Source organism: Hippoglossus hippoglossus, chromosome 14 (genome assembly GCF_009819705.1).
Source record: "Hippoglossus hippoglossus isolate fHipHip1 chromosome 14, fHipHip1.pri, whole genome shotgun sequence".
Taxonomy (NCBI): Eukaryota; Metazoa; Chordata; class Actinopteri; order Pleuronectiformes; family Pleuronectidae; genus Hippoglossus; species Hippoglossus hippoglossus.
Window position 1 is genome coordinate 3688326 of NC_047164.1, and position 550214 is coordinate 4238539.

At 42.2% G+C, this 550214-nt stretch overlaps 11 protein-coding genes and 2 long non-coding RNA genes across 22 annotated transcripts in view; 4 read left to right on the forward strand and 9 right to left on the reverse strand.

Moving 5' to 3' along the window:
• LOC117774551 (14-3-3 protein epsilon-like) overlaps window positions 1-4911 on the reverse strand; it is a 12927-nt gene extending 8016 nt beyond the window's left edge. Inside the window, exon 1 of one of the 3 annotated variants that reach the window (XM_034607059.1) lies at window positions 4685-4903. In XM_034607059.1, the coding sequence (XP_034462950.1) occupies window positions 4685-4748 (64 nt within the window). In that variant the 5' untranslated portion in view covers window positions 4749-4903. Of the gene's footprint in view, window positions 1-4684 lie in introns of all 3 variants that reach the window. The other 2 variants (XM_034607058.1, XM_034607060.1) reach the window with 2 other exon arrangements.
• A 1462-nt stretch (window positions 4912-6373) lies between these two features.
• On the reverse strand, window positions 6374-15417 carry LOC117774549 (adapter molecule crk-like). Its single transcript, XM_034607056.1, has 3 exons — window positions 14848-15417; window positions 12002-12594; window positions 6374-10232 (listed from the first exon to the last, which is right to left on the reverse strand). The coding sequence occupies exons 1-3, from the start codon at window positions 15065-15067 to the stop codon at window positions 10098-10100; spliced, it is 948 nt and encodes a 315-aa protein (XP_034462947.1). The 5' UTR covers window positions 15068-15417; the 3' UTR covers window positions 6374-10097.
• Window positions 15418-16768: 1351 nt separating this feature from the next.
• On the reverse strand, window positions 16769-26812 carry LOC117774800 (PGC-1 and ERR-induced regulator in muscle protein 1-like). Its single transcript, XM_034607452.1, has 16 exons — window positions 26488-26812; window positions 25609-26405; window positions 20969-21029; window positions 20741-20893; window positions 20387-20527; window positions 20019-20198; window positions 19923-19980; window positions 19764-19797; window positions 19645-19669; window positions 19402-19554; window positions 19232-19294; window positions 19037-19094; window positions 18802-18927; window positions 18606-18720; window positions 18271-18422; window positions 16769-17370 (listed from the first exon to the last, which is right to left on the reverse strand). The coding sequence occupies exons 2-16, from the start codon at window positions 26128-26130 to the stop codon at window positions 17244-17246; spliced, it is 1968 nt and encodes a 655-aa protein (XP_034463343.1). The 5' UTR covers window positions 26131-26405; window positions 26488-26812; the 3' UTR covers window positions 16769-17243.
• A 3463-nt stretch (window positions 26813-30275) lies between these two features.
• On the forward strand, window positions 30276-32449 carry LOC117774554. Its single transcript, XR_004616102.1, has 2 exons — window positions 30276-30658; window positions 30704-32449. It is a non-coding gene; the product is annotated as an uncharacterized LOC117774554 (long non-coding RNA).
• A 2269-nt stretch (window positions 32450-34718) lies between these two features.
• tlcd3a (TLC domain containing 3A) lies at window positions 34719-53898 on the reverse strand. The gene is made up of 5 exons (XM_034607057.1): window positions 53416-53898; window positions 46013-46099; window positions 43137-43356; window positions 36888-36983; window positions 34719-35285 (listed from the first exon to the last, which is right to left on the reverse strand). Exons 1-5 carry the CDS (start codon window positions 53535-53537, stop codon window positions 34980-34982), a joined length of 831 nt encoding a protein of 276 aa, XP_034462948.1. The 5' UTR covers window positions 53538-53898; the 3' UTR covers window positions 34719-34979.
• Window positions 53899-59058: 5160 nt separating this feature from the next.
• Window positions 59059-61885, forward strand: LOC117774553 (merozoite surface protein CMZ-8-like). The gene is made up of 3 exons (XM_034607061.1): window positions 59059-59159; window positions 60425-60817; window positions 61399-61885. The coding sequence occupies exons 1-3, from the start codon at window positions 59114-59116 to the stop codon at window positions 61440-61442; spliced, it is 483 nt and encodes a 160-aa protein (XP_034462952.1). The 5' UTR covers window positions 59059-59113; the 3' UTR covers window positions 61443-61885.
• Window positions 61886-65281: 3396 nt separating this feature from the next.
• Window positions 65282-76254, reverse strand: LOC117774546 (ubiquitin carboxyl-terminal hydrolase 2-like). The gene is made up of 12 exons (XM_034607051.1): window positions 75960-76254; window positions 70497-70544; window positions 70243-70366; window positions 69411-69522; window positions 69172-69282; window positions 69015-69079; window positions 68824-68927; window positions 68588-68668; window positions 68405-68483; window positions 67089-67196; window positions 66869-66989; window positions 65282-66545 (listed from the first exon to the last, which is right to left on the reverse strand). Exons 1-12 carry the CDS (start codon window positions 76113-76115, stop codon window positions 66440-66442), a joined length of 1215 nt encoding a protein of 404 aa, XP_034462942.1. The 5' UTR covers window positions 76116-76254; the 3' UTR covers window positions 65282-66439.
• Window positions 67887-68477, forward strand: LOC117774547. The gene is made up of 3 exons (XR_004616099.1): window positions 67887-68001; window positions 68058-68073; window positions 68359-68477. It is a non-coding gene; the product is annotated as an uncharacterized LOC117774547 (long non-coding RNA).
• A 9276-nt stretch (window positions 76255-85530) lies between the features above and the next one.
• Window positions 85531-101575, reverse strand: tecta (tectorin alpha). Of its 3 annotated transcripts, XM_034606511.1 has the most exons (24): window positions 101497-101575; window positions 99227-99288; window positions 98950-99089; window positions 98579-98866; window positions 98160-98297; window positions 97924-98089; window positions 97376-97788; window positions 96701-97271; window positions 95993-96603; window positions 95330-95900; window positions 94325-94953; window positions 93092-93749; window positions 92302-92501; window positions 91334-91714; window positions 89465-89751; window positions 88873-89153; window positions 88642-88752; window positions 87877-88079; window positions 87008-87171; window positions 86668-86916; window positions 86402-86564; window positions 86231-86315; window positions 85995-86114; window positions 85531-85856 (listed from the first exon to the last, which is right to left on the reverse strand). In XM_034606511.1, the coding sequence occupies exons 2-24, from the start codon at window positions 99285-99287 to the stop codon at window positions 85753-85755; spliced, it is 6594 nt and encodes a 2197-aa protein (XP_034462402.1). In that variant the 5' UTR covers window position 99288; window positions 101497-101575; the 3' UTR covers window positions 85531-85752. The 3 variants fall into 3 exon arrangements, with proteins under 3 accessions (XP_034462402.1, XP_034462401.1, XP_034462404.1); XM_034606510.1 differs by lacking the exon at window positions 101497-101575 and having other exon boundaries at window positions 98950-99344; XM_034606513.1 differs by lacking the exons at window positions 85531-85856; window positions 85995-86114; window positions 86231-86315; ... (3 more) ...; window positions 87877-88079; window positions 101497-101575 and having other exon boundaries at window positions 88638-88749; window positions 98950-99353.
• Window positions 101576-106555: 4980 nt separating this feature from the next.
• LOC117774250 (tubulin-specific chaperone cofactor E-like protein) lies at window positions 106556-116454 on the reverse strand. Of its 2 annotated transcripts, XR_004616045.1 has the most exons (10): window positions 116374-116454; window positions 114686-114855; window positions 112927-113075; window positions 112667-112806; window positions 112250-112431; window positions 111839-112095; window positions 111626-111752; window positions 111411-111527; window positions 107747-108596; window positions 106556-107712 (listed from the first exon to the last, which is right to left on the reverse strand). XR_004616045.1 is itself a non-coding variant. In XM_034606514.1 (9 exons), exons 3-9 carry the CDS (start codon window positions 113063-113065, stop codon window positions 108263-108265), a joined length of 1296 nt encoding a protein of 431 aa, XP_034462405.1. In that variant the 5' UTR covers window positions 113066-113075; window positions 114686-114855; window positions 116374-116454; the 3' UTR covers window positions 106556-108262. The 2 variants fall into 2 exon arrangements, 1 of the variants encoding a protein (XP_034462405.1); XM_034606514.1 differs by having other exon boundaries at window positions 106556-108596.
• Window positions 116455-122849: 6395 nt separating this feature from the next.
• Window positions 122850-127398, forward strand: plekhb1 (pleckstrin homology domain containing B1). Its single transcript, XM_034606685.1, has 6 exons — window positions 122850-123034; window positions 123921-124073; window positions 124876-124978; window positions 125064-125103; window positions 125677-125767; window positions 126930-127398. Exons 1-6 carry the CDS (start codon window positions 122992-122994, stop codon window positions 127061-127063), a joined length of 564 nt encoding a protein of 187 aa, XP_034462576.1. The 5' UTR covers window positions 122850-122991; the 3' UTR covers window positions 127064-127398.
• Window positions 127399-127531: 133 nt separating this feature from the next.
• On the reverse strand, window positions 127532-131779 carry sc5d (sterol-C5-desaturase). The gene is made up of 5 exons (XM_034607137.1): window positions 131500-131779; window positions 130223-130440; window positions 129305-129437; window positions 129091-129191; window positions 127532-128542 (listed from the first exon to the last, which is right to left on the reverse strand). The coding sequence occupies exons 2-5, from the start codon at window positions 130430-130432 to the stop codon at window positions 128090-128092; spliced, it is 897 nt and encodes a 298-aa protein (XP_034463028.1). The 5' UTR covers window positions 130433-130440; window positions 131500-131779; the 3' UTR covers window positions 127532-128089.
• Window positions 131780-159448: 27669 nt separating this feature from the next.
• cadm1a (cell adhesion molecule 1a) lies at window positions 159449-485967 on the reverse strand. Of its 5 annotated transcripts, XM_034606249.1 has the most exons (12): window positions 485841-485967; window positions 258226-258243; window positions 234644-234790; window positions 224447-224599; window positions 223359-223496; window positions 217394-217552; window positions 212056-212152; window positions 207010-207182; window positions 195734-195820; window positions 184469-184501; window positions 163060-163188; window positions 159449-161004 (listed from the first exon to the last, which is right to left on the reverse strand). In XM_034606249.1, exons 1-12 carry the CDS (start codon window positions 485911-485913, stop codon window positions 160886-160888), a joined length of 1326 nt encoding a protein of 441 aa, XP_034462140.1. In that variant the 5' UTR covers window positions 485914-485967; the 3' UTR covers window positions 159449-160885. The 5 variants fall into 5 exon arrangements, with proteins under 5 accessions (XP_034462140.1, XP_034462141.1, XP_034462143.1 ...); XM_034606250.1 differs by lacking the exon at window positions 258226-258243; XM_034606252.1 differs by lacking the exon at window positions 195734-195820.
• Between the last annotated feature and the right edge of the window lie 64247 nt (window positions 485968-550214).

Consider the following 550214-nt stretch of genomic DNA (forward strand, 5'->3'; position numbering starts at 1 on the left):
AAGTATATTTGTTCTTTCAGCGTTTGTTGTCACCTATGTACCTGTTTGCGAAATCCCCTCTCACATACTTACACCGTCTTCCTTATATTTCAATCCCTAACTGAAGGACAAGTGTATATGAATAACCCTTTAGAAATTTTCACATCACTTATTTACAACCATCTACTCTTAACTATGTCATTTCCCTTCCTGTGTTTTATGTTTTTTTCCCAGCTGAACTTAAGTCTGCTTCTGAATGTTGCGTGCCAGAACAAGTGTGAGAACCACCGAGCTACTCACATCCACTGCGAGCCACCACCATCATGCTACCTTATCAGTGCCCGGGTTCTTGTTCATCACCAACTGAGCCAAACACGTTGACCAGTTTAACCAACTGCTGATCTCTAAACCGAACAACTACAACCACAGTGACTGTTTACATTGAAAGGATGATGTAACTTGCATTATTCAGAGTTTCAGGCTCGTTGTTATGTCATCCACCCTTCATGTGCTACCATGTAACATGACCTGGGGACATGTTCACAGCATTTCCTACCATTCCTAACATACCCAGGAACCGCCTATTCAAAACACTCTCATCCCTAAACTATGATGTGGACGGTTACCTGCCCCTCAGCGTAACCTGGCCCTTTCAAGTGTTAATGGTCGAAGGTCTAGATGGGAGGTCTGATAGACGGCCTGTTAGTAAATTCTTAACTAAAAGCAAAACTGGATTTTCCAGGAGATTTAGCTTTTTCTCTCACTTTCCAACCATGATATAAAATTCAATCAATCCCCACGCAGGCACACAGCGGCCCTGGCCTATTAAAGCAGCAGGATACAAGTTAAACACCAATACTGCAGAGTTTATTGTAATGAAATCAGCTGATGGATTATAACCTGTGGTGAGTTGTCCAGGATGAGTCTGGTGGTTACTCCCAATTCCGTGCGGGCAAAGTGTGTGTTTCACGGTGGGTGTTTGTTTGCTGTGATTTATTTGAATTGAGTTTGGCTTGAAGCGTGTTGGAGCTGAGAGGCTAGCCTGATAGGTAGCATCCCACACGGGCTGCTAACTAACACTAGCAGGGGGCGACTAGCTTAGCTCACCGCGTAACGTAAACGGTAACCAGACACGGTAACCGCCGCGGTTAAATAAAACCGTCCAGTGGCTCATTCGGCTGGAGAAGTCGCCGCCATTTTTGTCTCCTCGCACCAGACACTTCCATGTGAACCGCTCTACCTGCGCAGGGAGACAGAGGGGGGGGCAGCGGGACCAGGCGCTCTGCTCCGAACAGAATCTGAGCGGCGGCTTACCGTCGTGTCTCTCGGCTTGTTCGGCGAGTTGTGCCTGGCACACACACTCTTCTCTCTCCACCATGGTGTTCGGCTGCTGTGGCTGTTCATGGTGTCCCGGTGGGAAACAGGGGGGGAAGATATTCGGCTGCTCGGCGGATCAGCAACTGCACCGCAGAAAAATAATTTAACACTCAGCTCTGATGGTGATTCCCCGTGAAGTGACAATAAACAGAGACAGCACGGAGCCTCATGGACCAAATCACATGGTGCAGTTCAAGAAGACATTGCAGGAAAATAAACACCTTGACAAACTGGTTCTGTAGTTGTCAGGTGGTTGTAACTAAAGTTGTCGACGGGTCACACCTACCAAGCTAAGCCCGCTCGCCCTTAGGCAAGAATCAATCAATCAGCTTTTAACTTCACAGGCAGGGTGTTATCTGTTGAAGCCAATAGCAGGGCTCTATGCAGCATGCTGGTGAAACCTGATACTCAGTGGTTACAAGCCAGGAGGAGCAGTATGCTGCTTTGAACACTTCACCCTCCAACCAGGCCTGCACTCCAATACACTCCATGACCTCCCTGTTCTGTTAAAGCATTTTCTGAACATGTCAAGCTCCAGAGATCCGATGAACTGATCAATGTGATGCAAACCCTAAAGGAATGAGGGAGGGGCCTAACATGAAACGGAGAATGCCACAATCACTTAGTGGACTACCCCTCCTACACCGCATAACACCTGATCGCCACCGTGCTCTTTTTCTTCTCAGTTTCTGTAGGTATTCTTTAGAGACATACATAACCTGAAGGGTTAGACTTACACAACTAGTTGCATATAGAACAAGGACATTGACCCCTGTGGTTTTCCATGGAGAGGCTCCTCCATTATAAGAGCCAAGCAATGCAGGCTTTGGTAAGATATACATTTAAAATGATCAGAAAAATAATCAGACATGAATTAATAGATTTACTATCTTTATAAAAAAAAAGTTGAAAAAATAAGTCAATTCATTATATTTACAATATATAAAATTCAAATCGATCCCCACGCAGGCGCAAAACTGGCCCCGGCCTCTTTAAAGCAGCAGGATACAAGTTAAATACAAATACTGCAGAGTTTATTGTAATGAAATCAGCTGATTGATTATAACCGGTGATGAGTTTTTAAAAAGTAAAATGACCTTTATTCGGTTTATTACGAACATGATCATCGCAGTGAAGTTTCCCACAGGCTGAAATAGGGGTGTGCGGTATTTGAAAAACCTGCGATAACGATATGACTTGCGGTAAATAAACAAAAACAGTCCCTGGCTATGGACACAGAGACCACGACAGCTCCGCAGCCGGGAGAAGGCTCACAGCCCGTCCACAGCACCAGCAAATCCGAGGCAGACACCAGGGAGCCATGCACAGCTCCACTAAGTCCACTTAGTGTTAATTTGGGTCTTTTCACACATGTTTGGACCCTGAGAAGTTTCTTTTTTTACTGTCTTTAGCAGCTCTGTCTGTAATTTACTGTTCCTCTGTGTCTATCATTCGCGCTGCGGCGACTGCATCAAACCCAACAGAGCGCTGCCCGCCACCTCCTCCAGCTCCAAATACATTTACCAAGTTTATAAAGTCTGTTGTTTTTACCCAGACTGAGTTTATACATGTGCCCGATCACACGGTTTGTGAGAGAGAGAGAGAGACAGAGACAGAGACAGACACACACACACACACACACACACACACACACACACACACACACAGAGTCAGTGTGTGTGCTGTTACTTCCCTCAGGTTCTGGGATCATAAATAAACTTCACAATTCTTTTATATAATCAACTGCTCATATTGATGAATCTGAACCGGGACAAACATGATCACTAGAAGTTTCCACAGGAGAATTAAGTCGGAGGAGGCGGTTTTCTCTCTATTCTCTTCTGATTCTCTTCTTCCGACAATGATTCACTGACGGAAAACCCCCGTCAAAGATCTGAGTGTCTTTCATTTATCATCTAGAGCAGCAGGGCTCAATCTGATCGGCCAAATATATTGACATGCAGGGAGTGAGTGCGTGGTGCATGAATCATCATCTCGATAACGTGAGCTTGCACAACGTTAAGAACAACAATTAAGATAAATATCGCACTAAGCTGAAACTAGATGGACCAGCTAGCATGGCCCTTCCCTGCTTCTCAGATTCTGTAGGTATTCTTTAGAGGGACGTACATAACCTGAGGGGTTAGACCTACTCAACTAGTTGCATATGGAACAAGGAGGAAGGGAAAACAGCTACTGACAAGGAAGTCAGTTTGCAGGAAGGTTACAAACAATGTTGGAAGCAGCAGCACAGCTAACGCACAATGTTGTGCCACAGTTCTGTGGCACAACAGAACCATACTGAATCTTATTTGGGATATTTACGATAACAATAACTCATATTTGGTGCATATACTCATGAATTCATGTGTTCCAGCACACATGCATTGACCCCTGTGGTTTTCAATGGACTGGCTTCTCCATTATAGGAGCCAAGCAATGCAGGCTCTGGTAAGGTTAAATATCAGAAACATAACCAGACATTAATTAATAGATTTACTGTCTAAAAAAAAATATGTAAATTAATAATATTTACAATATATAAAATCCAGTCAATCCCCACGCAGGCGCACAGCAGCCCTGGCCTCTTTAAATCAGCAGCATACAAGTTAAATACAAATACTGCAGAGTAATGAAACCAGCTGATGGTTTATAACCTGTGAGGAGTATTTAAAAAGTAAAATTACTTTTTGGGGGTTTATTAGGAACATGCTCATCCCAGGGACGTTTCCCACAGGCTGAAACTAGTTGGACCAGCTAGCATGGTCCTCCCCTGCTAGAACACATGATTGTTAGCATTAGCCGATGCTAAGTTATCGCTTAAAATCACCGCCGCTCTCTGGGGAGATGAACCCGGGACGAGTCGGGTGGTTGCTCCCGATTCCACCCGGGTAAAGTGTGCGTTTCACGGCGGGTGTTTGTCTGCTATGTTTTATTTGAATTGAGTTCGGCTTGACGCGTGTCGGCGCTGAGGAGAGGCTAGCCCGGTAGGTAGCATCCCACACGGGCTGCTAACCAACGCTAGCCGGAGGGGGGGGGGACTAGCTTAGCTCAGCGCGTAATGTAAACGGTAACCAGACACCGAAGCGCCCGACGACCCGATTCATCCCCGCGGTTCTCCCACATGGACGCGGTTAAATAAAAACCCGTCCAGCGGCTCATTCGGCTGGATAAGTCTCCGCCATTTTGTCTCCTCCTCGCACCAGACACTTCCATGTGAACCGCTCTACCTGCGCCCGGGAGCCGCCCGCGCATGGGGAGGCAGAGGGGGGGGCAGCGGGGCACCGGGGCAGCTCCGCTCGCACCAGAATCTGAGAGGGCGGCTTACCGTCGTATCTCTCGGCTTGTTCGGCGAGCTGTGCCTGGTACACGCACTCTTCTCGTTCCGCCATGGTGCTCGGCTGGTCGTGGCGTCCCGGTGGGAAGCAGGGGGGGAAGATAGTCGGCTGCTCGGCGGATCAGCTACTGCACCGCGGCTCCGCTGATTCGAAGACCCACCGGTGGCAGTGGCGTAAAGATGGCGGCGCCGCTCCATCCGGGAACCGCACGCAAGTCGGTGCTCGCGCCCACACCCTCCCGACGACTCCCGAAACCAGAGCCGGGAGCAGGGCACCGCGGGACCGCACCAGACCCGCCCGGCGCGGCCACACATTCAGCGACAACACCCGGCACTTTAATGTAAAATGACAATAATCCAGTTCATTGTGTTCCACTTGAGCCACTCTTCAATTCGGCATACGTATAAAACCCAGCCGGGCACTTTTATTTATATTTTAAAATGATCAAACACAGATTTATTGTTGGCTCATATCACACTTGCCTTTAAAAAAGTACATCATTATGCAAACTTAACTTAAAACCAAACACCAAAGTGTTTTGTGTATATATGTTAATTATAAGCATGTATTAAACTACAGTTCATTTTTAAATATTGTATACTTTAATTTGATTTTAGTTTAAAACACCTAATCCCTTAAGTGGTTTAGAGTGTTAATAAAGTGAAAATCACAATCACTCCTTAAAGGTAAACAAGTTCTTTGTCCAGTAAATATCTGACGTGAAAAATTGATTAAAAGGAGTTGTGTGTGTATTTCTAGGTGTATTTATAGGACAATGCCAAAATAAAATAAAAATGTGTAATTTAGTTTTTTTAATGATTTAAAATGCTATTTTTTTCCTAATTAAATGACGCAACACGTAAGCAGATTGCATTTAGCTCAAATTCCACATTAAGACAAATACTGTGTGTATTTAAATTGAACTTCACACCCACAGAAAGTAGACAGTGACCTAAAGCCTGGACTTAAAATTTGGTATATTTTTATTGACTAGGTATATTAACACATTACATGCTAGAGAGAAAAAAAAAAAAAAAATGTAACTTCAAATAATATATTTTAATAACACTTTGACATATTGTACAATCTCTCTTTAAAAAAAACCTCATACTTTTTCTTTGTCCGGTCTTCTTCAAAGTCAGGGTGAAACGGCACAAAAGCAACATATCGAAAAATGATCATAGCAAAATAGATAATAACAATTAAACATTATTTGGCATTGTTGAGGCTCAATGTGTTTTTTCTCGAGCTGTGAACTCAATGTGATTAGTTTTCTTGAGCTGTGAAGGAGATAAGGTGCATATTGTAGAGTGATCAGTGTTATTTAAAAAGAAAGACTAGGGGAAATTCATTGGTCTTAATTGCTAAGGGACAGCAGCTCACAATAATGTCTTTCAATGACTTTGAAATGAGAATATTTTCTCTTAAAGGCAACAATTAGTGGGAGGTCAGCGCCAGGCATGTAAATGCAATACCCAGGTAACGCTTTGCATGAAGGCATTCAAGCAAATATGTCAAAGATTAAAAAGTCAGAATGAACTGACCTGTGAAACACAATCACGTCTTTCCATTAGAAGTGTCAGAAGGAACAATCTCCTATAAAATGTCATGTTAAATTATGCAAAAAATCAAACCAAATAAAATACACTTGACAGTTGACATCACATTTTGCATTTTCAGTTTTTTGTTACACAAATTTATTGTTCTGTTTTAAAATATTACCGAACCCCAATCACCACATTTGCAGCAGCACTTTACAGACATTTGACTTTAGTCACCAACAGTCGTTTAGTGTTAACCGGTCACCTAAATACCACTTATACCAGGGAGGCACTCAGGTAGTGAATCGTGTAGTTTCACAAAGCTGACTTCTATCAGCATATTAATCATTAATGTGATCAATTCCAATATTTTTGCTGAGCTCAACAAACAAACACACAAACTTGGGCCTGTGAACCATGGAAAGTGTTTATATATAGAGAAAGAGAGAGAGAGAGAGAGAGAGAGAGAGCTGCATATGACCCACAGACGTGGCTCAGAGATGTTCAACAAATAATGGTAAAAAAAAAAGAAATGGGACATTTATGTAGGATACAAAAAATACTTTCCTTAAATTTGAGCCCCAATAACAAAACAAATTAGTGTAAAATTTCACAACTTATAAATACATTATAAACTCAATATGACATTTTGGGACGTCGACAAATTCTGTGTTCTATGTTGGTATGAAAGCAGAAATATAGATATTCATTCTTTTACATCTGTCTTATAATTAAAAGTCCTGCACCCTTGACCGAATGTGTTATCCAGGAAGTGTTCAGGTCTAATGCTGATGTGTGTGATGTTCTCCTTCTCAACATTCATTATTTGGAGTTTGTCAATAACCATGTTCCTACTGCAGTTTAGCACTGTTAGCATGCGAGAAACACAATTTATGTATTTGTGGACAAAAATTATACATGCGAGTTTCTGACTCGGAAAGTGAAGTACAACCAAATTTTTATCTCATTTTAAAAAATTCTCTCAAAAACAGTTATTCTCACTGGTAATTGTGTTTCAGTGTCATCACCATTTATAATGTTTATCAACCATTTCAAAGCCACCTTTTAAGTGTTCAATAGCTTAAACCGGCTAACACAAAAGATAATGTTAAAGGAGACATATGATGCTTTGTGTTATAGGTTGTTATTGTGAATGTAAAAGTTTTGCAAAGTTAAAAAGACAAAAAGACCATCGTAAAGGGAGCTCCTCTTCCCCTGAAAGACCTCGCCAGTAATCCGAACGGCAATTCTGCATCATCATGATGTCATCACGATAACCCACATGCTTAGCGGCTAGTCTGCCACGCCCCCTAATAAAGTCAGGTAAAGGGAGAGCAGAGGGCAACATGTCCTACACGCGCTGGAACTAGTTGACCGATCACAACAGAGTGAGATTTATCAGGGAGGGGGGGGGAGGTCTTTAAGAGACAGGAGCTAAAACCAAATGTTTCAGACAGAGGCTGAAAAGAGCAGCAATGCACAGTCTGAGGACAGTGATGTGTTTCCTGAACATTAGAGCCTGTTAACCTTTGACGGAATAACATCAATTAAAATTATCAACCTGAATATGAGCAGAATATGTCTCCTTTAATAGAAAAAAACCCTGCTTTTAAGAAAGAGGCCTGAAAGCACTTTTAGCTGAGATATTTAAAAGTGTATTTTAATTTTGACATAATGACCCGTAGACTTGTTTATTAATGTGTAATCATCTCATGTGTTTTCACTGAGGATAAACCTACAGAAAGTGACAATCACAGCATTTTAGTGGCAGAAGAAATGACAGAGTGGCATCATGTCTGTTTTAATATTTTTAAATAAAAAACGAAAAAGCATAGTGTTTCGGGTGGATTTGTTCTTAAAGACATTTGCAACTGATATTCATAACAAAAACTTGCTGGAAGACAAAAATAAAATCCCTCGTTCTCATCTTCTAAACAGGGCCCTCGGGGAATCCTTCCATCCTCAGTTTGTTCTTTCACACTGCTGCGTTTGAAGTCATCCATGTTGGCGCCCGATAGTGTTTAAAAAGAGGAACATAAAATAACAGGCGAGGGAAAAATGTTTTCTACAGTATTTAGCATGTAAGGTGTGTATATTCATATAAAGTCAATTCTATAATAATATTTTCCACTTTTAGTACAAAAAAAGAGGACTTGGTTTGTAGTGTGGGTAGCATGTAGTAAGTTGGTGACGTCGTCTTTGCGAGGCGGACCGTCCTCCTCCACGCGACGTCAGGAAAAGTCTTTGCTCGTTTTGCTCTGAGGTTCAAAGTCTGGCACTTAGAAAAAAAAAAAACTCACTGATTCATGATTCTGTGAGAGAAGCTGAGCGTTGTGTCTCCGGTGTGCAATCAGTTCTTTTTCCCTTCTGTGTATGAATGAAACGAACCATCCGGGGATACGCAGGAAGGGGGGGGGGGGGGGGGGGGGTCGACTCTGCTGTGTAACTGTATGTGCAGTGCAGACTTCAATACTGGGGTGTGTGAACTAGGGTTTGACTGATATCGGTCACTGGTGCCTGATACAGCTGGAACTGTCCGAATCAATATTCAAACTAGAGCCGGACTGAAACATCAGCTGACACAAATCATCCGATATGAATCTTCCACAGACGTATTGTTATGACTTTATGCTCATGATTGAGTAAACAATGCAGAAAAGATGTGCATTTGTGTTTATATTTGAAGAACAATTTTGTATGTATTTGGTTGTATTTTCTTTCTAGCCTCGATTACATTTCTTTGTCATAAGGGTTTGATAACGACATCCTCGGAATCAGACAATTTAAAAAATATATATACCTTTGTCAGCTGATGTTTTGGTATTGAAAGTTTAAAAATCTCAAATATTGGTATTGGCATCAGCCCCCGAAAGTCCACATCAGTCAGACTCTAATTCAAACTATTTAATTTGACAATTTCCATACCTTTTCCACTGAATATCTATCATCGCCATCATACCTGATTAAATTCGTAGTGTTAGAAGCTTCTTTTGAGGGTGAAGTCACTAAGAACCCTGGTCTTTGATAAAGAAATTGTTTTAATGTCAAACTTAATTTTTTTGGTTGCATAGATTTTGATTAAAATAATCAGGGAACTGGTTTCTCTGAGTTTCTGCAGCTTGATTGAAATCAAGGGGACTGTTGGGCCTTGGCGGAGGTGTGTTCTCCACCGAGTGCCCTTCTAGTTGAGACGGCTACTGGATCTAGTGTGTAATAAATAATGCCCAATACGTAGAAACAAGACAAAAAGGTAGAGCCTTGTGCTGCATCGACCAAACACCCAAACTGAAAGTCATCATTAACCAACCAGGTTAGGTTTGAGTGAACCTTAAAACAATGTTTTACCTCTACGCCTGCTCAGCAACAATTACAGAAAAAGTAAAAAAGAAAATGCCTTGAAGTTACTGGAAGTTGTTGACCGCCATGAAGCTACACTCAGCTAAACACCTCTCTCTGTAGTGGATGGACAGAGGTAAAGAATTCCCATGTGTGTTTTCAATTGAAATTTGACACCAATAAATATCGATAAATGTCACCATCTACTTGCTGGAAATGTTTCATTGCAGGTTTTGAAGACTTTCCATGTGGCCACGGTCGAGGAGGAAGAAAAAAACTGATGTGTGACGTTGAATTGAAAAAAGAAGCGAATATAGGCAAACCGATATCAGTCTAACCTTAGTGTAAACTCTTAGTGTGACAGACGACATTAGGCAACATCAGCCCACACACGTGTTGTGCTGGCAGGGTCAGGAGCGCCTCATTGGTTTAACTCGTAAGTTCATATACTGTGTGCTTGTATAAATCTTTCTGAACAGGTCAAAAGAGAAGGGGTGTGCGCAGGTGATGGGAGCGCGTGTGTTTCTCAGCTCTCGTCATCGGGATGCTGTTGTTCCAACAGTCGCACGTGGGTGAAGGGGAAGTGGCCTCGTTTGCCCTTGCACTCGCCCTCCCACTGGCCGTTCACGTTGATCTTGGTCACTTTCACCATGTCTCCCACCTGTGAAACGACAACACCAGGGATGAATGCAGAGATAGAAGTGGAGCTGACACACTGTCTCTCTCCGCTCTGTGGCAGAATCAGTTTGTGCAACTCGAAGCTATCGATACGAGATCCTATCAGATTCTATCAGGCCTGCAGAAAGAAAAGTATTGACGTAGAATTGACTGACCCATCTTCATTTTTACAACTGCAGAACAGCAAACTAGATAATTAAACAGGGAATATCCCTCCCAGTTGTAAATTACTGTTAAATAAAGCACTTTGAATCTTAACTCCATCTACAACTGGGCGGGCGGCACAAATATACTGTGTCCCACTGAAACAACAGCAGAGTTGCATAATCACAGTCTGCTCCATCTCACACAGCAGCACCAAATATACACCGTCTTCCATTATTCTTATATCAAACAAAATGGTGGCGTCTGCGTTTCTTGAGGAGACTCAAATAAACGAGGTGGCACAGAGAAAAAGAGAGAGAGAGAACTCAGAGTTTCAACAACTGACAGCACGGGAATTCAAGAGATGAGGCCGAAGTCATTACAATTATAAAATATAATTTAGCTGTAAATGTATTTAATTTAATTCTGCTTTCTTCTTAATGCAGTTCTCTCTGTGTTTAGAAAAGCCCCACTATTTAGAAAGGATTACTTTATTATTTAATGAGTTATTCAAAAGAAAATTAATTAGCAACTATTTTATTTACTTTTCTATTATGAAAATCCTCTGGGTTTAACTTCTCTAATGTGAGTATTCCCGGGTTTTTTTTTTTAATCAATGGTAAACAAACATTAACTTGAGAAAATGTCCAGAAAATTGGGTCAGGACATTTTGTCTTTCACATATTAAGAACACAGCAGGACATTCTGCGGGTCAGATGTGTTCACAACAACACGAAAATGTCCAGGACACTCAGGTGAGGGGTAGAAGTCTTCGTCCTCTACGTGCATGGCTCCTCTTTTTCATCCTGAGATATTTGTTTTTTTCTAGTTCCGCTCCCTTTGAATTCTCTGGACATTTTCTTGATGTATTCTCACATGACTCACTCGGACATTTTGGGCACTGGCAGGTAAAGTTCCCGCAAATCATTGGAAAATTTAGGGAAAATGTCCGGGGTGCCATGCATGTCTGAAAGCAGCTTAATCGGTCAGACAAAACCACACATTTGAAGATGTTACTTTAACTGTGATGCACAGCTTTTGACATTTTATAAAAAACAACTGATTAATGAAGCCCACTATGAATAAGCCGTCTTTGGCTACTTATTTTTTACTACATAAAAATCCTACTGCTTTGCCGATGTAATCCATGGAGTTTATGTACGGTGCGTTAGCAGTTAGCTCATTATCCACCAAGGCGAGTTGTCTTTGTCAAACTGTCTTTATTAACCTCCACCGCTGTTTCCATTTTATTCTAATCAGAACAAACTGTTTATTTATTTGCTCTGAGAAACCAACTGAAGCCAATGTGCCTCTTTTCATCAGCAGTAATGAATGTACCATTCACATTAATCCAACATAAAGAAGACCCATTATACAGGATCCATGTCTGTCCTTCTATATAAAAGACATCCCACTGTGAGTGTCTTCATGTGCACTGTCAGCTTGCATTTGTAAAGAGACTGTGTGTATGCTCACATGCATGAGTAAGCCATTAAGGACCAGGACAATCTAGGCTGCCTCTACTGTTTCCTAACTGACAACAGAGAAGTGAAAGAGGTTAATAGAAAGACAGTCGAGGAGAGAATGAATGGAGGGTGGAATAGCTACCTCAAGAGCGAGCGCTGTCTTGTCGTAGGCGTTGGGCACCCTCTTCTGAATGGCTCGAGCAAACACGGGCCCATTCTGTAGGTTGGGAAGCTGAGTGCTGACAACAGGCTGAGCGTACTGGCCTGGGTCCCCCAAAGGGGTGGGCGGCGAGGCCCCTGTTCCGTCTGTGCTAGCTGCTACCCCTGCAATTTGCCCCCCCTGTCCTGCCCCCACAGAAGGGGGACCCAGACCGGCATTGGTGGGCGAGGCAGGCCGGTACTTCTCCACGTAGGGCACGGGGATCATTCCGGCTCGGCCCTCCTGGTTCGCAGCATTCCACCATTGATCCTCAGGCTTCTCCAGCACACGCAGAATGTCACCCTTGCGGAAGGGGAGGTCCTCATCATCATTGCCCGGGAAGTCAAACAGTGCCCGGACAAACTCAGCCTCGTCCGGCTGCACTGGGACACCCACAGAGGGGACGAAGCCCTTGGCCTTGCTGACGGGCTCTATGAGTGTAGTGGTGTCCAGATAGTGGATCTTATAAAACTCCAGCAGCGCCGCCAGCGCGTCAAACTCCTGATCCCCAATCCGAAACCGAGGAGGAGCCAAACCTGGCAGAGAAAAAGGGATTTTGTGAATTTGTGGAAAGTAAAACACAAGTGAAACAAACCAATCAACTAAACTGTGACATCTGTGGACAGAACATGAAGGTACATGATGAGTGGCAGCACTGACCAACTCTTCCAGACATTGTAAATGTAGGATTAACCGTCTAATCATGTCCTGTTGTGGAAACTAACGGGCAGACGATAGGACCAAAGGCCCATTTGGCAACTTCTCATTTATACATTTACATCATATACACAAGAAACATGCATGTTCCATAATAATCTGATGTCCCAGACAAGCTGTGGGCCTCGTGACAGCAAGTGAACAGATGGAGCACCAGCATTATCACAGCAGGGGTACGATGAGCCTCCCAAATACCCTGCACACATCTAGAATAGAGTCACAAACAGGAATAATGTTATGTTGTTTTTTTGCCGTTTACCTTATGGGAATGAATGCAAATGTTTGCAGTTTGGGGTAATTCAGTGAGATGCTCCGATAATAGATAATACTGCTGATATTACCGGATAGAGCTTCAGCAGTAGGTGTGTTTGCCAGATTTAGCGAAAATATCACCTTTTTGGCAACACTTCATGCTGTAGAGTCGTGTAACGCACACAAGATTTATTTTTATTTAAAAAAGGTAATTGTTGTGTATTCCTGGATTTATTTATTTGTAAATCCTTTTTCAGTGATGACTGTAAAACTGGATGATTAAAGACGTTCTGTGGCGTCCATTCTCTAATGTATTTGTTTTTCAGAGGGTGTTACCTGAGCCAGGCCACACAACAATCATAGCAATCATCACTTGTGCTTTCCTGGTCTACAAGTTGCTCACAGATTTTATTCTTATACACAAATGAAGACCCTAACATCCACTGTTGGTCACTAACATCCACATTAATTAGTGCGGCAGAACGAACAAGGGATATTCTCCATCTTGTCCTATGTTAGGACAGAGTTTAGTTCAAAAAAGACGTAGAGGTAATGATGTCTGATCTACTGAGCGGCCACATGGCTTTCATAGAACTGCCATACCAGCCGGTAGCCAGTCAGATTCACCTTTAGCCTCCGTGTACCCTCAGGTTCGACCTGTGGCGTTGATTACGAGGCCAAAACACTTGATGACGCTACGGTTATGTCCATAACATCCGCTGGTGGCTGCCAACATCTACCTGAGCAGAAGACCTTCGAACGGGATAGTCACCTTCTTGTCCTATATTCTAAAATCATTCAAAATGCACCGCAAAATGAATCTAACTTTGATATCGGTCCAACACATCCATCACTTAATGTTGTTCAACAATAACAGAATTCCTAAAGTAGCTCACGATTGTTGATTTACAACTCGATGGAAACTACCCGATCCTCAGGACGCCCTCAAGAAGAAGAGTTGTGCAACAGCCACGAGGAGCTGGAGGCACAGTGGCAGACCTGAGAGAGGGGCTGTGTCTGTGTCTGTGCACCAGGGCAAGATCACAGACATTCCACAGACGCCAATCTGACCAGTCATCCTCCAGTTGTGACAGCCCAGCTCCATTCAATCCCTCCAGCAGCAGCAGCAGGACCCAGCCCACCTCCCTGCACCTCTGCCCGCTGAGCTGCTGCTGCCTTCACACGGACACACCACCGCCCCGGGACACATGTATTCAAACCCTTTCCAAAAGTTTAACGGTTTTATAAGGAGAGTGGTTGTTGATGGCTAGCTAGCTGAAAAAAAGTTTCACCAGACTCCATTTAAAAAGCGCCTAACTTTAATGCGACTTGGCTAACACACAATTTCAACGTAACTTTCACTTTCTACACGGCCAGGTTGTGTTTACATACACTACACAAGAGGATCACAATATATAAAGCAACGCGTGGATACTTTCAATTTATAAGTGTTGGAACTTGAGTCAGATTTCTGCTTTAACCAGAGGAGCTAGCTCGTTAGCAACACCGTCCAAAATAGCGGGGGGATGAGGAGAGCACATGTTAATAAAGTTTTAATTTTGTTCAAATTTGTGCAGAACATGATGTTAAACACACGCCGACTTTAAGAATACACTCTGATTAAAAGTAAAATGATATAAACATGTGATAAAGTGAACGTATTTTGGCGAATTGTCTGTGATCATTTTAAAGTGGACATTTTGTCAATGGGGCTTGGCGGGGATGGGGCTAAATCCTGGAAATCCAGACGGGAAAAGGACAAATCTAAGCAGTGAAGTCGACGAGCGTGCGGGTGAAGCGGGCGAAGCAACGGACGTTACCTGAGCCGGACTGTCGGTTGTTGCTGATGCTGTTGATGATGTAGTGGGACACTTTGGAGTTCTCCGACACGGACAGCACGTAGTCCCCGGGGCTGGTGATCGAGTCCCGGACCAGGAACACCCCGTGCCTCTGCCCCTGGAGCAGGGACACCCCTTCCTGGCGGCTCAGCCTCCCCCAGTACCAGCTCCCTCGGTCTTCGGCGTCAAAATTCCCGGCCATGGCTGCGAAATCCCGTCCGAGGCTTCAGGCCTCTGTCTACCCGCGACTCATACACGAAACTTTGGGTTCAACCAGCGCAGCCGCCGGGGAAACGATGCTAACGCGTTAGCAACTTCCGCTGAATAGCATCGAGGCGTTGCCGCGGACCGAGTTGACGCTGAGGCTCAAACGCAGATTCAGTTCGGGTTAAACGTTGAAATCACAAAAATTGTTTGAAACTAATGTGCAACAAGAAACTCCGGGACTGAAATGGCGGATCAGGGGGGAAACGTTGACCTCATCTACCGGAAGTGATGCCCGGGCCACGGGAAGCGCTGCGTTCAAGGACCCTTCAGAAAAAAAAACGCTGCAAATCAAACCCGAACACGAACCGACTTTATTCAACGAGTCAAATGTTTGTTTTGATTTAAATCCTCCTCCGTTGTTTCCTGAGCGTCTGTTAAATAATTTACTTTACCGAGTGTAAATACTTAAATCTAAGAAGTGACTCAAAGGATTGTATTAGTTTCAAGCATCCAAGTGCTGTGAGAGGATTTTCCAACTCGCGCGGAGCCGTAAACGCAGCACAATTAACCAACTAATTAAACTTTTCTGCAGATTGTATTTGAGCTAAATGGGATTTTTTAATAAACATCTCAGAAAAGTGTTTTTCTTTATATCAAACAAAGAGAAAAAATCAAAATGACACTTGTGAAAATAGTCACGATAGAATTATTATTATGATGTTATTATTAATCCCACTATGTAAACCTGATATCAGTTAAAAGTTAAGTCCACTTCGGGTGGTTCGGCTTCTTGAAATAGTTCAAATGAAAGTATAAGTTACAACTTATGCACAATCCCTCCCCTGGGGCTCATAGTATTTTTAGTTTTAATTAAAAATTTTGTTTCCTATTTGGATATTTATACTTGTACAAATCCACCAGCAAATTCCTTCTAATTCCGATTCTGATTAGAAATCGTTTTTTGGTCAGTGGCACTTTGCACTAAACAGAATCCACCAGTAGATGGCGATGTAAACTCGTGGTAGAACCCTGAAGCTCATTTCAACTAATCTTATTCTGAAAATGTGTATACATGATTTTTTCTAAAAGCTTTATTTAAAACATAAAGACAGTCATACCACTGCATAAGTATGGCCATTTTTTTTTTTAATTCTCTTATTTCCTTCCACATTTTCTCAAGACACCTGTCACTGACAATTGATTAATTTCTCAAGTAATAAATTAACTGTATAGCCCATAAAATATCAGTATATTAATATCATCACTCTTTAGTCTATGAAATATCAGAAAATAGACCCTTTTCACTCTATTTAGATGGAGCCTTAATGAATGTGATTAGTAACACCCCTGTGTTTACCTATTTCATTGCATATTGCTGCATCTTTAAATGTCAAAACCCCCAAAATCTTGTGAATCAAAACTGCTTTTTTTCCCATCAAACTGCTTGAAAAACTACCAAAACAGTTCCTGATTATGTTTGAACTCATCAGTTATAACTGCAGACGTGTCATTAAAATGTTAAGATTTAGATTTTTCTTTAAAAGTTTTCTTGTCCCTTTTGTGTCAAACGTTGTTGTGTAGAAACGCCTTTAATCACCGTTATTCAGTGTTTAATATTTACAGTATCACACTTATACTCTACGTCCTGATCGTCGGTCTTTGTTGTGCAGTCGGTCAGAATCATAAAAACATAAAGAATCATTAGAAAACTCCTTTATTTCAAGATTCAAAAGGCAAAACTTCCATTTATTGTTCCTGCAGCATCTCGACACTTCATAAATCTCCCATATGTAACTTCACTCATTCACATCACTGTCGACAGCCGTTTTACAAACTATTAACTTTTTCTTTCACTTCCTTTTATCTTCTTTCATTTCAAAAAGCCTTTTTTGTAAATACAGAAACAATCGGAGCCACACACGTCGTAAGACAAAGCATTTTTAGAATCAGTTGTCTGCAATAAATACTGAAGGAAATGAGGGTGAACACACACACACAGTATAAAACTGATCAAATGGGATTGAAGTGATTTGAACAACAGTGATTTCTTATTGATTTTCATTGTCAGAGGCTGATTTTCGGGCTTCACATTAATTCAGCCGATCAAAAGTGTTCACATCACACTGTGGTTTAAAAAACATCTGGACTTCTTCATCTACTCTGATACAGAGTTATTCAAACGTCTTCAGGTGGCTGTAGAGCGACTGGACGTATGTGAACACACACATGGGGTCTGGCTTGTCTCCCATCACCATCATGTCCTCCACCTCGATCAGGCGGAGACAGTCGGCCTGCTCCCTGAAACAAAGACGCACGATGCATCATAAAGATGAATAAAATATAAAGTGATTCAAATGGAATAAATAATAGATACGATGAAACAATCACTCGTTTTCAGAGCACATCCAGCTTTGTGCTGCAGTTAAACCAGAGCCTGTTAATGTTGTTCTACCAGAATTGGCTGCAGTTCATCTAGAGAGCAGAAGTCGAGGTTGTCAATGGAGCTAAACAGCTAAAATAATGATTTACACTTGCTCCTAGAAGAAAAGGCCATTTGATTATAATTTTGCCAAATAAAGAATCGATTATAGTTCAAAATTTAAATGAAAAAAATACTAATGTCTCGTTTTTGATGATCATCTAAAGAGAGGATGAGGGTAATCGTCATGTTTGACGGCCGAAAGACAGAAAGTGTCTTGTGCTACGTGACGTCATCTTATCTCATTTAACTATATCTACTGTTTATCCTTTATTTCAAAATCATAAACAAAATTGACAGTTTTTTGTAACGTTACGTTTTGGCTAGAGTGTCTCCTACACAACCCAGATGTTGTGAGGGTGGAAGTTAAATACTCTCTGCTTTAACATATCTTCATGTTGTCATGCAGATGTGTGACTGGGCCTCACAGATCTGCTCTCTGTCTGAACTCAAGAAATTCAAGACCTGAGTTTGTTTTGAAACAGTCAAGTTTGTGTCTGTTTTTCGTTAAGACTCAAATACTTTCTGATATAAGTTGTTTAAAGTTTTCATGAGTGTTTTAAAGTTGGTTTTGGCCGTGTCGCAGCATCCCAAGTTCCTCAAATTTCATTTTCCATCACAAAACTTGCATCTGCCAGCAAACTAAACTTCTTTCCTACTGGAAATCTGAATTACCTGAGTTACAACAGCACACACACACTCACACACACTGGGCTTACTCTGCAGTGGTGAACGCCAGCGCTAAGTTGTGTTTGCGGTTGGCGGAGTTCAGTTCGTTGTAGTCAAACTCCAGAGGGAAGAACGAGTGAACCAGGGCACAGAACGCCATCCCGTCGCTCCAGCTGGACGAGAAGTTCTGGATGTCTATGTTCTGAAAGGGGGAATAACACGGCTCAGTGTTCATGTTCGATCTCATCTCATGAACAGGGACACAGATGTGTCTGTGAAAGGCTCATATCTGCTGATGTTTAGTGGCTCATCGATAAATCAGTCGTTCAGTAGTTATAACATAACAGATTTAAGATGTACAGTAACTTATTCCCAGTTTTCATACTTGATATCCAATAGTTTTCGAGCGGCACCACTCCAAGAGAATCTGTTTGATCCCGGTGGCACTGGAGACTCCGAAGCTCTGAGAGCGCTTCAGTTTGGGCTTCGAGTCCTTCGGCCTGTTCGAGAGACAAACAGCTCGTCACTTGTATCTATGAGTGGATCAAGATTAAATGGAGAAATACTTCAGTCCCACTCACTTGGTTGGTTCTGAGTTCATCCTTTCAAAGAGCGCTCGTTTGGCCTGAGCCCCGTTGGAGCGGGGGAGTGTCTGAGACTTCATCAGGTCCTGTTTGAACTCAACTCCTCCGGGTTTGTTCGCTTTCCTGTGGAGAAACAACAAGTCGCCCACGTGGCTTTAAACCGACAGAAACCTGGCATCAGTCAAACCAAAGTGAATAAGAAGTCAAAACAAGACTCATGGTTAAAACTTACTTGTCCAAATTAGGTGAGAAACCAGATTTGATGATGGATTTGGAGGGAAGTAATTTTTCTACATTTGGAGAAAAACAAAAAAGATTTGAATTATTAAATCACAAAAACTAAAGATTCTACAGCGGATTTGAAAAGTTGAAAGCCTCAGTGAACTGTTTCTCTAAACAGGCCTATTGAGGGTTGGGTGTGTTTTACCTGCAGGCTGAGGGAAGCTCACACTTCTCTTCAGACTGGGACTCGGTGTTTTCAGAACTGGCACTGGATCAATGAGGAAAAAACACATTTTTTTGAAGAGATGAAAGGAAATAGAGGAATTGAAAAAATAATCTACAACTTTTACTCCTGAGTCAAATCCTGAAACTCACTACGTTTAAAGGGATATTCTCCAGGTTTCAATGTCGGGTCCGTTGACGCTGACAGACCCGGAGACGACTGAGCTGGTGAAGCTGATGACGAAGACTCTGTGATGGGTTTGGTTGCAGCAGGAAGAGGAAAGTGTGGTTTGGGTTCACCAGCGTCTAACGGAAAAAGAAATAAAGCACATTACAATCTACAGATGAATCTAAATCTGACAACATCAGGATATTGCAGCCACGTGATGTTCCCACCACGTCTAAATGGATATCCTCCTCGCTTTGTCGTCAGGGATTCAGGTATCGAAGGATTCACAGCCGTGAGAGCAAGATGAGGCAGAGCCTGAGATCCAGAGCCCGGCTGCTCCTGGGACACCTGGGACCTGGGGTCCTTCGCTCCAGATGCAGCTGCACATGAGCAGATGGAAAACAGGGAATTTAGGCACAAATGGAGTGAAAAGAAATTAATAATATGATGTAAAGATGTTTGTGTCAAACCTAGAAGTGTTTAAAGTGTCAGTTGAAGTTGACGCTCTGAACAAAATAAAACTATATCTGGAAAAGGATAAAATAATTTTAAAATGTTGGTCCATCCTCTGACACAAAGTAAACTATCCAGCTGATAAAGATGGACGACGTGTCTTCACTTGCTGCCACTATCCACAAGTGAAACTCACTGGCAGCTGGAGCCTCTGCAGCTCTGGGCTCTGCTGCTGGACCCTGAGCAGATCTGCAGCTCAGCGGAGCCTCAGGACCGGGTTTGGTTTTCATGGCAGTGACGGGCAGATGCGGCAGAGGTTCGTCAGCATCTGAAAAAGGGAGAATCTGAATAAAGAGTGAAGTCAAAGTGTGATGGATGTTTAACAGCAATCAGACACTGAGACGAGAGCCTATTAACGTCTATGAATTATATCTACATCTCCGTGGAGGGCGACCACCTGGGACGAGACTCGAGAGAAACAGCTGCATCCATGAGAAACTACAATCCTCCACTCACCACATTTAGCAGCAGACTCCACTGGTTTTACTGGAGCCACAGAGGCTGGAGACTGGGAGAGAGAAGGAGCCTCGGAGCTGCTTTTTGTCATGGACGTGAGCGGAAAGGGGGGTTTGTTCAGAACAGCTGATTCTTCCTGTTCTGAAAGAGAAAATGTGGATTGAGTTCTGAGGAGCGAAGATAAACAGTATTTTGACATTTAACACAACATGTCTAATGATAAAATGAATTATTACAGGTTTTCAGGTATAAATGCACAATAACTTCACTTGTATATAATAAACCATTTGTCTAAATTTGTTTATTTGATTCTGTATAACACTTAAATGGTAACGTGACCTTCAGTCAACCAACCTGTCCCTCTCTGTGTCTCCGCTGCCGTCTGAGGGGAACTCGTGATGACAGGAGCTTCAGGGTTCGGTTTGGTGACGGAGGCGAGAGGCTGATGAGACTGAGGAGCGGCTCCATCACCTCCAGCTGCATCACCAACATCCACTGAGGAGCTTTCTGAAAAAAGCAGGACCACAGGTGAGCTCGGCTCGTCAGGTGACCCGTGTGAAACCTGTCAGACCATCAGCCCACCTCGTTTCCCGTTCTCTTCTGGAGCTGCGGTGACTTTCTTCTCTCCCTTTGCATCAGTGCCCTACTCAGGAAACACAAGAAGTTCAAAACATGCCATTCTTTAAAGGCTGGAGAGTTTTCATGTGTAAGTCCAGGAGTGAAAGAGGAAACCAGAGTAATGGAGGAGTGATGTGATGAACAACATCATCCTCCTATGAAGAGTAAGATGATTTATACTCATGCACACAGAGACGTGTAGGGATCTGTGCTTATGTTGTTTTCTTGTGTCTGTTCACTTAACATCAGCGTAATGTTTATTTCCTTTTGTTTGTATTGCCTCCAACAAAGGATTACGCAAAAACCACTGAAGAGATTTAGTGGAAGGAAAGAAGTCATAACATTTTTATGTGGATCTGAACAAAGCGGCGGATCAAGGATTTTTTATCCCTTTGTGTAATAAGATAAGATGTTTGTTTTACATTTTTAACCAATTTCTCAGAATAAAGAACACTGGAGTGGTCGGGAATAAGGATTTCTTTCAGAAGAATTTTGTATTTTCTTTTATGTTTCTGCTATTTGTACTAGACAATCATATGTAGGATTTTTTGGGGCCCTGGGAAATATATATATGCACTCCATTGAATGAGATGCAAGTACTTTAATATTGATTTCCATTTCTCCGTTGTGCTTTCCTGACTTTTCAAAGTGGTCAAACCAGCTTTCCTTCATTTGGCTTAAGCTTGAACCTGTCGTGGGAGTGAGTGATGCAAAGTGAAAGTGTGAGTGTGTTTGCCTCAGCAACACCGATCCGCTCACAACCAACAAACAGAAGTCTCTTGTCGCGCTGCAGAGATAAAACAATGTCAGTTTCAAATCTGTTGAGTGTGTGTGTGTGTGTGTGTGTGTGTGTGTGTGTGTGTGTGTGTGTGTTCCTCAGCTGTTCCCCGCTGAAACCTTCTCCTTTCATGACAGCTGGGGCCAACAAACCCATGTTCCCTCCGAGAGCCTATTTTAGAATTTGCAATCAGCCCCTTTGCGAGAGTTTCCGTTCAACTCTCCTTACATCCCAATATAGCCCCAAATGGATGCTTTGGAAATCGGGGAGTTGGACTGAGCCGCTCAAACAGCACCTCAGTGTATCAGCCAGAAGCGCCGTCCTGCATTTAGCGCCCCCCCCCCCCCCCCCCCCCCCCCACACCCCCCACACACCCCTCTGCAACCTTTTGCTTTCCAGAGACCTGCTGCAGTTGCCTGGCAGCCTCATAATAAAGCCGCTGCACTCAGTCCGTCAACTCGTCACCATGGAGGAGATAAGCACCGTGGTGATCTGTGGGCTCCAGGAGCTGCAGCATGATATCACCGTCTGACCCTGTTAATCCCGTCAACCTCTGGGTTTACATCCAGGTCACTCGGGCTGCTTAGAAACATGTTAACATGCAGACGTACACACACACACACACACACACACACACACACACACACACATACAGGCACGTGCATTGGTGCAGAAGTGAAACCTAACATTTTAACATTTTAACCTTTATTATTGCAAATGTCAAACACTAAACCAGCATTAACTTTCCAGCGAGTAGATGCACATACGTCGTCCAACCAGACAACCTGGAGACACATAAAACCCCCGACGACCAAGCGTTGCATCTTCTCTAAGCTTCAACATTTTGACATTATCAACAGATTTAACAAGCTTGTTGAAGGAGGGTTGTTCCTCTGCAGTTTCAGCTCTACGCAGCATCTGAGCATCTCTTCATTTAGCTCCTTGTGTCTAAAGGTCACAACTTCACTCTAAGTCCAGATCATTCATGCTCCAGCACCGAGTGGCTCACAGACGATTAGCTGACAGTTTACACAAGCACCTCTCGAGATGTGCGCGAAACATTCGGGAAGCTGCCGTCGCTAATGTAGGTCAGATATGAGATAAAGGACGGGAAGAAACAAGTTGAAGAGACTTAGGGAAACAGATATAACTCAGTAGAGCCCATACTTCTGTAACAAGTCCAACTGTCTCTTTGAATTCAACCAAGTTGCACCGATTTTCGCACGCTGATAAATATGAATTATTCCCTGGAAAATTTGTGAAAATATCCAAAATTCTATGTTAAAGAAAGTGAAAAAAGAAGCTGGATCAGCCCGTTAGAGGTGTTTGTTGGCTTCCACCAAGTGTCATGGAAATCTGCTCAGCAGTTTTCAGCTGAGGTGAAAGTAACATTAACTTTATACGATTCACTGGAGGAGGACGTTGACAGATTTTCAGGAGCTGGCATCTAGTGGACATTAGTGATATGACATCATGAGACGTTTTGGCTTCAGCTTAGTGGAAACACGAGACTTGAAAATTTGTATAAAGGCACAATTTCAACTCAAACACATCAGTGGTGTTGTGACAACTGTTGTCGGTTTTGGAAAGTTACAAAAACTATTGGATTCCCAAGTTAGGTCGACTATCGCTAGCTGAGCTGTGCGGAAAAATATTAACAGTTTAAAAAACACTAAGGAAAGATGAGATCAAATAAAAAAAATAAAACGCTCAGTATTAAATGAGGGGGCTATCTTGTCGTACGTCAGAGTGGGGGGGGCTGGGAAAAGGCCGGGTGACCTCAGCGGAGAGGAATGTTGGCAGGGCGTGTGTTTCGACAGGACAGCTGGTCGTCCCGCTCGGGGTGTGAGACGTAAACGGAAATTTGACTTTCCACTCGGAGATTCGAGAGGTGGAGATTCCTGAGCGAGCAGAGGACAGGAAATTATTTATACACCCTTAAAGTTTACGTGTGAGTTTACGTCATTAAAAAGGCAAAAACAATTAGCTTGACGATTTATCAGTCTGTCGGTATAAATCGGCCGATATGAGCCTTTCATGGACATGTCGGTATCTGCATTGATGTTAAATGAGTTTTATTTGACAGAATAAACAATGCAGACGTATATATTCTTGTATTGTTTCTTGAATAAATTTCAATTTGTTTGTTGCATTTGCTTTTATTTATAATATTATAACAAAGTTTATGCCTAAAATGTAAAATATCAATCAAATGACATCAACTACATTTCTTGGTCCTCAGAGTTTGATAATGTAGGAATCAATGCAGTTTTCTTCTATGTATAGATGGGCCTTGATATCTGAATTGGAAATTCTTTACTCCACAATATTGGTTTCTGCATCGACCCCCAAAGATCCATAGCACTTGGGCTTTGATATAAAGCAGTGCACTCTCGCTGTTTGTGGCCAGTGTTTCAGTACTAACTTAATAAGCAGGTATCGATTATGAATTGATAAGTTAGACTTCTTGCCCCTCTGCATTCACGCAGCGTGTTTTCACCGTATGAGCTGTTTTTAAGATGAGCTGAAGTCGGAGTGCAGCGTGCTGAGCCTCCACAGAGATGCAGTCCCAAATCACTCACCCAAAAATACACGTGGCCTTTGGAGGACCTGTGGTTATAGAAGCAGGTCATAGCGGGCTGCGATGGGGGGGGGGGGGGGGGGGGGGGGCGTTGGTTTTAGTAATTTCAGAATAAATAGAGGTAGTGGTATAATTTTAAAAGTGTTATTAATATTGGTCTCCAGCTGAAAACATTTCCTGGCAGGTGATGCAGAGCCTATAAGTCGGTGCTTGTACAATGTCTCCCCCCCCAGAGGTTAAATATACATCAGACAAACATATTACAGAGTCCTCAGATTCTCACCGAGGCCCCTCGCCACAAATCCTGATTCTTATAGACTGAGGTTTTTATAGAAGAGGTATAGGGTTAGTAGCACGTCTGATCTTTTCAAGGATTATTATTTTATAGGCACAGCTTTCCTTACACTATCAGGGACGTACACATTTACAGTCACGACATTTAGGCCGAAGAATGTAACCCCCCCGTGCTCTGATGGATGAGAGGGCTGGTTTCTTGACGGATGATCTACACGGTGCAGAGCTAAAAACAATGTGCCCAGGAGAGGAAGATGTACAGGGTCAGGTGCGACAAATATTCGCAGCACAAGTTTTAAAAAAATGTCGCCCCTCGAAAGTCGGGTTGGATTTCCTCGGCGTGGTCGAGTTCTCCGGATACTTTGGCAAAGTTCAAAAATATGTGGACACGGCAGCTACTTGATTCATTTCAGTGAGGTCACTGTGTTGATGTCATGTGGGTCAGGAGGAAGAAAGTTAAACCAGGTTTAAAGAGTAATGTGACCGAGGTCATTTGAATGTTAATCTCACTTGTTTTGTGATGGAGGATTAAATGATTTTCACCGGAGCCAGAAGCCGAAAGAAAAACACCTTCAATAAATCTTAAGTCTGTGAAAGGTTCGTATCGGCCGACTCGTACATCGCTCAGACTCCAATTGTCGCTGGGATAATTTAACAGGGTTGTAAAAATGACAGTATAATAAACCAAGGTGCTGAGTGGTGGCATCTGGTAATCCTTCACACTCATGCATGTGTCAGAAGGAGGAAGCTGGAGGTGAACAAAGACAGAGTGAATAAAACAGCAGTGATCCTTTGTTGACCATCTTTCTCACACCCTGTACATCGTGTTCACCTTGTTGATATGATAAATTCACTACCAGTAAAGCGGATCACGCTCGTCTACCTCGGTCCAGGGGCAGTTTGAAACCAGTTCTATTTTGTCTGCTGTAGAAAAACACAAAGTTTACTCACGTTGAGGTCAGCATGTCTCTTTGCTCTCCACGGAGGAGGTGCCGGGGTGTTTCTGGGACCAGCACCATGAGCAGCAGGAGCAGGAGTGTGGCCCGATCCTCCACTGGACCCAGCTGGATCAGAGTATGAAGACAGACTCGACAGGCTGTCTTCGGACCTCCCAGATGAACCCGTCTTGTCTCCCTGGGTCTTGGATTGTATTTGTGCATGTCCATTCTCTAAACTCTTCCCCCCCTCGTTCTTCCCCTTCACTTCAGCAGGACTCCTGTCGACTGTTAGTCCGGCGATACCCTCCACCAGGCGGCTGAGAACCTCCAGCCTGGTTCTGAGCTGCAGGTTCTCCTCCTCCAGCCGGGTCACCGCCTCGGCCAGGGGGCCATTGGAAACGCACAGCTCGTCTATCCTCTGTTCTATACGCTGCTTGAAAGCACTAACGTCCACGTGCACCTCCTTTACCGCAGCCTGCAAGGTGGACTTGAATTGAACCAGGGAGTCCTGAACACCTTCTGTAGTGACATCCATGTTTCAGATCCCAGAGTTTCCAGTTAAGAAGCAGGGTGGTCGACGAGGATCTCACAAACCAAACCTTCCTACTTGTCTTGTCTTTCTTCTACTCACTCCTTCCCTCAGAGTTACCTGCAGTGCTCCATGTCAGCTTTCCAGTAAACTTCAAGATCCAAATAGTTTTTTGAAGGATGGCTTAGGGGGGTGTCACAAGATACCTCGGTCCTAAAGTCCCATCAAGCTCCATGGAGGACTTCTCTCATCGTGCGTATTCTCTTACTCTCTCCTCTCATCTGGTCAAAGCAAGAGCGGCTGTTATTTATAAGCCACAGAAAACTCATGCACACAGTCATCCTGGGAAAAGAGATTACGTACAGCACGGGCAGATCAGGTTCTCAGAGTGTGGAGGAGCAGCGGCGTGGTCAGACTAACCTTCCAAAAGGATCCTGTTGAAGTGGCAGAGACGTTCCTCCGTGCTGCTGCTGTGTCTACTATGTGTTTCCTGGACGTTCACCCCTCCTGCCCCTGCTCACTGTGTTGTTTGAGATATTTGTGGCCCCCCCGAGCCTGGGAGCAACAGGTTCGACTCAGTATTTGGGGACATGACAGCGGCGTGAAAAGAACCAAAATGGGGAGGAGGGGTCGGGATTATTAAAATATTTTTTGGTCTCTTTGCTGAAGGAGGCGCAGCAGATTCCTGGGGTTCATTTAAATATTTAAAATGTACCACAGTCCAAATAAAGAACCATGTTTTCTTTGCTTAAAGACAAATAAAGGCTGTGATTGTAAATACAGCAGTTTGAGTAGTTTAGATTTTATAGATTTAAGTTTTTTTTGAGAACCTGCAGACATAATTAAGTTTTATACCAGTTAAAATAAAACCTAAAACCCTTTAAGGCTCATGGTGCCAACACGTCACGCTGACCTGCTTGTATTAGTTTTCTGCTAATCACTGGTTACCAGACAGCGAATAGAGATGAGACATATTTCCAGTAATGTCAGAATCAGCCAGTATGTTAAATCTAAAATTAAATGTCAGCTGATTTTCACCACACCAAGTAATCTCTTTGAATGTGTAGTGCATTTCTTAAAATAATGTATTTACAGGGTATTTTCATTCAACTGCGACATTTCTTCATTTGTCCATTTTCATTCGTTCTCTCAAGTTATAACTGTGGATCTCACCCGACGTAAAAAATATAAATGTAACTACTCCTAACAGTCGGGAAATAAATGTATTGTACATATGTAATATATCTATTCATAATATATGAATATAAAGGTATAAACATTTCATAAGTAGTCTGTAATGTACGATACAGTTGTAAGCAGATGCTCATTACACCACTGTCTAAGATTCTGTGAACTCTTGGTGTCAGTTTGAGCCTCCAGCGCCCCCATGCGGCCATGTATTCGCATTACAACCGAATGAAGACCTGAAGGCACCACAACCAGACACCGAACACATGTAAGGTATTTTTTATTTAAAGCAACACGAGGCAACTTTTACTAAGCGACAGCGCCCTCTGCAGCCACATGGGGGGATTAATTAATGAGGTGGTTTTCATGTTAATGCGTTTGAACCTAATGAGTCTTTAAGGTGATCTACAGCTTTACTCCTCAACCTGCTGCACCTGGATCAGTCAGTTCCTCACTTCTCACAGGAGCTCGTACCCACTCACCAAGGTTACACAGAGCAGACATGAGGAGGTGAGGAGTGGGAATGAAAGGAAACAAGGAGACATAACAAGGAGACATGACAACACAGGTCAAATAAAGCAGAGACTTCCTCTGAACGGTCTATCAAATCAAATTTATTGAATTTTAAAGGGGTGCTCTGAATTCACTAGTTGCAGCTACAGTACATAACTCATCTTATACATCAATTGTTTTAAGTTAGATTCCAAAAAAACAGTCCAGTCTCTTTTCAGATAGCAAAGTTCCTCAGAAAAGGTCACGCTACAAAAAAAAAAAAAGGACAGATGCATCAAATCTGATCGATAGATATGTATGAAAAAATTAGAACGCTATCAAAAATAATGTGGGGCGGGAAGTGTTAAAGGTTGTGGAGGTGCCGCCTTCACGTCATTCACACAGCCGGAGTGAAAATGAGGTGAATAACGTGAAGAGCAGATTTAAAATCTCCAAAAACTTCCACATCCGCCAAAACTGATGAAAAGCTCTAAAAACAAAAGACACAGTAAACATAGTCGAGACTAGAACAAGTCTATGCTTTAAAGGGTTTCATCCTCAAAATGATTCCATGTAGAAAAACAACATCATGGGAATTTGCGCGATGATTTGAAAATATAAATTAAATGCTACAAAATGTGAAATCCTACTAAATATTATTATAAAGCCTTTAATTCGTATTGTCATTCTAGCAGTAGATGCATAGCGATCTGGTTTTAAAATAGTTTCAATCACTGTCTTTAAAATGATTTCATTGCGGCGAAAAAAACCAAAAGTGTCATCGTCCCCCGAAGGACATAATGGTGATGATGGTAATAAACCATTAAATGCAGCCACGACCTGTAAACACTGCCGGCCAGCTTTGCTCTTTCACACTGAGATTTGTGGGGGAGTAGATTTATCACAAGGCACAGGAGACCAGGTCTGGTTCACGGTCCGCAGATCAAAATCAGCCCCGGCAACAGTTTCTATTCACTTTTGTGCGTTTCATGAGTCTAATGGCGCATTCACATCATTTCAGAAGAAAAAAACAAACAGCGGAAAATTTATGCTACAAGTTTAAAAGCAGAATCTGTCTCACTTTTGCTCCCGATGCCTATTTCATGCTAATATTATAATATAGTCTGACCCCCCCCCCCCCATTTAACCCAACATGACATGAATGTAGCATTAAACTATTTCCTTCAAGCGTTCTGTGTTTATACCGAGAAAAGGACCAACTCTGTGCAGATATGTGACGATGCAAAGCAGCAAAAATCATAAAACCAGTGTCTTGGTGGCAGAAGAAAGGCCACACGCTGTTATCACCACCACATCTTTAAAGTATATTAGGTTTCACCCAGACAAAACTGTAATCTGGAAATCCCTACTTTGATTTTTCACGCTGTGTAGCGTTAGCGAGTGCTAGCTAAAATGTCAGCAACGTGGAGATATTTCATGCTGGGAGGGAAAAATTCTATCAGAGCATCTCTGCATTAAATGATGGGAAAAACCACCAAAATTAGCCATCGCTGCTTCACTGGTTAACAACCGTGCTATTTACAGCACCACTCGCAGACATCCTGCCAATGAGCGTCAAAGAAAACACATAAAACAATAAATTTTAAACACGAAACCGCTTCATTCAGCGTTTTTTACTCATTTTAAATATCAAGTCTGTTGATTTTGTAGAGGAGACGTCTGCAGATAATTCCTGGAGGAGCAAACTACCTCTTTTGTCAATGTTTAGATCGAGAGACGACGAAAATGACATATTGTGCATTTAATGTGTCCGTGAAATGTAGAATTATAATCATTATGTAGTTTCAGAAGCCAGAACACGTCCTCTTGTGTGAAGGTGGCATGTTAGTGGAGAAACGATTCAACACCTGATTAGTGTGTATTTGCTCCACCACCTCCTCAGATCACACACCCACCACGTCGGTTCCCCTCCGGGATCCAAACACAGACATGAGGGTCTTTTTTGGGGGGAAATCTTGGGTAATTCGCCGTTTTTTAGGAAAAATCACCTACAGCAGATCTAAAACACGGAAAAATCGAAAACAGATCTCTCTTCCTGTCACTACAGATACTACGATTGACTAAAGTGCCTGACAGTCTTTGGTTTACCAACCCCTGGGAGTTTAAGGATCAGAAGCCGTGTCAGAAATTATAAATAGAAGCAAATCTAGGAACAAAAATATGTTGAAATCACACGTATCAGAAAAAGAATCTGCATCTTCAGAGTCAGTCTCACAATAAACCTCTATACACACACACACACACATGCACACACATGCACACACGCGTCATCAGACTTCATCAAATCCTGAGCAGAGAGGTTGAACTTAAGACTTTGTATGTTAATGAATCTATTGACTGTTAAGATATGTGATCTGTGTTTAACCAGGAAGCGTCCGCACTGTGTTCTGAGGGATTCTCTGTGGCTCGGAGACAATGAAGGGACGCGGCTCGTCGTCCTGCGGCTTTGAAATGCTGTCGTCACTTTTCAAATCACGTAAAGTCCGATTAATTCGTTCGATTTCGAGGTATTTTCTAAAACAAAATCAAAAAAACATACATTGGCCAATCCATAAAATCTGTTTATTTTTTAAAATCAAGCGGCAATATAGCAATTCCATTTGAAGTCTGGACATGTGCCCCTAAAATATGCAACAAAAAAAAAAAACAGGAACAAAAATTCTAAAACAAAATCATGATGATAAAATATAATAAAGCGTTGATGAGAAACAGTGGAATGTTTTATTGTTGTTCTGTATTTATTCCACGATTTTTTTTTTAAGCCAAGAGACAAAAGGCTCATGTTGTAAATTAAAACGGTCCAGCTCACTGAATTTCATTTGTGTAACTGTCAGTCAATTTTGACGGTTTTTCCATAACTGTCAAATGGCCCCGTCAGAATAAGAGCAGAATTGAGATTAAACAAATGCTTTGAAAAGCTTAAAATGTGATTCAGTTTCAGTGGAAAAGTCGAGACGGGGGATTTTTCTGCAAAGCTCAAACGGTCAAAACAGGCCACTACACCTCAAAAGGTTTTTTGCCATGATGTTCTTTCAAATGCAATGAAATGCATGCAGTAAAATGGCCAATTTGAAATCGTGGAAATCTTCCCGAAAAGCATGAAAACAAAGCAGCGTGTGTTTTTCTTTACAGTGTATTCAGTGGAGATTGAGGTCATCCTGGCTGAAATCTGAGATATATGTATCTGAAGGAAGTGAATGCAATGAGAGAGACACGCACACGTTTCAAAACAGAAAAGCCCCAACTACTCCTGAACTAATCCCGATGGTCGTTTGCCTGAGAACTGCTGAGTGGACGAGCAGATAATCCTGACAACAGATGGCAGCAGAGAGGAGGGCGGCCTCGCTCTGCTCCGCACACAGCTCAGCAGCTTCCTGTGACTGCAGGGGAAATCAGACAACAGACCCGGGACGAGCTACCACGAGGAGGCTGGAGCAGATATGGATGGAAGGGAAGAGGCTGGGTGTTTAAATAAATAAAATAAAATAAAATAAAAAGGAATGAGCTGCACCTTTTAATTCTTAAATAAAAATAATAAATGACAACGGTTGATTTATGTAACAACCAATGGGACTACAGTGAGAGTGGAGACTTTTAACAAGCACTTAAATACATCATAAAGTGTAAGAGTAAAATTCACCATATTTTCTTCTTGGTGGCTGTTTTTGCCTTTTTACACTACGCACCCAGAGAGTGGATGGAAGAGGCCGAGCAGAGTAAAAACAGGACAGTAAAATTAAAAAATAAAAACACAGAGTGGGAGAGTTGAGCCGAGAGCAGAACAAAGAGCCTGGGATGTTTCCAGTTACGGCGGCCCAGTGAACCGTGGACAGAAAGAGGCCTGCACTCGGCTGGGCTCGGGCCAAACCGGACAAACAGGCCCATCATTCAGCAGCTCATCTCCCATTACGCCCTCGCCCCCATACTGTTGGTCAGCAAACAGACCGTCTGTCCACAATCAAGACGACTCATCACCTCCTCTGTCCAATGCTGCTTCCAACAGACACACGGCTGTTCAAGTGTTTACCGCAACGACGAGATTTCAGAACAAGGGCACGGGAAACGCGACAGAAGCCTTTCTGTCATTTTATCACACTGATGTTTGTTCCAGTGTTAACTTGTCAGATAAGTTTTCATTTTTTTCTTTGTTATTCGATGATATAAAACCGGGTGAAACATCAACATGATTAACATGATCGGCTGAGTGTGCATATTGACGGGATCCTGATACCGCGGCTCCACTCAGATATCACTACTCTGCACATTCTGGCTCCACGTGACATTAAAAGATGATATTTTTGGCTCCATTTCTGTTCAGTGGGGAGAAGGTGGAGACACCACCCATGATTATTTACAGTCTATGGTGCAGAGAGTTGAAACTTTTGACTTATATCAGGGGAAAAAACTAACACTTGAGACTCAAAAGAGCCCAGAAGTTATGGGGCTGTAACTTGCCATTAGAAATACAAGTTATATTCTAATCATGGGGGGGGGGGGGGGGATTCTAACAGTTCTGATGCGGCTGCTGCTCAGCAAAAAGCACTGGGTTGTTTTATTGTAAAACAGAAGAAACTCAAAAAAACTAAAGAAGTATGTCACCAAAACATTCAAGAAACCAAAGATTCAAAAAAAAAAAAAAAGAGAAAATTCACATATGAAAAGGAAAAGCTGTTAGCCTCCTTTTTTAGAAAAAATGCTACTGAGATAACTTCACCAACTCCCAAAGTCCGTTAACTCGCTTGCGACGTCGGTTTCAGAGTGTTGTTAAGCATTAGGCTTCCGAGTGATGCATCTCGACTGTGTTCAAGCTCGGAAACTGATCGATCGAGTCAGTTTCCAAACAGCAAAACTCGTTTCACATTTGTCGACAGAGCTTAATTTGTAATAGTGTTGTTGCTGTACGCGTCAAAAAACTGTAACTATGCACGTTGCAGTTTTCCGCAGTTTCGTGGGTAAATTTGAAAGATATGTGGAGAAAAAAAAAAAAAAAAAAAGAAGAGGAAAACTTCACACATAATTCTTCAAGCTTTTGTGGCTTGGAGTCCTGGTAGAAATGTACAGTGGTAAATAAATGTAGTTCCCCCAAATATTTAAAAAGATCATGACATACGGAGGCGTGGGTCGATTAGATATGGCTTGACGTTAGTGTTGTATAGATGCACTGCAGCCTCTTTTTGCATAGGTAAAAAAAGGCCATTAACACATTCTCAATCAGTTAGTTCAGTATAAAGCTCGAATGACCAAGAATATTATCCAAGGATTTTAAAATAACAGGGTCTAAGACTGTGTATGAAACAAACCCTGCAGAAATAATATCTTCTATTTAGTATTTGATATGAAGAAATATAATACTCAAAATTAAATGCCTTTAAGTCTAAGATAAATGTCATTATGCAACTGTGAATCCAAAGGTAATTGCTTTGCATGATATAGATATAAGATTAAGGTTTAAAACTAGCTTTATATGATTAAAACATGATGTAAATGTCTAAAAACATTAAAGTATGTACAGCCCTGTGTGAAGTGCATACAAATCTCCGGAGCCCTGGGGAAACTCAACACTTACTGAACTTCATCTTCTAAGTGTGTCACAGGAGTAATTACTCCCGATATCCTCAATTTATATGTGTTTATATCTGTATTATTTTTGCCCTGGTGAGCCCCCCCCCCCGCCCACCTTATTGCTCTGACCTTGACCCTGAGTTTGTCCCACGGCTTTTACCATGTCTCCAGCACCTATAGGAGAAAAGTAATCTTCAACACGTAGCAACGGTCAAAGACTGTCAGCGTTTCTGTGACAGCTGTGACGTTCCAAACAAAGACTGTGGATCCAGAAAATAAACTCTCAGCAGCATGAAGCCAAACTGACCCTCTGCAGAAGCAGGTAGAAATCCTCACATGCTCAGTTTATACTCGTAGTCTGAACTTCTGTAGGTTAGTCCAAATCTGATCCTGTTGACATATTGTGTGGTGCCTGGTCTATATTTTTCTGAAAGTGATTCTTTTGAGGTCTTTTCAGTATCCAGCATGGGGCATATTTTTTTGTGCCAAGCACCTCTTAATGGTTTCAAATGAAAATGAAGAATGGTTCCCCTCAGCTGAGACCTCTCGTCGGTGCCACCATTCTCCAACACAGGACGATATTTCCCCCTAACCCTTGAAAAAATGTCGAGAGTCCACGAGCGCAGCATCAATTCACGGGGATACAGTATGCATGCTGAGCAACAGTGGCTCTATTGAAGGGGATGGATACTGAAAACAAAAGAATCAGGACTATAAATCTGTGCTGGATGCTCCAGTGAGGAATGTGGGGTTGTTGCCGTGATGGCATGCAGTGTGGGAAACTACAAACACAATAAACAGGGCTGAAACCTTAACATTACATCACATTAATGGGTATTAACAACTGTAGCTGTTGTTAACTTCTCTAGTGTTGATGAGGCGACTTGTTCTCTTCATACTTTTTCCTGCCAATACTGCCTGAGTTCACACCCACCGATATTCCTAATCCCTCTTCTTTGATTAGTGAATGGATGAGATGGGAAAACTATCGGACACATAACAGAAAAACCATAAAAATAAATACAACCTGTTATAACAGCCACTCACACACACACACACACACACAAACACACACACACACACACTGTAACAGACCTTTCAAATCAGCAGAGGCTGTAAACACAGTAGGAGTAAGAGATAAGATGTCTGTCCATGGAAGCTCCTCTTCAGTTTTTTTGGTGCTTTTTACTCCACGTTTTACTCTGAGTGAAGCAAACATGACCATGCTTCCGTGTTGAGGATGTAGACAGACGCAGGGTTGCACTTCAACAAGATCCAGGCTAGAGCCGAATCCCCCCCCCCCCCCCCCCCCCCCCCCCCCCCCCCCCCCAAAAAAAAAAACACCCCAGTCAGCAAACTTCAGTAGTTAGAGTTCGATCGGTGGAGAGGTCCATGTAGGCAGCAGATTTGTAACAGAGGAATTAAAAGTGTGCGGAAAATGCCCAGGAATTGTGGGACAACAGCAGGCAGTCCTGGTGTACTACAGTACAATGGTGGGGTTCGAAAAATGTTAAGTCAAACTAGTGCCTCTGTAGAAGTAGTTGCGTTAGTAGCTGAGTGTGCAGCTTGAGCGAGCAGTAGTGAACCGGATATCAATCGTCCTTAGAATTGTCAGTGACTGTGACCGCAGGAGACGGATCGGGACATCGGCTACGCTTGTACAGGCGGTAGCCTTTCCGGCAAAGCAGCACGAACCAGTAGACCTGTGGCGCCAGGATGCAGAAGTTGCCCAGGTTGGTCGACAGCGGCAGGTGGAAGGGCACGCTGTAGAGCGGGACTCCATAGTGGCGGCCGTACATCCAGTACATGTAGGGGAAGAGAGCGATGCGGCACATAAAGAAGGTGAACAGTACCATACCGCCATTGGCCTTGTGCAGCCAGCAGTTCTGGAGGGCAAGCTGGTGGAGGAGAAGAGGGAGGGACGGAGAGAGGATGTGGATGAAATCTTTAAAGTAGTGCCAGAAGACAAAAATACATTTTCCAGGTTCGAACCCTGTTACCAAGTTTCTCTTGGTTTCCCTTTTCCTGCAAGTGTTTTTATTATTATTACTATCAGTATTTATTACTGTTAACAAGCTAAACCTGAGCCAAAGTACAGCCCGATGATATAATGTAATGGTTTTATATCTCTGACACAAGTGAGAAATGTCTGGGCCTGTTACAAAGATCCTCATCTCATCGTTGGAGTGAAGCAATGTGAGGATCCTGGTGGACACAACAGGAATCCATACAGATCAACTCTGCTGTTGAGAGCAGTAAAAAGTGTCCGGCGGAGTTTCTGTTGATCGAATCCAAAGGAGGGCAGCGTTTTTTAAAAGACAGAAAAGAACAGTGCAGCTTTGCTTTGCTCTTTTTCTTTGCTGACACCAGATGTCAGTAAAGACCTGAAAGCTCACGCTCCACTGATTTCACTGCTCCACTCTTCTATTCTTAGATTGCTCCGTTTTCTAAGACACATTGCCTTTGACTATACAAACGCATATGTGCTGGTCTGACTATAAGAAGCCAGGCCCACTGTATGTGTGGAACTAATGAAGGCAGGGACTCCAGTGGCTGGGTGAGGAGCCAGGGAGAGTAGGGAGAGGCCTTTTAGCTGAATGCTAACGATATGTTTTTTGATTGTTGTTATCTGGGGTGAGCCGTGCATCTTAATAATCGATGCTACAGTGACAAGTTGCCTCCCAAATTTAATGGAGATGTGTTTTTGACGATGCAAGGCACAGCTGAGCAGAGACTTTAAAACAAAATGGATGAATAGAGAGTTATAACACTGCTGGATGGCTTAAAGGTCCAGTGTGTAAAATGTAGGTTGAAGGGATCTATAGGCAGAAACTGAATATGAAATAATCCTAGTGATGGTTTCACTAAACATCTAAATTGTACGAATTGTTGTTTTATTTACCGTAAAATAAGCTCTTTACATTTACATCTGGAGCGGGTCTTCTCTACGGAGGCCGCCATGTTTTTTTTACAGTAGCCCAGACTGGACAAACTAAACACCTTTTGAGTTTCTATGACAACTGAAGTCTTTATAAAAAAAAATTTAATAGAAAGTCAGTGTAATACACTTTCCCCAACTGTAATTAACTGGTGCACAGAGGTAAGTGTTGCAGTTAGTGGAGCCAATGACCTAGTCTGAAAATTGTTTTTGTTTTGGTGTGTACTTCAGGGCCTGAAAATGATTTGAGGTAAAACGCTGCTACTGTCTGTAGCAAGCTATTGAGCGAGACATGCTAAAGCTGTGACAAGCTTTAGGACAAGGTAGAAAAAACTATTTATGCAGCTCTTGTGCCCCTTGGTTGCTTAGCTATTTTAGTAAATGATTGTCCAGCTTTGTGCTAACTGACCTGTCTGACAAAGTGATGGTGGCCCTTTACTCTTCATATTATCAAAACAGAGCTTTTACAGATTTTAAATAAATGAGGCACAGACATGACACTGGTATGGCTGCCTGGTCTGAGTCTGGTGAATGCACATGTGTATATTAGGTTGTGTCTCACCTGGATGAGTATCTTCCCCAGGGAGACAAAGGGAGTGCTGAGCTCTGTTAGAAACAAGCAGCCAATGAAGAAATCCCCCTGGTCCTTCCTGAAAAACTGGGAAACAGACAAACAGAGCGCAAGCAGTGTGAGCAAACAAACATGAGCATGGAGACAAACACAGCTGATGTTCAAGGGCAACGCCGACACCTGTGACAGCAGAAGAGGCGACGACACTTGGAGAAATATCAGGCTTTAAAAAGGTTGGTTCTGGTGAAGCCACAATCTTGAGCTTCGAATTTGAGCAAAAACAAAAATATTTTATCTGCCATATTACAATTTGTCCCACCAGTTTCATTAGGAACCAAAACATGTACCATTTTCATTACAACATAACAGATCTGTAAGTTAGTGTTTTCTCCATTGTTTCCTTGTAGAGTCCTTGCAGCACAATCGGCCTTGGGCTCGCTCGGTCTCTCTCTTCCCTGCACGCTCGTGCAATCATCTATAAAGTTTTTACAGTCCACGCAGTCGGCCAGGCCTCAGTTTAACCAGCAGCTGTGTACATACTTGCAAGTGGCTTTCAATGCAGTTCCCTCACACGAGAACTTCCCTTTCGGTTTCTAGTCTGTGTACCTGTCACTCGGGCTCAGTTGCACGAGAGAGCGAACAGCGTGAGGTCGGTTTAGGGTTGCAAAGGGGCGGAAAATTTCCGGTAAATTTCCAGAAACTTTCCATTGGAAGTTAAGCTTGGGAATTTTGGGAATTTTGAAAAAAAAATGTTACTAATTGTAAAATATTTTTAAAGACGATTCCAATTGTTTAGCTAACTATTTATATCTCTGGCATTGCATTAGTGTTTTTTACAAGCTTTTTTCTCATCTTATTCTACAGAACAATGCCACGTGCACTATCTCATGTGTGGAGACATTTCACCCCAGCCAATGTAGAAGGAAAGGCTGTGTACATTTGCAAATACTGTGCAAAGACCTATGTTAAGAATGCCACAAAGATGCAGAAGCATATAGTCAAGTGCCCAAAGTTTCCTCAGGGCTCAAATCAGCTTATGACGAAACAAAATGTTTATATTTATGTCTGTATATGACAAGGTAAATACAGTTAGTATAAATTACCCACACAATTTCCAGTTTATTCCCGTTAATTCCCATGGAAAGTTTCCAACTTTGAATATTCCCGGAATTTTGCAACCCTAGGTCGGTTTGCCAATAAATTCAGCCGATTTAAGTCTTTCCCAGATGTATTTGTATCGGCATTTATGTTTATAATATATTTCATTTCATTGTATTTGTCATTGTATATCAAGTCTCAATTACATTTCTATCAGAAAGGTTTAATGATGACATTTTATGAATCATTGACGTTATTTTCTAACGTGTGTATATCGCCCGATATATAACAGCATTAGGAATATTTTACTAATATCAGTATCAACATTGGTCCCCACAAATCCATATAACTTAATTTTGTCCTCAAAGCCGGGGCAAGAAAATCTGCACTAGGGAAAACCTTTGGTAGAGTCTATTATGATGACATTCAAACATTAGGATCAATGAAAGAACAATACCAATCCTCGAGTCTTTGTTTGAATTAAAAATTTGCTATAGACTCTTTGTGTGCATTTCTAAACCAGAGTCAACAGAGGTGTGGTAATCTCTTAGGAAAGATAGAAGTACAAATATGTACTGTACACATCCGCATGCGCTGACGCACTGATCATGTTTCAATCCTGAACTGAAGATGTTTTACTCGACCACAACTTCAGGATGGAATAAAAGCCCGATAGAGGTGGGCTGATGGGGCGGAGGAGGGAGCGATGTCTTCTACATTAGTAATGAGCTGAAGCTTTCAAATATTGACCAGTGGCGCAGTGCCGTGTGGCTAGAGAGACCGTCCTAGAATAGGTGAGGCGGTCTAGATGGATAAAGACACTCCAGACAAAAGACGAGCACTGTCCGGTAGTCTAGCTTACTGTGTGCTGATGATGAATAAAGCATGAGTGGCTCCAGACGTGGCCTTGCCATCTGCCCATGTAAGAATGACTTAGGCCACAGTGGGGAACACTACACCACCCCCGCGCCTTACCATACCTGGCTACCTCACCCTACCCCCACCTCCCACTGCCGTGTGGGTGTTACACCTGTATACGACTGTATCTCTGTTTGTGTTTCAGATGTAGTACAAAACACAAGTTAAGGTTTACACTACCCACATTACCCCCATGAATAGATATGCATCATCGCTAAACATCGCTAGCCTTTGCACTTTTCAACCGAAATCCTTTAAATCCCCACTTTTCCTGCAGCCACTGAGAACAATGGGTGTATATGAGGTTGCTTTTATCCCTCCAACGGGATTTCTTTAAAATTTTAACAACAACTGGTCGCAAATGTGCAAATTAAAAGAATTTACAACAAGAGAATCATCGTTAGCCAGGAGCTAGAATGTTAACATGAACATAAACTACATATTGTGCTGTTAAAGCTCAGCACTATTGACAAGCTGTTGCTGCAACACCATTAAAACCTGTGTAGTAAAGTAAAATATATACGGAGCAGATGGTGACAGCTAACTACATGTAATTACAAGAGTCCAGACCCGCTTCTCGCAAACCAGCTACAACCCGACTCCCCCCAGTTACCTCCGGTGTATCCTTAAGTGTTCCCAGTTCAGTTGTGATATGTAATCCCTCAGGTGTCCTTGATCCACCCCGAGCTCTCCTCCTGGACAGTATTTCCCCTACCTACAGAGGTATCCTGATCCGATACCCGACCCACCTCAGCTGGTTCAGGATCAGTGGTTGAGGTCTGATATGACTACAGTGGAGTCCAACACTCTGGTGAAGGACACAATGTCCAAATGTTGTGACTATGGATTCATGATAAGACTTTTTCTTTCCTAATCTCTCTCTCAGTACCTGATTAAAGTGCTCTCCTCGTCCAAATACAGAACGTGACCTGCCCAACATGACCAGATGATTGTAACTTGTAGTACACACAGTGAGATGTATGATAACATTGACAAATAACTGTATGATATGTGGATAGTACAGAGGCCTGCATCTATCTGACAGATGCAATCTGTGCATCTCTACTTGTGACCACATTCCGGGATTTGGTTCAGAGCTAAACTCTTTACTTCTGCTCAGGAGGTTATGGATCCACTTATCTGTTTGTTTGTCAGCAGGAACACATTAAAACATGGTCTTGGTGGACGGATGCAATCTCTGAGCTTTTATTAGATTCACTTCAGAATCATTTGCCAACTTACCAACCAACCTTCTTTCTTCCAACTATCATAGCATGAAAATACGGGTGAATGTTTAGTTATCCCAAAGTGCCAGGTCAGTTACGGGGCATTAACAATACCTGGAGCCTGAAACTGGAACATCTAAATGGAATTTTTAAATATCAATAAAAATGTTATTATTTAAAACTGTGCTTTTCCTACCATGTCTTGCCCAAATGCAAACTGTGTACTAAGCTGTCTGTAAAGAGTATTGAACTTATTAAAGTCATCTACACATAAAGGTTTGGTCTTTTCCTCCTCAGGCACAACACTGTTGTGTAACCGCTTGCTGGGTAAATCTACCAGCCCATGTATTACCCAGACAAACCGGTGTGGCAGAAAGCTGATGAGTGAGGGAACAAGAGGAGAAACAGAGGGAGGGGTGGTGAGTTTACAGAAAAGAGAGGATGGCTGCAGCTGAAGCTGAATAATGTAGAGTAATGTGATCTCATATTGCCTCTGACTGTTACCTCAAAACAAAGGGCCGGGTTTCACCTGCACCTGGCTTGCTAACCTGGGATAGGACTTGGAAAGGAGAGTTGGCGTGTTACCTGCTGCTGTAAACTAAACAGGTTGAAGGCAGCCTGGAGCAAAAAGTCTTGAATAACCGGATTTTATAGGTCTTCTAAGAAACCCGAACCACATTCAGGAAAAGGCCACAAACTTTCTCACATGAATTTACAGGAATTAACTTTGCTGCTATAAATGAGCAACGGGGAACTGAGGTTTAACAGTTCAGTGAGCTTCCAGTTTGCTGGTCATATCTGCACTCAAAGGTCATCAAGCCCCACAGCACTGCTCTTCTTTTGTGGCCTGCTTCCTCCCTCTCAGTCCTGTAACACCTACCTGCATATTCATCCATTTAAATCCTTTTTTTCCTCTCCCTGTCCACTCTTAAAGCAGTTAGCCCCATTACAACACTTACAACGCAGGGACGTAAAAGAAAACCATAAATAGTCTTTTGTTGGTATCTCTTCAAAGAAAGTAATCAATAGCTTAGTGTGCTCTTTCTTTTCCTGTTGTTAATTCATTTGAGGCCTGAACACTTGAGCGTGAACGTAAAACTTCCTCCCATGACCACACAGTAAATCAGTGAATTAGTGCATTTTATTGCTTAAAACCGATGACTAGATAGTAACAGTTTGACCAAAGTTCAAATTTCAGGTACAATTAATCAGATAAATGTGTAAAGGCTTATCAATGATCCAACCAATCACCCAACTCTGATAAGACCAAGTACATAAAAGCTAGGGAACGCTCGAACAGTTTACCCTGTCCCTTCAACCCCTGTGAGAGGGGTTTTTACCCTAACCCTTCTCCCACCACCCAAAAAGAAAGCCATACTATCCCAGATTCGAAAACTGCCATTTTGAAGATACATGTACTCAGCCATTGGCAAATTAATTTGACGAGTATATAGACTTTTAAGTTTGGTAGATATTCCATCTACACGAAGGAGGTGGGGTTTAGAACTTATACTGTCGCCAGCTGTCAGGGGACAGTTGCAAACGACTTGGCTTCACTTTTCAGGAGCCGTCATGTCATTAATATTTATATTCAGTCTATAATATCAGCCATTACTCTACGATCGGACAGACGAGCACAGCCATCTTTATCCAGTAAACTACTAATTTATTTCCCATTCAGTGACGCTGATGATTCAGTGGAGTGAGCTCAATCTGAAGATTTCTTGTTGAGAGACATTTGTTTCTACATGTACCTAAAAGCCCCAATTAGTAGAATCTATGAGCTACAGTCAGAAATCTGTGTGTCCTCTATGTTGTTGAGATGATCTGGTTGTGTCCATAATGCTGCGGTGAAATGACGGTGGATTAACATGCTAATGCATCTCTTGTTATGTATATTTGACGTTAATGCAAACCACTTTGCAAAGCATTACTCTTTCAAACCACATGCACTGCGTTCCCCTACACTACAGACAGCCGCTGGATCTCGAAACTGATTTCAAAACAGATTGAAACCTGAGTTGCAGAGACTCGAGAACTACTTGACAGTGAGCACCAGGTCTATTTTTTTTGTTTCCACTTAAACCATTAGGAAGTACTCATTAGGAGATAATGCAGTTTAAAGCAAGGATTGATTTGAAAAAACAATGGACTGCATTATAGCACAAACTAATAATGCATTACTGGCAGTGGACAGAATCAAAAGAGGACATGACGTATTATTTATGACAAGTGACTTTTAACTCTCCTGTTTAATTTTTGTACTGTACTGAAATAAACAAATGGCTGCTGCTTGGAACATAAGAAAGATATACCCAGAAACTTTAAAAGTCACTGCAGTATTCTTTGAAAATGGTAATACACACACACACACACACACACACACACACACACACACACACACACACACACACACACACACACACACACACACACACACACACACACACACACACACACACACACACACACACACACACGTGTGTCTGTGTGGCTCCTGTATGATCCGAAATACAACAGGGCTGATTTTAACAATTGATTCATTATTAATAATGGCCATTTAAATTTGCCAAACCACAAGCTAACATATTAAAAACCACTTGCTTGGTCTAAAAACCTAAAGATGTTCAGTTTATTACCATAGAAAGTAATAAAAACAGCAACATTCGCAGAAATCTAGTTATCAGATTAGTTCCTGTTGATCGGGAAACAGATTATTCTTATATTTCAGCTCTAAGTTTCTATAAACTGCTAAAACGGGTCACTTAATATCACCACTTAAACGAACTCCCAGTCACAAAAATAAAGAATTGGAATCACACACTGATCAACACCGTGACAGTTGTAGTTCTGCCCCAGTGAAGATTGTGATCTGTGATGCTAATGCGTTTAGCTCCAGGGCTGGATGAGGGTGACATCTGCCAGCAGCTAATTTAGCAAGCTAGAGATCCATCACTCCCAGAACGTCCTGAATTCATTCAGTTTCCGTGTCACTCACCAGTGTGACCGGCAGCAGGATGGTGAGCAGCGCGATGTGATGCAGCACCAGCAGGAACTCCCTGCGGACGAAGGAGTTCACCGTCTTCAGCGAGTGCTGCTTGTAGTCGTCGTGACCTTTGACTCGGAAACGGTAGTAGTGACTGAGGTACATGGCGAAGAGGTCGTACGTCATGTAGGGCACGCCGTACCAGATGACAAAGGATGTGGCCAGCCAGTGCCTGATAGAAAAAAAAAAGAAATACATGAAAATATTCAACATCTGCACATTTGGGGATTTTAAAAAAGACAAGAAGGATAAATGGGTAAAGTAAGATTTTATTAGAATCAAAGAGTAACCTAACGAAGTAGCTGACACTGCTGTTTGACTGACAACTGGCACTGGTAGAAAACGCTATGGTCACCATTGGTTTTCAAGCAAAAATTTAAAAAAAGGAAGAGGCCGTTAAGTTTAGCCTGAATTAATATTTGCGTTTGGGTCATGAACATCCGTGTGATGTGCACGGGGTGTCACAACGCCATGACTTTGCCATTTCCTGCCTTCGCACTGATCTCATGGCCTCACTGGAATCCAATTGACGGAGGCCGGCCATTGCGACAGAGAACTTTAATCCCCGCACACACAAACCCTAATTTAACGTATGCCTTCGCCTTCCCACTCTCTCACATGCTTGCACGCAAAAGGCAGGCTTATGTACGTACAGTATAATAAACAGCTTGGATGGCTGCAGCTCACTAATGAGCACCGATTATGGTGATGGTTAATTATGTGGACAGAACGGAGTAAAGCTGCAGGGCAGAGCTGAGCTACTGACCCCCGACCTCTCGCTGGCTCCTTAAGGTCAGCGGATGGAGATTAAGAGCAGTAAGGCACAACAAACAGCTCAGGGAGGAATGAAGGCAACATGACTCAATGCTATAGTGAATATACGTGCTCTGTTACAGGCAATGGAAAATTCATATGGGCTATTTCTGGAAGCACACAATAAAGAAACACTGCTCCAAATCATACCAATACACATCCTATACACATCCTCTGGTTCGGCATAAGCTTGAGGTAAATTAGAATTTTGAGGAGCCCTTGAGCAAGACAGAAATAATACTCCCGGTTCATTTTATACTGTAGGATACAGCATGTGTTGTTTTGTTGGTATCAGGTAGTATTAGAGCATGAGTGTGGCAATGCTTCTTCTGTGTGTACTGTTGTTCCACGGTTTTAGGAACACCTCCCGTTTATTATTTTAGCTTTGTGGCTGAGGACCAAGTGGCATCCTGCCGTAACCTCACCCATTGGTTTGTAAACTTGCCTCGAGTTTCGCTTTAGCACCATCTTGTTGTTTTTTTGTCACCAGAAGTGACCATATTTGGAGGAGCAGGGTGTGAACCCGAGGTTGAGGACACTGCACGCCCAAAATAAAGGTTGGCTATAAAAACAAACATTTTGCACAGGAAAATCAAGCATTCATAACTACAGAAAGCCTGATGGGTCAAATTTGAAGCAGGGAGTTGGTCCATAAACAGTGACGTTGTTTAAAAATGTTTCTCCTCATGTATCTTGGCCCATCCGAGTCAGTAGTTACCTTGGTAGTCAACCTGAATGTTCCTTTAAAGGGGTTTTACCACTGGGATGGAGCCTTCCCTCTCAGCTGTATAAAACCCCTCCATTGTTTTCGCAGGATTTGCGGTTGTTCCGCGGCAACACCTTTGAAAATGCACTGCGGCTGAACCAGGGCTAAACGAATTGACAGATTGTGATGCATTAAGAGTATTCACGGTCTGACTCTGGAGCATGTGTCTGATAAGCTCCGTGCCGTTTGCACGTCATAGGACAGCAGAACTGAGCAGCATTGTGGAGGATTTAAGTCCTGTGGGTGAAGGGGAGCGGTGGTGGAGATTAACGGCCTGAAACTGGGCCTGCCCGGGTCTGGCCGCTGACTCAGTGGGATTAATAGGCTAGCATTAGCTTAGCGTCGTACACTTTCTGCACAGGGAGGCTAACGCTATGCTAACACTGTCACGCTGCCAGGTGGCTGATACGGAGGCAGGCAGGGCTTGGAAGGAGGCAGCTGAATAAGGGAAGTGGGAAGACACTGCTTGAAAAGATATGGAGAGAAAAAATACTTTGTGGAAATTAAGGAAGTTCCTTTTTCTTTTTTTTTTAACCAGACTATGGCGTATGACACATGACACAGCAGGAACCACTGTGCAGCACGTTCTAAATGGACAACGCTGCAGTTTTATGGAGTAAACATCTTTGACGTGAAGCAGTTTTTGTCATATTCTCAAACTGGCCATTTCAATAGCATTGACTTCAATCGCTTACTTGGGGGAAAGTACTGCAGTAGGGCGATGCAAGTGTTTATGCTTCTTCCAGGATATTTAACCCTGGACCATCATCGCATAGACGTACAAAATAACCCTTGTTTCCTCCCTTAAGCAGCCATTCTATATCTAGAGACAAAATGTCTACAAATCCTGCTGCAATTACTCAAGCAAATTGGTGCATGTCTTAAGATCGGTTTACTTCCAATTCACACAAGGAAGTGCAGTATTAGCACATACAGCAATACATTTATGTAGCGTGCGGGGGTGGAAACATGTGACGCTCACCATCTCTAAGTGGTTCTCTAAGAGGACAAAGCACCAGTAAATAACTTGCTAAACATGTGAGAAGATGCAGAACAATGCTAACAGTGCGTTTGCACACTTAGAGCTGATGATTATCACATCGTCATAGTGGATAAATGTAGTGTAAGGGAATAAGAAACAATAATCAAAACAACAACCGTGTCAGGAAATCAGGGGATTCAGAGGCGTAAAGGTTCGCAGCACGAGTGGAAAGTTTCATGAAGCGGAACGGATGACATGGACTCTAACCTGTCATTAATGACGTTGTCCCTGCATGATGTCACAATGATGACTCCTGCAGTTGTTGCCATGATGGCATGGATGGAGGACACCACTCTGAGAAAGAGACAGACACATAAAAAGACAGAGATAAAGAACATTGGTTAATCACATTGTGGATGCTACGTTATGACACAAAATAAAAAGAGACTGGGGTTTATTTTGCGAGTACTTTCCTTTAGCATTGCATTGACTGCTAGCATGACACATTAAGACAAAGGTCTGTTGGCATTTGTGTCCCGAGCGGGAAACTGTAGTTGGTTGATGTAATTATAACAAAGCATCAGGCCTGGCCGGCTTCCAGCATTCAAGCAACGCATACGCATTTAATTGAGCATTGATAATGCTGTTATTCATTAAGTATGATTATGACTCTTTGATGAAACACCGCAATCAAATCCAGATGTAGACTTTCAACATTTTAAAGCTGGGTGGCATTTAATGGGTTGTATCTTAGCTATGGGAAACAACAATTAAATCGACTCACTAACAAATATCGGAAAGGAATTGAAAGGTCACACTGGGCCAACCCAAGAAGTGATATTTGATTCGAAGGCTTGTTGACTAGCAGCTCAATCAACATCATGTTTTGAAAGGTGTCCCCTCAGGGGAACTACAACTTCAGTGAGCAGTCATTGGGATCAGCAGTGCTCAGCCTCGACTTGCCTCGTCTATAAACAGAACTGTGACATAGGAGAACTTGGTGTATCTCTATTTGAACTCTGTGAGGTGGCGTAAGGTATTGCATTCATAACATTCATATCTATCTTAAGACTATACTCACAAGGTATGAACTTCTGATCGGCCATCAGGCTGACTGTAACTTTACATGCTGAAGAAAACCGGATGTTATGTTCGGTGGCCATAGTGAAACTTGATTTATGTTGTGTCGTTAGAGGAATGCTGATTTTTTCCCTAATGTTGCAACAGAGGTTTTTTTGTCCATTATAAACGAGACATTGAATTATGTTACCAATTTGTTCAAACTATGAATGGCTGGTTTTTGCACAGACAAGCTCTCTCCCGGGCTGTTCTCCAGCTTGGCAGCACTGACAGTAAGCTGCTTTGAAATCAGAAAACATGTAATTTATTCCCCCAGCACTTGCTGCAGCCATAATAGACAGTCACCCCTTTAACACACCACAGTGTTTTGGTAAGATTTATAACAAAATGTTTCAGCGTTCTGGAATTACATCCCCACCCACGAAAAAATGAGTGGAGGGAGACACAGTTCATCTCTTGAGACTGCATTCTGCTGGGACAGTTACTCAGTCTTTTGTCTTTATGGATGTGAGGTTTGTGTGTTCTAGAAAGAAGACTAACTTCCAATTTCCACATTGTGTTATGATTTACAGACCTAGTACAGGATTAATACTGTACTTGTACAGTACAGCACACATTTGGGATAAGGAAGCTAAAATTAAAGTCAGAAATCGTGCTTTGTGATATTGGACACCATGAAGTTTGGGTAAGACGTTCATGGTCCTAGGCAACATGGGTGTGCTCCTCACAGAAACAAAGTTCTGGGTTCGAACCGGCCAGCCGACCTGAACTTTTCTGTCTTAAACTTTGCGTGGGGTTTCTCTGGGTACTCAAGCATCCCCAGCTCCACCATAGGTGGGAATGAGAGCCTGGATGGTTGTATCTATACGTCAGACTTGTGATGGACTGGCGACCTGTTTAGGATGTAACCCATCTCTCATCCACTGTCCGCGGGGTCATGCTCCAGCTCCTCCACGACCCCCAAAGGATAAAGGATATGGATGGACTCATGGGTCCAATGAGTTCCTCTGTGCAGCCACCCTTAGGTAAGGCTATACCCTGACCAGCACAATCTCAAATATTGAGTGTATTTCCGTGAACTGTCCTCAGAGATTCAAGCCTAATGTTTTCTGTGAGGCCTTTTCTTCCAAGGCATCCAAATTCAAACCAAAATAAAATTGTGAGATTAGCAAAGTTTAAATGGCGCTTTATGCTCCCTAGTGGATGAATCCTTGTTATATATGGCAATCCAAAAACTACCCTTTAGTTGCGCAACCTCCAACTGCAACAGATTTAAAGTAAATTCAGCTAATTCATGCATCAAAAGGCATTAAACGAAATTATTTAACTTATCATTTTTATAGCAACTGCCATGAGGACAAATTTTATATGTCTTGTTCTATTACTATACAGATCTGAAAACGGCAACATTGACAGTCCAATATTTCTCACTGTGGCGTTGCAGTGCAAGCTAGAGGTCGTGATTTTCACAATTTTGGATCTACTCGTGGATAATTACACCAGATCTAAAACGCAGTCGACCCACAAAGCAGGAGAGGACAGGAACTGGCAGCCGCAGCATGATACTTCATCAATTAACAGGCAGCTTAAGCCAAAAGGGGCAGAATGTTTCCAGCAATTAACAAAACAATCTGTACCTGCCACAAAATATGAGATTTTCCCTGTGAGATGATGACGCATCATGTGATTTCTTAAAAGATCCGAGCCAATACTGCTGCAGAGCTCTAATTAAAGTGTATCCAGAATGCCATTGGGCCCAAAGAGTGTATTAGCGGGGTTGAACCTGCTGTCACCTCACAACAACATCCAATAGGAATGTGGCCATGACACCAACATTGGCAAGGCAACGCAACGCAGGCCGCATGACTAGCAACTAGCAACTGAGCCGGAAAATGCTAACTGGCCTCTCGCTCTCTCTCAGCCCTTCCCCTAAAAACTCCTTCCCGTGCCCCACACACATTGTACCCCCCCCTCGCTGCATGCTAGAGCTGTATGGTCGCATACTCTGTCACAAGACCCAGATTTTACACAGCCCATTCATTGTGTGTCCGTCAGTAAACCTCCACCCCCCCCTCTCTGCTGATGAAAGGTTCAGGTTGACGGGGTGAGGAGCGTGCGGAGGGGAAAAAAGGAAGAATGCTTTGCAGCCTTGTTCGGCAATGTTGTCTTTTCTTTCCTGCTGTGTCAGGCCAGTGAACGACCTCAGTTTCCGACTGACTGTTACGTTAAACACGGACCGCTTGCTCAGTCACAGTGTCTGACAGTCAGGAGTTGTGCTTTTTTTCTCCCTCCCTGCTCCTCCAGTAAATGGGCTACGTAATCTGTAGTTCCACTGGCGCTGCAGCAGGGCGAAAAAAAAAGAAAAGTGACAGCGGAGGCAAAAAAAAAAGGCAACCGGGGTAAAGTGCATTTAATGATAAGATGAAACTCAACACTATCATCACTTATCAATCGGATGCACTGTTCCTGAACCAGTTTGGTCGTAAATAACCAGTTTACCAATTAGACTAATTAACAAAAGGTGATCTACTTCTGTTTATCAATTCACGTGAAAATCCCACGCTTAAGCAAATGTGACGTGTATCTAAAGTCGTTTAATATCTTAATATTGATATCTAATAAAACAAACACTTTGGACTTTTGGAAACGTTGAGCTGCTTTTTCCATTTTAACTTTTCATTTCATAACAGAAATCGACCAATAATGAAATTGACTAATAAAGCGATTACTTGCTGAAGCGCCAAAGGTGGGGTAACTACAGACTATAGTACATGGTCATCATGAGTCAAACAACCTTAAAAAAAAAAACCAAAAAAACATATATATATATATATATATATATATATATATATATATATATATATATATATATATATATATAGGGAATGTACTTGATATTTGCTGTCACATCTAGTAAACATCCATCCTTCACACTGTTCTTATATAACTGACAGTTCAACAATACAGCCTCATGTAACTGGATTTCTATAGGATAAATAGTATAGGTGAGAGATGTGGACTGAACTCTAGTTATGTTTAAGGCTTTAATGTTGGAACTCTTGTATTGGACTGCACCATATTATCAAGTACATCTTTAATGCACGAGACAGGCAAAATGTTAGGAACTGATCACATGCATTTGTTCTAGTTAACGGTTATTTTACTGTGTTCTTGTATAATTATATTAGATCTATATCAACGTTCAGTATTTGGCAGCTGGTCATTTAAGCCTCATTGAATGAGTAAAATGTACATTACAGGCTGCACATTCAGAAAATGCATTAAGAGCACCACTGTTGTATGAAAAAAAGGAAAACAGTAACTGTGGCCTTCAGCCTCTAAAGCTGGTGATGTGGAGCATTACGACGTCAAGTCAAGTAGGTCAAGGGTGCATCTGATACTATACGATAATAGCGTTAGATTGGTGACGAACTGTCGTTATCAAAGTACATTGTGAAACACGTACTGTATGTTTCAGCATGTGCTAAACATCATGTGTTAACGGAGTAATGTGACCCGTCCTTGACATTATTAGTCAGTGCAATTATAATGTGGTCGAACAAATGACAGTGAATGAATCTCTTGTGTGTTTTAACAAACAGTGAAGCACTGGCATGCTAACATGCTAACACAAAGTTAGCAGCACAGTGATCATGGGGCTTTGAGTACAAATTAGGATAAGGTATTAAACAATTAGGGCAATAATCCACCATTGTTTTATATTTATTGAAACGAATTATTAAAAGTCAAATTCTAAAAACATGAATATCTTTAGGTTTTCGACAGTATTTTTCTTTCAGGCCCACTATTACAAGAAAACTTCATTTATCAGCTATTTGATGCAATAACAACGGGCTGAGATGTCATGATTGACAGCCAAGACTGGCTCTTGATTGGTCAAGCATGTGTGTTGGATTGACCTTTAAACTGCGGACCCACGCCATGATCACTACTACGCAGACTCAAGCAACTCGAAAGATGCCAAAATGCAAGATGGCGGCACCAATATCCAAGATATTTTGGCTTCCAAGCTTCTTCACCTTTATTAAACTTGAGGAAGGGGGTTATATTGTGATTTTACTTGGTGACATACTTAACAAGATGGTCTTTGTGCAAGGCAGAGGAAGCCAGATTAATTATTTTATTACTGATAATTGTTGAGTTCATTGTCGGACCCTTTAAAAAATCGTCGTAACACAAACCTACTGAGGCTGCTCCCACAAAATTCAGAGACCCGATGCAAGCTGTGGGATCTGTGCGGCGGAGTGGACCACAGTAGATATCAGGGGCTGGTTTAGTGGTGGGGAACAAGCAGCATGACATCCCCTGAGGCAGAGACGCTTGTAAGAACAACGTTTTCCATCTGATGAGCATTCGTAAATTAGTAGAAGCGTTATTCAGGGGTCGGGCTCTGTGCTTTCCAGTGCATAGCTAACTCAGCAGTCGGCTCTGACCAGAGCTCAGAGGCGGATTAGCAAGAGCGACAGCGTACAAATGAGCATTGAACTGAGCTGTGCACAAGTGGGCAGGCCACACTGACACACAAAGACACACTATATTAAATATTACCACTGTGTAGCCCGATACCCTTGAGATATACAGTTACAAAAGAGAAGATGCACGTGAATTGAGTGTTTGTTTGTTTTTGATTTACACAGATTAACTGTGTTTTTGTTTGACTCAAATCCAAAGTTTGTTCATCTGCAACTAAAATGTCACTTCGGATGTGGAGCAGTGACGTGTCCCCTGGTGGATGCATGGTTATGACGGTGTCACATTTTGTCTCGGGAGGATATGAACCATGGAAAGTAGAAGAGTAGTAGAGTATTCTCACAAGCGTTGTTCCGTGCAAAGACCGAATGGATTTCACTCACACGGACATTGAGAAAACTGTACTTCTTGTTCCATGTTTATCAGGACTCACTGTGCTTTTGTGCTTTGGTATTTTACAGTCCATGTTATCATGAATGCATTCCTGTGTTATCACAGGGACACATATTTGCAAATCATCCTTGTAAAGGAAAAACAACAGTGATAAATCAAAAGCAAACAAATATATGATACATTTAAAGTGATAACATATCAAGTAGATGAAATAAAAACACTGGTATTGGTTTATTTATACTCATACTGTGTTTGCTCACTGATCTATAACAAACTCTAAGTTTGTTCACCTCCAACTAAAATGTCTCTACCTGTGTGGAGCAGTGACGAGTCCCCTGGTTGTAATTGTAGTATTTGCAAATACTAGATCAACTTCTTTCACATGGAGACTAATAAAACTGTACTTCTTCTACCATGTTTACCAGGACTCACTGTGCATTTATGCTCAGATATTTTAAAGTAAACATTATTATGAATGCATTCCCATATTATCACAGGGATATTTGCAAGTCATGCTTATAAAAAGGGAAATACCCCACTGATAAATCAAAAGCACACAAATATCTAATACTTTTAAAATAATAAAAATATCAAGTAGATGAAATAAAAAATACTGTTTTATTTTTTATATATACTGTGTTTGTTCACTGATAATGAACCAAAAAGTTTGTTTCACCTCTAACTAAAATGTCTCGATCTATGTGGTGGAGACGAGTTATCTGAGAGACGCTGGGTTTAGTTGTAGTTTTTCCAGTAATTGCAGTATCTGCAACGTACCATGCAAGTACCACCAAATCAATTTCACTCACACGAACACTGATAAAGCTGTATTTGCTGTAGTATTGTTCAATCCCTGTTATCATGACTGCATTCTCACAGTATCACAGGGACACATATCTGCAAATCATCCTTGTGAAGGGGGGGGGAAACAACACTGATCAATCAAAAAGGACACACAAATATATATATAACACATTTAAAGTAATAAAACATCAAGTAGGTGAAATAAAAACACTGGTATTGTGTTTTAGTGTTATTTATACTGCGTCTGTTCACTGATAATAAACCCAAAGTTGGTTGATCTCTAAGTGAAATGTGTCTCTGTGCATGTGGAGCAGTGACGAGGACTGTGGTGGACGCAGGGTTGTAGTTTCTCAATTACATGCAAGGTTGGCAATTGCAGTATTCGCAACGTACCGTGCAAGTACTAAATACATTATTACTCACATCTACACTGATAATACTGTGCCTGCTCTAGTATTTTTCAGAGGTAACCCCCCCACCACCACCCTCCGTTATATCATGCCTGTATTCCTACAGTATCCCAGGGACACATATCTGCAAATCATCCTTGTAAGAAATGAAACAAACGCGGATGAAATCAAAATCCCGGGGAATCGATCCTCGATCCGAAGTCGTAAAAGGCCCGAGGAGGTGAAACAGAAGCAGCGGCACTGCGGCTAAACGCGGACCAGCAGCCGGTGCGGCGCGGTGCGGTGCGGTGCGGTGCGTTGAAACGGCAGAAAAACACCGCACACACGAAACAAGCTAACGGGAGCGAGCGGGGCACCGTTACTAGCTTAAAGCCCCCCGATGCTATAACGGAGCTCGGCTACGGCAGAGGGAGAGAGAGAGAGGTGGGGGGGGGGTCGTATTTTAAAGAGAAGTCACCGGTGAATGGAAGCGGGGAATGAACGCGGCTTTACCTCTCGCTGACCAGCACCGCGTCGGCCTCGCTCCAGTGCCGGAACACGCAGGGCAGCAGCCGCCTGAAGGCGAGGAACAGCCCGGGGAACACCACGGCGCCACACGCTAGAACTTGCAACATCCTGCCGGTCGCTCTGGCGCTTCCAACCGCGGCCCGGAGACGAGACTGGCTCCCTGCGGCCGCTCCGCGACTTCCAGCGGGTCACACGCCGCGCTGGGGCATGCTCACAAGGCCGGGGTTCGGTGCTTCTTCACCGGGGAAACAGTCCGACATCCAGACCCGAGCAGCACACACTCGTGCATGGATTCTCTCTCACACACACACACACAGACACACACGCGCACTGTCCAGCTAGCGGTGAGGGGACACACGTAACTTCCGGTGGGGACTGTCACAGTAAAAGTCCTGACCCGGCGCCGGAACCACTTGAGTTTTTCACAGCGGGGGAAATAAAAGGCAGATTCGATGCTCTTATTTTGAAGGTCAAAACTTTACCCAGGTCATTTGGATCATGAACAAATTAAAATAAATAGTTTGTCTTTTATTCTTAATTAAACAAATTGTCTTTTATTCTAAATTGTTATAATTAGTTTGTCTTTTATTCTACATTTAAATCAATAGTTTTTGTCTTTTATTCTGAGTTTTATTTTGCGACAAACTTACTTTTACATGTAAATGTTAATAATAAATCAATTGTAATAGTATGAATGATGGTAAAAATAATAAAAATAAGGATAGTGGCATAATGATAAAATTATATAATTATAATAATGATGACAATAAAAAATGACATCATAATAATAAAACATAATAACTTTACATAGCACCTTTCAAGGTACCCAAGGACACTTTACAGGTTAAGGAAAGCATATAAAGTAATAAATAAATAAAAATAAGCCAAGTGAAAATAATGCTACAATGATAGGAAGTACATTCAATCAAGTACTAAAATTTGAGGTACTTCTAGTATCACCAATTGGTGACACTTCACACTTTTACTCGACTACATTTTAATTATTGTAGTCAAATATATAAGTAAAGCTGAAGTGGGTAGTTCATTTGACCTTTGAGTCATTTTACATGGAAAAAAATGCCAAACCTTTGATGGTTCCGGCTTTTCAAACGTGATAACTTGCTGCTTCTCATCTTAAATAATTTGAATGATTACTGATTGAACAATTAAACTATTGAGAAAATACTAAGATTAATCCATAACATAAAATAATAATTAATCCTATAAAGAACCATTCACAGAAAATACTTTTACATATCAAAGCAAATATTAAGCAAACACATATAAAGCAATAATAATCAAGGAGTACTTTTACTTTTAATGCTGGAAATATTTTGTTGATTACTCTTACATAAGTTTAATTCAGTATTTTTTCATATTTTGCAAACTCAATACAGGCTTAATATCATCTTATAAAATCTATAAAATGTGAGCAAATATAAGCCTTTATGCAGTGACTCTGTGAAATATGATCATTTACTTGGAGAAAAACTAGAAGAAAAACCCAGTTTGTGGTGAATGTGATAAAGACAATGAGCAGCAGCAGGAAGTGGGGTTTATGTTTACTGCTGGAAATGACCAGATGGCAGAATAAAGTCTGAAACAAACAGTAAATGTGTCCAAAAGGGGCTGAGTGGTGAAAACATGGCCACTGTTGAACCCACACAGTCTCAATGGGCCTGTCTGTGGTCTGTCTGTGCTCAACTGAGACTATCAGCCCTCAGATCTTGCTATCAGCTGTAAAGTAAGCACTCCTTTCAAAGTCAATTGACCCGGCTTCACTGGTCTTGATGAGGAGTGTCTGATGGCCGCCTTGCTTCGAGATTCACCAACATGTGACAGGACATGTAAGTTACACCAACACACAGCAAACTGCTCTCAACACTATGGATTTTCTAAACATCAGGGTCATCATGGTTTCTTTTCACTTTATTTTTATTAGTTTAGTATTTTAAGACGACACACTTGGGTTAGCAGTGCAACAACAGGTTTATGGTATTTCGATGAATGACTGATAATGCGCACTGTTAGTTCATTAAAGACTGAGAGTAGGTTTTATAGACTTACATTACATTTTGATGGACCAGAACAAAGCTGCCAGACACATATTTCTGCCATGAAGTTCTGTCTTATTGCTTTACAAAGTCCTTTTAACTCACATGTTCAAGAGCTTCTATTTGTTGTGTCCTATTTCCCCCCCTAACTTTTATAACTGATTAATCCGGTTATTATTTCCTTAGTTAATTATTGTTCTCTTTTCTCTTAAAAATGTCAGAGTATTGTGGAAATGGCCATCACTTGTTTTGTGTCACCATAAATTGTATACACAGGACATGACAGCTTATTTGGAGCGCCCCCTGGTGGCTGGCTGCAGTATAGATCATAAAGTCTACCCCCCTCCACGTTAGCAGATGGGACATGGGCCAAACTAAAAACTCAAAGTACACTTTAAATAAGATATTTGGCATTTTTAATTCGTTGGGAAAAATAGTTTATTATTATTGATTAATTCCTATTAATCGGTTTCAGCTCTAATTCTTATGGGTTCTCAGAATACAAGATATCATGTATTTGATGGTAAATCAATGCAATTTTCTCTTCAGGTCTTAAAATAAGTCTTGTTACTGGAAGACTATATATAAGACGTATTCTTATATAAATGCAAGTACATTCACTGAAGGAAACCTAAATAATGAAAAACGTTTCCAATATACTCTGTTGAAACTGTTCAGAGTTAATCACTGACTAAGTTAAGTCTTCAGCCAATCAGTATTAAAGTCTAATGTTGTACACCATGCACCGTGACTCACAGATAACTGTAACTATTGTACATTAAAAGCACTGGGGCATTTCCAAATTTCATTTCTTGGAGTGCATCAGCTAGTGTATCAGTTGCTTCAGATAAGACGTCACTAAGATTTATATGACTGTGGAATTTGCTTCCTGAATATTCATTGTTTCCTCACTGCCACAATCAGAGCATAATTAGCACAATTGTTTTTTATTGCCTTTGCGTGCCAGTGTTAACTTTCTATTTCCAGTAACCTGCTCTCAAGACTTTCATAGGTTTTGAAGGTGTGGTGAGCTCCGCCTCTCGATGTCAGGTGTAACCTCATCACCTTTCACAAAGGCATTGATGGACTCAAAAAACAATAGATTCACTAAAGTCTAAAAGTCTAAGTTTATGTCATCGCTTTTTTAGAACTGCTGGACAGTTACAGGTACATATTTACCATACTGGCCACAGTGCCTCCAGAACTACAGACTCTATATGCTCGATTTGCAAGGACGGTTCGGTGGAGTCTCTCCTCCAGACCAAAGTGCAGTACCATAAAAACAGGTATGGTACGCCCCAAAAAAAACCAAAGATGTCACAAGTATTATAAAGTAAAGGTATCAGTTGTCATAACTGAGATGAGCAAATCCTGCCTTGTTGTCATACACATTCCCTGATGTCAGAGAAATTAAACTGTAGCCTCTTTTACTGTGCATGCTACTGTCGGGCGCTCTCGAGTGCTCTGTCGCTCTGTTACAACTATCTATCTCTGGAAGGTGTTTATTTTCCACGAGGAAGGTGTGTAGTAGCACTAAGGTCAGAAATGTGGAAATCCTACAAACAGGTGCTTTTAAGGGAACTCCACTGATTTGAGACGCCAGCATCTAACAACAAGTCTTAACCGAGTGCTACTGCACACGTGAAAATATTGTTTAAACGTGTTTTTGTGTCCAGAGGAAGTTACGTCTGATAAATTTGACCCACAAGATGTTAACTTGAGGAAGACGAGGGAAGCAGCTCCAATCTGCATCAGCTGCTACGAGCATAATGTTCCCAAATAACCAACTGAGTGTGGGACTTCATTAACGTTTTGGTTTAATCTACACGAAAACCAAAGTGAAAAAAATGTGGACATTCGTCAACTTTCCGATGGTATTGTTCTTTCTGTTTCTATTGCTATTTCTCGTATAGGGGAGTATAGTGGAATAACCCCCCTGGAGTTTGGAAGCTCTGTTTCCAGAGACGTTTTACAAACACATTTACACATGAATGTCAACGGTTTCTCTTTTGTATCGGCCGTCAGCAGGGACAACACTGTTTAGGCTGCAGGAAATCTTTTCTTCTGGCAGGTTGATCCCTGGGAAAAACAGCGTATCCATGTGAATGAAATGCTCATGTGCTATGGCGACCGTGTGTTTTCAGCTACGGTCTGATGGACAGCTCGCCAAGCAGAGCGAAGTGAGGACCATTCAGACAGCAACTTTATTTCTCAGTCTTTACGAGTATATCTTCTTACGCTATATTATAACTAATGTTTCTGACAAGGAAGAAGAGCAATTCACTCAGTAAGTCCTGTAACTCAAGATAGCTATATATTTTATTTATTTATATGTGGATTTGGCTGCTGCCCCTGATGGTGGATTTTCTTTTTCCTGGACTACTTGTTCACTTAAGGTTAATGCATTAATGCAGACAGACAGACAGACAGATAGATATATAGATAGATAGATATATAGATAGGTAGATAGATAGATAGATAGATAGATAGATAGATAGATAGATAGATAGATAGATAGATAGATAGATAGATAGATAGATAGATAGATAGATATTGATGATAAGGGAAATTTAGGACCAAAAGTCCCAGTTGATACCTGTCAGGTAAATAAGTCGTTTTGGCAAAATGACCAACACTGTAATTTCCGTTCGAGGGAATCGTGAACATGCATATCTGACATGTTCAGGATTGGCTGTCACTAAGATTAAGTGAAAAAGTGGAATAGTCTAATCCATCATATGCCAAAAAAAAGGGTGGTCATCACGCCGCTGCAGCCTTGACCTCAAACACTCTCAACTCAGTTTACATTCAGAAAAAGTCCAAAGTCTGTCGAATGCAGTAAGTGTGCCATAAAAAAAAAATAAAGCCCCATGGTTAGGATTAATAAACCTATCAAATCACTATGTGTATTGTATCCCTGCACAAACACCCACACACTCATATGTTCAGGTGGGAGGGCTGCAGCTGATGGGCTGGTGTGATAAAGTGGTGATAAAAGCAGGTGTTCGGAGAATATCCTTCCCTTACAGAAGAATCGCTGACAGCCTCTCAGGTGAGTTGTACCTTTCCTCTTAGATCTAAACAGGCAAAATCATGGTATGCACACAAAAGTTTTTAATTTATCTGAGAATCCAAGTATCTTTGTGCTCGTTTCCTTTAATCTCAAACTCCTTTCCGTGAAATGATCAGGCGGAAATATTTCGTCTCTCTGATGTTCACAAATACATTAGATTTGAGAAATATATACAGATATTAAATTAAGTAAGTCAGGAGGATGAGAATCGACTAAACTCTGATATGTTCTGCATGATTTACATAAATGATAGATCTGGGTGGCACTTTTTTACTAAACGGGGTGAAACTAAATGAGTTTAGGTGGATTTTATTTGTGAATAAGTTTGTCTTTTCACACATGACAATGCAGGGGCGGGTATAATTGACGTGGTGAGGATACTTCTCCAGTTTGCGACGGGGGAAAGTTGGATAAGGTCGAATGTCGCAGACAGGAAAGAGTGAAATATGATGTGTGTGTTTGCACAGAAATGAACTGTGTCTCTGTGTTTGTGTTTCAGAACAGCTCCAAACACTTAATTCCTGTTTTTGTGACGCTGACACATAAATCTGGGACAATGCAACTGAATCACGTCATTGTGACTCTCTGCCTTCTTGGCGCAGGTAAAGAAAAATATCCATACAGACCTTTTAAAAGAAATTGTTGGTACCACTATCAAATGAGGTTCCCTAAAGAAAGAGTTGCTGTACTTGATGCTATTATTTATCCTTTGGTAATAAATAATTTACCATAGCCTGATATATACAAGTCATATTAAGAACATATTTATTGCCAGGTTGGTTGAAATCCCAGGCTACTGTGTTTTCTGCTTGATAAGGATGCAGTACTAAACGTTGGCCTTCCATTCATCAATGTTTCTCACTTTTCTCTAACAGTGGTGTGAAGGTTTAGTCGTTTATTAAGGATTGTACGGACTAAAGATGCTAAACTGATGTTGGTCTAGATTTTAAGAACGTAGTTGAACCAGTTATCTCAACCTGCCAACACAAACCGTGCTCTTCACATTGCTTATGATTGATTTACGAAGCTTTACTTAACTATTTATTAACCATTTATTAGGCCACTATTAAAAGTAATAACCCTTTGATAAATTGTACCATGAGAGAAGGTCAAACCAGAACTTCCCCCCCCCCCCCCCCCCCCCCCCCCCCCCCCCCCCCCCCCCACTGGGAGCCTATAGGAGCTTCTACCATCTGAAACTATACCAGTGGGCTTAGACAACAATACACGTGGGTCAGTGTGAGACCTCTGATCCATAAATACAAAAAGTATAAAAATATCAGCATAAGGTTATGTTTTCTTCTAATCTCGTAAAAATCCCCATGACGCTCTTTTCTATGCAATAAACTGAGATGATGAAATGGAAAATAAGGCGTGGAACAATGAGCCTTTTAATCTCTAAGAAGTCGAAACCGCACTGTTTTTTATTGGCTTGTACCAAACCCAACCTCAACCTTTACCCATGCAACACTCTCATATTAATATGTATAATACTTTTGTTTATTGCAAATTAAATGTATTGCTTTACAACTATTTGAAGGGAACCTCTGGAAATAAAGGAACTTACAGTTGCTGCATTTCCTAATGGTTGATGGTAGAAGGTTTATAGCTTCAGTCATAAATGTTGACCGTGTTTGTTAAAAGGGTTAGACACAGTTATTGTGGCACTAAACTGGTGCTGTTGAGTCAAAGATTAGATTTATTATGGACTACATATCCTCATTGTAAAACATGTCCTGTACTACATTAATTAAATAAAGTCATCCCATGGACCTATCTTCAATATTTTGCCACAAATACTGTTTGATGCTAGATTTGAATGATTCTTTTTCAACCCTTTTCTGTCTTTTGGCTCTTTCTGTCACAGTGGCTTTGTGTCGAGGACAGGAGCCCACCAAAGTACCTACGCTTACATCTGTCGCTCCCTCAAATGGTCCATCCAGCCCAGACCCAGCGACACAAACGGAAGCATCAGGAACCAAAGTGCCTGATGCCACTGCCACTGAGCCTGATGCCACTGCCACTGGGCCTGTTCCCGGTACCCCTGTGACAGACCCTGCTGCCCCTGTGACAGACCCCGCTGCCCCTGTGACAGACCCCGCTGCCCCTGTCACAGACCCCACTGCCCCTGTGACAGACCCCACTACCCCTGTGAAAGACCCCACTACCCCTAAGCCCGTGGAAGAAGTTGACCCTGGGCTTTCCGGTGGCGCCATAGCTGGCATCACCATCGGCTCCATCGCTGGAGTGGCTGCAGTTGGTGAGTACAGTGCACAAGGACTCTGGAGGCCGGTTCTCACCAAGAAAACAAAACTGATGAAAAGTTTTGGATTGGTAGAAGCAGAATACTCCCAATTGGGCCTTTTTTAAAGTCCAAATGAGTCAAACTTACGACCTCATGATTTAGAGACAAGTGAAAATGATAAGATGATACACGACTTACATTCTTTGCCATCTTATTATCATATAACTCACCCTCCATAATTTTAACTTTGTAAAACTCCGAGTTTTTCACTGCCACATAAATGTTGCTTTTCTACTCAGACTTGGTATTTGAGCATTTTGACGAAGTGCAACATTTCATCTAGTATTTCTTAATCACAAGTTTTTATATCGAGCTTTGCTTCAATCTGTTATTTGTTTGTTTAATCTTTGTGAATGTGAATGTGAATCAGCCGTCAGTCTGAACCAGGGTCAGTTCTCCTGTCGAGCAGCGAGCAAACACACGCAAACTAGCAATACAAGGAAAACGAAGTAAAAATGTGGCAAAAAACTAGAATGTAATGAGTGAACAGTTCGTGAACAAACACTGAAAAGCATCTGTCTATCTTTTTTTTTCAGGTGGTGGTATCTTTGGTGCGTTGAAGTTCACCGGGAGGATCTGAGACTAGTTCCAGCCAAACAGCAGTTTAAATAGCAAAGCATAGTAAACAATAACCATCCTAGACTGATTAATAAGTGACCATATTAACCGAATAAAGAAAAGGCCCAAATGTCTGAAAGGCCCAATGAGAGAATATACTTGTGTTTATAACCTAGAGGATGATTTAATGGGCCGGGAGGAAGACATGTGCAGATCGGAAAAAAACATCCCATAGTTGATCAAAACATGTTTTGCTATATAGAAGTTAAGTTAAAAAATTGTACAAATCGCTTTTTGAAAAATTGAAAAGAAACTGCTAAGGTGTTTAATTTTTTTTTTTTTTTTTTTTTCAATCTGTAAATATTAACAATAATGAGCCGGATTTCCTAATATGTATTTTTTTATATTTGGAGCATGTGCAAAGGGGGAAAATAAATTACCGTTGGGATCTTGAATCGAAAGTCTTTATTTATATATGGAGCAAAAGCTTTGAAATCACTATATACCTTTAATAAATGACTCCTTCCCCTTACCGTAAAGTGGCGTTTGTGATTTTTTTATTACATCTGGTTAATGTGCCAATAGCTGAAGATATCGGAGCAAAGTCCAGACGTTGATTGTGTAAGTACGTCCCGGCAAACCTGACTTGTTTGCTCCTTTTATGAGGATATTGAAGTTTCGGTGTGTACGTGACATTCACGATAAAGAGGGTATCCACTCGGTTTCACTTTGATAAAGACCGAACACCACAAGTTAGTTCTTGACATTGGAAATTATAGAAATTAAATATGGACCAAACTTCTTGCTGAGTTTTCAAGTGACTTGTCTTGACTTAATAGTTAGTAAGGCAAAGAATAATAATGCAGCAGCCCAAGTGGTCAAAATGCTAATTCATTTAAGTGCTACTTTATATTGTTACCTCCTCCACCTGATAACGTACGTTAAACGGTTATAAAGCCACTGGAAATCATTGGTCCCCCCCTGACATTATAAAGTCTAAATTCAGAAACAATCAAAGTTAAATGCTTTTGATAATTCTGTATTCTTTATTCTTTATTGTGGACTCTTTGGTCCAGGTCATGTCGGCTTGGCGCTAGAAACTGAGGCATAAAAAGGTAGTTAGCCGTATTTGAACACTCTGTATAATACGATTGTTGAAAAGTGTAATTTTTACCCTGTATGAATTAAACAATATATAAAGTTATCATGTTAACAAGTGAGCTTTAGACAAACTGGGTGGCAGATTTTGGACAAACAGCTAAGCTCAGTTAGCCGGCTGCTGGCTGGAGCTTCATATGTCATGGACAGATGTGAGACTGGTGCTAATCTTCTCATTTAACCGTCAGTGATAAGACGAGTAAGCTTATTGTTAAAAATGTGAAACTATTAGGCCACAATCAAATTATTTAATCTTGAATTTACTTTTTTTCCTTTGGAATTAGGACCTAAACCTCAAGACTGAGACATTCATGGCTTTACTCTTTTTGAACTTCTTTGTACTGATGCTGTAGTAAACTATTCCATATTGCAAAACACAAACCAAACAGATTCCTTTAATGGTCACAAGCCAAGAAGATAAACATACACAGGCACATGTTATTTCAATTAGCATTTGAGTCAGAAAACATTTAACAGCTATACCAGATGATGAGTTAATCTTCAATATGCATAGTGTATTAAAATATAACTATTGAGAATGGGTTATGACAGCAGATATAAACAAGCTGTGGTTAAGTGAAATATATTTTGTCGTAAGGAAAACAATTTTTGTCCATTTGCTCTTTAGGGCAAAAACCATAATGTTAGTGCTACAGTTTTTTGGGGGTAAATGCAGGTAACTCATTGGCAGATAAATCTTTACCTGTTAATAATCCACTGTTAATTAATTTTTTTTAAATTATTAATTGTTAAGATACAAAATATTTGACAGAAAATCAATTAAAACAAGTTCATAATTGATCATTTTTACAACCGCTGAAGACAAAGACGTGTTTTTGGTGCCGCTGCGAGTTGAAGATCAGGTCAAACTCAGGAGTGTGTTTTCAGAGCGGACTTTACCCCACGGGAGGCGGGCACGGTTTTATGGTACGGTCATTAGCTGTGGACGTGTCAACATGGCGAGTGCTCGTTAAGAACACTGAAAGCATCGCTGCCCCCAAATCACTGTTAATACCCTGAGCTGTGTGATTGGCCCATATGGTGTGGATGGGGGCCGGCGGGAGTGTGTGCACATGCTGGGGGAGGGGAGCGTCCTATCGGAGCATATTTGCAAAGATGAAAATGAAATGTTTTTTATTAAATTAGTGTTATATAATCCAATATTTTAGCACAGGCTCTTTCATGTGACCCCCCCCCCAGAACTCACAAGAGAGTGTGAGTGAGTGAGTGTGTGTGTTTTTACTTGTGTTCAACTTGTGTCCACACAACCATGATATGATAAATGAACCCCTATACATCTACTATATCTAAATATTTATATTCATATATCTATTCAAGATTTCAACATTCAAGGTTTTTCTTTTTTTGGCATTTTCTCTTGCACAAGCGTAGAATCAAAAAGGAAACACAGTTCTTTCTCTACCAACAGTTTTACATAATAAGTTAAAAGAGAATAAAAGAGAATCTAACTAAGCAACGTTAAGACAAAGTTAAAACTATAAGTATTGTAAATGTGCTAAAGGGTTCCTTATAACATTGTGGGGATAGCAGCATGTTTCTAATAGACTATAATGGCTGTTTTAATGCTGTATCCTAATTCTCACTATGACAACTAAGTGACCTGAACAATTACACGTTCATGGGTCAAAGGTCCAGTGTGTAGAATTCAAAGGGAAAACTGAATGTATTACATTTTGTGTTGAGATCATTGTGTATCATTGTGATTTCAGTATCTTAGAATGAGCCTTCGATAGCATCACAGGCTCCTCTTGCACATTTCTACATTCGCTGAAGGCCGAGATTCTTCTGTGTGTCTATGAAACTCCCATATGCTCACAACCCTTTTGTTCCAGACTCAACACCGACTGCGTGAGAGGCTCAGTCTGTGTTACAGCTGCAACAACACACTCAGACCTCCGCTGCTGATAACTTTCTCATATCGGCCTTGTTACCAGCAGAACATCTGTCTGAGGCGCGAACACACACACACACACACACACACACACACACACACACACACACACACACACACACACACACACACACACACACACACACACACACACACACACACACACTTCTCTTTCCTCAGGCGTTAGAAAGCTCAGTGGCTCAAGGACAAGAGTTAACTACAAGAGGGAACATGGCGTCCACAGTCGACCCTTCAGTGGTTTTATAATATACAGGGATGTTGTTGGATATCAGATATGAACCAGTTACTGTCTGGTTTTCACCTGATAAACCAGGTCCTTGTCTTTCTGAAAAATATTCCTCATGTCCAACAATGATCTGACAATTTATTCTGTGTGGGTCAAGTGTTTCTTCAGTGCAAAAAAAACACAGCGTCCTCTAGTGGTGCAGAGTTGGACCAGCACCTCTGTCACGTGGCCTTGCTCTATGTAGGTCAGAGGTCGTACTGACACAAATCCAACCTGACAAAAAGCCTGGACGTTATATCACCGATCAATGTTTTTATATAAAGGATGAATGAAATGACTATATGTTATGTGCAGAGAGTCGCTCGCAATAATTGATTCACGGAGAATTATCGCCGATGCTGCAGTTCCTCCTCAGCTTCACAGGTTTCCACTGCACTCTAGAAACACGAATCGATTGAACCACATTCGCAGCAGCAAAGGGAGGTTTCTTTTTAAACCCACTGAACACTACCTGCACGGCATCAAACAGCAGACAAGACAAAGGTTAGTGAATAAATACTGGGATATTTAATATTTTCCAACATATTTTCCTCAGGAGCACAGACAAGAGCTCAAAGACGAAAGAACACAGGTAATAAAACCATCGTGACAATAGAAATACGACATTCAATGTATGTTAACGTTGTTCTTTGTCTCCCTGGAAAGTGCAAATATTCGCTAAAATGTCTACCGCAGTAACTTTAAAGATATAATGAGTCCAACGTTGTGTTATCATCTTATCCCCACGAGCCCCCAGTGGCCGCAGGAATTTGTCATTGCTGCTCGATGTAGTTTAGCAAAGATATCTGTCGGGAAGGATGAGCTGAATGAAGAGCATCTGGTTAAACATACTGTATAAAGCTTGTGTTGTTGGTTTAACATTCCTTCCCAGCTTCCATTCGGTTGCCTGAATAAATAACGGTATGATAAAAATGAACGGATGACGCAGCCTCAGTTGATGTAAAGTCAGCTTTACTTTACTTCCTAGGGGGAAGTATTGCCGATGCATATTTATACAGCTGCTTTGGTATATCAGGCTTTTTCCGCAGTTGAGATACATTCACCTCGCTGCCCATAAATACTGTACAAAAATAAAAATGTGCTTTGACATAAAACATCCCCTGTGCATCTGTGGGTTTCCACCGTTCTCAGCAGAAAACCAGAAGCTGTCATATCACTGGCATCATATTAAATAAAATACATAATATATTGGAGTCAGTGTTGTGGGACATCTTTCAAGTCCATGTGTCCATATTCAAAGTGACAAAGCAAATCCACACACTTGGCAAAAAGGGTCCATGAACAGCTGGAAATGTTATTTTTGAAATGAAAATGAACTAGAATGAAATAAAACATCATTTTCTGAGTCCACTGCTGCATGTGCACCGTGGTGGTGACGCCCCGGAGCTGGATCTCTAAACGTCGTGGCCAGTGGCGGCGTCGTCACGTCACTTCCACCTAATGTGTGACCTCAGTGCAAAGTGCATTCACATCCACCTTCGTAAGGTTTAAGGGTTTCTTTTCTTTTTCCACAGCAACTTTGTAATGGCAGAACTTTCTCCACTAGGCGGAGCTCTCTCCACACAGGCAGAGTCTGCGTTCATAGGCCCAGTCGTTGGTGCAACTCGTTCCTCCTCCTCCTCCTCCTCCTCCTCCTCGGCGTCTAGAGCCGGCATGTCTGATATTTGCCGTGCGGGGGTGTGGCCAGCTCGTAGAAGAGCACGTAGGCGTTGCTGCTGCGCACCTGACTGGAGGACATCGGGCTCACCCTGCAGAGAACACAGAACACACGTGTCGTTAAAACACTGAAAACACACATGGCTTTGTGTTCTTCGAGAATTTTTACGTTATTAATTGACATATTTCTGTAATTAAACGTGGCCACAAAACCAAACAGCGGTCAAGCCCAGCCACAGGCGCACACGTGTACATTTGAAATCATGGTAACACACCTTTGCACCTTGTCATGTTTTTATGCGCTTGACAGCAGGTACATTGTGTACAGTACAAATAAGAACAGTATGAGATCACACAGCTTTCTGCCAGGCTAATAAAATGATATGATGATGTGAGAGTAGATTTGAGTTGCTACCTGCAGTCGTTGTAGCTGTACCACTCCCCCAGAGCCTGGTTCTTGCAGTACGCTGTGTAATGGCCTCCCAAAGTATTTCCCGAGTGGTTGGACACTGCGTACAGGTTGTACACGGGACGCTCTGCAGGGAGAGACACAACGCTCGTTAGTCAGTGCTCATCAAATCCAGCCAACGCTTCGGGAAAAAGTGCAGGACTCGTCCGGGACGCCGGGTACTTACCGCTGCTCTCAGAGGCGAACTCCCGCAGGTCCAGCTCCTTGAGAGGGAAGTTGACGTACGTGGAGAGTTTGCTCGCTCGGACGTTAGAGTCTGAGAAACGCTTCAGGTCTGAGAGGAACGTTCGGTCAAGGAAACCAAACTGATTCAAATTAACATTATATTAGACATTTCAGATACAGTAAATGCATTTAATTATACGTTTAATGTACTTTATATTTGATTGTACTTCACTTTGTGTAGTTGTCAGCTCATCAAATATGATGCACTGACAAGTTCAATAGTAGTTAAACTCGTCATTGAAACCACCTTTGAAGAAATTTCCTGGAAAAGTAATCATCACACACTTTACTGTGTTTGCTGCGTTTCTTTACTACATCCTTTTTGCAGTGGGTGTGTGGCCCCCACTCTCAAAACTGCAGGTCTGTGTGTCTGTGTGAATGAAGACGGAGGCTGAGCTTAAACACAAACAGCAACACATGCACCAGCTACCAGCAGGTCTGTGCAGAGGTACGTGTGTTTATTTATCTTAACAAGCCAAAGTTGAACCAACTAGATTTGACTAGTTACACACCCAGCAGACGTGTAGTAACATTGACAATCACGCGGCATCTTCCGATGAGTTTTTGTTCACCTGGTGAATCTAAATCCTATGATTAGTCTCATTTTAGCTTTGTTTACGGTCTCTGGAGGAAACATCAAGCTCCTTGGCTGTTTGACGCTCCACTAACTGGACTTGCTAGTTGCTGACCATCCTCCTGCAGAGCCGGAGAGCCGCCAACGTTTCAGACGTACGTACGGAAAGCTCTGGAAAGCTGAGTGGAACTTCCTTATGAGAGACACATAAACAAACTCATAAGATAGACAGGCATGACCAGACTAGACAGACTAGATGGATTGGTCAGTAGGTATGTAGGTCAGTAGGTAGGTAGGAAGGTAGTTAGGTAGGTTGGTAGGTAGGTAGGTGGGTAGGTAGTTAGGTAGGTAGGTAGGTAGGTAGGAAGGTAGTTAGGTAGATTGGTAGGTAGGTAGGTCAGTAGGTAGGTAGGAAGGTAGGAAGGTAGTTAGGTGGGTAGGTAGGAAGGTAGTTAGGTAGGTAGGTAGGTAGGTAGGTAGGTAGGAAGGTAGGTGGGTAGGTAGGAAGGTAGGAAGGTGGGTATCTGGAAGAGTTAGTCCAGTCTTTCTAACTGGACGCTCCTTCAACAAAATCCTCCTTTCGTTCCTGACAGATTACTGACTTTTTGGTGGCATGTTAGCCAGAAGACATTCGAAGGCATGTGGTTGCTGTAAGTGTCACAAAGGCGTGAGGGAAAGGATACGAAGCACGAGGATCTGAGGGAACTTCTGGATGCTGAATCGTTTGGTGCATTTCCTTCTGGTTTTGCATTTCTTGCACGTCTGAGAGAAAATTAGACAAACAGTGAGATCAGTGAGATGCTGCTGCTGAATAACATCACATGTCACCTCTAAAAAAGAATTGGGGAGCGGGCGGAGCCTCTTACCGGCCTCTCGTCTCCATCCAGCACGTCTTCTTTAGTAAAGAGTCTCAAACAGTCTTTGAGACTCACTTCGCCTGAGCTCTTCTGTGGAGACGCGGAGAATGTCGGGTTAATACAGTGCAAACATCAAGACTTGAAATAGACTAGCTAATACTTCTTTAACAAGTATTGATGTGTAGAAAACCTTTGAAAAGTGAGTGTGTGAGTGTGTGAGTGTGTGAGTGTGTGAGTGTGCTGACCTGTGCAATAGGTATTGATAAGTCCCAGAACGGATCGAACACAGTGGAGCGGAAACCACAGACGGAGCAAGTCAGGGAACTTTTCAACTGCCCGACGAATAAATCTACAGATGGAGAATTAAATAAAATTAAATTTAACGTTCAATTGTGGTTTGAGATAATTTCGCAGCCACATTCCAACAATTACTCACCCACTACTTTGCTGTCCTCTCGCTCCAGGTACATATTCCACATTCTCTTGCCTTTTTCCTCGTCCCTGTGAACAACAATCATTTTCACATATTAGGAGGAATCCTGAACTCACACGTGCAGCAGTGTTACTGAGCAGCGAAGGTGTCGGGGACTTACGAGAGGTGGTCAAGGTCATGGGCCGACACCTTGGGGCAGACTGTCACTCTGTTCACTTCATTATGGAGTCCGTCCAATAGCATGCGCAGAAATTCCTGTGCATCCTGTTGACTGCGGAGAGACGGACAGAGAAACTGTTACCGTCATTGTTTCAACTGGCATTTTACGTCTTATATTAAGTATATTAAGTAGATTTAAATGAGAACAGAGCTTAGAGTCGGGACGAGGGAGAAACTTACTTGCAGCCGACAAATTTGGGAGCGAATCTCTGGATCTGGTTCCTGAAATCGGACGGGCTGATGGCCTCGTTGTTGACAGACGTCCACAGGCTTTGAGTCAGTTTAGCAAACTCTGAGACAGGAGACGAAGGAAAGAGACCACGGTTATGAAAATTTAAAAAAAAAGGGGAATTGATCCCCTGGAAACAATGCTATTGGGCAACAGATTTCTCAGGTATTCACGAGTGGGTCAGACACACATGAGGACGGACAGCAGCACTAAAAACATACTGCCGCTGTTTCCAGCCTGGGAATATAAAAACTAAACCACATTATAAAACTGCAGCACAAGAAAAACAGGGATTTGTACCGAACATTGGAAAACAAGTGTTTTTATTACAACACAAAAGCCATTTAAGAGTCATTTTATATATTTCCATGTTGAAGGAGGCGATACGTGTCGGGAGAGATCCAATGAAATTTGGTCTAAATCCAGGAGATAGTTTTGAGCGTTTCATTGATTTCTCAGAAAATAATAAATGGATCTTTATGTAAAAAATCTGGCACGTTTAGGGAACTGATATCCATGAGTGTGTGAAATTTGGAACAGCTTGAATTTAAGGAAACTTTCGGGCCTTGGACGGAGGACGCGGCTCCTTTGTGTCTTTCAGTGATCAGGGTACAAAGCTGTCACGTCTTCAGCAATGATTTAGGGCAGCAGAGCAATTAATTCTTGCAATTTGAGACTAAACGACATATAAACTAATAAAATGTCACCTACTGCCGAGCCATGAAGTGACTCATGTTCCTCGTAACGATCTGATAACGAGTTTCGCTCTGAGTCTCGTCTTACCTTCCATGAGAGCTGCGTTCGTCCCACAGTTGTTGTTGAGGTCTGTGTGATGGACGTTCCTCAGGCAGTAGTCCCTCAGCTCCGGAGTGTTGCTCAGACATTGCAGGATGGAGTTCATGAAACACTGAAGATCACAAACACAGGAGAGGATTAACCAAATGTAGATGTGGAGTCAGGTGATGGTGTGAGTGGGTCAAAGTGCAGCGAGATACAGAGTTTATTATGAGGCCACAAAGTGAGGTAAGAGAACTCACCGTGTTTCCCAGGTTCCTCAGTCCCACCAGGCCTTGGGGACTCTTGTTCTGCTCAAAGAAAAAAAACCGAAGAGATTCTTGTTTATTCACGCAAATGTCAGGGAATGATGAGTTTAACAGGAACGACAGAGAGGAGTCACATAACATGAGACACACGGCAGAAAACCACCAGGGACGATCAGGTTGTTTGTCGATAAAGAAAAACTCTGACTGGCTTTGAACAACATGAAAGCAGACGACAAACCTTGAGCTCACTGTGCAGATGGATTCTTTCAACTCTAAAACTATTTTTACCACTTTATCGTCTGAAGGTCGGGTCGGGTCCAGACACAAAAAAAACAGAGTACCCGTTGTGTTTGGTTAGTTTTCTCTCTGGCTCGAACTGGTTCAGACAGAAAACTGTGGCCGCAATTTGACAGAATTGGTTTCTTAGGTTTTCTAAATCAAAAAACCTTCATTTTTTTCAGACTAGCATTTTTTTACATGGCACTTACTGCTTATTTTGTCCAAAATATTTAGTTATATACAGTTTTTGTCATAAAGAAGACACAAGAGGGACATGTTGACATAAAATCTTCATGTTCACCAGTAAGAATGATGATCTGGGACCTAGTCATCAGGTAACTTGCGAAGCGAAGCTTTTGCAATAAAAATAAAACATGTAGTAGCATAAGGCTGACTGTGTGTTGCTATAATTATATTAACATGTCATGCAGCAGTTTTTTAAACAGTAAAGTAAAGTACTTATATTTAGTTCTCCCCCTCATCGGTGTATTCGCCTGCACATTCCAGCAGAGCAGCTTGCACATGACTGTATGACAGCAACTGTGTTACATTCCTGAAGTGTGAATAAGCCTCAGAGGACTGTGGAGCATTTATTCAACAACATGGTATGACGGTCACACTGTTGCCGCAGCAGCAGCAGCAGCGTGCTGTAGACATAAGCTCCTGTTCCACACGCTCTGATGAGAAATGCCACAGTGTGTTCTGACCTTTCCCTGCACCGATGAGCTCAACAGTTAACACACACACACAGACACACACCACGCTGACGTCCCAAACATGTGATGCAGACTGATGGGGAAAGTTTGCCTGAGAATCTGAGAACACAACGTAGAGCTGACCTGAGTCACGTGGTTTCTCCTTTATACCTCTAACCTCTAAGACCCTGTATCCTTCACCCGACCCTCCGAGGGTCTGTCCTACAACCTTGGTTGCTACGGTGACAGGCATTGGGGACTGGGCAGCCTCCTGTGCCGGGTGTAGCTCGCCTCACGCTCAATGTCAGATTGGCTCCTGCCCCCTCGTGACCCTCAAAGAATAAGTGTTACAGATATTGGAGCGATGGATAATATAAAACTATTATTACTTTAAAAAACAAAACTAGTATTGTCTGGTTATCTGTTCTAGATCGAGCTGAACGATTTGGCCAAATTACGTCAAGAAAAAAACTGCAATTCAAATCAGTCTATATCGAGAATTGTCATGAGAAATGTCACCTTATTATTTATTTTAAGTTTAGAGACAGATTGTTTCTCTGAGTGAAGGTTTGAAACTCGTCTTTATGAGCAGAGAATGATTAACACTTAGATCAATTACATCTACACCTCTTCACTGTGTTTGCACAATGCATATTGATGCAGAGTTATATTGAACTTTTGCTCTATTGTTATTGCTGAAAATAACATGGTCATGATTCAGGAGACATTTTATTGCATAAAGTTAAATAACTTTAATTGTGGGTGGCGGCTGTGGCTCCTTCAGTATGCCTGCCCGAGTGTCCTTGGGCAAGGAAACTGAACCCTCAACCCCCCCGACGGCCGTTCTGCCATGACTGTGAAAGATGTGTGACAGAAAAATCCCAGCTTATAGAAGCACTGTACGAATGTGTGTGAAGTGATTTGAGTGTTTGTTACGACTAGAAAATCACTTTCACCATTTAAAAGAAGTGAGAGATTGATCTGAACGTCACAAACCAAATAACACACCGGTAAATAACTGCTGTGAGGACATTCATATGTTTTATTCCCCCGTTCACTTTCGGTGTGTGTGCTCATTAACTGGTGACACACCTCTGACCTGCAGCTCATCCTGACTGAGGGAACATAGTGACTGAGTAACGTGGTGACGCAGAGCAGCCGTGTCACGCATCAGCTCCTCTGCTGACGGCCGAGGAGCTGCAGGCATCAGCGTCAGGGCGGCGGCACACCGACGCAGGAACACATGAGGGCACAACAGCAGAGATGTGCAAACTGTAAACGGAGCAGCGACGTCAGCTTCCTGTTAATCACTGAAATATGGCGTGGTTTGATTTGCTGTTGCCGGGGGAAACAGGCGGAGGGTTCTCTTCTATTTTCCAGTGAACTATACTTGTGGTTATCTTAGCAAATGCATGACATCAGCGTTACAGTGGTCACACCATGGGCTGGACATAAAGACGGCCGCTATGACGGAGCCACAAAAGGGAAGCCAAATCATCTTGATCGCCCCCTGGTGGCTGGCTGCAGTATAGGGCATGAATCCCACCTCCTCCACGTTAACATGGACCAAACTAAAAAGTCAAAGCAGACATTGAACAAGTTGTCTCGAAAGTTTCAGTTATCTTAGGTTGTTCTAATCACAAGCGATTTTCAGGGAAAGAGGGTCGGGACATTTGTCTTTCACATATGCAGAAGGCGGCAGGGAGAAGAACCTGTTGATGTCCTGGTCAGGACGTTCGGTGAAGAGGTTCACAGCCTCATGATGTTTATCACATTGTTCCAAAAGCTGAAAATAGAACAGTGACACTATCAGCTCATAACAGCCGGCTGGGTTGAGATTATTTTCCCTTCTCCTGTGCTCTGTTGTTTGAAGGTGACCATATGGTGCGAGTGCCAACCCGCCGCTGTGCTCCGGTGGACGCCGACCAGCGGGGCTTGGCACGCTAAAAAATCAAGGAGGCGATGCGCTGGGCCGCGGAACGTTATGTCCTGAACCAGCTTTACATGCTCGGTTAAAGCCGACGCACTGGGAGTAAAGAAGCAACACTCCTGAGCGTGCGGTGCCAGCGATGCCACTCCCACAGTAACAGTATAAACAACGTCTGCACTGTTGTAGCAGCGAAGGAAAAGATCCAATTAAACTGTACTCAAACACAAAGACTTCTTTATCTACTGTTGTAAGATAAATTATATCAGGGAATTAAATGACAGAGTGAATGGTGACGTTAAAGGATCTGCAATTATTTTGTGTTTTTATCAAGTGTTTATATTTTTTAATGCACAAATGAAACATCCTCTGACTGCGGCTTCTCAAAGGTGAAGATTTGTTGCTTTCCTTGTAGGAATGTTGCACCAGAAGCACAATCAGAATTAAGTTTATTGCCAAGTACGTTCACATACGTGGAATTTTGGTGCTGCGACGCAGAACGGTGAAAAAACTGAGGGGGAAAGATAAGGCCAATTATTTTTTATTTGCTCAGTACTTGACTTTTGCAGGTACTGAGAGTTTGAGGAGAAAGATAAAGACAAGAGCTTAGAGCACAAGAGCAGAACGATAAGAAGAATGATAAGAATGTGAGTTACAGAGCTCTGCAGTCTGTGCAGGAGTGAATGTGCAAAGTACTGAAGTAAAATAGAATATGTGAGGATGGTGTTCATATGTATCGTGTTCATGAGAGGAGGGAAGATCAAACATGTGATTTCATGATTCTATTTAGTTGATTAATTAGCTAAATAACAGGCCTATTTAATAAATGATGAAAGTTATCGTTACTTTCACCCTGAAACTGAAATTTTTTTGAGGATCATCTCTGGGCATCATGAATGTCCCAATCAATCAATCAATCAATCAATCAATCAATCAATCAATCAATCAATCAATCAATCAATCAATCTGTCAAACTTTATTCATACAGTTTAGCGCAATTATGCCTCACAATTGACTGATGAACTGATTCTGCAGAGCACAGGTTATCTGTGGAAACCAACAACATCACCTATAGTCTCAGTCAAGACAGTGACATGAGGTGTGACCTGTGACCTCAGGCTAACACATTCACACCTCAACCCTGCGTGGACACACACACACACACACTCACACACACACACACAGACACATCTGCGGGCTGACGGCAGCGCTGTGTGTTAAGAATATGTACTGTGCTGATGATAAGGTGACATGTCAGGACACACTTTCCTTATCAGCAGAGCTTAGTCCTGTTACGCAACCAAAGTCACACTCAAATAGTTTCTCTCATGTAGGCAGCTGCACACACACACACACACACACACACACACACACACACACACACACACACACACACACACACACACACACACACACACACACACACACACACACACACACACACACACACACAATACTTTGTGTGCGCTGTCAGCCTGTTCCTTCCACACTTAACAGCTGATAAGAGCTTAAAGGTCAGATGTGGACTTGAGTAAGTTGCAGATATTTCTGCACACACTGACATTTTCTGATCCAAAACCCACACGTCAGCCTCAGCAACAAATTCAACTACTTTTCATTCACTCACTGTTTGAGTCACTGCTTTCTTATTAAATAGAGTCCATTGGTTTTGCTGCTGCAGTGTCACAGATGTGTCTGTGGATGTGAATCATTGTAAAATACAACAATTATTAGTTTTATGTAAATATGCTAAGTTAAGAAAAATGTTTTGTTTCCTATTTTGAAGCAGAATTTGTGCTTTAAATTAGGTTTTTCTTTCAATAAATGTAAAACAACCGAACATATTTCTTCATATTATTCCAGCTAAACCACAAAACTCACTGTTCTCAAGATATGTGCTGACGCCCCCGGTGACAGATTTGAAAGCTGATATGTTCTGTCTGTAATAATCAATGTGTTATATGCAGACGTGAAACTATGGCAACTACTACCAATGGGAATATATTATAATATTCAATATATTGATCTACCTGTGATCCAATGTGATTATCATAAATCTGCACAATGCATTTTGAAGCATGTTGTAGTATCTTGAGTATAATTATTTTGCCAAAAATGCCATAAATCAGACATTAAACAAAGTTAAACATGACAAGATAATAGAAGATATTATTAATATGATTTAAAAGGTTCTATAAATATCGTGATAATATCGTTAAAGTGAAGAATTTCGACCTTGATAACAGTTTAGTAAAAATCTGATATCATGACTATACAACACTGACATATTTATAATATATATAACATGTACAAGTGAGTCATGCATAACAGTGCATGGGCAAGTGTGTACTTACGAGTACAAGTACATGAATGTAAGTTTATAGACAGTGAGGGACATGCAGACGTGATAAAATGTTTCATAGGTAAAAAAGTTGTGTGAATAACAGATATTAAAATGAGGATCTCACTATAATAAATGATAATAATGATAATTAATGATAATAAATAACAATAATGATAATAAATGATGGACAGAAGGAGAGGAGATGGACCCACCTTGGCCTGGTTGATGATCAGACCCATGAACGTGGACACCAGCGCAGACCGGGACAGAGACGAAGTCTTCCGCCGCTGCAGCTCGGGTCTGTCCAGCGGGAGAGAGGCCGGCTCCTCGGGCACCGTGACCGTGTAGGAGTGACGCAGAGACGGCATGTTGTTCAGGGAAGCGCCGCTGCTGCAGAGCCGGAGCCGGTAATCAACGAGAGGAGGAAGAGACGGTGAGTCCAGGTCCTGGTGTGTCTGCAGCTCCGCACCTGAACACTGCTGCTGCTGCTGCGTGGATCACTGAGGTGTGTGAGTGTGTGTCTGTGTGCGTGAGTTTTTACTGCGTTGTGTTTACGCCCACCTCCCTCCCATAGAAAACCTGTGTTGCATTCAAGTGCTGTTGGAAATATCAACACTGTGACAGCTCTGGCAAACACAAAGAAACTGTGACAGAAGATTAATAAACCCCCAAAAATGTATATTTGTAAAAGAAAGAGTAAGATTTTCAATCCCAATCAAAATGTCTTCACTTTATCTTCTTTCATGAGCCAATAAGAGACTAAATAAATCAAAATTATGACAAAGAGATTCCGCAAATTAGATTTTAAAAGCTGTAATAACAATAAAAAGGCCAACAGAAAAAAATGAAGGCCAATAAAATTGCATAAACAACACAAACTAATAATATTAATGGACAGATGAATAAAAAAAAACATTTAAAACATAAATGCAATAAAAATCATGTTTATATTGAATCAAAAGCTGCAGCGAAAGGTTTCAAGTTAATAGATTTCAACACTTACTTGAGTAACTTGATGATATCGGCAGTTATGGGTCTTTTACAGATATATCCCTGTCAGTGTTTATGTTTGCAAACATTTACAGAATAAGAATGTAGAAAATATTTAGAATTTTACAAAAAACAAATATGTTGGTATCCTATATTCAAGTCTTCAATGCACATGAAGTTTAAAAAACAATTTAAGTTATTTGACCCAGTTATTCATGACCTTATCTTATTGTTAACTCTGATGCATCAGTGTGTGAGCAGAGTTTTACTGTTGGAGCTTGTTTTAACTCCTTTTTATATATTTAACAACATTTGATAATTTTACCTCTTAGTTCCTCAAACAACGATTACATAAAAAACATCTGAGAGGTTTAACTTTAACTGACACTCAAACACAACGGCCTCAGGCGAACACTGTACGTGACCAGCTGGACAAACGTTTAATCTTTAACAAACTTTTATGAGATTTTCATACATTTATATTTAATGCAAAATGAATTAGTAACTTGTGGGACAGATAAATACTGCGGCCCCTCTGCATTGATATTAGATTGAATGGACGACTGTACTTGAACGTGTTCTTTTCAACTTGTAATTTAACTTCTTATGCAACGACAATAATGGATTTCTATCGTCTTCTATCCACATTTTATTGACAATATGGTGTTAAGAGCAAAGTACAGTCAGACAATTATGTTCATGTTTCTCTGTTGTTTTCTAAAACCTCCTCTGCAGCTAATAGAAGCAGGTTGTTGTCGTGTGCTGGCACAAAACAAAAAAGCTCAGCTGAGCTTCATTCCACCTCCAGAACCTTCCTCTCCTCTCAGAGATTTGCTGACCCGGCTGGACTTGGATCTTTAGACCGTGCGAGGATCTGACACAGGAACAGCTCTGAGTCTGATAAGAGGTTAATAGTCGGCCAGTAAAACTTTACGGGTCCTTCTGTCCCCATGCGCTCGCTCTCGTCTTTAACAGAGGGAGCATTAAAACCAGCGAGCAAAGTCTGGTGCTGTCAGAGAAACTCTCGACACTCTCAGCTGATGAACCAGGTGTTAAACCTACATAGCGATGCATATTTTCAGGGGTTTTATGGCAGTTTACTTACTCGTAAAAGCTAAAGGCCCTGGAGGCTGTTGGGTGGAGTGAACAGTATGTTTTTGATGTAATGAAGTAAATATGGTTTATTCCTATAGGAGTATGAATATTCACTTATATATTCTGACATTTCTGGCTTGACTATGTGCTACAAGAAAGGTGAGGTTGTCGCTAATTGTTTTCTGACTCATCCTCTGGACATTTAACTCACTGGAACACGTAATTACGTTCACAACGCGTCGCCACGCCATGGAAACGACAAATGAGGAGCACGCTGCGTCAACGAGGGAACTCCTCAAACAAATCATGTATCCAGGCAAACCCAAGAGGAGCAGCGAGCGCGGGAGTCTCTTCACGATGGGCCTCACAATTAACCATCCACATGCACACAAGAGGAATGTGATTCGTTAGCTGAGTCACAAACATTCCTGCGTCGCTGAATCTCGCCGCATGCAGGTTTAACGGGACTGACCTTCTCTGTTGAGGTCAGATTCCAGGTCTAGTATGTCAGCAGGAATTTCTTTCTTCTATCCTGGTGACATCTGATGCAATGACATGAACACCGGAAATGGTCCGGTTGGTCTCCTTCTCTGCAGACGATACGTTGCACGAGCTCAAACAAAGTTTTGGTCGGTTTTATTGGTCACGGTAATTCTGCCACCAGCCTCTGACGTAAGCGATTCTTTCTCCTGCACCAGCAAAGAGTCGGTGTCGCTCCGGAGCCAGCTTTTCTGGCCAAGAGCAAGTTCTCGACAGACAAAGTTAGTCTCTGGGTCGGAACCGGCCTTGAACTGCCTTATTGGAAAAGGGGTACATGAGCTTCAATACAAGAACTATTCTCCATCAATTATTCCCAGAAATCAAAATGTCTAAAAACACCACATCTCAAAAGTTCTTTCTTGTTCCATCCCTCCACGAAGTTTCATGGGAATCCTCTCAGTAGTTTTTTTGTAGAATCCTGCTGACGATGAAACAACGAGCCAACCAACAAACAATTAAACAAACAGAGGGCGTGAAAACGTAACCTGCTCGGTGGAGTTCTAAAGTTAGTTATAACACAGTACGAACACGCAACCATGAAATGTCACTCACAGTTAATTGATGGCGACAGTTCACATGAATCCCTCGAAGGAACGACACACCTCACGTTACACTGTGGAAAGAACTCACGTAATTAGTTTACCTAATGACTAACACAGATCTTTGTATTAGAAACTGTGTCAGTAGGAGAAGAAACATCTTCATCGGATCTATTTCAAATCAGTAGGTTTTTGCACAATCCTGTTGACAAACAAAAGAAAGAGATCAGGATCTTTTAAAAGTGGTTTCATGGGGGCGTAGGGGAACAAAAACCTCTAATGTGAAGCTGAGATAATGTGAATTCATTAAAGAACGAACGGTTTATATGTATCTTCAATTGTTTTTGAGCTACGTCCAAACTTGGTGCAGAATTTAAGGGACGGTTGTTCCTTGGCCGAGGAAAACTCTCTGCTCAGTGACATTATTGTTGTTATTTATTTTTTACATGTAATTCCATGTGTAACATTAATAGACTTGATTGATTCAAATTGAAGACACAGATATGATCAAGGTTGAAGTGTACAAGCCACGATAAGAACATCAAGTTGTGTAACAAGTTAATTCGTGTAATAAAGTTTATCTCGCGGTCACACAGCTCTGAGGTGGTTGCCAAGACATTTACAGTCTTTTCTCACAGAAACTAATTACAGCGATCTCATGCTCCGAGTTCCCATGACAACGAGGCCGATCCCTTCAACACACAGAGACGCGCGCCTCCACCCGGCGCCTCCACCCCCGCGGGCGAGGCCTCCGACCTAGAGGCACACACGTCAGGGAGGGAATACCTCCAGCTGTACTCATGCATGAGCAAACCCAGGGATCCCTCTGTGTAAACTTCAGCTCACCTAAACTCTGCAGTGAGTCATGTTCGATCAAACACCAGCAACTTGACAAACAAGTAAAGAGATGCACAATGTGAGGTCGGAGGAGAAGAGCTGCACGGTTCTTCTTTCTAGGTTCTTCTACCTAGGTTATTTTACTACTGCCACAAATCTCTGTCCGTCTGTATGTGTCTCACATATCTCGGGAAATGTTCGTCTTCTCATCTTCACAATTTGGTGCAATTTGGACACGAGATACATTCAATATATGGATAAACAGGTGACCAGCACTCAGTAGATCAGTAAATCAGTCAAGATCCACAAATTAATCTCGGAGAAAAAACCCTGTCTCGCAAAATTAAAGAAAATAAAAAATAGAAATGTATTTGTGTAAACTCTCTTGATGTGTTAACTCTGTTTAAACGACGCCGATTGGTCCATCCAACTGTCAATCAACAGTTTCATAGCCCTGGTCCTTATAAGAAAAAGAAACTACAGCACAGTTAATCTTTCCTCGTGTATTTATATGATGATACAATCAACACGTGAGTATCTAAGTCAGCCTGTATTCACATTCTTCATCTGGCGTTTAAAGAATGTGAATTATTTGATCTGCTAGGAACTGACCCTTGACCCCTGTGAAGCCTGAAAGGTCAGACACACGGTCACATGAAGGTAAAACCGGTTGTTTTACTTGTTAGTTAGTTATGAGGTTGTTGTGCTGAGCAGAAACAAAACAGATGAAGAGTTGGGTCACTTCAGAAATCTGATTCATGCATTCTGCAATGTTACGATTTAAAACAATACAATTTTATACAATCCTGATTTTATTTTCAGGGTGAAACTTAATTCCACTTGTATTTATAATCCAATAAAAAAGCTCCAACGCAACTACTCACATCAAATCTTTCTTCATTCTCAAACAGAAAAATTACAATGTGCAATACAATCGTATGTGAAGGTAACGAGAGCGTTTTAGTGGCTGATGAAAGGAAGAAGTACAGAAACAGTATTTTTAAAACAATTATTATTTTATCAAATGAGAATTTTACTTGAATGAAATACAAGAATGAAATAATCATTAAAATATGTCCGTTGTGTAATGAGACATAATTAAGTGATGATTAGAGATACACACTTGTACACACAGTCATAAATACACTCACCTACAAATGTATGTAACCACAGAAACACAACAGGCTCAATATTCACCACAAAGGCCGACAAATGAGGCCAAGAGACTCGGGCTTGAACTTTGTTTTCACTGGCAACATGACAACAGAACAAGGTGTTGAATAATCAGTGGCCTGCATCTAAGAGACTGAATGAGTTGATGTGGGTTTACATGTAACGTCTTCTGCTTTTATAAAAGATTAAAACCATCTGATGAACATTTTGGAAACTTTAAACCCTCAGTTTTCACCTCATTAATTTACCTTTCTATACATTTAATTTATGATAAAATAAGATAATCCTATTCATTGTAAATGTTCCATGTTACAGCGGCAGCAAATGGGATACTAGCATAATGAGAAGCATTAGTAAAAAAAAACATGCAATATGTACATGAGGAAATAGAATAAAGTATTGGAGAGGTATTGGAATTGCACAAACAAACATATTGAAGTTGCACTGACAGTGGAAGTATTACACAGTTTAAATGAGACTGATGTAGAAGTATTACACAGTTTTAATGAGACTGATGTAGAAGTATTACACAGTTGAAGTAACACTGACTGATGTAGAAGTATTACACAGTTTATATAACACTGATGTAGAAATATTACACAGTTTTAATGAGACTGATGTAGAAGTATTACACAGTTTTAATAGAGACTGTGTAGAAGTATTACACAGTTTATATAACACTGATGTAGAAATATTACACAGTTTTAATGAGACTGATGTAGAAGTATTACACCGTTTTAATAGCGACTGTGTAGAAGTATTACACAGTTTAAATAACACTGATGTAGAAGTATTACACCATTTAATAGAGACAGATGTAGAAGTATTACTCAGTTGAAATAACACTGATGTAGAAGTATTACACAGTTTTAATGAGACTGATGTAGAAGTATTACAGTTTTAATGAGACTGATGTAGAAGTATTACACAGTTTATATAACACTGATGTAGAAGTATTACACAGTTTATATAACACTGATGTAGAAGTATTACACAGTTTTAATAAACTGATGTAGAAGTATTACACAGTTTAATAGAGACTGTGTAGAAGTATTACACAGTTTAAATAACACTGATGTAGAAGTATTACAGTTTAATAGAGACAGATGTAGAAGTATTACTCAGTTTTAATGAGACTGATGTAGAAGTATTATACAGTTTTAATGAGACTGATGTAGAAGTATTACAGTTTAATAGAGACTGATGTAGAAGTATTACACAGTTTTAATGAGACAGATGTAGAAGTATTACTCAGTTTTAATGAGACTGATGTAGAAGTATTACACACTTTATATAACACTGATGTAGAAGTATTACTCAGTTTTAATGAGACTGATGTAGAAGTATTACACAGTTTATATAACACTGATGTAGAAGTATTACACAGTTTTAATGAGACTGATGTAGAAGTATTACTCAGTTTAATAGAGACAGATGTAGAAGTATTACACAGTTGAAATAACACAGATGTAGAAGTATTACTCAGTTTAATTAAGATTAGACCTGACTTTAACTTTGAGGTCTTATCAGAACGTAGGTTTACTCTCAGTGTTACTGGGTCACCGTCTCCTCACGTCTGTGGGTCACTCTGCCCTCTGCACACACGTCGTATTGTTTCCACTGAAACGGAATCAAAGCGCTGAAGAGATGAAAACAGAAGAAGTTATGTCCACTTTTGATTGAATGTCCATTAAGAGCTTTAAACCCATTCTTATCCCCAGTGCTTTTGTTGCCTCAGAATGGGAAGGGAGCGGCAACATCTGCACAACCCTTTTTACGTACGAGTGCGACTTCAACTTATCTCATATCGCCACTGTGCAAAGGTCGGGGGTTTATTCACCACTGAGGCTAGAGGGGACGTTTCAGTTACAGTTTCAGTTTGATTGATCGACCTCTGACCGTCCAGCTGCAAGATGCCAGATGTGAGAAGCTCGGAGTTATGAAAAGGTTAAAGAGTTCCTCTGAGTGACTCTCAGGTATTTTGTCTGACCTTGGATTTATCCTCTCAGGAGACGTACATGCTTCTCTTTCTCTTTCATGAAGGTAGAGTGCAGCTTTCAGGGCGACCTGCAGACACGACTCAGGGCTGAAAAACATCAGAATATAACGCAGCCCCAGTCAAACACATAATGCATCAAAAGAAATGACGCTTAAGGTGTTAAGGTGGAAATAAAACAAAACTTACTGAGTTTAAAGATTCACAGTTTGATAAAGTCGTCGAAATAACAGCAATTTATACTGTATACTGCAAATGTTATAGTTGTATGACAGCTCATTTAATTATAATTTAAAGTTGCTGATTGCTATATGGTATAAATTGAATAATTACTTGTTGTTGTTATAGTTGGAGACCCTCCCCCACACACAAATACATTTTTTCTACGTGACCCGCTCGCTATCTTCAGGCTGGTTAGTGGCAGGTAGGCAGGTTGGTTAGTGGCAGGTAGGCAGGTTGGTTAGTGGCAGGTAGGCAGGTAGGTAGGCTGGTTAGTGGCAGGTAGGCAGGTTGGTTAGTGGCAGGTAGGCAGGTTGGTTAGTGGAAGGTAGGCAGGTTGGTTAGTGGCAGGTAGGTTAGTGGCAGGTAGGCAGGTTGGTTAGTGGCAGGTAGGCAGGTAGGTTAGTGGCAGGTAGGTTAGTGGCAGGTAGGCAGGTTGGTTAGTGGCAGGTAGGCAGGTTGGTTAGTGGCAGGTAGGTTAGTGGCAGGTAGGCAGGTTGGTTAGTGGCAGGTAGGCAGGTTGGTTAGTGGCAGGTAGGCAGGCCAATTTGTCTCAAATGAAATGATTGGAACGATGGCAATCGGAACATGAAGAGGATTTCAGCTTTAATTAAGCAACCCTACGTAATGAGGTCTTTCTCAGCCTATGTTGCATCCTTCTGCCAAATTTCGTAGAAATCCGTTACATAGTTTCGTAGTAAACCTGCTGACGAACAAACAAACAAACAAACCTGCTTGGTGGAAGGTAGTAGTTCATTTGTACAGTTTTCACATGTGACCAGGAAGCGTCACTGATAGTTAATTGATGGGGACATTGCACATTAATGCCTGGAGGGCGCGTCACACCTCATAGTACACGTTGGAAAGAACAAGGTGCGGAGTGAATGACTCAAATCACTTTGTTACAAACTGTGTTAGCAGGAGAAGAAACATCTGGGCGGATTCTATTTTTAATTTTAACTCCAGACATCCTCACGTTTGGTGCAATGAACACAACTGAACATGAAGGGTTTGCAATTTTCTGTGGTGAAGAAATACGTTTTCTACGATGAAGTGTTCATTGCAAATACTGAAATTTCAAGAATAATGTCGTAATATTACAAGAATAAAGTCTCAATTGAGAAGAAATCATAATATGAAGAGATAAAAGTTGTACTTTGATGAGATTAGTCATAATATTACGGAGAAACCCACTTTACCTAAATTCTGCTGGATCCGAAATCTTGAAAAACTACGAAACCTCAGATTACGTCGCACAAGTTCTGTTCTCTCAGCGCTGAACAGCCGAAGCTTCATTTTGCTGCATCGAGTAAAACTAGAGTCACACTGACTTTGAGAACTTCTTCATTTATTTAGTTGTTTATACGGTGACGCTGCTCTCAAACGATAATACATCTGTTGTCAGGTTTTTGAACAAACACACACACACACACACACACAAAGATACTGATTATTAAAAACGCTCGAGACATAAAACCACCAAAGTGACAGGGACTGTACATTTGTACATAGAAGGTAGAAAAACAGGACTAATAACAATAAACTAGAATTTCAACTGAAGAACACTGAAGGTTTACATCAGATATGTGGTGATACTCTGACATTTATAACACATGAAGGTGGCGAGTACAAAGATACTGTGTGGGGAGTGTACTTATACTTACTCTGCTGACAGTATTATGTCCACAGTCAGTACGTGTGAGGGGAAACTTTAGAAAATAGATGCAGCGACGTGAGAAAACTACAACTGGCTGAATATCTTACAGCCACAACACGCTAACAACGTGGTACTACTTTAAAATATACGAGTATTCATTTCACAAGGTGCTCTCCTCACATATAAATACTCACTTTATTCACAAACTCCACCTCGACATCCAAGATAAACGTAGAATTCCCATTTACGTATTACGAAATATTCTGTCACAGAGATTTACGCGTTCCACATTTTTTTCGTATTTTTGGTAAAAACTGTACCGTAGTTTATCTGGAGGTCGTAGGAAGTGAATAAATTACAGGACATTTAGAGGTTATGTGCAGCGAGCAATAATCTTTCTGGATATGGACAGACACGTACTGCAGGGGTAAATACAGAGTGAGTGTAATACAGTGGCAATGGTACCAGCCGGATCATATCTAGAGCTGGTCTGGATCAGATATTCTCCTCCTGGATATGTCTAATATGTGGAAAAGGCAAATAACTATGACTCTGAAGCTGTTTACTGAAAAAAAGGAAACAGGTAATTCCGTCCTGGGCCAAAGAAAAACCAATCAGAGCCCAGAGATACAGACAGAAATAAAATCAAATTCTTAAAGCAACACTATGTAACTTTTAGTGAGCAACAGCGCCCTCTACAGCCAGGTTTGTAAAGATGGACGACATGACGGCTCCTTACAAGTGAAGCCAAAGTGTCTCAACTGGCCCCTGGTGGCTGGCTGCAGTAAATTTCATAAACCCCTCCTCCATGTTAGTGAACGGGACATGGACCAAACTAAAAATTAAAATGTCAAATAAATGTTTGATTGCAAAGTTACATTTTTTACAATAATTCTGGTTGAATTGAACATGAGTTTGATCCGTGTCGTCTGTTGGCGTCGTCCTCGGCTCTCGGGGTGTTAGGAGAGAAGAGGCGTCTGAGTGCGAGCCAGGAACACGGAGATCCCAGCGCCGGCGACCAGCAGAGGAACCGCAGGTGGAACGGTACAGCTCGAGCTCACGGCTGAGAAAAGACGACAACAATAAATGTGCATTCATTGTTGTTTTTGTGTAATTGTACTGCGTGGATGGTGATTTACATTTCATACGGATCTATTCTATTTTATGTGTGTGTGTGTGAGTTTGTGTGTCTGATTCTTACTCCGGCAGCTTCTCCCGTCCCGTTGCAGCATCCCAGTCACACAGCTGCACACTGGTCCGGTTCCTTTACTGGAGCAGATCTGCTCACAGCCTCCGTTGTGGTACTCGCACCAGTCGGATTCTGAGAGGACGGGACATGAGAGTCGTGAGTGTCCTAAAAAAGCTGAGGAACTCATCTCGGTAGCTTTTAAAAGGGTTTGGAAAACTATTTAGTTCTGGACTCAGAGTGAGACTCACCTCTCCTTCTTATGGGTCCCACACTCAGTATGTGCTCTTGATGGTTCTGGTCCTCTGAGTACATCCTCCTCTTGTGTGGACAGTTCTGGACGGACAGTACACGTAACGTTAACACAGCACACGTCTCCTCATCCCCACTTTGACTCAGGATTCGACTCATGACTTTCTCACCACTTTGCAGGCGTTTGTGTCCGAGTCGCAGAGCGAGACGTCGCAGTGGAGGTGGACCTCGTCGTAATCCCCGATGAACTTGAAGACGGTGACGTGGAAGCGGCAGGTGAGCGAGACGCCGTTCTCTGCCATGCCGATGGTGTTGTCCTTAATGTTTGGACACCTAGTGACAGACAGACGTTAAAGAAACACATCTAACACACACACCCCAGCCCTACTTCCTGTCTATACTCTGTGTGTGTCTGTGCCGGAGCTCCTCGCCCTACCCCCTCTCTATGATGATGTAGCGGAGGCGGTCGCTGCTGTAGCGTGACGGCGTGGCCCAGCACATGTTCACGATGAGGATGAGCTGGTTCTCATCGGCACCCTCCACGAAGACGCCCACGAACAGGACGTCCCGCGTGCTGAGCACCACCTCCCCCTCCCTGTACGGCTGGCGGTACGAGCCGTTCTTATACAGAGCCATCTTTGTGATGAAGTTTCCCTCCTGGGTTGGTAACGTGAGGTTAATCACACTGGAGCATGGAGGGGGGGGGGGAGATAAAGAATATGAGTCAAGTTGTTGAATGTTTTAGTCTCTCTGTGTCTTAATGACCTCGGTCTGACCTGAGCATGGGTTTGAGGACGGTCTCCAGGGAGATCTTCAGGTCCAGTTCGTAGGCGCAGGAAAACTCCACGTTGATGGTTTTGTCTCTGGTGATGACGTTCCCCGTGTTGTTCACACTCTCTATCCAGACGGTGTTTTTGTACATTATGTGTGTGCTGTTCGACTGTTGGAGGGATAAAGTTATAATTACAACAATCGCCATCATCAAACCAAAGCTTGAATATTACACGTAGAGTTGATACGTAACATTAGTAATTATAATATTTCATGTTATACTGTTAAGACGGAGATATATTTGCTTTTAACTGCATGTACAGATCATGGCTGCCTCTCATCGGACGTATCCTGTTTTCATTTGGTTTGCCGGTTGTGCACGTCCTCAGATGCATGTCCGCAAGATGCAATATGCACATGAACAGTAGGGGGCAGTGTAGGGGCAGTACGTGACTTGGTCAGTAGGCACAACGCCATCATCACAACGCTGTTGATTCAATGTCCTCACATACCATGATGGCACTGTGATTGCTTCTTCTGCTGTTGTCTCAGAAGTAACCAAACGCTAACCTCCTATTGTGTCACCATGTTTTTTATTTATGGGATGCAACACTCTGTGGTGGGCCCTCTGGTGGATTACTCCAGTATCATGTGTAGTATGTATCTTACTGGAGTAACATGAGCAAGTTTAGGATATAGATTAAAAGCTTGGCATCTTAGAATAAAAGGAATAGAAGCACAAAAGACTTTACTGACATTCTTAAAATCATTTAGTTTGAAATACGGCTTCTCATTAAAGGCTGTAAAATGTTTTATTTTCAAGAAAACCAGTGAACATGAGATCAGGACTCTGCCCTGGTGCCAGTTCACCGACCTGCACGATGGAGCCACAGTGTCCCTTCGTGTTGTTGATGCGGAACGAGATGAAGTCCTCGCCCTCGATGCCGGCGCAGTGCTCGTCGTTGACCCGCACGTCCTCTCGCTCGAAGCCCAGCTGGAAGAGTTTACACTTGGAGATGGAAACCTCCATCTGCGCATGTTTACACATCACCTCTGCCTGTATGATGTCATCATCACCTGCCGCGGGCAAACATCACAGTTATTCCAGGTGAACTGCAGGTTCACAACATTATTACTAATAGTCAATGGAAATGGACGAACTCAATACATGTTTATCTTTTTTACTTCTAACTGTGATAAGAAAAAAATGGAACTGAATTATTTGATGTAGTGCAACTATTTCTAGAGGTGTGGTGTCTTTAATTAAAAAAATTAGACATATTTTTAATCTAAAATTGACAATATATAAAATATGTGTAATATTTAAAAAAAAGTGTTTCTTAAAATAAGGAAAGCAGTAAGATTTTAACAATAAAGTCCCACTATAGTCCTACAATAACCAGTCAATTTAAACTTTTCATGAATATCATAGTATTGGAGTTTGCATGTTCGCTAGTAAAATGCAAGAATCAGTCACATGTCACATCATAAAAGCTGAATGTGCTTATCAGATTTCTTTAACTCTCAAATATCAACAGCCTCAATCCAATGTGAGACTCAAATAAACAGTTCAAAAGTATCAGGACCAACAGGATTAAAGCTTGGATGAGATCACGGTGATGTCCTGTGACGTGCTCACCTCCAGTGCTGGTGGGTAACTCTGGACAGCCGCACAGGTCGCCTCCGTTCTCCAGCTCACAGGTGAAGTTTGTGCAGATCTCTCCTGCACAGGGGTCATAGATCCATTCTGCTAAAGACAGGTCCACACACAAGGTTAACTGTCACACACAAGGCTTTATTTGCCATGAACGATGCACAGTGAACTTCCTGTAGCTTTAGGAATGTGGCTGGTGTCTCGCGGTGCCCTTACAGCAGTTCTCCTGGGTGATCCACTTGGTGGTGAGGGTGCCCAGGGAGCGGCAGGCCTCGGCGTAGGCCGCCAGCGAGCCACACACCTGAGCCTTGCGGTGGTTGTAGCAGCCGTCCAGGTAACAGGACTGGTAGAAGGGCCGGGGGTCCAGCAAGCCATGGCACGGCTGGAAGAAGCCCTTCACCTGAGTGAGCTTCTGACAGGCGTCTTCACCTTGCAGCGCCAGCACCGCTGTGTTGTCACATGACTGGGCCAGAGCCACGTACTGGGTCTCATCACAACTACAGCAAGGAGACAGATATCAAAGGTTGTTGTCTCGTTGTGGAATTTGTTATCATACAATGTGCATGAACTCCTCAGTAATGTCAAATATGACGACAGTAGCCTGTTTCTGAGTTTGTGCAGGTACCAGACTTCTGACTACAACTTATGCTCCATGCTAATGGGCAACCATAGGTCATCAAGGCTAGTAGGCTCCTAGTTTACATGAGACCACAGCAGAATTAGAGAGTATACACATCCCCCCAAGAAGAAATATGCTTCACAAGAGTATTTATACATGCACGGTTCACAGTATCTGTACGAAACCCACCTGTTCTGCATACCGTTGGTCTTCCAGCTCTGGGCCAGCTCCAGGGCGCTGACGGCCGGCTTGCCTCTCGAGGTGATGTAGTCGTCGCTGGCGTCTCCGTTGAAATTCCCACAAAGGCCACACACCTTGTTCTGCAGCCGCTGGCCCATCGTGATGCTCAGGGTGTTGAAGCGGTTGTACCGAACCTGGATGTCCTGCGGTGTGTCGATGACGATGAAACCTTCAGATGTGGACAGACGTGTCATCAGCCCTGTGAGGAATGGCACCGACACCGGTGTACCATTGACCTGAGGAAACACAGAGAGGTTTAGTTATTTCAGATTGGACACAACAAGAGTATCAAGGTTTGTGTAAGAATTATTACAATAATCTGTATTTCTATGCTTTAAATATATTAATTTCCTTTTCTTTGGACCTATTAAAACCGAATGTGCAGGAAAAAGAACGACGTGAAAACCTGGTTGTTGCATAAACTGATTTAATATGTGCAGATATCACTGAGTAGTAACATATAACAGAAAACAAAGGAGAATCTGAGATGGTCCTGCAATTGACACTTCCACCGTTGGTAAAATAGCTCTTAAGGCATTTAAAAATAAATGAAGTAGTCAATGGCTCAATCAGATCAAGGAGGATTAAGACTCACTGAAGACCCACAGTTAGAGTTTATCAGTAAGTCATTAACTGCTGCTGTGAGTGCGCTTTCTTACGATGATGTGGCCTCAAGCCAGATAAGGAGGAGATCTGTCAGGCCATTAGAACAAAGGGTGGTTGGTGAATTGGACTGTGAGAAATTAGATAAGGGGAAACAGCTCATAGGTATAAAGGGTAACTTGGTAATAATCATGAAAGAATAGAGAGAATTGTTGGATGGGTGATGTTTGATAGAAGGAAATAACACAATATTTCTATTTGATTTCCGTGCCTGTCACTGATTTTGGTGCTAAACGGGGAGGCAGCTTGTTCATAGGAACTTCTTTGGCTCCAAACTGCTGCCTCCTCTCAATAGATTAGAAGTCGAGGAGAACTGTGGGAGTGAATCTAAACAGTAAAGTTTCAGCCCATAGAAGATAGAGAACAGAGGGAGGTGAGAGGAAGGTCTAAATGATGCTCAGCTTTGAAGGAACAAACAATATTACACAAGAATTTAAATGAAAATGGAGATAACTGTATAAGAGAATAAATCATTTATTATTACATGTACAGGTAAAGCTGGATTCTTTGCTACTAGGTGATAGTAGAAAGTTTTTTGAGATTTTCATGGTTTGGATCTATCTTGTTATCTTCTTTTTAGTCTTTGCATTGTTTTAATCAGTGGGCCTCTCTTACGACACAGTACACAGACTAACAACATCACCCACATTCCCCTCGTATTTGTGTTATTGGCCTTTTTCTGTTTAGCAGTCGCTGTGGGACCCAAGGTTGAGCCGGGAAGCCAAATAGATAACAACTGGAGGACTTTACAAAATACCTCAGATAGTCAGATAGAAAAGACACAACAAGGGTTGGGAAAGACGAGCCAATGATTAGACATTCATCCACATACACACTAATGATGTAGGACCACGCTAGAATTTATAATTTTTCAAGGAGAGGCTAGATTAGGGGATAGCAATACATCTGGTAACATCTGTATCCTTGTCTCTCTGATGCATCCGGCATATTTCTGATTAAAACATCATCGGTCTTTTAGGATCTTCAGTCCATCACCCTGCCAGATTTCCCTCTCAACATCCACTGTAGAATTAATCAATTCAATAGAAATAACTATTCTGACTGCATTAAATAAAACATGCCAAGCGTTAGTGGTTATTTTCAATATTTGGCTGATATCACAACAAACCGATGGCGGTCCAGGGATTCTCTCACCTTGATTGTGCTGCCAGACACGAGTATATTCTCCTCATTGATGTAGAGGTAGACATGAGAGATGGTGGTGAGGTTGGGTGTGCTCCACTTATCGAAGTTAGCGATGAGCTGGAAGGAGAGGTCGGGCAGTTTGTGACAGTTGGTCGACAGGACGAAGGAGCAGGAGGCCGGGAGTCGCAGCGACGCCCCATCGAAGGTCCTGAAGACCCCGCCGCCCGAGGCCACGCAGTGCTGCAAGCGGCGCGCAAAACAGCCCCGAACTCCGTACCGCAGGGTGCACTCTTCCTCCGCCTTACAGCGCCTCGGGTCGCACTGGATCAGGTTTCTTCCGATGCACTGGCAGCGTTTGGTGCAGTCGCTGTTCCAAAACAGCTGCTTGGGCTGAAATAAAGAACATTTTCTGTTCTGAAGCAGTCATAAGATTTGTTGACAGAGAGAAAACTACTGTTTTACATTTAGAACATTTTATTACTTTAGATTTTTTATCAGTGAGTGGAGCTTTAAGAAATTGTGATGGGTATTTTCTACATTTCCCAACATTACAGAGCCTAAATAATGAATTGATCAATCAACAGAAGATCAATGACCTTTAATTGTTAATTGAAGCCCTATTCAAAACAGATTTTACTGCCTTCAACTGTGATTCTGATAGTTTTGGCGTAAACAATTATCTTTATCGACTGAATCAGATCACTTTTATTCTATCGTTACCTTTTCTGTACTTTATATAAATCAAATGGCAAAACATGAACCAGAGAGGTTTGTTGAAATTAAAATATATTTCCAGTCAAGAAATATTAATGCAAAAATATGTCCGATTAAGATTAAAAGTAAAGAACAATTCTTTTAACGAGCCTGATTAAAGTGTTGATTTCATGTACCAACACTGAAGACCTTTGATAAAAAGCCAGTTTGGCAGCACATTCGTCTTTGAGTATATTCCGTGTGGTGCTGGATGTGAGACTGACCTCGTAGTACTTGCCATCGGTGTAGCAGCCACAGTTCTGAGACAGTATGCAGCTCTTGCCGTTGAGCACGTAGCCCTGGTCGCACTGGCAGCCCTCCACACACTCCTGGCTGCAGTCCCTCTGGCCACGGGCGGGGGCGCACTGGGGCGGGCAGACCGACACGCAACTGGAGTAATGGCTGTTTGGCGGACAGCTCTGGACTGGGAGCAGGTAAGTAGGCAAATTGAATAAATGTTGACTGTTCAGTGATAAATAATTGTAGACGTGTGTCTTGTGTAGCTCTGCAGCTGCTTCAAGGAATAGTTCAACATTTAGGGAAACACTTTGACTTCTTGCAGACAGTAAGATGAGATATCGATATAATGTCATGGTTAGCCTAGCCTTCCTCGGTTCCTCTAAAGTTTTGCACAGCTGCTGAAATGTAAAAATAAGAATTTGTTGTTGCATTAGTGAAAACTTCTTGCTTAAGTTGAATCAAATTTGGTTTTAGCATTCAATATATTAAGAATTATTATATAACTGCATTACATCAGTGTTTGATACCTTGTGATCATCAGTGTTCAATGGGATTACCACTGAAACAATTCATAGTAACCAAAGACATTATTTCTGGAAAGACTAGTTTTTCACCCTCATGTGGATGCAGGGATTTCTGATACATATTAGAAAACCAGGGCATATATAAGTAAAACTATCGACATGGGTAGATACCACTGGAGGTAAATATATTTTCTTGTAATGCAATGAGAGAATTTATGGATAATCCTCTTTAAGTTGAGCCCAGACTCACCACATGGTGTATCGCTCCTCCAGCCGGGTACAGGCACTCCTTGGGTCTGACAGGTGCTGGCATAGATCTGCAGCCAGTTACATATTGTATCCCTGGCCCCCTGGTCCATGCAGGTGTCCTGGAGGCAGCCTTGATAAAAGAAGGCTGGCGCCACCTTGCTGTGACAGCGTGCAAACGCACCTCCTCGATCCGCAATTAGCCCACACAGCCTCACTGCCTCAGGCTCCACAAACACATACAGTCCATCTCCCATGTGGAAACGTATGCCTGTGTTCACCTCATTTGTCCCATTGTCTGTGCCCATGTTCATGTTGGCATTAGCCACCATGAGTGGGGCGTCGTTTAGGACACTTTTCTCTCCCAGGCCACAGCGCTGGCACGAGTCTCCACAGCCCACCTGGCAGAAGGTGTCCCTCTCTGCCCACGCCATGCCCCAGTCAGTGGTGGTGAGGGTGGGGGGGGATAAGGGCATGCCCTGGCAGAGGCCGCAGGATGCGTTGTAGAGGTTTCGGGGCAAAGTCAGCAGGAGGAGAGTGTTCCAGTCAAAGGCCACCTTCAGGCCAAAGTCTGTCTCCAGGATGAGCTGTTTGCCCAAGATGAAGACGCTGACCTTTCCTGGGCCCAGCTTCAGAGGAAGGTACAAACGCTCCATATTCACCTGAGTGAAAAAAATAAAATAAACACACACATATTCCCACAGAAGTGGTTTTGTTTCTAAACCAACTGAACTGCCATTTTTCAAAGTATGTGGGGAAACCACATAGATACCACTAGATAATGTTACATGTTTCTCATGTAATCTTATTGTAAGTGAGAGGAAAAAGATAGAAACACAGAGAAGGAGAAAAATGCATGTGTGGGTGGCTGCATTGGATTATGTGTGTCACTCCTGCTCAGATCTTGTAGGCGCTTTGTGAACCGAGTCCAAATGTCGCTCAGGGTCCGTTTTGTCAGAGCCAAATCCAGCCTGATAAAAGATGCCCATTGAAATTAGATCCACCTTAAGCCAATCAAAGCAGAATTCACCCTCTGGCTGGTTATTCTATCAGCTTGATTAGAAATAACATGTCCTCACATATAAGAAAAACTATGACCTTCACAGGTCATGCAAATAAAATGGTGTAAAAAAACATGAATATTACTAACACAGGCCTGGTAATGGCATTTAACTCATTCCACAAGACAGGTACTCTTTAATAACATGTTTACTGTTATTCCTACTCGTGTACTCACCGTAACCGTGTTTTTGTAGGTTCGAGAGACTTCAATCTCATACTCATAGACCTCCAGTACGAAGCCCGTCACCCAAATGGCCGAGCCTGTGTCCCTTTCCTCGTTCCGAGCTGCCAACTTGAACTGGGGAAAAGTTCCAGAGACGGCAGTATGGTCCATGTTCTCCCTTCCACAGTTGGTGGTGGCCATCCTAAGAGTACAAGAGCTCTGCAGCTCAAATGGTACACCACCAAAGGGCAGAAAATGTCCATAACCAGCCGCCACACACAGGGCCTCAGTGCGCGGCTGGCAGAAATAAAGGCCGTCGTTCTCCTGGCAGTACTCCTCAGGGTGACAGGGTGCGAGCTGACAGTATACACTGTTGTCAGAGCCATTGCAGTAGCAGCGCTCCTGGCATTCCCAATCTGTCCAGAAAGTCTGATTAGTGGCCAGCTGGCGCCCGTGGCTAATGCAGCCACAGTCACTGCGTGCCACACACAGGCCGTCCCGCAGCGCAAAGCCTTCCTCACACTGACACCCCTCCTGGCATGGCAGAGGACACGGCTCTTCAAGTTCATCCAAGTTGGCACAGGTCAGAGGGCAGGCGTTGGTGCACTCGTCAAAATGACTGTTCTCTGGACAGGGAAGAGCTGAGACAGAAGAGAGACATAAGAAGAAGCTAAAGAGGAGGCACAACAAAGGCTAAATCCATGAAATCCAATGAACATTTTTGTTTTTAGTTTGGGAGCCACCACTGTGATGGAAATTAAAAAAGAAATACTGCGTCTCAGTGTCATATTTGTCCATCACACATAAAATCAGGAAGTGGGGAAACTTACAGATGTTGTGTAGACTAGCTTGCTTGCTAACAGGATACAGTATATTAGTGAGACATATCTGGATATCTTAGAGGGCCTATTTTAATTTATGTCAGAGCCAGGTCAGCTATTCATCTCTGCTCTGGACACACATACATAATCCCACATGCCAGCTTTTTCCTTTTGAAGTACAGCTTTATCTACTCACGACAATTGGTAGCACTCCTCCAGGAACTGAGGCCTATGTGAGCATCCTGACATGCAGTGGAATAAGCCTGCAGTGAAGAACACAGAGCTGAACGGTTCCCCTCCTTTACACACATGTTATATAAGCAGTTCCTGAAGAATGGTGATGGGTTGACCACTGCATGACACGCCAGAAATGAACTGTTCCCAGGGTCGTTGATGTTGCCACACATCCAAGGACTCTGGTAGAGACGCAAGTCTGTGCACATGCGATACAGGTCATCACAGTCACCATTACAGGTGAGGTCATCAGCAATGGCCCGCCAGCCGTCTGTGAACTGTTCAGTAGAGTCTGCCAGGCGTCCATTAGGGAGGCGGAGATCGTCAGTGGCATTGCTATTGAAGACACCACATAGACCACAAGTAACATTGTAGAATATGGTGGAGAGGGAGATGTTGAGGTATCCCTGGCGGTTGTAGTGAACACGAAGAAGACCACGTGCCTCCACCACTGTGGCATTGCCTGGCGCCCTGTAGATCATCATTGTCTCCATTGGATGGACGTAAGGAAGTGCAACTTGTTCACCATTCACCTGAAGCACAAAAGGGAGGCATAGTCGTCGGCATTCAGCATTCAGCAAAAATAGAAAACAAAAAGGTTTCGCTCCGGAGAGAATATACTGACCTTTACTGTGTCAAAATCCATCCCTCCGATCTGAGCTTCAAGGTTAGCCACTGTAACTACAACAGGTCTTTTCCAAGAGGGGCCTTTGTTTACCAGCCTCCTGCCTATCTTCACCTCCACCATGGAGCCATTAGCTGGCACTGCACCACACAGCTTCAGAAGGTAATAGGAGCTGTCATCTGGGAACAGCAAGAAGGTGCCATCAAAGGAGGATGACACTGAGGTCTCGGTGATTGCGCACACTCCCTCCCTCCGAGGGTAGCAGCCCAGACGGCCCACTTCTGCCACACATACTTCACCCTCCTTACAGGACGCATTGGCGCAGGAGACCTCCCCAGCAGGCCCACAGGTGCAGTGGAGGAAACATTCACCTTCTTCACCACTGTGCCCTGCCCAGAACGTCTCATTAAGGGGGTAATAGAGGCCATTACTCTCACAGCCACAGTCCTCACGCTGTACACAGCGGCTGCCACTGAGAACATAACCTACATCACACTGGCAGCCCTCAGTGCAAGGGTGGGCACAGTACAGGGGAGCGGTGAGGTCCGAACAGGAGGCCGGGCAGGCACTTGTGCACACTTGGTAATGGCTGTGCTGCGGACATGACAACGCTGAGAGCCAATGGGAGAGAAGAGAGTATGTCAGATGACACAAATAAATTAATGTAAGATGAAGGAACAATGTAAACTGAATCACACAGAATCTCACCGCAGAAGGTTCGAGATCTCCAGGATCGTATCGTGACGCCTAGGGCCTGACAGGCAAGAGCATATGCCTGGATGGCCTGACAGAGTGTGGTGATGTTATCCCTGTTGCTGCACATGTCGTATACACAACTATACACGAAGGCTGTGGGGTCCACTACTGCTCGGCAATCCCTGAAAGGTCCATCGGTTTTGTTGATGATCCCACAGTAGTCTGGGCGAAAATAGAAGGCTTCTGTCAGAGGGTCACACACACTGCAGTTTTGTGTGCAGCCATCTGTGCACCTCCAGTCTGTGTCCTCTGCTCGCCAGCTGCCTCCCAACTCCACCACGCTTTCTGCTAAAGAGCCATCAGGAAGTACAGGATCATCCGCAGGGTCATCGTTGTAGTTACCACAAAGACCACAAGTGTTGTTGAAGTAGGAGCTGGGTAGGGAGATGGATGCATAATGTTGGCCATCGTACGTTACCAAGAGGCCAAAATCTGTTTCCAAAGCAACTGCAACGCCTGATTGATACACCCTGATAGCACCAAGCTGGAGTTGGACAGGTAAAGTTTTTGTCAAGCCATCCACCTAGAGAGGAATAGAGGAAAATTCAGAAATGTAACAATGGATAATGGATAAATAGTCAATTCATATCTAGTGGTCCTAAAATGAAGGTGTCCATAGATTCACACCTGGACTGTTCCCAAACTGCCTTTGGGTAACATGACGCGGTGACCATAGACTTCCACTGTGACATCTCTGAGCCAGGAAACAGAGGCAATTCCCCTGTTCTCATTTTTTGCCTCCACACTGAAGAAGGGCAGTCCTGTCACCTCCCAGCAGGGTCGAGCCAGCAGGTAGGAGCAGGTACCCTGGAAGTGATAGAGGAAGCCATCGAAGGTGTGGTAGTGAGGGTCGCCGAATACCACACAGGTGCTGGTGCGGGTCGGCTGGCAGTAAAATGCCCCTTCCTGCTGCTCGCAGGTCTCCAGCTGCCCGCATGGAGCTTCTTGGCACTGAACCTCGTTGTCAATGTCGAGGCAGCGGCATCGCTGTAAGCACTGATCAGACAACCAGAAGTTTTCCCCTCGTCTGTAGAAACGCCCTGAAGAGGATGAGGACAGGCAGATGGATGCAGTTCATTACAAAATGTCATTGACTACTCCTAGTGTTTGATGAGCTGAAGAAGCTGTAACAACCTATGGGGACATAATTATCAGTGTTGGGAGTTAGAACTTGCCATTGTAGCTGCAGCCATTGGCAGGATCTATCAATTCAGTATCAACACGGAAGAACCAGCGTCCAGGAATGTTTACATTGGTTGATTGTTCAATGTTCACTACTTCATTTGACCGGGATCCTGGCAGGTTGAAGAAGTGACCAATGTCTCCACCATTAAAACCTGACTGGAAAGGGGAAAGGTGTGAGCGCCAACAAAGACATAAAGAAAAATCTCAAAGACAGTGGTGAGATTACCTGAGCTGTTGTCCCACCAAGTCCCGTTAAAGGATCTCCACCACTGGCTGTTCCTGTGCTCCATACGATTTCTCCATAGTTGAACATGGTGAAGAATGCTCCGCCATCTGAGATTAGTACCGTTTGGAATGTGTTCACCTTTTAATCACACAAAAAGATTAAACTAGTTTTACAAGGATGAAAATCAGACACATACACAAAGCACAACAAACCAAAGACAAGAATAATTATTTCAACTACTGAACAAATGTTCACTTGCAGTAATATTAATTATGTTTCCAATAATTCATAATGACAGTGTATCTTGTCAATTCACTGTCATTTGTGATTCCTGCTAAAATTCAATACTGCCTTTTGTTTAAAGTTTTAGCACTGAAAACTTTAATTAATGAATTGTATTGTATTTTATGTGACTTTACTGGGGTTGTCTGGCTTCCTCCATAGAAGGTGACTTGGTGCCATGTTGCAATAAAGACCCAGGTAGCGGTGAAGGTGGGCACATTTTTGAAGTACTTCCGGACATCTTGCGTTGCCCTTTCCAGTATTTCTCGTTCAGTGGATTCTCTGTAATAGACATCTCCGCGGATGCCGTTGTGCACATCTGCCCAAAGTGGAGCAATGAATGATCTGCTGTCGCTCAGCGGAAAAGCCTCTGGTGTGAACTGGCTAACCTGCACGTTGAAGGAGATCACACCGTTGTTGTTCACCTGTGGACAAAGGAAAAGGTTTTAATAAATCATGTTAAGATAATAAAATAACAAATAACAAGAGAATTTCAATCAAGACTTACATAGATGGAACGGTAGGGGATGTTGAAGAAAACAAAGGGAATGAGCAAGCTAATTTCTGGAGAACTCCCATCATCCATCTTGGGGGTCTCAAGATCCCTATGGCCGGGTCCATATGGATACAGGATGTCCTGAGTACTAGCTAAAAGGAGATTATTGCATAAGAAGTGTACACAATAGAAAAAACAGACTGTTCTGAACAATAAAAGATGAATTATTGAGTAGGACCTAATAATTATATAATGATTGATAATGGGGTACAGCATATTAATGTCATACCTGTTTGTGCAAAGATGGTGAAGAAGTGGAGCACAATGATTGGACAGCCTAGCCTGACCATTCTAAAAAACAAGAAAGACTGAGATGAGAGGTCATGTTTTACTATCGTGACTTTCTTTGTCTTGCACTTTCATTTAAGCTAATGGGATTACGGGGAAGACGCGAGTCATACTCAATCAACAAGTAAACTTCTCAAGCAACAAGGCTGTTAGAAAGGAGAAGAGGGGGAGACATCAAGCTAACGTCACGTTACTTCTTTAAGATCAGGCTCCCAGGTCTCCCCTGAGGAACGCTGAAAAGGCCCTTTTATTCATTCCAGAACAATGCGTCAGGATCACATTTGCCTTACGGTCCCATGTGAGACGACAACAGTGAACTACAGGCCTCTCTGTGCCTCGGATCCCTGCAGCTGACCGAACTGGCCGCTCTGGTCCAGCGTCTCTGTGTCTGAAGCCGCGAGGCTGCTCCGGACCTCATTACCACTCCTGTTTGGGAGACATCCATGCCTTGTTGGCTAAAAGAGGGGAGCGTAAACATTGGGGAACTAATGGCTTTAAGTGAATAGATTTGAATTGCCAGGGTCCTTGCAGTCCCCTATGGGCTTGTTCTGGGCCTGGTTTGGCGAGCTTCCCATTGACAAAGAAGGAGTGTACAGCCGTGTTGGCAGATTTAAGAGTCACCGTACAGCTTTTACATTTACTTGATTATTAGAATAGAATTAAATGTTACACAAAACTTAGAACAGGTATTTTCTCTAAGAGCTGGTGTGACACAGACTTGTGAGACTGACACCCACCTACTTATAAATTCATATGACTATCCTACCATACATTTAATGTCAAGCAGCAATAATGGCAAAGGACTGTTTGCTTTAATTCCTCAACCTTAAATCATTCAGCTAAATTTGGTGGCAAAGTTCAAATAAATAACAGTGGTTCAGCCATCTTAGTTTGAATTACTGACCAAACCAACCAACTAAATCAACTAAACAAAATGCTTTAAATGGGCTTATGGCCTTAGAGATAAGATATGTCGCTGTGACATCTGGTGAAAGCTCGAGGAAGAGCCAGTTGAGGTGGTTCAAGAACCGTGATAGGATGCCCCCAGGGTGCCACCTGTTTGGGATGTTCTGGGCACATCCAAGTAGTCTTTGACCCTGAGGTAGAACAAAAACACATAGGAGAGACTACATATCTTATTCAGGTTAGGAACGCTTCGGGAGCCCCCAGCAGGTGGCGCTGTGTGACCTGTGACCCAATGAATGGATGGACAATGGATGGATTTGGGATTGTAGAGTTTATAAATGAATACAAACAGCTGGCAACTGACATTGATACTGTTTATATGAGGTATTTGAGGTTGATTGGATTTCTCTCTAAAACCTTTCATCTCTGCAATGTGTGAACTCTTATAATCCTGGTTGTAAATTGTGTTCAGGTGTGCCAAGGTTAGTGGGCACTGCTGAGAGAGGTCTGCTGTAATGTCAGCAGCCTCTCATCATACAGTTTCAACAGCAACATTACAACAATTGCTCTTCTGACTCGTGTTACTTCAGCATCTTATCTGACTGGCATTAACTCGAAGCCTCTTAGCGGGGCAATTAAGATAAAGCCCCTGGGACATGGAAGATGAACAAGACCCTTTGACATGTTTATCTCTGAGATCCCGCTCAAAGCGACACAACTCAAGAGCTACATGCTTTATCAGAGGCTAATTAAATCACTCAAGATGATTTTCTTAGCATTTGACGCTTGAAAATGAGGTTGAGTCAGAACAATATTCAGCTGAGACCTTCAATCCAGAATTGTACTGTAATCTTAATGTTGTAGGCCTAATTCTGGCATCAGTGGAAAGCGTATTAAACATCATCATCAAATCATCAGTGGGCTCAAAATTGAGGTTCAAGACCCGACAAAGGTTTCCAAGATAATCATTAAGGGTCCCAAAATGATTAAAAAAAGAAATATTAAATGTAATGCTTTTTTAAACATCTTTGGGTCTTGAGAAATCCTAAAAATGAAATAGACTACCCATGAACTGTCTTCAGTTTAGCTGAGTTCAAATTCACACTTTTCACACATCATAAACTGTGATGAGTAGATTCAACAATCAAAATGATAGGAATTAATTAAATCATAACAATGGAGCTGAAATATCTGACATATACACAAAGTCCATGTTTCCATCATTAAGAATTCCAAATGAGGAATGTTTACATTCACTATCATATCATTGAAGAAATCACGTTGAGGAGGAAACGATGCACCCACCTGCCTTCAGAAGACGGACATTTAGCACCAGTCTAATCTAACCTGGCAACCTCCTCACAGCTGTGTCCCATCCAGCAGAGGACCATCCAGGAGTGGCCGTGGGGATAGAGGGAGTAGAAGGAAGCAGTGGGGGTGAAACTTGCTAAAGTGATGACAAGAGAAGAGAGTTTTTAGAGGAGTTGAATGAACAGAGAGATGGGATCCTCTCGTCCAGATCCAGATCCAGAAAGATTTCCAGCAGGAGCCACAACAATCCAGAGTTTTGAGTTGGGTGTTTAAAATAGTGAAGCCCTGTGGAGACTGAAAAACCCCTGTTGGAGCAGTGGAAGGAGCTTTTTCCCAAAGAAGCAGATGGAAACTTTACCTGGGATAGTGTTCAACTTAATCTGAGATCAGTGTTTGGGGAAGGGGGTCGGTGGGGAGGAGAGGGAAGTGGAGGGGAGGGACAGCACAGGAATCTGAGGAAGAGAGGGAGTGGAAACAGAGCAATATGTTCTAAGGGTAGAGGGGAGGTCAGATACCTGGTAAAGATGGAGGGAAGTGGAAAAACTAAAGAGAAATACTATTTGTAGAAATGTTTTAAACACAGGAGAAGAGGAATGTGTTGCACAAAGAGAGGCTCTCATGCAGGATGAGTGTCAAGTCTTTCAGGCAGGATCTGTCGTTAGCACCTGCAATGGGCCAAATGATGATAAAATGTCTGGTGGAAAAATTCGATGGAAACACTGTGGCCTTTATATTTTTGGAACAATGTTAACCCTCGTTATTAATATTTCTCTCAGCGTCTCTAGCAGCTCTTTTGGCTATAATTTGTCTAAAAATTGATTAATTTAAATGTTTACCTTGGCAGGTGTAGAAAAAGGTTGACATAGGGCTGATGCCCTTTGATTTGGCATTCGTTGTGGTATCGGCTATTCCAGAGTTCATTCAGTACATTTAAATCTCAGGGCACCTGAGCACACAAAGTAGTAGAGTCACTTGGGGGCATTTATGGACAAAACAGCAGAAACACACACACAGTCTGAAACCTTGCTTTTCAACCTCTGTGGTAGGTTGAGTTACAGAATTAACATGAATCACTTTGGCCACTCTGTGTACCCCCTTTTTTTTTTAATTAGGCACAGCCTCATTTACAAGGTTACACAAGACACTTCATTACGATAGATGGTGGACAGATAGCCAGGGGAAATCTCAGGTGGATCCACACTGATAGGGTCTGGGAAGGAAAGGGCAGTCAGATGGGTCTTTGTTGCAGTCGGACAGTGGAAGTAATTGGAGAGGCAGGGAGCAAGATGTGTGAAAGGCTCCAGGTATGAGGGCAGGCCCCGGGCTCCCATTAAGCAGCACCAAGACTCTGTGTGCAGGCTTCTTTTATACGTCCCACGCCTTGTTGTGTAAATGCTCACATACTCTTAAACAACCTGTGAAAGAGAGTGTCGCACAAAGAGGGACAAAAAAATCAACAGTTACAGATGACCTACTGGGTCGGGGGAGCTTCCTGGTCTCAGGGTTGTGTTTTGGGAAATGTTGAGGACGTAGAAGTGGGGAAGACCAAGATGATACACTTGAATTTCTCGCACATGCACCCTTGCGTTCCCATTCCCTATGACGCAGGACAATTCAACCGGAAAGTAAAACATAATGAGTATATTGCTCCTTTTCTCTTCTCTGAACTTGGGTGGTCAACTTGAAGCCCCGTTAATGAGTCTTATCAGCATATCAAATGATGATGTGTCATAGGTCAAAGGAGTCGCTTGTCGTGACTAATCCACAGAGTCATCACCTGGCAACACAAAAACTATTTTGGGATTGAGAGCATCATTTTGATTTAATGGGAAAAAGATGTTCTGCACCAACGGTCAAATAAGACATTGGATAGCTAGAGCCAATCATAACTGCGGAAACTTAATAATGAGATGGCAAAAAAGTTTGATTCCCTCGATAGTTTAGTCTGCTTACAAGTGATTGTTAGACATCATGGTGTCACAAAGTCCCAGAATGCATCACACAGTGTGATTCAAACTCCCTTCCTTCCATCCCTGAACTGGATTTGTCCAATGAACAGTGAATGGGAAGGACCTGCCACCTTGAACTCAGTTTATATAAACACGACTCTTGAGCCCCATTGATTGGGGAGCCACTTTTTAAATTGTTTCCATGAAACAGTAAAATTGCATCAAAGGTTTCCCTGCAGCAGGACGGTACTGTGTGGGAACAGTGGCACGCTATCACAAGTTCTGGAGAATCCATCAAGCCTGACCTTCACAAAGAAGGTCCTGGACTGGAAACCAGTTGAGCTCTGTGCGGCCGTCACCTAATCCGTGGAGTGGACCACTCTAATTCAACCCCTATGCCCAGCGGTTGGCTCTGCCCTGCCCTCCTCTCCTTCCATCCCATTCACAAGGTTGAACCTGCTTCCAGTAACCCAAACCTTCTTGCCCCAACGGCCCCTTCACCTCAGCACACAATGGGCGCTGTTCAGCCCCCCTGCCCTCAACTCCCACTTCATAATGCAATGGGGCAGATCAGAGTTCCAACTGCGCAACCAGGTCCTTTTTACGTAAGAAGGCGCTAGGTGTGATTAATACAATGCAACCACATCCATCCTCCTAGATAAGTCTGACCTTCCATTAGCGAACACCTCCAGGCTCAATGACAGTTGGGTTATAGCCATGTTCTTGGATTGACATATTGTGAAAGTGGTTGTGGTCCAGACAGGAACTGCAGTGGCTTTTGAGGAAGGCTCCATTATGACCCAGCAGTAAAAAAAAAAGACTAATGCATCGTATTTATATACAATGTCCATAACTCTCCACTGGGGTCAATGTCTATGTGGAACCTGCGTGGTCAATGTGTGTTAAGCTAAATGCTAAAGTCAACACGCTCAGGTTCATCTGTCATCATAGGACCTGTCAATCTATTGGTGTTTTTTGAATAAACATTGTGGCTTGAAATCTGGATTCATTTGTGACTTTGTAAATATAATGCTGCTTTTGGAATAACAAAAATATAACCAATATACATTCAGATTCATTCTCTTAGGATGAATAAAGTCCACATAAATCGAACTAAGATATTTCACTAAACTTTGTCCTGTTGGTGGAGCTACATCAAAACTGAAAAAAGTCTAAACTTGAAGGAGATATTTATTATTCCAGACCCGGGTGGTAACTGAAGAGCTTGTACTGTTTTCCTGAATCAACGTCAGATCTGCTTCTTAATACAATTAAAGTCAAAAATGTCAGGAGCACCGTCGTGACTGAACGGTCCGTTGGCTCCTCAGCTCCCGAACTGGGTGCTGCTGTTGACGGTGTGCTGAGGGGTGGGTGGCATAGATATCGCACTCAGGATTAGAGCTATGCTGTTGGAAGAGGAGGAGGGGAAAAAATAAAGGGAATGCCCCAGAAACTCAACACCGCCTGACACGTATGGAATGGACTCTTTGCGGGGCGACCGAATCACGCCTGCCAGAAAGAGAGAAGATCTGCACAATCCAATCTTCTCCACAGCCAAGCATTCAGTGTGTGAAACAGAGCTGAGCATTCTGGTCACAATGCTGCCTCCGACAAGAATTATTCTGTCACCTGGTTGTCCTACTCTACAGCTCGTCTTTCAATCAGGTCTTTGAAAAGATCTGCAGTGGTTGACTAAAGCAATTTTTGCAGCAATTACGCATTTGATACGTTTTAAAATAACGTCACGAGTGTAGCTTCAAACCTGATTCGTCAACCAGGTTAATAATGTCATTTATGTCATTTTAGATACTTCTAGTTTTACAGTAAATTTGTAAAGTAGCTATTTGATGTAATAACGTCATGATTGACAGCCGAGACAGACTCACGATTGGTTGAGTGCATGTACCGGCTTGAACTCAATACTGTGGCTCCACCCCCGATCACTAATGTGCAGGCTCTGGCTCCAAATGACGTCATCGGCGCAAGATTGCAGTGATCAAATCAGGAGAATGGCTTCATTTCTGGACAGTGGGAGGAAGTGGAGAAGCATCGTCCATCTTTATTTACATGTCTGTGCTCCTGAACCATAAAAATACAACAATGTTGTGAACTGTAATATTTATTATTTTAGGAGAAGTGAAATCACCAGGACACAGTACAGGTGAAGAAACGGCCATATAATCTCAAGAAAGATACACAAACTACAGAATGAAAACGTGACATAAATTAAACACCATGTACTAAACAGCACAAACCCAGCAATTATTTTATAGTCTTTTTCACGAGCAATAATATTTGTATTTGGTATTAACGAGGAATAAAGCTGAGGATGAGAAGCACAGATATTTAAAAAATGTCAAAATCACAAATAATGCCCATTAACAACTTGTTTCCCTGAAAGGACGCATCTCACACACAATTTAAATCAAATACCGTATATCAGGAAATATCAGAACATGCAAAACAATCCCATAATTTCCCATGTATCCACTCTGTCATAATATAGTATCGTACAAGTGAGTCAGAAAACACCCAGAAGAGATCTCCAGTTATCTACTACACCAAGAAAGTCTGTTAGAGGAGTGATAGCGACAGCACTTTCAGGCCGACACAGCATTTCAACATATTTTCACGTGGTTTTGACACGAGGCAAAACACTTGCTTCATCTGGACAGAAAGATTTCATCCTGGCACCTTCGTGGCCTCTAAACATAAACGCCGGCATTTAAAGCTTCACGACAATTCACATGAACAAACGCAGTTGAAGCTCACAGTCAAGTTTGAGCTACGCACATCCAGGTCGTTGCTAGAACACATCTCTGCATGCACGAAAACACCTTCAGTATACACTTCATCTAGAACCTCGGATCAACCAGACCTGTCCTACATTGGACTGAGGGAGGAAACCAGATGTTTGAGACATACAACCCTCTAGAAAAGAGCTCAGGGGTTTGTCAGTATTTGTAATTTGAATTTCTTGGTCTAAAACTCGATTTGTGTTTTCATGTACATCGAGTCCCGGCGGGCTGGGTGAGGTTGTGCAGGTTCAGTGAACTGGAAAGTGGTTTGATCTATTTACAGCCACTGTAAATGTTTATTTTTTTGTTTCCACCGTTCACTGCCTACTTTGGCCACAAGCTCAGGAGAACACATTTCAAACAGGCTCAAGAGGTGACAATGACGAGCAACCGTCAGAGCTGTGGTACATCACACATCTGCAGTCGAGCAAATACAGCAAACACAACAGCAGTCAGCTGAGTCGTGATGATAACCAGCTTTACTGCACTTTCATCATGCAGCGCAGGTGGTGAGGGGTTTATCTACATATTTTTTTTACTGTTATTACCTCAGCCATGCAGGTTATGTTTCCTCCCCTGTCTATTTGTTTGTTTGTCAACACAATTATGACAAAACTAATGATTTCTTCTCATATTTAGGGGACCGTTGGGTCTTGGCGGAGGTATGAGCTCTACTGAGTAACCTTCTAGTAATATTGTATGTTTTGCCTGTATTCCGTGCGGTGTAACGATGTTCATGAGTCAATAAAGCTAAAAAGGCCGGTGACGAAGAAGTTCACGAGCTCACCTCCTGTGAGACAGCGAGTGTCAGGTTTGTGGGGCGGACGTGAAGGACACAGTGAGGTGAACGGCCGAGGGTCAAGAGCCTGTTGGTTGAACCCATTCTAACCTAAATACGGCGGAAGTGTCCGTGACACAGTGGCCGGTGTGTGGTTACCATACCGACGGGGCCTCAACGTTTCTCAGCTGCTGGGACAGAGAGCCGCTCCATTCATGGGCTGGACAGAAGAGCCAGAAGACCTGAGCGGTAACCTGAGCGTCACCGCTCCTTCTGTTTCTCTGTCCCGGACCCAAGACCCCGACCTTCTGCCAGGGTTCCCTCACTGAGCGGCAGCAGCTCCACGTTATCCCCAACGTTCTGTGTTTGTGCATGTATAAAATTATTTTTCTTGCTGACCTAATAGTCTGTAATGTGAACTGAACCCTATTCACAGATTCTTGGCCATAACAACATCCTCATCTTGAAAGTTCTCATGGAGACGCAGTCCGCAGGCTTTGTCGTTTTCTGGTGTTTTAAAGAGCAGATATATTCAAAAATGATTTTTCAGAGTTCGCAGTAAACCGGCTAAATCTTCAAACCTACAAAAAACCTAATAGAAAACACGAGTTGCCGATGACGGTGCAGAAAAACTCGGCAAACGGTGAAACTACGGAACGCAGCAACTGATGTTTTTAAAATCCAACTTTGTAGCATACATCTTTCTTTTAAACAACAACAAAAACAATTTCAACATTTTCCTCAACACAAATAATTATTAAAATGTGTGAAAGGGAACTCTGGGAACTCCATATTCTATAACACAATATTTTCATCAATGATCAGGTGATAAAACGTGGGGGGGGGGGGGGGGGGGGGGGGGATTAAATCCTAACTGGACAAACACCAATTATAAGGTTATAAAGTGGTTTTACTTTCAAAATGAATGTGCAATTGTGCGTTAATTTGTCATTTTGGCAGCTGTGGTTTCTTTTAGAAAACCGAGGCTTTTGTATAATGTTTGTGATAAATGAGATGTTTACTGCTTTAAAGCTACACACTGTGTGAACATGGAACTCCTACTGTCTGTGCAAATATATGACTGTATGAACTCGTCCATCGTGGTGGACAGCAAACATCTTTACATTCAACGCTGAAAAATATCAACCAACCAAAAAGGCTCAAGTCGAAGCTTAGTATCCAGGAAGTGTCTATTACCCCAAACCCACAAAGTCCTACTCATTTGAAAACCGGACTCAATCTGAGGAGCTGCAGCGGCTTTCCACTTTGGGCACGACTAGAATCTCGTCTCCGTCTTGGATGCGGTAGGAGTGGAGCGCCCGGCGGCCCCACTTCAACTCCTCCTGTCCCAACATCTCCCGCTTGATGTAGAAGAGCCTGATCCCATTGGTGGGCAGCTGCAGCACCGCTCTGAGGTGCTTCCTCAAGTCGCCGACTGTCTGCTCCAGGTGGAGGCTGACCGTCTCCACCCTCTCCCCCCAGCGGACATCCACCACGGTGCAGGAGGGGCTCAGGTCCACCTCTGCCAGCGGGGCCAGCTGACCGTACTTGGATACGAGGATGTGGTACCTGTGAAGAGTGCAGGGCTCAGGTTAGATCGGTGAAAGGGTTTTGATCATTTGACTTGTTTAGACTATTGGTCAACAAGTGGGTGATAGGCTGAAAGTGAAGCCTAATCATCTGGATCGCCCCCTGGTGGCTGGCTGGAGTACAACTCATAAACCCTGCCTCCTCCTAGGTCAAAGTACACATTAAAGTACATCTTATCAAAGGTTTCTGTCTTTTTAGGTCGTTATTATCACACTGATGTTTGTTCAAATGTTCCTGTTTATTTGTTTTTGAAAGGGGTCGTGATTGACAGCTGACACAGACTCGCGATTGAAAATTCACAAATATAGAAAACTGGAATTAAGAAGATAAACATGTTTTTAATGTAAACTGTAAACATAAATGTTTTCTGCTTAGTTAATTCTGTAAAATAAAAGTTTTTGTATCAGCAAACATTGACCCTGACTGTGAAAAGTTCATATCAGCAGATTTGTATTGACCAACCAACAATCAGCCTTTATGGCATCATCTCTTATCCGATTTCCAACGTCAACTTGTGATTTTCCCCGAAATCTCTGGTGTTTCTACTCAAGTTGTTTTTACTAATAAGTGAACTAGAATGAGCAAACAGGTACGAAGAAGCAGAGAAACACTGAGTTGTCCGCCTCTCTCTTGCTGTGAGAAAGCTCTCAGCCGCCTCCAGGGAATGCGTGTTTGAGATAAGGACCCAGGAACGATTAAATAAAATCCAGGAGAAAAGGCCTGTGCTTTCAGAGCTACGGTAACAGCTGGGTCAATCAAAGCAAGTTCCCCTCCCTCCCCAGAACTCCTCCACAAAGCCTGTCCCCGACCCGGAGTCTCTGGCAAAACCTCCTGCTGCGCCCTGGGAATTCTCCTCTAAGGCCACGGTGCACAAAGTGCCATTCTAGGGAAAAGCCATTTAGCTAAAAGGCTTCATTTAAAGGTGGTAAGCTTGGTAAATAATGCTACAGGTGATAACAAGGTATAGCCTGCTAATTGTTTTTCCCAGTATCCTTCGACAAATGACATTTTGGAGCTAATTCAGAAACTATCCGGGCCAGATCTTAGCCATTTCTCCGGTTCCCCTGGTGAAAAACGAGCTGCTTAAAAAGTTTAAATGTTGATATCCTCTCTTCCCTCCGAGACTCGGTATCCCCTGTTTCCCTTTCACTCCCTCTCTACTTATTCTCCAGGATACGCTCAATCTCAAATTTCGTTTTTTCAAAACCGCTCCTTCTTTTTCACCCTTTCCTTGGAACTAATCCTTCCTGTCCAGACGACACGTTTTCTGTTTCCTCGTACGGCAGCTTCGAACCATTTCCCAGTTTATCCACCGTTCATATTTTGAGGTACATCTGTCTCTACAAGTCGGACAAAGGTTGTATATTTGAGCCATGTTTATAGTTTATCATATCCAGCATCAGATGTGTTCACCTGAGAGGCTGCGACCTTCCCAGTAGAGCTCTGATCTTTCAGGTTAGCGAGGCCACGAAAGGAAAGCGGATAGCGGTGTGTTCACTGCTTACCGAGCGTGTCCGACACCCCCACAACACCCACATGCAGTCACGGCGATCCCTAACCTCGGGAACCTTCCCTGAGAATCTGGCTCCGGACCAAGAACCACTAACGTGACATTTACCGACAGGAGGGAAAGAATTTCAGACACGGAGCTGAAGGTGGAGAAAGAAAACGTCTGAGGCCGTTTGGACGTGGCTTAAAATAAACACGGCACAATTATAAAATACACCATCATCCAAAGACGGCTTTTCCTTTTCCTCTTTTCCAGCATAATTCATCATTTTAAAGCCGTGAGAGCTGCATCTGCTCCACATGATTATTAATCAATCTCTCATCTTAAGGTTTGAGGTTGACATTGTACCTGTGTATATATATATATATGTATAAAAAAATAAAAAATCTACTTGCTACCTCATGTTTCAGTTTTCCAATCAGAGAATTCCCGGCACAAAGGCCTCATTGAGGAGACAGAGAGTAGCGGCATTGTCTCCCAAAGGTTAGTGTTCCTCAGCCGGTGACTACACCTTCCTTCACAAATCCCTCTCCGACATTCTGCCCGGGTTAAGTGGAATGCAGCCGGTGAGGAGCGTTGGCAATTATTTCACCAATGTCGGCCCAGAGGAGGGCGGGCACTTCGAAATGTATATCACATATTGTAAATGTATTGAGGATAAAAGGGGGAGGTCGTTGCTATGGTTACGACTTCACAGGTGATGACAGAGACACTTGAGTCATGTTTTGACTGACATGTGATTTTTATGGAATATTGTTATTGATACGGACCAAGAGGCGAATCCAGGTATTTTCCTTTTTCATTATCCAAAATGTTTCCAACAATATTCAAACACAGAGAAAACCACAATTTGATTAGAGCTAACGGGACGTTTAATTGTTCCCTTTTAATTGCATACTTTCTACTTTACCTGCGTCCTCGCCCGTCTCTGCTATAACTTCAAATGACATATGATGAGGGAAAATCACGCTGCTTTGACAGTTAGCAAGAGCTGCGAGATCATCCGCTGTTCTCGTCACTACGAGAAGTAAAACATTTTCGACCTGACGTCTGTGTTGTTTTTACTCCACCCCTGCAGTCGCAGTCAGACCAAGTCCATCTTCAACGCCTATTGTTTTGATTGAGACACCCCTAGTGGTCGAGGTTACATATTGCACGTTTAAGGGGACCATTAAAGTGCTTTGGCAGTATATAACATATAAATACAAATACAAATGCATGATTAACTACTTGAGATACTGATAAATATGTGTATAATGAATGTATACTGTGTGTCTGAGTACCTCTCGGGAAGCTCCTCTTTGGGACAGTCCTGGTAGAACCTGATGAAGAACCTCTCAGCGTCCTCCCTCTCTCCGTTAGACACCGAACCCCCGTTCAACACCACTACAGATGGCAGCCTGCAGGCGGGAGCAGCAGTGGAATGTTGTAGTATAACGATAAGACATTAAAAACACGTGTGTAACATGCATGTGCACTAAGGTATCCTTCGACTCACTGTGCTAAGACGAGGCTGCGTCTCTCTTGCGTTGTGTACGGCTGCAGTAAAGGAATCCCCATCGCTTTGACTTCCTCCAGCTTAGGGAAGAAATTCAGCCTCTCAATGTCCTCCCATTCACTAAGCCCTGCATCACACAACATCACAGAGCTGTCACATGCGTTTGCAACGAGCACTGACAACTGCACATTTTCTCTGTTCGCCCTCTCAGACCTGAGTTGTTGAGGTTGATGCTGCGCAGGTTGGGGAACAGGCGCTGCAGTGTTTCCTGAGTGTCCCCCACAGATTCCACGCTGTTATTGGCCAGCACCAGCTTCGTCAGACACGGGTACATCGGACCAAACTTCCTCACCTCCGTCCAGGCCTGCAGCTGATTGTCTGTGATCTGCAGCAGACGTAGCGACGGACAGGACGCCTGGGATTCTGACACGGTGTTGTAGCCGTTCAGGCACAGGAAAAGCTCCTCCAGCCTGGAAGACGAGGCGCAGGGTCATTGTTAAAATTGTACAATCTCCTGCTGTCCGTTATAATGTCCGGATCAAACTTTCTGTACATTTTCATATCTGAAAACTGAGTCTGATTCCATCAAAGACACAGTTACAGCGATTTACATGTTTCACTTACTCTGGTGTGTGTTGTGTGAGCGTGTGCACGGTGTCCCAGCTGACGTTTGTGTTGATCAGGACAAGGTGTCGGACCCTGAAGAAGATCTCGGCCATGCTGGGCTCCAGCTCGGCGCCGCTCAGAGGGTTCATGCTCAGGTTGAGGAAGTCCAGGTGGGGGGTGTTGGAGACGATGGTGCAGATCTGGCAACCCACGTTAATGAAAAACACAAACGAATATTAAATATGTACAAAAATTGAGATATTAATTAAATCCGTTCACTAGTTTTTGCGTAATCCTGCTGACAAACAAATGGACGAAAACATAACCTCCTGAGTGTGAAAGTTTCATGCAGCACAAACAAATAAGATCGTTTCTGCTCTACTTCGGGAGAAATACTTTTATCAGTCAAACTCCACCCAACATCTTCTTCTTTACCTCTCCCCAGTCATTGAGCTGATTGTGGGACAGGTCCAGCTCGACCACGTGAGCACAGAACGCTGCGACGTCCGACTTGTCCCCGGCTTTACTGATCCCACAGGAGTTCAGAACCAGAATACTGGGCAGGAAGACGCGATCTGCAGACAGGAAATAGAACAACACAAAACGATGGTGATGTGGTACTTTTGACGAGTGGTGTCAGATCTCATTAACACAGTGGGGGGGGGGGCATCACAGCTCCCTGCATCGTCTCTCACCCTTGACCGGAGATCCTGAAGGGGTGGACAGAACCACCACTCCCAGGCCTTGGCCAAAGGGGAAATTGTCTGGGTTGTACTTCTCGCTGACGCCCTGGACGAAGGTGCGCACCTCCTCTTCATCAGATGATGTCTCCATGGCTCCAGCCCTGAATGAGAATTTACAGAAGAGAGAAAGTCACAAGGTGTTTTATTTTTATTTTTTTTATCTAAATCCGAATTTTTGTTCATTAACACTTATTTATTGTGAAGTTCATGGTTAAAACTGTAAAATATCAACCCTCAGTCACATTTCTTTGCCATAAGGGTTTGATGACACCAATTGTTTTTTAGTATACAGTATGCATAACGTTATCAGTTTCTCTGGTTTTACTGTTTATATGTACAGAATACTTTAAACTACTGGGTTAGGGGTTAGGGGGAGGACAGACACTGGAATAGACTGCTTGCATGTAGAGATGCAGATTTGAGAGAAATTTCCGCAGGTGTATAAAAATATCTGCCAATATATCAGAAGTTTTATCAGCACAATATAAACCACAATCAGATCAGTGTCAGTCACTTCAAACCATTTCACTGAGTCTTTTTTCTCCTGTTTGCAGTAACTTTTCATGTTTTTCTGTGTTTGTATGTGTGTTTGTGTGTGTGTGTGTGTGTGTGTGTGTGTGTGTGTGTGTGGGGGGGGGGGGGGATTAAAGAAAATAACCCACGAGACACAGAAGCAGAAACGTGAGAAGTGACGCCGCACTGACAAGAGCAGGTGCTTATCAGACTGATGCCCTCCTTAGTGAAGCTGCACCGCCTGTTCCTCCTGAAAGTCAGTTCCTCCAGTGCTGAAACAATTAGTCCACAAACTGAACACAACATCACATGAATGTTCGGTCAACGTCAGGCATAGACTTATACCTGATGTTTCACAGGTTGAAAATGGACTCTGTGCCCACGTATGATTTATGGTTTAAAAGGGATGTCAAACACGTTACACCTGGAGAGACTGAGAATATATAATGAGGATAGAGGAGGGGTGTTTGATAAGGCATGGGACCCCATACTCAAATTTGTTCAGGTCGAGGACTAGTGTGTTATGTTATGTCCGATGTAAAGCACCCTTGCTGTGTATTATCCTTTTAGATTATATTTTTTTCTATGTATATATACACCTTTATACTTAAAGAAAAACTGCTTTGTATTTAATTTGACTATGACTGTGGCTACTGTTATTACCCAAGATGGGCCGTGTGTTTTTATCTGTTTAGATTATTGCTAAAAAAACACTACTAAACAATAAATAAATAAAACGAAAAACAGCAACAACAACTAAGAAAAAAGAAGAAAAAATAATGATTACAACATTAAATCATTGAATTTTTTTATAATCAATCAATCTTTGAAGTAAACTTAAATTTAGCTTTTCCAATTTCTGGATATGCTGCTTTTTTGTTACAAACAATTTACAGATCAAATACATATACACTTGCGCGTTTACATTTCTTTCTCATTAGGATTTTTTTTTACGCCATCTTGGGAATCACGGCCAATTATATATTGGCCAATCTGTATAATTTCATTCCGGTAATATCGGTATCTCATCAGCCCCCAAGTGTCCTTATCGGTCTATTTCTAATGTCGTGGCTGATTGGTTTCTATTGACACTGGTTGTCTGTTCTCACACAACGCCCAGGTGACCCGGACTCGCGACCCCTGATCAGCCCTATCAGTTTCAGACAAATGTGATCGGATCATCTTAAACTCAGCCCACCTGAGGTGCTGCGTTTGCCAAACGTCCGAGCGTCGCGTCCGGAGTCTGTCTGATGTTTCTGTCAGGGACAGTTTCTCGTTACACAGATCTTCAGTCTCTTACCTCTGATGTAGCGGAGACCAAAGCAGAGCCCGTTTTTCAGCAGCACATCACATCACATGCCTCCACCCCTGATGAGGGAACAGATTGATGAGAACTTTGATGAAACAAGCAGAGGAGCATCCAAACTGAGGTTGGGAAGCAGAGAAAACTAATTTCTGTTCGTGTAGATTTAGAATATCTTCAAATGCACAGAGAGAAAGATCTCGAAAAAGAAAAAGGACGAAAACTGACAGTCGTGGATCTCTAAGGATCAGTCCGACTTCCTCTTCTCTAAAGCTCTGATTAACATAATGTCAGACTTTAGTGATGAAACCATCCATTCAGCACATATAGTGTTACCGTGACCTCTGATAACCTTTGGACTTTACAAGAAAAAACTGGGACATAATAACTATATTTCTATAGCACCTTTCATAGGAGCTGTTACAAAGTGAAAGATCAAAAACTAGAATACAAGCAAAATAACACATTTTAAATCCAAAATGTTTTTACATTTCAAAAAAGTTCAATTCTTCACATTTATTTTTTCTTTAAACTTCCGGGTTCCTAACAAGAACAAGAAAACCACTGACGGCCGAGGATCAGTCTGATTCATCTTTTTTAAAACCTCTGATTAACAAATTAATATTAGTAAACTTTATTTATTTAGCACTTTTTAAAAACAGAGTTTACAAAGTGCTTTGACAACAAAGCAAGAAAAGTAAATAGAAACTTGAACACTTAAAAGCAGTAAAATGACAATTAAAAATAGGTGAACATGTCAGACTAGAGTAATGAAAACTATCCATTTAACCTGAGTTATGTTACCGGGTGACCACTGATAACCTTCGACCTTTCCAAGAAAAACTAGAAAATAATAACTAGATTTCTATAGCACCTTCCAAAACAACTGTTACAAAGTCCTTCACAAATAAGGACACATCAGATACTAGAATACAAGCAAAATAACACATTTAAATATATGTTTTTACATTTCTAAAGTCGCATCTTAAAACCTTTCCTCAATTCCTCACATTGGCAGAACAGCTGCTCGCTACTGCCCTCTGTGGTCTAGTGGCAAGAAAAGAAAAGAAAACACCTCCAAAGACCTGCGGATTTCTGGGAAACAATACGTTTTATTTACTACTTCATTGATGCCGATTTTAATTGTGACCCACGGGGACTCGTGGGGTATAAACACGATCACTGTGGCCCTTCGTTACATGCGATGCACAGCGAGGAAACTTTAAATTCAGAGATCTTTCAAGGAGGTTTCGGTGGAACACTGCTGGCAGCAGGTTTCCGGGGGGGTTGTTTGTGTCCGAGGCCTGGATGCGTGGATGCGTGAGGTCGCTCGTGAGCAAAAAATAACATAACAAACAACAAGGACAAAGAGCACGTGCATTTATTCACATCAAAGAGATGAAAGACCGAAGTGTCAAACGTGTAAAAGTGCAACATTGTAGCGAGTTGTCGGTTTGTCGCTGCAGATCGTGAAGGCAACGACGATTTCTGACGATGTTAGAACCCGACTGGTTTTCACCGACACACGCAGAACTCACCACATGTTGTGATTAGTCACCGACAGCTTGTTTTCAAACACTCACCTTCGCAGGAACCTCCTCCGCGTTCTGTTCTGTGTTGTTGTTCTTCTGTTAGTTGACAAGTTAAGACACGCCCCCTCTACCGGAAATGGCGTATTTTAAACGACTCTCCCCCCCCCCACACTTCTACTTACTGTACTTTTAATCAAAATTAAATTAAATTAAACAGACGCAGGATATAATTGAGGGCTTCGTGTGCCAAATATACATTTAGCATGTATTTTGTTATTTTGAGAATAATAATAAAAAATAGTCCAAAAGATGTTGGAGATATTTCTGAATACAGGCAATAGGACATGACATCAAACAAGTCAATAACATTAATAATGATAATGATAACTTGATTTACATAGCACTTTTCTGAGCACAAAGCAAGTCAATAAAGGTAAATAAGTGTTGAATAAGTAGTATAATGAAACGAAACAGCTAAATTAAAATGTTTTCTGGTAGAAGTACGGTAAAGAAGTAAAATGTTGCTCTGACTCTGACAGTCAGATTTTCTTCGGGCGAGTTGTTCCAGAGCTTTTGGGCCCTGAAAGCATGAAGGACCTTAAATGTCCTTCATGCTTTCATGCCCCCCCCCGAGAAGAGCCAGTGTAAAGAGACTAAAACAGGTCTGATGACCTAGTTCCAGTTCGAAATCGAGCAGCGTCATCTGACGTCAAATACAAAGTTCCAATGACTCTGCAAGAATTCAGTCTTCACTGCTATTTCTAAACCATATTTAATATTATTTCATTCTGTATATGTAACTAATTATTTTATCAGTCTTTTATCATTTACTTAATTACTTTATTTGTTTTAATTTTACGTTGTTACTTTTGTTTGTCCAAGTTTTTACCCCTCTATTTTGAATGTAATAGTTTTAATAGATTAAAGTAGGCTTACCTTATGCTGCCACCAGATGGCAGTCATAAACACCTCTTGACTCCATAAATAACTATGTTTCTCAACCAGAGGGTCACATGGTCAATCTGAGGGTCTGTGATATGAGACATTGAAACATATTTTCTGTGTTTGCAAATGAAGTATGAGGAGATGGGGTTAATTGGTAAATGTCCAGATATCTGATGTGTTACATTTAGGACCAATATACTGTTTGTGTTTAGTGAAATGCAGTTTTGCATCGTGTTGTAGTGTTTTTCCATGTTGCTCTTTGTTGCTGCAGATTGAAAAGCCAACTCACAGTGTGTGCGTGTCACCTGGAGTCAGAGCTTTCACTGTGGGCTCAAGTGTTTGTGGTAAGATTGATTAAAGAAATGCTTTATTAGACAAAGTAGTCAACATAAAACAATCATTCATTTCCAGCATTTAATTTTGCAATGAATGGGGTGTTCAGGATGAAGGGATGGTTGAGGGAGAGGAAGGATGAGAGACGAGATTAGGACTAGCTCCGGTGTTTAAAGCGAAAAAAGGGGAATATCTTCCAACTCACTCTCCCTTCCCCCTCCTCCTTCTCCAGTTGCTTTCTTTTCCTGCTTCTTCTTCTCCCTCTTCTTCAGTTATTTGCTCTCCTTCTTCTCCAGTTGCTTTCTTTTCCTGCTTATTCTTCTCCCTCTTCAGTTATTTGCTCTCCTTCTTCTCCAGTTGCTTTCTTTTCCTGCTTATTCTTCTCCTTCTTCTCCCTCTTCAGTTCTTTGCTCTCCTTCTCCTTTCTCTCCAGTTGCTTTCTTTTCCTGCTTCTTCTTCAGTTATTTGCTCTCCTTCTTCTCCAGTTGCTTTCTTTTCCTGCTTCTCCAGTTGCTTTCTTTTCCTGCTTCTTCTTCTCCCTCTTCTTCAGTTATTTGCTCTCCTTCTTCTCCAGTTGCTTTCTTTTCCTGCTTATTCTTCTCTTTCTTCTCCCTCTTCAGTTATTTGCTCTCCTTCTTCTCCAGTTGCTTTCTTTTCCTGCTTATTCTTCTCCTTCTTCTCCCTCTTCAGTTCTTTGCTCTCCTTCTCCTTTCTCTCCAGTTGCTTTCTTTTCCTGCTTCTTCTTCTTCTCCTTCTTCTTCAGTTATTTGCTCTCCTTCTTCTCCTTCTCTCTCCAGTTGCTTTCTTTTCCTGCTTCTTCTTCTTCCTCTCCAGTTGCTTTCTTTTCCTGCTTCTTCTTCTCTTTCTTCTCCTTTTTTACCTTCACCTTGTCCGAGTCGGTCTCAAAGGTGAGTTCCTGAAAAGACAGACAACATAAGTGTCAACACTTTCTTCCTCAAAGTCTAAACATGAAACAAACTTACAATCCATATAATTCAAATCTAAAATGATCTGATTTAACGTACCTGAAGCTCAATGTTCTTCAGTATCAGGGGTTTTACATCCTTGTGCTCAGGAGACAACTTCTCCTCTGTGCAGCATATCTTGTTTAAAAGATCCTCGCTCTGCTCAAAGCTGGCCTCCTCTTCCAGAGCAGCTTTCTCTGCCACACGCTCCTGTATAACTAAGTTCTTAGCAGTCAGCTTCTTTAATGTAGTTTTCTTTTGCCAGAGCTGAGTTTTCAGCAGTCCGCTGCCTCTTCAGATTACTTTTCACTGCAGCCAGAGCATGTTGGGCAGCATCATCAGACTGCATTTGTCCAAGCGACTGAAAGACACAAATTTACATATAAGAGGAAAAACACAGTCCCATCCTAACTTCAGATATATTCAAAGAGACAGAGCTGAATGAATTTTAGTCATTTACACACGTCTGATTTTATAGTCTGTAAAACTACTGTCAGGTAAAAGAAATAAAAGACAATTGTGTTTTGAAGAGGTTTAAAACTAAAAACAGTTTAACCTGAAGTCTCTCCTGCTTACAACAAAACCTACTTCGTCTCTTGAGCAGTTCATCCTCTTCATGTTGGATGAACGCAGGTGATCCAGTGTAACAAAGTTGTTGTTAAGTATTTTTGCCGTGAAGCGCTGGTCTAAGTTAAAGGACTTTGTCAGAGAGAAGATTCCTGTGTAGCTGTCGTCTACTAATAAAATATTAAGTGCATTCCATGATTTAAATGTACATGGACAACTGATATATGGGCAAGGATATGGGTGCCTGCGCCCATAATGTGGATGTTTTAACCTATAATGTTTAAGTAACTGGCCCCTAGTAAAAGTCTTTGAACTGCAACCTTTACAGTGCCACATTCAAATCTGGGGGGAAAAACAACCAAATAGAGATATCAGCAAAGTAAACCTCAATTGTAAAACTATGGGGCCATGATTGCAGCAAACCTATTTGCAAATGTGAGTGGAGAGTCTGTTTATCAATCCATGTAATGAGATTTGTAAATGTATGAAATAATCTCTAAATGTGTACTGAGATTTGTGAATTTGCCAGGAATCTGCAAATAGTTATTCAGATTCGGTGTGCGAAATCAGAACCCCCCCCCCCCCAAAAAACAGGGTATTGATATTTATGAATGTGTATGCAAATTAGTATATGTGTAAATAGATCTGTAAATTAAGAAAAAAAGACTAAACAAATGTGAATGATTAAACACCAGAGCACCTGAGCGGAGCCAGAGGGAGTGAGGAGTGTGAGTGGTTGGACATTTGTAAATATTTTTGCTATAATAATGCCCCATTATATAACAGTTTTCTTAAGAAAAGTCTAACTGTTAACATACCACATGAAGGCTCAGCAGTGCCAGCTCAACGAAGGAGGGAGAAGATACAGGTTGTCACAGCTACAATCTGAAATTCAACATAAAAAAGGAGCCATCAACTAAATGAAATTCATTTCATTTTTCTGTGAACCATCTCATTAACGCATAAAATAAGCCCCCTTTAATCCAACATTAAGCATTGTAAAAAATCATTTTGCATATACATTTTCACATAAAATAAAAAACGGATAGTTTACATATAAAGTTGTGGGAAGTCGTGCTAAAAAAACACATATGGTTGATGATAAATGTTCACCTGCAGAAGGAGGGGGAGTCCCATTAGTTTTTGAAAAATAGTTTTCCCTGAAATACTTGTGATAAATGATATTATTGTCATCATTTTGAAAGCATTTCAATACCACTGATATAATATTATAGCATGATAATAAGAACCCTTACAAAAAACAATAAACTTTGAATTCTTAAGAATATGTCTGTCATTTTCATTAGAATTCAAAAATATTAAAATAGGGGTGCAGCCTGCCACACAGAGACTAGTGCCACCGAACGTGTTTGTGCCTTCGCGGAAGCGCACGTGCGGGTGATGCGTTCCAGTGAGGAACCTGTGAATGGAAGACGTTTCAACTAAACACAACATTATATTTATATCATATTTAATGACACATGTCATTCATTTAAGCAGGAGGGTTTCCCACATCTTTTGTCACACAAACCGGCCGTGTGGGAAAATACTAAACGAAGACGTGTTCCGTATTTAACTGGTGTCCAATAACGGGAACGATTCACAAGTTGCGTTAGCATACAGCGGTTAGCTAGCACAACTTTCGGCTATTAGCTTTTCATGGTCGTCTTCTGCCCCGGACTCACTGGCAGCTGGGATCACTAACTACAGACACGGGCGGTCTAAAGCGGAGCTGTTACATATAATGGACAGGTGAACGATGGTGCGTCACAGTGGTACGTTGTTAAGGGATGGCGGGCTCCACCCAGGGACATGTAGCTCACTTAGCTAGTTTAGCTCACTTAGCTAGTTTAGCTCACTTAGCTAGTTAGCTACATGTTAAATATGCACCTGCTCTCTGAAACTAAACAAGCAAGTATGTGGTATGAGACACATATTTATCTCATATAAGACCCATATTTACAATATAAATAATACTGCAGGTTAAAAAAGTTAAAAGAAATTTATCTTACCTCTTTCCACTTGCCTGCCGCCAAAAATGAACTCCGGTCAGATCCTTCTGCGCATGCGCAGTGTAGAGTTCTTCTTCTTCGGGGGTTTACTGCACCTGGCATTGCATTACTGCCACCTTCTGGATGTAAGAAGTATCTCGACCCTAATTGGCTTGACATCATTTTTTCGAGCTTGTCCAAAACATTATTATTTTGTAAAGATAACTAGAGGCACAATTACATTGACTTGATTTAAAAAAAAGTATTTTAACTTAACAAATTCATGTTTTTTAATTAAACTGAACATAAAAAATATATATAAAGTCAACAACAACCCGGATTAATTTTTTGGAGTGCATACAAACTAATCTGAAAGTGATTTAAACTCATGTAAACCTGAAATACAGTACTGTCTCGACGCATCTATTTCTATACTTCTCAGAGTAACACTGTCTGACCAGATAGTCACCTTTGATGGTAATAGTTTGGCCCCTAGCTCCACTGTGAGGAGCCTTGGCGTCATGTTTGACCTGGACATGCCATTTGACCCACATATAAAAACAAGGACAGCTTTCTTCCACCTGTGCAATATCATGACAATTAGGAACATCCTGTCTCAGAAGGCTGCAGAGAAACTCATCCATGCATTTGTTACCTCTAGTCTGCGTGACTGTAATTCTTTATCATCAGAATGTCACAGTAAGTATGTGAAAAGCCTCCAGTTGGTCCAAAATGCATCATCCACTGAGCACTTCTCCCCTTCTCTCTGTCTCTCTGCCCCCACATTCAACAATTATTATCATAAATATTTCTTTTTTTTATTATATCAATTGTTGCTGCTATCATCGATAACATCTTAACACTCTTATTGTTTTCATTATAACTAGTCAGAGCTGAAACCTGATGGTGCACAGCTGTTCCTGGTCTCTCTCTCCTCTCTTTCCCCCTCTCCCTTATCTCTCTCTCTCTTCTCTCCCCTCTTTTCCACCCATCTCTCCTCTCCTTCGCATTTTTCCCCGCTCACCCAAACCGGTCGAGGCAGATGTCGCCCACACTGAGTCTGGTTCTCGAGGTTTCTTCCTGTTAATAATTCTGTCCCAAAGCAGCGTCTCACCCTGGAGCAACTACAGCACCATCCATTGCTCCAATAATGCAGCCCTGCATCTCAACCACTGGATAAATGAGGCAATCCAGATTTGTAGACGATAGAAAGGTTAAAATAAAATAAAAAGTACATTACAAAACTTTGTCTCTTTCATTTTTGGGTTTGATGCATGACTACAAATGTAAGAAAATCATGGTTCTCAATTAAGACCTTTACATAATCAAGGGACTGGTGGACAAGAGAAACCAGTCTTTTCTGTGGGAGCTGCAAAAGGAAATGATGTCATCAGTGTTTCACATGCAGGAAGTCAGAGAAGACTCATAACTGACCTGAGACTCAGGCTAATCCTCATGTTGTTATTTCAGTATTATGAGATTAACGAGTAAAAGCAAATTTAGAGAGAGCTGCACATGAATGAATTGAACTGTGCTGACATGAATTTGATTTATGAGCATATAAATACAAGGATTTTAGTAAAGATGGTGTGAGGAGTCAGGAAGAGTCCGGAAAGAACGACAAAGATGAGACGGGAAGAGAAGGCGTGGCCAAACACTGTCCTAATCCAGAATGATCCTGTGAGTCAACCAGACTAATCTACCACTACCCTGCTGTCTGAGGGACGCAGGGAATAGAAACCAGGCCACAGGAGGCCGAAAACAGATACTGGATCATTTTAATTTAGCAAACAATAAAATCTAAATTCCGTATTTTACCACTTCTGGATTATCATTGACATCATCATCGTTGAAAACTGGGAGAACAAATGACAATGGTGCTCATGAGGTCAGGCTGGCTGTGGAGACAAAGTGAGTGAATCCAGGGTTGTTGTTTATCTATTATTAATATCAACAGCTATCAGGGGATAACGAGTTGGATAAGGAACAAAAACTTAGATGTATGTTTATGTCAATTATTGAAAGCAACAATCTTATAATCAGTAATTAATTATTTACTTTTTATAGTTCATTTTAGTTTTCTAGCTGATTTTTAGACAAAATATACAATCAGCAGGTGACAGCTTGGGCTCAGGGAATTTGCGAAAGACATTTGCTCACATTCTTCAGTGATTTATGTTGTAACACAAAGTGGACAGAAGAGAATAGTGAGGAAATGAGGAAGAGGAGAGTAAGAGATGAGGACTGATGTGCAACAAAAGCTCCAGACAAGACAGGAACCAGGAATGTTGGGGTTCACAGACAGTGACACATAGTCAATATTTATTATTTGCCTCCAATATGTGCAACTATTTGCTCTGGTTTTCCCCACATACTTTACATTATATTTTACAAACTACAAATTCTTATATCAAGTTTATCGTTTTGCATCAATTCTTGTTTGAAATTCAAACAGAAAACACAGGAGCATTGTCTCGAAGCTGAAAAGTGTAACTGTTACGAAACTCTGTCATTTATAATCCCATTAATTACCCCTGGTCATGTCTTTAAGTGGCTTAACGAGGTCAGGCAACAATGACAGTTTGTATGTGCTGAAAAAAGACTACACACACACACACACACACACACACACATGAATTCCTATTAAGTTTATTGATCTTGGCACTGACTCAACAATTACATTATCAGCGTTCAATCTGAGGTCAGTGGACGGTCCATTTCAGATATCTACTTATTTGACTTCACAGGCCCAAAACTCAAAGACAGCATCACATAACCTTGTGTCTCTGCTCTGCAGCGTCTGTCCTAAAACGCTGGAAGTTAAACTGGTGTGACCTTTGGATCGACGGGAGCCTCTGCTTCTACAAGGCCGAAAGCCGGCGTGAGCTGGAGCACCGCGTCAGCCTGAAGACGAGGTGTGTGGACGTGCGGTCTGGCCTGGAGTGTGGAGGTAGAGCACAGGAATAATGAGGCCATTTTACATGAAGTCATCCTCATGGGACAAAATGCCAGGATGACAGTTGAACCCTGACCCTAACCTACAATTCAACAGTTTTCAAGAAAATGACAATAAACCATTACCTTATATGAACTAGAATGGCACTCGGTAGAGCACATACATCCGCCAAGGCCCAACAGGTGCCTTGAATTCAATCAAATTTCACACACTCATGGATATCAGTCCGCAAAATATGTCTGGTAATATTCATCAAGATCCATGGATTATTCCCTAGGAAATGGTGAAAATAACAGAAAAATTTGACAATATTAAAGAAAGTGATAAAAAAACTCCAGGAGCCACCCATTTGTCTGGATCATTTCAAAAAATTGAATGGGTTCTTTTCTGACCCATATCGCATTCGTCAACCAAATTTCGTGGAAATCCTTTGGATTGTTTTAGCATAACCCTGTTCACAAACAAACAAATCATCAAACAAATGGACAGGGGTGAAAATATAACCTCATTGGTGGAGGTAACGTCCTATAAGGTCCTGCATGTTCTCAATTTCTCACTTTGTGCTTGTTGAGGTGAAAGTACCAAACACTACTAAAATACACATTTAACAGACTAAACCATTGGATAGAAAACTGTATAGGCAAAAGTCAACGTAAGATCTAATTCCGCTACAACAAGAAGTGAAGCAGTGAGGCCAATTACAGTTAATTGATTAGATCAAGGAGAAAATATTGTAAAGGTGATGGCGATTTGTTAATAAGTGAGTGAATAACTGCTTTACCTTGTCTGTATGTAGGTGTAACTCCACCAGAGAGTAATCCCAGAGACAACCTCATCGTGGTTCAGCTCAGAGACGGATCAACGATCAACCTGTGTGCGAACAGCGAGGATGAGTCAATGCAAGTGATTTCACTTCCCTCTGGTCGGCTCTGCCTCTCTTTACCTCCGCTAATATTTCTTCATCCATTGTCGTTTCTGTTTCAGAGCATGGAAACTGACTCTGCTTGAGACCAGGAGAAACCCGGTGAGTGATTCACAATCAACGGCTGTAGTCAACCAAAGAACAGAGTCTGTGATGAAGTGATCGAGGGGTGGAGCCACGGTATCGTGGTCCTATTGATACATGTGCTCGACCAATCACGTGTCAATCTCAAATGTCATTGTAGCATTAAATACTTAATTAAATCCATCAGAAACATGAACACTTGAACAAACATCAGTGTGTTGAGAACCAACAAAAATGATAGAAAACACCTTTGAGAAAAATTTACTTTTTGGAGTCAAACTCTGAGGAGGCGGGGCTTATGGCCTGTACCGCAGCCAGCCATCAGGGGGCGATCAAGATGATTCAGCTTTTGGAATCTGGCGTGCCGTCTATCTTTATATACAGTGGTTAGGGTTACTCTACTACTCTAAGTCAACGTTGAGTAAACTTCAAATAGTAATGGATTAATCCTGAAAGTTGACCTTCTCTTTATGAATTTAATCACCGCTGACAGTCCGACAAATGAGAGGGAGGCTTCTCTGTGAGGGCTGAGACACAATCAGTGGTCGTTCTCAGTCAGTATAAAAACACTGCTTTCTTCCCGTGCTGTAGGTTTTCACATATGACCCCTATGAAGACTCCTACCAGGCCATCCCGATCAACGGCTACCACACGGTCTACATCACGCCTGGAGCAGGACCAGGTACTTTTATGTGAAGACACATGTTCAACATTAGTTAAAGTCGTCCAGTGTTTCGTTGAGCAGTGATTCCACTGTAAACAGTTTTTTGGGAGGCTTATGCAATTCAATACCTAAGGACTATATTAACATTATAAGTAACAAGTGTTCAGTGTCCCCTATTTCTTAACATCTCTCAGGACACCACTGTACAATCTGCATCAATAATTATAATTTGATGATCCCCACAAGCTGTTTGTTGTTGGGGTTTTTACCTCTTAAAGGGCCCATATTGTGTAAAATACATTTTCTGGGCCTTTACTATCCGTAATGACTTGAAGGGGCCAGTAGGTGGCCTCAAAGTATGAAAACAGGCACTCCGGGGACTTTTTCACTGAATCCATTCTAAGAAATATGTTATTGAAACGTCTCGTTTCGTACTTCCTCCCCCTTATGAGTCATACGGGATCGAACTCGTCTCTCAGCCCCACCCAGCTGGTACCAGTCCAGACTCCGAACCCACCACCCCCACTCTCCTTCACCTCCACCACCCCCCCCCCACACCGAACGCGACACCAAGCAGACATGTTGCTGAGCTAGCAGCTTGTTAGCTACCACAGGCTAACCACAACGAACAACACTGAAGAAACACTGCAGCGTGGAGGGATGCAAGGAACAGAATGTGTCCGTGCACATTCCTCCTAAGAACGTTACTGTTTGAGACCAGCGGTTACGCTTTATTTCTTCTGATGTGCTCACACTCCGTTGTGAAACTCCGTATTGAAACTCCATTGTGAAACTCCGTACCGTAACTCGGGACGTTACTCCTACATTGGCCGACTGTCCTGCTAAAACTTGAACAAACATGAGGACGCTGTAACTTGGCGTTCAGAAACATCCTGTTGTAACCAACTGTAAATCTGTAGCTGTTCTTCTATAGCCTGCAGCTCCAGAGAGAGGCAGAAGAGAGGACAGGGAAATACACATTGCAGCAGTTCTTTCGACTGTAAACCACTGATATATCATCTATTAAATCCGATAAAGGTGTAAAATATGGGCTTTTTAAGACTTCTTCCCTTTTCTCCCTGCACCAAATGGAAGTAGCTGATGTGTCAAACTCTCCAATTCAGCAAACAACATAAACGTAAACACTACGTGCACCTTAACTCGCTCCGTCTTCTCTCAGGCACCCATCAGGTGGTCGTCCAGAGGGACCCGTTTGACGGAGTGGTGGAAAATATGGCTCTGGGATTACTGGCAGGAATGGCAGCAGGAGCAGCCATGAGATCTTTCCTCTGGATGCCCCTGTTTCTCTGCTGAGATGATCTCAAATACTGACGTGGACCAGAGCTGACTCGCCCCACAGACTTCACCTGACCGCAGCGTTTTTTTCTTTTGTACCATGTTATCAAACCATATCTGCTGAAACTATGGTTGTTATGTTTTATTTCTTAAGTGCAAAACTTGCATGTGGCACTTATGCTGAAGAGGATGGTGTGTACTTGTACACAAGGATGTATGTCTTTCTGCTTGTATATGCAGCATATTTTATCATTTACATTTTTGTATGTGACAGAATAAAACCGGAGTTGTTTCCTAACATTTAATGCAAGAGAATGGGCTGAAGTTAAGCTTAAGAGCAGACAAAATAAACTTAATACATTACGTTTTGTCTGGTGTTTTCTTGGAGGATGTGTTTTTATCCCATGAAATCCCATTAAGCAGCGTGGGAGTTGTTGTCTTCTCCAACATTGCCAGCGAAAAAACAGGAAGCGCCTCAGATACAAATCGCTTTTGGACTTTTTAATCAGGAATTGTTACATTTCATAACTCAGCCACAGTGATGAGACTTCTTAAAAATACCACAATTTTCCTTTATTGCAACTTGTTAAATCAACCTTTAAGTCAAAGTCGATCTTTAATCATGAGTCAAACTCAGTTAGTGTCAGTCACTGAATGTGTAGCAGCTCCTGCAGCTCTGAACTTTAACTCGTAATAAAACTTCTCTCCTGTTGTTTCTTCTTCTTCTTCTTCTTCCTTCTACTTTCAGTGTTTAACTCTTGTATAAAAAAGTCACACGGTCACAACCTTCAATTCCAGCCGTTGACATGACAGATGACGGTCAGAGAAATGCATCGTCCCATAGTTCACCTCGGATGATGTCGCTCCAGGGGTTCGGCCATCTTACAGGCACCTTTTTCCACCAAATTACAGATTTCACATTTGGCAAGTTCACTCACTCCAATTATCCCCCGATGTGTTTTCCAGCTGAGTTTGTTGCAGCACATTGTCTTTTACAAAAATAGTGATTAATTACAGCCATTTATTCTAAACTCCCCTCCACAGTTACTCCTCCTTAAGTGTGGCTCCTCTCGGATTGTGTCCGTTCACCTTCACCCTGTCGCCTCCCAGCTTCCCCTCTGCTTGAAGTTTGCGGATCAGATCGTGGGGGCCCTTCCCCATCAGCGCCGACGGGTGCCTGTAGGAGCCTCCCAGGCGGTCCCACAGCGTGAAGTACTGGCCGTAGTTGTAGTCGAAGAAGAGGTGGTGGTCGGTGTGGTGGGCCGAGCCGTTGATGACCTCTGTCAGGGCGCCGGGGACGCGGTAGTCGCCGTCGTGGATGGAGATGGTCCAGATGTTGACGAAGACGTAGAGGGCCAGGTAGAGCACCTTGTGGAGGGGGAAGAAGAAGGGGTAGATGTGGTAGGGGAGACCCTGCATGAAGCCGTCCACCGGGTGAAAAGCGTGGCTGGCAAAGGGACTGGGGATCTTCCATATGTGGTGAGGCTTGTGAAACAGCTGTGGGGATAAGACAGGAGAGAATTTATTAAACCATGATTTCATATTTAAACTCAGCATTCTGAGGACCCCTCCCCCTTTTCAACGTATTAACATTATTTTATGAACCCTTATGAAAAAGAAATGCAATTAAGGTTTGATATTTTAAAGTTTAACCATAAAATGTATCAGAAATACCCAACCAAACATATAGAACTTGAAAATATACAAATTATAAAGCAATATATATTAACATTACTAAACATCTATTCATTGTTTATTCAGTAAAATATTTTCATATGAGCAAGAATTAACGCTGATGTGTCTGTGAAAGCTCGTATCGATTTTTATCGTACAACAGATAAATCAGCCGGGCTCTATTTATTAGCTGATATTATCATATTTCAGTATTTTTCCATATTCTGTCTCGTAGACGACAAGAAAATGCAGCGTAAAACCGAAATTTACCCCAGTGATCAAAGTTGTGTTAAAATTAAAAGTCATTAAACAGCCCTTTATTTAACTGGAGAGCTGCACCTGATTACTTATAATATAAAACCCACAGTGACCTTATAAATGAGCTTGTGATGGAGGAAGCGATGAATCCAGTAGATGCACATGTCAGTGAACAGCAGGAAGGAGATCATACTGAGGACGAGTCCGGTCCAACCTGAAAACACACAGACCAGCTCAGCAACGAGAATCTGGAGCCCGGAGACAAACCCACTGGAAACACGACGACGACAGAACAACTGTAAACCGGTGGAGGCTCATCGAACGTACCCAGCGGAGATTCATCAACGCTGTCGTACAGTTTGCTGTATCCTCGGACTTCAGCGAAAAACAAGGCCACAGTGGGAAGACTGATCACGGGAAGAGAGGTCATCGCATATTTGATCTCCCTCCGCACCTGATTCTGTGAAAGGAAACATTTTAAATACATGTTTGAAATAAACACACATGTTGCCCACACTATAAAATGTCATGTGATAATCAGAGCTTTATCCTGACAGTTGTCTGGACTTCGCTAAAAATATAGTTCCCTCCCATTTTAGAAAACGACTGAATCTTTATATAAGACAAGTAAACAACAGTTTTTCTTGCATATATTCATTGTGTATTACTACTTTCTTGTGTCATTTTGTTTCTGTGAAGTACTTTGTGACAGGGGCTATAAATAAACCTTACTAATGTTTATTCATTTAATTTTGTAAGATTCACATTTTCAGAAAGAATGAGGTCACTTAAGGCATCAGCTGATTCCCTCCAAGCTGTTTTTAGAAATATCCAACAACATTTATTATGGATTTGAAGTTCTCTCTCTCTTTCTCAATTCTTCACATGACTCTGTTCACTTCTTGTGAGCAGAACCTCAGAGCTCAGTCTGAAATGATGTGTCAACTCCATTTGGAAGATGAATCACCCGGAATGAGGATCATTTATTGAATGTGACCATTAAGGCCATTAACTGGGTGTGGGGCCTTTAGGTAATTAATGTGGTGCCAGGCACTAATGACACAACACGGGGTGAACACAGTAACAAACACAACTGTAACATACACAATACAAACCTTGTCATTAATCCTAGTGTCGGAGACCATACGTGCAGGATAGTAAACTGCAGCTCCGCTCTTTAAGAAGTTCAAAGTTCAAGTTGAACAGAGCCAACGCTCAGATTCATCGCTGCATGAGGCTTCGTACCTGTAAGAACTGTGGGTGTTTCATCAGCGTGTGCTCGAAGATGAAGAAGTAGCTGATGGCGCCCAGGCCCAGGTACAGGACAGCGGCCCCGAGGTTCGTCAGCACCAGCAGGCTCATGATCTGCCGCAGGGCGCCATCCTCAGGCCACGACGCGGGGTACACGTACGGGGTGAGGACGTAATAGTCGGCAACATTCAGCACAAGATCCATGGTTGAATCTGAAGAGTATAAAACACAGAGAGAGGCACCATCTCTTTATTTTTGCATTTATAAAAAATCTACTAATGGTTTGCATGATGTCACAGGCAGACTTTAAAATGTGTCCATTAATTGTATTTATTTCAAACTTATTTCATAGAATAAACAATGCATCTATGAGTATAGTCAGGAAGCTGCAGAGGAAAAAAAGAGCCTAACTTTTATCTTTTGTAAAACTACTTCCTCTGAGGTCAGGAATGAAGCTTGTCATGTATTAATTAATCTTAAATGCTTTTAAAAACAGTTTTCAATCCATTTTAATTGTTTTTTTTACTCTACCATTAACAAATATTTGATTATACATAATCAAATAAAATTACAGCTGCATTATACTGTGTTATAAATAATGCTGTGACTATTCATACACCTGTTACAGAAGCTTTGCAGGGAGATTTTGTGTCACTTTTATATCTTCTTGTAAGGAGATTATAGTTTGTATAATAAACAATTTATCACATGTTTATACAGCAATCATATGCATGTTAATTAACTCTGTATGAACACATTTGTGTAACTAACTTTTATGTAAACTTAATGTACAATAGTTTTATAGTCATATCTCAGTTGTCCTGCAGATAAAATACTTAGCACCGATGCTACATAACAATAAAGATATAAATCAAGCAAAATAAGTTAAGACACTGATCAGGATAGATCGTTAGAATAAGTAAGATATACAATAGAAATATATACATTAAATGTTATGGCTTCATCTATGAGGACATTAGACATTGGGCATTATTAAGGACATTTGTGTATTTAACATTTAATAATTAGAAAATAGGAGCACAAACCTTTAGGACATAGACCAACTTCCCTTATGTAACAATATGTTACAAACTGTTATATATGAAAACCGCACGAAAATAGGAAAATAAACATGTTTTATAAGCAGAAAGCAAATGCAGTGTTATATGGTTATATAACAGAATATCTGAGCTGCCCTGACACTCAATATAACGTTATATCTATGAAGTTATATCTATATTTATATCACATACAGCGTGAGAGGACTTTACCTTGTGTCTGCTGCGCGAATCCGGAACAACAGCAGAGGGATGTGGACTAAACTAAAGGTGACCGAGCAACCAATCAGCGACGAGCTCCCTGTTACATCACAACCAGGCCATCCAATGAGCGCGAATGATCTCATCACGGCACGTCTGTTATAAAATCCCATTGGCCAATTGGAGGATCTGCTCATGGTGTTACAGAAACCAGGGCAGCGGGGCTGCTGCCGCATCTGGAGCAGGTCTGTCACTGCACATCTGGACTATGACCCGCAGCTCTGATTGTGAACTATAAGAAATATAGTTTAACATGTAAGCTTTAATTCTTTAATATCCAGCAGTGATTTAATCTAAAAATTAAACTTCCTCTTCTGGTCCTGGTTTATTTAAACAACAAACTTTGCTTCATAGCATAAATTATTATTGTTATTTTATTATTATTTTTTGATGTTAGCAAATGTATTTATTAATTAATTAACTTTGCAGCATACAAGGCCAATAACATTTTAACTCACTGTATCAGGTACTGGCTCCATTATAGGAAAGTTAGTTATTTGCAAAAGCAACTGTATTATATCATATATAATTACACAGGCCCATAATGATTGAATATTACATTGGTTTGATTTTGTTTTGATCTGCACTGATTCTTCTCCTTCTCCTTCTCCTTTTCACTGCCAGTAATCGTAAATTAATGTTTAATTTTGCTTTATTTATTTATTTATTTATTCTGCTTTTATTGTTTGGTTTCACACAGAAAACTCAAACTACTTTGTCATGAAACTGAAACACTCATCCAGCCACAAGATGTCACCATTGCTCTGAGATGGAGGAGACGGATCCGCCTCCGTCTGTGACACACTGCAGAAATACACAGGAATATTATAGCAACACAATTATCTCTATCACCTTAAATTGAGGTATGAGTTTAGGTGACAAAAACTGAGAAATCTGGTATATTTCATAGAAAACATGTATTTTTCAGGGACAGAGTACCAGGTTTGAAGTAAATTCAGGTATAAGGGAATATTAGTATCAGTAGAAGTGGGATACTACACTGTCTGGTGCATTGTGGTTGTATTGTTCTGCAGGAAGTAGAACCGTTATCAGAACGGTGAACAGATGACGATGAATAACACACAGACGTTGGATTGTGAACATTTAAATAACAGCTGTCAAATGGAGGTGTTCTAAAAACCTTTCACAGGAAGTTTATAACGTACATAAATTAAATATTAGAGACGTGATATAATATTATGCTGCAGGAATATTACAGGAGTATAAATCTGAGGAGAGCTCATCACAATTTCCCTCGTTATTAACATGTATCAGACGTTATCAGGGGTTGAAATATAGAGTCACTCTCCTGATAATAATGTTAGGGTATTAATTTTTAAAACATTTTTAAAGTCTGGTTGTTTTGGTGCACGTCCTTTTCAAACCGAGTCACAGATGAGGACGTGCTGCAGATCTGTTAACCTGCGGGTCGATGAAATGTTTGCAGGGCAGGAAGAAAAAAAACAGCTCAGATGCTGCTGAATAACATGTTTATATAAAAAGTCTTCATTCCCTAATTATTATTTTTGTTCTTCTATTCTGCAAGAGTCAAGATCAACATCAGCAACAGTCTAAGGTCAAAGTTATTTCCATGCATTGACTTACAGAGTTGTGTACAAGTCGAACTTATGAAAGTTGCTGCATGAATTAATTGACTTATTCACAACTCTGTCTTTTACGACACTAGTTTTGTTTGGATGTGAACGACCCTCCTCCAATAATGTCCGGTGGCTAAAGGCGCTTCTTAAAACTGGGGATAAATCATAAGACGACAATGACTCTGCACGTTTCCAAGTTTTCAAAATTGAATTGAAGATCAACATTTTTTTATTTACAGGGCTTAAAGCTCATTAAGGTATGTGTCGAATTCTGGGGCCACAAAGAAGATTCATTAAAATAGTTTGGGCGTCCCTGGTGGTAATATAAACATCATAATGAAAATTGATCTGAAAGAAAATTGCCAATGTCTCCTACTTAAAAGTAAAGAATGAACAAAGTGAAGGAAAGAAAAACAGTGACGAGACAAAAGAAGAAGTGAAGAGTCATTCTTCAAATAGTAACCAAATAGAAAAAGACTGTTTAAAGGTGTATTTTAGTGGCTTCAGAGTATTTTTCTAAAGTCAGTGTCCAAATTTACTTCAAAACCAGAAACGTTGGAGCAGAAAACACAAGAAACAACCTTAGCGTCACCTGATGAAAGTCATTCAGGTCATGAATGTAAAAATGAGAAAACTTTCTCCGTGCAAATTAAACCATTAAGCAAGAAAATTCTATTGTAAGCAGCAAAAAAAACTAAATATTTTAGAATTCCTGTGTAAAGATAAAATAGAAATTCCTGAAACCATATGTCACATGACGTCGATATGATGCTTTTCTTTACACACTGACAGCAACAGTTGTTAAAGATCCTGTAGGTGCCAGTAAGTGGTATTCTCTCAGAGTTTGTTTGTGCAGGCTCGACTGGAACCGTCTCCACTTTAGAGGCAAGTTGGTGTTTGGGGAAAAGAGGCGTCTCGCAGACAGTGGAGGCATCTCCCTCTGAGCGCAGACACACAATCAGGATATCTGCAGAGAGGCAACCCTCACGCTGAGCCCCAGATAACCTGCTGCTCATCATCTCCTCAGTAGGCAGCAACACTGGATGTGGCACTTTGGGAAATGTAATCAAAAAACTGGAGAAAGTTGTCGCGACTGCAGACACGGCGGCTGTTGAACTTTTTTAAAACGTCGCATATTGGATTATCTGGGAGTACGAAGCTTCATCTAAATAACTTTATCAGTATTAAAAATATTGTGTTATCGTGACCAACAGAAATGGAATGGTAATTGTTTTTATATTTTACAGAGAAAGATTTGTTGTGTTTCAGTTGCTCCCAGTTTAAGATTTTACACATATTTTATATATATTTATTATTCTGACACACGAGAGCTGCACCACAGACAATAATCTGAATATAAATGGTTTAAATATTCATACATGCAAACAACTCAAACTGATTTAAAGTCCAATTGGTAGCAGAGAAGTTGTTAAAATCTTTTAAAAGTATTTAAAATAAAAAAATGACAACTTGTTTACAATAAAGAGAGAGAAAGAAAAGAGAGGCGAGAGAGAGACAGAGAGAAAGAGAGGGAGAGAGAAAGAGGAGATATAGAGGATAGAAGAGAGAGAGAGACAAAGAGAGGAAGACAAAGAGAAGAGACAAAGAGAAGAGAGAGAGAGAGAGAAACAGAGGGAGAAAAAGAAAGAGACAAGGAGAAAAGAGAGAGAGCGAGAGAGAGAGAGAAAAAGAACAGGGAGGGACCAAACACACAGGTTGGTGCAGCTATCCTTCTGAGGACATTGACGTCCAGTAACTTTAACTCGAACTTTACCCACAATTCACATCTGACCACCAACTTCAACCAGAAGCCCTGAAACGACGTTTAGCCCCGTTAGACGAAGGCTCTGGTCCCAACGAGGTCAACTAGTCCTCTCACAGACTCATTAACCAGCTGATGCATCATCTGGTGCTAATTGAGGAACTCGGGCAGCGTCTCTGTGGTCAAACGATCCGTCGCCTCGTTCAGCCGCCGTTTGAATCCCTTCACCTCCTCCTCACATGTGAGTGTGTTCGCTGCTGGAGCCGCATCTGCTCATAAATAACCAGTCTCATAAACTTTCATGAAATGAGAATTAATTCTGAAATGCAGATCGTGTTGTGTTGCAAAGTTAATTTCCCTCCACCGTGAAGAGGTTCATGTGGCGAGAGCACAAACTGGAGGCTCATTTTCTGGTTCAGGATAAAAAATAAAAAACAACTTTGTGATTCTGCAACTTCAAAGCTGCGTTCAGCCGCATTAACACACCGTCCAACAGCGTTAGCTAACAACTGACAAAGACTGAGCTGTACCTTTGCTGCAGACATCAGGATTTCACCTTTGTTTGTTGGCTGGTTTCGTTTTTTGCAGGATTACACAAAAACTACCAAACCGAATTCCACCAAACTCGGAGGAGTGAAGCTCCCTGAGCCTATAGAACACGTGGGACTGTATCTAAAGATGGACGATGCGTCGCTACTTCCTTCCACTGCTTCCTTCCTTCCACGAAGACAGATTTCTTACACTCGAAGACGTCATTCGGAGTCTGAGCCGTGAAGATCAGGAGATCGAGGTGCCGCCGATAAACAAGCTCGACCAATCCCAAGCCAATCAGGACATTTCACCCCAGCATCAAATAACTCTGAAACCAAATAATAACTATTCCTACAATCTTTTAAAAACGCACGTTGACAAGTCGTCCCCTGAGGAGCCAGAACTAAAATATCTCCCGAACATCAAATATTGACATCCACAGGACCTCGTGGTTAAAACTAGAATCGTGACATTTCCATGACACACAACAATACTTGTCATTCTAGAAACTCAAGTGTCATAAAAGAAAGTGTTTGAATAAATCCCCACATATTTCTTTATCATTGAGAGGGTTTCAGGATTGTTATTTCTTGTCAGTTTTGCTTCCTGATGCTGCCGTCAAACAGAAAACCCTTGCCAGGTTGTGTTGCTCGACACGAAGGAGTCAAGAGCAGAACATGTTTTGTATTCAGGCAGTTTAAGGTTTTTGGAGATCGCCGCTCGCAAGGTGACTGACAATCAAGATGCACGTCGCCTCCTTCCCGTCTCGCGGATGATGAATGGTTTGACTTTTCTGCGTTTCAGGAAAAACAAAAAACAAAAGTGACTGTGAAGGAAAATGTCAACTCGCACAATTTGTAATGGAGGTATTAATTTGTCAGCTCGGTAAATTTGGACTAATACTCGACTCCACTCATTCCATTTAGCAGATGATTATTGGTAATTGATCTCCTCTGTGATGTCATCCTCCAACGGCCTGATGGGATTCTTCTTCCCCACAGACGAGTAAAAACAAATGCTCCTGCGGTTTTTTTTAACTGCTTCCTTCACTTTGTTTCTTACTTCATCACTGTTGAGGCGGCGTCATCGGCCAAAAGACGCCGGCTGTTACTTCCAGTTCACCTTGATGGGTACAGTTCATGTAAATAAGCTGTAGATGGTGTTTCTAAGGTTCGTGGATGTAAAAGTTAAACTTTGGAGCTCAACGAAAATATGGTCCTAAACATCTAATACTAAGATGCTTCTGCCAATGAGAGGAGAGACAACCTGAAGCTGATATTGATCGATTCGTTTCTTTGTCACATGATAGGTGACGTTATCAAGATGTCACAATGCAGTCGGACCACTAGAGGAGGAACTCAGTAGAACACAGACCTCCACCAACAGGCGCTTTATACATGAATTCAATCAAGCTGCGCCAAATTAAACACACTCGTAGATCTCAGTCCACTAAAGGTGCCTAAAAGGAAACAAAAACCCTTCTCTCTAAATGTTAAAGAAAGTAGGAGAAACATCTGGATTGAGCTTCGGATTAGCATCTGCACCAAAATCGAATTCCTTTAATTCTTCCCTGACCACATCCCGCCAAGATTTCTGATTGCTTGCAAACCAACCAACAAATCAAATGGAACTCCGAGTTATCGCTGCAGACACGACGTAAAGCTTATTAAGTTAAATAAAACTTAGGATCATATGGTAGGAATGACATCTCAGTAGATCAATTAGCTTTGAAAGGCTAAAAACACAGGGTCGCCCCTCGAATACTTTTCATCTACAATCAGAACTAACTAGCAAACCACAAGTTTCATTAAATAAACCACAACTGGAATCTCTAGGATTGTCCCACCCACAGTTGTTATGTTTATAAAAATGTTCAGGGTGGTATTGTGTGTTGAGTTTTGCGCGGCTGCGTTCCCATCACACACCATTCTCTTTTCCTCTAAACAAAACAACGACGAAGAATGCGGCGACACGGCCAACTTCGCAATCTGCTGATTTAGTTTCACTGAAGTAAACGCCACTCGACGGCGTGTGCATCGCCGTGTTTTGTTTTTTTACAAAGGACACTTCACTTAAGAGCTACAAGAGTCACACAAAGAGGGAGAAAAGCCACAGTGGCAGCACATTAAACAGCTCGTCTCTCTGTGATGTGCCGGGTCAGCTCACAACAAAGGTCCCGAGATGAAACAGACTCATTTCGCCGTCGCTGTGGCCCCGTCCCACTTTCACAGAGTGAAAGTTGGAGCCTTCTTTTTGGTTAGATCTGTAATCACTATCCAATCTGCCTGCAGGAGAAAAAGAAATTTAATTTGACAAGGAGGTAATGAACCCGTGCAGCCATTATCTTATACAACCCATTTGAGAGACTGGTTGAGCACTGATGAAAATTCCATTAAACATAGCTGGCTGATTTCTCTATTTTGCTCAGTGGCAGAAAGCCTTTTTTAACCTTGCCAATTTACTTTGAACTCTCAGAGTTGCCAAGGATCATTATATCAAGGAGCTTCAAACACTCACCCTTAAATGATTCAAATGCAACAACCTCAGACTGTGGGCTAATAACCTCTGTGATGCATACACAAGGCACCTGCCTCTGCACGTCGGGGCAGGAATCTGCTCCTACACGCAACTTTTTTCAGCTCTCAGAACTTTCTCAGAACTTTTTCGGGGCCAGACTTCACTTTTCTTTACTTTTCCCAGTTAAGCCCCGGCCTCTGAGGATGATCCCCGCAATGCAGGCCATTCATTTATTAAGTGTGACATACAGATATGATGACACGCGTCATTTGGCGTCCACGGCAGATGCCCCATAAAGACGAGCGGTGCACAGAAGCCAATCGAGGGAGCAAATGTGGCCTAATTACGCAGAACAATTGCTGTTTTTCTGGACTGTTGATGTGTGTCAGCTGACGTGCGCCTGTGATGCGCTGCATAGAACACATGCTGTGTTTCGATTCCTGCTCTTTTGATTGTCCGTGTACAATATTCTATGAGGGATGCTCAGTATTCATGTTTTCCCTATTTTGCCATTCTCACACACACACACACACACACACACACACACACACACACACACACACACACACACACACACACACACAGTGTGTGCATATCACAAATCACTCACACACGGTTATTCAGCTATTCAAGGACAATTCCGCACTGGGAATGGAGAAGTCGGGGATCGAACAATGTATATACAGTGAAAAGGGACAAACTGACCTTGATCGTCAGCTACAACTGTGCAGCACTGATTGCTCGGTAACGGCTTATTTACGTGAAGTATTTTTTATATTTATATTCTGTTCAATAGCCTTAATATGGTTCTATGTTTAAGTCAGTCTTATGTACAAAGTCACACAGCTGGTTCCTCTTCTGTGTGCGTTGAGCGAGTGTGTTGCACAGATACGGTGACGTACAAACACTGACGCGTTTCCATTCACCTCCTCCTACACAGCCGAGCAGAATGTGAAACATTTGCCTCTGCATGTTGTCCCTCGGTGGAGGTTGTAGAGGTTTTCTCACAATGACACACTCTTCCTTTAACCTTCCATGTGCAGTGTCACCGGACTGGAGATGACGATGGACGAGATAACAGCTCCACAAAGAGCCCAAACATCTGGATCGTCCCTGGTTTCTGGCAGATGGGACATGGGCCAAGTTGAAATATGCGTTATATATATTTTTCTAAAAGATTGTTTCTGTTATTATACCTAGTTCTCATTACTTTGATGTATGTCCAAACCTATATTTTCACAGTAAGTTTGATCTTCATTAGTACTCCATGTTCTATATTATTTATCAACCACTGACAACGACGGGGGAATAAAAATAAAAAGGTTGAGAAACGTTGCAACAGCAAACTTGAATTTCAGTTGGAGAACCACGGTACAAAGTTGAAACCGCATATTCTTGTCATCACGTTTTATGTCAATTCAATGAGATGTCTCGAAAAATTTAATGAGCTCTAGAAACAGAACCCCCCCCCCCCCCCCCCTCTGAAAAGTGCATGACGATCTTTTTAGTCTGTATTTAGTCTGTAATAAAGCAGCACAATTTCAGTTTGAAACATAAAGACTATTATTACTGAGACAATTAAGAGTCTATTAGAAAACTAGGATTCATTAAGTCCAACTCAAGCACAACTCTGGTGTTTGTGAAGAAGATTTTCGTCTCCGCGCTCGGCTGCTCAACCTTCTTACACCTCAGATTAGACCTTGGCTCCGGGTCCTCACAGCATGAACGCTCAAATTACGAAATGGTAAAATCTGAAGCCATGTGTGCTCCATTTAATATTTATCAACTCCTGAACGCACGTCAGTATTTATTTGTTCCGTGCCTCCTTGTATATTCATGACATGAATAATGCCGTGTATGTTAATCAGGTGGCAAGACCAAGAGCAAAGTTTCAAAGCATCCTTCTGGAAAATCAATCATCTGCACGGCCTCCTTAGCACCAGCCGGCTCCAGCGCTCCCCAGACAAGATCACAGCTGAGGAGTGCAGCGTCTCCGTCTTACATATTGCTGGACTTACCACAGGCGCTGATTAGCAGCCTCCCTCCCCCTGATAGATGCTTTGTGCTTGATTTTAATGAACTGATTTGCATTAGCGAGCCCTTCTCCCCTCCCTGTGCACTTGCCTCTACTTGCTCTCACGCAGTCTGGCAAACCAGGGCAGAGCTCTCGTGGAGAAGAAAAAAAAAAAAATCAGTCAACACATCCATCAGTAAGCAGCCGGCCAGGCGCACTCCGAGCCAAGACAGAAATATTGACAAAATGTCTGCTAGCCATCTTATTATCTTGCCCAGGGTTGCAGTTGGCAAAATAGCACATGCTGGAGGCAGCAGTGGCGGCGATGGTGGTCGGGGTGCGAGTGTGTCAGCGTGTGTGCAGGTTCCACGGGTAGAAAATGAGCGAACGTTTGTCGAGCTCGCGACCCCGACGTCCTGTTGTTGTACCGCTGAGCTTCGAGGGCTGCGCCATCATCTGTGGCATTAGTGTTTCCTGGCTGCGATAGCGAAGCTGGAGGCAGATACCAAATGAGAGCACGTCGGGTAATGAGTGATTCAGTGTCCATGTGTCTGCTCTTGGTTTATTTTGATGGTAACATGTGGCAGCAGGAGCCGGACACCGGTCCCTCAGCTGAGGCTACGTCCAAAAAAAACTAAATGCCCTTGTGAACGGATGGAGAACAGGAGATGGGACCAGAAGCAGGAATGTAAATGTGATTTTATCTTAAAATATTCTTTGGTTTCTTAGAACTCTGACCAGGTTGTGGCTCCAACACAATAGAATACTGGATTCAAATTGGTCTTTGTCTCACCTCACCATGTGTTTTTGATTCCAACATTTAATTCTCCTGTTACTTCTATTTTTCACTGACTTTTTGTTACTTATTTATCGTGCATCATAACTTTTATGGGGTCATTTTATTTATGTGAAGCACTTTGTGACTTTGATCTGTGAAAGGTAGGGTTGGGTTCCGTTCACACTCTAATTGATGCAGTATCAGTACCTGGAATTCAGTGTCGGTACCCAACGATACTTTAGTTTTAGTACCTTGCTCGTTCTACAATAGCAGAAAATATAAAAAATGCATATTGAAAAAAACAGGTACAGTAGGAGGCGGTAAACGATCCGCCAGTAAACCGAGAGAATAAAATGCCAGTGTACAAGCTAACAACAATATTTTCTCCGGCCATAACTCATCCAACTGGTGAATTAATTACCAGAAAGAGAAAATGTAACTCGTTATCTTATCCAAAGTTAGGACCAGTCAAAAAGGTACCAAAACTAAATTAGCAGTACACACGTATTATAGTGACTCCAGAGTACATGGTACACAGATAAAACAAGGTTTACAGACACAACATGATGGAGTAACTTTGGTAATTATCAGCTCGACACGATTCCGCCGGTCACACATTAGTGCAACATGATCTGAAGCAGCAGCTCACACCGACTCAACGTGGCCGAGGTCAATGTTACTGCTGACTCACGTCACACTGACTCAGCGGTGGGATGAGATTCTCTGCTCTGGACGTGGGCCACACGCTCAGACAGTGACTAATGTGCTGCATGACTATTGTTTGTCGTCTGTGGTTTGATATCATAACTTTGTGGAGAGAAAACACTCGTTGATCTGTCACTTCTTTTCTTAAGCTGTACGCCGTTGTCTTTTCCAAATTGTCAAGAACCAACATTTCACAAAACAACAATGTGTTTTGATCAACGTTGTTTTGTGCTGTTCAATTTTGTTAAACACAGTGAAATGTTATTTTTGAAAGGTTTTGTGAAATGTAGTGTTTCATGTAATTCATCGTCCTTCATGAAATGTTTGTTCAATTTTCTTGTTATTTGTGAAATGATGTCGTGTTTTAAGCAATGTTGTTTTGTTAAATGTTGTTTTGTGAGAGTTAGAAAAACATATTTCACAAAATACATCTTGAATGTATTTAGGTTTTCGCCGTTGCTCCTCCAGACTTAACGTAAAGTTAAACTTGTTCCAGTCTGAGGGTGGATGGATTCAGGAGGTCATGATCTCACTGGCTTCAGCTGAAGAACATTTAAATCTCATACTCATAAATCCCACTTTAACTTGAACTATGGCGGATTTTCCACGGTTTCATTCTGAAGGGAATTGAAACAACATTCCCTCAACATGCAAACATGACAACACGTACCACGATGTATGTTGGTCTGTCAGTGGAAGCATCTGAAAATGCTGTTTTGACCGATGACCTATTTGAAAAACGAGCGCCGACTTTACGTTGCCTTCCCACAATGACCCTGGGTTAGCAGGAAGTGCAGCAGAGATGCCCTTCACACTAAAAGAACTTCCTTAGGCTACAACTGAATGGGCAGCATTATTATTCACAGCCGCTATTATAAAATGTTCCCCTCGTCCTCCTTGACATCTTGCACCGTCCTTTCATTAAGACAGAGCCGAGGCAGCGGGAGGTCAAGGCAACATCCAAACAATGAAGGGGTGAAGTGTGCAGGGGGCCAGAAATAGCCGAGCGTGGACTAAAAGAAAAATGACGGAAAAGCGAATTTGCAAAATCAGCTACGAGTGTTTTGCTGATCCAATCCACAATCTGGCTTAATAATTGAAAAGGTGTCAGCTAAGGTCAGAGTTTGCTCACTGGCTGAACGGATAAAGTGTTGGACAAAGAATACGATTAAAAACAAGTGTTTTTAAGTATAAATCTTTAGAATAAATGGCCATAAATATACAAGCAAAACCGATCTTAAAACAGAAAACATGTTCTGCGTATATGTTCTATCGAGTCATTGTCAGTTAGCCTGTATCTGACTGAAATATGTCTATTAATATTAAAGAGATTGTTGTTTATTTCGGCACAAACGCCAATGACCAGAGGATGAACTCCACAAGTTCACATTGTTGGATTCAAGACACACGACGAGTAAATTTTCCAGCTCCTTCCAAATGCTTTGTGATTTTAGAAGTTTGGCAGAGAACTAGAACGTTTGTGTGTGTGTGTGTGTGTGTGTGTGTGTGTGTGTGTGTGTGTGTGTGTGTGTGTGTGAGAGAGAGATATTCCTAGGATAGTGGTGGGGGGTCGCACTTCAACTTTAATGTAGGGTCCCCCAGGTCCTGTTTGCCTGGGGCCCCCCCAAAAAAGCCTTGAAACGCTCCTGACAGCCTCGGATGACGTGTCATAAAACTTGGAACAGCTCAGGTCCCCTTCAGGATGAACTCGAACCGTTCTCATGATACTGTGACTTTCCCATGTGCTGATATAAATCACTGTGTTTTATACCTGTCAGGGAAAAAAAACTGTTTGTTGTCCGTTACAAAAGAGACGAGGGGGCACGAGGAGCACGTCGTCTGGAGCCGAGGAACTGCCGCCCTCATCATTCTGCCGTGATGCTTATCAGAATATCACTTAGGCAGAAGTTTTGCTTCGGTGCCTCTGTCACAGTCAGCGTCCGGTCAAAGATGCAGCATCATTCCTGTTTAACTTCCACAGCCGATCACTTTTTACACGAGGCTTTTTAGGGTCAGTCTGCTCTTGATTCAATATTTTCACACCCTTGACTTTCTTAACTGCTGCATATCCTCTCTTTTTTTTATACAGAGATCAATGAATGTGTGAATGTCAGTGGGTTATTAACCTCAGAGACCGTCCAACGCTCGCTCCCGCTGCTTCCTCTGCAGAGGTGCACGATTTCAGGCCGTCGACTCCACCGTGCGAACTCCTCGTCTCTTGAACCCAGACGAGTCTCTGGCAGCAGCGAAAAGATGGAACCTGCAGTTGATTTTACGACGGCAGAGAGGAGCAGCATTAATTAGGGAGATGTGACCTGAATGACTCTCAGAACTCTCCTCCATTTCCTCTGGACGCCGGTCACGCGTCACGTTCTTGTGCATTTTGGGAAGCTGCCAAACGCTGTGGGCATAATTGAAAAATTTAGGGCCTGTTTGATTCCCTGGTCAATGCACGACTGTTGTCTGTACACAGCCGAGAGCCGAGGAGCCTCTACGTCAAACAAATGCAATAAGATGAAAAGCTATTGATTCCTAATGTTGGGGAAGTGGTTTGTGGCAACAGCTACAGTAATGTGATACAGCAGGGAAGGAAATGATGTAGAAGCTGCTTCAAGGACATTAAACCAAATATAAAACCTGATTATGAACAATTGATATTTTTCAGCTGTAACATTGGACATTATAGATTTGAATTATATTTTGCAGATTAAAAATAATTAAAGTTTATAGGGTCATTGCCTGTAACAGTGAATGCTGTGTAGCTGTTTTCAGATATGCACTGAAATGCAATGGAGGCGTTTTTATGTGAGATCGCAAATGTCCGACTCATTTGCCCCGGACATTTTCCTGCCAGTCGACTAAAATGTCCTGAGAACATCCAAGTGTGAGAATCACGGGTGAGCGGGTGTGTTGGTGACGTTTCTTAAAACACAACGGACATAATATATCGGGATGAAAAAAAGGAGCCATTCACGTAGAAGACGCAGACAAAGATGTCAACTTGGAAAGACGACGAGTTTCGAGAGCTTTTGATAAGAGCCAACGCCGGTTATAATATATACTGCCTCCTGCATGCTCTACCCCTGAGCTTGCAAGGATGAATAAACGCAGATCTCTGGATGAGTTGCAAAGACGAATGCACTCGGATCAAGTCGATACTCAACTCCCAATGAGCAGCTTTCTCATTGTGACACAGATGTTATGCAGACATGTTTTGTGGTGAAACCTCATTCAGAAAAATATTAGTGAAGGAAATCCTTGTTGCCGGTGTGGAACTATGAAAAATGGATTATCCTACCCTGCAAGAACAAAATCCTGCTAAGACATTCACCGGTTTGTTTGCCAAACTACTTCCCCTAAAGGAGTTTGGCAAAATCCCTCAGGTCATGAAACGTCAGAAGGAAGTGTACACATTAACATGGAGTGTACTGTGGAACCAGTCCGACAACCGACACAAAACCATTACAACCGTCTGTACTGAATCCGTTTATCCTGAGGAGTTTCCTGTTCTGAGAAGACGAGCACGGAAGTTTGCATCTTTGTTCGGGACGAGGTTTCAAAACTCGACCTGTAACTCAACCAAAGATAAACAGTTCTGGTTAAAACCCAAGAGGTGGATGTGATAAAGATGTTCAATCATTTAGTTCGTCCCTCAGAGGATGTTCTCAAAATGAAATGGTCTTGATAGAAGAAGGTTCTATAGCCCTGCCATAAAATGTTACATGGGAATGAATCAGAATATCTTGGTTGATTCCTTAACTTCATCTGACTATCATCAGGCTATAGGTAATTTTAGTTTATGACCAAATATCTTCTAAAACTACCAACATTCCAGGAACCTGAGCTACCTTGGTTTAGCACATGTTAGCATGCTAACATCCTTAACTAAGATGGCAAACACTGTAATCATTACAAACTCAACATCTTTGAAGGGTCCATGTCCCATCCACTAACAGAGGAGGTGGGAGTTATGACGTATACTGCAGCCAGTCACCAGGGGGCGATAGAGATGAAATCAGCAGTGTTTCCAGAAGTCTCTTGCTTCATTTCTGGGACAATATATCATCCAACAAAATGTTATCGTGACAGGCCTAGCTTGATATTTTTAATAATGCACCGAGTGAGAGGTTTCCTTGCACTGTTACACATATCCATTCTTTCTTTATTAGGATCCCATTAGCACCAGCATAAGCATACGCTAATCTTCCTATATAGTCCAGTATATGGAAACTGTCAAGAAAAGATGTAATAGGTGTTTTGCTGCGGTGCTAAAAGGCGCAGTGAAAAATGTTTGGTGCCCCTAAATGAAAAAGTGAGGAGCCCCAGTGCATTGAATGTAAAAAGTTATTCTGAAGCCCTGTTGTGATGTGTTAATAACAAACTATAGTATAGAAGCTACTGCAGATGATGGCCACAGAGTGCGTCTACATCCAGTTCCATCACTCACACACACACACACACACACACACACACACACACACACACACACACACACACACACACACACACACACACACACACACACACACACACACACACACACACACACACACACACACACACACACACACACACACACACACACACACACACACACAACAGTGACTATATTACTTCAGACAGCAGGACGACGCCAAAACAAACACAGGTTAACACACACGGAGGAAACGCAGCCGACAGCGAGACGAAGCTGCAGGTGATGAACAGCGAGGCAGCAGAGCAGTGGGCGGGGCTGAATCCTGAAGATGGAGAGTAGCCAGATGAAATCCCCCCCCCCCCCCCCCCCCCCCCCCCCCCCCCCCACGACTGCCAGAGAAGGGTCTGGGATGAAGAAGTGAATGACTGGTGCTTTTTTTTTTCCTGTGTGTTTGTATAGCAGGCAATACAAATAAAGCTCGGGATGAATTGGACCTACTGTGAAATTTGATTGGGATGAATGGACCTTGATGTTCTTTCTCTCCGTCTCCGATCTCTTTTAATTTACTGGTGTTGTGGAGGATATGGTTCTCATCATTAATCAGCAAGACAAATGAATCCCCTGCTGCCTCGGCAAGCAACACACACACACACACACACACAGGGAGAGAGAGAGAGAGAGAGGGAGAGAGCGAGAGAGAGAGAGGGAGGAAGAGAGGTGGAAGAAGAGAGGAAGGGACGGGGTATATAAATCAAGTCTGCTTTGATTAAATCACCTTTGTCTAGAGGACACGGCTAATAAGATCCATTAGGTTGATATTGGGGGATTCTCATATATTGTGCTAAAATATCAATACAAAAAAAAAAAAAAAAGAGGCTAAATCATTCAAAATGGTTAATTACACCCAGGCGATGGAACTCTTTACATTAAAGTGACACTAATTGGTCATATTCAATTCAAATTACAATCATTTAGAGAGAGGGAGGGATTTGAGTGGACTTGATGAAAGCTGTCAGTAAACAAGAGGAAGTATCGATCACATGACAAACGATACGTTAGTCTGAGGGTGTATTTTTATTCTTACGTCAGTACTGGTGCATTTTTAAATGGGGAAACTGAAGATGTTGGTCAGTCCCACCAGTCAATGTCATTTTCAAAGTTTTTGTTGCTGTGATCCTTTTGAAATACTGTATTTCCTTTAGCTGTCGTTATCGTGCACTTCCCAATCTGTCCACAGAAAGGCGCTCCGGCACCTGTTTCACTGCCGGTACAGTTGGTTATGAGTCACAGAAGCAGAGGAGGCTGTTTTCTGTGGAGGTCTAACTGGCAGAAGTGGGGCTGCAGCATGTACAAACAGGATTTGCATTTCTCATAGATAAATCTGCAGAAAAAAACACAAGTCCATCTGCAAACGCCTTTAAAATGCAGTCGACACAGACTCATGTGTTTGTTCTTTAACACAACATGTGGCGCAATTCTCCTGAGATTGTGACTCGGACGTTTTTAACCCTATCAATAATAAAGCAAAAATTAACAAGTAGAAGTATTAAACCATAAGTATATGTTTCTATTTCTGCAGATTAAGACAAAACTATAACTTGAAGAGAATACTTTTTGAATATCCCACACAGACGATCTGGACCTTGTGCTATGAAGCAGGATTCGTGGTTATCAAAATAACAACTGGTTCACTAACTATAATTACCATGGTAACCCACGCTGATCCTTCACTAGATCAAGTTATCAACTTCCCTGCATGGAAGCAGAGGAGTAACCAGCTCTCTCATGACCTTCGACCTTCTTATACAAACCTACCCCACCACTGTCACTACCAGTACTATATTAATAACTTTGTCAACTCCCCCCCTCACCTGTTACCAACTTCAACCCAAACAATGACTGTGCTGACCTGCACACACTGTCCAGCTGCAATAGACGACCACTTCCACTACCACCATGCTTTGTCTCCGTGCACCAGTTGCACAGTCTAGGTGGGAGGTCATGGGAAAGCTGTCAGAGATCTCTCCTCTCTTCTGATCCCACATCTTCAAACTTTCATTCTAAATAGCATTAACCAACTGTTTAACTTGAAAGTCGGAACAAAACCAACAGCGAACCATCGGCTCAACCCGTTAACTGACCACTCAAACCTGGAGAAACTCATTTCTCATTTCATCAACGATTATTATCACTTTTTGGGCTTTGGTTAATTAGTTTTTTGTTATCTCTCATTTCTTATTGTCTACATTTTGTGTTTGTTGTTGATCTATAAGTTGACTGACACTGTCAACAGCCCAACTACTAACCAATCACATCATCAGGAAACTAGAGCTGTTGATCTACAGGACACCGACAGGGACAAAAGAGTTCACAGTAAAGTAAGAAATAAGAAAGAGCGACATATCTTTTTGCAATTCCAGACTTTTTGTTAGACCCAAGCTTAAGACAGAGTTTATCACACTAAATAAATACATCATCATTATCACAAATCCTTTGGGGGCCGTGGGGGGAGCTGGACGCCTCCGGCTCATGAAACGCCCTCACAGCTGGATAAGATGTTAACTTTGAGAGAGTCCACAGAGACGAGCGATAACCAGCTTCGTAGTAAAGATTCTCCGGGACGACAATAGAAACACATCCCGGGTATGTTGAACTTGGTAGTACAGGCCCCTGATGTGCAACAGAAACACAACAACACTGAGAAAAAACAAGAGCTGCCGTTTACGACATGCATTATTTAAAATCTCTCATGGGAAGATAAACAGCTCCACGGTTGCATTTAATTAAAACAAAATACTGTATATTTTTACTCTTATTGCACTTTATTACTTGCATTATTTATTTATTCTGTTGTTTGTCGTGGTGCCACTATTCCTGGAGGGCAACAAAACAAAGCAAAATATTTAAAAAAAATGAACTGAACAGTGGGTTGAAGTAAAGAAAATGAGCTTTGTTCTGCGTTGAAGAGAAAATCCCATAAATTAGAAAGTAGTGTTACTGCACATAAACAGAAACATTCAAATATGGATTATGTGCATCATCATCATCATCCATGTGTGGGTCAACTAAAGGAGCTGGAGCTGTTCGCCATGTTGTGACGGCATCTGATGCTCATGTTGAAATCAGATCACTGCTCTTGAAGTAAACATTAAACTTCATTTGATTTGATTTGAGATACAACAGGTCTCATCGTAATCACAGCCTTGAGCTTCCTGCCCGTCACCTACAGCTCGTAACATGATTGGCGGCTTTGGTCAAACGTATTTATGGATTCAACACGTTGACATCTACCGCACGGACACTATGTACGTTTCAGTTAGCAACGGCGCCCTCGTCATTCATTCGTTTATCAGTTATGTGCACCACTTATACTTTGAGGGTTGATGGATTAGGCGAGAGGTGGTACAGGTTGAGATATTCACACCTACGGCCAATTTAGAGTCTCCAAATAACCTGAATTCAATCTGCACGTCTTTGGACTGTGGGAGGAACCTTGAGAAAACTAAAGCCAACACAGAGAGACCTCGGCCGAACCAGGATCCAAACTGGGAACCTTGTAGCTTTGAGTGGCACAACTTTATAGTCCCACTCACTGAGCTGGAACACAGCTGAACGGTGGATATTACCCATGATCCCCAGCTTCCTGAACCAGAAGCGCTGCAAATCCACCAAACCTCTTGATATTTTCAAAGTTCCCTGCTGAATATTTGAGAAAGAAGTCATTAAAACCCAGAGTTTACGTCTTTTTAACTGATCTAAAGTTCAGCTGTGCTCTTCAACTTGCTGGACCTGATTCTGACAGTTGAAGCTGCGACTCAGAGTCAGTTCCACCATCAAACTCATTTTCAAGCAGTTTTAAGGTTTAAAAAAGTTGCATATTGTTATTTTAAAGCACATGTACAGTCTGACACACAACACACAACGTAATTACATTCAATTGCAAGATGCACCGGAAGAATAATCTCTGTCACTGCCCCCTCACACTTCTCTATATAAGAAAAACAAGAGAAGACATTGGGTGAACCTTGCAATACCACACATCACCACCATCACCGCCAGCTCTGACCTGAAGATGACACTTTTCTGACAGTGTCAACAGGTTTTTGAATTTTTGGTATTTGCTGCAGGGCGGCTGGACCCTGAGAGCTGGACCCTGTATAATATTTATCCTCCATAGGAACCAGCGCCTGGTTTGTTTTTGAAAAGCCGCCAGATGATCAGAAACGGTTTAAACGAACCCCAGCTCGCCCCCTGCAGGCGTCTTAAGACCCTTTTCCACTGGTCAAAAAAACCTACTTACTCCCACTAACATCTGCCTCTGTGTCGACGGCCCAAAGATCTGAATCCAAACTTCTCAGAGCTTCATACTTCCAGTCACAAACAACAATTATCCGTCACCTCAGGAATCAGGAGATGCTGCCCACGTCTTTAAACCAACTGGTGCCGTCACTCAAGCAATCAGCACATATACGATGTAACCTAATCAAGACGAACAGAGATTCAGAGACTCACAGAGACGCCTCCTGGAGAGGAAGAACGTGCCGTGAACGCAGCAGACGACCGGAGGAGGAGGACAGAGCAGATAGTGAGGAGGTGACATCACACGAATCCTGCATCCAAAATATACGGATATGAAATAAAAGGCTCATCTCCATTCAACTAGCGAGCAGCAATATGAGGGTCAGCACACAGGCCACATTTTGGTTTCACATTGTAATTAAGGGAGGTCACTAAAGACTTTTGTGTGACACACGAGCTACTGCCCAGTCAAAGTCAAGTCACAGTCAACTTTATTGTCAATTCTGCCACGTACAGGACACAGACAGGATTCAAAAGCCATTTCTCTCTGATCCCCGGTGTGAACATAATAAGTACTCAGAACATAAGGCGCACGGTGGATAGGATGAGAGTAATCGAAACTGGAATAGTGCAAAAAGTACATTACTAATGAAGTAATGTACTGTATATCCACAGGATGTAGTATAAAGCAGTTAAATATAGCGAGAGTTGTAGTATGATAGAAGCGTTTACAATAAAAAAGGTGAAATTACTACAAAAAGTCAGTCGCTCCTTTAACAGAAACAACCGGAAAACCCACAAGAAAATAAAACTTGCAGGGCCCGTTCAAAAGTTAGTTAAAGACACATCTAATAAAACCATAAAACAGTGGTCGGCCACACTAATGGTGTCTTTGTTTAAAAGACGCACATTAATATACAAAAGAAAACTTTACAAACATTTAACAAAAAACATAAATGTAAAAATATGAACTGTACCTGGAAAACTGTCCTTTCCTCCAGTTGGAGACGTGAAGCCGACTGGAACCTATAAAAATCCATGTTAATATCATTTTTAAAGGGAATGAAAGTCTCTTTAAAAGGAATCACTCCCAGTTTTAGTCCCTCACAAAACATCACAGCATCAGAGAAACTCAAATCTGATCCACTGAGCTAAAACATGTATTTAATATTCTACAGTTTAACTATTAAAATCATACTAAACAAAAAGGGATCCAAACAAATCAAACCTGAGCTCATGTGCTTCCTCTCTCTCTCTCTCAGGTACAGGTGAACGCCCCACCCCTTTTATAGACTCCACCCCTTTACCTGGACTTCCTGTTACCTTCCTCACCTCGACGGCTGCAGCTTTTCTCCTTTTATATTTTGTGTTTTGAAAACCTGTGTATATTTATTTACGAGGGAATAAAACCAACACCCTTGATCCATTTCACTAATTAATAATGTCAGGAGAGCCGATGATAATCCGACTTATGCTATTAAATTAAAAACATAAGAAAACAGGCACAAACACAGAGTTTTCAGGGGGGAAATTACGATCGTATGAAATTAAATAAACGTAGAAAAAAGTCAAATCGATCCACTGAGCACAAATTGCTGTTGACAACAAGACCATCATAACACACGCTGACGGCAGAGAGCAATTTAATGCTGGAGTCAAACAGACAAATGTCTCGGTGCCGTTCTAAGTGGCTGTGATTTCACAACAATGACAATGACAATCAGAAAGGACGGAGCCGCGGCTGGAAGCTGATGTTTGAACCGAAGAGTCAGGCACCATCGTGACAGAGACATGTCGCATCGAGACAAAGAGGGATGAATGTTAAATAAGGAACAACACGTCAATTCTTCACGAGTTAATTAGTTTAAAGGTTGTAGCGTTACTCTGCATGATGGAGGACCTGGTTGCTTACAGGTGACCTTATTTCCAGAAGGTCAACCTTAAGGGACGCCATCACCGCGACGCTTCATGGGTCCGCTCCTTCCTGCCCCTTCTGATGTCACAGTCAATAAATCATTGGACTCACTGTGGGTTCACCTGTTGACATCCAGAATGTGGAACAACACCAAGTTGTTCCACATTCCTCATTTTAACGCAGACAAGCTCATCCACCTCTAAAAAGACACGTATCTTAAAATTATGACTTTAATCCTGTGATATGAATTTTTCTCTTGTAAAATTATGACTTTATTCTTTTTAAATCACAACTTGACTGAATTCTTATAAAATTCATCATCAAATCCTGATTTATCAAGTTTATTCTCATAACATTTTAACTTTTTTTCTTGGAAAACTACAACTTTATTCTTGTGAAATTACAATTATATTATAGTTATATCCCGACTATGTTTTTATTGAAATCACAGCTTTTTTTCTTGTAAAATTACAAGATTATGACTGAAAAAAACTAAATTAAAAACATTTTTCTTGTAAAATCACGACTTTATACAAAAAAAAACTTTATTATATAATTAAAGTTTTGGCAAAAATATTCATTATTATTTTACTTTATTCTCATAATATCACGATGATGGCTTTTGTTTCTTGTAAGATTTGACTTCATTCTCATAAAATTATTAATTTCTTCTCAGAGAATTGCACCTTTATTCTCGTTAAATTGTGACTTTATTCTTGTGAAAAGGGAACTTTATTTTTTATAAATGACTTTATTCTTCAAAAACATCTTTGTTTCCCTTTAAGTAGCACCGACGGAACACAACAAGGACACGTTTTCAACAGCGCTCATTGGCTCATTGATCAAAATCCCGGAGTCAAACAATAACGTGCTCCCTGTGCGTGCGTGATGGTTAAATAATGGACTATTCATTTCAGCATGTTCACGCTTTGACCTTCTGAGCTCACAAGGTTAATGCACGAAGGCCAGACTGCATCACTGACCTTTTCATTACCACAGATAAAACACCAGCGCCAAGGACACACGCTCCGCCTGCACCGGGCGCAGCCATTTTCTGCTACTGAGTCGGTTAAAGTGTAATGAATGTGATTTCTCTCTGTTTAAGTTATTTGAGGATATTGACGAATGGGTCCATAAGAGACCGACCGGCATGTCCATTAAACATGAAGTGAGAAGTGTATTTTCTATGACTGATAGCTCGCCTCAGGTCTTCGCTCTCTAATCAATAGCAGTATCACCTTTACTTATTTAAGATGTTGGCTCATTATGTACAGCACTTGAGGTATAATGAGAGCCTGCGGCGAAAATGTAATTAAAAAGATAATATCTTCCTCCATTCAACTCAGCCGCTGAATTTTCTGAACATTACGAGTGTGTTAAAGTAAAGCTTCACTCACGAGTGTTGAATATGAGACGGAGAAATACATCTTTCCGTGACAGGTGGCTCACGTCGATTCCACCTCTCCATATTGGAATCAATAACCCCCCCTTCTCCATTTATTTAAGATGTTGGTTTAAAAGATTCACCGCGCTCATCACGCACAGAAGAGCAGATTGATTTTGAGCTAAGACCTTGTGGGATTTATGTAAAACTTCGTGGTGCTTCTGAAGGTACGACTCCTGATTTGTGTTAATTAAGAGAGCTTGTTTCATACTGCGTGTCCACACTGACTCATCTGTGTGATTAAAGGTTTCAGGACACGGGTTCAAATCAGGAGATCCACAGCGGGAAAAAAACATCAAAGTGCAATAATTAGGGTTTATTCAGATGTCCCCTATTTCAGGGAGGATGATTATATTGAGTTTTGTGTTGTAAAAAGGTAGATGTATATAGTTCTGTTCAGCAAATTAAAAAAAACATGTTCTTCTAAGTCCATACTGCGCTTATTTGGCTGCACCTCTGTCCAGACGTGAGCTCAAACACAACCACAAACACACAACGCAATTAATTCTACATCGACGATCCATCAAACACCAGAGACAAACGCATGTGCTGCTGTGATGCAAACTTGAAATCAGACCTCACAGTGTAAATCAAATGGATATAGCCGCCATTGTTGTTGTCGTTTCTTACCCAAAGCAACAGTGAAGTACAAGTACGTGCTTTTCAAAATATAAAAATGTGTTTGCAAGTGGATGAGAGGCCCACTTGTGGCGTTAGTCTCCAAAGTCTGAATCAAACCAACTCAGTGACAAAAACTTAACTGAAGCAGAAACCTGGAAAAACAATAGTGTATTTTGTGAGATATTTCAAAATAAGAGCCCCCTCAGTGTCTGTATTGCTGCAGCCCCTCCACTCAGGTCTGCTGTTGTAACTATTCCCTTCATGTTGACATGTACTCAACGCACTCTTTGCATTATGGGGGGGGGGGGGGTGTACTCACGCTGTCACTCACTCTGCTCTCTTGCAGTGCTCAACCTGAAAGCGTCGCTGAAACAGATAATCACTCGCTGATATTGCTGCTGCAGCACATGAAGCGTTTTCATAAGCACAACCTCAGTCTATGTTCCTCCGGGGCGGGTTGGGCGGGGGGGGGTGATTATTGTCACTCCCCGTCAAATCCCTGCTGTGTGGATCTTGGTTCTTTTCCATATGGAGAAATGATGTCAAAGCCTAAACGGCAAATAGCAACTCACAAAGCCGTGTGTCTCCTTAAAAAAATGTCGTGTCTATAAAAACTATATAACTGCAACAGCAAATATGTTTTGTAAGATTATGGCTGGATTATGTTCAAAGGGAACGTTCTGAATGAAGTGTGACATTTATTTTTTTTCGGCAGCAGAGATGCCAGGAGGCGGTGGAGGTTTGTGTCGGGCTGCGCAATCAACACGACTGTCACACCAGAGACCGGGATTTACATCTGTGTGGTTAGATTTCGGCAGTAAAGGCACTTTGCACCTTAACCGGCTCCCGAGTGTGTAAACATCACAGTGTAATAATGCTGAGGTCGTAAAAGGAGGTTATTGGGCTGAGAGATTGGATATTGTGGTGGGAAACAAACACAATATCGGCAAATTGATAAACTCTGTTTGTTTTTTGATTTGCCAAACATGAAATTTGAACGTGTTCCTATGTTTACTAGAACGAAAGTATTGTGCATTCCTCCGCAATGATTGTAACGTTCATAAAACGTGATTAAGGAAGTGAAATAAAAAACGAGGTTGCTGGAAGTCACTTTAGTAGTTATTGTATAATCTTGCTAACAAATCAGAGGAGCACATGTTCTCCTCCAAGGACCAATAGTCTCCTTGTGAAACCTTTTGTAAATTCACTATATCTGGATTTTTATGTGGATCTTGGATTTTGAGAAATCAACAGAAAGTGAAAAACAATCCTGGATCTGCACCAAAGATTTCCTTCCTGACCCGTCCTGCATCCTTCCACAGAGTTTGGTGATAATCCTTGGAGGAGTTTTGTGTGAGTTTTCATGATTCTGCCCACAAACGGTAACATAACGCCCCTTGGCTGAGGGGATAAAACATGTATTTATGCAGTTATGTTTTGTAAAAACATGTAATCACTGTTGTATTCATGTTATTTTACATAAAGGTCCTTTAGAGATCTTAATACACCAGGGTTCATTCTACTGGGGCAGAGTCTCTGAAGACTTTCCTGAAAATGCACTTCGGGTTCCTTAAACTTAAAAATATCTACATTTTAAGTCAAAACAAGAAGTGTGTTGTTCTTTTAAGTTTGTCAAAGGATTTATGAAGGAAGCAAGACGGACATTTTCGTCAAATAACTCTTTCCTCGTCACACACTCTCTCTGAGTAAGGTTGTCTAACTGTCATTTATTTCCTTAAACATTTACTTTGGATTTTCCTGTCAGAGCTATGAAAGACGCCATGTTCACAACCCGTTCAGATGCAACGTTTGTTTGGTGTTTATATCACGATGCTGCATATTCATCTTCCTGATTTACCTGTTGCACCTTAATATATTCAGTCAAAAACAATAACAACACTGATTATTTTGGACATTAACATCTTTTCTTTTTTATTGACAAGAACTCTTCATTGTTTTGTAAAAATGTCTATTTATGAACCAATACAAAATATGTATGGGAATGTGGAACTCCTTTTCTCCATTAATGCACATTAACATTTCCCAAGAACAGCAGAGAGACAAAAAAAGAATAAATCTAAAAACAAGAACTGGTGAAACAATCAAATCTTTTTTTTGTTGTTGTTGTTGTTGTGGGGAATGAAAGGAGTTTCTAAAGGCGGCGGTGTGCTGAGAGTGACAGAAGTACAGCCACAACAAGTTTCTGATCCTGCTTCATTCCAATAAACAAGTGCTCTCTTCATGATCTATGCAAACACAAAGTAATACTCAACACATCTTTTACAGTGCACCAAATATTAAGAAAAACACAGAAAACATGTACAACATAGATGCAAAAAACGATCTCAGCAGTTCTGCCTCTCGGATCTAACGTGTGTGTGTTGATTGGATGAGGATGCATTGTACTTGCTGTCGTGTCACTGATGGGTGGGGCCTAAACTTTGCATTCTACCTGAGATGCAGTCACATCAGTCAGCAACGCATGAACCTGAGACAGGACATTATCAAAAGAATTTAATGTGAAGAAAAGTACAACAGTTACACTGTAAGACCAAAAATTCCATTTTTCTTTTACTTTACCGGGCGTGAAATAGAAAATAAAAACCAACACATACAATGACATTGAGTATCATTCTTGCTTCAAATCGAAATCCTCATCATTTCTGAATCATCTCCATCAAAATGTGACGTTTTGTTACTTTGTTAAAGTGGAACTTTGGAAGAACAAAAACATTCGGAGGACCACTCCTGCAGAACCGAACCCACGAAAGGGTTTAATATTCACAAATAAAAAATATGAGAATGCATCAGCCTGTAGGGAGAAGACAATATTCACTTCTATTCCTTTATTGGCAAGTACATGTTTTGTCGAAGTCTGATTCAAATGGAAGCTGCCACATGTCACTGAAGCGAAGTGTAGTGTAAAACACAAATCACACAATTCTCAGTCTAACAGATGAAGTGACACCTGCTCTGTGATTCATAAAGCAACGGGAACAAGTCAGTTAATAGTTTAATCAGAAACCATGACCGTAAAACATCGAAAAAACCTAAATTGATAACCCCCCCTCCCCCCCACCACCCATCCACGTAACAAACACAAAACAGTGTCATCAGCATACAGTGTTAACTTAGTGGTGATTCCTCTCAGAGTACAGAACTTTAAATTAACTCAAGTTTCAACAGAAGAAGCAGTTGTAACTTCCATCTACAAAAAAAACAAACATGTCCACAGCTCCGCGAAGCCAAACCCCTCCCCCCCCCCCGCACGCCTTCTCAGTTAGCAGAAAAAAATGTGTGATGCTGAGGAAAGTGAAAAATCCGCACGATGCATTTCACTTCACGGAGAAACGACTCTCGAACGACTCGGACGAACCTAAACCAACATTCTTTGATATAAAAAGACTGAACGCTGACTTCGTGCACGACCATAAAGCTATTACACTGCAATCTGAGTTGCACATTCATAAAAATTCCAAATCGAATGTTTTAACATGGCGGAAAAAAGACAAAAAATGATTGAGTCTTAGATGGCCTCGTGGTCACATGGCAAGCAACTCACCTGAAACTGAAGAGGGGACATGTGAGTGTTTCAGTTATTAGAAATTAACTAAGATTATCAACAGAATATGAAAAAATTGAATAATGTTCTTTACGATATGTCAGAGACGTCTATTTGTTGTGTTGAGGAAGAAAGCGCGGGAACATGGACATGGGGGGGGGCACCAGGATTTGTCCCCTTGTGCCCGATTGGCCGGTCCAGCTACTTCACAGGGGAAGAGGGGGAAGGACAGAAGAGGGAAATCCCGTTTCCTATGATAATGATGGACACTTTAGTGTTTTAGTTAATATGCTGCTCATTATATGTTTGTAGGATGAAGTCGATAGTTGACCAGTTCTTACACATTGTCCCATAAAGTGAGAATATCTGCAACACATGTCTATAAAGTTTTTAGTGTCTGCTGTAAATTTTAAGTTGTGTCTGGTACAACTTGCAGAATTTCTGCATTTACTTGTTTTTCACTGTATTTTCATGGCATTTCCTTCTGCGCCAAGTTACCTGTTGACGAAGTTATTTCAGTGTTTTACGTTTTATTGATTTTCGCCACCTAAATTCCGACGACTTAGCTAAAACATTACACTTGTGCCTTTTTTGCTAATTAACATGTAATGAAAACGTTTGCTATCTAAACGACTGCTATGACATTTATATGAACTATTTCATGTTCATAACATTTTCTATTGGTGTTGATTCTGCATCCTAATCTGATATTTCTAAAGATTTACCATCATCAAATCATGATATGATGTATTTATATATTTTATTGGAGGGTTTGGATTTATGCTGTAAAATCATGTGCATCACTCATCTAGTTTTATACTCCACACAAAATGTATCGTCAACAAACCTGTGGGTCAGGATTCTCGAAATGTTCAAAACATAATTTGTTTTGTTCAGTTGATTGTAGCTATTCGCCTCAAGAGGAACTTTGATTTGAAAAACCACAGGAAATAAGAGCATTAAAACATCGTACTTGACGACCTGCAGCTATTGTTGTGGCTGATGACGAGTCAGAATCGTTTGTATTGATAAAACGTCCAGAACGATGTGAAACATTCAGAAACGTTAAACATGCGCTCCACCTCGACCTCCACCTACACCTGTCACAGGACCCACTAAGTGAGCTGCTTGCTTTGTGAACACACAACTGTGACAAACATTTGCCATCGACACGCCCTCGTTCCCACGTTGAGAAGCCGAATGCAAACCGCGGATTTAACGCCGCCGAGCACAACAACGTGTATTAACTTCTCTTACAAACAATCAATCACTTCTGGCGTCCCTCAGGGCTTCCCAGCTGGCATGGCAAAAAACTGATCCTCGTTCAGTTTTGGCGCGTGACACGTAAAAGCGAGATAGAGAAGCAGAAGGAACGAGTTTCAGCACGTACACACATGCAAAGAATATCGAATGTTTACGCACTTGAGCTGCTGAGTCCGAGCAAAGACCACAGGCTGTGTGTGTTTCGGGAGGTGACACGGAAGTGGAAAGACGGGACTCGTCTCTCAGAGCGTGACGGTTCGAAGACATTTACTTTCCCAAACATTTGCTTGTTTTTTTTACAGTTTGACAGAAACTCACAATGCGAAATGATAAAATCCACAAAAGGTACTCCATCATAACTCTAGTAAAAAATATTTTCTTAGTAAGGATTAGTGTACAATACAGCTGTGATTCCATTGGATTGATTTACATTGGATTGCGTGTCTACGAAATAACATGAGCTTTTACATTTTTATTTTATTTTGTGCAGCTTAAATATTCCTAAAAGTAAATTTGAACAAGTTTCGTTTTTTGGAGTTTGGTTAAGGCCGTTTCTTTTTTTCAGTCGAGTTCTGTACATGGCTGCTGGTCGACCAATATCAATGCCAAATATATTTTCAACAGCCGTTTCAAACATCTTCGCTGAAAGTCTCTCCCCCCAGAAACAATTTGAAAACAATTTACATTTTCTTACTTTCCCCCATTTGCATGAAAAAAAATATATTCAGGAGCGAGAACAGATGGAAATCACTTAAATCTCATCATTACAACTCAATAAAAGCCGGTGGGAAAAGAGCAGGCTGCCATTAAGCCAAAGAGAAGAAAAATAACACTAAACAGAGGAAGGAATTACTGTAATGAAACAGTGAGGAGGGATAATGTACGACATCACTTCACTAAGGAAAGTAATTGAAGAACAAAACTCCTTAAAAATGAATTTAAAAGCTGACTTGGCCAAATTAAATGGGAAGATCATTCCCATTATTCTTCACTGGCTTCATTCTGATTCTCGTCTGAATGCGGTGTTGTAGAGGACGGGGCGGGGCGCGGGGCGGGGGGTGGGGGGTGGGGGGGTAGATACAGTATATCCAGCCTGTTTCTCATTTATGTCCTTTGTACAATGATATGTAAAGTATTTCATGCATTTTTGGAGCCGTCAAAACTTCAGGGAAAGAAAAATAGTGGGAAGTAATGGCTTGAGACGAATCACAGTATACTGGAGAGAGTGTGTGTGTGTTTGTGTGTCTGTGTGTCTGTGTGTGTGTGTGTGTGTGTGTGCAGATACATTAAGGGGAAATGAATAAAGTGGCTGTGTAATTTTTACCCTCATACAAAAGCCAACAGCACATCGATTTTACAAGTGAGGAGGGGGAACAACAAGGTTTTATGCAAATGAGGATCAACACAAACCCAAAGTATGGATTCAAAAACAAAGAAAAAAAAAAAAAAAAAAAGAAATATTCAGAACAAGGCACAGAATTTTCTGCAAATGGTTGAACTAAATAAAATTCGTACCAGCAGTCAGGGAGGTGTCGAATGGTGAAGCTCTCTACAGTGATTTCTGGCAACGTCTGGCGCACCCACCCCCCTCCCCTCCCTCCCCCCCCAACCCGTTCGCAGTTTACCGAAAATCCAAACCCTCCCCGTTTTTTTTTAACCTCCTTTTTTGATTTTTTTGTAACTTTTTTTAAACACACAAAACATTCCATCTACATCTGCAGACTAGAGACTAAACAACGGCTTAAAACCAGGCCTTTCTTTTAAAAACCCATTCCTCGTCTACGCGTTGACCCCTCGACTCTCACTAAAAGTGATCCTGAACCAACTCCAGCCCCACCCCCGCCTCCGCCCCCGGCCCCAAAACCAGCTCGGTGTCCCAAAGAGGACACCAGAGTGAGGGGTCCTGTTTGGATTAGATGTAGTACTCCTTCTTTTCGTCCGAGTTGGTGTGGCCACCCTCTGCGTTGATGATGGCTGTGTCTGCGTCCGCCGCGTCGTCTGCTCCTTTGGCTTCGTGTGTGAAGTAGGTACCTGAGGAGGAGGAGGAGGAGGAGGAGGAGGAGGAGGAGGAGGATGAAGGAGGATGAAGGACAGTGTCACAGACTCCATTACAGCCTGACGCTCAGATGACACAAAAGATTAAAATGTGCCGCTACATCCCACAGCACCTTATTATGCAAATTCTCTCCGTGTGGTCACTTACACAAACCGAACACCGGCGAGCTCTAATATTCTGATTATACATCATTTCCCCCAGTTTTTCATTCGAGACTGGCACATGAAAATCAGGGTTTTGAAATAATCTCGAGTGTGGGGAAGAGCGCGGCTCACACCTTCAAATTAACCTTGTCAAGTTCAGCAGAAAAAGGGAACTAGAAAGCCACTTCAAACCTAATTTAGAGGATTTATTCATATCCTATCACAGTGGAGTTTGATAACGAAGGCGAGGCAATATTCCAGAACGAATGGTGAAGGGCACTTGCACATGTGGAAGAAAGAAAAGCACAGATTCTGCACAAGACGACAGAAAAGAGACGAGAATGGTGACACTTTACGAATACGTGTACTATTTCTTCTTGTATCTGACTTGTACTGATACAACCTCAGTGTAAACACTCATCTCACAATTATAGTTAAATCTAAACTGGGCTGGGACGGTTGTATTTTATTTTATTTTATCTTCAACGAACCAATCAGAGAGCGTTTACAGGGAAATATGTGGAAATGCTGGTTTCTTATTGGCCGACATATTTACGATGCTCACACTCGGTGTCAGAATGTAAATAAAGATGGAAGACGGCGCCAAAAAGTGAAGCCAAAACATCTCGATCACCCCCTAGTGGCTGGATACAGTATAGGTCTTAAACCCCACCTCCTCCATGTTAGCTGATGGGACACGGACCAAAGTAAAAAGTCAAAATTCACATTCTAAAACTTTTTCTTCTCGTATTTTAAGTGGTTCTTCTCACACTGATGATTGTTAAAGTCTTGACTTGTGATTGGTCAAGCGTGCGGGACCTTGATTAAACTCAGAATGACACAGAAAGCGCCGGGGGACACAGTTTCTATGGAGCCTTGGTCGTTGTCCAGCTAAACTGTGAATCACAAGGCTAAATAAATCTCGTGTGTTTTCACCCAGACAACGAACTGAGGACTGGATCATTCTCGGAGCAGCGTGCGTTACACTGCTAAAGGGATAAAACGAGTCAAATCCAGGCCATGAATTTGACGACAATGCCGCAGCTAAACTTTATCACCGGGTGTGAGCAGTTGTTGACATGGAGAATGAGAAGCTGGGGTTGATTACCCATAATGAACGGTGTGGGTCAACTTTCCCCGAACGTCACTGCACTTTAACACAACGTTTTTCATCGGAGCCACAAAAAAATGTCCACTGATTGGAAATCAGAGGAGGAAACGCTGAGTGCAGCATCATCATAAAATAAAACGTCTCTTCCACACATTTACTTTGCCTCATTTACACTATTTCCCCTCTAAAACGGTTGATGTATCCAATTTCATTTCCTCGTGCATAAGAAATATCACAGTGTGAAATTCATTATGGATTGTAATTATTTCTGCGTTATGAGGGCAGCATACGAGATGCATTATACTGTGCGGCATGAAAAATGTAATTTTACTCACCATCGGTAACCCATAGCCTTAATAGCCATATTTCCATTATTTAAACAGCCTCCAACCAAGGATGTAAAAATAAGTTTTAACAGAAACAAAGTGAAGAGGCGACACCTGATAAACTTTACAACCGGTTTGTGTTCAAAGGAAACCAGTTGCATTTAACGATTAATGATTAAGAACAAAATGTAGGTTTTAAAATATCCACAGCAGTATTTTAAGTGCATATTTTTGTTGAATCATTTACCTTTAATTCTGACTTTATTAAAAAACCTCTAAATGTTCCAAGATGACACAGGAAAACCTGGTGATAATAATTTGTGACTAAACCAAATCCCAACAACCTTCCATTGTAAATTTAACTAATATCCATTATATTTATATGCATGGGTCAGTGTACTTTTGATTTGTCAGTATTGGTTATTTATCTCTATTTCCAGGCTCCGATACCTTTGTGTCTTGCGAAGTAGCGCCCCAACACGATGAGTAGACACAGCATCGCGAAGACGACCACGGCCACCACTCCTCCAATCACGGCGTGGTCCACCGTCCTGGGCGCTCCTTCTCCGGCTCGAGAATCTGCAAGTAGAGAAAACAACAAAACCTGAGCGTGGACACACAAACAGAGACCGACTCTCTGCTGCCTGACAGTCAGATGTGATGCTAATTACACTTAATGTAAGGACTTTGAATAGAGGAGCTTTGGAGCCGCAGAATAAAGCCGACACGTTGCTGCCATGAGCCGAGATGATCACATCGAGTTTTGAGCATATGGTTGACTTCCTGTTGCCGGGGGTGTAACCCACATACTGGAACGTGCAAAAATAAATCTGGAAGCATGAATGTTGCTCCATGGAAGAAATAAACATGTTTAGATACAAATTGTATTATTCAGTGACAAGGTTAGACTGTTGTCACTGTCTAACCAGTGAGATTTCTTTAATATCCCTAACAATAGATACACATAGCAGTAATATTACAGAAAGCAATTAATCGACTTTTAATTGAGATTTAAGTTCTTCACTTGTGAGCAGCATATACATATTTGAATAAGAATGTTAAGAAAAGGCAAACCTGGCCTTTGTTCTAATGGATTCCACCGTAATATCAACGAGATTATAACTGAATCAAATCCCAACAATCTTCTAACAGAGATTCAACCAGTTTCAAACCATTGTACCGCAACTTAACCGTTTTAAACCAAATACCTAAACTGAACTGTTTTCCAAAACCAACGTGTCTGTGTAGGTTCAACTTCTAATGTTTGAGCTTCAGATCTCAGAGAAGCTTGTTGTTGTGATTAAACGTTGAGTCCTTGATCTTGTACTTTGTTGTTTTCATTTCTATTTATCAGTTTTTCTGACTCTTAGAAGAATTACACAAAAACTACGGAGATAGTTTTTCTTAAATTTTTGTGACTTCCTAACGAAACAATGCAGAGGTCTTACTGAAAAGTTCTCATTCCTATGAACAGGAAAATATTGGTGCTGATCCAAGATAATGATCCAGATTAATCTTATCTGAAATACTTTTATATGCAATAAGGTGCTAAAGTGGCCAATTGGCATTGACGTGGGTTTGCACTCTCTGATTCCCCCAGATAAAAAATAAAAAGATATTTTACTTTGTTCCCAACTAAAAAGATATAACAAGACAGTCTCCTCTCCCGGGACCAGCCTGGCTCCTTCTCATCTGGCCAACATTTTAATAATCACTCCCACAACAATAAGAGTTTGGACTGCGATCAGGAAGTGATTAATCTGAGCAGGAGAAGAATTAACATACTCCCGTTGCGCTGTGAGACATCAGGATTAAACAATTAAATAAGAATCTGTTATTTTACAGGTTTTTGCTTCATCCTGAGGTTCAGTGTTTAGAAGAAGAAGAAGAAGAAAAAGCTTTGCTGCGACCACGCAAACAAGAAAACACCTGCAAACTGCTCATGGGATGGAAATGGTTGATAATGTCTTTAACTTCCAAAACACGTGTGCAGAAAAAAACCCAAAACCCTGAGGCTCTTTGCTGTAATGCTTTGTGAAAGGTATTGATCAGGTGAAGGGATCCATGACAACCAAAGTTAATATCCATTTGCAGACGTGATTGGTTCTTCTTGGTATAAGAGACGAGCAAATGTATTCACCTATAGAGAAGCGACTGCGAGGCGGTGGAGAGATGAGTCATGAGATGTGACCTAAATACAACTCGCGTAGTGTTTATAGTACAGCTGCATGTCTGTGATTTTATAGCTTATTTAAATACTATAACACCAGATCCTTCACTTTCAGGATAATGGCTTCTTTAAAGACTCATTTTTACAGAAAACGCCATAAAAATTGAAGCAAGGAGACTAAACAACAACCTTTCTCAGCAATAAGTGGAAGTGGAACCGACCTTCAGCCCCCGACCATCTATTACCTGGAGTATCTCACTAAAAACACGCACACGCTCCCCCCCCCCCCACACACACACACACACTCAACAGATGTGCTGAGCGAGCTCCAGGAAAAAGAAACGAGCCGGAAATTTATTAACGAAAAAACACAAACAGAGAGAGGAACACCTCGGAAAACATCACCTGCCGCACACCTCTGCATTCCTGCGACCTGCAGGAATAAAGGAGAGGAGGTGGTGGTGGGGGGGGGGGGGGGGGGGGGGGGGGGGCCGCTACCTGTCAAACTCAACAAAACATTACCCGAAAGATCTAATAGGTTATTTTGACTTCAGATTTTCTTTTTTAGTGCTGGGCAGATTCAATTAAAGTGAGCAGGAATCCTTCTGACATCCAATTCGCTCTTGTCAGGCTGCTAAAGCTGTGCTTTAACACACTTTCCTATTACGATGTTAATGTGGACTTTGGCTTTGGGGGAAGCGGGGGCGGCGTGTGCGAGTGCTGCGGTCAGGGTGGCTTAAATTTCCCCGGTTCAAATTCATTCAAGAGCGACGGGAGATGAGAACATCCACAATGCACCAGTCTTTTCATTATGCGTTGCTACGTATCGTAATGAGCTCTGGCTTCTGGATTCACCTGCGTAAACACAGCCGTACAACAGTCTGGCCTGTTGGTGGCGCTAGAGAGAGAGAGAGTCCAGGTGTCACCACCAACTTCGTCTTATTTTGAAAAGCATGAAAGATCCACAGCAAACTGCATTGGAAATCCCCCCCCCCCCCCGGGCCAGTTGCGCTAAGATTAGAAATCCGTACGTCTGACAGCTTGTTCCAGGCTCTTCACTGAAGTTATACGATGTTTACAGAAAATATTCATACCCAAGAGTTGTTTTTTAAGACTGCAACACTCCATCAAACAGGAATATTCTCCATTATGCATCATTTTGTGGCCGTTTCACCAGAATCCAGCCTGAGATATTTGTATTTCTGGAAAGTGTGGGACCTCGGCTATAATTTGGAATTAAGTAGATTTTTTCTAAAGTACGACAATTTTAGAAAAAACTATCTAAGGTCCAACAGAATCTCTTCAATGAGCGATAATGAATATGAATATTTCATGGCTACCTGGTGATGACTGTCGTGCCAAATGATTAATGACATCGTAGGTGCAGGAATAGCCTGTGGAAATTGTAATTTGAAGGATTTAATACAACCTGACTCTTATTTTTATAGCTTCTCTCACCTTTTCTATCATTAATAAAAACACTGTGTACTCAGTAAGTTAAAAGCTTAAAAGCTGAGATCTCAGCGTGTGGGTGCTAATGAATCCGGTCATCCTTCTCTTTATTAGAGCTGACAGATCCGATGTTAATGTGTTCAAATGTTGATGTGCGTTTTTATTATTTCATTCTGCAGCACTTAGTTTGAACCCGGTTAAGTTAATGTTTTAATAATCAGGGAAAGTTCAGCGTGGCAGGTTCAAGAAAAACAGATTTGTTTTCCCAACTTGACAGAAAACCACTAAAAGAGAATCTCATGAAATAACTAACAGCACCGAATGTGCTCCGGCGACGAGCAAAACAACAATAATTCATATTCATCTTTCTCACAGGAGGTAATGCTGTGTGATTTGTCATGGATTTAGCTGCGCTGGTGTGTTTTGTCATTACATCGGCGACCGTGCTTTCCCCCCCCCCACGTCGCCCGTTTCTCATCCGCGTTTGATTGCGACAAAAATCCTCTTAAAGAACTATTTGATTCAAAAACTTCTCGGTGGCGACACAGAGTTCCTCGGGTGGAGGGACTGAGCAAACAATTTCCATCTTAAACCCAACCGAACCCCCCAAAAAAATTTAAATAAAAAGTTGGTCTCGGTTTCATATTTAATGAGCCCCTGTTTTGTGAAGCCCAGAGAAGTGTCTGAGTGTGCTGTCACTTCCTGAAAGCACTCAGTCCCAATGACACCACCAGAGCAATTTGCATGTCATATCAGCCAGTATCACTTTAGAGCAATTACTGTCACCAAGTGAAATTCAGTACATTTGTCTTATTATCTCACATGGGGAGTCAAAGCTCAAATTGCATGGGTGATTGTTCCAGCAATCAAAGGGAGAGAGCAATTTCTGTTATTGCCTTTCCTTAAAAGTCACTTCTGTCGTGGAATGAAAGCTCCGATGAGATCCACATCAGACCGTTTCCTTTAACTGCGGGCTCTTAATTACAAAGCAAGAGGGGAACACAAATTTAAAGTAAGTAGCACCTTTCAGACAGAGATCCTGAGGAAACCCCCCCCCTCGTTACGCTGCCTCAGCTCGTTTACACCGAGGAACTAAAGCTCGCTGCTACGTCAGTGGTTGGATTTCACAGCCGCGTCGTGTCATCGTGGCTTTTTAACACATTCATCAACCGACGCCGCATTTAATAAAACAACAAAATCCCTCCATAGAGAAGACTGAAGGGGAACAAAGCTTCCTCCTTGAATGGGCTCAGCAAAAGTGCTTCAAAATGACAAGTCCAAACTCCAATGTGCCGGGAGACACTTATGAAATTATGCGAAAAGAGCCAGATGGCCATTAATTTAATGACCAGGGCTCAAGAGTGAAAAACCTTTGTTAGTTTTGAAAACTTTCCATTATTCGGTTGTTCTTATTGTCAAACAGTGACACACAGCACAACTTCCTGCAGCTCTTCTTGTTTCTGCTCATTGTGTTTTATTTTAGGGTCATTGAGCGTTTTCTCTCATTAGCACAGCGGAGCAGCTGCGTTCAGCAAACACACCACGATTAACTGACAAGTTCAACAACTGGCAGGTGAAGAAAGTGGAGCAGCTACAGAACTATGAACTTCTGTATATGTCTATATGTCTATTTATAGATGTTTGGTGGAGACATAAACAGAGAAGAAATACTGGACTTTAATTCAAAAAATAATAATAATAATAAACGTTGCCAGAAACATGACAGATAGAGTTGTGGTTACTTTTATATCACAAACAACAGTGTGATGAATACAATGATCATGTGTTTTAAAAAAGTCAAGAAGATGCCAAATACAACCAAGTAGCTGCAGCATAAAAAGTTTTCATATTACGTCGATGGCCTCTGGATTTATCTCGACACCAACACTCACTGTTTCTCAGCCTCAGTTGCAAATGTGCCTCAAATATAATGATTCATCGAGAATGCACTGTAAACCAAAGTGTCCACAGGGCAACGCAAACAACGCACGAGTCAATCGAGTGTGTGGTCATTCCGACAGGAGGAGAAACACCCATGTTGAGTGCGTATGTGGAGAGTATCTCATTTTCATAAGACATGTTGACAAAGGCCTGATTCGAGACAGAGGAGATCTCCTAATTGGATCTTCTAATCTGCTAATTAAGCATTAGTGATTTCACTGGTGCGCCCGCGCCGCCGGCAGATAGAGGTGCAATCACAGCGGCACTATGTCGGTGGGGTGTCATAAGAGCACATTGGCTTGTCAAGATCCACTCCCATTGCCCACAACACTCTCGGTTAAAGAGCGAATGTAATTAAAGTCCCAATGAACCTATTCATTGAACCAATTTGAAAATGTCAGTTATATCTTTTGCCTCTCGGGTGGCGCACTACACCGCGCACATACAGAGAGACTTGAGACCCGTGGAGGTTTTTTTTACACTTCACACAGACGCATTCAAAACACTGAGAGAAAAGGAGCCAAGGGTCAATAAATGCTAAAAAAGGGAAATTATAACGAACGAGGTTGTAGGAGTTTGATGGAATAAAGCCAAAAACAAGATACTGATCAAAATCTATCAGCTACATTCTGAGATATCTCGACTTTGAGTCCCAAGTGAGGATGAAGCTTTAAAAAAAACGAGGTATCCTACATTTCCCATGATGCAACTTCATCATAATCCAACCGCTCTCCGAGAGCCCCGATTGCATCAAGGTCATTTTACGTTGCTTTATGGGTAAAATTCACGGTCTGGCCTATTAAGATAAATGTTTCGACTCCGGGGCCGCCACAGGCAAGATCCCTCTTAATCAACCTTTACCAAATCCATTGACTGTGTGAGATAATGTGAACATACAGAATTAAAAAGTCATGTTAAAAAATAAAGTTATGAGCGGACTTTGGGTTATAGAGTGTGACAATGTCCTCATTTAGTTGTGTGAAGGGAGAAGAACAAAGCAATAAGATGAAAACTGACATAAAAGTGCATATTTTATTGTTACTGGATGAATTAGAATTTTAACAAAACAAATACAAATTGTGATGTGATCCAGACTTGAACTCTGAGCTCTTGATTTTTTCAGACACAGCAGAATATCGGCGGATTTTCCTTTCCCAGTGTTGAAGGCAAACACACTGAGAGACAACAACACATTCTCTCTCTTGTTCACTTTAATGTTTGGTGGCCTCTGGTTCACCGGGCCTGCGGGAGAACACCGGAGGAAAACACAAACACACACAACATGTAAACTCTGCCTGCGCCGCGGTGCGAGCCTGGGACCCTCTCGGTAAGAACCCTGACTTTTACATCTTCGGGATATCCTGCCTTACTTGTGCTTAACTTGAGGAAATACTGGTACAAGCCCCGTATTTCACTGACTGATCTCAGGTAACATGATGATCTTAAAGGTTTTGTTTAAGTTATTTGATTCTACAGCTGACTCGTATCGATGGGACCTAAATACTCCAAAGAAGCGCAAGATGGCAGCGTCCTTATTTAAGATATATTGGCTTCATCTTTGTACAGTGGGAGGAAGTGGAGACACGACGTCCATCTTTCTTTACAGTATAATAGTCAGGATGTGTTGTAGCACGGCTCTTTGCTGCCGTCACATCAGAACATCCCCGTCACTGCACCTTGGGTAATTCTCTTTGTGTGAAACGAGTATAACCAGGATGACCAGGTAGTTTGACTTGTCTATCGAGGATCTTACCTGATTTAAAACAGTGGCTTCATTGAAATTGGCTAAATTATGTGAACCCTGTCATTGTTTATGGTGTCAATGAATTAGAATAAGTTGGAATAAACCAAACAACGAGCCAACTACGTCTTTACCATCACCAAAACTGACCATTTCTGAACACTCTGCAAAAGTGAATAAATAGAGTAGAATATAAATGTGTTGAATTTCTATTTTCTAAAACCACGTTGTTTAGAAAGTCAACAGGAGGCAACGCAGCTGAAGAATCTCAGCTGTGGGTCATTCAAGTTACACGTTGCCAAGAAACTAAAACTTAGAGTCAAGCTACAACATAACAGAAATCAAATCAGACAAACCAGTGAAAAGCAGTGAAACTTAAGTTTTCAGTCTCTCGTTCGCAGCGTAGCTTCATCTGGAATGAACACATCACTTTCTGGCTCCGATTCTTTCAGCTTTTAAAAACAGAAAAATCTCAAACCCGGCTGAAACACACACAAGATTGAATATCGTGAATATAATATACACCTTGTCTAGGTGCGCTCTTCCTTTCCTCGGCTCTCCCCCGTGTAACATAAACCTTTCTTCACCGTATTGAATTCTATTTTTGATGCCAAACCTCATAACACTACAACGCAGTCTTGCGAAAGGAAAGCAAATGTTCCAACTCCTCGCAAAACTAAGCCAGTGGGGTGTCATCTCCTAAGGAACCTCGCGCCTGCTGCTTTTTTTCCTCCTGATGGAGCTATTCATCATTTATCTAATCGAGGCCTGTCTCCATCCAAAATGTAATATAATTATGGGCTATAACTGTTCTCAGGATATTAAGCTGTATCTAGGCCACGGGTAGGCTCGATAAACACCTTCTAATAATGGCTTTTAGTGGTCTCAGGAGTGACTTCTCCTAACACATCGAGGACTCTCTATGGCTCCCAAGGCCAAATGACTTTGCGGCTTGTTGTAGAGATGCACATCAGTCCTGGTAATGGGGACAGCGTTTAGAAAAAGAAAAGCTGCAGCCCAGTGGAGCTTCTCTCCATCCACCACCTGGCCCCTTTCTTCTCTCATGCCTGATTATCGACACACCTTCCCACACCCCCACTGTCACCGAGCCGCCTCCAGCCTCGGCCGTTTCAGCGGCATCGGAAAAAAACTCCCGTTGATTTATGTTCGTGGATGTGAAAGCTGGTTTGCATGTGCGTGTTCTCATGCTGACTTGATTTTTTTTATCGTGTGACATCAGATATCTGAGGGTGATCTTGTATTAAAAAAATGTAAAACAGAGATAAGGTCAAAGCAAGAGTGATAATTAGTGATGTTTTCATTACAAAGCGTCAAAGAGTAAAATTAATAAAACTCTTTTAAGTGCTGCAAAGTGAGAAATCTCACCAAGGTCAAAGTCACAGAAATGTCAGGCTTTGATAAGAAAAAAAAAAGAAAACGGACCTTAAATCAAGTCCTGTGTCTCCTCGGCTCTCGGCCTAATAACAACAGAAGAGGCTGTGCAGCATCCCGGTGTTGTGACACAGAATAGTATCAGTGAAATGACATCAGGGGCTGTGAGTGGGTCTGTGTACACAGCAGACACAGCCCTGGGTGACGGAGCCGAGCCAAAGACAACGAGCGGCTAATCCCGCGAAAGGGAAGCCCGAGACAATGGCTACATTTACATACATGCGGTAAACAGACGACGGCACATTCTCCGGTCAAGGTCGCACTCGAGAGAGGAGCTGTTTACACAAACCTCTCTTACTGTAGCTCACCTCGCTTGAAACTACCTATTTACATAAATCAACAAGATTACTGGGTTGTTGTGACTATTTGCAGCTTCAGCCTTTCGCCTTAGTTTTTGCAACATGGCGAAAAAAACCCTGAAAATTGGTTGTAGGTGCCTTTCAAGAGACACATCGGAGAAGGGATGGCACTTATAGTTGGAGTTCGTACTCAAACTCAGGGCAGATCAATGGAAAGACCCATGGAGGACGACACTATACTTCGTAAACCATTAATTAAAAGGTAAAAGAAAGAATATTTCCAAAATCCAAAACACCCCCTAGTCCTGGTCAGCCATGTTTCAGCCATTAACCTGCAATAAACCAACCAACTCTCCTCCTGTCAACGACACTAATTGAAAAGTCTCGGGATCACCTCTTCACGTTATTACAATCCAACCTGGTGGGGGGGCCTTAAATTCTTTCACCCCCTTAATTTCACGAGGATTCATCATCAAATATTTATACATGCATCACAGTGTGGATCGTGATGTGTGGCTTCGCGGAGGCTAAACGAATGAAATATTCAAACCAAAAGGGCAAAGTTACGTCTCGTAGAATTGGGGCGAACTTTTCGTGAACTTTAACATGCAAATATCTTCAACTGACCAAACGGCAAATCATCCTGACACGGCCGACCTTTGAGGGAATGCAGGGTCCGAAATTGAGGAGTCTACTATATCAGCACGAGCCATAACTAAGCTCCAGCAAGGTTCTTCCGCAAAGACGTGCAGATGACTGCCCATGCAGCTGTCACAGCGCAGCATTGACAACCCAGTTAGTGCTAAGTAAGACTGCAAGCTACTGTACATAAAGCCGAGCTGTCACCAGAGAGGAGGAGGAAGCATGTAAACAATGTCAGGAAGTCTCGAAGGACAAACTGTGTAATCACAGCTCCTTGAAAATAGCTCAAAGACGTTCTTGCGCTTCTAAATGTGCTTGAATCGCTGTCGGCCTTAATCTTCCACTGAACCAGCAAAAGTTCCTCAATGGACCCGGTGACGTTTGACCTTTTGTTGCACGGACCCCGTTGGCTGCCAGCTGACAATAAACGGGACAGAGCCGGGAGATAAAAATGGAATCCCGCCATTATGTAAAGATGGAGCCCTAGCAGAATATTTGACTTGTTATCCCCCGTGCGCCTGCTTTGTCGTGCTATTTCGTCCGTCTTTGAGAAGCAGTGTTGTGGCACAATCTCTGTCAGGTGAAGCAATGCTGACAAAAAAGAAAAAACCCGGCAGTGATAATAAAAATCCTTTAGCAGAGCTGAGTGCATGGCGCCGGCCTCTAATCCAAGCCTTACCTCAAAGGAAATTCAGACCAGCTTACATGCATGGATGGTGTCGGGGAAAAATAGGGGAGAAAATCTGCTGTATTCCACATGAAGCTCATATTATAGCCAGAAGTTGTCGGTGCTGCTAAAAGTGAGCAAAGCCAGTGACAATGGGAGATATCAAGGACTGGATTTGTCTCATTTACACAAAACACTGAAGGGGAGAAATATCTTTACAGTGACAAATCCCTGGTATCGTATCTTCACTGAATCAAATTGGGAAAAAGATCTACTCTCAATATCGTCGCCAACGATCCAGACCAAGAACCACCTACGTGAAAAAAAAAAGAAGTGGCACAAGAAAAAGTATCCGAAGCCCTGAGAGAATTTGCTGAGGAAGCTGGAGCTGCAGGCACAAATTAGAGGGGGGGAAAGGAGCAACACACCAATTATTGATAATCAATTCAATTTCCTCTGTGTTCATTTTGGGATGTGGCCCATAACCCGCATCACAGAATAAATGTTTCAGCACAAATTCTGGTCAGAAACTAATTTTCTCTTCCCTTGTCCTGTTGGCCCCGCTGCCAAACAGCCGGCCCAGCCGAGGTAAGAGCACAACTCCCTCAGAAGGAAGTTGTGAGACTTGGTCGCTGTCATGGCAACACTGAGCCTAAAAGCGAATTAGAATACTGAGTATTGAAAAAGCAGGGAACATGCAGGTTACATGCTTTGGCGTTCTGTGCGTTGCACTATGTTCCAGTGTGGTTACAACTCAAACACGAGAAACCATTCCAGCTTTTAAGCCCATCAGCCTGTTTGTAGCTGGTACTGGTGAAAGTGATCGTTCCTCTATGCTGTCGGCTAACAGATCAGATCAGGGAGATAATAATCAGCTGGAAGGTCCCACTGTTGCTATTGGAAGGGTTTCTATTAAACGTTGTACAGATATTACAAGATAATCTTTTATTATAGATATTCATGGTTCCCAGAGGGTGTGATACTTATGTTTGTGGCAAGCCGTGAACTTTGTTTTGTGCTGATTTGAAGTTTACATAGTTTTTATCGAAATGTCTCAACAACTAGTAGCCTTCGCTTTCACATTTATTCATTATATAATTATTTATACTTGATGCTTCATTCTAATAAGTAAATATCGGCATAGCAACATACGTGAAAGTGAAAGTAAAAGTATATGAAAACAGTATAAGTGCTAAAAACCTTTAAGATTCAAATGCAAGATAATACATTTGTACTTGAATCTGCATTACACAGATGTTTCCCTTATCCACCATTACACGGTTAATAAAATTAAAAAGAAAGGGAGAAAGAAAATTGAGATGAAATCAGCAATGAGGGTCATTATTAAAATAACTGAATGAAATGGGAATAAAACCCAAATGAACAGTCTCTTGGTTTCTGTTCCTGCAGTTGTCAGCACTGAGGCGGCTGATGAACTCATTGAGGACACGATACATTCGATCAATAAGCCTCCACCGTCATATTTATCAGCAATCACACCAAAGTTGATTGTTATTTTATATGTAATGATGATAGGAAATGTGCAAAATTGTTCTGGCAGGCGATTTAAAAAAAAGGTCTAGCGAGAGTTAATGTGACAGCAGTCGGAGCGCGGCTGCTCCGGCGGTGCAGGTGTTATCGTTTCAGCAGGTAGCGCCGCGACAGATGGGGATGATTGACAGTTTGGATTAACGCGATGTCGTCTCTGTGGTTTGTGCATCTGGTCGCTGAACGCAGACACTTTTGGTGAAAGAAAAGGACACACAGAAAAACAACACAGTGATATCACAGATGTAAGGTTAAGAAGAAACAAGTGAATGTACATTTGAAATGTAGAAAAAACTAAGCGTGTGTTGCACAGGACTTCTAACGGAGGAAGGACTCACAAACTGCCGGGGCCTGATATCTACATCTGCTCGGTGTAACGATTGTGCGACTGTATTAATTGTACGATGAGTCAACTGAAAGTAGAGCTGCTCGACAATTCTGCCCTCCACAAGTATCACTCTCCAGCAGAACAATTTACATAAGAGATGTGCCCCTTGTTGGCGCACTCCACATTTTTAAACTGTTGTTCAGTCTGATTAAAAGCCTCAGATCTATGTCACAGGCAAAAAAACAGTACACCTGCGTGATGTGTCATCGCTTGCGTGTGCATTTCAACACGTGAGGAGCCGGTTGGACGGTCGGAGGTTCACTTAACTTTCAGCAGGTGGTGAGTTAGGAGAGGAGAAGGATTTTTTTGTCGCGTTTGTCACCTGTCGCACTCATTTACGAGTCTGAGTCGAATTAATGCAGCGTATGTGGCTCATTCGAAGACGAACCCCAAAGGGTGGGTTCAAACCGCCGAGATCCAGCCTCAAACACAAACACGTCTATCTGTGTGTGCACATAAAAAAAAAGCGCACACGCGTCTCGAATGAAGAGGTTCTATCACGGCCCTGATGTGAGATTCTCTATAATGGACTCACTAAATCACAGCACTTTCCTGGAGCTGCAAAAATCCATCTCTTCTTCTCCTAAAAAGGTGAGAAGCTGCTCTGCACTCACTTAGAATCACGAGCGAGCGGAAGGCGAATGTGGACCACGCGCGCTGGAAACTCCACTCTGTTGTGTTTCTGCAGTGACTCAGTCGAACCACCCCGTTGACTCCGGTGCCCTCCTGAGAGGATTCATCACATTCTGCAACTTTCCCTTTGCAAAAATAAATAAAAAACACCTTTCAGATATTCCACACATTTGTTGACCAGCTGGGACCCAGGAAATCCGGCGTCTGTGTAGCTGAGGCGAAGTGTATTGACCGAAAAAAAATCTTTAACGCTTTCAAACCCCTGACTGAGAAGTTTTTACTCTATTTACAGGTTTGTCATGGTCACTTTGAGCCTTGCAAGCCATATGTCATTTAAAGATTGTGATGCTACTTAGAAATGCGAAAAATTGTCATGTTTAGTTGTTATTACCTTCACGGTTATGTTTTCACTCCTGTTTGTTGGTAAGTTTATTTGTTTGCCAGCAGGATTATGCAAAAACGACTTAACGGGACATGGGCCAAGAAAGATTTCGTTAAAATTTTGCGGGAGATGAAAGTATTTGTTTCTTCTTTCCCATTTCTCAGAAACTAATTCATCGACCTTGATGAAAAAAAGTGTTTGATATTCTGTGATTTAATTTAAAAGGACTGTTGGGCCCTACCAAAGGTATAAAGCTTTACTGAGTTACCCAAGTGGTATAGCACGTCTTTATGAACAGATGAAGGTTGATGTAAACACAACAAATATAAATGAATAGAGGAGATTGACAGTGTTCTATTGACATCAATCATCTTATTTGATCTCATCTTATTTTAAAATGATCTGTTTGATAGATATCAGAGAATATGCAGCTTTATAGGCTCATTACTTCCACCACGATGTTCAGTTTATCATTGTGTTTGACAGAGATATGATTTCAAGGTGGGGAATAAGGTTTATTCCATGAAAGGGGTTCACCGTGCTGAGGTGAAGCTGAGGCCAAAGTCCTCTCATCATTATCAAACGGACAAATTCTTTTGTTTGCACGCGATCATTAAACCCGTGTTGCGTCTGTCAGGAACACAAAGCTTCATCCCTTTAACCTACTAATATGTCACGTAGCCAGAAGCTGGCAGCGCCATCTGTCCCTCTGATAGCAGCTCAACCTTAAGATCACCTGAGCTGCGCCGACTCCACGCCTGACGACTCCAGTTTAAAAAAAAGGACGACATTAGGAAGTTTGCCAGATTTGCCAAAAACAAGCCTTTTTTCTTTCCTTCCTACACATAAAACAAAAGACGGAGATAAACTTCTCCATTAACTGAATACTTTCCAAAGTTGCCCCGATAGCAATTTGGCACATTGTGGCCTTAACATTTAATGAATGCCTTGTCTCTTTAATGACATCCAAATGTGACAGCTCAGTCCTTGGATTAAAGTGGAAAGTCCTGTGACTCACCTCCCACAGTCCCACTGTGAGCAAAGTGGCCATTAAAGGGCCGTATTCCTCTCTACTACTAGATCTCCGAGGCGGCTCAATTATCCCAGTGCTTTCACACGCTTGCTGACAGCCGCGTTGGCAGGTGTGTCCTTTCCAGACGTGCTCTCTTTCCAGATGGGAAATTAGTCAGTGCAGCTAGCCATCAGCTAAAGCAACTGACACCTTCCGCCAACGTGCCCTTTCATTAAGAGTGAGAAGATGGGAGGCGAGAGGAGAAGAGCAAACACCGGTGGACCGCCGCGATGCCGGCTGCGAGCGGCCGACCACATTTGTGTCTTTTCTGTTTTATGTAGGATGAGGCGACGAGCAGGGAGTTGATTGACCTCATGCATGATGACAGACGACTAAAGTCCTATATAGAGCGTTTCTATGATGACCAGTCAAAGCCCTTTACAGTCTATTCACACATTCATACAGAGCATCTAAGGGCAGCACTTGTTCTGTACAGTATCTTGAATCACATTAACATTAACATCAGGGCTGATGACCCGAACAAATCCAGAGTCCAATACCTTCAATTTCTGTTGTGAGAAAAATATCTGACTCTTATCTGCTCCCTCGCTTTGTGGATCTGCTGTTTGTTAAATTAGCTTATTATAGTTTTTTATACTGTGGCCTGAAGCGAAGCACATATCAACAACAAGGACATTTAGCAACACGAGATAATAGAAAAGAGGCTTTAAGAAAGAAAAGGACTCAATTTAATATAAATACATAAACTAATGAATTCATTAGAAAACAAGAGTAAAAGTAAGAAGAAATTTGTAAGATATTTTTCTCGTGGTTGACACCAACAACAGAAATTGAAGGTACTGGTCGGGTCATCATGTCTGCTGGGGGTTTATCAAACTTCAAAACTTAACAGGCCTTAAATATATATATATATATATATATATATATATATATATATATATATATATATATATATATATATATATATATATTATATGTGGCATAATATGTCAAACATGAATTTGAGCTTGTTTTAAGAGGAAAAAGATTAATTTAGCTTTTAGAAAACTGGCTTTAACATTTTAAAAGATGTGAATTGATCTTAAAATAACTTCTCAATGTTTAACTTGTGTGTTATTGTAGATTCTCTTCTCCTCTTTCATCCTTTTCAACAATAGCTGCAAACCTGAATCGTCTATTTTTGTTCTCAGAGCTAATTTCACTGAGATGAAGCCGGGTTGGGTCAAAAAGTGTGAAGCCATGATTGTGCAAACTTGTTGTTCACTTGTTGTTGTGTTCTCCTTCCTGCACAACGACATGGAAAAGCTTCAGTGCTTTCCGAGCATATGAACATTTACAGGATGTGCTGATAAGTCTAGTTCTTGTTTTTCACAAACGCCTTAAACTCTGCGGGTCTCACAAGCCAAAATAACTTTATCGAGCTTCCCGGGGCCAAAGTACAGTGGAGTTTATCCTCATGCATGATGATAAAGTCCATCACTAAGTCGGTGTTTCTGAGACGCTCTTATTTTACCATCAACTCTTTGGGAATAAGACCCAAACAAAATGTTTCTCCTCCAGATGCAGTTCATCTCAGAGCCTTCTTCCCCCCCGTACCTGGCCTATTTCAGAGGGAAATGGACAATATCTTGGGAAGAAGAACCTTCCAGCTCAGTCGAGTCCCGGCTTCCTCTTTCTTTTAGTCACGACAAGCGGGGGGGGGCATCGCTATGGCAACAGCATTGGAGAGGAGACCGGGAGGCAGCCGGTCAGCGCGGATGCTTTCATAACAGGCTCCGACTCGGTGTCACACATTCACCGCCGAGATGCAGACGTTAATTAGCACTTTTTAAAGACATCAGAATGATTTTTTTTGTGGTGGTGGGGGGGGGGAAATTGCCCTGTTGACACTAAAAGGATTATTTATAAAATTTAAAGGACACTTGAAGGAAGCGGTGAATGAAATGCACTCAGCTCTCTGAGTCGATTCAGCTCATGTCAGTGATGGTGTCGACACCGAGGATGTTTTTGAGGTCGAGAAAAGTTCCTGGTTGTTTGTTAAAAAAGACACAAAGGACGAGAGCGGCTGGGAAAACACAGTGTGCTTCAGAAAGCTGTTCAGATTCCGTGTTCGTGCAATTTCGGGGGAAAAAAAAAATCACAAAAATGTCACTTTGAAGAAACTTTAGTGAGTTTTGCAGCTGGTTTGTTTCTTCTCTGTGAAAAGTGCAGGATGTCTAATACATGAGGAAATAAAAGGAAATGAAGAGTCGGACCGCTGCTCGCACGTCGGACTCTTCACGCCCGTGTTCCAGGTCCTGAAGGAACACGTCGCTCTTTGTATTTAATCGATTTTAAACAACACAGGACGTCTGCAGCACAGAGAATTACACGTCATACAATTTCTCTGTAGATCTTTTGCCTTTTCATACATTTTCTATTAACAGTGAGAAAAGTATAGAATAAGGGCTTATCCTTTGATGTAACTGCTATAATTGTAAATGTGTTTGTTCAGGGATAATATTGTTGTTGGTGGGAGTGAAATCTCGGGGTTTCATGGCAACTGTGAAGCATGTGGACACATTCTTTGATTCCCCCGGCTACCTACTCTCCCTTTTTTGCATATAAACATAATCACGGTGAAAGCAGGAGTCCACAGCTGCAGCTAATGTTCAGTTATTTTAAGGCTTCATTTATGTTCATGTTTTATACAAAGCTTTTCTTTCGGCCTGTGATGAGTGGACGACCGGCGAGCCACAGCCGCCCTCTGGTTGTTTTTCGGTGCTCCAGGTAAAAGTAATACTGTTTGTTGTTAAAGCAAAAAAAACATTAACTTGATTTAAAGAAACTTATATGTGTTATTATTATCATTAGCTGCTGCTGTTTCCATGGTATCACGGCAACACTGGGGGAAAGTGCAGCGGTGGAGAAGGTAGTCAAATGTTTTGCTTAATTAAAAGTATAAATAAATACACAAAAATGTCCTCAAGTATTCAGGAAAAGTTGCAAATTAACTTCTCTACTTAAATATAGCTATTAAATATACTTAAAATATTAAAAGTACTTGTTGAGTGTATCCTATCATTGTGGTTGAGTCTCGGCTGTGGCCATGTCTGAATTTTTAAAGATATATTTGGATGCATTTTGCCTTTACGTGATCAGATAAAGTGCGAAAGGTAAAAGTACCGTAAACAAATCTTCTTAAGTGAAGTACAGACACATGAACAATGTAATAAAAGTACAGTTATGTACCTTATTACATCCCACCTCTGTAAATGTGACAAACAAGTTAAACATATACTTTAAATGTGTGGTTACAGCCTGAGAACACTTTGCTCAATTACACCAACTTTCTTCATTATAGTGCAACTCTCTGTTTTATCATCAGTGTCAATATTCATCGAACCTGGACTTGAAATCCATGTCATTACGCAGCGATTCAGTATTTATCCAATCGATGTCTATATTTACTATTCATGCCGGACTCCCACATGGGGACGACGTGTGGGTGTGATTGACAGCGGCGACTCTCCGGTTGGTTTTATACCTGTTAAACCTTAATGCATTAGCATATGTGAAAGCAATATACAATTTTAAAGGCGTTTTTCTAAATCTGTGTGAAAAGTTTTAAAAATCTAATATTAAAAATCAAAACTTTCTGCATTAAAATCAGATTGCTTTGGGTCTCTCAGAAATATAGTGAGCATATATTTAACTATTTAAATGGCGCTACCAGGTGAGGTCACGTACGTCGTCCTGCAGCAGCCGCAGGTTCGATTTCCACCCGGCGCTTTGCTGCATTTCTTTCCCTCCGTCCTTTCAATAAAGGTGAAAATGTCCCAAAAACATCTTTAAAAAAAGGAGTTTGTATCTTACGAGCTTTACAATTAAACTCTGAACAAGACTATGTGATCTAATATTGAGATCACTTGAAAAAGCATCATATGTTTCCTAAATTCACGTTTAAATGCTGACCTTGGTTACTTTTACAGTAAATAACATGAAATCTGTGTCTCATTTTTACAGTGAGATAATTGTTGCGGAACTGTTTCGTCTTCTGAAGAAATAAAAAAGGTTTAATAGCTTTAAAAGCAGTTTTAACCTCCAAGGAAAAACAATCTGAGAATAATCTGAGGTAGAAGAAGTGATCGATACGTGTAGAGCTTGTATATCTACATTGAGAAAAAGGGATTTCATGGTTTGTCGACTGCCACAAAAACAAACTGCAGTCGCACTGAAAACCCAATTTCACATCAGAATAAGCCGTACGGAGTAAATGAGCTTCAATTAAAATGAAATATTCGCTACGACACCTGAACCTTCCGCTAATGTATATTCACCGAATACTATGTGCATATTAATGAACCCCGTCTCCACCAATGCACCGTGCAAATCCATTAATCTGGTTTAAGCACGTCTTCTTTTGCCCTTTTCAAATATTTTATAAGAGAGCGAAATGAGCTGTGGGTGAATATCAGTCTATTCTTTCTTTCTGAAAACAGACAAATCAGAAAGACGTGGATGTAGTTATTAGTGTCACTTGGTATTTAGACAGCTTAAAGTGCAAGTTATGAAACTGTCTAATACCTTCCTCTCTCTTGGCTGTTTTGCTGTAAACATGCAGTGAGAGGTTACACAACATTTTACTTTTTTTAAAGTTGTAATTGCGATTGTAAATCTTCTTCTTGCTCTGTTTTTGGGCTCTACCAACTCATTTTTAGCTGCTAGATGCTCCACTAGTTAACCAGCTATGTCTCTCTCTCTCTTGTTTTGTTCTTGTCAGCGAGTACACAGTTGTTTTTCTGAGTTTTCCTGTCAGAAAATAGCTGTTTGCTGCGGCCCGAGAGTTCTGCTGTGACACAAACATCAACCGACACAGTGAAATTTCGGCCTCGACATCTGAACAACGAGCTGAGACTCACTGTAAAGCTCCGTGAAGCCGAGTGCAGCCACAGATTTGAGTAATAATTAAGGTTTATCACTACGAGCGACGTCTTTTACATGAGCAAGTTCTTTTAACTTCAACTAACAATATATGGCATCGATAATAAGTTGACATTTTAATTTAGAAGATGCAGAAGTGATTTCCTCAGATTATATTGACCCTTGCTAAATAAAGGTCAATCGCCCAATACAAGCAAAAATAAATGACCTGTAACAGTTACTTTTAGCAGTTTGATGAATTCAGGTTCCAGATTATTACTATTTTACACTGTCTATCAATGTAATTTTAATCTATATATATTGTATTCCAGGCAGCTGAAGGTATTTTGCTGTATAAACCTGAGGTTCCTGCTTCAAACAGCTCGTTATTAGCTTTGCAGTCTTGGTCCTGTTCTGCATTTGTGTCCAAAGTCTTTAATTTCCAGTAAAGACGAATAAAATATTCATGATGCATCACCGCGGTTAATTACTAACATTTAAAAAATGATTATGAGCCAAGACACAACATCTGGGGCAACCATTCAAAAACTCATAAATGCGTCTCAAAGAACAGAAGAATAAAGCATCTGTGGTCCGGAGCCGGCGCGAGCTGCCAGCATCGTTTACGTGGAGGAGACGTGACGATGCTGCAGCCGAGCCGACGCCACGTTAGGAGCCACTGACGTCCCGGTGGCTCTGCTGCGATCTATTCAACAAGCCGATGCTCATTAAATAAACTCAACCATGCAGAGGAAATACTTCAGATACCAAGATGAAATTACTATTTTAAAACCTTAATATGTAAACCTATGCAACAAGGCACTTTAAAAGCTAATTAGATATTTTCCTTTTGACCTGGTACTGTTCTTTCTTTCAAATGAAAATTGCATGTATATATATATATATTTAAAATAAACCAAATCAAATAATGCATGATGTTGTGAGATGATGTGATAATAAATATCTATATAGATATGATGCCCACCCACAATCCAGAGGAGGGACCAGAATATAGTAATGTGCTGCATAATGTAAGACCGTTCCCACACAACCGCAGTAAACACGTCAGAATGGCATCTTCAAACAGGTAATATCTGTTATTGATATTCTCCACTGGGATTGTTTTCTGTATTCATGTATAGTTCTATGTGCATCACTCACGTACAGAGACTCACTGCAGTAAACATCATGAAATCATGAGGAGGGCAGGGGGGCTCGGTCGGTCTATCGGCTCGTTTCTTTTACCATTTAGCCTCCATGGGAAGAACTTTTCAGAAATATATTCTTAGAACTTCATTGTAAAATCCTCAAAACACGAGTCCCATGATTGTAATCGTTAAAATATTCAAAGTGCACACAGAGAGGAAACAACTTTCCCCAATCTAAAAAAATGTCCTAGTTTTAAAATCATGCTTCTGTCTTACTGCCAGACGTGAAACATCAGAAATGCAGAATTCAATAAGATGTGTTTTCTTCAAGGCAGTAATGTTGTTTAACCCCCGAAACCCACACGGTCCAATCTTCTGTTGATATCAAATCTAATTTTCTGAGGAGAGAAGAAACTACTGGGACAAAAAGCTGCTTTTGCCCTTTTTCTTTAAAGACACATTATCGCAACCTCTTCCACCTTCGTCATGTTTGTCGCTGTCAGAAAATCCTGCCCTCTAGTGGAGGTATTGCTTCACGACCACGCCATTAAAAAGGACTCATGGAAGTATTAACGGTTACATATTTTGAAACCGGCAAATCTCTTAAATTAGTTGATCTAATGAACTTGGTAACAAACACGTTGTTTATTTGCACATCCATTAGTATGGATTATATTATTAGAGTTATGTCTCTGGTCGTCTTCTGATTGTAAGTCCAATATTATTATAATATTAAAATACATATTTCGGCTCTTGCAACACCTGAGGAAAATATAAATTCCTAACGAGTCTTAAAGTCAGGTGTCAGAAAGTGAGCCCTCTTTTTTTAGACTTCCAGTGATGACACGATCATTATCATTCACACAAATTACACGGTAATAAATAAAAAAAGGTGGGGGGGGGGGATGCAAATTACACAGAATGAGAAAATGATGCGTATCATCTCCATTCATATTAATGTAAACGAGAGTAAATTGAGTCTATTTTGCGTCGACATAGAATCATTTCACGCTGTTGATATAATCAGTCCTGGCCTCAGAGAGGGTTTTATTCCTCTGTGGCACCTTCAGGGAAACAGAGTAATTGGTTAGTTGGAGCATTTCACAAGAGCAGTTCTTTGCAAGAGGAATTTATGGGGGGGGGAGAGATGTTTATATTAAGCTCGCCTCTATGCAGTGACACTAAGTGAAATAAACAGCTTTTTGGCACAATTAGCGTAGCAGAAATGTAAAGAAATAAAATGCAGCCTGGCTGTTTATTTGGCCCGGCTGCTGTGTGGCATCAGAAGACATTTCACTATGATCAATACGTGACTGATAGCAGGGGCACAGCTTACATTCCCAGAAACAATAACATCGACTGTGCGACAGTAAACAAAAGTTGGCATGCTGCAGAGACAGGAAACACTTTAAAGAACACAAAAAAATAAATAAACAAAAGAGGAAAAGTAGAGATACGAACCATGAGCTGCAGGTTCAGTGCTGGGCGCAGAGTCTGAGCACACAAGGAGAGGACATGGCAGTTGTGGAGGGAGGTGTGGAACAGGAGGAACAGCATGCAAATAAAGGAGAAATGGGGGAGAGGCAGGGAGGGAGGGGAGGGGAGGGAGGGAGCGGGGCAGTGGGAAGAAAACAAATGACACCCATAAGCAAGCATTCGGAAGACCAGAACATGACAAAAGACATAAGGCTTACGGGAAATCAAAGGGAACCAAAGACAGTGCAGAGATAAACAAAAGCACACACACACTCGCAAAACACACACTTTCCCGCTGCACACACTGGACGTTGCATACAGAGGCGAGTGTGGCTACTGCTTGAGGAGATAGCGATGGAACTATTATCATGTAGCCACTGTTGGCAGCGAAGACAAACTATCAGGAGGAAATAATTGTGCAGCTGCTCCGGTTTAACAGAGCGTGACTCGGGAAAAAAACACTTTGCAGAGGGGAAGCTTCCAGTGGCAGCGACTCGAGTGAAGTCGTGGAGATGAGTCGGCGAGGATAAGGTTTTTTGACGTACGACTTTTCCCTCGTGATCGGTCACCTCGCCTCACATGTGACTGCAAACGCCCCCTGATGCTGCTTGTTTTCGGCAGCTGCAGACCTTCCCCCCTGCAAAATCCAGTGAGTGTGCATCGCAGGGAGCGTTTCGGAAAAGTGGATATAACCTTTGATTCCAGCAGCAGATAGTGTGTTCCAGATGCTATTAGATGATCTGATAAGTGGCTGGTTGTAATCGTATAGTTTCACTCTGCCTGTGACCTCTGTGTGTCCCCGCTTCCATCCTTCCTGCTGCTTCAACCTGCATCAGCAGTTTTATCAGCGGCTCGGCTGCTCGGGAGGAAAATGATGAATAATGAGTTTGGTGAATTTGTCTCTGTTATTATCATGTAAAATATGTGTGTGTATATATAGTTACTGTATATTAAAACAGTGGAGAAACACTTTCTTTGCTTGATGATTATAAGATCTAAATATACGTTGCACAAGTATTGATCAACAAGTTATTTAAAGATGATTATATAGGCCTACAGTTATCGGTTGGATGATAAAAATAGAGATAAGTACATATATAGACATCAGTGTTTATGTTTGCTTATATACACTGACATGAAAAATCATACAGAATAAACAGTGGACAAAAATGTAATATATTTGGTTGTATTTCTGTTTTCTTTCTATTTATAGGTTATAATAACATTTTTGGTTGAACAGACAAATATCAAGCTGTAATTTCTTTGATATAAAAGTTTGATAAGGACATTTTTTGTGAATATATAAATAAATATATATGTAGCAGCCGATAAATGCGAATAAGAAATATTTTACTTCCTTATATTGGTTTTGTTTCATTGGTTTGTTTCTAATTATGTTTAGTTTGTGGTAAATTTTGTAAATTGTTATATCTTCGCAGGTTCTGAATCTTGAAAATGACTAAACCCTTGTGCTAAAAGAAAATTTCACTTCACCCTTGTTTCCTCAACCTGCTGCAAACACAACCACAGAGACCAGTTGCATTGACCGAGTTGATTTGATCTGAGCCCCGACACAGACACACACTGTAACTACGATGCAGACTCCTACTGTCCACTGTTTTATAGCCGAGGTAGAAAGATGCACCTTCCTGTGCTGCAGTGAGAACACAGTGATGCTCTAAAGACACTTAAGAGGGAGACGCTACCACCAACAAATAGGACGTTTATCGTTGCTTGTGTGCATGAAAGTTTGAACATTTCAACACAGTCAAAGCACTGAAATGAATCTGAAGGGATAGAAACAACATTTGTTTTAGTCTGGAAGGATAAAACACACACAAAGAGAGATTAACTAATCGTTACGCTGCTATTGGAGCGCAGCCTGTGAGCCATCAACTCACAAACAGATGTTTGTGGACGAGCTCGGCTGATGTTCAGGGAGCAGCAGGCCGACGCCACACCTCAGCTCCGGTGCCAGAGGCTCAGGGTGCGAGGGACACCGACAAGGTGAGACGGAATCAGGTCCGTCTTCGAACATCTGCAGCCTCCGAGGATCCATTTGTCCTCGTTGGGTAGCTGAGGCCTGTCAGAGCCACGTGAAGCCACAGGCCGGTCATTAGACAGACGATTTCTAAGCCTATTGGGTTCAAGTGTTCGTCAGTGAAAACACTACGACGGCCTCAGCGTTATGTTATCTACAGGATTAGGTTTTCTGTTAAGCTGGCAGGTTTTTAAACAAGGGCTTGTAGGTGACAGTGAAAGTAGTGAGTTTGCAATTCAGACTTTACAGTATCACACACGTGAGCTTGTTTTAAAGAAGGTTCAGAGGATCTTTCTTTAATAGCATCTCATAGTTGATTAAAACCAAACTTATCAGAAACAGGAAACCATCTTTGAGAAAAATGTATTCAACATGTACTGTGATTTTTCTGTTTGGTTGATGTCCCATTAACTAACATGGAGGAGTTTCTGGAGTCGATCTTTAAATAAAATCGACGTGATCAACCGAGGGCGACCGTGGCTCGGGAGGTAGAGTGGGTCGTCCACTAATCAGAAGGTGGTTAGATCCCTGGCTCCTCCAGTCGGGATACAGAAATGTCATTAAGACTCAAGACAAAGAACTGTATTTGTGTTTAAGTGACTCGTAAAGAAGATCTCACACTTTACAAAAAGAAGATAAAAGAACATTTTCCCCTCATCTGCCTTTAATGAAACAAACAGGAAGCTACTTGACCAGTTATCAGTAATGTGTGTGATATTCACAGTTGCATATTAATTACTCTGATATTTGCTGAGGCAGAACAAGGAGCTTGACATTTTGCATTTGGTTTATTTTTAGTCTGGGTTCTGCTTCACCGCAACCTGAGAGGTAATATCAGATTTTAATTTTTAAAAGGAGCAACTGGTGATTACAACAGGCACATTCGCTGCAATGTAGATTTACAATAAAATAAACCAAAATCAAATTGTGAAGATGTGTTCATCTTGGGGAAACAAAAATACAAAAGGTGCCTCCTGACTGAACCACAGAATTATAGTTTCTGATTAAATTACTCAAATTGTCACCGGTGGCCAGTCGAGCAGACGTTATCGTGTTAGATCTAAATCATTAATCAGATCAGTAAATGGGCAGAGAAGCTTCCCTTCGGGGCATTTGGACCGAGTACAGAGGAAGTGGGACAGTATATTAGCACGGACTGATGACGTAGCTCAAGTCCGTTTTTCTTTCCTCTTATGTGTTTTATAGGTTTTTTGTGTATGTAACAGCCCAAAGTTAAGTAAGTATCTTGTATCGTCCTCATATCGTCCTGATGATACAGGTCGGGCCACAATTTTCTGTCCAAATTTGACCAAACCTAAGAGAAAAAGAGACGAACCCGAACCCAACGAGCATTTACAGACACGTGCGGGGTAAAATATCACGTAGCTATAGCGCAGTTAACGTGACTGAACCCGAAATTAGCGCCAGAAATTTCTGTCCGAACCCGACCGGACATCTACTGACGGACTCTATTACTCACATTTGCACTCAGCGGCCGGTCGAGTATGCCAACACACTGGAAGTTGTTGACCAATCACAACAGAGTGGACCAGCTGGCCAATCAGGAGGGGGGGGGGGGGGTCTTAAAGAAACAGGAGCTGACACCAAGTGTTTGAGACAGAGGCTGAAGGGAGGAGCTGCAGCGACGGACAGGATGAGTGTGACCTGATGTCTGAACATTAGAGCATTAAAACCTTCAAGTAATAATTAAAATGATCAACCCGGCTATGAGCAGAACACGTCTCCTTTAAGAAATGAGCGACTGGAGGATTTCCATCTTTCAGCTGAGCAGTTCACACGGGGTCATCTCAGAAGGCAACAAAGGCCTTTTTGTGTTTTATCTCCGTCACTGCTCGAAGGCAGTAATGTACTCGAGTTCATTAGTGTAACAGAAAAGGCAGCGTGGCCTCATTACACTGTGGGTGGCCGCCATGTGGGGCCGTTCAATATGTCTGCCGCTGAGTGATTGCCTGTACATTTTTGAGCAGCCTCCCCCTCATTCACCGTCTTCGGCGTCACCGGTCAGCTCCTCGCGGGCCGTGTCCTCGCCGACAGCGGACACGGCTCCATGACGACTGGCCACGCTTCCCATGAGCCCTTTGGAGACTGACTGTGACGTGACATCCAGCTCAACATGCAGAGATAACTGCATGTCAATCATAATTATATTGGCAAAAAATGCATTATGTGGAATCCTGCACTATTGAAAATGCCAAGAGACTGCTGGGCGTCCCCGCTGGCTGCATGATTACTTTTTTTTTCTAGTTGGATCCACTTTTTCTGACCTGCCTTCTCTGCTCCCCAGCTTTAGTTTGTGGTTTCTCGTATTTCCCAGAATTTTGCTGTTCCCAACATCGAGCTCTGTCGATAAAGAAACTCTCTCTTTCCTTTCAGCAACACATTTCTCCCTAGAAGAACTTCTGCATGTTGGTTTGAATCCAGTAAGAAATTACAAAATCCTAATTTGCAACGACAATAAATTTAAACAATATCATGTTTTTATTTTTGCTATTTGATAGGAACTAATGGATTTACTATAATTCAAGCTCCTATTGGACACTAAGTCTGCAAAGTGTTTTGACTCGTGTTCTGATAAATTAAAAGTTGATCTTATTGTGAAAACCAATGTACTCACACTTAACGAGGGTATATTTGAACATTCTTCCAGCGTCCATTGATCCATTACCACGGGGGTCAAGAAATCTCACGTACTGTAAGTGCATCAATAGAATACACAAACGCAAAGCCACAACAAAGCCACACAACAGAAACACAATCACAACAGAAGTGTGCGTCAACGTATGGTAACAAAATGAGCAGAGTTACTTTCTGCAGTCAAATGAGCCATCCTATGTAAAAAAGTACGAATGCTTGTCTATTTGAGACATCTCTGTAAATAACCGACTTGCTGCTCTGTTACTTACGGGGGCGCTATATAAGATTGATGCTCCTTTATTGGGGGAAATTGAGGTATTACATCGGGTGTTAAATAATATGACATCCTTTATATATCACATGGTCCAAACCTCCACTGACGGCTCTTTATCTTCTATCTATAAAAACCTTTTTGTCGATGTGCACCAAACTGCCTCTCAGCACATCACCTGTCATGAGTTGTAACAATAAAAATGTATTCTAACACATGAAAACAACAATAGAAACACAACTTAGCAAAGTCCACTATTCAAAAATACATCAAATACTGTACAAATAATATTAGCCGACACATAACAAGCCATAACAACACTGTACACAATACTTAAAGGAGTTTCTGCAAACACATGGACCCCAGAGGAAGTTAGATGATCCTCTAGTAACCATCTTTAGTTTTTAAGTCATGCATTTACTTTGTTTATGACCAAAAACCTGCAAAACAAATGCTGAAATTTCCATACTGATGTTAAACTTTCACCTCAAACCACCTCGCAGAGCTGCGAGCGGAGCTGAGGAACATTAATCCAGTTTGAAGCGAGAGGAAAACAAGTCCGTACTGTACAGGCGTTCTCGTACACACATACAGTATCTTCTGAATCTTTTATCTTTGAAACCGAGTAAAACTAAACTCAGACACAAGGCAGCGTTTTTGTGGCTGCACCAAGAGATAAAAGCATCTTTTCATTCTGACAGACTGGGGCTTTTTGGGGGAGTTTTGTCCTTAAAGATGTGCATGTACAACTTTTTAACTAAAATAAATAAAAAACACAATTTACTTGCACAACACGGCCCTTATTTGAACACAGTGGGACACACACTATGCAGTGCAGCGGCTGGTGTAGTGTAAATATGAGCGTGTGTGTAAATACCGAGTTGAATGCGTCCAAATGTGTCTTCACTAGTGGTACTTTCCCAAATGTTGTGTGCTGCCTGATTACCTCCTGGCCCCTGCTTTACGAGCTTCATCTCCTTTTTTTGTCAATGTGTAGAACAGTAACACCTCCACGAGACAATATACTCCCACATTAAGAAGATGTGTTGGGCTCCGGACTCGTGTTTCCATGATGCTGCCGAGTGCTGTAATATCACTGATGCTCTCTTGGGGCCGTTATTCTGCCGCTATCGACCTTGATCCAATTAGTTATAGCCGGCTGGCTCCACTCTTAAAATGGACAAGGAACCGGGCAAACAGGGCAAAGTGGGAACAACGCACAGAATCTGACACTGTGAGCACGTGTTAGTCAGGAGGACTGAATTCATAAAACTCTTTACTTCACTAGATGATGTTCATGTAAATCTAAATCTCCCTTGTTGTCCTGTCTATAGTTTGGGTTTTAAAAACTTTTTTTTTACCATAAAACAGCAGCTTTAAAATGAGTTTGATGGTTCACTGACTCTGACTATGGAGAATGTTCCCACTCCTCACCATGAACGTCTGTGTTTGCTCTAACTTTGGTGCGTGGGTACGATTCCCTGAGTAAAGCGTAGTAAAAGAGTAAAGCTGACCTAAGGCTGATTCATGCTTCTGCGTCGAAACTACGTACGTGGCCTACGCAATTCATAGGCCGAGCATTCATAGTTGTACGTGAGACGCGCTGCAATTACACGGCCGAAGCGGCAATACTGGCGTTGAGTGTCTTCCGGTTTCTGGTCCGCTTATTTACAAATTATCCGGCGTCTCTATTTACTTCAGAACAATGGCCAGTGTTACTGAGCTGATCTGCATAGCTCCGACACAGAATGAATTGGGCTTCAGAAGCCATTCAAAAACAGTGTTTATCTCCAATATTCAACAGGTAACTTTTAAAATATGAAGAATTCCAAGCAGAGTTTGATGGTTTTGTTAAAGCAGCAGCTCTTCTGATTCAGGAAGCCGAGGATCATGGGTAATATCCACCGTTCAAGTTGTGTTTCAGTTCAGTTCTGGTCCCCACAATTGATGGACTTTGTTTTTTCTCTACATGAAAACCACTTCATCGCTCGGACAGGGATCCCAACAGAATGAATCCCCACGTGTGGCTGCAGGGGGCGCTGGTGCTCAGTAAAAGTTCGAGGTCGTAGCCTCATTGATTTGCATATAGGTCCACATGTATTATCTGTTTTCAGAGATCAAGTCGCATTCTTTTTTCATCCGTGTGTTGTATTAGTTGTATTATGATCAGTCATATTATATTAATGGGGGAGAGACAGGCGATGACAGATATAAAATATGTAAGAGGTTGAATGTTGAATCGCTACGACAACAGGGGATTTGTACAAAACCAAAAAAGAGGCTTTTCAAGAAAAATGTGTCATCCACACTGACATGGAAAGAATAAAAGAATCTAAAGCAAACAGGAAATGAAACTGGAGGATTGCGACGGAGGAGAAAAGGAATATAAAAGACTATTTAGCTGCCTGTCCTAATTACAGGAGCTGGTCAGCATGGGTTTTTCTTTAGTAGTGAAAATAGCAATTTAGTCATTTCCCCTTGTCACTCTCTAAACTTAAGAGCCATGTGTTGAGGCTCTAATAGATTTTTTAAAAGTACTCTATTCTTTTCCTCTAATGTGGAATTGATTAGAAAAAAAGAGAAAGAATTCAGCCGGGCTCTGATAGATTCATTTGGCAGAGGGTCTCTGATCTGTGTGGCACGCCGAGGGTAAATGAAATCAAATGGCAGAACGTATTACGGCCATATGAGTCTGCTGCCTTCAATCTATACACACAGTAATGATGGAAAGCCCCTGACAGTTGAAAGCCACCGAGGAGACGACAGCTGGCAGAAACTGTAAGTGGGTTGTTTCAATCTGAAAATATTGGCACTTATCAGGTGGAGTCCTGTTCATATACGGGACTGCAATAATCTGCCAATATACTGTAGTTATTTGGAGTAAGTGCAGTGACTGCCATGCATTGTAATTTTCCTGTATTTCAGTGAAAAGCTTTTTCCCCCCGGAGGGCTGTGACTTTCCTCCGCATTTCATTTCCACTGAATTATTTTGATGTTACTCTGTCGTGAAATGTGCAGGAGAACTTGAGACAGCAAAGTCTATGAATCACATCCGGTACGATGTATGACTACAAGGGACACAGTTGAAAGCTCCAAACTAAATTAGTGGGAAGAGACTGAATATATCAAATTTATAGAATTCTTTCAAATGCAATTAATTTACTGAATAATCATTTTGTCTATCGTTTCTATTGGTTACGATCATATTGTGCTTATTCTCGATATCTGGAAACATACAGACATTGCGACAATTTTCATATCTTGACCGTAAATAAAACTGGATGATGCATCTCCACGTCACTGGACCAAAATGGAGCCAATATTTCAGATACGGAAGCTGCCATCTTTAGCTGGTGATGTAATTGACACGTTTCACCCCAATTTTTATCGCATCAAATAACTAATCAAAACCAAACTTATCAGAAAAATGAACACGAACATACATCAGTGTGATAAGAACCGAAAATGACCAAAACCATCCTTAGGAAAAAGTTATTTGATTTATACTTTGAGTTTTTTAGTTTGGTTCCAGTCCCATCTGCTAACGTGGAGGAGCCAGTGTTTATCACCTCTATGACAGACAGCTTCCAGGGGTCGATCCAGATGATTTGGCAAACGTCACATTGTGTTTTTCTAAGTACACATGATCAAAGGTTTTGTGAATCTGCTTCCATGGCAACATCGAAACGTTTGCTCAACAGCGGCCTCTGTGGGGACGCAAGTTGCAACTGCACCTTAATGACACATTAACATCCCCTTTAAAGATTCCACAGGGTCATTAGGTTTAAAGACGCCATCATTAGCTGATCTACCCGAGACTGAGTATAGACTGTTTTTTATTGTACCCACATTTTTCCACAACAACAACAACATACAGGTGTTCCATGAATATAAAACATTATAGAGAAAATCATCCGGCGAGGACGACCGGCACAAACAATAAACCTGTCTCCATGGTGAAGTATGCTGTGTTTACCTCGTGTTTTATTTTTGTTATAAACCCACTGAAATATTTATGTAACAGTAGAGTGCAAGAACAAATCTATAAATCTGTCTATTATAGGCGATGCCACAATTAACTATTGGCCGGAGCAGACCGAGTGAGGCTGCAGCAGCAAAATCCACATGACCCTGCTTTGCATTTCCAAATCTTCTCTCCGATATATTCATCTCTAATTTTTGCACATGCCGTTTATATGAATATACGTCCCTATTAGTGTTATTTACCTATAAAATAACTGTATAATTCCCAGCAGGCGCATTCAAAATAAATGTGATCATTTTGCAAGTCAGCGGAGATCTCAGCATGAATCAGCCGGGATGGCTATAATCAGAACGGGCCTGTGCCGACGCCGCACTCCTTGATCCGAGGCAGAGGAGCTATCAATCAGCCCGCATAGATAGGTATTCTCTTTAATCCAATCAGATGGCATAATCAAGCACAATGCCTGTGATTTCTGACAGCCTCGTGAGATTTGTTCCCATCGAGTGGTCTGTCAGAAGAGGCTTTGATTGCGTTTTTGGAGCTCAGGCTGATTTTCTGAGTCGAGGCATAAAGTGATGTTTTCTATCTGAGCCCCTTCGGAGATTTAGATTCACAATAGTTCTGCCGCCGAAGGAGCCAGATACATTTTTTTTTGTTTATTTTCTAAAATGGGCCTAATTTTCTAAAAGCTCTTGTTCTGTTGTTGCTGCCGCTTCCCTCAGTCCACCTCTGATCCATAATAGTGTTTTATTTAACGAACAACAAATTAGTTTTATATTAAAGGATAATTCGTGAGTAAATGTTGCAGAACAATAGTCATGGAGCAATTATTAACCATTGTTTCAGCATTTATGGCGTTTTTACTATTTGCTTGTTTTAGGTTTTCCCATCGTGCCAGTTCAATTGATATCACACCTCACGGTCACGCTGCTATTCACAACTGTTTAAAACTGTAATTCGTGATTTGTCTTGTTCAGTTTGAGAAGAAACACAATGTCATGTTTGAAAGTGTATCTGGAAACAGAGCCGTGAATAAACAGTATTGACGACAAGCAAAGCCTGGGCCTATAGTTGTCCTCTCAACAACTGCACCCCCCCCCCACACAAGCGTTTGAAAAGCCAGAGAAACTCATGGGGGCATATCATAAAATCATTTTGTGCCGCCGAGCGCTGTAATTACTCATAATTCCTGACTGTGATAGATGAGGTCGTATAAATTCCACCAAAGTCTATTTTAAAGAAGGTTTCAAGTTTCCATGTTTTACCAATATTTGACAGAACATTTTGTGCATGTGATTTGAGCTTGTGGATCATAATGTTCAACCGTGACACCGAAAGTTTGAACAGAACATTTTAAAGTTCAAAGAAAGATTTGAAACATCCTCAGACGAGTTTCTTAAATGACCACATGAACCTCATCTGCACAAGGCGCTGCTTCCTGTGAGTCTGTGGGCGACGGACAACATGTTGGGGCTGGAACTTCTGGTGTCCTCTTCCAGTTTGACCAATCACGTTTGAGCATCGTGGAACAAAAGACGCTTAACAAATTGACCGAAATGCATCAGCTTTCTGACAATCAGTCATGTTCCCTGATATCTGCCGTCTACACCGGAAGCCCCGAAACATCGGCAGCTGCCCCGAGAGGCCGAACCATCATCGGACTACAGCCGATTACACAGAGGAATCGTGAAATCAGGGCATCATTAGCCTAGCTTAGCATAAAACGGGAAACAGAGGGAACGAGTTGGCTCCGGTTAAAATTCGAAGTCATTAGATCTGTACCAAAGTTCACGTCTCACTCTCTGAGTCGCATTTTCCACAGTGCTGCACTACGTCTGGGTGCGAAACGTTTGTTTCTGACCTCGTGACCAAACAATCTCAACACAATATCCACTTACCAGCTTTTCCTGAACTTTCCTGCATCTCCGGCTTTTCATCAGTGAACGTGAAATTAAGCGTAAAATGACCAAGCTTCCCCCCCGGTTCAACTCTTATTTAAAACTCATTACAGGAATCAGCGAGGAGGCGAGAATTTGCCGTGTGATGCGACTCATTCATTTCCACCCGTTAAACGATGATAACATTTAGAATCAACTGTAAAAGCTGTGGCAAACCTGGGTGACCTCAACCGCTGGGTGGAAAAACAAGCCTGCGGATGTGACTGCCGCCGTGTCATGAAGATGGAGATATATGGAGTCAGGGAGCGCTGTGGGTGAGGGAGCGCACACACACACACACACACACACACACACACACACACACACAGATAAACAGGTTGTGTGAGGGTTGATACTGTACCTTGATTGGCTTCGGGGTAGGAGATGGTGGTGGTGATGATGGTGGTGGTGGTGGCTGTGGTGGGTATAGGGGTGGTAGTGGGAGCATCTGGATGAGGACAAATACATGACAAACACGGAGGGTGGGGGAGGGGGGACAAATGAGTAAAAAAAACAAAACCATGAAGATAAAGTAAAGTCACTGGGGAAGCGATGGTATCGCTGGTTGATACACGACCAGCAGCTCATCGTGTGGGTTTGAGATCGGCTGCAGAGCTTTTGATGAATTAGCCGGGTGACAGCACATTAAATACTGTACACGCAGCGGTGACACGTCAACACATCATCCCGTCTCGGGCCGACTGCGCTGATCAAGGATCGTGTCGGGAACTTTCCTTGCGTCGCCGTCGATTCACGGGCTACACACTGCAACGCGAGACACTCGCGCCGCCGGCGAGCACATGGTTGTTAGAAGTGATTAAGTGTCTAATGAGTAACACGTGCTGCTGTTGCACTTAAGCTGTCGTTGTTATGCAGTGAGCCGTCTCCACAAACAAACGCGTCTCCTCCTCGACATCTCCGAGGAGGAGAAGTTGGCGAGGATGATGACAAAATTTAATGTGATGTATGAACTCAAACATAACGAGACGATAAATGGCAGTGGACGAAAACACAGGGAAGGAAATGATAAACACATAGTTACCACATTATATGTCATATCAGTCAAGTTGCAGTTTACATCCATGTGTGTTCAGAGTCAGTGAAGATATGTAGGAAAGACTTTGGAAGAGGAAATAAGAGGAAGAAGGAAGGAAGAGGAAACTGAATAAAAGAAGGTTTTGAGTGTATCTTGTCAGAGTTGGCGTATGAATGCTGGAGTTATAGTGACTGTGACCTTTCAACAACAAAATTCATCAGTTCATCCCGGAGGTCAAGTGGACATTTGTGCCCCCTGCTGTTACTGAGATATCGAGATAGAAAGACGTAAATACTAACCGCATGGATAGAAATATACGGAGAGAAAGAGAGACAACTCAAAAATATTATTGAAGCTAGCATATGAATTCTCGAGTTAGGCTCAAAAACAATAACAGTGACCTTGATCTTTAACGTTTTGACCAAAAAAACCTGATCAGTGTTTCCATCAATCCTTGTGGATGCATGTTCCAAATATTAGAACTGGCGTACATATGGATCTTCAAGAGAATTTAATAAAAGGTATTAAGTGCATTATGTCATAATTAGAATGTGGATTAATGGATTCAGGTCGAAAATATGTTTTGTGAGGTTATATTGACCTTGAGCTTTCCCCAGTAAATTGTTATCAGCTCCATCCCCGAGTCCATGTGAACGTATGCACCAAATTTGAAGGAATTACCTCATGAGAGTGGGATGGACCGAAGGACGACCAGGAGACATAACGCCTCTAACCACGGCTGTCACTGCCGCTGAGGCATAGAAATGAAAAAACATAAAATAAACAAAGAGCATCAAGCTGGGTCCGTTTTTCCTCCCACAGCGTTTCCCCTTTTCCTTCATTAGCCGGGTTAGACTCCCCACCCTGACAATGACCAGGGGGGAGATATCAAAAGTGACATTTTCCCTGTTGAAGTGGCAGGGCTGCACTGATATGAGGCCGCTGGCAATGCTGCTTGGTTAGAAACCTCCCATGCTGCTCTGATTGCCTGGGAACGGGCTGCAAAACCTGTTGGGGTTATTAAAAGGTGCTGGGAAAAAAAATAAGTAATTTCTGGCTGTCGATAAGGAGAAAGGCTGGTCGGCCCCTTAATGAAATAGGCTGTTATAAGAAGGTGAGGAAAGGAAATGTGTGTGGACGGAGAGCAGGTAGGAGAGGGAATTTAAGGAGGCAGGAGGGACGCTGTCTAACTGGTTGCAAACATTGTGAATCTATCGAAGAGAAACAGAAAACACTGCGGCTATTCCACTCATTTCCTGCAGGTGGCACTCATGACAACATTGCAGCAGGTATGACTTTCCTTATCTTTAAATGCTGAACGTCACGATATCAACATTTGGGTTTCTAAAGCTGCAGCCGCTCTACAAAGTCAACTGTAGGGAAATGGAAACACAAAGGAAATCTCATTCTCGAGCTTCTTGGATGAAGCACATGTGCCAAAATAGCTTTTTCTCTAAAAGCTAAGGCCACAGCGTCAGAGTTAGGAGTGAGCTTTAAAGAACAGCACGTCTTGAAATTTCTGGCACAGTGGATCTGCCATTGAATGATTTCTGTCTGGTTTTAAGTGCAAAAGCGTGAATGAAAGCAATGCGAGAGAAACTGAAGTAGCTAAATTCTAAAAGGAAGCTGGACCAAACCAGTGGACAGTAAATCTAGTGGCGTTTTGGCAAAATCAAGATATTAGGAGGTATTAGATGTCTTTGGAATTGTAAAAGAAAAATTCCCATGAAAGGACAAGAACAAATATTTAGCCAAAGCCTGTTAGATCCTATCCCTCTTTGCCAAATAGCTCGGTTTTTCGGTGGAAATAAATCAAATACAAATAAATTCAATCACATCAATGAGCCACACTCTTGCTCTTCCCTCCTCCATCGCTGCTACTGCAGCCACTTGAGTTTACTTTGAGGTGATTCCCCAAAAAAACATCCTACAGCTGGAAATTATCAACATCCATCCATTCTTTATCAATACTGCCTTCCTGGATCCTGAGGGATAAGCCAGGAAGGCTGGAGCCAACACTGGGTGAGAGGTGGGGTAAACTCTTGGCAGGTCGCGAGCAAATAGGGCCAAAACACAGAAAATCGTTTGTGCTTTACAGTCTCCAAAATTATGTTTGAACCATGGACGATATATAAAGATGGACGACATGACAGCTCACAAAAAGTGAAGCCAAAACCTCTTGATCGCCACCTGATGGCTGGCTGCAGAAGGGCCTTCTTCATGTTAGCAGATGGGACATGGACCAAACTGGGAGCGCCGTGTGTGATTGAAAATAAATCCAAATAGAGTCAATAATCCACAAGTAAATTAACTGTTTTGAGTAATGTTTCCTAAAAAGTACGGTTTTGCTCTTTACAAAATGACACCAGCATCAGTCTTATTCTCCAAACTGACCACGAGCAAAATCAAAATGACCGTTTCAAGCAAACACAGCTAAACAATGAAATGAGAGCAAATTCAAAATTCAAAGAGTAAAGAGATGATTGAAGTCCCCCCGCTGTTTGTAATGTGGTCCCTACGGGCACCAGTGGTTGTTTATCATTTAAAAGTCGTCTTCCCCGAGGGCATTAGATGTTGACAGACACTACAAAAGTCTTTTCACAGTTGATTCTCTGAAAAACATCCTCTATTTTCTTCTACCTGAGTCAAATAACACACCTACAAGGCAGAGGAGACCTGGTAGCCTCTCAGGAACTCAGCCTGAAGCAGATTTTAAAATGCAAAATCGTGGCCTTCGGGTGATCCGGGTCCGTTTTCAAAACTCCGCCGGTGTACAGTACGTTTTCAATCCATCAACCGTCACCAGCTCCTTTAAAACAAATAACAAACAACCTTGACAAATATACAAAAGGCTGTTTCAGGACCAATGTGGAGACAAAAGGCGGAGAGACGCGATCCGTTGGGGAAGTCGGCTGGCAGGCGAAGCCGGAGCTGATGAGTTTCACACATGCTCGAGAGCCAACTGACTCCGGCTCGGGGGTGGTGCTGTCTAATTGGTTTTATCCCATCATGAACAGTGAGCGTCCAGCAGATGTTTGAGATCATCAGTGTCAACAACTCATTAAAAACTTAACATTGTAAAAAAAAACAGATTAAAAGAAAGAGTGTTGGTATTGTCTGGTTGTACAGTCCATCCGCCCCCCCCAATCCAACACACACACACACCACCCTTCCCTTCTTCTAGTGGATTGCCGATGTGCTGTATCAAAGAAACAGTGGGGCTCATTGACTTTCAAATGTGACAGGCAGAATGTGTTTTTCCTCCCACTGAGTCACCGGGCCTTGTTTACTGATGAGGTTTATGAATCAGTGTTTTTCTAGTCTGAGCGCACGGAGCCGGATTTCAAGAAGCTCCGAGACGCGGCGAGCGAGAGGAGTCGACGAACGTGTCGCGTAAACGTACCGGTGAGACTCGTTTCCTGTTTTAAACAGAGACACAACCTGCCTCTTTAAATTAGCATGAAAAGCTGCGTCAGTGATCTCAATAAAGAGCTGCCTTTTTTAATCTGGATTTTAATTTGAAATACACCCAGCCTCATCCATGTTAGCCAATGGGACATGGACCGGACTTAATCCTATTTCTATAAACTATAAAGGGCTAATGTTATTCTATTGTCGTGATTTCTTAGTTTTCCTATTTGTCATACTTTTATCACTCGTGCTTACTTCACAGAAAGATTGTGCAAAAAGGGAAGAACACCATTTGTCTTTTGACTCTAATCAGATCACTTAAAATCACCTTTTCAGATCAGATCACCTTCGTCTATCGGTCTTTATGAATCCCAGTTTCATGTTGAGAATAAAAAAACACACTTTCTTGCTCATCATAGACGTCTGAGAGGCACATTTTCAGCTATAACAACAATAAGTGATGTATCGCTAGTGCAATATTCTGCCTGGCAATGTTCGTAAGCGTGACTCATAGCAGTGTAGGTGTTGAACGACATGTTCGACGCTGCCTTGTGTCGTGCTGCGACCTCATCACAAAACTTTCCTTTTATATGCCTCTTTTTCCCCCCCCCGACCTGATACACTGACAAACCGTATTGTTCATTTGTTTTTCTTCTGCTTTTTTTTGACATAATATCCAATTAGCACCTCTAAGCTCTGTCGGTCCGATGAATTTTCCCTCGTCGTGTCAGGGTCAGGTCCTCTCGTCTGTTTCTACCTTTTTTCTCTTCGTTTTTTTCCCCCCCATCGTTCTGTCTTCATTTTTTCCCGTGTGTGTCTGTGTGTGTGCGTGTCTGTGTGTGTCTGCCGCTGAGTGTTGTTACCTGGTGCATCTCTATAAACCCAGACCCCCCCAGCCTTTGCCAGATTGTTCCGTGTAGCAGTACAGTAAATCGAGACGGCCACAGTCTATTTCCTCTCGACTGTTTTTTTTTGACCCAGTGGTTTTCTCCCTCCTGCTCTGTGCTCACGCTCACTTTCCCTGCGCCTCAGATACCGGCAGCTGCTCAACCTGCCGTCGAGCGGCGTTCGCCTCCGTCCTCGTCTGCAAACCTGTTTGGATTCAGCTCCAGTCCGCCCGTCCTGCTCAGCCACATCTGCCATTCCCAGTCCAACTCTGCCAGTCTTCCAGACTCGCCCGCTCCGCTTCATCGAACCCATTACCAGGCTGCCACTCCGCCTGGACATCCCAGCACTCGCCCCTTCATCCCATGCCTTTTTTTCATGTTTGCAATAAATTACTTTTGAAACTTCTACCTGCCTAACGAGTCTGTGCCGTGCATTTCAGGTCCGAGAACTGAATTCAACCCACCTCTTATTAAAGACAGTTTCGTTATTCCCTGTCAAATCTGAGCTGGTGATATTCTCGACTTTGTGACTGGGTGTAGCTCGATTTCCAAGAAGAATTATTAATGGTTATAGCATAAAAATGGAAGGAATTGGATAAACAAACAAGAAACCAGAGAAACAAAATGTGTGACGCATCAAATGGAGTAAGTTTTAGCAAATCCTGTCGGTCATACGGGAAAAATGTCTGTCCTGTCAACAAATGTAGTTCTAAATGCAAAAAAGCTAATTCAACAGAGTTCTCTCTCCAGCTCAAGAGCAGCCATCTTGGTCGGCCCGTTCAGTTTCAAACAGAAGGAAATCGGTCCTGAAACTGAAATCTGTTTGTCTCTAAGTGTCGGTCCCTGTGTAATCTCAGCAATCTGCACCCCCTCTCAATGCTAACTGGGATTGGCTCGCGATCTCAGTTCTGTGGACATTTTGGGATTTTGTTGTTCTCAAAGTCTGGACTAAATTTTGGGAAAGAAAGTTTTTAGGTTTTAGTTTTTCAGGCAAGTTAAAGAGTTATTTTCAGCTTCAAAACCTGGTCAAGTTGAAGGAGTTTGAAGCTCTGGTAAAATCCTCTGAGTCTGTGTCTGTTAACTACTTCTACTCTTGTTAATCTCTTTGGGACAAACCTGGTCCAATAAAGGCTACTAAAAAATAAATGATAATAACTATATATAATCATCAGCTGCCTGTTTGGATAAAAACATGATTAAAAAAAATTTCCATGCATTGGATTTGGTTCAAGTAAGTTTTTATTGAGCTTTAAATGTATCTCAGACCTTTTAATTCACTGCAGAGTCTCAGAATAAAACCTGGGCTCAAGTTTATCATCTACTTGCTGATATGACACAGTGATCTGCAACAGCAACAAGAGACAGATGGGTAGTTTCCGTCACAATGGCTTATTTTGACTGTTGAAGTATGTAAAAAGTATATGTTACACGGCATTTTGGTGAATTTGAGAAATTTTAGAGTGTATCAGATAAATTATGGAATTCGAGAACGCACAGACTGAATTCAAAACCTCCTCGCAAATTTGTTTTGGGAGTGATGAGTTACTCCCCCCCCACACCCCACACCCCCTCACAACACAGCAATTTCACTTCCACTCAAGTGCAATTACCGCAAACGCGAGGCACTTACAAGCGGAATGTTTCAGGACACTTTGCTCCTCCGGAAGACGAGATGGAGATGCCACTTAAAGCGCTAACGGTGATTTTCTGAAGCGACTCCCATGTGTTCCGACGGCAGAGGAGTGTAAAGCAAGTAGGAAGATGACTGAGAGCAACAGGGTCACTACACATGCTGCTCGCGTGCAATAAAAGCCTGTGGTGGCGAAGGAGCCCCGGCTCGGAAGAGAGACTCGGCTATTGGGTAAGCGTCGGCCTGTAAACAACTTCAAACCCCTCGGCGCCGGGTCTCACTCGACTGCGAGAGGAACACCCTGATGGTTGTGTTTTCTTACCCTGTGAAGTAAGAGCAGCAGTGAGAGCTGTGCACACTGCATCCTTTTTTCTCTCTGGTAACATTGTTAGTGTCAGCCAGGCTCGTGGTGTTCTCCATCACTTAGGGTCACAATACTCTGGAATCGGATGTATTAAGAGGGGATGCTGGTGGAGGCTGCATTTGTTCTGGCTGTCGAGCATTGAGCCGGGGATTGCCGGGGACTGCTGGGGGGGTGGGGGCACCATGCAGACTTCATCATTAAGTTACACAGCTCTAATGTTCAGTTTGGGAGCTTGTGTTGATTTTATTTCTTAAATTAAAAGTTAACAGTTACGCACATGCTGGATTTTCTAGTTTTTCTTTCTTCTGCTGGAAAGTTTTAACAAAGTTATTCGACTGACGTTTGCTCTTCATCACTACGTCATCACTTTCCAACACCGCTGGGAGGTATCGTGGTTACCTCAATGGACCTCGTTCTTCACGAAACTCTTTAATTCACTTTAGATAGTCCAAAGGGTCTGTTTGGTCCGGACGAAGGAAAAACCTGAGACCTTATTGCCTCTTATTGTCGTTCTAGGCCGTTTAACTTGATAATGACTTATTACGAAAGATTTGTAACGTGGAGCCAAGTGGGGGACATCGAATGCTGAAGACTGACAGACCTCACAAATCCTTATCAACGGTGATTAAAAGACAGAAACGGGACACAACAGAGGATTTTGTAGCGTATTATAGATATAGACCGCACGTAAAGATGAATGGCTCCACAACAAGTGAGGCCAAAGTGACTTGATCGCCCCCTGGAGGATGTGGGACGAGGACACAAATTCAATTTATAAATACATATTTCTACAGATACATTTTTTCTCACATATGGTTTCTGTTGCTTTAGGTGTTTTTTATTCGATGCTGTAAAAACAAGATGGCACCTTTTGTATCCGGGATATTTTGGCTTCATAGCCGCATAGCGGGAGGAAGTGGACACAGATAAGATCCTGTAATTGGTCCATTTTGCTTTCAACACCTCAAACGAAAACCCCACCAGAGTTCAGCTGGAGGCCCCCGGGGACCCTGACTCAATACATAAGCCGTGAAAGGATCCTATATTACACAGCTGTGTATGATGCTGGTTTTCTTTCTAGGGAGCCTGTTTGTTTCTAGGCACATGCTTTTCCTTCAGCTTCTGTTTAGGTAAATGGTGCACTGCGGTGGTGCATTAAGGACAGTGGTGTCATACGAGCAAGGGGGGGGGTCTATATATGTGTGTGTGGAGGGGGCGTCTGGAACATAATGTGAGAATCAGCTCAGCCCACAACATCCTGTCTTCCCATTAGCAAGGCGAAGGCTGGTTCATGATTTTCTGTTGAATTACAGCGGACATTAGTTGTGTGGGGGCCACAGACACATCAAAGTCATCAAAAGACCGTCTCTAAAAGGATGGAGCCCTCCTGTGGCTTTAATGGTGGCTGTTTCTTTTTTTTTTTTTTAGGTGCAATGCTTTTTCGTCGTCCACGTGTTGCGTTACCATGCTTTTCTTTGTGTTTCTGTCACCGTGGGGGCATGTGTGGGCGGATGAGACAGGGGCAACTTGCAGCCCACATCATGGGGATTTGGTGTTTCAGGCCTGGGGAGAAAGACGCGCAACAAAGCCGGCGACAATTACCGGAGCGTTCATCGGCATCTTCGAGCAAAGTTACACTGTGTGGATCACGCAACTGTGGGCAATAAGACGGCTTGAAGTGACAGAGTTGCTTCTTATCAGCGTCGTTAATGTGGGCTGTAATTGATCTGATTAGAAACACATTTGCATACACACACACACACACACACACAGACACACACAGCGGAATCTCCATGACTTCAGAGGACATTGCGTTGACTTTTCTTCATTTTTCTTTCACCTTAACCTAAACTTAACCTCGTTCAAACCTGAAAACACGTCTTCTTCTTAATTTTAAAAAAATATATTTTTGGCAATTAAAAGCTGAATTTTGATAGGACAGAGTTAAGTGGGGGAATAAATGCAAAAGTGGGCGTCCCTTCATCTTAAAATTTAATGCTCTACGTTATTAGCACTTGCTTTTTTGTCCCCATGAGGAAAACAACAAACGTCCATAATGTGACTGTGGAAATAGATTCATGTCCCCACAGCATGAGCAATACCTGGACCACACACACACACCTTTTTAGATCCGTCACTTAGAAATTACACTTCTCATCTCATCTCGACTCTATAAACTACATATTTAATCTCAAACTTTCTTGGATCTTCAGTTTCATAAGATTCCGGACCTTGTTTATTTGCTGACATATCAGACTATTGGTGGTGACGATAGCTCTTTTGTCCCAGACGAGCCTGTTTCATGGATTTATTAATCTCTGCATTCAAAAATCATTGCCAGCGTCATGTATTCTCCTGGTTTCCTAAAATATAACGTGTATATTTTGTATAATGCCCTGTGCAGCTTGTCAGTGCAGCTTGTCAGTGCGGACCTGTTGTGACAGGTGGGCTTGGACAGGATTTGGACGACTCGTCTTCAACCACAGCACGAACCACGCGCTGAAGTACAATTGCAGTTGTCAGCAGCGTTTTAGAGGATCAGTGTGAATGCAAAACATCTCAGTTGGAATAAAATAAACTGACGTCCGGCTATACACAGAGCACAATGGTTTTAAATTAGCAAAGGATCAGAAATAGAGCAGACGTCATATGCCCGATACGTATTAATCAGAAAATCCCTCGCAAGCCGTCTCGGATTCAAACACAATGATACTGCACATCTTGTAGATTAAATACCCATTTCCTGACTAAAGGACTACGGATATACAAGATGTTCTACCTACCATTACTTCAGATAAAAGTAATAAGCAGATAACTTCCTATCTATCAGGTGCTGGGATCTGTCAACCCAAAAGATCTACGTGTCAGAGTGATTCCTGCAGAGATAAAAACCCAGAATCTAGACACAGCCCCGGCACTGTGGGTTTAAACTAACAGCTCTTATAGAGCAGGTGGCAGTAAGCTGCTCCGTTGTTTTATTGCACTCATCATTAGCACATCAGCTCTCTCCCCTGTAAATAACATCCATTCAGCTGGTGTCCGTTAGCATCCATTCCATCCCCCCCGACGCAAAAACTACTCTTCTCACTCGGCTAATTCCCTCTGACAATAGCAGCCAGATAATTTCTCTGTGGGATCGGGGTGTCCCAAAAGTGATAGTGAAGTCATTTTGGCCGAGGGAAAATTACCACATTAGAGTCTAATGCTGTGCTCTGGGGGAGAAAATGTTACTGGTATCAACAGCATAAAAGCATATTTAGATAATGCTTATGAGGGCCAGAGAAATCCGTGGGGGAAAGAAAAGAGGATGGAAGGTCGGCGTGGAAGCCACAGTTATAAATAAACCCGGCAGAAGTTCGGTGGAAGCAGGTTGAAAGAGAAACCCCAGGTTTGTGGAAGGAACACTGACTTTTAGGCGATTTATTTTAATCCTAAATACTTCATGTCAAATTCTGCCAATATCTCCTCATGATCACACTTGTGGTGCGTTTTTGTACGTGCGCTGAAAATAGATACGCAACATTCATTTTCTTTTTCACACATTTGCTCAGTATAGCGTTTTGTGTGTGGTGGCTAATTCCAATTTATAGAGATCAGTGGTTCGCCTTGGCAACGCGCGTGGATGAACTTGGGGAGGTGGAGCTTCTGTCAGGGGGGCATTTGTTGAATCACCAGCTGGGTTTTCTATTTAGGTTCATGTGGATACGACGTTCTCCCTTAGCAGAGTCAATGGTCTAAGCACAGGAGGTGTTGGATGCAGCATCTGAGGCCATTTTGTGACTTACAGCGTGGCACATGAATCCATATATTCAAAATGAAAGGCAGTGACTCATTGGGTCTGATGAAGTCCAGTCTAATCTTAGACCTAACCACATACTGTATGATTCCCCATGGCAATTAAATGCGTGGCAAGATAAAAATACTCTGCACCTGTACGGAAACACTACAGTCTGGATTATGGAGTGTGTTGTTCGCTTGCAACACACAAATCTTGTAAATACCTAATTTCAAGCTCGATCTTTTGACAAATTCTGGTTTAAATGTTCATGGGACAATCCTCCAGAAAACTGAAATGAAACTTTTGATCTCCAAAGGGGTTTAAACTGCCAGGTTAATGATTTTCAAACACGAGAATATCTCAGACAAACTGTGTACAAGCACATGACTGTATATCTTGAAGAGTGAACATCTGGATGAAAGAAGGGAAGAGTTACAAAACAAAAGGAGTAGAGAAAGAAAAGCAGACACACGATAGAGATACAGAAGAGAGATGGTAAAGCATGAGATGGTGAGTGTTAGCTCCTCGTACCATAGACATAGAGGATGTAGTCGTCGAAAGACTCCCCCACCGAATTGGACGCCACACAGCGGTAGGTTCCGTTGTACGACTTGTTTAGGTTTTCGATGTAAAGATCGCCGCCGGTGATGACGGCGTGTGACGGCACATCGTCGTCCACCTTGACCCAGCTCACCCGCTGTGGCCTGAAAAGCAGAAGAACAGATGGAACAGTAAGATCTCAGGGATCAGAGGAAAGAGCTTGAGGATTTTTAAACCTGCTAAACCACAGACTGTGTATAAAGATGGATGACACTTCTCGACTTCCTCCCACTATCGAGGTCCCGCCAATATATGTGCTCGACCAATCGCAAGTCAGTCTCAGCTGCATGTATATAACTAATGAAAATCAAGCTTGCAGTAAAAATACATCAGTGTGATAAGACCTTCCTAAAATGTCAGAAATCATCTATGAGAAAAATGTATTTCACGTGGATTTGACCTTTTTGATGAAGTAGAAATCGCTCCATGGTCCCAAGCCTTGTTCTAATACTGAGGCCTATTCCCTTACCCCGGCACACATGTATTTAAGCTGCTTGCCAGAAAAGAGGCTAAAAAGAGTGAGGATCTAAAAAAAACAAAGCAAGACATGACATCCTTCCCTTTGTGTCGAGTTAAAGCAACAATAACTGTACGGTGGCTTTGTCTTGAAAATTACAGGCTTTCCACGCTTGTATACTTATGAGTGTCTCCGTGTAGGTGGGCGTCCACCCAGCGTCTGTCTTTGTTCTTCTTTGTACCTTGACGGAGGTTTACAGTGGGGTGACAGATTCCATTTTTATGACAATGAGCTCGGGGCGCCCGGAGTCACGCAGGGTGGAGGAGAAGAGAAAAAGACAAAACGCTTCTATTTTGCCGCTGCAACTTCCAGCGACCACCGCCAGCTACTGTTATTTCCCCTGAGCTCGTGCTGATGGTCTCTCTTGTTGTGTTTTGTTGTGGTGTTTTAACTTGTTTCCCTTCATTTGAAAAAACATTCGGTGTGGAGGGAGCAGGCAAATAGGGGGGGGGGGGGAGAGAAAAATATGAAATAGCAGTTGGAGCTCAATGGCAAACACAAACAAACAAACAAACAAACGACCACCACCGTGCTTTAACGGCTGTTGTGGACAGCTTGACATAGAGCATTACAAGTGTTCTCCAGATGAGCTAAATGAAAAGATATTTTCCAAACATCGCACGGAAAAGACATGACCTCGAGAAAAAAAAAAAAAAAGATGGTTTCTGTAGGTGGATGGGATGTTGTGAGGAGCGAAGGCAGATAGACGGAGATAGACGAAAGGCTGCAAGGAGAGAAGGAGGGCAGGCGTCTGGAATACAAATGGCTGCCTGCAGCCGGGGCCCCCTGTGCTATCTGCTGGTAATGACTGCACAACTCTCAGCAGCTCTAATGAAAATGACTTCCAATTCCCGGCTCACTGTATTGATTGTGTTTTCATCTTTATAAAATGAATACGGGTAGTGCGCTTGTCTCTATGCCAAGTATGAAAACTGTGGGGGGGCTGGCGGGGGAGACGAATTTTAGAAGTACACAGTGTTCGGTACCGTGTGTGTGTGTGTGTGTGTATTTGCATGTTTTTGTACTTCTACCCTTCAGAGATTCATAAAGAGTTTTAGAGCCTCACAAGGAGAAAACTTCCTGCCAAGTGAGGACAGTTCGAGATTAGATTTTAGATTGAGCTTAAGTTTGGGTCAAGTTTAAAGTCAATTCAAAGTCCTGCATTGGTTCTGTTTTGTAAACACATATCTTCATCCTCCTCCTCCTCCTCCTCACCCTCATACTTCAGAAACACATTTGGCCTATAAATGGAAAACCCCGACCCCAACTCTACAAGTAAAGTCGTCCAAGGAGAAAGATAAACACAGGAATTCAAAGAACTAGAGCAATAAGTGAAAAACTGAAGGCTACAATAAAATTAAATATATGACAATAAAAGAAAAAAATCTATATAAAAATATGTACAATATGAAAAGCAATATTGCTGTAATTAGTGAACTGTGAACTACATTAGCAGCGGCACAGCACCTGCCACATAAGTGTTTCCATTCTGACCTCTGTGGTTAAGGAAACAAAAGCTCTCTCGTTAAAGTCGGGGAAAGATCATAGTCGCCTGGGTTTTCATTATGTAATATTCTATTATACTTCACTACTTTCAGAGCCACTAATGAAACCTACGGTTTTCATGCATCACTATATTTACTTGCACACAGAAAAGAAAACCCAAGAGTCACAATAATGATTCTAATCTAATATTCACAGCTTCGTCTAATGATTATTTTCTTCAGTTCATGTTCGAACGGCCTCATCAACACACTAATGTGATTGATACCAACAACAGCAACTGTATTGATGCTGGGACGGTTTGTGTGGAAGCTCCTGCACCTCTACTCACTCCTGCTGGTTCTAATGGCTTCATTTGCACTCCATTACATCTCATTTCAAAGACCTGTCATCCAAACAAAGCAACACCTGTGTTTACAGACACAGATAACAGACTCTGATGAGTGACAGCCAGGAGTTTTCTGATCATTTCAAATCATCGAAATAACACGGATAAGGGCGCAGGGCTAAAATTAAATGACGATTGTACCACAAATAATCAACACATTCTCTCAACCTGACAAAGTCTCCCTTTATATTTCCAGAAAATTAGCACTCATCACAAAAAGAAAGGACACTGTTCCCGCCTATTGAACTGACATCCCGGTAAATTTGTACCTACCAGATATTAGGACCCACTCCGCTATTATTAATGCCCCTCTCAGCTCTGCCTTCCGCCTATAAAACGGTGATAATTAAACCCCAGCTCAAAATATCACATGGTAATTCACATGTATTTCATAATTACAGGCCAGTTTCAAATTTCCCCCTATGAAAGTCCCGGAGACAGAAAATAGCAACCGTTCAATTATGTGATTATGTATCCAGCAGTGGTCCTTCAGAATAGTCCGGCCTCAGGTCTCTCGGTAACATTCGTCACACAGTTGCCAGACGCAGTTTTCCTCTCGACAGGATGCACTTGTTACAACGCAGCCCTCTTTATCCACCAGACGATGAGAAGTGATCTCAGCAACCACCCTGTACCTCTCAAATTCACCCACCAGGTTTTCTTTGTGATGTTTCACTTTCCTGGACCCAGATATTAACTTCTAATTCAACATCAACCAAATCTGACCCAGTCACCTCATGTCTGTCACATCTTAAATAAGGTACGGCAAGGTACAGGGATCGACTGACTCCAATGTGCTCAAAAGAAACATTCTTCGTCGGGTTTGATTTGACAGGTGGTAGCTTTAGAATTATGTTTAAAATGTATTGAATAAACAAGTTGCATAATATCAACTGTACAACAAAGAGGACCATCTCTAATCATCTCTGAATGAGCAGAAGTCACATGATCTTGTCTCTAAATTAGTTAAAAGCTGAGAAGCAGAAATTTGTAATAACTAAAGGTGCGTTGAGGTTTATTTGATGGACCTAGACCCAACTATAACACTTTCTGATTAATTTTCATTTAGCTGTAGAACTTAGAGACCTTGCTGTTTGGCATTGGGGTGTTAATCTATTGATTGTAGCAAGGAATTTATCACACATAGCGCTGTTTTTGTGTTTTGCTCAGAAATATCCTTCATATAGAAATAAAACAAAAAACAGAGGACCAAGGATGAAGCCTTGAGGTACACCACAGGCCACAGGGGCTACAGATAAAGAAATAACAACCAAGAAAGTCCTGTTTGACATTTTTCTCCCATGTCAGAAGCTCCGGTTAAGTAATATTAGTCTTGAACAGTTGCCTGCATCAACTGTTACGGCGAGAGATCGAGGACTGATCAATGGTTTTAACCTGAAACAGCAGCGAAACAAATAAACTAAGTCAAAAGTTCACAGTAAGTTGAACTAAAAGAAAAAAACCTCTCTTGGAAAAGTATCGGTGACACATTGAAAGTACAGAGGATCCTGTGGTGTTCTGTTCAACTTGTCTCCCTCAATACCATCTGGAGACAGTGGCAATATATTCTATCGGGTATGAGCGGCTACAGATGCTCTCTGAGCAGCTGGGCCATAAACAGTTTGATATTATCTGTTTCCCGTAAAAATAGAATAAAAAGTTCTTGTTGTTGTCAGAGGATGATTCAGCGCTGACATTATGAGGAATGTCAGAGACACGGCTCATGACAGAGTGCAAAAACCGCTCCGTTTAGAACGAGCACTACCATAAGGTAGCCTTGCATCTTTCATTTAAATTAAATGCAAGCGATTCTGAAGTCGTCAAGTTGAACACTGAGTTATATTCTCTCTGTTTTTCTACATTTTATGTTCTTTCAGGGTCTAATAATACTTATTTTTTTAGCATCGATACCTTTTGCCAAGGCCTCACAAATATAACCAAGCTGCAGAAAATCTCACACGCTCAGTCCCATAAATATTCCTGATTTCTTTCATCAAGATCCACAAATGATTCCCAGAGAAATCAGTGAAAATGTGAAAGAAAGGAGAAAACATTCTGCATCAAAATTTTATGGGTTCATCCTTCCACCAAGTTGAGTGGAAATCCATCGGGTTGTTTTTGTGTAATTTCTCTTACAAACAGACACGTGTAAAAACATATTTACCTCCTTGGCGGAGGTAAATATGTTTTTACACGTGTAACAGTTTGTGAAAGTTCAACATGATGCTAGCATCCTGTGGGCAGAGCAGGCAGTGGCAAGAGCTAACAGTTAATCTTTTCTGTCTGAATATTGGAAATGTGAGATGTGGATGTTTACGTTTCCTTTTAAAAGAACTCAAACGTCGTGCGGCTGCAAAAGTTCAACCTCTCCTCGGTAGCAAAAGGAAAACGCTGAAGGACGGAGTCTCATACACAACTGCAATGAGGCAGATGCACACACTGAGGAATACAGTTGAGATATGTGCATGAATATAGAAATGTGCATCTGTGAGCAGGTAGCTCTGCTTTCCCTCCCTCTGGACTTTTTTAATTGGTTAAACGTGTGTGTGTGAGAGAGTGTACAACATACTGGGGTTTGCCTTTGGCCTGACACGTCAACTCCAAGTTCTCTCCTTCCCTGGTCAGCCCCTGAGGAAATTCCACCACAATCTTGACCTCCGGTTTGTCTGAAAGGGAGAGAAAGAGGGAGAGAGAGAGAGCGAGAGAAAGAGAGAGAGACGAACACATAAATTTATATGATAGGACGACCTAACTGGCAAAGATATCCTCTTGAATGGGTGGATGGGTGGATTCCGATGAATTACAAACTCGCACGTTGGTAAAAATGTGGATTTTGGTTCCTGAATTGTCAATGAATGTGGAGTTAAATTTCAGTGTAAACTTGCAAAATCTTCTTTATATCTATTCAGAAACACACCAATGTCTTACAAATTATTTCCGTGTGCAGCAAACATTTGTCATGATTCATTTTCACAGCTAATACTTGATATTGATAAAACCTTTCCAATGGGTTTGACTTGACAAACTGGTCCCGGCAGCCGTAAACCTATATGCACCTTTTTTTTTTTTTACTTTAGCTAACTAATGGTTCCGTGCTGTAAATACTTTTATTATCGTGTGTTACTCGGAAGCTGAAAATCTGCCAAAGGACGTGGAGGTCAGGCTGGTGGACGAGCAAACAGGAGTTCAGCTTGAACACAGATGCTCTGGGTTCATGTCCCGACAGGAGTGACGTCACAGGTGGAAGCGTGAAGCGTTGGCTGAAGCCGATCTGTTAACCGGACTCGTCACGTTATTACTCCGCTGACATGATCATATCGGCTGCTGCTGCAGCTCCGTCCGTCCATCAGGTTTTACTGCTGCAGGAGCAGTGTGGAGGCTTTTTGTTGGGTTTTTTCTGTTGTTTTATTCTGTTTGAAGAATCGTTCACCATTGACTTCAATTGTATTGGATTGAAACCCCTGAAACTCCAAAAGTGTTTTGTGGACTCAAACACTTCACTTGAAAATTGCAACGTAACCCCAACCTGCTCCTCCACTGTGCCAAATCACTCCTCATGTGTGTGGGGTCGAGCGCCGACATGTGATTGATTGAATTTGAAATCAACTTAACACCAGAGTACAAGTGAAAGCTGTGGGGAATGGGGGAGATGGAGCAGGACCAGGAGATTGTCCGAGGTCGTTACCTGATGAAGTTGCAACACAAAAGGAGACGACGCTGCCGAAACAGCTGGAGCGAAAATGTAAGAATGTTGTTTTGACAAATAATTGCTGAGCTTTGACTGTCGCTGCCGAGCTTCTCTTTGCAGCGACGGAATTTCTATTGTTCCCGATCCGTCGACTGTTGCTGGTGTTATCAAAGCCCTTTTCATCTTGGTGTGAGGGATGATCCTTTATTATTATGGACACAAATCTTATGTTTTATTCAATCCATCATCTTAGATAGAATTCAGTGCAGTGAAATAAGATTAAGAAAGAAGAGCGAGCAACAGAAGCTGACTTACAACTTTGAAACATTGATTATGCAAAAACATATATGGTTTTGTTTCAAAGAAATTGTCCATGTTTTCTGTAAGTTTGATTTAAATAAGTTACTTATTCAATCAGACTTTGATACCACGGCTCCACCCCCCGATCACTACTGCACAGAAATTACATCAAGATATCAGTCGATATTAATAATAGTCACAAATAAATGCCATATTATGTTACGTTTAAAGACTGAGTTTTGCTCCTGAGTGAAGGTTGTGGTTTTAAACTCTTCTTATGTGATAAACAACGAAATGTTTAACAAATCTGAGGTGGATCAGTTATGGGTTATATCTCCTCGCTGTGTTTTCACAAAGCATAACCGATATATATCAATATATAGGAGTTTTGTTTTATTACTATTGATGAAAAGTACACTTCAAATAGATTTTCATCCAGCCCTAATTTCTCCAAATACATTCAGGAAAAAAAGTCTGAGTTTGTTTAGTGACTATGTGTTATATACTTGAGGTTTTCCTTGATTAGACGCCGCTGATAAAAACCTCCGGACTTGAGTCACGTCACACTAGATTAACTGCTGAGTTCAAATGCTGTAATCACACTTTTCTCTAATTCCCGATATGAATTATTTCCGTTCTTTCCCCAGGTTTTATGGCCCAAACGCACAATTTGCTGCAGCATTTTTAATCAGCCCGTAGACGGCGGGATCGGCCGTGAGTTATGATTTCAAAGCCCGCGGTGAAGATCCAACACGGCTGTCCGACCTTCTCTGCAACAAACAGCACATGTCTGGCCATCCATCTGTCTAAATCACACCCTGTCAGCGGTCGGCGCTCCGCCTCGGTGACGGACAGCACGCGGGCGATAAGCCAAGTCTCATGCTCATTGGGCATGCACGGGTGTAGACAGCAACCCTTTGGTTTTGTTTCTCCTGCAGGCCCTACATGGCGTCCTGCAACTCTGTTCCTTTTGTCCACGACGTCGTCTGACCTTGTCATCGCGGCGCCATAAACGTGACGGATGCCTGGCGTCTGCAGGTTGTTTTGATTGGCTCAAGTAGTTATGGCGGAGCTGTCTCGTCTACCGCTCGGTAGAAAAAAAAACACAGACTGCGTCGGCAGAGCTGGATACGGCGTCTTAAGTGGAAATGAAATAGTGTCTCCAGTATGCAAGAGGACCGTTATCATTATGGATTATCTGCTTTATTGCGTGCCTCACCTCGTGAGCACCGGGGACGGCAACCATCCATCTGCCAGCTGACCTTAAGGGTAAACAACCAGGCAACAGTTCTACTCTGTTTATACACACAAACATTACAGGCTTATTTAATTATGCTGTTCCCCTAACAATGGGCCTTTTTTTTATTTTTTAAAGCTTCTTCTTATGACACAATGTGCACCATCCCGCTCACAAATTGCCCACACAGTGAGTGATTCAGTGGAAATCGTCTATCGCCTCGTCCTCATCTATCTCAGTAATCAGTAATTAAACTTCACTCTCACTGTAGAAATAGAAAATGCAGGCTTTACTTTGCAGGCCCTGTCGTTTTGTAATTTCCTAAAAAGGAACAGATATGCAAACGGAGAGGTTCATGAAGAGGACGATGTAATTTGGAGCTAATTAAAGGGAAAGGACCACGGAGGCCGTGTTCAGCTGGGGCGTAGCGGTATATGAATTGATATAGATCATATAACGTTGATAATATAGTGAGTGGAAATGAAAACCCAGAGATTGAGGAGACTTTTGATGTTATATAGATATCGTGGAATTGGACAAAAACTGTGGACGTATCTTTAAAATGTCAAACAGCATCACAGAAATATGACGATTAAGGGGCTCTGAATATAGTATATTATTTCTATATGTATGACCAGTATTTAAGCAGGTCCAGATACATTTCTTTATCTCCACTTACTTTACATGGCGAGATGTGACGTTACCCTTGGTCGAGGTAGATGCACGCTCTGCTTGACCTTCTACTTTTATTTATATTTATGTTGCCAGTAAATGCAGTAAAAACTGTAAAAAACCTGCAGTCGATGAAAACAAATGAACAAACAAAGACCATAATCTCCTGGTGCCTGTCGTAGAAAGGGCAGGACATTTCTACCACTTTAATTACATGCTTTGTTGTTGTAGATTACTCATCTAATGTGTTCTTGTCCTATTTCAGTCTCCGTAGGTACGTGTGTTAATATCTCAGGCAAGTGGAGTTAACAGCGATGTACCATGTTGCACAATAAAAGCCCCGTTAATAACGAGGGGTCGCTATCAACTCAAACATTCCAGGTCTTTTAATTTGAAATGCGCACAGGAAAGGTCGAGTTCGTATTAACAGCATAATGCAGTAACTTCAAAAAGGCAAATGGGAAGAAATTAAAACTCAGCTTCCTCCGAAAATTACCAATTATCCTTATCAAACAGAGGGAATTAGAAATAAAGAACTGCCTCTAATGCAAAGCAGCCTCAAATAAACGCCTGCTACCTTCTGCAGATGAGGTAAACAAAGACCCTGGTCAATATTTGAGGAAATACACAGTACTGACATTTATGTTTTCTCTTAATCATCATTACTGGATGTTAATATACTGGTTTAAAAGAAAACATAATGGGCAGTGATCTGAATTTAAACGTCAAATTAAACAATATAATTGTCTCCCTCAATACCGTGCTTCAGAAATCAGTCCGAATCTTAGCCCTGAAAACTGAAAGAGGAACTGAACTGTGGATTGTGTGTTGACATCAATAGTTCACAGCCAGTTAATTAAATCCAATTAACTTCTAGTCCGTAGTGAGTGTTGGAAATTAACAACTGCTCTCTAGGTTTGTCCTGGGAAATGACACACAGGTAAAATAAAGCCAAGATAGAAGAGACGTGAAAGAACAGACACACGAACGATGACAGTCTTCAGTCGACATTGCTCCGAGTGTAATATCAAACTGCACAGCAAAGAGATGGGACAGAAGGTGGACTGCAGGACTGGTGACGCCCCTCACAGAACAGCAGCGGTGTGACAGCAGCCGCGGCAGGAAGCAGCGAGGCACAGAGCCGTCATCGGAGGCCCACAAAATGCCACGCTGCCTCCGCAGATGAGCGGATCCCTTTGCTCTCGCTCTCACACAGCGAAAGGTCAGATTTCCACAAAGGAGTTTTTTATTTCTTCAATAGAACTCCAAGACATGTGAAAGGCCAAAGATATAAGCCTACCGAGGGTTAAAATACCTACATGTTATCATTAACATCGATAAAAAAAGACCTAAAACGCCAAAATACCAGCCCCCACGTGGCTGGAGTAGCTGAAAGTTAGTTACTTAAACTTCTATCAAGTGCAGTTCCCTTATTTGCCTGCAGGAGATTGTTGTTTGCATGAATCTGTTCAACTCAATCTAAATTAATATCCAATAGTTCCATCCTTCACTCTTCACCAGTATTTGTTAGATTTCTTAGTTTTAATAATGATAAACGATGAAGAACTATAAGATAGAAACAGAAAGATGTCTTGTAATAGGAAACCAGCTGCAACAGTAACTCAGATTGTAATAGCGATGACATATGTTAAAAATGGTAAAATAATATTACTCTTTCTGACAAAGAGTTACATTAAACCTATCATTAGTTAGTTTATTTTAAGTTGTTCATCTGTGAGATCTTTTTATTCATTTCCACTTTTTATTTCTCACGTACTAAGAAGATTTTCTCTCATGACAATGTGAGAAAATGTGGAGAATTGACTTACTGGCAATACAGTTTTCTCATTGTACTCATTATAGATTATTTCCCTTCAATGACACTGACGTAAACTGAAGTTTGGGACAAAGGCAGCACATTTAATTAATGGGGATGGAACAGTCTTACCTACCGTTGTCCAAAGTAAAAGCCGATGAGTGAAAAACATCATGACAGGCAGAGATACTTACACTGCACCTCGAGGTATTTCTGTGCCTGGAAGTCCTTCACTGCCGGATGGTCCACGATGCAGATCACAGGAACACCGTCGTCCTCCTTATTCACAGTGAACGTGAGGCGGCTGGTGACTGTGTACATCTTGTCGTAGGTCAGCTCCACTTTGGGCTTTCCTTTAGAAAACAGAGACAAGGAGACTTAAACACGGGTGCATGTCGGGTTCAAGTTAAAGTATGAATGAGCCTAACGCAGACTGTGTATAAACTGTGGTGTAGTGAGAAGTAAAGGAGCAACATCGCTGAAGTAATGATTGTTGACCTGCAGTCAACACCTCTGTTGTGCAGTGATCCAACAAATAACAGCAAACAGCCCAAACCAGAGTTCTTTACACATTTTCTCTGCAGGATTTCGGACTCAAAGGAAACATCTTCAAGTGTTTACTTCACCTCTGCAAGCAACCCCATTGAAATGAATACATTTGTATATGGAATATTTGTGTTTGTTTTGAAATGCAATCATCACCGATCCCTCAGGTTTGGGTGTAACTGCTCCTTCACAGTGAAAGGAGCCACTTCAAGTCATTCATGGGAATGTACCATGTACAGTTTGGTGATATCCACATGGAAATACAATTAGTCTGGGTTCTTCTTCACTCATGTCTTTGAGGTTCTCGTCCCATGAGACATAAACAACAACCTGATGTTGGGTTCTCTAGTTTCCAGTCCATCCATCATCCACAGTCACTTATCCTGTGCAGGGTCACAGGGGTTTGGAAACCATCGCTGCTTACACTGGGCAACAGGTGCGGTACAACCCGATCCGCTTGTCAGGCTGTAACAAGGTGGACACTTACAAACACACAACCACTGACACATACGGATAATTCCAAAGTCTCCTATTGACCCAACATGTATGTCTGCAGACTGTGAGAACACTGCAGCACCCGGGGGAAAACACCTCCAGCCGCTGGATGTGACCCCTGACCTCTTGTTGCTGGAAGGTAACAATGGTCGTCATTACACCAGCATTATTCCCATATACCTGCAGTTCCTGGTATTATCTCTGTACTGTCTTCAGTTAGACCCTGAGTGATAAGAGGTAAACAGGTTCCATTTGGTTTCAACTAAAAACACCTCCAACTGTGTCCTAGTCATTAATGTGTCTCCGGTAATGTAACTGCTTCGTTGGCTTCCTGCTTTAAGGTTACATCTATTTTCAGTGTTTGTTTTCCAGTCATATAATTAAAACTAAGCTGCAGCCGTTCACACTGGATTTGCACAGAAAAAAATGTTTTTGAAAATATCGTAGCCTTAGTTAATATTTAGCAATTTGTTCCTAACTCGAGCGGACACTTCATTTTGTGCATCCTTGGTTCCCCGGGGAGCACTTTGCTAAACACTTGTGAGTTGAAGGGTCCGCCCTCGAAGTTTAACTTTGCAAAATAATAATGATTAAAACCTTTGGAAAAGGCTTAAGGAATATTATGCCCAGACAAAGACGACTTATTTTCTGAGTGCAAGGACAATGTCTTTCTTCCACTGACCCTACAAAATATGTGGAGTGGGAGAGGAGTCGTCCTTGAGGACGGTGAAAGAAGGTGAATCAGCTGAATACGTCTAAATAACAGAGACAACTGTGGAACAGTGAATCACTCATCAGGCGTTATGAAGCCAGATGTATTGTGCAGTCACCTTTTTACGCAGCTCTGCCCCATCTGAGGTCCACAAAGTAACCCCCCCCTCTGATTAGTGGCTGCGGTGTGATATCAGACAACATGTTCTCAGATGCAATGAAGAGGATACCTCGTCTCAGTCGTCCAAAACAAGAAGGATAGCTGCAGACAGCTCTGCACGGCCCAGTCGCAAAGAGAGATTGATTATTTTTATCCCTTTGTCCTACTTCCGAACAGTCTGTTGCACGAGTGTGTTTGTGTCACATCGATAAAACAAATACTGGAAGCAGCAAAGTGGAGGAGTCTACAAAGAGAAATGCTGGGACGGGAGAAAATTTGTCTTAATGTGAACATCGCTGGATCCATTATTCCTCTCCTGGCATTGATCAAACTCCTCTCTGTTCATCCAAATTACCTTTTTAGAAGTTTTTTCAATGAAAGAATCCTTTAATGGCCTTAAAGATGGTTTGGATGCAACTCTGAACCTTTAACTCATTTAGTATTTGTAGAGATATATGCATATGCAAATTACCCCCCACCCCCCCGATCTCCACCCACCACTGCAGCTCTGACTCTGTTCAAACACTCAAACCTCAGTTTGGCTCGTTACTCTACGATACAGAGTGACTGATGGGAATGTGGGATTAATCCAGGTCTGCAGGTCAATGCATCAACATGTAACCCCTATGCTAGAAAATCTATCTACTGATACTGTGGTAATGAACAGAGATAATGAATAAGGATACGAGTTAATAACGTGTGGTTTTGATCGTCAGCTTTGACGAAGCTACTTTAGCTTAATTAGCAAAACAACAACAACAACAACAATCAGCCATACGTTGCTTCTCTTCTGATCACACTAATAATGCTATGATGAAAAAAAGGCTATGACAAAATGAATATGGCGAACGTCACCCTGGAAGTTGACAAGGTTCAAAACTGGATTCTCATTGGAGGGAGCTTTCTACCCACTCGCTTACTGCCGCTCAGCCACATACCGTCACCGTGGTGACAGCTGCCTCTTTGAATGCTGGGAAAGCGGAAAAACCCCTGTGTGATGTGCCTGGCGTACAGGAACAGGTTGTCATGAATAAATACCACAAGAGGCTTCAGATGCACGCGAGGGCCTGAAATGGGAACATGAAGGGGTCTGTTCAAATCAAAATGTCTGTTGAGATGCGGCGTCACACTGGGTTTGACTCACGTTGGCACATCAGGATCAACAGGAGTCAACGAACCAACGCTCCATAAAGAAATGTAATCACACTCCCACCCTGGGTTGGTTGATCCTGGTTACTCCACTATACCTTTTCTACTTGGAGCCTATGGCTCATCTGGTGTTTGCTATGGGCATCGAACAATTAGGGTCAAATAGTTTGACGCTACATGACGGCTAACCTGGTAAGGCAGTAACGTCGAGTTTGATCAAATATATACGTCTCTCCACTTCCATCACTTTCCCCAAAATATTCCTTTATCCATTTGTCGAGTCTTTCTGTGTGGGGAGGAGCAGGGTAATTGAAATCACCCAGTGGTTGTCTCATAAGACTCGAGGCTAATGGCTGCTCTGGTTCCTGTCAGTCAACGAAGGGCCCTATCTCCTGGCTTTTTCCTTTTTTCTTTCATCGTAACGGATCAGAAAGGAATGACCCTCACTACTGGATTCTCCATTTTTCATGACTTTCACTGCAGCCTGAGCTTTAGAGCTGGAGATATCAGTGTCGGAGAATATGTTATGTAATAAAGTGTCAAAAAAATGGAGAAGAGCAAATAAAAGGAGATAAAAGAAAGATAATTTGTCTGAGAGATGATAGATGGTCGGATTTAAATTACTTTACATTGATGAATGATGAAAAGATCCTGATTATCCCTTTGGGTAATTACGTTTAATTCTGAGGAGCTTTAATTTGAAATAAGTTTACCAGGCAAGGAGCCACAGCCAAAGGCAATTTGAGGAATTCTGCCCCGGTGTGTTCTGGCACCCTGAGCCATTCTTTGTCTTCCCATCTTTCATTTCCTTGCACCCTATTGTCCTCAGCATTTTCAGCACCGGCAGGATTCATTCTCACAATCTGCCGCACGTTCAACTAAAGGACCTGTGGAGTCGTTTCCTACAGTTTACTGCAGAGATGGACATTAACATGACAACTAAGTAGTTTGACTGGTTCCACAAACCGAGTGTGGATGAAACAACAACAATAAAGAACACGGGAATGTATAATCGTAAAAGTCTCTCATCTTTTCACCGGTGGCAAAAATGGATAAAATCAACTGCTCCGAACGTAGTGTTGTGACAGGTGAGAGTCGGTGAAGTACCCACGAGTATTGTGTTATGGCAAAAAATGCATCCAGCAATTGTGCGACTGCCACGAGTGCCGAGCCTCTTCTGTAACTGGCAGCTCATTGTTAACAAGTGTGGGGCAAGAGCATGGGCGGGGGGGTTGAGGAGCGTTTAGCTTTATAGAAATCATTTTCCTGCCTCTCGTTAAAAACAAGCAATCAGAGCGTCATTAGAAAGTTCAGCCAAAGAGGTTTTGAAAGTTCGGTAAAGATATTGTTATGGAAATTGAATAAAGTCACAGAAAACTTGAGAAACTATCACAAATAGTGGATCAGTATTATACGGTGACTGACAGCTGAATAATAAAAATACTTACAGAACAAGGGAGTTTACATAAAGTTAAGTAGTTGTGTTACTGCATAAACACATTTCTTGAACACGATTAAGTTTTGTATTAGAAGAATCTAGTCGATGTATGATTTCTGGAGGGGAAACCTGAATTCAGTGGCCATATATACATTTTTGAGCAAATTTCAAAGTAAGTAATGGTGGGATGTCGAAAGACAACAGGAAACAATAATACACGTTGCAGTAAACTAACAGTCAACAGATAATATGTTCATTCAAGTCAGTTCCTGCAGCTTTACAGTCGAGCATTTGCACAATTAAAATAGGTTCGCTCCTTAATTGCCTGTTTTTAGCAGCATGAGTGAATCGGGCTCTTTGATCCTTTCAGCCTTTTATCTTCTGCCAGCACTTTCCAGTAAACACTGGTCTGAAGTCCATTTAACCAAATGTCATCCGTCATTTCATTGTTACGAGTTCCTGACCTCGGCACACTGGAACATTCTTGGATTTGAGCTGACCAGTACGGGTTTGCTGTGGTGCAGCGGAGAGGTGAAGCTGCTCAGGGCCGTCAACACAGCTTCTGATTAGGACCTTTGTTTCACAGTCTTTACAAAGCTCGCTATCTGGGCTCCGAGGTGGAGCTGCCTGGCAGGAGGCCTGTTCACCCCTGAGCTCAGCTCACACTTCTGAAGCCCAGCTACCTTTGATGAAGGCATGAAAGTTGTCACAGTGCCACTGCACATCCACATCGCTTTAATGGAAACTATTCAAAGCCACAGCTCAATTTTAAAAAAGCACTGGCATTGATACAAGCGCTAAATGCAGAAGAGCCAGCACAGAGAAGTGGGAAGGCAGTCCCCAAAAATGGTTAATTTATATGAACCTTAAAGACACATGCATGAATGCAAAAGGTGGAATTTGGCAACACTTTAGAGGGAGAATGTGCAAAGCAGCAGCTGCATGACTAACACGACTAACGGAATATTATCTATAGAATTAAAAGAACACAGATTTTATTTTGACCCCGGTTTGCAGGCAGGGAGGTCAATGATCAATCCCTTTTATTCCTAATTTCAAATATCTAAAAAAAAAATCTTCTTTTCTAATCTTGTTAGTGTAAAAAACGTCTGTTAACGATCACGTCACAGTTTTGTCTCAAGCTGCTCTCAGACTTTCTTCAGGCTTGTTCTTCTGACGTCCACACTTTGAATATGCGGCTGATTGATGTCCTTATCGTTCTCCACCATGGGGGAGTTAACAGGTGAATAACATTACGGGTTTACCGTGGCTCATAAAAGGGGAATTTGCTTTTAATTGTATGTGCGAGCAGGATCAACAATCAGAATATCTGACGGCGTGCGGTGCATTGTTTTTCCTGCTTTTGTTTGCAAGTCAGCTTTCATGTGGAATTTATGCGCGGCTCCATGTTTTGTCAAAGCGAGAGGAAAAGTGGAGGCTGGAAGATTCGGCTTCTGCTATTTTCCGAGGCGACACATCAAGCCCCTTTTTACTCCAGTTCATGTAACACTGTGTTTTTTTTGTGTCAATCTGAGGTGTTTCTTTGTACAGAACACCGATTGTGAAAAGTACACTACCTGTGATTTTCAGTCTTGTGTCGAGAGAGAGAAAATGTCCCGACTGAGGATTGTGAGTCTCGTTACGTGTGGAGCCCACCTACCTGGAAGCTCCTTATCTCCCTTCATCCATCTGATGGTGGCGGCGGGCTTACTGCTCATGGCAGTGCAGGTCATCTCCGTCTCGTTGCCCTCACTCAGGACCTCATCCCGGGCCTCGATGATGGGGTTACCTGGAGGAACTGCAGCAGGAGACACAAACCAAACACAGATTGTGGTGAGGCTCAACCTTCAGCTCCATGTGCTGAATAAACAGAGCTGACACTGAAGATGAAGAACAGGTCAGATGACAATAAAAAAAAACTTTTCTTTTTATGGAATAAGCTTGTTGTGCTAATATTGGTTTATTGGATAATCATCATAATAATCCAAGGCACTGTGATGAGTATAAAACATGCATACCTATATTGAACTAATATCAGATATAGGAAGTAAAAAAACATATTGTTTAGTCCAAATAAATGAAAAAAGGGAACATGATGTGTAAGAGATTCATATCATATATTATTTGATATAGTTTGATATTGTTGAGTTTTACTTGAATAAATAATGTATACAAAATAAATTAATGATTTAAAAAATGCTTCATTCAGCATATATAGCATGTAAGTATTGTTGCAGCAGGATAGACATTTATATTTAATTACACATTACTCATTTCACACACACACACAAATACACGTTTTCACATAGTAACTGCACAATAGAAGAAACTGGAAACTGAGACTTATTTACAGTAGAAAACTGAATGTGTCAGTGAAGCAGAAAACACATTTGGAAATCTTCACACAGTTTATGACGTGTGTGAGTGACATGTTTTGTTGCACACATGTATTTTAAGAGTTCACATGTGAACATATGACCCGTGAGGCCTCCCCCACACATTGTTGATATTAGTTAAAACAGTTAAGATTCACCGAACACGTGAAATAAACAATGTTCCTGAATTTCCCGGCGTCCCTGTTGTTGCTGTCGGTGTTTCTGGCAGTTTCCACAGTGAGCTGTCGACCACGGTGCTCAACATGTGAGTGTGTGTTGTTTTCCACAGTCTGAAGGCTGATTAGCAAGCTTCACCTCCCTGCTACAGCAACACTGACTGTGTTGTGTGTGTGTGTGTGTGTGTTGTAGCTACTTAGCACAGTGATGTCAGCGTAGGCTTCCTGCGGGGGGTCCGTGTAGAGCTGGCAAACATATCGACCCTCGTCCGACAGCGAGACATTAGACAGTGACACCCGCAGCTCATTGTCGGAGAAGTTCACCAGCTGAAAGCGAGCGTCTTTCAGTGCTGAGGGAGGAAAAAAACACAAAAAAGGTACATTTACACACTCAGAAAGTACACATATCAGCCGGGATCCATATGGTACATAAGGAGTAAAAAATTATTTTAGTTCTGGCTGGAAAATCAAATGTTTCAAACCAACTCTTAAAGTGTTTTTGTACTCGAGCATCAGATGAAACCTGTCGTCAGAAAATTGTGGAACAAAAATAAATGACAATTTCCTAGAGCCCGGAGAGATTTCAACAAATTGCTTGTTTTGTCCGAGCAACACGTAGAAAACCAAAAAACATTCAGTTTCCTATCAGCAGAGACAAACGCAGCAAATTCCCACAATCCCACAAAATTGAACCGGGAAATATTTGACATTTTTTCCCCCTCAAACTTGACTTCGGATAATAAGACAATCAAAACAATATTTATATTCCTCCGTTGATTTATTCAATCTGCCAAAATTGTTGGTTCCACTACAATCAGTGTGTATTTGTCTTTTTCTTTCTATTCATGATTATTCAATATTATACAATAGTGGAGCTGTTAGCTGTTAATTATGGGTCAAAAACCATTTAGAAATAAAACATAAACAGGAATCACACAAGAAGCAATGAATTATCTCTATTGTAACTTTAAACAAATACAATTTTCATAATTTCCTCAGTGCATCTGAACTTCAAGCACGATTCAAAGAACTTTCCATAGAAGGTGAAAAAGAAAACAATGTGATTATTCGACGATCAATCACAGGTCGAACACAAGTATGTAGCAATAAAAACAGTAAATTAAAGCACGATCCGATTCCCGCTGGTTTGTTTAAGACGCGGAGCGCATGCTAACAACATGACATGTGTTAACGGAGGCCGCGACCTTGGCCGACGGAGGACGGCCGAGGGAAAATCCATAAATCCTGTCTCTTCCTCATCTGTAGCCACTTTCATCTTGCCTAACCTTGTTTGCCCACCTACCTCAGCACACTCTATCAGCTGTAATGTGGACTGACAACATGTGGTTAAGATGAAAGCCGACCCGTCTCCGCCCCCCCCCCCCCCCTCGATATGCTGATAAATTCAGCTCTGACTGACAGCGACTCCGGGCTCTTCGCACTCTGCACTCTCCTCCTCGACAGCTCGACTTTTCCTTTTCTTTAAAAATCAGAAAAACTCAAAGCTTTAAACATGGAGACGCAGGAAAACCGCAAAACAAACACTCTAATGGAATCGCGGTGGGGTTACATTATTTATTTCACACGGATTTGACACGGTAATGACCAGAAAGACGCCGATGCAGCCGTGTGCGGTCACCAAATGTTGAGAGGTAGACATGGAGTGAGTGACTGAAGGGAAAGAGAGAGAAGCGAGGAGCAGGAATACTAACGACCACAATTAATTTTGTGCATCATTAAACAAGAACATCAGTGACATTGGGAGTGATACTGGAGACGAGGCCTTTTGTCATCGCATCCAGGAACGAGGCAGAAAGAAATCTGCATCCAAAAACTTCCCTCTACGCTCTTTTAAGGCCAAACCCCCTCAAACCAGAACGGAAAATTAAAAAAAACTTAGTGCAGCAGCTCTTAGTTTCCTTTGTCTGAGCCCAGTGGTTCTCTGACTGTGGCACATGAACAATGTGGCCCTAATTAGTGCAGCTCATTCACGAGCCTTGTTAGGCCTCATTAAAATGAGAGGTCAGCCTCTAATCCTAACGATTTAATTAAATGAAATTTTCCCAAATCTGAACATACCAACGCTGCAGTATACAAACGCATTGAAGGAGTTTCTGTCTGCGTTTCTGCTCCACTCACAGAAAACACTCTCAGGGTTCTGTGGTGAACCGCGTCCAATGGTTTGAGGGCAGTGGCGGCGATGTGACCGTTCAATTAATCACAACGGTTTCTTTTCTGTTATTTAAGGGAGGGAAACCGACAACAGGCAGAACAGACACTTCTCCCCAGCAAGAATTCTGTGTTGAATTATTTATCACTGACGTATTTATCAAGCTGCACCGTTTCAATTTGAACGCCATCGAACACGGGGAGAGAAGTGAGAGCATCGAGGACCCAAGCTCCTGTGAAATGTTTTTATTTGTTTTTATAGCGAGCAAAAGTTAAATTAATAAAATAGATGATTACTGGATGTGTCCTGGTTTGTGACGGAGATGTCAAAGGTCGGTGTCATCAGCATACTGTAAAACTGCAGATTACTATACAGAGCTCATTGGACAACTTCATGAATGCTTGGAAGGTTTTTAATGTCTTTAGTGTGTTTTAATTCTTAATGTTTTTTCCAAAGTTTCAATGTTTTTATTGTTTTCAAAAATTCTTAATGTTTCTATTTTGTTTGAATGCTTTTTCAAAGTTTTTACATGTTCCTGAATGGTTTTAAAGTTCTAAAATGTTTTTAATGTCTTTTAATGATTTTAGATTTTTATTATATCTTTTTTCAATGTTTTTTGAATGTCTGAGCGTTAACTTTTAAAAAATTGTTTCAATGTCAATATTTTTTTGTCTTTTTATGTTTTTTTTTGTGTTTTCAATGGTTTTGAATCTTTTTGAATGTTTATAAAGTTTTTAAATGCTTTATTTTTTTATGTTTCTTGATTTTAAATGTACTGAAAACTATTGCCATATGTCTCAGGGAAATAATTCTTCTATATCACACCACACTGGGAAACACAATTCCCTCCTTCCTCTTTGTGTACTTAGGATATAAAAACAAGAGGTTGACCTTCAGCTCGATGCTCCTCTCGCTCTGTTTTCCTCTTGTTCTGTCATATCTGATACTGTGAGAAGGTGACGGCAGATGCCTGACAAAGGTGAGAGATAGTCGGGTCTGTGGAGAAGAGGAGTCCGTCCTAACTCTGAAAGGCAGTAAAGCATCTGATCCGTCGGTTTTTACAGCCGATGGCGACGAGGCTAATTTAAAGGCAGTGATAAGACGGGGCAGCGGCTGAAGAAACAGCCGAGGAGAGTCTGTGAAGTGGCTGACAAAGTGAAAGTTCAACTCCTTCTCATCCTATTTAAAGAACAGAGTCACTGGTCGTGCAGATTACGGAACTCTGTGGGTTATTATACAGTGAATGTGCTGCAGTGTCCAAAGAGAAGGAAACTGAACCAGCACATTCAATGTTCATAATGTTGAAGACGAGTAAATAGTGAAATATTAGAACTCAGCAGTTGGATTTTTAAATATACGCAGGACTAAAGATTCTGGGGCTCTACAAAGGAATTGCACCATGGACGAGGAGGAGGGATGATCACAGCCACTACCTCTGTCAATGTATTAGGATTAACTGAAGGAAATAAAAGCCCATCGTTTACTGTTTGCACAGGACCATGTAATACCTGAACAATGGCCCGTATCACGTCATACCACCATCATCACTATAATTCAAGCACTTTTCTATTACAACATCATTGGGGTAATACGCTCGTATCTTCACGAGAATGAATTCCTCTCACAAGCGACTCCATGGCCGTTATATAGAATCCTCACTGATACCAATGGATGATGTTGAACCTCTTCAGCATTTTCTCCCTCTTTCAATTTCTCAGTTGCAATAAATCACATTCAAATATCAGGAAATGACGTTTATGTGTTCCCAAACATTCAGTGAAAACACGAATCATCACACCACCATGATCTCTGCATTGAAATGAAACTGACTGCAAAGGTAAAATTCAGAGTCGTGGAAATAAACCTTATGAAAGAGTTTTGGGATCAACGCATCTTTTAATAATCTTTTCACTTATGGTGATTTTTAATTAATCTCTGTTTTTTCTTCCTGCTCCTTTTCCTTCTCTCGACTCGTCTTCATTCTTTCTCTGCATTTCATTTAAATGGGTTTTCTCTCCTGCAGCCCAGCCGAGGATGACTCCCATTTGGAGGGAGCAGGAGATGATGAGAGCGCCTCGCCTAAGTGGCTGCAATCAATTGTGATTAGTGGCTGCCGCTACTTTTTGAGAGGAGCACATCAAAGTTTTATTATTGGGTGTCAGGGTGAGTGAGATGGGGTGGGGCGGGGGTAATTACACTCTTACAACCATCCTCCCCCCCGCTCGCCGTGAAGTCCAGGCTTCCAAATCACTGCCGCGGCGCCGCCTAAATCCAGAGTCTGGGAGCATTTAGCAATAAATGGTGAGACTCGGGGGGGCTTTTATTCTCCCTGAATAATCAGACTCATAAAACCACCTGTTGTCAAATTCTATTTAGTTTTATTTATGTTTGGCACTGATTAGAATGAGCTTTATTCATATCGTCATTTCTGGCTTCATGCGTTTACAGGGGGAAACATTTGGCCCATGTTTTTCTAGTAAAACACTTCTTAGAATTCACGATGCCAATATTTCTAATTGTGTACTTACACTTATAGATTACGACATGATCATTCATAGTTGTAGTTCAAGTTGTTTTCTTTTACTGTTTCCTGTAATAATTGATAATCAATGTGTTCGCCTTTAAATTTACTCTCATCCCATTAAAACTTATTCTTGTGATCTTGGTCAATTTCAACATTAAATCTCTATCCAACTATATTATTAATATTAAGCAACAGAAGCTCAGACATTAAAAAAAAAAACTGTTTTACCTTAACTAAAGAGAAATGCACAGTATGAAGCGCTGCCTCAGAGTTAGAAGTCGTAAACCAGTGAGTTCCTGTGTGGAAATTAACGTGTCCCCAGTGGGTTGAGATCAATTTAACCTTTTCAACCTCATAAAAGGAATAAGGAGGCTAAAGTGGGCCCTATGTACATGAAACCATTGAGAAAAAGCAAGTTTAACTGTTTTATCTTCTTGAGCAAAAAGAGGAGATCTAAGGTCTGTTAAGAGTCTCTGGAGTGAAGGCTGCGCAGGGACTGAGCCTCTTTGTTCATCAAGCGTATTCCTGCTACAAGGCCAAACATTGTTGGAGGCTAAACGCAGGGTGTCGAGTTGGCCAATGGAAATTCAGTCAATCAGGGAGGATTTAAAGAAAAAAGTATGATCTGTATTTATGAAATTACCCTAAAAGATATGTCGCAGTGCAGTTTTAAAATAACCTGGGGCGATGTTATGTGAAATATTTCACCACAGTACCTGTTTAATTTGTTCATTAACTGATAATACCGGTGTAGTGCGAAAAAAATAAATAAAAAAAGAAGCTATTTCTCATGGGGCATAATATGAGCTGTTGAAAGTTGAACCATGTCCTAAAGTGGATGAGTAAATTAAAGTAATACGTTTCAGGCATATGGCAATTTGAGCTCCAACCCAGCAGCTGTGTGTTCACTGCCTCTGCCTGTGAACGGGCGAAGCACATTAAACAGGCGGAGACATCAGCATCTGGTTGATAACAGTAAAAACTATTTGTACGAAAGCTTCACGTTCGTCTCCGTGCAGAAGTAAATTGCTGTTGACCCGTCGTAACTATATGATAATATATATTTCAAAATGTGCATTTGTTTGTTGATTTACTGTATTGATGTACTTTTCCCTCAGTTTGTATATATTCCCCAACCACGTCTCCCAAAACACACGTATGAGCAACGTGATGGAAACTGACTCCTCTCCCTTGTTAACTTGTTTAAGTTGAGGGCCGTGATCTTCAGCCCACCTTTTTTAGTATTTAATTAAAAAAAAGCCATGAACCTCTTCCACCCTCAACCAAATGTTTAACTGGACCGAACCCAATTACCCGTGTAACACCAGACACCAACAGTTACTGGTTTCAGACTCACGGAAGGAGTTGGTCACACTTCCTGGATTAAAAGAGACATGGTTTCCCGTGAACATAACCCTGCTGCGATCATACTTCCTCCAAAATGTATTTGGCAAAGCAAATAACAGGAAATGGGTTGAGGTCGTGTGATAGTCGTGTTCGATGCTTCATGTGGGAAAGAGATTTGTCCGTTTCAAACGATGTAACCGTCGCTGGCCACATACTTCCACGCCTCCTTTACGTTGGCATGGTTGTTAAGCAAAGACATCCACCAGGGGGCAGAGCAGAGTTTCTGACAACACGTAGACAGTGGAGGATAACGTAGATAATAATAGATGTAGCTAATGTATGTTGTGATAATGTAGATCTTAAACGCAGGTCTCTCTACGAAAGCCTTGTGTTGAAATGGTCGTCCAGATTGAACTATTGTCTACACTGCCCCCTCACGATTTCTAGTGGTACTGCTGTTTCGTCTCTTTTGTCCGTATCCATCAGCTTTCAGAAGACACGAATATGGACGAAATGAACGCAGAAGACGGACAGACGGCTCAGTCGGTTTCTGTCTGCTTCTCTAACGCCGAGTAAAAAATTTGCCTTTTAGAGAAAAGAGGAGTGTTTGTTGTGTCTTTAAATATGAGAGTAATGTTATTCCCTCTACAGTGAGTGTGTGTTTAATCACTTCTAGAAGCGCTGTAATCAATCCATCAAACTCCAGCCGTGCTTGTTGTCGTGCCTGACAACAAACATTAATTCACATCGACTTCTTTTTAATTTACCTGTAACACACAATGAGAGGCTGTACCACTGATGTGGAGTTATTTTGGCTGCTGTTCACCGTTCTGCTACAATTCCTCTCACTGCTCTCCGAGTGTGACCTTCTGTGTGTGTGTGTTTGTGTGTCTGTTGGTGTGTGTGTGTGTGTGTGTGTGTGTGTGTGTGTGTGTTGGAGCTTGTGTATCTGACCCCCCGCTCCCACACACTGGCACTAAACACATTCTCCAGCATCTAATTGTGAAGCAGAGAGAGAGTTTGAGCAGAGAAAGCGATGCTCAGTTTTTATTTCAAATTAAAATGAAATTGTTGCTCCTCGTCTCGTTTGTTCACACGACGTGAGCCTCACCTGAGATTCTAATAGATTTTTGGATATAATAATAATAATAATAATGTGGAATCTAATTCTAACTGCTTCTAGTTGAACAACGATATGACGCACTAACACCGAGATTTAAAGGTGAGTACAAGCTGTAAATGAAAAGCAACAGGGGGGAAGTTATACCCTCCACGCTGTAAATACCCCAACCACACAATGCTTACTTTTTATTTTGTAATGACATAACTCATACAATATATCACAGATACTTTCTTCGATCTCTAAGGGCATCAGGTCGTGTCTGTAGCCAAACAGGAAGCACAGACACCCATTAAATATTGATATGGATCAAGGGGCATGGATTTCTTCTTTCACAGTTTTCTCTGGGTCATCGATCTTGATTAAAGAAAAATCTGGCACATTTAGGGAACTGATATTTGTGAAAGTTGGTGACTGTTGGGCATTGGGAATTCGCTCCACTTTTCCTCAGTTCTCCTCCCCGACCCCTTTAACCACCCATGGCACAAATCTAAAACTGCTTGTCCGCTGTGCAGTTACAGAACACATCTCATGTTTTGACCTATTCCTTCAGTTAAGAAATCACCCACTCTTACGTGCACTCGTGGTGTAGTAGCTCGACTGTATGTGTTCTAATCCCTGGAGACTCCCCAACCTCCCGCAAGGCGAGTGTCAGGCACTCATTCACACTCACCGCCGCCGCCCCCTCCTTAGTCACATGCGCCGCCTCGCAAACACAACTTCTACATACTTTTCAAGGGCACGGTTTCTGTGTGAGGGTTTGGTATTTATCTAGGTATTTATCTGCTGTTGTGCCGAGCCGCGGCGAGCTGACTCCCACAAGCCGGCTGTCAAGGGCAAGGTGTTCTTCTTTGACGGAGGAGTCTTTGATCTCCTGTGATCCCTCCCAGGCATCTTCGCCGCAGCTGCACGGCTTCATTATGACATGGCCTCCACCCGGCGGCCTCCAAACACCCGTGGCCCCCATCAGAATAGCACAACCGCCATCTCTGTCTGAATCCACAGCGGCGGATTATGTTTGCGAGCGCGAGATGGGGGGAGCAAGAGACAGAGAGGATGGAGTGCTTTGAAGACTGTCACCTGACTGTTAGTTCTTACTTCATGTCCTCAAAAAGCAGTTCTGGTGCGTTCTGTCAAATAGTTTCGTTAAGTTACATTTTTTTTACTTTCAACAAAGAGATTTAGTAATTGGTTTATATGATTCTGAGCGTGTTTGCTTAAAAACTACGGGACGGATTCACAAAGATCAGGGGGTGGGTCAAGGAATTTGGTTTCACTTTCATTGACATCGCAAAAGTTCAACATTTTTTCCAGGGGAATAATTCATTCTTCGCTTTCTATGTTTTTTGACAACTCAAGAATTTATTTTACCAAGGGCATTTTTCGATTATGTTTTATGAGAAATAAAAAAATTGGGTTTTCAAACCAATTCCTTTTTTCCCCCCTGTTATATTTCAATCATATTTTTCGGCCCTGGCGGAGATGTGCACTCTCCTGGGTGCCATTCTACTTCTTAATGACTTCTAAGTCTTTTTAACTGATCCCCAGTTCTACATTACTCTTGAGCTTGCCGGACCCGTTTCCTACAGTTTAAGCCGCTGACTTTAATTCAGTCGGGCACTTCTGAGATCTGCGGGAGATCGTACCCACTCACCACAGCCACACAGAGCGAGAACTGCCGCCGAGTGGGAATAAAGGAGGCAATGGACCATCAAAATGATTTCGAAGCTGTTATTTTAAGTTATAATAGCTGCATTATGTCGCTCTAAATGTTTTTGGGATATGAGGTGATTTTATTTGAGCAGACACGGTGAGAGCTAAACATATTTGGTAGGTTATATTAACCTCGTTCTGTGCTAATCTTGCTGCCGACATGTGGGTCAAACTCAATGCGGCTCCCTGGAAATGCGAGTAATGTGAGCGGATATTAATTAATGCTATACAAATTTACAGGCGCTTCCCCTCGCACGCTTTGGTTCAAATACCCGTTTTATGATATTTGCTTTAATTTATCAAACGCCTGTCTAATTTTACAGCCGCCCTGCAAAATGAACCGGGCAAACGGAGAAAAATAAATGCATCACCGAGATTGATTTCCGTGTCATCCGATCACATCAAACTGCTTCAGACTGTAATTAAACACATTAGATATCAATCACATCGGACATGATGGTGGAGGAAGATTCCTCCTCAGCAGACGGTGTCAGCTACAGATTCGTCTTTCTAGACTCTCACACAAGACTCATACTTTACAATTCACAACTTATTATATACAAGGTTTAGTTTTTAATAAAATAAGAAAGCTGCGACTGTAGTTTGTAACAACTGCAGCGAGGTAATCAACAATATTTATGTTTTCAATTCCACTGTCGTGTTCGCTAACTTTTTTGAATAAAGTCCCGACCAAACAAGGTAGAAGGGAAATGTAGGAACTAGGAAACCGATTGATTTGAACTTAACTTTCAGTCTTAAAATATGTTGACTTTGTCAAATTGAAAATGTCAAGTGAAATCAACTTGTTCTCTAAGTATTTTTAACTCCGTAGAAAATGAAATATGTTTTCTGAAAGTTGTCAGAGTTTCAAACTCCTGTTGTCACAATATCAGTAGATTATATATTTATGTCAGTAAGTTGCCCATAGTAACACGAAGCCAGGTTAAAAATCACACTATTCATTTGACTTTAAGTTGAAGATTTTTTCTTTGTTTACCATGTTTTTTTATTTAGGAGCATTAAGAAAATGACTCCAAAATGGAAACTGTGCCTAGTTCCTCACTTCAGATTCCCTGCAGGCACATGTCACACACTGAAACCCCCCTAAACTGCTTATTCTCATCTGCTTTCCTTATGTCAGTAAAGTGGAACCAACCCTCGACCCTGTATTCAGACATCAGCAGGTGAAATAAACAAACCGACTCCAGATCTAAACTACGTCACAACAACAGCTCGCCCGTCAGCCGCTTGAGGTCACGTTGACGTGTCGCTTTGACAAGTTACACCGTCGAAATGCAAAGAAGGTGAACGTTGCCGCTGAGATGGAAATTGGGTGCTTTTCGTGATGGCTGTGAGTAAAAAGCCTGTGAATAAATATCTGCCAGTGGTTGTCTGCGTTTCCCTCCAGTCAAAACAAAGTAAATTTACTTAACAAAACAGGAACACAACTCAATTATCAGATGACAGTACACACACACACACACACACAACAGTAAGCGATGATGTGGTATCACACTCACGCCTCACGTCCCTGAAGTAGATGGTCTGCCTGTTGGGGTTGAGCAGCTGTATCACGGAGTCGTCGTTGTCCTTCACCCGACAGCTGATCATCGCCATGTCCCCCTCCACCACGGACACGTTGTCCGTCACCAGGTTCTGACTCACCACTGCAGGACGAGACAGAGACAAGGACACATTAACTCCGGTGCTTGATTCATATACATTAAGAGAGAGACGAATCAAGACACTTATGGCGAGGTGGTTTTTTTTTTTTAAATCAGGCAACACACGAACGATGACTTTCAGGTCTGTTAATTAACTGAAGTAATTATATAACACATGGGACGAATGAGAGAGAGCAGAGAGAGAAAGTTTCCAGTAAAGTAAAGTAAAGCTCTGATGATGCATTTCAATTCAGGGACAGAAAAAAGAGAAAAAGAGATTTAAAAAAAGCATCTGATCACATTCATTCAAGTGATGACACTTCTTATGAAGTAAATGATATACCTTGAATGGCCATTGTTAAGATTGCGCCTAAACATATCTCCACTAAAACCTGTCTAACTTTCCTCTGCTTCACTTTACTGTCTTAAAATGTGACACGTGTACTGTTCACATGTGTGTGTGTGTGTGTGTGTGTGTGTGTGTGTGTGTGTTGCTGGAGGTTGTGGGCTACAGCTGCACGATTACTTGGGGGATATCCAGTTTTCGTCATTTGTTATTTGTTATTTCATGTGGTGCTCCATCTTCATTTGTAATGATTCTTACATTGTCTGCAACAATTTCACATTTGCTGCCTTTAAATTGATACCAATATTATTCATAAAGAACATGTAGTTGCAGAGATTTACACTTTTAATTTGCCCTTTTTGAGCAGGGGTAAGAAGAGGTTAATGAATCAGGCATCATATCATCATCATATGTTTTCATTTGTCTTTTTTTGTTTCTTCCATAATATAGAGATCAGTTACCCTGTAATCCTCCTTTATTGTATTTTGATATATTCGATGAGTGGCGACATACAACAGGCGGCGCATTAAAACCCCCTTGATGTGTTTCCATCGGAATAAACAGAAGCGAGTGACCTGGGAAAGTGTTCAACAAGCCTGCGGGCTCAGAAACACTGGTCGCAGCCATCATCGCTCATCAGCCACCACTTAGATTGCTGTACTTCCTTGTTTCACAAACAATATCTCTGCCGGAAGAATGAAAAATGGATCCTTTCGAGCTTTGTGCTACTTTGATTTGAAAAACTACAGTAATAACATCACAGACTTTGCTTTGGGGTTGCATCGTTGTTGTGGCCGGTGGTGAGGCTCGAGTGGCTTTGGCTTATTTTAAATGATCGCTACAGAAGCAGCGCCAGGCAGCCTGCCAGTCGAGGCTGATGGTGTTTTCCATCCCCAGTGCAGGAATTTGATGGTGAGATACACAAACCCACACAGACAAACACACACACTAGGCAACATGGACAAACACGAAAAGAGAGATAAAAATCAGGAGTTTTTGAAAGCAACAAATGCTACTTGTGTCACGTTCAGAGGAACAACACAGTGTAACACAAAACTAAAAGTGTGAGAGGTTACACTGTTTTTATTTAGTGCTTTAGTGGCTTATCAAGCACTCAGAGTACTTTATAGTACAATCCATTCACACACAAATTCACACAGCACTATACACTGCACTATTTCTATCACACACCGTTTACACACTGCAGGAAAAGCAGTCAGGCAGTGCCTTGCCCAAGGATACTGTTAACTTGCTGACTGGAGAATAAGTACATCAGCAACTATATAATAGATGTTGACAAACTAGCCAAAGAAAGAAGAGACACATTCTGTGTGACTAGGACCTTATACAACTCTTACATCAGATCAGATCCTGTGTAATCTGAGCTGGACATTATGTACCCAGCTGAGAGGAAACTAGGAAAAGGCATTACGTGGTTATAATCACCGTTAGAATTAGCATTTGCAAAACCACCCTGACAAATACATCTTCTCAGAGAGGCTAAAAAGCACCGACTCAGGGGTGGACACGGGGGCGAGCAGCGAAAACAAACCAAAAGAACACAGGAAACATCAACCGCTAATTTGCATGCCTCAGTTGTCAAGCACCTCTAAATATCCCTGCCATTTAGGAGACAAGGAGGATGAGGCGAGAGCAGAGAAATTGCATCCTCTGATGCTGACAGATAAGGATAGACAGCTTAACGAACGAGATTCAAATCAGCATCCCCTCGGTGGCCCGAGCGCAGCCCCAAATAAATGAACCTCGCTGTCTTTAATATTCAAGACCGAGCCTCATTTTTCAAAGATGTGCAAAGGTGGGCAGCGGGGTGGACATCTGGTTATGATAATGCGCTAACATACTACAAAGTGCATTTCAAGGCATCCACCGAAGGTTACAAGGCGGCGGCGGGGCTCCGCGGGGCGTCTGCCTGCTCGTGTTGTAAACCAGTGAAGGTAGGAGGAAGGACTTCAAACGGTTGCTGCCTTGTCAGCTACATAATTGTTCCTGTTGTGCTAAATAAACAACTCTGACATGCGGGAAGATGGTATGGGGAGGCGGGGGGGCTAATTAATGGCCAACAACAACCATGTGCTGTGGCCTCCGAGGACACTGTCAGAGGTGTTGCAGAGAAGCACTTCTGACATCGTGGTGGGCGAAGGCTGCTTAAATCATTTTTAAATATATTTAAAAAAAAAAAAAATTTCTTTAGTTGGCATGAATATGTTAAAGGGGACATACGGCAGAGAGGGGGGGGGGGGGGGGGGAAGGAAGGCCAAAGACTATTAGCAGAGTTTTATTAACAGAGCTACAAACTGTTGCTGTCGATTGATAATGACCCGCGTGACATTTTCATGATGAGCTAATGTGGAGTTGCACGTTTCTTAGTTCAAGGAGCTAAACACTGGACACAATGGAGGTTTAGACTGAAGTGGAACATTAGGAACAGGGGAGTCTGCTGAAACAAAAGGGGCCAAAGCAGGCCTTTGGGCACCGAGCTGAAAGGGGGCCCCCCGATTTATTGAAAACCCCCCTTGAATTCTATGATCAGCTTTGTATAGGATGCTGCATCAATAACCCCCCCCCCTAACGAGGCACTAAAGCTGTCTGCTTCGTAAAGGCTGCGCACTTTCAGAGGTTTGGTTGAAGTGCTCCTCAGAACTTTCCGTGGCCCCCTTGAGGAATTGTTTGCGTTTATTGTTGGACCTAAACAGTGAAGGGGAGATATCCGCCCTTGAGCGTAGACTGACGCTCGAGGGTAATTAAACTTGCAAGATGATTGATCGATTGTGTTATATTTGTGGTAATTATTTATACTTCTAAAGCCCAAAATAAAAGAGTTAGTGGGGTTAGCTTTACGGAGCTACAGCCTGCTAATAAGGTCAAGGGTTGTTGTAAATAACCTTTCAAATTCTCAAACTTATATTTAACGTTCTCTCTGCGATGTGTTGCTCTAGATAGAAAATACACTTTCTTTGCCGCATCAATAGAATTCTTCATGTGTAAGTTAAGACATTGTGTAGAACCCGTGAACAGCAGCTGTTCGGACGTGATGGAGACATATGGATCGTGACCAAAATGAATATTCTTTTGAGGCGGCAGAGGCGTGTTGGTGTTTTTTCAAATGCAGATGAGGTGGATTTCACTTTGTGCTCCGCTCGTACCTGTGAAAGCCGCTTCAGAGAGACAGACCGCGACATCCAGAAGTGTGACAAATGTCGGAGCAGCAAGTTTACCGGCGCGGGGGCCGGAGGACACGACTACTGATACACTTCCTTCCACACGGAGTCTCATGTTGGAGCTTTTAGTTACTGCCGACACTCCTCCGCCACAGAGAGAGACACACAAACTCTCATAACTGAAATAGACATTATGATAATGGTTCACCAGAGAACGTGGGAGTAATATACTGTATAATTTAGCCTGAGCTGCACTTAATACGTTTCCTCTAAATGTTTAAATCCATCACTTAATTTACCTCTTTACATAACATTAACACCCAAATACAGAAGGCACGAGCACTCTGCATGTATCCGCCGGACAGAAGAAGACCAGCAGCCGACCACAGGCAAACAGCTGGGAAACGTAGAAGACACCGAGACAATCCGGTCAAGAGGCACCACGGGAAAACTGCATCAGCCTCTCTGCTGAGTTAGTATTCAGCCAAGACTTGAAGTGCACATCTTTCCAATCTCCCAAGAAATATGACCTGCGCCGCCTGGAAACTGGGAATCGGAGCATCAATCTGCATCAATCTAGACCAGGAAACCTTCCGCTGTTCGGTCGGGAGAAGGAATAAATCACTGTTTTATTGGTCTGATATTCTCTGGATAGGATGAATTATGTTCTGTTTGCCGTGTTTATTATCATCACCTACGTTAGTGCTGCAGCTATTTGCAGAGACTATTGAAAACTGTTCAACACACTGATGGTGTGTTCTTGAATTGTTAATAGCGTTAGATTTGAGTCTGTGATGCTCGTCCCACTGTCCTGGGACGTCTTTCTTTCAAACCTTATGGGACATGGGAGGGTTATCAAGCTTAGTGTGTCATCATCTTTTGTTTCTGTACATACAACCTACACACCACAAGCAATTGGGTTGTGTACATCGATCACGATCATAAGCTGCTTTCCAACATGCACTGGACTCCGCAGATCCTCCGTATTTTCTCCGGAGAAGGTGCATGTGTCCGAGTGAGACACTCCAGGTGAAGTTGAACACAGCAGGGGATCCCCCACTGGATTCACCACGAGCGGGGTTGGGGGGTTAATGACAAAAAGCTGCGTCATACACACAAGAGGGTTTGTGGCGATAAGAGCTGACGACGGTGTAAAATTCTTTCTTTGCTTTATTCTCATATATTCGATTTTTTCTCTTTCTACACAAGTATCTCCTGTATTCGTCCAACAATGCTACTGTGCATTAGGCTGTAATGCAGTGGGCCTATAAAAGCCATGTCAATGACAAACACAAGTATCCATCCATTAGCAGTACTGTTCATCCTTTGAGGGTCAGATAAGTGACAATGGATGAGAGGTGGAGGGACAAACCATTTCACATTCACACCTACAGGCAATTTACAGTCGCCCAATTAACCTAACCTCCCCACAGACTCCGACCCCGAACCCAAAACCCCTCTGCTGTGAGGTGACAGAGCAAACCGCTGCACCGCCGAGCTGCTCCGACACACAAGTGCTTCGCTATTTATTTGTCAAAGTGTTATCCGGAGTCATGTAGCTCATATTTCCATCTTTTACAACGGCCGGTAACACATTTGCCCGGTGGCGACGGAAGGGAGTTGGATTCCAGCCTTCTGTCATCCATGTCAAAAAGTTGGAGCAGCCAATCCTAGATTAAAGTTGTCAGACAATGACACAGCACACTGCGCGGCACAAAGCTCGCCCCAGGCCCGACTTCTCTGAGACTGGAATGGAAGAGAGAGAAAAAAATGCCATATTCCATTTGCCCGGGCGAACAGCTGCACGTAGTATCTGTGTGATTCAGTATGAAATGTATGCATATTAATCTGGCCACCGTGGCAGTGAGGGAGATTTTAATCAGGGAATAAAAACCCCTCTATAACACTGATGTATAACTGCAGCGGGACATTATCTGGGAGACGCTGGTTGACGAGGCTTTGTTTGTAGATTTCACTCTGCACATATCAAACCACTTACACAGAAGGTTGAAGGATGATATGTTGCTGAATATTAATCCACACATCGGTCTGTGGGCATCCATGGTTTTCCACGTGCACACCCCCCCCCCCCGTGGAGGCATTAGCTCTTAAAGCACCAGCATTGTCTTCTTATTATTGCATCTGCGATTAAACAGGCATTTATTCAAACCTCGTCCTCATCCGAAACATGATGCAACGTACAGTAATCCTGTACAATACGCTGCATTCTCTTCATTTTTATGTTTGTGGCTTGTGTGCCGCGCCGCTCTCTGCAGTGTGTGTGTGTGTGTGTGTGTGTGTGTGTGTGTGTGTGTGTGTGCGATCACCAGAGCCGGCTGAGAGATATTAATTTCCCTCTGACATTTCGAAGAACATGTGTATCTGAGTGAACGCTCAGTGAACAGCTTACAATCATTTTTCCTCCTTTTTTTGTTGTTGATGTGGCTCCTGGTGATAAAATGGTGTGTCTGTGTGTGTGTGTGTGTGTGTGTGTGTGTGTGTGTGTGTGTGTGCGTGTCTGTGCGTGTGTGTGTGATTGCAGTCAGTCCTGGTCTGATTGCATGTTTTCACAGATGTGCGTGAGCTTGTCTGATTACACGCCTTTGTGTTTGCTGCGAGGAGCTGATTTCTGGGTAACCCTCCTGAACAAGTGTGTGAATACAGCATTATTACAGCGGTACCTGCTGGGCACGGTAACATTTACCATAGTAATGTGCACGGGATGCACGTAATGATGCAGTAGATATGTATGAGGACAAACTGAAGAAGACCTTTAAAGTTCGGACTTTATAAACATGGGCGAAACTTAAGGTATAAGTCTGGGTTGTTTGTTTCTCATCTGGGACAGTGGACAAGTTTTTAGGTTCTGGGTTCGAACTCGACTGGCGGAGGTCGGTCGTGTGCACAGTTTTCAACTTTTAACACTATTTCCAGCTGCACTCACTTTCACTTTTACTTTCTAAAATGAAGTGGTCAAGATAACCTGGCTGAAAAGTTCATCTGAGGACTCGTAGGTGTTTGGAGTGGATGTGGGCGAACAAAGTGCTCAACCGTTGACAGAAAGATAATGGTCATAATTTGTTAAATATTAAAAAGTAGGCACATCCTACGTCCCGGTTTAAGCCAGTGCCAGATCTTTCTCTCACCTTCACTGAGTGCTTTGAGCTGCCGTCTTTTTACAAAGTCTGATATGCTTTGGTAATTATTTATTATAACCAAAAGATCCAATGGAAGACAATTCATGACCGATGTCGTAAAGAATCAGAATGATCCTCGAATGTTTAAACATCTTGTGACTTTGGCAAAGCAGAGAAAACCTACGACTCTGCTTGTCGAGATGTGTTTGATGTTTACGAGGCTTCAACCGAGCCGCTGGCCGCGCAAACGCCGTCTCCGTGCAGACGACTGACGGCTCGAGGCTGCGGAGAAAAAGGTCAAGATCCTTGTACGGCCGGACCACTTCAAACAGTGGAATCCCTCTCGGGGAGGATTTGAAGGAGGCAGCTCAGCTAATCCGTGTGTCGGCCTGTGACTGTTGAGAAAAGTTCAAAGATATGACAGACGGAATTTATGGGGTTTGATAGCACTGCTCCCCTTTGGAGATCAGACTCTATAAAAAAAAAAAAAATTTAACATACAACATGTATATACTGACGTAACAGGCGTCATCGAACACGAGATGGACAACATGACAGAGAAAACATCTTGATCGCCCCCTGGTGACTTCTGCTGTATTGATTATAAACCCAACCTCCTCCTAGTTAGTGGATGGGACCTGGGTGAAACATGAAAAACGTTCTCTAAGATGTTTTTGTGTTATTTTAAGTAGTTCTAATGACGCTGATGTATGTTCAAATGTTCATGTTTCTGATTAGTTTAGTTGATGACGTTAAAACCAGGGTGAAATGTCACGATTAACAGCTGAGACAGATTCACAATTAATCCAAACTGCGGCTCCATCTTCCGAATCACTAAAGTTGTTATTCACAATATTGAATTATGAATTTACTATAACATTTGTTACTGTTTTAATATCTACCAATATTGTTTCATTTGTGGATAGTGGGAGGAAGTAGAGATGAAGTCTATGGTCAAGATACTTGGTTTCAAAGACAAATGAATGTTATATATGTTGCCCTGAAAATGAATTTGACCTAAAGGGAAGATAAAGCAGGTTATTGCACCTGTGAATGTGCAGGAGCTGAAGAAATCAACATATAATTTGATCTGATTTCCATCCTGCACCTTTTACAGCTTCCACCTGATAAAGATTTACACACTCTGGTGAGTAACCACAGAGGTGCTCGCAAATTTCTATTGTTCTATTATTGGCGTTTTGTGCGTCTTCTTGTGCGTTTATGGACGTTCCTGAACAGGGAACCTGTTTATAGAGCCCTAGTGGGGGGGGGGGCAGGTAACAATGCACGATGAGACCTGATAATAAAACAGCTGCAGTGGTGAGAAGTAAATAAATCAACAGACACGGTTGAATATTTATACACTGGCTTGACTTTAAATCTGAGCAAGATTAAGGGCTTTAGTGCAGCGTTACATCATTTCCACCTAAATACGTTTAGATTTCCTCAGTTAGAGCAAGACGATATCAAAACATGAGTATTTTTCTATTGCAAGAGAATAAATGTGACAATGAAGATGATATTTTAATAAATATGGATACATATATATATATATTTTTAGCTTCAGTGAATGTGATTATTTATTATGTCCAATTACGAGCACGTCTTTTCTCATTGTGGCAGCACCTTGCTCCTGTAATTCACCTCCTGATATATTGGTATAGAGACTCGCAGCGAGCAAAATAACAAATGACTCCACTATAACTAATAATACATGTCAAGCACCTTCAGAGATTCCCTCTTCCACACGAGCGACATAAATATCAACCACCAGAAGCCTCACGCGGCGCCAACAGCCGCCTTTTCCAGCCTGACGTTGCATTATTCAACTGCGTAATCCATAATAGACCAAAGCTAAATCTTGTGATAGGAGAAACCCCTTTGAGATTCACTCAAATGAAACATAATGCATCTGACTGAATGGCTAATAAATTGCGGCGCTTTAAAGTGTCAAAGAAATACACAGAACCGAGAGATGTGGACGGGTTAGCGCCAAGGCAGCGACACATAAATCCTGTGAATGACTTAATATCTTTAAAAAAGAGAAACGTACACAGAGTAACTGAACACAAAGTACAAAGTACAAATCGTACTGTCCAGGCGAAGCTGTAAACTACAAATTTTCTTGTAGAAAAAAACAACAACATTATACCAGTACTTCTAAAACTAGGGGCAGGCCCATCTGCGAGATATAGCGCCACAGTGAGGTGGAGGGTTGAAACTGCAGCTATATCCAGATATTACATTTACATTACTACATTTCGTCCTTGCTACACCCTGAAGTGGTCGCCAACGTACCATGGGGCCAAAACACAAAGATATTCTCACATTCATAGCTCCAGGGAATCTAGAGTCTCAGATGAACCTCACCTAGTTTTCGAGAAATTGAGAACTTTGGTAACGTCTGCAGTTTGCGTTTTAATCTGGATTAGAAGAAACTGAGCTGTTGGGAACAATGATGCTATCAATTACATCCTGATCGGTTCTTATTAGTCTTGACTCGACAACCAGGGGGGGGGGGGGGAATGCAAAACGTTGCTAACAACCTATTGTCAGTAACACATCGTCTTCGGTGCAAGAAAACAAGCTGTTTCCCATTCGCTCATTTCTCGTTAAGAGTTATTTACACACACATAATCAGTGTATGTGAATGATTGTGTGATATGCATTTTTCAGGCGTGTCAGCAGGGTATGGAGCTAAGGTGCTCGTCTGCAAGGAGGTGATTTTTATTTAAAAACTAAAACATAATAGTATTGATGTAGCTTTAGTTAAATAAATATGATTTATAGTTGCTTCCCTGCTCATGTTCAAACGGTGAGTTTTTCGGGGCTCGTGAAGATGGGATTGCCACAAACTGTTTGAGAATCACTGTATTACAATACGTGTATTTCACGGTTATACTCCTGTCACCCCTCCCCTGCCACACACTCACACTCTTCACCTCTCCCACTGGTGTTTGCTGGAACAGAGGATTTGTGACACATTATGTAAGGCTGGTGTGTGAAGAGCTTTGTGGGGCGTTGCATGCCTGCAGTGAGCATGTAAATGGGTTTTTGCACCACCACTGCTTCTTGTGTGCTGCATGAAACGCCTTTATCTCACTGCTGGGCTCAACGTGTGCCGAGCAAATTTCAGCAGTTCCCGTAAATAAACAATAATAAATATTAACGGAGGATTGTTACATCAATAAATGTGTTGCCATACTGTGGTGTGTTTATGATAATACACGCAGAATGAAAGGGAGCACATGTGCCGCCGCCCCGCTGTAGGTTTTTATTGTGTGTTTGGGTCTCAGCCTGTTTTGTCCCCTAGTATTTGCAGCTCTTTTAAAAAGCAGATACTGCAAGTTACACAAACATTTTCTTCATGGAAATAATCTCATTAGCTAATGGAGGCTGCAGAGCCTGGAGTCAGAATATATGTTGGTTTAGTGAAGCCATTACTACAATGTAAATAAGACTTTTTGGCTAAATCAGGCGATGATGAAGTAATTAATGATGAACATGTAACAGCTGCTACGAAACAGATTTTCGAGTGTTGTCGCAAACATGCAAACATACAACCACTAGACTACATCGCAAAGTGCTTCACTAGCGCCACCTAGAGGCTAGAATATTGGATAACATTGAAAAAGAGACACAAACAACAGTTTTAGCAGATAAATGTGACATTTGTGTCATTATAATTTAGCAGGATAATCACTTTGAAATGTAATTACACGTTATACCTCCACCGAGGAGGTTACGTTTATTTGTCCCACCAAAACTAAAACTACCAAACCAATCTCCGCAAAAACTTTGTGGAGGGATGACCCGAGGAAGAGACCCTTAGATTTCAAACAGCTCCAGATAAATGGGCAGATCCAGGAATGTTTGTTCTCATTCTTTAGGTCCCATCACAGTAAATAAATCTAAAATCTGCCAATGAAGTTTTTAAAGTAAGAACAATCACCCTGACAATGACACTAAAGAAAACTAAGGAGTCAACCAAATATATTGAATTTCATCCACTAGGATCCATAAGTATTCACAGAAAACGTCACAGTTTTCTGATCAGTTGCTTTCGAGATACATTAAGTTGAAGTTGAAGAATGATTTGGCCCGAAGGAATCAATAGAGACACATTCAAAGAGTCCCACAAACCAAAAAGAGTCTCATGAATATTCAGACCAGGATAAATTCTCAAGTGGTCAAATTTATATCTTGATTTAAATATGAAATGAACTGAATGACCATCAGTCAACACGGCTAATGTCTACAGCAGATTTCTTATGCAGCCCCAGTGAACTGATATTTACTGTGTTCAATTTCCCATGAAATCCGAGCTGATGCGGCTTCGGCTGCATTTTCAGATTAATTTACATGCTCTTTGCTTCGCCAAAGGCCACTTAACATTAAGAGAGCATGTTGGAAATACACAGGGCTCGGCTGCGGCTCCGAGAGCTTCCAAAGGAGTCTCTTGATACTGCGGGAAAATGTCGGGATCCTTTCAGCAGCGATGCTTGACGGAAAAAAAAGAGGATTAATTTGAAATAAAACTTCATGTTTGTAATGAAAATCAAGAGATTTGTGATGCAAACATTTCAGCGGTATTGGCATTGAAATTGGCTAATGACACATTCTGGGATGAGGTTTAAGTTGACAACACTTGCACCACATTTTAATCACATTTTAATCTCTCCTGAATTTGGCAAAAATACAATATAATGACTAATAGATCAATAAATGGGCACCTCTCCATTTTGGGAGATGATATATACATTTTTTTTTGTGTCTGATTTCCTTCACCAGCTCGTCTCTCACCTCGTGTGTCGTTTGGAACTGGGCAGGTGGCATAATGGCTTTAATGGAGCCTTTTCACTGACAACAGCAAACTGCTACATCTGGAAATGAGGCTGATAAGAGCAAAGTTTTGTGGCTGAAAGAAAAGAGCAGCTGGTGGAAGAGTTGGGTGATAATTCTCTGTGGGTTCATCACCACCAGAGTAGAAAAATGAATATTTATTAACGTGGCTGTAGGTGTTTCAAGAGCGAAGTTTAAGGCTGCATCTACTCTAATACACGTTTGTTTCAAAATGCATCTTTTATCCTTTACTGTCACCATGGTTACGCCTGGCGTCCACATTACTACCAAGTTTGGAACAGGCGGTGGACCATTTATTTTCATTTGTTGAAGTTCAGGGTCAAGATTCATCTCCACTTCACTAATTTAAACCAAAAAAATGAACAGCGACCATCAGTGTGATAAAAACTGCCTAAAATGAAAGAAAGTATTTTTGGAAAAATTGTATTTAACATGTTCTTTGACGATTTAGCTCGGCCTACGTTCCACTAACATGACGGAGGCGTGCTTTATGATCATTACTGCAGCCAGCCACCAGGGGGGATTGATCACCTCCTGATGGGGGTCACGACCCGACTGCCAGCGGTGAATGCAAAGCGTGGCTGACCTTTACTTTCGGTTCGCGGCTCCACTTAATCTCCAGGCCAAGAAAAGAAATCTACTGACTTACATTTCTTAATTTCTGTTCCTCGTTCCTCGTGAATAAATGGTCATGTGATATGTATTCAGGCGTGTTAGTACGGACAGAGATGGTTTCTGATACTAATACAAGTATAATCAGTATTATTACAAGATGTGAATCTTCTAGTTTTATAAATATATTGTTTTCTAACCAACCGGAGCCCATATCAGTGAAACCACTGATGACTTGCGAAGTTCGATTTCACTCCCAGATTGTATCACACCCTCTACCCGTCTCCTACAGGGCAGTTACATAAACCCGGTGCATCATTTTACATACGACTTCCTACAAATTACCATCCAAAACAGGCAATCCTCTGTTCCTCTTCCTCTCGCTAACGCTCCTTCCTCCTGAGCCTTTCAGGCTCGGAGGAGAGCGAGGGGAGGTATTGTTCTGGATTCAAATAAAGAAATCAAGAAGTAAACAGAGGAGCGGCGAGGGAGGCAGGACGGGGTAGGAGGGAGGGATGGATGGAACGTGGCTGCTGGTTGGTGTCGCTAATGATGAGGAAAATGGAGGGTCATGTGGGAGCCATGGCTGGATGGAGAGGGAGGGAGGGAGGGAGGGAGGGAGGGAGGGAGTCGGCGTTGTATAAAGAGTCACATAAGTGGTGGGTGGATGCTTTGTGTGTGTGTGTTTTCTGCATTTCCACTTGCTCATGTTGGGTGCACTGTTCATATCACACAGTGGTGCTACATGCCTCTACTTATCTGAGTCAAACCAGGTTATCCATGAGTGCGAGCGGCCGGTGAGTGTGTGCGTACGTGCGTGCAGGAGCGAAAGGGGCGGCAACCGAGTGATTAATGCGTCAGAGAGGCAGCTGTGGTGGAGGCTTAGTCCTTTGGAAATATCTTTCAGGGAAGAAAGACAGAGCGGGAGGATGGAGAGAGGGAGGGAGGGAGAGGAGACAGGGAGGATGGAGAGAGGGAAGAAGAGGAGAGAGGGAGGAAGAGGAGAGAGGGACGGAGGGAGGGAGAGGAGAGAGAGAGGAAGAGGAGAGAGGGAGGGAGGGATGATGCGTCTGCAGCCGCTGCCACATAAAGAAAAGTGAGCTTAGAGCCGTCACCGGGGTCGAGTGGGGCAGTGAAGGACACGTGACTCGGCGGAGGGAGGGAGACACAGCAGCGTCCTTCTGTCCTTCATCATGTCCACAGTCACAAGTGTCTCCTTTCAGCACCAATGTGATTTCAACTTTTCAATAATCTGTGAACTTTGTGCCTGATGAACAGAACAATGACTGAGATGTGTTAAAAGGACAAATACAATCTATTACTTTCAATTTCTTGGGTATTATTCATAATGTTTTGTAATTTTTTAGGTCATTTGTGACTAATCCATCTTTTTAATACCTTTAATTCTGTGTATGATATAAAGTATGTGATATAGGAGTTGCCACTCTGTCCTGGCATCAGGACAAGATGCACAGTTTCTGTTCTAAAAACAACATGACCTCTAGTGACCTACATCGGAAATAAGTTACATAAATGTACTTTATTATTTCAAAGTTTTCCCCTAAATTAACAATAAATGTCATAAAATATGATTACAAATATTAACCATGAATTTAGAGTTTAATCCATAAACTAATACAACAGGGAATTAGAGTTTTTTTTACTAAATTATTCAACTGCTCAGTGGTCTCTAATATCAATAACATTAAATTCTATGTACAAATAAAAACAGATATCTGAAAGTATGTTTCTTTTGTAAGTATTGGAACACTAAAATTTATTTTACAGTATTATTATATAATATTATTACAAATCATCTGAGGTATTTTTCACGTAGCATTTTAAGTGTGGGTCCCCAACCTGAGCCTGTCGGGTCCAGATGTAAAGCTGGATCTGGACCACAACTTTAAAATGATCTTCAGGTTCGATCACGTGAGATGAGCTATCTACTACATTTTTTATGCCATATATGAATATATATTTTGTATGCCTGTAATTGGGGGAAACCTCAGGCTGGGTCAGGTTGTTTGGGTCGGGCTCTGCTAATTTTCTCCCAGGCTCGGTCGGGTTCGTGCAGAAAGCTGCGGCCCGAGCTGAACCCTCCTAGATAACTGTTTATTGGACAATGTTCTAACTGTGCAGAAGTCGACTCTTAAACAAGACAGAGTGCAGGTGGATAACAGCTTGTACTACGGGGCTATACTCTGCATCCTGACTCAGCCATTTTAAATGTGGAGCAGCTCTTGTGGATATTATGTCGAGTCAGGCAGCTGCAGAGGAGCAGGAGGAAGTCGAGAGGGGATATCATCTCCTGACACACGCTGGGCGAGGCGGGTTTTCCCCTCGGGGGCCACGACGAGTGACAAACAACTGATGACAAGGTCTTTCTGAGAAGGCGCTCGACGAAATGTGCAGCGGTGAAATCTACCTGTCAAATACACAACGTGTCACGAGCCGAAAATAACCAACAGACGGTCTGTTTATTCAAAAATGTGACTGAATACATTAATCGCAAATTAAGTTTTAAAATTCTGATGGATTGAACAGGGAAAAAAAGTGATATTGTTTTCTGTATTCAGTTTAAACTTCAAACTGGAGGATTGTGAAATCTTAACTGATTTAAAACGTGGAACAAGACCACAGACACAGCGACAGATGTTACCGATTGTTAATCTCTTCATTGTGAGAACGAACACACACCAGATGATCGAGACTGGCAATGCTCTCATTTAGATTGTAAGATTTAAGATTTTAAGCTTTTAAGATTATGCAGATGTCACATTCAGGATCATTTGACCTGATAATCTGTTCAAATCAGACTTTAAACGATCCTCCACGATCTTCAGGAGGAAATCGGATCCAACATCAGGCTGATTGGTGCAGCACAAATTCCATATGTTGTAAATCAACACATACTTATAATGTAGATGGATTGAAGACAGACTTGTGCTTTAATGTGGTGCTGCACACAGTTGGCTGTTTGAGGAAAAACTTCCCCGGGTGACGAAATCGAAAACTTTTGACTCCACGAGTCGATGGCGTGCACCAAAATGCACCATTAGCGATGAAGGAGGCACATTCCTGTCCCCTGACTTCGCACCAGATTGGATCGTCAGCGGTGGTGGAGGCACTACACACCGCAGCGCTGATGTGAAACCTTACAGCAGGCGCACAAACTGCTTCCTGCAGCCTGAGTAATATCTGAAAATACTGTGGACAAAAGTTGTTTTCAAGTACACTCCAAGCCACTGTGGATTTCACTTTAGAGGGAGGCAGCCCATGAGGTGGGATCCAGGCGTAGAGCAGCAGCGGTGCAGTGTTTATCATGAGGAGGAGGGAGTCTGAGGTTTGGCCCGAGTCAACGGTCCATGGCTGCTTCTCCCTCGCAGGCTGCTCTCTCCACCAGCTGCTGAGCTCCTCTCCGGTATCTCTGCTCTCCAATTAAACATCTTCAACTGGCAAACTACACACACACGTACATTTTTTATGTTCAACCGCTACAAAAACAACTTGTTGCCAAGCATTCGAACCTCATTACGGTGTGTATGACACGATACAGACGTGTGAATCAGTTTTTAAAAAATGCATCAACAGTGAACTGGTCAGACGCAGAGTCACAGGCGATAGATGTGTTTTTCTGTGAACTACACTGAACCTCCAGCTCGTCCAGCGTGTAGACATGCATGAATCACAGCTCTGATTGCAGGGCACGGCTCGGAGAAAATATCCCAAACCGCACCGAGAAGAGGCATCAGTGACATTTTGTTGCCTCTCCTCAGGCCAACACGCTGCGGTATAGCCACGCTTAACAATTCAGGCGGCTGCCAAATAATAAAATACAGTGTAGGCTTCTAACAGCACATGGCAGCAGTCTGTAATAAACTGATCGTATTTCTGTGCAGCAGCTGTTTCATATAATTCCAGACACATTGGTTAAAAACTGACATTTGGCGTTCTCAAGAGACGGTGTTAGTAATCGAGGGAAAAATGTCAGGGGGGTGTGTCGCTGCTCCACCGACACAAACATTTATTTACACGCTATTATGTCCGCTGACGAAACCTTGTGTTGGGTTTACATCAAAACCTGGAACCGAGAGTGACGGAGGGTTTGGATTTTTAAATTCTGGCATCCAAACTTTTCATATGCAAAACAAAAAAGAGCTGCGGTATTCAGGCCACGTCCATATTACAACATTTTAGTATTAAAATGCATCAGTATTATGTTGAGGTCGGGCGTCTGTACAAGTTTCTGAGTGTCTAAAATGGAGAAAGTTGGAAATTGCTGAACCTGTTTTAGAAAAACTCAGGGGCTGTGTTTGCAGACATTGAGACTTTTGGAAATTATGATGCACACACATGCATTCATCTGATTGGTTCTTATCAGACACGGCTCAACACGTATTTATTCTGCTTCCTGTTTACACCGGTGTGCACATAAATAGTCATGAATTGTCATAATAAAAGCATTTCCAGGTGTGTTAGTATGGATGGGAATTATGTGCAATAGAGAGCTAAAATGCTCATGTGGACGGAAATTGATTTAGTTTTAAAACATCATTTTTAAACTGTAACATCTGAGCATTGATGCAGCGTCAATATACAATAAACACCGGTCAGGAGGTTAAAACTGAATTTATACTACCATCACTGTGGATTATCAGCCAATACATGGGCTAAATAACCCTCTAATAACGCCTTCACATTAAATGTAATGATATCATTAATTTCATTGTTATTATTAAAAAGTGAAAAAGTGCTGCAGCTCCGGGAAACAAAGTTGAATCCAGGCTGAGTGTCGACGTCGGTGTAGGAGAGGGAACATGCAGCAGGAAGCAGGAACACCGTGATGAGGTCTGTTGGGTTTTCTGATTTCGTCTCTAGCAGGCGGCCGAGAGGACGAGTCAATACTCCATCACTACAACTTTTGTTTGCGACTCTTTTCTAAGCACATTCACTAAAACCTGTGTTTCTCTCGAGGGTTTCTCTGCTCTAGTTCCACTTGTTCCATTAGGGAACAAATAGCTCATGAAACTACACCGAGGAGCCTCCAACAACCTGGTGCCATGACGATACGACAAAGCTCTGTGGGGAGTCTGTCCTGTTACGTCTCAGTTTGTGTCCTCAAATCATGTAAAGACCAGAGGGAGAAGTGAAAATTCATGTAAAGACCAGAGGGAGAAGTGAAAATAACAGCTGTGATATTAGGTTATACCAGGTTTTTCAGGTTAACACAACTTTATTCAAATTCTAAAGTTTCCCTTTGCTTGTTTCTTAATTTTAAAGGAGGCATATTATCCTCATATTGAGGTTTATAATTCAATGTCCTCATAGTGTCTGGTGCTGCAGCTCCTCTTTTCAGCCTCTGTCTGAAACACTTGGTTTTAGCTCCTGTCTGTAAAGATAAACCACTTGCAGCTTTAACTTTGTTTAACTTCTACATTCACAAAAAAACCCTATAAAACATAATAGAGGAAAGAAAAGCTGAACAAAAAAAAGCATCGTATATGTCTCCTTCGAGAAACTCTGGGAACAAAGCCGACTTCTTTCTTTTATTGTCATCGGTTTGGAGGAAATAAACTTTTAAGGTCTGACAGTTCTGAGGTTATAAGATGGAAAAGTGTTGCAGTTTACTGCCGCACTCCTGGCGGCGGCGGTTTTTAATGCGGAATACCTACATGCATGACTACACTTATTATTTCATGAAGATTTAATTAGGACAAATCATTTAATCATCATTAAAATGGCAGAGTGTGACCCTCTGTTGAGGAATTAGAGATTATTATGTTTGTTAGTCAAGGAATTAACATCTGACATGTAAATATAAGGCCGAGGCTGATTAATACAAATCCACGATCACAGCCCGTTGAACTCTGATTTTATCATAATTAATCATCTTCGTCTTTCATGTGATGCAGCCTCCGCACATTGTTCCATTCAACAAGAGGAGGACAATATTAGCACGGGTTCATATATTGTAAATGATCTAAGAGTGAATGTCAGTGGGTTGAAGCTGGTGACAGAGTCAACTCACTTTCCTCACGTGGCTAAATCTAAGATTCATTATTTGTATTCCTCCTCCTGTGGCGATCGTGAGCTGCAAGACAAAAATCTATTTATCTGCAAAAGTCAAAGATAATTACTCCAAGCAGACGCCGGCGTTATGTCAGATTAATTAGAGGAGGAGAAACAGGTATAACAGCTGTGCCATTCTCCTTAATGATCGAGACGTGTCCGCGGTCAAAGTTCAACCATTTTGATTTTTTATTATGCTCCGAGTTCACCACAACACATCGTAACCACGCTCTGCCTGGAGAGCAGGACGCCCGAGGGACAGAGCCCGGAAACGATGGAGGAGACACAGTGAGAGGGTGTTAGCATCTTAAGTCGTATAGTGAATGTTGTCAGGAATAATATTCTGGGAGTTAAAGACCTTTGTGAACGCAAATGTTCTGGAATCATTTCCTAGATTAACTTAACCAGTGACATTCAGGAATTTATAGTAATTAGGACAAAAGGGAATCTAACCTTCAACCTCTGTAATTTGTTTGTGTAAAAATATCCAACACCAAGTATCAAACATCGTATTTTCATCGGCCGTGTTACCTTCACTCAATATTTTGTATCTGCACCTTGGTTTTATTTATTTATTTAGACAAGGGGGATTTTTTTAAGGATTCTGTTAATATTGTAGATTTTGTTTATTGTCTCAGTACCGAAAGCTGGATTTGTCTTCTTCTACCTTTTTTGATACGTTGCTGTCAACATATTGATATTGAAGTGGTTCAAATGTTTCTTCATTAACATGGATAACTTCATCCTGTAGCCATTAAAAAACTCAAATACAACTCATACAATGGGTTTTGAATCTGTTTCTGATTTAAAGGAGATATATTCTGCTCATATTCAGGATGACAATTTTAATAAGTGCTCTATTGTCTAATGTTCAGGAAACACCACTTTTCTCAGACTGTCCATCGCTGCTGCTCCTCTTTTCAGCCTCTGTCTCAAACACAAGGTTTTAGCTCCTGTCTCTTTAAGACCCCCCCTCCTGATGAAGCCTCTCTGCTCTGATTGGCCAACGTGTTTTGATTGGAACAAATTAAACAAATTAAATATTTGTGGCCTGTTCTTCACGATTCAAACGTTTACTGGTGATAAGCTCAGGTCCAGTGTCACTCCCACAGACAGGGTCAACAAGTACTACCAAAATAAATACATATATACATTAAAATGATTGCACAGGCTCTTCTGCTGCTATATAAATGACTCTCATTGTGTATATTTAGCTAATTCAGAGCAGATGCAGTTGTCTGAAGTCTCTTTATGTTTCTACCCTCAGAGGAGGAGCACAACCTCTGCTCGCTGTGAACTTTAATTTCAATCGTAATGTTTTAATGCTTTGCAGTTGCCTCATAGTTGTTTTTGTCCTTACAGTGAAATATGGAGTTCTTAAGTTGAATATTTCGACTTTTCTACTTTGGAAAGAGAATTTAAAAAAGAATAATATTGTCTATTTTTCTATGTTAAAAACTTTAACACGATTCAAAACACTTTACCTGAGTCAACAGGTGTCAAATTAAGACAGAACAAAGGGGGGGGGGGGGGGGGGGGTTGATGGACGAGCTGCATCCTCAGCGCGCTGTGCGGCTCCGAGCAGCTCGCGTATTGGAAAATGTAGATTGCAACGCACTGGACTGGGGGAGTATTGGCATTGCAATAAGAAAGACACATCCCGTGGTGGGAAATGTTTCTGGGTGCAGTGAGAGACGACCTTGCTGAATACATATTCTGAGGAAACGCTGATTGAGCTTCAGTAGCTTGGGAAATTGAACCTGTGTTATGAAAGAAAAAGCATACGGGATGACAAGCAAACACTGTGTGCGTGTGATTGATTTAGTCGTTAATCTGAGCAGCACTCTGCGGGTGTGTATCTGCAGAACACACACACATGCATGCACGTGGTTGTGTGTGTGTGTGTGTTTAAAGAGCCGCTCTGTGCACACACGGATAAGACTCCTTGGGTTTAACTGCTGCGTCCTTCATCCCACCTCCATCCTCTCGCGTCTTCCTCTCTATTGATTGGCACATTGAACAAACACAAGTCACCTACACGGGAGAAGACGAGTCTTGTCTTTGGTGGCAGGTCAACTGAGGAGGCTCGCTGACGTTTCACCAGAAGAAATGTTTTGCTTCTTCTTTAAAGACAATTTAAAAAACCTTTAGTGAAGAAAAGGCTGTAAACGATAGATCATCTTGCTCGCCCCCTGGTGGCTGGCTACAATACAGGTCCTAAACCGTGCCTCATCCATGTTAACAGGTAGACATGGGCCAAACTAAAACTTTGTTGAATACATTTTAGGTTAGGTTCTTATCACACTGATGAAAATGTGTGAATTTAAAAGAGAAATATGAAAACATAACACACGTTTCCACACGAGGCCTCAGGGCTCAATGAATGTTTGATACAGTTCATATTAATGTTAATCCTCAGGCGCAGATCAAAACCTGGATTAGCCTCCTGCAGCATCAGGGGTCTAAAGTCAGACATGTTGGCTCCAGTTGACCCTCGTGTAGAATTTTCCTTTTAATTAACTTCTATTGACAATAAAAGACGGCTCTTTGGTCTGGTCGGACATCGTGCGGCTCTCCAACGCCAATCGTCAAATCAACGATGGAAGTAAGAAGATCGATGTTCATGCATCCAGAGATTTTAAAATCTATCTCTGTCACTTTTTCCAAAGAGCCACTTTCTGTTGCTGTTTCCTTTTAGTTTCACCCGTCTACATGTTCTCATCTTAGCAATATCTGCAAATACTCTTTTCTGTTACTTCTCTTCATCGCTGCAGGTGCAGAGCTGACTTCAGCTGCACATTCTCTAAATAAATACAGGCCCTGGAAAATCAAGCTTTATCTGTTGATTTCACATTCTGGTGTTTTTGTCTCCATCTTGTTTATTCTATTACTTTTCATTTCAGTTCCACTTGGCAAGACTAATCAAAAGGCAACCGCTGCAGTGGATTTTCATTTGTTCAAGCCAGAAGAAGTCGTCTAGAACTTCTGTCGAGTTATTTAATTGCCTCATAATTAACCCTAAAGTGTGTAATTTACTTATGAAACGTTAAAAGTGACTTTACAGACTAACACATGTAAATTCGGGAAAAATGCATGAGTGGACTTGATAATGAGTCCAACCTTTGGTGTTTTCTAAAAATGAATTTCTAATATATTTGATTTTAAAAACCTTTCAGGGTTGTTTGCTGCCAACGTTCTGACATGTTTTTTGTTTTTTTCCTGCGTCTGTGAAGAAGTGGAATCTCTGGCAAACGGTTCAAAAGGGTAAGAGAACCTGACTTGGCAGCTCCCACACACGTTTGGCTGCGTTTCAGTGCAACACAATGAAATGCGACAGAAACATAGATCTGTGATGGACCCGGCCGCTGAGGAGACGACTTATTAACGTGTCTCCCACTTTGAAGAAGGTGAATATTTCTCGAGGATTTAAAAAAGTGGAGGTGTCGCGTGGAGGGTTTAGTTCTCTATTAAGAATCGAATGAGATGATGATTTTCTTTGGCAGTGCGAGTCTGTGTCAGTTTTTCTGTTGCCGCTTTGTTGGCAATCAGCTGCTTGGACCACCACTGCTCCGTGGCAGCAGCATCGGCCTGTGAAGGACTGGGCTCCGTCCAATCAGCCCCATGGGAAGATGTCTTGCTGTTCAATTCTAATTCATGTACATATAAATAACTGTCGCAGGCTCTGCTAATTGGATTAAAAGGCTTGGTGGAGGAGAGACAGGGGCGAGGGAGAGGGAGGGCGTTTAAAACGGGAACCGAGGCTTGATTCATTTTTCGACTTGTAATGTTTGTCTCTAAATTTACTCACAAACAGCAATTCTACAACATTTCTTTGACTTTCAACAGTTTTTTTTAACTGTTTTTGGAAACTATTGAGTTTGACAGGATGTGTGTGACGTTGCTGTAGCTGCGTTGACACTGTGAAAGACACGATGACAAAAGAAATCGCACAATGTCCAGAGAAACTTAGATAGATAATAGTTCTGCTCCGTGTTTGCAGCATGAATGAGAATTTGATTATACGCCTTGAAGGAGACATTTTTCAGTTCTTCTTTCCAAAGTCGTTTTCAGACAAGAACTCTGTGCGTACATTGTCAGGAGCCTTATAAACAGAGAACACAGCAGGTGATTGTCCGTAACATTCAGGCGAGTAGTGGCGTCAGGGTAAATCGTGCAGGAGGCGTGACGTTAAAATTCTGCAGTGGAAAACTCATTGGTTTTTTATTTTACAGCACAACGACAGCAGCGTCGGCCCTTATCACCGAAACCTCTCGAATCTCGTCATCTTTCATAGTTCGTGTTCTCATCTTCTACGTCTCTGGCTCCTCTTCTTCACCCGTCGGATATTAGAAACGTTATCAACACGTCCCCTCACTCATTGTAACTTTTCTGGACATTTTCCTGCTGTGTCCTCATCTGGGCTCCCTTGGACATTGTCTGGACTTTTTACTCAAAGGCTGGAAGGAAAAGTTTCCGGAGCAACTATGACTCTGACATTTTCTTAAAGAAACAGGAGCTAAAACCATGCGATTCAGACAGAGGCTGAAAAGAGGAGCTGCAGCCGTCGACATTATGAGGAAAGTGATGTGTTAGAGCCTGTAATGAATTAAAATGACGAACCTGAATATGAGCACAACTCCTTTAAGATCTTGCTTCAAAAAGGCAGCATTAATACCTCAAGGTTTAACCTCAAGATTAAAAGGATGCAACAATGAAATGTAAAAAAAAAACAAAGCATGAACATAGAAACAGATCCATCAGGAGCTGTGAGCCTGCGAACAGAGATTTACTTAGTGCTAAGAACTTCAACACAAAAGGTTAGTTTTCTTTTTCCCCTTTGGAGAAAGCGTTTTTTGAATATAAAACCCTTCAGATCATTGAGTTCCCTCTGAGCGCTGTGTGGTTAACTGCAGTGGAGACCGGGATGCTGCAGCCGGGGCAGTTTAGAACATAAGCAACTGAAGATGTATCAGTCAGCAGCTCCGACAGCTGCATGGGATTCGGAAGAGATGGACTGTGGAGAATGCACAAGTGAGGCAGGCAGAAATCTAAATGTGAGGAGGGCGGAGTGAAACTGAGATGGAGAGAGATTGCAGATTGCTCATACGCAGCACACACACACACACACACACACACATGCTGAGAGGAAGCATATCTTGAAAAGGAGCTAGAGAAGCTGGAATATGGCGAGAGGATGTGGTGAGGAGAGGAGACGAGGGGAAGGCTTACCTGGGTACTGAGCAGCTCCTGTGATGTAGGGGGGGAGGGAAGGGAGGAGGGGGGGAGGAAGGAGGAGAGAGGGAAAAAAAAACAGAAAGGGAGGTTAGCATTCAAAGCCCCATTAAAAATGAATTGCCCCCATTTGCCAGTGCATAGAGGTGCATGCTTGTAAAACACAGGATAAGGCAGGTAGGAAAGCAAAGGGAAGCGTATATACACGGTGTGTGTATATCAGGCGTCGGCCAATTATCAGGCCTCGCCGTTAATCTTCACTTTTACAATTATCTGCAGCCACCGCTGGGGACTCGAGCAGCGTCCGGCCCACAGCCCTATCTGATTGGCTACAGCTCGTGAGGGATGAGCCTATCAACAAGCTGAGCGGCGTGTTGAAGGTAAGGCAGGAGATTTCAGAGTAAACACAATGATTCAATACAGTAAAAAGTTCCAGAAACACCACAGACACACAAACAACATCATCACTTGAGCTAAAGCAACCAGCAGATCTGACTAGCACGTGAATGATGTGTGGAATTAGGGAGAATGTCACTAAAAGAAGGAGAGAGCTATAAAAGCTTCAGTAGAACGAGAACTACTTTATATGTTCGGCGGATAATTAGCTGCTGTAATGAAGGAAATGGTAAAATTAACTGGGTGGTGATAAAGCAGCAGAACAAGCTTCAAGTAACACAAAGGCTGGCGACTTGAAATGAGACGATGCGGCTACGACAGCCAAAAGAAACTCACATAGAAAATTGCTTTTTTTTAAATCTTGTTCGCTTTATGTTTCTTGTTTTCTATTTATTTTATTACTATCATGATTATTTTGTTTTGTTTGTCTCTTTCTCCACACACTGTTACCTACTACCTTTCTATATCCCTATATATGTCTGTGTATATGAACTAATTGGGGAATAAAGGTTAAAAAATAAAGAAAAATTGTAAAAGTACAATGTAATTCTACTTCTGGTGGAGTTACAAGTACATTTGCAAATTTATTTCCAATTACTTGAGTTAATGTACATATTTGACACCTCATGTATTGGTTCCCAGTATCAGTCATTGGATTCCTTGATGACTAATGGTAAGCATTGGCCCTTTAACACACATATAAACTCAGAGTCTGAATATCAGCATCTCGCGAATTAATCAATATGTAAAAACTGGATAAATCAGTCTCAGCTGGGATTTCTGTATGAAATCCAACAGGGGAAGTGCAGCGTTGGCCGTCAGCGTACAGTCTGGCATCCGTTCAGGCCCCCATCGTCGAAGAACCCCCGCTCAGCCAAATAAGCATCAGGATTCCAGCTATGAGGCAGCTTTTGATTAGAAAGCCTGTTTCCTCTTCAACTTTTGCCAATTCTCAATCATGGTGATATTCTAATTACAATTATCCAGAGCGAGCGAGAGAGTGTGTGTGTGTGTGTGTGCGTAAGTGAGGGAGAAGACAAGTGAGAGCGAGGCCGAGGAAATCAGAGGAAGATGAAGCGTGGAAATCAAGCGACAAGAATTTCTTTTCGCTTCTTTTTTCTCTTCTTTGTGGTAACGATGTATCTTTGCGGAAATCGTTGCTTATTTGCTTTTTCTCCTAAATCCCTGGACGTGTATCTCTGCGAGCTTAAAGGTGTCGGTGTGCTTTACACAAAAATAGCTTTTTGTTTGAAGTGTCAGAAATCTCGTGCGTTTACCGCATTAATCTTCAAACCGCTTAGTCATTTTTAATAAGCACCACAAATTCACATAGATGCAACAATCTTTAAAAAACTCTCCCCCTCTCTTTGACGCTGGAGAAGTGGAGCGTTCACCAAGAGAACCGCCGAAGTCTCCCAGCATCGCATCACTCTCCCTCCTGCTTGAGCATTCAGACGTAGCACACGGGAAGCAAAGTGCCTCCGAGAGTCGTACCGTCAACACCGACCACCCCGGAGTCGGGGGTTCATGCAGTGCGATGGTGTGAGGAGGTTTTGCTTCTGGGAGATTACACGGCAGCGGGCGAGACATGGAGCAGCTCTCCCCATGTTAAGTAAATGGAGAGCGGGTGAAGAATAACTGCACTGCCGCTTTGCCCCCCTTATGGGTCTTGCGGGAGCCGTCGCTATCCCACCCCGACCCACAACCTCCAGGGGTGAGGTTAAATGACACAGACTGCGGAGATGCATTAAACATGAGTCATTTGGACCAAGAGCTGGATGCTGGACCACTCCAGAGATGATAGGGACATTAACCAGGGTTTCACCAGGGCCTGAGCTGCATTTAATAAGGGCCCCCGCGCTACCTCCCAATGTCTCTCTCCACTTTTGACTCACAGCCAGGGAGCTAAGTAGTTCAAGATAAACACTGCCACGACTTTTTCTGGCTGCAGTCGTCTGATTTTCTGCCTCTTTCTCTGTAGTCACTCTCAAGGCCGACCGCTTTGAGTGTCTTTGTGCTGAGCTGTGATCAAGACCGAGGTGAAGTTCAGTCATTTAACAAAAACAAAAGTCATTAAAGTTTAAAACAGCGGCCGTCAGCAATTTGTTGAAACGATTTAAAACCGTAACACAACGTAATGATACCGTATAATCAAGTATGACATATAAAACTATATCTTTACACGTTATGAGCAAAAAGGAAATTACAATTCTCACAAGGATTCTGCATTTTATTCTTAATAAAAGGATTTAACACTTGCACTCAACACAGAAATTCAGAAAGTTAATAACCGACACTTGAAAAGAGACACAAGCAGCTCAGCATTGGAAGAAAACCTCCAATTTAGCCGAAAAGCATTTTGAGGAATAAGCGAAGGGCGAAAAGCGAAACCTGGTCGTTGCAAACATTCATCAGAGTTTACAGAGCGGCTCACCGGTTGGACTCTGACCCACGGTGCACTGTGTTCCTGTGGAGTGAAGGATCAGCAGAGACATTTCGTGGTGCACTGACATTTGGTTTTTACCTCCAAATAAACCACTGGCTTGTTTGCAACACAGTCTGGTGATCTGACTGGTTTTGTTTTCGTGCCACACAAATAGAACTGAGACTTACATGTGTATATCCACCCTCGACAGGTCTGCAGCCCATCACAGGGCCGGCAGATTATCATCAGGCAACTTACTTAAATATACTTAATGCATACAGCCATTTCTCATTGATGAAGACAACAATCTAAGGTCCCATTGTCAGATTTCAGAATTTATTGGACATTTTGACTCCATCTTACAAGACAAAAGGTCAGAGATCTATAAATCCTAAGGAATCAATCTCTTCTTTGAATATCCTTCAAACAAAATACATAAAAGTCCGAGCAGTCGGGTGGTTTGTGTTTTATCTCAGGACAAAAGGTGAACACGTACGGACGAATCGACTGACTAAAGTTTAAAAAAAGGAATACTATCCAGCATAGTAGTACAATACCAGTACCGATGTTTTATTTTGTTCCACCAAACCATTTTGTGTAATGGTCAGCAGCAACGAAAAGCACTTTTTACAAAAATGGACCAACCTCAGTAACAAAAAGACTAAAATGTCCCAGGTGTTATGAGAGTGGTCTAAAAAAAAAAAAAGCCAGGACATTAAAGCCCCTGTATTCATCAGGTGAGGGAGGCCCGGACACTGTCCTCTTCTGCAAGAAACACGGTAATAGCATTAGCTTCCTTCGGCACAGCACGACCACGGGCTTCCAGGCGCGTCTTCTCCAAACGTAGCGTTTGGTTAATGGCCTGGAACATGCATTCAATGTCTATCAAAGAGGGACGTTGCTGGGATGGATGCACATGCTGACAACCCCTCGTGCTCGCTCCTCCGTCACGCAAACACATGCTAACCCACTGTTCCCCCCCCCCCCCCCCACACACACACACACACTCCTACCAGCACACTCGCACATACAGAGAGAAGCCCTCCCAGCAGTCAGTTTAAGTATAGGAATAATGTGTTGATTAAATCTGTGATCAGCTGCCTAAGGGGCATGAAATTGGACATGATGAGTGTGGCACATTAAAAACTAATTATCAATAGCACCGATCCTGTTGTCTTTCTTTTGAACCAGTAACGGCAGTAAATCAAGTGTGGAGAATGGAACGCTACGTGCTCTATCACGATGAGCTGTGGGGTTACGACCATACCTGGGTTCTGGCACCATTAAGGGGATAGAATGCATGTAGCACTTCCTTGAAGTATAACAAACTCTCGGAAAGGCTTAAATTAAAATCTACTCTGGAGGAATCACAGGAGTAAAATGTTGGACTTACTACAACAGTCGATGCAGATTTTTATGTTAAGATGACCAGAATGGTTCTGCTACTTTATCCGTGTTGGTATTATTATCCCCAAGATGAGACGGTTCCCCACAGTAGTAATTTTGATTGCTTGGCCTTTTGCTAGAAGTGTCCTTATGGAGACAGCGAGCTTCTGTCTCTGTGTCCACTTCAGAGTTCAATAATGTATTAGATTGAACCTTAGACTATAAAGATGGACAACGCGTCTCCATTTCCTACCGTTGTCAAAAGATAAAGATAATACATCTATCAGCCAGGAAAGGATGATCAAGATGGAGCTGTCATGTCTGCTGTCTATGTTTGGAAATGTAGACAGTTCAAAATGGCCACTACTTCTTCCCAACATATGCTGAAAAAGCCTTTTCCCACTTACTCATGCATACGGACTCATATGAGCACCACGGTCCTTCCATCGTACTCGTCCCTGACTTACGTTGACTTCCTGTTTGCTTCCCATACACAAGTGGCATGAGATTATTTAATCATTCGGCTCTTCTGCATGTTACTGGACTGAAAGGATCAAATTCTGATAAGAAAAACAAACATGTTTTTACATTTTACAGCTGCTCCGTTTCCAATGGCTGACTATGGGAAAATCTGCTCTTTGGGTGAGTGTGCATCTCGCTGCGTGGCTCTCTCACATAATGAAGCTCAATAGTCACTTGACACATGAACATCTAATACTGCAGATTCAACAAAACAATCTTATTTCCCCCACTGACAATAATTAACCTCGATGACAAAGCGGCTCATGTAAACATATGATGCATGGTAGTGGATTGACTACATCGACGTGTGGCTCTAAATTACATTGCAAACTGTCAGACATCCTTCACTGCTTTTAAATTATATAAGATATTGAACTGGACATGTTGGTTTGTAATTCATCTTCTTTGTTTTGCCCTTCTGCCATTTTAACCATCTAACCGTTAAATATACCCTCACCTACTGTACGTCTGAAGTTCTGGGTCGCGACAGAAAGAACGACATCGCAAATCCAAAGTGGCCAAAATTAGTTTTCTCTGTTGGGGGGGGGGGGGGGGGTAGGGCTCAGCCTTAGAGATTGGGTGAGGACTTGTGACACCCGGAGGTGGTTTGGGCCTTTTATCAGGATCCCTCCTGGGCACCTTTTCATTGGAGGTTTACCGGGAACACCCAGCTGGGGGGAGACCCAGGGTTAGACCCAGAACTTATATAACATATCCCATCTGACTTGGGAACACCAGGATCCCCCAGGAAGAGCTGGAAAGAGATGCTGGGGAGAGGGACGTCTGGGATATTGTGCCTAGTCCACAACCCAATCAAAGACAATTGATGAATGGATGTTTCAGTCATTTTGTCCAATCCACAATCCAAGTCTTTTATCCAAAGTGCAGTGATGTGTTGAATTTGTATGAACTCCTTTTTTGCGCCCGTCTCAGACTAACAGAAGGAAAGATGAAAGAACTTCAACTAAAGAGAATTGAGATAAACTTCAGGTCGTTTCTTTGAAAACATCAATTAACCGATCAGTTAATTGATCTTGACTCAGACCGCCACCGTCTTTTCAGGTCTTTTTTTGGGGGGTTTTTACTTGTCGCCTCCTCTTCAGGATGCTTTCAAGGTGGCAACCAGCTGCTGTTGCTAAGATACTCGGGGATGCATCCGTCTCTATATTTCATCACCAACAATGTGCCACGGGACAGAATCTCCACTTGTGTCTTCTCAGTTGTGTGCCGAGCTGTAAAGCATCTGTCATTTGATGTAACCTAAGAGGTATAAACTGCCTTTTTTCCCTCCACTCCTCTCCTCTCCTTCCTTCCTTTTTCCTCCTCTCCTTGGATGTGGCTCACTCATCCACTCTCCCTTTACCGCCGGCTGTCTCTGGGCTCCGGCGATTAGAGCGCTGGGTGCTGTCCTGCTGATAAGGCTGAGAAACCTCCCTCTACCACCGATGTCTGTGTCCCTCAGGGTGCGGGAGAAAAAGAGGAGAGCCCAGGGTAATGTCCCCCCAACACCCCCCCCCAAATCCCTCACCCCTTCTCACCATTCACCACGTCATGGGTGGTGGATGAATACTCTGCCTTGTGCATCTCATGGCTTTGAACAGACCGGGGCCTGCATTTTTCACGGTGGATTAGAGCAGCCAGAAAAAAATGAGTAAAAGTAATGCAGCTCAGCCCGTGAGAGTGTGACATTATGAATCGAGGGGCCCTTTGCACCAGTGAAATTTCACATTCTGGAGTGTTTACAGTAGCGGCCGGTAGATTGTGTACACTCCCAGCTGAACATGTAAGACAAATGCCGGCGCTCAAATGTGGATAATTTAATTTCACGAGAGCTGCAATTGTATAAAATTTCCATCAGGCGGCTATGAAGGTGAGAATAAAATACATATACAGTGACTGAGCACTTTAGACAAACACTATTACAAGTATAGGGCAGCTCTCTCAACCGCATTTCTTTGTGTGTGTTGGAAACTTTCCTCTGAAGATCTTCTTCATTGTGACGTGATTGCATCATATCATTTCTGCACGTTTGTCACATACACATTCGTGCTGCAAATCCTTTCAAGCAAAGTTGTTCCATTTGATCTAGTGACTGGGGAAGTCATTAAAGTTCAGTGAAGTCATTGACACATCAATGAAACCAGTTGCCGGACGCAGCCTTTAGAAGACGGATGAATTGTCGTCCGTCTTCTAAAGGCTGCGGGACTCAAACTATGATTGATTGATATTAAGGGTCGGTTTTAAACAGTGGTTATCTGAGTTACCACAGCTTTTCTGTCCGGTCCAACCAGTCCGGTCATTCATCACTGACCTCGTCCACAGAAGTGCGGCTCACTGGATGAATTGAATGGTTTTATTTTGAAGAAATCAGAGTAATGCATGAGGGAGATGGATGCGTGTGAATCAGAAGTTTCCAAAATACTCAAACTAGCCTCCAGCTCATGTTTGAAGTCACAGAGATCAAATTGACTTTCTCAGTTTTGATATTTGACTCATATCTGGATTCGGGTTCGGGTTAGGTTAGTAGTCTGTGGACCAGTCAACATTTTAAAAGTATATCACAGACATAAGTCAAGAATTAATCTCAATAAAGAAAATATATAAAAACCATTATATTTCTTGGCTGAATTTACATCCACTCAATGATGGTTTAATAAGGAAAGAAAACCAGGTCCTCGAGGTACGTGAAAGAAAAAGACTTGGCCTGGCTTATCTCTGGGGTCAGCGAAGGTCCACAGCCATTAATTTTAAATGAGTGGAATGGATTTGTGGTAATGGAAACCCAATGGCTCCAGACAGCGTTGGAACTTGTGGTGTGAAGATATCAAGCGGCAGTGTGATAACCTGACCACTCAACTGTATGAGGTGGAAGAAATCAAGAAACCGATTTGGGTTTTCCTGCCCCCACACGCTACGAAAGTGTTACGCGTTATGCATTAGAAATCTATGAGGCGTTCACACGTAGCGGCGCCGAAGACACAAGGTGAACTCGCTCCTCTTTTGGGCCAAAACGCTTTTAGCCTCAGTTTCAGCTCATCTTCAAAATCATCAAACATAATATAAAAAACAATCATGACTGTACAACAAGTCATCTTAAATGAAGATAAGAGCAATTAAAATATGGACATAACATCTCATATCTGCAGGATCTGTTGTTTTGCAGACTTACAGTAAAATAACGACTATATTTACTTTGCCTGAAGCTGGTTCACACCTTGTAAACTGTGAATGTGAGAAATATACTGAATAATAGTGTCACATGTTTACCATACGCCACCATAAGGCAGGAAAGTATTTGAGAAAATGGTTGAGACATTGTTAAGAGCCAACATGAAGAAGTTGAGAGGAAACACAGAATGAATGTGGTTGTAACTAACAGGGTGGTTTTATATTGAGGTGAGTTTAAAAAATATATATATTAGAAAACTTTTGAGCAGTTAATTAAATCACATGTGGTGTTAATTTTGATGACTTTAAAACTGTGTATGTTGACTTTTACTATACAGCAGAATTCCCATGTTGCTTTGGGATGCAATAGAAAACTGGGAGCACAGCTTTCTAACCAATGTTGCATTTAATACATTAAGTACTTATATAAATATGTATGTTCTCACCTGTGTTTGTTTGTTGGTTTATTTATTAGCAAGACTACACAAAAAACTACTGAACCAATTTCTACCAAACTTTGTGTACGGCTGGGGCCAGTTCTCACTTCTATTTGTTATCAGACGACCTCTTATAATAAGAACAATCATGTGTAGGATCATTCAACCTCTGGGGAGGAATGAGGTTCAGAGTGATATTCTTGTTTTTCTCTACTCAAGAACGAAACCAAAGTACATAATGAGCAGTTCAGTGTCTGACAGTTACTTCGTATTGCTGCTTGGAAGGAACAGTAAACAGTTAGAAAGCTATTAGCTAACATCCTATACGTCCATCCTCCTGTTTATTGTCTACAGCTGCTTATCTTGTTCCAGATCACGAGGAACCGAAGACCTTCCCAGCGTGCGTTTTCCTGACAGGCAGTTTGCCGTGTGTCTATTTCGAGCTGTTGTTAGCCACATCACAGAGTGACCGCGATCTGCACCGAGGAAGAAGTTGCACACGAGCCCTTTACAGTGCTTTAGTAATGAGTATATAACAGATATATGTTCTAAATATGTTATAAAATGCTCCACTTTCCGCCGTGTGGCTCAGAGGCTATTACGCCCGGACTCATTGGCTCCCACCTTGCTTTTTACTTAATTGAATCAGCCCGTCCCCATATCAGATATTCCTTAACGGAATACTGAAACCTATCCACCCTTTTCCTAATACCATTAGGGGAAGCGGGAGAGCAAGATGGATGCTTTAATCCTGCTGGTTCAGAGAACACAAAAGGAGAGTGTGCCCTGCAGTCAGACATTAGCCACAACATTCACTGCCGAGCCACGGTATTCTACCGAGCAGAAGACTTGCCCTGTCACCGCCTGACTGAAAACTACAATAACAAGAGCTCATTTCCTGCAGACAAGCTGGCATGTAAATAACAGAAACAGTAACTCATTGCATTCCCTCGTTATAAGGGGGAGGGAAATAAATTACTGCAACGTGTTACAGTCAGCGGCACCTTATTTCCATGATGTCTACTACAGTACTTTATGGGGCGGCGCGTTCGGGCCATTCGTTCAGGAAGCCGGCGGATCTGCAGGAATGCATGTCCAATTTGACACAATGGTGATGCAGATGGATGAGGTTCAGGCGAGCCGCCTGCTGCTGAGGTTTTTCTTATTTCCCTACCTTCTTTTTTTTCCTGCTGTGTCAAACTGCAGCTGAGCTAAGGTGAGGTCCATTATTTCTGGCCAGCTCAGGCACAAACTAATCCTCTTATTTGGGAGGTCAGCACCAATCATTATACAGAGGGGTGCCATTACAGTGTACACTCCAGTGAGCTGATTTTCCCCTTACATAAATATATGACTCAAGGGACTGCTCTTACTCCACTTTCTAATTTATCCCTCCTGCCTCTACCTCTTAGCTCTCATCCTCCTCTCCTCTCTCTCTCTCTCTCTCTACTTCCCGCTCTCTTATCAATGACCTTCTCTAGCCCCTCTTTGCTTTTTCATCTTTTCCTCTCCCACACTTTCAGCTCACATCTCTCTCTTTTCCCACCCTCGTTTTTTTTTTCAGGATGCCCAGAGTGGCGTATAATTGAATCTGCAGAGAATGCATGAGCAGGAACAATTAGCTCAGTCACTCAGAATGTGGATATAGCTGTACAGTAGGATAAACAGAGTGATAAAAAAAAGAGGGGAAGGAAAGCAGGAAGATAAGCCTGAACTGTATGGGTGCCAGGACAAAGGGAAACACACAGCTCACAAAGTACACAAAATTTTTGTTCCCACCAGCCCCTGACAAAGACGGGATAATTTCATTTTGCATTACGTGCATTGTCTGTGCTGTCACACTGTCCTGCTTATAAACCACATTTAAGAGGGTTTCTGGGAAAGCAGGACAGGGAGTCATGCAAGCTCGGGTTGTAAAGCTCATTATAAAACCAAACAAGTGAAAAAGCAAGACACAAAAAAAACTGCAAAAGTAATTTCAAAACGTACAAAATACATTTCAATTAAATTCATGCAAAAAAAGCTGTCGAAACAAAACAAAACAAAATGTCAGCCTTCTGACGGCCACCGTCACCGGAGCTGAAGCACAAATCCTTTGCAACAAATTCCACGAAAATCCACTCAACAGCTCTCAATCCATTTTACTTAAAACTGAAAATGTCAATCTCACGCCGGCATAGAAGGAAGAAGTCAATTACCGAAGCCGTGCAAAATCAATCCACTATTGACCATGAATGTAAAATCTCCTGACTGTCCATCCCATGATTATTGAGATGTTTGAATCTGGAACAAAGTGGTGACAGACAGACCTGGAGCTGCAGGGCTTGCATGTCAGCAGACTCCATGCACATGGCTGGAGAATCCTTTTTTTTTACTGATTATATGGTTTCATTGCAAGATGAAAATGTCTTTATTAGCAAAAGCACAGTTTTGCATAATAGAAAATGTATAAAGACGGACATCCCAGATACAAACGATGACACTTTGCACATTTGGAGCAACAATCTGTAGTTTCAAGGTCCTGCTGACACACACGCTCGACCTATCCTGCAGCTAGACACCAGGGGGCAACGCATTTGGCTTGACGTTTGAAGAGCTGTCATCTATTTATACAACCTGTGATCTACATCCCACCGGTCGCCATCACATGAGACGTCCGTCTGGGTCAAAATCACATGACGCTAACAGCCTCTTGGTCCTACTTATAGGTTCTTACATTAGCAGCACTAGACAATAAGTGACTCTCCAGAGGAAATGGGGTCCCAAAAAAATATATATATGTTCAGTTCTGTGTGGAGCTGACACCAGCAAATATGGACCATAAATACTTCATAAATACCAATTAGCTCAAGAAGCAGCCATGAAGAAAAGAGCAGCTATTTCAGCCAATTATGAGGCGGCTCTCTCAAAGGGCGGAGGAAGGCGACTCTTCCCTTTCAAGCCTCCCACTGAAAGGAGAAACCTCTGTCATGTTGCAGGGCTTCAATAATGTTTCCCTCCACCTTCATGTCAGGGATGAAAGGCCCCAAATGTCCTTTGAGTGAAATCCCCAGAGGACTTAACATGCATCAATAACATTTCCATCCATGAGCGTGTTTGAGGGGGGTGGGGTGTGGGGGGGGACTACACATAATCTTCTCTCATACTTTAAGGCTGCTCTCACTTCCCCGTGACTTTTATTTACTCCGGTCTCGGGAGGTCTTTCCATCGCCGTCCCCGAGATGCAGATAGAAGGGAAAGAAAAGGAGGAACAAAGAGGAGCAGAGCGGAGGAGAGGCAGAGTCAGACGCCACATTGTGTCGCCCGCTCTAAATAGGACAGCTGCCTCTTGAAGGAGCCATCATTCTTCATAGGGCGAGCCTGTCTTCATTTCCACCGTCTGCAAAGCACACAGGGCTTAACACACTTACGTCGCAGGATTCGCTGCACTTGAAGGTGGCAGCAATTCCCTCGACTGCAGGGGGAGGGAGCACTGGAGAGCCACCCCCGATAAAAAAAAAACAGTTCAGCTCAGGCAGTAATAACCTGACCTCTTCCTCATTTTTCCAGAGCAAACTTCTGGTTCCCGACTAAGTTTCAGTGACAGTTTATCTTCCAGGTTTGCAGGATTATACATTCATGTATTTATAAAAAAAATGCCAACTAGGTAATGGGGGCTTTCAAGATGTTTTGGATGTTTTTCCCCGATTGGAAAAGTTTGCAGGTAGAGATCGACAGAAACAACAGAGACCAAAAATATCCTTCACCATAACTGAACTTATGGGAAATCACAACTACACAGTATGTATTCTACACTACTGGCTCATCAGGATCCCATCAGAAATACCATTATCTTACTATAATTACAAGAAAAAAAGCTGTGGTGCATTCCCAGTGATTGTAAGCATTCAAAAACTATGAGAACATATGCACATGTTTAGGAAAGTGCTGGGAAATGTATAAGTTAGAAAGCAATAGAAGCATGTTTTTTCTATCTGCCTCTACTGTTGGGATACAGTATGTGCATCCAGAAGCACAATCCTGGAATGCTGAAACAACTGCAGCACCTCAAAGTTTTCATAAGAGTTAACGACTTGTTTGTGATTTTCAGGAGAATTGTTCCATGAGGGAGACACTGAAATGACATGTTTCTGCTCCACTGTGGTTGACTAACACCCCCCATTACCCTCCAGGCTCCACCGCCTTCGCCCACATTTGGTCCAGTAGCTATCACTTTTTCTGCAACCTCTTCAAACCCAAACTTTTGGAGTCTTGTGTCAGTGCATCTACATTTTTCTACCGTCTACCCTTGCACAATATTCTCAATTATTTATTAGGAATTTCCGTCACATACCAAATGACTCCTTCCCTGGTCTGTAAATATTTCATCCTATGGCCCAAACCTTGTCCAACTTCCACCTGAGACCTGTGAGAAGAGGGAGCCAGAGCTGCTCCGACACCGACTCTTTAATCCTCAACCACTGCTGTTAAGTGGCCTCCCCCCCATGTTCAAATGAAGCTCATGACATTCAGCGACAAAGCAGTGATTATGTGGAAAAGGTCAGAAGATACTGCATCATCTGGTCCCTCACATTGATACAGTGAGTCACCTGCAGCTTGGACGCCAACAGCGACGATCGGGATGCAGGGGAAGAATTATTTTGCGTGGGCTAATTAAAGAACTCGATAATGAGACACCTCGCATCCTCCAAAGTGGCAGAGACGGGGAAGACATTAAGAAAGCATCGCTCACACTTTGCATTGGCACGTCTCCGCTGACCACCCACACTAACTGCCCCCCCCCCCACTTGCTCTCACCGATAAGCGTAGTGAAAGTTGGAATAATGAAGCCAGAGAACTGGAGCACTCATCCTCAGAATGTGGAGATAGTGGTCACTATAAAAATCTCTCCAAACCTGGCTGACCTAAAATAGGACGGTTAGATATTTCAGGATCTATTGGCTCTTTGAAGGGAGATGATATCTGAATCTCTACTTTGAGTGAAGCCAATTAGCTTGTGGCACCTCCTGGCATAAAGTATATATCTTTGAACCTTTATTTAAAAAAAGCCGAAACCACTTTCCAGTCACACACCCAGCTGCCCTTTAGTGGAGCAGCGGAGTGGATTAAAAAAAAAACGTTTTTATAGCTTATACTGGTAGTATTTTCCAATCTGGCAGCCAAATGAAAATAGGGCCCGATAACACAGAGAATGGCAGAGAAAATAATAATAAGACACGGTGCTAACCAACCCTTGAACACCATATTGCAAAGCAAATTACCATCGAGATGACTGCACTGCCAGATGTGGCTCTCGCACTGCAGCATCACAGAGGAAAAAAAAAGAAAAAAACCCCAGCAAGCATATGCTCCACGCTGAGGATAACTTAACTGGTACAGACCTCTGGTAAGCGGATTGAGAGAATTCCCTAAGCATATAACGGCCTACTTCATTCAATATGGCGAGGGTATGCTTGGACCGCGATGATGAGCCAACGCAGTCACATGATGGCTTGTGATAAATTAGCCGGGGATCCGTGGTGCAATAAATTGCAGCAGATCAAGGGAGCGCACAGCGAGTATACGGCTTGATAGGATATGCTTCATCCTTTCGACCACACTTCCCTGTGATGCTACAAAGAACAGATTTGTCTGGGGCTGTTAGGAACGGCAATAAAATTAGATGTCCCACTATTTAGTCTCAACATGGGCGATTTGGCAGTTTGGCAGAACTCAAAAGTGTGTGAAAGTTGCGTTCTATCGACTGTAAAGGTGAACAACAGAACTGGAAACAGGCACAAGGCAGCGCCACTGAAAAGACTGTTCTCGGTTTCAAAACAAACTTCACGTCGACGCCAGATCTATCTCCGAGTTTTCTGCTCTCAGATTTAGGATCAATACGCTTCAGCTGTGCAGATTATGTTCTCAACTGGAGTTGAACTATAGGTGACTTTTTGAAATTGCAAGTGAATATATATTATCATCCTTTTTCCTGAGGCCTCATTGTGACCCCTGCTCCAGGGTCTATTTCAGTCTGAGCACATGGTCTTAAGAGGCACAAGCGTATTTAGGATGAGTCCAAATCCACGTCTGCATCTGGTGCATGGTTTAAAATGTTAGTCTCTTAACATTATTCGTTGGTGGGTTAGTGTTCCACTCATAAGCAGGGTGTGTTTGCACCTTAGTGAATTTCCATTATAATGGCAGCTTTGACGGATACAGTAAGAGAGAAAGCACCTGCCAGTCTAGGCACAGATTTCATATTGAAATACTGCACCATTGATGTCAGAACACGTCAATCTTGCAATAGCTCTGTGTCATTGCATCAAGAAAGCACCAGGAGTGCCACAGACCTACATGCCCATGGATGCTCAGATGGGCACGAGTGCTTTTTGCAACTTTAACCACATTGCATCCGACTGGAAATGACAACTTAATCCATATGAAACTAACAAAGACATTATGCAACACTATGCAACTTTAAATTTGGTCATTTCAATCCCCCAGAAACTCTGTTTGGGCTCATGCTCCTATTGACAACACCCACCTGGTGGGTTTTATAATTTACAAGTGAACTCTCAATACAAACACATTCAAATTCAAAGCCCAGCAATTGATTCGGTTGCAGAATTCCCAAAGTAGAAACAAGACAAGGCTCGTTTAAAATGGAACAAATGGATTTCGGTGGCGCTCCCCGCAGCTGACTCAGCCTTTACAACGCACACACATCTGTTTTCTCATCACAGAGCTCTCACACATTGTCTCTCGCTATCTTCTGTCATCCGAGGTAGAGATATGCACAGACACAAATGGTGTGAGATCACACAAACATTGTCGTAACTGATGTTCACACCGACATCGGCTTTGTTCATTAGTCTCTGCTCTGGAGGTTGTCGATGGTCCTGAGGGCAAGTCAGGGCTTAAAAAAAAAAAAGGAGGTGGAGGGGGTGGAGGAGGTGGAGGGGGGAGTTCGGGGTCTGCATGCAATTAATCTCTGCTCCATCACAGCCACCTGAGGACCAAGTGTATTTGTTCAGGCAGACAGAGAGGAAGCCGCATGTTTGTCTTCCCTGGACGCTGCATGCTGATCCACCGTGAGACGACGTGGGTCATTTCTTCAATGGATTAGTATTGAGGTTTGTCTCTGGGCTTCGTGCATTCTGACCTCAATATGAAGACTTTAGAGTGTCTGACATAACATCAGGCCTATTGATTACAATGGTTGTGTTATTTTTAAGGCACTGGACTAAGTAAATGGAAAATAACGTGTTTAGCACAATCAATATCCTCTGGAATTAAGTTGTGCGCTGCTGTGGTCAACTGTTTAGTTTTAAAGCAACACTATGCAACTTCTTTTTGCTTAAAACAGCAGCTTTATTAAAATGAGTTTGATGTTTCAGTGACTGTGAATATGGAGAAAGTTTCCTCTTTCGTTCCCACTCTTCACCCTGAACCTCTGGACTATGAAACTTTGGTGAGTGGACTGTTACAGCTTCAACCGTCAGAATCAGGTCCAGCAAGTTGAAGAGTGAAGATGAACTGTAGATCAGTTAAAAAGACTTTAAAAACCAGAGTTTATCTCCAATATTCAGCAGGGAACTTTTAAAATATGAAGAATTCTAAACAGAGTCTGGAGGATTTGTTACAGCTGCTCTTCCTGGTTCAGGAAGCCGGGGATCATGGGTAATATCCAGCGTTCAGAAGTTTTCCAGGTCAGTGAGTTGTACTGAACAGTCAGAGCTCAACACATTGATAGACTTTTCCTTTTTCTTTTCATGAAAACAACTTAATCTCAATCTAAAGTTGCATAGTGTAGCTTTAATTTGCACAATAATGATACAATACAATAAAATATTTTGTATCGTGGACATTCTGGCTGAGCTGGGATGTTTCACTTTTATACGAAATAAACGCACTTCTGCTTATTTGTGAACCGTTTAGCTTGTATTGCTTGTTTTGGGTAAGTACAGCTTTCCAGTATAAGTCAATTAGAATTGTAAGTGTGTGTCTGGCTCAGTTTAGCTCAGTGTCCCAGTATTTTTTATTTATTTCGGTCATGCTGATCACATGGACCAGACAGAGAGCTGTTGACTGTCGGCACTTAGTGCGGCGCGGCAGCCAGAATGAGCCACACTGGCCGTCACGGAGGCTGCCAATCGAGGCTGTCCACACAGAGACTGCTGTACACCTGCCATTCTGGCATATTCTGCATCGCACTCTGATTCAATTTGCCACTCAAAGCCATTTCAGAGCCTGTCACACACATTTCTGCAGCCCAGAGGCAGCTGCATCAAGAAAAGCCTGAAGGGTGATGGGAGATACTGTGTGTGCTGCTGGGAAGTAAGCAGAAGAAAAAGAGATAAACATAACCCTGTATATTTTTTGGTGAATCTATTGGAGGAGGCCTTGGTTTCATTAGAGAACAGATTAGAGGGGAAAGTCAATATCCAACAGCTTTGGATTTAAAGCCCTACTTACAAAGGCATTAAGATTTCAGGAAGTGATAAAAACCATAAGAATCCTGCGTCTTTTGTTCAAGAGAAAAAAGGAAGAGTTGACGACTGTAATTAGATACAACCTCAGTGGGATTTCTGAGGCCACCGCAATTAGCTTGCAGTTGAATTGAAGAAAGTTGTTCATTTATTTTATTGCTCATTACATTAGCAGTTGTCCTTGTTGACATCCACATTACAACACATACAGGAGCGCTTAAGGCAAAACGCCCATTTAAGAGATCACTGGAAATAAATGTGCAGCAATGCCTGGAGGTGCATGTTCATTATGGTCATCTTCTGTGATAAGCGGGTTCAGGAGGGACCAGCAGAGGCTGGAAAGTGTGCTACTTTAAAAGCCAAAATCGTACAATATTAAAAAACGAAAAATAACCTCAAAAGAATACACAAACATTATAAAAACCAACAACCAGCAAAGTATTTGTGTGTCGCACATAGTTAATCCAATCAAACATGTACAGTACATAGACACTGGCCATGTAGTAGAATAAAGGTTGTCCATGCTTTTTACAGTGTCCACGTCCATTCGGCGAAGTTATATAACAGGAGGAAATAAGGATTTATTGGGGCTGAAGGAATTTTTCTTAAAAACCAGCTGAAGCAGCTCCAAGTGCGATGCAAGTATCCACTTTCAGACCAGCAGTCGTCTTATTCTCCTTCAGGGCTCAAGTTAGAGCAAATGCATTTTCCCCCATGTGAGCGCTCATGGGCGTGTTGGTCCCAAAATCTGGACGCAGTGGAGGTCGATCGCACTTTTTACCAACCGACCCTCGGTCTAAAGTCAATGATGCAGGAGTTTACTTGAATTTTAAAGGCACATCAACAACATAGTAAAATGCATTTTATTTTTAACACTGGAAGCGCCAGGCATCGGTGACTTTTACTTGACCAATGTGCAGATCCACTCAATCAAAAGTATTGGTCGGCATCACCTCTTACACACTGATTATCAAATTATGTTTGTCCTTAAAGTCGTATCACATATGTTATCTGGGGAATTCTCCATCTGTGGATTTGCGCTCCCTAACATGAATGTGATTGATTCACAGAAATCAAAAACACGGCAGAGCACTTTCCCCCTTTATCGCAGAACGATAGCAGGTGCAGCTGGAACGTTCCCCCGACTGACGCAGCTCTGTGGGGATCGTTCTGACTATGTATGAGAATCTCTCTGACAAGGAGGTGAAGCCACAAACTGACAGTTGGCTCCAGGGTGATGAGAACCCACAGGTCTCCAGTGGATTATACAATCTGAAGGGGAAACACTGAATATGGCTTTTTTCATTTCTTTTTTTAAATCTTCATGCAAAATTAATGTTTTTATTGTCTATACAAAATCCTCACAACACATGTCAGTCAAAATTAAGCACACACACTTCATAACGTGGCGTGAACAGTATCAACGTGACAACATCGTTCATTCAGGCAACACTCGGAGCAAACACACTGACATGTTTCATCAGTTATCGTGTTCAATTATGCTGTCATGCATGTCACCCGGCATCACCAGCGCTAAATCAGAACGGCAAATCCGGATGAAGGCATCAAAGCGGTTTCACCACACTAATGTCGGAGGCACAGAACGCCTGCTAAAGCCTTTTTTAATTCACCACAGTGAACCAGTCGACTGACTAACTACAGTGTTCACATGCACAGTGTGACTAATCCATATTTATCCAACACGGCAGCAGGAAACTCTCCAAAATCAATACTTCTGATCGATCACTGTCCAACTTGTATCGGAGGCACTCGCACTCTCAAAATGACCACCGTCAAATCCAAAATCATTTAGTCATATATCACCGAATATCCCTTATTTTCACAGAAAAGCTAAGATGAAGATCCATCGAGGCCTTTTCAGTAAAACAACCGTCTGAATAATGTTGCTCGGTTTAACGTCAGGGAGCTGTGAATATGAGCTTTAGTGGTTCCTGCTTTAAAGTCGCTGCAGCTGATTATGTGAGTCTTCCCTGGGCTGAATCTTCCCCGAGGTGAATCACTCACACACAATCACACACACACACACACACACACACAGACACACACCAATTTAGCTGCCATTTCAATGGCTCGTGTCAATCCTGCACCTGCCTGTTTCCCCGGCCTCCCCCGGTGTGGTGATAAGAAGCAGGCGTTACGATTGTCATTTCACATTTTCACCAAACCATTTTTTATCTGTTTCAACGTCCATCGGTAAAGAGGAAATCGTGAAGTGTGTACTCACATACTCAAAAGGGGAATAAAAAAAAATAAAGGCCTCCAATCCTTCTCGTACAGCTATCAAAGCCATCAATCAGCTCGTAGCTCCAGGCTAAAACAGAGGGCTGCTCTGATGGATACATTTGCTACATCCCCCAGTTCAATTTGTTTGGCAGCTTTTGGAAAATGCAGCTGAGTTTGGTGAGCAAACACATTGTACCAGTCGCTCCCGTGCAACTGGCAAAGCATGAAATGACAGTCGGGCCGTTTGGGGAAACTCGTGTTTGCACACACACACACACACACACACACACACACACACACACACACACACACACACACACACACACACACACACACACACACACACACACACACACACACACACACACACACACACAGTGGAGGGGAGAGGCCGTCTGAAGGCTCACGGCTGACGCAGGTTGAGATTTCAGCAGAGATGAGGAGCCACTCAACATTTGTCCTTTTGGATGTTTGGTATTTATCAGTTGAGAGCTGATTGGTGTGTTATTCTAAGGGCCAACACACTGAAGCTGCTTTCAGACATGCACTGAACTCAAGAGACTCTCCACACTTTCTTCGGAGGACGTGCGTAGATAAAATCACGTGATCTCCCCGTAGCAGAATGAATGCGTCACTTCCTGCCTCTGTCTGCTGCACCCGTCTGTGCAGAGAACACCTCCCGCTGTGTTGTGCATGTGTGACAAACAAACCGTGGGGTTGAGTCCGGACCCAATTCTCCGCACAGCTTGAGTCAGATAATCTGAAACGTCAATAAAACCACTGCTCCAACATAAACACAGCTACAAAACAGTTTTGTGACATCACAGTGACCTTGAGCTTTAAAATTTTAACAACAGAATTGAATCATTTAATCTTCGTTTGTGCCAAATTATACGGAAACCTGTATTCTACTTCCCTCACGGTGGCCGTGAATGTGCTTGTGACCAGACACGAGGGAAATGGCAGTTTGTTTTATTTTATTTTGAAGTATCCAGGCCCAGAAATAGTCCCAGACTAAAGTGACATGTACAAACACGACAATAGCCGTATATATTGTATGATTGATATGAATGTGTTGAAATGAAAAGAGGATTCACAGTCACCTCTGGATTCTGAGCTGTTTCTGTGGAGAAATCAACTTATTCCAGAGCCACTAAGAGGTTTAAACATCACGTCAGTCAAACAGATTCATGACTCCGTTGGGGTGATTATCATTGTGCATCGTCGGCGCTTCAAAGACTTTGTGGGAGAAAATGAAAATAAAGTTTACTCGGAGACTGACAGCGAGTCATAATGAACTTTATGGATTTGTCTATTCTCACTGGAGGTCATGAAAAACCTCACAGAGAAACAGGTGGTTATGAGAATCATTAGCAGGGACTGAACTGGACCGTAACCGATGAGGGACGGGCAGAAACATCTCGTATCAGGGTTTCCTCTGTGGTCTGTAAGAGTCACTAACTTTCACTGAATCTTTATGGCTCAGAGCTTCTTCTTATTTGCTAAAGTATCAGGTGGAAATCCTCCTTCTCATGCCGGTGCGTGTCAACATGGTTTCCAAATAATCCTCTGGATTGCTGCGTACATTTCTACATCGACAGCGTCCAGGATCGTCACGTGCTTAACTTAATGTTGGTCTAATTTATTCTTCACGCCACAAACAGACTGCAACCGAGCAGTGAAGTTTGTTTTGCAGCTTGTTTTCCACCCGATGTGGTTGGATCTCAAGAGGCCTTGAGAATAAGAACCATACATAACTCCTACGGTGTGAAAAAAACAGCAACTCATACAAGAGTGTGAGTCATTTTACCGAAGCCAGATAAGACGCCTCTGTTCTGGGAGCAGAACGCAGTCGTGGCTGCCAAAAAAACTTAGGACAAAAGAAGTGTAACAATTAACTTCAACTCTATCCACTAACTGAGTGTCCTTACAGATCTTTCTTCAGCAAGTGGCCATTGAAGTAATGAAGTAGATAGATCAGAGATATTGCACCTCAGGTACCGTGGAACATGTAAGAGCGCAGCTTGATTAGAGCAATTACAGTGAAGAAGGAGTATCTTACTATTCCGAGCTAAATTGGTTGGTTAAATAAATGTGAAAAGGGTAAGTGTAAAATGACCATTAGGCTTTCCTCTCTCTGTCTTGGGCTCAGGGTCCCCCCCCCCACACACACACAACTTCTCCACCGGCTCAGCCAAGAAACAATTATTCTCTGCTATTCAGTCCAAGTGGAGCTTAAGTTTTCAATTCCAGCTGCCCTCTTTGACCTCCGAGTGCTGGAAGATGCTCCTCTCTCTCCGGCTCGGTAACACTGAGCGGAGCCACGCTGTACATTTTGGAGGTGTGAGACTCGGGAGCTGCTTCGACACACAGAGCATGTACGGGCTGAGGATGTACGATTTGGAACATGTGCAGTGAACAGTGTGATATTATCATAGACTGCAGAGAACACTATCTGTGTGTGTGTGTGGGGGGGGGCTTGGGCTGCCTTGTATCAAACTACAGATGTTGCTCTTATTATACAGGTGTTACCCTCTGTATCAGTCTGTGAAGCAGCAGGAGGAGATTTGTCATCATAGAAAAAAAAGAAAGAAACCGTTATCAGAAACAAAGTGAGGCAACAGAAAGATAAGGGAGCCCAGCCCCTCAGGTGTGATGCCACCGATTTGACCTTTTGTCTAAATTAAACACTGGTGAAGATACAGTCGCTGCAGGGCCAGACTAATCCCTTCTGCAGCCCTCAGCCCCGCCCCTCCCCTCCGCCGTATACCATCATGCATGTCTTTATAAGGAAAGAAATTGTGTTTTAACGAAAGAATGAATACAAAGCACAGTCTGTATAGGAGAGAGAGAGAGCGAGAGAAGGAGGAGAGTGAAGGTACCCCATGGCCTGAGTCAATACTTATCTTAGTAAACATAAATAGGCTTGGATCCGTTACATCCACACACGAGCACTTCACAAGAAGACTATTGATCAAATCCCCACCAAAGGCAGAAATACAGGATAAATAACAGCGAGATTATAGATGAAATTTGAGTCTTTCACACCCTGAAGGCTGCCGGAGAAAGACAGAAAGAGACCTGAAGAAAACGGAAAGAAAGCCGAGGTCCAAACAAAAGTCTATTTTTCAAAACAGGTGAACCTAGAATACACAAAAACATTTTAAAAACCAGGAGTTGGGCCTAGAATAAGAATGTTGCTGCAACATGACGAAGCCGGAGATGAGACGGACCGAGGTCAAAACTCCTGTCACGACCGTTAAAGCACTTATTTTTACAAATGAAACAGGAACCGTCCCTTTTCTAAAAAAAACACTGTATCCTCCAAAACTAAATTTATGAAAAGGCCTTGAACTTGACTGGAATAATATGTGGACTTAACATTTAGGTCATGGAAGAAAAAAAACAAACGTGGACGAGTTTCCACGTCGTCGGCTGCCTGCGAAAAACTAAAAAGAGAGGAAAAGAAACTACGAGACTTAGAGGCGCGTTCCAAACCGGTGTTGAAAGCTCATAACGTGTAATCAAACGCAATCAAATACAGAAATCCAGCACAGCCATCTCACACAGGTTTGCCGCGGTGGCGTCTAATTAAAGCTACGACCCCCAAGGTATTCTTCGCCACCTCTGCTGTGGAGGACCGCTGAGCAGAGGCAAACCCTGAGAGTGCAAAGACAAACAGACTTATTACGCCAAACAGGCCTATGGTGCAGCTTGATAAACGACAAGGGAGACAGCGGGGGGGGGGGGGGGGGGGGGGGGGGGGGGGGGGGGGGGGGGGGGGGGGGGGGGGGGGGGGGGGGGGGGGGGGGGGGGGGGGGGGGGGGGGGGGGGGGGGGGGGGGGGGGGGGGGGGGGGGGGGGGAGGGGAGAAAGTTCTCCACCAGGCAAACCACTCTGTTTTTTTTTTTTTATAAAACTGGCTTATTAATGTTCAAATAGCAAAGGGCTGTATCTCCATTCTGATGGGCTTCCTAATGGAGCAGCCGAAAAAAAAAGAAGAGAAATGTCGTCTCTGAGGGCAACACTCTGGAGACGAGGCTTCTCTTTCTAAGCCGCGGCTGGCGCCGAACCAGCGCTGCAATTTGAGACTAAATCACAGTACACACAAATTGAGATGTTTGTTCTGCTGCAGTTTCTTCAATCTTTGCAAAAAAAACCAAAATTATTTAAAAAAATTGGCACGCTCCCAGACGTTTGTCTTCGGAATAAGAATTCAGCGAGCGTGAGGCTTCTCGTGTTTTTCCGGTCCGCTCCCCGTTAGCCTTAATACCCTCCCTGCCATGGCCCTGATTCGGCCGGACTGACATGAACATCAGTCTTTCAAAGTTCAATCAGTCATTCCGACTGCTTCCCTGTGACGGGCCCCAGAGAACAACATGGCCACAAATCACAGGTGAGGGGGGGGGGGAGAGGCGCTCTAACATGAGCCGGGGCAGGGAGACGTATCGCCGGAGGCTCTAAAATGCAAAGGAGGAGAAGGATGTGTTTACATGATGACATTGTGTTTATCCATCAAAAGCAGATTGTAGAGAGGGAGAGAGAGTGAGAGAGAGAGAGAGAGAGAGAGAGAGAGGCCGTGTCGCTGCACTATTTGGAGACGGCGTATGACTGAGCACTCGGCAGAGCCCGGTGGCACGCCAATCTAACTGCCAGGTCCCACTGGTGATGGGGGCAACAATCATGTTCGGTGCCACATCCTTTCTCCGGCTCTGTCTGCTTGTCCTCATTCCTCCTCAACGAAAACCCACATCCGAAGCAGGGAACACGCTCTGCTTTCCGTGCATCCAGTGCAAGCAGGATAAGCACATCAGGCGCTATTTTCAAGAAGTGAAAATAGCGTTTTTTGTATTTTTCAAAATACAGTAATTCCCCTATTTTGTCTTGGGCGTGTGGACACAAATTATCAAGACGTCAATGTTGAGCAACAAGTGCAAACGGGGGTTTTCTCGTGTGCACAGATTATAATCACGTCCTGAAAAGTCATTAACTCAAGACAACAACTTGTAAACACAAATTATTATCTTGAGTGCACAAGATAATAACTCGTGCTCACAATCTGGATCTGGTGAGAACAAGATAATAACTTGTGTGCAAATTAAAACATATATTGTCTTTGGGACAGGGGGGGGGGGCTCTTTGAATTAACTCAACACACTGTATAAAGAAAAAGATCCTGGTCTGTGATTAATCTGTCTTTAAGGCTGGACGTGATTCGATAGTCAGTCACTCTGTCGGCTGAGACTCTGAGAAATGGGAGAATCCTCGTCCTGTCACTCATAAATCTTCTAAGGCCCCCCCCCCCCCCCCGCATGACTCCGAGGATTATGAAAAAGGCCGCAGAAATATCAGAGGGGTTTACTCTGCAATAACAAACATCACCGTGCCGAGATGGATATCGTACCAGGTGGCGTGAAATATGCACATATGGGCTGCGTGCTCCAAAGCTGGACTCGGGGTGGCTCCGAGCTCATATCTGTCATGACTCACTGGCGGCGTGCGCTGCCTGAATACTAAAGCCCGGTGTGGACAGATGAACAGACATATGAGGAGACACTGAGCTATGACAATGATTCAGTCACTGATGCAGGGGATAAAGAGACATATGATGCTGGAAACACTGGTGACCCTCTGGCATTGATGCGATGGAGCCTGCTTTCCACTTTCCAATTTAATTATTCACTGGTTGTTAGCAACGACTCGTTTTTTGGGCACGAAGAAAGAACTTGTCAGTCGACAGTTTCCGGGATAAATTATATTTACGGATCTGGAAACAAAATCTTATATTCAAATATTCAAGATGTCTGTCTTCATTTAACCATGGACTTTACTTATAAAGATGGACGACATGACAGCTCCTCACTAGGGAAGCCGAACCATCTTGATCGCCCCCCTGGTGGCTGGCTGCAGTACAGGCCATAAAACCCTGCCTCCTCCATGTTAGCAGATGGGACGTGGACCAAACTAAAAGTTCCAAGTCAAATCTTTTTCCAGAGATTTACGTAGTTCTTATCAGACTGATGTAGCAGCACCGATACCCACGATAAAGGTGACTTGTTTTTGTACAATGGGTGAAACTGAAGATGCAACATTTGTCTTTATATATATATATAATATGGTTTAAACCCATCGTATAAGCAGAAAGAAGATATTATTTACTAGCTATTATCCTGACACTATCCTGCAATGACCTCTTCTTATAGGCGACCTGTTGTGTGGCAATGCTTCTGACCTGACGGGTTATCAAGCTGGAAATCAACTTGCAAATGGAGAGAGTGTGAGAAAAGGTGGAATTAACAGATTGTGCTCTTTAACTCACTAGAGGAAACTTATAAAAGAAAGGTGAGGAGCTCATCAAGAGGTCAAGGTGTGTTTACAGGTGCAGAGCAAGAAGGAGGAACAAATATTCCTGTGCGTCATATGTGACAGAGTGGAAATAAAATCTAAATAAATGAAAAATAAATCTACGGTTTGCTGTAGAAACAAGAACAAAACCTATACTAAAGGATTTAAATGAGGTAAAACAAAACAGTATCTTGTCCATGAATTTAAAAGGATGAGAATATCAGCGCGCTCATGTAATCAGGCCTCTCTTTGCCCTCATCACATCACAGATGGTCGAAGCGAGAACTTAGTGTGACAAACACAGAGGGTGATTATTTACTGACATCACGTGTTAAGATATCCCAGGACTGAAATCTTTAGATTGCCGTCTCGTTGCCATCTGGGCCCTCCGCCGTGTTAAAGTGCCCGGGGCAAGTGAATCATCCTTCACTGGATGTTTCCGTCGAGATGTGTGTGTGTGATAAATTACGTGAGCGCACGACGCACGGATTTGTCACATGATCCTCTTAAACACAGACATTACATGTGACACGGCTTTTTCATAGATCACCGGGCAGTCAGCCGAAAACGAATGTTACATATCACGTCCCTCCTTCAACACACAAACACACACACACACACTCACACAGAGACACACGCACAAAAACACACATTTCCACATAACACGCTTTCCTATAAAGATAACTAGCTAATACGTGATGCCATGCTTGTTAAGGCAACTCTTACATCAAACGGAATCTCCCCCTAGAGGCTTATGTGCAAGTATGTAAATACATCGACATCCTTCCAGTTGTACTGTGAAGAAAAGTAGGTTAAATCCTCCGTCCCCTCACCGGCAATTTAGTCTAATATCTCTCTGTTAGTGTTTGTGTGTGTGTGTGTGTGTGTGTGTGTGTGTGTGTGTGTGTGTGTGTTGTGTGTGTGTGTGTGTGTGTTGGAGGGCCAGATTCAAAACAGACTTTTTGCCTTAGTTATTTGTTAATTAAACTAAAAATGAAATTTTTTTTCAGAGAAGTTTAAATTAACTTCAACATGTCTGTTTTTTCACGAGTTAATTATTAATAAAACTAAAAATGAACTTGTATTTTAAATAACTTAACTCGATATGCCTGTTTTCAGAATCAGAATCAGAATTCTTTTTATTGCCAAGTATATTTACATATACAGGAAATTGCCTTGGTGTGGTTGGTGCCTTTGGACATAACAACAAATCAGACATAAAACAACAATATATACAGAATATTTCACCATTGTTATATATTAATATAACACGTGAACTTGTGTTTAATGTGTTCAAATTAACTCCAGTGTTAGTTTTTGCCTTTGATATTTGTTGATAAATCTAAAAAAAAAAGTTGTATTTTAAATGTTAAATGACATGGAATTAAATATGTTGTAATAATAAAAAAACTTTTAAAACCTAAATGAAATACAAATAAAAGTAAAAAAAAAAGAAATGCAGCTGTGACGGTAAAATTTAGTATAAGAAAACACTGTGTGCATAATGTCAATGTCCTCACAGAGATAGACGAGCAGTGTGCAAGTGTGTGTATGTGTGTGGGAGAAAGAGAGAGAGTGCATGCATGAGTGCATGGGATTAGTGCTGTCATTCGCTGTTAATTCTACATATTTTAGCGAGCGAGTTAATTAACAGAAGCTATGTCCATATTTACTAACAGCAATATTTACAACACTGGAGGAATGTGCAGCTCCGGCTCAGCTGCTCACTTGGCAGCACATGACAGGCCACAGCCTTCAAACACAGGTTCTAACTTTGGGAGCTTCGTATGCCTGTGATTATTATGTAGTTTATTTTCATTTGAACACATAGTTTCTATATAGTTCTCATGAACTGACAGGTTACGAGCAGCTGAGCCTGTAGCTTGTCACCTAGAGGAGCGTCGCTGTCACAGAGTTGGTCGGGACACGTGTTTGCCATTTCGCTGACGACCTGAATCTGCCCTGACGCTAATTAGATATTAAGTCACTGCATTTGAATTTAAGTATTTAATCAGTTCCACTAAGAACTAATGAGGTTTGTTGGCTTTGGTCTGAACCAACTCAGACTGACACAGTCTTGACTAAATATCACAATTTAAAACAACAGGGCAGTTTCTCCTGAAGGACATCGGGTGGTAATAGAAGTAATAGAAGATGAACTGAACCAAATGCACAAATATGGGATTTTGAGCAACAGAAATATTCCAGCGTTTGCTCATTGACACAAACTTCTTGTCAACTTTCTCCAGGTTGAACGGAGCCATTACTTTTTAATATCAATCATAATTCTGTACGTTAACCACGACTGGTCCATATATATAATGTTTTTCTTGGTATGGGATTTGTTACCATGGACGACAAACATCACAAGAAGTAGATCTGCTGCAGAAGCATCGTGACATAACACTGAAAGCAGAAGTTTTAGCTCCGTTCAGTTTCCTTGGGCTTTCCACTGCATTTCACAGTCTTCACGACGATCAAGTAATTGGTCCGGTTTAGCGTTAAAGCAGATATTTGGCAAACGTTAAAAAGTTGTCATTGCTCTACATTCACATCACTTAGTGGCTTAGTGAGACCGCACACAGTCCGACCTCCCTCTCTGCAACGCTGCTGAATATCAAAGCAGCCGAACGCAGCATGCTCCTCTTTGATGTCGGGCACACATCCTCACCGAATTGACCAAACAGACGGTTTCTACCACAGAAGAGTTTCCTCATTTCAAACCAACACGATTAATTTGAGGGGGTCACTTGGGAAAACCAAGCATGATGAATTATATAAAATTCACCTAAGTAGGACATTAAAGCACATTAACAGTGGTCATTACATCATTGTAAGACTTTCTGGGTCAGATCTGAAAAAAAACTTGACTTTGACTGTAAACTATCAATGTGAGGCTGTCACCTTGTGCAATGAATGAATCAGCACTGCTCTTACGTCCTGGAAATGCTGCAAAACAATAAGTTGCGAAAAAGGTTCCGCTGTTGTTTCCAAGAACCCAAAAAAAGGAGACGATGAGGAGACAGAGGACCTGGTAGAAACTGAGGAAGAGTATTTTCGCCCTGAACATTATTCAAGAAAGTCACTTGTAAAAATAGCTCGGATTTGCTGCTGTGTAGACATCGATTGTAGCAGCGGTAAAACATAAGAATTTGGTGCTAACTTTCCAGCCTGGTTTGATTTTTCTTCTCCAGACTGACTTTGTACGTGTCCACAGTGAGAGAACCATGTCAATTTCACCATGTTCCTCTCGTGGCCGTCAACCCGTGGCCACGTCAAGGGGCCGGACTTGGTGCAACTTCAGCACTTCGACGGCGCAACCTATAAAACTTTTATCGGCGTCTAAGGATAACAGAGCTGTTGGATTAATCCATTCGTTATGTCGGATTGCCATGAAGAGTGACAGCGGAGAGACAGACAGGTAAACCGGCACTCGCCTTTCATATCCCTGTAATGAAAATATATTACACCAGGGGACCCGCCTAATAGACATGATCCAATAAACCCAGTAGAATAAACCATAATGGCTTCCACAGCAGCATCATCGCATCACATCATCGGGGGACGTGTTGAAGGAGGTGTGATGAATGTGCTGTTTGTTAATTGCATACACATATGGAGAGAATGCCATCTGGGTAATTAACAGTCTGAGTGACCTCGTACCCCCCCCTCGTCTGACCATCATTGCATTGGTGCAGATCTGCTAGGGATGCCATAATTATAAGGAGCTTCCAGTGAGTACATCACATTGCAATTAAGGGAGATATATATATATATATTGTGCTTTGTGCAATTATCAAGTGTTTCAGACAGAGGCTGAACAGAGGAGCTGCAGCAATGGACATGTAAACCTTTTTAAATAACACAAATTTAACTTATGAACCTGAATATGAGCAGAATATGTCTCATTTAACAAAGCTTTGGTATTTGTTACGATTCACATGATGGCACAAACATCTTCTATAATTACATAGATTTAATTTGAAATTGCGTCCGTCACAGCTGACTTCGGTGACTATTCTGTGTCTACGCAGATCATGACAAAGAACCAAGACACCTTCTTGTGATGAAGAAGAACAAAAGGTCAAAGCTATCTCTTGAAGGACCTCTGCTCCGTGGCAGTGGAGGATAATGATGAATTACCAATGACCATGGTTTTACATGAATACTTGGTTCTGTTGGTGGCCACTGGGAGCGAGTGGGAGCAGGCCCTGACATGGTAATTGCATAAAAATATCAAGGGGCTTTGTCTGGTCAATAATACATGTGGAACAACACAATCTACAATAAGATGCAGAAAGAAAATTTACATTTCTGGATGGAGTGTTTGGGGAGCAGGGAGTTTGGCAAATAGCAAGGTGAGGCTGCACCGGGTGAGGAGGCAGGGTTTTTGAATATTGGGCCACCAGGCGTGTGCACAAGTGAGATTGATCAGTACTCTGCAGCCGCCGCCGCTGCCATGAATAATCAATTGTTTAAATCACTCGCGAGGCTGAGTAGGTTTGTGCTGAGGCAGGGCTAATTTAAGTCCTTTCAGGGGAAACGTATTAACATACAAACATATTCTTTTCAAAAAATGGAAGTGGCAATCTTGCTTAAGAACAAAAAAAAAAACTGCCCCGTAAATAAGGAACCTGTATTTTTCTTGATTATGAATTCACAAGCTGACATATGTATTTCTTTTGTTGATTTGTTTATTCCATGTAGCTGCAGTATATGTTCGTACCACTGAAAAAATAATGTGCAGAATCAATAATATTGTCACATAAGGGATATCCGGTCTCCTCGCTTGTTGTCTTTTCATATCACAATTTAATTTCACAAGAATACTGAGTTATGCTGCATTATACAGCGTGTGGTTACACAGATTGCTACATTCTTCAACAACGACAGTTTACACTTTATCATATCCTCCCGCATTGTTATTTTCCCTTCGCCGCAAATATGTTAAAACACTGAACACATGGTTTACAAGCAAATTGCAAATTCATCCATCTGCCGGTTTTAAAATAGCGCGAGGGGAGAAAAAGAAAAGCACTTGTCACCTTTTCAGAGAGCGGCCTGAAACATCTATTGTGCGCATTCATGGTGCTGCTGGTTTTCATTTTATATGTAAATTCTTGAAATCACTTCAACGGGGAAAATCTCAAGAAAGAAAGCCCCCACAATCTCTCGCTCGCGGGCTGTAGCAACCTCGCGGTGGCTGTACGAGAGCGTGTTGGATTGCAGTGTTCGACACATGTCGGAGCGAGCTGCTTCATGACAACATCTTAGGGGAGAAGTCGCGTAAGACTTTGAATCAAAGGGTATTGTTGTGAGATAGATGGAACGGCAACAATGGCGACGGAGCGTGAGGAATCGGGCCCTTTGCCCTTATCTGGTTTAGACCCCCAGCCAACAGCAGATACAATGGTGTTGGATATTACAGACAGTGAGAACCTCAAAGGGCTGAAGCCATTGATTTGTGAGTTAAAAAAAAACTAGTTTTGGCAACTGCAAAGACGCCGAGCTTCCCTTCAGCGGTGCCGGACAAAACTGATGTCCCTCCTCATTAACGTCTGCCGGAAGATTTGGATTCAACCATAATGCGACGATTTGTCAGCCAAGACATCTGCATGTTATCTCGACCGTTCGCCGTGACGCGGCGCACACACGGATGAAAACAACGGAGACATCAGACGTGCAGTTTGTTCAGAGCGGGTCAATTCTTTGTGAAAGTGCCTGGAGCGTTGGAGCCTGAACATTATCTTCCACTGGCACAGTCTTTAAATGTGTGCAAAGGTAGAGAGGTCATCACTGTTTTCTTTGTAAGCTTTGAAAGATACGGCAGACGGCGATAAGATGGCTCTGAGATAAGAGATAACTCGGCTTCTGCTGACACAATAGATAGCATTGTTTTCCACCTTTGGTCATAATCCAGCAGTGTTGGCCAGTCTCATGAGATCCCCTCTATGCATTCTAGATATAGCCCTGCTTGAAAGGGGAAGGCGCTCACTTGCATGAAACTTCTTTGAAAAGAAGAAGAGGTGAATCAGAATCATTGTGACGGAGGCTTTTGAAAGGAATAATATCAAATTATGTCGTACAGAGTCATCTGAGACACTGGGGCACCGTGGTTATACAACTCCTGCTCACGGGTTCATCACATTTGGGCCAATTTGATATTTGAGGCACAGGAAACGAGAGCTATTTTAAAAAGAATGGCTTCAAAACTGACCTGATTCAGGTTGAATCCATTCATACAGAGCAAAGTCTAATTTTAAATTATCTCAGTGATCAATTTAACTTTGATTGAGATGTAATTTAATGTTATTTTTATAGAAGACACTAAAACAGGTCAAGACAATAATGGTACTTAGGAGAGAATAAACCTCCACCAAGGCCCAACAGCCCCTTGAACTCAACTCATGGAAATATAAAGTCCCCTAAATATCCCTGATTCTTTTTTCATCAAGATCCATGAAATATTCCCTGGAAAATTGGTAAAAAGCCTTTAACTTGCAATGTAATGGAAAGTGATAGAACATTCCAGCATCCACCACTTTGTCCATATCTGCGCAAAAATGTAATGGTTCCTTTCTTGGCCCACGTTCCATCCTTGTTGTGTGGAAATCTGTACAGTAGTTTTTTGCGTAATCCTTTTAACAAACAAACAAACAAACAAACAAACAAACAAACAAACAAACAAAGGGATAGGGGCAAAAGCACAACCTCCAGAAAGAGCTGGTCAACCTGACTTCAAACATCCGCTTGGTTTCCCCCCCCCCCGCAAATATTCCACAGGTCCTGAGCAGTTTATTCCAGCTGGGCACCGATTATTAAATGTGGATGTTGAGGATTATTAAGAGCAGATGTTGACGAGCGCCTCCGTCCCCGAACTACTTTGGTTACTTTGGTGGATTGAGTCTGTTGATGCAGTAAAATCAAGCCTGAGGAAATAAATGTCTTATTGCCAAGCGCACTCCGCTTCACCAATGTGGACTCAAAAGTCTTAGTTTTAATATTAACTACATATTATAGCATATTTTCACTCTGTGGAATCTGTATTATGAAGAAGAGAGAATGATATTGACCTTAAAAGACTGATACTTGAGAAATACATTCGTAAAAACTGTGGGTACTTTACACACAATAATAGAGGCTGAAGAGCAGTTTTATCCAGTGCTGCATTATGATGGAAATGTTTGATCTCTTACATTCATGTGAGACTGTATGCTGGCTTATAGAAAACCAGCAGATACATGTGGGTTCTGTCTGATTCAAAGCATCAGGTCAATGCAACTTTATTAATTTTTTTTCCTTATTCCACAGAACATGTAATGATTCTAAAAGCCAGATAAGTTTATTTGTGGCACATGTCTCCGAGTGTTCAGTTAAGTACAGCTTGACTAAGAAATTAATAAATCATGAATATTCTAGGAAGTTGAACTATGCACTGTAACTGTGGAAATGACTACTTATACTGATGGAAATGAAAAACTATTCCTCATTTATTTCAAGAAGCCAGTCTGTTTTTAACAGTTTTGTGCCAACGCTGATCTGGAGAAGACGTTGAAACTGTGGGGCAGCAATACCAGGGAATATATCTTTTAATATATATTCTAACTTCAGCCCTGATCACATATTAAATATAAGTGAAATTGTGTATTTAACTATACAATCACCACTGATTAGATATGAAGAAACGTGTCATCTCTGTCATGTAATGTGTAAGGATGGGACCAAACTAAGAATAATGTAAGAAAGGGCGACACAAACTAAAACAGTGCTGTGATCGATCCGAACTCTCAGAGAAACCTGTACGATTCAGGAAGCTGTTGAACGTATTGATTTACCCGCGACTGCTGCATTTCTTATCGCAGCAAACAACTCTCCCTTCATCCTAATCCACACATTTAATAGCAAATAGACGTTTTTTTTAAGAAGCGCCGTTCAACGCTGTGGTTTGAGTTGCAGTATCATTTCCAATATACCGAAGCTTTTCACATAAAATGTTTGAGAGTGTTTTGCGAACACAGCCCGAGCAGTTACAGGTTTCACCAAACCGAGCTGGGTCTTTTATCTCTCGTCTGTAAAAAAGTAAATGTGAGTTTCTTCCCGATGCATTAGTGGTATTCTTCCACCGGAGACTCAGCCCTGCACTGATGTACAGCATCATGGACACTGTCTACAACTGAGTACGGCTTCACGCATGGAACTCAATAGTAAGAACATATTTTCCTCTCCCAACAGCCTGTGAATGACCTCAACTGAGGAGGCTTTCAAGTCCAGACAGAGGCGAAGGGGAATTTATAAGGAAAAGGAGAAGCCTCTTATCTAGTGACCAGATATCTAGTTTCATTCAAAACATAGAAAACGTTAATTCATTCAATCTTTAAGAAACTGTATTTAAAGCATGCTGTCCCATTTAATACCGTGAATATAAAGAAAAAACAATATAACTTCTAATTTATAAGGAAACTAAGGGAAACACATACGAATCCACAAATCGCATAAACTGCAAAAAGATCCAATACAACCAAATGTAGAGAAAAACTGAATTCTGTTCTATCCTGAGGAAACAGGGTTCATGCAGAGGTCGGACTATGACGACATGTTCAGCAGGGTTTGCAGATGCAGCACCAACGTTGCAAGTTTATTGCAAATAAGTTAATGAGCACTAGCTAGTACCACTAAAATACTGTCAACTTTTAAGGTGGAAGATATCTTCTTACTCACTGACGTTTTAAGATCACTGCAAATGTCAACATGCCACCTCTGACCCGTCCATTTGTTTTTATCGGCCTCCTTGCATAACATTGACTTAAGTGCTGATTGGATTCTTTAGCACTTGAAAGACAGAGAATCAGTCCAGCAGCACGACAGCGACGTTTTCTTTGAGCGGGATCGTCCCATCTTTCCTCAACTGAAGGAAGAAAAGGAAAAAAGAAGAAGCGCGGCTCCATTGCTTTGCATTTAGAGAATGAGACCCACTCCTTTTCATGAGCTTCCACTTAATCACTGCCGGTGGGACTTAATCAATTACAAACCCCCCTGTTCAAAGCAGACCTTTTCTTTTTTACCCCAACGCAGTTCAAGTCCCTCACTTGATCGGTCAGAACAGAGGTCAAATTAGAGTAAAAGGCTAAACGTCTGGGCAGGAAATGAGGCACAGCGGGCGGCATGAGAAAGATGGCCATCACAGAGGAACAAGACAAGGAGACACACTTAGCCCGAGTCTCCAGCTCAATTCGTTTGTGGCTGAAACCAAGCGCACAGATACTTCTGTTTTAATGCGACTTTAAAAACATATATATATGTATATTCTATCTCTTTGCCCTCCTCTTGCTTGGCAGTTCATATCCTGATCACATAATGGCTCCCATCAAATAATTAAAGCTAATTTGCAATCAAACTAATAACTCGGCTTTTACTTGTGCATTTCCTCTCTCTTAATATTACCAGACATAAATTAAGACAAACAATCACCACAATCAGTCGCTCGCAGCCTCCGTTCAGGATTATTCCTGCAGCAGTGGCTTCTCCGCGGTTTGAGCCTCTTTCATGAGCCAGATTTCTGAGACAGTTGTGGTGCTGTTGCTCTTTTCTTACAATAAATACCCCCCCGGCCTGATGTGACACCTTTCAAACAGCACCCGCTTGGTTTCAGCTATTCAACTGGCCTCCGAGCCTCAGAGTGCTTACTTAGCATTTGCGTCAGTGTAGCTTCTGTTGAAAAAAAAAAAAGAAAGTATTGGATGGCATTGATTTTGTGCTAGTGGTGGGTCTATTCTGGTATGCTTTAATCTTCTTTTCCCCCCCTCTCTCACCACCACCACCACCCCTCTCCTGTGCCTTTTCTTTTCCAGCTCTGGGCAGCACAAAACCAAGATGTGCAGCTTCTCAACATTCATGTTGGGAGGTCTCCCTGCACCCCAGTGTCCTAGGTGTCGATAGTTTTCAGAGCTCTGATCCACTGGTGAGAGAGACGGGGGTTGACACAATGGACAGAGGTGAATCCTGGGCACCGAATAAACCCTCAGACACAGTTAGTCCATCATAGTACAACAAAATAATACTGCTTGTATACATTACATACAGTACTTTCAGTATTTGTCATAATTGGGGGCATATAAATTGTGTTCATGCAAAACTATTGGGCTGGAGTCGGGTGATATATTTCTGTTTTAATTCTATTTTTCATCAAGATCCTTATTTCCTTGAGAATCTGTGAAAATGTCAAAAAAGATGCAATGATAAGCAAAAAAGGAAATCAACGCTGCTGGACCCGCCTCTTTGGCTCAGTTTATTCTTGGCAAAAGTTCTATCCTTCCACCAAGTTTCATGGGAATTAGTAAAGTAGTTTTTGCATAATTCTGCTGACGAACAAACAAACAAGCAAAACAAGCTTGAATTCGAGCCCTGTGGTTGTTTGCTTCCACCAACCAACGTTTTATTTTGACCTCTACCTTTGACCACTGAAATCAAATCAGTTAATCTCATTAATCTCAACATTTGAAGAAAGATTCCCTAAAGGCAGACCTGAGATACCATGCGGCATGTTATCACCCAAATCTAATCAGTTAATCCGTGAATCTAAGTGAACATTTGTGCCAAATTTGAAGGGATTCTCTTGAGGCGTTCTTACGATAACATGTTCACAAGCCACAAAAGGCTGATTTGAGGTCAGAGTGACTTTGACCTTTGACCAAATTCGTAACATGTTTGTCCTTAAGTCCAAATTACATTAATTCCCCCAATGTGTTCTTGATATATCACGTTCACAAGAATGGGATAGATGGTCAGATGTATAAAGACATATGGATGGACGGACAACTGAAACATAAACCCTCTGGCCAGGGAGGCAGGGGTTAAAATACAATCAGCTTAAAGTACCGTACACCGTTCAGCCACGTTAAAACCAGATACCAGATTTTGTGTTGTGGCTGGTGTACTTAAGTGATTGGTGTTTACATAGGACACAAAGAACGTACTAGACACTGTCGGTGACTGTGAAAAAAGCACATTATAAACATTAGAGGCCGGCATGAATGACAAACAGTGGGAGCTGCCGACAGGTTCAGTCCTGCTGCTGCCGAGCGGGAGAAGGAGAATGGATATAAATGACAAGGAAGGAGGAGGAGGAGGAGGAGGGAAAGATGGACGAAGGTGTGGGGGGGAGGATGGATGGTTGAAAGACTGATGGATGGATGAATAGATGGGGTTAGGTGGCTGGAGGGAGGTATGCTACATATTGGCATCGATCCACAGGAGGGCCCATCAAAGATGGAGTGACATTTATGGCGCCGCTCGCTGCGGCGACCTGCCGTCAGCAGCAGGCACTGAAAGCTGCGACAATGTCTGCTGTGTTCGGAAAACTGTCACTGCTTTTGACTACCGCTGAGCCATAGACGTTTTCTCGGGGGCTCCGCGGGTCAGGGGCTGAGGGGTCTTATTAGCTGCCAAGGGTGATTTAGGCGACTTGCTTTGTATTCAACGTGGATTAGGAGCAAAGTGAACGGTTTAATGGTCCCAGGGAGTCTGTGTCCTACATGTAATGAGCACATATATTAAAAGAAACATATAGGAAGCTAACAGGCATCGACTTAAACCTTTTAATATGTTTTCAAAGCCACTCGTGAATACTTATGGGAAAAGGAAACTGCCAAATGGAGCGTTAGTGGATTTTGAATCAAGGAGATTACGTTTACTCAGGCATGGTCACTTCATATCGATGCATAATCTCTGTTCAGCTAACTCAATCTGTCAGGTGACTTAGGGCGTTCCAGTGGTTCGCCCCAGCAATCCGATTTTACCATGACCCGTGCCGACCAAAAACTATGTTGCTGTCAGACAGCGATGGCTGATGTGCCCTGTTCTCACTCCTCACGTTCAAATACAGGTATTTATTGAAAAAAGAACATACGATGACAAGACCAGTGCTTATTTTATTAGTGCTTAATGTTTGTATGGTAAATTGGGACAAGAAAAAACAGGGAACAAGTTGAAAATGCAAGTAAGTATATATATATATATAGGTTCCTAATTTACTCTGTTTGTTGATTTCTTTGTTACATAGTTAATTTCTGTGTAATTGTTTATTGAGAAGCAAGTAACAAGGTAACTGCTCCTGGAGTCCCACAAGTCCCAGTCTCCCAAAGCACAATATGAAGTGACGAGGGTCATGCTTTATTACTTACGTTATTTCGTACCAACTGTGGACACAACGTCTACATGTTGCATTACATTTCCTATACGGTGGAAAACATACTGTAGGTGCCACTGGGGACAACTTTGTTTCCTGGCTTTACAAGGGCAGGACAACATGAAACCAAATGATTTCATGACAGTGCCGCGATGTGAAAGGGGCGCGAACGGGCTCTGCTGGTACATATTACAACTTCTGACAGTATAAGTCATGTTAGCGCGGTTAGCAGTGGTACCAGAACAAGTGGAAATGATCGGATGCCCTCAGCTTGACCCTACCTTCCACAATATGGCTGCACAATCAGAGTATCTGACACTGAGGAGAGAACAGACCAGAATAACACGCACTAACATCAGGTGTTTGTTCTAAGGCCTGAGATCATCAACAAAGAACATCAAGCTCAATACCAGACGGGTGAAAATCCAACCTCCATTTGAAAATCATATAGTTTTTCAAGAAATAGACGACGCTTACTACAAATAATGATATTATTATTACACATTGATAGAATATGATCCGTCTAAGTTACAATGCTTTATTCTTCATTTAGAGTCAAAGGTTACACATATATCCTGGTTGTGACACTGCATTGACTTCCATTCATTGTGGACAACCTTTAACCAAAACTTATCCCACACCTTAACCATGACCCATCAGCCCAACCCTCGCCTACACTCAACCACTAATCACATCTTCACCCTAAACCTTAACCAGGACCTCAGAAATGATGTTTTCTCTCATCAGGACCAGGCTTTGGTCCCCGTGAGGTCTACTGGAACTGATGAGTTCAGCGTTTTATGGTTTAAAAAGGTCCTAAAGAGGAAAGACAAACGAGTATAACACACACACACACACAATCCATTACCTACCCACAACCTGCATGCATGTGATTTGTGTTCTATCGCTGGTAATCATTAATGATTGCGGGGAGAGAACGGTGGGCCACAAGCTGCGCTGTTCAGCATGCCTAAACAGCCTGTATACTGTCAAGGGCATTTACACAGGGCAGAGGTGGACACGTGTGCACACGTACACTCTGATGTACACACATGCCAGCAAATAAACGATACCTTCGAGAAATTGACTTCACGTCTGTGGTTTAAAATCAACAGGAGAGAAATATATAATTTAAAAATATCTCCTTCTCTCTTTTCTAAATTTCAACATCTCTAAAACAGGTCAGAAAAGTTACAGGTGCAGATTTTCCTCCGCGCTGAATTTTAGCAGTGACAAAACACTTTCCTCACAGTTCCTCATTTCTGACAGATTATCACAGAAAGGCCCAGCATCAATATTTAATTTGATGCCACCGCTGCCTCTGCAGCAGACGCCAAACAAACAATATTTGAGCATTATTGTCAGTAAATTTGTGATGGAGGGCGCTGGTCTTATTCATAAACAATACTGTCTGGCAGCTTCAACGGATCTTATCCAGAGGAGAGGAAATGATAAAGTAAAATGTCTTATTGTGCCGCGGGAGTCAAAAATGGGATATTTCTGTTTGCAGTCTCCCGCAATCAGTCAATACAAAATATATCACTGAGCTTTTTGTCGCTGCAAACAGACGCTCGTCTCTTTTTTGGTTTTGTCCAAACCGGCTTGATTACAGGAGCTCGGTGGTTTTTTCTTTCCATTTCCAAAACGAAGATTTTCGTAAACAAATGAAAAAAGAAAGACGCGGAGCAAAAGCTCTTTTCTCTTCTGTAGTAAAAGCTGACAGGCATTTACCTGTCTGGAGGTTTCAATGGGAGGAAAATACTTTTTCCATAACTGAATCCATTTAGCAGATTTTTGAAGTCTCGTAAAAAAGGACAATTCTACATTTTAACAACTGCACTCTTATTGTGGCATCCTTTCTCCATTACAGTTATGATACAAAAATAACTTTTACAACAAAGTCCATTAGAGAAAGTGAAACCACATTATCCGCAGCATTTTATACAGAGGTAATATTCAAGAGAGAGCACAGCTAAAATGGCAGTAAAGGGAAAAGTTGTGCAAGCAAAAAAGTTTAAATCTGCAGCTTTCCTCAGAAACGACACAGAACTACAACAGAACTGTTGGTTTGTATAAAATCTGTCTCATTTCCACAAGTAACTGTCACAAATAGAAATAACTTGAGAATCAAGTTGTGATAGATTAGAATTCCTCTTTTCAATAAGCAATATTTAAACTAGATGATTACGACCTCATCAGATTGAGAAATGCAACAACCCACCGTGACATCGCCCATTGGTTTGTGCACAGCTGATTCGAAGCCTTACATTTGGCGATGCCAGTGTTTTGTTGGATTTGAACGTGCCCCCTGCTCCAAGTGGCTCGCTATGCTGAATTTGCACCGACTGATAAACAGACCTTGAATCTCTAGTTTCCTTTAACGCCTCCAAATTTCCCAAATCAAAGTGAATGAGAGGAAAGATTTTGGACACAAATCAAGACGGAGAAATGCCAAAGCATCAGAGATGCTGTATTTGTAGAAAGACAGAGATTATTTGGCTATTTAAATTGAACTCTGCAGTTCTTACAATGAACCAAACCTTAAGTGGTAAATGGGCTGTGGAACATAGTGTATATTCTAAGACAATTTTTGTCGATACTACTCTACATATTGTTTTTCAAGGCGTGTGCATGACTTTGATGCCACTGGAAGTTTATGCAATGTGTTTTGACATCCTGCGTTATATATATATTGTTTGTTTGTTCTCTTCATGAAAAGCTGCAGGGCTCAGGAAAGCCCGTGGATTTGGAGCTTTACGCCGGGTTTACAACAGACACAGAGTTCTACATATTGTGTTTTCTTGTTCTCGCCCGGTAAAGCTCTTGACAGATTATGTTAAAATATACATACAAAAGCATTTCTGGTTCTTTTTGCTTTGCATCTTTCCTTTTATCATAGTCGTTAACACATGTGCAGAACAGGGGAGTGGACACTTTTATATCAATGGCAATTTCAGATATTGTCACATCCTGAAATTCTCAGACACCCATAAACATAATTTATCTGATATGATGACTGGCATGGCTTCTCTTTGGTGAGCTGCCTGATGTCAGATGGTAGTGATGATGTTGCTACTACTTGCATCTTTGTTTGAGCCAGAACAAATCTTCACCTTGGTTAAGACCATGCATGGCTTCCAAAAGACAACAATTCCTCCCTTGTATCAGACTCTGCTGTGATCTCTCAAACAAAACTGGAAATGTTTTTTCAATATCTTTCACCAGTTCAGTAATCCGCTCTGTGACAAGTCGTCCAGACAAACTAAGACTTTAGTACATTTTTGGCCTTTTTCCCCCGGTTCTAGCAGCTCCCCAACAAAAACAAGACTTTTTCACAAATTCTCCTCCTGAACGAGGTTTCAGCTTCTTCGCTTTTTCGGCTCGCTCACCACAAAATGTCCCTGTATAACAATATCTCTGACGGAATGTTATAAATGCTGCATGTTTGGCAGAATTATCTGCATTATCATGTTTCGCTCTTTTTCTTCCATGTGCCGCGTCGCTGCAAACTTGGCACAACAGCTCCTCTTTTGCTTCAAAGAAAGTGCGACATTCCACATCCACTTGTCTTCTCTTGACAGTCACCGTGATGCTTGTCAGCGGTGACACCAAACAGCTACGTGCATGATGCGTTCAGCCTGAATGTGACCTGACAGACATACAGCCAGAGGGGACGGCTCTGAAGGACGTTCCCCACCCGCGCAGCAGCAAGACATCAAGTGAGGAAGAGGAAGACACGAACCGAGTCTCGTCTGTGCACGTGATCCTCGACGACCAATGAGCGGCTAAGTATCGCAGGACATTAACGGTCGGTCAGGCTTGGCCCTGGAGAGGAAAACGCCTGCCAGATTGCAATCCCTCACCTTGATGCACAAATGGCCTTGCACACCAGGCCGAAACCCTCCCACCCTCCAACCGCACACCGGAAATGAGTGATGAGACTCCGGTTAAGATCTGCGGGGAGCCAGGGATTGAACAGAACCGCATTTTGTCACGCTAACACCGGAGGGGACATTTGAAACAGGATGACACCTCATGAATATCAAATGGCACCCTGCTTTTTAACGTGACACACTTCACACTTCCTGGAATTAATTACCAGTGGATAATGTGGCGGCGGCGTGGCCGACCACAGATCCGAGTTTTCAAGGTGTTCTGAAAAACTTCTTGATGTTAGTGGAGCTGGACAATGGGGAAAACCTTTTTTTGTCAGAGATAACAAGCACCTCAAATAGATTTACAGCAAAGTGATCAAATGAGACTAAAATAACTAACGTGTCGCCACAATCATGAGGGCCGGGCCTCTTATTTTCTATTCTACGTCGTACAAGGGGTTTTATATTTCATGAATGGGCCCTTTATCCTCTGTGTCCTTAATAAAACCTCGCTCCCGCACAAAGATAAGTTGATTAACTTCCACAACGGGTACCGTGACACTCCCAACATATTGGCTGAGAAGCATCCCTGGACTCCATTCCCCCGATTCTACTGTCAATGCCAGTGTATTAGCAAACTTCATTAAAAAAAGGTGCGAGTAGAGAGCAGGGGAGAGTCACACCCCGACCACTTCATCACAGCACGGAGAGAGGAAGAGGAAAGGCCTGTGTGTGTGTGTGTGTGTGTGTGTGTGTGTGTGTGTGTGTGTGTGTGTGTGTGTGTGTGTGTGTGTGTGTGTGCATGCGTCCCAGGCTGCTTCAAAGGCAGCCTCTTGGACAAGATCAGTGCTGTGACCCTGTTCCAAGCCCATCAACAGGCTGTAGGCTGGCAGGTTTCTGGAGTGGAGACGAGCCTTTAATCTGGGACAGATGTGAGAGAGACACAGTAAAACACACAGAAAGCGAGAGAGAGAGAGAGCGAGAGAGGAAGAGAGGCCAGGGAAGACGAGATAAGAACGGCTGGGATGTTTGCAGAGGAGCTGCAGAGCGATGCAGGCGTCCGACAAAGAGAAAGCAGCCAGCTACCAGAAGATGCTTGAAAAACACACGATGAATTCTCCATCAGTGCTTCATCTGCAAATTGTACCTTATTTATATTTTATAAATCTGATTTAGATCTGATTTGGATCTTATAATAATCTACAGTTCAGGCTCTGGTACAAAAATACTGTTTTCCTCCGATATATATATTTCTAATTGCTTTCACGGAGCTGTTTCAATGACACAACTCTCAACACAGAACTTCACACTGACACATTTCCAGCAGCTCGTGTTCTAGTAAACCTGTAATTTTAAACATCTACAGGAAGTCATGGAGTGTCAGGTTTCAATGAAATGTTTAATATCGAAGGAATTTAAATGGCAAAGCAGTTGTTATTGAAAACTGAGAAGAGAAACTATAAGTAATTTCCCCTCACCTCGTGTGAGTGGCTGCAGACTTACTGGACTATTATAGTTATAGTGAAATGTGACACTAAGGCGTGATGGGGGGGAAGAAAAGACCAAACAAGTGTGATAGACAGACGCGAATGCAGGGGAGGAGGAGGAGGTGGTGGAGGAGGAGGTGGAGGTGGAGGAGGTGGTGGCGTGTCACACGTTTAGAGAAGTAAAACAAAAAAAGTATCGCTATAAGAATGACAGTATGACAAGAATAAAGACGGATTTGTAACAAGGTGGTGGAGAAGGAGGGAGGAGAGAAGGCAAATCAATGTTAAGGACTGTGTGTGTGTGTGTGTGTGTGTGTGTGTGTGTGTGTGTGTGTGTTTGTGTGTGCCTGAGTGTGTTATGACAGAGCAAAAATAGGGACAAAGTGAGAAGCAACGAACCTCCTCTGTCTCAGGAATCGTGACTCACAGGAGAGTCTGAGCTCTTTGTATGTGTGTGTGTGTGTGTGTGTGTGTGTGTGTGTGTGTGTGTGTGTGTGTGTGTTCCTGAATGTGTGTACACTAGATATTGTATGTGTGTACTTGTACAATCAACAATAACCAACTGTACCTCACACACCCATCTATATTAAGAAAGGAAAGTGGAAAGCAATCACACACATACTGGCAGAGACACACACACATAAACACTAGCTGCCGTGACAGGTGAGAAAGAGGGAGGGACATAAATAGATGTGATTATGTATAAATACTGATTAAATAAATTTAAATATTTGCATTTAAAATGAAATAAAGTATTACGTAAAATATCTGCGTGGATGTACAATGGTGCAGATTCGTCTTTGTCTCCCCCGTTAAGGATTCTGCTCATGTTCGTCTCCGATGTTTACTTTGACGATGATTCCCAGAATATATTCACAAATGTGCAGAGTAAATCATTTCCAGCTGATGATGAGGGAGGCAGGAATTAGCAGGTTTTAATCTGAAGTCTCCATTTTTTTATGTCACCTTCATGTACCACGTTAAAATACCTTTGCCTTGCCAGCTTTTTGTAAGTATTTTCTTTCACTGTCACATTGTGCATTAACAAATTGGGCTGAAAAACACAGATCTCGTGATTTGATAGCAGATCTCCGACAAAACACCAATCAACATACGTAGAGATCATAGAAACAATCAGAAAAATTACTTCTACATGCATCAGCAAATCAGTTGTTGTGTTACATGTCTAACTGTGAGTGAGTGAATGTGAACGTGAGACCTCGGCGATGGAGCGTCTCTGTAAAAAGGTTCGATCTCTGCCTCTGTTTGACATTCAGCACAAAACGGTGGCTCATCAATAAAGATGGATTATTGATCAGTCAGATCTGAAGGGTTTTTTAATATAGTTCAGTTCACTTTGGATTTATTGTGCAGCGGAGACACACATGCAGTGGTCGTCTTAACATGTAGCCTGGATTCCTTATCAAGTATGGATGAGAGTAATACTCTGTGCGGAGTGTACTGCACCTTCTCAATACTATAATTGGATGATGATAAATCAGGGCTTTCAATTCGACCAAAGGCTATTTTGGCTGCTTGACTTCTTCATAATAGAGTCATTTTTCAAAAAGGGACCGTGCAACAAGGATACGTCTATTTAGGAAAGGACCAGGGGCATCGGCAGTAAACAAATGTGATGGGGGAAGTCACTTCTTTCCTTTTCCCTACATGCTTCACTCTCAGAAACGTAATTGAGGTAAATGCCATTATTTCCTGGCGGATGTTAGGCAGCTTCTTTTGGGGGAGGTGTGGGGTGGGGGGGATTATTTCCCCAACCCAGGAAATTGAATCACAGTTCTCTTCGACAACATGTTAGTGCTGCTCTGCAGTGTTAGGTTAAGTGATCACATGCACGGCCTTTACAGTGAAGTTATAGTCAGGAGGACGCTGAAAGAAAGGACAGCCACAGTGAGGATGAGGCTTTCTGCTGTTGGTAAGAACCAAAGACTGTAAATTAAAGATGGACGACATGTGTCCACTTCCTGTCGGATAAGGGCGACGCCATCTTACGCTTTTGACGTAATTTGAAACTTCTTTGAAACAGAAATGTACTTTTGCTTCTATCTAACGATCATTATTTCATGTTCATCAGTAAACTGAAGGTTAATCAACCATCACCCACATGGCAGTCGATGTCCAGCTAGTTCACCGGCGCCCTGACCCAAGTTAGTAAGTCCAAGAAACCCCCAGAGCTTTAAAAGCAACACGTGATTTAATAATACTAAAGACTCCGAACCAAATCTGACTCGGAGCGGCACTAATCAAGTGGATCAAACGACCATGTGTAATGTCAAAGGAGGGGCTCGAAGAGATTAATGCACAAAAGCTCCACTGATCTTTTTTAGTTCCTTGTTTTGATCTCTTTCGGCCTCGGCTAGCCCCCCCGCTCGTATCAGCCTGGTTTCCAACATCATCGAGCAGCTGATCAGTGATTGAGTGGGTGTGTTGATGACGTGTCGCCCGACAGACACAAAAAAACAAATGTCTGTAGAAGAATATCTCTTGTAAAGCAGAGCCGTACATGTAGAGGACGCAGACGAAGACGTCAAGAGAGTCTGAGGTGACGTGTCGATGAAGAACACGTGATCTCCACAGCGGAATGAATGTGTCACATCCTGCCTCCGCCCGCTGCTCCACCTCTAACCTGAATCCCCCCCAGAAATTTCTGTGTGGCGGTGAATGCATCTGAGCCGAGCATGTACCGCTCCAGACCCAATTCTGGGGACATCCTCCAGAGTTCATGTCTGAAAAACGGCCAGAGTGACTAATGGACTAATATTCACGCAGGTGCACAGAAATAAAGCTTCAAATTACTGCTAATTGTGCTCTGTGCCTCCTGGATTAAATGACTGTTTGCTAAAATGTTTGTTCCACTGCCTCAGATTAACAAAGAGAAATCAATTAATGCAGCTTTAAAGTATTTGATCAAAATTCTTATGGGGCCATTAGAGCCGATGTCTGAGGCAGCCTGAGAGAGAGAGAGAGAGAGAGAGAGAGAGAGAGAGAGAGAGAGAGAGAGAGAGAGGCTGTGTTGTTCCTTCTTTCAGAAATTACACTGTCTTCCTTTTCTCTTATTTTTTTTTCTCGCCCAAGTTCTCCAGACACCAAAAAAGAACACACGGCATTAATGTGTTTTGAAACGGGAACAATTTAAGTACCCGGGCAAGTAATGGTTGTGTTAAAAATAAGTAAAATAAATCCTCCTCCTGTACAGGCTGGAAACAAATTGGGATTCCTGAGGGTCCGTGAATGGAAAGGAAGGGGAGGATATTAAAGACAAGAGGCGACAGGCAGTGAGAGAGGAGCTGCCTGCCACTCATCATCCAAGGGCCAGCGAGCGTGGTTGAAGTCTGCGAGGCATAGGTCACCTGATCCATGTTTAATGTGTGTGTGTGTGTGTGTGTGTCACTTCCACCACTGGGGCTCATCTCTGGGCATCACTGCAGGGGCTGAGGATGTGTCACATAAACCACAGGCCAGTGAGCAAGTCTGGGGAAATGGTGTGTGTGTGTGTGTGTGTGTCTGTTTTGTCCATAAGATGTATGGTAGGTCGGTGGGTAGTGATGTGTGCATACGAGATGTACGGCTCAGGAATGCACATTTGCACATATTTGTGCGTTCCATTACAAATAATAATTTAATAGCCACTATCTCCACACTGTGATTGGTCAGGACTCGTGTGTGTTTTGTCCATGAGATGAATGGTAGGTCAGTGGGCAGTGATGTGTGCATACGAGATGCACGGCCCAGGAATTTAGAGGTTTGCATTCGCACATATTTGCGTGTTCCATTAGAAATGTGAGTAAAGCCACGATCTCCGCACTGGGATTCGTCAGGACTTGTGTGTGTGTGCGTGTGGTGTGTGTGTGTGTTTGCTGTATACACGCTACAAGCTAACTGTGACAAAGCAGCTAATCAAATCCCCAACAATGTGGAACGGCATCTCATCATCCACACTAATACGTTTTAGCTGTGAAACGCCGTTTTAGGTGCGTATCAGCAGTAAACTCCGTCCATACTAACACAACTGAAAATGCAGATCACATGATCCTGTGCACGTCGAAGTGGAACCGTTACCGACAGTAAGTGTTAGCAACACTTTGCTTTCAACGCTAGTAGTAGTGACGAATAAAACCAATCGAGAATCGGATGGGGGTGATTGTAACATGGTTTCTGAATGTGACTGTCCAGACCTACATACAGTGTCCGGGAGTTTTCAAACTTAAACGGAGCCGGCAGCGTTTCCACACTTGAAAACCTCCAGAGTAGTGTGGACGGTAGGCGTAACCATAGCAACAGCGTTTTAAAAATGACAACCTAGTAGTGTGGGTGGAGCCTCAGTGCAACAAACACCGTCAGCTATGGCCACAGACTTTATATCAACATGTTCCGCATTGACTTCATCTGCTGTGTATGAGACAGACACATCAGCAGGTCAGTGTGTAGACTGACAGTTTCTTGTGGAGTAAATATCACCAGTTAAATGTTGACTATTTATTTGAGTTAGTATTTGTAAATAGATAAACATATTTGATATTCATACGTTCATAATCTCTTTCCAAACTGTATCTAGTTGCTGTGAGTGTCGATTACCGACAGATTCAGTTTCAAACATCCTGATGAGTGAAGAAAATGTGTAAAATACAAACACATGGTCACAGAAACAGAAAATACATAATCTGATAATAATTGCTTTTCATTCAAAACGTATTTTCTGTGGCAAATCAGCTGTAAATGATCTGAATTTCATCAGTGGTTGATTTTGCAGTAAAAGAGTTTATGTTGAGAAAAAGGTTGATTATTTCAGATATACGACAGTTTTCTGGAAGTTTTCCTTCCGGCTCTTTGAAAGAAAAAGTTTCCATTGTTTGTTTTTTTTATCAATAATGAAACAAAAAAGAGAAAATCTAACAGGGGGAGTGAAGCTGGAGCCTAATATCGTCTGAACAGAGCAGCCTCCCAGGAGGAGCGAGATTAATTTAGACAGTAATGAGGATTTGTCTGAAAATAAAGCACATGCACCTCGTGAGCAATCAAAACTTAGTATTCACCAGGGCCGTGTTATAAACAATAGGTAATATTATCCTTGGTTTAACTGGAGAGTGGTTAAGTAATTGTCCTTGACGACAATCAGCACCTCCCGACAACAAAATGATTTAAATTGAATAAAAAATGATGGAATTAGCTGTTTGGATCAATTATAATCAGCTCAAAGAATCTGAATCTGAAGTGTAGCGGAGAATTAAGGAGGTTTTATATGATACATGCTGATAATCTGTATTATTATGTATAGAAAGTTTTCAGGGAATAACGTGAAGGTACATAAACTTTTCCTCTCTGTGTTTAAATCATGACTAAGCCATCCTATAGCTCATAATTGCTATGAGCAGAATGTATTTTCAATTAGTTATTCATTGCCGCTGCAGATCCAATCTAATCCTGGCTAATCTTTGCTAAACCCATGTCAGCAGCATGTCGAATGATGCGTGTGTAGAAACGAGCGTCGACTGCATCGGCGGTGCCGTGCGGCTGTACGCGCCCGAGTGTTAACGCGTGTTTGCACATGCATACGTGCTTTATGACAGCAGCCTGAGCCCACACGCGGTGATGGATGTGTGTGCATCTGCCTGGCACACACCTCCAAAGCGAGCCCTATAAATAATAAATGGCCGTCCATGCAGAGGCGATGTGGCGGCGGCGGTGTGAGATTAAAAAAAATGGAGTGGCCTTGTTAATACACCTCCACCCAGCCTGCCAGCTAACCAGCCTGCTCAGGGGACAGATAATGGCTGCCTCTGCCTCCACCTCATGTCGCTGCATTATGATGAAGCCCAGCGCTGCAATCACATAGCAAAGCAAGAGCTATGGCTTTGTAAGAATCTGTTACTGGATGTGTGGAGAGGCTGAATAATAACAAAAAAATAAGGTGGGAAGGAAAGTGTCAATCAGAAGCGCGACTGGGCTTTTTATTCCTCTCTACTTTGCAGGAGCCTGTGTGGCGGACACACAGTCATCTTATGTAATGAGATCAATTTGGACTAAATGTTTATTGGATCTGTGAGTAGAATCCTCCGCTAATTTCCCCATTCAACAGTCTGAGTGAAAATCAAAAGAGTAAAAGGATGAGATATGAAGGTGCTCGCGTGGTCCCGGGTACAAATAATCCCACTGCAGAAAACCTCCTGCACACAGGAAGACACAGTGTGGTACTATTTAATACCCCGGCATTAAATCACATTATTCTTTATATCTCCATAGCCGTTGAAATGAAAGGTAAACTCCAGGGAAAGGTCTGGACCCAGTTTCCTGGAGTTTCGTGTATAAAGAACGGATCAGGAGATCAGACGTGGAAACGTCCAGGACATTCAGATGAGGGGCGGAGCCTGGGCGGCGCAGCAGGAGACAGGACGTGATGTTCAGATACTGCTGCGGGAATCACGTTTGTTTTTTTTTTACAGCACATCAACCAGGGCATCGACCCTTTATCGCCAAAAGCTCTTGAATCTTGACTTTCCAAATCTCCTTGGTTTCTCTTTTTCATCCTCAGATATTTTTCCTCTTCCAGTTTTATGTCCGTCACTTGTTAGAAACATCATCAAGATGCCGACTTATTTCATTTTGAGGCTGGAGGGGAAAAAATTGGAACATTTCTAGAGCAACAGAACAAATACAGCCCCTCTGGAAAATGTCCCGAGCTCAGTGCATGTATGTTAAGATAAGATAAAACTGTATTGATCCACACACCGGGGGAAAGTCAGCCTCGGAAAGCAGCCTCGTTCCCCGGTTGCATGTTTTGTTGCATTACTTTTTAAATTGGGACTGTGAGTCACAGCGTTTTGTTCAGGCGTATACTTTGAATGATAATAACAGTCAAACTTTTTTAGTAGCACCTCCATAAGGGTGTTTTATAACCTCTAAACACGATGATGGCTCTGAAGCTCTTGGCAAGAAACCAGCACCCCCCCCCCCCCCCCCCCCCCCCCCCCCCCCCTTCGCTCTGCGGCAGAGAAAACTTAATAAAGCACCTTTAAAAATAGCTGTGAGGTCAGAACTGGGCTCAGGTACTCGTGACACAGAAGCTGCTTATTGGTCAATGACAGGTTTTGCTGAATAGGGTTCATCACGTCATCAGGACACAACAGGGATTTTCCACAAAGCTCTCTTGATTCCTCGGCTGTCAAGTGGCACCGAAAGTTGACTTGACACTACATTTCACATGAATAGCTCTTCTAGACAAAATGCTCCATTCCCCAAGTGTGGAACGAGCTTTCAGAGCCATCTCTTCCACTGAAGAAAAGATTTCTGCAAGAGCTCAAAGATTGTAATAAGTAGGCTTTCAAATGCAGAAACAACTCTGTAAAGCAGCACCAGGGAAAAAAGGGAAGTGAAACCCACTGACGCGCATCATTTGGCGAGATGACAGCTCCTTAGTAAAGGGAATTGGCACCGCTGTTTTAGCGGGTTCCCCGCTGAATGTTATTGGCTCTGCTTCATCTCAGTCGTTGTTGTTCTCAGTCACTTTGAGCCAAGTAATTGTCAAAGCTGAGCACCTTTCAGCCCCTGCTGAGAAGGTTGCACCACCTTGTCAGTAAACAGCAGCGTACTTTGAATATCTAACGTCCCTTCTTCAATATAAAGGGAACGCCTCTGATAGTGGGTGGCAGCAATAACACAACGCACGACAGGTCCAAATATAGATGAAATTGCTTGTTTCAAAATTCCGCTGCAGAGAAAAGAAATACTCAACACTTAACTGTCCAGGTTTTGACAGGATTCTAGATTGTAATTTAACAGGATTGGGCTGAAGTGAATGCTTGTTGATCCAACCGGCTCTCATGTACTTGTCTTGGCAAGCAAAACCAAAAAAAAGATGTTGGATTTCTCGCAGACAAGTGGGAGGAAATCGCCAAAGTGACTGTCTCACAGGGAAAAAAGCCAAACTGCGAGGAGCATTACATGTTACATTCCAGGGCTTTGTGATCTCATCTTAAACTAATGCTCTGCAGCGCTAAGCTTAAATGAGGGCGGTGCACCGCCTGTGCATCAACGCTTCAGAGTTCTACATGAAAAGAAGAGCTTCTGTGGAGAAGCTGTGAAAGCAATTCATCTTCATGAGAAAAGTAATTGATGACGATGCAGTGTTTCTGAGCAAGGGGCCAAATGTGTAGCTTGTTGAAAGGCGCTGCATATTTCAAACTTGTTTACAGCTCGGATGAGATATTCGGAATCTACGAAACAAACAATGAGGCAAAGAGCCAAATGACCGTGTGAGGCTTTAACATGTTGGACCGTAATAAAAGAATAATGTGCGGCCATAAGCTGTGTGCTGCTGTGATATGTCTGCGGTCGCGCCGCTGTGGGCAAAACACGTGAACTCTACAACAAAAGCAAGTGCAGCTGATGGTGTGCGGTGGCGAACACATTGGCCCCGGCGCCTCTAATACTCATGTAGCCCTGCTCTCATTTTGTGGCTCATTTGCCGGCATATTGCAGCCGTGCAAAAAAATCAAGATCACAGTGGCTATTGGAGCCGGGGAAGCAGGAGCACTGGCCGGTTCCCCGCTGCACCGCAAGAGCAGCTCCGCCTGCCTGTGGATAGATGCGCTTTTTGTCAACCTATAAATCAAATGGAATGTACAAAGGTAAAAAAAGACAATCTCACTTCCCCCCCCTGAAATATGAGCATGGAGCGCGCGCACACACACACACACACACACACACACACACACACACACACACACACACACACACACACACACACACACACACACACACACACACACACACACACACACACACACATGGACAAAACTGCTGACATGGAGAAAAAATAGGAGGGTCTCATATTTTATCGTGTTCATTGAAGGAATCTTGAAGAATCCGAGTAATTAATGGCCGCAGCTATTAAAGGTGACGTGCTGGTGGGAGTACGGCCAACCCCCCCCCCCCCAAAAATAACAACAATAATAATCTAGATGAAGAGCTTGACCTTAGTCTGTCGTTTTGTACAGTAAAGCACAAACGTGTGTCTGTGAGACGACAGGGGTCTTCACTGAGTCACAGTTTGTCTCCAGCACTGGATCAACAGGAAGACCGGAGCGTCCCAGTGAGACGCGGAGGGACTTCTGCTGTAATTCTTTATCCTGAGAGCAAAAAAAATAAAAATACCGAATATTCTTTGCGATAAAACCAGCTTGTTCATCTTGCTTATCAGCAGATGTGCTCTGAGCTGTTGTACCCTGAAGTCAATTATTGAAATAAGCTGGTCTTTGGTTAAAAAAAAAAAAAAAAAAGGGAGTGAAGACCCCAGCCTCATTTGATTTATCCTCGTATCAGAGCCCTCCACGGGTCATTTATCAGCTAAATGGCTTTTTGAATCCATACTCTAAAGTTCATTACAGCGATTAAAGATTTATTCAGTCTTAGTTATAGATAATTCATCTGAGGCCTATTAAAATGCCTCTTTGTCGCTGCACCATGTGGTCGTTTTTTGAAAGGGAACGGCAGAAGGGAATTGCAGATGCAAACCGAGTGTTAGATACGGCCGGCCCGGCCATTTATCAATCTCCTCCAGTGGACAAAGGTTCAGAATCACAGCTGGGGCCGACCAATTTGACGCGTGGCTCTCGTGGACGATGAAAGGGCCTCGGCATCTCTTGAACTTTTTCAGCCCCCGAACTTCCCTCTCAAGTGTCTCGAGTGTTTCAGCCCCTGTGAAGAGGGGCTCTTCATCAGCGATGCCTTTATTGTTTGAAGAAAGGAAATCAAGGCGCGTGACAAAGATACAAAAGTACATCAATGGTCACATATGATTTTGTGTGTAGCCTGTGAAACATGCAACGAAACCCCCCCCCATGCAGGAATTTAAAATCAAGGCACACCTTCGGGACCTTCCTCTGGAGGGAAACTGACAACATGACAGGCTTCATTCAGAGCAGCTGCATTTAAACCAGCGAGGACGACACGAGGACAATGATGTAACTACTGGCAACACTCAAGATTGGGAAAACGGTGATTAAGCCGTTAACATAATTCAATAACATGACATCTCGCCTGATGGCAGAACAACAACAACAATGACACAACATGGGTCATGTCACACATTTAATAAACTACAGACAAGTTAATCATGGGCATGTAAATTAACTTACAGTTTATGGACTCGAAAATTTGTCCAAGCAAAAAAAACAAAACGTATGCCTTTGTTAAGAAAATGTTTTTGCAAATTGTAAAGTTTAAAGTGATTATCTTGATAGTCTTGACGTAAACCAATTTGAATGCAAGTATCCTTCAATTTCTCCATCTCCTCTTCACCATATTCATCCATTTAATACTAGACAAAGCTGGTCTAATTACACTTTAGTCAAAATTAGCTATCACCATTTCCAAAGCCATTAACGCAAATATCACCACACACACACTGAACGTAGCACTGCAGTTTTGTGGGGGGAATGAAGATTGTGTTTTCATGTTATGTGAATTGTTGATTAGAGTGTGAGGTTGTTTACTCCTTCACTTAGAGCAGAGGTGGGTGTAACCTCTGGCCTCTTTGCCGTACTCAGCCCACGAGGCAACTTGATCCGGTCTGCAGGACAATTAGTCACGGCAGCCGTTATTTTTTTTACTGTGATAGAAAGGAAATAACATAAAATAGTGGACGGACATGTCCTTCAGGGGGATCCCTTCTGGCTGTAATGTCTGTAAGGTCATAGTCAGGGTGAACAAAACACGAATATGCTTTACGTGTCTTTGCATAAAACCATCATGGAGACTGTTAAGATAAGAAAAGATGGAGAAGCCAGTGTCTCTAGTTTGTGGGAATGTGCTCAACGTATTGAAAAAGGCTAATTGTCTTTAGTGCTGGAAATGTGACGCTAAACTTGACGAGTTGCTGGGAAAACTGTGCTTCGGGTTAAGTTAACGTTAACTCATTCTGATACATACAGGAAGGTCTATAGCTAAGAGGCTGAAACCTGAAAGAGTGGGAGAGTTTGTTGCCGCTTGTAGTTGAACTTCATCATCACTACCATGTGACATCAGATGCCCCACCCTCTGATGTTTACATATGTTTTGGTGATGTGTTCGGCATTGGTGTTACAGAAATTGAAATGACCGTTGATAAGAAAAAGGTTCCGTACCCTTGACTAAGAGGAAAACACAACCAACATAACACTCCACAGTAATTACAGAAGCTCTTTCTTTTTTTGGGAACGAACGTCGTATGCATGTTCTCTCTCCTAAATCTCACTATGACTCCATTTGCAGCCATAGTTCATTGTTTTGGGTCTAAATCATCGTGTGTTGCACTGACTTGGCTCCTTTGACTCCACCCGTCCCTGTAAACCAATACAAGTGTGCGTTTGTGGTTGTTTCCTGTTGCTGAACCAATAACATCCCCCCTTCTAATAAACCAAGCCACAGTTTGCTTGGAGGAGGTCTGGGTTTCATGCAGTGTCTGTGTGGTTATTTGCTTCGAATGGCCTCGCTCTCTTTTGCCCAAATGAAACAAATTAAAGGAATAAACCCTCCAGACACGCCTGCTATGAAATCACCCTCAGACAAGCGCTGGCATTCTCCCGCTCTGCTTCCCCAAAAAGTCTGACATGTCCGCGACTATTGGTCCTTCATCCACCAGGGAGAATTAATAAGCCCTCATTTCCATTTCTTCCAGGCTTCACGCTGTGCTTGCTCTGCTTTCGGAAGAGGACAAGACTTCGAGGAGGGAAAATGGGAAGAGTAAAAAGACAGGCTGAGGGTGTAGGAAACAAAGGGATTGGTAGTGAGGAAGAACAATGCCTCCAAATGAAGTTTATAATCCACTGACTCCTTGACGCATCCAGAGAAAACTCCCCAGAGCGGCTCAAAGTGCCACATTAAAAAAAAAAAACACCTCCTGCTTCTATATGTCATTGTGAGTGTGTGAAGTTCAGCCTCTCTGCAGTGAAGAAAAAAAAGTTATCTGTGATATCTGACCTTTGGTGATGGTAATGTTAGACGGAGCTGAGGTCTGAGGTGATATCTCCACTGACCACACTCTTAGGATGCAGGTTTCTCCTCGTCGGAACAGCTCTCAGACCTTTACTAACCTTTGGTTTATCACAGCGACAAGACAGATGTATTGAGAGGTTAAAAGCAAACCTGGGAGTCTATGTGTGTCTGTGTGTGTGTGTGTGTGTGTGTGTGTGTGTGTGTGTGTGTGTGTGTGTGTGTGTGTGTGTGTGTGTGTGGGAGTATTAAGTAAATATTCTGATTTAAATCTCATTTGTAAGAATCCAGTTTTTGCTGAAGATAAACCTCCCTGACTTTGTTATTGAGGCGATCAGCCCTCTCACACGCTGTTGCCATATTTTCAAAACACTGACCAAGACGAGAGGAGTAATTTAGGGGTTTTGAGCAGCTAGCATGTGGTCAAACTCAGTGGGCGTGGCATTGAGGCCCATTAACGCTCAACGCTAGATGTGTTTAAAACGTAGACGGAGCCTTTTGTCCGTACTCTGCGTTGGGTTCGTCCACATTTGTGCGTGTTTTCTAAAAAAAAGCTTAAAGATGTTCTTTGGTCAATAGTTGTTGATATAAACTAACAGACATCTCAAAGCAACTACTGTAATTATAAGAATTTAAAGTACATATAACATCAGTCATATCAACGTCCAATCAAATGAATGAAAAGGAAAAAATACTACAGTTTCTGGTGAGTCCATGTAAACAGTATAAAGTTGTTACAGCCTCTATCTTTAACACTTTATCAGTCTTCTCTGCAAATACCCGACCTATTAGATATCAGCTTGTGCAACCAGTGTTTTTTTCGATAATTACACAGATGTAACCTTTATTTAAGCAGTTAAGAGACTGGAGAACTTGGGGAATGCTTCAGGTTACACATTGGAATAAATGCCTCAAGGTAAATGATATACTTAAAAGCTGTTATCAAATGTTAATATGCTTCATTTAAAAATGCTGAACTAAAAGGATTATAACCTTCTGGTGACCTTTTTTGGAAATTTAAAATGTAGAAGTGTTTTCTAAGTTTCTGTTTTGCTTTTGGAAGAAGATGCTTCAGTCTGAAGATAATGATCTTTGATTATATTTTGAAGTTTGTCAAAACAGTGGTAGGAAAAAAAGACTGTTTATGCACTCTCAGCCGAAATGGTTGGAGTTATCTCCACTCGTGTACTATACGCAAGTGTGCCTCAGCGTGTGCACATTGGGGGTGTGAGTCCATCGGAGCGTGCACGCAAGTGTCCATATGTGCGCCTTGTTTGTGTGCCATTCTCCATTAAAGCTGCAATCGCCCAGCAGGCATAATTTTACACTCTGCCGAAACCAATAGACAAGCCAGCACGAGTCATCAGCTATCATTACGCCCGGAAAAGACCTCAATCACTCTGCTGATGACACGTTGAAACTGCTTCTTCTGACACAATATTTCCCGTGGCGACCTTCGCACACACTCAACGCACAGGTGTCACAAATAGAAGGTGTCACCGAGCTGCCACATCCCCTCTTGTGGCTACCGCTAATGAAACCCCACACCTTCGGTCATCCGTCTATTTTTGTCTCTTCCTCTTCCCCTCCGCTTCCTCCCCATCTTTTTTCCACTCGGCCTCTGCTGCCTGCTCCACCCACACCGAGCGAGAGAGAGCCCTGAACGCTGCTAGTAATTAGTGGTCTTGATAATGGGGCAAGGCCAAGGAAGGTTGCCAATAATCTGGCCTAATTGCTCAGATGTATGCCAAAGCGTTGGTCTAGGACAGGGTGGCAGATAATGGCTTTGGCAGGTGTTGCCAGGGATATGCCCCTGGTGACGTGCGCTTTTAATGACCACTGGAGTGTGTGTGTGTGTTTGTGCGTGCACATGCATATCGGTTTTCCTGGAGACACTGGTCTCAACCACCAGGGCTGAGAAGACAATAAATATTATGCCAATGAATCAGATTTTAGTGTTTCAGAATTGCTTGTGCAAATCCCCCTATCAATATTTCACAGTGGCTTCTTATGCGAGCTTGCTTGATGAAACACGTCTGTTGACAGCGAGTGTTTGCGAGCTTTAAAAGCAATTAGACGACAGTGTTGAAGCTCGACTAGTGTCTCCTGCAGGCTGCCGTGTTCATTAAATCACACAATGTTAAAAGTTTTGAAAAGGAACTGTACACTGATGATTTCTGTCACTCTTACTGGAACAAGTGCAGGTTTAAAGATGCTAAGTTTGCTCTTTTAGATCAATGGGTTTGATCCTGTGATTGATATGGATGCTTTCAGCAAACCTCAGGCGAATCACCCCCGTATATATATATATATATATATATATATATATATATATCCCCTGTTTTACATTTAGAAAGTAAAGACAAGTTGTTGTGAAACTTTCTGTGGATGTGCCTGGTTGCTGTTGAAGGAAAGTTTTCAGTGACGTCCTTTCCTTCTGTCATTGTCACTTGTCATGGTTCAAAGTATCAAACTCTAAAGTTCACGACTTTTAAACTCACTTATAAACAAACTTTAAATCCCAAATAAACTGTAACAATCACAAAAACCAATAAATCTACCTATCCGTCCATAGTGCTTATCCTTTGAGGATCGTGGGGTTAATGGAACCAATCACGGCCACAAGCAAATAATGTCCTTTCTTAACAATGTGTAAATGATCTGCAATAACAATTAAATACATTCACTAAAGTCCCTAATTTAACCCCTAAAATATGTAACTTTAATTTCATGATGTAAAATTTCTGGTGAGAGGCAGCTGAGATGTTGATGTTCTTCCATTTTCCTCATTAATATTCAAATGTATGATCCAAAATGTAATTAAGCATCATGTATTAAACAGGTGGGACCTGTAGGGTAAATACAGATCGTATAACTATAGAGGAAGTACAGGATTTCAGTGTTTTACTAATTACCATTTGGTCGTAGAGATACGTCTACACAAGAAGCTGCTGCTGCTCCACATGACTGACTATCATCATATGAGGTTCTGGACTTTGCCATTGCAATGAGAAACAAATCGTAAGGAGGAGACGTATCCCGCTGGTAAACTCAAGATATCAAAAGGCACCTGGTCAAAGCCTGATAAACAGAAATGTGAAGCTTCAAGAAAAAAATCCCTCATGGTTTTTGAGTTCTGCTCTGGAAACAAAATGATTACAGATGGACGGACACATTGATCATCAGAAACCCTGGATTATAAACCAGGGGTGTATTGAAAAAGAAAAGTCCTGATCCATAAACTGCAACATGAGAAAATAACAAGAAAATACAAAATAATTTATGATCCTATTCCTGATCGCTTCTGCAATTTAAAACGTAATCTCTGCTGGAGGGTTGTACTCTGCACATAATGGCATTTAAAAGTAGTTGTATACATCTATTATAAATTAAAACATGTAACATTACATGTAATCTGATATTTGGTTTAACTTATCCCAACAACACATAACCCATCATCGCTTATTGAGATAGTTCAGCAGGCCGCAGCAATCAACCCACAGTAAATTCAACTGTAGAAGTTGGACAGCAACACCACTGACTAACAAGTCAACCCAAAGAATAGATGAATAAAGTTTTCCTAAATACAGCGTCCATGCAGTTTCCAGGAAGCCGACGGAGTGATTAGAGACCAACTCGAGCCCGGATAATGAACACCATCAAACTCAGAGAAACACCGAAGCCCTCAGTCACCGGCGACATCACTTTTATCTCCGTATGGCTCAAGCCAACAGCAACCGGAGCTGCCGCGGTGAAGCTCGTCTCTCTGGGCTCGCCGCCTCTCTCCCTTTGATCATAATCACAGCAACTCGCAGCGAAAAGGGGGCAATCATTTCAAACCTGATGGCAGAATCATACAACGCTCTGCAAGGAAAAGGCAACGCGGAGGGACTCAGCAACTCACGGCTGACTGGAATAATCCACAAGCTGTTGACTGACACTCACCTAGAGGAGAGGAGAAGGAGACAAAAGGGAGAGAAAACATTAAATAATGGATCCCAGCTTCAATATTGACAAGAGAATCACAAAGCAGAAATCAGGGGAAGGTAATTACGGTGAATGTTTGAGAGGGTTGGTACAGAGCGCTGCGTCGGAGGAGGGGAGAGTTTTTCTTTCAGCGTAGTTCAAACTGTGAGTTAAACCGACTCGAACCGCGGAGGAAGAAGGAAACTTCCTGACGGATAAAGGTGCAATAAAAGTCACGATTCTGATTTTACCGCCATGGCTGGACACTCCACTTTGCTTTTATAGTCCACAGATTTACCGTTTGACAAACTTCTCGGCTTAGTAATACTCTGAATGATTATGTGACCACTCATATACGTTCCAGACTAAATCGTAGTAATGCCGCCATGTTTTCAGATCAACAATGTGATCATAACCAATAGAAACAAGAACCAGAGCAAAGGAAACGAGGTGAATTGAACCAAAAAGTTCCTGCGAGTGAAATAACGACTTAGTTCTCAGATAATTGTGCCTTCATTTTGGAAACTGAAGTTTGCGGAGCTTGTTCTTTAACAATAACAGAGTTTGGGTAAAGAGTTGAGTAATTTAAAGGAGGCTGCATCCTTCGTTGGACATAAATAAAAGCAACACTACTTTACTGGTTTTTATTTGGAGGAAAACAAATCTATCAATGTGTTGAGCGGAGCTGAAATACACCTGAATGGAGAATGATACCCATGATCCCCGGCTTCCTGAACCAAATACACCAAACTCTGTTTTAGAATTCACATATTTTAAAGGATTCCTGGCCGAATATTCGAGCTTAAACACTGGTTGTTCGTGACTTTTCAGTCTTTTTCACTGATCTAAGTTTCGGCATCACTCTTGAACTTGCCGAGCCCGATTCTACCCGATCACCAAAAGGTACACGGAGCAAAAAACAGCCATTCAGGCTCGAGGAGTGGGAACGAAAGTATAAACATTCTCCATATTCCAAGTCAGTGAACTGTCAAACTCATTTTGAAGCTGCTAATTCAAGGTTAAAAAAAAGTTGCATGTTTTTTGCTTCAAAACACTCTAAAATCATGCTTCGTACTCAGAGTCCTTGACATGACTTATTTACCATGTTTACCAAACCATTGCATCACCAAACTAATTATTTTGGATTTCCAGGAGTTGGTAAAAACCTATAATCAGCTGCATATGATTCATGTCCTCAAACTACTTTTACAACATTTGACTCCCTGATCCTCTTAAATCTGCTTAAGATCCAAATGCCGCGGAGGGTCGGAGCGGAACAACTTGAAAGGACGGAAGGTTTCTGGAGACAATAGTCATTAATGTGCAGAGTGAGGAGGATTGTTCCAACTGCTCAGCGGACCAGTGTGTTAATTAAAGAAAGTCTGGACTCTCAGAAACACTGCAAACTTCATTTTGTCCCCCCACCCCCTTCCCCTGTTTGGATCCCGTTGCCTTCTGCTGCAGGTGGAGAAAATAAGTTTACCTGCGGCACATCTGACCTTTTAAAACTGTAAGCTGCTTTTGCAATATTCTTTCTCTGAAATTACAGCGAATGCAGAGCATCTCTGTCTGGGAAGCTCCGTCTAAAGCACAGTGGGGTGCGTGGCTTCTTCCTGCTTCAACAGCAGCATCTGAATGTTAAAATAACCACATTTTCAGAAAACTGCCTCAGCTCCAAACTGCATTACGGCACAACTGCCGTCCAACAAAACAAACGGAGACGTGCTCTTTACTGTGATGGATTCGCTGTATCGAGCAAGTCGCACATCTCTGCATGTTAATTATCACATCAGATTGAAACGAGGGAAGACAAGTGCATTCATCAATCTGGAAATAAATGTGCTCCGTTAGGAAAAATGGACGGCAAAAAGTTTAAGATCCTTAAAATGCATCCATTTTAACCACGTCAAAACAAAACCTACATCGTGTATTACTACCGTCACCACAGGAGGAGAAGTTGCTATATTAAAAACACCAATTCACTCGGTATTCACCTGGGTTAACACGCTCTCCTCATTTTAAGGAGTCCAGTTTGTCTCTTTGTCTCTTTAGTGCTTCGCCAACGTACAAGGTGTCTATTGTCTGTTGTTATCCGTCTAGTTTCCCCTCATCCTACACATCCTCTGCAGACACTGGATGTAAATAAAACTATCATCTCTGATGTTTCAGTGCGTGGACGCACATTTTAATTAAACACAATGATCGGAGATGCTTTGCATAGATTAACAGAGAAAGCATATAAAAGCATATACCTGTCCTGACTGTTTTGGTTTGACTGGATATTAACTGTATATTCTATATATTATAATTTCAGGAGTGTTTATATTAGTTATACTGTTTAGAAGTATGCTGCAAGAAATTGTCAAAATAAAACCTGTAACCCTATAATTCAGATTATTGACTGATAGCTTAAGTCGAAATGTGACTTGTGAAATATCCTATTTTAAAGTTGGTGGGTGGGTTGGTCTCTTATCAGTGTTTATTTCTCTTTTTCGGAAGTTATATCTGCACTTGTCCTGCTTCATTACCCGTGGGTATCATTTTCTGTGTTATTTTTTAGTTTATTTATTATAGTGCATACTTTAAATTAAATTCGGGTGTGATTGCAAACTTAATGTAATTCAGTTTGTTTAGTTTTTCAAACACAAGATACTAAGTTCGCAACAGAAAGAGCAGCAACTGGGACCAGGCGACATATTAGTGTCAGAGCCGCTCGTAAAGAGAACGACGTGAGAGAAGTGAGACGGAACGAGTGAAAGAGGAAGACTTTTAAACAAAGCAGCGATCGCTTCTGTTCAGCGGAGACATTAGGCAGACTGGTTTCTCTGTGGCGTCACATTAGTTAGTGTCCCCGTATAACGTGCCACCGTGAGAGAGTACACTTGACAGAGTCACAGAGAGCAAGTCGAGAAGATCCGGGGAAGAAAAGCACAAGAAAGGAGCAGGAGAAACCTCAAAGTGCTAGAAAAGCGGAGGTGGAACTTTGTGAAGACGTCTTAAAGATGTTTTCTGGTTGACAGGGCCACATGTCAACCTGTGAGGAAAAAAAAAAAAGAAAGTGTGAGAGTCACATCAGGAGTGTGACACTGCTGGAATAACAGCTTTGAAGTTCATTGCCGATGACAGGCAAACGTGTGGTTTCACCCGGGAACAGGTGTGTGTCAGGCTTCAACCTGACTCCGTTCATTTTCTCATCCGTCACGGAGCGCTAATGGCCGACCTTGTTTTGAAGACGCTAAAACGCTCCATTCTGTGCAGCACCAGGCTTTTATCTATTACAATTATACATCTCCAATTTTTTTATTAAATTCAATTTACCCACAACAGAGTGAGAAGCTGCGGGAAACCAGACGTTAAGAGGGAAAAAGGTTTATTCTGAAATAAAGCGAAACACACCGAGGGGGCCGTTCAACCAAATCAATCAAATAATAATAATAATAAAAAAAACATAATATTAAACACGAGCAAAACAAAAAAGACACGAGTGTGCAGCAGTGGTACGACCCGACCTGCGACGGCACTGTTTAATAATTCACAGGGAACCTTAATTGAATTGAATGAGAAGGCAGATCCCAGCAGCCTGACTGCCTCCATTCTCTGACAGCTCAAGGCTCTCTTGGAAACCTCTCGTGATTCATGTCCGTTGCCAGGCTGCTGGATTACCACTGCCAACCGCCAGGCTGCCGTTGTGTCTTTATTTTAAGGGGGGGGGGGGGGGGACACAGCGAGCGAGAAAGAGATGTATTTTGTAAAAAAAAAAAGGCTTATGCAACTGGATGAGGCAGGGAGGCAAAATCTGATGAACACCTTCCAGCCGACAACGCGCGTGTGTCTGACTTCCTGAATGTGCGCTTTCATAGAAAAAGCACAAGCCAAAAATAGGATTACTCCGTGTTTTGGCAAGAGTCACAGCGACGACTTTGCAGAGAGAGAGACAGGAAGAAAAAAAAAACGGGTGTGTGTAAGTCGAGTTGTACACAATATTGTATTTTACAGTTTTTAACTTTGCTTCCTATTTTTCAGGGAAACGAGACCTTTGTGTGAACTCGTGTTTTTTCGCTGTGAGATGAGTGTGGTCCCATCAAGACTCGTTCAGGTCGGGACAAGCACAGTCATTTATCTGCACTGAGGTTCGTCACTGAAGCTGCTCCAGTGACAGAATTAACCCAACTGGACGATTGGTAAAGTTCATCCAATCATTGCTCCTCGATCCTGCATCCGCACTTTACAAACGCAAAGCATAACTACCTCTGAATGTTAATGTATTTTGTATTTTAGGGTATGTTTAAGCACTTTATTTGATTTTATTCTGTATTTGACATTGACAAAGGGTTTGTTTCCTGTTATGTGTTATGCTGTGATTGTTGTCTCATTGAAATTGAACAATAACAAGTCCAGACCCTATTATAAATGTCTATTGGTAAACCCTACTTCCTTTCTTACAGACCTGAAGGTGTTCAGCACAAAGAGGCATCAGCAGGGACCATGCAATCAAATTCCAAAAGGTATGATTTAGCTCTGAAGTAGATATAGTTGAGTCATAATATCCTCTGATTCTATACACTTTTAACTATATGTATTTTGCAGCCACGTACTTTTCAACCAAATTAGATTTGTTTCCACTAAAGCTTTTCATGTATTGACGGCAGAACAATTCCAACAGCTGCCTCGGGGTCTGTGTGAATGTTTGCTGTAGAGTAGAAAACATTTCAGTCACCTTAACATCACCTAAAACAATCCACTGTCCATCTTATGGTCCCATCCTCTGGCCCAGCTCCTCGATTGCTTTGCTTTAGCAAAGACACTTTTTGGCATCTTACAGGTTTTTGTTAACACAAAAGCGACACCGCAAAAATATATCTGGGACAGTCAGAGAAAATTGGTCACAGTGGGGCCACAAACAATCATCAAATGGGAGGAAGGGGACCGGAGCAATTCCAAAATACACTTATGCCAACCCCGTTTTTGGACATTCTGTGCAGACGGCCTCTGAATGATAACGGCTCAGGAGATGTCTATTCACTTGTAAGCTATAAAGTACATTTCTCAGCAGATGTCTTGAAGTCTGTCAAGGTGAATGAATGCTTTTTTTTTTTTAAAGAAATGGACGGTTTGAAAGGATCCTTTCCAAATTCTACCCCAAAAAATAATCACATCTGATCCAAAATGCACAATTAGACACAGTGAGATTGGCAGAAGCGCGATGCTCCTTCAATTAAAAACAGCACACACGGTGGTAAGGGAACATTTCACAAATCGTTCCTGCAAGTCTGCCTGGGTCTAGTGAAATAGACATTAAACTTTCAGACCTGAGATCCAAAGCAAACCAAGGAGACAGCGATCAAACCAACTACATAACTTGGACCCAAGAAACCAAATAAGTTCTTTAGTTTCTACCCACCTTGTTTGAAACTTGAAACCCTGAACGATTGGTGCAAGATCGTCATAATGACATCAATCACAGTTTCCTGCTCAGGACACACAACGTATAGCTGGCTGTCATGCTAACGTGCGATTCTAGCTGTCAACGCTAAACACAAGAACACGGGAAATAAATCCCACAACAGACCAGCTTCACCAGCTGCCTCCTCTCCTTCTGGTTCTCTGGTTGATCTCAGCAAAGCGAAACCAAAGAGGAGTTGGTTTTCTTTGCCTTCAAAGTGAATGAGCAACATTTTCCGCTGAAGCCTCTGACAGCTACATGTTAGTGCTGCGTTACACCCGTCGTTTTTTTTTTTTTTCCAAAGCTCCCCTTCGCCACAACATCACCCGGTGTTGTTATCCCAGTTAGTCGCTCGCACTGATTAAGAAACCGCTCATAAATTTCCCCTTGCTGTTAGATGAGACACTTAATCACCGCGGCAGGCCTGTGATATACGGAATGAACTGTTCCCTACTGCGGACCAATTTCTCCTTCCACTGCTGAGGAAGACTTTACAGGCTCATAAATGGAATATGTCGAGGCCCTCCCCACCTCCTTCTTTGCTTGTCACACTCATCTATCCATACTAATGAAGATATTAATTAGCTGTCTTGAGATTAACCTAAAAATATGTACGTGCCTGCCACAGGCTTTAGCTTTAAATACATGTTGGCAGCGTGCTTAGACCACGTCTGTGATCCCCCCCCCCCAACATATGAGATGCTGAAAGTGGGGATGAAGGGTATTACTGCTAAATCCTCAGTTAGGACTGCGATGTCTTCCACCTGCCTGTGTTCTGTCTCCGCTAATTTATAATCCCGCTCAGCATTGCCGGCGTATTTTCTTTTCTTTGCATCCGAGCACCGTCTCTCCGCGGTGGAGTTCACAGATGGCCGTCAGTGTCAGACTGATCAATAAGTCAATACTCATATCCCCACCTATATAAAGTTAGTGTCATTTTATGAGGTCATAAGGTTCTTGCCGACATCAACATGTACTTTCTTGAATATTAATGCGCTCGAATGGCCCATGTGGTGGTTTCGTGGGCTCAACCGGGGGAAAAACTGATGAACAGAATCCACTTTGTTCATAAAAGTACCGATACTGACATTGATATATTATTAATAATAATAAGTAAAACAAACTAATCCTAATCCCCCACGGAAAATGTCTCCGAATCACCTCTTTAATCCCCCGGTGTAGGTTGTGTGATCGCACTGCAACAGGCAAATAGTGCGGAGCTATGACAACTTTCTGAGGAGAAAGGACTTTAAAAGGTCATCTGGAATTAAAAGACGGGAAAAAATGACGATGGAGCAAAGTGCACCTCCGAAAGGCAAATGTCTCACAATGTGACCCAGATTTAATTTTATTTCCTGACAGGGTCACAGGCTCGTGGCGTTTTTTTTTTTTTTTTAAAACGAGCCGCCGCAGTTTAACAAAAGGAGAGATAGTCGCGGTAATAAAATGTCACTTGTCATTTTAAAGTTAAGCACTTGTTCGCTTCCTTTTTTGACATCTTTGCTGTTTAAAGTAACGTTTTTCTTTCCTCGGCGTGAGATTCTGGATCTTTTCCAGAACGTTTCTGTCCCGATTCTCACGCAGACATAGTCCAGGTGTCTGCGTGTTTCATGTGTTTCATATTGTCGTCATTACAGCGACGTGTGGCCGACGCCTGCCAACACCGCTGCTCTCGGATAAATACACACAAGCGCCAACCAAATCTAGTTGGAACCCGAAACGTGATTAAAAAGCGTCGTTCAACAGAAACATTCACACTGAGATGGAACCAGCCTTCATCCAATTTCATCCTTTTTTTTGTTTTGTTGATTTTCTTTTTTTCCCTCCCCCATCTGGAGTCGTGAATCGCTGATATGAGTCAACACATTAAGGAATCCAGCAGTCAGCAGTCCAAGGTAATTAAAAAATAACTGTTGGTATGAATTTAGAAAATGAAAGAACCTGTTAGGAGGGGAAACTGTTTTGACCTTTTTAATGGTTGATATTTTTCTTTGTGAAAACCCAAACATTCACAACGTGGGAGTTCAAGTTAAATGTGAGCGGAATGAGACTGAAGTGGCATAATTGCATTTTTGGATTTCTCCCAATATCACCTGAACATAACACGGAACCCGTAAACAGGAAAGTGTGAGACGGAGATAGAAAAGTTTTATAATGCAATATTTACATATACAGTAAACACATATGCCTTAATGGCAACTGCAAAATGAGAAGCCCCGAGTGAAATGTGACTAAAGCAACGACAATTGTTGTGATACTACAACACAAGTATGTGTTTCAGTATTAATAGTAAGATTTAAAAATGATGTTCTTAATCTAGAGAGTGAAACAGTTTCCAAGAGGACAAACTTAATCATGAAGTCGGATGATAACTCGATCTCTTGCCACCAGGAGGTTGACATTCTTGTTTCAGAGTTAAATAAATCAACAACTACAGTATTTGATCCTATTCCCCACAGGATGAACCAAAATATCCTGTACTAGGGAGCGGTGGTCACACCCAGTGCTCTTGACTGTGGCTGAGGGTTAGAGCGGTCGTCCTATAACCAGAAGGTCGGTGGTTCGATCCCGGTCTTCTGGGAAATCTAATCTAATTTCTCTCAGAAGTGCTGCTAATAAAATTCATCAACATTAACATCAACTAAGATGATCTAGAACACTGACATTGTTTCCTCTTTCTCTAGATAATAATATTACTCACTGTTTGAATTAAGTTTTTTAATTGTGTAGCTGCTTTATAGAGCGATTCATGCACACACTGCATGGCAACCAGCAGTAGCCATTTCCTAAATATCTCCCAGTGCAGGCATCACCGTAGGATCCACTTAAAATTACACACAATCACTGACAACTTGTGTTCACAGGATCAAACAGGGCCTTCGTGGTACACCTGTCGCTCGGACTCCAACCGGAGCGTGTGGACGGCGCCCTCCTTGTGTACATGGACACGTGGCTACATGCTTTCTACATGAACAGCGGCTCCCTTCCTCCTGCCTCGGGCGGCAGCTCCCCTTGGCTGACCTCGGGCTGGACTGCCGCAGCTAGTTTGCATCAGATGCCCCGTGGAGCAGAGCGGTTTATGGCTCCAGTATAAAGCAAAGGTACAGTACAAATGGGGGGGGGGGCAGGTAGAAAGATCAGTACGGGATGAAATATTTATACACGCCAATAAAAAGGTCTCCATATACTGCATCATTACAGGCACATTATCCAGATATGGACATTCACATTGTAAGGTTTGCAATGAATTCCAGCATGAATACAGAGTCTATTATATAATACTGTTTTTATTTATTTACGTGTTTATGGGTCTGAAGAATCTGAATTTCTTCTTTATGAAAAGACAGTCCAACTTTTCTTTAAATAGCCTTTAGGGAAAGAGCCATATTTGTTATATTGTGTGTATGGATAGAAATGAAGATGCAATTTTACAAAGAATAAAGTATGAACAAAAATGTCTTTAGGTGCAGCTCCCGGAATTCAACATTTCAACACAGAGATTTTGGAGATTAATTTAAAGCATCTATTTATTAGCTCTGCTGCTGCGACACCAGTGGTGCTAATAACTGTTAACTCTTGAATCCATCAACCATCATTATTTTCCTCCATAATTTAATATAAAGCACAGTTGGTCGTCCTTGTTGTTTTTAAATCTGTTCTATTAATACATATACTTGAATAAATTAGCTCAGCACAGTGAATGAAGGCAACTACTAAGCACAAACTTTGATTATTGATCATATATATATCAATATCCTCTTATTTTATGTTGAAAAACTGATTATAAAAAACCTACAAACCTTTTAAAACACTGACAAATCACCAACAACAATATTTCAGATTCTGATATGTCAGTTTAGTTTAGTAGAAGAAACGGTTCAGGTGATATCACCACAGATTCTGAACCTTTGTCATCGTGGCTCAAACAATCCTCAGACTAGATTAGGGGTAAAATTGTGGCCGTGGTAAAAAATAAGTATTGCAGCTGCGTAATCACACATATTAATATATAATAGAATTATGCTTGACCAGACCAGCTCAATAAACACTGGTCATATTTATAATGTCTCCAGCTCCAGCTTGTAATCTATGATCTATTACACTAAACACTGTCTGCAGCTCAGGTTTCATTCTGGCTTTTTCTACCCACAGAAACATTATCAGTGTGATTTAATCAAAGCCTGTTTTTTTTTTTTCGTGACATGCCTGGTAGCACTCCATCATAAAGCCAGATAAGACGATCACATGTTGATATCAGGTGAAAACGAGGTCAGGACGCCCCCTGAGCGACTCGGAGCACGAAGATAAATGAAAGCATGTTTTTTCATCCGATAGCAAACAACCGTAAACACAATGTTGGATAAACATTTTGTGATTTTCCCTTTTTTCTTCTATTAAAGAAGTGACATACCGGTGGATCTATCTGAGCCCCTGCATCGTTTAAAAGCCTGGATTCCATCAACCTGCCTATATGAGCCTTATGTCATCAGACGGGGGGTCTTTCTCCCCTCCAGCACCCTCCCACCCACACACACTAAACTCTTATCCCATCTGTTGGAAGATATCTCAGTATTTTTCAGACAACGCCCCCCCCTTTCATCCGAGCCTCTGACCTGTCTGACAGCTTCTGTGTTCAGGATCAAGCGTCAGGCTGACGGGTGGAGTCTGCGGGGCTAACTATGATATAGCACCGCGTTGTCAAAACGCATCGAGGACCAGATTCCCCGCGCGCCGTCCCTCAAGGGTAATTGGCTGTCGCCCGGTAGGTGTGCTGTTTAAGTAAAAATGAGTCTCATTCATCAAACAGTTTCCCCATCATATTTTAACACGGACACGTGTTCGAATGAGACCAAGTCGTTTACACACCGGGGGTTTGGGCATGAATGTGTCATGTGTTGGCGTTCGTTGTTCCGGTATTTGATTATATATGTACAAAGGGGTATTAGGGTCTCACGAGAATAAAGTCATTGTTTAAAGAGAAAAAATGCATAATATTACAAGGATAGAGTCCGAATTTAGAGAGAGAAATTCATAATATTGCACATTTAATGAGGAAAATGTCATAATATTAGAGGAATAAAGAAAAATACAGGAAATAAGCAGCAGGCAGAACTCTCAGGATGTCCTTGTTTCTTGGGAAACTACAAAACCCATTGAAATATCACAGAATAACTTTTAGAGTCAACAACCACCAAACAATTCCTCCACGTCTGTGAAGTTCTTTCTTCAGAATAGACTCTAGTTTCTAACACTTGTGGTGTTGTTGTGCTAATGTGACAAAAGATGAAGTATTTTTTTTATTTGTGAGACCTATTCCAGAGTAAAACTTTACAAGATGCTCCACGTTCCGTGTCTCAACACAGGCTGAACTTCTGATATTACAACTATCACAACTTTATTCTAACTATACACCTAAGGATGATGATCCAGAACCTCAAAAATAAACTTTTGCATTTAAATGTGGATCAAGTCCTGATTTCAAACCCAGAATAATGAAAACTGTCTTTCAAGTAATTTTCACAATGGTCAATTTCATAAAAAGTATATTTATAGTCTCAAGGAGGATTCTACCATTAGGAGAATTGCAATCATCATTAGTTTTCAGTTTCTAATGTCGTTTTTTCAGCTTCTGCTACAAGCTGATGATGCATAATGTGACAAGTAAGAGGCTAAAGGACACGAGCCTGTCGAATGTTTTCCATTCATTCCTTCAGCATATTCAGTCAGTCCCTCTCTCAATGCATTCTGGGAGGAGACACATGCATACAGTATTGTCTCACTTCACAGGCCCGTCTTCAATGCACATTGAGCTGTGCTGAATGCCAATGGCCAGCGGGCTGACACCAGCTTCCCAGGCGTCTGATGCCCAAGCTGGTGACCCGTCCCAGCTCTCATCCAATCTACCTGTCACTTCTGCCAATGAGGAGACACGCAGAAATGGATACCGCACCCGCCGCTGCATATTGACAGTGGCAGCTGCAATTCACGGCGAGGGGAGAGGCTTATCTCCGACGAGCAGCTTCCATTTCCTTTATGTGAGAGAAAGAGACAGCCCGACACTGAGCTGGAGACAATGCGTGCAAAAAAAACACAGAAGTTTATATTCTGTTCTCACCTACGCACCCTCGGCGAGATTGCTGATATTTGGTGACTCTGAACATTTCCTCTGGCAGCGAGGGGCAAGAGCTGTCACAGAGAAAAGGCCAAAGCAGGCGACGATTAAATCAAACTGATATTCGAAAGGTTTACATGTGAACCTTCTACCACTCTACTCACCAATGTCAAAAAATATCTGAGGATGCAAAGATGCATACTTAGGATAACCATAGAATCCAGAGACAAGCTGTAAACAAGACCTCATGTTAACTGGTGTTTTTCAAACTACTTATTTACCAGTACAAGTCAATAAAGGTGTGTAGAATCTAAATGGTCCATATGTGTGTCTGACTTATAACTTTAACAATACTCCGGCCAAGGCTATTACCTGATTTTGCCCATTTATCCAGATCCGCTGCAAAAATTGATGAGTTCCTTGGGTCTGGCTCCAAATTTCATGGAAATCGGTTCAGTAGTTTATTGAGTATTCCCACTGACCAAACAAACAAACAAACAAACAAACAACTAGAACGGACCTCAGCAGAGCTCATACGTCCACCAAGGCCCAACAGTCGTCCTTAAATTCAATCAAGCGGCGCCAAATTGTACACACTCATATATCAGTGCTCTAAATTAAAGATTGTTTTTCCACAAGGATCCATTAATTGTTCCCTGTAAATTATCAAACATGTTCTATCTTGCCTGGATTCGCCCCTTTGTCCGAATCCGTGACAACATTTCAAGGGAAATCTGTTTTGGAGTTTTTTGCAGAATCCGAACCAACAAGCAGACAAAGGAATAGGGTGAAATCACAACCTCCTGGGCAGAGGTCAAAAAAATATACTCTCTGAAGCCCAATTTGGATGGGATTAAATATCCAGAGCATCGTGCGTCTTAGTTCTAGCAGAAAACTGTCCACGCCATACAAAAAACACCACAGCATGAAACCCTCCCACTCATTAAAGAGCAGAGAGCCTACGTAAAGAACAGAGAAGTATTCGGAAGTCCAGAAAAGTAATAAACAAAGTCCTCGATTAGTCAAACTCATCGAACTAACTATACAATTATTTTCCAAACTGTCCATCACAAATATACATTTGAATCCAGTTTATGGAGCAACTGCTGAGTTGGGTTAGGGGTTATGGATCCAACATCCAATCACTTACTGGAGTAGGTGTCGAGTATAAAAGATAAAATCGTTAAAAGTTGAGTATTAAACAATAGCGTCCCGTTAAATCACAACCAGCGATGTGATGAATCTCTTGTTGCTCGTAGATAATCTCCACGTGAGAACTCGGTTCCTTGTCGCTATCGACCGCAGGACTTCAGCTTCGGTACAGAAAGGAAGCTTGAAACAAAAGAACAATCTACCATTCATCGGGCGATAATTTCTTTGAGGCACACGGTGACAGTACGGACAAAAGCCAGAGGGACGATTGATGAAAATAAAAAATAAAAAAATTCATCCTGCATTTACTCGTCCCTCGCTGATTCCTCACAATGGGCGGCTAATCCACAATGTTCAATACCACCATGTTGAAATGGCAACCTTGATTGATGTGCCGGCGCCTCGTATTCTTCACTCCCGCTGACAAATAATGCACAGTTCCACTGCATTAGTGAGCCTCTTGTCATTCCCACAATATAATACACCCTGGACCATGGTATTAGTTTCTGATTTATTTATTAATATTTTTTAAGCTGGTGGCAGAGATAAAAATAAAAAACGAGCATGGCATCCAGTAAATATTGTTGAATTAAGGCTGCACGGAAGACGAGACTCCTCTTACATCTTCCTTTGCATAATGCAGTGAGGTGGGGTTCTTTGTTTTGTTTTTTTTTCCTCTCCCAAGATAATCATATTATCTGCTTTGGGTTGCGTGCGCTTGCCAAGGTTGTGGTCCCAGCTAAATCCGCCATTGATCTTTCCTCTTTTGCTGCCCTCCCTTCATTCCTCCATCAGTCGCCCCCCCCCCCTTCTCCCATTCCCATCTCAGGCAATCACTCAGGCTTGCAGAGGTGGGAGGAAGAAGAGGAGGGTAGGGAGGTGGATATTTAATCAACTGAGTTAGCTCTGCTGGTGCCGAACAACAACTCCTATCAGAAGTGGGATTTAGCGAGTGATCAGCATGGGGCTACTCTCAGTTTGGGCTATTGATCACACATCGCATACCGTGGTGCTCTTGTCCTCTAATGAGGCCAATCCACACATTTGGAAACTTTTAGGAAAGGGTGGATATGTGGGCTCGAGCTAATTAAGGGGGAAGAATAGCAAACGCCCTCATTTGTTTTTAGCTTTCAGGCTCTAAACTTTACCCTACTTTCCTCCTGTGTCAAAGACGCAACCTCCGGCTTCTGCGACAAATAGTTTGAAAAGAGTTCGGCTTTAAAGAAAGTCATGAGGTAACCTTCATGACTGGAGCTGCTTTTGAACATGCGCTGAAGTCTGTTTATGTAACTGGCATTTTCCAAAGAGGCTGTATGTGAGAATGCAAAAGTTTGAGTCAATTGTTGCAGAGATTTTCTGTAACTTTTCCTGCCAACCATATCGTAAAAAGGCAAGAAAATGTCTGTGTTAGAAGGCGATGAGCAAGTGGGCGTGATGATGACGCCAAACTGGAAGAAATCAAATATTTCAGGATTAAAAAGAAGAGCCAAACACGTGTAGGACGCCAATGACGATGTCAACTTGGAAAGACAATGAGCTTCGAGAGTTTTTGAGGATAACGGCTACAGCTGAGATTCTCAAACAAGTTGCAGGTCCTTTATATCACAGCAAATTTTAAATGTCACGTCCTGATCTACCCAGGCACCACCTTTTACTTCAAGGTTCCTGTTGTTGTGAATGTGTCGGACCCAGATAATCTCCTGATGTGTTCTTCATATGTGAAAGGCAAACTCAAAGGCACATTTTCTGGACATATTTCCAGAGATAACGTCTTAAAAGAGTAGATTTGCCCGTCAGATGTCGTATTGTCTCTACCTTACATCATATCTCGCATCCTGAACAGCGGCCTTTGAGGTGTGGAACAGATTGGTACTGGATATGAATCTTTTACACCGTTTCTCAAGCCAGGGTAATGCTAATTCACTGCTACACTACAAAAAGATGTCAGGGCCACTGTTGTGACAGGACAAAGAGGCAACAGCAATTGGCTCCCATGTTAATTGTCTCTTCAAAGCAGGACGGCACGTACTTTAGTGCAGTGTCTAACTGCGCTCGTCACTGCTGCTTTAACCCAATCAGGCCTCAGATGTCTTCCCATCTGCCGAGATCAAATGACACAACATCACTTTGAGACAAGAACAGAGCCACAACCCATGTCTGTATATCAAATATGGAAGTGGGATAAAAGCACGCATGGCTTTCATCTTAAAAGAAACTTGTTGAAGGGGAGCACCACTGTTAGCAGAAAGTCTACAGCTGTCAGACAGCTACTCCCATCCCTCCCGCCCATGGGTTATAAAATGACACGAGCTACAGACCTTAAGCCAAGGCAAATTGTTTTGTTGCAGTGCAACACAGCGACAAGGCACGGCTAATGTCTTTATCTGTCAGGATGGAGAAAGGCACAGCTTGGCAGGCTGGTCAGTCATGTGGACGTCCCTTTTGTCACAGTAACAGCTCAGCCAGACGCAAACGATTCAGTGGACTGGGCAAAATACAGCTTGTTTAATGATAACAACGCTGCAGCTCTATTTCTTTGTGCCATTAGTGTCTCTGAAGTTTCTGAACCTACTGCAGCATTTGCCTGAGTCTGCCGCCGACGCTGTCAGCGCGACTGCAGGTAGGAAGTCACAGACTAAGTCAAAGACAGTTTTGGAAAAACTCTTCTGAAACCACCAAGACGTGCTGCTGCACTGGCAATAAGCATCGTTTAAAAACAGGTACTTAAAAAGATCCATGGTGAGTTTATACAGGAAATGTGTTCAAACCATTACTGTGTTACCTAAATGGTTATGAGGATTCAATGAAGGTATAAACCGGTCAATCAGTTGACGACCTTTGTCCAGAAGAAGGTATCGCAAAGATGCCATTATTTGGTTCAAATGATGATTCTGAACCATCAGCAAGATATAGAAACCAAATGTTTGATTACCGTTTAAATTTCTGTGGATGTTCATGTCCCCCAGGGGATGTACATTGTTGGTAATCATTCATCTGTGTCAGTGGTCCCCCTCCGGGGCCGATATTCTCACTTGTACCATAACAGATAACATGTATTAACGAGATTGCTATGACATTTACTGACCTCGTTCATGCTCCCCTGTGGATTTCTTTTCCATTTTGATCATTACCTCGTTCATGTAGCCACCACCCCTGGGCCAAATTATCAGTTCAGAACATGTGTAATGGTTGAAAGGTCATTAGTGTTTGGATCATTTGGGGGCAGATTCGATGGTTAGTGATCCAGTGGGATGTAATAAGTGCAGCACCTTCAAACCTCATCTCCCACTTGTGTACACAAAATGTATGAATGTTATTATTCCTGCTCCCCAGAGAAATGACTTAACGTGGATTTGGTGATTCCGTGACACAACCTGTGAGGACGTCCGAACATCATGATACATAATGTCGCCTGATAAACACTGCAGCCTCTGGGGGTGTAAGAGCTTTTACTCCTCTTCAACTGCTGTTTACTTGCGGTTGCTGGGAGCTTGGGATGCAAAGTCCTGCCCTGGATGCACAGTGTCATTTAAAATTCAACCCAAACTGAATGGGAACAGCTTTTTACACACGATACAGTCACGCTCGTCAGGAAATTACCATAGTCGTCTGTTGTTGGGTGCAGCCGCTCAAAGAAACGCAAACTGTGAAAGCAGGTCTCCTGCTGTGCATCACCGTCAGACACCATGAGCGGCTGTGCTCGGCTAATCAAATACCACCATTCCACTTCAATTTGTGTTCCATGAGCTACAGCAGAATAAATGCAGTTCTACTGTCACCGGACGACTACTTCATTTCTTCGTTTTTTTAATGCCGTCTTTTAAGGCTCCTGGTTGATGCTGACGTTTCATATAAAACATTGTTTTCGGTTAATAATTCATGAGGAGAAAAGCAGAGAAGGCATCATTATTTAACCACATGCAAAGACCATAAGGGACGTCGCTCGTCTTTCCGAGTGCAGCGGGACCTTGGGGGATTATCCAATCCACATCATTTCCCCCAACCCTCAAACCTCATGCTTTCCTGATCACATAAAGGATTACGTGGCTTCGCAAGAACACATTCAGGCATTAGCTCCCCACAAAGCGCCGAACTCAAGGCCAAATTAAACATCTGCCGCTTAAACTTTGAAATAGCAAAGTCCTGAGCTGCGATACACGCTTTAAAGAAACAAAACTGAGAAAATTATTCGTTAATTATTCTGCTTTTCTCTTAAATAGACGAGAAGCTCAATTTCACCAAGGTTATGTTGAGTTATACACACGAGTGCATCCGAGTGAGGCCTTTATTGTGGCAGGAAGGTCAGGCTGGTTTGATTTGAATGCAGAGTCAAGTTCTGCCCGTCTCCGGTGAGATTGGAAGTGCCACGCATGCACAGTCACTGGGATTTTTTATTACAGTGTTAATCATCGAGCTACATCCTGCGAGACCGCGGCACACTGCTCCACGCGAATGGAAGGAGGAAGTAAATAAATGTGGAGTCTACCTGACGAGGTGGAGCTGAGGCAGACGACTCAACAAGTCACGCTGCCACGCTCCGACAACACGACACGATCTGCACACACATCCCTTTACAAAGCAGCCCATTCAAGCTGTCATGTCGCTGCTCACTATCTCCCTTCCATTGTTGCCCGCTCACATTAAGTTGGTTTCCATCCGCCGTTTTTTATGCACATTTTAAATTTGCACATAATACATGAAATGAGAATGAAAGCTTTTGCACTCGGCTGAGGGGGGAAAGGTGGCCTCTTAATGAGGAGGAGACATTGTTAAGGGTGTCGGAAAGAGACCGTTTTTAAAGAGAAGACACTGCTTTTACTTTTTTTTTTTGTTCTTGCTAGCACAAAGAGAAGATATGATTAAGGTTGATGGAAGTAGAAGAAAAATACAAGCAGGTCCCCACCTGCTTTTATCTTCTTATATCCTTTCATTAGTTTTTTTAGTTTTCTGCCTCTTTCTTCCACACATTTACGAAGCATTTTCTTCACGCTGCAATCCTCGTCATCGCCAACTCCACTCGACACACATGACACAGACATGTGCTGCCTCTGTTCTGCACCAGGGCACATGGCAGCGTCAAACCGTGTGCTCATCAGTTGCATATTTCAGCCGAGCACAGTTCCGCCCATGAAAAGTAAAAAAAACGGCAACAGGCACAAGCGTTAAGTCCGTTTCCTCCATTATCTCACACAGCTCATCCTTCGAGGGTCGTGGAGCCTGGAGCCAAAGCCCAGCTGACGTTATGTGTGAACTGCAAATGTAACATCATCTTATATTCATATTTAATTTAATGATATTCCTACCTTCATCTTTTCAAACAACTACTGCAATTGTGCACGCTTGTCATCTCTTGTATTTAGTCTCTTGTTCTTCTCTCTATGTGCAATACCCTTGACATGCTGCTGTAACACAATAATTCCCCAAGTTGTGATCAATAAAGTACAACTATCTTTCTATCTATCTATCTATCTATCTATCTATCTATCTATCCGAAGGTTACGTGAATAACATGTTAACAGTTCACCAGTCAGCCTAATAGCTATATAGTGTGGATGGACCATAGAAGACATGACAGCTCCCAAAAGGTGAAGCCAAAGCGTTTTGATCCCCCACCCCTTGATGTCTGGCTGCAGTAAAGGTCATGAACCTCAACAACCTCCTCCATGTTAGCAGATGGGACATGGATTAAACAAAAAACGTCATCATTCAGGATCTTGTTGCGTCATTGTCGTGCAAGAAGTGCAGACAGTTGGTGAGAGCAGGGGTTTTGTAAAGGTCTCTGTACAGTTACTGCTGCACCAACGTTACTTCACAGGATTTCTGATTTACATACACAGTGTTAACTCTATGATCCTTTTTGTTACTTTACAGTGATGCAACGTTTTCCCGTCTGTGTCCTCGTGGTTGCTGCGATGGTAAATAAAACCAGCGTGGTTTGTATCATTCAATCTGTTCCACACACGAACGTCTCGTGCACGGTTCGTCTGCTTTCGACTGAAATAACATTAAAAGCTGCAGAAGCTTCGGCAGCAACGTGAAGGTTCATTCATTTGAAAAGAAGCTTGTACTGACACAGGACGGTCGCCGCAATATATTGAGTACAACACACACACACACGCACACTACAATTACTCTGGTGATGAATTGTAGCAAACCGTCCTTCACTAATTTAAGGAAATCACTTGGGGAAAGAAAAAAGTTAGCAGAAAAAAGTAATTTTTGGCATTCTACATCTGTCAGTCTGTGTGTTAGCCTGATTAGTGCACACTAATCGACTCCGCTAATCACACCCTCAGGTGAGAGGGAGGGAGAGATGGAGAGAGAGAGAGAGAGAGAGAGAGAGAGATGGGGATGGAGAGATTGGGAGAGAGGTGGATGGTTGTTGGAGAACGGTAAACTGCAAAATGGTGGAACAGCTGCCGCGGTCTTTTGCACGGAGGCCCCGGAGAGCTGTTCCGCTGGGTGTCAGTCGGATGCAGTGCCACAGTTTTCTGCAGGAAATAAAACACTGAAGGCTGACTATTGCTTTTGTGGCAAACCTATTAGTTTCAATGCTTTGTTGGGGGAGATCTTATCTTTACGCTCGGAGTGGGACACAGAGAAAACACTCGTCTTCTCCTGGGCAACAGTGCAACTGACAGTTACTGCTGTGTTGAACATCTGGAGGCAGATTTATAAATATTGCAAATGCATCACTCTGTCACATGCAATTTAGCACTCATAAAGACAGAATGTAAAGTGAGACTGTAAGCGACTCCTTCACACCATATGTGCACGTATGGGTTTTTCTGGAGTCCTGCTCACACTGGACAACAAAACCCACCAACACCCACTGGCATCTGGCTTTTTCTCTTCAGGGACAATTATGATTTATTCCAGGTCAGGGCGATATTATTCGGAAGCTTTATGTCAATCAGTTAGTTTTGCTAATTGTGAACAGTGAACGGCTGCAGTGATGCTGAGGTCAGTGTTTTTAAAACAACCCCATCTACCCCCCCCCCCCAACTCACAGAGATATGTGTTGATCAACCACCTGATAAATCCTGCAAACCGCCAGATGTCTCTTCCAACACACACACATCCTTCAGATCTTAATAGTTCACATAGCTTCCTATACATGAAGTTCTATACCGTCTTTCTCAGTCCGCCCTAACGCTTCATAAATGATGCAGAGACGTGTGTGATAGATGTTTGTTACAGTCCAGTAATGCAGATTATTGATAACCAGGCCCTAAGTGGACTCCGACGTGTGAGTTACACACTAAGTCGTGTTTAATGAAATTGCTCCTGATGCGTTTGACTCTGCGTTAGAGATTTTAAAGTTTAATGTGGTAAAAGCAGTAAAACAGTCTGTATTGATTTATAAACTGTGATCAATTCTGACAGTATCTGCTGTCCACAGCTGCTTTGTGCTGTATGACAAGCTTTCTCCTGCAGGTCATTAAATCCATGCAGCACAGGACACGCATGTTAATTTCATCTGCAGACTTCGGGTCCGCGTGCGTCATGGAACCTCTTTACAACTTTGTTTGCAGTTTCATGTAGTGATGTACAAATCTGTGATAAACCAAACTGTATGGATGTTTGAGAGCTGACGTCAGTACAACGATTGGAGACTAAAACATTCCTGATACCAATATATCCAATATAATTGTCAATATGTATATAGCCAATATATATATTTAAAAGAAACAAAGAATGAGAATGATTTTTAACACGCACATGTGTTCTGCATTGTTTGTCCTGTCAAATAAGACACTGTGAAATCCAGTTTGTAAACATGTCTCCCAGTTTCACTTATAAAACTGAAACCATGCAGACGCACAACTTTACAAATCCAACAAGAAGAAAGAATATGTATTTTTCTGTCTTTGTAGTTATTGCTTTAGAAGTAAAGCTACACAGATTTATGCATCCAGCCTCTGGACTTTTTGTGGCGTTCGTATTTTTGGGGTTTCAAAGATCAAAATAACACAGCGAACACAGAACTGGCAGCAGCTTAGTCAACACGTTCAAATGTTAGTATGTCCCACTGCTATGAAACTAATGGCCGCTCTGACTCCCTGAGATGTATGAGATGCACGGGCCGAGATGAAAGATCTGGGTAGAACACCTGTGTTATCTCTTTCTGTTTCTTTATTTCCATTTGCTCTCATGAAATCGTTTGTTAAATACGCTTTTTTTTCCTTGATTTTGTCTGGCGTCCATGAATTATTCCCTCCCTCGGCAGCGAGTGGGAATTGTTTTCCTCCCAAAAAGCACAGTTTTATTTTTTACTTTCTTTCTGCCTGAGTAACTGCTCTGTCTCCAGGTGCTTTTTTCATACGCCCACTGAGACGTAGTTATGCACACACGTAAACACACTTGAAGGCAAAAAAAAACAACCAAAACACTAATGAAATCTGTCCAGGATTTACAAAATATTTCGCAGTCCGGGGGGGACGGCGCTCACTCCTCCACAGGATGCGTCGGACATGACGGCTGCCAATTTCTACGCATAACAACTAAATGAGCATCATGTTTCTCTTTATCGAACATTACTGGACTCACGGGCTTCGCTGATGCTGCCAAACTAAACTTCTTACATCAAGAGACCTCAACAAGCTACAGCCACGGATTTGTCTAATGTAGCTGCACTTACAGAAAGCTCTGAAAATGCATATTAACATAAAATAAACAACAAAAAACATATCTTTATGTTATTTATTCAGTTTGAGCCCAAATAATTTTGTTATGTATGTCTCATAAATCACATTCTATGATCAAACAGCTGGAGATGTGCTGGTTAATATATTTAATACAACATAAATATTACACACTATATTGCCCAAAACATGTATTCTCGTCTGTGTTAGGAAGTAAGATGAAGTTTTTCACATTATTTCCTTGCGAGCCCTGAATTCCCGAGCACCCTGGCGTGCACTCACGCTACACTGAGCCCTTCTTGTTTCAGATATGTTTGAGTATAACCTGGCATGGGCCAGTGGGCAAGCTCCTCTCCTTCCTCTCTCAACCTGTGCAGTAATAAAGGGAAGGGAAGAGGAAAGCAGCCTCGGCGGCAGCGACGGTGGGATGAGGCTGCTGAGGTGTTAGAAAGAGGAAAGAGGCGGAGCAGCGCGGCCAGCGGGTTGGTCAGGGACCAGCTGGGAATTGGAAGTGAGGTGAGCTCGGTGAGGTGAGAACGGAGCCTCGGCATCGTCTGAGGTTTCCATTGCACTTGACTACTCTTAGCTGAGGCAACCAAGCATGGAGGGATGTGCAGCTGGAAGTGGGGGAGGGCAACTGTACTCTTGTCCCTGGCTCAGCTCTATAGGTGTGGGAGCAGCGTTCGTCGCCCCCCAAAACCACTGCAGCTATTTTCATTTGTTTCTTCAATCAATTTCAAAAGCATTTCAGTGGAGTCCGTTTGGTTTGGTTCAATTTATGTGGATTTTACAACAAATACACCCACACTGATTATTAATTGTTCTTTTAATGATCACCAAGCTCTTACACTAAAAGAAACACATCAATTGGTAAAGACGTCTTTAAATTGTCTCGTTCCATCGGTTGTATTGATCATAAAATTCACCTTCAGTTCACCGAATCCCGATTAAATTCACAATGGCCTCGATGTCACGGCCCCGGCTTCCTGTATCTCAGTCGACCGTCAGCTCGATGAGGCCATTTCAAATTAAAAGCTTCCTAATCACCCAAAAAACCCACGTACACCACATGTAGGTCAACATTGTAGAGCATGGTAAAACGCTATGAAGGTGATGGGAAAATGCCGTCATGTTGTATAAAAATGGACGACATGACACAGTGCGATCGTCCAACTGCATTAGAGGTCATAAAACTCACCTCCTACATGTTAGCAGATGGGACACGGACCAAACTAAAAAAGGTCACGTCAAATAAATGTTCTCAAAGTTGGTTTCGGTCAATTTGGTGATTGTTCTAATTGTTCCTGTACATTTGGTTTTAAATTGTTATTTGATGCATGTATCCACCCCAATCACTGTCACGCAGACTGGCTGCAAATGACATCTTCGGGGCAAATTTCTTTACAGTCTATGCAACTCTGCTGCTGATAATCGAGGGAGCACTTCACCCAGAGCTTTTGGGAATCAAAGCCAACTTCAAAAGATGTTTTATCTCCACCGTCTTTTCTGTTCCTTTGACTTTTCTACTGACTATGTCAATGGGAGCGTTTCATTCCCATCCAAGCCTTGTGGCAGCTTCTCAGGCAAATACAAACAGTCTATGCTAAAGACTGCTGGGACTTTTGATATCACAACCCTGGATTCCTGATAACTCCTCCGACTTCACTACATTCCTGGGAGAACCTGGCAAATTAAGACCAAGGCACCACTGCCAAGAAGTGAACCTATATCATGTTTATTTATTGTTATTCTCGTGTCAAAGTGCATGTTACACCTTGGAGAAATAAGATACTCCAGTAGATTACTTTTGGCACATGGCTGAAAGCAGAATAAAGACCCAGCTTCTTCCCCCCACCACTGCGTCAGTCTGGTGTAGTTCTGTATCTCCGGGAGAAGATGAAATATATACACCAGCAGAGGTTCTACGAGAGACTTTGTGTGGGAGGCAGCCGGGAAGAAGACATCATTAAGTCAGCGAAATCAACAGTGAAGTCTAATGCAGAAACACTCGCTCGGTTTTAAATGCACATTGGTTGGTGGTCCAAAGATCTGAAGTCTCAATGAAGGGAAATTATGCCCCGGTTTCACTTCCCTCAAAAGGAAGAACTGCAATTTTGAAGTAAACAAAGATACAAACTCACATCTAAACAAATGACCTGGAGAGTGTTTCCCAAAAGTAAAAATACTGATTCTCAAAACTGGGGGAAATAACAGAGATAAATCCAAACGTGCACAGTCGCCATCGCAAGTTGCTTCGATGCAGATGCAATTAGTGACGCTACTTCTCAGAAGTTGAAGAAATTACAGCAAATTACTAAAGAAAAAAATGGAAATAAATGTTCATGATATCAAACTATCTCAGCAGGTTGATGTGAATATTTCTTAAAATGCCATATTTCTTTCACTTTAACTACTTCTAACAACCACTAGTATAACAGATACTTTATAAAACTCACTTCTCACTGTTTAAACAATAGTGAACAAACATTTAACTTCCTTAGATTCATTTATTCTTTTCTATATTCTATATGTATCATATTTTATCCCCGTCACCAATCAAACCCTGCTCAAAAAATTCAGCATTTCAATAAAGCATTTCTCAACCGTCTGCGTTGTTGAATATTCAGATTGTGCAGCCAAATCAGATTCTGTCCCCCCCGTGATTGATAGCTGAATATTAGCCCGTCATTTTCCATCCAACATGCTGGATAAGCGTTTAGCCCCCTTCAACACCCAGTTAAGAATATGGAAAGGATTTGAGTGATCGAACGTGTGAATAAACACCTGTGATCGTCTTCCCAGGGAAGCCATGCCTCCTCATTAACGTCTCTGTTTGGCTTCTTCTCGTTTGTTACAGTCGGAGGACGTTGACAACAACTATTTGTCGAGCCACAGGGAGGGGGGAGGGGGGAGGATGGGGGGGTCGGAGAGGTTAAACAAGGTAAGGATGGAAGAAAGCGAGAGCAGATGGGACAGTGTCAGCGTGTGCAGAACGAAGCGTACCTCCATCCATCATGTGACACACACACACACACACACACACAGACACACAAACTTCCCCTGAGCAGGTATCATTGTGGGGACCTTACACTGACGTCATTCATCTCCCAGGTCCGCAACCGAACCTCGATCATCACAACCGAACGTCTGACACGAACCCTAAAACAAAGTCGTGACCTTCGAACCGACATTCACACCTGTGGGGTCCAGCATGTCGGTTCCCAGCGAGCAGTCGGACCCCACAAGTACAGTGGGACACAGGTGTTTCGGAGATAAACACACACACACACTCACATATAGAGCAATCTCAGTCATTTCACAGCAACTTATTGAGGCCACAGTGAACAACAAACACTGGGCAGCAGCTCCTCACAGGCAGAGAGACGGTTTGAGATCGAGACGCTGCTTTAGAGACGTTTCATGACGTAGATATAATGTTTGTGTTAATGATTCTTATTAAAGTTAAGACATCAAGCAGCTATTGAAACAGACTATTGGATGTTTCCCTGATGAGAGATCTGTTGGTCTCTTAGAAAATAAATACCAAAGTTGAATTTTTAGAAAGTGCTTAGAGGAAAGAACTCTGTGTTACATTGTGCTATTCAAATAAAGTGACTGACTGATCTGCCACTAATGATGGATTCTATAAACCATGAGTGCAATCTACCCCCCCTCACAACTTTAAAGTTGCCTAAACTTAACCGAGGCTCAATCATTGATGTTAAAGATCCATAAGGTCAGGACATAGACTTTTTCCATCTGGATGGTTGTGCATGGAAAGTTTTAATACTGCAAGATAGTACAGCAGGACAGAGGTCACAGAGGAAAGTCAATGTACGCAAGGTTTAACTTTGACACTAGAGACTGGGATTCAAATTCCTTCTCCTACAAATTATGTTTTCTGTGTTTGCTCCATATATTTTTTATTGAGTTTGTGTCAGAATATCTTTATTAGATTTGCTTTAGAAATAATTCAGTAAAATAACAAAGTTCCATGATCTTCTTTATAGAACCGCAGTCGGCAAGCTGCAGAAACACACACACACACGTGTACATATATATATTTATATATTTATATCACTATTTCAGATCTAGTGAAGAATTGTGCCAGAGTGAAATTGGCACACAAACGCAGAATCCTCCACACAAACATGTGCTTTCTTGTTCTGGTGGAAAAATGTCAGGCGATGTCAGTTTTTTTTACTTTTGTTTCTCTGAATGTGAGAAGAATGGGTTTGGATTCCGGCTCTGGAGCCTGGAGACAAACATCAAGGAGCCAGAGCTCCACCTGTGACCCGGCAGGCTGCGGCTCCGTGTTGGGTTCTGAGTGCGATGCGGGCCCGGGCTGCCCCTCCGCATTCCCTGCCGGGGCTGATGGGGGATTAGCTGGAAAACTGCATGAGAATGACTAAATAAACAATGGAAGCAGCAGCGTGAGGGGAAACAAGAAAAGACAGCGCGGGCCGTGACATTGTTGTTCTGAACCTTACAACCGGTTCATCAAGGTTATGGAGGGTGACAGAATTTCACAAAAGACCGAGATGAAAGGTGCAGAGCTCCACAGCGACTGGATCATTCTTAGATGTAAACAACATCCAACACGCTGAGGAAAACTTTTTCTGCTCTCCGACATGATAAGTGATCATTTCCATACAATCCATTAAACAAACATTTATAAAGAGGGCCAGTAGCCTTATAGAAAATTGGGTGCATAATGCAGTGATTCACTTCTTACTTCTGCTCCCCACATATTGGACGGGGCCAGGAGAACGGTAATGGAGTTGTTGTCTCCATCCACCGATTTGCGCTCATTTGTTATTTATTCATGAAAAACTAAGCGGGGTGCGCGGCTTAATGCAGTTTATATCATTCGCTCACTCATGCTATTCAAATTCAACTATAATGTAATTTGAAAACTTCTCCTCTCCGCAGTTTTCAGAAATGCAGCTTCATTCAAATTGTCTACGTCAAAGAAAAAAAGACCAGAATATTATTTTCACAGTGCAACAAAACAATAACCTTTCAAGGCCAAGCAGGCGGGAAATTCACCCGAACGCTGCTGGGAGGAGAATGCACAAAGAGAAAGAAAAGAGTGTCAGCGTACTGCGATCAAGCTAAATGGCTTGGACTGTCAGGCCCCTTTTCATTTTTGGAATTTTTTTGTCTTTGATCACACTCTCCGAGAAGCCATTTTACCCGGGGACCACGCGTGGAAATGTGCAGCCTTTAAAAGCCTCTCCGCTCGCTGCTACAAGCCTGAACCCAACCTGAAACAGAGCCAATTAAAGTTCCTGCACGAGGGATATGGAGCCACGACTACACTTAACTATAAAGTAAGAATGCTTGACCTATGCTGAAATGTGACTTCAGTGCACTGGAGAACCGCAGTCCTGCAATATGAGTAGTAACAGTCGTTTAAACTGCTTTATTCCGAGGTAAAAACCACCCGAGACATTACAGACAGAATAGAGGAAAATGTGCAAAGGGAAATCATCATCTGTACATTTGTATTACCTCCACCGGGAAGGTTATTTTTATGCCACCGTCCATGTATTTGTTTGATTGCTGGTTTGTTTGAATACCTGCAGGATTATATAAAACCTGTTTAATGTATTTCAACAAAACCTGGACGGATGGGACATGCAAAGGTCAAGACAGAACCCATTCAATGTTGGTGTGGATCCGGACAAAGTGGCAGATCCCAGGATTAGTAGTATCTTTCCATCAAGGGACTCTTATCATATTTTCACCAATAACTCATGGATCTTGATTGAGTTTGTTTCTTTTAATCACGCATAGTTCGAGGAGTTGTAGCAATGAGTTTGTGAATTTATTTTGACCCTTGGTGGAGGTATGCGCTCTGCTGTTATTGATAGGACAGTGCTGGTGGGAAATGGAGAGAGAGACCGAGGAGGACACGTTGTAAAGAGCCGGGTCGGAACTGAACTTGCAGTCGCATTATTTCAACCTTAATATTGCCATTTCTGACAAGTCATATGAAACCATGCATTGTTCCTCCGGATGATTCCACTGAGGGCCATCAGGTGACCCTCAAAACACTCATCCGTCAGTCGGCCATGTTGGAACAGTCGGGTCGGACTACTTAGCGACTGGTGCGCCCTCGCCCTTCCAAATCCTCTGTGTTTACTTAACCTTTAGGAAGTCCTCATTAGCCGGCTCACTCTGACGAGCCTATTGGGTTTTCAGAGCAGAGATAAATTAACAGAGGGAGCATTGATTTGACTTATGCCTTGAGCCGGGATCACGCTGGCCAGTCAGTATGCACAATGTAATTAGTTATTAGCAAGGGGGGGGGGGGGGTGGGGGGGTTCTCTTAAGTGATTAATCAAGAGAGCTCCCTGACTCCGAAGCACAACCACGAGCAGCCCGTGGAGAGAAAGGGCACCAAACCCAGGCAGACTGTCCTCGCCGGTAAAAACAGCAGCATCGGACAAGTGACCTCTGATGACCATGAGATGAGATGAGTTTCTAAATGTGGCGCCACAGAAAGTGACCTATTTTGAATTTAAGGTATGAGGACAACACGTGAGACCGGCCAGCGACTGAAGATTCAGTCCAAACGCTGATACTGGATTATTCCTCATATAAAAGTCCCACCTTCCATCGGAGGTAAGTGCCGGAGATGGAAAATAAAACTTCCTGATCTCAGAGTGCTTTGGGCACAAACAATCACAGGAGTAACACGGTTTATAATTGATTGAGCGTCATTAAGCATCTGAAACAAAAAAGACAAGCCTCAGCAAATGCACCGCAGAAGCTCTAATGCCTCCAGCTTTAAGTGCTTTCTCCTGCACAAATAGTAATGGAAGAAAAAGAAAAACATCTGTAAAGCAGCACTGAGGGGACGTGAACTTCAAGAGCAGAGACGGAGAAAATGGTGTAATGCAAACTGAGGCAAGAGGCCCCCCCGTGCATTTGATTAAAGGGCCGCAGTTTGCCGTGCGGCTGCAAACGCAGCTGCTGCAGAACGCATGTCGAGTCGCAGCATACAGACCAGTCGTGGGGACAGGGTGGGAGGCCGAGCGCAGATACGATAGGAGAGACGCGCGCCGCTGGGATCTCTCACTTTGGTCCAATAATGGAATCTCATTACTAAAGTGAGCGCTGTCCAGAAAGACCGTAATGAAGCCCCACACTGAGACGAGGGAGAGCGGGCAGACCAATGAGGACTGGCAAAGAGCGAGAGAGAGCGGGAGTGACATCAAATCCATAGATGGGAGGGGACGTGTCGGAGCTAAATAAATACGAGGAAAACATGGCGACGGACAAAGACCGAGAGGGCAACAAGGGGCAAAGGAGATGGAGGGGTGAGAAGAAGGATATGAGAATCAATCATAAGATAAATGATGCCGCAACTCCCGGAGGAAAATAGAGTGCTGGAGAAAAAGACTGTCCAGAATGCATATGGGCACAACATCCAGGCTTTTAGTGCTAATTGACAGACGGCTCTTCCAGGTTGCCTCCGCTCACCCTCCGAAAGAGAAACTGGTGTTTTGTGGCTTTGTTTTCCTCCTGCTTCTTTTCCTGAGCATGTTGCATAGGTCAATCGCTGTGTGCTGCTAATTGGTTAGCGAAGGCAATGGGCCACGCGGTCCCACACTGGCCCTCCCTGGAGTGCTGTCATCCTGTCGCCACCTACGCACACAGCTAGTTTTGCTCCTCAGCGGGAAGGTGCACGGCAGCTGCCGGAGAAAACAGGAGCTGCAGCAGCGTCCCCGGGGACACGTCGGGGGGATAAAGTGCAATGGCCCCGGCTTTCAGTCAACATGGCTAAAAATACCCTGCCATGCCACTGTTAAGGCCTCACATCGCTGCCGCTGTCTCTTTGCACTTGACAGTGCGTCCAGCTGGGATGGTGCAGAGGACGAGGGCGGCTGACCACGATGTCAGGAATTCATAAGATCACTTGGGGTTGAAGGTGCAGGCGTAGAAAACAATAAACTGGAGGTTATGAGACAGATTTTGTTGCACTATGGTGAATATCTGATCCACCTGAACTAGTTTTAACTCACTTCCAGCTCAGCTGTATAAAAGACCACGGCAGTGATTACCCACTCAGATACCCCTTTTAAACCGATGCAGTTAATGGGAATAATCTCAAACCAGTTGTTTGCGTTTCGAGATCTGGCATCAAGTTCTTATTATTGTGACCTATAACACCGATAAGATCAATAAAAACATTAACGAAATGGCTCTATAGTGGCTCTAGACTGTGGAAAAGCAAACTGGTTCTTAAAAGGTTTGAAAGTTGAACTAACAACAAACGAGGCCAAGCACCAGAATCGTGTTCACCCTGTAAAGACAACTGCAATAATAAAGTCAGGACCCCTTCACAAGGTCAAATCTATTCCTAATAATAACTTTATTCTTTGTTGTGGTAAAGAGGTTAATGAAATCTCCAGTTTCCTTGAGCTTTTTTTCTCATTGTAACATCATGAACATTATAACTGTAAACAAAAGAATGTCTGGATGTTCTTGACTGTTTTATACCAGAAAGGTTCAGACTTTGTGTTTCTGTTCTCTTCAGCAGCCTAAACGTGTAACAATCACTGCAACTGGATTTTCATAAACATAGGTAATATAATGGAGACCTAAGCTAGGAGGTAAACACATAAAGGTGTCTCTGCAGAATAGATTAAAGCTACAACTTCTGGAGCCCTTACGTGGAAGTACCAAATAAAAATAAAATACAGGATCTTGTAAATTCAGTTATTCCCTCTTACACATGTTTCCCCATTTCCTTCACAGAAACTTGGCAAGAGAACTCACCCTAAAAACCTCAAAAGGCTGATGGGTGAGTGAGTGTGAGGAGAAACACGATGTCTTATTATTATGTTTAATCTCATTTTAACTGTATTTCCAAAAGCAAACAACTGACACACACAAAAAATCCAATATCTGGGTCAACTTAGTCTTGAGATATCAAGTGGGAAAAATCTCTGTATCAGTTTATAGTCCTGTCTCTACCTCCAAATCACAAACTGTCACGGTAAAGCCTTTTCTTTATAAGGTATAAGGTCCATCCATCCATCCATCCATCCATCTATAATACTAGGCTACTGTAGCAGGTATACAAGGGTGAAGGCGATCACCCTTTTAGATCAAAAACAATAATATTTTCTGAAGGAAACAGTGTTCAGGAATGTTTTTTGTAAAAGCTGTGAGGAGGAAGTTGATAAGTATTGATGCTGGAGTTATTCCCTTGACAACAGCAATGGACCCTGACATGAGTCTGTATTGTTAGGTATGAATGTGGGTTTGCGTATATACGAGTTATGTACTTTTCTTTGTATTTAAGTGCTTTGCCTTAACAAAGCATTTCGAGGTAAAGCACAAGCCTGGTTCTTCTTTTTAAAGAACTGACCTCGACCCGTGTTACTGAAAAGACAAAACAACAACGCACACCGACAGGGACGCTGCGAAGGATCCACTGAAAGAAATGCAAAACAAGAGTTTTCTTTCCTCCTCTGTCTAAAAGATAAATCTACAATCTACCCACAGGAAACTTTGGGAGATACTTCCATGACATCAGATTCTATAGGCGTTAGAAGAAGCAGTTCAAACCCTTGGGTCCAGACTTTATTAGAGTGTACATGGCACTTATGATATTGAATTTCTCCGCATGAGCTCACCCCATTAGTATCTAATACCTTCAATTTAGCCACTATCATCCCTTATATCAAGGCCCGTATCAGCAGTGGGTCCACAGTTAATTGTTGGAGTCGTGTTACATCTGTCAATAACGACATTGAATTATAATCTGATGTACAGTAGCTATGCTGCCATATCGGGGGGATGTGGAGCCTGAAAGCAATCGCACACAATAAGTCTACTAATGTATTACCTCCGCCAAGGACACTGTGCTTTCACTGCTGTCTGTTGTTTGGTTGTTTGTTCGCCGGATTACACAACACGACAGAATGGATTTCCATGGGATTCAGTGCAGGGATGTGACGTCAAACAGGAATGAACCTATTACATTTGAGCGTGGATCCCAACAAAGGTGGGCGGTTGGGCCTTGGTGGAGCGATGTGCTCTACTGCCATTCTACTTTTTGTCAAGATCTATTTTCACATTTCCCCAAAATCAAACAATTACCACTCCATTGTATACAAGTGGACTCTCCACAAAAATACCCCAGTCCCGTTTGAAAAGCCGTACAGAGGACATTCATCCACTCAACGAGGACGACATGGCAGTTTGAGGAAGTACACTTAAGATGTCCAAGAAGAGGGCACACATACTAAGGGTTAATGTTTGATCTAGTCAATGAATGCAAAGTGTTTCACGACAAAAGGAGCTGTTATGCTAAAAATTCTGCATAAAGAGTCAAACCTGTAATCGTCCTCCCTCCACTTGATGAATCGTGAGTCCATGCCTCCATTAGATTTGATAAAAACCTGCGTCAACTCGCGTCCACATCTTTGTTTTAATCGCACCATTGAGATGGATGAGGTGTTATCTGTGTGACAACGGGGCCGCGTCCCATCCAGCTGCAGAGCCACTGCTCTGAATAAGTGGTAATTTTAACCTGGTGTCAGCACTTTTACGAAGCCTGATTGCTCCAGAATAATGGCCACTTTGGCAACTGTCAATTTTCCTCCGGGGCAAATCGGTACAGAGTTGACGCCGTGTGATTCGCCAGGAGCTGTCATTTCCCGGGCTCTTATTTCAATCAGGGGCCACCTTGCTTACTTCATTACGACGATGGGCAGACAACTCGACGGTGCTTTGACTCGCTCACTTACTGAATCCACCTCCCTGTGTTTTTCTACTTCAGTCGAGGATCCAGCTTTGATTCCTGCTCTTAATGAAGGGAGGACAAAGTGCCCCTGTTCTGTGTTCGCGTTTATCTCAGAGGATTAAAATCACTCCCAAATAAAATGTACTTTCACAGGTAAATATAGTTTTATTGCTGTCAGATTTCTTGTGAAAACACATTTTTCAAATTCCTTAAACAAGTGTAATTAAAACGCCACATCAAAGCTGTGTTTTTTTTACTCAGAGGCTTTAATACGAGACGTAGTGAAAAGGACGACTTGTTTTTCCTCCACTGAGCTTTTCCAGAGCTTTGTTTCCGCCTCGTAAACCGTCAGGGACAAGACTTTAACCAGTCCTCTCACAATCAAGAGACCTGTCGTGTTTCATTCAAAAGAAGAAAAACACTCGAGCGCATTCTCGCTGTGTCACTAATGAAAACAATTTCCACAGAAAGAGCAGCGAGGAAGCTCTCAGGCTGATTATACCGGGGGGGAAAGAAACCCTGTAGAGGCCGACTTGGATGGACTCTCAATGGGTCCCACCACCCAATGTGTGGACATTAAACCAAAGGGTCATTTCTGCTGTTAATACCTGCAGGTACCACTCGACCTCAGGCTTCAGCTGGAGTCTGTTGTACAGTGGAGGTTTTTCCCATCTCCCAAGTTTTAATTGTTTGTGCCAGATGGTAGAGAGAAAAGTTTGGTGAAGACAAGGGGTGATGCCAGGATTACATTTCCTTGCACGAGCACAAGAACCCTTTTCGCTTGTAACGCTGGTTTCAATGAGTAATATATATATATATATATATATATATATATATATATATATATATATATATATATATATATATGTGCAAAGAGCAAGAGACTGATTGGAAAGGGTGGAGGGGAATTACTGGTTTACAACACCGCTCACAGTTGCATCTATTATTTAGTGAAGCCCGGAGATTTGTGCAGTACAAGTCAGAAAAGCAAAACTGCTAACGCGCTCATTTGGCAGATTCAAGGCAGAAAGATCCCGAACAACAATATGCAAAAAACAAAACCAAGGTATTACGATGTACAATCAAAAAGCTTGATGTGTCATAAACGATGAGTAAAGACGCCTCTAGAATCTGTGGTTGAATAAAACAGAATCTGAAGACATGGACTGTGAATGGTAAATGTCTTTTTATAGCACTAAAGCAGCCTCAGTACATTCACCCATTCATACAATGAGCTTTTTCCATCACACCATTCAAACACTGTCTGTTCAGCTTTAAGGGGAAACTTGAGCATCAGCATCTTGCTCTAAGACACTTCGGATGCAGAATGGAGGAGCCAGGGATTGAACCACCGACCTTCTGGTTAGCGGACGACCCCTCATACCTCCTGAGTCACAGCCACGTCACTAATGCATGCACGAATGTGGGATTATGGCTAAAACACGGTGCAAACCAATGAGCCACATGAGGAGGCGATGGAGCAAACCAGCTCTGACAGGAACAGAACTATTGGACGATTCACCGGGTCGACACAAAGCTCCGTCAAATGAGATCCTCATGTTACTGCGTCTCTGTGTGAGAAGATAATAAAAGACAGTTTTCTGCTTTAGCCTCACAAACTTCAGAAGCAAATAAAGTGCATCAAGGCTCGATGCACTTTATTATTCAACTTCTTGCCCTCATGTGCTAAAATTTGCTCAGTGTATCTTTAAATGAACCATAGGAAATAAATAAACTGTTAAATTTATACATGTTTTTTTTCTTTTCTGTTTTGCAGTGTATTATACAACTTGCATGACAGCCACTGGTTCTTATTCTCGTTGTGGCAGGAGGCCATCAGCTCCACAGGCTGCATCACCGCCTCCACGCCATTTAAAAATCCAAAAGGACGGTCCGCTAGCGTCCAACAGATATTTAAAAATTTGTGCGGGTATTTAATAACAGCTCCACAGTTGATTGTTCATTAGCGCTCGTCACATCATATAAGATTTAATCCCTCACTGAAACACTGTGTGCCGGTGTTTAATTGAGTTTTATGGCATGTGCCTCTCCAGACAGTCCAACCCTGAAATTACAGAACGGAAAAATGCAGCCTTGAGCGAGCCGGGCGGAGAGCTATGTAAATGAAGGGCAAGTTCCAGAGCTCCGCAGCCTTGACTTGTGCTCTCGCTGCTGAAAACGACCGCACCTCCTGTGCATTTAAAACCGCGCGGTGCTTCACAAACACCTGTGTGGCTCGTACCATCCTCCAGAAATACAGATAACTTCCTTTTAACTGTTTGTTTTTTTGTCGGAGGTCTGTGGGTTATCCAGAGTAACAGAGACATTGCTTTAATCTGCCTCGTGGCACCGGTGCTTATCGGGGTTCCAGTGCACATCCTTGACAAAACGTTTCGCACTGTTGAGATGCAAACTGTTCTACAAACTTTCATTTCAGTGACACATTTCTAAGTGGATTACAAGTGTCAGGCCGTCGAGTTCAGGCTCGACCAAAGGCAACGTTAGTCGTGTCATTAGACGTCACATCTTGTTTATCTAATGCTTCACTCGTCTCGGAGATGTTCTGGCCCCCGATTGAAAATATCATCAAATCTATTTTCCTTTGAAAAAGTTGTTTCCACATCAACTGAGTCTCACTCTACTTTCTTTTGCTTAAACTTGAAAATCAACGACTCCAACCTCTACTGAAGAAAACGTATCTTCCTCCTCTCAAGTTGATTTCACTCTGTATATGAGTCTATGAGCTCTATGGTGGTGATTCATGGGAATGAGGTCTTTACACATCAGGGGAGTGACAAACGACTCGACCATCCGTTACAGCAAAGATGCAAATGTGCTTCAGTTGCAACACCTTTCCAATACAAGGCTTGAACAGCAGCTCGTTCTTCAGGAAACATGATGACTTCAGTACAATCCACTGATCTTGTCTCCAACAAAAGAGGAGAAGATCTTTCCATCTTACAGAGAATGGAAGACCTCAACCTCAGCCGCAGCCCCGGGTCAGGACACGTACTTCAGGACGTCGTTGAGAGAGAACGAGGCCGAGCTGAGGATGACGGAGCTGCAACTGAACAGTCACATGAAGGATGCTATTGACACAATGCAGCATCTTTCAGCCTGTGTGAGATAAGTTGTGTAAACACTTAACTTCTACAGTGTGTGACTTTACAGATACAAGTGAAATGACCTTCCATCTCCTTCTGCATCTTTGTCCTGCACATATTATCCATCCTCTTTGTGAAAGCACGTAACCAACAGTTGGTAGATGTGCAGATTAATCTTATGAGAGAAACACCATTGCTCTAATGGTTTGAATTTCTGACGACAAAATGTGCATCAAGAAGCTGATAATGTTCATAAATAGAGGAGAAGAAGGTAACAGGTGAAAATATACAGGTAGGTCTATACCTCTTTTTACATTTACATGCATTCATACAGAAAGTACAGTCCTAGCGAAGAGTTAAAGCTTCAGTGTTTAACACAGGTCTCAGATCAGCTCGTATAGACCTGGTGGGAAATTCATGGTCATAATAAATCTTCCACTTACTCAACAGAGAGTAAACACTGGTGATTTAGAAGTAGAGACCTGATTAGCATATCGCGCAACAGCCCCAAAAAAAAAAACCGCTGACCGAATTTCCACTGAGGACAATTAATGAAACCACTTAGCTCAACACACCAAGTCAACCTGAAAATCAATCTTTAATTAATACCAATATTCTGCTTTTATAGCCGGGCTGATTAATTATGAAAACGCTAGTATGTGAAGATGAAAAAAAAAAAAACGCCTCTCAAAGCCAAACTGCAGAAGAATAAACCCACAAAACCCTCGTGAGCCAGAAATACTTTGATCCTGAAAGAAACGAAAAGGGGGATATTTCCTTTCTTTATTTGCCTGAGTGAAAAGATTTACATTAAATATTCAATGAATCTAAATAATAAAATGTTCAGTGCTCTCATCTACACAATAAAGTACGACTGTGTCCTTGAATAAACCTTCTGTTCAGCCTCGGCTTTTCTCAGAATGGGTTTGAGACGGAGAAGCTTGTTCAGGCTGCAGCAGCGTGAGCGGCTCGGAGTTTCCTGCTCGAAACCGCGCGTTAGAAAAAAGCAACAGAGCGGCAGACGGCGTCCTCGTCCCTTCGCCGTAGCATCTGCCAACGTATTCTTTAAGCTGAGTCATTCTTCCTTTTTTTGTTTTCACTTACAATTTAATACACAAGATTACTGATATCGCTGGCATGTGAAAACAATTCCATTTGGAACGAGGACAAGACCGTTGATGCACAACAGTCAGAGAAGATAACAGACTGCTGAAAGTAAAATTTCATTTTCAGATTAGAGACAAGCTGTGCAAAGGCCTCTATAAAAAGCTGTCTTGCCAGATGCCTGTTTGGGCAAATCCTTGATTTGATTAGCTTTTAAATGCTCTTTAAAAAAAAAAAGCCTCCACTGCACACAACACAATTAGTTTTTTTTTACTTTTTATAAATGGTGAACTAGTGATCCCCTCCACGGATTCACATCCACAGGCGCATCTCCAAGTTTGTAGCATTGGAAAAAAAATATTAATGTAATCGTACTGCAAATAGAAACCATAATTAGAAAGAGGGCCATTCCTCAATGTGCAATCTGCAACAGGAGAACAGGGGATGGCTGGTGGAGCCCGGTGAGCAGCTACAGTAGATCAGGCCTGAAGAGCTTTATAAACCATATACAGTGAGAGAGACATTAAAGAGAATGCACAAATAGACCCTAAAATGAATAAATGCAGGCAACTTTAAAGCAAAAAAATGTGGCTTCCCACTAAAAGCAAACTTCATTAAGTTCACAACGAGGATATGTGAAGCTGTGGGGGAACTCTCAGGAGAGAGGAGGGGCTTCAAATGCACAGGAAACTGCCAGAGCTGAGTTTTCTTTGGGATGTAACTCAGATGCCTTCTGGGTTACAGAGGCTGGAGAATTAGGCCACAGGTGCAGGTGGGTGTGCAGTGGCCTCAAGTCCTCAGTGAGGCTGCACCCCCCCCGGCTCCTCCATATATGGTTACTTCTGGCTTCATAATTCAAAAATGCACTGGACAAAACTCCAGGCTACAAAACGGCAGCTCACAAACCGATGGGTGACATCATGAAGGGTTTTCCACAAGTTGTTTGTCCAGTGACATTATCAGATGCTGCTAATGTTGAAATGCCAACGTCTCGGCCTTTAAAAAAAAAAAAAAATAGTCCTACGAGTCCTTAATGCCGCTGCACAGCTTTCAGTGAGCTCAGATTCTTATTTCTGTATAACTCAGACTATTCAAACGTCCCGGCTGTGCTGTAGGTAAAGAGTGATGGTGAGTGAAAGAGAGTCAAAGGGAGCTTTGTGAGGAGGAAAGAGGAAAAACCAGGGTCCCCACTGTCGCGTTCAGGAACCGATTTATTCACCGTCTAGAAAATAACTCCTTCTCAGAACGTTGAGTTGATGTTGTATATTTTGAGCATTTGTCGGAGGGGGTAATGTACGAGGACAGTTGCAGGACAGCAGCGTCCCTCCACTCCTCACAGACAGTCAGATGACGTTATGTTGACTTTGCAACTCAACGAGACATCACGTCAACAAACATCTGAGGAGACGTTCACGGCCCTGACGTTACTTTGCCTCTGTTTTCTTTACCCGCCCCCCTGAGACAATGTGAGACACCTGGATGTGGAGACTTGTCTTCAAACAAAATGAGACAAATTGGAGGGAAGACTTCCAGCCTGTCAGCCACTTAGAAACCGGCTGATTTACATCCCTCCCTGAATGTTATAGCAAAGCTCAAACAAAGAATTTATCCCATAAACTCGATTACTACCTTCATCTCTTTGCCGACACAACGAAATGAGCCACTTTGAGAAAATCCTCCTCTTTGTTTTCCTTCCTCTCCCGTCCATGCACTTCTGTCTCGGTAGCAGTGAGGACACACCGCCTCAGCTGAGTCACCTATCGTCTTCAGTCATGTCAACTTCCCACCAGTCGTCCCTTCCTCAACGTCCCTCACCCCCCCCCCCCCCCACCGGTCGGTTGCACTTACCAAACAACACATGCAGACACACATGCCAGCGGGCGATTACTCCCCATTAGCACCCTTTGCACTCAGTGATTTGTTTGTTTCAGCTGAAAAGGTTAGTGCTCAACACAATGTGCACGGGTTCAAACATGCTGCGGTTAAGGCTAAATCTGCCTTTTCTTGTGGGAGTCGTAATGAATACATGCACAGGAGGAGCGCCGTCACCGGCCGGCCTGGAGGCGCCGGCGCACCGGGTGATGCCGCCCCCCCCTCGACAGAATTAAGGCTGCAGGACGCCGTCACTCAGCCGGGTCGAGGTAAACGTGTAGATAATGAGAAAGTTGTCCAAAACGCTGAGCTGCACTCATTACAGCGCCCGCAGTCCACTTCTTACCATCACACCGGCTCAGTCAAACCAATTTGACATGTGAAGGAGAAAATGAATCACATTCAGAGACAGTTGAGTGTGAAGGTGTCGTATCAGAGCCATCCCAGAAAAAAAACCCTGCTGGAGCTGCACAGATGAGCACAGGAAAAAGAACTACAGGCACCTTTTGTGTTGCTGCTAATTGTATTAAGCGTAATCAGATTGTTTGTCCAGTCTGGGAGGAAGTTTTCTAGACTTAGGGGTAAGGTGGGGGGGGAGGATTAGGGATAAGTGGCTGGGAAATGGGAGAGTGAGAGGAACAAGGAGGATCAGGCAACCGTGTGAAAATAAATCAGTGTCTGTCCCTATGCGGTTAAACCGTAAACATGTCAGTGTCCCACCTTAAGGTGTTCTCGCTTTTGAATAGTTTTCTTCAAATATTTATCTGTGAATTAATATATAAAATAAAAATATGACATTCTTGGCATGATCACAACAAAATAATCCTTTATTTTTGCAACATCTCAGGGTGACAGGCTCTAAAAAGCAAACTTGAGGGTGTTGATATAAATCTGATATCTCAAAATGAGAAAATGTTATGTTCTTGAGATCACATTGTCAAAACTATAGAATGAGGCCCGACGGTCTCCTTTCGTAACTACATTTAAATTCAAGAGATCCTGATTTTAATTGGGACCTGTAACAAATTGCACACACTCATAAATATCAGTCCCATAAATATTTCACATTTGTTCGTCAAGATCAATTAATTATTTGCGAAAATGTGGAAAAAACGCCATCTCACTGTGTTAAAGGAAGTTTTAAAAGAATCTGAATCCACCCTCTTTTCATATTTAATGGGTTCTTTCAGGGAACCTCCCTGATTGAGGTAATAATTAACTATGATTCGTGCTAAGTGCGGATCTTGGATCATGTGACAGCTGCTAAGAATGAACTTTCCTTTCATTCAAAGTAAACATAAGTGTGAATCCTGCTGCTCCTCATCGTCAGCTTTGCTAATATCGAAGGGAGCAACAGGGGGAAATCCTCGCTGCGCAGTGGGACTGACAAACTAACCAGACAGTCGTCTTGCTGCCTTTGGTCCGTCGCCTCCTCACTCTGCACGAAAAGCCATTTTCTGTCGGGCACGAGCATTCAGGGGGACATCGCCGGTCGTCTCTGTCCATTTCTCCGAAGCTCTGTCAATGGCAGGATGGTTTCGAGAAAAGCTTCCGTGTCCCTCCGGACGGCCGAGAGCAGGATTTCCACTGAAGTTTCCTTGGTAACAAAGCTGTTGAGCCTTGAGCTTTTACAGTACATTCCCATTTGCACTTTGTAAAGGTGAAGCTGCAGGATTTGGGTCGACAGTGGGGAGTCGTTTTGGGGCCTCGGCTACGTGGAGCAGTTTGGACAGATCAGCAGCTGAGCCGTGAAGGAGGAGGCTTGTGTTGCTGAGAGATGCAGCTTCAAACCAGATGAAATCTTTGGGCTTTTCTTCAGCTACCGTCTCTGACCTTGTCTGTATTTAATTATTGGTATTAAATAAAAATGAGATCTGACATTTGCCCCCATTTAGATTTGTTTGTCAATGCACTTAATCAACCTTTGTTGACCCTGATCAGCGTTGTTATTGTCAAGATCCCACATTTTATGCAGTTTGTCTCATTTTCTCTGGATAAGACGAAAAACCGATTTGACTTCACTCAGGTCCGGAGGATGAAGTCGATGCACCTGAACAGAACAGCACTTCAACTTTTAGCAGTTGAACTGGTTGATGTAACAGCTGTGCTAACTTTCTACGTGAGCTCACACATTCAATAAGGAGACAGTGGATGTAGCACTTCTCCATCCGTCCATTATCTACGTCCTTTTGCAGGTCGTGATGCGGCTCGGGGGCAAATCCCAGCTGACATTGGAGACACACAAAGACAAACAATCCTTCACATTCACACCTACAGGCAGTCTCCAATTAACCTGACCCCAATATGCATGTGTTTGGACTGAGAGGGTGGGGGGGGGGTAGCTGGAGAACACGCAGACATGTGGAGAACATGCAGACTCCACACAGAGAGGCCCCCAGCTGGTAATCAGGTTCCAACCCAGAACTTACACTGTTCCCTCGACATTGGAGATCAATGCTTCCTCTGCCACACTGAACACTCACTGGTCAAAAACGATTTGAAATCAGGTAGATGCCACAACAGTCGGGTCTTGTTGTGGCTGAATGTGTTGTCTTAAGTGTCACAGTGAGTAAAGAGGCCATTTCCACCATAAACATGATCCGTTATCTGGAAATTAAATCCAATCCAAGACGTTTACACCATAGTATTAATAATCGTAGCCCTGCAACATGCTGGGAACCCGTCCAGGGTGAACCCCGCCTCTCGCCCTGTGCCAGCTGAGATTGCCCCCCCCCCTCCACGACCCTCAGTGGATAGCTGGTATCAATAAAGGATGGATGGATGAATTAATAACATTTCTCCTCATTTCAAGTCTGCCCACATTGTGATTGGATCTAAATCTGCAACTTAAGAACAGAGCTGATGAACACGTGTCTAAAGTTGAATGAGGACATTCTTGATGCTTGGAGATTTACTTCAACATGCAAGGTTCATGTACACAGACATTTCTAGCTGTATTTTCTCACTTGCTAACAAGACGAGTTTTATCCCACGAAGACAAAGCTTCCCCCCCCTCCTCTGTGGCGTGACCCTTATCTTGCAGCTCCCAGTGTCTTTGCCTGGGCAGCCTTGACATCCATAGGTTTTTAATGGGCAGCTTGACGTGTAGCAGGATGACACGGGATTAGGGGACCTGTCAAATTTATTTCATGTCCCCCGAGTTGCACAGACTCGCCTTTTATACATAACCGAGATCTGAACATACATGATCCAGACCTCCAGTTGTGCTCTGATCATATCTGAAGCCATTTTAGTTCAATGACGCTCCACGCGCATTCACAGACATTTCTCCCTCCATTATCTAGCTCATATATTCCGTCACAGTTTGAATGTGCATGCGAGGTGGAATCAGGGTCTAAATGTCACAACAACACAGAAAACTGAAGCCTGAAGCTCCGGGGCTGCGTTCTGTGCTTCTGTTTGATCTCCAGTCATTTTGACCACGATCCAAAACCCACAGAGGCTGTGATTAGCATATCGCTCGCCACCGTCTGCGCCGCAACGTATCTGCAAGTGTTAGATAAATTGTTGATAGGTATCAACATTGGCAACTTGTGCGAGGAGATAAGCTCGACTGATGTTGCACTTTCTACCGGTTGCTTATTGAGGGAGAGATTATTAAAGACCCCCCCCCGAACGACACTTTATTTGCTTCTCGTTCATTTTCCCTCATTCAAACAATATAAAAACACAGCTAAGGTACATGGGCCTCTGAAGTTTATTTCTTTTGTCCGCCACTGATCTGAGGCAAACGTGCACAAAGAGCAACGTGCCCTTGCTTCAGGAGTTCACCCTCCCCAGAGAGGACTAATGTTGTTTTTACTTATCAAGGTGTTTCCGAGGGAGCAGGCGGAGGAACATGGTGAGAATGGAGCCATCAGCGACGCTCCCCAGGGCCACACTGTAAGCCAACCGCGAAGGAAATCACAAGACTCAGGGCACAAACCAGGAATTAAATAGCTGGTTCCACTGAAGTGGCTTTTTTATATATATATTTCTTTTTTGTTTTTTACAGTAAATAGGTTTTACATTCCTATTTTGATCAGGAGTTTAAGGGCTTGTCGTTTAAAAAGTGTGTTGTGACAACCTCGCCTAAACATTAATGGAGCGCAACAACAGGATAACAACGGGAACAGATGGTGACGGAGTGAATGTAGATGTCGTGAGTTGGGGTTACAAATATAAAAATTAATCATCAAAGACGACACTAAAGAGCAGCGCACTTTGCAAAAGCAACGTCAGCTGCCGTCAGGTGTCAGGTCAATAAATTGTGATTTTAAGAGCCACTAATTATTTCCGAAAGTATCTTCACTTGTTCCTCCAGAGAAGCTGAATTCCTCTCATTGTTCACTTCAAAACAATAGACATTAATGTCACCGTAATTATTTTAAACAGCGTCACTGAAACATGAGCTGAAAAGGGCAAAGAAGAGGAAGAAAAGCTATTAACCGATGTCAGATTACAGCACAATATTCCCTCAGCAGGAAGCTTCTTATTAAGGTGGTGTTTTGTGCAGAGGTGGCATTTTAATAGAGCAGCGAATGTTAACCGAATGTAAATTATTGAAAATGCACCCGTGCACACACATGCACAGAGAGCGTCGCTCGGATGGAGACGAGCGATGGGAGCGGAGCCGTGAATCTGGGTCAGGGACTTGACACCCGTCCTGCTGGGGTTTTTTTTTTTTTCTGAATGACATTCAAGTGTGCATGTGGTGATGCATGTGGCTGTGTGGGAGGAGGAGTGACATCTTAATTCCCTGATCTCAACATTAGGGAGATATCCAGCGCCGAGGTCTAAAAGTCAGGCCGTTAATCCAGGAAGAGCCCGAAGTCGGACTGGGAGACATTTTCTAATCAGTTTCCTATTTCCCAGCGTGATTTGCAAACTTATTCACATGTCCTTGTTGTATATCTATAGTAAAACTTTATTACAGATGTAGCTTTACTCACCTGATCAATCAACATGATGCCGATCGATCATTTAAAGTGTTTTGTAAAGTTATCGCAGTGTTTCGGACGATGACCGAGATGCTGGCTCACTAGTTTGAGCAACAGGAAGCCGACTGCAGTTCACTTCACAACCAGCGGTGTCATTAATAACAAGGGTTTTCTAAACTTCACACGTCGTATCTTTAATTGCAATCACAGGCAGAGGACAGGAGCTTTAAACTCAGCGTGAACCTGGTGTAAGGATCCGTATCAGGAGGAGAGAAATCTATGGATGATTAATTCTCTTTATCATTGGGTTTTTACACATGTAGCAGAGAGTAGTCAGGTAGGACGGCGCGAGATAAGAATTGCAGTAAACTATCGATTACGTGTAAATGCTCTTTAAGAAAAATGTAACGCCACTCAAGCTACTTTCTTATTTCATTATCAACGTTTCTAACCAGAACGGCCCAACATTATATTCACCACATATAGTTTTAACTATCAGGCAACTAAATAGACCTGATTTTTGAGGGTATTTATGTGCATTTCATCAGTAATGACAGGATAGTTCAAGTGCATAATAGGGAGAGACAAAGGGGAAGGCAAGCAGCAAAGGTCCGGTTCGGAACCAAGCCTGCAGCAACTGGAAGAACCTCCGTATGTGGCGCCGGTGGCTCCAGTGGAAATTGGTGCAAGAGTCCAAAACACCCGGTTTTTCAATGTTAAATGAAGTGATTACAAATTCCTGGATCTGCAATACAATTGAATGAGATCTTTCCTGGCCCTTGTCCTATCCTTCCACCAAGTTCCAATGGAATCTGTGCAGTAGTTCTGGTTAAATGCTGGTGACAAACAAACAGACAGGAACGAAAAAGCTAATCTCCGGCGGTGGCAGAGCTAGGAAACACATCTTACTTAACAAGTCTCAAAAAATGTTCCCAGAATATTCACAAGTGTGGACTAAACCATCTGTTATGTGTGTATATATTATGTTTAAGCAATTCGAGAGGCTGCAAAGTGATTGGTGGAAAAAGAAATGCTGGCGAGGAACACGGCCCAGGCAGCAGCTCCGGTTCCTTGAAAACATATTTGGCAGAAGAAGAGTGGAATAATTCCGAGGAGGCAGAGCCAATGTCAACATATTTACATTATTCTCCTGTTGAATTGCATTTCTGTGTTTCTGCACATTCACACAATTCCAATGTCGTCTCCCCCATCAGTTAAATGACTGCGTGAAAAATAGTTGTACACACTTCCTCTACTCAGGAAAGAGAAAAAGCAGAAAATGTGTTGATTGGGAAAAAGAAGTAGCAAAAGGGCAGCAGGCTAATCGTGTGTGGGAGGTGTATTCAGACTCTGGAAAAGCTGTGGCAATGACGGAGTTCTTCATTCCGAGGATGGAGCGACCTTGCTGTGTACATAAAGGACGGGGGGGTCAAGGGAGCGAGGTAGTCAGTTCATTTGCTTGAAACCCTAATTGTTGATTCAACAGAAAGAGAAAACCCAAGGACACACAGACAATAATTTAGAGGTTTACTGGTTTTACCGTGTTCGTAAAATGATAGAAAAAAATGTTACTGGAGGAAGAACAGATACTTTCAGCGTGATGAGTCATTCTCAGATTCATTCTGTACATGTGATTATAAACACAAGACGAGCATTTGTATCTGCGCAGTTTATATGAGGGAGCACGCTCTGTTTCTTTGGAGAGAGGAAAAGCCACATTCTCATATTTCCCTGCAAAGATGGAGAGAGGCTGAGGGGACGGGGAGTGGGGGGGGGCGGGGGAGTGGGGAATAATGTGGCCGACACAAAAACTACCTCAAGTGCTCAGCGGAGTCCACAAGTGTCAGCCACTTTTCCTAAATCACATGCAAATATATGCGGGGAGGCACTCAAAAATTGAGTCGAGCCTCATGCTCGGTGGTAAATATGAATATTCTGCCGTGTAATACTCCCGAGTTCAAGTCTTCTACAGAAGCGTAGATAACAAATTAAATACCTGCATATCATGATTCCTCACTGTGTGGAACAAAGGCAGATCTACAGCTCTCACTTCGCTCATTGTCAGAGCCTCAATAAAGCTAATGTGTGAAACAGCCTCAGCAAAGACTCCTCGCTGAAACAAGGACACATGAATAATAGCTCCGAGGGATATTAGATTTTAGTTTTTTTTTTTTTTATTCATTGCAACTCGTATAGTATTATGTGCATGTTTTTTTATTTTGTGAATGGAAAAGTGTACTTTTTGCAGTCAAGGCTGTTTACAGCTAAATTACAGCACCACGGACAGCGACAATACATCTGCCATAACAGAAGGAGGAAAAGACGATTTTTTATTTAACTTTATTGATAATTCTTCCACAGTTCTACAGTTTTAAACACATCACATTGAAGGTGGCAGCATGTACAGACGCAGGGAGGGAGGTTTCTGTGTGTTTTTCTGGAAATGTATTATAGCTGTTCTCCTTTTTCTAAACTTTGGAACCCGCTTCCTCTTTCCGTCACATTTGGGGAATCTGTGATTTTGTTTAAACAGCATTAAATTATTGTTTATTTCGGCTGCACGCTTAAAGTGTAAGGTTTAGGCTGACATGCTGTGTTTTAAAAAGTGCTTCACAAATATATAATTAGCCAAAAAGCACATATTTGTCATTGATATATATATTTTTTAAACTCAGCGAAAATGTCACAACCTGATGTGTTTGTATTGAGACTATTTGCAAAGTTTCAATTAGGCTAAAAGCAACTTGTTTGTTTAAGCCCAGCGCTGCAGACAATGAGTGTTTAAGCAGCAGTCAAGCAATGTGGTAGTGTGTGTGTGTGTGTGTGTGTGTGTGTGTGTGTGTGTGTGTGTGTGTGTGTGGTGGAAGAGTGGTAATGGGGGAGAGGAAAAAAAATAAAATAAAATGGCCAAGTCAGACAACTTAATTAAAACAATGTTGATTACTTTGTCAAATGATGGCAATTTAAAAGGCTGAAGGAGGACGGGAAATAACGGGAGATACAAGAGGCTTAGAACTCTGCTGATTTTCATTATTGTGTTAGTTCTCCATGAGGAAACAGATAGCCACAAAATATCCCCTCCCTGTGCTAATTAGTGTTATTTTAGAAAGTGTGTAACACAGGGATGAGATACATCACGACTTTCTAGAAACTTCTGTGACACAGGATTTCTAATCGTGACGTTGAGGCCTGTGTTAGCTGAACGGGAACAGGGGCGAGTGGGAATCATAGGAAAATGACTTTCTGAACCTCATTGTTAGAATTGAAAACACTAACGATAAAAAAAAATAAAACCCTAAGCCGTCTGAAGTGTCAGGTTAACCTTGGAGTTACATATAAAGCAGCTTCCGAGAGGAAAAGAGAGCGGCTCGGTGCGTGAGTTCTCCATTTCCTGCACACACGCAACCCCCCTAACCCTGCAGCATTTTCAGAGCATGTCAAAGACCCGGAGAGGTTAATTATTTGGTGCATGATCTGTTTATTTATTAAACTCAGACCACGTTTCCCCAGCATTCTTATCTATTCCTTCACGGCATGTCGGGAAGAGGGCTGAATCCTAATAATGCTCATTCCTCTGCAGCTCCACTATTAAAAAGTGCTGCAGCAGGTTCGGGAATGAGATATCAGGCGAGTGTGGGGGGGGGGGGGGGGGGGGGGGGGGGGGGGGGAGAGACGTCAGGCAGCCATCTTCTGTCACCCGGAGAAACTTCAGACGAGCGCTGAGCCGACGCTGTTCTCCAGCAAACTCGGCTGTTGGTAAATATCCTAACTGATGTTTGTGAGGACGCTTAAAAGAAGAAGAGATATGATCACTTTGCTTTTATCGAGAACCAAAAGCTGTAAGTTTGTAACAGGGATGTTCGGTGTGTGGGCGACTTACATCAACCGACTGGATGCACTGGGAGGAAAATGAGAATTTCCACTGTAATGGTTCATCTTTCATTATGTGGTGCGGAGAAAGAAACTTAAAAAACGGAAAAATACAAGCACAACATTACGGAGCCGTGCGATAGATTTCACGGGTCGTGTAATAACAGGCCCGAGCTTCCAGGGGGAATTACGTTCACATTGAATGATTCCGCAGCTCACAATTTAATGTTTAATGTTCATTACCACGGCAGGAAGCAGTGCACCCGTTCATTAAGTAGCTGGAAATTAAAGGTGTTAGGGTCAGGCTGGTGAGCAGGTACGAAGCACGCCCCCGTTTTGTGCTGACGACTGGAGTTTGTGTTCCATCAAATAACGATAATCACTGTTACCAGGACAACAGAGCACAATTAGCTATTTAAAGCTATATTTATTTTGCATATTGCAGTTTCTCCCTGGAACTTCACGTCATCATCAGGAGCTGATTTGCATCATGGCAGCAAAAATCAGCTTCTTCTTTAGCAAGTAAAAGCATGAAAATGTCCGTTTGTTTGCTGCAATGCTGTATTTCAAGATTTGAATTAAACAGCTTTTTAATCAGAACTAGTCTTGAACTTCGATTTGAGCGAACATTCAATGTGTGTGAGTGTGAACATTAACAAAGCAAATTCAATGTCATGTTATGTGATTGGTGCAGAGAATTGAATCTGGTTAATCAAGGACACACAACAGCTTCGGCCTCATTGTCATCAAACAAAACCTTTTCTCCTCATTCTTCTATAAATGACCTGTTTTCTATCCTCAAATTACCTCTTTTGGATAAAGACACTTGGTTTTGCCTCGTTGGTTTAAAACATGAACATTTTAATGTTTTTAATCAGCCTTTGATTATGTTCCGGTCTGAACGCCTGGATGACAAATTTACTTTCCATGACATCACTTGCTGGTTGAAGGTGACAGCCACAGCTCTCTGATGACATTAATACTGTTTTCTATGAAGAAATGATTTGATTTGTGATCTAAGGAATATCTTCCCCCACCAATCAGCGATCAATCCCACGGGGGGGGGGCGCGTCTACTTTAACACATCACCTCTGCAACTTGATGTTTCATCCGCCTGCCTCTCTGCTCACCTGCCGCAGGGACGACAATCACTGACCGATGTCACAGCGCCGCCGCGAAGCTTCTTCAATCTCATGCCGCTCTCCAACCCCCCCTCCTCCTCCTCCACCGCTGTTCACACACGTGAGGAGCTACTCGCTGTGCTCTGATGCAATATCAATTAATTATGTTCTGCTATGGAGACAATCTCTGTCATCTTGTCTCTCCAGCATCATAATGGTGAAGTGGAGAGTGGAGCTGTCACCAACACTCGTACAGCTCTATACCGAGAGTGCTTCTATATGTGTTATATATATAAATGTATGTACACAGGAAGGATTGCTGCAGTATCTCATATTTATTCTGTAAAGACAGAGATGTCTCTTTACAGTACACTCACAGAAACTCGGTACATTGCTCAGACGAACACATTTTTTGCCTAAAGTGAGCAAACGAACACCATAAAATCCACCTGCTTCTCTCAGTATCACCTCGTTGTTTAGGATTTGTGTTTATTTATATAAAATAACAAAGTCTGCACGTGTTTGCACTTTCCTAAACATTTTTTAAAAGGTAAATCAGTTTCAAGAATGAGTGATTAGCCGTTTTGGTTTGAAATTCAAACCGACGAGTAGAGAGCAAACCTCCTCCGAGGCCCAATGGTCTCAGAATTCCACACAGATCCTGTTGCAACATAACAAAACACTTGTTATTCAAAAAAAAACAGCTTAAACGTTAAGATAGTAAGGTTAAGATTTTACTTTTTAAAGGAGCATCAGGGTTAAAATTGTCAATTACATCAATAATCTACTCAGTACTCAGCAAACACCGCCAACAAGGCCAAACAGTTCCCTTATAAACCACATTCAAATTGGTAAACTGCATCTTTATTCAGATCTGCGTCAAAACGTTACAGATACATTTGTGGCCCATGCACGTCCCATCTCTCCACTAATCCTGCAAACCTTCCTCTAGAAAGACAAACACACACAGGGGTGAAATCATAACCTCTTTGCTGGAGCTAGTAAACAAGTCCGGCTGAATTGTGTGCATCACAGAAACTAATTGCATCTGCTTCTTATTGCAGATGGCAACACCTACATCGAAATGTTATTTCACTCGGGGGGGGGGGGGGGGGAAACACAATGATAAAGAGGCTCTTTGCCTGAAAATAATGGAAAAATTGAAGTAAAAGCTGCTTTTAACAAATAAGCTGATAAGTCAACAGGGGATTTTTTTTTTTTTTATTCTTAAGGCACTGAAGAGTTGAACTTGACACGTTTAATGGGAGGCGCAAACCACAGGAATATGTTTTATATTTGATCTACAAAGTGCTTCGGTGTTAAGAGAGTTGTATTTAACACCATCATTTATAAAGACGAGCGTGGGGGAGCTATTAGGCTCGTCTTGTATTTGACTTTGTGAGTAGCAGGACATTTAACAACGCATGGGAGTCCGAGCAGGTGCCAGAGTGATTATTCCACTGCCCGTTTAACCGCAAGCCGCATTCCTCATGTTAACACACACACACAGACACACACAGACACACACAGACACACACAGAGACAGCATGTACGCAAAGAGAGGCGACAGACCAGCCCACCCACGTTCAAGTCGGTGTGATAAGATATTCTGCATGACGGCTGTGGGTATACAGAGCGGAGAAAGAGTTGTCTAGGGATCGGCTAAATCTATCCTGCTATAGGCACAGAACACATAATAAATCCGATTGGCTTCAAACAGCAAGATTCAAAACCTCCGCCTGCAGCTACTTCAACTCCAATTTTTGGCTCAAACCCTGCAGCAGCAACTAAAGGCACTTTGGTCCAAATGTTGTCTCCAGAGGCGGAGTTGAAACATTGCTTGTTGCAGCAGTAGCAAACGCTTTATACCTCACAAGGTCTTTAAAAAAGGGAAAGAAATCCTCCCTCTGGTGTATTTACACTGTTTGAAATAAATGTGTGATATTCAGTTCCAATCCCCCCCTGACCCACTGCACCTCATCTACTTCACTTTCTTTAGTTTTTCGTGTTATGTCATCCGTGAATGTTCCCCGTGATGGGAAAGTATTTTAGATTCAGAGGAAAAATTCTGCCTCTGCAGTCAAGCTCCAGCTGTCGCGAGATGATCAAGACTTGAGAGCGAACGCTGCAGCCTGATAACCCGGCAGTTTAACCCAGAGAGGACAGAAAAATATACTGGATACAGAGTGGAAGTGACTGGGTTTGTCTTTAAGTGCTGGTGCAGATGACGGGCGCCGCTTTGTTTCCCTCGTGATGCAGAGAAGGTACGAACGGGACGAGGTGTCGAGGAAACGAGCATCAGCCAGTGGGGGTGTGATGTGGCCGCGTCTCCACTGCAGCCTCAATGTTTCCTGGAAGATTCGTATGAGCAGCATGAACCTGTTTATTCCCCCTTATTCAGATTTTGTTTTATCTTTGGAGTCGGGGACGATCAGTTGGCCTATAGGAGCCATTCATCAGCAGCTACACAGACAAGATGTGCATGTATGTACATAATTTATTTTGAAAATAAGGTTTTCAGAATTCAAGGTCTTTAGAATTGTGTTTTCTTTTTAATTTTAGTTATTTATATACATGTTATTCTTAAACTATAAAAAAAACAAGTCTCACTATATGTATATTGGTCAATATATTGTAATTTGTTAACATCAGTATCAGGTTGTTCCCTCTCACTGACACTTCTCTTACTTCAGCTACTCACTTCATAGTAGAAAATACACACACTGACACACTTGATAACTCGTCTGTAATTGACTCTAAACATTGCAATGCAGCTGAAAACTCGACACTCGGTTACTCAGTTAGCTGCTGTAAACACAAAGCCATCCATCCATTATCTATACCAGCATGTATATGTGTTCAGGGCCGGGTCACCACAGAGAACCACAGGGGCAACGTACACACAACCACTCACACTCACACCTACAGACCATCTCCAATTAACCTAAGACTGAGTACTTGGAGGAAACCCACGCACGCACTGGGAAAACATGCAAACTCCACACGGAGGGATGAGGAGAACACGCACCACTCTCCTCCTCTGTGTGATTTATCACGGGGAAAAATGCAAAGACAGTCAAAGGAGATGGTGCAGGCAGCGAGTTGCAGCGAGGCGAAGGCTACGCTACAGATTTTAAACACCATTTTTTCCGGTGGGGGCATTTGGAACATGAATAAACACTTGAGTATAGAGGCTGAAAGACGACCAGGTACAATGTGGAGGCTTAAGACACGGCACAGGGTTTGTCTGTTCCAGCAGGAGGATTAAAAACCAGTGACTGCAGATGTGTGGAATCAGCATGTCATCTGTTTTCTTGGCATCCTGGTCAATTAAGGCTAAAGTCTCTATTCTGTTGGTTTGTGTTTCTCGTCCGCGTCAGTCCATGCGACGTCTTGATTATCGAACGTCTGCAACACGTCGAGAACGAGGCCGACGCTTTGTCGCTTCCAAAGCTCCCGACAACAAAACCTTTGCTTTGTGATTCCACGTCTGAAGTCGTACGCTCTGCAGCATTTGTGCAATTCCTGCAGTTTCCCTCTTCCCGAGATATTTCCAGCTTCACGGCGGATGTCTTCCTGTCATCTGTTCTTACTTACGCATCCGCTGAGTAAGAAAACTACGGCATCAAAGCCCCAAAGTGGCCTAGAAATGGAGAAAAGGCTGTTGTCTTAGCGGAGCCGCGTTGTGTTTGTGCCACACGGCAGATTTACAGCAGGACAATTTGATGCAACTGTCTCCAGAAGTCACTCGCATTACTCAGGCAATCTATTGAATTTCCCCGGGGACAAAAAAGAAAACGGATTCTAAAAACCCATTTAACTCGGTGATAGCTTCATACCAAAAATCAGATGTACACCGGCTCCCTGGGGAGTTGCACTGTACTACTTCATCTCCCTTTACGAGCCTCCTCATTGGTTAAATATCCCGTATCGGCAATCAGCCGGTGGTGGTGGTGGTGGGGGAGGGGGAGGGGGAGGGGGGGTTATCTAAATGGCAGCCACTTTTCTCGATGGCCTTGTTTGATTGATAAAAATAATTTAACCGGCGAGGAGAGCCAATAAATAAAACTAGCAGGGAGATGTGATTGGAAGCGCGGCAAAGGCTCAATTGTTTTTTAATCTGGCGGTGATGAGCGAGGTCACCGCCTGTGATTAAAGTGTGGGAGGGGCCCCCGTCACCGCTGCACAGCTGCTTGGGTTTTTGTGTTCGCACCTTGATGAGATGAAGGGGCCAGGGGCCGGCAGAATGGAGTGGCCCCGCTGCACCTTAATCCCCGATTTGCTGCCTTTGGCACTCATTGATTGAAAGGAGCTAGCGCATTGTGGCTGATCTACCTAACAAGCAGCGGGTAAAGGGGAGATTAAAGAGTGAGCGTGTGTCTGTGGAGGCTGTGAAGTGAGCCGCCACCTACACAACCCCGAGTCGTCTGAGTCACCGAGGACGTGAGGCAGACGACCGCTAGAACGGGCGAGGAGGCAAAAGAGCCCGAGCCGAGAAGAGAGGCTGAGTAAACACGCCAGTGGTTCGAGCCGTGCAACATGTTCCCCACTGAGCTCCTGTTTACACGTATAATGACTACGATACGGACATGCACACATTGCAAAGACGCTCACCCACGTGCTAAGAAGACGCACACTCACACACATACACACACACACATCCAATTAGGCAGGCGTGCTGGAGATAGGCATGCTTTAAAAGCTCACAATCAGAGGAGACTGACTTAATTAAGACTCCTACATACTGTATTTTCTGATGGTATTTCATCTCTCGTACGATCCCTCCCGGCTCACCGGGGACCTCGCAACAACGTGCAACACCAACCGCATCAACCTCGCGCTCCTCGATGGAGTCGTGATGAGCTGCAGTTTGCGAAGCTCCGTCTTCCACCGAACACTGTTAATGCTTTGTTGTATTTTTTTAAAAAATATTTTAAAAGCATGTTCATCTCAAAGAAAACCTATGGACACCTTGTGTGAATTATTCATAATTGCCTGTTTAGACTTTCAAATGAACACAGCACCACAGGCTGCACGGCCACAAAAAGGGGGTAAACCTGAGTGCTTAGGAAGACCCTGAGCTGCGGAGGTGCGCTCGAGCCAAGATGCTAATTGGTCTCTTCAAACTGATTCCTCTGCTTGAGATCTGATTAGGAAGAATAAATAATCTTTGGTCTTGGACTTCTGTTGGTTTGCTCGTCCATTCTCTCTCTCACACACAGACACACACACACACACAGGAGCGATCTCCAGAGATGAGAATAAAAGCAACAACCCAGCTTGGCTTCAACACCATCATTTGCTCAGAGCCCCTGAATGAAAATGCAAGAAGCTCTTTGACAGACATAACTGAACGAGTGGTGATATGACACCCGGCAAAATGTTACCTCAGCACAGGTGAAGACGGTAAATAAAAAAAAAGAGACCGGAGTGGAACAACATGTATTCTACCGGAACTGAAATCTGCACAAATAAATAAGCTAAAAAAACACTGATAGTGGAAAATGGACGAGCCCGAGCTACACCCCATTAATTCTGTTTTGTCGGCAACACGGAGACGCACTGTTGTGTAAGAACGGCAACAACAACATTGGTAATACAAGTACTTGGGAAAACGCTCGTCTTTGGTCGGGTGCAATGTCGTCTCAAGGGTGTGAGCGTAAAAGAAACCAACAACTTCATAGTTCCAGTGAGCTTCAACACCCTCAGATAAACTACAATGAAAAGGTGTAAAGCGTAAAAGCTTTCGGTAAACATGTTAAAATCAGTTCTTGTATTCAAGAAGAAAGCCATGAATGTGTGAATGGTGCGCGTTGTGAATAAACAATGATTTCCCTGTAAACTTCCTGACAATGGATCAAAGTCGATCCGGAGAGAGCTCGGCGGAATCAAGACGCTTCAAAGGCAACTCGTTTTTTTCCATGATGTTACGCAACACAAATGCTTTTGATAAAATTATATAAGGAAACTCCAACGTTGGAGTTTCTCCCAGAGTCGAGAAGGGGGAAAACGACGGGGCCAAAAGACGAGTTAAACCCAAATCATCCAGGTTCGGTATCTTTGGGAGTTTTAAAACAGAAGCTGGAGAATCGATGTCATGTAGCTGAAAACAGCCCATTCAGACTTTACCGAGTGTAAATGCAACAAGAAGCAGTAAAAACAGGTTCGAACTCGACTTCTCAAACCACCTGTGGAGGCAGCGTCAGACCCGTTAACAATAAAACAGAATTCATATGCAAATATCAGGTCGAAAAAAACAAGGTGGAAAAGCGCAAATTGAAAAAGTCCAGAACAATGACTCCAGGAGTGTAAATGAGTCCCAGTTCACTTTGTTAGAAGTTGACTGATAACAAAATAAAAAAAAATAAAACTGCATGATTACTTTTCTTCCCACTTCAGCTTTGGGCAACATTACTATCAGAGCAATTATGAACAGGAGCACTTAAAGGTGACAGCTTCACAAATGAAAAGAAACAGACCTGAGTTCAGGATAAGGAACGGGGGGGGGGCAGTAACCAGAGGGGCTGGGTTGTTATTAGGTTTGAGACCCTGAACCCTTTGAATGAAGCTTCACCCGAACCACAGGACCTTTGAAATGGATTTTTTGGGGGAAATAGAAGTTTTCACATGAAGCCCAGAAAATCGCTCCAATCAATGCTCGTCACAAATTTGCACTAAAGCAACAAATTGCAATTTCGTTTAAATTTTATAGAAAAGTTTTTTATCAAACCGGGAGTTTATAACTTGCAGAAAAATAAATAATAGTTTTCGTATGTATAATATATAAATAACCCTGAATACTGGTGGTAACAGGGACTAATGGTAACAAATCACCGCTGTGTCTTACGACGGCAATGTCATGTTACATTATGTGATTACAGAATTGGTTTCCTCCGAACTCATCATTGATTAAATAACAAATAATGATGATATCATTAGACACAGATGAGATCACATTCATTTCTGTTTGTCTGCGCACTGACGCACACACACACACACACACACACACACACACACACACACACACACACACACACACACACACACACACACACACACACACACACACACACACACACACACACACACACACACACACACACACCTGGGTGGAGACATGAGAGTCTTATGACACAAGTAGATTTTGGAGGTTGGGAACAACAATGTGTGTGTGTGTGTTGCTGAGATATGGAAATCTGGGGATGCAAGAAAACCCATGAGAAGATGTTAAGTACACTAAAGTGTAAAATGTACAGATTCCAGTATAACCACTGTGGCAGTGCGGCTCTAAGGGGGTGGGGGGGCTGGTTAGTTGGTCAGTGCACCACTTCGGTCCAAGCTGGACTATTTCGTCATGTATTGAGAGTGTTTACATAAAATCTGGTTCATTAATTTCCAGGATAAACTGTAATAATAATAATAATAATAATAATTTTAAAGTCAGTGATTCACTGACTTTAAAATGTTCCATCAGTCAAAACAGCCTCAGAGCAGCTTCCACAGCTGTGTGCTCTGTATCTACTAGAGTCTGACCAATAGGAATTTTTGGGGCCCGTGGCAATACAGATATTAAAGAGTAAATAAATATATACATAGAAATAATCTTCAATGATTCCAAAGATATGGTTTTTAAACCCAAAGACATAATTGAGGCTTGAGTTTAACTATTATCTGTAATATAAATAACTACAAATGAAAAGAACAAATACAACCAAACATAGAGAACTTGAATAAAAGGTTTATCGTGATAATCTCATCACATCATCAGTTTACCTGTGTAATAAAGCAACTGTAATTAGACCTCATGCAAATCAATAAATGTGACTTTGTCTCGATCTGCTCGTCTCACCTCGACCTCTGTTCCTCCTTCTCCCCTCATCTGTTCATGTTTCTTACCCTCAATCACCTGCTTCCCACCTTTACTTCACCCATCCTGTATTTAAACCATCTCATTTAGCTCACCTGCTTCTCCTGTTGTCTGTACCTGTTGTCTGTACCTGTCTGTTTGCTTGCCTGTCTCGCTGCCTGCTTGTCATCCTGTCTGCATTTAGCCCTGTTCTCATCCATTACAGCTGCTTCACTGCCTCGACCTGCCTCCGCCTTCGCCTCGGTTCTCTCTACCTCTGCCTTTAATGATTCAAGTTACTCTGACAAAAGTTTCAGTCATTTTACGTTAAACTCTTATGGTTAAACTAAAAATCACAACTCTTTTTTATTGTATCTCTGCATGGTGGGAGGAAAACACTCGACACATGTCCACATCCTGTGATCTGTGCAGAGTCCTTCGAGTTCGCCTCTATAGAAAGTATAGAAAGTTCACAGCGTGGCTGATGTAGCATAAACTTCTGAACCTCTCACAGATTTAGTGAAGTGAACGATAAGTGTCCTTGACATTTCTCTTTCTTTACCCCCCCCCCCGCATCACTTCTGTATGTACAGTAAAAACATCACGACGAAGGACGAGAGTTCCCACAGAAGCGCAGCCGGTACCGACTCGCAGTCCGTTTCTCTCTCCTGCTTCTACGGGAGGATATTTTTAACCGGCCTCAGACAGTTGGATACACCTACAGTCAGACAGTCGGAGTCGGGGGAATCACTAAACTGTGTTCTCGTGCTGTGAAACTGTCAATTTGTCAAGACAGTTTTCTTATTCAGGCAGTAAGAGGAGGATCAGTTTCAGTTTCAAAACATACTTTTGCAGAACTTGTTTCAAACAGGGAACCAGCGCAGCCGTTTGAAACACGTGACGCTCAAATCGATTTGCAGACAGAAGCAACAATTTTAATCCATTTTCTCCGCATAGACGACCATTAAATTAAACATCAGCTGTAACATAACGTTGCCATGACGACAGCAGTGTAGAAATATTAATTGGGCCGACACAAGGAGATGTGTAATTGTGACGTGCTGAGTCGACAGGAGAAAACACGTTGGGCGGATCTTTGTCGACAACACATTATACATAAAGTATTATTTTGCTCATTTGACTGACGAGGATGTTTCCAGGTGAAGCAACATTCATAGAAACGCTTCCTCTTTAGCACTTTGTCTAAAGCACAATGTTCGCTTTGTTGCTGCAGTGATTTATATCCAGCTGATTACAAATGACCTCCTTCTACTACTACGTCTTAAGGTCCCCAGCAACATGTCGTCTGCAGGGTAAACTGGATGAACAGTTCTTCAAAAGTGCAAATTAAAAATTATACAAGGCAAACAGGGATTCCTGGAGTTAAGGTGAGATGTTGTGTCTATGAAACCCTGTTTGTTGTGTCGCAAATACGCAACAAAAACTTTTCCCTCATGCAGCAAGGAGCAGCAAAAGTCCACGTTTGCATATTTAACCCACGACTGTGTCAGTTTGTTTATGAAGATTCCTGCGTGTTGACCGTCAGGGCGAGGGGTCCGGTCCTGATAAACAGACGGACTCTTCCGTCACTCGTTGCATTAACAGTATTTACTGCCGCCGCTGAGACGCGGAGCAGCGCGGTCGTGTTAAATGATACATCGATGCTCTCCTTGGAGATTTCCCGGCTAACTGCTACTACTAAGTGCTAAATAAAAGGATAATGAAATTGTGTTTTATGGGGGTTATATAGCTAACGGCTCCTTGGCACACACAGTTTCACCCTGTGACTATATTTGTCTTTATGCTGTTAGAAACGTCGTCGATGCCGTTTCTGTATCAGAGGACGTTTGACATCGCACGCAACGTTTTTGTTTTTAAAAGACGAGATTCTTTCACGCTACGTTTTCTGGAAACAAAGGCCCTTAATTTATGTTTGTTTTTTAAAAAAGAGGGAGAAATTAAATGGGCATGAGCGGCAGTAGAAAATCATCCCTAAGCAAACAAAGCCACGAGCGATACGCAGAGAAAAAATAAATTACACAGAGGGGGAAAAAAAAGAAATACATACAGTATGCAGTGCATGATATTCAATCTAATTGGAAATAAATACGGTCGACACGCTGCTAAATTCACACATTATAAACTACATCGGCACATTAAATTAAAGTCAAAGGAAGCAACTGTTTATCTACAGATTCGGCAGACGTTCGTTTTCTGTCAGTCGCTCTGAGGACGCGGCAATATCGCAATCAAAACAAGAAAAGCAAGTTCAAACAACAATCCCTGTTATTTCTGAATGACCTTGCAATATTGTCTAACGCAACTTTTCCACAGATTCGACTAATCATTCCTGTCGTGTGACCGCGCTGAGCCCGTTGCTGTTGGAAAGACGACGTGTAGGAATGTGTGACACGATCATCTTACATTCACCGACAAAAAATTACTGTTAAAGACAACGCAAGACTAGGTTTCTACGATGTTATGGCAGAACGCGAAAATACCCAGGAATTGATAGAGACACATTGACAGACTAGAAAATCCCCTACTGTTAATGCTCCATACAGAAAAAAATGCAATTTTCATTTGCTTCTGCGGATTACTTGCAAGAAAACATCTAAAAAAACTGCAACTTGCATCACAACAATCCCGAAAAAGGTCTGGAGGGTCAAGTCTTATGGTTCGTCACTATAAGCAACTGTGTCAGTCACTCTGCAGTTTTTTGGAAATCACGTTAACGAACAACAACATTGCATAAACCTCTGATATTTACATCTGGACGAACATCAAACCTCTGTCTGTGTTTTATTTTTTTTGTTGGATGCAGTTGAAAGCTACGAGATTCTGCCTGGGCTCCATTCCTCACAGCGGCTGTGTCGCTGGGTTCGGTTGCACCAGGGCGCCGGGGCTTCAAACGAGGAAATCCATCCAGTCACATTAAACATACAAAATCAAAACAAATATACAGAGAACTCGGTCTGAGCCGCCGCATTATGTAGCTGGAAATGTCAAGGAAGACGGAAACACACGGGATGAGTGATGAAACACGGGGTTCAAGTGAATTCCGAGGGAAGCCGGGCAGATATGTCTCTGTCATTTCCCCTGAGATCGTCTGGACTGTGAGCAACGGGCCGTGTGACTGAAATTGACAGAAGTTGCGTTTACTTTTTTTTTATACATTTCTTAATTCCCCTAATACTGTCTTGTTTCACGTGTTTATCCATATGAGGCAGATATAATTCACAAGTCCTATGATCGATCGATATCTTCATTAAATGCTACATGCTTGGATTAATCACTTAGTAACGTATGACTTGAAACCTCCTTCTTAAATACTACTGTAGAAACGACACGTTGCAAGTACCTGGAAGAGACGTGTGGTGTTTTCTATGAGACGCAAAAGGCTTGAAATGAAAAGACGTCCGTCCCGTTCTGCAGCAAAATCATGCAGTGCACTTAGGATGATTATATTCCACTGACTGTCTGGCCCACAGATGCATCAAATGTGACTGTGCATATATTTCTACGCAGCAATGACATGCAAGAGAGCGAAAGCGAGACCACGAGAGAGAGAGAGAGAGAGAGAGAGAGAGAGAGAGAGAGAGAGAGAGAGAGAGAGAGAGAGAGAGAGAGAGGCAGAGGGAAAGATAATCTTGCACAACGCAAGCTCCACAGAGATGTAATGATAATAACGATAACATGATTTATGGTCTTTGTCTTCCTCTGGCTTGTCAAAGCAGATTTTGCATTGGGGTTTTTTTTTGTTTACTCTTCCCTCATGCAACTCTACCATTTCACTAGGAGCTGGCTGCATCATCAGTGGACAACCTGAACCTACTGCCTGAGCCTACTGCCTGAGCCTACTGCCTGAGCCTACTGCCTGAACCTACTGCCTGAGCCGTGGCACCTCCAGTAACATGACTTCACTTGGAAACACAGGAAGAAAAATAACGAGAAGTCTAAACTGCAGTTTGCACTTTCTTTACATCACGATCGGGCCATGAGTGACTGCCGGTTACAACCCGGAGCCACTTTCTGCACTTCCATGTAAAAAACACACCACACCTGCATTCTATAGGTGTCAGTTTCTAATGATCCACACAACACAACCCAGGCAGGGAGGGAGTTACACGTATGAATACACTGTTCCAAACATGCTTACTGTCCTATTTTTGTCAATGGCGCGTGGCAGAAGGCTTTGAGCTCTGTGCCAGTGAAGTGGTATTTTTGTATTTTTCGCACACTTTCCTCTTTCCCCCCCGCCTGAGGCTGTTTGGTACGTTGGTGACTTGCCGAGAACCTGTCGGTGCCAAAACCGGAGACAGACGGAGGAAGTTGAGGTGGGAGATATCTGTCAGTTTGCATAGAGTCGGTGAGAGAGAAACATTGATGTGAAAGATGACGCACGTTTCCACATGTGCCGCCAACCGGCACCAGGTCAGTGCCGGCATTGATTCTGTGATAAATGAGGGTTTGACCCCCCCCCTCAAGTCAATGCACATTACAAAGTACAAAGTGAGCAAATGCAATTCTATGGATTTAGATTGGTAACTCACGGTAGAGCACAAACCAGCGCCAAGGCCCGACTCTCCTTGACCCTTTGTCCAAAAACAGGCCAAAATGTCCTGGTATCTTCGGAAGTTCAGAAGATACCAGGACCTGGAGGACTGAGAATCTTCACAGACAAAATGTCACGGCTTCTTTCTTTACCCACGTCTGTTCTCAGATATCTGCTCAGTAAGTTTTTTTGTATTCCTGCTGGTAAACAAACCAACCAGCACATGGGAGAAAACACAACCTTGCTGGCGGACGTAAAAAAACAAAACAAACACCAAATCTAGAATGAACACACCTTCAGATTTAGAACTCGTCTTCTACCATTTCTTCCAACTCCACTGACGCCCTCCTGGGTTCAGTGGGTGAGTGCGACGTGTTGTGGTGTTTGCTCCATTGTGTGCGTGTGTGTGTGTGTGCGCGATACTGCTGACTTTGCCGGAACCGCAGGAGCCAGAAGCGTCTCTGTTACGGGCACGCCGGCTCAATGCATCACCTTAATCACTCGCGCCTCACATTTCAGCCGCATGAAACCTTCACCGGGGTTGACAGCAACAGGATGCACGCTCGCTCAATCCCTCCTCCATCACCACAACCAACAGAGAGTAAAGAAAGTGCTTACCTAGGAGAAAGAGAGAGAGAGGGAGAGAGGGTTATTCAAATAGAAGCATTGCATTTGGCATCGTCACATTTTTCACTTGGCTGTGTTTTATAGATACGATATAAGGCGAATGCAGTACGTGTCTGCAGCGTGCAGGACTTAAAACTACATCAAAATCTCTGCAAACATAGATCCAGTTACACAAATACATATGTCAGTGTCTGACATCTAAAAATCGTGAGTGCAGAAAAAAAGGAATGCACCCAAAAAACTAAATTTTAAAGAACGTATGAAAATTCTCCTTGATATGATGAAAAGCTTCAACAACGAGAAAGACCAGATTTTTCAAGAGCTAAATCAACGTGTGTTTCATTGTGTGAGTCCCAGACGTCCTCTCTAATAACATCTAGAAAATAAATAGTGGGTGATTCAAAGATACGGTGCAGTATATTCTAAAGTATGTGCACTGAAATGAAGTTTCAAAATGGTCATAGGAGCAACACATGTGCAGAAAAGCCACGTCGCTGCTTTATTAACAGCACCGAGATTTGGAATCTCATTCTCCTGCAGGGAATAATATTCTCTCTGCAGAACATTATACAAAACCTCGTGAACCGTGAGGCAGACTCACATCAGATCTTCTTGTCTGATCCTATTTAGCCTTAAATCTACATTTCTTATGTTCTTGAAACAGATGCTGTGAAGATTTTAGGAATATTCTTATTATCTCTATTATTAAGGACTTAGAAATAATAAAGTTGAAGATGCCACGATGTAACTGAATCAGAGTAAAAAAGACCGAAGCCTTGGATTATTCTGTCGGCGTAAAAAGGAGAAAGAAGTCGATTGTAATTCAAAAAAACCTTATGGTGCTATTTTCATACTCAAACGAGAAATACAAGTAGAATCACCAACTTTGCCGTTTGATGGATTCTTTCACGTCAAAACTTATAACTTACAAAGAGACATATGCAAAGATTCACTTATTCCCTGTAATAAACGCACACTCTGGTCAGAGCAGCAGACTCACACTCTGACATCAACGCAGCATTTAAAACAACTCTGGTCCGCAAACCCACACATCGTGACTCCCGTGGATCTGAACCTGTGAACCTGATATTTGTGAAAAGCCGTGATTCTCCCCGAGGCTTAGGTGTTCAAAGCCAAAACATCACTTCAAAGCCCGAGTAAAGAGCAATGGCCTCCACGTACGAGCTGTTCAAGTGCTGCAGTGCAAACTCGGCCAAAACTTTAGAAAAGGCACCGTAATTACTGCGGCTTTGACTTTATTGACGACAGGCGTTAAGAACTTAGATAAAAAAAACGGAGCTGCAGAACATAAGTACGCAACCTTATCTTCAAAGATCAGTGTTTCAGAGATTGTGTTTCAATACCTTGCAATGTATTTCATATTAAAATCAGGTTTCTTGAAACATAAAACGATATTTGTGACATGAAAGTTGCGCTTCGCGCAGGTAAAGTCATTGAAAACGACTTCATTAAGGTTTCACAGTTTGATTGAAACGTTGTCGACGGTAATTCGGCGCAACAGAGAACTCGTGCAATAAATCGTCTATTTGTGAAACCTCCTTCAGATGTTGATTCAGCCCCGTGGTCGTGGGGGGGAGGTGGAGACTGTAGGTTGTGGTGCTGTTGCATCAGAATGCAGTTTTTTTATTTATGTATGTGCTCTTTCATGTACGATAAAAAGAAGCAAAAGAAACACACCTGTCAATGTAACACCGCCAGGAGCACACACAGGCACCAGAGTCAAGAAGTCAATTACTATCAGAGTTTTCACATAGAGAAGCTACAGCCTTTTATTTTAAATGTTAATAAAAACTCACTAAACTAATATGAATCAATTGGATGTTGCTCCAGACAAAACAGTTTAGAAATTGTATTTAAATTTGTATCACCATCTCATATCGTGTGTATAACCAATATAGACACTTAAAGCCTAAACTATTTTCTGTTAAGTTGTGACAAGACACAGGCAAAGTTCCTATATATTTTTTTCTTTAATTGAATGAAGCACTACATTTAATATTGGTGACAGATCACCAGGAGGTCGATTGGGGGGGGGGGGGGAGACGTGTTCTGGGGTTAAGTTAAAACAAAACAAGCCCTTTGGTTAAGTTAAGGGGAAGATTGTGTTTTGATTATGAGATAATAAACTCACGTGTCTGTCAACATCAACGGTTTCCTGTATCAAACCATTTTTTTAATAAAGATTCGTACATATACGAGTTAAATTCGAGCCTGGAGGACATAAAGCTCTAATAAGCGTTGTCTCACGAGCTAAATCCAGTATCTGTTTTGATTATTCATCCCTAATACGTCAGTTATAAATCGACTTTGAAAAAAAGGCTATTTACGTCAAAGCCTATAAGTAAGTGGTTAGTGGAGAAGTATATATATGTGTATATATAGGCGGCTAAATATGTGCCATGGGAATATCACACTGACAAGGGAATAATGAAGAGAGGCAGCTAAAATTGCTCATGAGGACCACTTATGTAGAAAGTCATGGAAATGAGGTTGAGATGTTTTAGTGAAGCCGTGAATGCAATAGTCGTTATTACTGGGCTCCATTTATTCAAAAAGGCCGCAGAGCTTTCTCCTGAATCAAGATTGACGGACGAGACCGAGGCAGAAACAGGAAGGTCCGGGAGCGAGCTGCTACTCCTCCACTATACTGTGTGCTGCCTGTAGGTAACCTTTAAAATCAGTCCTGGCTCACGACTTTGAGATGTTTGGGTTTCTAGGAAACAAATTGACACAAAGAGATTTCGAGATGGATGAATGGGAAGAGATCAGCTTTAAAAAAGGTACAAACGAGGCAGGTTGAAGTGAGAGGAAATGCACAGAGGTTGATAGATGACAGATTAACTTCTGTTGTTTCTCAGGACTAAACTGTGTTACGTCATCCAGGTGTCAGGGCTGAGCCGCATCAAATGAGCTCTGTGTGTGTGTGTGTTGGGTAAAATATGCTAATTTGCAAGTGGAACTTTTACTTATCAGATTATTGGCGTGCCAGATTTCCACAGGATTAATAACAACCTCCGCCGCGGTGTTATCAAATCTCAGGTGGAGCCCAGGCAGCGCGAGTCCTATGCAAATCAGACTTTAGGGAAAACCCTGAATGATATTGCCTTCGGGGGGGGGAAATGAACACGTCAGGCTGAATGCCTGTCTTTCAAAGAAACAATCTTGGAAGGATTTGGATGACAGAACACCGGTCCTGATTAGACCTGACGTGAGGCTAGCCAATTAAAGATCACTTCCATCTGCCCTTTTCGCTGCGCACGCCTCGTAGTCTGCTCCCTTAAGGTGGGACCGCTTCCGTCACAAATGATTTGCAGGGGAGGGAAACCTGTTAAGAAAAATGACTGGGAGATTTATTTCTAAACTGTAAGCAAGCCATTAAATAAAGCCCAAACCCCTGCTTAAGCCAGAAAAATGGCTGTCCAAATGTTAATTTGCTGAACAGCCTGCAGATGATGCAGAACATGGCTTTCACCTTCTCCTGCCATACATAATTCATGCTATTGACTGGTGAGGCAACGACACTTTCATGCACCAAGCTCACAAAGTGGTGCCACTTTCACACACCAACACGAGCCAGCGAATCCGCACCAACTGTGCCGTAACGCTCGGCACACAATCGAGCTCGGCGTTAAATGTCCAGACAAGATTCAGGCCTGCTCACATTTCAGTCGGCCTCATACTGGTTTACAAAGGCGTGCTCACACATGCACTTACAACAGCACAAATAGAAGAAGAAGAGTTATCAGTCGTATTTCTAATTTCTCAATATGTATTCTTCAAGCATGACTAGTCACATAGTGCAGCATGTATATAAGATCATATAACGCAAGGCTGCCGTCATCGTCGACCAAGAATTATTCATGGTCTAAAGCGTCAGTTCCACGGGGAACATTAAATATAAATTTCTGTGTGGCAGCCGATGCTGGATCCTCCAAAGTGGGTCAGACTGAGTGGCACAGAAGCAGCTTTTGGCGACTTGTTCAGAACCGAAAGGACTGCAGTCACTACACAGCCCCTCTTTGATTAACCTCACTGCCAAAAGGCAGCTACCATACGACTCCTGCATTTCTCTGGTAGGAGTCAGGCTGACAGCGAAAAACACTGAGAACAGACCCAGCCAGCGAAGAGTGTGTAACAACAGTGTTTCTAAAAGTGTACAGTTCCGTTTTAACACCGATTTGCTGCGTTGAACACATTCCCAGGTTCGGCTCTGACCAGATGGCCGTCGTCACAGGAGTGAAATTTAGCTCTGGATCGTGAGGAGGAGGAGCGACGGGTCCTGGAAACGATGCCCATTGTAAACATTTGCAATTTCGCCTCGGAAGCCAAGTCGCAAATGAATGTTTAATCTAATAGGATGATAATGACACATCGGAGATACGCTGGAGAGAGAACGGTCGACCGTGACTGACAAGTCGTCTCAGATATTCCTGCTAAAAGCTTCGTTAAAGGAGCCGTCGCATGAAAATAGATCAGGAAGAGAGACGTGAGAACAACATGAAGACAAGAAAAACTGTTGTTTAATCAGCACATTCGAATGTTGATTCTCTCTTTCGTCTAAACTCCTTGAGAAGTGGAAAATGACAGAAACTCCATTAATTGGATCATATTTACATCAGCAAATACATTGTGTATGAAATGTAGTCATGAATGGAGGTGGAGTCACCAGGAGGTGATGACAGGGTTGTGATTAAGTTAAGATCCAAACCAATATGTTCAGAATCTTTCCCAATATGTAAACTAATATTTCCTTGTTACTTTTAATATCAAAGAGTAATCAAATTGCCTACAAAAGATATTTACTGTTACACTTAAATTTGTACATAAACATATTTTCTAGGTGGCAGGGTCAATTTAAAACTAGGAGTCGGGGCATTCAGTTGACTGTGTTTCTCAACCCTCACCACCGATAACTGACACATCAGAAACTGGGTTATTCCCCTCGCCAGTGACAGTGGTCTGTACGATTAAAAACAAAATGACTACGTACTAGAAAAATGCTTTTAAATCTGAGATGGAGTTCTGTCACTGGAGTGAGTGCTACTCATTCAATCAGTGTGTGTGTAATAACACCTGAAGCCTAATAGTATCCCCCTGAAAGCTTGTTTTCACTGGGCTGGATTGGACCAAACAGAGCCATGACACTCAGAGAAATCATCATCATCTAATTTTAATTATGAGATGTTGTGTGCCCAGTGGGAAATTACCCAGCAAAGGGTATCGGGGGTTCACAAAAGACAACAACAGTTGGTTTCACCCATTTGGCCAGTGATCCATCAGCAGGTACATGCAAAGTACTGCAGAACATAAGTCACTGTTGATGTGACGGCACTTTACACAAATTTTGCAGAAAAACTATATAGAAATCCTCTTTTTTTCTGTTCAAATTGGTTTTACTGTTGATATAGTTAGAAGGTATCAAAGACTATAACAAAATAAAGTAATCAATGTGCTTTTTATACCTTTAAATCTAAGAAAGCTTAATTTGAATGGACACCTTGATAAACGTGTACGCAGCTAAACCATTTAACAGGGCTGTGCCATTCTGGGCTGCTCCAGTTCCAATTGTGACAGATAAGAAATATTTTTTTTATAAACATACTCTGCATATGTTTGCTGGTTTCAGTTTTCATACGTCGTTGTCTTTGTTTGTTTTCTTATTTTTTTTAAATTTCATCTCTTCACAATCCAAGACATCTTTGAGTTCAAGAGAAAAACAAACACACAGAACATGAAGTTAAGGCGACGCATTGTCACAAACACGCCTGTGAGAATTATCACAAGTGGATACGGTCGGTGAACGCAGCTCTGGGCACGGTAAACAAAAGCAAAAAAGCTAGGTGTGAATTTCACATTGGCTGCCAACTGGAAATGTCCCTGTCAGAATCTGTGAGAAAAAAATGAAACGTGCAAATAGAAAAAAGGGGAAATATGTTTGTGTGGTAAAGCTCAAAGCGTCCGCTGCTCCCTGTGATTCACTCCTCCACTTACTCTGCTACTGTGTTTAAACACACACACACACACACACACACACACACACACACACACACACACACACACACACACACACACACACACACACACACACACACACACACACACACACACACACACACACACACACACACACACACGTTTGGTGGAATTCAGGCAAAGAAGAGACGGTTTTTTTTCACCCTTTAAAATCGACAAAACTTTACAAGAAGTGAAACAAACCAAGAGTGAAAACAACCGTCTCCATTCCATTCACCAGTACAACAACAACCTGATTTAATATTAGAGTTAAGACGGCCAGCTGCTCTCAAGGAAATGCATAAAACAATATGTTCTGTCCATTTTCATACTTATATTCTATTATTTATCATTCACATTTAAAATATATAATTTTAGATTATCAAACGGAATCGTAAATAAAACAGCGTAACAAACTGAAGATTCAAATAATGTCAGTAAAATGCACTTTACACATGCGCTCTAACATGATTATATAGGTCATTGGTCCCTATAGCGTCAGATACAACATATAAGTGAGACTCCTGAACGAGCAGCTCTATGGCAGAAGGCACATGTGACCTTTACTGGTCGTACTAACAATAATAACGGAAAGGTCTCGGCTTTGTCTTCTAAAATAACTACGTCCTCATGATCAGTGGGCCTCTATTATCATGGATCCAAGGATAAAAGCACAGTTAATGGTGTTAACAGTCATCGATAAAAGAAAATACCATGACTATTGTTGGTTGTGTCCAGTTGATGCATCCTTCTCACCCAGATCCTGATACTTCGTCTCCTTTGCCTGCATCATAATACCTGCAGCTGCTCCTCACTGTAAAACCCAGGTTGTAATAAGCTGCTTTCACACATGACCCATGGTCTCGTTTGTTTTCACACGACTGTCTCGTACATCAGACTCTGGCCACTTCAGTGCTTCCAGACAACCCATTTGGTGATAATGCACGTTATCCCAGAGGTGTCTCCACATTGTATTAATTGGTGCATCGTGTCGTAGACAAACGGCACCGCAGAAAACTGACCTGCCTGAGATTTACCATTTTCCAATCCCCTGTAAACATTTATTTACCTTTTCTCTACTCCGTTGGATATGACCTAAAAAAAACATTTATCTTTCTTCCTGCTTTTTCTTTTCTGGTTTTAATTGAACTCGTGAGTTAACGCCAAATGACACATGACAAGGCAAATAATCCAAATGTTGATATGCAAATAGAATTGACAGCAGGGAGGTACTGAGGAGATAACCAGCTGCAGGGTGACACAGCTTTTGCTAAGTAACAGTTTAAACTAGATCCTGACGACTGACATTTACATTAGAATCACACAGACGTCGGTCATCACAAGAAAAAGACGTGTATAATGCAGCACCTGCACTTTATCTCTCAATGGCTCCATCCATGCTAAAACATTTTCATTTAAAAACAGTATTTTAAGCTTAAAATCTCCGTCCACACAAGTATTTCAGCTCCATGTCAGAAGTAAATTCCATCCATACTAACACACCTGAAGATTCATGTCAAGTGACCATATGCTGGGCGTGTGCGTGTTGGAGTAACAGGAAGCAGATCGTCAAGTCTACGAAAATACTACGAATGAGAAACAACAGTTTCCAAACTTCTATACAAAAGCACAGCCTTGGAAAGTTAAATGTCGTCGCCAGCGTTTTTTTAAACTTGTCTGTTTTTGGCGCTCAGAACTCCGACGGCATAAACATAAAGGGAGTGATGGATTCAAAACTAAAATGTAGTAGAGTAGAAGTAGAAAGTTACATGTCTGAGTCATCACATGCTCAACAGCCTGTCTGTTAGAAATGTTGTGAAAGCAGAACCAGGTAACACATCGTATCTGTTTGACCGCAGTTTATCTTTGATTCTCAGCAGCTGTGACGAGACCTTCTCATGTCACCGCCTCAGACACATTCCTGCAGGTGCTGTGAAGGTGTGAGTGCATGTGGGCATCGTGCATTAGCCGCATCAGACTCCTGCCATTTTGTTCTTTGCTGAAATTGTTTCTCATCATAACTCATCGATTGCCGTCCTGCTTTCTGTCACCGAGGCCTCAGCACACACACACGGTTTGTTTTCCTGCCGCTGTACAGACGGCAGCGATTCCTCAGCACCGCGGGGGATTTGACTTTGGCCGGTTCCGTCCTCTCTTTCTATCCCGAGCCAGTTCCGTTCCCTCACGTGTGCGGCAGCCCTGACGGCCAGAGGTCGAGAGCGACAGGAAGTGTGGGTGTGCTAATCTCCCCTCTGTCAGCTCTGGAGCCAGACCTCCATCAGCTCGGCACAGCATTTGACATAATAGATGGGTGAGCAGATAAAGGAAGACGAAAGCCCCCCTTTGACAAACGGTGGAATCTCCTCGAGTGAGGCTCTGTGCTTGATGGTAATGGTTGAGGGATGAAGGGTGGAGGGGGAGTTGGAAACCCGTGGAGAGAAATGGTTATTGTATCTAATCCAAATGGCAGCAATGACCCCATTGTCACGTCGGGGAATTGTCAGCCTCACTCTGATTTCACTCCGTGTGACCACTTGGAAAAAGTCTGGGACGGAAATACTTTGCTGTAATTCACCTTTGGGCTCAAAGCACCGTGTGGTGCAGGGTGGTATGACATGGGTTCTCCTGACAGGAATGACAGGGGTCACAGTGGCCTCATCATCCTCTTCCATCGTCTTTTTTAGCCTAAACCTGACCACAGAACCGACCCCAGCATGTCTTCTATGCTATGAACACACTGTATTTTCCGTTGCAGTTTATGAAGTTATGTTTCCCGTGCCCTGTTTAGATGCATTGCAATAAATCCAAAAGGAGCATGATGAACAGTTTGTTGTGCTGAACATGTTCCATCACATCTCTAAAACATCATCAGAGGACGATCTCAATGACATGTAATCCCTAAACTTCTACAGATGCCAATATACTGATATTAACCCAAATAAGGCCATAGTACGAGTAAGAAACAGAATATACTCGGAATAAGCCATCTGCTTTACGATGCATGTCCTGGGTCTGAGTGTCACGATTCATTTGTGACGTAGTATAATATATATAGTTCATATACAAGAATATAAATGGAATAATCTATAAATAAGTCATGTAAACATCCTAATCAGAGTAATTTGTAAGAATAAGGTCCATGTCAGCGTTTGCACTGAAAGTTAAGACCCAAATTCCAGCCTTATAAAAAAACTCACTTCTCATCAGTTTCAATCACACTTCCTCAGGTGATTTTTTTCTCTGTCCCCCTTATTGGCTTAAATTACCTCATTATTTTTAATTCAAGTTCACCGTCAGTGGAAAGACGCGGGTGAGGCTTTGTCCCGCAAACAGCTTAAGAGCCCCCCCCCCACCACCACCTGATGGAAACTGCTGTTTATTGGAGTTGCGAGGCCTCCACCGGCTTCTAATTGCGAAGAATCGAGCGAGGGAGCCATCAGCTCGGAGCTGAACTCTCCCCGAGGAGATGCTCCGTTTGACCCGTCACTAAGAAACAATGATGTCTCACAGGTGATTTCCCTGAAGCATAAACCCGACGGAGCAGCAGAACACAAACACACAACCGACGTACAGTCTTGACATTTCCATTTACAGTACGAGGGCGTCAAACACAGCGCAGCGGGGGGGGGGAAAGAAACGGATTAAAAGATCACACTGAAGTTTGGAGATGTCCCGGAATATCCTGCTCTGAGGTGCCGTTACAGAGCTGACATGCAAAAAGTGAAAACAAAAGGCCACGCAGGGAAGGAGACAGAGGGGAAGACAGACACTCAAGGGACACAAACCCGAGATAAGAGAGGAGCACAGCGACTGTTTGAGACGGGAGAAAAAGAGAATCAACAGATAAGCAGATAAAAGGGGAGGCAGCTGTGTTGTTGACACTTGAGAGAGAACGATAGAAGTGGAGATGCAGGGTGGGGCTGGTAAACTGACAGCTGACAGCATAAACATGGCCTACATGCATCACTGGCCGACTTGTGTAACGCTCACAGATGTCGTCCTGAGGAGAAATGTTACAGGACACTTTGGTTTTTGTCTGCTGGGCCAGTTTGAGGATTCGCAGTCCGTCCACAGTCAAGTCTGAAATCATTTGAGACGAGTCCCTGACTGAAATCAAAGTCTCACAAACAAGTGAAGTGTCAAGTGACTTATGATCCGTCACTGCGACGAGTCTACGTCAAGTGAGAACTTAACAGAGAGAAGTCACGAGGCTTCACGATTAAACATGCTACTGAGCAACAGCGCCCCCTGCAGCCTCATGTGCTCATTCACTCTGTTGCTGGGCCTTTCAATGTGCTGGATATTACCCATGATCCCCGGCTTCCTGAACAAATCCACCATATCATATTTTAAAAGTTTCCTGCTGAATATTGGAGATAAACTCTTTTTAACTGATCTAGATTTCAGCTTCACTCTTCAACTTGCTGGACCGGATTCTGACGTGTGAAGCTGCGACTATCTGTCACTTCTCACAGGAGAAGAATGAAAGAGGAAACATTCTCCATATTCACAGTCACTGAACCATCGAACCAATATTGAAGTTACTATTTTTTTAAAGGTAACGTCGAACAAACAATCTTAAATAACGTCAATTTTTTTATGATTTGAGTTTGATTTAAATCCCGGTAATGAGAATAGATTTAAAGAAATAGAGGATTTGACTTGATCACCTGACTTTACTCTCCTGCTCGAATAAAATACAGCAACACTCCCACGAGCTCTGTGAATCCTGATCTAAATCTAATGTTCTACAACCAAACTGGAATTCATTCCTGTCATTCAATTTACTACACAGGTGAACAGGGAAATTGTCAGCGTTTGGAAACAGACAGCTGACATCTGCCTGACTGACGGAAGTCATGAATAAAACTGTCATATCTGAAGGTACGTTCTTTATCGGTGCAGATCTCAGGAACCCAGTGAAACCAGACCAACTACACCCTCCACCATTCGCGAAGCCAGATAAGGAGCCTTGTTAACCACGAGGGCTTCCATCTCACATCCGGTGCCAAGCAGGACGCACGTGTGTTTGCTCCTTATCATTTTCATATCTGGTGCCCGAGTTGTATAAATAGCAGATGCACTTGCACCCGATAATATATCAGTCAGTCAGGTTTCAAATTAGTCAGATTGTGAAGAGTGATTGGATTTGACAGAAACTAGGCTTTTTTATGGATTTGCTAAAGTACAAAAAAAAGGCATTACACCTAAAATCCATTTCCCAACATGACTTTTACTACATGATAAAAAAAAGGAAGCTTTGCCATTATGTCTTTAAAAATGAATGAATACACAGAAGGAACCTTACTTTGTCCAACCAGCAACAGAATCTGCCTTTTCACCTTCATTTCAACAAACAAGAAAAAGTCATAACCCAGTAATGACCCGTCTCGTGGATCCTGAACTCCAAAGTCTGCCTTTATTCTTTTAAAATTGGATAGTTACCCATCAACAGGGGGGTCAACGGAGGATTTCAGTGCCCCCTCCTCTAATCTGCTGAAAGGCTGCGTCAATCACAAAACGTGCTTGTAGCAGAGAACGTGCATTAAAATCCAGGAGGAGTGAAGAGAAACAAAGCACTCACCACTGTAAATTAAGAGGATTTCAGGAAATTAAAACACAGGTTGTTTGTTCCCTTGTCATTTAATAAAAAAATCTCGTAGAGTGGGATCCAACAATAAAGAGAAGTGTTGTTTAGCTACATAAAATGTTCTATTATGTATATGTGTAGTGTTTCTTCAGGAGAAAGAAAGCAGCCAACTCCAAACAAGACAAAGAAATACAAAAAATTCTACCATCAGTAAATTATGCATTGCTTATTCATTGTCATAATCTAATAATAAACTGGTAGTGTATTGTGCATTATTTCAAATAAAATGTTTGGCTTTCACTGTCATATGCAATTATTATTTTCTCATCTTATATGTACTTTTTTCTTTTGAATCCAAAATTAGAGCGAGACGTGTCAACAGAAAATGTCGTGGCCCTGCTCCCCTTCTTATCTACCACCCTCCAAACAATAGAACAGCTAAAACAGTAAAAAACCACAACCCCCATTACCCTGAAGTTTTAAGAAAACAAATATCTGCAGCTTAAATTTATAATTACCCAAAACAAAGTTCTGGCTCCTACATTGACAATTAAATCATTTGATTAATGTCAGTCCTGATATCACAGCTGAGACTTCAAGTAACACTTCACCTGCTTCCAGCGTCAACTCAACTGTATTTTGTACCCGAAATAACACTTTGACTGACAAAAATAATATTCATTACACCTTTTTATAATTGGTAATTATACATATAACGTGTAACCTCAAAAACAGTAGAACAACTTTAGAGCGGGAAAGTATTCCTTCTTCCACCTGGAGATTCGTTTGCACTTATATTACTATCACGACAGTTCATAGAAGAAAGACGTCTTCTCACGTCTGACACCGCTCGTCACCGCTCTCCTATCGCACGGATTTAATGCGTTAACGTTACAGACGCTCCGAGCTGGTTTGAAGGTGGTAATTTATGGCTGCTACAAACTCGTTAGGCATCTTAATTAAAAAAGGAAAAAGCCTGATTTGTTTTGCGAGTTAAAGACCAATTTAAAGACGTAGTTATAAAGCTAACCAGTCAGAAACTAATTTGAGCTAATGTGATGCTGTTTTTGTGTTTTTTTTCCTCTACAACCATTCGGCCGCGGGATTCGCTGTAACTCAGAGCGGCGGCCAAACCAGATTCTGGAGCGGTGCGTCAACCAATCAAATATTCAGCTGTTTGAGGCCGGCCATATCGAGGGGATGCGAGAGGAGCGGCAAATAGGCCAAGTGTCATTTGATGGAGTGGATACAGAGATTACAGAAGTACCAGCTGTCAGGACGCTGGTGAATCAGCACACTCCAAAATGAAAGCTGCAGAATGTGACAACAGGGCTGCTCTTGATGGACACGTGTTGACAGGCGGCATCGCTGGTGATGAGCAGGAGGATACCCACAGTCCTCTGCTCCTCGGCCAAAAAACAGCCAAATTGGCTGACCTGTCAGGCCGGGTATGTCCATCCAGAAGGTGAGCCAAGCAACTTTAGCCTTTTTAAATAAAAAAATAAAAAACAGCCACTGAGCAGCAGCCAGTTCATTTTTCAGCTGGTGGCCCGAAGTTAACTTGTAGCTGGAAAAAACAGCCGCTGAGCCGATGTGGCACGAGGCGGCACAATTCAAAGGCGGAAAAGGGAATTCACCTCAACGCTGATCCGGACGGGTCATTAAAATACGAGTCGTGGGACGCACAGAAAACTGTGAATTCGTTTTTAAAATAATTCATATATTTGTTATTTCAGTTTTTGCCTCTTATCCTCAAATTTTGATAATAAACAACATATTTCCAGGCAATGAATCAATTAATAAACTCCTATAAAACAGAAAAATACTGTAGAATAGAAATGAAGACAGTTTTATTGAATTACACACCAAGGGTCCAAATGTGGTTATTTTTTATAACAAGCACATGAGAAAAAACATCCAATTTTTTTCAGGGTCATTTAGTTTTGATGCTGGTTACCATAGTTGCCTGACGCATTAAAAAAAATAATTACTCCCATGCCATTAAAAACTCAAACTTAGAGCATTTAGGGATAAAAAAAAAAAAAGGTTGCGGGTGAAATCCTGCCATTAACCAAATGGACTTGGCTGGCTGGAATAGTGCTCGCCTAATGTGTGGTGTACTTAGTATGGAGGGACTCATGCCAGTTTTAGTGCTTCATTGTGTTCCAGTCAGTTCCAGAGACGCAGCGAGGGTCCTGAAGAAGCTTCATTTATTCTCAGCAGGGCAACAGAAGGGAAGTGGATTTCGCCAGAGAAACAAATGGTGTATCCGTGTGAGGCGAAAAGCAAAGAGCTTCAACCAAAGGTCAGATTCCCCAAAATGTTTATTTCTTCTCGTTTTTGTTGCTTCCTTTTTCCCTTCGCAGCGGCTGAGCAGGAATCAGAAATGCAGAATCGTCCCCGTGTCATTATGCACAACACAGATACATGTTTTGTTCCTCACAGATGCCTAATTTGTGGGAATGGTGGCAGGGAGTAAAAAATCCACTCCTTTCATCTCCTTGCTTGTTATCTCTTTCATTATGATCAGTGTGCTAATGAATCCGACCAGAAACCATGGTAATGGCACCTCATTTCACTGAATGAAGCCTCTGCCGTGAAAGAAACCTTTAAAGAGAGGACTTGGCTCCGGGCGACTTTGGTCCAGCGTCATTTTCTGCAGATCAGGGATTGTAGCTACTCTTCTTACGTCGAGCCACAAGAACTCACTGACTGCTCCTCACGTCTCCGTCTGCAGTCGAAGGTGTGTTCGCTTAGAAGTTTAGCTTCGTTGAATTAACGCCTAACGAAGTGGCAGCAAGCATGGATGCAGTGGATAAGCATTTTCTTATCACTCGAATTTTAATGTATTAATGTATTTATTATAGTTCATACCTTCATATTTTCATACTTTTCTTACTGGCACATGTATTTGTTTACTTGCCTCTTTATTTGTTCTAATGTTTTAAACAGTTTGCTAAGCTGTCGACAGCAATAAAGTGACAATAAAATATAGATATTTAGAATCTTGAATATTTAACCAGACAATGTAATTTCACAATCTACATATTCAGACAAAATCAATTAAATTAATATTACACTATTTTTTAACTTCTACTTCTCTACAACGTCACACATCTTGCCCATGTTAATGGTTTTAGATCAACTATTAACTATGTTATTACACGTTGAACCGCTTAGGTTAGCATAGCTTTTATGCTATATCCCCATAGAAAGACTTCACTGTGGATATTGGCAAATGTTCTTTTTTTTATTAATGATTTTACAGACATTACCAAAGTAAAAGACTATTTTCATTACAGGACGCACACGATCTCAATGTTGGACCTGACGTTACAACTGTGTGCACGTTGTCTGATGCTCTCCCCAGTCGTCTGTGCACAGCGTACAAAATGCACATTTAAAAGTGAGCGTCACATCATTAAAATCATAAACCACATGAAAAGAGGAAACTGCAAAATGTCCACTGAGCAAGCGATCCTGAAATAATCCTGCTGCCTGTATTACGATTTTTTTTCAAGTATTAGATGAAGTACATCTGTAATACTATCACAAAGCTTTACTACTCACACTTATCCTCCTGCAAACCATCCAGCCTGTGCTTGCAAGTGAAGGCAGCTTGGTGTTTTACAATCGGCAATATCAACACATGAAAGTACCGTTATAATCACCCATAAACTGTGAGCCTGGACTTAACTGGCTTTATTAAAAGGAGCAATTCTGACCCCTGCAAAGACTCTTTAGATCCCCGTCGTGCCCGAGACTCCGCGAGTGACCCTCTATCACTTTAAACCATCCATTAGGAGCGCAGCCTCCATTAGTGCATTTCAAGTAACGTTTTGGTTTTATAATGGTGTAAAATTATAGCGTTTGCTTGTAAACGGAGAATCCTTTACTGCTGAGAAGACGCCAGCGGAGATGGTATAGCCGTCCAGAATCCGTTGGCAGGAAATGGATGAAAGAGCAGATTGCCTGCAGGTAGGCCAGCCAGCCCATCTGACCTGGCTGGACAAGTCCCTGAAACAGCCCATGCTGATAATCCGGAAACCCTCTGATCAAATTAAAACATGCGAGTGGATGAGGGGGAATGAAATCTACAAATCTGTGGATCACGTCCAGCCGTATATGAATAATTCCACGTGTCTTCTTTTTGTCTCATTTGTGTGGAAATTCCTTGGATTTGTGCGCAGGTTTAATTGCATTGGAGGGAAACAGGTGGCTAAGGAGACCGGCTGCTGGAAGCACAGACAACTTATTAAATTTGATGTCCTTGCTAGTGCTTCAAATGTAATATGATGGCAGCGTTTTCAGTGTCAGGGAGATTCACTTCAGACGGAGTCGATTTGTTCGATAACAGATAGCAGACGTAATTACAAAGAAACTGTGGAGCCAAAATACTGGATTTTCTTAAGTACTTTGTAATAAAATAGAAAGAAGACAGATAACAATAAATCTCTTTCTGATAATTAAAGTTCAGCCTGTAAAATAAAGCATCACATCTCTGTGGCCTGTAGCTGCAGTCAGGGTCCAAACTGAAATACTAAACTAGAGCACATCCCTCCACCGAGGCTGAGTGGTCACTTTCACCATATTGCTTATACAGTCATTAATATCAGATACATTTACCATGTACACAGAAATGTTTTCATTTAACACAAAACATCCATTCTCTGATTTAGTTGAGAGGAACAAACCAAAAGATTAGAACATTATGTGTATTTATCTCAAAATGTCAAACTACAAACTTGAAAACTGAAATACACAGAAAGCCTCCGAGTTATATTTGTTACCGCACAGTAACTGAATACTGATCACCCCCCCCCCACTGAAAATACAAATTCAGATCATTTCCAGATCAGCAACAACTTTCACTGTTCTTATATTAGCACTCGACACAGACCTGATTTGTTCCATGAATATCTCTGTTGAGAGACATTTGTTTACTGGAAATAAAATCTTGAATTTAATGTGTTGTACCTAAATGTCCACAGAACCAGTACTGATGCCTACACCTCTGTGTTACCTTTATATAGGAACCAAGATCATTAATATGGACCCTAATATAGAAATATATTCCTATTTATTTTTAAATAAGAGAATAAGATGTAGTGATGACACCCCCCCCCCAACGACAGCAGCCACATGAGACCACAATAATAAAATATGTGATCGTATCAACATCACTGCTCCTCTTTCAACACATGATAAAGATGTGAGCCAATTTGTATCACAGGAAAATTATGTTAGAGACAAAATACAGTAAATTAGGCAAAAAATCCGTTCAAAGAGAACTCAGCAAGTAAACCAGGAACAACCTCCAAAAAAATACTCTGTCAACTCAATGCACACTGCAGATTATGTAAAAAATGTTAAATGTCACACACATTTATTTGCATTTCAGCAGACATCAAGCCCTGGCATGCAACTTAAAAATACAGAGTAAATACAGAATGGTTTATGCATCTTCAAAGCCAAATGCGACTCGTGACTCTTCACACTCCTGTTTGCTCAAGCACCCTCTGACAAACGAGTGCTGGGGCCAAAAGAAGAAATGCAGCAGAGTCAGCTTATAGCCGTTACTAAGAATTTGAGGTAAACAAATTCTCTTGTGACTGGGATTTACGGCAAAGCCCGTGCTTCTTTTTATTTATTTTGTATTTATTTTTTCCCCGGCTCCCAGTTGCACTAACGCAGAGTGTGAAATTAGCTGAGACAAATTAATGCTATGAAGGGAAACAAGGGGCGCTGAACGAAAAAAAATGTGGTCTCAGTCAGAAGAGGTTTGGCCGAGCTCATTCTTGGCACATTCCCCTGCAAGGCAGACAGAGCCTGTACAAGCTCGGTATTAGTCTCTAAAAAAAAAACCTCAATGAGACCAAAAGAATTTTAAATCAAATATAGCGCGAAGGGAAAATGGGGAGTACAAGAGTGAACAGAGCAGAGTAAGAAAAAGCTGCTGCTGATGAAATGCCTGACCGCCCACACAAATGCAAATGCTAATTATGACACCCGATAAAACTGTCACTATCTCGCGAAAAATACAGACATAACCCTGCAGTAAATTGATTGGCTTTTGATTTGTATACGGAGCAAACATCGGATTTACCTTTGCATCCCATTCCTCTTTGAAGAGGGTGAGAGCAAATTGCAGTTTTTTGCCGTATTGGCAATAACCATCCAGCAGTATGTTTTCTTGCCTTATTGCTTGACCTTTCAGAGGCTTCTATAAATTAGCCAGCCCATGGTTATTCAACACGGGCATTAAAGAGTAATGTCCTCACTGTAGCTGTGGAGCCTCCCTGCTGGGGAAAACTGCAGGCGACGTGGACTCTCTCCCGGGTCACGTTTTTATTAACCGGCGGTGACTTCCCCCAGCACCTCGTCTCACTCATCTTCTGCTGTAAATGGGATCTGAAATATCTGGACGAGGGAAAACACTCCGGTGCAAAGTCGATAGAGTTCAACGTGACACGGAAAACAGCTTTGAAAACACAGGCTGGAGGATTTTACACACAACAATTTCCCCCAGATTTCTGCATCAACTCATCTTTTGTCTGTTTCTCTTGAACAGAATTAAAACATTAATCCCAAGGATCATATATTAGTATAGTTTTACATCCATTTTGCTAATATCTATTTTTCATAACCATAAAAAATTGAATAATATCAGTTCTCTTAAAAATGACTTCTTTGCACAAAATGTTGGTTTCTAGTTGTAAGTAACGCTCTTCTCATTGTCTGTCCTAGTGGTGATTGAGAATCATTCTTATATTAAGGATATTAAGGAAGGTTTAAAAGGAAATTCGGGGTGTGAGTGTTGACCGACACATGCGTCAGCCTTCCACAGAACACAGTGGTGGTTCGCTGTTGGCGTCTCCCACCATAGTTTCCGCAAGGCTTTCCAGATTTACCAAATTCCTTAAATGAGATTGAAAATGCCCCCCCCTCCAATGAGCTCTCGAAGACGGCCCAGTCCACCAATTAAAAGACAGGAGAATTGTACTGGAAAGGGGACGGGCTCTCGTTAGCTCCCCCGAGTCAATTAAAAAGAGCCTGTGTGCTTTGTTGTCGTGTTTGAGTCGACTATAAGAAACCGATGTTGATATTTGTACAAACAATGTTGTTTAACCAGTGTCCAACAATGTAGTCAACCATCTACACTTGTGAATACACTCACAACAACTGGGGTCACAGAACTCTCTTCACTATTCACTGTGATGTTTGCTTGAGTTTGTGTCAATGAAAGCAGATTATGAGCATTAAGGTTCTTCCAGTATAAACTTGTGCCACTTGAAAACCGAGCTGGAGATGGAGTGGAAGCCATCTGCTTTACCCGCTTTGCTAAGTTATCGAGCATTTGTTGAACGACGGAGAGGAGAGAGCGTCTACTTTGTACATCACTGTCAACGACTCGCGGCACACAGCAACACACAAGGAATTAATAAATTAACACTTTTGAATCTAAAGCAAACAGGCATGTTAATCCATCAGCCATCATCTCAGGCCCCCCCCGCCGTCCCTCACAGTTTGACTTCCATCCTTCGCCGTAATTAGCTCATTTTGCAATGACATGACAGCAAACAAAATATTAAATGAAAAATGATAAACAGCGGAGGGAGAAGTTAAGTAAGTTTCCATGGAGACGGGCGGCGGCAGCAGCATATCCGTGTTAAGTCACGTCTCACTTTACCAGATTCAAACATCTGTCAGTGTGTTGCTGCTTTGAGAAACAGGCTGAATGTGCTTGTCACAACTTTGTACATAAGTTCTGCAGAGTTACAACAAGGGCCTGTAGGATGTTATCGAGTAGCACCAGAAGAACCGGATCAGTAAAGTGAGCTTGGATTTGCCTGATAGCAGCCCGACTATGAAGGGTTGTGTTGTACCTGTGTGGTGCAAACACAACGTGCACCAGCTGCCCGACGTAATCAAAACTGAACTTAGTGACAGCTAGGTTGTGGCTTAGGGGTAGAGCGGTCGTCTTCCAACCAGAAGGTCGGTGGCTTGAATCCCAGCCCATGCTGAAGTGTCCCTGGGCAAGATGCTGAACCCCTGTGGCCCCTCATGGACGCACTAATTGGAAGTCGCTTTGGATAAAAGCGTCAGCTGAATGACATGTAATGTAATATAAAGCTTTTGTTTACATACTACATTACTAAGGGTAACACATTATTATGTCCTATGAAATTACTAATTTGAGAAAAGACAGATGTACCAGATAACCTTAAGAAGGAATTAGCAACAAAGGACCACTGATGAAAACGTTTCCATCACCCTACATCTTCAACAATAAGATGCACCTGAACACACTGAAGACAAATATGTCGTCCACATAATCAATTTGCTAAATCAAATGTATCAGACGTCTTTATTGAAGGTGCCCATATGAATTTTACATTAGCACAGAGGTCCAGAAGAATGCCGCCCACTTGTCCATAACAAACAATACAAATTCCACACATTCACCACAGCGTCCTGGAGAAAGAAATTCCACAGATTGCATGTAACCAGGTTCCTAAACCCCGACACAAAGGGATTGTTCAAACATCCATTGTATGAGCAGATGCAGTACATCGGTTTAGTGCCGCACGGCCAGAGAATAAATGTATAACTCTCTAGATTCCTCTTTGAAAACTGTGTCCTCTACTTCAGCTTTTCTTTTCTTTGCAAACTTCCAACATCTTGCTGCTGCATTAGCAATAACCTTTGTGCAACAGCGACTGTCAGGGACAGCTTGTTGTTATGGTAATGACGCCACACTTCTTCTGATTGGACCGGAGTGAACGCACCAACAATGCGACTGCAAACAGTGCTGGACACGCCACAGAAAAGGGGATTGATGGTCACAAATGTTCAACAATGGCCCAATGGTGCCAGTTGACTAATATTCAGATTGTTGTGTCAGCGCCCGGAGACCAATCTGCTGCAATTGGCAAAAGGCAGAGTCTCATAGAGCCAGGACAAGTGACGGTTTGAAGATTGGAAAGTAACCTTGAATAACTACTGAATTAAGTTATTAAACAACGTGATTTGAGGGAACTAAGATGTTGGAAAGCTTCTTAATATATAGTTTACGAGTTTTAGGGAACACTTGTGATCATGAACTAATATAAAGGTCAACTGATCATCTTCAATATTGGTGAACAATTTCCCAAGGAGTTTATGGTCTCAAACACTTAATTCAAGTCTTCTTCAATACGGCATGATGTCCATTTCGTAGAGTGAATAGAGTAGAATAGACGATTAAGCACCGTATCCATTGGGGCATGGATACTGTGTGATTGGCAGCTAGTATCGTCCAATGGGTGCAGGTTGCTCACCTCCCACTCCTCAAAATATGGTTACTGGTTTCAAAAAAACAAGATGGTGCTGGAAAAAATGCCAAACTTGAGGCTACAAAACAACAGTTCACCCACAAACAGGTGATGTCACAGAGGTTTGCTGATTGATCTAAGCTTTAAGTGTGTTGGCTATTTTGTGTATTATAATATTATACGTGTCCCAAGTCCCAGTCCTGAAACCCTGATTGAAAGGTAACCAGAGTGTCTCCATTGCAGATACTTGTTCTAGATTTATTATGTGACACCAAGAGCTGAACCTATGTGATTGCCGAGTGGTGGCTCGACTCCTTTACCCTCTCCTGCTGTGAAACACCTCTAAGAGAGCAATCAGGGAAAACAGTCTGCAACAGTCAGGTGTGTAATGTCTCGCACAAAGCTGCCATTATTGCCCCGTCTGTTTTCCAGCACTCTAGGTCTTTATGCTACCAACGCCTGTGTCTTAACTGTCGTGCCCATCAATCATCTTTATGCTTCTGGAGGGAGATTTATTAGACAAGGACGATGTTTGGAGATGAGAGTCATCACTAGCTGTAGGAAATGGGCAGAAAACACTCGCAGGTGCTTCCACGCACAGGTTTAGAGTATGTAGTCGTTATTGAGCTGTGACTAAACACGTCCTTAGATACCGTAGTGAGAATGGTTGCCAGGGATGATATGATTTACATGGCAAAACTGGGGGAAAATGGGTTTTTGCACTGACGTGCAGTTCAACTGACATGTCTTGTTCTGCCTCACTGTCTCACACAGCTGACTGCATTTACACATTTGCCCTAAAAGGACAGGAAATGTCTAGACAGGTAATACATGTACTGTAGTGGAAGAATACGATGAATTTAAAGGCTACTCGTTCTGTCTTGAGGAGATAGAGGAGCCCATACTCAAATGAGCTCCCTGACAGCCGGCGCTCATAGTTAAAGAGAAAAGCGCTGCGGTGAAACATGGCTCGAGGCAGCACTTAAAAAAAAAAAAAAAAAGGGCAATATTTTCTTTTTGCGAAACATGGAAAGCTCGATATGTCCAACAAAACTCTCCCTTTCAAATCCTCTCTGTGTTCGGAGATCCACGCTGCCGCTTTTAGAGATGACAGCGAAATGTATTACGCCTCAACAAGAGAAAGAAGTTGGCCGAGGTCAACGTGCGCTATTTCACCCATTAGGTAACAGATTTCCCTCTCTGCTCTACATACCGTAGAAACATCAAATTTCCATGCCAAGTTTTGGACCAAGAGGAAGCCACTGGGGGAGAAAAACAAAATGATGCATCAGAGGCAGAAAAAAGAAGATTTGCCTTTGTGGACACTCAGAGCTTTCCAGTGAGAAATGAAATCCCAGTGTGATGGGGAATGTGCCAGAAACTGAAGGCTACACCATTTTACAATCACATTTGGTTTCAATAGGGAGGTCAGTCTCTTCCATGAGTAGGTGGGGGGATACTACAAGGAGAAGAAAGGCTACAGAGAGAAATAAAACAGCTTTAGCCTCCGTTATCACGATACAAAACACCATTTAATTCCAAATCATGTGGTAGGCTTTCACACAAAGGTTGAACAAGACCAAACACAAGGATATAACAAAGCCAAAGCCCAAAAAGAACTGGAATTTAAAGTCAAACATTAAAGTCCAAACAGAAAGTTTCAAGAAGTGACAAAAGTAACTGGTATAAATATTTATTGACCTTCCATCTGTTCTGAGTCCCTGAGGATGCCCCCTTGTACATAGATAGTTCAAAATATCACTTAATAGATGTGGAGGAAATGTATATGACACAATTAGGACCCATTGGTGACTGCAGGTGTGGTTGCTGCAACACAACGTTCAGCTTTTAGCGAATCAAAGGGACTCACTCACATTAACATAGGTTTTCTCAATGAGCGTCATCAAATGAGAAAAGCAGACATATTCAAACGTGTGCAGGAGCCGTTTGAATCGTGGAGTTCAATGTGAACATTAAAAAGTAACACCCCGACTTCCTCTTCTCTGGATCCCTGCTGCGACGTGTGGCCCGACGCGCGTTCCCTCGGGGTTCATCTCATTTGTTAACTTGACGCTTCCCGTTCCTTCCTTTCATTCCTCGCACCAGAGGGAACGGCAGGAAAACTTGTTTGCAAATCGCACGAATTGTCTCACTTCTCATAATTGCAGTGAATTCTACTCGAGCATCATTCATACATTCTCTTTTATATTTATTAGGACTCAGTCTATTCTTACAATTTGTTTTTCCCATAATGTGACGCATCACATTTACAGCCCAACTCCAGCCTGCAATCTTTAACTGGTCATTAATTACCACACCGAAGGGATATAAAGACAAGTATAAGCTGACGTTACCAATTGATGTGCAGAGAGTGTGTTTTATAGTCCATCACTCAGTCTCAGCTGCATTTTCACATTCCCCTAAAATGGGAGCCGTCTCCTGGTGCCAGCGAGGGTGAAATGGGCCTAAGACCTTTTTACTGAGCCATTATCCCATCAATAATGAAGCAGCCTCGACATCAAAGTGAACGCATCCCACTCACTCTGCTTTTGGATGAGAGCTTTTCGATGTTGAGCCCCTCCGACCCCTTTTTTCCGTTTCATATTTTCCAACTCGGAGCTGGAAGACGTCTTGTGCTGGAAAAAGGAATCAGCAGCAGCAGCAGCAGCACCGTGCCTCATCGGGACTGAAACGCTGGCAGCTTTTCATTGCAGTGGAAAAAATTACCGCACCTGACTTAATTGATGGAGACACTTTCAATCACGGGGACGGTTTTAATCAGCAAAATCAGCTGCTGCGGTGTTTGGTTAGAAAATGGGGGGGGACTGCGTACTTTTGATTAGAACTTTAACCAAAGTGAATTTTGGCTGTGTCTTTATAGAGCAAATCAAAACCACAAAGAAGAAACAGCATGGGAGAGGGGAAATCACAAGGAAATATAAATCACAAGCGAATAAAAAAAGAGTGCATCTGGCAGGATTAACATTAATGTGTCATAGCAGCTTATTCCCCCCCTTCAAATCTGAAACAGATTTGTGCAGATTTTATGTCTACACGGATCACCTTTCTTTCTGAACTGCCACTGTGAAGGAGCAGCCATCAAAAGCCTCAGTGAAAGGCCCACACACACACAGGGTGACTTAGCTCACCCTCCGCAGTGCCTCTTTGAAATGTGCCACTGTGTTGCCGAACAAAAGGTAATAATGTCTCTCTTCTGCTGGTCTCCGGGTCGAACGAGATCAATCAGTCTTTGGGCAGAGAATCAGCATGTGCACGGCTCTTTTGTCGCCGGTGTCAAGACGTAGGATGAGTCTGATGTAAATCAAAAGACTCTCAGTTCAGCCAGGACGACAAGGTGCAGACACTATCGGCCCTGGCCATCAGTGACCCTCACTCCCCGGACAATGGGTCATTATGGACCTCTGAGAGCCCCTAATAGACTGACTGATACGTGAACCTGGAAGGTGTGCTGTCGTGTCAGAGTGCGAAGAATAAATCGGGGAAAAGCGGCACAATCTGGACAAAGGACAAGCAGTGAGTCACCGGTGTATTTGTGTAACAATGGAGCCAATGCATAATTTGACTATTCCGAGTTCAAAAGCAAAACACTAGATCAAAGTGGTTTTTAGAAAGTATTCAGATTATTTCTTTTTCACGTTTTAAATTGATAAAAATTGCTATTTTCATTTACACTCAATAACGCAAAGTGATTAAGTGAAAACGGGTTTTAATTCTGGTAGATTAACAAAAGGTATTCAAATTCTTAATTCTGTATTTTGTAAAGGCTTTTTTTTTTTTTTTACCAGCGACTATATGTAGTTCTAAGTCTCCTTGGACGAGTCTCTATAAGCTTCGCACACGTGGATTTGGGCAGTTTATCCCATTCTCGCTGGCAGATCCTCTCAAACTCCGTCAGATTGGAGGGGAAGTGTCTGTGAACTGCCATTTTCAGGTCTCTCCACAGATGTTATATGGGTTTAAGTCGGTGCTCTGGCAGGGCTATTTGAGTGCAGTCAGAGACGTGTCCTCAGGGCACTGCATTGTCTCGGCTATATGCTGCGGGTCACCGTTGTGCAGAAAGGTGAACCGTTGCCTCAGACTCGGGTCGCGTGCACTCTGGAACAGGCTTTTTCTTCATTTCGAGGACCTCTCTATATTTGGCTGCGTTCACCTTTTCCTCAGTTCCGCTGAGGAGCCCCCACATAGCGTGATGCTACCACCTCCGCGCTGCACTGTAGGGATGGTATTAGCCAGGTGATGAGCGGTGCGTGGTATTTGCCAGACACTGTTTGGAGCGCTGCCAAAAGAATTCAGTTTTTGTCTCATCAGACCAGAGAATAATTTCCCTCATGCTCTCCGGGTGCTTTAAATGCCATTAGGCAAACTCCAAGCACGCCGTCATATGCTTTGTACTCAAAGTGGCTTCTGTCTAGCCGCTCTGATATAAAGGCCTGATTGATGGCGTGCCGCTGAGATGGTCGACCTTCCGAATGGTTCTCCGAATTCTGCAGAGGACTTCTGACGCTTTGTTAGAATAACCAAGGCCATAATTTTCTGGTTATCAAGTTTTATAGGACCAACTGTAGGAGGAGTCCTGACAGTTCTTCCATTTAGAGACCTCTGTGATCCAATAAGAACCGCAGCACAACTAATGGAGCACAGAGCAACAGAATATGTCAGGAAACACATTTAAATTAATGATTGTGAGTGGGACCAGACATGTGAGAGTGAATAAACATGGGTTACACCAACAATAGAGGCTCTACTTCAATGAGATCTGGGACTTTACAAGGAAAACATGCTTCAGGGAGGACAGGAGCCAGTATAATGAGGGTGAACTGGTAATTCACAGTCCTCATTGTCAGCTTTGCAATTTTCTTAAGGACAATTACGAAAAGGAGAAAAGTCCATTACCTCTATTGTGTTAAGGTGGAGGCAGAAAACTGCCCAAAGCTTTAATAGAAATGCTGTATAACTGGACAGGTATGAGAGACCCTGGAGCAGCAAAGAACAAATATAGACAAAAAATAAAATACTAAAAAGGTAAATGTGCAGCTAATATTTTCCTCCTGTGTGGTTCAACGGTTGTTTTTAGAAGAGATTCAGATAAATCACCTCCGACTGCAAAAGCCCACAACTTTGGCAGCACTGTATTAGGTAGTAGGAAAATGACCCCAGCAATTTAGCACCTAGCAAATACCCTCTATTGCCGGTGGCTTGACGGGCTGTCACCATAACCGGACATGTTATGATGGCAATGGGAAAGGCTGCAGAGCGCCAAACACACAGAAGGTGGTTAGAACGATCTCAGAGGATGTTGCATATGGAAATTAAATAGATGCAACGTGTATCTCAAAGCTACAGCAAATTAATATGAAAAGACATAAGTCACGGTTCACACACGACATGATCTTATGCATGTAGATCATAATTCGGAGATAATCCGACAATCACCGATGTCAGCAGAAGCCGTTAGAAGGTGAGACTAACGGAGGGACCTCTCGGTAAAAGCCAGAAAGTTCTATTAAAAAGTCAAATATAGCCAAATCCCAAAAGACTGAGCAGTGGGGAGATAGCCTGTCGCCGTGCAACAGCTATTGCTTCACCCAAAGCCACTTTATAAAGACCGAGCAAACACTGGGCTGCTTACCCAAGACAAGACATTGTGTAGTTGTATTTGTTGCGGACACTGCACTAAGAAATCCGATTTTTCCTCCAGCAGTCTCATTTGGTGCACATCAGATATCCTCTCCTCTTTCACTTGGGTAAACAATGGCAGGGAGATGGAGCCGGTGACTCAGTCCCCGGTGGATGGTGTAGTTCACTGCCATATGAAAGTTTAATCAAAGGAGCAGGAGGCAGAAATCTCTCAGGAGAGAGGCGCGGAGCCACCAACCAGGAAGCTTTGGCAAGAGGTCTTATATCAAATTTAGAAGTCATTAGGATTGCTAATAACAAGCACTGGCCAACGCCACGAGCCTTGCTTGTGAGAACACAGCAAATGAAATGCTCCACCTCATCTGAAGTCCCACAGGAGAGGCCAGCGAGGGGCCAGTGCTCGCAGAGATTTCCATAAGCATTTTTTAATAAAATCCAGCATAATGAAAGATAAACAACCAGGAGGCTGGATGGAACGATATTTAATAACCACAGACGTCGTGCCTCCCCAGGTATCTGTGCTCCCTCAATGGACGCTTGTGTCAATACGGACTGCGCGGTGCCTAATCTAGAGCGATAAGTGCAATCACAGAGATTAAAAACCAGAGAATAACATCGCAGCTTGTGAAATGGGATCTTTGATGGGGGAATAAAAACCAATGCCATGGTGTAGCTGTGTGGTGAACTGGCCACTTAGAGGCCCGGTCGTTTTGTTAAAGGATGTAAGAACGACTTGGCGCAAGGTCAGTCGTGATCTTGTGGCAGTTTAAGCCTTATTTTTAATGATTGAACCAAATCTCTCAATTCAGAGTGTATCTATACTGCCCTGGGGGGGGGGGGGGGGGGGGGCAAATATGAAGCCGGCTGGCTGCATTTGCCACCAGTGTGCTATAATGAGTACAGCGAAGCAACCGGCCAATTTGGTAGCGGTGAAATATCCAGCATACTGCATGTCTCCGTGTGGGAGGCAAACTCCCACGTCGCACTCCGAGGGGTCTTTTGATAAAACACATGATCTGGTAGGTAGGAATCAGGTCGGAGCGGCAATATCAGAAATTCTGTTGCAATTACATGTTTATCAGCTGGAAACTCTTCATAAAAGACCTGGAGGATGTTGATTGAATCGACCCCCAGGAAAAAGTACAATAGGAATCAGAAGGGATGGAATAGGTGGAGCAGTGCTTTTGTCCTTTGTGGAGATGTGGACAATACTTACTGTAACTTTCCACAACAAGAAAAAATGATATCCAACAAAGCAAGTTATTATGTTTTTGTAGGTCAAGTAACTTTCTGTCAATTTGTCAATTGGACAAATTAAGGTTAAGAGTTGAAGAAAATAGCTGATGTGTTGCTATGATTGTGTTGCAGTCATTTCAAACTACCAAAAACCACAGGGGTACTTTTATTTTAGAAAATCTAGCTTTCAATAGCTTTCAAAAAAATATCTGAAATCCATTGTCAAGGGGACGCAATTACGAAGGATACCTGCAAAGAATTTGAATGGCACCTTCATCTTCCTTAAAAGCCAGGATTAAAAGGCCAAGATGAAGAAAATAAACAAGGTGCTTCAAACACAGCAAAATGATTTTGTAATTTTAAAATTTGCTCAACACAAGCAGCAATAAAAGAAGGAAAGCGTGTGTCTGGATGATGGCCCGAGACTCCTCAGCACGTTGTTCCACAGAGATAGCAAAATGCTACTTACTCTGCAGCATTTGAAGCGACGACAAGCGGAAAACACAAAGTAAAAAGAAGTTTGATCAATGATATTCCACCGCCAGACTCGCTGTACCGCACCAAGAACATTGTGTTATGTTGAAAATAAATGCTGAGAGAAATTTTTTTTTTCAAACACATTACAATGGAAACTCTGAAACCCAGAACTGTTTTGATCAAAAGGTTCAAGGTGAGCAATTGTGAGTTGGATTTCACAGAGCAGCAAAGGCACTGAGGTAAAAAAAAAGCTTTTTCATGTATGTGTGCGGAGACATTTTCATAAGCCACGAATGTATAAACTCTCCGGGGGATCAAACGTGTGTACACTGTTGACATGATTTTCCTTAATAACATCACCTGATCTTAAAGGTCTTTTTATAGCATGAAAAGTTCTTTGTTTCTCTTTCGTCTCTTTACGTTTCCCTCGACGATGTTTCTTTTGCCGTGTTACAGCAGAAGTTTAGCGAGACAAAGATTGAATTTCATGCAAACGACTTTTACTTTGAAAGAAAGCTAAAGGACACAAACACCTCTCTGTATAATGTAAAAACTACATCGCACAGAATGATCTTAAAGTTTACTCACATCCCTCATTAAAGCAGGGCTGTTCTACTTAACTGCATTAGCTTAACTTAGATATACCCAATAAACCCTCCAACTGAGGAGGAAAGACATATTAGGTATTAGATTTCATACGCATCATGAAAAGTGTTGATAAAAGTTCTGCATCTTGTAGGCTGTTCGTACATCAACTTTAAGCTGGATGTCGTCAAAGCAACAAAACGTGCTCTTGCAGCACCAGCGTGATAGTGTTGGGGTTGGGGGGGGGGGGGGTGTTTGAGCGTAACGTGATGGATGATGCAATTGTGAATTCACTTCATTAGTTAAATGGTCCCTGGCTTCTCACGTGTATGTGTGTGTGTGTTTTCTTTTGGGCTGTGGGGGTCGTTTGAGCACAAAGTTTCTCCCGTGCCCCGGCCATGTGTAATTAAATCAGCCCGTTAACACCGAGGGCTGCTCACTCATCGTTACAGCAGGAACGAAAGCATCAGAAAAACCTCCACTTCTGGTATCATTTCATCAAATCGTTCCTTACAATCAACATCCACACATTTAACGCAGCGGTTTTTTTCAGATTATTCACAAATAATTACCTGATTTGCATAAAGTGGATCATTACGAAGCATCTGAACAAACCAAACACGGCGTTTAACCTTCACCCCAGAGACTTCACATACGCACTTAATGATAAGGCCCATTTAACAGGTACACCCCAAGGAGGTGTCCATAAAACTACCCATAATGCCCATCTCATTAGCCTATATGTTGTGTCCTACAAGGTGCTGGGAGGGATGCTAATTTGTGGAATAGTGGCTAAGTCATTTCTTCCCCAATTTACTTATTTACATAAAGCTTTTGCTCATTGTAAAGTCCAAAGTTCATTTGATGAGGATAAGAAACCTGATAAGTGAAACTACAGTAATTTGACCCTCCTCACCTACACAATACACTGTAAGAAACTTAAATTTGAATTTCAGTAGCAACATATAATTCATATTATGTCCATGTCGCATGTAGTTAATGTTTCTGTTTCTCTGTGATGTATTTGATGGAGGTTTACGGAGCTTTGTTCCTATTCAGCACCAAAATGCAGAGGAAATTTTACCATGTGAGAGAATAAGCCTCCAAACCTTAAAATGAATGTGACACTAAGAATTAAGACACATAAAAACCGAGATGTGCCATCAAAAGGGTTAATGAACAGTTAAAGGAGAAAACATGACACTCTTTGTCGAGTTTTTTAATTCATACAATAAAAGCAGCCCGGCAAATATGACTTTATAAACTCATGCAGGCATTAGGGATATTTCTGGCATTAAGCAGGTCCTGGTGTTGTTATTCAAATACAGCTTATAATAGACAAACAGAGAAAAATAAGTTATTATTGTTTGAAATCATGTAAAGTAGAAGTTGATGCCTTTAAAATGAGGTGTCATACACGTGTTTGGACCTGAGACTTCTTCTGTTACAAGCTTCTGCATATGGATGTATGACAAATAGGCTAAAAATACAAAGAAACAGGTTCAATTTCAAAAAGGTTAAAGTTCTGGGTCATAAGAATTTTAGAATTGTATGAAACCAAGAATGTGTAACCAATGAATCATAAAATAACACAACGAGATCAGTGATAAGGCAGCTGAGGTCAGTGTCATTTATCAACCTGCGGTCTCGTATTATTTGCTGATATTTTCTCATAAAGGATAATGACGGCAACAGGAAGCAGCCTCATCTTCTCCAACAATAAAGTTCCGGTCTTGTAAATTATTAAAATCTACCTCAAGAACTCTGTAGCTTCATCAAGATAGGACAGGCGATTTGATTTGATCACAATTATTCTGTAGTTTGCCTAAAAATATAGTCATCACCATTAGAGCTCAGACCACTGCTGAACAGAGGAAACCAGAACTAAAGTATAGGTTTATAATTCTGTTCACATGTTTGCTGCTGTGACTTGATGAATACAAATTCATTTAATTGAGACCTGGGGTAGAAAACAGCTTTTTACATTACAGTTGTTAAAAAATTATTGAAGATAAAATTATCAGCCTTGCTCATCGGGTTGATTGTGAAACATGCACACACAAAAAAACATGCAAAAGATCTTCAGCGTCACTTTTAAGGAAAAGGAAACGATTCAAAGTCAATGCCTTCAGCTCATCCTTCAGATCCTGACATCACTTCCAGTTATCCGTAAAGTTAATTCTAATTCCTCCGTCCCAGAGAGGGCTCACAAGTCCCACCTCGCCTGGCGGAGCGCAGAGATAATATCACAGGTGGCTCAAGCAGCAGGGGAGCCCCAAATCTCTATTATCAGCCCGAGGGGAGCGGCAGAGGAAGGAGGAGGCAGAGGAGACCGCAATATGGTGAGTTTAGTTTCACCTGGCCTCACAGTTTGACCTCTGGACCATGTGTCAGCTCCTCCAGAAGAGCTTGAAAATAATTAAGGGGCAAAAGTCGCCTGAATGGGAAGTAGTTTCAAATAATGGCATGCATGTTAAGTGGTCACAAGTGTATTGCACAAGTTTGAGGCGCGGTGATACAGAGGACTCTTGCAAGAAATAAGAGTGCCATTAGAAATCATATTAAAATAATAGAATATTAACTTGATACGAGCCGATAATTGACTTATTTTGGGAAGCCAATAAATGTAATGTCCAAAAAAAGTTGGTAGCATTTCAAATAAGTCCCTCGGGTTGAAAACTGGTCTTTAAAACTTTCCATGGTCACACTTTTTGTTTTCAAATTGATTTCCTGATGTTTTACAGATCATCCATCCATCGTCTTTTAAGGGTCGTGGGGCTGGAGCCAATCCCAGCTGATGGAGTACAACCTGGACAGGTCGCCAGTGCGTCGCGAGGTCAACATAACGTCTAATGCGAAGACGAATGTCACTCTTCAATCAAACGTATCCACCACAAGCAAATTCCACCCGAGCTGCAGGTAGTGCTGACGTCCGTGAAGGCAGAAGAAAAAGAGCTTAGAGCAAATCTCCGTCCTGAACCACCAATAAATAAAAGTCTGCATTCAGTTCAGTCAACTTTTTCACTTCCGAGCAGAGTCAGGTTTTATGGAATGTGAGGTCAAGGCAGGTCAGAGCCACAGATGGAAACTGTAACTGGAAAATATACTGTACAACTCTCTAGATGTACTCTGAAAGGCGTCACCCAGAGAATATATATCGTACAGAGGTGATCCTGGAGAGACACACACACACACACAGGTTCCCCCGTGATGTTGATGATTCCTCGGCTTTTTAACTGTAAATGGGCTGCAGCATTATTGATTATGTGGTGGATACAGTAAAGGCTTCCAACCATGATTCTGCCACAGTGGTTGAGATATTCCTTTTCTACCGTATTTCGAATATAATACTAATACGTGACTAAAAAAAGAGTAATGTACTGCTAATAAATATATCCTGACTTTAAAATGAGTAGTAGACCGCTTTTACATTCAAGTAGGTCAAACTATGTCAGATGATTTCTAGAAAAACACTGACAGAGTTCAAAACATCAGTAATACCAGTAATACCATGACTTACAAACAATACTACACAGGTGAGTAATACTGTATGTCTTTCTAAATTTGAGTAGTGACAAGTAAAAGCTGGCTAGATCTTGGTTCCCTTTCATCAATGTGCCATTTACTTAGAAGGAAAACAATAAGTATCCATTTTAGTTCAGTATTCACGCTGCTATTAGCTCCTTTTTGGTCTCTTCCATCACGTATGAAAAATATTTGCCTCTTAAAGAGTTGCCAACGGTTTAGTACAACACACACACACATTCCAGGAGTGAATCAGCAGAAATAAAAACCCATTTATACACATCTCTGCTGCATGTTTAACGTTATTCAATCCAAACTCTGTATATATTTTTGGTCCAAAGCTACATTTTCTGTGTGCTCGTTTTTGTGATGACAACAGGAACGAACTCCTCTGTTTCCTCAGATGTTCACCTAGGTGAACCATAGGTAATGCCCCCGCGGTTCCCAGTCTGGTGTGGACAGCCACAGTCCATCTACCGCAGAGCACAGACGGGAAGTGAGGCCGTGGCAGGAGGACGGCAGAGGAGGGGAGAGGTGAGTAACAGCCAGGTAACAGATCACACACACCATCATCCTCACATAGAAACCAGGGAGGTGTCTCAGATCTGCAGCGTACATGGCGACAGAGAAAATGTATATTCCCAAGCTAATGCCTTTACAAGTAACATGTGGTACGTGTTACTTCTAATGAAAGTGTTCATGGTATAAATTGAAAATGTTATGTGAACTTGGAAGCAGCAGAATCTTTTGTTTTTCCTCTTTATCAGCGTGAAACTGACCATCAAGCAACAAACTAGGTTTCTCCTGCCTGATTCCTCCAAATGAAGTTTGTCAGCTTGTTGTTTGAAGTCGGTTTCAAACAGACTTGACATGAATTGGGCTCTTGAGGACCACAGAAGTAAAAAGAAAGGCAGAGCGTTAAAACCAGTGAGAGCTGGAGCAGGAAGGAGGTGGGAGGGACGAAGTGTGAAAGCACACCAAAAAAAAAAAACTGAAACGAAGGAGGAAGAAAGAGGCGGATGAGAGAACAGAAGGCCGGAGAGAAAAACTAGAAAGAGAAAGAGGAGGGGAAGACGTCTCTTTTTCCCGCTGACCCGCTTCCTCTGCTCCACCGCCCTCCACACCCCCTTCCCCTCTGGGCAGCCAGGTGGCCAGGCTGGGCACAGACGGCCCTCCTTCCCTTCTCCATGCTGGCCCTGCTGGCCCTTCCAAACACGAAGCAGCAGTGGTGGGAGGACACCAGCCAGACGTGGTACAAAGGGAGAACGGACAAGCAGCGTTTGATGGCCTGGCACACGCTCACCTTCCACACGACGCACAAGGAGAACAGAGCACAGCCTGGCGAGCGAGAGCGGGCGCTTTCAAAGCAATTGTTTTTCGGGGGAAAATGACATGAAAGTGTGAATCCGTGGGGGTTTTTCACATGACTGATGAGCGTGTGTTAACTTTTTGGTGCAATCCGAATTTGACATCAGGTGCATATGTTAGATTAAGTTTCATTCTGGGAGATAATCAGCAGATCTACTGACCAACGCTCATGCTGCACCCAAACTCTGGAACTTCCTCCTCCACCACAGCCGCACACTGGATTATGAAATTTAAACTAACATACTCAATCTAAATCCTTTTCCATGAACGTTATCTATTTTTATGTTTGCTACAAATATTTATTTTAATGTATTACCAAGTTCTGCTCTAAGTGTTTAATGATAATTGTGTGATTTATTGCCGTTGATGCAATCTGATGTAAAGTGACCAGCAAAGCCGCCATTAAATAAAATTATTATTTTCTGCAAGACTGCTTTTTGTAAAAAAAAAAGGTCTTGAAATCGAAAGTCTTTCTCAGTCCGTACGAGGTCAATGGAAAGACAAATAGACTCAAACAGATTCTTTACGCGCTGCCAGCTGATGTAACAATGCATGGAGGTTACACAAGTTTGAGGGAGACACTAGCACATACACTTTCTTCATTATGAGACACAAACCAAAAGAAAAAGTCTGAGGATTCTTGCAGAGTTTATAAATGCATCTTGAACTGTGCAGTAAAACAAAATGCAGGCATATGCATCACGGAGTGACTGAACAAATGGGAGTTTTCACCTGGTAGCCTGAAGGTGACAAAAACATGAAAATAACAAATCTTCTGATGCTACTGAGATAACTTGCTCATGCACAAAAGCAGAAAGTAGAAAACGTGGAATCCAGATAGATAACGGGGCCGAGTGGCTGCAGATTCTGTATTTAACGAGATTTTTGCTAAAATACACTGGATTCTATAATGAGGAGATGAGGAAACCATAAGACCATTACAAGATAAGTCGTGATACCCCGGTACCAGACGTGTCCACCTGTCCATTACTGCAGCACAGAGCGATTTCATGATGAGGATACAATAAAAAAATAGCAAACCACTTTCGAATGCTGGGCCCAGACTATAGAGTTTATTGTATAGAGTATATTTTAATCCACTCGAGCTGCTGGGGCCGCACCGGGCTCTGCTCTCCCTCACCTGACACCGATACCGTGGCTGCACTCTTAGCTCCTCCTGACCCGACGCTGATGCTGCAGAGTGCACGGTGGTCTCTCTCTCTCTCTCTCTTTACGAATGGTAGCTCATCTACATCCAGGTATTCTTCCCTTTACAAAGGCTGTGAGGGTTCATTATGCTTTTTGTTGTTCATTTAATTTGAACAAATTGTTTAAGCTGTTTTTTTTTATGTCAGCAGATCTATGACACGTCGTGCTCTTCAATGCGGACTAGTGGTTACTTAAGAAAAGGACGAGGCTTCTCCTCTTTCCAAATCAAACTGCCATTATTTCAGTTTATGATTTTAACTGTAATTTGAATATTTTCAGTAAATGTATGAAATTGTGTTGATTTGCTGCTCAAGGTGCACATAGAGTTGAAATTAAAAAAAAAGTACCATTACTGATGCAAACCAATTTGAATTCTTGCTTTTGTATTTTTAAATGGACGCTGAGAGCCTCACATTTGCTCTTTAAACGGACTCACAGGTGCTTCAGGCCACCTCTGGGACAAAAGCATCACTTAGTACAGATAATGAAAAAAAAACTGAGAAATGTGCATAAGTAAATAAATAAAAGTGCAAATCTGCTAACAAGCTTTTTACACGAGAGGAATGAAGAAAGAATAAAGTGCAAAAGAGAGCGGGTCACAGAATGAAATATAAAATAACTGGTTCTGTTAACACTTTAATGTGCAGGTTTGAGCCACAGTATGCGATTATGTCATTGCTGCAGACACATTTTCACCTGAACCTGTTTATCCTTGTTAGGAACATACAGTGCTGCTGGTTTATGGCAGAAGTATAGGTCACTGCTGTCATGTAGCAGCACTGTACAGTAATCAATCCACCACCCACTGCCTGCACCAACAACCGGAGGACTACTGCAGGAGACGTCTCAGTCAATACAGCTTACTTAGGTTGAAATCATATTTTTCAGCTTCAACTGGGTACAGCGTACCCAAGGCTACCATCTGTACTTCCACAGCAGATGTCTCATCCCCTCCATCATCTGGGAGTCCTTTGGCCTTCAGGGCCAAGCTGTCTCCGCATCAGAGTGAACACTGCAGCCCAATGAGCCAGTGTACTGAGGACAAATGGGAGGACAAAACTAAGAGGTCATCAGCATGGACGTGAACAAAGCTCCATTCACTCACAGTATGAACATGCAGAGAAATGTGACGATGAATGGAGTGAAAATGAAAGCTGGACGTTTTTTTCTGCTCAAAATGAATATGTCCTGTGTAGTGTGATGCCATTACAATGGACACAGTCTAACATGGAGCCCTGAATGTGCTGTGATGTGGACCCTCTTTATTGACAAGATAGAAAGGCGAGAAGGGAGCTGCCAATGAAATGACGCGACGCTGCCTGTCGCATGCACAAAGTCACCACAAGCAGCATTTAACCTTCGCAGGCCTCGGTTAATTTGCCGCGCGTCACACGGCAGAAAATCTCCCAGTGAAAGCTGCAGTGTGGAGCTGAGAGGAATGGCTCCGCTGCAGAGCCACTCCAGCAGAGACACGGCAAAGGCAACCCGGGCGATCTGAGAAACCACTGTTCAAAAGCAAAAACAATTGCAGCCCCGTTGCATCAGTTGGATGTCGGGTCCACGGGAGCATTGCTGTAAAATTCGTCATCCCCAAAGCCAACAAGGTCCTCAAAAGTTAAAACCCAAACAATGCTCTGTGAAGTGATTGATCTTGCCAGCATAAACACCATTCTCCCGTTTTTGAAAGAGGAGCCAAACTAATTGTAATTCAGGAGACACAGAACCACTGGGTTCCCTCCTCTCCCCCATTTAGTGCACTGACTTAGCTAAAACACATTTCACTGGATTAATCTGGTCCGCCTGGAAGGTGAAGATAAAATGTACTTCAGGCCAATATCAGCAGGAAGGACAAGGGGGGAGGGATAATCATATGGAGCAAAACTGTATCAGAGACATTGTAATGATAATTATTTATCGTCCCCTGTCAAGGTCGAGATTCTTTCCTCCGGTTGTGAAAACTTTTGAACGTTAAATAAAACAATCGTTCCGCCGGCTCGTTTTCCTTCTACGTTTAATGAGTATCTGACTTGGAGAGGCACAACGGAAAGAGACAAAACCACAAACAACAAAGCACAAGGTCAACGACAGACTTCCTGAACGACCCTAATGAATAAAGGCCTAGATAAAGAACAATGATTAATTGGTTCCGTGCATCAATGCAAGGCAAGGACAACCCCACAACTTACTAATCAGTCCTCGGCAGAAGCTTAACTGGAAAAGACAATATGCTGCCACCCTTTAAAGACCCATTTTGTCCCCTCACTGTGTCTGTCCACCACATGCAATGGCACACTTCCTGTTGCCGTGACATAATTCTGGCCTCTTCATTACGTGTAGCACCAATCTGAACACATACTCCATGCCTGGAAGGAGTTCGGCGACATTAAAATGATTCGAGCTCACACAGCCCCTTTTCCGGTCTCGTTTAAGGGTGAGCGGGAGCCGGTTTCATTTCCTCTGACAGTCGGAGGGAAGCGGAGCAGAGAGCGAAAGAGGAGGAGGAATATTTTTAACCAGCACTGCTACTGATGAATCACCTCAGCTCCCGACTATCTCCAGGGGGCAGTCTCTGGACGGGTGCGGGTGAGAGGTGCTTGTTTCAGGATGGAAGAAGAGCAAAACCAAACTTACCTAGAGAGAAACAGAGAGACAGCGAATTGTTAATCATGTGACACGTATGAAGATATGAGCAGGAATTTAAACCAAAGCACCAACACATTTATAAAAACAGACAGCCATGCATTAGATAAATAATATGTCTGGGGAAAAGGAGGGTTTTCTAGCAATAACCGTAGAACCTTCATGGACTGCAAGTACTAGGAGGAATAGCATATAAAACTAAAACTGGGTCTTGAAGAAGTAATACTATGATAAGATGAACAAGCCTATTAAAATTACTAAAGATAATTATAAAACACAAACATTTGAAATGGTCCATAAACTCTGAGTTCTTCCTTTTGCAGGAATAAAGACACTGTTGTCCACTGCCTTAGCACAAACATACAGACCTATGTTAGTTTTAATGGCACTGTTCAACTTCAAGGTCTGAATCCCAACAATCCACCACTGTCTTCATCAAGGTGGCTTCTTAAATCAACACAAGGCTTTAATTTAATTGTCTTGGCTGGAACTCAGCAGGCAAGAATGATAATTCGCTTCGATCTTTAGAAAGGGACCTGACCATGACCTCAAGTTTAAGAGGACAATGGCTAATCAACACAGATATGCTTTCACTGTTTGCTTCAAAATGCGAACATTAATTTGAAATGTGTTTGGTGGACTGTATATTCAAAATATACAGTCTAGAAGTGCATCAGACCATCACCCACTATTAGCTTGACGTCTTAAAGTCAGGACGGTAGCAAGCACAGACCTGAGCAGACGATCACAACAACAATTCAAATATTCAACGTGCGTGCGAATGTACTCCCACGTAACTTGTGCATCATGTCAAACTTGTTCTCACTCGACTTTTGGAAAAAGGTGACAGACACTCTGTATCAGCGTCAGCTCTGTGAAACCCACAACCGCTCTTTCTAGTGGTAAAACTAAAACCCTACAGGAAAAAACGCAATCATGTCAGTGGCATTAAGCCTGAATTCAGATCAAAACTAATCACGACAACCACTCATCCAATTCTCACTCTACCGTCTTTGTGTTATTTATTCTCCTCACCCCCACCACAGTTTTATATGCTCAGAGGAAACCGTGGGGTCATGACTCTGTATATTGTGATCTGTATTACAATAGTGAAATACCTTTGTTGGCTCTCCTCTTTTATTTTGATGATGTATTTCACCTTTATTGAGTGAGCAGTATTGAGTATTGGGATTGTAAACATGCCGTTATCCTGCTGCCCTGAAAAATCAACTAGGACACGGTGTACGGTGAAACCACACAGACTGAACTGATGCTCCAAACAAATACAATTTGTTCGCACAAATTGCTGTAGATTTTGGTTGTGTGCCTCACCCAGGGCACCGAAGGCAAATATATATTTTCGGTGTGATGGGTTACACACATACATGTCTTTAAATTAAAAAAAGGTAAAAACGGGTGAGGCAAACTTGTGAATTTCATAGGAGACATGTGTCCTGAATACCCACAGTATCATCTGGAGACTAGTGGTATTTCTTATTCAGCTGCAGCAAATCTTTAAAATATACATGTGCTGCATGACTAAACAATCAGCAAAAACTAATACAATGTGCAACTTTTAAAATTTCAAAACAATAAGCATGACAAAGAATCACAAATGTAAGAGGATGTGATAAACAACCACATTCTCTCGGTGGATGATTGGTGGACAGTAGATAGCAAAACGACAATGCTGACTTTATAATGAAAAATTAATTCGCAAATTCCACGATGCACGGAGCCGTTTGATGGTTTCTGCAGCTCGACTGTAGTCATTGTTTATTAAAAGAGGAGTGGAGTCTTTTTCTCAGATTTTGCAAAATAGTAATTTACTGTATGAAAACACATTTACTGATGAAGGGACAAATGAAAATGAAGGTTGTCACAAGAAATATTTTTGAGATGGCTCTTTTCTCGTAACCGCTCTCCAACATGTTTTGAAACTTGTGCTTTCAAGCAACATTTTTAATGGACTTGGCCGAGACTTGGATGCAACAAGAATTTGTGTTGTGCAACCTTCGTGCTGTTATCAGTAACAAGTGGGAGACGGTGTAGGTACGAGTTTTCATGTGTGTTTGTCTTTGAATGCAGCAAAATGGGAACAGACAGCCGAGGCGATGCTGCACTGAAAAGCACCACACTCTAATCCTCCGTGTCTCAGTTCACTCCTCTGACAGAAATAATATCTAACTCAAGCGGGCGTAAAACACGGTTAATCAGTTGTGTGGCCATCTATCATGCTGGCAGCCACAGGACCTGTGAGTTTGAGACTGCACAGAGACTCTAACCCGGGAGAAGGTTGGGATTTGCCAGAACAGGTCGGACGGACACGCATGAGCACACAGCCCTGAAATTATTCGACTGTACAGATAAGATACCCTCAGGTTCAAATTTCACAAGTGATTTTGAGAAAGAAATTATTCCAGGCAGGTTCTTCTACTGGGAGCATTTAAATGTTTAATTGCTCGTACCACACGTGTAGAGCACTGCATGATTTAAACATTTTGGGGGTAAAATATGAAAATTTAACTCGTGTGATTTGCCAGTAATGGGCTCATGACACCATCCTAAACCCTCTCAGATGGCTCCTCTCCATTTTTTGGCAGAGAAGCAATTTTTCACTAAGCTTCTTCTCGATGTCAGAGCTTCTTACACTCTCCTGTGAACTAATAAAAAAAACTCCACAGCTCTGGACCATGCATGAGGGCGGGATCGTAGATCGACAGGTGAGTGGACAGTTTCGCTGTTGGGCCCCCCCTCCTCCTTCACCGTGATAGTCCAGAGCAATTCCTGCAGTACTGCTGACGGTGCAGCAATCTGCCTGTCCATCCCCATGTTCCTTCTTGCCCCTCAGGTGGTTTTGGCATCTTACAGGAATCTCCTTTTTAGAGGTTTCTGCGGACATCTCCCATTGGGAATAGACCCCGGCTCCCCATACTGACCAGATAGACAATTACACCCGGTTCAAGCTCTCTCAGAGTTTCAGGGCAGGCGACAAAATGTAGTTTAATTAGCTTAGATCCCTTTTTACATTCTCTCATGTAACTCTGATGGTATCATTTTGAACTTGTTTTGAACTTGAACCTATAAATGTCATCAGCTAAATCTGACTTCATCACAGCTTAGCCGTGTTATTTGCACCTTGAGCTACAATGTGAAAATATATTCAGCACTTGGAGGCTTTTTCACCTGTAAACTTGTTAGCTCGAACTAATTTGATGTTTAAATGAGGGACGAGTCTCCACATAAAAAAACCTCCTCATCACTTTGGTCATTCATAGCAATGCCTTTCTTATTCTGGTATTGCATTGGCAGTACATGCAACACTGCCCACTATGTCCCGCTGAATTCAAGATGGAAAGGCATCGCTCACTTTGTTTTCAGTCTCACGTAATCTCAATACAGAATGTGCTGCCTGAAAAGCTGTAAAAATAGGGGCCCTCATATATATGCAAATATGTAATAAATACAAGCTGCTGCACTGAGAGCGTGGTTTAAATAAACCAGATAGGGCAAAGGATGGATGGATGGAAACCCCAAACAGTCCTCCCTGCAGGGATGCAGCTGTTGGCAGCGAGCTCTCTGTCTGTCTGCACCTACCCACGGCCGTGATGCCCCAGTCAACTGCATGGCCAATCATTGGAAAGCACTTATTTTCTCAACAGATGGGAGGACACCCTTGCCAAAGTTTTGGAGTGATGCCCCTATGACCTCTTGAAGCTCCCGGAGAGAGAGGCCGTCTGCTTGCTCCTGCTGTGGCCCTCTCCCAGGGTCGCATAGGGTTAGCTTGCAGTGGTCACGGGACAAATCACTGGCAGTGGCCTGTAGTTACTGAAGTTGATGGTGTGCTGTGCCCATGTACAGTGCATCTGTGAATCGCCAAAGCAGCTCTGTGGTGCATTCCCATCTCAGGCTGGCCAAGAAATACTCTAGATGACAATGAAAGATCCTAGAGATTATATCTCAAGCACTTCATGAGTTAATGTTTCAATCTGTCAATCTACTCATGATAAACACGGCACCACAAACGAGCTACGAGTTATTATTGTGCAGAGCAAACTTCTTTTAAAAAGAACTATACCAAGGTTTTTAAATAGGATCATTAAATCCAAGCAGCTTTAAGATTGAAAATCATGTCACTGCAGTTTGAAAGTATTAGAGAATGTTTCACTTTTTGGAGAAATAAAGATAAACCTCCATTTAACCTCCATGTGCCAGATTTGATCAAATATCTGTTTTCATTAAGTTATCTGGTCTTGAACAAGTGCGATATTCTCTTCGTAAAAAATTTGAACTCCAGCTGGTTGGCCTTTTGCAGAGCGAGTTAAAATCCATCTCTACTATAATTTCTATTTGCATGAGGCCTGGCATGATTTCCCAGCCCCCTCTGCTTTGATATATAACTTCCAAAGACATGCCGACAGCCCCCTGACGACCGTTCAGCAAAATAATGCATGTGCAATAATCTGCACCACTGAAAGTTCCCCACACAGATACATTTCAATATAGTAGGATTTGAGAATAAAAGGCATTTTAGTTCCCCCTATTTAAACAAAACAAAGGCATTACAACTTTGTTTGACTTGCTTTGTAAAGAACCTACATGAAATATTGCACTGAATCCCTCCTCTGATCCATTAGACGACAAAAGAGATATATTTCATATATCAAATGCAATACAAGTAGCAGAGCTCTTGTATTAAAATGTACTAATTCAGTGAATACAGCCTTTATTTAGATATTAAGGTCCTGTAGGATAAAATATCTCTTCTGCCAGAGGCTTATGGTCAAAATGTGATGACAAGGTTTCATATAAAAGTACAAATGGGAACTGACAAAACCAGAAAAGCATAACAGACACTAAACATCCAAAGATCAGAGGCCACGCTGAGTCACGGCAAATAAATGCACATATTAAAAGAAATGACAGTGTTCTGTAAAAACAAATATTTTTGAAACATGTCAAGAGAGGGTGAGCAATTCAAGCTGAGAATGCCTCGTGGCTCATTCCACACTGGCAAAGCATGTAAGGATAAGACAGATTTATCCAGCTCTGTTGAGCAGCAAGTTGAGGAGTATTTTCCCTGACGTTCTACTGTTGTAGTTACTGGAGCAACACGTCAGTAGACTGAATATTCTCTGTGGCGATTTTACCGAATAACAAAGAATTTATGTATAAATTCAGTTTTTTCTTCTGCTTGGAGACGGAGAAAAGAAAATTGAAGCGTGTTCTCACGAAGCAATTCAAATCAAAGCTCCCGGTTGTTTTCCTTCTGTGACCAGCTGACCAATTAACTTGCATATTAATCCCAGGACGGCAACCTCTCACAGATGTGAGGTCACCAGATAAAAAAAAAAAAAAAAAACGATCCACTACACACAATGAGCTGTCGACCTTCCTTTACATCCCCAGATGGAACGTAACTGTCCTCGCCATGCAGGCAATGAAAAGTGACAAAGTGTTGTTCGGCTCTGGCGTGTCAAAGGCGAGGGTCTACAGGTTTTTACTGGTTAAATCTTCCTCAAAGTTCCCCCGGTGGCATGAAACAGCTGTTCCGATGTGATGGGCAGAGGAAGTATGCAGGGCAAACCCGCAGTCCTAGTAACACTGTGTCTCATAAACCCCCATGGCCTAGAATAAAACCGCTGATTAATAGCTGGTGCACATTAAAAAGCACGATCGGGTTCGAGAGTGCTTCTGGTCCCAGTGTGAATTGAAATGCAAAGCAACGCTGAGCGGGATAGAGGAGAGCGGAGAGGAGCTCAGACATCCAGCGCACACAGTTAATGAAACAGCACGGACTGTACAGTATGTTATCTATAGAACACTCAAATATGAATTTCAAAACCGGACCAGTGCAAATATATAAGTATAATGAGAAGCTGTAAAAAAGAAGCCCAGTGGGGGTTTTACTGGGGAAATTATTTAGGCATGAACAGTAATACCCTCCATTAAATTTTATGAACTCAATTACCTTGAAAAGGCGGACTTCTTGTAGTGACACTACGCTAACCTCTGTAGATATACATGGGATTTCATTATCTATGGGATGTCACAAGAGCCAAAAGGAGTACGTGCATCTGTATTTGAATTCCACTTAACATGGAGGATGAAATTGGCGGCTGATGAAATATTTTTTCTCAAGTTGCTTCTGCTTGCAACAAGTGTCATTTGTTTTTTTTTTCAGTTTCTGAAGTCACTTCATACTGGTTCCCTGTCTGTTGTATAACTTTTTATTCACAGAAACACAGATGTACAGGGAATAGCTACTTAGAGGAGCTTCTCTTTATGCCTTTCGCTCACATGGACTTTCCAAAACTTCCCTAACAGCGAGAATAAACTCCTTTTAGTGTCTACAAATTGATATATGTAAGCTGGGGTCACTGGGTGTCACAATCCACCCAGATTTGTATTGGCAGCTGCAGCTTGATGGGCCTTTAAGCAATGTACACGGCAGCCTGAGGCATGGTTCGAGAGCTGAGAAACTCCCAGTCCACAAGAAGAGGCTGCAGTCACCTCCAGGGGAATTCTCCCAGGATGTGAGAGGGGGGAGGTCAGGAAAAGGTCTCCAGATTTCACAAAAAAGTGCCAGCATTGATAAAGTATGCTGCCAAATGGAAGAAGAATTTCCAACTTGGTGGGCCCATGCTGTATCCACAGGGAGTAAATGAAAACAAGGTTAATGCATTCGCCTCTTATTACCCACGCTGGAGGAGAGGCCATCAGCTGTGTCGGGAGGCAGAACGGCAAGATATCAAAACAGCAAGTGATATGCGGGCTGGTATGCTGTACAAGATCGTGCTGCCAAGGAAATCTGTTTGGCTTGCTCTTTGGTAATGACTTATAAATTATGGCGGAAAGAACTTTGTTTCTGAACTCTCAAGGTCTGCACCGATCGGCTCTTGTGGGAACTCAGTGGGTGAGTCGCCTGCTTTACAGTCATCGTGGCCCCCAACTGTTGGCGGAGTCACTGCAGGAAAAAAAAAAGTCCCAGCGAGGAAATACAAAATGTTTTCAGACTCCCTGTTGGTTAGTCAACCATGGGTGATTGTTTCCAGATTACACGAGTGCCAAGAGGCCCTCTGTGACCTACAGTATAATGGGATGGGTCTTTAATCTCTTGTTTTGTTCCCCAGATAGTGTTGTCTTAATAAGTGGCATGTCTGCTTGGATGTAATACCCGCTCTAATAAGACTTAAGCCTCCTTTCCCTTCGGTTGCCAGCTGGAGCTCTGGGGTCTCGCAGTGTGCGGTCCGGATGCTCCGCCACCATGACCAATTGCTCCGATGTCAGTCACGTTGACCTGTCAATACTGGACTTTAACAGCAGGGTAATGGGCGTCCCGCTGACGAGCAGGGGTCCGAGGGTTTCAATATGGCACAGCCATCAACAAGGAATGCTGTCTGTTGAATCATAAGGACCCCTGGACTGTAACTGAGGAAAATGAAAGTCACTGTGTGCCTTTTGTGTTTCTGTGTCACAAGCAATACATTTTATCATTAGTGGCCACAGTAATGATGCAGGATACAAAATGTAGATGAGTCAGCATTATAGTTTTTTTTATTCATAACCATTACACAACTTTAACCCTTTTGTCAAGGATGTACTTATTTTAACCTGAATCATAATCGTTTCCTAAATCCAGCCAAGTTTTGTTGTGCCTAAACCAACCAAAACCCTGACTGTCCAACCGCCCAAATCCAGATTGTGCACTTATTATTGTTACTATGACTACAAGAGGTCCATCTGGCACCGGTTCTGTCCTATGGGTCATATGTGATGGTTGGGACAAGCCACCAGTACGGTCCTTTAGCTTGGAGAACTTGTTAGTAACGAGTCATAACTTGTATATAAAAGAAGTCGTTAAACCTTGTGCTGCCAGTTTGGCCAACGACACATAAAACCACAGAAGACCAGCAATAAAGATCAGGAAAAAAACAAACTTAAATGAAGGGTTGTTTGGAATGACCTCTTTACTTTTGCCCGGCAATTACTACCTGGCCCATTTAGCACAATCTGCAGAAATCAGGCAAAGTGAATTCTTCCCCCAAGGTTGCTCTTCCTATAAAACAAAGCCCATTATTGCTCCTCTGAGCGCAGATGCTGTGACAGGTAAATGTTGTCTCTGAAGAAAATGTCCCATGATGACAACATTCACTGCAGGGTGACGATTATCCCTGATTCATCATTCTCATATACTGCGGTGGTTTGCGTATTTCTCGCCTGCAGCTTATCAGCAGCAGCCATTCTCTCTCTGCCTTGTGCTCCTCTTTCTATCTTTCCCCCTCTCGCCTGTCTTTTTTTCCCCTCTCTCCGTCCTGCTTCAGCAAATCCCACCAGCCAAATGCTTTACCCCAGAAATCTAATGGAAGTGATTTGACTTCCGATTAATGGGGCTGACAGAGCCAAAATGCCGGGGCAGTGCACTACTCTGCTTATTATGGTGAACACAAGCCCGTGAGGAAAGAAAGCCCATGGGGCTGTTTTGTAACAGCAGCTGAAGAGGTAAACAAAACAAAATAATACATTCCTGAGGAGCGACACAAAGATGTGATATCAATATTTTATATTTTGTAACACTAACGTGACATTTCCAATTAAATCATGTGTCTTGATGTATTGGAAGCCAGGATAGTATTTTTTCTAGTCCTGACACCTATTATTTCCACTATTTTGTCACTGCAGCAGATTTCATTTTGACGAATGGCACTAAACATATTAATTGTGCTTCAGGTTGGTGTTTTTCTCTGTGAGACAAGGATATAATTCAATGTCCTGGGAACAAATTGAAGATGAAGCTTTTGGACTAAGCTAATAAGATTGACATTATTACCCCTGAAAACTCATAGTACTTGTTCCTGGCTGCTAAGGTGGGTATTGACTCTACTCCCCAATGTGGCCACAAACATTTTACAGAGAGTTCAGAAGTCTATGCTTGATTTATAGACAAACCCCTACATTGTTCTGTTCACACTATATAAATATTAGATTGTGTTTTCCCAGAATCAGGACATGGCTGCCTAGGGGACATTCTATAAATACAGCCTGACAGGCTACATGGCTTTTACGGTCCTCTGTGAATTCACTTGGCTTGCTCGGAGTAAAAGCCTCTGTGTTTCAGCAACTCTGAGGGATGATCCGTGTGCACCGGTCTCACTGCGATTGGATCTCGCTCAGATGAGGGCTTTTTTTCATTTAAAAGTGCAGCTTGTCCAAGGTCTGTCAGAAGCAGCGGAGGGGAAATGGGGTGAAGTCCTTCATGAGGGAGTTTGCAAGAAGACAATCAAACAGGACCTTCAGTTTATAATTTCCATCAATCCTTTCCTACACACACTAAAGTAGAATCACTGCCTGGGGTCGTATGCCTCCATCAACCAGGGCAGTTTCAGTCTACAAACATTTCTTCCAGACCTATGACATCCCTGTGACCTTGATCTTTCACCTTTGACAACCAAACCCTAATGACTTCATCTTTGAGTCCAAATGAACGTTTGTATCAAATATCAACAAATTCCCTCAAATCGTTCTTGAGATACCATGTTCACAACTATGGAGTTGATGGATGAAAACATATTGCCTCCAGTCAATGTCTCTCCCGGTGCAGAAGCTTGAGCAGCTATGCTAAGAATAAGCTCAGCAAATCTAGCATCCATCCCTAAACCAGGCCTTCTCTGACCCACTTTAATACCTCAGACCACACATTACTCCATAGCTCAAGTAGAAATACTTCCCAACATTTAAATACTACCAGCTACCGACCATTGTAGGAATCCAACAAACTTCACCGAGTCGTGTTTGAAATGCCAGACAATGACGCTACAGAGCGGAAATGACTCCTGTGAAAAACACTGATCAGCGAGTCAACATAGCATCACGGGGCGCTGCTCCCCGGGCTCGCTCGCTCACATACTTACTCCACATCATTTTTATTCATTGAATGAGCATGCAGGCCAAATCCCTCTTAAAGTTCAAGTAACCACAGCGATTCAAATGCCATGCCGCTTTGGAGCCTTAGCCAAGCAAGGACCCTTCCCATTACCGCCATGAATGGGAGCAGTGTCACTTTTGCCTCCGTACACCAGCCAAACGGGGAGAAAACTCTTGTATGCTACATATGCCCGGTATTAGCATAATCAGAAACAAAACAGTTGCTGGCACACAATCACAGCTCACTGCATACGCCCTCAAATCATTTAATTACACGGCCCCAGTTGAGTATATATTTAAGCCATCATTATCTGCTGAGTGCAATTGTTGTTAGGAGAATCTGCCGTGGCTCATAAAACAGAATTAGAAAGAATATTCAAAAATTCCCCTCCTTTTACTCAACCCTGTTCCGGGGACCGTTTAATTTCCGCATCGCACCAAAAGCAGCGAACGAGGACATGTGAAAGCAACCTCAGCAGGGTGGCCCGCAGTGGGTTTACGGACAATAGCTCTGTTGTTATACCCCCCCGAGCATCTTTCCTCAGCTAGAAATAAAAATATGACTTTGATAGAAAGTAGAAGTGGATGAAGCGCGCCCACAAGTCGACAAGAAAGGCTGAATCCTGAGAGTTGTATCAGGTGGGCATGACACCGGCTTCTGCTGTCCTCGTGTTCCTCCCTGCTTCCTGAACTCGGACCTGACACGTAGCATCTTTGAAGAAGCTGAAGTAGTGTGTGTAGGGTGGCGAATGTTTTGAGAAAAACTTGAACCACATATTTCATTGTGTGCTTCAAAGCGGCGCTGATACTCTGACCTAAGTGGAAGCTCACAGTGCTGGTGGATGCATCAATGCAGCTTCTAGTGCTGCAGGACGCACCTTTGAACAGCAAAGTACACACACACACACACACACACAAACACACAATACGGTAGCTGAAAACCAAAGTTGTTAAACTTGAATCAAATACCAGTTCAAAGAAAAATGCAGGTCCCTTCGCACCCTTGTTGTGATGTAGCCAACGGTGATGCAATCATTACAAAGACTATAATTTCCAAAGCTTTTAAATTTCCAGTCAAGTTCAGATTTCCAAAGATAACGAGCACGTCAAACTGAGGGAACGTGCACAAACGCGGGGCACGGGTATCGTGAAGAGGCAGTGCAGCGTTTTCATGTGTTTTGAAAATCAAATAAAAAGGAAATCTCTTAATGCATGGACAAAATGAACACCATATCTGAATGAGTCACACATATGAGCTGTATAAAAGCCTGTTTATTCTATAGTGAATGAAGAGTAACACCATATTGTTCACAAAACCACATGGGGGAGGTTTCAGAATATAGAAACATAAATATAGTACAAACTTTAAAAACTGGCCAACAGGCTCAAGTAAAATATTCCAGTACTGAAGTGTTGGCTCAGGCACTTAAAATCCAATCATTCAAATATAAGTATCCAATCAGCCCTCATGGGAGAAATACTTCAGATGTTTGTGTATTTCATGGGATGCTGAACAAAGTCGACTATTTTTGCAGAGTGCAAGAGGATTTTAATTATTTCATTGCATGAATGAAAATCTCGTTCTGTATTAGAAATACGCTGCAGTGTGATTACGAACCATCTCCGCTGAAAAAAAAAAAGCAAATAATCAAAATAATAATGTTGCAGTCTGGAGTCCAGGATCTTTTCTATGTCACTACACTGAACGGGGAATAAATAACGTAAAGTGTAAATGGTGCTGGATAAAAGTGCTCCAGATTTTATCACACATTTCAAAGTGTGTGCTGCAATAAATCTTCTATACGTGTCTCACACAGCTGAGGGAGGAAGTTGGTTGGATTCTGTCTTGTTTCCTGAAATCCAAAACCTGCCAGTGCCTGCTCCTGCAGACTGACTCGGTACAGAGAGGGTGGTTTTATGCAGAGCACAACCTTAGAGTTAGACTTCCCTGCACCCATTTGAATCATTTATTCAGAAACACGATGTCTTAATAAGGGCTTCACTCCCGGTGACACGCACTTTGATGGTTTATTTGTGGGGTTTTCTGTTCTACTGCACATTTTCCGGCCACCTCGGAACAGTCCTGCTGTGACTGGGAGAGTGAGGGCCATTTTCCTGGCTCCGAACCCACAGCATACCTTCAGCCTGGTGGAGCTTATTAATTAATCACATAACTATGTTCCATAACCTGGGGATTACGGCGAGCTCATAACCATCTGTGCACTTCTTGATCCTAAGGGCAGTCAGACTCGAGGCTGAAAACACAAGACTGAACTACAAAAGTATTTTAAGCCCGGTGCACATCAACTCGGATGGTTTAACCAAAGGTTACCCTGTGCTCCACATCTGTCTTTTATGATTCAGGTTATCATCGGACTTCTGGTGCATGTTGGACGACATGTACAACAACCAGATCTGCTGCGGGGCCAGCAGAAGTACAAGTTCGCTGGTTGTCAGCTGTCCTTTCCCTACGATACCAGGTACGCTCCAGTACCTCCAGTACAACCTCACTGTCAAATAAACAGAACGAGCCAAGCCACAGTTTGCTTATAATGTTGCATTGCCCCAGTGTTCAATGGTGAAATATTGATCCCAGATGCAGACGCACAATTCAAGGACACAGTTTGTGTTCATGGGATAAAATAACAGATATGCTTACCAGTGATTTTGCATGTTTTTGCCAATTTACTAAAGATCATGTTTAATTCGCCTGTTGCAAAGCAGATGGCTGTGTATTAGAGAATTGAAGCAATTATTTTTTTTGCTTTTTTTTCCTGGCAGCCAAAACAGTTAATCTGAATAAATAAAATATGAAAAAGAAATAAATACACGTATAAATTACCCCAATTTCACCGCTGTGGGGATATTTGACTTTTTCCCCCCAAAAAGTGGACCATTACCGATTTCTTCACAGCCCCCCCCCCCAGTGAAGAACATCTGCTGAGAAGAGCTGATTTGCATCTACGTTAGCCGCCTTATGTCTTAATGTGGCGATGGTCCATCCCACACGTTCATACAAACCGTAGCAGCAATTTATTCCCAGCGTATGTTAAGAATGTACTGGAGACTGAACATGGTTTCATTTAAAAAGGAAAAGAAGAAGAAAGCTCATTTAAGATTTGCTCAAAATTTTCTGTGGCCCAGTAATACATCCGAGCTTGTCTTTCTCACATCATCAAGTGCCCTTGGGGATTCAATTAAAAATAATATGAATGATATTGCTTTTCCTCACTGCACACACTATAACTCTTCACAGGCCACATGGTTTTATTGAATAATCTGAGAATGCAAGAAATATGAGGTTTAATCTGCCTGCAGTTGTTACAAAGCAGAGGCCTCAACTCTTCTGAAACATGTCATCCAACTTTTTTAGAAAACAGCAACAAACAGCAACAAACAGACGATGGTGATTCAACTGAGAGTCACAGGCCTGCACTTCACGGGACGGCCACCACAACGCAGGGAAGCGGTCAGTGCTCGTCATCGAGTTCAGAGACAAGCGCTCACCTCCACCCACCACAATCCATTTCCTATTGAATCAATCCATTAGCAAGTTGTGAAATTAAATTTGCAAAAAAAAAATCTGGAAATTAAATAACGAAGGCACCTCGAAGCCAGAAGCATTACGGCAGTAAGATGACGGATTAGGGTCCCATTACTCACGATTTGTTATTCAATAAATCATTAATCGGCTCTATGAATAGCCGGGGTGATGGACAAGAGTTAGAGTGAGCAGCAGGCAGTGTTGCTGATGCATCAAAATCTCGGAGCGCTGGCCCGAGCAGCCATGCATATGCCACAATGCGATGCATAATGTATGGCTGTCGGGTGTTTACGCGCTGCTGGATCATAGCTCCATGACAGCTTTTCACTTTAGAAATGGGCTCTTTCAATCACACGACTCGCTCCTCAATAAAGAGCTTTGGTTTCTCTCTGCATACGTTGTTTGGGTTGTTTTATTCCTGCAGAAAACGTAATACAGTAAAGTAATACAGAATGAAAAATAAATCAATCAATCACACTTAAATTAGTTACAGCCCTGCTAGAACACAGGGAGATTGACATTTTCAACCCAGTCACAGACAAAAAACTGAATTAATTGACATAAAACTACAAATGGCAACAGTTAACAGTGGTTTTTTAAAACTTCAGTTTGCATATTCAGAAAACTTGAATTCTTTAAAGCTCGGCTACTCAGCTAAGATTTGAACTTTGCAACGCTTATAAAGATATTGATTTGTCATATTTAATTTCGTCAAGTTTGATTGAGACAAAGTAAACACACCTCAAAGCAGTGTGTTGTTGAGGAGACATCATTTACCTATTAACTCATCTGCTGAGGCGTCATTTATTGCATGAAGATATTTGATCATTGTGAGAAAAGGTCGTTCAATTAAGTCATTTTTGAACGATAAATAGTATTGGGACAAAATTTTGCAGCTTTATGCCCATTATATGTTATTTATTTTGTATAATTTAGGTTTCAGTACGTAGCTGTGCTCCAAGGTGTTGGATGGACAGATCCATACCATCGTCCTGCAGACTCGGCCAACAGCAGGACGATAACGAGGGTGAAATCCTGAGAACAGGTTTTGTGCAGGAGTGATGCATTGTTTGCCTCATGTTTTTAATGTAAATTATGTATATATAAAAACACGAGCTGTGGTGTTTTTCTTCATGCAGCGTGGCACAAATGACTTCAGATGGCAAATGAATAAATTTGCTCCTGCGATATCGCTCCTCTCCATCACGCTCCCTTTTAGGCCTGATGATGCATCGCTGTGGGAGTCTGGTTGTCACCCTGGCAACTAGCATGGTACAGGCAACAACCCCAGACAGGGAGCTCAGCAGCGACTTCCCCTCTTCCCCTCTCGTACATCAGTTGTGTGCACTGACCCTCACAAGACTCGTTAGTTTTTCCCTGTAAGAAATTCCCTGCTCTGCTCGAAACTTAACAATGACCAAAAGAAAATACCATAATAAATAAATCCAATAGGATCGGCGCTGAAGAGGGAAGATTGTTGCCAAGAGTGTGAATTGCAAGTTGGGCCGAGTTTGAAAGATAGCGACATCAACAAATGGAATGCAGTGGGGAGAGTGGGGCCAGAGGGACGTATCTGATCACCTGTGAAATTGGGCGGCGGAGTCAAAGACGTGAGACTTGTCACTACATTTCTCTCAGTAAATAAGGATTAGCTGTTGGAGGTGAATCTAAGGTTGCACTCGGCACAACTACATTAAGAGTAGTTTGCTGAAATCAAGCTATAAATATACAACTGTCATCTTTTAAAAATATGTAAAACAAAATAAAAAACTACTTGTGATGCAATTCTCCTTTTTTTTTTAAAACAAGCCAATCTACCGATTAAACTCTCCGTAATAAAGAAGTTGAATAAGTTGAAGCCAGAAAAATGTACGAATATTACAAACATTTCTGGAGCCAAACACCTTTTAGATAAAACCTCTCCGGTTCTCTCGCTGCTTGTGTTTCCGTCCTGTCGAGATTTGTTGTCGTGATGTCGGCGAGTCCCCGGCTCTCAGCAACTACTCTGGTGAGTACAATGTTATCATCACTGATAAAAAAAAATAACGGCCAAGACAAGAGGTGTGATGGGAAAGCGAAAAGCAAAAATAATACTTAATGTGGATGTGCCTAGTGGTGGTATCGGGAACTGCAGCTGCAGGGGCTCTGTAGTGGTCCTAGTTCTCCCGCATGCTGTTGACTGGACTGGGGTTGTTTAGAAACCGCTCGCTGATGGCGTGTGATAGATGCCGGTGCAGCTGGGCCGTGCTGCTGCAGCAACACAGCTATAGGACAGGCATGTTAAACACCGCGTGGATGTAAGTCTCTGAGGCCCCGAGCTCTCACAAGAGGTTGTCTCCACTACAGCCTCGCTGCAGATTAATAAAAAACCTGTACTGATAAACTGGGAATATGCATCACTGCACTTTGGAAATCAGCCGTTCCGCTTATAGAGACAATGCCGGGGCCAAAAAGAGAAGCTCAATTTCCGGCCGTCATTAATCTGATCTGAAGCTGAGGAAAGATTTGACCGTCGTACCTTTCCCCCCCCCCCGTTTTTACGCTCGCGTGCAAACAGCAGCATTAGACATGCGGAGATGCTAAGTGATAAGAAAAGTAAGCATTTTTATTCATCTTTCATTTTAGGCCCGGCATCAGATTGAGCCTTCAGACGGTCACTCACTGTCTCCAGCCCCTTTGTATGAAAATACCTCTGCAGCAGCAGCAGCAGCAGCGTCACTCCTTCACTCCCTCCCTCTCCCGAGCCTTCTCTCCTTTCTCCCTGCAGCCTTCCAGACAGATAAATGTGAGGCAGTCAGTCTGAATGAGGTTTTCTCGAATGATCCTACTTCCACACCAGCAAACCAATTACCATGACTAAGATAAACCCCTCCAGCTCCCCTTCCAACGCACCCCCTCAACAACCCCCCGCCCCACCACCACCACCGCCGCCACCACCACCTCTTTCCAGGCAGAAAGAGTCAGCCATTGTTGTGGCTCTGCGTCTTTGCCGTGGCCCGAGGGCAGAGCCAAAAGTCAGCCTGTAGTCACTTCCCTGCTCCTCAGACTTGACACGAAGACGCACGTAAGCACAGGCCGCAAAACACAGAGCGGGATTTCCTCGGGTAAAAAAAATTGACATTTTCCATCCAGCCACTTCATTAGCATTTTTCCTCTCTGTCTCTTAAAACTGAGAAATGTCACGACCATGCCTGTGGGCTGGAAGTCGCAGCGTTCTGTGATGAGTGCGTCTTGTTTTGGTGCCAAACTTGAGGGCAGGGACCAAAGCAGCCTTTGATTTATTCCCTCCACTTTGGCTAACTTCATGATTAATGCCTCTTTGAAGGTACATGTTCTGTCTCTACACAATCTCACAAAGACACGGTGACTGTAAAAGGGCGGAAGATGGATTTGGGGGATTCTGTTATTTCCATGTGTAATTTGGAGAACACAAAAATAACTGTTATCCTTGTCTGTGTTTTTTTTTTAACGACGCCTTTCGTCAAAGTCCATCTTTGTAGGGCGAGTCTGGAGGAGCGATTTCCACCACTTTCAGCGTTCAATTTGCTGAAATTCATCACAGCCCATAATACAAGCATCAAATATACCGAGCATACTAATGTGTTCCAAGCCTAAGCAAGTGTTTGTAGAACAAAAGCCGTGCTGTGATAAAAAGTGTGATGTGTGGGTGTGCTTCAGGTACCACAGAGCAGATTAAACATATTATACTGAGAGAAACTTTCTATGATAAACCAATTTTTAAAAACTACATCTTGACAATCGCAAGTTAGACTGTAAAACACTTGGAAATACCAGCGATGCTGATTTGTAATACATTACATACTTATATATTTCTTTAAAATCTCCCTCTTGAGATATCTTGAATGCAAAGTTTGTATTTTTGCCTGATGGGTTTCAAAGATTGAACATCTTCTGGAAACTAGAACGACATTTTTTAAAAGAAAACTGGCCACAGATACAAATATTTTGCCCTAAATAAAAAATCACTGATGGGTGAACAAAGCCCAGAAGATGACCCGCTGGTGGCAGGAGAAAAAGAGACAGATCTACATGTGGAGATAATCTAGCTTCAGGAGCACAGTAAGGGAAACGTGCAGTGTTAGCTAGGGTGCAAAGATTATTGAGCCACCACTATAGCCTAACTGTAGCCTTCAAGCTGAGGGCATTTCCATTTATAAGCTTTTGGATCCCGCAGACAACGGCCGCTTATTGCGGCGCAGTCGGTGAAAGGTGCCCCTGCCTCTTGGCAGGGTTACAGCTGCTTACAGTAAAGCTACACCCCCTGAGCTCAAGGTTAAACTGACCTGGAGACTCTACGTGGGCTGGTGGGCACTCGGCCACACAGTGTTAGCAAAACATGAGGCCTGATAAATGAACTCATCCATCTTTGTTGAGCCCTGCCACATATAGTTTTGCCCTGGACAAGGCTACGGAACAGCAATAATTAAGGCAGTCTGAATAAAAGGCGTTTCAGTGATGGGTTTAACGAACAGGAATGATGATGATTAAAAGGTAGAGGTCTGATTAAGCCGCACTCTGAGGAGCCGCTTTGAAGACAAGTGTGATAAATATTATTTTTTAAGAAAGACCAAACCAATAATGTCAGGCCTTGGAGAGAGAGAGCCCTGCAGAAAATCTAAATGGAAACAGAGGGCAAACAAATTATAACTGTTTCATTCTGACAGGTTTTTTTGATTCCAAATATGTGGAACAATTAGTGACAAGGACGGCGTAACTGCAGAGTCTAGTAGTAGAAAGGAAAAATGACTTTTTCCTTTCTCCAAATCCTGGTTTGAGCTTCATAGATTAAGTAATTAATCCTACTGGTTCACAATCTAATCACCTGTAGAGATTTCAAAGAGCGGGAGTCTAAACACAGGATTACCACGGTGTATATATTCAGGCGAGCAACATGAGTTTTGTATTTTTAACAACATCTTTTCTCTTGTGCCTTATTTAAAACCACATTCTGAAACATCCGCACTAAAGCTAACTGCTTACTGCCTTTAGCAATATCTGGAATAACTACTGCACTCAGACTTCAGGATGTCAACAACTGCACTTTGCATACTTTGTGAGGAACGCCAAAAATGAAGACTAAAAAAACATCCTGCTGAGAGGTTCTCTAACAATGACTCAGCTCTTGGAAATGAGATCATATCTTTAAAAAAAAGCAATTATTTTAACAATCATTTTATTTTATGATAGATGGACATTGGCTGGTCAAAACGTGTGCAACAGCGAACACAGCCGGCAAAGCAAAAGAAAACGAGGATGAGCACTGATGTTCCAGGGTGAAAGGTCACCGGCGAGAAGTCGGTGGCGTTGGGAATTTGACAAGTGGAGTAATTGATCATGAGGGAGTCCACTCTCCTCGTTACTAACTCGAGTCCCACGCTGCAAACTGGGGAACGCAGCTGAACAACTCAGGAATTGAACGACATCAGCAAGATTCCTTACAATGCAGCCAATGTTCTTGGAGTTTAAACCCCTGCTTTCTTTTCCCCCCCCTTTTTTTTTTTGCCTTTCTTCCTCAAAAAACGCCGAGACCTGCTGTGAGACTGTGTAATCCAGATGCCGTGACAATGCTTTCGTCTGTGCACCACCAGAGGCATCACTTATTTTTCAAGGGCAAAAAGAGAGTCAAAAATGTGTGCTTTTGATGAACTCAAAGTAGTTCTCACATTCGGTGGAACACAGAAGAGTACACAGCTTCTCGCGATGTGAAGCGAACATCTTCTACCTGGGGTCTCGTCTCACTTTATCTAGGAGGAAGTCGAGCACCACAGCCCGGCTCCCTGGCACCTGGAATATTCATTAGCAAATTGTCAACATGATTTAGTGCTCGCCCTGCCCGGCTCGCTTTCCATTCAGTTTTGAGATCATAGTTTTGGTTGAGGGTGACAAACTCAAAACGGTAAAACGTAGACTTTTTTAATTTGACAACAGCTCATAAAAGCCAACAACCCCCACCAGGTAGCGCGGCACAACAAGAGCCTTCAGTCAAGATTATCCCTTGAATCGCTGCAGCTTATGTTGCAAAGTGGCAGCAGAGGCTTTAGCATTGGGCCTTGAAGCCGTCGGTCCAAGTCAGGTCAGCTCAAGCTGTAATTAGCTGCAATCACTGAGTGTTGAGATGGTTTGACAGTTGTGCTCTCCCCATCTTTTAAGCAGTGACTCACAGCACAGACTCCTGGTGACCCTGAGGAAAAAGATATAACTCCTTTCTTCATTTCTCACAAAAAAAAAAATATATTTTTCTAAAAAAGATTTCCACACAATTCACAAAAAAACTGGGCTTTTCACATTCTTGGAAAAATGAGTTTCCTGCTGGAGCATTTCCTACTAAAAACTTACCATCTCATTATTTTAACAAAGACACAGCCGTGTTTATTTCCTGGCATCCAACACATCCCATGAGGTTAGACAAGCCTAATTGGAGGTAGGGTAGAAATCAGATGGAGCATGAAAAACAGTCCTTTCCTTCAAACCAGCTGAGCTTCATGCACTGGGTGTGTTGCGCCGGCTGGTAGCAGAAGCTTCCTGTCATGTCCTTCTAAAGGCAAACATCTCTGAGTACCTGCCAAAACCAACAGGCACCGCACGAACCATTACATTACACGGCTACTGAATAATAGGCCGGCACTTAGTGAGGGACAGGAAAACTGTTCACATCCATGTAGTAGCTCTGCGAACTACCTAAAACCATAGATTGTACAAACAATATTGACGACATGACAGCTCCCCAAAAAGTGAAGCCAATTAATCTTGATTTATAGATACCTGAGCTCCTAACCCCGAAAAAGATTGAAGCTTCCACAATCCTCAAGAAAAGCTTCTTGGAATTTCTCAAAGGTCTTCGAATCATCAGTCAAAGACCCTAATGTTTCTACACCTTTTATTCAAAAGTGTCCTTTGTCACGTGTCTGTAGTCGTCAACGGTTCTATCCTGCCATGACCCCGCCGCTGTACAAATGCTGGTAATTGCTGTATCTGTCGGTTAATTGCTGACGACAGTTTCAATGACCCAGCTGTCATAGATCCGGCGCTCGACAGTGGCATCAGCCGCACACTCGAGCCAACGTGGTCCAAGGTGAAAGTCATTGCAGCACAGTGACTCAGTCCCTGCGAGCGTCAGTGGCCAACTGGGGCACAAACACTCTTCACTCTGCGACTCCCCATGGTTCAGTTTTTATCATCACAACTGCCAGTCTCTGTCGTGTCTCCCCCTCAGCAGTGGACTACAAGTGCGCTTTCTACTTTCCACCCTGACAGCGAGTTAGGAAATCCATAATATCCTCTGCTCCTTGTCCAAAATGCCAATCTCCACTCTGATAACTGACTGAGCTGTGAGGTTAAGAAAAGGTCAGTATGCATCAGACGATTCAACGAGAGGAAAGGGAGAATGAGAGGAATTGGGTGCATTTTGAATAAAGATTAAAAAAGTAGAAGTAATTAAATGAGGGCGCTGCCTTACAGGGATAACGGTTCCTGAGTCTACATCGCTCTCGATCAGTTGGACGTACATCAACTGTCAAATAACTGAGTAATCATGTGAAAGCAAGAAGGAATTTCAGTAGTTTGAAATGATACATTTGTTTATTTGTAATGAATTTATCCTCAACATGGTAAACCTATTTTCTAGTTAATATCAGATATAAAATCAGAGGTATGCCGATACTTGGGGCGTTAAAACAGTTGCTAAAATATATCTCTGTATTTGAGAAAACTCAGCAGTGGAGCTGGGCAGAAGTAAGTATGCCCGTGTTGCAGAAAACCCCCAGTTTCATTGGGTAATGTACCTCATCAATCCCTGTCAGAGGCAAATGCACAGTAATACATTTTGTATTGGATGTGGTCACTCTATTAGCCCCTTTAGCTTTACATAACCCAGCTATGCTTTGATCTGCAATGATGTGTTAGGGCAGACATGCATGAGCGACCGCTTCGGCACGAGTCCTGCTCCAAATGGCAGAAATGGAAAAAACGGGATGGATTTAACACCCTGGCTTTATTGCACACGTCCACTTGTCATGAAAATCCACTTTATTTCCCTTTTTCCTATGATGGAACACCACACTGGTGTAAAATGGGGAAACGCCTGCATCATCTGGGAGAATCTTTTTACGCTGCATCCATGTCCTGAAAAGCATTCGTCGCTCTGGTGTTCCTGTGTTTTTCCAGGCATCAGATTCAGATCAGTATTTCCACTGATGCCTTATCGTTTTCCTTGCATTACGCCTCGATAAGAGATCTGTAGCACTCAGCACTGAGAGACACTGTACAAACTACAAGTAGATGACTGGCAAAGTCAGTCCAGAAGTACTTTAGTATTTTTTTAGTCAGTTTATTTTTAATTTGGCAAAGTATCGCAGCAAAGACAGCGACGGAAAAACACATTTTATTCAGTGCCCCGGAAACTCCACACGGCTCCGTCTGTGCTGTCGTGATAAAACTTTTATCTCCAAGTGTAGAATTTCATTTTGTAATTAGTGGCTTGAGCAGACAAACCTCAGCTTTACTTTGGAAACGCCTCCACCAATTTTACATGCCAAGGTCAATTCATTAGCGGTGATGTGGAGAACTACTCAACCTGTGAAAACAGTGGAATAATGTCTTCTGTGGCTCTGGAGGAGTTTTATCAAGCGCGAGAAATATAATTCAGGTGACATTACTTGACTAATCTCTGCTTTGGCTTGGAGACAAGCAATTCATAATGAGAGCCTGAAACACCAACCGAGGACAGGAAGTGATGCAGGGGGATCGAGATCTGCTGTTACAGGTCGAAGCCAAAAATAAAACACTAAAAGTCTAAGAGAATATACTCCCATCAAATCTCAACCTTCTATTTATCTGTTTCCCCAAAGTCGTCCAAGAGCAATGCAACATTTCTGGAAGGAGGATTTTTAAAGTGAAATGTTTTATTTAAAAACAAACGACCACTCTATTAGGCGTTCCAGCTTATTTTCCACAATTTGTATCTAGTTTGGTGCATCTGGTAACATGGAGGAGGCAGCATTTATAACCTATTCCGTAGCCAACCACCAGGGGGCGATCAAGAATTTAGCTTCACATTTTGATATCTTATTACACATTCTTTGACTACAACTAATGAATGTGTAGTTGTTTTATGGTAACACTTTTTTATAAAGTCATCACGTGTTAGCGTTTCAATTTGCTCTATGATGCCCAACTGGCCAAAACTAAAAATATATGAAGCTCTAAAATGATCACTTTTGTTTTCTTTTGCGTCACAGACAGAACGTTCGATTTCCTCTGCCCATGCAGCAGAATAGAAACATCAGAATATAGCGTTCATCGTGTTATTATTTCCATAATTGTTTCCACTCGCTCTGTGCTACCGGACGTCCTCTGTCACTTGTGACTCAGATGCTTTTGCATTTTAACCGCGGTGCCACTTTATCTCAATCCTTTTGTTCAATTCCGCTGGCTCCATTACCTTTTTTCAACAACCCCATTGTTTGCCCATTGTGCTAATGTCTGAATTCGAGTTGTTCATCTATTGTCACTGTGCTGTGTCCCTAAATGAATATCTCTCTGTGACAATACAACGCATTATGCATATTTTTCCGTCTTCTCATTTTATGGATAACAGGCTCTTGCAATTCACATGCAGACTTGTGATACAAGGATACTTTTCATTGTCCTTGCCTGTCACAGAACACTAGCTCTTTCCATCAACAATCACCGCAAGCCTCCCTTCCCTCTGTGAAAATGCAGAGGCTGGGCCAAATGACCATTAAGGACAAGAACACACACATTCAGGGCTTTTTCGGGCCTTTGTAAACTTCCAGAGTGCGTTAGCAATCTGTTTTTACAGCATCGCTTGCCAAGTTGTTGCAGAATCTTTCTTTTTTGTTCCTACAGCTCGTTTTGACATCCTCTGGGCGACTTCCACTTGTGCCTTTGTGGTTTGGTTGAGTCTCGGCCAAATTCAAGAACTGAAGATGCAGAAAGAACAGTTTCTTTTCATCGTCATCGAATTTTGTTTAAAACTTTAAAAGCACAGATCTATTATTGGGAAAAACGAACGAGTTTAAATTTGAATCAGAACAAAAAAACAGTCACGCTGTTTTTTTGTTCTTCAGTTCTTCAAACGGCTCTAAAATCATTTCAGGTACCTTGGAAAACCTGCAGACATCATTATGATTTCATGATGTTAGACACAAAACACAACTTGGTCACATCGAGACCAGCTACTCTTTCCTTCATATACATCGATGCCACCTGGTTTAAAGTTAGAAACATGCATCAAAACACTGGAGCGGAATCACACCGGTCTGCACAAAGGGCTGATTCTCATGGAGCCTCTGATTGATGGTGCGTCTTTGAATCAATGGAGGCTGCTATCTGCTCCTTGTTGGTTAGTGGTGCATGCAGGCTCCCTGTTTGTCTGGACAGACGCGCGCTGCAATGGTAAGCGTACACATATTGTGTATACATAATTTTCACAAGACAGGATCGTTATTTACAGAAACGGGACGGCGTTTGTGGGATTTACTCCAACAAAAAAAAATGTATAAAGACAAACATCATAATGAGGGGATTTGTTGACAATGAGAAAAAATGCGGTATATCGTCAGCGTTATCCTTAGAATTGCTCAGCAGAAGCCTGAACTGAGAGTTGAGAACTGACACTATGGTTCTGCCAAGCATGATCCCACTTAAAAAAAAAAAAAAAAAAAAAGGACAAGCTGCTTTCATTTTTGTGCCATTTAACCGTGCCAACAATATGACAGTCCTATTCTTCTGTCCTCACTGCCAGCTGTGCAAATTTGATTGTGTTTAATTTCACTTAATTTTGTGGTGCACAGTTAGCTGGCAGTTATAGCACGGAATTATAAAAATTTCATGGCGGGGACGGGCTCATAGCAGCTTTATTACGCCGGCAGTAACAAAGAACAGACTTACATTCTTGCTGCTGCCCTCTGACACGATCATCTATATTATGTGCCGTGTTTAAACCAACATAGAGAAGAGCCAGTCATTGAAATGCATCTGCAAGAGTAAAAGACTTCGATATTTAAGGCAAGGTTATTGTGTTCACAAAGGAAAGTGCTTATTTAATGTAAACGATGAGATACAGCATGAAGCCAAGGAGAAAACCTACACATACACAGACAAAGACACATATACACATGAAAATCACTCATGTTTTGATAAAGCAAAACCTAGAAACCTTACAAATGATATTATGTAAATGTTATATAACTTGATATGTTGCCTTTTAAGTGATCAACCACACTGAAGCACAAACAGTCCTATAGGAAAAATGCAGCTGCCTGCACAGGCTGTGCAACAGATCGTGTTTTACTTACGCAAAAAACACCACACAAAGCATATTTTCATGCTTCAAGTCCATTTTACACCGTTTTACACAAAACGCCAGTGACCTACAGCCCCACGATTATTCAACGACAAGACACAGGAGAGAAAAGGCTGTTTCCGTTTCTGCTGATTTCACTTTAATGGAAATCCCATCGTTAAAATGTCGACGCACTCAGTGGCCCGGTTTTATCCTTCTACTAAAAACGGTCTTGCAGCACTCGCGGACCATTGTGGGTCCTTAAGAGTGAGTTCACACAGCTTCTTCAGTCAAGTCTAAAAATGAATTTCAGAAAGTTGTGATCACAGACTATCCACATTCGGGTGATATTTATCATTGAATACATGAATATTATATTGGCAATAAAGAAACCAGGGACCGGCCCACTGCTGCGGGTCATAACAGAATTTCTCTTCACACTATCCAGTTTAGAGCGTCGAGATGCCAGGTCATCAAAAGTTGCCAACTAATGATGGAGCTCGCAGTCGGAGGGTCTCAGTGGCTTGGCAGTCCTTGACCAGTTTCCGTCTTATGTTGATTTACTCACTAAATTGTTGCTCTCGGCCATTGCACGTGCCAACATGAAGGCAATTAGAAATGGGCGACGGGGAACCTTTGCCTCTCATTAACTTAAGGTAGGATGTTTGAAAGAAGAGAGGAAGGGAAAAAAGCAGAGGGTACCACTCCCCTATCCTGACAATTTCTACTGTCCAACTCAATTACGGCAGAAACATGCCCCTTTCTATATAGGGTGCCAATCAATAAGCCATTGGTTTGGCCCAAGTGATGTTATTGCTTTCGCTGCAGTCCCTGGACTTGGATGAAGATGATAAATTCAGGGGGACTGGAGGGTGTAAGGGTAATTAAGTCGGTTAAAGTAAGCTCAAGTGACGATTCCCATGCTAAACAGGCAGAGCAAACGACCTGAAATAACCCTCACACTAGTGGCTTTGTCCGGTAGGCCTCGGCGAGTGCTCTCAGGAAGTCGTCTCTGTGCATAACTTTTACCCCCGCCATGTTACGGTAATGACTTGGTACAAGACCCAGCAGCACCTCAGGCGACGTGGAAAAGTGAAGCACTGATTCCAGCCACTTGCCTGGCTTCCAGACACAGGCGGGGGGGGAATATTTATCCTGACAAAGAGTGAGTGACTGAGGGACGCGCCACACTAATCCCTCAATGCAAAGAAATGTCTTTCCCCTCAGCAGAATATTCTCATGCAGTCTGCTAAGTTTCCACTAATCCGCACGTATCATTCTGACTAAAATGTGCCTTTGGGAAAATGGAAAGTTCGCTATTAAAAACAGAGCAGCCATCTCCACCGGGGTTGGGGTTTTTTTTCCCTGCCTCTTTCGAGTGGGTACAAGACGATTCTCTTTTGCAGCTGTCATGCAAGTGATGCAAAAAAATGAGCATCAAGCCGATAAAGGAAACACACGCCTATTAAAAAAGCCGACTTCATACATCATCGGCAACCGCTGAGGAAAACGGTGAGGAATTCAAACCGTCTGGAAAAAAGAAAAAAGGTACTTCACAGCGAGAGAAAGTCGATGAGTTTGATGTCAGGCAGCAGATGTTTCGTCCGGCACAAACCTGCAGAAATGTGTGTCATCATTTGCGCTGCGTGGAAATAATTGCTGTCAAAAATGCCACAACAACCTAAGAGGAAGAGGAGCTCTTAGGGACTGTGGACAAGTTGCATGTTCAGCCCCAACAAACAGCCACACACTCATTGTATGAATCATGTGAATTGCTTCACCATCACAGAATTAGAGGCATTATATACTCAATTATGAAACGGCTACGCGTTAATGGTGTAATTACCACCATCGCTGTTATTTTTAGCAAAACTCTCCACTCCAATTAAACACCAGTAAAAAAAAAAAAAAATGTTCTACACCTGCTTCTATCACATTGTAAACCACACACACATCCTTATTTGCAGTTTGCCTTGTGGCTGATGCTAAAGCGAGGACCACGGGGACAATGGTGTGCAGATGGTTTGTGCCCTCGGGGGCGAAAATGTGCTCAGCAAATTTCATGGCAATCTGCTGTTTAGATGTAGGTATGTGTCTCGTGTTCAAGGGCAAGAATCGCACTTGTGATCTCGAGAAAGATAAACTTGTTAAGGACCATTTGCAGTTTTCGAATACACGAGAGACAGTAAATGAAAACAATTAAACAATAGACTGCTTAGATATACACGATGCCCACTCACATACTTTTACATTACTGGCAATAACTCTTCAATTAATTTGTCATTGTCGCTCCCTTCATCTCTATAATACTTTTTCTTGTGTATAAATACTTTATTACACATTTCCATCAAGTTAAAAACTGTTTTTCTTTCTAATCAAAGTTGTAAATACTGTAATTTTGTCCATGTTCTCAGTTACATGCATCATCTACCACATCCCTCACATGTGGCACTTTGAGTTTTTTTTCCCCAATTAATAGGGTTTTATTTTGGTAGTTTTTCCTTTATTCTTGTCGAGGGTTAAGGACAGAAAGTGTCGCACCTAAAATGAAATTTGATTGATTGATTGATTGATTGTCAGCTGGGTAAGAGGCAGGGTACACCAGGTCAAGACCCTGGCTGAATCAGGATTCAAACTACAAACCTTTTTGCTGTGAGGTGACAGTGCTCATCCACTGCACATGCACCAATATTGCACGTTTGTTTGAAAGAGACAATAAGTCTGAAATCATTGCAACAGCAGCTGAGATATTTTGATCTTTATTCTCCACATGGACCAAGCTCCAACAACATGCTGCATTACGTCTTATTAGAAACAGAGTAAACACATCTTTCTACATCTTTAAAAAACATGTAGATCACTGTACCATCAGGAAATAGTTTTTTCAGAATCAACAAAGGTTGCATTGAACTACCAATGACTCAAATGTGTAAAACAATTCCCCCCCATGTACGGGTTTTTAATGTGAACCTCGTTATGACAGCTGCTCCTTTGACTGGTTGCATAACTGTTGTTTTTTGTTTTTTTTATGCATGATAGTGGAAAATTGGGGTGGCATGCCAACAGTGAATTCTCAGTAAATACATTTACTTCCTCAGGTCTGAAATGCATCTGTGGGGGGGGAATCAACAGCGGAATGAATTCCCCCGGGGAGGGAAACCGGTCAGAACAGCCTCCATTGCCTGGGAACTCCTCACTAAAGTGGCCTTAGCTTCTATCAAGGTCATGTTTATAGAGCTTTAAATAGAAACTCCATGCCTTTTCCCTCGCAATTATTTTAGGGAGCTATTCCCAATATGCCGCTGATGGCTTCAAATGAAATATTAATTCAGTGAGAAAGAATGCAGGCTGTTATGCCCTGGGAGTTTAATTTTATGTCCACACTCGGCAGTTCCGTTCCTGCATCGCTAGATCTGTGCTCGAGAAACGTCCAAGGCAGAGGAAGGTTTAACTTCACAATGAGGTGGAAGCTCTTTTTGCATATCACAAACAAGATGGATCACAGTGTATCCAGAAATACTACGACCACTACTGTTGCAGCTGCTGGTACTAGAATATATAAAGTATTCTGACACCCACTAGGAGTTCCAGGTAGTCGAAGCCTTAATAACTTTTGATTTGTTTACCGATTGACATCAAAGGGAATATAATAAAATCTTTAATGGTATTGAACTGCTTGTCAAGTCCTATTCTAATTTCTTTATGTAGATGTAAAATACTCTGTTCCAGCAGCAGGTAGAACTCCTGTTGTTTGTAAATGTGCTGTACTAACAGAATTGACTTCTATTCTACATTATAAATTAATAGACCACTTTAACTGGTAAATAAACTGGATTTATTTAGCTCCTTTCCAGGCTTCTTCACCACTGAAAGCAGTCACACATTCTATACGTAGCACTTTCTCTATCACGCATCATTCACACACTGGCAGCGCAGCCACATGTGGCAATATGGGGTTCTGTGTCTTGCCCAACGGCACTTCAAAATGCAGACTGGAGGAGCTGGAGTTTGAATCCCTACCTTTTGGCTAGTGCACCAAATTGTAGTGGCGTTTTTCATTCCTTATCTACTGTACAATGATTATAAACAGTGATCAATCTTTACCAACCTGGAGAAGATACTCATGGTTAATATCAGATGAGTAAAGATGCATCTCATTAACATTAAAACCTCACACAAAATATGAGAAGAGTCATTTGCTTGCAGTTCTCAGTGTGTTTGTGTTAAGTCTCCCTGCACCTCGGGGGTTTCACGCCAACAGGCAGGTGTCTCCTCAGAGGCTACAGGTGGTAAATGAAAAAGCGAATCCAGTTCATGGACAGCTTGAACATCAACATCTGTCAGTCTGCCACTGCAACACCAGTTAACGTCATCTCGCAGCATCCCCTCCATGCAGCTGACTCTTTAACACGTACACTGGCATATGAAACGCAACATCAGCCCACATTCCGCTCAGGTGAAACGTCAATTATTTCCTTCAACGCCACAGAGAAAGTTTTCCAGCCAGACTCAATTGGCTGCAAACCCCCCGTGTGACTGCGAGCAGCAGAACAACGCGGCTGAAAGTCGTCCTCATTTCATCGCAGATAAAGTCTTACACCACCTCCCAAAAAAAATGAGGAACCCAGAGCTGCCGGCTGACACATGGCTTTGGGTTCTATGCAAATGCATTCTGTCACCGAGCGCGACAAAACCCGAGCTGCAGGAGCAAACTCTGCCACTTAAATTATTTGCAGTTTGTGTACTACTGTTGAAATTTCATTTGAAATAGGTTTTTAAGCACTTCAAGATCCAATAAAATGGTATTTGTATAGCCCATATTCACAAATCACAATTAGTCTCATATGGATTAACACGGTGTGACATTGTCTGTTCTTAACCCTCAACATGAGTAAAGAAAAACAACCCCAGAAAAAGTCTGATAGAGATGAAGGGAGCAGCAAGGACAAATGATTTGATAAGTTATTGTCAGTAATGGTAGAGTATGTGAGTATGTTTTCTATCAAGCTAACGTAAACTAGCAGAGGTGATAGGGCGCCAAAACCTTCTTTCATTCGTCATTCACTCTTCTGACAGTTTCTGCATTTGCAAATGAACCTGAGAGAAAACTAACCAAGCCTAATCTGAACTGGCTTTGTTAGTGTCCGAACCTTAACACCAGTGTTTTCCCTAATAACAGGCCCATGCAGTTAATGGCCCGGTCAACATAACCAAACCAGACTCGAACCAAAACCTCTGTTCTTACCCGGCTAACTATTACGTAATATTCTCCACATGATGAAACTATTCAAGCCATCGCTTATCCATTGTTCAGATGTCGTACGTGTGCTGCAGCACTTAAAACAACAGCATGATGCTTCACACAAAGTATTATCCAGTCAGGCAGATCGTTTCTACATTTCAGTTTCATTCCTCTAGCTTTGGATTTATCCATCTGTGAGATTTCTGCTGTCACCTCAGCGTTTAACAAAGTCAACTGCCATGTGTCAGTGTCCCAGTTATCTCACTGCCAGTTTCATCCCGACCATTTTCCACCAAAGACAAAGTTCCTTTGAAAACTGGTGACAGGTCTGTGGATCATTCAAAGCAGTGACAGCCTTGTTTCTCTCTGGATGAATTCCTTGTACAGAGCCGTGATCACCACACATTAAATTCCACTCGCCTTCTTTTCTGTCGGGTTATGAGCAGAAATCTCAAGTCAAACCAAAATAATCCGTCTGGATTCCACGAGAGGAGTGAGAAAATATTTTATTCATAATTTAGGTGAAGTGATCCTCTGAGGGGTTTCAACAATGAAATTAAAGTTAAAGTTTTAAAAACTGCCTCACCTCAATTACCTTGAGCTGAGCAATGTGATTAAAATTACTCATGAAATGTGTCTGGAAGAGGAGGAGAGGGAAGTTTCTATTTCACTCCAGTAACAGACTTTATCACATAGATTAGAAAAAACTAAACAAACCCTGAAAGCACATTTTTACTATTTGTGTGACGCATGAAAAATAAGCTGAGACGCAGTCGATGGACACTCCTCATCACCACCGGGGCCCAGACGGTGAAGGTGACATGTTGAGCTACAGCAGACAAAGTTTAGCTAATCACAAATACAAAAAGTACTTCTGAATGTAAAGGTAGTAGTTTTAAATGCACCTCAACACTTCTACTACTCATCACACTACTAATGATAATAGCAGCAATAATTACTGAAACTGAACCTGTCTTGTGAGGATGAAAACATCCAGGACTCAACAATTATGACCTGCATGTCCGTCCGTATAAACATCTCAGGCATTTACATTTGGCAGTGACTTAATACTGAATGAGCCGCCACTCAACTTCGACACCTTACATGAATATTTATGAAACTATGGGATTATCCACTGGAGAGTTCCCGCCTGCAGAATATTAAGGTGCCTGCACCTGCTTGGGGCCGTTTCGGCCACCGGCACTTTCACTGCTCGTTATCAAGAACTTAAGTCGTGACTGACACATGTGGATTAACACCGGGCCGAGTAGAAAGAAGTTACAAGTGCTCTTTTTGTTCCTGAATAATTCGGCTAAATGTCTATGTTCTCGAGGCAACGAGCTCGTTTTGCTGCTTTGCTTTTGCAATCAGGAGGAGAAGGGCCGTGGTGGTGACCGAAAACCCACCGGTGACCTCGGCTGAGCTGCAGAGGTCCTGCACGGGGACGGGGGGGGAAGAAACAGTTTCATTCACTCGTCCCCTCGTTTCACACACTTCACCTCTTGCCCTTGTGTTCCTGCCGCCGGTTTGATCGTCTGTCCCGGACCGATAAGTTTCACCCGTGTCTTATTGTCCCCCTCTCCTCAGTGCAGCTAGTTGCTGTTGCTACCTTTTCCACCTCGGTGCCACTTCCTTGTGTTTAAGCTTTTCCTGATTTAAAGATTCAATCTATTCCTGGCCGAGCGCTCGCTGGATATTAAATGTTGGCCGACGCGTTAGCTCGATTGAAATAGACGTTTTTTTAAACGTTACTCGTTTTTTTATCGGAAAAAAGATGTATCACTTTTTTTCTCATTTGTGTAATGTGATTTTTATCTTATTACTGACAATGAACGTTATCTTTTCCAGGCTCAGGTTATGAGTCGGCGTTGTGTGAGCAATCAAACGGCACTGGACGGTACAGACCTCAGTAAAAACCACAGTGCGGAATGTAATTTGTTTTTTCCTTCCATTTCTTTCTTTCCTTGATTTCACGGGCTACATTTGCAAAGAAATGCATAATTACAAGTAAGGGTAATTTTCCCAGTCACGGTCTGAGGCCCACTAATATCCTTCAAACTCATAAATGTCTGAATTATAACTGAGCCAAATGTACCATAAAATACTCATTTCAAAGTAAACTCCAAAGTGAGCATGCACCACAAATGAGTTATTTCTGATAGTGTGTGTGTGTGTGTGTGTGTGTGTGTGTGTCGGGGGGGGGGACACATACTGTCAAAATGTCATACAATATGGCCCATACTGATATTTTATGGCCCAAACACTGGATAATGTGAAGTAGGACAATCATGCTGGAGCTCAACATCAGTTATGGCACTGACCTTTTCCAATAATTGCAGCAAAAGAAGTGCGAGTCATTTCATTAGGCCTGCGATATCAAACGGTTTGGATATTTTACACTCGGCTCTGTGAGTTGTGAATGATTGCTCTGTTTCTACAAATGGAAAGGTCAGCGGCGGGGGCCGGGCCTCCTTTTGGAAATAAAGTGCTTGGCCAAGCAAACGAAACAAGACAGCAATCAGAATGTTAATGGCGGAGTGAAGCACCGCGGCAGGCACTGAGACAGTCTGAGTGTCTGGCTGCAGCGAGCGCGGGGTCGGACCGGGCACGAACCGGGGCGGCTGAAGAGTGAGATGACGGGAGCAGACATGACGGGCGCTGCCGTAACCTTGGCTCCGCACTGTAGTGGACCAATCCATAAAAAAAAAAAACTTCCTGCCCAAGAATCGCTGAAGAAAACAGAGGGGGCTCGAAGACCGTCAGCGATGTCTGTGCAATTTAGGTGAAATATAGTACACTCAATATGTTCTTGCTGGTGGAGAGCCAAAGTCTGTTCTTTTAATAGTGTCTGTGCGGCCCTGTACAGTAAAACAAGGTTATAGAATTACCGACGTTACGGATCCTATAGGAAGAGAAATAAATTCATGCAGCAAATTTAAATAAAAGTATTACTTTAGGTTTTACCAACCCATCTGACACAAACTCAGTTTAAGGTTAAAATGATAAGTGAGTTATCATCAGAAAGGAAATATATGCTTAAAAATACGAAAAGATTATTGCTGTGTTTATTGTTATCAAGGTAAAACTGTTAATTTATCATTAGAATAACTTACAATCATATTTCCCTGGCCTACAGTATTTCACATAGCATCATTAATGTGTGTTTCTGCAGCAGAGTGAAGAGCCGCAAATTTCTGTCTTAACCCGTCTGAGTCAAAACTTGCCAAGTCTGATCCGAGCCCACGGGTTTTTTGGTTTTTGTGACCGAACCTGGACCCATTACCATTTCCCTGACACACATGGTTAGTGCTCGTTTCCCCTGACTTCAGACATATTCAGCGTAAAAGAAATAGTGAGCCCAGCCAACGTGAGTAGTCTGACTCAGGATCTGGCCTGAACCCAGCCCATCAGGTCCCGATGTCCCTCAACGGAGCAGTCCAGGGATTAATGGCGCTTTGCAGAACCCCCAGTATGCATACCCCCAGTATGACCAGTAAGAGTAAAGACAAATATCAAGACGGAAATAAGCAGCATCGATATCAGCGGGAGGAAAAAAAAACAGGGGAGACATGTTGGGAGATGTTGTAATTTCAGTGGGATCATGGAGGAGAAATCAGTGACTGTGCCAGTGTTGAGGGGTTTGTCATTAAATCTTATCTGTGTGTTCAGTGTGTCACAGGGACAATGAAATGTTTGTGTGGATTACGACCTTGACCACACACACACACACACACACACAGCACAGACACAGCACAGACACAGCACTGACAGCATTTCATCTATGTGAGCAGACCATTTAAAAGTTTACACTGCAGTCAAATATTTCTTTTTTACTTTTATAGGATATCAAAATATATAAATGATCGTGTTTTTTTTTTTTTTTGTCGGGGGTTGAGATGCGTGTTCCTGCATAAAACATCAAAATATGAGTGTGAAGCAAAACCGCTCGGCACCGTGGCATCTGCTCAGCGTAGCCTCGGGGAAGTCATTTGAAAGTTGCAAACACCAGTATTTGTTGGCGTTCGGGGAAAACTTAACACTGGTGTGAAAATCGAGCCACTGGGACGAGTTTACAAGAGGCAACATACATACACCGAGCCAGAGAATCTATGCAGATGCAAATAGTTGCTGCTGCTGCTGCTGCTCCGAGCCTCCGGTTACATGACCCGCTGGAATCAAGATGTCAGCCAAGACAACAAGACCAAAATCAGCTCCAACAGGATTTCAGCATTTTTATTTGTTTGTCAAGAAGGAGACGATTATGTCTATTATTATATTATTGATGGAATCGCTGCTGACCACAGCAGACTTTGGCCCATTCAAGAGGTCAGATAAGGTCAAATATATTTGTTTAGAAATCTTTGCAAGAGCCAGATTGATTTATGTCTTCGCTGATAAAAAAAATTGGCCGACAAAAGCCTTTCACATATTTATATTGAACATATTTTATTAATTCAAGCTCTATACATTTGTATTTCTGTTTTCTTGTCGTTTATTGTCATTTATAATAAAGTATCAAGCCTAAATTACATTTCTTTGAACCAAGGATTTGATAACGTCTTAGGAATCGTTGCCCATTTTTTAAATATATATATATTTGCTGATATGTCGACATTGGATATTTTTTACTCCCTAATATCGATATCGGCATTGGCCCTTATAAAAATCCATTGGTCAGGTTTGAAAAAAAGACAACCTACAATAAACTCATCAACTCACAGCTACTGTAATTAAGCCCGTTGAATTATACTCCTGCACAGGACGTCACATTGAAGCTTTTCAGACTTCTCTCGCTGATCTAAATTCGACCTTCCACCTTCTAAAAACAGCTCAAACAGCGTCGACACTGGATTTCTAAAAAAGGCCATTGTCGCCGAGGTCGTGGGTGATCAAGGGTCAGAGTCAGATTTCTTAAGATAACCGGCGTCTTCCCGATCACTTTGCTCCGTCACAAACAAGCCGCCGCTTTTGTTTACACGCACAGAGAACTTCATTCTAAAGCTGAGCAATTTTTGGCTCACGGGGGGGAGAAGCTAGGAAATTGTAATTGTGTGTAACATTGGGTTATTCATCAAATGTGCCAAGCAGATTAATTGCTTTTTGGCTGATCATTTGTTTCTGCCATATTTGAAGAGTCATGGTATATGATGATGCAGGAAGGTACGGCAGATGGTCAAACATTTCCTCTTCTGTTGACGGATTCCCTCATCCCAGCAATTAACTGGTACAATCTTATTATTATCAATGGAAGTGATGCCAATAAACCCAAAGACTCAGATTATACTGAAGCAGTATTACAGTGTATTTGAATTCGTATTTGGAGCGTGAATCGGATCATTCGTACAAGAAAGCCGCTCGAGAACGTGACGGCTCTTTCACCCGTCATGTTGCCGATCAGGAATGTTGGAGCGTGACAGCCCAGAACTGAGCCTGACGCCTGTTGAATGAGTACAGTAGAGCGATCTTTTCTTCTTTTTTTTCCTCTTTCCCCTGAATGGCGGTACTGTAAAAGCGGTGGTTCGGAAAATCCGCTGACCCTTGACTTCCCAGCCTCTGACAACAGTGCCCTGGAGCCAGATATCCCCTGTGCTCAGGCCTTAACAAAGAGCCGGGATGACGGCTGCAACTGGAGCATACTACGAAACAATGCACGAACACCGACCCAAAGACCTTTGCTCTACTGCTCCTTCTTTCTCCCAGATTGTTCTTCTCACCACTTCCTTTTTTTCCCCCCCGCGTCACAGTCGCTCCCAGAGGATGAATGAGCCGCATTATTTCCCCTTAAAATGCTAATTATCAACTTTCCGCAACGTTGAGTCACGCGTTTGTATCGTAACAAGTGTTCTTTACACTTTGCCCTCATAGTCATGTCTGTATCAAGGACGACTACAGGAAGATTTCCAATTTTCCCACAGCACACCACTGCAAATATTGCCCCCGATCTTGACACCGGCGGCAAAGATTTTTAACTGTGCTGAATACAAAGAGAAAAAGCTACAAAAGCATATTAAATTCTCTTACTTTACAAGAACATTTTAAAGAGGTTGTACTTCTGCATTTACAATCACATTTGCACATTATTTTCTTAAACGTGAAAATGTATTACCTGTGGGTCTGATAAGATTCAAACTTTATACGTTTATGTTTGTAAACAGGAGAGATCTTAGTGAGAGTATTTGTTTAAATAAAGGATTTAAAATAAAAATATTCATTAACTTTGATTATGGTCAAATAGCCATCTAAATGCATCGGTAAGCTTTTTCTGATGAGAGAATGCACATATCATATATTATAGGATATGCAGCCATGTTCACATCATGTCGTGTGTAGAGATAAAAACATATTCAAAGTCTTGAAATCAGTCATTAAAGGCAGTTTCATGAACATAATGAGTTCGTCATATGAGGGATAAAAACACTTAGGCCTTTGGCTGAGTGGAAACGTCCATATTTCTTTTCCATTTCGGACATTAAAGGTATCATTAAGTGTAATTACAATAAGGAATATATCAGTGCCTTGAGAAATGAAATGAATGTTGCCGTCTACTGGGTTTGAAACTAGTAATTAATCATGGCATTAGCATTTCATTTTGCAAACTGGAGCAATATGATGCTTAATATACGACAGAACCTTTTAGAATAAAAGTATATAGGACGTCTGCAACAGTCCATGATAAGTAAGTGGTGCAATACAACGTAGGTATATATATTTATATACAGGAATATACAGTTTATCCTAGGCGCTATGTTCTTTATGGGGAATATTCTACTATCACAGTTTTAATCTTTCTAAAATACCAATGACTTCTTCAGAGTTTATCCTTTTTATAATTCATCACCAACAGAAATTTTGTATTTGGCCATTATCTGATCCTGAATGTGCACTAATGTCTAATGACATTCTCCTAATTACAGCTTATTGTTCCCAAATCATTCTCTCAAAATTCTAAATCGGCTTCTGCACTTTTGGCAGCAGAAAAAAAACGGCCAATAAAAAAAACCCACCCATTACCGCCCATTTACTTCATATTGACTGGGATATTACAAGGTGATTCACGGCTTTCAATCACACACACACACACGCATAATCCTGTTTCCTGTGAAAACACCTTAATTGTGTTTGCATGTGCACCGACATCTTTGCCAAAGATTGTGAGATTATACAGTTACACATGATGGGATTAACACCGGTATCATGGTTCAGGTATAATAACCAAATCACTGGAGGGTTTGCTTCACACGCTGACCTTGCCCCCACCCCCCCACTTTAATTGATTTCTGAAATGCTTTATGGTTACTACACGGTGAAGGTTGTGAATTATCTCCTATACAACATTGATGAATTTGATCAAATCAAACATGTTCCTGTTGTTAAAGGCTCCAGTTGTTGTTGTGTGGTTTGTCTCTTGATCAATAATTCAAGTTAAATCAAGAGAAGCCCAAAGGAGACTTATTATACTTTTCAGTTTGCCCATTTTCTTTGGTTTAATATATCGTTTTTTTAGTGGATGTAAAAGTTAAAATATCAGAAATCAGGTCGACATCTCCTCCACGCGGTGGAGGTGGGGGCCAACCGGCCAATCAGAGCAGACTGGGCTCTGTCGGGAGGCGGGGCTTAAATAGATGGGTGTTTCCGACAGAGGCTGAAACGAGGAGCTGCAGCAATGGACAGTTTGAGGAAAGTTACGTGTTTTTTTAACATTAGAGCATGTAAACCTTGTAAAGTAATATAACATCAAGAAGTTATTAACTTTGACATGATCATAATATGTCCTCTTCAACAAAACTTAATTTAGGTGAGCAGTAAAATTTCAAAAACCCTGAAACTTTACAGGCATCATTTTTGTAAACTGCACCTTGACTTGTAAAATAAATTACTGGTATATATATATATATGATGGAATTAAGGTTTGTATTGTACCTCACTGAAATATCGGGTGCACCAATCAACAGAATGAAATGTACAAGTTGAAATGGTCCGAAAGGTAGAAAAGCCTTTGGAAATGTATAAATATTGACACAATGGGTAAAAGTCTCCAAACTGCAAAGTGCAATCCAGTCGTATCCGGCTGACAAATCCATCCGAGTTGCTCAGCCACAAAGACGCTGGCTGGCAGAAGACCAGCCTCCCAGAAACCCACAGATTGCTTCATCACTGACACAACTGAGCAGCAACTGAAAATCAGGCTGCACCCAAAGTGGCAGCTGGATAATTTAAGGCGCAGCTATCCTCAAGTGATCTGACCCCTAAAACAAAAGTTTCAGCCAGAGAGAGGAGTAAAGCTTCACTGGTGCCGTTCCAGTTTGCATGTCACCGTAATATGATGATCACACATATGAATACAGCCTCTCTTGATAGACTGGTTTTAAACTACCACAGGTGATCGACGTCTCGAGATGTCACCAGTAAAAAAAACAGAAGAAAGTTTCCCTGCAGTGTTTTTCCTGCCTTTCTATTTAAATAACTGCCAGTTTTGTTCCCAGTGTTTTTGTACGACAGTATTGGGCAGACAGTCACTTAATGTAGATGCGTCCTTCAGTGCCACGGTCATAGACTTTCCATTGACACAGAAGAAACACTGAACTCTTAACAGCTGGATTTCTGTTGAATTTACTGAGGATGCTGATGATGCACAGAAGATCAATGCAAGCTCTTTGGACTCGAAGCCCCCTGAAGCAGCAAGTGCTCTAAATGAAATGACAAATGATAAAATGTTAATTATCACCTGTATTAGAATCTACCAATTTATGAGCAGGAACAGTGCCTTCAAAAAACAATTAATATTTGATTAATTTTACCCACAAAAGTTGGAAGTGGGGTCAATATTTTGGTTTGGGGTCCAATGAATACTGGGTGTAGATAAGGGACAGACTGTTAATACGAATAACCTCTTTCTTAAGGTTAAGGAAACTTAGTTATTATAGGTTAGGGTTAGTGTGGTGAAGGATCCTGAAGTTTTCTAAATACTTTGGTCACTGTTAAAACAATTGTTGAATGAAATTTAAGACCCATTTCAAGTACAACACACAGGAGGGAATTTTAGAGTAAGATTATTTAATTTTAGACTTTTTAGGGCCCCGTGGAAATACTGTAGAAAGGTCCTGTCGTTATATTACTACGTACTATTCATGTGTTGGTTATTGTAGCGTCCAGGGACACGTCCCAACTTGTAGTGACCTTTTAAAAAATATTATCAGACCTCCAGTACGTTTCCTCAGTTTCACATTGTCCTTGATCAAAGTACGAGCAGATATTTCCATTCAAATGACGACTGCTGAGAAATATTCTCCAAACCTAATGTGTCCAGAATGATTGAAAATCACAGGCTTTTGTTTCTTATTCATTTTCAGTCTCGCGGCATCGACCAGCCGGAACCCAGTGTTCTTCTCCAATGTCACACTGCCAGAGAAATCACAACCCTCTTTTTCTTTTATTTTACATTAACATGTCATCTGCAACTTGCAATTTGTTCGGTAGCTTTCAAATAGCATGTACACAAGTCGCGGGGAAATCCATTAGCAGGTCAACGGACAAGACGGGTGTCTTTTCTTCTGCTGGAGCTAATAACATGGCTGCGGCTGGGCTTTCCTGACGATATGCCTTTCTAAAGACAGCTAATTTGACGGCACTTAAGAGAGCTTCTACCAAACAGACCTTGTACGATATCCAACTGCTGTCTACAGACACAGCGGATATTTTTAGCTTGGACGGAAACAAACCTCCATTTGAGGTTTGACGAATTCAGCTACTTAAATGTTCCTTTCCCTGAGATATGTTGTTGAAATTCATTTGACTGGACACGATTTAGAAGAGCACATGTACGATGTCGGACAACTGAAAGAATAACTGGAGCAAAAAACAAGCTGCGAGTTGGGAGGAATTTCCTCGAGAGCTCGGAAAAAATGTTTTTTTGGTGAAGGCTACAAAAACATAAGTTGCAACGAAGGTTCCCAAAGAGCCATATTTGAAAGGACGAGCGGTGGAACAACAAGGACATTCCTCAAAGTTTTCAGCCTCGAAAAAGTAACCGATCAAAGAAGGAGGTCCATGGTAACAGAACGTGAGGAACTACATTCTCTGGTCTCAAAGAAATGCAACTATCGGCTCTAATAAATGGACGACATGATCATTTCTGCATAACAGAGATGAATATAACAAAATGTCTTCATTCAGGATGTTCAGAGCCCCATATATTGTTGTCAGCTTAAGAACTTTCTTCAACATTTAGCACAAATTTACTTTATTTGTTCAATATCTGTAATTAAAATGCAGAAAAATACCCTGAAACCTAAAAGTGTTTACTAACTCTGGCAAATATGGCTGTGTTAAGATCATCCAATAACCCAAACAAAACCAAATATCTGTACATATCCTTTTACTAAAGATTTCAACCGCAGGTCTTCACACAAAACAATAACAATATTCTCAAGGCTGTCTGTTGTATATAAGGTGCTCAAAAAGCCAATCCTCCCCCGGGCTTGTTTTCTCCTTCCACTCCATCGGACTGAGACTGGAAAGAGTTGCGTAAGTCTCCAACTGGACAAATTAATCTGTTCCTGTGTTTTAGCGTGCCGTCGGAGACATTAATCCAGATGCATGCTGTTGCACTCCAATTTAATAACTTCCCTGACGGTCATCATGCTGTTTCACCCCTTGTTTTACTACCTTTAAAACCAGGGCTAACTGGGGTTCGCCCGTGTTGTCTGTCAGTCCTGCGTGCGACGCCCGTTGCTCTAAACTGCCTCGTCGTTCACTTTGTTTCATCCCAGTTACTATTTTTGCCACATAGTTGTTTTTAGATTTATTATTTTGGTAAAACTGTTGCAAATCATTGCTATAAAAAGTAGGTTTCCTCATCGCCCTGCCTGCTGGCTTACCTTCAATTCTTAATAAATACAAAACGTGCGTACTTGCCGTAAATCCCCATTCAATAAGGTTTTTATACACTGGGTAAACTTGAAGAGCAGCACCCTGATTCGTTTTCGAGACAAGGACATCACAGTGGAAACACACGGTTGCTAGGGGAAACTAGCCGTGGCTTATATTCAGATGGTCAGGTGGGTTTTGCACCTTGACCCATGTTGCCCCTCTTCCACACTAAACGCCATTGTCGAGATTTGAATGAATGAGGCTGCTCAAGCTGCTCGGAGAGTTGGTAAAGCCAGTGTGTGTTCCTTTGCATGACTGGCTGAATGGCCAAGGTCCTCTCTGGGCCACAGAGACGCTGCACAGCTCTGTGAACACGTGTTTTCAACACTACAGCACACATTTCCAACTTCCCTTTTGACAACCAAGGCCATTAGCAAACCTCCTTCTCTGACCCTTTCTGCAGGACTGCTTTTCATTCTCTACTTCAGAGCGAGGCCTGTAGCTCAGGCAACAAAGCCAGTGGACAGGAGTGATGAAATACTTTTCCCTACTTTTAAAATGTTTATTATCTGTCATTCAGAGTAGTGGTTCACAGGATACACGTACTAAAAACATGCTGCATAGACACTGCGTATCCTAATCTATAATAAACCAAAACGTGACTGCAAAGAAGAGCGATTAATGGTCCACAAAGCAGACGCCACAACTGAAATATGGAATTGTCAGGCCACGCCCAAAGACACCAAAAAGCTCCGGATCAAACCTGCACAGAAGGAACCAACACATCCAACGCCGCGAAGCATCGCGCTGACAGAGAGAAAGTGATAGATATCATAATTAGACGAGCCCGTGGCCCGAACTAGTGATTTATTTAGTGACAAGAAAAATGTCTCCACCATTGGACTTTGATGAGGCAATTAAAAAGGAAAAAAAAACTGTTTAATTTGGCTTCATCCTTTAAGCTAATTTACAAACGTGATTGCAGCTAGTAGCCTTAACTTTTCCACTATATGTGCAAACTGCTTAAAATCAAGTACTGTTGATCTGCATACTTGATCAAAAGTACTACTTATAAATTCTCAATGATTATTGGCAATGGTATCACAGCATGTACATATATTGTCATTAACTGTAATCTAGTATTTCATGGCGATGAAGCTAGTACCAAGGATTATTAGCCTCCACAACGCTGATGTACTAAAGTAGACCAAACTCAACTTTACATAGTTTTCTACTTAATCAAATTAGATGTAAAAAAGACCCCTAATAAAAACAAAAGGTCATAATTTAGATACTAAGTCTTATTATGAACATCCACACATGTATTCAAATACACTGTCACGTAGTAGCACTGAACAATAGATGAAGTTCCACGTCACTTGTCCATCTGCTCAAATGAGACGAGCCGACCTTGAATCCATCTCTGAGACAGTTTCACCGTCACTGTCACTTTCTGAATCTCTGGAGGTTCCAGTCGAGCTAAGTGCTGCTCAGACCTGCTTTAGCTAATTCTGTAGCATTTCAGGGTTTCTCACGGTTCATTACCTTTAGCATCTGCTGCCGTCTTTGACCTTCAGACAAAAAGGAACGAAAAAACGCAGCCGGAAATAAATATCATCAGATTTGAAAATTGCAGATCGGCTCTTGGGTCAACTTTAGATTAGAGATTATTTTATTTATACAGTAGGTAGCATTAGAGTTCTAATATAATATACAAAATACAAAACCTCTGCATATATTTTTATGATTTCTATATTTTGGGTTAGGGTTATTTTGTTATATTTCTCATTTATTTACCACTTTTTGTCCAAAATGTATAAAACTGATAACTGTGCAAAAAAGGTAAAATATTAATTGACACAAAACTTACTGGTTGAAGGAGAAACAACACTTTATGTACAAATCAGAATTTGGCAATAATTTCAAGCTAAGCAAACCCTTTGAATTTACATATAATTTCACAAATTGTGCATCTACAGTGGGAGAGAAATGGCACATTTTCAACTCCTCTTGTTTGAACAGGAAATACAGAAATCCTGATAAAAACAACAACATGTATACTGTGATTCATTAGAAAGCAACAGGATGCAAAGTATATCGAGCAAAACGTTTTCTAGAAACATAAATTCCTGGATAACGTGTATCAATATCTGAAATCCCAGATTGACCTCCTCTCGGCGAGAGCGGGGGGGATTTCGGTGTCTGGACCAGCAGAGTCTGGTTTGCCAGGTCTGGCCTGTGTCCCGGTTAGTGGCTGCGGTCGTGTAAGAAGGGGATACAAGCGGATGAAGAGGTGGGGGTGGGCTGCTCCGAGAGGTTGCACGCTTGACTTAGTCCAGGTTCTCATCAGCCCCCGAGAGCGCTGGAGCGAGCTACAGCACATATACAATCACAGACTGAACAACAGACTACACACACACACTGGCACAGTATCACAGCATGTCCAAGCAGCACGCTGGGTTTTTCCCCCTTTTGAATGGACAGATTTAGACGTATAGCATGTTCACAGACGCAGCTTCAAAAATCTCGGCCCTCACCCACAGCTTTTCTGCCTCTGAGCAAACTAAACGTAGAGGCGCTGCGCTGGGCCTGCAGCGACTGTCAGCACATTTTACAACAGCCCTCGTTCAATTTACCGCCGTGTACACGGGGTATTTATGTGCGTGGCCATGTGTGTGTGCACTTTTATGAAGCCAAAACAGCCCTAAATTTATCTTTAAATAGACGGAGCTTGATAAAAATTCAAATGAATATCACTCGCAACTCAAGTCTCCACCAGGACTCGAGTCTTATCACTTCAGAGACCTGATCCAACACCTAAAGCACAAGTTTAAAGCTTTACAAACATGCGACCATAGTGTAAATGTAATACATATAAAATGAACCACAGCTTATATAGCAGATATTTCAGTACATCCCTATTTCATTTACATTAACTGTACAAACATGATTTAATGCACAACAAGACTGAATGCACAATGTTCAGAATGTGATTGAGAGCCAAAGCTGATGATTGATATTCGGGAGTAAAGAAGTTTGTTTTCAATTCGATGTATATTGAAAACAAACATTTTGCAATTTCTCAGATGTCGTCATCAACCTCTCATGACAAAGAAACATAAATGAGGCTTGATATTTTACCGTAAATAACCATAAATGTATGACCAAATATGTTGACCTCCTATAAGAAACGTTTTACATAATATATAAACATTTATAAACATTGTTTATTCTGTAAAACAAAAGTTTTAAATACTGGCAAACATAACTGCAGAGGGGAATGTGTCAGTGAAGGGCTCATGTCGGCCGACGCCATCGACCAGTCGGTAAATCAGTCAGGCTCCACTCAGAAAGCCTCATAATGCTAAAGATAGCACGAACACAAAGTTAAAAGCCCCCTTTGTTTGCTTTGTGACACAGCAGCATCTCCTTAAATTGACTGCCGTCCTTTAATTGACCTTATGCAGCAAAGTAAAGTGGATGATTAGTTGGCATCGATCTGAGTCCTCTCAAGACACCGAGTGACATTTCCTCCCATATTTTATTTTAGGTTTTGCATTTCCTCCCCCCCCCCTCTCTCTCTCCCTCTCTCTCTCTGCCTCACAGCTGAATGAGCATGAAGCTGAGGCCTAATATCAACACACTAATGCAACCCTTCATCTTCCAGCTCCACCCATTTCTCCGTGGCAGCAGGACGGGCTGTTCAAATTATGGATTTCCTTGCAAATGGAAAAGGGGGAGAAAAAAAAATATATATATATATAAGCCGAGGAGAAAAGACAAGGAACGGGGGCCCGAGCTGACTTGAGAGAGTCTGGGGCCCCTGAAAGCCGAGGTCTTGGTTCTTTACAGATTAGAAGATCAGTCCTCCCAGCACTTCCCCTCAGGGCTGAGCAAAGGGAAAGCAGTGGAGGGAAAAGCTTTTATTCTGATGCAGCTCTGCCAGTGTTTCCGTCCCAGAGCTACGGAAGCTCAATCTCCTCTCTGAACCAGCTCCCAACAAAACAGGCTTTTCTGCTGTAATGCAGACTAAATCTCTAATTACAATTTTGGGCTTGAGTAGCAGAAGTCATAATTATGGTACCTCTTATTATGCAAATTAATTGACTGATTCCAAAGAATTAATTACCTCTTGTCCCAAGTTTGATTAACAAATGAGAGTTTTCGGCTTGTATTTTGATTTGTTGTTTGGCTTTTCTTTTTTCCTGCTGGGGAGAATGGGATAATAAGAAAACAAAAGGTGATGCAGCATGCTGGATGAATGTGGAATTAAATGAATGTTTACTCAGAACTACGACGACTGGGCGGATGAGCCGGGCAGCGTCTGCAGATATCAGGGATTTTAATTTGTCATGTATATAGACAGGATGTATATAAAAGGGTCGTTTCTGCAGAATGTTTTTCTAGAACAAGAAAGCCCCATGAAGGAATTTGTCAAGTGTTAATGGTACAAGTGGAGAACGAAAGTAAATTGGTAACACTTCAACCTATACTGTCAAAAAGATACAACAGGATTAAATATTTGTAAAATATCAAGACTCACACCATTTAAAATGCCCAAAACTATATGAGCAACCATGTGTCAATGAAGAGAAAACTCAATACTACAGACTACAAGCTTAGAGGAGCTCTCAGAGATCACATACCTCCACCAAGGTTAGATATACATTAGATATACATACCATGAATAACAGAGGTTTACTGCAAACTGATCACATCAAATGCAGAAATAATATCTATTCTGACTGAATAAAGATGACCCCCCCCCCCTTTAAATTACTCATTTTTATAATTCTTTTGAGAAATTCACAAAAATGTATTCACCCCCTTAACCACGCCACACAACACATAACCTCCTCGGTGGAGGAGACAGCAGTTTGAAGAAGGCCGTCTCCTTTTCATAAATAAAAATTCCCCTCACGGTTACGAGCCACACACACACACACACACACACACACACACACAAAGAAACGTCTCGACCTGAACCCCGTCCACGACCCCTGCGAGCCAGGCTGACCTCGCTGACGTTTTTTTGCAGCCGAACGAGATAAAATCCCCTCAGTCAGGTTAAAAAAATCCTCCCAGAACAGTGGAGGTTGTTCCAGCAGCAAATTAATGACCATATTTTAAGAACCATTAAACGCTGAAATGTGCCAGTGTCCTAAAACTGCAGTGATTTTACAGGAGACCGTCTGGATAGAGCATCTATACTCCCTCGCATATCGTAGGCTGCCTATTAAAGAGCCAGAGACTGAAGTGCTTGCCCTTCGCTCTACAGCACAGCTGTGATGTGACTACAGTATCTATTAGAATAGAGTTGTATCCCCTCACCCTCCTTGACATTTCCAAAGTAAGCCCACCTCCAAGAACGCATGAAACGAGCGGTCCTAATCCCTGCCTCCGCTCCGACTCACTGCCTCTGGTTCATCTCCAGCACCATTCAAAACAAAGGGCCTGGCAAATGAAATGCATGGGCAGAGAGGCGACACACAATGTGGCCCACCTGAATAGACTCAAATGAACTAGTCTTGACAAAGCCACGAAAAAAAAAAAAAGGTCCCGTCTCAAACTCTCAGGCCTGATTTGCCATTCGACTGAATGAGAAGCCCCTCAGAGCTGGAAAAAAACCCCACCCTTGACTTGTACCCGAGATTCTCGCACGCTTTCCATTCTTCTGCAGTCATTATCGCTGGATCCGAACCACGCCGAGAATTAACAGTTTAATTGGTTCTGTTAAACAGACAGAGACAGGCCATATAAGAACTATTGAGCGGAATTCAATGAAGTGCCGTCTTCAGTGTTTGAACCAGTCGACAAGGTCAGCGTTCCGAGTCTCAGTAATAATGCGGGTTGCAGAGAGAATAGGTAAGTGTCAGACCAGAACAATCCAATCCACATCACACATCAGCACCCAGCCTTTGGGTTTGTTTTGCAATAAGCCTCCCGTTGTCATTGGCAGGGCTAATTACGGGGCCAGCGACTATACTAAAGGGTAAATTTCCACATAACAGAACCCTAATTTTGTCTGTCAGGCATTTAAATTCTTCCTTCCTATGGAAGATAACAGAAGAATACAAATAGCAATTAAATGCTGCTCAACCTGGGTGAGATTACACTCCTGAGAAAGACAGCCAATAAGAGGGAGTTTATTGCCTCCGAGAAGTGAGGGGAAAGACAATGTGGTCGAAAAACAAGAACGCTGCACCACCATATAAAAGAAAGAGCCTAAATATTTCCTCTTTTCGAGGCAACGAGGAGTGGAGCCTTGCATCACTTTCTTATTCAACATACACTCGGGGAGCTTGAAGCCTGTGTTTACGTCAAAAGGTGGTGAGAGCTGCTGCAGTGTGGTGCATTTCCTCCATGACGGCGTGTCGGAGTAGAACTAGAACAGTCATCCCCTGCACAACTATCACATAGGTCATCTGTGTGAGAAGCTCATTACCACCCGTAGTTACGTTTGATTGCGAGGCGACCACCAGCAGCCGTGGTAATTATGATGGGAGCAAAAGGAGGAAGTCGGGCGGAGATGAAACACAGCGATTTCTTAAAGAGTCACACAGAGAAAGTTCAGACATCAACGCTGGTAATGGGAAAATCTGCAAAAACCTAACGTTACATTCAGAGGATCGGCTTTTAATCCTCATTGCAAACAATATTAAAATGGATGTAGAATGAAGAATGAAGCCCAATGGCCAATGTATAAGAATGATAATTGTTTTTGTTGCTTTTTCTGACCCAACTTCCTCAACCATTCAATTGTCTCACACCGTTCTTTGAATACATCCTTAAACATCGGCTCTGCACTATGACTTTGAACTAAACAGAAACATAAAGCGTTAAAAACATAACAAAGCCAAACTGTGCAGCCGATTGTCTCAAACTCTCAAACTCTACCTCAAACTGTGGGTGTTGATGGAGGTTCGGTGGCACGGTGACAATCTGCTAGTCACACTCACAGCCTGCACTGTGTAACATTCCCACTATGGAAACATACAGTTGCAGCGGATGGCATCACCTATAGTAAACAACATCCACACGAGTGTGGAAACCACATTTCTCATGGACAATATTTATCTTAGATTTGTTGGCTTTTGTTTCCTTGGAGATTGGGGGTGTGGGGGGTGGGGGGGTGCTCTCTTCTTCACATTTCACATCCACTTCCCACATGCTTGCACGTCTCCGTTTACAGAAACAAACGTTGTTGCTTCTGACAAAGCCGGCCCTTCCCAACTAATATATTTGACTATTTCTAAAGTGCTGCATGACATTTGCTTCCAGGATTCTGCCTTTGTCTTGTTGCGGCTGAAGAAACGGCAAATGTGATTAAATTAAAGCAAAGAAAAACGATGGCAATTCTGTGGGAGGTTGAGTCGAGTTGTGTCGCATTCAGAAATTATGCACAAAAAAAAAAAAAATCCAGCAGTAGAATTATGTCAAATTCATCATTCTGCTTCTCTGGAGTTTTTTTCTTTGTACTGAAAATACAGTGTTGTACTTCCCTCAATAATTAATTCCATTTGGTTAAACAGTGGCATTTATTCAATATTCATAAAAGTCAACACATCTTCCACTTGTTTTTCAAAACATATTTTAGATTCTGATGTTCTACAGACGAGCGACAAACACATCTGCCTCACCCTTAAGGCCATTTCTACATCTGACACTTAATGTACCCCGTTAGAAATCAAACTTCAACATGAGAGCAGAACTATGAGCTGATGTTTGATTTTAAAAAAGGGAAGTGGCTGCTCATCTTCCAGGACGTTGCTCCGCTTCTGCTGTTCCCGTCATCTCTGCTTCCTCCGCTGCCCTTCCAGTAATTTCACTCAGGCCTTCCCCTAATGACTCGTCTGATGAGCACATAAATGCCACTATGGTTTCTGTGATTCAGGAATCAAGTTGTGAGGTGGGTCTCCTCTTATCATCCGTCTTCTAGCCTCAGTGGTTTGGTGCATCTCCGGCTCCTGTTAGATCTGGATCAATGCACGGTCAATCCTTTCCCTGAGAGGACGAATCGATTCGGTTCCTCGGGCTGACCAGCCTCTAATCTCTTGAAACAGTGTGGTGCTCCGCCTGCTCTTTGGAGACACTGTATCCCGGCTCAGCCGAGGCCCCGGCTCACAGCACAAAAATACAACTATGTCGGAGAGAAATCCATTCTTCTGTAACGTGTTCGATATCAAATACACAGCCTCCCACAGTCGGGGGTTTCAGGAGTAGGGGGTCCTTGGAGTTACCATCAAAGTGTTTCATACCCACGGAGATTGGTCCATCACATACAATGTGTTTAAAAGGTGGACGACGCGGCTACACTTCCTCCTGCTGCACAAAAATGAAACTAAAATATCTCGGATACCGCTGCAGCAATAGAGTCTGCAAAATGGTGATCCGCGGTATCATGGCCCCAGTGATAAACAGACAGACTCCACTAACATGGAGGAGGCGGCGTGTATAACCAGTGGGCGATCAAGATGATTGGGCTTCAGTCCCAGTTCCATAATCATCCCGAAGATGCAGATTTAAACAGTAGATTTAAGGTTTTTCAGGCCAAAGAACAAATACTGAGCGATGCGTTTAATTATTAATAGTATTTGGAGTATTGCAACTACTGCTGCCTCCATCTTTACCGCCGTATTTTCCTCCTTTAAAACATTCTCACCTATTTCCAGATCTCATATACTTTCTTCTATTGAATTACCCAATTTGCTTAATGTCTTTTAATGGGCTCATAAGTCGTGAGGCTGGAAAGCAGACGTTTGACGAGCGAGAGCAGCAGCAGCAGCATCGGCAGCAGCATCATGCTAATGAATGTGTACATAGCGTTCTGTTTGGGTCGAGAGGGAAAAGGTGTAAATTAGCCGGTGCTAAGTGTCACGGTTCAAGCTGTAATTCTGTCAGATGAGATAAGTTTACCGCAGTGTGAGCGAAGCCACGGTGTCTTGGAAATGATGAATATTTGATGATGGCTAAGTGCAGGGACGGAACCAGAAGGTTCAGCTGGCTGCTTGGGGAAGTGAGAGGAATCGCATGTGACTGGGAGAGAAGGTCAGCTTTGTTTGGCGTCAGCATAGGTCACCACCCGGGTCTCCACCCACTGTTTATTGGTGCATTCATAATTTTAATACATGTCTGCAATGTTTTATTTAAAATCTGCAGGGTTTATTTTAGTCTCTTAATTTGCTCTCTAAGCTTGAGCGAGGTTCTAGGAAGGGAAATGTTTAGCAACAAGAACTAATGTGTTGAGCTCAATACACGTACATTCATTTAATGGGGGTTGGATGCAAGTCCTGAGTTATAGGTAGCATTTAAAAACCACTAATTATATATAAATAAATAAATAAAACAAAACTCCACAAAATAAACTAAATTTAAAATACTTAAGAAAACATATGGTCTGTTTTCGTCAACACAGCAAAACCAGATCACTTCTAAACTACGCAATTAAAAAAATATGAACTCATCTGACCAGTAAAGAGAAAATATCATGTCGCAATTATAACAATTAGGTGACGACATTATCATCTTAAATGTGCTGAAACTGTTCAACAGTACTGATACACACACTGAAATCCGAATTATTATTAATTATTATAAGAACATTGTAGATTTCAGACGATTATTATTATTCTCTCGCTCAACTCACACGTGTACGACGACACAATCCATCTTCTGTGTCAACAACATCTCAAAACTTATATCAATACAAACGAGACCTAAAACTGAATAGGAGTCGATTACAACAAAACCAAACAGCCCGACAGAGAAAGCAGAAAAAGAAAAGTCCCGCGCTTAGTCACCGTCTTTTCTTATCTTTACGTCTTCAATAATGCAAAACAAACCCATGAACCCCCGCCTGCTGCTCATGCAGCTGAAACATGGTTTCACTGACTCTGGTTGATGCTGAATGCTTTTTACCTCGAGCTTTTCAAAACGCAGAAATCAAAACTACTGCTATTAATCACTCTCATAATAACCGTCATTCAGTTTACAGCAGTTTTCCCTAAAACCAGTAACTATCTCATCCCTGCTTTTGTGTGATTTGAATCTAGTTCTGTTTATTAGATTGTGGTCGTCCCTTAAATTTCCAAGGGAAGAGAAACCTTCAATCACTGGCTGCAGAATACAATGATATTTCAGACAATGGTTGTTCCTCAGCCCGATCGAAAACCAGTGGGATGAACTGGAAGCCTGACAGCAAGCTCTGCCTTATCTCGTGGCTGAATGGGAGCGAATCTTGCAGCCATCTTCCACACTTCTGTGTCTCTGCAAGAAGTATGGAAGCTGTTATAGGATAATATTGATGCCCGTGGTGCTGAAATGACCCATTCAGCGATCACCTCTGGAAGTTTGGTTGGTAAATATGAACCAAAAGATACTTTTGTTCCCCCGCTGTATTTGATGAACAAATTTCACATTTTAACTGATATGGTGCATTATTGCAATGACACACTACAGACCTCAAAATAGTCGATCAGCTCACGACAGCAGGGAGCCTGTTTGTAATAGATTATTTTCAACCAGGGGAGTAGAGAAGCCGGCCTAATCCTAGTCGTGCAACAAAGCAGGATGTGTTATCCAAAGCTGTTCAAAGCATCTAAATATGGAAGCAGCGGGACCTCGTACTGGATGTTCGGCTGTTCCTCCACAACGGATTTTCTGCATGGACTCGATGCATTAATATAAGCAGTTGAGATGAGGTCGAGAGGGTTTTGCAGCTGTTTGTGGTGAGGTCAGATGACACAGGGGCGGATCTTCTCTGTAGCGATTACAGAGCATCCCCCAGTTGTTCTGTGTGGCATTTCAAAATAAAAATCACAGAGTGTTAGGATAGAAACTGGCTGGGGTTATACACTTTAATTCACTATTTTATTCTGAAAAGGTGAGTAAGCACACACATTTTAATATATCGGAATATATCTGTGCTAGTTTGTTATATCGTATGCTTAAAAAAAAAATAGTATATTGTCACTTACATCCGATACAAAAATAAGTTCTAACCATAGATTTTACAAAAGGTGACCGATATGAACGCTGCCATTTTGCACAGATAACGGCATTTGGAGTGTAAGGGGGGGGGGGAATAGAGCCAATGTGCGCACACTCGACCAATCGTGAGTCAGTCTCAGCTGTCAATCGTGACATTTCAACCCATTTTTAGAGCATAAAAACAACCAATCAAAACCAAATTGCCTAAAATGACAGAAGCCATGTTTTTTAGTTTGGTCCATGTCCCATCCATGAACGTGGAGGAGGCTGGGTTTATGACCTATACAGCAGCCAGCCAATAGGGGGCGATCAAGACGTTTTTCGTTTCACTTTAGGTGAGCAGATATGTCGTCCATCTTTAGGTACAGGCTATTCTTGACTCTAGTAATTTTTTCCTGTGGCTCTTTAAGGTTTTGTAGTTACTACCACTACCTTCCTGTCGCCGGCGGCTGCAGGTTATGCAGACACATGCACACAGCGGCATTCACAACAGCAGGGGGAACAGCGGCTGACTGAGGCTCTATTTATTCCATCGCAGGGACACGGTGACGTTGCACCGAGCGGCAGGAACAGTTGGGGGAAATTTCCAGGCTGCCTCTCCACAGGCCGGACTGATTATTCTCAGAGACTGGGTGCTCCATAATCCCCTTGTTTCTGACGGAGGGAGGGAGGGAGGGAGGGAGGCAGCCGACTGAACGGCCGTACATGCAGGAACTTTAATTACACAAAGGTTCAGAGGGGCCTGCAGTGTGGAGCTGTGTGGCTCTGTGTCCTCTTTTCACTGCACAATACAGATGCATTCATCACATGAGAGTTTTAATGCATGTAATGATGAACTGACTCTAGTCAAGTATATCACAGAGCTATGAAGTGATGGTTTCAGACTGATTGACTAAAACTTATGTCAGGAAATAAAAAAAACAAAAAGTAAAAATGAACAAATACACTTAAACTAATGTTGATTTGCAAAGTATTATCCAGCGGGTATTTACATTTATGTATTCTTTAGTTTATAAAAAGCTTAAGAAACCAATTACAAATGCCTGTCAACGTGTTCAATGATTCATTTTCAAACAACAACAAAAATACCAAACTCGAAAAACAACATTAATTGACTGTCAGTGATTAATTGTGTGTGGAAACAAAAGATAAATAATTATAAAGGCGACTGTGTGTGGAAGCGTGTGCGCATTTCTACTGCTGTTTTCCTTTTGATGTACATCAACGTATTTATATTTCTGTTAAGAGCTCATCTTCTCTTTAAATAAAATCAACAGCACAATAACCACACAGTTGTCTCAGAGACGCAAATATGAAAAACTGTGAATTTAAATCACTTCATCTCACAACTTCTACCATATAAAGTATTAATCCTCAATTATTAGTCCGGGATTTCTGAAATATCTAAACCTCTGCAGCACACGTCAGCCTATGAGTTATAAAAAAGATGTTTTCCACATAATTACAATAAAATTACGATAGAAAATATAGAGTAATAACAAGAAAACACATTATCTTGTGATATTCAGTGTTATAATATGGTAGTTTATTGCTATAACATTAAACATTTAACTCGTGATTTAGCCTTTGTTATAATGTGAGACGCTCGTTTAATAAAACAACTCAGTGCCGAGATTGGATAAAATTGGAAAACTGGCTCTTTGTCACAACACGGCTCTCAGATCTGAGCGTTGGGAGGAATCTCTCTCCGAGCATGTTCTCGTCCAAAAAGGCGAGGAAACATCCCGAATAGGTCACAGCTCCGGCCCGTCGCGGAAAATTTGAAAAGGTAGTCACAGGCGACTGACTACCTTTGCCATTCCACCGCAGAAATGGACCACAGTTGTCATTTCTCCAAACATTAGTGTGACAAAATAGAAGGCAGACTGACATGGCCGCCGCTGCACTCAGCCTTTGCTATTTCTGCTCTGAAATGACCCTCCCTTGTCATCTTTCAGCACATTAGCGTGACAAAATGGAAAGGAGATTGAAGTGGCACCATCTGTGGGTGACAGAGGACGCAATGAATTGATTTCTACTGTCTGATGTGCTCTTTCACACCATGCTGCTTTTTTCTTTTTTTTTTGAACACTACTGAGTGACAACGGAATATTTAAAGCTGTTCTATTTGCGGTTACATTTAATTTTGAGGGCTTAAGGAAAAATAACTGAAAACCTATATTTGTGCAGGTTGTGTGTGTATATATATACACAGATAAACAAACACACGTTTTCTCCTCTCCACAAAACAAACAATACTCAGTGAACCACTTAATTCGAGCTGATTTGTAGCAGTGCTCCGATGCCGCCGAATGAATTTTGACCCCAACAGCTGGCAACCATCTAACCAGGCTGCACCCATGCCAAAGAGCGAGGAAGAGGAGATGCGGCGCTGCACTCAGAGTATGATTTGTAGGGTGCGTACTGTGTAAGGGGAGGATGGGCAATGAAACTTATTTATAGGCGCAATGTTACGATAACTGAAGGGGGAGAAAGAGAAAACGAGGCAGTAACGTCGAGGAGGAGGGAAAGGATTTCTCTGTTTTCAGAGCCTCAAAGACAAAAAAAAAAAAAAACAACAGAGGAGACGAAGGATATTTATAAATTTTTCGGGTTTTTATTTTGCTCAGTTTCTTTGCCTCAATTCCCCAGAAAATGTGTTAAGTTCATGGACAAAGTAGCTGCAGAGTTGTAGCATGAATACAAATTGTGTTAAGGTTTCTGGAATCGGCATTTAACCGATTAGATTGAGAATTAATGCAAAAATGAGCACAGTCTTCATTACAATCAATAAAAAGGTCTTTAGACTTTAGTCTCCTTAAGACTTCAGAGTGTAAACTTTAGAGAAGCCCGGCTCTGATTTACTGTACGACAAACATGACCTACGTGGGGTATAATGGTGTTTTATGGCTTTACAGACGCACTAATAGACCTCTCTAAGCTTCAATTATAGACCAATCATTCTGCTGTGGGAGGGAAAATAATGTATGTTGAGAAAACCACCGTCCTCCACTCGCATTGTTCAACGGGTCAGAGTTGACGAGGAGGATTTACAGTGACGGGAACATGCTGAGTTGCTCCGTAGGCGGCGGCGAGCGAAAGCATTGTCTCAGGTTTTAATCTTCAAGGCCTGATCTTCGTCTACTGAACTCATAAGATTCCTTTGTGTTCAAACATGTTCACAAATTCAACAAAATAGCCAAAGATTGTAGCAAATGTGTAATTCGGGGCCATATAAAGACAATTGACTAGATAACTTAATATCAAAAATTGAAAAGTTGAATAGAGTTTGTCGAATAAAGCCCTGAGGAGCTCGTCAGTGGCGACAGGAGAAAGGTGTGTTCGCCTGTTTTTGCAACTTCCCGAAATACACACTTCACACAGCGATTCGAGCAGAAACACACGGAGGTGAGGACGTACACACGAGTCTATATTTTGCATATTTCACCATTTGTCTTCACTGTCACCTTTTTGTGTTATAGTGTGAAATTGTCCCCATTTGTACAATTTACCCAACGCAACGTGTGTCCTTTCCCCTTCATGCGTCACTGGATGAATGGATTTACGTGTTTAATAACTGCAAAGCATTGTAAGTCATGTTAGCTTATGTCACTTTGGGTTATTTTCATAATAGCTTTACTTCCGAGGCTCCGCACATGAGTGTAGCTGCAGGGCTGCACAGTGAAAGCATCTCACTTCGCATCTGTGGCTAAAAATAGGCCAAGATGGGAGCAAACTATGACATAAGCTTTACAAAATTCTGCCCAAGCAGCAGCTTTTTGTTTTTAGCAAAAAGGTTGATGAATAATCTACGAATGCCGTCCTCTCCCCTCCCAAAACAAAAAGTCACATGGGGCCAGAAGAGCAGCTTCCAAAGTGGAATCCACTGTGGCTCAACAGACGGTTTTTATATTCGTGTAAATAGAATTCTTACGGTTTAAATGCAAGTTTGAAAGTGAAATTATTCGGCTGCAGCAAATTTTTTAAAATGCGAATTCACTGATCTACGCTTTTGCAGATCATCGTAGAAAACGCTCAAATGCAGCTTCTCATTTTTAGCCAGTTCTAGTCTATAGTTTTATTTTATTGACGAATCAACATTTAGGTATCAACAGATAACCAGTATTAAAGGACTCAAAACTAATCTCAATTTGCTTGTCTTCTCATTTCCATTTTATTAAAAGGAATTACCCAATACTTTATAAATTTAACTTGTATCCCATAAGCTCCTGCATAGTTTATTTGGGGAAAAAGGTTCTGCTCTGACAACGTTAACCTCCTCTTGAGAATAATTCCATTCCTGATCAATTATGGACGGATAACAACCATGTCACCTCAGGTAAACACTTTCAAAAGGTCAGGAGCCTTTTTCCAAACTTTACAGCTATACTGCAGATATATTATACATATCATCATAACTGGCAACTCAAAGACAAAATGCTAAGATAAGCCCAGACTCCGCAATATGGAGAGAAGTAGATGATCCTGGCGTGTCAGGTCAACTTTGAAATGCCAGACAACCAATCAATACACAGACAGTTAGCCAGACTAGCAGCTTCTCATCCTTACGAAAAAAATATATATTCTTATGCGGATTAACTGCTCCTTCACCCATTTTCATTTTCAGTCAAGAAGGTATTAATCTGACAGCAAAGTGAAGCCCAACAAATACTACACACTTCAAAGCGGCAGGAACTGCTTTGGAAAAAGCGGGCAGGTTCAAACATTTCTTTTCATTTCTATTTTCAGTCAGAGACACACACACCCTGCCCATGGTGTTTTCAAACAACTTTCAGTAAACCCTCAAATGTAGAGCCGCTTATTGATGTTCCCGCTGACAATTTTAGCTTGTTTAAATTTGGATCCGCCGCTTAAGTGTCATATTTTAGAGCAGGTGAAGCCTTGTGTTATTTAAAAAAAAAGCCATTACACATAAATACACCACATGTCATCAGGGTGTCACCTTTCGCTTCATTATCGTTTCAGGATTTGTTTGTCAGTTGCGGCGTCAGCTATCGACGAGGTGCGTCTCCGTCTGCTTCAGTTAGCGATGTCCTACGTCTCCGAGAAAGTCTTTCACCTCCCACACAGCAAAGTGGCTTTTTGGCTGCACTGGATTTAGTTAGCGGATAATCAGGAAACATTACTTATTAGGAGCTGGGGCTCAGGAAAAACCCATGGAGAAATCAGAACTGCCCGCACACACACACACACACACACACACACACACTCCCAGAGAGCTTGTAATGGATGGACGAACAACAATTTCAGCAAAGCAGCTTGTCTTGAGGTCAAACAGGAAAGAGCCATGACCTGTCAAAGAGGCCTGGGTTCCGAGTGTTGTTCGTACAATAAAGTTGTGCGGGGCGCGTGGTGAGCAGGCACTTTGCTTTCGCTCCCTTCGGTGGACAAATTGGTATCTGTGGCTCCCGCGGGATGTGATTTGTCCCTGAGTGCTTGTTGGATGTGAGTGCCGGAGGGCGGGTCTACAGAGGAACGTGGCTTTTTGATGGTTCCAATGTGAAACCGAAACACAGCACGGAGGCAACTCTCCTTCAGTGTTCGTCTGTAGGCGAAGACAAAGAAAAACTACACAACTAAATCTCCAGCTTTCGGTTGTAAGAGTCTGGGACTGTTCTATTCATTTTAAGTGATTTATTTAAAGTATTCATAATCTCTGAATGATGGTGCGTGTCCTCTTTAAGCGAAAGCACATGGGGACACGCACAGTGAACTGGATTAGAAGTCCGTCAGATCTGAGGCTGATGAAGAGCAGGGGCTTGGTTTGTCCTACTTGCTGAAACTGGTATTTCCAGAGCCTGATTTGTTCTGGGAAATAAACAAAACCACATTTACACCTATTTAAAGTTTATTTTACATTAGAATCATTGGCGATTTATGAGGTTGTGAGTTCATTACCAACCTGTCCGTCGGTCACGTGGTTGGTTTGATTGACAGCAGGATTGAAGGTTGAGGAACAAACCAAATAAACTTTGTCACAGGGGTTTTATTTCACTTTCTGAAACATGGGGAGATAAGGTATTTTACATTTTCACCAATTTCCAAAGGAATGGATCTTGAATATAGTTGATTTAAATGTGGTTTTATTAGGGAGCTGTTGGGCCTGCGTGGAGACAGGTGCTCAGAATTATCCAAAAAATGCTGATCAATCGATTTCCATGAGATTTTTGTGGATTGGTGGGATATGACCCAAGGAAGAATCCTTCAGATTTCATAGAGAAGATCCAGGAATTCTTTTTACTTTCTCTAACAGTGAGATAGGATATTAGCCTCGTTGAAGTTATGATGCTCTGCTCACCATTCTAGTTACCTACTGTTTGAAAAAATGTTTTCAGTTTGTTCCATTACTTCTGGTTCCTTCTGTTAAATATCCATGTATCTACTGTGTATAAGATAACGTCTCTGTTGTAGGAGAGAAGGTCAAGTTACGATTTACAGAAAGATCCTGGTAAAACACAATGCTCCACATTCACAGCCAACATTGGAAGGCCAAACCGCCGAGAGCCTTGGCTTCCAGCAGAAAGCAGCGCAAACATGCACAGCATTGAACCACAGGTGCGTTGTGAAGTGAGGAAAACCCTGAGATCACAACAAACATCTTTATTTATCATAGTCGAGAGCAGAGGCTGGAAACTTATTTCTGAAGCTGACAAACTCCTAAACATTAGACCCAAAGGGCAAAAGGCCATAAATTACTTCATCCACTGTCTATTCAATTACTGGCTCTATGTTTTGATAAGTTACAGCAACATGAACACACAATGTAGGCGACAGAATGTACTGGAAGCTTAAAATACTTCTTTAAGTTACTGTGGTACATTTAAGAACAGTGTGCTGTAATACAAATAGTACTTGTACTATATCCACACAGCATAATGTGGAAATGAAATCTAACCTCTCTATGCAGAACACGAACAGAACTGTGAGCAACACAGTGAAGGTTCACCAGGGGGTGGATGTTAAACGGTTAACCATTAATATTAATACACAAATACAATTACACTTGCAATAGCTCAGTGTCCATCAGTGGTTAAGAAACTACAGCCCGAGCACTGTGGATATATACCAAAAAACTATATATCTGCGGAGATATATGATAAAAGAAATGGCAGCGATTCCATAGATGCCGTTATCAAAATCTTATAACAAAAGAAATTTGACCCTTTATACACAAAATGTATCAAAATGAGCTGTAAATAAAAGGAAAATACAAATATTACCATGTATGTATTATATAGATTTGATAAAACAGAGGTTAACGTAAAATATAAACATAAAGGTGTTGCACATTCTGTAAAATTAAAGTTTTCATACCAATATACATCAGGAAAAGTGCATCTGTGAAAGGCTAAGTCAGTTTAATTTTTTTTGGCAAACCAATAAAATCGGTCAGGCTCTGAAAAGAAACATATCAAATTACTGCCCTGAAGAATAATTGTGAAACACTAACTCTGGAGGCTATTGTTTGCTAATAAGTTCCCTTTTCACACAAAAGAGAACCTGATGGTGACACCGAACGAGACTAAGTGGAACTTCACAGCTCCGCAATCTAGGATTTCTGCACAAGGGGCCCCATTGTTCCGGGAGCAGGTAAGATTCTCCTCCGCAACGTCCAACTAGGACACAAAGAAAATGAGACGGTGCATCACTGTGGAGCGGGTTGTCTGGCATCGGCGCAGAAAATATCAGTCAAGACACAGTTACAATGGAGGAGACAAAGGACGAGAGCGGAGCACAGTGGGGAGACGTGATCCGGTTCCACGGCCGACAGTGCCGCCGCCTGAAGGGCCTCATCAGGAGCAAATGTAATACAAGCTGGAGTGTTATGTAAAATGAAAGATGGGAGAACCCGGATCACTCAGGCCTACTGTGCTCCAATTGCTGATGCATACCTGTATTGTATTCAGAGGGGCATTCATTTCCCCTCCGATGATTACAACGGAACACCAGCTGTATTGTTTATTTGGTTGAAAGCACAAATGATATGCATTGATTCCTTATTCATTCATTGTTGAACTCAGCATTGTATCTATGAATGCGGGCAAAACGGGCCCAATTACAGCGAGCGATGCCTCCCTGCGACTCGACGGCGCAGCGAGATGATAAAGGCCTCAAACTGGGAGGAAAGGAGCAATCAAAGGCCACTTGTTGTCCTTTGTAAATTCAAAAAGCGGAATGGAAAAACATTTTTCTCGCTGTGAATGACAATGGTTCACTTGGGACTTCAGATTAGATTATTAAACCGTTTGCATTTTATTAGGGCTTCCGCCGTTTTCCCTACCGTTAGGAGGTGATGCATTGTCACATGAGCCACCACGCTATGGATGAGATGAATGGTCGATATATACATTACACGTAAATGATCCACGAGTACATTATACAGTTAGATAAATTACACATTTTATCAGATTTTCACTTTTCTCTCCGATAACTGATAACTACACATTAGGAAAATGACTAATGAAGAAATCGTGATCACTAAATTAAACAGTATTTTATACACACTCATCATAATGATCTAAGGTTTTGATATGATATTAAATGGATATCAAACAATGCAAACTTGCTCATAACAGATATTGGAAAAAAAACGAAATGAAGACACACAACTGAACCTCTACCCCCCTCCACCCCCCCCGAACAAGAATCTGAAACCAACATGTGGCTGCAAAGTGTCGGCGAAAAAGAGAGAAAGCTTCCGACGTGATGGCTGATCCCTCTTCAGCCCAAAGCACGAGTCCAGCCCAGTTTTTTAAATCCGTAACCAAAACACTTTAACATTTCCCCCATCAACCATAAAATGAAGAAAATCAATATCATTTTACACATCACAGAACCTGGCAGCATCTGTGACGCCTGAACGTTCAGTAACCTCTGACGGACAAACACACACTGACCCTGAGCCGACCCCTTAAGAAAACACACAAACGTGCTCATATCAGGTGTGTTGACACGTGTGTGTGTGTGTGTGTGTGTGTGTGTAAACAGTAAATTGGAAGCTGGACAAAACAGACACAAACGCTCCACCTCCTCCACCTACAACTGTAAATCTGCTTTTACATGAATGTTCATTTGTTGTGAAACTGATTCAGACTTTTACTTAACATTGTCAAGTAGAAATAACGCTCAGTATGCAAGAGAGTACTGCGACTAATATGGCATTAGTACTTTTACTTGAGAAAAGCATGTGAATACTTCCTCCACTGTGATATTTTCGGAGACAGTTATATACCTGATAAATGTGATGCTGAAAATTTGTTTTTCACAATAATAACCATTTTTAGTTCCCTTTTATTTCCATGCGTTTGTATTGAACCAATTTTTTTCAATGCTCTTAAGCTTCCGTTAACGAAGCTCCACATTTCCTGCAGGGGTTTTCACATTAAAAGGCTGATCAGAGATTAAACCCATTAGCCTCATTGATGTGATCGTAATGAAGAGATTTTAAAGAGTCATCCAAAAACTGCAAAGTAGAAACAATATTCCTGCTAAAAACAAACTGAGCAGCCAAGTATGACATGAAGTTAACAGGTAAAGTGTTTAAAGTAAAGTGGGTTTATATCAACCAAAAAACAAAGCAAATCAAAAACACAACTGGTTCTTTCTCCTCTTGATGTAAATAAAGTCCAGTAGAGAGAATTTATGATGCAGAGATTTTTTTTAACCAAGAAATACACAACTACTTAAACAAGCATGTTTTCAACCAGCAGCAGGACAAAAATCCACAGGGGTTCAATTCTCAGAGAAACGCAGCTATAGACGCGTTTCTCTACGTGGACTGAACTCATTTCCATTTTTCTTTCATGGTTTCCAGCGTCAACGCAGCAACCACTTTACATTTGTGTCTATTTATTTATGTGATCATATCCGCCTGTGATTCAGTTTGTGTTGTATCCCAGTTGTCTGTGTTTGGTCAGGATTTCCTCCACGTGTCAGACACTCGGGACAGATCCTCTCGCCCGAGGCTGCGCTCTCATGCTGCCACGGCTCCTCCTTGTGCTCCACGATAAAAAAGGGCCAGAATTTTGTGTCATTGTTTCTCCACAAGCGAGAAGCAACACCTTCACTTTTAAGTGGATTTTACTGTAGATGCTGCAACGTTGTGTTTCCAGGTGACAGCACTGCTGATGAAATACAAATCCCCAGCCCACCAATCTCACTTAATGAGATTTTATTTAACTTTTTAAAAGTTAGATCAAGCAGCACTTTGGGGTTTTTTGACATTGTCAGACGGCAAGAAATTGAATTGGAGCCCAGCTGCTGCCAGAGTTTCCGAATAATGTCTAACGCCACAGAACCAACAGAGTGCTGCTCGACAGCATCACTGAAGTGCAACGCGAGCTGCTCTGTGTCGCGACGTGAGGGACGACCAGGGTGATTTGTTCCCTGATGAGAGAAGTGACGAGAGGGAAATGTCACAGAGAGGATGTGTTAAAGTCCTTTTGTTCATTCAGCACTAATATTACCAGAATTAGAGTTTGTTCTCATTTGCATGAAATGACCTGTGGTTTAAAAGCATTTAGTCATTAATGATCTATGAACAGAACAGGTGGCGGTGCAACAGTCTCCTGCACATATGTCACAATTCCTCTTAAAAGCCAAATGTACAGGTTTATAAAAATATATACTGGAGCCCGACTGACAAATCTGCCAAAATGAGCATATTGATGTTGGTTTGCCAATATAAACCTTTTATTCAAAGAATAAACTATGCAGAAAAGATATGCATTTACATTTTACATGTAAAATGATGTCTTTTCTCTTCTTTCCAGTTCTATGCATTGGGCTGTATATGGGTTTTCTGTTTATTTATGGTTATGTATAATACATTCTATGATTAAACTGTAAAATATAAAACCTCAAATTGATAAAGACATCCTAGGAATCGTTCTGATGTATATATCCGCAAATATATGAAAATGTTTTACTCCCTAAAAATCAGAATCAGCTCCCAAAAATCTATATATCTGTCGTCTTCAAGCAAAAGGGATCGTGGGTCATAAACTGTTTTTCAACCTGAGCAGCACGAACATTTATCTGTAATATTTGCAGTTCGCACCTTTAAATTGAAATTAGCAGGTAACGTTCAGCCGGTCGTGACATTAAACCCTGAATGAATGCATCACAGTCGTCGGATGCTTGAGGACTGAAGACTCACTCTCCCTCTGTTTTCCAGTGATTTTACTGATTCCTTTAACTCGCCAGCATTTGTTTTTTTAGTTCAGAGAAGCTCGAGGACCCAGCAGACAAGACCCCTAACAAGTGATGTTCACAGAGTTTCTGCATTCACCTCAGTGGCCTTTTTGTACATCACCATTATGCAAATACAGTCATAAATATTCAAATGTCAGTTGAATTCGACTCATTTCACTTGTTTAATAGCACAGCTTGGTCTAATTTCGACACCCGGGCCAGTAGGACTCCTTTCAGAAGCGGCAGATTGCTGCTGTTCTTCCTCCCGCCCCGCCCCCCCCACCGCCACCCAACCTCCCAGGAGATTTGGAATCGGAGCATGCTTACTTGACATCCCATCAGTCGACGGATCACTAACAAGTAGGCCATAAACCTTCTTTTCCCTTTGATTACACTAAGTACACTAAGTGCACAGAGGGCCAGATGCGACCCAGCCCAGTCATCTGTTGGCCTGCCAGCAGACTCACTATAGACCGGGGCGGGCAACAGGCAGAGGGGAGGGGAGAGGAGGGGGGGGGGTTCACCGGGGGTCCACTCCCATCAGGAGTATAACCATTGTTCTTCGTTACAGCTGGGGAAAGCTGCTGGGGGGGGTACAGACGCAGAACAAGTCCATTTCCACACCTGTTCTCCATCACCAGGACCCCTACCAGCTTGTCTCAGGGACTCAACAAACACACACTCTCTTTGTTTCTGAACCTGCCCATTGTCAAGGTTTTGTGCCAGTTCAAGCAAAAACAGCAATTTATCAATAAAACTCCTATATAAACCGTATAAGTCAAATAACAACATATTACTGTAGGGCAGAAAGACTCCCAATTAAAAACTGCTGCCCCATCAGCGTTTAACAAACACACTGTGCAGAGTGAGAACAAAATAGTTTATGTTTTTGATTCAAAAGATGTTTAGAGTAAACTTTTATGTAACACGGCTGTTTGCTGAGCAAATTGCAGTGATTAGTTTCGCAGATGATGGAGTTTAATTTAATTACCGTTTGATGTTTGTTGGTACTAGCTCCAGCACCCAAGGCTACTTCCACACAAATAAAAAAAAATGTAAATGCATCACTTCTTGTACATTTACACCTTGAATCCGGACCAGTTTACTTTAGGGATCAACACACTAGCCACATTTTCGTAGGCCAATTAAAAACTAGCCTAGACGCCCAGATCGGCCTCCTGATTGGTCCTGCTGAGTCATGACTCTCCGCCCATCGTCAAACTCAAACCTTTATTTTGAACGACACAGCTTGAAACTCCAAGGTTATAAAGGCAAGTTCAAAACTCTTTTCACAGACTGACAGAGCTGTTAACGCTGGTGTGAATATTACAGTCATTAACAGTGGGACTGCTTCGTACACTGCAGTCACCAGCGTGCACTATCCAGGCAACGCAGGTAATGCTACAGTCATCCCTGAACACTCAGGAGTGGATATTGGACAATGGTACTAAAGCTTAAACACTTAACACTATTAAAAGTAAAGTAATGGATAAATACACTCAACATTTAATAGTTTCATTTCATATTATACTACCAAGAGAAGCATGAATGACTAATTTAGTACACTATTAATAAGTACTCCTGGCATGTCTACTTAATGAAGTACCAGACCAGATCTGAATCTGTGCACGAGTGGAGGGATTTGTATTTCAAGGTTTGCTGAATACGTTTGGGTTTGGACTGTTGGTCCAAAGAAAACAAGCAACGTGACAATGTTGCTTTGGGCTCTCACAGGATTTTTATTTTCATTATTTTTCAGATGAATTTTGTGAAATAAATTAAACATTAGTTCCAGCCTTAATTATAATCTTTTCAGCTTCAGGGTTTCACACAGAAAAGATGACTGAAATGTTTATTGATTATACAACAGGTATGACATTTTGAAAAACCTGCATTTTATCCACTATTTTAAAAAGTTGTAAAACTATAACAAAACTTTCTGATTTGATTGGAATATTTTCCATAGTTTTATTAAATACATTCTTGCCCAAATGTCCGGACCACGTATTTGTGGATCAGAAGAAGCGAAGCGGTTGTTCTTCTTCTGAGTGAGCACCAGGCTGGTCTGTTATTCACAACTGAAGTTCGGAGATGTTACGACCAATAGCAAAATCATTTTTTGTTATTTATTAACAAGAGACAACAGTTTGATGACCTTAAACACACAAACGTCCCCAAACGTGCTTCCAAGACTCCAAAGATCACCCAACTCTGGACATGGAAGCCTAATGACTTTGCTTACAACACTTGCTCCATGACTGATGAATAAAACTAATGCTTTCCTTTAAATATCTGGCTTTGGCATTCTCATCTCATCCCTAAAGACCAGCGAACACATCAGGCATTGAAATGGGTCAAGTAATACTGAAGATAGATAGAAGGGGTGGATGTAAACAATCGTATCTGAGCACTATTATGTATTTAAAGCAAATAAATAGAAACTACAGCCTAAGTTTTGATGGAATAAAAGAAAAAAGAATCACATTCAGGGACACTAGCATAGATTTTCCATTGAGTTACTTTTTTCTCGTAGTGATGTCAAACGGTATCTGAATAATCCTTCATCCAATCATCACGTCAAGGCCGTAAAGATGTCAGTTCATTGAGCCCTTCAGCTTCGAGTAATAATCAGCGGCGCCACAGTAAATAAAATAAGAAGCTGTGAACTCAGGCCAGCAACAGCAACAGCCAACCTACAGAAAAATAGATGTTTTCAGCTGTGCATTAACTTCGGCTTTATACCCCATAATGAAAAGTAAATAATCCTTTGATAAGATATGCAGCAGGCTGCATGCCGGGCTACAAAGGTGTGACGACAATGCCGCGAGAAAAATAGATGGATTAACACTTGTTGTACCACCACAGAGTAATAGGTTCCAATGGGATCTACTTACTCCTGTCTATCTTCTGAAGAAAGCTGTTATTTGCATGCAGAAAACAAGCAAAGGAGAGAAATCTGACTGCCCTTCACTGGGAAATGTGCTGGATTCCCTGGCAAAGCTTAAATCTGTGCAAAAGACATAACAAGCTTTTATCCACTGCAGCATCAAACATTGATAGGAAACATAAACCAGCATCCAAGATCAAACACCGAGGAAGCACGTAAACCGGGGGAAAGAAACAGCCATACACGCAACATACCTATATTTATGAATTTGTCACGTAAACATGGCATTAAAACATTTTCTTCCCGCAGTCACACACAGTCTCTGCCCTCACATGCATTATCACGTCATTACATAACGCCAGAAAAATGAAAGCAGACGCTCCTCACTTCACCTGGTAGGTTGCTCAACCAAACTTTTCAAGTCTCAGCTCGCTTGTGGTCGGAGCGTGCTGCGTTAGCACTCTAATAACAGCTGTAATGCCTCTGGTCTTCTACCTGTACATTCTGCATCACCATTGAACTCGCAAAAATGTTTCTATTAAAAAAAACCTGAAGGAAGGTGCATAAAACAGCTTAATGACACATTTAAATAATATACCACCACGCATACATTACAACAGGATACAAGATGTGCCTGCGTAGCATTTTCTATCCCTTAAGGGCAGCGAGATTATCACTGTCAGGCTTGGAATTCAAAATATTTCATACAAAAACTACCTTTGATGAATATTAAACTACAATGTTAAAATATCCTCATTTTAAAATGATTATAGTAAAGAAACTTGACTAAATTGTATGAATCTTAAAATCAAGAATTCATTACAGATAGTGAACATAGGAAGAGAATCTAAAGGCTAAATTTCAGACAGTTGAGGCCGAACGCTCGACTCAAAACACACTATAATATGACTTTATATGGATTTTTGATTCATTTCTTTGTTTATAAATAGGGATTAGAACCCGACCAATAAGGATCTGTGGGAGCTGATACCAATGTTTAGAGTAAAACATTTACAATAACGATTTATGCGTATAAGTGTGCGTTATAGGGAACAAACTTCACACCTGCACCCTATATATTCATTACAATTCAATGTTACTATTATCATAATATGTGGTATGGAGTATAAAGTATAAAAAAAAGAAACTGACTCATAAAATGTCGTTATTGAATCCTTGTGTATGAATGTAATTTAGGCTCGATATTTCATGGTTTAATATTAAATTTCATAATAAATAGCTATAAATGAAAAGAAAACACAAATACAACCCAGAAAATAAACACAAGCGCGCATCTTTTCTGCATTGTTTATTTTTGTAAAGTAAAACATGAAGTATTGGCAATCATAAACGTTGATATCGTGTCTGATATCGGTCGAGAGCATCAGTATCAGTCAGGCTCTAATATCGATCACCTTGTGTTTTGTGTTCTCTCCAGTGACCACAATAAAATGCCTCCCTCAGTACAAACCTTTACCTTCCATTACAGAACAACCACCAAAGCCACCTGCCTTTTATCTGAATGCACAATGTGGATATAAACAAATCTAACCCTCGTGCACGGTTAGTTTCCCCACTCCCTGTTTGAGTCAGTTGCAATTATTGAAATATTCCTCATGTATATACACAACCAAGCAATTTGACAAAACCATCCCACATCGACTCACTTCCAAAGGCTGAACGTCATCTCAGTGGACGAACACCGTATCCACAGTGAGCCCTCTGAAACAAGAGCGATGCAGTCAGACGTACTGAACTGTGAATGGTTCCTTATAAATCCATTTAATTTGGAGCACTTGTGTGATATGATGACAGTATGAGGTGGGCCTGTGTGTGTGTGTGCCAAAATGGAACTTACAGTTAAGCAGAAATTAATTAACACTGCCTCTCTTCTCTCCTGACTGCACAGCAATTCATACCCCCCCCCCCCCCCCAACCCCCCCGATCGCACTAACCAACTTCCCATTTATTTCAAATAAACAATGCCTGCCCAGCACAATGTAAGCCTATGTACTGTGCGCTACAGGTAAATAATTGATATGCTTTGTGCAGGCACACCGAGCTTTGTTTGAAATCAGTGGGGCCATCTCTCCATGAAGGTAGAGCAACACTGCCCATCGTCCAGAGAACAGCAGAGCCTTGTTTGGTTAGCTGTATCTTCACAGGACAGTTTAACTGGCTCGCATGGAGGCAAGGAGGGGGAAAAACATCATCACTGTGCCTCCATTTTAATGGATGAAACGTTGTAATGGATTAAGCCTGGTGGATAATCCACAATGTGACAAACGTGGACATCTGCCTCCCCTGTCACTCTCACAATTAGAGGCTCTAACTCAGCATAAAAACGGTTTAGATTCCCTGCGAGCAGCAGCTTTGCACTGAGGTAACTTTGAGGTTTGGAATCGTTCAAGAAAGCAGCCATGAGAAGCGGTGGTGAAACTCAGCAGAGAAAAAACCTATACTTTCTACCCGGTTATGTAATTGCGTTGGAACGCGTGGTGAGGGGGCTCGTGGGGGCTCTTTCTACATCTTTATCACATCAGTGTGCAAAAAGACAAACAAGCCCAGAAAGCAACGAGCAGTTCTCACGTGGTTTTAAAACATCTGCACACAGAAAAAGAGCAAGATCAAAGGGAACTGTGACTTCAGATAATGGCAATAAGCAGCAGTGCTACCAGTCCATCCCGCCTCAGTGCGGTAAATAAGCGTGCGTGTGTGTGTGTGTGTGTGTGTGTGTGTGTGTGTGTGTGTGTGTTCCGCATCCTCCAACTCGCCAACACCACTCTCAACATCTATCAAAGCAAAAGCGTGAAAACGAAATGCATGCGCACAGTCGCAGTTTCCACCGCACCGGCTGCATCTCTAGCCCGACTACACCCGAGCGAACCTTTGAGATGTTGCAATGATGCTGCTGCAAATCCAGTCACGATAATTTATGGTAGAAACACAGCCCGGATCTCCTTTGGAAAATCGTGCAACTGAATCTTCAATCGTGTGCCAGCAAACGTGCGTTTGTGTGACAAGGGAGAGAAAAACACGAGACGAATCACCGTGTTGTGCTTTTAACTTCGGCTTACATTAAAAACACAGAGAGGCCCTTGAATTGCTGAAATTCCTACTTTTACAACGGGTTCGCCCGCGTTTCTAATCGTCTCCGCGGGATGACCCGTAGCGAACGAATTCCGACAAAACTGACATAAAACGGGAAACAAATGCTTGTTCTCACGCGATCTTACCGCCGAATATTTACAATAGCAAAGTATCACAATTTAACGTTAAGTTATGTTCTTCTTCGTGGGATTTACTGCCGCTGAGGGATCAGCTCAAAATCAGCATATTTCTAAAGGGAGTTCGCTGCGGCTCTTCCTCAGCCCGCACGCTGCCGCTGCACTTTAACGCATCGTTGTTTTCCCCGTGATTTACAGCAGCGTTGGCTCAGTTTTAGGACCCGTGCTGCAAAAGTAACCGAGCCAGAGGAGAAACCGCACCAACACCGACACACGCAGGTCTAATACGTGTCTCCACGTTTCCCATACGTGCGACAAAAAGGACCAAACACAACATTTCAGAGTTGCCAGCTGTGTGGCGGCGACGGGGTGCGCGGACTAAAGTCGTGTGTTCCTGGGCAGCGGATCCGAAACAACCCGTGTGCGAGCCCCGCACCGCGCAAACATGCATCTCCCCTCTTTGCGTCCAACTTTACGCACACTTGGCGTTTTCTTTCTCGCTCCTTCAGCATCGCGCGTCCGAGTGTGTGTTTTGCGCTGCGCACGGTCTGAGAAATGTTCGGTCCTCAGTACGCGGCTGTGCAGAAAGAGCAGTAAAACCCCCGCTCCTCATCCTTCCATGTCTGCATGCAAACGCAATCTGCGGGAGAGAGGGGGGGAAAGTGCGTGATCCGTGCGCAACACGACAAAAAAGGGGGAAAAGTCCTACCTTTGTGCGGGGCCGCTTGGAAGAGGAATAAAAAGAGAATAGTCGCCAGAGAGCCGCTGCCAGTGTTCGCCATGTTGGACACCTGCTTCAGTATGGCAGAGAGAGGCTGCTTCACCTCCAGCTACAACGGGACTCACTTAATGAGATGCAGGGGAGGGAGGGGGCAGTTTACCATATTCATCTCAGCAACAGTTTTTATAAGAAATCATCGTGCTCGTGATATTTGTCTTTTAATCCAGCTCTCTGTTTTTTTTTTAGTGACAATGAAAACAACTCAGTTTTTTTTATTCTCCGGGGGGTTTGTGTGTGTTTGTTTTGTGCTGCAGGAGGTTGAGGGTGGTGTTATTGGACGGGTCCCTTTAATGTCACAGAACACGTTAACATAAAAAAATATATACATTTCTATTCTGTCATTTTCAATTTATTTTGGCCATTTCAGAAATCTTTTGAAAATAATTAATTCAGCCACCTGTAGCATGCAATACACAAGCAGGGCCGCACATAGGTTTTCTGTGAGCCCCCATGGACCCCCAACCTCCAAAAGCTGCTTCCTCACATGCACTGATCTCCGGAGGGGCGGTTTGAACGTAAATGTCCGAGTGAGAGCGTAGAAGTGACTGGGTGGTGGGGGGTGGGGGGGCGTTGATGATGTTTCTAACGTGACGACACAAAAGCAAGAAAAGCAGTACCACCCACGTAGAAGACGACAACTGAGATGTCAAGAGAGTTTTCGGTGATGAGGGCTGACGCTGATGTCGACGTACTGCAGCAGAATTTATACGTAATGTCGTGTCTTGTCTATTTTACTCTAAATTGAAACATAATTCAAATATTTCTTGATTTACCTAAATTATAACAACAAACGAACACAGAGGCCCCCTATAGGCTAGTTTAATAATTTACTCTGTGAGCCCCCTAGTGGCGATGTGGACCTTAGTGGCTGCTAATGGTCTGACTAAACAATATACTACTTTGTTATCTTCTCACATGTGTACTTAAGTTGACTATATAGCATAGTGTGTCTTGTATCACAACATCTTTCAATGTTTAAGATAATAAGTAAATAAGGTAAACAGCCACATATACACTCAAAGAGACACAGTCAACACCCAAACAGATGAGAGGGCGTCTGAGGGTGGTGGTTGTAGGAGGTGGTGCTGCCCCCTGATCTGTTTCAATTGTTGAGGTTGGAGTAGAAACTGTTGCTGGTAGACAATCCTCATTTTGACCACATGACAACAACAAGAGTAACATCAATTTTAGTTTGTTTTCACAGTCACTGCCTCTTTTTTTGGGGGGTAGTTGATTCCACAGAAGGAAAACATTCTGGTGCCAGCTGCCCAAAATGTTTAATCTGGATCATTATGATCCAGATTAGCAAATCCCATGTTTTGCTATCGAGGGGTAATCCATTACCAAATACTCCAAATATGACATACAGTATGTGAATAGGACTGCATATCACACAATGGAGGTAGAACAACAGGTCATATAACAGTGGGGGGGTCCACTCAGGAACAACAACACAGACAGCAACTGAGAACGTAAATGTTCTGAGGAGGTTCTTTACGTGACTGAAGTGGAACCACAAGGGTCATGTGACAAATTCCAACACAACCAGACCTAATAATGATATTTATGATGCACATGAGCCTGTTTTAACACTTAGAACAAGAATGAGGGATGAGGTCCTGTCAGTGTGATCAATCTACACTGATAGACAACGTTTTAAATCTTTATTATTGTATTTAATATTCTTTTATGGCTACTGTAAAGCACTGAAAGGCTTGATATTTCGCCGAATATCTACTTTATCTGTGATGATTTTTCTATTACTTATTTTAATATTTATTGTTTGTGTCTGGTTCAAACTGTCCTACAATGAAAATAAAGGATTTCATTTCATTTATATTTAATTTGGCCACATTTTGCCCCTGAAAACCACTCATCAGCTGGGATCAGAATAAAAGTGGTTATACAAAAAAGTTTGTAATAATCCATCATAAAACTTTGACCCAGATCCGAGACTGGATCATGTGATGTAATCTGCTTTAAAAAACCTTGTTTTTTTTACTTTAAATGGTTTTCAAGATTGGATCCAGTCCGATTACTGGACCCTGGACACTATGATAACCACTGTCCTGATAGCTGAGGATAAGAGGAGTTACATGATGGATGATGAGAGCAGATACATTTTATGACACTTCAAATTGAAGTGTGGGTGGAATTTCCAGCCATAAAAGAGAACATTGTCATTTGTGGCAATATTCTATAGATAATAATTTTCTACGAAGGCTGAAAATGCTGCAGGAATGTGTGGAGGACATTTATCACGTCTTAACAAAATAGATAATCATTGTAGCCTCTTATAAATATCCATTCACCCATTGAAACAGAATGTCATTAATAAAGAATACGCCTTGTATAGGGAAATGTTTTAAATTGTCAGGTAAGGTAATAACCGGTGATGTGAGTGTTGAAGGAATGTGGGACATGAGGGGTTCGGGGGGTAGGAAGAAATGGGGGGTCAAGCAGGAGAGCATGAACAGAGGTCTTGAATGGAGATTAATGACAGGCAAAGGCTAGAAGGTGTTGTAGAAAGAAACCCAAGGAGGGCGACTCGGGTTGGGGGCAACGTCTTGATGAGGCTTTGTAGCTTCACCCCTGTGGTTTGAGTAATAAAAGAGAAGGAGGCACGGAAGCAGAACAGAGGTTTATGGGGGAGGGAGAATGAGGCAAATAGTCATTCATTTATATTGTGTCTATAAACAGCAGAAAGCACAGTAGTCGACAACATTAAATAGCCAAGTAGACAAACACCTGGATAAACACACAAAAACATAATTAAATCGTTATTAACTCGACTTTAAACTTGATATTAAAATCAACAGCTCTTCCTCCTCCTACACCTCAAATTTTGGATCTTAACACATTTGCTGTTTTTCTTGTATGGAGGCTAAATGTCTGACAGATGCAGGTACGTATTTAGTGAACGGTGCTCGGTAATGTTGTCCCCTGGGCTTTTCCGTACAAAGGTTATGAGGAGGCTAATGGGATTCAATTCTAGGTTTGCACAGATGTAATATAGATGAAATCTGCTGGGGGAAAAAATATATTCAATGGCAAGGTAGTTCTCTCTAGTTTCCTACTGGAGTAAGCAGGTGCACACACAGAGGTGGATGTAAAACCCTCCTGCAGCTGTCAGCGTTGTAGATTGTTGTACTTAAAGCGATGAGGTGCTTTGTGATCAACAGACGTCTGCTCCACTGAGTCAGCTCCATTTGTGAAGCTGCTGCTCATGAGGCAAAATAAAATCTTACACCAGGATGATCCTCCACACAGAAGACGATCACCAAACACCAGGAGTGTTTCAAGGGACTTCAGGGGCCCCGGAGAAAAGGAACCTGGGGCCCGACGTCCCCCAAATGAAACACATGATACCATCCATCAATCTATTATCTATACCGCCTCTCCTTTCAGGGTCATGGGGAGCTGGAGCCAATCCCTGCTGACACTGGGGTTCTGGGTAAACCCTGGAAAGGTCACGTGTATCACAGGACAACAACCAGAGATAAACAACCATCCACAACTATTCAAGAGTCTCCAGTTAATCTAAATTAACCTACATGTCTGTTTGCAAGCAGAGAACCAGGAGAAAACCCACACAGCCACAGGAAGAACATGCAAACTCTGCACAGAAGAACCCTGGACAACTGGGATTCAAACCAGGAACCTGCTGTGAGGTGACAGTGCGAACCACCGATCATCTGCTCATTGTGCAGACACATAAATATTAGTAAAGTAGTTTAAGTTTAAGTTCAAACCCCCGACCACCATTCCAAACATGTCACACACACACGTGTGGACATTCTAGTCTTAAACCAAACCTCTAAGGTTAGTGGTATGGGGCCTTGTTAGGAGGTTTCTGACCATGGTGATGCTTCTGTACATGATCATAGAATTTAGGAGGTTCTCACTAAGCTGTCTTTGCCGTGGACGAACACAATCAGCTGTTCTCGGGGGTCTCCTCTCTCAGCTCGGGGCCCCTCACAATAACCTGCTCTACCTTCCCTGTTACCTGCTAAACACAAATTTGTTCACAATTTGTTGCATGAGAAGATATTCGTGCTTATTTTGTGAATATGCCAGTTTTGGGGAATTGCTGTGTGGAAACTTGCACAGCAGGTTTTAATCACTCCTACCACAGATTGTGTATTTTTGGAAAGTTGGCTTTATTTCATGGATGCAAGCTGAGGTATGTTTGATCTGATGTGGAGCAGATAGCACATTTATTTATACATTTTTAACATAAATCCTTACTGAACATTGAAAAACAATAACAGGTCACTCATGGCAATTGCATTTGTGCTTTTTGTTACTGGCCGGGCAGGTTCTCAATCTGAATAAGGGAGTGAAGAGGGGGAAGCTGTGCGTGTCAGCGGTGCTCATGTATAACCATGTAAACTTCCTCTCATTTGTTGAAACTGATTTATGTTCTCTTTAGATTTCAGCTCTCCAGGAAAAAACAAACACGCAGTTAACGCCGTCACTTCCTCAGAATAAAGGAGCATTTCCAGTCCACAGTTAGAATAGACATTAAAGCCAAGTTAGTATTTTATTTTGATACGTCATATATACATTTTTACTATATTCACAGCAGAGTTGAACTGGCCAAACATGTTTTAAAATATTTCCCTTTCTGAGACCGTGTTCCCCTTATTTTTCCCGAACTTCCTCATGTTGTCTTCTCCAATGGCCGCGGATTATGCAGTTCATTGACATTCTCTCCAGTTGATTGTGATTTCCTATTCAGGGCTTTGATGTAGGCCAGATTTAAAAATTCTGTTTGTGAACCGTCCATACCTTTGGTCTGTCGAGAGCTTGGCAGGATCGGGGGCTGACAAGCCAAGCAATAGTCACCTCCCCCTGAAAAGAGCCAGGGGTAGTGTGAAGTTCATGGTCTTCAAAGCACCACCACTCCCCCTCCTCCTCCGTCATTATGGCGGATGCCAGGGCACCTGCGGATATGAATGCTATAAAATAAAACACAATATCTTCAGTAGCACTTATGTGTTCTTTGTTTTTTGGGGGGGATCTATCAATTTCCTGGTGTCACAGTTTAATGAATTGAACTTGAATGGGTATTCTTATAAAAGAAAATACATGCAAATGCTGTTTTCTTCTACGTGATAAAAATCCATGCAAGTCGAATGAATGTGACTTGAATTCTTCAGGCTCGGTTACGTTTTCATTAAAGCTTATCACTTGACTTTGTTTCGTTCAGGGTGATGTTTGAGTTTTTCATGCAGGTTTCAAAGAGCTACATGCACTTATACTCTCTGGAACAGGGCTCGCTATTTATGAAACTTTAATATTACAATAAGTCTTTAAATATTTATATATTACATAACAGAGGGCGATAACCCTCCCCCCTCAGAAACTGCCAGAAAGGTTCAGCGGTACATCTCTTTGAAAATCTGCTTTCAAACTAATTTCCGTCTATTACGTTGGCTTTAACTCACAGCGGACGTGATAAGACATTTCCAGGCGTTGGGGGGATAATTCATTGAATTCAAATGACCACATCATACTTTTTAGTTTTCTCTATGGAATATGTTCGTTTTCAAATATGTTTAATGTTAGATGTGACGCATTTTATTGTTGCATTTCATCCATTTTCCAAATAGTTATGGACAAGTAGGGTTAGTTGCTCTTTAATCGCAGTATTGATTTGAATAAAAACGTTGTTGTCTCAACCTTTTAACGTCTCTCATGGTTTTTAGAGATGGAATAAAAACTGATTGCTGGTTTTACTCAAAGGAATCTTTGTGCAAATGTTCAGCGTTAAATACAAGAATATATATATCAAGCCTCCTGGAATGAAATAAGTAAAACTGCAGCGTCTGACAAGTTTGAAATTAGTCTGTTAGAGCTGTCAGACACAGTTGGTGCAAATATATTCACTGTCATCTTATGAACTCGCTCCAAGTAGCTCACAACCAGTTTGATGACTGAGGATATTTACTTATTACTCTACAATCCTATTCTCAGCTCATTGTGTTCGTGGAACAAGACATTTTGTGCTTTTTATATAATCATGTTACATAATTAAAACCCGGGTCAGTGACATTTAGGGAGAATCGTTTTATTTTCCAGTTCCAGGTGAGACTCAGAGAAAGATTTAATTGTGCCCGAGGAGGCTGGATTATGAAAAATGAGAAAGACAATGGTTGCAATTATTTTCAACATTGACTATTTTGTTTTATGACCATAACAAGATTACAGTTCATTTATTTCCAGAAAACACAGGTGCAGTGTACCGCAGGGCTACTGCAAATATTCCCTTTTAATTTGCATATAAAGATGGACAGCTCATCAAAAGTGAAGCCAAATCATGTTGCTCGCCCCCTGGTGGCTGGCAAACAACTGAACAACACTGATGTATGTTCAAATCTTCATTTATTTTCTTTTAACTTTGTCTGTAATTTGTAATTTGATGATGAAAACAGGTTTAAATGTCATGATTAACAGCTAAAACCGACTCGTGATTGGTCGAGCACGGGTATCAACACCACGGCTCCACTCCACGATCACTACTGTGCAGACTCTGGCTCCAAATTTACATTTAAGGTGTAAGATGGCAGTACCAGTATCCATTTGCTTAATTTTTGTGAAGTGGGAACTTTAAATACTGTTAATAACAATGGTTGTAGGTCAAAAGTGTACTGACTGACAGTTGTAAGACCACGCCCCTGACTTTGGCCGTCTCTGATTGGCTCGAAGGACGAGATCTCGCTGCCCTGTCAGGTACAGAAGACTCTGACTGCACCTCTCCAGAATATTTAAACTGAACTAAAAGTTACATGCACTAGTTTGTATTAAACCATGAAACATACATTTCTTTACATAGAAAAAAGAAAATGACACAGCTCAAAATGTGCGATTGAAATGTCAGACAGTCTCTTTTTATCTGTCAAACCTCAAGACGGGGAAAGGTACGGGTGAATAAAAGCCAGGCAATGATATTCCACTCCTTTTTTTTGTGTGTGTGTGTCTTTTTGATGTTTAGTTGTGTGTAGCCTCCTTCAAAACTCCGTAACCGGGGCTGACACACCCGCTGCCAGCCGAGCTGAAGCACTTAAAAGAAGAATCCATCCTCAGATAATGTGGGGGCAAAATTCTAAATCTAAAAAGAAGTTATAACTCTTTGATAGTGAAGAACTGACACCTGGGCCTGACCTCTGCTTTTGATGTTCGCCACTGCACAACTGTAGCTGAACTGTAAAAGTCTGGATGTAGCGTCTCATCATCGCCTTGGCTTTGTTATGCAGACAACAGATAATAGAGACGTGGAAGGAGCCGCGGATGAAGCTTTCGGGCTACATCCACGCTACAACACCTTAGCTTTAAAAGGCATCACTGAGGCTGTGTTTACTTCTGACGTCCAGACTACTGCAGAGTTTTGGAAGCAGTGGACCTGTTTTACTTTGAAAACTCCAGGGAAGCTTTGTAGTGCAGAAACTGACCCAACTGGAAACAATGTCACCTGCGTTGCCTCCTGATTGGTTCTTATCAGTCATGACCTGTTGCACAAAAATTGTACCACTGCTCTCTGTGTCCAATTATTTATATAGTTCTATTAAATTCAGTTTTATTGTATTATTATTATTATGCAAAACATTGCTCAAAGATGATTTCTGATATGGAGCTTAATAACTCATTTTGTTAGTTTTTAATGAGAACATATTAGTGTGGATGCAGCCTAAGTTTCTTAATGTCGTTAGTCGTGACCAGAAGTTTTAACAAGTCCACTGAAAGAGATAAGCCAGGATTAAAACTTTCCTTTATTGTCCCTTAAAGAAATATGCAGAGCCTGCTCAAACTTAAGTTATTTAAATAATTCATTGTATTAACTTTTCTTATTTTTGCTTCTTTTTTTGTTTTAAAGCATTTATAAGTGCAGATCGATTATGGTGTGTTTTGGAAAATAACTGCCAGCGAAGCTTTGTAAATTACACATGATTTGAGGGAAATGAGCAAACACACTGGTTCGGTTTAAACATCGATGGAGAGGAAAGAGTTGGAGAAGTTTTAAGCATCAGCAGAAGCTTAGTTTCTCACTTTAGTTTTGACTATACAAACGTAAACATGCAGTGTTACAGTAATCATTGGAACACGTATCCATATTGATCCCCATGCCGTATGTTATTGTTTTCCAATATCCGAAAGTCAAAACCTTTAATACCAATTAGTCATTTACACCTTTTAAAACTATTCAGCAAATAGCTCTGTCACCAGTGACACCGCTCGCTGCTCCTCGCATTCCCATGTGTGCGTCTCGTGAGGTGTGCAAACTAAATGAGGAGCAATGCAATCAGCTGAAAACCGCCTCCAGATTAAAGCAGGTCCCAGCAGGCCGGATCAGGAGTGAACAATTTGACCCCCGAACCCATAATAATGTTCTGAAATCCCCACTGTAATCGACTACAAGGCCCTGACAGGTTGTTGGATCAGCGCAGCTCTCCAGGAAAGCCACCACAAGGGCTCTTCACTTAATGAAATCTCTCAGCTTTCTTATTGATTTGCCTTAGGTGCTTTTGCAGTTGTGTGCAAAACACAGTGTATAAACACAACAATTTAAATCTTTCCAGTCGCACGGGCACATCGCCGTTCTTTGCATTCTGTAATGCTCAGGCTCAGGCTCAGGGATTAAAATTAATAAGACAACTTAAAAATAGAAAAATCAGGTTGGCTGAAATCTGCAGGATTTATCAATAAGAGCGAGCTTTTATCTGCAGAGTGGGAGCAATCAAGGACAACGTGGATCGCTAATGCTCGGAATTGGATTTCTCTCATCTTCAAAAGGCGAGCATTAAATCTGTGCATGAGATGAACTATTTTCTTGTGTTGTGTTATTGACGCATGCAAAGAAGACTGCATTAAAGGCATCTGATGTGTGTGTGTGTGTGTGTGTGTTTCCATAGATTGCACAGAAACAATTTGACTCTGCTCCATATATGAGTGTAGGGGTTGACACATGTTTATTTTTAACAACAAGATTGTTAAGATGTTTTTCCAAATTCAAACGTACGCACAGGTTTGATGATCAGTTTCAGTACATTTTAAGAACGGTGATTTATGTTTTATTCCCCTGACGACTCGAGTCCTATTTATTACCTGACTGAGATCTTCGTTTTGCATGTGGGTTTCTGCCCTCCAGGTTCCAACGTCATCCGAGCACAAACGGCTCCTGCAGGAACTAAATGTTTGCTTAAGCTAAAGTGACAGTCACGTTGTTTCATTGCAGAAAATCTACTTTTTCTTTGAAATCATACATCACTGAGTTATAGAGAGTGAAAACTGCAGCTTCTAAACAAACACGCGTGCGAGTCACTTTTCATATTATTCATTGTCATGATGCTGTTTGATCAGAAACACTGTAGAAAGTGATTCATGTTAGACACGGAGAGACTTCAGGTCAACTTCCACCAAAACAGACGCCAATACAGGACACTGGTTTAATCTAATGTACAGTGGCTGCAAGTGGAGAGGTTTCATCCAACTCTATGTAAAGTCCATTTCAGAGTGAAATGTGAATTGGTCTGGTGATGGATAGATAGATAGATAGATAGATGGATAGATAGATAGATAGATAGATAGATAGATAGATAGATAGATAGATAGATAGATAGATAGATAGATAGATAGATAGATGGATAGATAGATAGATGGATAGATGGATAGATAGATAGATAGATAGATAGATAGATAGATAGATAGAGAGATAGATGGATAGATAGATAGATGGATAGATAGATGGATAGATAGATAGATAGATAGATAGATAGATAGATAGATAGATAGATAGATAGATAGATAGATGGATAGATAGATAGACAGACAGACACACAGATCGATAGATACAGTAGAAACTATAGGGCTCATGGTTTATACAGCATCAAATACCAGGAAGTCGTGTATTGAAGAGCTGCAGCCACGTCACACATGCACTGTAGGTTCTGTCAGTTGAAGTCAATTGACTCCAGCATTGACTGTTGTACATGTAGGTCACTCCTAATGCTTGGAAACTTTTTATCACAAGGAAGTGAGCCGCACATCAAACCCCGGATGCCAGTGCTGTCATCTTCAGCCAGTTCAGTCGCGTTTATCTTTCCAACTCCCCCGTCACCACGACTTCCTCGATGATGCTGCGGTACATCCCCTCTTTCAGCGCGTCTAACGGTCGGTGGAAAAAATGTGCCCACGCAGACGCGGCAGGCAGCCGGTCGGCAGCTGTGCTTTTGAGAAGCCGGTTGTTGCCTCTGGAGCGGGTTCCAGTGAATGTGCCCCGTTCGCTCGCCGCAGCTGACTGTGTGATCAAAATGAGACTAAATGAGGTGTGCCCCGGGAGAGGGGGGTTATAAAAGGCTGAATGTATTAGCTGTGTGTAGCATTTCAGAGTCAACACACAGAATGATGGAGGCGCAGATACAAAGCCGGCAGGTCATGATTATTTCATTAGCATGCTCTCGGTGCTGCCTCCACTCCTCCCCACTGAAGTGCGAGAAGTTGCCACGTGGCATCAAACGGTCATTTGCATATCGATATCTGTGCCGCAGTCCGCTGCACTCGGGAGTGGAAAGGGACACGACTTCATGACGGAACCAGTAAAACCATTAACATAACTGTTAATCACACCAGTGAGATAGAAACCTTGCAAGTTGCTGTCAGAGCCAACATGTTATTATTGCCCTCCTGGGTCAGGAGCGGGCAGCTGCTCCGGGGTCCCAGACTATCAAGGGCCCCATATTAATAATTCAAATAGAGTTTGGTAATGTGATTAATTAAAATTCCTTTTAGCAACATTAAACACAATAGTAGTAATAGCTCGTAAATGGTTAGAAGTCTAATTTATCTCTGGCCACGCTGGAGAAACGAAAGTCATTCATCCTGAGGGATTTAATCACAAATGGACATGTACATGTGTGAAAGCACCTAAGATGCATCGAGGACACATTTGAGATTCTCTAAGGTCCCCCCCCCCCCCCTCAGCTGACGTCCTCTGACCCACTAATTTCACAATGAACCGAAGATATTTTAACAATTTGCAGTGGTTCACAGAGGTTGTTTTATTTGTGGCCACTGCTACGAATAGATTTTTCCTTTCAAGTGAGTAATATCTCGCTTCATTGTAAAGGTGCGTGCATCGATTCGCTCGGCCTCTCCCGGCTCCGCTCCCTCCCTCTCTCCATCCCTCAAATAGACTGGATATAAAAATGGACGACGCGACTCCACTTTCCTTAAAACTATTCAGAAACGAGGCCAAAATATATCCTGCATACGAACGAGAGTCTGCACAGAAGGGATTTTGGGGATGTGGCTACGGTATCGACCAATCAGGAATCAGTCTCAGCTGTCAATCATTACACTTCAGGCTGTTTCTATAGCATCAAATAATTTGTTAAAATTAAACTTACTGAAAAATGTGTGATAAGAACTGTATAAAATGACAGAAACCATCTTTGGGAAAAGTGTATTTGACATGAACTCCACTCGCAGGTTGTTGTGACCTATTCTGCAGCCAGCCACCAGGGGGTGTTGACTCCGACTGGCTACAAATAACCTTGTTCGGTCTTTACGAACAGAAATGACGTCAGGTGTGAACTGACAAAGTTGCCGCTGTGCATCTGTGATCAGATCCCTGAGGACAGATCTGAACACCAGGTCTGAACGGGGCTAAAACCAACATGGTTGTTAATTTTGTCAGCATGAACAGTTGATCGTTTCTTTGTTATTCCTCCAGTCTGGTGACACGTTTCGACTGTTTCCCGGGGTTATATTCAAATGACAACAAGACCTGTTGTGTTTTCCCGCAGAACAAACTTCACACTGTCACACTGTTTGTACTGTAATACCACTTAATTTGTGTGTGTGCGCCTCCCATGCACATCTGTGGACTGATAATCAGTGTGCGCGGTTGTGGGTTTACACACAGGTGTCGCTGCCAAAAAATTGAAAAGGCCGAGGCCAACAGCCTAATTACGTGGAATAACAAAAAGGGATGAGATGCCTTAGTGTGTCTGACAGCTAACCGAGGGCTTACATGAAACTGGAACTCATGAGCAGGTTTTATATAACACACACATTTCAAAGGGAAGTGAACACGTCGACTGTCTCTGCCAAGGAGGTCTTGTTTTCGTCTCTGAAGGGTCTGGTTCTAAAAACCCACTTTCAGATCAACAACAGGAAGAACAACAGTTCGGAGTCGCACAACTTCCAACTCCAGAAAGGTTGAAGTCGTGAATGTTGTGACCTGACTAAATATGAACCAACTACTTTGACTTAAACACCAAAGCAAATAACAGACGCAGCTGCCAGTCACATCGCACAAGTGTTGGATTATCATTAAAGCAGTGACGAGGAAGGTTTCTCATTTCATCCAGTAATTGGACTGTTTGCTCAACAACACATTGAGGAGTCGTCTTAAGTGAAAGTAGCCCTCAAACTAAAAGACCATGCAGTTCACTTGTCCCAATCTTTTGGATATGACCCACAGGAGCATTGCCTACCACTTGTACCAGACTTTCATCGTCAGGGTAAAACCACAACCTGGGTTAGTGGTACTTTGGATTAAAAGTAGGACTTCCGAGACATTTTGGGACCTTTGTCATCGTGGTTACAATAATAAACATGAGGTGAAGCTTGTAGAACGGTCAGGGAGAAAAGAAATAAGTGTGAAGTCAAACCACAACCCATAAACGTTTCCTTCCACCCTAACCTCTTCTGTACTTTTTGCGTAATCTTGCTGACAAACACACAAACCGACGGTCGGGGGTAAAAACGTATCCTCCTTGGCCGAAGTTAAGTTTTGACCAGAAGGGAGTTTTGGGGTTTAGAACCAAAGCATCCAAAAACTGGTGTCCAACAAATAAAAGGGACACTCACCAATTTCTTTATGTTCGGTTTATGTCTCTGGCGGAACTTTGCCAAGTTTGTGAAAATAAATCCAATGCCGTCATCCCAATGTCATTGTTATGATGTCATCTAAACTTGGATTTGGAGACTACAGGGGATTTAAAAACAACGTGCTTCCCTCGTCCATTCTAAAGATGTGTTTGTTCTTTATTTAAACATTTGTATTGTTCTGTGTGTGTGTGTGTGTGTGTTACGTGTCTGAATTCCGCACGTGGGCGATGCCTTTGTGTAAAGTGTATCTCCGCCTTATAGCAGATGGCTTTACATTACACACGCTCAGTGTTATTGTGCACGGGGCTTGTTAGACGCTTGTTTATGAGGGATTGCTCCCTCCACCCTCCTCCTGTTGGTTTCTGCAGCCCCCCGGAGACGGCGCGATCCGCCTCCCCAGGGGCTTAGACAGATTGAGTCAGGCGGCCGGTTGTCTACGATGTGCACAGCTTTGTCGTAATTGCCCCCCTCATGAGCTCACCACTGCCGTTACTTCACACGCTAAACCTTATTAACTGTTGCATATGTTACCGTGCCTCGCCTCCACTGTGCAACTTTGAACTTCGGTGCCAATTAGCCGGGGCCCCGGTCTGGCCTCTCTCGGTGACGCTATTAGGGAGCGCGTCCTTGGAATTACTGCTCATTAATTCATTTGTTTGCTCAAGCCTACTCGAGATTTACTTTCGGCAACAAGGGTTAGCTGTTTTTTCCCCCATTTGCTTTTTTCCTTGTATCAATTAGTTTTGAGGAAGTTCACGCGATGCAAATAGCTACGGTGAGTTTCCACACGGTGAAGCATCTGCTCACCGGAGTTATCTTTCTGTGAATCGTTCGTGTAATGATAAAATTCAGAATAGAAGATTAATATATGTTCCGAGGTTATATCTTCAGTTACATTTTCTCCGTATAGCGCAGAGTAAAAATAATGAATAAAGGCAATTAAAATGTCTTTATGGATGAAGAGGCAGAAAGTTATATTTAATCGCGGGAGAAGAAACACACACGTTCTTCAGTGAAGCACTGGCTCGTAATCTTCAAGGTAAACTGTGTAAAACCACACATTGTGTAACTCTGATGTGAGTATTTCCTCTTCTCCTGCTTCTTTCCTCTGTTTCTGCTAAACACAATGACATGTGAATCTAATTCTGTTAATTGCACGATGAAATAATCCATGAAGTATGAATTTCTTTGAGGCTCAACATCCGTGACAGTCTTAACTTCACAAATCGTCTCCTCTCGCCCGATGGAAACGCAGCCCCACGACATCCAGATGGTCAGATTACTTAAAAGGGACTAACCGCACCGGGATGGAAAGGGAACGTGATTTTTTGACAAACGACACACCACAAGTTATCTTCTTATGTGGAACGGAGCATGTTAACCTCTTCTGCCTCGGCTGAACGGCGCGGGACTGTGCAAGGTCCCCCCCCCCTGTCCCCGGGAGCGTGTGTCCTCCTCTGGCATGCTGTGCAGTCCTTCGCTGACACACTGATACTTTCTTGTCATTGATCATATTCGGGAAGCAGGCCATTGCTGCGGTTTCGTCATGCTTGCCAGACCTCTGCTTACTGCACTGGCTGAGGTCATTATACTGTACAGGCGGAACTTGGACTTTGTGAGGCCACACAACCCCCGAAGGACGACTCGTCCTCCATTCTGAAAACAGAGAAACTTCTGGACCGACTTTCCCTCGTAACAATCTCACTTGATCGAAGGCAGCAGAGAAGAATTCCTTTTCTACATAGTGGTGTTTAGAATTTGTGGGGATATTACAGTCAATCACATATTAAGAAAATAAATGGATTGAGTCTGACTGAACATGGGGCTGGCGTTCATCAGTCAACAACATTGTGATATGTTATAATACAATAGACATGTGGATGGAGCTGTGTACTGTTAGAGCCCTAAACTGTGGAACAGCTTGGAAATCAAGATCAGACAGGGAACATCCTTATGTCGTTTATATCTCCTCTTTATCATATTTTTCATCTGAAAGTTTTTATAAATGTTTGACATGTATTGTGTGTTTTTTTTTGTTTGTTTATTATTTCATTTTATTTTAACCCCCTTGTTTAATTTCACTCTGATGTGTTAATTTTTCTGGAACTTCACAAAGCATTGAACTACAGCCAGGTTCATCACTTTTTTTTTTCCCTGGAAACATTTCCGATGTCGTTCTTTTGCAATTCGCAGCGCGTCTCTGTATTTGCATGTTTTGGGACTCTATGCAGCGCATGTGTCGTCAAATTAATAAATTCTTCATTTGCACGTGTTTTCTTAATTTGCAGTGCGTTGAGCTCTCTCGGCCACCGTATGATTGACGGCTGAGACTGACTAGTGTCTGGTTGAGCACATATCCGGCCGGACCTTGATACCTCTGCTCCGTCCCCCCCGATCTCTACGGCACAGACTCTGGTTCACAACGTGCAAGATGGCAGCGTCTGTGTCCAGGATAAATCGGCTTCCTTTCTGGATAGTGGGCGGTTATTTGTCAGCGATGGACCCTGACTACTACAGACGCAGCTAATTAGACAGAGGTGGGAGACGGGGATCCGTCTGATTGGTTGCTGTGAGGGGAGAGGAACTATCAGGCTCAGTTCATTTCGTCCTCTTAGATTTTTTTAACTGATATATAATAGAGAGAAACATGATAATACACTGTGTGAATGGAAAGGAGCCAACTTTTCCAAGTGCATGAATCAAGCCAATTGACCTGAGAAGAACACGTCAGATCACCGACCTTTAAATGACTCAGTGGCATATAGAGTGTTTTACATCTAGACTCTATATTCAAGGTATTTCTTTCAATGCAGAGGCTGAATAACTATGTATTCAGAATGTGTGGCTGCTCGAGACCTCTCTCTCGCACACTGTCGGATTTATTTATTTATTTTTCGCTCCAAGATTTTTACCGGATCAACCCCTCGGATCTCTAATGTGTCACTGTCGGGTTTCCAGTCGAGTCAAGTCCACAGGGAGTCGAGTCTCCGGGAAGTTGAAGTTTCCTCCTCGTGTCAAGTCGGCAGATCTGCTTCACGGTCCGACACGAGGAAAGTTGGAACTTTTTTACGACTTCAAGCTTCAAAGGGGGAAAGACACGGACACCTGCAGTCAGCCTGACAGCTCCTGGTATACGTACAGTACAACCTGGGCAGGTGTGCTGACGAATTCTGAACTATATGAGGCTGAAAATCTAATATAGATGCTTGTACCACAAAGGAGGTTATGTTTTCACCCGTCGGTTTGTTTTTCAGCAGAATTATGGAGAAACTACTTCACGGATTTCCATGAAACTCGGAGGAAGGGTGAGACGTGAGCCAAGAAAGAACTCGTTAAATTTTGGGGTGGATCCAGGAATTGTTTTTCCTTGAATGTGTTTTGACATTTTCCCAGGCACGAAGTTGCCCAGAGTTTTTGATGCTTTAGTTCTCAACCAAAAAATGCATAAACGTTTAGATGAGCAGCCAAGTATTAAACAAGACCCGAGGGAAAACAGACAAATTTGAAAAAATCTGGGAACCATATTTGAACTATGAAGATCCCGGGGTCTCTGCAATCATGTTGCAGGGTTTAATGAATATTATTCTTGTTTTTATTTACTTATTTATGTAACTGAAACACTGTTTGGTGTCTGATGGTTTTTTAAAAAATGTTTTAATTGTTTTAAATGTGTATCCTTTAATGTATGCAGCTTTTATTTGTTATAAATAAGAAAACAATACATTTTTTTTTTTTTAAAAGACCCGAGATGGTCAAAACTTAACCTCTGCCTCGCCTCTGTCAGCAGGATCACAAAAAAACTACAGACTTCCACAAAACTTGGTGGAAGAATGGGACATGTGCCAAGAAAGATTCAAACAAATTACTTTCACTTTCTTTAACATTAGGAGATTCGTGGATCTTGATAAAAACATATTTGACATATTCAGGACACTGATATCTACGAGTGTGTTAAAGTTGTTACAGCTTGACTGGAGGTTTATGTCTGTGTTCTTCTCATAGTTAGATACTGTGCGTCATCAACTGCACTCAAATGTGCACATTGTTTATTTAGTTAAATATAGTTTGGGGCCATATTTTGCTCTCACGAGACATTTACTTACATTGAAATATTCTCAGGATGGACTGAAATAGACGGAGTGAAACACAGAAAAACGCTGGAGAGACACGTTCCAGGAACCAGCTTCTCTCTCTTCAAAGCTTCAACTTCTCTTCTGCTGTCTGTCCAATCTCCTTTTATTCTCCCGACCAGACGGGACGCAGAACAAAACAGATTATGGAGCTTTAATTGTTCATCCAATACGGCCGAGGATCTGGCGAGAACAAGGGGACGTTCAATAAGGTTTTTCTTTGCACACTCCACACCTGCCAGCAGAGCTATTTTTCCCCGAGTTCATCCCTCATTTTAATCCCTTTCTCTCTCTCTTTTGGTACCTTGTCATTTCTCGACTTAATCTCCTCAGGCATAGTTCTTACAAATATTTAACAAGTGACTTTGCCACAGCGCGTTGGACAAGTGAGTTATTATTCCTCCGTAACGCTCATTTGAGGAATGAAGTAGTCGCCCCAAAAAAAAAAAAAAATCTAAGAAATGTCTCCGGATGAATAATGGTCTTTCACTTGTTTAGTCTGGGGACGGACTCACATGCTGTTCCCGTGGGAATATGCGGTGGCTTGAGATACAGTACATAACATCTCATGTACAGCGGTGTATTATATAGGATTTTATTCTGCCTCACTTTAGGGATTGGTGGAGAAAATATGCTAAAGTTTGCACTAAAGTACATAACTTTGGGAAGACTAAAGAAATCATAGCTGTACAACATATGTCAAACAGTAGGGACCGAGTTTTTCTTCTTGCTGTTTGGATTAAAGCTACAATAATCAAGTTCTGGAAATCAAGTTAGTGCGAGCGTGAGTTTCAAAAGAAAAACCCACACTGCTGCTCATATGCATAAATCGTCTATATGTCGTGATTCTGGCCTCATGGACGTTTGAGAGACTTTTTGTGTTTGGACTTTCTTCTTCTTCAAGGTGCATTTCCGCCGTGGACTATTTCCTCTTCTTTCTTCTGTCTTTCTTTTGTTGTTGGAGCTTTTAAGTTCTTTATCACCTGTTTTACTTTGAAAACTTTGTCCTTGCGTGTCTCTACTTCCTGTCTTTGTCTGGTTTCCCTCCTTTTCCTGATGACCGGCCCCGCCCTCGTTAGTGTCACCTGTGTCTCGTTAGCTCGTCTCTGTCGTTTCCAGTCTTTTGTCCCACACCTGTATTTTCCCTGTTGCGTAGTTTTAGACTTTCTTACAACCAAATCCGTGAGTTAAATTTAAAACTGTTTAATCAGTCCTTGCGTTTCATCTGAACTTGGGTCCTCACCTTTCTGGCAAACTGTCTCAGCTAATGAAGGAAATTAATATTTGTGCACTTTGACCTCACCTAACCACATTAGAATATGTTTTGGGGAAAATATCCTCAGAAGTTTCCATGCTGCAGTTTAAAGTCGTTGATCTCTTGCATTTAAGCTTGATCCTGTTCTCCTTCCTGTTTGCTCAACAACTCCTCCCTGCACTGACCCAGAAATTACACTAAAAATAGAATATTTCTCTATATAATAAAGACACCGGGAGAAAGAAGCTCTGGTAATTTGAACACACGTGAAGCAGGACACAGGGAACACGGGTTAGGGCTCCAATTTCCACAAATAACTATTCTATACCACTTCAACCAAATCAATTTGAAAGGAAATTTGATTATAAGAACACTGAGAACATATTATGAACATATTATTTTATCAGTAAAATTAGTTTGTTTTCCACCTCAATTTCCTGTCCTACAGTACAATATCAAGTTCTAGTTGTCCCACGGTAAAGGTTAGGGAAAGGTTAGTCGGGTTTAGGGTGGACCTGAAACTTCCTGACCCCACTTATCCCAGTTGCTGAATAGAGATTTTGAGTATTAGCCATAATATTGTAACCACCCAGTGAAGACCTGCCACAAGCTACGAGATTTTGAATCACTGTTATATCCTGTAAGTCTGTATGATGCCACCTTAAGAAAAACACGTTTTATTCGCATTGCCAACGAGAAGTACGACATTACCCATAATCCTCGGGTGTAATAGTGACATCTCTGATTGGTGGAGTTCGCTGCTATCAAGAACATTTTTTACCGCAACCCCAAAAATCATGTCAGATCATATCGTACAGAGTTGCGTTATGTTTACCACAGAGCCTCTAAGATTTCCCATTCTAACGTGCTAGGGTTCGTGATGGTTTATGGGATGGATAGTTCTTTCACTCTTAAAGTAATTTGGCCTTTATTCGTCTTCCCAATATGTGTTTCGCCCTGAATCAGATGCATTCTGGTAACGATTTGTAGCTGGTTCCAGGCGTAAATCTCTTAAATATGGAAGGAATTTATGTGTGTTTATTGAAAATATTGTGTGTTTTTGTTGCCTCAATCTAACCACACACTGTAAATGTGACTTGTTGCCTCTGGTCTGAGAGCCACTGACCGCTTCAACCTGCCTAAGTGACTTTAAAATACAATAATCCAGGAATTCAGATTTTGTGCAAAGCATAACATATCTGTGGCAATTTAGTTTTTTTTTTTTTTTAGAAACATTAAATAATATTTCTCTTTTAGGATGAACATTTGCAAAGTGTCCATTTAATTTTGATTTGGTGCAGCACGGTCATGGCAAATTCAAAGAGCATTAAAATCACTCTCCATCTCTGCGGTTATTAAAAATCATGGGATGTCCTGAGGCCCCATTCAAATAGGGTATTAAATTAGAATAATAGAAGTTTGATATTAGATTTATTGGACTAGTGGACCGCCTGCAGAACAGTCTCTCAATTCACTGGCACTTTGCATTTCTGACAATTTCATAGTGGGCAGATTTGTCTGTTCATGTTCTATTTTATAGCCGATATAAAGTATTTCACAAAACGACCCGAACCTCATTCACTGTGACTTGTGCTGACTTCGGCCTGAAAGAATTTCCACACAGAGAAAAACACCTTTTGTTATTTTCTGCTCCGTCATAATGTCATTAGTGAGTTTGTTTAATGCAGTAATTGCTGGAGTTGCCACAAATTCCTGAGCTGATTTATTTCCACGTCTGAATTATGAATATCAAGTGAGATGTATAAATATGAACCTGACAGTGATTTTTGTTTGTGCAGGTTTTCTGATCCTCGGGGAATAAAGTGAGATTGAGAAGCTTTAAAGCTCCAGTGTCTGGTTAGAACGTGACGTGTGTGAGGAGAAGTCTCACGTTGTGCAGATGTGCGAGAGTGAATGACATCTGGATCACATCGGGCACCTTTTTTCATAATCTCCATAAAACAACAACATTATTTTGTATATATTCTTACAGGATAAGATTTCAAGAAGGCAGGATGCTTGTCATTGTTAAAATTCTAATAACAGCGTCTATAAAGGACAGAACCTAATTGTGCTGCCTGAATGAGAGTTAAATTTCTTTATGTCCATCTTGCGATAGTAGGAAAACATCCATGTTGGTCCTTTCGTGAGAATAATAAACATGAGTTCATAGATTTTGGAAGATAATCTCAGTAAAACACTTGTGTACTTGTGTAACCTAGAAACACGTGCTGTTCCTGAGGATACTCGCTGTGCTACAAGTGAAGAAGCAGTCAGTGAGTTGTGAGCAGGTGTTTTCCATGTTGTCAATCATCATAAACTGTGATGTTACAGCTTGGGGGCGTGTCCAGAAGTCCACCTCCAATACTCTGCATATGTATAAATATACACCCACATGAAAAAGTATCTGTACCACTCACTGTATTTTTCACCATGTGTATTTCCCTGGTGTTGTGTTGACCCGGAGAGAGACTCAGACACGTGGGCAGTCGAACACCGTGCTCTGCTCTCTCCATAACGCACGAGGCCAGCTTTGCATACATGAGAGCGCGGGGCAGATTTGCACAGTTCCTTTCATCGAATTTTTTTTTTGCGCTCGCAATCCGTGTGTGTGTGTGTGTAATTAGCGCCCCGCACTGAGGCGGCAGTTCATCACACAGTCGGCACCTGGGAACGGCTTCCATCAATTCTCTGTGAGTGAAGTCGAGCTCAGGCTTTTCAGAGGTGGGATGTCTTGGTGGGGTTTCTCCGAGATGCAGGAGAGAAATGTTCACTAATGAAGAAACCAGAAACATTTAGTGAAGCTGCTCTCACACAGACACACACACACACACACACACACACACACACACACACACACACACACACACACACACTGTGGACCATAGATTGCATATAAATATTACGTGAAGTCAAAACAGCTTGATCGTCACCTGGTGGCCGACTGCGGTATAGATTTTGTAAACCCTGCCACCTCCATGTTAGCAGATGGGACATGAAATAGAAGTAGGTATCTATCATTTGAGGGGGGTTCTTATCTTATTGTATGTATGTTCTAGTTTTTAATGTTTTGGATAAGTTTGGTTTTAATTGGTTAATTGATGCTTGAACAACTGACTAACCCTGACTTGCGATTGGTCGAGTGCCTGTATCGGCGGGACCTCGATAACGTGGTTATAAACTCTGGCTTTCCAAATAATGTCACCAGAGCAAGATGGCGGCTCTCGTATCTGAGATGTTTTGGCTTCAGGTTTGTACAGTGGAATGAGGAAGAGACGCAGCTTTCATCTTTTTATACAGTCTATGGTGTCATCTAGTTTTCTTAAAAGTGTGTGTGAAATTTACTACATGTGGTAACCGTCCAAATGATTTCTTTTGATTTGGACGAGGTTTCTGTTAAATTGTGTTTTTACTCTTCAAAGAATTTCACTGTAGACGCTTTGAACAATTAAAAAAAAAAACAACAGAATTCTGACTGTCACTCTCAGCCAGTTAAACGCTTAGTTTCATGAACCACCTGAGTTCTTTGTGAGACTGATTTCACATCAGCATGAAACGGCACTTTGCCCATTTCCATAAAAAGAAAAACATCAGAAACACAACACTTAGCGCTTCAGTGGTGTCGTCGTCAAACTCCAAAGAATCCACCACCTGTCTCGGACAACAAGCGCAACTGGCGGTCTGGCGTTCTGGAAGCAGCACAGCTGTCTGCAGGAGGAATGACATATTCCCGAGGTTTTTACACGAATATCTTTATCTTCCTTGTGGGGGAAAAACCGTACGAGTCCTTTTTCGGGAGAAATTGTTCCCTCAGTTGTAATCGTTGAGCGGGCCTCCACAAAAGACGGATGTGGTTCCCCCCTCTGAAGAAGTAAATGGAGCTGTGCCGGCTGCAACATGATGCAGCACAGACGTTTAGAGAGGCGGCTGCTCTGAGAAATCCCTGCCGGGCGGCGCACACTTCAGGCCAAGATCCACACGTGTCCTTAAACTGTTTTAAAGACCAAACGATTCAACGCATTCACAAAGCAAAATGTGCTTTTTGAGGTCATGGTGACCTTTGACCACCAAATTCTAATCGATTCATTCTTGAGTGAAACTGAATGTTTGGAACAAACTTCCCGAAATTCCCTCTTGGTGTTTGCAGTGTTGGGACAATAACCCCAACACAGAATACACTCGGGATTACTGTAAGATCCCAGTAAGTTAGTTCAACCTTTTTACCTCTGAAACTTTCCCCCTTGTTTGTTCAGTGTGAGCTGATGACCTCATTCTTCCAGATGAAATGCCTATATCATTCAAACGGGTTGATTACATCCACAGTTATCATATATTAAGATTTAGCACTATACAAATTCAATTGAATTAGGGAATGTAGCTGCACTCGGACTCGTAAATGTAATCACTAATGTGCTTTGTCGTGATTGGACTTGAGAAAGGGATATATGAACCAGTATTATTCACCGGAGGTAGAATTATTCATATTCTACATTGAGGCTTTCATTTTGGTTTGAGAAAATCAATAAGGTTACATCATCAGTGAATGATTCAAGATGTATTTAATAGACGTGTGTGTGTGTGTGTGTGTGTGTGTGTGTGTGTGTGTGTGTGTGTGTGTGTGTGTGTGTGTGTGTGTGTGGTTTTGTTCAAAGCAAAAACCCTTTCAAGTCTCACACTGACATCGAACATATCTTTTGTCTATTTGAGTCTGTGAAGAGGCAAAGGAAGCTTTGCTCTTTTCAGCTCTTCAGGGTTTCCACCTTTCGGCGGCTAAATGATGTAACAATGACTCATCTGGCCCGAGCTGTTTAGGCAACACACACAACTATTGTCGGTAGATTGCCGGGCTCATGTAATCACTTGGAAAAAAAGTGAACGATAAAGGCTCTTCATAAAATTCAACCTTCACGGAAGTATTTCCCGGGAGAGTTTTACTGCTGTTGGTAGTGGTTTGCGCAGAGACACACGGAATCGCTGCTGTGAAGATGGTTTTTAATTTCAGCTGTTGAACTGAGTGCCCATAAAACGAGCCGAACACGTCAACCCCCTCTTTGATAAAGTAAACATTTATATTCATGAATGTTTCTCAATCAGTCGTCCCGTGTACGTAAATGTCCTCAGCGTGCTCCTGAATGCACGGACCTGTGTTCGTGTGCCGCGCCGTCGAGACACGACCGATGTGGTAGCAATAAAAAAACCAAGGATGATTTCTGCAATGCTATTTTCAGATGCTGCGTGTTCATATTTGCAGTCGTCTCTGCAATAAATCACCAGGTCATTGTACCATGCAGAGCAGGGAGGGTGCAGCTCTGGTCCACTCTGGACATGAGAGAGCTTTACTATGATGGTGCTCTTTTCTTTTTCCTTTAGGCCTCCTGTTTATTTATTCGATGCCTTTTCCACACCAGCAAAGACACATTTAATTCTTTGTATTTGCAGCCACCAAATGACCGTGGAGGCTTGTAGCTGTGGTCTGGTCTGCACCATCTCCTGAGGGGAAAGAATCCGGCCCCTTCAGCTACAGCTACATGTTCCACTTCCTGCACCAGCTCTTTTTTTAACTTTGCCTGTGTTCCATTTGGTGCAGGGCAGGTTGTGTACATGGGGATTATCTTTATTTGTTTGGTGCAAACAGCTGCCGCATCTGGATGCAGGTGAACAAGAGCAGACAGGCTTTTGGTTCAGTGTTGTCACTCATACTGGTGACCCTTTGGCCCATGGCCGTGCATTCAACTGTGAAAACCTAATTTATGTGCACCTCTGACATTCTTCTTCAGTGCATTCTTAGAATTCGAAGGTTTTCCGAGGTAAAGGAACTTACATCAAGACATTAATATTATCTTTTCTTTTTAGAATGCTCACCTTCGAACCAGCCCTTAGCGTTTTTCTTCTTCTTTTCCTCCTCAGAAATGTCATCTGTCAATAACAACCGTGCTTCAGGCCTCGTATCCTTGATGGGCAGCCAGTGCCTGCAGGCAACAACACATATATTAGCAGATACTTGAAGGAGCGTTTGCCAGTCATGTTGCCCTGAGTCTGATGTTTACATTCATGCATCGACTCTTGATGGTGTAAATCTTAAAAAGTTTAATGTATCTGCAAAAAAAAAACCTTGGCTGAACTTCTCTTTCGAGGGCCGATATGAAGTTTTGTTTCCAAGTCGATTGTCTGTCTGCGAAGATGTGTGATCTAGAAAAAGCAGCAGATATGGAATATTCTGAATAATTAGACCGTCCCTAGTTTCTTGCAGTGATTGGCCCATTGTTTACAATAATTACCAAGCTATCAATAATGATTTAACAGCATCGCACTGATGTGAAAACGCTGTGTTCAACACGTACATTTTGGCTGAGAAATGAGTTTTGTTGATATGAAATGGCTAATAAAGTAAATATCACTGTTCCAGTTCATTTCGGTTTGCACTGGGTCATTTTCATTTCCTGCCAAAGCCTTTTGTCTCAGACTTTAACTCACAGGGCCAATAAAGTACAGTAAACTGCTTATCTTAATTAATTAGACAGTATATTTACCCAAAGGCGTCTTTAATAATCTTACAAGTCCCCTAATTAATCTAACACCGGTGCACATAAACATTTAATATGTTCAGTGCAGATCAGATCATAAAGAGGAAGTTATTATTTTGATGTCTGAAAGCAGCTGTGGAGAAATGGGTAAAGACTTGATACGGCAAAAAGAAAAGAATTACAGATACAAATACTACATCTGGATATATTCATTCTTTTTACCATGTGAACAACAACAAGCTTGAAGATTATTTCATCCACATGTTTTCTGGACTAAAGATCCGTGGCTCTGAGCCTTGTGGTGAAAGTCCAGCAGACCCATATGACCTGAAATGAACAGGGCGGTGGGTTCCCAGCCTTTTTTTACGATGTCCTGTTGAAATTGCACGGCCGATTTATACATAAGTCAATTTATGCTTTTTTTACTGAGCCTTGGCATTGGACGGAGGGATGTGGTCCCCTCATTGAGCCGGGACCCAGCGGGCGTCACTCTCAATCATGCCTGCAGGGCGTCTGGATGAGGAGCTCGCTACCTTTTTTTTGCAGGGGAGCCCACGGAGTTGGAAAATCCAGTGTGATGAAAGTTTGCAATTTCAGCCTTTTCTCCAATATTGCTCCGGCCACATGATCCTAATTTTTCTCTTCCTTTCAGAGTTTTTAGACTCTTAATTTTTTTGGGGGGGGGGGTTCTCTACATGGATCTCATCAGTCATTCAGCTCTGGTGGGTTTCAACAGACTTCTCTTTCTCCACCTAAAGTATCTGGTGCTGTGATCTTAACGGCTGCTTACAGAGTGCTATTTGGTTCCATCAATTTTTTGTTTTTTGGATGTTTAATCTTCCTGCAGATTCAGGACTTTACTCCGGTTCAACTTTGCAAATTCTCTCACGTCCTTCTCATTCGATAAACTTATCAGGTTAAAAAAAATCCTTTGCATCTCTTACATTACCACCTTTCCATTTCTCTAAATGATGGGATGGAAATCTTTGATTAGTGCCGTTTGAGTGGATTTAAGTCGACTGTTGGTCCTTGGCAGATGCATGGGCGCTGTTAAGTGCAATTCTACTTGTAAAGCTGCTGTTGGTGCTAAAGTTTTTAAAGTGTCGGTGTCTTCAGTCACCTTGGACGTACTCAAGGAACCCGTCATTGTTTGCATCTCTCTCACGATGGCCCTCACAGTTTTTAATTCTTTGTCCTTATCTTGTGTGACACTTAATTACACCTTCCCCCAACAGCCCATACTGACAGAGTGAAGACTGTAAATTGCCTGAAGTTGTGAATATGAGATTGTGAATTGCTGCTACCACCCCCCCCTTACCTTTATAATAAGTGGGCTCAAGTAATGAACAGAATGATGCCTCCAACTGGGAGAGAAAATTATTAATTTCGCTTAAACCAAATCAGCAAAGACAACTTCACTTTGTTAATTAGCTGCTTGGAGGAAATTGGTGTTGTTAAAGTATATAAAAGTACTGCAGAGGAAATTGTGCTGAAGTAAACATACATATACGTGTGTGTGTAGTTAAAGTAAAGTGATATGACCCCTCAGAAACATCGGTGTCCAAGCAGCATGTCACTGTTGTAGCTGCTGGAGGTGGGAGCTACTCCATTATAACTACATTATATACAGTTACCAGGGACACCAGATGCATCTAAGGGTTTATGAAATGATTAGTCGGAAGATCTGATCCGAAAATCAGTTTTTAGATATTGGAGCATTTGATCGAATGACTGTTTGATGGAGCTGTTGCCAAGTCAGACGTCTGAAATGTGACCCGGCCGCATCCGGCTTTCTGGAAGACATCAGGGACCAGAGAGAAGCCCAACTGGTCGACTCTTTAACAGCCTGGTAACCATTATGAAAACAATATTCAACTTAAAAAAGACATGTAAAATAAATGTAGTGGAGTAGAAAGTATAGTATTTCCCTCTGAAATGTCGTGGACTGGAATTATAAAGTCGCATACAACGGAAACACAAGTACCTCGATATCTACTCGACTAAATTTGGATTTGACGGGTTGTCGACATTAAACTTGAACACCTATGTGTCTGACTACCTGAGAACAAAGTAGACATGGAACCTCCTAAAAAGTATAAAATAGTGAAATATAAGTACAGTGTCTGACATACTTTCGGTCATGTTCAATAACCCTGCAGCGAAACGCAGCGAGGGTCGAGCTGGTAAAGCTGCATTATTACAAACCCCTGCTGTGTTAAATATGAAGGCGGTCCAGTTGGAAGTCTGATCAGATGCCAGGGCTGTGCTACCTGCTATGTACCTTTTTATAACAGAGAGTATTGTGGGATGGAAGAAGATCAGTATTGTCAGCTCATCAGAACCGTGTGGATCGGTTCTATGTATTCAACATGAAAACAGCTTGACATCAGTGAGTCTAACTGGATTTCATCTCGTGCTGTTCTTTTATTGATTGAGTGAAATGTGGTGCAACTGCATCACAATCGGCTGAAGTCTGGATCAAATACTGGAATGTGATTGTACTGAACTCTAATTTGAGTGGAAAGTAAAATGTTTTTCAGGGGAAAATTTATCTTTTTAAGAAGAAGAATTTCAGCTTTTCCTCCGAATACGTTCGACAAACCTGTGGATTGTTTACATCCTGTATTTTTAGACTGTCCAACTTTATTGTTCTGGTGCTTCTTCTGAGCCCTTTGGTACAATACCCCAGTAATGACTGGACCAGTTGGCAAAGCTATAAAAAATTAATACTTAATTGTAAGAAACCATAGTTTTCCTTAAAGGATTAAACCTTAATCCCGTATTTCTCTCATTGCTAATAAAACAATTATGCAATTTCTTTAGTTTTTAAGTCGTGCATTTTGCAGAGTCATCCATGCAAGCAATACATTTATGATACTACTTGTTATGGTGCTAGAGGTAATAGTATAAGTAGCGGTAACAATGTGGAGGCCGAAGTGATATGGACTAAGTGTCCTATGTGTAATATAATGACTGAATGAGAGATTCAATGTGCATTTTTTAGTTAAACGGCACCTTTGATCAAATGATGAACAGTTTTTCTTGCACGTATGATCATTATCGTTTTCCTTGTGTGATATTTCGAAAAATTTGTGTGTTTGAAAGTCCGATTTCTGGCTGTGGAAGGGCGGTGAAAGGTTTCTGTGACCCTAACTCCCCGAGTAGCTCTGCGTCACCTGCTCAACATCTGTATTTAGTAGTGTCTCCAAAAGGAAATGACCAGAAAAAGGATCAAATGGAAGTAAGTCTTCAGAGATAGGAAAAAAAATGGTTTTCCTGTTAAACATGGTACAATATCTGTTGTTGTTTAATTGTTTTACATTAATTAAATCTTCTTATTTCTGTCCAGGACATGTAGTAGCATTCATATGAAAAGTGCTATATATTCAAGGTTTATTATTATGATGCAAATTGACATAATCTGTGTTTGAAGGTTATTCACATCCACCTAATTTCACCTGATACGTTGAGTATCTGTCAGATAACGTCCACTGAGATTCCTATATATCAATTTCAGAGATTTCACATTGAATCCTGCCTCGTCTGTGTTTTTTTGTCGGGGGGAGGGAAACTGTTGATATTCACAAATTTTGATTGAAGTCCAACATCACAGGAGTCTGTATGTGAACTTTTTGCTTGAGATGGGAAAGCACCGCGGGGTGAAAGTCAATATCTCTACAAGAGTATACTTTCGATTTCATCTTGCACCATGTGGAGAGAGCTATGATAGTTCAACTTTTAATGTCAGGACAGTGTTTGAATGGTCAGACGTGTTTCTCTTTCTTTTTTAACGCGTATAACAACTGATATTTAATTGATAGCGTTAAAAAAGAAAACTCTTAATAATAAGCAATAACTGGATTTGGCTTTCGTATGGTCCTGGTTCTGCTGCAGAGTAAAACACACATATTCCCCCATTTTTTTCTAAACATATGCAGACAGTTATGATAGAGGCAAGAAATGGAAAAACAAATCTGTCAACTGCCAAAGAAGTGCACACACCCGGGCAGCGGCGTGCCCTAACATACGGTGATGCCCCTCAGCGTGGGGGAAACAAGGCTGCGCCACCTCCACTTCCTCATTATGAGCCCGCAGGGAGGCTACGTCGTCACTTAGAGAGATAATGTGACAGCCCAGAACAAAGAAGCAGGTAAACAAAGGCAAAGCTTGGAAAAACACCCCCCCCAGGGAAAGTAAGGGCGGCATAAGAAAATATATAAATAAAAAAAACCGGTTGTGAGAAAACAGCCCTTCAGAGAAATGGAGAGGATGCACTAATATCTGAGAGCCCCCAACTGAACGCTACAGATAAACAATCAGATCTGACCACGAGCAATCCATCACACAGATTATCGCTGCAGTGGCAAGGCTGCTGTAAATCACGGTGAGTGAATGTACTGTCCAATGTTCATATTTATCACTCATAATGTATGTTTGTTTGCCAGCACGTGATATATGTAGAGGGACCTCGCGTATTTCATCTTAAGGACGTGATGTTTGCAGGGTTTTAATTGCCTATAGAGATGGTATATGCTCCCAGCCGTAGGTATCACAGTGTCCTATAGGAGTTGCATTAACGTCAGGCCATCCACAGATCAAGATTTATTTCTGGCACTGATTCAGGGAAAAGGTTTGGAGAGGGAGAGAATATGGGAGAGTAAGGACGTGGGTGGTGTCAGGGCGAAAAGTAACGTCCAACTTTTATGTGGGGGCCATTTGTGTCTCTTCCTTACTCAGATTAATTAATCAGAATTCCTCCCTGGACTTAACCAGCTATTTTAGTTGCATAACATTAACCATATATTAACATTAAACAAAGTTTTAAAAAGTTGGCAATGACCAAAATCTGGGATATTGCTCAAGTGTCCAATATCAACGTTAATCATGAGTTTCGGATTCGCATGGTTCTGTGTGAGAAACTGTCAGGTTTTGTTTTTCCAGTGCTCTAAAATTATGAAAAGGAGAAAAAACTTTATAATATGTGTGAACAAGTTGAACAACCACTTGTCCTTACCTTCAGATTGGAGCGTATCAGCATCAGACATCAACAAAAATGTTTTACCCATTGATTTGTCATCCTTCTCCTAATGTGGACCTCGTTACTCCTTTCCACATGTCATATTTACTATGGCCACTAGAGGGCGCCCAACAATGAAACACTAATAAATAATATGTAAATTTATAAATGGAAACACAAACTAAATTGTGTTGTGTGAAACTGCTCATTATAACATTAACCCATGTTTTCACGAGACGATGACAATCACTCGTCCAATTACATTAATTGGGAGAACAGTTGCGTTGGCAGCTCTGCAGTTTTCTGTCACGACAGGAAGAGAAAACCAGGGAATTATTTGTATTATTAAACAGGTCGAGCCTCTAATTAATCAGTAAAATTAATGTCCTCACGTTTCAGCTCACTTCTAACGTCTTCACCTCGCAACCTGCAACTGCTTATTTATGAAAACAGAACCCTGAGGTGAAAAAATAAGGTGAAAATGTCACAGAAAAAATAGCACAAACTGGGGAGTGGAATTTCAGTGCAATTTAACATTTCTCCTCAACTTTCTTTAACTGTGTCAACATTACATAACATTGTCATTCACTGTAAAACGTGTTTTCCATATCCATTTGAACAAACCGCTGTTTGATTTATGGCTCGTGGTTTATCTCCTGCCTGCAAATAGCCGAGCTCGCCACAGTTTGTACGTCTCCCATCCGGCGTGTTGGGAAGCTTCAGCTGAGTCAGTCAAGAAGGAACAAAAACAAAGAGGTGGAGAACACGCGTTGAATAAATGAGATTTTTGATGGCAAACGACATTTCAACAGGTTTTTAACGACATCTTGCAAATTGATGATTTCACTCTGAACATTATATATTTTTTTTTTCCTCTTCCTAATCCTCAGCAAAGATTAAATCAAATAATGAGAGCTGCAGCTGAGAATAAGATGGTTGTTTTTAAATTTTAAAAAATCCTGCTTTGCTTTTATATTTTTGCTTCATTACTTCAATGGAGTGTCTGCTGAGACGCAAGTAATGTAATGAAATATAATCTTTCATTAGGACCGGAGGAGCTCGGCTGCTGTGTGTGTGTTTTTAAAAATATTATACAAACACACACACACACGACACAAAAGTGCTGCATTTTGTTTTGTGGCCCGGTGACTTCTGTCAGGAATCAAACAGGATTCTTCAACAAAGACACGGTGGAAAAAATATCCACTTATTTATTCACTGAAACATTTTGTTCATCCCAAAACTCTCTCGGTTCATGACTGTAAGTAAAGAACGACGTTTCTTCTTCCTCCCGCTGCACAAGAATTAAGCCCAAAATGTTTTTGTGACAGTCACCAGCATTTAGCTCTTTTGACGTCGTTTGGAACAAGAGTCTTCACGGTTGTAATCGTGGGTTGTCAAGGTCCAATGCGCTCGAACAATTGTGAGTCGGTCTCAGCTGTCAGTCAGGATGTCCCCCCCCCCCCCCCCCCCCCCCCCCCGATTTAATAGCCTAAAATAACTAATTCAAACCAAATTTACTAAAATTACAGAAACCACTTTTATCAAGACATTACTTGACTTTTTGGTTTGGTCCATGTCCCGTCTGCTAACATGGAGGAGGCGGGGTTTATCGGAGCCACCGGGGACAACAGGATATTATCGCTTTACAAATGGGCCGAAGTCCACCTTTCATGCCGTCTGTGTGTCAAACCATGAAATACACAATGTGTGGCACAAAGTGATGTAACAGAACTGTGTGTTTAGTTTATTACTTTATACAAACACCATCCATTTCCAATATACATCATCCGGGACAAATAGTGAGGGCACCACTGTTTTAAATGTGGATGAAGGCAGCTGCAAGAGGACTTGAACAAGCCCACAGCAGAACAATGTCCGCTGTGTAGTGAACCAGCTGGTCTCAAATGACCAGGTGAAGACAGTGAGACGCAGGTGAAAGCTCCGAACGCAAGTAAATGGACATTTCTTTCCACCTTTTCATTTCATACCCCATTTTCTCATTAATTCCAACCACTCACGGCTTCTGTCTAAGTCCTGTCCATGTTATTCATACACTCATTAAAGTGTGTGTGTGTATGTGACTGATGTGCACCATAAATAAACCAAAGTTTGACTTATTTCTCTCTGTCTGTCTGTTCATATTTGCTGATATGTTCATTGCAGAGATTATAAGTTTTTCCCTAAGTATCAAACTATCATCCCTTCTTTACAGAACTGTATTCTGCAGCTAACACATCCCGCCACACTCCGCACAGTGTTAGCTGCACATATTTATATCTGCACGACAGCTTCTAAACTCGGAGCCAAGTGTGAACGCCGTAGTTCAGCGTTCGGTTCAAGTTGAGCAGGGAATGAAGAGCAAGACAGACTTAGGGAAAAATCAATTGTGCTGTGGAAAAAGAAAAAAGCAGTCTGTCAGAGCGGGAAAGTACAGCGCGGTGATTTCAACACGCGCAGTCAGGCAGAGCGTGTTTGAAGAGCGGCTTCACTTGCTTTGTTATCGAGCTACACCGGCCTATCAGGGAATCTCTCCATTACTGAGGTTCTTCAAACAACAGTTCCTGTCTGACCCCGCTGATCAAACATGCATCTGCAGCGTCCTCTTTCCAAATCCAAACGCTCCGGAATCAATGCCACAGCGCAACGTGATGGATAATTGCCCAGTGAAAGTCATTGTTAATCATCTGAAATGTGATTTACGAGTGCGAGGATAACTGATAATTATATGGTATTGTAATAATGACTACTTCCCTCAAGGTCGGGCTATTTCATTTAATACAGGATGAAAAAAAAAACACACACACAGAGGGAATGAAGATGTGTGGTGCATTTAAAACAGCTTTTAATCGGCCTGATGTAAAAATGCATCGGCCGCCTGGGTGAAGGCTGGAAAAAACCCAGTGTCTGTTGAGACAGAGATGCATGTTTGATTCCGTCTTTAATCTTGGTTTTGAGTTCAAACACGATCCAGCCTGACTGCTCCTCAGCGGACGACTCGTCTGACTCACTGGAAGAAGACCGCAGCTGTGTGCCTGTGATTAAGGCGCCTGTGTCGGGCAGCGTGGTCGTCTTCCTCCGCCTCTGGCCTCGTACCTGCTCCCAGAACTCCCTTTGCTGTGGTAAACAGCACCGACCTGCAAACGAGCAAACCTCCACGCTGAAAACTGCAATTTCGGACAAATATTGAATTTGTCCTCGTACATCCTTTATTGTTTTTGTAGCTAAGATAAGATAAGTCTTTTCCCCCTGGAAACTAGTTCCCCCTGGAACCTTTTACAGCTGCACGACTGTGGCGTCCTGTATTTGAAACAAGCCATACTGTATTTTTCCTGTAGTGGAACGATGATGGATGCAACCAGACCATTCTCCTGGTTCTGCCTCCTACATAAAGGGGAACCACCTGGAACTGATTAGCTGAGAAACGTATCAATGAAAGTTAATTTTTTTATATATATTTACCGTATGGTAGAGAATTTGTACATGGAAGCATTATTTTGTTTCAATCGGTCTTGAGGGATGATATAATATTTAAATCAAGAATTATTGTGTGAAGTGGAGGGAGTTTGCTCATCTAGTCGTATAAGGTATAAAGTTTTTAGCTTGTGAGGTCAAGTGTGGTCCGTGTCCCGTCTGCTAACATGGAGCAAACCTTTTAAGGTCACGAATGAAACTGTACACTCAGTTAAAAGATAATTGTACAGAGGATGCTATGCTATGCTGTGACACAAATACTCACATAGGTCTTGTGCAAAATAAACAATAAATGATTTTAATAAATGTTTTTAACAACAACTCGTTCAGCCCCTTATTGGTTAAACTATAGTTAAATGGTGAAACCCTGCAGCTCCTCGAGCAGTTTTTCCGTACGTCCTCCACACGGCGACTGCTTGAGATCATTTGACACACGATCAATTTCTCTCAAATGTCTGACCGCTGGTGAGTCGGAGTCATTGCTGTTCATTTATCTGTAGCCTCAGCCGCACGCTGCTCGCGCTGACATGTCGGAGACCCACGTGGACGGGTTTGTGAAGCAGACCCCCCCCCGGCTGGATGAGCTTTCATTTGGTCATTTCTTTTAGCTATAGTGTGTTTATGAAATTGATCTGTTTCAACTGTGATTTCTTTCCTTATTCCTGCAGCTAAACTCTGCGGAGGCACATGATTGAAGTCGCAGCCCCCCCCCCGTAGAAAACAGCACTATTCTAATGAAAGGTCATCTTGAAGTGAAGTGAGTGGGAAGAAGAAGTTGATTTGTAAATAAAGTGAATGTAAGTGAGCGGCTGCGAGAAAAAGTAAAGTGACACATGAGCCTCATTCACACACCTGTTTGTGTATTATTTTATTTTACTATTCACTATTTTATATATATATATAAAAAGAGGAGTTTCAAACCCTGTCATTTAGTATCAAGTCGTCATTTATGAAACTAAATGTGATTTAAAAGGAGCTCGTGCACTAATACCTGCACTTATAGTTGTTACACTCTCATAACATCCAAACCTTCGAATCCTTTCTTCTTGTCCTCTCCGTACATCTTGCCAGGGTTGAGTCAGTCCAGCCTACACAAGCATGAACAATAACCTCACCCTGACTCAGGAGCCTGACAACATAATAAATTAACTCAATTAACTAAAAACAAATCGGCTGAAGACGACCACGCGATGTGGATGAACGTGGTCAAGGTGAGGCTGGAGCCTATAAAGCTTCAGATTTAGATTGATGGTGTCGGACAAACAAAAATAAAATTAAAAAAATTACAGCGCTATTATCCTGCTATTAAGTTCGCTAAGGTGAAGGATAAGCTGCGCATAACACGGGTCATAATATGCTTCAGTGAATAGCCACTGACGAGATGGAGGGAACCTTGAGTGAATATTAAATACAACAGCAAATGAAGAAGCTCCGAGTTCATTGTGTGGGTGAGGTTTTGTAATAAGCTCCACAAATGCTCAGTGTCAGTGGAAAGTGGAAGGACACTCGGAGCTCATACCTTTTTACCAAGGCTAACGCCGCATCTCGCCATGTCAGAGAAAGGCGGAAAAAAATAAAATCCTGGCTCTGCCCCAAAATTAAATTAGTTCTGGGGTCGTGCCTCACACCTCCACAGAACACTCTGGAAACCGCTTCAGTGGTTTATTTTGTGTTTTCTCCTGCTGACTAACACGGTCGGAAAACGAACAAACAAGCAATGAAAACACTGGAATGTCACCCAGTAGAGTGCAAACCTCCACCAAGGCCCCAACAAATCCCCTTATGTTCAGTGAAGTTGCACCAGATTTCACAAATATCAGTCCCCTAAACATGCCAGTTTCTTTTGCCTATTGTTTAATGGGAAATCTGCGAAAAATGTCAAAACGTTCTTTTTTGAACCACGTCCCATCCTTCCAAGTTTTGCAGAAATCCGTCAAGTAGTTCTTTGGAAACCCGGCTGACACGGAAACAAACTCCCGAGCTCCTGGAATCATTGTGTGGTAGTTTGTGTGCTTGTGTTGATAAAAGCCTCCAGGATGGTTCTTGCCCTGTGCTTCTCCATCCCTCCATCCATCCATCTTTCCTTCCATCCATCCATTTTTCCATACTGCTCATCCTTTTAGGGGTTGAACGGCTGCTGGAGCCAATCCCAGTGGACATAGGGTGGGGAACTGGGTTCAAGTCGCCAGCGTCTTACATAACCAATCACACAGATGGAGAATTTAAAGTCTCCAATTAACCCAACCTGCTTGTCTCTGGACTGTGGGAGGAAGCACCTGGAGAAAACCCACACAGACGGGGGCGGGGGGGACAGCATGCAAACTTTACACAGAAAGTCCATCTTGCTGATAACCAGTATTCCACCATTTTTCATTTCAACGTTATTTCATTTCTAAATTTAACACCTTCATGAATCGAGCTGATATCGTGCTGCGTGTGCCTCTATATATATTTGGCCTCCAGCTCATATTTGCACAAGTTTAACTTCTGTCCCTATGTTTTCCTATCTATCACGAACCATATGTTTATACTTTGAATAAAACAGCTCATATTTCCTTGTTCTGTCCACCTGTAGACAAACCTGCTACAAAATGAGCCGTTGGAAAAAAATGTTTCATCCCTCGAAAAATAATGGCGCCCTAACCAACTATATGTTTCCACGGTGGGTATGAATAATACGCTGATGTCACTTACTGTACTCGCCGTGAATATTTAATGCAAAAGATGCTGCTCAGGACTCTGTGGCCCCGGCGGCTCCGCTGCAGTTACACCCGCTCCGAGGATGTTGCGTTACTGCCACCATTTGGACACTGCGTAAAATGGTCAGTCAATATTTAATTCCAGCTCGGCCCTGAACCACCTGAGCACATAAATTGTGTGTTATTACAGGAAAAGGTAGCAGAGCGTCAATATCTCCGGCTAGACGCTGCTTTTGATCTTAAACACGAGCACAATTTCCTGCCTTGTTATCCTATAAAATTTAAAAAATCCAAAAGAGACACGAGGCTCGGTATTGAAACTCGGGGTCTGCTTGGATCCACGTTTTCTGATCTTTGTTCTTCCTTTATTCCACAACCACTTTCTTTTTCTTTTTTTTTAAAATAGACTTTGCATGACTTCCTCCCCTAATTACTGCCACTGTCTCCTTTTCTCTGCTCATTCCCTCTTTTCAGGAGAATAAAAAAAGGATCCCACTGTTTCCACGGTAACATTTCTCCCTCCACCTCCCTTGAATAACTCGTTGTGCATCTTTTCTCGTAAGTTGACGATTAACACGCGGACAACAAACGAGTCCTCTGAAGAGAGACCGTTTCCACTTTCTCTTTTTTCTGTTCATAAATATATTACTTTGTGCGACAGACTCCAGAAATCTCTCCCATCTTGAGTGGCAGCTCCGTATTTGACTCCATCCTGTTTTTTTTCTTTCCTCTGCCTCGTTCCTGATCAGAGCTGATATCACAGACAGATTGGAAAAAAGGGAGGTAGTCTTTACCTTTGCTATCTGTCAGCTTAATCCCCTATGGAACATAACTTCATTTTCTCTCAACACTGTTTTGTTAGCCACCCTTGACTCCTACCCCCCCAAACGCTCTGTGTTTCATCATCCTAATCATTAAAAGTTTCTCAAATCCTCTTCCCCTTGTGATGGCAGCGTTTTCTTTTTCTTTTCTGTCTGTTCTTCATCTTTCTCATTTAACAATAAAACATCAGATCTTTCTCTCAAATAGAGAAGCACCTAAATCCATCCAGTGCCCGTACTTTCACAAATTACACAGCAGCGGTTTCGTATCATTTTCTTGCAACTAACTGAAGTTTAGCAAAAAACAAGCAAAGTACTTCCTCCATTGCTTCTGGCAAACAAGAGCCACTACTGGCTGCATGATTATGGGAACTGAAGTGGCTAATGTTTGTCAATTTAAAGGAATTTGCTGAAATGATGGACCCAATCTTCTTTGATTGAGATCTGAGTTTCTCAAAACATTTTAGCAAGATCATCAAATCAGCTATCGGTCAAATCAGGAGTATTAGATCATTTCTCATATTCAGTGATGCACAATCTGTTCTTCATGCTTTTGTCTCCAGCCATCTGGATTACATACTGTAACTCGATATGTGCAGGAGTGCCCCAGAAATCTATCAACCGTCTCCAACTTGTCCAGAGTTCTTAGGGAAACTCGAAAGTATGTAGTATCATTGCACTGGCTACCATTGATTTCAAAATGCTATTGCTAGTTTTTTAATCTCTTAGCGGCATTGCCCCCCCCCCCCCCTCTTATATCACTGGCCTTCTAATGCCGTAAGTACCTGCTCGTGATCTCAGATCTGCAGATCAACTGTTGCTCTTGGTTCTCAAGGTAAAGACGTGAAACTCAGGGCTCCACGACTATGGAATAACCCTCCACCTGGAATCAGACTAGCTACCTCGTTGTCCTCTTTTAACTCTTGTTTAAAGACATATTTTTATAAAAATGGCTTTTACCTAGATGTCTTATGTCTTTGTGTATGTAATGTTTCTGTTTCTATGTTTTTATTAAAGCCGTCCTAATCTCGTGATCACTTGATGTCATTTCTAACATACGGATCAAGCTGCAGTAAACGGTAGTAACCACATAATTAACCATTCACCACAAAGTCCCTTAAGGACGTCACCTTCTGACAGATTTGATGCTGCTGAGACATTAACAACATCAAAGTTTGTGCGACACCGAGCGAAGAAGCCTAAAATCCAGGGGAGCATTTAGAGTGTGTGGCTCCCTTTATATTAAGGGTATAAATCTAATAAGAACAGCCGTCCCTCTGCAGCGATTGTTTGGTTTTATTACCACCTACATGCGCCCTGGTATTAGTCTCCCCGTGCAAATAAACTCAAGCGCTGCTGTTGAGGAAAAAGTTCATTTCTTGGCAGCTTGTGTTGGACTCTAATGAATTGTGTTTTGTTTGTGTGTTACCTCTGCTGCAGTTTGTCAGCGGTATTACTCAAAAACAACTGTTTTTGTTTCCATTAAAACTTCGTGGAGGGGTGAGACGTGGAAGAACCAATAGCTTTAGCCCTGGAGAAGGTGTGTGTGCTCTCCAACTGCCCATCTGGTTTGTTTATTTGTTTATTTGTTTATTTGTTTATTGCACAAAATACCTTTTTTCCACCCGCTCTGAACTGATTCCTTCCACATTTTAAACAGGTTTGACACCACAATGCCCCAGTTGGCGCCAGTAAAGCTTTATTTTGTTGGTAGTTCTTCCTACAAACAAATACAACACCAATGAAACTTTAATATTCGAACCCATTTGCCAAACCCCCTAAAAACCTCAACGGAATCACAAAGGAAGAAGATGAATGGTCATTTCCATTGGAAAGAGGCAGAACTACTTTAGTTCAGACCCTGGCACCACAGCGGTGGATGAATACACCATTAATGGAGACTTTTTGTTACCGCACATTTAAACGTTACGAATTTTGAATATTCCCCTTGGAGTCATTCCAGTGGCTTGTGAACCACGTCGCACACACAGGCGCTGATTTCACAAACCAGAGGGTAACACACGAGTGACTGTTTTACAACAACATCCCCAAAGCTTCTTCTTCAGCAATAACATGTCACTTTTTTTAATATTTTTGCTGTTTCACCTGTTTCGTCTGGAGGCAAAACAAATTATTTCTTGACACAAATTAGTCACTGTCAGTAAGTGAGTGTTTAAAATGGTTCTCAAGCTTTCTTCCCCCTGGTTCTCCTCCTTTTCTATTGAATATATTTTGAAAACTAGGCCCAACACATAGATGTCAGATCTCGTTTTTTTTTATCAAGAGAATTATGAACTAAGAATTAAGATCCAAGATAAATTATTCCCTTGGAAAATCTATGAAAATGTCGTTAAAGAAAGCGCAAAACCAAATTCCTGCCTCTTTGTTCGGATCCAAATTTCTTTTATGGTCTCTGTTCCAATTGTTCCAAAAGTTTTATGGAAATTGGTTTAGTGGTTTTTGTGTAAATAAACAAACCAAATACACCAACAAAAACAAACAGGGGTGAAAAGATAAGTAAATGAGATGCCCAATTATTTATTTCAAATCAATTATTGGTTATAATGTCGGAGTCACATCGTTTTCACAAGCTCTTCATGTATAAAATTGGATGAGTGTCCCCTTTAAATAAATAAGTTACACCTTTTAGAATGTGCCTGCTGATGGTTCCTGGTGACGCGCGTTCATACCTCTCTTAGTGAGACATTTCATCACTGCGGCTCGTGGAAAACAGTCCATTTAAAGTGCCAATCAAGTTACATCACACGTACCTTTCTGATGCAAATAGAGTGGATCCTGTCAGAGATCCATGTTCCACTTCTGTCACTCATCTGTCTTGTCGTTTTCACTCCACGCTGATCACAAGGTTTCAAGATTGAGCTCCACAAACTTCACCTTCAGTCGAGCTGCAGCAGCTGTGGAGCTTCTCGGCTCGAGTCCCGGATTTATCATTTGACAGAAAACAGACAGGGGAGTGGAGGGGGGGGGGAATAAATATATCAGAAAACCTTGTAGGGCTCAGGCCACCGTCCAGCCTGATCCGTGACCGGGTTGCCTCGCACGTCTTTGCCCTCCAAACAAGTTTACGAGGATGGAGTAGATCAGGGATGACGCTTTGAAGCCGGGGAAAAAAAAGAAGAAATGAAGCCGGCTTGCTTAAGACTGGAAACCCCCACAGGGATCCTCCACCGTTTCCTCTCAGTTGCGGGGAATGAAATCTAAATGCTGTCATTTGCATATATTTCTTGTAGAGAGCGGAGAGAAAAGAGAGAAACACTTTGGGGAGCATTTTAAATTAGGAATGTGTTTATTTCCTGGACTGGCCTGTTTAGCATTAAACGAAATCCAATCTCTGTTTAGATAGCAGCAAATTAGGCACAATCATTTTTTTTCTGTTGTTGTTGTTGTCCAGGGTAGTGGGATTAGTCCAGGCTGTTTGTATCCTGATGCGCTGAAGTATTCCCAAAAAAAGATGAAGGATGAAATGTTAATGTGCACACTAACAGATTTACTGTACAGTGGTGGTGGTGTGTGTGTGTGTGTGGGGGGGATTAGATCTGTTCAGCATGGCTAGATGCAGGAAATGATGAGCAGGTCTTAGTCCTTAGTCTCGCACCTTCCCAGAGTTCATTATCTCGCTGAGCTGCTCCCCTCGGAAGGCACGGCCATGTTTTCGCCTCCCTTCGTTATGTGGCTCCTGTCGGTAAGAGGGAAGCTCGGGCTCGCTCACAGCCAGTTGTGTTAATTCTTATCCTCGCACACACGGAGAATCAGCATCAATTATTCAAAGATATGGTAGTTAGTGCAGAAGTATATTTGTTGGCTCGGTACATCTCACCGCACAATCAAATTTTTATTATTCCTCCCTGCACGGGGGGGGGGGACAAGATTCCTGCCACCTGTAACCCACCTGATGTAATTTCCTCCATCATGCATGCAATGCTCTCGGAACAGCTGTCTTAATTTCGTTTTGGATATAGGTTTCATATATTTCACATAAATATATGGAAAAGACTGGAAAGTGTCTTCATGTTTCCCAGAGAAAGTATTAATTCCTTTTCAATTAGAGCAGCGACGACCCTCATTAATGTCACAGCAGTGGAGAAGCAAGCCGGTGCAGGTTTCTCTTCCAATCAGAGACTGCTCTTCTTCAGGAAGTCGAGTTCATGTGGAGCGATCGCTCCCGAAAACCTCTTATTACCTCCAGCCAGGAGGTCGGGTCTGTGTCCCTGTGCGTTTGTTAGGGGGCTTTCACACCCCCCACCTGTTTGGTGTGGACCGGCTGACTTTTCAGTTTATTCTGAAACCAAAATGAAAAACTGTCAAAAGTGCCTTGAACCGCGGTTGAGGGACACAAACGTGGTCCGACCAACAGAGAAGATCTCGGTTGGATCACAAGGACGTTGGGTTTGCTGGTAGTGAAACCATACACACTATATTCAAAATACAATACATTCGCTGTTTAGACAACACGCTGTTGATTTTCATAAAACTCGGTGGTAGGATAGGACATTGGCCAGGGAAGAGCTCATTGATTTGTTTTGTGGATGGAAAACAAATAACATTGGTCAGAGACTCTATACGATAAATTTAAAAAGCAGAAAGAAGTCCCCCCCCCCCCTTGTCTCTGCAGCTTGTTTACAGCAGCTCAATCTATAGCAGCAGGAGCACCAACTCCGTATGTAATAATAAAAAAATAACCACCTTCCACAGAGAACTCCTGCATTCACATTCGACAAAGACACATCTTGTTATTGCAGTACAGAGGCTGGTAAAGCACTGCATGGGAGACCTTCCTCTGGTGTCAGATATGTTCGCTGTGATATTTCCGTCCCTGTTTATTCACCGTGTTCCCAGATTATAGACCACGTTGTTTTCAGAAGCTCCCCCCGCTGACTTTGAACCAGACAGGTTTGCATTTTCACCACCACCAGCGCCGGAGACTGACACTCTGTTTTAGAGATCAGCTGCTTTTTGAGCGGCTGCTCGCGGAGTTCAAACTTGACCTAGTTGTACAGAAGAGATGTTTATTAAGTCGAGATCTGCACATCACAAAGGATAAACTGGTTGCTCTGCGCTGTATTGTATGTTGTATTGTTAAGAGCAGAGACTGTTGGGGGGGGAAAACAAATGAAATGTTTGTTCCTGATGAAGATATTTTTAGTGTTGGTATTTTTGGAACTTTGCAGGTTGCACGTTGTGTTGATGCAGAGTGTCGTTCCAGCAGCATCACATTCATGTCAATGTGTATCTGTTAAGTTGGTAAGTGCTCTTTTATTATTTAACCTGAAGACCCAGGTTTGATCTACAGCTCAAGTCCAGTGGGAAGTTTCAGCTGGTCCACGTCACCACTGTCTCTTCCAAGGTTCTGGATTCACGTTCTCCTGGTGTCTGCGTCGGTTTTCTCCATCTTCCTCCCACAGTCCAAAAACAATGCATGTTGGGTTAATTGGCGATTTGCCTGTAGACGTGAATATGAGCGTGGACGATTGTTTGTCTTTGAACATCAGCCTCGTGATGGACTCAAAGGTTAATTGGTATCTAGATGATAAATGGATGGTTCTCAGTTGAGGAGAGATTCTCATTATTCACTTCTTTTAAACTAATCTACTACTCACGCTGGGTAGTATCTAAATCTGCCATTATTTTATTAATAAATTTGTGTTATTATGAGTAATTATAAGTTATTATTATGAATAGAGGTAATTTATTTCTTATACAATTTTCCATTGCATTCTGTACAAAAGCTGTTTTATTAAATCTAATCGAATGCTAATGCTAGTTTGAACCAAAACACGAATCAATTGCAAGTTATTTCAAATTATATTCTTCTGCCAATTGCAGCACAGGTGTATACACACATCATTATTTCATTATTGTATTCATTTGTGTGATAATAGACAAACTGTACATTCATGTTTTTGACTTACAGTTGCATCTTAATTTAACTTCAATTTTCCATTAATAATAACATTTACAGTCCCATCACATATTGTCACTACCACCCTGAGACCTGACCTGATGATCTGGTCCCAGTCGTCTACTTCCTGGAACTGACAGAACCCCGGGAGGATCATGTTGATGAAGCCACGAGAGGAAAAGGCTGCGGTGGGCAGACACGGCATTTGAGGCAGAGCCACGTGGCTGGAAAGCAACAGTTTGAACCTGTGGAGGGTTGGCTGCGGGGATTTCAACCATCAGGTTGCTCAGAGATCTGGGAATCCACGGACAAGCCCTGCGCCAGACCATAAAAGAAACATCACTGACTGCAGAAAGGCTGCAGCCAATGGCTCTGGATCAGGAGGAGAGATCCCAACTGGGCCCCAGGATGCCAGGGACATGCACCCAGGTCGGATCCACCTGACCAAGAGGGTGTCTTGTGATTTAAAAGGCCGAAACACCTGATGACGGTAAGGTACACAACAGAAGACATGTCCCTCACATCTACTGGTCGTTGGTAATTTAAATTGTGCAGAAGACCTTCAAACGTACAAGGGATATTCAACCCATGACCTTCCCCTGTGCTTTAACCAAGTCTACTAGTTGCTTAAAGGTTCAAGTCCCATAACCAGAATCTTTCCCAAACCTTAAACGCCTGTTCAGATGTTGTAGTAAAGTCAGATCTAGAATATCGTACAGTGGGTGGACAACCTTTGTGTGTAGTGGAGTAGATTCAAACTCTATAATCACACGTGTAGAAGCCGTACGGACACATTTAAATCTCCTGTTTCATTATCCATTATTTCCCTTGTCAAATGCTACCAATCCATCAAAGTCATTTACTCCTCTGTGAATAATGGGGTTGTGATTTGAATTCTGTATTTATCCCCTCATTATATACTTACCCTGTCTGATGCTGTTACAGTAAAAACACACAACTGCTAATGTGTGGAACTTTGCAGGTTTCTCCAGTATTCTTGTGAAAATGATTTTCTGGGGTTGTTTGTGTTAACAGCCTGGCAGGATGCCTGCCTCCCCCCCCCGCGCCGATCACACCTTCCCCACTCTCTCTCATTCCCATGGTGCCTCCCTCCTCTGATAGAGATGCACTCTATATTTGATACACTCGGGGGTTTGATGATGCTGTGGTTTTTCCTTTTCTTGCCTGATGGAAAGAAGACTTGCAGAATGATGGAATGAAGCAAATGTGTTTTAAAATAGGTCAGAAATGGTAAAACACGTGAGAAGTCAACAACAACTCGAGACCTTTTACTAAGATCTTGCTTTTAATTAATTTGTCTTTATTTTCTTACTTAAATGTCTGAAAATGTCTCTCATTGCTCAGTTCTCTTTTCTGTGGAAATAATGACCAGGAGAGTCAATTTCCATATTTCTGATCCGGACCTGAACAACATTTTAACTCACTGCTCTCTTGTCTGTACCAAACCCAGTTAAACGTCCACTGAACAGGTCAGCTTCAGTTTTGATAATTACTTATACAACTAGATTTTATACAGTTTTGAAAAATGAAAACTGTGTAATGACACACACACACACACACATACACACAAACAAGGAGGTCAGGCTACTGCTCCTTCAGAAGCCCCATCATGCCCTGTTAATAATCCACACATGCCCAAATACTTGACCTCGCCTCTGGTTGCGTCGCCACCTCAGGCTCAAAAAACACACCAGGGCGAGGAGAGATCTCAGATGGAAGGTTGCGAGGACTGAGAAGTGATCGATAAAACTTTGTTGGGAGGCCGATCAGGTCAGTTTGACCAAGTCCAGCGAGGAGCGAGCAAACCACAGCTTGAACCGTGTACGCGCTCCTGTTAGTGAGAAGCAAGCGTCTGACAAACGGGGTCTGGAGGGCGAAGGAAGAGAGGATCCGAAGGCAGGAACCTTGAGTGACATTGCTTTAGGCGAGCGAGGGAAGGGACCGGGAATCAACACTGATTTAGAAAATAAATAAATAAGAGAAGGAGCTGCGAGAAAGTTATTTTACGGGGGAAATAACTTAGAGTTATCACAAGAAGTCAAAAAAAAGGAAACAGGGCCGACTTGACAGAATAAAAACTTTGGCTAACAAGGAGAACTTCTGCAGTTTCTTTTCTGACACCTGAAACAACCGCCCAGGTAGCACAAGGCCCAGTGTTTCCAGAAAAGCAGCACTCACATGTGTCGGAGGCGCTGCAGCTCTAGTACAATGCACTTAGCTGCAAATACGAGCCCTGTGTAACAAATTGGCCCCCTATGTGCTTAACAAAGTAAAGATTTATTGGTTAGTAGGCACAGGAAAGAGCTGTTATCGGCTGCTGGGGAAGAGTTAATGCAGGTAGACGTAGACCAATTGTTTAAACCCCCCACCAGAGTTTGTCTTCACAGCTTAAGACTTAAAATTATATTAAGATCTGAGAGTTATGATGCCATCGTGGGCGTAACTTAAAATAAACCTCCGTCAAAGCCCAACAATCTCCTCATGAAACTACATTTAAACATCAAATACATGTGGATTCTTATTTGGATCTGGAGCAAATTGCTCACACTCGTACATATGCGTCCCCTTAATAACCTTGACTTGGTTTGTTTTATCAAGATCCAAGAATTATTCCCTGGGAAAGTGGTGAAAATGGCAAAATAAGAAAAAGCCTTGCAATGTTGTGAGTGATGAAGAATCCCTGGATTTGCCCCTTTAACTTCTTTGTTTGTTTTCAAGTACTTTTTAGAACCTGCAATAAACTAACCAAGGATAAAGGCAAAAACATAACCTCCGTGGCAGAGGTGACCGTGTGTCACTTTGTCCAGTTCAGCACAAACTTCAGAAACCATATCTGCAATATATTTATCACAGCATGATTATTGCTGTGGCTTTTTTTAAATGTCTTTTAGGAAAGCTTAAAATTCTGTGTTTTGAGCCCAAGTCTTGCCAATCTTTAGCCATCTTTGCCTCGTCCAAGTCTCCAGGATATAAAACTGTATGTATGGACGATGGACTTGTCAAATCATAAAAAACTGATTGGCTTGATATGACAATTTGAGAGAGGAAACATATCTATGAGGAAACATATCTATCCAGGATGCTTAAAACGACTCGTGCTTCTCCTGTCGTGTCTCTGGCTGAGCGGATGTTGAATTCTCACTTACTACATGAGGGCATGAGGACATGTGAGAAGTTGGGACTTCATAACAAAACATACTTATGTAAGTTCAGAACAGCCACGGGCCAAACTGTCCTGAAGTTTTACTGCGGTTGCTGACGGTCCTCAGAGGACGTCTCATGATTATTTCTGCTGACCTTTGTCCAGGCTCCACCATCCAGTCTAAATGTCTTCTTGACCAGCAAGTTGGAATTTGCCTTTGGTGTCTGTGATCCTTCGAGGATAAACGTTTTTTTTTTTTTATCCGTTTGTCTTTTTCCAGCACCGAGCAAAGGAAACTGTAAAAACTAGCCGACCACCCTCGGGTCGTATTTTAGCATAAATTTATTTTGTAATTTATGTGAGGAGTTCTGGATGTTAGAAGATTTCAAACCTTTGGGGCTTGGTGCATATTCTGTTGTTATGTTTATGATTTTTTAGTAAGAACAACACAGACAGTGGACTGGAGCCGTTTGGATCAGAGTCAAGTCAACACACGACTCGTGTCTCAGGTTGGAATCAGTAATCTGCCCGTGCTGCTCACTGGTTGGACTTTTTTTTTTTTTTTGTTTACTTTCTGTTGATATGTGAACAGACTTCTGGGATGTGGAGGCCACAGCATGTCGACTTAACCTCGCACCCACAAGACGAGCGTGTGTGTGAGTGAATATGACCCTTGATCATACTGTGGCATCCATTTTACTGTATAATGCAGCAAGTCAGATTCACAGGGTTGGTTGCAGTCAGACACCGTGTAGAAATGTGTGTGTTTATATTTTTGAAGTTACAGAAGTATTTGAGAAAAGGTGCGTATCAATATTCTTCCTGAGAGTTTGGTTAACTTATTGATGAATGTGTTTAGAAGGGAGCGGGAGTTAAGACGAGCTTAGTTCATAGACTGGAAGTAAAAGGGAACATGTAGGGAACAGCTTGAGCTTTTTCAAAGACCTTCTTCCCTAACATTGTGTAGCACACCATTTTCAGGCAATCACTGCAATCAGGCACTTTCTGCAGCTCTCAGTGAGACTTCTCTCCTTCGCAGGAGTGTCTTAAACTACCAGTTTAGATGTTCGCTCTTGAGAAACTGGTGTTTCCACTCTTCTCGGGGAAACTGCTCCAGGTCGATGGGCAAGTCTTCTCTCATCTCTCCTCTCACAGATGTTCAGATGGATTAGGATCAGGACTCACAGCGCGCCACTTCAGAGGACTCCAGTGTTTTTCTTCTCATCCATTCTGGGCTGAAGAGAGAATTGCTCCCGGGTAGTTTTTACCATGTGATCTCCTCACCTTGGTGTGACCGAGCTTCAATGGAAAGTTGTGCCACATCATCTAATCTACGCTATCAGAGTCTTCTTGGGCAGGATGGTTGATTCCCTAAAGGAGAAATCATGCATTTTTATAATTACGATTCCACAACATGAATCTGTCAAAGACGTTTGCAGAGTGTCCACAACTTCTCATCACTAATCTCCTCCTGTACACCAACATCAGACATCTCAAAAAGCTGTAACTACTGCAGAGTGAATGCTGTTTGTTTCCATTCTCATTGCAAACAAAAGCCAGATGTTAGTGGGGTTTTGCTCAGTGGAAAACGGGATTAATTCAATGTTGTGATGTATCTAGTCATGACATTGAATCATTAAAAGAGGAACATACATCCAGTTTTTGCATTGTTTTTATTAAGCTTTGCTTCTTATTAAAGGTGATGCAGATAAAATTATTTGATGAAACTGGTTTCCTCTGCTAAAAATTTAGATTGTAAAAAAAGCTATTTGAATTTCCCTCCTCAGAATTCACTGCTACGCCTTCCTGTTGTTTTACTGTGTCAGATTATTTCTCTTTGGTTACATAAACAGATTATGTAACCCTAAGGTAACCAGACTTATTGAAAAACTCAGGAAAAAAAAAACAAGATTATCTGTCTGTGCCTTCTGTAATGCAACTTGATTTCCCATGCATGCACTGTATAATTGATTTGGAATAACGCTCCTCTATCTCAGTTATGAGGGAAGAGGGAATACTGACAGGAATGAGGGGAGTAAGGGAGGAATAAGGGAGTTTCACAGAATCCCACTTGTCAGTGCTTCTCTGTTTAATAGACGGAGAGAAGGGACGGGCGGTAAGCGCACACGTTCAAATACACTCTGACACACTAACAGGAAACCAAAGGAAAGGCAACACGCAAGAGGAGAGAGAGTGTCAGTCTGAGTTGAAACGCCAGCACGGGGAACATCCTCGCGGTGCCGGGTCCACTCCAACTACCTGCTTCACTTCCATGCTCGTGCACAGTCAGTCATTTTAATTAGCCATCCTTGACATGGCTGTGATATGTCACGTGCGAACACAGGCTGCATGGAGGGGCTACTTGTTAGCGATAACAGCTGCGATGCCGGGACTCGTAGTAGCTCCGTGAGCTTTTCAGGCAGATAGAAAGTGAGTCACGGCTGGTAAAGTGAACATAATTAACCCCGGGGGAGCAGGACGGGAGGCCTGATCTCTGGGCTGGCAGCCTGCATGGGTGAGGAAGTCAGTACAGATATTGGCCTGCGTGTGTGCATGTGTGTGTGTGTGTGTGTGTGTGTGTGTGTGTGTGCGTGTGTGCATGTGTGTGTGTGTGCATGTGTGTGTGTGTGTGCGTGCTCGCATTTGAATTCTATGATTAAATCGGATCCTCTCAGTGTGTAAAGAAAAAAGGGGAATATTATTATGTAAAGCTCGCAGCAGATGATTGATTTCAACAGACTGGAACATTTATGACTTCTGGAATTTTAAAGGACAGGTATTACTCTTTATTTTTAATCTCCTCGGAGAAACGTTTCTTCGGCACTAATCATTTTACGGTTCTCTGATTTATTAACTTTGTTCTGTTGCTCGTATTAGTTATGTTTAACAAAATGTCTGCTTAAAGGTCCGGTTCATAGCGTTCACACGATAACAGGTGGTCGCACCGTCGACTGTAAATAAAGATGTACGACACATCTCAGCCTCCTCCCACTGCTGCCATCTTCTTCATCTTAGTGATCGTGGTATGGAGATGCCATAATGAGGTCATACTGACACGGGCTCAACCAATCATGAGTCAGTCTCAGCTGTCAATGACGTTTCACCTCTATTTTTATAGCCGGTGCCCCGTCTGCTAACATGGAGGAGGCAGGGTTATTATCTACACTGATTTTTCGGCCACTTTATCTTCACTCTGCTACGTTTCAGAGGGAACGTTGTACATGTCGTCAATTAAAAATGGTTTGACAGCTAAAAAGTGCTCTAACTGCTTCCTAGTTTAATGTTTGACACTTTAGAAAATCATATAGGATTGTTGCTAAAAATAAAACCATTGACGTTGAAGCTTTGCTAAAGTTTTTGAGCAGAAAGAAACTGAACTTACTGCACTTTCATGTTATTGAAAAGACAAAGTCTAACTTAAATATCAAATCCAATGAATCTCTTTGTTTTACACCAGGAGATAAACTCTGTGTGTGTGTGTGTGTGTGTGGGGGGGGGAACTGTTGCATAAACAAAGCTATATTTCTTTACAGTAACAATATACAATTGTTCCTGCAGATATATTCGTCACATTCACACTTCTTTGCTCACCTTCCGACCGAGACTGTTCAAATACACGGAGCTGTCTCGCTGGTAAAAAAGGCTTTAGAGATTTTGCAGCTGACCCAGTTCATTTACTTTAAATCAGGGATATTTTACATAATGAGGGAGAAACCATATGTTTCACCTCCCATAGGCTCGTTCTCCTGCTCCACAGGATCGCCTGCTGCTCGCGGAGATATAGCGTCTCACGCAGAGGAATGCAATTCATCATTCACTGAGCACTTCTGCCGCGTCAATGTGGGCCAGGTTCTCTTATTTCGCATGATTCAAAAGCATTTTAACCTCTCAGCACAACAAATAGCTTGAAGAAGATGCACAGTCCTGTGTCGCAGAGGAAACGCACGTCACCGAGGCGCCCGGCACACCTTCTGCCGCCGGTTTATGCAAACCTATGCAGCAATTATGTGGTGTGAGATCAGGCAGAAGGGAAGTAACTGGAAGTCAAGTGCTAATATAACACATTTACACTGAGCTAACGAACTGTTTGCACGTAATAATCAAATGTGATACGGGATAAAAAAGCTGGAACTGATCATTCTGGTGGTAAAACAACAGGAAGTGGAAATAAGGAGAGAATTTGACCAATTTAATGTATTTACTTAAAGGCCACATGAAATTAAAAATACATTTCCCAGTTTGAATCATGTCCCTGTGTTAATTGTTCATTTATCTCTTGTGACAAGCGAAATATATTTCAATAAACACTGTCTTCAACAGTTTAATGACTCATCCTGCACCCAGAGATGTTTACTAATTATGGATCCAATGATTTTTGTAAACCCTCATCTTTTAAACTCAGCTCAGTTGGCCTTGGTTTGTTTAATCTGTTCAAACCAATGCGTGTAGTTGCACACGTATGTAAGTAAAGACGGCCTCGGAAGGTTTTTTACTGTAGTCGATTGTCAAACTGTAAAAACAGCCTTGCACGACAAATGAAGTGACGGCGAGTACAAACCGGAGACTGATGAGATTCCATAAACAAGAGATCAAAGGCATTATAAAAGTCATCGAGGACAGTAAAAAAATAAAAGTTTACAATACATTGTGCTTCATGGCAAGAAAACAATGACTCACCAGTGAGCGATCCATGTTCTCAAACAAAGCACAGCGACGTTACTGATCCACAGTGAATCCACACCAGTACAAGGTAAAAGAATTAAGATAAAAACCGGGAGCCAGTGAACAGCAACTCAACAGTTAAAGGAACGTTACGCATCGTAGGAAAAAACTAAACACTAATAAACCAGGAATCAACAACCAGAAAGCAGCTGCACCTACAGATAATCCTCACAGGGTGTGGGGGGGAGCAGATGAAAGACGCCTGTCAATATTTGCCTGGATGCAGATCTGACTAAGTGAGAGATTGTAGCAGAACAACCAACTGGAAACTGAACCGCTGCACACAGAGAGAAGTTCCTGTTAGATGAGATCGGCTATACCACTTTGAATATTCAAATAGGGAATGATTAATGTACAGCTCATCGTAAATCTTAATTTGATTTAGTTTAATTTATGTTTCTAAACTCACAGATGAAAAACCTCCATTAGATCTGGATACAAAATTAGTAGATGCCCCTGGGTGTAGTCATCATGTGACACTAAGCTATAGAGACACGATAAATATGCACAGTTCAAACTTTTACAGGAAGAAGAAAGTAAAGGATATTACATTGAGGTTTTTTTGCCATACTGGGAAATGTATTTTTCATTTCTTACTGGCTTTAGGTAAATATATTACAATGGTCAAAGTTTCCAAATATCAAACCTGATAATGTTAGAGTTGATTAAAACATGAAGGTTTCCTTCGCTTTAGCTTCCTGACATTTGAGGAATATCTTCACATTGTACATATTGTAAGGACAAGAATGATAATCACAATGCTGAATTTGACATTACAAATAAAAGACATTATACGGCTAATTAGACAGCTAATTAGACTATCTTACAAATGTTGATTTTGATAGATGACATTAAAGAGACGTTTATTCTTTAGTGCAGTGTCGGGGGAATGTAGGAATGCAGCGTTCCACATGCTTCTCATTGTTCTGTGCTGATTCCACAACCCCTGTTGGACAGTGTAAATAGTCCATTCTACACTAAACCCTGTTGTGGTGATAACAGAGCCGTAAGAATTACTGCATTGTTGTGGTTGTCAGCCGCTGAGCGTTGCCCCTCATCACAAAGCCATTTCCCATCATGCATTTAACTCGTGCAGTCGATGGGAGAGCATGATGGAGGGCGCGCGGCTCAGAGGGAAACGCAGCTGCCTTCCCTCGTGAGGTTGTCATTGCTCATGTCAACGCTGCGAGTCAAGTCGGCGAACGTTATGAAGAAATCAGCCGTGATTGATTCTGCAACGGGCTCAGCTCATCTCCACCAAACTTTCCATCCCGGCTCCTCGTGTGTGCGTCTCGGAGGAGACCGTTGCTCTTTGGCTCTATTGATCCTGCGTCTCTCATTTTCAACGAGTACAGTAGCACAGTCTCCAGTTAGTCGACTGTATCTTTGGTGTAAAATGTCTTCTGTTTCAGCACAAGATGTGATTTGCAAGCTGAGATATACGCTTCAAGCGCAGTTATGGTTTATTTATTGCAACTTGAATTGAACAGCAGCTTCACAAAGATTTCAGACTCGTTCACTTCTTGTACAATTTAATGTATTTTTTTAAGTCATTGACATTTATACGTTAATTGATGTTGGATTGATCATTAAATTAACTGACAAAATTTACTTTACCGTTTTGTTTGACAATATTTAATCGATTCTTGGCAAAAAAAGATAAAGTCATACATACAACATCCATAAACACACCACCCCAAACATAGAACATTTCATACCACTGAAGTTAGCCCCAGCTGACATGGGGTGAAAGACAGGGGGACACTCTCTGGACACGTCGCCAGAAGATAAATATCTAATTAAATAGTTAAATGAACAATTGCAAGAAAAACTTAGAGGCTTAGTACTTTTTTATAGCTGCTGTCGTTTTATTTTAATAATCTCACTCAATTTCAGCCTGATCACTTTACAGGAATTATACCTAAACGTGTCCCCATAGTCCCCTTAAATATTTTTAACGTCTCCCTCTGACAACATGGGTTCATTTCTCCAAGACAAGGCCCGGGGACCATCTTCTGTAACCCCCATTGAAGTTGTAGGTCCATCTGAACTTTTCCACCTGAACCCAGCCCCTCTCTGAGCCTGAGGCAGGAACACATCAATCAAAGGATCCTGGAGTGAAGTCATCAGAGCAGATGCCTCATATACAAAGCTTCACTTCTCTAGTGCAGCTACATGTGAGACAGTGTTGATGTCTTTCCAGTGCAACTGGAGTGTTTTGGCAGTACCAACATTATCAAAGCATTTAAATTGTGGTGCATCCTGTTTACTTTCATCATTTCTATCCACCTGTGACATTTTTTGGCTTTCCTTAGTTTAGAAAGTTACACAAAAACCCTGAAGTCCAACAAGACTTTTGTAGATAAAAAATCATTGTGAGGCAGACGGATCATGTCGAGGGCACGAAAGCACTTCTAAATCTCTGAGTGTTCCCAGGAGCGCAGTGTCCTCAATAATGGAAGAACTCTGGAATCCACCAGGACTGTTCCAACAGAGCAGGAAGGGGCCTCGGTGATGAAGGTGAACCGGAGGTCAGCGGTCACTCTTCAGAACAGAGCTTCAGACGCGGAGATGGAAGAATCCGCAGGAAGGACGATCCTGTCAGCATCTCTCCATCCATCAGGCCTTTTTCGTGTGGATAGACGGAGGCCATTTTAAGAAAAGGACATATGCCAGCGTGCCAAATTGTATTTGACGGCCCCTGAGAGCACGAGGAAAAAGATTCCCAGGTCTGATGAGACAAGAAGTTTGAACTCTTTAGGCAGACGTCCAAGCAGACGCCGCTCATCACCGAGCTGATGCCACCCCAGAGAAACATCATGGTATCAGGAAGGGCTCCCATCAGGACACCGGTCAGAATTGAGGGAAAGATGAATGCAGCTATGTTGTTAAAAAAAAATAAAAACCTACTGTGAAGTTCACGTGACCTGAGACCGAGGCAGCATTTCACCTTTCAGCTCGACCATAATCCAAAGCATAAATCCGATCAATGCCGGAGCGGCTTCGGGACAAATCCGCGGTCGTCCTCGAGTGACCCGGCCAAAGCACCAGATTTAGACAACGTACGACATCTGTGCAGCGACCTGGAGATATCGCAGCTCGCCGCCGCTTCCCGTTGTCAATCTGACGGGAGCTTGAGAGGATCTGCGGGGAGGAATGGGATGAACTCCCCAAATCCAGATGTGCAGGAGCTTGTAGGGACTCGACCCAATAAAGACTCAAAGGTGTAATCGTTGCCAAAGGGCCTGAATCGCTTTGTAGGACTGACAGAGACAGAACCCACCGAACCTCATGTAGCTACAGAGGGTTAAAGGTGAGCCAGGATTCCGTTAGAGATTAAACTGATAGCACAATTATTATTATTTTCCAAACTTTCTATATCGCTATATCACGATATCTATAAGACTTTCGGCCCAGGAAGTGGATCAGTAAAAAATCTGATCGTGTAACAGTGCTAGCATATGTTCTGTAATTGATGACCCACATCAATATAATTGGAAATTTTATAAAATTAGACCTTAACTTTTCCTCTGCTCCACCACCGTGCGAGTCTCTCCAGGATTCACCGCTTCACATTCTGCATAATTACCACGATGCAGAACATGTTTCCGGGCTGATGATGCAACGTTTATCTGCTGTGAACTTAATTGACTCATTAACTGGAAAATTAAAGTCCACAGGATCAAGAACTCGCACAAACCCACTCAGTCTCTCTGTGTGTTTCTTTCTCTGAAGGCTAATTGTCACACAGCTGATGTTTCCGTCTCATGTGGGAGTCGGTGCGGTGACTTTGAAGCCCCGGATTGCCGACTCTCTGTACTGCAGCGCCCCCTGGTGTGAAACCGAGGCTATTGCAACGGTTAAAAACCACATGATGCCATTAGTACTGTTATTTTTTTTGTCAGTTATTATTGACATAGACTGATGATTGTGAGAGATTAGGACCAGGTCAATGAGCTTATCATGGTAATTTAAAATCAGACTGACAATGTGTGACACATGCATGACACGTTGTTCTAAATGTGTCGAGCCGACATGACAGAAGCTCCTGTGGCCATGAAGAATGATTTCTCAGTTTTTGCTGAAAAGCCTCGACCTTCAGCCCGTCCACCACTTGTGAGGTGCATTGTGCTGCCGACTGCAGGGCGGCCCCCCCCCCGTTCCATCCATCAGCGACTGACCCTCCGGACTGACCCCAGCTAACGCTCTCCAGACTGTGATGCTAGAGAGATCTCAGCTGCACGGCTTCTGACATCTTGTGACAGAAAGTCCTCCCAGAACAACTGAGGCTGTTACAGCAGCAGCAGATTAATGCTCCTGGTTTTTTTGGGGGACTGACGTGTTCAACGAGCACGACACTCTCGGGTGAAAAGGTCAAGTTTTTGTGATAACAAAGCTCGGGTGTGGAACGTCGAGTGGAACCTTCCCCCGGCTGCCTTTTTTCATTTTGTGTGCATCATGTTCCTGTTCCCAAATTTCAGATGATTAATTTTATCTAGAGGAAGAATTTGTGCAGGGATTTGTTTTCTAAATCCCCGGCCTGATTAAAGTGTATATACTGTATCATGCAGACAGACGTTCAGAACCATGTCATTTCTTTTGTTATGCTGCACCACCACCTAGAGGAGATCTGGCATAATGACAGAGAACTGAGTCACTGTTGGTGCATGAATGGGGGGGATAACAGCATTATCAAAGTTTAAAAATGCTAAACAATCATTGACTTGAGTATTGTTTCCTTGTCTATCATTGTTTCATGAAGTGGAACAAATAGGAACCAGGGTTTTGATGCATTAGGTCATGTGGGCCACTGGGGCTGATTCAGTAGAATAAGGATTTTGAAGCAGTATTACCTCAAACGTCTGATATTTCCTTGTCATATAGATCCTCTTTCCTAAATTAACCCTAAAGTCACATTTATATTTAAGTAAAAATGTAGTAAGAATTTAACCAACAAAACAACAATTTGTAGTTCTCCTTCTGTAAACTACAAGTCTCTTACTGGTAATTTGACAAATCAATTTAATTGTTTTAATATGATTGAAATTCTTAAATTTACTACGTTGTTTTATGTCTAGAGACACTGGGTGTTAGTTGCTAATTGAATGAAAAGGTGTTTAAATATTGTCTTTGTTGAAAGTTGCCTTTTGTTTTGAATTGTATTTTAATACATTAAATTACTGTCACTTCTACCTGATAATTAGATCACAGCCTAATTAACCTACAGGGTAAAAAACCTCTTGCTGTTTTTCACCGTCTCTTAATCAGTGCGGTTACAACCACGTCTGAGATGCTGTTCATCACAAATCTAAAAGCTATGAAAGGAAATGATGGTTGTTTAGAGTAATCCCATCCGACTGCTTTCACATTGACATTCATTCCATCCTCATTTCATTAGAAGGAGGTGAGATGAGGTGTGTTCGGTTCCTGACAAACACTCCTCCTCCCTCCGCCTCCTCCTCCTCCTCTTCCTCGCTCAGAGTTCCTCTGATTAAACTTTGACCTGAAACACGGCGACGCTCCAGTGTCCAAACAATTTGAGAGAGAAGGGAAGGACTGACCTCGGCTCGGGGAGATATTGATTGCCGTCATCTCTTGTTTGTGTAAGTGTCGGTCAGGAAGCTCCGGGGACAGAGGATTTCCACGTGTGGGCACGGAACGCATCAGCAGTTATATATAATAACAGAGGAGGTTCAGTGTCGGTTCTGTCGCACACGTTTTAATGATGTCTCGACTCTACAATTAACAACAGCAGCTGGAACTCGGTGTCTGTTTTATGCAGATATGAGAGTGGCTTTTAAATGGAGAGAACAAATACAAAAGAGGGAACACAAAGAAAGACAGAAAGAAGCTGGGATGGTGCCGACATCTGCCAGGACACGTCAGTCCCACTGAAGTCAGCCAGGACTCACCAAACATGGAAATATGTCCAATAAACAAGCCGGATTACTTTCATCAAGGTCCATGAATTATTTACTGGGAAATTAGTTAAAAAGTCAAATATTGTCCTGTCTTTTATAAGGTGATGTGGTCGACTTTTCTCTAGTTTGGCAGATATTTTGTCTCAATAGTTAAAATGTCCTCATTTGCATAAATATCTAGATTCAACACACTTCTGTTTTTACGTCAGAGATAAATGTTTTAAATTAAAAGTGTATTATGAGGAAATGATAGATGTTTGTTGAGGGAGTTTTTGAGCAGACGGATTTTTATTTACTGTGGTGTTAAAGGAAACTGGACAATTTGTCATCATTAGTCAAGATAAGGGTTTAAAATTTCAAGTATTACTCAACTGAATTTGAATACTTAAGTTTTTAAGTTGAACAACCTTGATAACTTTTACAATGTTGATTATATCTATTTTTTACTATCTTAACTTTCTTTTATTCTTGTCGTTTCTATTATTGATCGATAATTGTTAACATCCTATGTTTTGTCCATCACATGTAAAGTACTTTTAATAACATTAGATTTTGGTGCAAGGTTCTGTATAAATTAAGTTTAATAGATTGATTGAATATTAGTTGTTTGAATAATCAGTGTAAAAGAAGGACGTGTTAACAAGATAACGTTTATCAGTCATTTCAAAGAGGCATTAACATTTTAATCTGTGGACTGAATCGACCCCTTCATGAACGAGCAGAATAATATTCAACTGGAGTCGGAACAATGCGGCTCGGTTATCTAAATGAAATTCATGGCGCTGCTGTTATTAGAGGATATTCATCACCAGTGTCTCTCAGAAGTTGAGCGATGAGCATCCAACCGTAATCACTTCAGAGCTAATTACACCACATCAGTGAAGAAGCATCTATTAGTTTGTGTCTGATGCAGCTGTCATTTCGTTAATGTAAATCAATCAGAGCTGAGAGTGTATGTACTTTACTGTGGGCCGGAACTTTTTTTACTTTATGGCGAGAGAGCGAGCATCTCAATATTTTCTGACACTATCACAACACTTCTCCTGTCGTCTGCCACAATCCTGCATCTCGCTGGGATATTAGAAATGGTGTCCAGTGATGTTATGAACCTGCAAAAATATATATATAAAAAAATATATATATAAAAGCTGCAGCACAAAATATCTTTTCGCTAATTCATTATAAATAACCAGGGTTTGTAAACCTGTTACCACAACAACTCAGTAGACAATAAACATCCTCCAAGGCTCAACTTTCCCCTTAAATTCAATCAAACTGCATCAAACAACTCGTAGATATCAGATGTCAGATTTTTGTCATTAACGTCCATGAATCTCTACCTGGGAAATCAAAAAAAAATGTGAAAAACAACATCCAATCCCACAATGTTAAAGAAAGTGCAGAAATTTATTTATTTATCTGCGAGGTTAAAAGAAAACAGCATTTTTGAATAGAGCAACATAAACGTGTTACATGTTCAGACATGACAATATTTAAAGTACATTGTTTGCTGTCCTTCATCTACTCTCTGCTTTTAAATCAAGCATCAACTCGAGAACAGATCAATAACTTCCTCTTAACTGTTAAGACCTTTTAAGACCTTGATCTTATTAAGTCTCATTTCATATCTCCTCAGGTCAGCAACTTTTTTTTTATTCCCAGTGGGGGCTCTGGGGTTTGGTCCAGTTCCCAGAGCTGCACCATCATAATCAACGTTAATGATAAGTGGTTGAAGGAAGAGATAAATTCTTAATGAATCACTCCCCAGCGGTTTCCTGAGGACGGTTGTTAAACGGTGGAACGACGACTTTGACCAGTGCAATCTGCAGCGTTCTGAGGAACAATCCCATGGGAACGCTGGGATTACAGCACAGGTAGAGAAATGTTAAAATGTTTGGTAATCATTTGATCCCGTGAATGAATGAAGCTGTAGAAGTTGTTCTTTAAAAAATTGGAAATGCAACATATTTCATTCCTAAGCAGTAAAATCTGTTACTGCTTGTATTTCTCTTCCGGTTCTGATTTCTTTTGATATCACTGAGATTTCAGCATCAATGTGGTGAGCACAATATTATTATGACCGATAAGAATCATGACAGACATAAGAAATGAGATTCATGTTGCAATAAATCCACTTTCACTGGGTTTTTTCTTTTGAGTTTCAGGATTTGAATCCTTGAACGTCAGTTTTTTCTGACACAATGGGACTGAACTACTTGTTCTCAGCTCATGTGATCACACAAACACACACACACACACACACACACACACACACACACACACACACACACACACACACACACACACTGCACCTATGATTGAAGGCCTATGCATACAAATCTCTGTGATGTTTAGGTGGGTGAAGGTTGTATCTTCACTTTTAATTGTACACTAACTCCAGTGCTTCATAACAGAGCACCGACGCTCCTAGTGGACACCAGGAGAATAGCTTCTTCTTGCTCCACAGGCCAAAAATGGCTCCATCTGGTGAGAACTAGTAAAAGTGGACTCCGTGCAAATCTAATAACAGAATGCATGATTGATGGAGTAATGGCAGAAAGATCAATATCGTTAAATGTTTAATGTGTTTCCGTTGGGACACGTTGAGTTTATCATAAATGTTTCATGGGAGCTGAGGGTTGAAATTCTCATCAACTGTGGGGAAGAAACTGAAGAAATGTGTCGGGGAGAGAGAAAAACCTGAGAATCGAACCTACAACTTTGTGACAATAAGGTCACGACCGAACCACTTAAGACGCAGTGACAGAGACAAACACTTTAACTTTCTCTCTGGGCTGCCATCAGCCCCTGAGGCGAGGGTAAACACAGCCCAGGAAAACTAGAAATGCCCCCATGGAGACCGACGCCAGGAAACTGAATAGTAATGTCTTTCTTGTAAATAACCTGTGTACGCACCCTTGTCACTCTGACTCAGCTCAGCACCTTGAGGGACGTCTCGCTGCGCGTCTGCATCTTGGCCCCGGTGTCGACATAATAGAGGGCACATCCGACCAGGGGACACTGCCAGCCACTCGGTGGAGTGGAACTAAAGAGGAGGAGGCAGAGACGTGGGGAAGGAGACGGGTTATTTTGAAGTTCGGGCACAGTGAGATACTGACTCACATTCAGCCTCCATGACAGCCTGTTGACAAGCTGCAGCTGCGGGCAGAGATTCTCCTGCAGCTCCGGGGGGGAAGCTGCAGGGTGAGCATGGACGGAATCAACAACACGGTGAATTTCATCACCTCCACGCCTGCACCTTGTCTGATGCTCCAATCTCTGCGTTTAAGACTAAAGTGGCAATTTTCTTCTTCTCATTTCATCTGAATCAAATTTGTAAAGATGCCTTTCAGGAAATACATCAGAGAAAATACTCACTGACAAAGATTCAAGGCTTTATTTATCATGTGCACAACAACAACATACAGCAGTGGCTGGCAATTAAATGCTTGGGTCACAAAAGATTGAATATAAAACATTTATTCAGATGTATTAGAATAAAATATAATAAAACATACACCTGAAATATAAATTGTGAACTAAAATAAAGATATTACAACTAACAAAAAATAAATCTGTTGAAACAACGTCGCTTTGAGTCGACGTTGATGAGTCACAGCTACAGATCCACGTTGCCTGTTTATTTAAATTGTATTAATAACATATTGTTTGTCCAAGTGGCAACAAATTGGACAATTCACTTCCTTGGGCCATAAACACTACGCGTTCCAAGTGTGAAGCCGATAAGACGAGCGGCTCCCTGGACCTCTGAGCCACAGACACACACAGACAGATTTCTGCAGTTCGTAGACAGGTAACGTTTGGATTGAAATCAGATCATTTTAGTTGCTGCAAAGTAAACTTGCAGCTTGATGTCACATAGAAATAAACTATGGTTGTGTAGCTAACAAATAGCAGATTGTCGTAACTGTGTCGACCTCCGAAGGGAACAAGAGAAACCAAATTGCCGAAGCTTATCGTTCCGTGTGTGGCCTTACTCCGTGTTTCTCTCCTCTTAAAAGCAATGGTTTCTTTGTTTCCATAGAATCCGAATTGGAAAAAAAAAACTAAAACTATCCCCAAACACATTTGGCATTGAGTTCGACAAAACATTTGTCTCTCTTTTCACTTACATTTCCATTCCCAGCATCTCCAGCATGGACACCGAAAAAGAAATACAGACAGACATTAACAATACAGCCATCACTCATGCAGTCCTGTCGTTCCATTTTCCAAGTCACCCTTTTAAAATATTGAACTCGGATGGCCCCTCCGCAGAGCGCATACCTCTGCCAAGGCCAAACAGTCCTGCACAGGTCCGTCTCTTGTGATGGGAAACTGAGGGGAAAAGTTCTCGGATAAAAATGCACCAAACTCCACAAACTTAGAGATTTCAACACCATAAATGTGTCGAATTTTTTATATCCAGATCTGTACATTACTTCTCCAAGCTAGAGTGGCCTTGGGTCTCCTCCAAATAGTCTCCTTCAGGGATCAATTTGGGGCTGGCTGGTGCCCAGGGGGTTGAGCGAGTCGTCCACTAACCAGAGGGTCATCGGTTCCATCCCTGGCTCCTGCAGTCAACCCTACAACTGAACCCCTAATTGCCCCTGACAGCTGTGCATGCAGTGCGTGAATGATTTGTGATAGAGAAAGTCATAGATGCACTTTAGGACTGTGTGTAAAAATAAAGACCATCTATCATATGTCAGATCTGGATTTTGGGATCCACACCAAATTCCATACACTCAAGAGATAGCAGTCCGAGGGTTAGATTATCCTGGTCTACACTAAATCTGATATATTCTTCCCTGACCCATTCCACAACCTTTAACCAAGTTTCGTGGCAACCCTCCTTTTTGTTTTTCTGTAATCTTGCTCATAAACAAACCAACCGAAAGAACAAACGGACAAAAGCAGCCTTGTTGCCGGAGGTAATAAACGATCAGGGGTGAAAGTACAACCTCCTTTAGTCGACATAAGAAACCAATAAACCCACACAGGAGAAAACATTCACCCTGTTGGCTGATCTAATAACTGTCCTCCTGTGTGAGGGAGGAAAACAGCGTTCACTGGTCCTCAGACACCGATGAGGTAATGCAGCTGGTGAGGCAGGCGGCGAGGAGGGACGATGAGTCGCTGATGTGTCGGGAAGGAGAGAAAAACACTGGTGGTCAAGTGAAGAAACACAAACACCTGCTGGGTCTCTTGCTTCTGGGGCTTCTGTCTGCATTTCGGGATCAAAAAACGTTCCAGAAGATTGTGAACACAGAGTCCTGGTGTGTTACGATTGTGATGTGGAGGAAGTTGTGTTGTGTAAAATAACAACGTCTCAGCAGCAGGACGTGAGATGTAAACAGTTTAAATCCATCCTGGTGTCTTACTCTCCCTCTAAAGATGAATCATTGCAGGTTACAATGGCTTCTTGCACAAAAACCTCTCTTCACAACACAGCTTGAGACTCAGGACGTGACACTTAATGTTTGAATTATACACGACAGACTGAGTGAAAACACAAACTGCAGAGCGACAAAAGCAAAAGATGCAAATAAGAGAAAAGTGAGAGGCAATTAAGACAAGTAAGACGCAGGTTGCTAACATCATTATGACAGAGATCCTCAAGGGGTCAAACTGCTATTTCTAGATATATATCACCAACAAAAATAAGATGGTAGTATTTAGGTTTTCCCCCTTTCACTTAAAATCAATGGCCCATTTAATAATCATGTTCTAAAATAGTGATTAAGGTATGAAATTATTCGTAGACCCCCACCCAGGGCCAGACCTCTTTATTTGGGGGCCCCAAGTAGGATAAGTTTGGGGGCCCCTACCTTGTAATGGATAAAAAAAAGTTATGACCCTTATCCATTTGAAGTCAATAAGTTGAAAGCATTTTCTGCCTCATTATAATCAAACCAGACGAAAGGTTCATTTGTTTTAACGTAAACATGCAATATAGACTGTTACTTTTTAAATATCTTGTCACTAAACATGATCTAATGCATCATTTCCCCTGTCCCACCCACAAACACGATGATCCTCGCTTGTCACCTCATCATACAAAACTGTCGGTAGCTTTACATTAGCAATAATTCAGCAAAAGTGCGATGTACGACCTCGGGTGCCCCCTGGTGGCTGCGTTGCCCTAAGCAGCCCCTTCAGTGGCGTAACGAGAAGAGCCGGTGATCTCAACATTTCATTTCAGTTCCCAAGGCCGAGTTCCAAGAAGGACGGGGCCCCTGAATAGGGACATAGCTCGTGTCAGAGAAACCTGTTGCCTGTTACATTTGAGAGTTTAAACAATATCATACAGAAACATATATCTATATGGATCTAACTGATAGTTTAAAGTCCAGCAAACATCGTGCATCTTCTTCTGAGCTCCCACTCTCTTTGTCTTCTTTGTGTAAACTGTTGGGGGCATCGGTCACTGTAATTTTCTGCTTAGTAAGCGTACTGTACGCGAATGAGTAAAACCAGTGGCCCGTAGTTAATTCATCTCCTATGTAAACGATGTTATTCTGCCTGACTGCAGCGCGGCACTTTCCGCAGTTAGGACTTGATTTGCTCTCGTCTCTGTCCCGGACTCAACTCGTATTTCACTTGACGTCTCTCTTTATTCATCTTAGTTGTTTTTTTTTGTTGCATGTATTAATCAACTGGAGCAGAGTCAGGCTGCTTAAAGGCAAACTCTCCCCTCACCTCCTGTGGATTAGCCTCTTTCCTCCGTGTCAATCAATGATAAAGTTGTCTCTTGCTGTTAGCATCGCAATTCCAGCTTTCATTACTTACAAACCACATCGTCGCTGTTGTGAGGGGAGTTTTTCATCCTGCACTTCACTTCATTACTTTGTTTTATATGACACAAGAGAAAAGAAATCTGCTGCAGAGCCTCATTTCCATTTCTTTGGTTTGCATTGTCTGTTCTGTTTCATAAAAATAAATGCTAAGAGGACACATGCAGGTGAGCTTGGTACGATGTGTTTCACCTTTTCAGACTGAACATGCAGGGCACACGCAGACTCACCACTCAGCGACTTATATAAGAAATTATTACAACACCGGAAGGTTTTTTCTTTTCCTTATTTAAATCAGTTTTTATTAGAAAAGCTAGAGATGGACCAATGGAAAGTATTAAACCATGTCCTGTGCTGGAGGAAAGAGGTGCTCGCTGAATCTCATAGAAATCTGCCTAATGGACACAAGTGTTATTTCTGCAAATTTGACCTCTTATCCTGAGGGTGGCGCTATGGGAAATCTCATTGAGTTAGCAAAGAAGAAGTGGATTCATCCTTAGAGGAATATGAACATGCTCAGTGGGAAAATTATCAAACTTATTGTCTTCTGTGTATAATATATTCAACAAAACATATTAGAAACTTTCAGATGACATAACAAGATTTCTATTAACTTTTATAAAATATGTGAATGCAGGTGGAGAACGGATTTCAAAACCCTCCTTTGGGTTTGGAAAGAATCTGTGAGCCGTGGGTCAGAGGGTACAAAAACATTTATTTTCATATTCAGCCTGCTCGGCGTGACATGAGCGATGGCCTCGGTCTGCTCCGTCATCCCTGGCACAAAAACCGAGCTCATGCACACCTGTTCCGCATGTGAGGAAATGTGTGTGAGGCTGAGAGCGAGGGAGGGAGAGCTGCTGAAAATGGCTAATTATGATTAATAATCTTGCAAAAATATTTGTATGTCAATACCAGACGATGCCTGGATACAGTGGAACTATAATTATATTCTATTTACACAC

What these genes read in the sequence shown, in the direction of transcription:
- cadm1a (XM_034606249.1), bottom strand. Translation starts at nt 485,913, where the DNA reads ATGGCGAACACTGGCAGCGGCTCTCTGGCGACTATTCTCTTTTTATTC. An exon ending in CAGGCCAAAGGCAAACCCCA is followed by an intron (nt 207,183 to 212,055) that starts GTATGTTGTACA and finishes TCTGCTTTTCAG; the next exon opens with GCCACAGCGGGTGAGCTGGG. An exon ending in CTACCCCGAAGCCAATCAAG is followed by an intron (nt 184,502 to 195,733) that starts GTACAGTATCAA and finishes TTGTGTGCTCAG; the next exon opens with ACTCTGCGCCCAGCACTGAA.
- tecta (XM_034606510.1), bottom strand. Translation starts at nt 99,213, where the DNA reads ATGCTGTACCCCATTATCAATCATTATATAATTATTAGGTCCTACTCA. An exon ending in GAGGAAGCCAGACAACCCCA is followed by an intron (nt 98,298 to 98,578) that starts GTAAAGTCACAT and finishes TGTGATTAAAAG; the next exon opens with GTGAACACATTCCAAACGGT. An exon ending in ACACAAACGCCTGCAAAGTG is followed by an intron (nt 86,316 to 86,401) that starts GTGAGAAAGTCA and finishes CTGTCCGTCCAG; the next exon opens with AACTGTCCACACAAGAGGAG.
- LOC117774800 (XM_034607452.1), bottom strand. Translation starts at nt 26,130, where the DNA reads ATGGATGTCACTACAGAAGGTGTTCAGGACTCCCTGGTTCAATTCAAG. An exon ending in AGAAGAGAACGGGAAACGAG is followed by an intron (nt 20,894 to 20,968) that starts GTGGGCTGATGG and finishes TGCTTTTTTCAG; the next exon opens with AAAGCTCCTCAGTGGATGTT. An exon ending in AAGTGAAGACACGTCGTCCA is followed by an intron (nt 19,981 to 20,018) that starts TCTTTATCAGCT and finishes GTGTCAGAGGAT; the next exon opens with GGACCAACATTTTAAAATTA.
- sc5d (XM_034607137.1), bottom strand. Translation starts at nt 130,432, where the DNA reads ATGGATCTTGTGCTGAATGTTGCCGACTATTACGTCCTCACCCCGTAC. An exon ending in AACACCCACAGTTCTTACAG is followed by an intron (nt 129,438 to 130,222) that starts GTACGAAGCCTC and finishes TTCCTTTCACAG; the next exon opens with AATCAGGTGCGGAGGGAGAT. An exon ending in ATCACAAGCTCATTTATAAG is followed by an intron (nt 128,543 to 129,090) that starts GTCACTGTGGGT and finishes TTATCCCCACAG; the next exon opens with CTGTTTCACAAGCCTCACCA.
- plekhb1 (XM_034606685.1), top strand. Translation starts at nt 122,992, where the DNA reads ATGACAATGGTGCTCATGAGGTCAGGCTGGCTGTGGAGACAAA. An exon ending in AGGCTGGCTGTGGAGACAAA is followed by an intron (nt 123,035 to 123,920) that starts GTGAGTGAATCC and finishes TCTGCTCTGCAG; the next exon opens with CGTCTGTCCTAAAACGCTGG. An exon ending in TTGAGACCAGGAGAAACCCG is followed by an intron (nt 125,104 to 125,676) that starts GTGAGTGATTCA and finishes CCCGTGCTGTAG; the next exon opens with GTTTTCACATATGACCCCTA.
- LOC117774546 (XM_034607051.1), bottom strand. Translation starts at nt 76,115, where the DNA reads ATGCCGTCTCTGCGTCACTCCTACACGGTCACGGTGCCCGAGGAGCCG. An exon ending in TGGATGGAGACGAGAGGCCG is followed by an intron (nt 68,484 to 68,587) that starts GTAAGAGGCTCC and finishes ATTTTCTCTCAG; the next exon opens with ACGTGCAAGAAATGCAAAAC. An exon ending in TACAGCTACAACGACTGCAG is followed by an intron (nt 66,546 to 66,868) that starts GTAGCAACTCAA and finishes TGTTCTCTGCAG; the next exon opens with GGTGAGCCCGATGTCCTCCA.
- tlcd3a (XM_034607057.1), bottom strand. Translation starts at nt 53,537, where the DNA reads ATGTTGCAAGTTCTAGCGTGTGGCGCCGTGGTGTTCCCCGGGCTGTTC. An exon ending in GCGGTGCTGGTCAGCGAGAG is followed by an intron (nt 46,100 to 53,415) that starts GTAAAGCCGCGT and finishes TCTCTTTCTCAG; the next exon opens with AGTGGTGTCCTCCATCCATG. An exon ending in TCCTGCTGCCGGTCACACTG is followed by an intron (nt 36,984 to 43,136) that starts GTGAGTGACACG and finishes TCTGTTTCCCAG; the next exon opens with TTTTTCAGGAAGGACCAGGG.
- LOC117774553 (XM_034607061.1), top strand. Translation starts at nt 59,114, where the DNA reads ATGCAACTGAATCACGTCATTGTGACTCTCTGCCTTCTTGGCGCAG. An exon ending in TCTCTGCCTTCTTGGCGCAG is followed by an intron (nt 59,160 to 60,424) that starts GTAAAGAAAAAT and finishes TTTCTGTCACAG; the next exon opens with TGGCTTTGTGTCGAGGACAG. An exon ending in CGCTGGAGTGGCTGCAGTTG is followed by an intron (nt 60,818 to 61,398) that starts GTGAGTACAGTG and finishes TTTTTTTTTCAG; the next exon opens with GTGGTGGTATCTTTGGTGCG.
- LOC117774549 (XM_034607056.1), bottom strand. Translation starts at nt 15,067, where the DNA reads ATGGCCGGGAATTTTGACGCCGAAGACCGAGGGAGCTGGTACTGGGGG. An exon ending in CAACCGACAGTCCGGCTCAG is followed by an intron (nt 12,595 to 14,847) that starts GTAACGTCCGTT and finishes TTTCTCTGCCAG; the next exon opens with GTTTGGCTCCTCCTCGGTTT. An exon ending in AGACAGCGCTCGCTCTTGAG is followed by an intron (nt 10,233 to 12,001) that starts GTAGCTATTCCA and finishes GTCGTTTCACAG; the next exon opens with GTGGGAGACATGGTGAAAGT.
- LOC117774250 (XM_034606514.1), bottom strand. Translation starts at nt 113,065, where the DNA reads ATGGAGACATCATCTGATGAAGAGGAGGTGCGCACCTTCGTCCAGGGC. An exon ending in TTCAGGATCTCCGGTCAAGG is followed by an intron (nt 112,807 to 112,926) that starts GTGAGAGACGAT and finishes TCCTGTCTGCAG; the next exon opens with ATCGCGTCTTCCTGCCCAGT. An exon ending in AGCTCAATGACTGGGGAGAG is followed by an intron (nt 112,432 to 112,666) that starts GTAAAGAAGAAG and finishes GTGGGTTGCCAG; the next exon opens with ATCTGCACCATCGTCTCCAA.